Source organism: Anser anser (assembly GCF_964211835.1).
Source record: "Anser anser genome assembly, chromosome: 11".
NCBI classification, from domain to species: domain Eukaryota; kingdom Metazoa; phylum Chordata; class Aves; order Anseriformes; family Anatidae; genus Anser; species Anser anser.
The window spans coordinates 9,954,098-10,367,379 of record NC_139732.1 but is presented as its reverse complement, the minus strand read 5'-3'; the positions used below and the strand labels follow the sequence as shown (position 1 = coordinate 10,367,379).

The window sequence follows — 413,282 nt, the reverse complement described above, 5'->3', positions numbered from 1 at the left end:
GCAGGCAAACAAAGAGGATTTCTAGCAGGAAAGCAAAAAGCCTGCAGCTGAGCAGTAGGGAAAACTCTCCTACTGGGGGCTGTGAAATAAATTAGTCTTTTTTTTGTTTTCTTTTTTTTTCCCACTGCTTTGAGTATTAAGGGAGCATTACACAGCTTTGTTACTCTGGTAATTGAGAAAATTAGCATTTAACAGCAAAACTAATTGCCCTTGCTTAAAGTTGCAGGCCACTGACTTGCTAGAGCTTCTAATTGTTTCGTTGTAGGCAATAAATATTTCAGCATTATTCCTACAAGTTTATTACTTATAATAACATTCACATAAAGCAGAGCAAAATATTTTCCCATCAACATGTAATTTATGCCAGAACTATCAAAAACCCTTTGAAAAAGCGAATCCATTCTTGATGATCTTTCAAAGTTAGCCCCTGCTTCTCTTGCCTGTTACACCTGATATGGGATCGTATATAACAGCAGAAAAAGCAGAGAAACAAGGATTGTGGACTTTAAAATTGATAGCTTTACAGAAGCCTGTGTGTGGTCATGAACACCAATTAAACAACCAGTTGGAGTTATTACATCCAAATAAATCATTACCTCTTTATAACTGACCTTATGTGTTTTCTAGCCTGTCCCAAGTGCAACATAAACCTGTTAATTTACACCATTTTAATGTAATCCATGTAATTTAATGGGTTTCACCACAAGACATCAACAGGCCTGTGTGGCAGCTATGAATTTCCCACCCCAAAGGGCTGCTCTTGAAATATTTAGCAGCATCTCCACCAAGTGACCCCCAATCCGTCGATAAGGATCCCCTCTGTCACATCCTTGCATGGCACCACAAGGACATCTAGTGCTGAGCGCTGATGCTGCACAGACACACTGGGTTGGGGTGAGGCACTTTTTCTTGGATTTTTTATGTCCATGCAGCAACAAAAAATCTCCATGGGGGCAGTTTTAGGATCTTTCCCCAGCCTAAATCGCACGTGGGGCGATGCATCAGGACTGCTGGCAACGGGAGATCCGTGTCCTCACTTGCTTGCAGTGCCCACCTTCCTCTTCCCGGAGCTGTTTTGGGATCATCCCAAAGCTCAGCACAAATCCAGCAGCAGCTGAAAATGACTTCTGACGGTGGAGGTGGCCAAAGAGCAGAAGAAACTCATCTCACTGCACTTCCATCCAAATTATTTGTACCCAAACTCGCATATTAAGCTGCTTGGGCAATGCAGGTGGGGCTATTCCTGAGAAATAAGATATTTCTGAGGTTAATCTGAGACACCCACAACTGGGGCAGGTGGACAGTGAAAGATCTCAAAACCATCTTGCAGCGATACAAAGTCAGAGCATCGCTGGCTGACATATGGGTGTAGCAGTCAGCCCAGCTCCCTGAAGATTTAGGATAATATTCATCGCAGTGCTGGTGTGCTTTGCAGTCATGAGAGGGAGCTGTGCTCCTGCAGAGGCCATGTGTCCATCCCTGCGGTGCTGGGCTGCTCAGGACAGACACAAACAGGAACCCACCGAGCTGGGCAGCAATGAAACTTTCCTCTGTGGCTCTCTGTGTTTCAGGAGCCCGCTTTGGCTGCATGGGATTTGGGCAAAGAACCCACATTTTGGCTGGGGGAGGGATGAGGAGGGCAGAAATCAGCAACATCAACAACAAAAAATTGGATGGGCTTAAAACCAAGATAAAAATGCGGGTAGGTGCAGGTTGGGGTGACCCAGTGCTTCCAGTTCTTCTGGGCTGGCCCCACACACTTCTTGCAACCTGCAGCCAAAAGCTTCACTTCTCTTTGCAGATTGTTTATGCTTTCAGAGCTCGTGTTGTTTTTATCTGAGGGCAGGTCCAACTTTTCAAAAGGAAAAGTAAAATACTTTTTTGTTTTAAAAGGAAAAATATGCTCATGTTTCAAATACCAAATGAGTTTTTAATTAAATAAAACAATATTTTTAGTGTCATCTTCCCTTCTCTTTTTGGAAACTTATTAAAAACTTAGGTATTGACAAAATTGGTACAAGTTTATAAATAACTTCAGGCCCCTGAAAAATGACATTTTCTGCTGTCACCTGCCCACACTCCCTTCCCACTGCTGCCACCCTCTGTTGGCCAAAACATGGGATCCCAGCTCTGACCCCACTGCCAGCTCCACCCTGTCTCATGCACACAGGTTTTTATGCTTTTAATTAGGGTTTGAGACACACCTTCAGAAGCCCCAAACTATTTCCTGGCAAAAACCTGCCCTGACAGCTTTCCCACCCTGTGCAAGTCTAGATCGGTGCTTTGGTTTTTGCAAGACATCTGGTAATCTCCTTGAAGACATGTCTGCACAGCCCGTGCCCAGGTAATTACATAACATGATGCCCAAAAATCCTGGCGGTGAACATCTCTGCATCACCTCCCTGCAAACACTGGGTGCATCTTTGCAAAGCCCGTCTGGCTGCTCTTGCTGCTGAATCAATGTGTGCAGCCATCAGCTCTGCAAAGCTTCTGGAAGATCACGGAAAAAAGACACAAAACAAACCACAAAAATAAATAAATAAATAAATAAATAAATAAATATTTTTATAACTCCAAAGGGATAAAGGGATTTCCTTCATCTCTGGGGAATTTTAGAGGGAATTCCCCAATGCACAGAAGATGTAATATTTCACCTTTGTCTCTAGGTTTATAGCAAGCGACTCCAGAAGCTCATTGTAACCTTAAAACCCATTTGACCTCCAGCACACAGATTCTCAGTGCAACGCTCCCCATCCCACCATGTGTCCTTCATGCCTGTGAAGCATTTCTAGCTATTTGTCTCAAACTTGTAAGAACAAAATGAGACAGACTTGATGCTTTCATGGGAGGTGACTGCCTTTTGTACCAGCAAGTTGGTCATTTCTTTTGAGCCTTTTTTTTTTTTTTGGATAACCATAGGGGTGGTGCTGTCCTACTAAACTATTCACTTATTCCCTTTTCCAGCTCTCGTTTATGGCTCTTATTCATGTTCTTTGGTGCTGGCAACCTCCACGCTGGCAATCACAACAACCCTGATAGCAAAACTGTCTCCTACAACCCCTGCTGGAGACACCAGTGCTCTAGCACACTGCAGAAAGTACTGAATCATCCATTTTTAAAACAAAATTCAAAAACCTTGGCTAACAGAATAGCCCGGTGCTTTTCTGGGTCCACCTGCCAAGAGGAGGTTCTCTGGATGACTTTTAGGGTTACGACAGCATAAAGTCATCATGTGTCCATCCTCCTTCTGAAAGACTGGCTACCTGTGCTTGGTCTCCTGTGGAGGCTCACACAGCAATGTCCTGAACCCAGCTCCCCATACAACACGTTTCAGTCAGAGTCTGGCTCAGGACCAGCAGCAACCTTTCTAGAAGCATGGGCAGTGCCCTCCGCCACCAACAGGCAGATTAGATACGGCCAGGAGGCTGTAATTGGGGCTGTTCCTTCAATAAATAAAGAAGGATTTCGTTTAATCTTTGCTGAAATAAAAGTATGAGCTCACTTCAGGAAGTTTTTCAGTTTCCAGTTGTGCCACTGAGGTAAGCTGGCAGGCCTGGGGTGCACAGTCCCAGCCTGTGTAAACAGGCAGCGATAGAAACACGGAATTACAGCATAAGAGAGGTTGCAAAAGACCTAGATCATCAGGCCAACCTGGCCTATCGAGACCCAGCACCAAACCATGTCCCTCAGTGCAACATCCACATGTCTCTTAAATACCTCCAGGGATGGGGACTCCTCCACTGCCCTGGGCAGGGAATCAATAAACACATTGCCTGAATTAGCTCAAGGCTCTTCACCTATGCCCTGTGCTGAATAACCATTATGGAAGTTGTAGTGGGTTTACATGGCTAGGTTTTGGTAGCACAGGGCCATAGGGGTGGCTTCTGTGAGAAGAATCTAGAAGCTGCCCCATGTTAGGTAAGGGCCCTGCTGCTGAACAGAGCTGAGCCAGTAAGCGATGTTGTTTTGTGCCTCTGTGAGAGCAGAGGGAAAACAAACAAACAAACAAAAAAAAACACTGCTACACAGCAGCTGGGAGAGCAAGAGGAGTGAGAAACAGCCTTGCAGGCGCCAAGGTCAGTGAAGAAGGAGGGGGAGAGGTGCTCCAGGCGCCAGAGCAGAAGTCCCCTGCAGCCTGTGGTGAGGACTATGGTGAAGCAGGCTGTCCCCCTGCAGCCCATGGAGTACCACGGTGGAGCAGGGTTTCACACTGCAGCCCATGGAGGAGACCACGGTGGAGCAGGCGGACCTGCACTGACGGAGGCTGCAGCCTGTGGAGGACCCCCGCTGGAGCAGGCCCCGGGCCGGAGCTGCAGCCTGTGGAGAGGAGCCCACGTGGGAGCAGGGGGTCTGAGGGGAGCTGCTGCCTGTGGGGGACCCAGGCTGGAGCAGTTTTCTCCTGATGGATGGACCCCGTGGTACGGACCCATATCTGGAGCAGTTCTTGAAGAGCTGCTGCCTGTGGGAAGCCCACACCAAATCAGTTTGGCAGGGACAGCATCCTGTGGGAAGGACCCCATGGCACAGGGGACGAGAGTGACCAAGAAGGAGCGGTGGAGATGAAATGCTATAGACTGACCATAACCTTCATTCCCCCGTTCCCCTGTGCCGCTTGGCGGGAGGAGTTGGAAGAGGATGGATGGGGGGAAGGCGTTTTGGGTTTCTTTCCTTTGTTTCTCACTTCTCTAGCTTGTTAGTAATAGGCAATAAATCCTCCTATCTCCCTACTCTGAGTCTGTTTTGCCTGTCACGATAATTGTTGAGCGATCTCCCCATCCTTATCTCAAGCCTTGAGCCCTTTGCATCGTATTTTTCTCCCTCTTTCCCTTTGAGGAGGGGGAGTGAGAGAGCGGCTGAGGTGGAGCTCAGCCGCCCATCTGAGTAAAAGCACCACAGAAGTAAAGTTCACAGCAGTGGAAATGGAAAGAAGAGCTGGAAAGAAAAAAAGTGTGTGAAAAAAAAGTTGTGTGAAAAAAAAAGGTGTGCGGAAAAAAAAAAAAAAGGTCTGTGAAAAAAGGCTGAAAATGTGGCAGGGACCAGCCCGAGCCCTTCCCCTGGAGCTGGAGAGGGGAGGTTGGGCAGCCATAGGAAAATGCATTTTTAAGAAAAAGCGAGGTCATTTCCCAGCTCACTGTAATAATCTCACTCATGAATGTGCTGAATTCCCTATATAAAGGAGATCAAGAAATAGCTGTAGATGGAAACAGCCTTCAGAGAGTGTTCAACTGCTACAGGTCCATGGGGGACACACCAGCACCCCTAAAATCCCCCAGCCCACCTATGATGAACCACCGAGGACATTTGCTCAAACAGCTCATTTGATCCAGGCTCATCCTCTTTTGGCCTTTTACACTTTTGAAGGCTTTCCTTCCTCTCCCCGCACTGAACCTCCTGTTTGCTGAGGGCTCTACCTCTACGATACGTCAGTGCCTTATCAGGCAGGGTGGCTGCTACCTGCTGCCTCTGTAAGGATTTCAAAGCCAAACTTGTCCGGCAGTCAGATTTCCTAGGGTGGACTGTTGATTGAAAATGAAATTCCCATTTATTATTTTAAGAGCAATCAGAAAAGAAAAAAAAATAAATAAACCATGTTCGGATGGTGGTTTCGGGGCGTGATCAAACGCCTCACGAGAAAGATATTTGGGGATGGCAAGGGGAATAACTTGATACAGATTCAAAGTAGTTGCAAACCACAGCTGACAAGAGCCCTGTGAGAGCTTGGGAGGAGCAAGAAGATTTGAGCTGAGAAATGGCATTGAGAAAGTGAGCCTGTTGAGTCTCCACTGTTATGTGTTCAGGCAGCCTGGTTTGAATTTATTAAATTAAAGGCTGTCAGCATGAGGTAACCATCGCCAGCAAACCACGTCTCCGTGCATGAATAGCTATGCTCTGATCTCAAACCTGAGTGATGCCGAATTTCCGTCAGCAAGAACCTGCTGTTGCCCATCTTGAAATGGAAGAACCCAGTCGTATGATTTGCAGGATCCATCCCATGATAGAATCACGGAATGGTTTGGGTTGGAAGGGACCTTAAGGATCATCTAATTCCAACCCCCTGCCATGGGCAGGGACACCTCCCACCACACCAGGCTGCCCACAGCCCCATCCAGCCTGGTTCTGAACACCTCCAGGGATGGGGCATTCACAGCTCCTCTGGGCAACCTCCGCCAGTGCCTCACCACCCTCAGAGTAAAGAATTTCTTCCCTATATCTAATCTAAATCTACCCTTTTAGTTTAAAGCCATTTCTCCTTGTCCTATCACTTTTATCCCTGATAAAATGTCCCCATCGTCTGCTGCCTTGGACCAGCCCTGGTTTGTGGGGACCAAGATGACCTCAGTGCTGGTGTCTGGAAGCAGCAGTGCGTTTTGGGGGAAGAGCAAGGAGCTCTAGAGCTACAAATAACACATTACTGGTTAAAAAAAAGAAATATCCCATCTCAGAGACGTTCCCATTCACCTCTTCCATGTGTTTTCCTGAACACACATCTTTAGCCACCACCATTCTTGCTGGGATTTTTCCATCTAATATAAACCTCAAAGTAAACGATTTATGAAATATCCCAATAAATCTGAGTGTTAGGGGATCAGAGGAAAATGGAAATTATATTTCTGTATGGAAAGTGCTTAATGTTAGTTCCTTCAGCAGGCAGAAGCCATTGGTCCTTCCTAGCCCTGGGAAGAGGGAGGATCTGGGGCCCAGACGCTCAGCTCCTAGCAGAACGAGCACTTTTTTCCTGTGCTTTTCCGCTTCCTTTATCAGTGCCCTATCCGAAGACCATTGGGACTACTCACATGATTTCAGGGGGGAAGACAGTTCATCCGTGATGACATTCGACAGGAGCAGCAACATGTTGTTCCAGCTGGGGGGTTGTTTTCAAAGCCCCATCATTTTTTTGTGCACGCTCGGCTTGCAGGCAGGAATCTGCTCCCGCAGAGCCACAGCACTTCCCCTCCAGTGAGCCATTTCCCGAATTTCGGATGGAGGGGAATCCATTACATTGTTTAAAGGCAAGGGAAGAAAAAAAAAAAAAAAAGTTTTGTTGGAAATGGATGTAACAGAGAGCGAGGAAGGTCACAAGGGCCAGGCAGCCTGGGAACAAGCTGGTTCAAAGCCCTTGGACTTGCTCGCCTTTGTTTCGGGGTGAGAACATTTCATTTTGCCAGCTCTCGTCCAGCTCTCCAGTGATGTCATATCCAGATTACTCAGTCGATGAGACCTTTGGAGTACTACAGCAGGCAAACAGTGTTTGTTTATATAGCTTTATCTTTTTCTCAGACACTTGCTTCTGCATCTTCCTGAAAACTGTTTATTTATGTGTATTTATATTTTCAGGAACAGGAACTTACTTATGTCAGCCTCCAGATGACAGCCACACGAAGTACACAATGGCACGTCCATCCGTCCAGAGCTCCTCAGAGTGGCCTTGGGCTGCCTTTTGCCAAGCCAAGAGGATCACGCACGGGGAGTGCTGGAGACCCACATTGCTCTCTTGCTCCTTTCTTTAAAAGAATAAAGGTTTGTGTTAAAAGGATAGAAACCAAGGGGTGATGAAAAGGCTGGCTCGTAGCAGCTCACCTCTAGTACACCTAAAACCCACCACCTCTATGGAGTGCCCTGGGAAATCAGGAGCAGAAGTCAGCCACCTGCTCCACAGAACCCATTTGAAGCATAGAAATTTGGAATTTCTGTTTTCCCTTGTGGGGCAATGTCAGCCAAATTTGGGGAATTTTGCTGAAAATTTTATTGAAAAAGGGGAAATGCTTTCTGCAGATTCACTCACCAGGTCTGTTGTTGGAGAGAGGCAGCAGATCAGATAGAGGCTTTGCTGTTCCCGTGGGGACGCCTGCTGCCCGGCATGCCCCTGGGGAACCACGGCCATGAGCGGACTCAGCACCACTCACTGGGGACTTTCTTTGCTTCTTATAAACAGTTTCATCAAAACCAGGATTATGCAGGCAAGAAACCAGATCTGGCAAAACACAAAGCTGGAAGGGGAAATGTTAGCCAAAAAAAGGGAACCAGAAGTCTGCTCCAAAATCCCAGAGGTCACAGCATTTCCCACGGTGTCAGAACACTGAGACTGAGGCTCTGGCATAAATCCCTGATCAAACACTGGTTTTCTATTTCTATTGGAAATTTCCTCCATTTCTATTGGAAAGTTTCTGAAATTTCTTACTTCCATCTCTGTGTATGACAGAGGAAGTACTTTAAAGCTGTATTTTCCAGGTGGGAAAGCACTGAGCTGTATACTTCTTACTATAATACATTTGATCAGGTCACTGTATTGCCTGGTGCCTGGTTTAACATGTTGCCTTAATTCAGCTTCTTAAGCCAGCTCAGTTGTATTCCAGCCAGCAAAACCACTGCCAAGTTGTTCACACTTGTGAGAAATCCTCTTTTGCACAAACTTTGCAAAAGTGTGGTATGGGGGATGCAGTGTTTTTGCAGTCAGGTCACTTGGGGTGGTGTGAATCTCGTGTAATCCATTCATACCAAACAATTCCCTCTCCCAGCTCCTGTGCCTTGTTGCTCATTAGTCACCTTAATTCCCTGGGCAGCTGCCAGAGATGCTGTGATGAGGGCAGCCTTTACAGGAAAGCCGATAGAGCAGCCCCTGCGAAGAGGAGTTTGGCAAACAGGTGCTGGAAAAGGCTCAAGGAAAACTTTGATTGCAACATTTGGGCTTACGATCAGGGGAAGCTTGTGGACAAAAGCTATTTTTAAGCGACTTCTGGCTAGAGGCTGTACAGAAATGGCACACTCCATGGTGGCTGTGCAAGGTTCAGCCCCAAAGGGGCGATCAGACACAGAGGAGCACGCGAACGGTGCCCGGGGCGTGCATCGCCCTGCCAAGCTGTGCAGAAAGCATCAGCCACAGAAGCCCCTTAGCCTCGACCTACAGCACATCAGCATCTGCTGCAGACACCTCGTTTCCCAGGCTGTGGTTTGACAGAGCAGCAAATCCAGCCCTGGAATCCCAATGAGCAGATCAAAATAAATAATTACCAAAAAGAAAATAAAATGCAGCTGCACAACACAAGGGATTCACATGGTATAAACTTGCCAACAGTTCATATTTGCTTAGAAACAACACCAATAAATTACCTTTGTGCAGCTTGGCTCGCTGTCCCTTCTTTTTGCAGCCCTGCAAGGGCGGCAGCATCCCACCTGCAGCCCTGAGCACCTCGCACTAGGGGCGATGCCCCTGCCCAGCCGAGTGAGGCAAAACGTCTCTTGCTGCCTTTGAGATGCAACATCAAGGGTTTTTCAGCCCAAAGAAGCATGAAAGACGCCCTGCACCTGCAAGGCCAAAAGGCAAATCCTCTCCCTGCAAGCCACCAGTCCCGAGGCAGGAGGGCAGCTGCAGCCTTTGCTTTTTGCCCCTATTTCCAAAGACCTCCAGCTGCCAGGCAGGGTGAGCGGAGCGTTACCACCTGGCCCAGCCAAATTTCACAGCAAATGGGAAGACAAACCTCTCTCCCCAACTCCTCCACCCCTCTTTGGCCCATCATGATGCCCCTCGTGCACCTTTTCTTGCCATTTTCTCCTTGCTGGATGAGGGAGCATAGCCCCTGTGTCCTTTTTGATCCCTAGACAGGATGGTCCTGCAAGGGATGGGCTGAATTTGGTGTTTTTCTGGGGTAATAAATGGTAGTAAATGTTTCAATTTAAACATTAGGATCTAATAAAAGCAAGGGGATGCTGAAGGTGGATGCCCCAGAGGCTGCAAGGGATGGGCTGAGTCTGGTACTCCCAGCACGTTTAAATTGTAAAGTCCAGTTATTACCCCAGAAGAACAGCCAGGATTTTTTTATTTTTTTTTCCTGACTTACAAGTTCCTGGCTTTTTCAGCTGAAAGATATATAGGTCAGTTCATGAGCCTTGAAAGTTATCCGACCCTCTGAGACCTCTGCTGACTTCGAGTTACGGTAATACTGGATACTGGGGTATTAATGCCAAGTTGCAAATGAGGTTTGCTCTGCTGGGCCAGCTCTCCAGAAGAAATGTATGTTTTAGGCCTGAAACTGTGCCTGTGGTCTCATAAAAAAGCGTGGCTCTCCTGGTTCACCGGTTTTCTATTTCGTTGCCATTAAAGGAGTGATTTCGTCCTGCCCTTTGGTCGTCCTCTGCTCTGTGTTTGCCTCCCTGGCAAAGCGCTCAGTGGGCTATAAAAGTGCAGCTCCAGCTTGGAGCCTTACCCAATATTAATACCCCCAAATCCACAGCTTGCCGCCAGCAGTAACTTTACACCCTTGCAACCCCTTTCCAGACCTATTGCAGCACCTCGCCACCCCCAGCTCGCCTTTAACCACTATTTCACCCCGCAAATTCCCCTGACCTGGCCCTGCTCTGACACCGCAGCCTGTATTTACCTGCCGCAGGTCTCTGGGCTGCAACCAAGCGGCCCGGATGCATCCCGCTTCCCAAAGGTGGCTCCTGCGGTTATTTCGCCAGCCCCTTTCCAGTGAGCTCAAGATGTGGAAATTCACCTGCGGGGGAAATATCTTAAATAAATAGTGCTTTCACCTCACAGGCAGAGTTTCTTGGCTGGTGGCGGTGCTGGTTACTGAGCAGGGTCACACTCCCTGTGCGTGCTGCCTGACTCGGGGTTCTCTCTCCAGCACGCCCTCTGCTCCAGCGTGGCTGTAAAATCAGACAGAGCCGACAGCAGCGCTTCTAAGTCGTGACTGCAAAAATCAGCTGGAAAACGAAATCCATGCTGCTTCTTTTGCAGAAAGGCAGGGAAGCTGTCTGTGTAGCCCCTCTCCTCTATGCTAGTGGGGCTCTGGGCAAGGTGCTGGATGGGTGTCCGTATGGAGCAGGAGGGCACATTCATATGGCAAAATGCCCCGAGGTGTTTTGCTTCTCACTTGGAGAAGAATTCCTCTGCCTCTGAGCTCTGCAAGGATCCAGGTTTGGTCCTCAGGGCTTGTTCCCAGAGCAAGGCCACTCCTCCTGCACAGCAGATCTGTGCAGATTTCGTGGCTCTGGCAGGAGGCAGGACTTGCTCAACGACAGCAAAATAATAATAACAAAATTTGCTTTCCCTTCTCTTATTCCTCACTTGGCTACTCTCTAGCCAAGAGCTTGCTTTTACCCTCATGGCTTGCTTCAGAGCCCTGCAAGGCAGAGGCAGGCTTGGCTCCAGCTTGCAGCCCCTTGTGCTAGCAGAGCCCCCCATGCTCTGTCCCCACATCCCCCGCGTTGCATGCAGCTTAGTACAACCCCAGCAGCTGTCAGCTAAGCCACAGTGATCAGCAGTACTCTGGCTGGTGGCCTGCCCAGCTGGGAAATAACGCGGCTTCTTCCAAGCCACCATGATCTGCAAAAGTCTGACAGCTCCCTAAGGCTCTCGGTAAGTCTGAGACTTACGCAGTCATCGGACTTGCCATCTGCCCTAATGCTCTACAGACCTTTTAAACAAAGCAGTCTGGCCAGGACGTGGCTGGATTTAGTCCTGTACTCAATGAAAGACAGAAACGTGGCCAAAAAGTGAAGGCCGAACAACCAAATTTGTCCCCAAGACTACTCTACTGAAATAATTTCAATCCATGTATATATATAAGGTGGCTCTTTTTAAAGAAATGGGCCCTTCTAAAAAGCAAAAACTCACAATGAACATGCTCCAACATCTCCTAAGTCCTTCACCAAAGCAAAAAGTCGAAGCAGTAAGTTTGTTAGTACAAAGAAAATTGCACAATGAGGTACCTGGGTTCAGACTTGTACAGTCATTTCTGCCACACCCGCAAGTGTGTTTGTTTAAATCACACCAGCCTTGACTACAAGGGCTCACCAGTACAATTATTAAAAACAAAACAAAACAAAACAAAACAAAAATAAACAAAAACCCCACAGTTCTCTTTTTTGTCTTGTTGATAAAGTCTTCAAATCCTTGTTTCTGTTCTGGCAACAGAAGTTTCCACTGCTCCTGGTACCAGTGGGTCTCCAGAGCTTGCTCTGCAGATACAAAAGCTGGGGATGGAGCAGGTTGGGGAGGGAACCAAAGGAGGCTGAGCAGCCCCAAAGGACAGAAAATGTGTGCCTGACATTGAGGGCTTTCTGATGCCCCGGGTTTTCTTGAGATCCCCTCTTGGTGGCAACCAGAGGTGTAAATAAAGCCCCAGAAACCTGCTCTATCTGAGCTGAGCAATGAGAGAGCTTCTTAAGGCTTCCCAGCCTGACCTGCTCCAGCCACTGCGGCTGCAGAAGGCTCCTGCTGGGCAGCACAGAGAGGACGCTGAAGGACAAGCAGAGAGGTCTCCTACTTCAAATAACCCACCGAGGTAACCTCCAGGCTGGGCTCTGCATGCAGCAGTGGAAACAGCACTGAAAGCATTTAGCACCTCGCAAAGCTGTGCCACTGCTGCAGGAGGAGCGCGATGTGCAGGAGGCCCAGGAGGAGACTTTTTTTATTTTCTGGTCCTGTCACATGCTGCAGGTCAAGGTTATAACGCACGGATGAAGCCCACACGTAACAAAGCAGCTATCTATTGACTCTCACAGCCAGTGTTTTGGAACAATAATTCATATTTGTCTCCCTGGCTACAGGGAGATGAATGGCAGCCTGGATTAGCACTGTGCACTCCTGCCCTGACAACTTTTTATGGTTGATGAGTGAACCACTGCTTCGCTCACGAGTTCTGCTGCTCTGACAGCCCTCCAGGGCAGAACATAGGATATTTTCTAAGCACCAGTTATGAAAAACCGCTTCCCTTACCAGTCCTACACAGGGCAGGAAAGCCAGCTATTTTAGATGCGGTAACCCAAGTCCCCTGATGTAGGCACTGGCTGCTGCCCTAGATAGGAGCTCCCCTGTACAGGGGAAATTAGATCGCAGTAACACAACGCCGGGTACAGGAATGATCAGCATGAGCACTGACTTTGACTCCAGCGATGGGAAGAGCAGCAACTCACTCAAAACCAGCCTGAACTCCCTTATCCCCAGTATGTTCTGATGCCCCTCAATGTTTTTAAGCTGCCCTTTGGCTTTTGTTCTCTGGTTCATTCACTTCTGATGCAGGAATTTGAGACCTGACCACAAATGTTATTTTTAGAAAGGTAAACATTGATTGTTTATTGATTTTTCTTTTTTTCCTAGCAAAGGTCAGCTGCTGGGAAGGAACAGCACAATCCTGGAAGCCCACGGTGCCCTAGCATCGTGAAAGAATGTGTTACAAGGTGAGGAAGATGGGCAGCTTCCCTCATGGCTCAGGAGGACCATGAAGGCACCTCTATTTTAACTGCAGTAGCATGAGGCAATTAGATTAGCACCATTAAAATAAATGGTGATAACATATTTAAATAAAAAATTCTCAAAAAAAAAGGTCAAACGTTGAATGGGGGGCCCAAAGAGATGGTGGAGTCTCCATCCTGGGAGTCATGGAAACCTTTCCCTGGCGAGGCACTGAGTAACTGTGTCTAATTCCAAACCTCAGCCTGTGTTAGTGGGGTTGGAAGTGAGCCCTTTAAATGTCCCTTCCAATCTAAACAATCATAACTTACTTGACTAGGCCTTGATTTGGGATCTCTCCCAAGAGAAGACACTAGGTAACAGGAAAGATCTGAAATCTCCTCGGCAAGAACAAATTGCTTGGCAAATAGCTTGCTTTTGTAGCATTGTTTAGCCTCACAAAAAGGGAGAGGATGCTTTAGGGTAGTGTCTACAAAGGTACTCCAACCTGTTGGGCAAAGATACACAGAAAACAAATCCCGTGTTGAGATCTTAGGGAGGGGAATGAGGCAAGGTTCAACAGGCACAAACCACATCCTGGTGTCTGCCAGGAAGCTGATGGAGAATAGTTCATTAGATTTTTGTCTTGGGCAGAGATTTAAAGTCAGAGTTAAAAACAAACAAGCTGAAAATAAGTCTGAAATCACTTTATTGAAAAACATTTCATATGAGTCAGTGGTAACAACATTCAGGTGTGATACAGCAACACTGCAGACAAGCTCCTTACACATCTCCCTGCACAATTTGAAGAGGATTCTTTTAAGAACAGCCACATACACAGCTTTCCAGAGATATGCGCAGCATCCTGTCACATCAGCAAGTTTCAGTACAACACAAGGAGCAGAGTGTCTTTACATTGAATAAGATTAGCTGTAACTCCTAGGAGAGGTACACAAGGCCTTGTAGGTCTGTTGAGAATGCTGTTGGCAACATAAGGCATCATTTCCACCCATCCCAGCTCATTCAAAACACTGACTGAAAGCCTGTAGGAAGATGCTTTGCTAGAAATTTTTTTTAGAAAAATCAGTATAAAAATCATACTATTTACCATAAACCATCAGAAAGTGACTGTGCCATTTCCCCTTAATACACAACATTATTAGAAGATGACATTACATTAGAAATTCACACGACAGTACACAACTTATTGCTTCTCTCTGAAATCCTCTGTGCAGCAGAAGCCCCGCACAGGACCTCGGCAGAGCTTCAGGACAGAGCAGTAGCTCCCCTTCAGTCCTGCTGTCTCTACAGCAGCTGCCAGGAATTTGGCCATCGCATTTTAGGAGTTAGTAAAAAGCTGCAAGATGGCAAACCAGATTTTTGAGAGTCAGTACCACCACTTCCCCGAAGGGGGAAAAAAAAAAAAACAAATCTTTTGAATAAAAAGATATTAGATATTACATGTTGCTGGTGTTGTCAGTGAGATAATACAGTTTTGACTCTGTTTCTGTGCCAGTTTATTTGCAGAATACCACTTCTTTCAGTGAATTCTGGTCTAATAAGAACATATAGCTGAGCCACAGGAGCAACCAGAAACAGATTGGCTTGCTTTGTTTCATCACAAACACTGTAAGACTGACAGACTCAGGGCTGTCAGCAGGCTGGCTGGAAATAATTGACTTTGATTGTTTCCCAATTAAATTTTCAGCAACCTGGAAGGTGTCAACATAGAAGAGCAATCACAAGCTTGCCCCCCGCTTCTCCAGGCACAAGATTCAATGCCCCTGCTGCCTCCATGCACAGCTGTGCAGGAAAGGAGCTGAATCCCCATGGACTAAAGGTACTGCCATGAGTGAAACCCACTCCAGTTGGTGACTTAACCATCCCGAATAACTCAGCAAGAATTAAGTAACTCTCCACATAACCTTGGAGAATACCAGGAGTGGGCTTCACATTTGAGGATGTACATATCTCTAAGAAAACAGTAGCAACCCATTCAGACACTGTTAGCACAGGGGGGCTTTTTTGTTAGGGGGGATTTTTGTTTGCTTTCTTTAAGAGAGAGCTGGCAGCAGCCAGAGCACCTCCCTGCACAAAGCGTACAAAGTTATCTCCAGCTAGAGGTCCCAGGGCATAAAGCCCTTTCTCCTGAGTGCATTCATAGGTGAATGGGTCAACATCTATGGGATTCCTCTTGGGATTGACTGGTTGGTCGCTGTCCATTGCCAAATAAATGCCATTATTTGGCAGAAATGAGAGGTTGGGATTTGAACCAGTTAGAACAAGAGCCATAGAAATTTTATAAGCTTTCTGGTAGCCATTCTTGTCTTGAAAGATGCATTTCTTGTCCTTGCCAAAAGATAGTACACGATGTTCAGGTAGGCTAATGTAACACTCATATGGCCCAGCACAAGCAGCTGACTGTTCTTTCATCATCTGATGGACTTTGTGGTATTCAGGATACATCATTTTGGGTAGCTGGTTAAAAATAAGACCTGGATCACTGACTCGCCTCCGGAAAACATGAATTACTGGAATATTGCAGTGGTGAGCAAAGAGAATCGCATCAGCGGCTGTCAAACCAGCACCTACAATCAAGACTGGGTCTGACGTGATACCAATACTGTTGTTCTTCACTGCTTCCTCTAGGGCAGAGAGCTGGTGATGGACATAGGAAAGGTTCTCTCCCTTGACCCCCAGCCAAGTGGGACTATCATATGTTCCAGTAGCCAAGACTACATTTTCTGCATAGATAGAGAAGGGCTCCTTATCACCTTGGACAGTTTTGACAAATCCATCCACCTGAAAGACCTCCATACCCTCCTCAGTGAAGTTCCAGAGGGAGTCGCTCTTCTGCAGATCTTCCTGCATGTGGTTGGAGATGCCCTCTGCACTCACTTTCCTCACAGAGGTTACAACAGTCCCACATCTAAAGTTCTTCTGCAGCCCTTTCTTCATCACATAATGTTGGTAGTATTGAGCAATGTCTTCTGCTGTGGCTCTGTTGTTTCTAAGGCCTCTGTAATATATTACAAACAAAGGTCAAGCAGCAGTTAACTAAGAGCCTAGAATTTCTCCCCTCTTCCACTGAATGTATCCCAGAGCCATCTATCCTGACACTATCAGACGAGACTTATCTAGTTTCCCTGACTTCAGCAAAGTTTTTTTCTGGTACATAGAGCTAGCAGTCAAGTCTGCAAGCTGTTGGACAAAGGCAAGTTACTAACATGAATCCCATCCCTAAAAAGTCCCCATCCCTAAAAACACAGTCACTCATTTGTGCCTTCCTCTCACGTGTTTCACTTCTATTCCATTATCAACTCCTTTAAGGTTTCAACTGTTATACATTGAGAGCAAAAGCACCTGAGAGACTGTGAAGCAGCTCAGATGATTATGCTTGTCATCAGGGACAGCAGCAGTAGACACAGAAGTCAGACACCCATGCCTTTTGCAAATATTTTCAGATGACATCATGGTCGTACTGTGATCATCGTGCCAGTGTGTGTTGAGAAGGACACATGGCAACCAGCACTCCAACTTTATCTGGAGTCACTTAATGCAGAATGGACTTTTGATGGGGAAAGCGACCTTTCTGTCAGCAAAATCATCCATGACAAATGGGCAGTTGCATTCAAGGAGTCCACTCCAGGTTCCCAAATAACCTCTGGATGTTTGAGAAAAAAAAAATTATCAGACCATAGATATCTCACCTTTTCTTTTGCCTTAGCCAGTCTTTGAACTGGAGATCCGGGAGTCCCATCCATTCCCCTCTGCTCAGAGTAACCATAGAGCCCTCGATAGACTGGAACGAGAGAGTTAAACAGCTTTCAGTTATTTAATGTACAAAGTGAAATGTAACTCAAGTTTCAATAATGTCTCAGAACATGAGAAGTCAGTGATTTCATGTGATCCACTAGCATGGAAGAAACCATCCATGTTCTCCAAAGAGAACAAACTCTCTTGTTCCCCCATACCCCTTTTAAACTCATTTCTTCGTACACATAAAATCAAACATGGATGACCAGCACATTGGAGCACCTTTTGACTCCCCAGTCAACACCTCTGGCTATCCTACAGCATGCAGACCTAAGCAGTTAGGCTTTGATTCACTTACATGCCAGGCACCTCCAGGAGGGTTTCTGCCAAGGACCAGGTGAGGAATGGCTCTGTCAGTCTCGTGCCACCAAGTGAGGACAGATTCTGCTGTTCCACCAAAGTCTGTGTCTGGACGCAGAAGAGTATCAAACAGAAGAGACACGGGGCTGTGGGATCGTCCCTCCAAACCTTCAGACAGATACTCCAAATCCTGAAGAGACACAAATCACATGCTCGAAACATGTGTCCTGGCAGGCAGCAGATTGCCTGTAACTGCAGCACTGCCAGTTAGTGCTTTTGGTGTTCTGTGAAGTTCATTTACTTGCGTGCAGCCCGTTACTGCCTGAGGACTACCTCGAGGATCTTAGCAATGCAGGCACTTCATACAAGGGAGATTCGGATAAATAGAAGTACTTTGCTTAAGGCTTATTCTGTCTGCGTACTTTGAAATTTCTGCCTATGTACTTCGAAACCTCAGATGAGTTCACCACTTGTAATTTACCCCTAGGGTGTTTCACTATAACGATACACTGAAAGCTTCTGCTAAAAAAGTATTTTCTTTAAACAAACCTGGTCCAAAATGGAGACATCTGGAGCCTCTTCTAGTTTCTTCTGAAGAATAGGATGAGGATGAAGAGACTCTCTTTTGAAGTAAGGGGTGTAGCCTGACAGCAAATATGAGAGACAGATTCCTGAAGGTCCATTCCCTAAAAAGACAAAATGCCGGAGATTTTTTAGGCCTGCAGACAGAGAGGCCCTTTAAAAAGTATTTCTAATACCCAGATCAAATCAAAGTCACTGCTATGTATACAGGAGATTTTCTATTGTCAGAATACCAGTGACTGACCTGACCTATTGGATGCAGTTGGGGACATCATTTTACCCTTGTGCTCCCTTTTACTCCTTAATTACATACATTTGCATTGCAAGGTTATGAATTTGCTTACACAAGCCACAGGCTAACCTCACCTGAAGGCTGAGGTCTCTGTCCTACTGACAAATTGAGTTACTGCTCATCAACTTCTTTAAAGGTCTGGAAACTGGTCACATACCGACTGGGGGCCTCAGCTGTCTTGGATATACATTTACCATCTGTGTAGGGTGGTTCACTGTGCACAGGATATACAGGATGTCCAGAAAACAGTGACCAAAACAGCTCTGCTCTGTACAGTATGAAAAGCTGTATAATAAGGGATTGCTGGCAATAGTGGTTTGACTGACCACGTGGGGACACTTTCAGATTGGAACCAGCTCTACCATGGTATTGCGGGCAGCATGTTAAGGAAGAAAAGTCTCTCTGCCATGCCGAGACAGCCCCTCAGAATACAGCACTTTGAACAGATTGCTGGAGAGCTGAACTCCTCTTGCCAGCCACTCGACAGACAGTGGAAAGACTTGATCTGTGCGACTCCAAAGCCCAGCAAGAGTAGCCTGTGGAAAGATTTCACATGGCCATTCTCCAGTATGTTTAATATTTTACAGTGTCTGCATAACTAGCCGACAGCCTCTCTGGCTCAGCTTTGCTGCTTGCTGTGTGACTAACCACCATTACATAATGCAGTGACGATGTCGGGGAGGAGAGCTGAAGTGACAGAGCAGCCTGCAGCAGGTTGTGTTGACACAGTGCCCGTGCTGCGTGCGTGAATCACTGGAGCAAAGGCCACTTGGGCCATTTGAGATAGAGGGAGGCTCGGGCTGGAAAGCTAACAACGAGCTGAGATATGTGAAGGGCAGCATGTGCCACAGCTGGGGACAAAGTCTGCTGTACTGAGTGAGGACCGGCAGCTGTGGGTCAGTGTTTGGAATATTCCACTCACAGGAAGGTTTTCCAAAACCCACGGAAATTAAACAAAAACTAAGCTGCAGTTGCAGTAGAATATAACACTTTTGAACTTACTCCTTTGCTTTGGGATGTACGAGGAGGTTCCTGAACCAAGCTTAAGCACCCAAGTGCACAACACTGAGCAATCGATGCAGAGAATTTACTTTCTGAACCACAGTTAAGTTTGACATGGATGGTCACAAGCAGAGCTGCCTATTCCAGAAAGCAACTGCTTTCGTGAGGCTGCCAGTGCAGCAGCAGGAGCCTATGGGCTTCCCAGAGAGGGCTCTGCGGAAGCAGCTGGAACCTGTATGTAATGTCCAGCTGCAGTGAAACAGCTGTGCTGCTTCAGTCCGACAGCCTGCCCATCCTGCACATCTTCACACCAGTGCTTCAGAGGCTTTAGGGACATCTCCACACTGGGTCCATGTTTAGACACTCTAGGGACCTCCCCTCTCACAAGGGACATAGTAAATTTACTACATAACCTGCTTTCTAAACTGGTGAAAAGACACCGCTTTCTACCATTCAATTCTGCATAAAGTCAATGTACCTGACTTACACATGCCAAGAGATTTCTCATGCATTTAAAAAAAAAAAAAATCTATGAAAAGTTTCCAGAAACATTAACAGCATCTGGAGCACTTCCTAAGTAAATCAGGCAGAACACAAAAGATCACACTCATCCCTCAAATCAAGCACTACAGAACATTAATCAACTTTCTGTGAAATGATTATCTCAGTGGAATGGTTGCCAACCCTTCTAAACACCCAACAGAAAAAACAGACCCACTGAACTCATGTCCAAAAGGCTACTTTTTCCTTCTCTTCTTGTTTTTAAAAAAGGGTGTGTTTCAGGTTATTGAATAGCTGGTTCCCTACTTCCTACCATTCATTTTTGGTACTACAGAAAGTTTGACTGTCAGGCAAAGGAGGCAGAAATATTAGCCAGGGATTTCTGGTTTGAGTATCCAACACACAGAACAAAAGCTGAAGACAGCAAGTCCAAAGCAACAACAGCATCAGAGAACATAGACAGGAGAAAACTTACCTATGATCACCACGGGAAGCAGCTTGAACCCACTCTTTTTCTGATGCCTGTTCAATATTGAATACATCTTCCTGTCCGAGAGCATTTAGGCCCAGGAATCAAACCTGTTAAAACACAGAAGTTCTCAAACACTTGCTTGACAAAATTACATTATTGTCTATAGCCCACAGAAGAGGGCTGATCCAAATTATTTCCTTGCACTGTACACTGTCACATTATACTTCCACCCTCAGGACAGGCCTACTCTTCTTTGCACCCTTTTCCCTCCCTAGAAGCTGAAGGATGATTCCCTGATTATATCACAGGAAAAGGAGAGGGCCCTTATCTTTCCCTACCACACATGAGTTTCGGTCCCTTCAGAACAGCTGGCAACATCAGTAACCCTTCGACTGCAACTGACATGTTGCAGCTTGCCAAAAAAAAAATTTAAATGATCATGAACCCATTTGTAAGTGCTTTTTATTTTGTAAAGTAGCTTGTGCATTTATTATGAGGGTAAGCAAATCTCACTCAAGACTTCTGCCCAAAGGCTGGAAATCTCTTGGCTGCATTTTCAAACACGTGCTGCTCAATGCCTAGAGGGCTTTTTGAGAAGTGCTAATGCGGTTCCTGAACCTGAGGATGCCCTCTTTGTTCATCTTCCAGAACACAGAGTTCTAAGTTTGAATAAGTAAATAGCAACAATTCTTAAGCAAAATATGTAACATTATCTTGGAGGCTAAGTTGTCATTAGAGTGGAACCTACAAAACACCTGATTTTGTCATGCAAATATTCAATGAGGAGTGAATCAAAGGTTTGTTGTGGTTTTGTTCTTGGTGGTTTTCTTTTTTTGTTGGTTTTTCCATTCCTGCAGGGATCCCACCTTGTTAAATAACTACTTCAGTTTTCCAGGGAATTAAACTACACTGTCACCAGTCCATGGAAGTCAAAAGTTACTTCTACCACAGTAGAACGGAGATTTTCAAAACCTACCAGAAGCTTTTATGTTATTCTACAGAGAATACTGCCTTTAGAAATATTATTCTCAGTTGGGAAAGTTAAGTCAGAATCCACTGAATGGTACGACTTTGTTCAGCAGGGCATGCTCTCCACACCCTTTCCAAGCACAGCAAGATATTTGGCAAGCGCACTGCACACTCCCATAAGGTCTGGCACATCACTGCCTCTGACACAAGTAACGCAGCGGATGCCATCCTGTGAGCGCAATGCTCCCCCTTTAAGCCTGACATTTATATCCCCAGCAGCTACGTTAATGCCGTAAGACCCCGGTGACTGAATGAGCAGGCAGGACCACAGTTAAATTTAGGATTTGAAGAATCCCAGGCTTCAGGAGGAGACTTGTGAGTGCATTTGCCTGCAAGGATGTGACAACTCCTTTGTGCACCAAGCCAAAGGTGACTGAGAACTGCTTCAAGAGCACTGGGTTCATTTAAGTAGAGGCACATAATAAGGCCTACATGTGGAACTTAAAACTAGCAGCTTTGTCCAAAGTGTGTATCACAGTTTAGTAACATCTACTAGTTGCCTACTACCACTTCACTAAGTCTTTCTCATGTGTTTTGCCTGACCCACATAGAAGACATAATAGCTATGTCTTTAATTCAAGTCATTTCAGGCATCTAACTTTAAAGGGAGTTGGAAACTTCATTTCCCAGCTTAGCTGTGACCCAAAGGTAGATGCATATACTCAGAAGACAAACTCTTCCATATGTTGCATCCATGTGGAGACAGGCATCCACCCCTTAAGGCATACTTACCCCAACCCCAGTAGTGGCAGGAGCCCAGCCTAACTGGCCAAGTATTTCCCCAGCCTTCTGGGGTAAGTTCTACCATATGAGCCAAAACCTGCACTACCATCAGCAGATTGTGGTGTAAATCTGCCTGCGAATAGTTCCCCACCACAAAGCTCCAGAATTCAGCACTAGCACCCTTGATGTCCTGAGACACCAGAGGGACAGGATACCAGTGTGACCAGTAAGGTACCCACTCAAACCAGCATAAATCACAGTACTTATCTTAAGTTTCCATGGTAACAAATAATTCCCTCTCCACAGCTGCACTACATAAGACTAGTTTTTTTTAATTTTTCCCAACATCTTTTATCTCTGTGAAACTACTGGGAACCTGAAAGGAAGAAGGAAGATCTCTGGAAGGGCTCTTCCAGGTTTCAGCTCCGTAGCAGGCTGCAGCAGCACGCACGGGAAGTCTGCACACATGCTGCAGGCAGCGGTAACCCAGCAACATCCGTGGGATTTTTGCTGGAAGCAAGGGCTGCCGAGCCAACCCAATCCTGCACAAGGCAACAGGTCCAGGAGAGCAAAGCCAATACGAGAGAGAACAAGCCCGCGAGCCTGTTCATAAGACCTGGGCACAAGGTCGTGCTGTTGCATGCCAGTGCTTTCCTGGGGGATCCCAAAGGGGACAAAAAAGGCACAAGGTGGTGGAAGTCAGTCTGGCAGCCTTATTTGCAGTGCAGGAAGGTTGCCTTGGCTCCCGGCCACTGCTCCATGCCACCCTACCCCACCCTGATAGAGTACAAAGCCAGCAGCCTCAGGCTCAGCGATAACTCCCCTCATTTCACCCTCCTCCTCCGTTCTGTACCTTTTGATGCATGAAAAGGGTGCATTTGCTGCAATGAAACCAAACTGTAATGGCTAGAGGAGCACAATTGTTGTTCTGAGAAAATTCTTAGTTCTGTGCACATACATAACACTTTTTAGCCATGGTTTTACTCAAGATCTGTGTTCACAAAACCCCATTGTGACCATTTCAATGCTACATGCTTTGTTTCCCCAAGTTTTGACACCAGACAATTCTAACAACACAAGATTAACTGTCAGATGCTTCTGTTTATCCTAGCACGTCTCTATAAATGAAAAGTCCCATCCACATCCCAAAGCTGGCATTTCTGTAATTTGTAATTAATTAATCTACTGCTTAGGAGAAAATGAACCAGATGCTGAACCTGTTAACAGCTATTCCCATCCTGTAGGCTAGCTGTTTGACTTCTGGGGGCAAAATTGTGCTCAGAGTGTCACAGGCTTTTCAGTTTCAGGCCAAGTGTTCGCTTTCCCTACCATTATAAGTAAAAGGGGATTATTTTTTCAGTTTCAGAATCAAGAAATTACATACACCTCAATCACCATACAGTTAATTCAGTGCAGCAGATGAAAGCCTGTTCTTGCAGAGACTACTGGAAAGCGTACAGAACGCTGAAGTTCATTTCACATTCTGAGAGAGGTGGTTAACTAAATGCAACAAGAGAAAGCCTGAACTAGGATGGAACCCAAGACTCATCTCCTCATGCTTCTTTCATGTACGGTAGGCTGCTGGGCACTCATGTTTGGTCAGTTTAGTGACATTGATCACTGTTTTGGCTCCTGCCTTAGGTTTCCTACTTTAAATGGTTGTATCTTTCCTCCTCTTAATTTGAGAGCACGCTGCAAGCTCCACAATTCATCTCCTCACTGCTTCCAAGCATTTCAACATTGATGTGATGTTACATAATCTTTCTGGCTTGGAAAAGCACCCAGCTCATCCTGGACCAGACTCTGCATACCTTCCCGACACAGCCTTAAGCCTGGAGGGACTATAACTCACAAAGCCGGTCAGTATGGCCCCTAGTGGCTCCAGGCTGCACAATTGAAATAGGTTTTAAGCAAGCAGAAAAAAAAAGCAAAGATGAATTAACAAGGCAATGAAACTAAATCATCTTTAGTAGAAGTAAAAGGCCAAGTTACATCAGCCATTTGCAAGCAGCTCTCCCTAGAACATCAGTGGGACTTTTGCTCAAGTAAGGACCACTAAACAGGGCCACTATAGCACATGGGGAGAGTTCAAAAGAGCAGTGCAGTCAGCACATAAATAATGGAAGAGACTGAAAGTGCTACTGTGACACTTCAGTTTAAACAAGAACAATGCTAAGGTAGAAATGCAACAGTTTCCTTCAGCCTGATTTCTTCATCAACCCATCCACTTCATCAGAAGCTATTTAAACTTAATTCATTAGTGCTTTTAAGAAACAGAAATCCTAATAGTTTTTGAAGTTTACACTTTCCCAATAGCTTTTAAGTTGTTCACTTTCCCACAAGTTTCAGGAGTTTTTTTCCCACCACTTGTGCTATCACTCTCATATGCAAAGCCAGAGTACCCCATAAAAACAATGTGTGTGGAAAAATTCAACTTCATGATACATAAAAATAGTACCTGTTTCTACAAACACCCCTGTGATATTCTGAAAGCAATGTTACAATATGCAGGACAAACAGAACTTTCTATATTCACTTACAGCCTTCTTACCTTTAGCAGCAGGTCTGATGAGAAGTGAGATCTTTCTGAAAATGCCTGTACAGCCAGGAAAGCCAACCAGACTCCAAGCCTTGAATACTGCCTCTGCTCTAAGACAGCTGCTTAAATATAGTAGGCTACCAGCACTAAATGAGAGGCGGAGCCGAAATGAATGGAGGCGGAGCAAGGAAAATACTTATAAGCATGAGTCAGCAGGAATAGTTCCCTTCCCAGCTTGTGAATGAATGATGCAGAGTAACTTTCCTTAGTGATGTTCAGCTGACTCTATGACCACAGGAAAGGCAGGTTTATAGGAGCCATGTATGGTGGAAACACTACAATGAACAAATGCACTCGTTTTTAATCCTTAGGGCAAATTAAAACCTGACATTTCATAAAATGCGACACTTCCTATGGCAGAACTGGGTTTTTCCTTTATAGCAAAAAAAGAAAGCTGATACAGTGGTAGCTCATGGAGGGAACAGGAGTGATAGGATACCACTGAGTGCTTGCTTTAGAACTGGAAAGAAATGGAAAGAACTTCTGTGATTACCTTCTTCCCACTTTGGACAGTGTTTGAGGTTTTAGTTTCACCTTATCAACACAAAGCAGTTAACACACCTGGGGATATGTATGAGACCCCTGAGAGCACTGGCAGAGCAGGGTGTCTCTGTAGAGGTCCTGTCACCTGGATGGCTGTGCTCAGAAGTGTAAAGTCACCCAGAGCCACCAGGCGCTACTGTATTCAGTCACACCAACCAAAATCAAGGAGATTAAATGGCACAGTAAATTCCTTACTCAATTCCTTCTACTTTTCCCATTTTTCTCTAGTATTTAATGTCATAATGCATTTCCTGTATCAGACAGTTTCTAAATAGCAGTTATCCTCCCTCCAAGATTTTTAATAGAAATAAAATTACAACCAAGGTAACTTCATCAGCATCTCTGGGGAACCTGATCCTATGTACTGCCAATCATCAACTTCCCACTGGGTTCTTCATCGTTCTTTTTTTTTGTGCTAACTTCCATGGGAAGAAAAAAAGCCAGCTGCTGACAGGACCAGGACGAGAAGAACTTGAACTGGACACACAAGAGACCTTGCTGTAAATTGTGATGTGGTAAAAATCCAGCTGCAAATTACCATCTTGAAAGCAAAACAGAATTGCTTAAGTTCTTCTAGTTCAAAGAAAACAAGTTTAGAGACTAGATCTTATTCTAAGGATCCCTATCCGTCAGTGGCTCTTAAAATCAGGAGTCACTGCTTAGCTCTACGCAGTATTAAAACTGTATCACCTTATAGAATTCAAAATTCATTTCACACAACACATATTGAGCTTAAGTATAAAGTGCTAAATAAGGACAGACATACAAGAGTTGTTTATTCAACAGAAGAGTATCTCCTGTTCTTGGTCCTCCAACCATGACCTCTTCTATACAGAAATCCCTAATCATAGCTTTTATTTTTCATGTAATCATGGGAATTAAATTGCCTTACTTCTAAGAAGTTTCTCCTATACCTTGTAGATATATTGGGCCTGAAAATATAGAGTTCAGGTGTGTATATTTTTTCCGTCAGTGAAATATTCTTATAAACCTGCTGCATAATAGCAGTAAAATGACTAAGACTCCTGAGTAAAACTACGACAAAGGCTACAAACCACAACATACTAGGATTTTCATCCAAGGCATCTTACTCAGTTCAGTGGAATAATCAAGCTCGCTAAATTTGAAGTACAAATTAAACAAGTTTGTGCTGAAGTAGGTAGCTCACTTCAAGTAGTAAGTACTGTGTATCTTTATCTCTGAGACCATCTATTTTGAAGCTATGATATTCAGGGAGCCAGGAGGACTGCTGGTACTCAGTTAAGAGGTACTTTCAACAATGTGATACAAAAGATGAAAACAGCTCTTGAGAAAATTCTACACTCTCAAGACCCACATCAAAGTAGGACAGAGTGCAATCTATTTTAATTACACCAGAATCACATTTTTAATAAATACAAAACCATTGTTTCATTTAAATTTTAACCAAATGATCCCTCTAGAAATCCAAATCACTAAATCCATAAGTCAAAATGAAGGGGTTTTTTATTGTTTTTAAGGTCTCTTTCAAGTTGTCTGGGCCTTTATCCAAGGTAATATTTTCACAGTGCACTTATGTAACTCATACTGATTTTTTGACATGAGCAAAGGCTTTCAGATGTGTTACCTAGATATATATTCATTGGCTGGTAACAAACGTGATCAGTATCAGTCAAGAAAAATTAAACTTCCAGAGAAACTAAGGCATTTGCTTGGTTAGGTGACTTAAAACTGTCCGGTTAGTAGGTTTTTCAAAAGCTATCTTTAATATAATGCAGTATTACACGTCAAACATTTTAGAAGAAAGATGTTCTGGTCAACACTGGCTCATGGCATAGACACAATAGGAAACCATACGATGGCTTGGCAGGCTTTATCAACAGTAAAAACAGGAATACTTCTTAAGTGTACACATCTGCAGAAATAAAAATTGACCTCTATGTACAAGATGAGGTCCTCTCTTAATTTCCCACTAGGTTTAGGAAAATTAGAATCTCTTTAATATTACCACTGTGCAAGAAAGGCCAGGATGTCTTTTCAAAGCCAGCAGTTCTACCTCATTGTTGCACACAGTAGAGTTCTTCACAGGAATGTGTTCAAATATGACATTTCACTGTCCTTTATTTGCTTGCACAATAGGACCATTAAATGTAGCAAGTTGGAGACTTTTTTTTAAAAACTATCTTAACAAACACCACATAGCCTATGTATCAATGTTTCTGCTTCTCCTTGTGTACTTTGTTCGGAAACAAATAATTCAGCCTAATGCACTGTCTGCTCAAACTTTCCAGAAGAGGAAGTAATTGTGTAATCTGTACCTCACCTGGCAGCCAGCCTCTGACCGACAAAGGTATGCGATTCAGCTGTCTTTTCTTCCTGATTCACTGCAAGCAGTATCATCCAAATTAATAAGTGCCCAAGAATTAAGTTTACATAAGGGTCTTCAGCATGGCTTTGCATTATCTCTATTCATAAGCTGTCTATGCGTACGTACTCACCAGTGGTACTAACTCCTTTGCACAAACTGACAAACATTTGGTGCACAGACTTAGAGGTCTTTAGAGGGCTTCAGATTTTTCCAGGGAAAAACCTCTTCCAAGCTGCTAGTCTGTAGGCTCTTTCACTGAGGTGCATTGCACTCTAACCAGCTGAGATATGAGGATTTCATATCTCTGTATCACAAGGTACATGTAGATTTATCAGAGAAGTAGAAACTCAAAGCTAATTTTGCACTGGCTTCTCTTCTTCCCTTTCAAAAAATAAAATAGTAAAGTTTAGCTTCTAGCAAACAATCCAGGAAACATACTAATCCAGATTAAAATGTGAAGTGATCTAGCTAGAGCAATATAATGCTTATGCCACACTTCGTGAAAAGCTTCTTAAAGTCATTTTTTGGAAAAGGGGACTCATGACATTACAAATTGCCTTCAGATAATGTAACGGATCAATTCCACCTTCCCTTGTACCAGCAGAAACACAGGACACAGCAGCAGAGGGCTACGTTTGCTTTCATATCAACAAGCCTTGCGCATACTTTAACAGCAGCAAGGCAAACCATTCCCTATCGATGTGCAGAGGGGAATTCAAAACACACCACCTCATGTATCAATCCCAACCAGAGAAGGTTTGGGGCTGCAGAAAAGAGTGACAGACTTCGCTGGTAGCCACTCACTTCACCTTCAAGTCATACCCTATAGTTCACAGTATTGGCAATCCTGGGTGCATTTGTTGCCAAGGTCTATTTGTTTTCTTTTTGGTCAGCTACGATACAGTTCCCAGAATTTAAACAAGTCAATATCGTGTTTTACCAAGGTAAAATCTGAAGAATATGCCGAAAAGCATGGACAGACTGTAGCACTGTTCAGGACAAACATTTTGCACCTGAACCATTCCCCATTGCAAGAAATTTCCTTCTGTCAAGAGACTCAACACCTCATGTCACCAAGAAATTATACCCACCCATATCCTACCTGTGAAACCTGTCAGATAGCCCTGTTTCTGCTGTCTTCTCATCCGGGGGAAGCATAAAGAACAATGTCTCCCCAGTGTCAGAATCCATTGCTCTTACCTGTGATCCTGACAGCTCTCTTGTGACACTTGTCTCTGTTCCTCTCACACCCATCCTCTCCACTAGCCAGATGTTAAGGTACACCATTACGCCGTGCCAATTTATCACAGCACACTGCATTGTTTCATACATTACAACTTCACATTCTGCTGGGTGTTAATAATCAGAGGAACACTCCCAGTATGATCCTGTGGGCCACACTAGTGCTTTGACACTTAGTTATTTCTTTCAATTACAACAAAAATAAATAAATTCTGCATGTTTTCCGTCTAGGGGAACTTTCTAAGTGCTTCAGTACCTCCCACCAGTTCCTCTAGTGCAGATGATTTAATCTAAGGCAAAGTCTCACATAAGCACTAAAACATTTGACCAAGTATTTCAGTTCTATATGATCTCTGTTCAGAATCTGAAATCCAGCTTTGCTGCTGCCAAAATGATCTCCACCTTTTTACACAGGCAAGTTTCCACTTACATAACCGTATGTTAACTTATCCACCAAAATTAGAACCTATATATTTAATGAAAATAAATGGTTCAAAATCAACACTGAAATATTTTACTTGCCTATTTTTTTAAGCTCCTATCAAACAAAACCCACATTTGGCACCAACACCACAACATGGACCCCAGTTTGGAACTTTAAAAAAATCATGTCAGCAAGATGTTCCCTGAAGATGTCCTGGCGCTCTCCAAATCAGAAGGGGCAGGCTGTGGCCACACCACTTCTGACAGCAACTGGATCCCTGAAGTGCACTGCTTTGCTAAATGACTAGAGTAAGGAAGCCTTGAGGAAGCCAAAGGATTGCTGGGCTTGACAAAAAAAAAAAAAAAAACAGCTTAGGAAACTTTGCAAGTGAGAGACCGAGTTCTGCTCATGACTTCCCACATGTGTTTGTGCATTCACATGGCTTCCTCTAAAGAAACATTTGGCCCAGAGCTTGTGTCCTGCTTTCCTGTGTCCCTGCCAAGGCCACATGTGTCCCGTGTTCATACTTTTTTTTTCAGCATTTAGGCAGCTGCATCCAAGAGGAGAGAAGTAAAGGTTCACCCCATTCACTTGTTATTCAAAAGGACATTGACCTCCCACTCTGATAAATGATTGAAATGTGGTTTTTTTAGTGCCCTTGAATATTGTTTGAGGAAAATATAGAACAAAACCTTGTATTTTGCTGGAACTATTCTAAAAAAATAATGACTTTTGTTTTCTCCCACCCTCAGCTCATTACCTTGAAGTCATTCTCTCCCTGTCTGTTCTCAGAGGGTGTTCTTCCTAAAACCATAAGGTCAAAGCAAAGATTTTCACCAATCTTCACTGACCAGAGGCATCCACCACTTCCACCAATGCCTCTTAAAAACATCTGTTAAGAAATAAACTTGGGGAAGTGAGAACCAATCATACCACCCAGGAGGACTATGGAGCTCCACTGCATTCACGCAGCTGTATCTTCAGCTAATCTGCAGTTAAACCTTGTATGGGCACTCCAGTGCTGACTGAGAATGCCTTATTGGGAGATCTTGTACATCTTCTCTATCCAAGCTAACTAAGGGAGCAATAATGGAGAGTGTTAGCTGAGATCTAGCTAGTCCGTATAAACTCCCTGAAAAATACATTCCTATTACATACAAAGTAGCCTACTATACTGTGAAATAGCAGCAGGTATCTCACAAAAATACAGTCACTGAGAGAAGGAGATGGCTGCACGTGCATTTTTCCTGGCCCACCTTATAAAAGGGGCCAGGGTCACTGTCCTCTCCTCAGATCAGTGTATGGGGATGATGGCCAAATCCAGTGCGCTTTGTACTTGCCAGCACATAAGCTTCCTTTCAAAAAGTAGTATGATGCGAAGATGTGCAGTCCTTTGGCTCAAGGGGCTATGGCCTTGCATGTTTCCCAGGACCAGGCCTTTGCATGTTCCTTGTCCTCCAGGTACAGGACACAGAGGAAAGCTCAGAACACATTCACTGCACTCAGGCCTCCATGATGATCTCAACATTGATGTGGTTTTGGGGAAAAAGTAAAGTTGTGCACTTTCACTTCTAACAAACAGCAGCTATGACCTAGTCAAAGATTAAACTGCAAAGGAACCTGGTAGGGAATTTTCCTCTTCTTATCTTAATGTCAATATAATCATAAATATTTACAAGAGTTCAGGATAAGAGAATGATCTGAAGACATAGCCTCTAATTTCTACAGTCCTATAGTCAGTGTTCAGCTATGTTTTATCTATCTATACTGGCACTTGTCAACTAATAGCTTAATAAAATAACTGCTGCATTATATTATGATGTGCCAGACTGAGCAACTTGGAAAGCAAATGCCCCAAAGCACAAAATATCCCACAGAAGCTAACATTCATGATTTCCTTACTGAAATAACCAACAGAGAAGAACCCTCAAAGTACAGGGGATACAGATGAAGCCTGTGAGCACTGGGCATCTTTGCTGTACTTTTTCTCTTAAGGCAAAAACAATGATTATCAAATACAAGTGGGCAATTCAGAACTGGAAAAGGAGTGTGTATTAAAATGCATTTAACTCCATTACACAGTTCATAAACAGGACTGCAGAAATCCTTCAAGGATTCTTGGATTTGTTTCTTTGCCACAGCTTAAGCCATTCTGTAGTTCTTTAGCCTGGCTTAATAAAATTCTTAACAACATCAAGATTCTTTACCAACATCAAGAATTACTTAAGACAAAGAATTTAGTAGCTTTCCTGAAGGGCTTAGAAATGTGCACAGCTAAGGTTATCCAGAGCTAATAATATAGCCAACATCATAGGTTTCCATAAATTAAAATAAGCATTTCTGCAGCAGAACACACCAGTCTTTAGCTGGGGGGGATTAGAAAAGGACTGTGCTAGAGTTATCCCACAATTGCCTAGCCTCAGGGTTTATTTTCCTCATCCTCTAAAGCAGCTGATACTGGCGCATAGGTTGAAGCTGGTCAGATCCAGTTCACTAATTCTGATGTTCCTGACTTGCAGCATTTTCCTTCCCCTGTAACTTTTTAAAAGTCTGAGGGAAATTCGAAGAGCTTTTAGCATGCAAGCCCCTTCCTTTAAACAGGGCTCTGAGGCAAACTGAAAGATCAGCTGAAGTGATACACTCAATTTAAGTTTTAGACCCCAATTCCCCTCTTTCAATAGCACCACTTGCAGCAACACTGACTGCCAGGAGTGAAATTTAAAGTCCATTGGAACTGCTCTGCGTAAAACTGGATGAACCAGTATCTTTTCCAAAGAGAATCTTATCACTTAGTCACAGTATAACAGTAATGCATTAAAGTGTAACAAAAATATTTCATAGGTCAAGGCTTCTCACTGTAATTGACAGCTCTGTCTCTAGACCAGTTTAAGGAAGCTGGAACGTGAAAGGAGCTGCCATTTGCTGTAAAATAGCATGTGCTGTTTTGAAATACCTGCATGTATTCTGGAGTCATTTTTGTGCTTTAGAAACACGAAATATCCACTATGAACTCTGAAAAGATTTGGCAGAGTGAATTTGCAGGAAAAAAGGCAGGATTACTGCACAAGAATAAATCTATTCAGTAACTAATTCCCCAATGCATGTGTGTTAGAAATACTTAGTGATCTGTGTAATTCCACATTTATCTGATAGTCATCCATTTCCACATATGTCAAAGCTCAACGCTGAGCATAAGTCAATGAAAAAGAACAAGCTGCTGTAGCAAGAATTATCTATGTATTATTCAGCACCTAGCAGAATATGAACCACAATCCCCTAAAAATCTCATTGTTTTCCTAGGAGATCTCAATAAAGGTATTCTTGTTTCTCCTCCAAAGCTATTTTACTTTTTCTTTTTTACTTTTACTTACTAGAGATGAGACACTCTAGATTAGTCCTACACCCTTGCCAATAATGATTCTGTAGGGAAAATAACTTATTTATGATCCACTCATGTTTTTGTCAGCTGCCTGACCGGCTGCAGCATGCCCCAATTTTTCTGCTTGTCTAAAGAGAAATTGCCCCAAGCAGGCATGAAATGGAGGTATTTCTGATTCCCCAGCCAATATTTATCTTGATTGTGAAAATGCTAAGTTTGAATCAATGAGTAAAACCTCTACCAAAAAAACTGAACCCTGTAATTAGGTGACCCCTTACCTCAAGGCTGAAGCCACGCAGCATTGAAGCACCTGACTTGCACTGTTCAACAATGCAGACTGATAACATGCTCAGTAGGGCAGAGGGATGTGGCATGGGGGCAGAATGGCATGGCACCAAGATGACCAGTAGCACAGGCTATCAGTTTGATAGCAGTTCCCTGGGAGCACTGACCAGTGTTTTATCTAAAGCTTTCTTTTGCACTCCTGACACTCTGAAGGTTAACCTTCAAGGTTACCATTAGTAACCACAGATCAAGTAATGGGCAGCTTACGTCCCATCACTGCCATCTTAGCTAGCTGTGCCTGAATACACGTGTGAGTTGTCAACAGGTAACCAAGCCAGACTGACCCGAGGGCCCAACCACCCTCAGCATCAGGCATTAGCTGACACCTACTGAAGATAAAGAATGAGACAAGCATGTGATGCTTGTCTTTTATCTTCCCTTGCCTCCAACTATTTGCAGCTGAGACAAACAGCTGAAACCTGATGAGCTTTGTTCACTTCCTAGCCCCTTTCTTCAGGTTATTTTCATCTGACTCCTAGTAATTTCACATGGCCTATACTCCTTGTATCAGAAGGGAGATTACACAACTGATCCCTCTCTATGCCACTCAGCTCTACAGACTTTATTATATTCCTCTCTGTTTTCTGACTTATTACCAACACAGAAGCTGTTCTATACCTTATATCAACCTGATTTGCTTCCTGGAGACTTTTTCCAGATCTATCATATCCTGACATGAAAGAAAGAGTGCATCATATAGTGGTACTCTAGGCATAGATGAGCCCTAGGGTTATGCAGCAGCCTTTTGGTTTGACCACCATCCTTTCCTAGCACTTGATTTGCTTTGCTACCAGCAAGCACTGGGCTAATGTTTCCATAGGACTATCTACCATGACCTCAGATTCAAGTTCAAGCTAGCTCTGACCGAGCTTACTTACCTGGATTCGTGCCATAGTGTGAGACATCACATAGGAATTGTGCAAAAGTATGAAGTAATATGATAATATAAAAGAAGTGTACAGCTTGTTCTTCAAACCAATGCAGTCACCCATATGCCTGATAAAAAGCAGAGTGAGAAGCCTTGGAGACTTTCTGGATCCTTCTTGTTCACAAAGAAACCTCAACAAAATTGAAGGGCTAGTGTGTGGGAGGAAGCATGTTCTCACCTTAAACCTCAAGAGGGAGATGGCCTTAGGTAAACACAGCAGAAAAGCCCAGAGAGCTCATACTGCACTCCATCCCCTGGTCTGATCTTGATCTGCTCTCATTCTCACACCTGGAATAAAGCAGACAGTAAGAAGAGCTTATGCAAGGTCACTCCTAGGTTTGCATCAGTGGCTGTTGTTTATGCACATTTGAAAGAGATGAAGTACATACACATCCAGCGAATGTACTGAACCCTGAGCTTATCCAGAATAGACACAATAGATATTAAGCAGCACCAAGGTAACACACAGGACCTCTGAAATACTCCCTACCCTTGCTGCAACTGGTAAAATGCAGCCAAAGCTGTTGAGCCTGAGAGTGCCAGATCTTCCACATCTGCTGCCCACACTACAGCTGACGTGCTGCAGTTAATGTTAAATGTTAACCCCGTTTTTTATGCAGGCTCCCTAGAAAAGTAGTCTTTTCTGATGATCTTCCTTTGAGTTTTGCTTCTCCATTTCAAGCCAACAACGACAACATATGGCTAAGTCACTGGGGTTCTGCATCAGTCTCCATCTATTGCCTTTTATCATGTCTTCCATTGTGGACTACATTATATTTTCCTTCTTCTCTCCTTACAGTCTTTCCCTACCTTCTTCTCACCTCTATGAAGCCCACTGAGCTACATTAAAGGCTTTTCTGCTTTTGACCGTGGAAAAAGGGCCAGCCAGACACATATATAAATGTCTCAGCAGCAAAAATAAGCCCTGTGGCAGTTGTCAACTTGTTTGTGTTTGATATCCCTGATATGGAACACTATAACAGAAGCCTTAATTCCTAGATTTTTGGTGCCCAGCATAAAATTGCATTACAAAGTCAGTGCTTGTGAAAATCAAGTTGCACACCCTACCATCAGCATGTCTTCTGGTGGTTAGGAGTTCAGCTTCTGGCCCAGAATCGCTCCAGAGTGCTGACCGGCTCTGCAAAAATGCATCTCTAAACAACAGTTGAGACTTAAAGTTTCACCAGAGGCTTTTTATTTGTAGTAGAAAAGGATTAAGACTCCAGAGTTGAGAAATGAAATTCTTGGCAAGTGTTTCCCACTGAAAATACCATTGAGAGAATTTATAAATTCAGTGGAAAATATGCAACAATTTCAGATACATCCAAATATTATGATATTTTAACACTAAAAGAACTTTTTTTTTTTCTAACTTCTAAGTGATTTTAACAAAAAATGCTAAGCATTTAAACTTAGAATTAAAAAGCAAGGAAATATGCTTTGTTTCTAAAAGGAACTTTCATTTTCTCAGATCCTTTAACAAAACCACTACCATTAGTGTACGTAAATATATCTGACACTTTATATTTTATATATTTAACTGTTCAAACCAGCCTGTGAATATAAATATCAACTATGAGCACAGCTATAGAAAATAAAAAAGTACAATTTAAAGAAGCTTTGCAAAGTAACAAGAACTACCACTATCAATCTTGAAAAGTTATCTTGAATTACATTCCTTTTCTGCTTTAAGGACTTCAATTTGAATTCAAGTGTACACGTGATTACAAAAGAACTCATGTTTAAGGGTAAGCATGTGATCAAGTACTTCTGCTGAGGAAAAGATTTGTTACAATGCTTAGTATTGAATTTCCTCAAGTTCATTGCTGAATCAAAGCTTCATACTTTAGGTCAAATGTTAGAGTAATCTATGACCTTAAAATACAGTGAGACAATAGCAGCTTTAGCAAAATGTTTTGAGTTGCATGTACCTACAGAATCATGCAAGCTTGCCATATTCCTTACTACTATATGAGGTTTTCCACCTGTATTATTAACAAAAGTCATTATAATGAAACAATTTCAGAAAATCATGTTTTTCTCCCCACAAAACTTTGCTACAGGGTTCTGAGTACCACTCAGCCTTGGAATGCTTTCATACCTTGAAAGTAAAACACATCCAGTATAAGGTCTTGATCTTTCTCTCCATTTTCTGTCATTTGACAAAAAGTAGCAAACTTGTCCTGCTGTCACAGTACTACTGTTAGCCTTGAAACACCTTTAAAGTAAGTGTCATTATTAAGCTTTGTCCTGAGAGAGCACTCAAAGATTGTACAGTTCATCACAAATACATAAATATGGAGCAGAAAAGAAAAAAAGTCCAATCAAATAAACGAGTGGCAACCAAATGAATAAATAATAGCAGAAATCCTCTTACAAGACAATAGGAGAATTTCACATTATAAGGAAAAATTCTAAACTTAAGATGGTACCAAGTCTGTCGCAAGTATCACATGTGTGACGATGTATGAAATTAATGCTTTTAATCATTTAAGAACCCAATAATTTCTTAAAGAGATCAAATATCCACTCAGTAACTCCACAACAGAGCCAGGGAGTGAACCTGGATGTCCTGGCTTGTGCTTCAGCTACTGGGTCACGAGCACAAAAATTATTCAGAACTGGTGCTGTGCTAGGATATGAGAACAACTTGTGTCATGCCTTTCTGTGCCTGATCATAAATACTGAGCAGCTCATTAAGTGTAAGAGCTTTCTAATACAGCAGGATAATTGATTTAATATTTATTTGCAATCCCAGCTTATTTTTAGTTATAGAACATGATCCCCCCAGGAATAAATTCACATTTGTACACTGAGTGGTGTTTTTTTGTTTGGTTGGTTTGGTTTGTGTTCGTTTGTTTGTTTTTGGTTTGGTTTGGTTTTGACCCAAGATGCCTCCACAGCCATGCAGCATTCTGCAATATACCAAAGCACTGCTCAGGCATGTTCTGTTGTAAACAGGCATCTCTTCTACTACAGCTGCTAAACCCTTCAGTATCACGAGGATAGAGTACCTCTTGTATTCTTGCTACAAAAGACCACAAACCTTTACTGCTGTGTAATAGGACAATATGGAAACAACCTATGACCTGGGTATTCCTTCACCTGTATAGATACCTTACTTTTCAGTTTCACACCTCTTCTGAATGTTGCAATTCTCTTCAGCAGTTTCACCAGAAACTGCATATTTTTCCAATATAAAAGCATTTATTTCCCAGTATATATGTGGATAACTAAAACAAGCAGTCTATCAAAGCAAGTTAGTTGAACTTTGTGTTAAAACTATTTGTATGCTGCATTTATTCCAGAGGCATGTTTGTCCCACCGGTTCTGATCTTATCTTTAGCCTGTACAGAGAAATGACTTCCATGAACTTTAGAAGGTCATCTTGTTAAACATCTATCCACTCTCCCCCACTCTTCCTAATCATCTAGAAATAATAATTAACTGAATTTGCTGGGAAGGGGTTGGTGACTTTACTATCCAATTCACATTACATATTTCAGATGACTCATACACTGCAACTATGCTGCGTCCAAGGGTTTTTCCCCTACAAAAATCCTTACTCAAACTTACCAACTTATTTCTTCAGCAAAGGAGCAATATACATTTCTAAAACTTGCAAAAGCAGGCTTTGTGCTCTTGTGCAGGTATGAGCCCGTCAAAAGCAACATGCCACAAAGCAGAGAGCTTACATTTGGGACTCCATTGGGAAAGAGAACAAGTGAGTCAGGCAGAACTCCACGCCAAACCTCTTTGGCTTAATATCGACTCCAATCCTTTAAAGATTCTGCCAAAGTCTTTGGAAATCGATTGCCTAATACCACACTTTGGGAATAATACCGGTATATTCACTGGAGCAGAGCAGATATTTCAAGCAGCCTGCAGCTGAGTGTTTGGTGCATCATAAGAATGTGCCTAGCACAGGAAGGCAGGTTCACCAGTTACAGCTGGCAGAGGGTGAAAAAAGAGGGAAGTAACTCCAACTCTAGTTGATTAGATGCAGCAACTCTTCGGAGGAAACTTGCTAGCTTCAGCAGCAACCAGCTTCAGCTGGTGGAGAGAGGTGTCACAATACATCCTATTCCGCTAGACATTGCTCACTACAGAATTGCTCTAAAACAGCTGGGAATATAGATCACAGTGCATTGCATTCAATGAAGTTGCCTGTTGGGAAGTCAGCAGGACCCTCACATCCATCTAACTTCAAAACAAAACCTAGCAGCTTTGTTTTTTTAAACTGTTTTGAAAGAGGCCCAAGACCTGCATAAAGAGTAACACATTAAAACAAGCCTGAAATTCAGGTTTATAGAGCTTCATTATAACAAAGCCTTGTATCAGGTAACATGAAGGAGTTCTTTCTGGCTCAGTATCAGTGATGGATGAAAGGGAATTTGGTAGCTGTGATACCAAAAGATAGATGCCAGGATTGCATACAGCCACAGCCAGTTAGTTCCCTACTTTCACAAGTACATTTTTCATGAAAACTAGGATTGTTTTCCTCTTTGTTTTCCTCTGTGTAGTGTTCAGCAAGGCAGTCTTTAAGGAATAAAAGATTTTTTCAACTTGTAAATACAGCTCTAACATGTTAATTACCCAGTTCAATCTCCTCATCAGAAACATTACCAAGAATGAGGTTGGTGGTGGGAGAAGATGCCTGCCAGCATTCCTGAAAACTTACTTTTGGAACATCTTGTGTTTTGTTTTTAAGGGAGGTCTGAACCAAATCATACCACATTAAATGGAAAGGCCTGTTGAAGCATAGGTAAGTGCTCCAATTAATTCCAAGGACATTTGGAACAGCCTTCCTATGCAATTGGTATATTCTGATGTTTGTAATATAGGAAAAGGTTTTTCATACACCAAGGCAGTAATCTCAAAGTCTCAGGAGCAAACCTGGCAAAGAGAAGATTAATCAAACTAAGATCAGATTGCTCCCTTTCTAGTAGGCTTTTGTATTTTCCTGGAAAACATTTGCTGTAAGTGTGGAAAAGGGCAAATTAATACTAAATTGCAAGTGAGCATGCAAGTTTTTTCTAGAGCTTTGAGTTGGACCAATCTCCCACCATTCTTCTTCTATCAAAGGAAAGCCCAGAAACTTGTCTTCCAATTCATGTACCTAAGTAAAACACAATTAACAGCAACCTGTTAAATATGTATATATAAGCTTATGGCTCTGTGGGCTGTCCATCTCTCTCCATTTCCTGGGGATGCGTTCCTAACTAGTGTCTGGGCCAATCACTACACCAAAGACATTTATTCAGATGAGAGACCTGAAAGAAGGTGCATAACTACCCATACAGTAATTAATCCCATGTGATGCAATCAGCTTATGAGTATTAAATGTTTGTGCAAAACATTGAGTTAATAAATGTAAACAGACTCTGCAAACCTTAACCTGCTTGCAGTTGTATTTATGGTAGTAGTTTCTTTAAATTATACTCGCAAGTACAACTTCTTCACCTGGCTCACAGCAGTAGCCTGCATAAATAATCAAGACTTAATCTGAACACAAATCTGCTTCAAGCTGCTTCCATATATGTGAAAAGAGGATTTCAGAGATTCCTTTCAAAACATTTTCAGCTGCTCTTTCAATTCCCTAACTGCTGCTGAGAGTAGCACAGATGGGCTCTAGTTTCTCCAGTCAAACATCTGCACATTTTTAGCCCCTTACAAAAGATGGGCAGGCTACTCTTGAAGTGCCAGAAGACTGTCAGATACATTTTTAACCTTTCAGCTCTGAGGTTTTAGATTACTCCTGTTCATGCTGACAAAGCCAATGTGCTGCCCTTATTCATGGTGACAAGGCCACAGTGATCACTTGCCTCAACTTCCTTCTCCCTGACTCATTTATTAGTCTACGAGCACGTTCACCTTACCTTTGCCCTTATTCTAACGGCCCCATTCAGGGTGTTTTATTAGACCTCAAAATACCAAGCAGTGTCTGAAAAAATCATGTTTATATTATAAGGCAGATTTTAACTGCCTCTCACACACAGTGATCAAACAAGGAATATGCGGATGGAAGTCTCCTTGTCATGGGTAAGTAACAATCCGCTATTTCCTACAATTCAGGTTGCCCAAGAACTTGTTCAAGATGACTCTCAATATAAAGCTCAACTGCAAGAAGTACGGGACTCAGGCCAATAGCACCCACAGGATCACAAGCACACTCCCCTCACTTCCAAATTCAGTTTGAGTATGTTGCACTGCCTGTTCAAAGAATAACAAAGACTCAGATCTGAGTGAAAGGTGTTCCAATATTTTGCTGAAGTAGAAGGAAACACCCAATCTCAGAACATCTCAGAACAAGTCTGAGATGCTGTTAAAGACTCCCAGAGAAGCCAGAAACCTGTTACTCTGCAAAGACATCCAAGTTTCCTAAAATAATGATTTATACTAGTTCAGAAAGCATTGGCACCTGATCTGCCCAGGGACATGATCTATCATTGACCTACACATCCCCAATAAGATCAGTTGTAAGCAGTGAATCCTAGGAGGAATTAAAAAGCTTTCATTCTTGTCATGGACGAACTCAGTTATAAACCTTGTTTATAGCTCCCTGGATGTTCTCTGTTTACTGTCCAACAGTCCCAAAAGCACTGTTTGTCAATTCATGGCATCACCACGGTCACCTTACAGTAGCACACAGAGCTTTACTTCAGTCAGGCCGTGCCTCTCAGAGCACTTTTCAGCCATGCCTATATATTAAAAGTGTTAGTTTAAATTTGACATCTGATTTTAAAAGCAATGGGTAGAAAGATTTAGAAGTTGTGTCTTAACACAATCATTCTAAAATAAATCTCTTTTCCTGGTCTTTCTATGGCAAGTGGGAAAGATATGGCAGAATAACAGAAGAGCACATCTATCTGAAACCAAGTTTACATCGTTGGTTAACAAAAACATGACCTGATAGATAAAAAACAACTCAGATACTTGGGTTATCTCCAGACTTGAGTGACATTTGATAGGTCACTTGAGTTCTCTGAACTTCTGCTCTGATTGTAGTTATATCGCATGGGCATGGAATATTTTTCAAAGCATGTTTATACAGCATTGAGAAAAATTAGATTGCAATCCCTTTTACATCTTCAAAAGCTAATACAAACATTTTAAACAGATCATTTCTAGAGACCTGTAATGATTAACATGTGAGTTTTTTACCACATAATTAGAGACCTTCTTTTCCAAATATGTAAGTATACCTTTCATGACTCTGGATGAGTAATCTGAAAATCCCAGCACTTGGTATATTAACATCAGAATAGAAATTTAACATATTCCGGTATTACATTTTCATGGTTTCCTGAGGGCTTTTAAAGTTGTATACAGTTACATTTGTATTGAATCAATAAAATATGTTCCTCTCCATAAAAACACTGCCAGTCTTCCTGTGGTTATTTCATTGTCATGTCTCTACACCAAGCATGGTCCTTGTGAACTCTAACTGACACGCTCAGAAAATTTCTGGCCACATATCTGTACTAAATGGCCTGCAGCCATACCTCTTACAGCTTTGATCTGGTACAGCTTCACAACAGGACTGACCTGCCAAATTTAGATGGAGATGTCCAAGGAAAACAGCTGAACAAACATTAAGGTGAAGTGGGAACATCTGATGTGACTGCCTTTAGAGAGTCTGTACCTGGAGATACAGGTCTCCATTCTGATATCAGTCTTAAGATGCTGGAAAAAAATAAAAATCAAAGGCAGCATGTTACGAATGGAGATAAACAATGCAGTATGCTTTCCCGGACATTAGTACTGAACAGATTCCATCAGGATACTTGAAGTGCCATCTTGTGGAAGGTCAGCCTGAGCTACTGAGCAATATCAGCAAATGAACAACACCGAAAACATTAAGTCTAGTTACAGATTGTGGTCCAATTCAGGTTTTATCGTTAGAGCTTGTCCACTGTGGAATTAGCAAGATAATAACATTCAACAAGATGCTGGCTCTTAGTCTGCTATTATTTGCATTATGCAAATAATATATTATTTCACAGTATGAATATTGTGAAAGTACTGTATGGGTTGATCAGAAACCATTCCACTGTAGCCAAAACGCTAAAGAAACAATAGTTGGTGTGAAAAAAAAAAGAGGAAAAAGTGGTTCTATATACGCTATACACGCTGCAAAGAAGGTAAGAAAGTTCCAGCAAAAAGTTAATATTTTTCTATTTTACATATCACACCCACTTTTCCCTACTACAACACTGAGCTTACAGAAACCCTACAACATTCTGGTTCCGATATCAAAACTGTTCAGTTAACTGTTATCAGTACTGTTTATGCAGAGTGATAAGGCATCCTCTTCTGATTTCAAAATATATATACAAGTTATTCCAAACATAACTAATTAGTTTATTACTGATACTAAAGCATTTATTAGAAAGTTCAACGTACATTTTACATTACAGCATTTATTATTAGCTCCACCTTTTACTTCTCAACTACTAGAAATGCTTGTCTTTGTATTGTTTTTAAATGCATAAAAACAATTAAACACCAGTATTTTTACAAACAGGTGACTTAATCATGAAGCCCTAATTTCAGAGATTACACCCTTGCTGACATGTATATCAGCAGAATCTGTACTTGGAGAACCACAAAATTTTTTTTTCAAAATGACCCCAAACCAAACTTAAGAGCCTGTCATAAGGCATTCTCAGTCCAACAGGCAGAAGTTGCTAATATTTCAAACTTCAAAATTTTACATCAGAATGATAACCAAGAAAATCAAAACCTTTTTCACAACAGCTACTTAGCATTACTTTGAAGATTATTAACTCAAATGTTGCCACAGAAAGAAAGGTTTTGTCTCACCCTATACAATTGCACAACATTTACTGCAGGAGGATTAGATGTTACTGTACCAAACACTGTTACCAAAGGCTTGATTTCAGCTCCTGTGAGTTCCCTCTTTGACAGCTCCACAGAAAAGGGTTATGCACGGTAGATGCCCACCATGAGCCAGAGAACTGAAATAAAGAAACACTCAGTAGAAGATTCAGATCCAAGTATGCTCTCACAGACATCACTAATATATAATTCCAGGTTAGTTTCAAGAATTATTTAACCCATACTTGATCTTGTACTATAAGCCTATCAGAAACAAAATCAAGAAGTATTCAATTAATTTATTTAAAAATTAAGTCAGCACTGCAGTTAAAGTGAAGAAGCCTTGGTGTGGAGGGGAAGCAAGCTTAACATCGCCTTTGTGCTTGTTCAGCGAATTAAATCTCATTGCACACATTTGGACCCACTTTGAACAATCTCAGCACAAAGACCATTACTACAGACTGCTTTCCACTGCCTAGTCCTAGGAAATGACTCTCAGAACGGGGCTGGAGGATAAACCATAAGCAGCACAAACAGCCCAGTTCCATCTGCCCACCTTCCCTCCACTGCTTGCTCATCCTACCCACTCCCTGCCCCTCAGCTGTGCCAACACACTGTGGTGATGGTCAAATAGGATCAAAACACTTTTGAGAAAGAAAAATTTTTAAAATGCAATAAAAACTGGCGTCTTCCTCAATCCAATCTGCTTTGCCCGCTAATCCACTTTGCCTCGTGGCTCCAATCACTCTATCAGTCATCATAGCACAAATTAGGTTCTTGCTCTGCTTTTTTAACTCCTGATTAATATTTCATTGCTTCCAATTTGATTAAGAATAGTGAAAGAGCAAGACAGCTCAAGAAAATCAATAGTTATGTGGAAAAATCAGCCTTGAAGCTTTGTCTGAAGGCTCCTATGAGCAGACTTGACTCATTTCACTGCCACCAAATGACGGAGCAGGGCAGGCCAGGGAGCACAGCCAGGGTCAGCTGAGAGTCCAGACCACCCCACAAGCTCATGGTGACGAGGAAGGTCCGAGGTTGAGAGAGGAATGTCCAGGGAGAAAAAGAACTAAATCACATCAGTACAACTACCCTAATATTGAAACTCATCTCTCCACATCAAAAATAAGCATATTCAGGAAAACAAGGCTCCTTTGCTCCTCTTGCTGCTTCCTGTATGGATAAATAAGTGAATTCCATCTCTGTGGTTATTAGCCTGAATTGCTCATAAGCACTACTGTTCACTCTAAGCTTTCAGTAGTTTTTATATACATACATATATGTGTACGAAATAACTGGCATCTAACTTAGGCTCTCCGGCCCTAATTGAAGGGCCAGTGAAATCAGAGAGTCTTTTCATTCAAATTGATAGTCTCATACCTCAATATACTAAACACAGCTAAAAGGAGAAAATGGAAGAATTTAGTAGGAATTATTAAAGGAATAACTACACTGGGGAATAGAGCATGCTGGAGGTGGCTTCAGGAACAACTTGTGATATTTAACATTTTATTCAGCCAAAGCAAACTGAACTGCCTCCAGAACAGCTCTGGATCTAATGGAAAAATTTGGCTATGATGCTATGCATCAAGATCAGCTTATCCCGTGTTCACCCCATGTCACTCAGAGCCGGTTTTCTTTTGCATGGAATAGGATCTCTGTTTGGTCCTTTCTGCTCTCCTGCCAGTGCTCTGACCAGTGTAATCTCTGTTATTTTTGGTTTAAAAAAAAAATTAAAATAGAAATTGGACACTGGCAGCTTTGAAATATGGACTCAAGGTACAGATAGAAGAGTTACCTGAATCACAGGATCTAGGTCCCATTTGCTGTAAACAACAGGTTAGCACTGACCACTTCATCACACCACACTCATAAGAGAAAAGCAGAACCTAGCCTCTTGTTGCAGAACATTTGATCTTTCTCTGGGCAAGAGGAGACTGAATTTAGTTGTGTAGCTTTCTGTAATAAAACATAGAAAACAAAGTTCCCACAAGTTTCTCATTGATGTGTCCTTTAGACAAAGCAGCTGCAGAGAGCACATGACAAGGCTACCAAACACTAACCTCTCAATCATTCTCGAGAGAGAGAAAATGAGAGAAAATGCCTCAAGCCTCATGTGAGGATGAACTGTTCCCTATCACCTTGGCTGACCCTCTGCACCCCTTCTGGCACGATGAATTCCTTTGGCTCCATTATGCCACTGGTGCCTCGAATAATCTCTCTTTTCCAGTAGCAATATACAGGGTGTGCAAGTTAGTGGCGGTAGCAGCAGTGCCATGGGATGCACAGCTTGGAGTACCAGAGCAAAATCTTCTCACAGGCATTGACTCTGAGACCCAAACATTTCAGAATGTCCCAGATTCATTTCTGTTCCTTCTGGGACTTTTCTTTTGCTCTTTTGAACCTTTAAATAGGATGTAAATACAAGGGACAACGTTAACTCTTTCTGAAAACACACAGTGTAACACTGGTTGGCAATTTTCTGCTCTCAAGGAGAATACTCCTCCACCTCCATCAGAATACCCTCAAGAGGGCCAAGATACTTGCTTGCCTTTGAAAGGGAAATGGAAGGGCATACAAAAGTCCACATTCCTAGAGAGACCAAAAACTTTATTAATTTGTATTTACATGAGATAGAAAAAGTTCATTAATCAACACTTAAACACCCACTTCGTCTCATTAGAGAGAAAAAAAGTTTCACTCTATCATTTATATTCCAGTGCAAGTGTTACAGGCAGAAAAGGCTTCAAGAGATATCTTATTTCCACTGGATTCTTCAACCATGATTCATATGACAGTACTGCTGCCAGGCACATGTTTTAATAAAAATGGAAAACAAGTTAGCCTGAGAATGGCTGTGTCTGTTCTGGGTTCAAATAAGCTTAAGTGACTTTTCTTCAAAGGGTAGCTTTAAATGATCTATGCCTTTTGTTTAGAGAAAATCAGTAACCAGCTTCTTAAACTTCTAGTCTACTAACTTGAACACAGTATTATATGGAGATGTATTTGTACTTGCCAGTGACTGGTGAAATCACAGATTTTTGATATAGAAGAGTTTTAAACCTTCATTCTATATGAGACAGTCCCTTTAAAGAAGATGCAAAGATATTTTGAAACATAAAATCCATTAGGTGAAAAAGCTGTTTTCCCACATCATGCAAACATTTAAATAACTTTAACTGAAATTCCTATCTCTGCTCAGATTGGCTCCTCTTTCTTTCTCCATCCTCCTCTTAGCAAATATCCATTTATTTAGGAATTGCATTTACTGTCCAATAAATATTTACTGTACTGGAAGCTAAAATACTCCCAGATTAGTGTGCTGAGCTAAATAACAGTCAATGTCCTCATTGTTTTCAAAGATCAGTGTCCAAATACAAGTACTTCAGAATTAAGTTGAAGACATACTAATAACAATGTCAATGAAGGAAATGTGGAGAAAAAAGCTTCCTGCAGAAATTTAGATAATGAAAAAGGTAACTTTAATCTGTCTGTCCAAGCCACTGTTAGATAACTGGAGGCAAGTTGTTGGGGGAAAAAGGGCAAACACAAAAACAAAACAAACAAAAAAAACCCACTTAGTTTTCTTGTTCCAAGGCATTCCAAAACCATTCATCCTTGGAACAGTCCAAATAACAAATCCCCCTTATACAAAATTTTTCTGGCATCCTGGTCCAGATCTGCTTCTGCTCTCTCAGCTCCGACTGACAGCTCTTTTCATGACTTACACTCCTCTAGCCCCTCACATTGCTAAACATCTGACTTCCGTTTACAAAAGCAAACTCTTTGTGATTTTTTTCTACCTGCTGGAATGCATCAGGGAATTGAGAACACCAAGAGACCCTAATTGCCCTCATCAACTTTATCTGGAACCTCCACTCCACATCACCCCACTGGCCCAGGAACTGCATTTAAGCTCCAGGCCTCGTTGCTGGTCTTTGTCTGAACTGTGCTTGGTTTAGTGCCTTACTGGCACTATCGATCTCAGACCTACCTCCTTGATTATGGCTTGTCTTATGATCACCAGACCTTCTCTGCGAACCTTGTTCAGATGCTGCAGGACTGTCACCTTTGTTGGTGAGGACGCTGCTCCTACCTTCTCACCTTCCCTTGCAGAACAGCTCACTCCTGTTCCTCTGTGATAGCAAGCTGGTGAATAAATTATCAGCAACATAAGTTGTTACAAAGGGGCTGAGAGGAAAAATAATGGAGGTCTCCCAAAGGAAAGGGAGCTGAGGAAAAGATGTAACCACAAATTTCTCTGTGTAACTTGAGCAATGAGAACAGGAAGAACCTACCCAGGGCCACCAATTTGCTTGTTGGTGGAACTAAAGCCAGATGTGGAGTCCTTCGGAGGGCTCTGCTCTATGCAATCACAATTCCAGCTATCCAAGACACACACCTGCTGCTAGATTATGAGAGGAAGCAGTTGCTTAATAAACCATCTGAATCTGAACAGTAGAGTTTCTAGATCTATTAGGAAACTGTTATTTTACTACAGTTCTGTGTTACTCAATTTGGCCCTCTTTTCCACTAATGCACAATGTAAATTTTAAAGTGCTTTTCTAATGTCACTGCATTTACTTATCTGTAATAGGTCAGGACACCCTGTTAGTTTCATATGTATGTGTAAAATGTCACTTACAAACATTAAACATGCAATCTTTCACTGTATGTATTGTTCTTTAACTGCCATCCTTTTAAGCAGTCTCCAAAAATCACTTTCCAGCACGTGGGCTTTATCACATGTGGGCTTCCTGCAAGCCAGAACATAAAGGATATAAAGGGATATTGTCCTGTAATTAAAATAAATAAATAAATAAATCCTTCTAGTTTATAACTTAGGCATGTAGCAACTTGCAGACAACAGGTAAACTAAAAAAAACCTGTCCAAAGTAGTTTAAATAAGGCTGTCCATAGATGCACTTTGTTACTAGTGCTTACAGCTCACAGCATGAATTTAGCATGTTAAATACACATGATCTTAACCACAATGCCAGTGCAGACTTTCTCCCATCCGATATGATACGCACAGGATACCACAAAGACTGAAATATAGGCTGGTTTCAAAGCAAAACACCACAAGCTCCCAACAGGAATAAAAAGGTCATTTCTGTGCTAAATAACATCACTGAGTTGAGTAGTCCCAGTATGCTTACTGCGGATTGAAAAATAACGTAATGATGTATCAAACTTCACCCCAAGACTTCTCTACCATAATTTCTTATGGTTTCTGAAAGTTGCCTTCAGAACCTGCCCAGAGCCTACCCAGAAACCAGAAGAGGAATCAAACAGTGATTCATTCCCAGTTCCAAGAACCATCCCACATACTGTTCCTAGGTAATGAATATAGAGAAAATTGTACAGTCCATAGAAAATAGGAGAAACTGAACACCGTGACCCACACAACGGTTGAAGGAATTAAGATTGCTCATTCCAGAAAGGAAGGCGTTGAAGCATGATAATGAACTTAAAAACATAAAAGGCTGCTGCAGAGCTCTGCGCAGCGCAGATGAGGCAGAATGTGGTGCTGTAGAAATACCATAAAGATCTAAGCGGGACAAGTCAACACAGCAGGCTAGGAAGACCTAAAAGAAATACCCTTCCATAAATGTCTGAATTGATAAGAGTAATCTTAGGAGGGTAAAGGAAGAAAATCTTTCAGGCTGGGAAAACTCAATGACAAGATGAGTCTTGGTGACAGCTTAGCTATTGTATTCATCCTGCAACAAGAATTAGAAACTGAGAACCTAGAGACACATCTAAACATAAAGGCAGTTCTGTGACAAGCAGAACAGAAAGATCTCCACAGGGATGTGGATAAAATGCCTTGCAGAAGTAGGGAGAACACCGAGCCCTGATTTTACTGTGAAGGTGGTTGAGCAGTGGAACAGAACAGGTTGTGCAGAGAAGCTGTGGAGTCCCCATCCTTGGATAAGTTTAAAACTTAACCAGACGTGGCTCTGAGCAACCTGCTCTAGCTGACCATGTTTTAAGGGGGGAAGAAAGGGGGAATGGACTAGATGCTCTCCAGAGGTCCCTTTCCACCTCAACCATACTGTTCAATCACACTGAATTGAACACAGTATTAAATTATCCACAAGTAAATTTGAGCCAGACTCTCATCTGGATAGAAGACAGAAATAAAAAGGTAGACTTTTATTCCCTAAGAAATGGTGGTAGATAATTTTGTACATGAATCATAACGAAAAATGCAGCAGAAAATCGAGGCATTTGGGCCTCCCATGTACACACCACTGGAGAGAAGATTTGGAAGAACTTTTGAAGATGCACCACAGAGAATGATCAGGAGGGTGGACAACCAGAAAGTCACTGGATTCAAAGGACCTGAGGTTTCAAAACAGCGTCAGCAGGGTCAGGGATCTTGAGGATGAAGTACCACTCTTGACCGAGAGTTCATTGCAAACTTTGGCAGGAACAACTATCAACTGAAAAAATAGCTCACATTTTTTGCCTTACTTAAGCAGTGACTAAAATATTAAAACAATGCTTTATTAATTAAAAAAAAAATCACTGATCTTTTGTAACTCAAATTATTCCTACATGCAAGTTTTTGGGTAAAGTTTCTGAAAGCACATAAGTCACTTGGATGCTTTTCCAAAGCTCATCTTTCCGTTGCATGTATCATCAGTACTGCAGACAGCTGAACACTTAATCTCGTCCAGACATTCCTGGCTAATAGAAACTGTGATTGTGGCACTTCTCAGGTGCAACTCACATGAAAACACTAGCAGGTTTTTGCGCGTTTTTCCATTCCTGACTAAATCTTACTCTTACTGCTGCTCTCCAGCCTGTGTTATTAACGGTGTGCCATCTTTCATAACTTACATGTTATATAAAGGATTCCACAGCTCTTGCCTGATAGCATCAGGTGGGAATTTATCCAAGGTGCTTAGTTTCTTAAATAATTAGGAACAGAACAGACTATAATGGAACAATATAAAGGACTTTAATGCCAGGGAAGAGTGCCAAAACCCCTCTGTGCTCTTAACATGAGCACGAAGAATGCTCATGTTAAGATTTTCTCAGACAGTTTGGTTTTATTTATTAACTGCAGGAATTTTTTTCTCATGCCAACACTGATTTGTGATCATAATATGCAAAAATCTACAATTTAAAATCTGGTAAAGTTCCAGGAAAGAGTTGTACAAGCTCTGTGGTAAAGTTCTTATTGATGAAACCAATATTCAGTCCTTCTTTAAAAATGTTCAGCTAGCACTGAATTCAGCAGGGTCTGGAATGACTGGAGTTTACCCTTAGTATCCATTGGAGAACTGCAGCCAGTGTGAACACATGTTTCCTAAAGCTTTGCTTTTATACTTTTCTGCACTTTAGCTTGTATCTCAGCTTGATAAATAGCTTGCACTGGCTTTACAGAGAGCCTGAGGGCTCACGACACCAAACAGAGCAGAAAACAGTTAGCTACAAAGAGAAGAGTGAGCTTGTGACTTGCTTTGAAATGAAGAGCTAAGGATGTAAGAATCCAGAAGTCCCTGTTGCAAAATATGGCCTAAAAATCTGAAGTAGCAATTAATCTAATCAGTCACATGAAGGCTGTCTTGCTTGGTGGGCTGAGCATGGGGTGCCGAGAGGCCCAGAGTAGCTGAATCTCAGGAGAGATTGGTCTCACAACATACCTCCCAGATTTGGGGCAGGCAATTAATTCTACAGCCCTCCTAAGGCAGATGAGGTTAAGGACACATGTACTGGGTCGGAGCCAGAGTGCTCAGCACTATATAATCGAACCCAGAAATGTATTTTAATACTAACCTGGCTCAGTTGTGATTAGAGATAATCTCTGCATAAAAAATGGATTTGGACCCTGCTAGCTGTTTGGCAGAGGTGAAACGCTTCTCTAGACAACAGCCATCTGTTTTAGTGAGGCTCCGCCACTTGGGTCTTGCAACCCAAATTCTGGTTTTAAATCCTTTTCACATTGTTCTCTAGGAACAAAGGAGGGTAACAAAACTCTTCTATTTGCACCTGTGCTCTGCTTTTGGCAGGTTTTCTCAGGTCACTGGAGTCTTGCCCTGCCTCCCACCCTGCCCTCTCTCCTAGGTCTATGCATCCTGACTGACCTCAGTGCAGTCTTTAACATTTTAAAAATTATAATCACTGGGTCCCTGTTCTTTTCCTTTGCTTATCCCTTGATCACTGTTCTTACAGGATTATGCTTGGGAACAGAGAGATCTGGTTCTGTGCTTTCATTATTGTTCCTTTTAATGGATAAAGGCCATTCATTGCACTTTTCTGTTGAGGAAGATGACCACATTTCCAAAAGCCTTCTAAAACCATGATTAAACTGATAAATAACCCTGATAATACTCCAAAAGTACCGAAGCACAAAGGGTTCACTTTTTTTAGGACAGAACAAAAATACCAATTTACAGAGTTGAATCTAAAGTTACTAATGAATCCTTCTGTTTAAATAGGAAAAAAAGAGTGCAGACAAAAAGCCACATTTCTTCATTGCTCAATAGCTTGCACTGGGTGAAATTATTTCTTATTTTGACAAGCATCCTGAAAAACTTTCAGATATTGAGTCAACATCACCAGATCTGACTTCGCATTTTGGGCTTGCTCTATCCCACCTCACTTCAGAAAGGTGCTGAAACATTGCAGTGATCTGTAAGACGATCAATGGGGTGAAGTGGATAAGTACCCTTAAAAGGCCTAATACGTAGGGAGTAACTGAATTGAGAATTTATGGCACCTGAGCTCTTTGCTATTAACGTATTACTTAATATTTAGTGTGTACAAAGAGGAGGAGGGCTTTTTTGCATTATTCAGTTACAATATGCAATTTTCATAACCAGAATTATTTGATTTGAAAGGCAAGATGTTGTGCACATAGTTTTTCCCTTATTAATATTTTTCAAAATGCTCAAAAGGGTATCACTAATTTGTCCTGAACATTCTTCGCATGTCCCATTTACTGCTGCTGCTGCTGTGCATTTTTAAATAGGATAGAGCAAAAAATTTGTATGTGAAAAGAACTCTCTTGCCTGAAACCCTAGAAGACTGATGCGCTTCCAGATTATATTCGCTGTTTTGCACAATCACCTTTAGGCCTAATACATTTTTCTGCACAAAGTGTAGCTTTCTGTATAGAAGATGTAGTTTGGCTACACCTGAAAATGCTGATATGTTAAACCTAAAATGATTCAAGCACCTGTGATAAGATGAATTTCCATCAAATCCAAGAAAGGTCTGCCTGAAATCTGCCTATGTTCCTCATCCAGTACTCCAGGTCTGTGTCTCTTTCCCTCTTAGCAGCTCTCACCAGCATCATTTTTAACCCTCTGAAGCATACACCTCCCTGACAGACTTCTAGACTTCTCCAAAACAGACCTGTCAGCTGGAGTCTCCCCAACATTATGACCTGAAGTGCTCCAGGATCAGGCACCAGGTATGTGCATGTCTCCCTTAGTACCTTAGCAGACCAAGCAGCCCCATGCTGTGCAGGGCAGTTATAGGCACACCCCCAGGGCACATTTGAGGATCTCCAGCATGGAACTGGGAGCCTGAGCTTTTTGGGTTCCCTGTTTTCAATGAGACACACAAACCTGAGCTGACTTCTCTGTAAAATCAATTCTTGTCAACTCTCTAGGTGTTGAGTGAAAGACATGATGTGAAAATAGCTCCCTTTATGAGTTTCCCATGAAACTGTCAAGAGTAAGTTTTCCCAAGATTCTGCAGCTGTTTGGAGTACAAGCTGTGTGTATATAGCTCATCTGGTGCTTCTTCTCTGTTTCCAAGGAACAAAAAAGTCAGGAAAAATGTTTATTTGCTTGAAATCCCAATAATTCTTGTGAATGGGAAATCCTTTCGGTCAGACCTGTCAGCCACGGGGCAACATCCATCCAAGTGATGCAACAGTGACCTCTGCTGTACAGCTGCTGCTGCTGTTTTGTATTTGTTCTGCTAAATTAAACTTGTTAATATTCTTACAGATAAGTCAAAACAACAATTCTTTCAACAGCAAGAATATTTGCCTCAAGGGAAGAGTGTTCCCCTTTATACTAACGGGAGAGCTTCAAACCACAGAACATTTGCAAGTTACTGGCACGAACATATCACAACTTAGTTTTAATGCTCTCACTAGATATCAAAACCATTATTAGCATTAAATGACCCTTGAACTACCCTCATGAAAATATTCCTGTAATTTGACTGGGAAGGAACCTGAGGCACAAGCCACTGGGTGACTTACCCACAGTCACACCCAAAATCACCAGCGGAGGAATCGAGGTTAGAGGAACTCAGGATTTCAAGCCCTGCTCTTTAATCACAATGTCATCCCTCCCTTTGTAACATCAGCAGAATATCAACCAGCTATAAGTGTTACTTGTCACGCCTGTATGTTATTCTCCACACCATCCATGTGACATGGAAAAGCAACGCAAATTAGAACAAAGACAGGACACCTGTTTTCAGCTATGGCCTCTTTGATTACAGGAGAGCACAAAGCTCACAGAACACTCCTAAGCTTCTTGGTTTGATCTCACTGAAGCACTAAGCAACCAAAATATCTGTCAAGTCAACAGCAGCAACATGTAAAAACCTCTGTCCTTGTCCTTCCCTCGCACCTCTAACTCTTCTCTCTCCATTCAGTCCTATGGGACTGGCTCCTGTAACAGCCCAGCAAGCAAACAAGTTAAAGGTGGCAGAGGGTGTTGCTGTGCGATCCCACACTGCCACGGCGTGGTGAGACAAGGCTGGAGCAAGCAGCCAACTTTCACTCAATCCCTCCAGCCATAAGCAAAAGTTTTCTGGCAGTGTAGTGAAGTAATTAGTCATGTACCACTGCCAGTGACTTCAGTTCAGCTTGTAATAACAGGAGTAAAAACATTTCTAAAGGAGAAATAAAAATAGATAAAATGCTCTGAAATCAAATTTCAGTCTCAGCTGTGCAGAGACGGTGAGTGAATGTGGCAAGCTGGTTTGCTGGTAGCGTCAGTGGAACACTGAAGCCAGCTGTGGATTGTCACTGCAGCTACGGATCTCCTCAGAAGAGCATGGGAGGGTACGACATAAAATCTGAGGGTTTGGACCTCTAAAATTTTACTACTGAGCATCCAGGAATGATATGATCCCTATATATTCTTCTCTATTGGGACATTATGGAAAAAAATACAAGTTTTTTAAAAGAACGTAAAAATGAAGGCTAGACTATACTGTTTTGCTGACCAGATGCAGCTGTTCTCAAAATACTTAACACACAAATTCCGGAAGTTTTGTTGAGAAGAATGCCACAAACTGCTCTGTCCCCGAACCAGGCTTTGCTGAAAGAAAGAATGAAAAACTACAATATATACTGAATGACAAGGAAAAAATCCCAGTTACCTTGCCATGGAGTAAAGGTATGTAGAAGCATCTAATCAGATGGGCTGACTACAGGCTACTTAGTTATGACAATTTAAAAAGAACCAGATGTAGTAAATCTTATCCCAACAGCTCATTTTTACATAATCTGGCTGTATTTTCATTGGTGCTATGTATACACTTCTCCGTGGTGTTTCAGATTGAGACCTCTGTATATCTTTGAGCTTCTTCTCCTATTTCCTTTCTTGCATTTGAAAACTTCACCTAAGTAAAGTACCTCTTCTAAAAGGCATCTAGTTATTGTCTGAATAAATCAAATGGCAGACATTGAACTCCCATGCCTGATTGTTTTCTCCCCTGACTGATCACACCTGGTGTTAAAAAGGTGCACCTCTGTCCCACATTGCCTCTTTCTGTCTCCAGCCATTCATTCATTACAGCGTCCCTTTTTTTCATAAAAGCACATCTGCCCATCCTCCCTCCTCATTGAAGAACTTATGGCCTGCAAAGAAGTAATTTCTCCATCCCTTTTTGATAAGTGAAACATACAACACACTCTACTGTCCTGCTGCAAGGTATTTTCTGCAGTGCTCAAGTTTTCCCATGAATTACTTAGCTCTTGCCAGTTTTTCAGCATTCTTCAGGAGACCTGCTGGAGCTGTGTGCAAACTCCCATCTCACTACTGCACTCTGTACAAACGTCACTGCCCTGTTTCTATCTCCCTTTCCTGCATTTCATTTTTGGAGGTACTGCTCTCCGGGAGTCTCATTTTCTGGGCTGGCTCACTTTTTGCTCCATGGTGCATTAGTTTCATTCAGCCCTACCTTTACGAAAAATGCACTTTGCTGGAATGAGCCCAGCAAGCAAACAATCCAGATTTCTTCTGTGTTGCCCTTTAATAGTCCACTGTTCTTTGCATCAGTCACAAGTTTATTATATTTCACATTTACTCTCAGATTATGGTAAGGGTCTTAGGTCTCCTACAAGCCCTGTGAGGCGCTACTAGAGAAACATCCAATAAATGTCAGTTCTCTCCAGCTATGTTCTTAGATTTTCCCGTAAAGTAGCATATCGACTTCATCTCTGCTTAATGTTTGTAAAAAATGTTACAACTTTTTTATTTGAAATGCCATGGCAGACTAAAGGTTTTCACAAAACTGTTCTAGCTATGCAGCTGCCCCCTGAAACTAGAATCTCCAAGAATTAAGTTAATTTTCTCCTAAATAAATATTTTCTATCAAAATGTCAGCTGACAATATATTCTGATTCTTTCTCAGCTGAACTTTGTCCACACTTTCCAGTGGTTTAACTCAAAACTTATGTCAAGCAAACTCATCTGTAGTTACATCTTCATTTGCTCCTTGAATCCTGGCACAAAGACCAATGCTGTTTTGGTTTCACAGAATTCTGCAAGTTTTACAAAACGTTTAATGCCTGAAAAATATTTCATGTTTGAGCCAAGTAATATAATCCAAATTCATACTTGTACAATGCTTTGTACTTCTGCCATCTTGGCACTACATTTGTAACATTCCTCAGAGCTAAGTGTAAAAATATCCCAGAAAGCTGGGATAAACAGATTATCTTACCAATACCCAGCAAATGCATGCTCTGTACCAGTAAGTACGTACATTCACTTAGCATTCCTGAATGTTTTCCTCTAAATGAGATTCAAATGTGTCTATCAAACTTGCTAGATCCATGGAGTATTTGCCTATCGTGACTGGTGTGATATCATCCCCCCTCTAGAAGCAATATGGAAGTTGTTACATTTTCAACTTATTTTATCTTTAGTTGATAAATTCAATAAATTTTGTCTAGTTGACTTTTTGAAACAAAACAAAAAAAAACACTAAATCTTTCTGGAGAAAGAACGGATTACCACCACTACTCTAAAAAAAGTACTTGGCAAAGACAAGAGATCTCTTCAGCTGCTTTTTTGAGAACTTTTGGTTGCAAACAATTCACAGTTGAATGAAATATATTTAAGAGTTTCAATGGTTACTTTAGGATTAGAAAGTGTTTTAATCCACAGTTTATGCAAGAATTCAGACACCTGTTTTTGTCAAAATAACTTGACAAAATTATTTTGTCAAATTATTGATTTGTACTGAAATTCTAGTATTGATTTCTGAGTCACAAATAATTTTACTATCACCATCTAAGAATGGGTCATTACCATTGCTAAAATGAGAGGCATGTTCTCCTGCTTCTACCATTTATCCAATTTCTTTCTTTTTTTTTTTTTTCAGTTTTATACCCTGGACAACACAAATATACCACCTTCATTTACAGTTCCCACCACATCCATCATCCATTCAGGTTCAAGCTGCCCTCTCCAGTAGTCCCATCCAACTCTCCAGCCCACTGGGTTTATTTTAACCAACCTGACTGTAGTCCTTTCAGTTCAAGGCACAGCTGAGTCCTCAAGACAATTATTATCTCTACTGCAGGCACACTGGGATAATTCTCAGCCTTTCATTGAACAGTGCACTTCACTTGTGAGATTTGCATAAATACATCAATGAAAGCTGTATCTAATAGAAAGCTGAAGAGAATCATCTGTAAACACATAAATTAAAGAACTGAACCTTCCTCTAAACTGGTCCCACAGTTTTGCAGTTCTGTAAGGATCCTGATGTTTTGTCCATCACATTCCGAGATGCTTGCTGACATCCTCTAACCTTTCTGCCTCCTATGGCCTTAAAAAACTTCTTCTGGTCCTAGAACGAAGGGTTTCTGTTCCCTTCCTCAGCTTACAATGCTGATGTAATCTCAAAATCCAGATCAAGTGTTTAAAACTCTCCATAGATAATTCTAGGAAATGCTATCTTCTTACTCACTATGCTACTGCTACTCACCTGCTACTGTTGCCCTGCAAATCTCACTGTTGTTACCACTGGTTTTGGTAGCACATTTTACTTCAAACTTTTGTATTTCTCTGTATCATTTCACCTTATACCAATTTGTTCAGCACGGCTACAGAGACTCCCTAACCTACCAGCAGAATCTTTTCGCGCTATGCACTGTAACTGCACATCAGCTTTGCTTCAGCCACAGTTTACAGTTCTTCCAAGCAATGAGGTAATACAAGGGAAGAGAGAACAAACTTGCGGAACAGGCAGCAAGAGAAAATAGCAGCTACACAATACAGCCCAGCAAGATAAACAATGTTTTCAACATATGAACTGTCTGTTTTAGCTAGGGCCAGAAACAGTTTTCCACCCTATTTTTTAATCTGTATTATTCCTTATTTTCTGCCATATGTATGAAATACTAGCAAGCCTCTTGAGTTTAAACTTGTGAGAAGAACCTATAAAAAGGAAAAACAGTTGCTACAGTACACACTTTTAATTAATGCTGAAAGAGACAGTTTTCCCTCTTAGCTAAATCTAAAAATAGGTCCCACGTTCTCAGAATGAAAGTGGATGTTTTGCAAGTAAGGCTACAAAAATTTACCAGAAAACCCCACTGATGAGACAGCAAGAAGAAAATTCAACCACATTTTTCACAATATGGGAAAGATGAGAGAGAGAAATAGTGGTAATGTGGTGAGCTGGACAAAATGAGAGTAATGTTGGGATGCAAGGAAGTAAAACAAAAATAGTTTTTCTCTAGTACCTTTTTATTCTTTTGCATATAGTACTGTGAACTTCGTTTCTTTAAAAATAAGATAGGCTTTTCAGTTCCTAGATTAGAATGCTCAAACTAGCATGTGACCTCAGGAAACCAAGCATCGTTGTCTGTGTGATTCAGCATACACACTGATTTTTCAAAATATGTATAGTATTTCCTTGAAAGATTGTGTCTTCCAAATGGTATGTAATGTGTTACAATATCAATATAAGAGGAATAAGTTATTTTTATACACATCTTCATTTGCTTTATGTATTTCTGCTCATTTCATTACGCTCACCCTGTGCATGGAGTACTTAGCTTCTACCACCACAAATCAAGCAGTAGTCAACAGAGACTTGTGAGGGGTCACTGTTTCACTGAATAGGAAGCTTCTTGAACAGGATAATCCTCCTCCATCTGCCAACCAGCACAGAGGCCTGTAGACAGTTTTGTAGGAAGACACAGTGTTGTCTGAACACCATTCTCATGTCAAACCTGATTCCATTCATCCCTTTTGTGATTCTACACACTGATCAGACACATTGTTACACAAGAACAAAGCCTTCATCTTCAGGAGTCTCTAGCAGACTGCAACGCATTAACTCCTAGTTTAGGAAGAATATAAGTCATACGAAACCTATTATAAACCATTTAAAGAAGCCTGTTTTCATCTGGTTCTTCCCTCATGGCTTTCCACATGCAGTGGAAGTTCCTCTAAATAACTTATGAGTGTTTCCTCTAGAAAGATATCACAGACATGAAACATGCAGTATCTGTGAAATAGTCCCTGTACTAAGAGGGAAAAAAAAACTATTCACCAGTATACCATAACACAATTTTTGAGGAGTATCAGCAAAAAGATAAAGGAGAAGATAAGCTGAGTATTAAAATCAGAGACTTTTTAAGAAGAGACAATGATATTAAACTCTGTAGCTTACTCTGACCAACTGCTAGTCAGAAATGTAAAAGCAACACAATGCTATTAAACCTATTATTCCTAAGCTTAGAGTATTAAACATTCTGAAGTAGATCCTACCAAACAACTACAAATAGAAAACTCATTCCAACCTAACAAATCCAGGTTAAACCCCTTTATATAACCACTACTTTCAAAGGACCAACCTATTAAGAAAAGTTATGGCTACGTGAATTTATCTTCTGTCAGGGCCCTGAGAACACCAACAGCCCCCTAGTTGCCCTTATCAGCATTATCTGGGGCCTCCACCCATGTGCTGCTGGCCCGCTGGCCCAGGAACCACGTTTAAGCTCATGCCTTGGGTGTTTTTTGGTTTTCTTTTCTTTTCTTTTCTTTTCTTTTCTTTTCTTTTCTTTTCTTTTCTTTTCTTTTCTTTTCTTTTCTTTTCTTTTCTTTTCTTTTCTTTTCTTTTCTTTTCTTTTCTTTTCTTTTCTTTTCTTCTTGCTCCTCTGTACTACATTGTTGACTTATTTGTGCTGAGCTGATCTGGATTTGCCCTCAGACCTGCCTCTTTGCTCAGAACTTGTATGGTAACCCCCAAGCCTGCTGCGCTCCCCTTGTTCAGGGATGGCAGCCTTTGCTGGTAAGTGCATTGCCCCTGCCTGCATGCTGTCCACTGTGGATCCCTGCTCACCTTCCCTTGCAGAGTAGCCTGTTCTTGCTGCACTCTGATACTGGACTGGTTACTGTGAACACTGACAAAAAGGAGCAACATAGTAACTTTTTTGGTTAAATAGATAATCTAATTGGTAAAGAACATAACAAAAGAATGTGAATATAGGTTAAATCATTATGGTAGACTTTCTCTTATAGCTTGGTTTTGCTCTGTAAACAAAAAAAGTGGAATCAAGCACAGCTGAACTTAGGTGGGACAAAGAACAGCTGGGATAGATGGAATTAAAAACTTATTTGAACTATAAGTAGCTCCAACAGTGATGAAACTAAAACAGTATGACCTTTTAAAGAATTTTGACTTGCAACTAGCATTTCAAGTTCAAGTATTGTGGAGTGTAATATAGTTGCAGTATGAACCTTGAACCTAATAACAAGTAGGTTCTCTGGTGTCTCATAAGAATTTACCTCTTGCTGTTGCACCACTCTTTCATCTTCATATGTGCACTCTCCCTCCTCTGCTGAGCTCCTTATTTCCAAACAGCTTCTGAGAAGTCACTTTCTTTGGGAATCTTCTTCCTGAATAAAATATAGTTCAGACTTTTGAAGTTATTACAATACAATAGAAAGGGTATGGACTGAGATGTGTAATGATGGCTCAGCACTGTGTTCCTTGTACACCAAGCTTTAGGAAGCTCATAAACCTTCTCTTGTAAAGTCCTAAATTCAATTATACTTAGAATTGTTATTAATAAACTGTGACATAATGGTAGCAGTTATCTTTCACTGCTGTCAACCTTTCTGATTGCTTCACTTACTTTTATTTCCATCTGTGGCATGCTAATAACAGAGGCATCACAACATGACACCACAGAGAGACTCTACCGCACTTTCTGAAAGCATCAGGAACTGAGCCTTCACCGCAATTACAGGAGCACGGTGAGGTTTTGAGTTGTGCGATACCTGATCTGAGTAAGAACACAATTCCAATACTTATTTTTTATTCCATATAAGATGTAGGACAGGAAAGTTGAGCAATTGCTCTTCCTAAGCAAGAAAAAGCATGTGAACTTCTGATCTCAACTTCTTGATGAAATTGTGGGGAGGTAAGTAGGGGGAGAGGAGGGACCTACAGGGGGGAAAAAACATACAAAATTAGACGATGTTAATTTTTGGAAGCCACATGTAACAACACAGGCTGGGCTGTATCATGGTTTTGGCTGGGATAAGAGTTAATTTTCTTCATAGAGGCTCATATGATGCAGTGTTTTCGATATCTGATGAAAATAGGGCTGATAACACACTGATGTTTTAGTTGTTGCAGAGCAGTGCTTGCTTACACAAAGGCCAGGACTTCTCAGCTTCTCATGCTGCCCCGCCAGTGACGAAGCTGGGGGTGCACAAGGTGCTGGGAGGGAACACAGCTGGCCAAAGAGTTGTTCCATACCATGTGATATCATGATCAGTAAAAAAAGCTGGGGTGAAAAAGGAGGAAGGGAGGATGTTTGGAGTGATGCTCTTTCTTCGCAAGAAACTGTTACGTGTGATGAGCCCTGCGTTCCTGGAAGTGGCTGAACACCTGCCTGCTGATGGGAAGCAGCAAATTCATTTGCTTGCATGCACAGCTTTTGCTTTACCTAGTGAATTGTCTTCATCTCAACGCACAAGTTCTCATACATTTACCTTTCTGACTCTCTCCTTCCTACCTGGGGAGAGTGAACAAGTGGCTGTATGGTACTGAGCTATCTGCTGGAGGTAAACCACAACAGGCTGCCAGGCTCAATTTACCAATTATAGTTATGACGACATCTATTGTAGATAACTTAAAACTTAAACATTTAATATCTGACAATGTCAAAGTTTAGCTGAAGATTTTGATGCTGACTCTCTGCGTCTTATTCTAGAGTCTGGAGAAAACAGGCACTGGAAAAGAATGCATCTCTATTCTGGACAACACCACATCCCTAGAAAGTCAAAAGCACAAAGCTAGACACACTTCAGGATACCAGTATAATATTTTTTTTTAAATATGTGGCCATAACATATAATATTTAGTGTATGATATGGTATTTGTGTGGTCTTTTTGAGGACTCTGCCTTCTTACATTAAGAAAGCCAGCTTCTAGTGATACAAGTGCATATGCAACCCTGAGCAAGCTGTGGAAATCCCCATTTTAGATGATGTTAAGCCTTTAGAGTCATGGCTAGAAGGCAAAGCAAAAAAATAGTTGCTCAGCCATGAATATCTCCATATTTGTTTTTTATTGTTTTTATTATAATGTTGTTTGCTTGTCTCACTTCTCACTCAGGAGGTAATGACAGGTCTCTGAAAATAGGCAGCCTGAGCAAAAACGCAAACAACTGAGGCAATGCTATTTTCCCCACTATTTGAAAGTTACACATAAAAATTTCCATAGAGAAAATCTCAAACAGGCCTTGTCTCCTCTTGATGCCTTGAGATGAATTTCATCTCCACTGACTTTCTTACCCGAATGTGTAGGTAGCTAACCAGACTTGCTAGAAGTCCCTCATTTTATATAATAGGATGCACCAGATTGTAGTAAATGTTTTCCACATGAAGATTTAACATATTGACAGCTTTGTGGCAGCCCTAGCAAAAGGGGGGGGAGGGAATCCTGGAGCTCATTCTTCTTAGTGAAGTTTTCTCGTAATTTTTTTCAACAGCTCAAAGCTAATTAACAGTGTTAAACAGTTGAAACTATTTACTGTGTCACTTCCATTCTTAGAACTACATCTCAGTTATTGTTCAGAAAGGTTTTTCCAAAAACCTGAGAGCTGTGCTTATACAGTTTGTCAGTTTTGACTTGGTTTAATCAGCTTGATGTAAAACAGCCTTTTCTGTGTACCCTAACATCAAAGAATATTGCTACATATGACTACCAGCTCATTCAGTTAAGCAATTAGTCAAGAGACCAGTTCAAGGGAAATGTTTTAAAATATTTATATTCATTAGCAGGGTCATATGCACATGGATGACCAGCTACTTTTGTTGAAAGTGTCCTATGTTTTATGATACAGAGTTTAGTGTTGTATTTTATTCCCTCAATAGACTGGGAATCGAGAAAATGTTGCCTGTATTTCGTTTTCTGCTCATTGCCTCTTGTCCTTTCACTGAGCAACACCGAGGTCTGTGCCATCAGTAGGCAAAGGGCTGTACATCACTAAGATCCCTCTGAGATTTATCTTGAAGTTAAACAGTCCCAGCTCTCTCACCTTTTCCTCCTATGCCAGATAATCCAATTGCTTAACCATCTTCATGACCCTTTGCTAGACTCACCACAACATGTCCATGTCTTTCTGGTTCTGGGAAGCCCAGAAGTGGGGCTACAACTCCAGATGTGGTCTCCTCAGTACTGTGGGAGACGTCCCTTGACCTGGTGGCAATACTCTTCCTGATGCAGCCTGGGATGCTTCTGGTCCTGCTCTGCCACAAGGGCACGTTGCTGGCTCACATTCAGCTGGGTACCAGGTACCCCTAGATCCTCTTCTGCAAAGCTGCTTTCCAGCTGGTTGGCCCCAGCATGTGCTGGTGCAAGGTTATTCCTCCCGTGTGTGGAGCCCAGTGTTTTCCTTTGAACTTCATGGGATCCTCTTTGCTCACTTTACCTGTTTGTTTTGCTTCTGACTGGCTGCACAACCACTACCCATTAATCCAGTGGCTCGCTAAATTTGGTGTACAGACTACTAAGTGTATACTGTTGCATTTTGCTTTAAAATATTTTCTGGAGATGTGTATACTGCTGTGGCAATAAACATTTAATGCCAACTGCTTCTTTGTTATGAACCTGAGCTTACATCTAGCATCTACGTAACCTGGAAAGATCCCAGTTTTTCCCAGAGCTTGTCTGCAGATTCTCTTGCACAATTTATAAACGCTTCTATTTTTTTTCCAAACAAATGTTGCTGTTTTTTTGCAACCTGCTTTCCTGTACAATGGAAGCCAAGAGGAAGTGGGTGAGTAAGTCAGTTGACATTGATAAGCCTCAGTGGTTTTTTTGTCTCACAATACAAAGGGGGGATTTGAGATGGGTCACTTTTGTTGCTACTTCCTGGAAGCAACATAATACAAAAAAGCCCACCATAACAACCCCTGTTTTCACTCATGCCACATATTTTCAGCTTAAAAATCAGAAGACCAAGTACTTAAAAGGTTATATTACAAGAACAGTCTACTTTTCAGTTATCTGTGTATAATGAAGTGGATAGTTAAAAAACTGAGAGGCTGAAAAGTCAGGATACCAGTCCCAAAAGAGGATTATGCTGCATTACCATGATATCAATACAGTAATGCATATATGGATTAGTGCAAATACGGATTTTCTAAACCATATGTCTATTTAGTACTATTTTTGGCTCAAGCGTCTTTGTAGATCAATGCTGGCTTCTGAAGAGAGCTAGCAAGATTGCTAAACAGGTGACACGTTACTGAGGACAGACAGCACTTGGGTTCTCCAGCCTGTCTGGAAGCTGCCTATATGTCTCTCACTGTGCCTGTTACCACTTTCATGGGAGAAATTATAGTGATTTCTATGGACTAAGCAAGTAAAAGGTAACAGGTGGAAAGTGCTAAATAAAAGCTAAAGGTTATAATGTTTAGCATGACTGGAGGAGTTCATATGCAATGTTGCATCTCAAACACTCAAATTCAGCCGCTCAAACTGCTTGTCTGCTATGGAACTGCTATTAAAAAAAAATATTAAAAAATGCCTTGTGCTGTTAGTTTTATTCCAAACTCCTGGGTCTGTAACAAAGATGGTTTCAGAGGGTTTTGCTTTGGCAACTTCCAAATGATTATTGCAAGATCTGTTAAAACTACAAAGGACTGATGTTTTAAGTAGTATTTTTTTTAACAGTATTGAAGTTCCTTAAGTAGATTTTTCCCACAAAAGAGCTGCTTTTCTCCTCCTTTAGGCACTGTCTCATCTCACTACTTATGCAACTGACGAATTCTAGCCCAGTTAAAAATTTCATAGGTTGACAAAGGCGGCACAGGGCAGTGACACTTGTGGTTCAAAAGACTGTTGGGAAACCAAGGTAAATTCTTTTTTTTGCATACTTTGGCTGACTTCCACAGGAGAGTAGGAAGTACTCATCTCCTGGAGCATAGAACTTGATTCCATTTTAGTATGTTAATGACCAAATTTGAACAGTGTGAACTCAACAGAAGTCCATTTCAGTAAGGCAGAGTTTCACTATAAGCAGGGTGTTTTGCTAGATGAATGAATTGCTCCAGCAAACGTCAGTGGACTTTCACAATTCTCTCTCCATGTCACCACAAATAGTGAATGCAAGTAGCCTGCAAGTAGACTTGATTATATAAACATTTAAAAGGAAGTCAATAGCAATTTGCATTTTTCAGATGCCTTTAATGTATCTACTGGTGGTAATTTGAAAGGGAGGGGAAGCAAAGCCCCACAATGGAAAAATACAAATGAAAGCCAACATCTCTCCAAAGAAAGTACTTTAGTTGTGATGCATTCACCGGGCAAAGGAGAAGGTAGAAGATACAGGGAAGAAAAGAAAACCCTGGCCTACTGACAAATTGTTTCTCCTGCTGAACTCCACATGGAGATGTATCTAATGACAGAAAAAATTGTGTGAGGAGTTGAGTTATCCTGACAGGACAAGTAGGTTAACTGACAGACTGATATAAAAAGAAATGGGTAGAAAAAGGTATAGGAATATGAATGAAATGAGGGTATGAAGAGGAGAAAGTGAAGGAAGAAATGAGGGGGAATGAAAGAGGTGAAAGGACAAGGACAAAATCTAGTTTTCCAGCTAGATTTTATCATTGCTTTGAGACCCAAACATAATATGCTATTTGCCATCCAAGCAGAATTGGGGAAATAAATTGGGAAAGAAGGGCACAAAGTGACTAAGACAGGACAGTAGGTCAGTGAGAATGCAGAGAGCACAACCAGCTCTCCTCAGGCTTCATCCTGTTCCCTCATCCCTCTAGCCCAAGTCTCAGTTTCCGTTCAAATGGTTTGTGTGCTGTGCCCATTTGTTTAAAGCTGCTGACTTCTAATCCTCCCTTGGACACCAAACCCTCGACTATTTACTAAAGGTGAAGGACATATAGGGCAATATTCTAACCTTTCAATTAAATGTAGAATTGTCTCCTAATTTGGGACCATAATGAATCTAACTCTGACTTGAAATTTACTTTTGCCTTACGCTGGTAAAAAAGAGTTGATACTGAAGATCATAGATTTTTTTTAAACTGATTTTTTGTGTTCACATTTTCATATTTCGGGCTTTTCAGGTAGAAAACCAAAACACTTAGGGTCAAGCAAATTAAAGGGCTTGTTTTACTTGGTCTTTGTAAAGGCTTTGAAAGTCTGCTTATGTTTTCTTGCATACCTATGCTACACATTCACAGAAAGGTCACCTGATCTAGGCCTTTGTCATTTCACCATTAGCCTTACTGGAACTATTTATCTGCAGGAATGTAATTGATCTGGAGGTTTAGCATTTCTCCACCCTGTCTTAACACTACTTAGTACATCATGTTCCAAAACAGATTGTAAACTCTTGGGATGTGGACTAGTGTGCCTTTCGTTTTACAAAGCATTTAACAGGTTCCTATATGGTATCCTAAGATGATAGTTTTCTGCAGAATGGGAAAAATTCATAATTCCTGTAATTGTGAACAATAAGATAAATTATGTGATACCTGTTTAACATACCACTATTTAAAATAGTTGTGTAAAGCATTAATAAATTTCTATGGTGCCATTAATTAGCAGAGGCGCTTGGCACTCTTTATTTTATGGAAACTGCCTAAGGCCAGCAGCCATGATACTTTCGTTTAGTCATCTCATTACTGTCAGGGTGAATTTATGACTATTTTCCAAAATAGCATGGTATGGGTGTTTGAGGAAACTTTCTTTAAATAAATAAATAAATAAAATAGAAGAAACTGGAAGCATTAATTCAACTGCAAATCCATGAAATGGACAGCATAATTTTGTACCTTAAAGAGGTACCTTACATTAGGGCAGGTAAAATTTGTGCCCATTTGGAGTCCTATCTTCTAAAGCAGTATGATTATATCATTGGCTGCACTCATGCACTTCAGCTTACCTTTTATAAAGGTGAAATAAAGAGCATTTGAATCCTACACATCTGAAGCCTAACAAACAGTTCAATATTCACTTCTCTCAAGAGCTCATGAAATACTCTAGGAGCAAAAAAGAAATAGCACCTTAGCACCCATCTTCCCACAAGTTATCCTGTACAGATGCTCGACTGGAATAACCAGATTGAGAAATGATGATGGGAACTCTCCCATCAAATATCAAAGTGCAGTATTTACTGAACATGTGTCAGAGGCCTTGGTATTTGGGTCATGTGAATGCTTCAGTATTTTGATACTGTGTCATTCTTTCATTGTGCATCCTTGCTCTATTAATGCTTTGTCTTATGCTGCGGTCCTCCTTTAATGCTGCTACTTGTCAAGTTCCCACTTAATTTTACATTTGAATGGAACTGGGTTCACTCTTATTATAGGGGTGGAGGCCTACAAACCACTCCTGTCTTAAACCGTGATATCCTTTAGGCATCACCATTATTTCTACTTTCAGGATGTTAAGACCATCCATGTGTTTGTATTTCCCCTGTACTGTCTTAGCTTGCAAATGATCCACAAAAAAAAGGTTTGCATTGATAAATGCAGAGGTTAGAAAGGTTCAGTAACTCGTTGTATACATTAATCCTTTCTGGAATGCTTTATTCTGACTATTTTCCTTAACTGAAAATAAAAAATTAAAATAAACTACAAACAACTTCTAACAGTCAAACCAATCTTTATTTTTGTTAAATTTGTCTAATTACTGTATAAGATGGCCCTTGTGTGATCCTACAGGGATTTTTTTTCCTTGCTAAGTATTTATAAGTTTCCATAGTAAGTGAGAGGCTTTATATTTCCCTGAATAAATTATGTGTAGCTAAAACACCAATCAATTTTCTTGCTGTTACTGAACATGTTAATTAGTAATAAATATTTAGTTAGTTCAGACCTGCACTAAAAATTGGCCTGCTTGTTTCTGGTTTCTCCAAATATGGATTAAAAGTAAGCTTTAGAAGCTTATTTTTTTAAGCTGAAAACAATCGTCAAGAGAAGTAATCAAATGTGGGATTGTTCCAGTACTCAGCTTCCCCAGCACGTGACCCTCTAAAAATACAGAAGTAACTCACACTATTTCTGTCAAAGAACTTGTAAAAATTAAGTCCTTTAAATTCTCTACAAAGATTCCCCCACGAAGTTTCTTTAATTAGTTGTAAGGACTTTTAGCAGCAGTGATTCTCCTGTAGTAGAGTGTTCCTGACAGGCTAGTACCTTAAACAAGGGAAAACATTAATAACGTGCATTTTATAGAACTGTAGACAACAATGAATGTACTGTTGATAAATTGAAGTCGAGGATAAAGTGGATCCTGTAGCTCCAGCAACTTGCCACATTTCCTGCCTTCTGCAGGACTGTTACTGCCCACTTGTTTAACCTTGCTGGCTCATCTCCCTTGTACTAATTTCACTTTTGGAGGGGTGTGCTGAGCAGGGAAAGCTGAAGCTGTTTAGATAGCTACAGCTTTCAGGAAATAACTCACTGCGCATGAAGGTGCACTCCATGCTTCCTGCTTGCTGCATGCTTCCTCTCAAGCTGCAGAGCCCCAGCCACATGATTTTTAGATACACGGGGCTTTCCCAGCATCATAGGAGGATTAGATAAGTGTCCTACCACTTGTTCCCTCCCTGGTTGGGGTTAGAATTTGACCCCAAACCCACAGAAGTCTGCAGACAATTTCATTGACTGAAGCTGGTTTTGGAGTTGGACTATAAATAAAGACACTCTGCAACGTGTGGAAAGCTGAATAAACCTGATCAACCCAAAGGACTGTTTTTTCCTAAAGTCTCCACCCTGCATCCAGCAATCCCACCCTTCAGAGTGAAAGTATAAGCCTAGCAGGAACACTATTAGGCCTTGCAAAGTCGTCACAAAACTACAGATATTGTATACCTCTGGCATTTTCTAGCCCAGCCTCCTGCTTGAAGCAGGACTAGTGGCAGTGCTGGATCAGGTCAGTTGTGGCTTTGCCTAGCTACATCTAGAAAATCTTACAGGATGGAGACCCCACAGCCTGAGTGGTCCATTGCTGTGTTACCCACCTGGTGGAAAAGCTTTTTCTAGCATCTGACCTCAACCTCAGAAATTGAAACATCTCCCTATGCCACCGGTTGTTACCTGCCCCTTGGCTCTACTTTCATAGTGGGTTTCCAAGTGGTTGCAGACCTCTAGAAGACCATCCCTTAACCTCCGTCTTTGCCTGACTAAATAAGCCTAGCCCCCTCAATCTCTGCTTCTAAGTTATGTGCTCTAGGGCCCAGACAATCTTGGTTGTTATCTACTGCATCCTCTCCAGTTTCTCAACATTTTTCTTTGAACCAAAGGCCCTAAAACTAACTGCAGGATTCCAGATGCAGCCACACCATTGTTGAGTAGAGGCGTAATGAGTTCTCTCACTTTGACTGTACTTCTAACACAGCCCAGTCAACAATTCCCCATCTGCAATGAGAGCATGCCGTGGGCTCATCATCAACTTCACTTCCACCATAACCCCCATATCCCTTTCAGCTAGACTATTTGTCAGCTAATTGATTTCTTTGCGAACTAACATAAACTGACTTCTTTGCAAACTAACTTAAAACTTTGCAAACTAACATAAACTGATTTCTTTGCAAACTAACATAACCCCCATTCTTACCTCCCTTCTAACCAAACAAATAGCAATTTGAAGCCTGTTTTAAGATCTACTTGACTTACAAAGTTTAAGGGGATTTTGTACTTGGGCTGTTGGGTTGATCTACTGCAGAGATAAGCACCAGCTACAAAATCTGTGTACAGCTCTAAACACAGCTATATTTGGCCTGGATCCAATATGGTGTTTTTCAGTGTTGTATGAGCTTTCTTTCCCTGTTGGGATTCCTCATCATGTGGGGAAAAAAAAAAAAATAAAAAATTAAATAGTTATCTGACCTCTTTTTTCGTAATCTCTCTCAATTATAGGCAGCTAACAAATCAGCCTGTGAAAACACAGCTGCGGTCACTAAAGAGTTACAGCATAGAAAACCTACCAGGAAATTTTAGATGTTTGCAGGCAGCCAATAAAAGGAGAGATAAACAGTGCAGCTGACTCACAGGCAGCAAAGCTCCAGCTGTATTTGAATGCCCCACGAAACAGACTTCTACTGGGTATCTGCAGCAGTTTCACTACACTGTAGTTTTTATGCTAATATTTTTGGAGGTAAGTTAACTTTTGCTTCCAATTTCTTTTACTTAGACATTTGAATATTAGCTTAACTTAGGAAAGTTTCTCTTGTCCCAAGGAAACCATCTTTGTTATGAATTACTCTTAAAAATTGCCTTTAAAAGTAGAAACTTGAAATGAATGGTTTTATAGCAATTTCCCTCCTGCCCACCCCAGCTAGGGGAAGATAACAAACTTGGCTGAGGCTTTTAATGTTTTGTTAAAAATAACATAAAATCCTGTATTGCAGAAGTTGCTGAAGAAACACTGATTTTGTGATTTGTCAGTGAGCTTTGAAATGGGTGTAGGAGGAAAAGCACTAAAGAGAGCAGATCTGTTGGAAAAATGGCTTTAGTACCATACTTGCAAGTTAGTGAAACTTTCTCTGTAACTTCATTAAACTATGCCATATTCTGTGATTAGTACTTCCAACAACTTTAGCAGCCTTAGTAAAGTACTGCTTAAATAAGATCTCATTTCTAGGGTCAAATATTACCAGTAAACAACTCTAAGTCCAGGTGTGGAAAGAGAAGTAGAAACCTGAATATAGGGACAATGTTCCTCAGCATGTCGTGGTTTGTAACAGAAAGATTGAATTGCTTTTCATTTGTTTTTACAGAATCTCTAGTTAAATAAGGTTTTGCAAATCCAAAAAGGAGCTGGTTGCTATCTCTTCCTTTTAATCTAAATAGTAAATTAGCAAGAGTTTCAAGAACTGTTATAGCTGTACTTAATTCCATTTTAAATAGAAGTATGTAAGTTTAAGAATGGTTTAGATCCATATTCATTATTTTAGCCTCTTTGTACTATCGTTGGAGTTCTGAATAAACTATTTTGATTACTTACATGTTTGTTTGCCTTATTATACATACACAGTACTTGTGGGTCCCTTCTAACTCAGGATATTCTATGAAACTATATTTCTATCCAGCACACAACTGATAGATACTGATCTGTTGTCTACATAATTCAGTATCACTTTAAAGTCACATTTTATGCTATAAATAATGGCCCCGCATTTCCAAGCGATCAGATGGAAATAAATAAAAAAAAAATTAATTAGCACCTTCTGGCCTGGGATGGTAAGTTATGGTCTGGACAGTCCTCTGCAATTGGCACATTTTCACTGTCTTTTTAAGGGAAGTCTGATACAGAGTGGTAAAAAGAATTACCTTTTAGGATTAGGATAGTGGTTATTTGGGAAGGGGTGGTGCAACCTCACTGTGCTTTATTAGTAGTGACAAAAAGTAGGCCTAAAAACTTATTTCTGATATTTTTTTCTCCCAAGCCAGCTATCTAGAAATGGCCAAACCGTTGCCTGTAGTAGCTCAGGAGGATTTGGATAGCTTTACCTTGACCAGGACAGGCTCAGGCTTTGCACTGAAAGCCTTTCATGTTTCATGGAACACACACATCTCCGTGAGGCTGCTGACCAGCCAGAATGCTACAGAGAGGTACGTGTTGTCTTTGGTCTACTATCCATGCAGACTGGCAACGCAAAACTACACTGGTAGTACCAGAATGAATCATGGCATGCCCACAATCTCTGATCCCCAAACATCTTTCTGTTCCTAGAAATGCCAGCTTGCCAAGAGGCAAATTGGAGGCAGTTATACTAAGAAACAAGCTCTACTTTTTTTCTTTTACAAGTTTTAGAAAAGTAGAGATCAATCCTGAAATCATTCATTATCTCTATTACAATAATGTCTTCAGACCCTGACCAGTAATATTGAGCATGCCATGTATGGTATTACATTTTCTGGAGAAAGAGACCTCAGCTGAATTCTATCTAAACCAGCAAGTACGTGTGAAGGAATAGAGCAGTGGAAGGAGGGAGGGATAAGGGTCAGGGTTGTGGAGCAATGAGATGTGTATATATGTCCCAATTACAAAACCACACCACTAATAGTGGATGGGCATCCGCCTATCTGCCACAAAATTCCAGTGGGGGTGACAAAGGCACAGAAAGTTTCTAAGAATAACCCCAAGATATTTTGGATGAAGCAAGACAAAAGCATTTTAGGGGAAATCACTGACCTGATTGTTTATCAGAAAAAGAGTCTGATGTGCAACAATGGACTAGTTACAACTCATTTTTTAACTGAGAACGTTGCAATTGAGGTAACTTCTGTTAAAAGTAAAATTCAGATGTCTTATGGGAATACATAGTGTTTAACTTCTTCCATTATGAAGATGGGAGGAAAAAACAGTATTTTAGATTTTAAAAAAATAAAATTATCTGTTCCTGAATTCCGGCAGCATTTGCTGCCATTTTGACAGCATCACTGTCAACTTAAACTGAAAACTTAAAAATACGTAAGGTTCTGTTTTGTTTTTGGGGAGCTGCTTGTTTTTTAGGCAGTAGAAGTCTAGCAATTTTGTAACATGATCTAATGTTATTTCTTTAGTAGCTAGTTTAAAGAAAAAACAACTCTGCATCTCCTATTCACATTTTATTTAAAACACAAGCTATAATTAAATCAATTCACAGTAATCAACATCTTGCTCCTCTTTGAATTTAACATGCTATGCTGATTTGGTGGCATCTTTTCACTTAAACTTCTTCCCTAAGACTAAAGCCTGTGTCGTGCTTTTCTCTCTGCTACCATTCTGATCCCTTGTTTGCATTACACTGGGTATAGGAAAACTAGGAGAATAAGCTGCAGTCTACTCTGCCTGTAAAACTTTCAACTGTGTGCTGATGATAAATGCTTAGATTTGTGGAAATAAGTGCTAAAACAGGTGGGGCTGTAAATTACTAACAGTGACTGGCTTACAGGCTTGTGAATCAGTACCGCAAATATGAGAAACAGAAACTGAAGTCTGATGACTTAGGATAATGAGAATGAGCTTCAGGTCTGTTGAAATCAACTGAATTTTGAATGAACTCCCATTAATTTTCAGATCAGCAGTAACAGATAATTGGATATTTAAAAGCAAATACAACAAAAGCTGAAAGTGTTGCAGGAGTTATTTTCCCTGAAAATGCCCAATTTAATCAACAATTCAATGTTTCCCGTGCACAAGGGATTAACTGTCTGGAGTCCTTGGCAAAATCTTACTCTTCTCATGATCAAAGCAAGGCTTCATTACATGCTGTAAATACAGACTATTTGAATTCAGGTATGCAGTTGAATTTAAATACAACAAAGTCATTAGAGTAATACTGCTTATATCAAATCTGAACTCAGTTTGTTTTATGTCATGCTTTGATGTGGTCCCATCAGATATGTATGGAAGATCTTAATTTCTCTGTATATGTGGGTCTCACTAAATGCAAAAGGATACAAGTTTATGAGGGGAAAAACTTGATTTTTCTTAATCTAGCACTTCACATTTGAGCTTTCTCCCATCTTTGCATTTCAAATGCTGCTTCAAACTGCTCCTATGTTCATGCTAATCTACCCAGAGTTCTTTCACACTATGTTAGAAAAATACACTACACAAGATATTGCTTAATTTTCTTACAGTTGTTTGGAAGATGACACAATACTGGTTTTATTGGTAGAATTACATTGGCTTGTGTCAACTATATGGTTCTTTCTCATTTCCACTGTCTACATTATCTGATGTCTAGCTGAAATTCCCTTCAGTCTACCCCGTCTCTAACCTTCTCTCTATTTTTACAGGGAGAGGAAGCTGCTGCTTCAAGATATAGCAAGTATCAGGTGCTGTAAGTCTGAACGTCTCCTGCCTGCTCTTGGGATTTACCAGTACTATGGACTTGTGGGGATAGTGACTGAGTGGATGAGCAATGGATCCCTCCACTCGCTCATCCATGAGGTACGTAGGAGAAGTAATCTTTTGTGACAAATCTAATTACAAGCTAAGCCAAAAGGGAGCAACCAGCATGTAAATTATGGACAGTAGTCACATCTGCTATTCAACTTCTGCATTGTACTTTTGTTTACTGTCAAAATGAAAATGTGAATAGTAAAAGTTTCACTCTAGCAAAACCTGTACTTTGTGTTCTTTAGCATCAGCTGTACCCAGACCTTCCATTTCCCTTGCTCATAAGGATCCTGTCAGATGTGGCTGAAGGGTTGCATCATCTTCACAGTCTTGAGCCTGCTTTCTGCCACTGCAGCCTTAAACCTTCCAATGTCCTTTTGGATATGCAGTACAGAGCCAAGGTGGGAACTTCTAGCCTATAGCCCGTTTGTGTGAAGTCCAGTAACTGCCCTATAGTTGCATGTATTTATTCTAATAACCAACATTTAGTTCTGAGACGGAAGTATTGTTACAAAAACTTACTCTTTTCTCCTGTCTCTGTAGATATCAGATTATGGTCTAACCAACTGGAGGAAACAGCAGCTGAGGTCAGACCTGCAGAACTGCAATCAGAGAAAATGCCAGGATTTAGTGTACATCCCTCCTGAAATACTCAGAGGCGGCCTTCCTTCACGGGAAGGTGATATTTACAGGTAAATGGAATTTCTACGGGCAGGTCATACCTGGTCCTTGCTAGATTCTATAATGTTGCTGAAATCTTTATTTGCAAAGACACTACAATAAAAATGCCAGATTTATACAATGCAATCAGACAGTATTCCATGTAAGGCTGATTACAGCAGTGAATTAAATGTGAATTTCCCCACATTTGGTGAATAATATCCTACGGCTAAGAACTGTTCTACAAGTTCTTATATAAGTACTTACAAATGGACCCAAACTTTTAAGAGTAATGTAGCTGCCAGAATATTTTCATACACATTTAGGAACCTAATGACTACAATTCATGTGGTTTCTAAGTGTGAACTGTTGTTGAACTTAGTTTCAGGAAGAACTGTTCATGCCCAGATAAAAATCTAGACCTTTATCTCAGGTGTCCCACTGAGGTCCCAAGGAACCTGCTCAGATAATTCACTGAGCCACTCAAGCATTCATACATCTTAACTTTGATTTATACAAAGGACGAAGATTATCTGCTGTCATGTCTGTTTTGGAACTGTAAAATATTTTGTATCTGTCTTGATAAATGAGACAACCTCAAACTGCAACTATTTTCTGTATGGACATGCATCTTTATAATCTTTTTATGGAGCCTGTGGACTAACACTACAGGTAACTTTTAAGCAAATAAAACTCCTGCTTTATTGCCACAGAGACAGGCACTAAGGTGAGTCAAACAATGCATATGCTTGAGACCTATAAATGATGCAACTGATCCGATTTTTTCATAAACACAAGACTTTTGCGCAGGAAGAGAGGAGGCTTATTTCAAGTGCCATAATTAATTTCCAACATGTCATTCTTATTTAATTTTAGATGCTCAGATATAACTCAGTGCATGAGAAGTGCACATCTAGATAGTGGTGTAATACAGAAAATAGTGTCATATATGAAGTACTGCTTAGTTGCTTATAAGCTACATGTACATCCATGTTACAGTAATATTTTCCTAAGGGGTATTTAAGTAAAAGCACTTTCAGACTTTATACATACAGCAGAATTTATTAAATTGTTAATTTATTAAATTGTTAATTTGTTAATTGTTAAAATAAAAATTGTTAAATAAATTAAATAATTTATTTATAAATAAAATGTATTTATAAATACAGCAGAATAGGGGATTCTCTTACATGTGAAATTTAGCAGTACAGCAAGATATATGAATATACAATTAAGTTTATTCTAGAATTGCTTCTACCACTGTAGGCTGCTTTACTTCTGGCTCATCTGTAGCCTGCTTTTTCTCTTCCTGCAGGCTTCTTGCTTCTGCCTCTAATTTTGCAGATTGAGGGTTTAACTGTATTTTAGACCACCTGAGATGTGGGTTGTACATAATACAGAGCTGTGGTATCACTGGAATACTTCCTGGTTTGTTAGAAAAGGAAAAATGTATCTGGATCTCCAGCAAAATTTGCTGAAGAAAACAGACATGCAGGGGATGAGGATCAAGTTTTTGGTAGGTTAACTGACTGATAAGCCTGTTAGTACCTGCTATAATGTCCCCTTCTTGCTATTTAAATTACTTGAAAGCAAAACAAAAATGACAGAACAGAAGGTTCTGAAATTGACAAGAGTAAATGTATTGAAGGTAATAACCTGAAATATAATTCTAATTGATCCTATTCAAAAAAACATATGTATATATAGTTCTAACTTGATTTATTGTAAGAACTGCTTGTTTGAAAATCAAAGCTTAATGCAGAGAAATGTCTCTCCAAGTTAGGAAAGATTTGAATAGGCTTTGTCTTGGGAAAGTCCTGTCTTAAACCAATAAACTTGCTCTTGGGAGTAATGAGAACATAAATATGAATTCCAAATTAATGAATGTTCCTTTGTGTTTTTTTCAGTTTTGGAATAATGTGTTGGGAGAGCCTAAGCAGACGGAAGCCTTTTGAAGGTATTCATTTCTATTGTTCATGTATCATTTTATCACACTAATATTTTCTACAAATTCCCTTACTGTAGGGAAATGATGACACAAACAGCACTGTCTTTTTTGATGTCCCTTTGCCTTCTATTACTGTCAGAGCTAAAGATCAGAATCCCCCAGCAAATCCTCCGTGTCTCCAGGAGGATGATTTTTCTGCAGGGGAAAACTGTAGCTTCTTACCCAACTTGTAGCATTTCTCTGTGCTTGTTGAAGCACTCTGTTACTCAGTTGTGTTTCCTGATTACCTTTAGGGAGAAACAATACTCTTATATTTCACTATCACTTCAAAACCAGACAATGTTTTGGTGACAAGTAGCCAACAGGATGTGCAGTATGCTCATTTTAGAGTTGCCATGAATTTCAAATCCCAATCAAGAAATGACAGCTTGTGCTAAATTCTCTTAAGAAAAAAGATTATCTTACCTTCTTAGATAATAGCAAGCAGTTTTAAAGAACATGGTTTGTAAAGCACTATGCAGTAATTGTCATAGTGGAAGGATGATCCCTATTTTATGCAGGTTGATGCCAAAGAGACCTCTTTGGTATGGGCTCAGTTCTGCATGGCTTGCTGATTGAAGGACTCCTACATTTAGCAGGCTGAGAAGGACCTTTCAAAAATCCTGCATAGGAATAGTAGGTTAATATTCATTCACACAGCTTTCACTTATGGCTGCCATCTCGTGGTTGCCCGAAGTAATTTTTTCTGTGCAATAGGATTGATATTCTTATAAGGTGTAAAGTTTTATATGAACTGTGTGCTTAGGATATACCCATAATAATTAGATGTATATCTGAGGGGTCTGTGCATGTAGTTTGCAATGCATGGGTACATATTCATTTGTCACTTCTTGTTAGGACAGTTTTCTCTCCTGAAATGGCCTGTTGCAATAACTAGTTATGGTTATTGTTAAAGGCTAGCATATCCATTAACCACAGAGTAAATACATATTTACTTTTGCCTCTAAAAGTAGCCTTTGTTTTAAGTTTTAATATACCTGACATAGCTTATGCTGAATATCACTTTAAAAGTTCTGATGTCTTTAATGTTTTTGTGGTGACATTTTCCTATCCATTGCAGGTCAAAAAACCCTGCTGGAAGTTCTGACAGGAATCTGTAACAGCTTGCGGCCTGGCATTTCGGAGGAGTTTATACCAAGCAATTTGCCCCAGAGGAACACGTTGTTGCACTTTATTGCTCTTTGCTGGCATCAAGAACCAGATTACAGACCACATACTGCAGGTAACATTCAGGGTTTGCTTTCTTTACAGGGTCTGTACTTGAGACGGTCTCGCTGGGAACACTGCTCTGGCACTCCAAATCAATGACAGAATATCTGAAGTGGAGGGCAAAGCAGCCTTCACATCACCCTCGCAGTACTGTAGATTTCTTTATCTGAAGCTTCCTACCAGAGGTGGCGTACTGATCTCTGAGATTGTATTTTAGTATAATGCTTTTTAAAAGGGGGGGGGTAAGGAGGGGGGAGCTAAAGAAGGGGACATTAGCTAAATGCATTATTCTAACAAAGACTGACCTGTCTTAAGCATTTCTTATTTCCAGTGTTTAACCAGTTCCCTGTGAGGTGTGCCATTGTTGTTTGTTAGTGGAACCGTTATGTTTACCCTGTCTCTATTGGAGAGAAAAAAAAGCCAAGAAGTATTAAGACTGATACTTGAGGACTATTAAGCAAATTTTCAAAGCTAGACATAATGCAAATTGTTTCCTCAGCACTTGCATATAGCTTTACTGTGTTAAATTTATATATTTGTGTGTAAGCCTTCTGCAAGGGTACATCTGTATAAACAGTTAAGAAAAATTGACTCTGTGACAGTTCTTTAGAATCAGTTCTAAAAGGAAAGTAAAGCATGCATGAGGTACAAGCTGTATTTGAACTGATTCCACTTAGTTCATCTAGCTGCTCAACATAACAATAAAGTTAATACTCAATAGCATGCTTAGTGAGGTTAGTTGCAATACACTGCCTAAATATAAACACACTTTCATATGCAACAGGGTATTTTAAAATGCTTTATTCCTCCTGCAGAATGTGTAGACCTTCTAAATGGAATTTTGACTACTATAAATAAGGAGGCAATTTCTAATGCAATCTACAATCTGATGGATGCAAAGGTTAGTGCAAATTACATTTTGTTCCTGTATAAGGATGTTACTTGATTCTTCAATTACAGTCTTTGTGGCCCAAAACGGGAAAAGGCTTTGTCTTTATTGCTTTACTGGACATGCCAGAGACTACCTTTTGGCCCTTCAAGTTCATTCAGGAATTGTTTAGAGAAAAAAAAAGGTATTGTAATGTTTTCTGGCTGGTCTTCTCTAGAAACTGTCAATTGCTACCAAGATCATAAAAATGATAGCTTCTTGCCAGTTACCAGCTGTAATCAGACTGGAAAATATGAGTGAGAACAAATATCAGCTTCAAGCAGAACACACTAAGTCTAGGATCAAGGCCAATTTTTCTTGTATGTACTGATTAAAGATATTTATTCCAAAACCTGAACAGTGTTAATACCTGCTCCACCAATGCACTCTTCTGTCTGCTTCACTGTTTCTAAGTTGGCATGTTTCAAATGTAAAACACCACATGTCCTCAGGTCTAAGAGGGTTCTCTGATACCTCCTGAAGGGATGGGGAATGGCAGGCAACTGAGGGACACAGCTAACTCCATATTTGTTTGTTGCCGTAGGAAATCTGGCACAAATCTCACTGCCACAAGAATAGCTATAGCCTATCTAGTTAACTTAGGCACAGTAGAGAAACTACATTGGTACACTTCAGTCCTTGACCAAGTATTCTAACTCCATCTGGACTTACAAAACTGATTCTGTATCACTGATTTTGTTGCTGTGCTTATGTGAGCTACCTGTGTTACTGCATACTAAATTATTTGTGTTGCAATCACATACTGGGATTATAAAACAGACTTGATCAATGCTTTAATAGGTGGCATAGCTATAGTCCACATCATTTTATTACCATTGAAGTTTATGGAATATTTGGCAATATGTTCCTAAATAATCTAATACTTTAGCCTCCATTGAGCAAGACTGCTTTTCTCTTTGCTAAATTAGCAACGAGCATTATTTATTGTTCAAGTAACTAGACAAATAATATATCCAAAATGACTGGGAAAAAGCTACTGGAAATTCTTGAAAATGGCTTGATTCATTAACTGTTGAATTGTAAAGAGTTGGAACAAATCTGCTGCAGACATACAACATGGAGAAAAGTTACAAGTATAAACACATCCTTATTGCAGACAGAGTTTGGCATATGAAACACAGGATGGTCCTGCTGTTTGGATACTTGAAGGACATGTTATAGCTAGCCCAATATAAGTATTTCAGTATAGGGCTATTCTCACCTTTTCCTGCATGATCCAAAACTGGATTTTAAAGTAGAAACAGCAACAGAAGATTTAAGTCAGATTCTACAACCACTTACATGTGTTAAAATGTGAAGCTGCTCTATGCAGTTCACTATCACTATGTATCAGCATACCCAAGAGCATAATACATAGTGTCAGTGTAAATTCCTGCTCCTGACAACTGTGAATGGAGCAAACATTGGGTATTCTTATTGGCATTCTTGTACTGTTTTTTCCAGGAGACAGCACTTAATGCATGCAAAGGTTCAGAAATATACAGGTTGCAGACAGGCATACGCAATTCAGAGGTAAGTACATGGCATGCATCTGAGAGTTTTACAAGAGTACTTCATGAGCTTCTTGTTTCTCCTGGCAGTGCTGACACCACATAATAAAAACACTCTACAGCTAAATGTCCCTAACCCTTTTTTGTCCCTAGCCAGGACAACTACATCCAGTTAACCAACAAAACCCTGTTTTACCACCTTATAAGCAGCAGACTCTGCTCTTGCAAAAACAACCTTATCCACTTAAGAGTCACTTTGAACCACTCCTTGAAAATGTCGTAATGAAATGGCAAAAATCTAGCCTTTCTTGTGGTGTTTTCAAAATGTCATCTGGGAAAAAAAGCCTGAGGCTGAATTCTAGCATCTGCAACTAATTTTCTTAAAGAACAATGATAACAGCTTTGTGATCACTCCAAAATACTGTTAACTCCCATTTTCAAAGTGATTTTGGCGCTTGTTGCAGGCTTGCCAATAGCAAAAGAACTGGAGTTCATGTGTCTGGATCAGAACTAACTTTAAACTAAACAAGTCAGTTTGTAGTGACACTATGGCTGCCAGCAGCACAAGCTGTGGAAGCAATCTAGGACAGAAGTAAAATCCAGGACAGGTAGCCTACAGATCTGCCACAGCATCATAGGCAACTAGCTGAAGTTGAATTAAGCATGTCTATATGCTCATACCTACCTTACTCTGCTCTGTGAAACAGCCTTAGATTTCAAGAGGAAACTATTTAGAAGAGGTTTTGGAAGAAAGTTTCCAAGATGATAATTCTTCCCTATTTTCATCTTTTTCAGGTCATGTGTTCACAAAAGAACGAAGTAATGAGCAAGAAAATCCCTCTTGTACTACCAAGCTTGACAACTATTCTACTTGATAGCAATACAAATCATGCAAGAAGAGAAAATATTCTTGAGATGGATCTAGCAAACTCCACCCCACAGAACGCAACAAAGACAGGTCTCTACCTTGATATATATTCAGCTCTAACTATTCTAAGAAAAGGATAAACATTACTAGTTGTTCCATAGACACATGCATTTTCCAAGTACAATTGTCCATTCTCAGAACTTTGCCCCCTACTGGTATCATCTGAAGCATGAGCTCACTGCAGAAAAGCAGAGCCACCATGGTATCTTTTGGTTTAGTGTGTAGATCAAAAAGCCTCTTAGAATAACTTCAGAACCCTGACCCATAACATACAGCTGCCATTCCTTTGCACATCAAATATTGCCTGTCAAATTTGACAGAACAAGTACATTCTGGAATCTGTTGCCCTGTGTTAGAAGGAATAACCTTATTTTCTTATCGGCTAATAAGAAAAGGAGTTAGGTTCCTGTTGCTGTTCAATTGCTGTTGCAATTCAAGGGTCTCATCTTATTCTTTTCTAGCTCACCTAGGCTCTGACTGTAGAAAAGATTTTTGTACTCCTCCATTATCTGGTCCAATGGCAGGCAAAGAAAACAGTCAGCATAAGGACCCACCACTGGCACTTAAGCATAAACAACAAACTATGCACCCTGAACAAGCAGTGACAGGTAAGACTCTCATTTCCAGTTGAGAGGACAATATTCTCCCAGACCAGACTTTAATTGATGATCAGATTGTTTAGAGATAGGGGGGAAAAAAAAGGTTTCTACCAGAATTCTCTTGCACACTTGCAGGTATTTCTAATGTAATAACTGCCAAAAACAATACAAATGTCTCATGAAGCTATTGGTACATGGCTACTCCTGTCCTCTGAAGTTCAGGCATTGGCTACTGTGAACATTAACTTGTTGTTTTCCAGGATCATATTCAGACTGAGAACAGGCCTGAAAAAAACATAGTAAAAACACAGGAAAATATAGCACATGAGGATATTAAATACATTAATTGTTTGTTAAAGTCTGGAAAAAAAAAAAACAATTGGGGGGAGTTCTAAGGTATTTTATACTGCTACAAAAGTAGGTATTGACTATAAAAAAAAAAAAGGGGGGGGTGACTAAGGAGAAGGGGGGGGGGCATTCATTTCCTTTCCTATGTGGTTTGGGATTTTCCTCCTGAGCTAGAAACTGCCTAGTAGGAAAGCTTTTGACTTGTGAAGCCTGCCTCTATTTATAGGTGAAAAGCTGTTTCTTTTTTTTCAGTTTCTTTTTTTTTTCAAATTGGCCTATGATAGTTCCTACGTCTGGCTGGCCATTCTTCTCCACTTCCATTTATTACAGAGGGATGGCATAAATTCAGGATAAAGCAGCAGACTTGTCCATACAGGAAAAATTCATTGCAGAACTCTACTGTCCAGACTTAGAAATAAGGAGGACAGAGGCATGTTCTCCAAAGTAAGAATGGCCTGCAGCTATTAATTTTCTCTTGGTGTATGGTATTTACTGGACATTAAAAACCTTATTGTTGGTACTGAGTATTCTAATAGGTGTAAGCCTAAGCTGTCTGTGAGGAGGCAGAACACAGTGCTCTTGATCATTTTTGCCAGAAGTATTAGTTTTGTTACTAGTTTGGCTTTGAGATATATATATATATATATTCAATTTCCCACTTTCACAATATGTTTCAAACGGTACTGCTATCCTGAACTACCTATTAGCTGTTCTGCCTTCTACAGGAAAAAGTTTTCTCATTTATGTACAGCCAAACTGCTTTGTGCAAGTTTTGATGAGAATAGGGCCAGACCTGAAAATCTCCTCCCTTCACACAACCCAGACAATCTTTAAAAATGCTTATTTTCTGTAACATGTTCTTCATGAGTTTCAAACAAAAGATGGAAATAAACTGTAGTGGTTATGAACAAAGAACACAAACCAACTCTTCCTATTCCTTTCTCCTTTCTCTACTAAGTTTATATTTCTAGTAGCTACATTTATCAATGTTGATACTACCACTTGCTAACAACTTCTGGAAGAAATGAGCACTTACTGGATCTTGTTTTGTTTCCTTTTTTACTCAAGGTCCTTGCTGCAAAGGAAACTGCTGTCAAATATTAACCTGCCAGAGAGGAACCATACTGAGCTGCATGACAGAAGGACGCCTCAACCATGTCCTTGATGTCCTTCGCTCACAGCAAATGCTGTCTCGCATGGATTATGAAACAATCATCTCTTATCCCACAGTGACTGGCCGTGCTCGGGCGTTGTTAGACACTTGCCTTTGCCTTGGAGAGAGGGCAGCACAGGCTGTAGTGACTGTGCTTACAGAGACCAAATGCCGTCCTCTGGGATGAGGACATTGCACAGACTGTCCTGCCGAGAAAAATAGGCGGCTGCTGTGACTTTTTTTTGAGGTTTGTTACATGGATCAGAGCACTAGTAATTTGGAATGGTAATGATTCACATTCATTCCTCACAACCTGTTGACTGAAGTCAATTCTGCCTGCAGCCCGTGATTTTAGTCCTCTAATGGAAAAAGCTAGCTGGATTAAAAGGTCAAGTCAACCAACTGTCTGCAGAAATTACCAAGGCTGGTATAACAAATTCTAATTTGGACCCCAGAGATTGGAGGAGTGTTGTAATGTGTGCCACAGAAAATATTGTTCAAGTCAGATGATGACACCTTATTTTGTTGATTTTGAAAGACTGGAAAATGGATTATGAGTTTTTGGAGATCACGCTATAGAAGAACAGCTATTACTAAATCCTTCCAGCTAAGCACAGTGAAGAACAGGGTACTGGATGAAGAGGAAAAAAATGACTGTTTCAATGAAGCTCTGTGAAAGACAGGTGTTAGTGTGAGTCTTAAGAGAACTAAAAAATATTTACTACACAGCACCTTAAGTAAGCCTTGGAAAACTTACATCATGCATATAAATTATTTTCACTCACAAATGGTCATATGCTCTGAAAACAGGGCACTGATAGCAGCACTTTGGAGAGGTGGGCCTAAAGCATTTGGTAAATAAAAAATGTTAATATCTTACATCCATGCTGTTCTCTCTGTATGACTGCAGCTCAAATGTAAAATTAAACCGGGCAGAAGAGGTACCAAGCTGATCACTTTTGAAATGGTGGTTCTGTTGAACTGTAAAGGAAAGTAGAAAATTGCCTTCATTATAATGAAAATGAGGTTATAAAAGGTCCTGGTTTTTGGAGGCACAGTGGGATTCCTTCAAAGTGCAAGGCACTAGATTAACATGAGGAAACTTGTTATACACTCTACAAGTATTTCAGATGCAAAACTGTGTTATTCTGTTTCCCTGCATTGCATTTGTTCTCTCTACAGTTTCAAACTGCTGATCTACTTAGTTTGGCAGGTTGTAATATTAAATTTAGTAATGATGTGTTTTCTAGGCATGCTTGAAATAAGAGGCTTGTTACATCACAGACTATAATACTGCTGGAACCATAAACTTTAGCTATCATTTTTAAGCACATTCATTAAGCTTTAAGACAGCCTTGAGATGCTATATTGTTACAATTAAAATTGATGTCAAGTGTGTTGAAAATAATTTTGCGTATTAAAGGAACTAAACACTGACTTTGATTTTTTTTTTTCAATCCACGCTTTAAATGGGAAACCTCAGCAGACCAGATTAGCCTTTACTAGGAACGGATGTCTTTTCCATGAGGAAAACTACTGCTGCCATGGTGTTTTACTTGTTTAGAAGGTGTAAGATAATCAGAGTAAAACAGATACTCGTTGGTGTGAATTATTTATAGACTTTTAAGAGGGAAGGTGACAATATTATTGAAACTTAGTTACCAGCTTTCAAAAAATCATTCCATTCAGTTCTCCTGCTGGACACTTCTATAATTCCAACGTGTGCCAGCTGGCAGGCTTAATTTTCTTGTCATTATTTTTTTGACATAGAAACAGTTTTGGCTCTCGGGCTTTCTTACTCTGAAACAGCTTTCTACTTGAGAATATCATTTGATGTCAGACTTAATCCCAGTTTCAATTTTTAATCACAGAACTGGCATGAAACAATTTGGAGCAGAAGTTACGTGTTGAAACAATTTGGTGCAGAAGTTACGTGTTTTTACAGACAGATTTTTGCTCTCATTTGGCTTCCCAATTTAAGTATCTGTAATAGGACGTGACCTTGTAGAATTACTGATCCCTTACCATTGTTTACACAGATTTTGTCAAGATAATCCAAAAAGACAGTTTGTAACCAATTACAAAACAAAGGCAAATCTGTTATTTCATGTTCAAATGAGCCTGAAGAGAATTCTTTAAGTATGTTATTCAATAATTAAGTCTAACCTATAATCAGATTTTTGACACCTACTCAACTGAAATCAATATGTAGCTTTACTGAGCCCTTGAATTGAGAATTGATAACCTTAGCTAAAAGCATTGCCATAAACTAACTGTGCCACTGCCCAAGCCTTGTTATTAACGCATTTAAGCTAATGCAGATTTGTCTTAATATAGGCAAATGCATAGACTTCCTCATAAATCTCCCCTGTGCAATATAAAAGTTTAAACTTTTGGGTTTGTTGACAGGTGAAGCTGTTGGGAATTTTTTTCATAAGCATGGTGTTTTGGAGGGATGCTTTTAGTTCACTGAAATCAAACTGCTATTGATATAGAAACCTGAAATTAGAATCCCTTTATTTTGTCTCACCAAAGATACATACTTCTTACAAGGCCAATAATATTTGGTGATATAACAAAGACATTAATATAGATGTGTTGATCACTGATTTTGCTATCCTTTTACCTAAACTATGTTCATTAGCAAAGATTGCTATTGTCCTTGCCCCTCTTTTCCACAGTTCTTTTTATATCACAAAACAATATAGAATTAATAACACTGAGCAAGAGGAAAGATAGGAAAATCAAGCTGTGGGAAGAAACAAAGCTTGAACCTGATGAATGTTTAGTGTTCTGGAAAAGAAATATATATATATAAGGAAATATAGGTAACTGGAAAAGAGCAAAGGGATTAAAAAAGGCACTTCATGAGTGAACATACAAAATGATTAGTAAAACTCTCTTGCAGTTACTCAAAAAAGACAAAACTAGAACTAATAGATCTTAAAAATGATGTACCATGTTCAAATTCCATTTAGATTTATTAAAGGAAAAGTAACTGAAATAGGTAAATGTTTATTTTTTTGGACTTAATTGGAATATATTTTTCTTCCTGAAGCTGGCTGCACCTACCTTTTGCTGACTAGTAAAAAGATGACTGTCCCTTGCCCTTTTTCCTATCTATACAGCACCTTTATCTCAGCTGGGATACTTCCTGCAATGAAAGAACATCTGCACTAGAATTTGTTGAGGTTAATTTGTGGAAAATTAATCTGAGATACTGGAATGAAGCTTCTAAGAGATTAGCCCTTCCAGTAGGGAGCAAAACAAAGCTATAAATACCACTCGATAGTTGTCACCAGTACCTGCTAAAAACAGAGTTCCAGAGAACAACAGATGAAGGCAAGTATGTACCCGTAAAATACTTGTCTAAAAAATTTTTAATAATGCATTAATGGACTAGTAGTGTACACCAAATAATTTTTACACCAGTTAGGTAGTATTAAATGTACAAGAACTAAAGTACTAACCTCAAGTATTTTTATGATATCATTTCAAGTTTGAATTCTGCATGGTCTTGCAAACATTTTCATGCTTGCACAACTTTAGTAACTTGAGCTATCCATGTGATTTTAAGTACATATATAAATACTAGTGAGACTGCTTTCTTAGGGAACGACTCAACCATCTTCAAGGCTGCTATAGAGAATTTAGGTTTCTTCACTACCACTTTTTTGATTATGATACTATACAGCCATTAACTGTGCTTTCCCCTAGTAGTATATATTTTCTCTAAGACTGCTGCACTTTTTATGCATGAAGGAATCTTTTATTGTGCTATATTTCCTCTCATTCTTTTTTCCCACCCCCCTGCCTTCTCTGCAAAATATTATATTGGAGCTTAAGAGATCTTAGTGGAGTTTTGATTTTGTTCCTCATCAAAAGTAGTAATCCTTTGCTTCCCTTGCCTGGTATACCCTTTACTGAGCACACGGTTGGCTTGACAGGTGATTCATCAGCCAAGTTAAAACTCCTGGATTTTGAAGTCCACCATGAATTAAACTACCTGCCAGGGTCTGCAAAGAACATACGTAATGAGTTGTATTATATTAAAGTTAGCGTAGCTGCAAGAATACATTAACTGTAAATTCAGTATGTATTAAAAAAGCGATGCTGGTAATCGCAGAATTGCATTTTGCTTAATCACAGTGCAAGAAAAATGGTGAACAAGACACTCAGATGTACTATTTCCAGCTCCTGTGCTGACAGGAAACAATTTGTGATCAGTATTTTACTACTTCCTACCTTTACTTCTCTACACAAGATTACATGTCAAGTAAGATTTAGAGAGAACTATATTCCCAAACGGACATCTTAATCGCACTTTTCTGTTGACCTTTCCCGTTCCACAGAAGAGACACATCAGTTGAAGGATCTGTGAGCTCTTTCAAGCAGGCTGAATTAAATGAAGAATAAAAACTTCACCCTTTGAAATATGATAACCTTCCGAAGTATTTCAACACTTATTTCCAACTGTTGGTCTTGAACTTTCCACATAGCAACAGCAATGCCCACATGAGCAGAAAACACAGCTGAATTTCACCCTTTCAGAAGTGATCTGGCTGTGCTCCAGAAAGTTCTATACAGTTAGTTCTTTCTTTAGGTTTCAAAGAAAAATATTCATATTAGGTAACAGAATGACTACCAAAATTATATTTGTTTTCCTTTGTTGACCAAAAGGGTGCTATTTTTTTTTTCAACTAGAAAAATCAGTAGAATGTTACCTGGGGGGGAAAAAAAAAAAAAAAAAAAAGAAGGAAAAAAAAACACAACGCAGAGATAAGTGACTAAGGAATACATCTGGACACTAAAAAACAAATGTATGAGACTTTCGACCTTGGACTAGCTGCAAAATATGTTCCCAACAGAATTGTCTGTATGCCACTCACACGTGTTGTGATAGCGTCCTGTCACAAAACAACAGGAAACCAGAAGGAAAATGCTGTGAGGTGATAGCCTGCCACATTTACTTGTGTAAGTCACTGAACTAGGCAGTGTTTTCCATTCCACGCTGGCAACATTTAATCTGCAAAACAGTATTCAGCTCCAAGCATGGGCTGAGGAGAGCCCAGACGGGAGAGGAAGGTTGATAAGCGGTGAGGAAACCTGACATGTAAGGACAAGTTGATAAAATTGTGTTTGTTTGGTCTAGCAAAGAGGAGGCCAGAGAAGCCAGAACAGTCTGGAGCAGAGGTAGCAAACATCCAGTAACGCAACAGAGGGGCTGGCACCAACCCACTCGTCTGTTCTTATGGCTTTATGATCCAGGAGCGGCTCTCGGGCAGGTATTCAGGCAGATTTAAAGGACATTGAGAAGACAGTCTCCTCCCCTCCCACACCCAGCACAGTCAGCAATATTCGGGGATCTTTTTTTTTTTTTTTATCCACACAAGAGCTCTTCCCTAGATGGACTTAACATAAACAACAGTGACATGCTAAGCATTTTCCCTCCATGTGCCCATTAGTTATTTAGGGACCTATTTACGCAAATCACAAGTGCTTAACTAAAGTGATTTAAGGAGAAGTGAAGGTCTTTTTGCTGGGAGTTATATAACATGAATATTCAGAACTATGTTGTAACTCAATCAGCATTGACTTCACTACAACCTACCCAGGAATTCATGTGCCTCTTTGCAACTCAGCTATCAGGAAGTCGGAATAGGGAAAACCTGGTTTTGTGTTGCATTTTTTAAGCAATAACAAAGCAAAGAGCCCTGAACTTATTTCCATCCTCTAAGTATTCACGAGAAGAGAGATATGGATGCTGTTTTAATTTATCACATCATTCAAAATCAAAACTGGATAGTCTTCGATTTCATTTTCTGTATGAAATAATAGGGTTAAAAGTTTGATGTGCTCAGCTGGTATACTTTATTTTAATGCATTTAGTAAGGACAGTTTGGGTTATTTCATTATTATGTCAATGCAGCAATTTCATTCACTTTTAGCAGGTCTAGGGCATTTCTCTTTTAAAATCTGAACTCTTGTTCTCTTTGCCCAGACTGGCCACGAGAAATAAAAGCTGTCCTTTATTGCCTGGTAATCCATAAATTCATCAAGAGAAGATACACACAGGGTAGCTGGGACTCTCCTGCTTCTGACAGTGCCAATCAACTGTACCAATCACTGTGCACACTGATATCTGCAGAGGTCACTGGAGATTTGTTGCTTTAAGGTATATTTGGCTCTGGTTTTCACAAACTTGCTATTTAATGACAGGCATTTTCTGTTGGACAAAAGAAGTCTGTTTAAAGAACAAAATAAAATATAACTATCAGGATTTCACAGCTGTAATCTCACTGTGCAGTATATCCTGGATTCGACTGCAAGAGCATACGATACAGCTGTCTTCTGCTTGTTTCAGAACGACCACCGAATGTGGTTTTTTCTTCTTTGTTTTTTCTTCTAATGACAAAACTTTATGGGCATTCATACTGAACATTATTCCAGTATAGGATAACCCAGAACAATTTCTCCAGTGCTACAACACTTCAGTAACAAACTGCAATAAGGACAGAGAGCTGTTGATGTAGTGTGACACTGAGCAACCTACATGATCAATCTAAGTGTGAAGTGAGGACACTTACAGGACTCTAACCATAAAGTTTGTTGCATGAGATGACACCAATGACCCATCCTAACAATTAACCTGGCCACCTCTTGTACTTTCAACACAAGCTGAGGTCTTCCAAGTTTTCCCACACCAGCGACACTGAGGTAAAAATATCTGCCTGACGCCACGAGCAGTAACATGACACCCAGGACCAGGAGGTTCAGTCTCTGTTATCATACAGCCTGAGCTCTGACATATACAACCAAGTGCTTGCTCTCATTTCACTTTTTACAGATTCATGTCAAAGAGCACATCACCAATGCTGCGTTATCAGTAATCATGTCTCATTAAATCGAGGTCACTGGTATTCAATGTGCTCGTAGCTTGTGGGATTTACACTAAGAAAAATCATACTGAAAAATGCTAGGGAAAAAAAAAAAACAGCAGTAAAGTTTAACAGAATGCAGTATGTGATGGGGGGGCTGAAAAGGCTTTTCGTAGCTGTGGGGATCTTGCATAACTTGGGAAAGTCTTGGTAGTTCTTAATTAGTCCACTACGATTTGCTCAGTGGGACACTATGCATCAAGTAGTCAAGAGCCAAGCATGGAACAAAGCAGCAAAGTGCAAAACACACACAAATAGACTGCTGAGAAATCATTTCTGAGACGTTAGCAGAGCCAACCATAATTTTAACTTTAGGGCTGAATACCTTCTAATATTAGCAAAGAACAAATTAGAAATCGGAACTGTGCTGGCAGACACAAGACTAAACCCATTAATAGGACTATCCCACTTATTGCAAAGGCAAATGGACTGGCAATAAATCCTCCTGTGTTTCAATAAAATGCAATTTCCTTAATCTTCAAGACTCTCTTAATGTTTAAATGGTTTGCATTCAATTTTTAAGGCTTACTTTTGAATATTGAGGCGTATTCTGAAAATCTCATGGAGCATGCAGTCTTGGACAAGTACTCAGTAAAAACTTCAAAGGGGCTCTGATCTCGTATTTGTGAAATAACAGGGTTTTGTTTATTTTACAAGGAAAGCCTATACTATGTAAACTTATAAATTAGAACTTGCATAATTTTCACTGTTTCCAGATATTTAAAGGAGCACACATTAGTCTGTTCACTTGCGTTTACATATAAAATGTACTTAATCCAGGTCAGTATGCATAGGTATAATAGTTAATTTGTACACATTGCATGTGTACACACAGAAAGGTCTTTGGATTACTTTTTAGGAAACTTTACTTTTAAATACAGACCAAATTTGGAGCAAATCTAACTACACAATCCTTCTGAAAAGTCTCAAGAATAAATGCCTTCCTTACCATCAGTTCACTCAAAAATTGTTCCCAGTGCTGAAAAGTATGCTGTGTGTGCTACTTTAACTTTGCTAAATAAAATGAGAGGGAACTCTTCTATAAAAGGTACAAAATTATTTGTATTATACAGAGATTTCAAGATAATTCAGTAATAAGGAGAAGAGTAAAACTGAAAGCAAAGATGCGTCAGTAGGCTCAGAACCGATGGAGTTGTACTGTAGAATACTGAATTCAGAGTAGCTCTGCTAAGGAACATCTGGTTGAATTTAAACTGCAAAGCTTGTACTCAGCATGTTAAGACAAACAAAATGATGACTTTGGCTTCAGACACTAGTAACAAGCTGCCTGCAAACAGGCTATCAATTTAACTACTACTATTAGACTCTTCCAAGCCTCCATAGTGTCCTCCTTCCTATCAGAGAGATAGGCAGGTACCACAAGCGAAGAAAGTACATTAGAAAAGGATTGGTAATAACGCAAGGGAGTTTGTAACACCAAGAAATTTTGCTGTTTGAAGAAAGACTGAGCGCACATATTAGAAGGGTAAAAGTTCCATTTGATATAAACCATAGATTTCTTCAAACTCTCATCCAAAAAAAAAATTATCTAAATACTGTGCAACTGGGTTATAAATGCTACCACTTAGGACTTCATAAACCAAGCATAATCACATGGCAATTTGGGTCCTGAAACAAGAAATAAGTATTTATTCTTAAGAAACTTTGCAAGGCTAGAAATCCCCCTTAGCTTGTTTTTATACATAATTATTTTTACTAGCCTTTAGAACAGACAAGGACAAAGAGCATTACTTCTAAAAATCCTTGCAGCTTTTTAAATCCTAGTGAAACTGTGATTCTAACTCCTATGTTATTTTCTAAGAAAATGAAGCCAATGATTCACCCACTTACACCAGTAAATAGCCAGATCTTTAAAAGGCATTTTAGCATAGATAAGACAATTTGGCTAGGGTCTCAGAGTTGAATGTTTCAGTTGTCTGACAAATAAAGTCAATCTACTTCTTCAAAAATATGTATAACTATGAAGGATCACTTTTTCCAAATAAATCCCCCAAACTGACTGGGGAAGACAGGAAATACTGAACATTCCATTTATAATAGAGAAGGTTACAGTAGCAAAGAAAAAAATAAAAAATAGACAGCTTTGGGCATTAATCTAATGAATGTTCAGTAAATACTGGAATCCTTCTAACTTTTTCTGATGATTTGGATTATTTTGTTTGTTTCTTTTTTCTCTTTGTAAGGTTTTATTGGTAACATTTGAAAAAATGTCCGTACTTTAGAAGAAATCCATCTCTATTTCTGCCTCATAGCATGGAAAGCACTGAAGAAAAAGAGCTTGCAATTATGTGCAATAATGACGTGTATGACCAAATAGTAAAATAAAAACGTAACTTAAGTAAGCACTAAAATTTTGATGAGAGCAGATGAGGCAGTTAAAAGGACAAGGTACCTGAAAGGCAACAGAAGCAGACAGAAACAATTAAAAAAAACATGAGATGTTGAAGCTTATGTTAAAATCTGTTTATAAAAATTGCAATATTGAGAAACCAAGATTTCCGTAAAAGAAGGCCTAATGTTAATCTTTAAAGTATTTAAATCAGAGCACGCTTGGTCAAGACAAAGCCATCTGAGCCATCTCTCTGCTTCTGTTGCTAAAAGGGACATTTTCCATTACCTGTGTCACTTCCTTTTCTCTCTGCTCCTCTACTCCACATTTGTACTTTTGTGATTATGCCAGCAAAAAACTAACCCAAGAAAGTATTGGGTTTTACCAGTTTAGTGAGCAGAAAAGCCTCACCAAAGGGGTCAGACAAGTGCCAGAGCCAGTCAAATGCTAAAAGCTAGTGAAATGAGTAGGAGGAGGCATGCTGCTAGGAGCAGGGAAAGACGAATTTAGAAGCCTAAATTTAGACTTTTTTTTTTTAATTGTCTAGCATTTTGGTACTTGTAGTCCCTCTGATTTGTAAATAATAGTCACTTTGTTTAAAACACCTATAGGAAAAGTTTGTGTGATGGAAGAAGAAAGTGGCAAAGGATCAGCTAATTTGATTTTGTAAACAAAGTCACTCAACTTTAACCAAATAAAAGAAACAGAGGCAATTAAACTCATTTTTGGAACTGTTTCTGTTGCTCTCCTGAAAGAATACAGAGTATATGGCTGACTCTGTGCTGTTTGAGATTAAAAAGAATACCTACTTTTAGCACTTACAAACATTGCCATTTCTTAGGCTCTGGCTGAAGCCACAGATTTACTGTCACAAATCATTTTATGATCCCTAAAGATAACTCAGATATCCACAGAATGTACATTACAAAGGAAGCAAAGATGTGGTCTCAAGTCTTGTTTGGTATGGCAAAAGTTAAAAGGAACCAGTGTAAGCCTTCAAATGTATGGCTAGATACAATGTCTTCATGAAAGTTAACAGGGTAAGTTCCATGTAAGTACTACTTACCTAGACACAACACAGTTTCAGCATTGACCTTAAAGGAGCTCAGCACATGCTTGTTCCTGCTTGTCCTTCCATGAATGAAGTGCACAAGCAAAACATTTTGGAGGGACTTATACAGTATGGATGAGCTTAAACTCACCCTGTGCTCCAGGATTAATTTGCTAATAAGCAGAAAGCCGATGATCAGACTTCAGATCAATTAGATTTAACAGCAATTTTTAACTTGGCTCTGTCATGTTCTAAAACCATTTAATGATTATCCCGTAAATTAGGTTTTCTTTAGTCTGATGCAAATTCAGTTTTGGTTTGTTTAAGGATATTTAATCTGTTCATTCTTCAAGTTTTTTGGGGGGTTAAATTAACATTTCCTACATCACATTTAATGGCAATATTAGTCAGACAAAAAAAGCAGATATGGCAAAACTCACAGACGTAGAAAACCTGTTTGACTTAGTCCTCCCTAGCTGAAAGAGATGTGATCTTGAGTAAATTGATATCAGATGAAAATCATAGTGAAAACAAAGTAGGTTTGGTTGTTGTGTTTTTTTTAGGTTTTCTCTGCTAGCACTTAAAGAATGCCCAGATCCATACTGATATAACTTACCAAAGGCCGTTTATGGAGGATCAGGAATCAGGCACATTGTTTGTAGATGTAATCTGCAGCAAGAAGAGAAGGACATATAAAGTAAGGAGTCCAGACTTACATTTGGCTTATACAGTAATATTGAAGGAGTAATTTATAAAATCATGAACCTATTTTGCCAAAATGGATAATCAAATATTTATTTATTTAATTATAGTGGTATTATAGCAGTCTTCCAGTACCTAAGGAGGGCCTACAAGAAAGCTGGAGAGGACTCTTTGTCAAGGAGTTTAGTGATAGGACAAGGAGTAATGCCTTTAAGCTAAAATAAGGTAGATTTAGATTACATATAGGGAAGAAATTATTTATTACAAGGGTGATGAGGCATTGGAACAGGTTGCCCAGAGAGGCTGTGGATGCTCCATCCCTGGAGGTGTTTACAGTCAGGTTGGATGGGGCTTTGAGCAACCTGTGGAAGGTGTCCCTGCCTGTGATGGGGGGGTTGGAATTTGATGATCTTTAAGGTCCCTTCCAACCCAAGCCATTCTATGATTATTGTAAGTTTGTTTCTGGTCACTTGTAAACACTTCAGAAGTACTTGCATTGGTCTACCCTTACGATGATGTTCTTAGGTCTCTGATGCCAACCTCTGCAGTATTACAAGTTTTCAGAATTCAAAGGGTGTAGTTCTAATTTGAAATCTTTGAATGGGCACGTTTTCCAATAAATCTTTTTCAAGATTATAGAATAAAATGTCATACTCTATATTGCCAGCAAATGTCTAATAATTTCTTTTCTATGTCTTTTCAGCTCCCTATTTCTTGTTCCTAAGGCAAAGGCAACATTCTAATTAGCCGACACTTTGAGTCCATTTGCTGAAGGAATGAATGTTGTCTCCAGCAGATTCAATTTATGGGAGAGCTTTAAAAGGCAGTCTAGCATCAGTTGAAATCAGCTGCATCTTTTACATTCTCACAGTTCATTTTTTGATTAATGTGCAAGACTGACATCAAGTATGTCTACCTGAAAGATATTGTTAGTACTACAAATAGAGCACTATCAATATTTGTAATTAATGACTAAACACTATTTAAAGCTAAGAACTGCTTTCAGGGTCATATTATCTTTCTAACTATAATTATTAAGTTTCTCGTTGTACAAATTTCAGCTATATTCCAGGGATGGCTTCTATGACTTTTTGTTTTATATCAGTTCTGTGTAAGTGGATTGAAAACAAAGAAGTCATTTATCAGGGCTATTAAACTACAGAAGAAGGCAGACTGGTTTTGCTTGCTGCTTTACAACATTGTCAGTAGTTTAGGAGGTAATCCATTTAGTGTAGCTATCTCTACATGTACTTGCATAAGACCAACAAACAACAAAAGCCAAACAAAGAGTTGAAGCAAAGGTAATGAAAGAGTTAAGATTATCAAACTCCTTCAGATTACAACCTGCAAATGAGAGTTTGCTTTGCCATAGTGCTGTATAGTTTGGAAATCAAGTCTACTGTAGCAACCAGGAAGCTTTTCACCAATATGTGCACATAAAAAGCCAACTAGGAAGAGATTTTCTTTGTTCATTGCTCTTGAAACACAATGTAATGAATATCTGGAGATATAAGAGGGCAGCAGTGCCTTTGTATGCTAATTATCTATGTCACAAAAAAAAAGAAAAAAACAAGCAAGCCGTCAAACAAGCAAGCCTTGAGAGGAAGTAGTATGGAAATTAGAAATGTAAGCCTCATGGTAACTGAGCTGGACTCCACCATTGCATTTACTGCTTATGGGTATTACAGTACATAATTTGCTTTTCCCAGTCCTTTTACAGCCTTGTAATTTTTATTTGGCTGAACGCTTTTTATCCCAGTACGTTCTACTGAAAAAATCTACCTCTGACTCATCTGAGACTGCAGATAATAATCATCGGCTGGGGGAAAGATAATGAGATTGTTGTGAAGGAGACAAAGACCATCACGTCTCCAGAGCCCTGTTGTCTTTTCAGGCATCGACCTTCTCCTTGCCTGGCAAGGAACAGCTGAAGGGGCAGCGAAGGACATCAGGAAGGGGTAGTAGCCTGGAGTTCACTGACTCAGACATGCTAAAACTATTAACCTGATAGAGGAAGGCAAATATTTCATTACACGAACCCAGATAAGTCTGCTAAATGGCAAATCACTTACTTACTGTCATTTTCAGAAGCTGCGGGGCATTATTTAATGACAATTTTGAGAGATTCACCTAGATGTATTTCACTGGAGCCAAATTTTAGGTGCGGCTGAGCTCCGCTTGAGGACACCAACATGCAAATGGCTGCATTTTAAGGCTTTCCTTCTTATATCCAGATCCACTATGGCTCGTAGCAGCTGTACCCCGAACTAATGCCAGGTTTAAAACCTTCGGCTGCCTCAGGCCCCTCATTTTGGGTCAATCTCACGAGATTGAGCCTCGGTGCTGTGTTACCTCGGGAGCTGTGTGGCCCCAGCTCCCCTCAGGGGCTGCGGGGCGGGCCCGGGCCCACCTCCACCTGCCCCAGGGGAGAGGCGGCAGCATCAAGGCTCCTCCAGCGAGCCCGGGGGTTTGCAAAAAGCACCGCTTTCACACCGTCAGCCCTAAACCTCTTCTCCGTCTTGCGCCTGAGGGGAAGGAAGGATGGCTCCCAGCCCCGCGGCAAGGAGAAGCCGTCGCCCATTTCGCGCGGGGGCAAGGAGGGCTCGCCACGCTCCTCAGCCGCAGGGCGCGGCGCGGCTGAAGCGACCCCGGACGGGGAGGCCGGGCCCTCGGGCGGCTCCCCCGGGGAAGGGGAGGCGAGGCGAGGAGGGAGGGAAGCAGCCGCGGTTTCCTGCCGGGGAGGGGAGGAAGGCGGCGGCGGCGGAGGGCGCGGGGCCGCGGGGCGGAGCGGCCGCCATCAAGCGGAGTGTGGCAAGGAGCGAGCATCCCCGGGGCACGCCGCAGCGGGGCCGGCACGAGAGGAGGTAACGGGGGCAGCCGCACCGCTACAGCCACCCGGAGCCGGCGGGGGACGTGCCGGGAGACCCCCGGGGTAGGCACGGTGGGGAGGCGCCGGCTCCCTCCCGCCTTGGGAGGCAGCGCGGTTAGCGTGGGGGCCTCGCCGGCAGCACCCGGGGCCGGCTGCAGGTGTGTGGTAGTGGTGGGAAGTTGTTCCGTGTTTATTATTAATTATTATTATTTTTAACGGCAGCACCTGAGGGGTGTGTGTGTGAGGGGTGCCCTCAGCTCCGCCCGGCCTCCGGTTCCGGAGCCGGCCGGCGCCTCTGTCATGAGGCGCCTTTGCCCTAAGGCGCGTGGCCGCGAAAAAAAAAAAAATAAAGCCTGAATTTGTCTTATTTTATCAAAAAAAAACAACCACTGGGGAAGGAAGGAGCGACCAGGACGAAGCGGCCCCGAGCCGGGCTTGTCACGCCGCCCGTGGGCTGCCCCCGGGGTGGCTTTGCCGAGCCCCGAGTTGGTTTTATTTGTTTTATTTCGCCTGGCTGCAGGCAAACACCAGGCTCGGAGCTCAGGTTGGGTCAGAATAGGGTGTTTTTGGGACAGGCACATGTGATAATGGCTGCTCTGCAGCCAGCTGCCACAGGAACTTAGGTGTCATAGTGTAATGCCCACAGGCAAGCATGTGTGAGGTACTGGGTTTGATTGTTTGTGTGATTATTATTATTTTTGAAGAGAAGTGCGTTAAGGTGTGCATTAAGAAGTGCCTTAGGTGACTAAGTTACAGCTAAAGAGCGTGTGTGTGTATAGAGATATGTAGCTGTGTGCCATCTGACTTTACTTTCCCCGTTTTTCCCACTTTTGTGCACCACCATAAAAATCAGGTAAATTATTCAAACAGACTCTATCATGGCCTGGCTTTACCTGGGGCTGATTTTATGTGTTTCTCCAGATCTTTTTCCAGCTGTAGCTGCCTTGAGTGCTCACTTCTGTCTGAAGACAGTCTACCAGAAAGTCCCTACTTGTAAGCTTACTTCTAATTTTTCCCTTGGAAGTATAAAATAAACTAGAAGTGTGAGGGATATAGTGGCATGTTATTTTCCACTTGTAGCAAGCACAGTTCCCTACCTTCAAAGTAACTTGGTTTAAAATCTATTACTGAGGTGGATTTGATTAGGATTAGTAGTACTTCAGTAAATTTTGAAAAGTTGCTAAGATGTTGTACAAGGATACCTGCTTGTGAGCAGGTTGTAAGTCTTTCCCTCATTTAATGTTCGAAGCCTTTTTCAGGATTTGTCAGAACATGTGTGCAGTGTTGCTGAACTTCTCCTGTGCAGGTGTGTCCCACGTGCGTATAGTCAGGACTTACTGCCATCACTGATACACTGTTAAGTGAATAATTGACCTAGAAACTTCTCTTTCATATCTGTTGTCATATTCATGTGATAAACACACCTCAACCTTTCTTATAAATGGATGTTACAGGCAGTTTTATTTGATCCAAGGTTTATACTGTTTTTTACAGTGCTAAAGATGGTTTGCGTATGGGAGCAAGCAGGACTTGGCTGAACAGGTTAAATCTTTACATTGGGAACTGCTTTTGGTGCAAGGGCTTCCTGTCTGCTAACCATGTGTGACAGAAAAGTGATTTTTCTCTCACCAGAAACAAGAGCCATACTAGACAGACTAAACCTTTCCCATTTAAATGGTTAGACTATGAGGTGCCTAAATACATACACTGCAAGGAATAGGTATTTCTGGGACTTACAACCTTTGCTCTGTTGGTGCTTAACTCCCTGAACACATTTATGCTGTTTGCCTGTGTAGGGCAGTCTTGACTCTTACCCAAAGGACAAATCATGTTAAGAAACAGGAGTTTTACAGCTGGAATAAGTGAATAGTCAAAGTATTTATGTAAAGCTGTGTTATTACAAGGGTTGCTGCATGCAGTCAAGACTACTGCAGAAGACAGAGGCAGGAATACTGGAAGTCTCTGCTAATGAGCAGGTATTGTATGTGAGTATTTGGTATTTGACATCGGCTCGCAGGTTCAGTCCCTGCTGAACAAATGCCAGACCAGCTGCTGTCCTTGGTGAGGGGGAGAGAGGGGATCTTCCTCTTTCCTTCTTAAAGGAAGGCCGCCTCGTAATGCAGTGTTAGTATTTCACTATAAGCGCATGTTAACTTTCATTAGTTCCTTTGGTAAGGGGGCAATGTGTGGTAGACCTTATCAGAATTTATATTTTTGGTGAGACAATGAAGTGATCTTAGTTTCAGGTCATTCTGTCCCGGTTTTGTACTGAAGCTGTCTATATTAACAGCAGTGTCATTCCAGTAGAAATTGTACGCATATCAGCAAAAGGATTCCTCACAGCTGCAACCATCAGCAAAAACAAGAGGTTAAGACTTTGTATTGCACAAGGGTGTGTGATGAGGAAACACACGTTAGCTTGTGTGAAGTCACAAGCCCGCATTAGCCTTAGCAGTCCTATGGCAGGGCTTTGGCAGCATTAGAGTTCTAACTGTTTCTAGCTGGAATATTTCAGAATTGTTGCATGTTAGAAGATATTATGCTATTCCTCCCTGGTTCTTCACTTCCAAGCCTATCTTCTGTTTGCACAAAACCAACGGCCTTGTGCCAGAATCATGGATTCGATTTTTTATGTAGTTGTTTTTAAAGTTTCTAATCTTGATGTTACTTCAGTTTTCTCCAGTCTTTTCTGCCCTCTCTTTTCCTTTTTGGTGGTTTTAGTTCCAGTTAAGTGAAGTATCTGTAGAAGAAAAAAAAAAAAAAAACAACCGTGCCAGTAGTTCTGTTTCTGTCATAGAGGTAGTGCAACAAGACACGTGACTCAGGCAAATAAGCAATTCCTGCCCTGAAGGCTTTAAGACTAAAACAAGCAAGGTTAGAGAAGAGAATGAAATGCCAAATCCTGAGTGAGCTGTTGTGCACACCTTCATGAAAACCTGAGCTGTTGTTGGCAGAGACCCAAAGCTGGGAATAACAAAAGCAGACTCAGAGACAGAAGGGGTACTGGGGGGAAAAGTATGTTAAACTGGGAGGATATTGTGGTTGCTGCTTCATGGGTAGGGTAAAATAGGACAAACAACTGTCAAGGTCATCAGTAACAAAACTGTATAGAACTGCAGTCATGTGCTGCTAATAGAGATGGACGCATTTGAATCAAATCTTCAGAATGCCTGAGAATTCAGAGTAGTGTTTGTGCTCCTGAACAAGTTGTACCGTGAAAGGTGTTCCGGGAAGATATGAGAGTGATGATTAGGGTATGTGGTGTTAGAAACCATAAAGCTGTGCACTTATCACCAAAATGGGATTTCATATCAGTGAGTCAATTCTTAACATAATACTTGATTTTATTCTCTAGCTGGATAGCTTGGTGATGACTGGAATATTTTCAAAATAGCAGTCAGATACCGTAACAATAGCTATAGTACTCTTATTTTTCCCACCAGGATTTCTCCAGTGATTCGCCTTCGGGAATACATTTGCAGCTAGTGTCCTGTGTGAGTCAAAGCAGAAATGAAAAGCCTCAAGTGAAATGCTGTTTTTGCTGGTGACAAGTGCTTGTTAAATCTACTTCTGGTCAAGTTAGTCATCAAGACACCTGCTTTGATTACTCGTCTTGCTGTTTTACACATTTATACTTTCTGATGATTGAGTCAGATTTGTATTTGGTTATGATATTAATATTTTGCGTTACATAGTTATAACTGAACCTTTTCTTTTAAAGCAAACCAAATAATCTCACGAGTTTACAGGCCACATGGCTTTCTGAAGGCTTAACTGTTACACCAGTAACAGAAAAACAATCAGTCTGTGGTTGCGAATGTGTTTGGCGGAAGCGGTGGAAGGTAGGTGGGTAGGTATGGAGAGTAACCAAGTAGAAGAGTAAATAACAAGGAGGACCGGCAACAACTGGGGAGCTGAACTTGCTTTCATTTTTCCTTGCAGTTTGGGGCACGCTCATCTGTGAAAACTGTGTGGATCCCTCTCATCTAGTTAGTTTAATTCAGGTGGAGATGCCTCATTATAGCACTCCAGTTAAGTTCAGAAATAGCAGTTTCTAGAAAGTTGGAAAGTTTTAGTCCAACTAAAAGTGTGAAATTTGAGGACATGTGATGTGACACGAGATAAAATGTTGGCTCATGTATAAACTTGATAAAATACATACTTAGTAAACATCTTTAGAGTGTGTTTTTTCTGAAATACTGGGGGGAAAATAAATCAGAAGGCATTCAGCTAAATGGATTGAGGATCTCATTTTGCATTATTTAAAAGAACATAGTCTCTATTTCAGTATGAAAAAAGCTAAAACATTGATAGGAGTTAGAGATAGATGATGTAATATGGTTCAGTAAATGATTTCTGTGCCATTTCTGTAGAAGTTACTTTTCTATTTGTTGAAAATAATCTTTATCCTTTTAAGATATTTAAAACTATTGAAGTTAGGCAATGTCAAGCCAGGTTTCCTATACTGCAGTATACGGATGTCGGCTAATTAATAAAGGAGGAGTATGATTATTAAGTTTTCCCTCCAGAAGGGTGTTCCTCTAACTGCATGAGCAAAACTTTTTGTGTTTGTATGTTACTAGATGCAGAGATACATTAATTGCATACTGTTCTATTGTAAATGGCTGAAGTGTACACTGGAGGTTTAATGAGTTTGCAGTTTGGGTTGGTTTCCATATAAGACTGCTCTGTGAATAGATTTCTTATTTGATATATAATAATAAACACTATATAATAGTATACACTATATAATGTGCCTCATCCAGAATTACTGCTAATTATCAGTTTATTCTTGTAAATGTTATTAGCAGTAACTTGCTTTTGAGAGGCATGGGAGAATTTCCTGGAGCCTTGAGAAGAAGGTGGTTCTTTTCCAAAAAGTCAATTCCGAAGCAAAGGAGAATGTTTGTTTTGTTTCTATTCTCTTAGGTACTCCTAAATACAGTCGCTAGTGGAGGAATTTGGACTGGAACTACTGTGTTTTTTCATGGACAGCTTGCACTCTTAGATAATGCCAAGAAATGAGGCAGTGGGAAATGGAAACAGAGTTTCTTGGAGGAGATGGGTGGGAAATCAAACTGTATTACAAAATATAAATCAGCAGTTAGATGAAGGGGATTTTGGACTAAGTATGTCTTTGTATTGCCCTTGGTTAACAGTCCACAGTGTGTTAATAGAACATGCAGTCCTGTTACCAGATCACTCATAACTTACCTGTGGAGGTATAATGATTTGATTAGATTGTTAGTACTGCAGTAAACTTGTGTTCATGCTTCAAACTTCCAGCTTGGTCTTAAAATGCTTTTTCTCTTTTATGTTACCTCATCTTGGTTCTGTCGGTTCTTTCTTCCTTATCAACCTTGCAGGTCCCCAATTCTGTTCTTCCTACTTTTTCCCTCACTGTTTTTCTGAAAGGCAGAAATTCCTTTCTTTGTTTAAGTTATACTGGAATTTGTGTCTTGCTGACTGTATATTGTTTTTTTTCATTTGTTTGCTTTAACTATGCATGGATTTCCCTTTGTGTGAAAACACGTGAAATAACAAAAGGGGATTTCACATAGGGTGAAAAGGTGGAAAGAAGCCTTGATGAGAAAGTTATAGGATAAAAATGTTTATAATGATTTCAGCTCTCTGTTTTGTTTTAGATTGTGATTTGTAGTCGTGGAGAATTCACAGCCTTTCCACAATGGGAGAAAGGACAGATTGTGCTAAGTCTCATAGCTCACTGGCTGAATACAGCCCCATCAATAAATCAGACAAGACCGATCCCAATGACAACTCTGAAATGCAGGATGGAAACCAAAATACAATGCAATTGAAGAAAGAAATATCTCTGCTAAATGGGATAAGCCTTATAGTAGGCAACATGATCGGTTCAGGTATTTTTGTCTCTCCCAAAGGAGTTCTCATCTACAGCAAAGCTTATGGATTGTCTCTAGTAATTTGGGCAATTGGAGGGATCTTTTCAGTCTTCGGAGCTCTCTGCTATGCTGAACTTGGAACCACTATTACAAAGTCAGGAGCGAGCTACGCGTACATCTTGGAGTCTTTTGGGAGCTTCATTGCTTTTATTCGTTTGTGGACCTCACTCCTAATTATTGAGCCAACGAGCCAGGCGGTTATTGCAATCACCTTTGCTAACTACATAGTTCAACCTTTCTTCCCATCTTGTGATCCTCCATACATTGCTTGTCGGCTCATAGCAGCTGCTTGTGAATGTAAGTATTTCTTGAAACTTACTATACTATTTTTTTTTTTATCTACAGTTGAGCTTTATTAAAGCAAATCCTACCAAATCCCTGAGTTGTTACATACTGAAACAATTTGAGTTACGGTAAGGAAAACAACAATTTCCAGTCGATGAATAAGTATTAAAAGTATTAGTCTGTGAATTAACATTTTCTCATTCAGAAGCATAACAGTGTTTAACTCTTCCAAGTTGACTTAACATGGGAAAAACAAAGAAAAAAGTTTTTCCTTCAGAGAGGTAGGTTAAATCAAACCCCAAAGTACTCTTGGTGTGCTCTAAGAGTTGTGGCTGAATAGCTCTTATGCTATGAATTCTGCTGTAACTTATTTTTCAATAACTACTCAATGTAGACATGCTTAAGTAATTACTCTGGTAGGGTTTCAGGAGATCATTAGGTCAAGGTTATTCTTCATGCTTGTGATTAACAGTAGCACCAAGAAGCTGTACCTGTTGTAAAGAGTTTTGAGGAGGAAATTTTGTGTGCATACAGAACACTGAAATGTTTGTGATCAGATAGCTCCTTGGGCAGTCAGTACAGAGGAACAACATCAAACTGTCCACATGCTTCAAATCAGGACTGTTGTGCACTGAAAGAATGAAATTCTATGATTGTGCTGTGTGTGTCTTAATTTTAGGTATTTCTATCGAGAGTGTTTCTATACGTATTTTTCATTCCCAGTACACAGTCAAAAATATCTTTCAGCAAGTCTACGCGGCAGTCCTTTGTCAGGTACTGTGCAGTCTCGCCATGTGCTGTGGAGCCTCCCCACACTGTCAACTTGAGGAGTTCTTATCATAAAGCTAATAGGGCGCTTGAGTTTTCTTACTTCCATCAACATGCTACAGAAGGGCGATGTGCTGCTCCTACCTGGATCCTTTTTGAGGCAACAGGGAGCCTGTAAAGTAGCTGTAATGTCCCTTGTGCAGTTGTCTGTGTGTGCTTCAAATATTTGACCTCTATAATTAGTTGTAAACACTATAGCTCCCCTTTCAGCTTTTGTGGATTAATTTGTTATTGTTGGGAAAGTGCTAATGTGGGCAAAAGGGTCCAAGTAGTGGGAAGAATAATCACAGACTTCTTCCAAAAATATCTGTGAGCTTACTCAGCTCTGCTCCTTTCCTCTCCTCCCCCCGTCCCAAATGTGGACCACATTTTGTTGTGACAGCTTCAGGGCAGAAATGAGGGACCTGTAACATCATGTTCACATTCCTTAGCCAGATACTGACCCAAGGTGTCCTGGCACAGGTTTGTTGCTAATAGAGGAAATTTAGCACTTTTTTTTTTTTCTAAGTCGGGGCAAGGTCACTGCCATGGGGGTGAAAGACTGACTTCAACAGTTTGTTTTGTGGTTTAAATGCCTGTTCTGTCCTCTTTAGGCTTCAGTGCTGAGAATCACCCCTGCTCTTCAACTTCATGTAGCTGTTGCTGCTAAAGCCTGCGCTTCTCCCTGGCAGGGCTGTGTCAGTCCTTACCCATGGATAAGGTTAAAACGTTATTAATGAAGCTGCTGGGAATGGAAGCCTGAACACTGGTTAGGTATAGCTTATATACCAAACCCAGAGTTGTTGTGGTATTGGCTTTTTGTTTTTAACTGTGGTAATAATACTAGATCTCATGTGAGATCCATCTTAGTGTTACACTGCACTGCTTTGTCATTCATTTTGGAAACAGGGGTGGCACCTGGCACTGCAGACCTGAACTTGGCAGTTCTCAGCAACTTTAAAAAGCTAAATTATGTAATTTTTGAGGAGTAATATTAAATTTATCTTTTAATTTTATATTTTTAAAAATTGAGGGAAACATGAAAGTATAATTTTAGTAAGAGGATGTCACTTGTTCGGATTCTTGATTGTTTTCTTTTGTTGATTTCATATTTAAAGATATCAGAGACAGCGTAGCCTTTCACCTGGAGACCAAACCCTAACTCAATCAAGTAAGAGTTAATAACAGTTGCTCCCAATTGAAAGTTGCTTAAAATTATTTTAATGTTCAGATACACCCTGTGAGCAGCTACTCCGTGGATAATACTGATCATTACCACTGAACAGCAGAGACCAAGCAGAGTTGTTTTTTTAACGAGGGTTCTTTGGGAGCTGGCAGTCCTGACTTTTGAAATTTGATACAACTGTTTTTTTTCCCCTCATCTTGCCAAGGTCTGTGGAATCTTGTTCAGCAGTTCCACTTGGCCAGATTTTCTAGTATGCTAGTAGCAGTAATGAGGTCATTACCTTCCTTTTGTTATCTTTTAAACAATTACTCTTCTTTTTGGTAACTGTGCTAAGTGCATTTGTATCTTAATAGTATCACATTTTTCTTGGATTATGGGAGAGAAAATAATATATCACGTCTCTTCATTTAATTTTGATTTGCTAATATTTTCTTACTCAAGTTGAATTTGTATGTGTATGCATTTTAATAATACATGGTACAAGAAACTTGTACAGAAATGAAAACTGCAGTGGAAGATAACCACACTTTTACTAGCTAGTGGAAGCATTGAGAATTGGAGAAAATAGTTAAGCTTTGGGGTTGAAATCAATACTGTAATGATAATCTGGATAAGAGAAATGTTCCTTCACTAAGTGTTTTATAGAATAAATGACGCTGAAGGTACTGAATCCTGTTGAGTATTCAGCATTTGAGTACAGGCAAAGGTTGTCTGGCTGCCTCTGGACTTGATAATGCAAAGTGTTGAGAGCCACAGGAACAATGTATTTGAACAGTAGCTTGAAAAGTCTTTCTAGGGGAAGTTGATCATATGAGTAAGTTTAGTCAGCCCGTTAGGCAAATGCTTGTGAAATCTGGTAGTCTCCCTTCAGTTCCCATTTCAGTCTTGTGAAATAGGTCTGACACTGATCTATTTGGGGCCAGAGGGAGGAATGTACTTTGAATACACGTTACTTACCACCAATTTTTAAAAATCATAGAATCCTAGGATGGTTTGGGTTGAAATTTAAGGAACATCTAGTTACAAACCCCTGCCGTAATGTTGCGTTGTAGACCATGTTGTCTGGTCAGATCTGTTCTAGCCTCACCTGTTAATACAGTATAACTGAACTGGAAAAGAATAATGACTTATTTGGGACCCTATGCAGTATTTTAAATCACTTGTGGATGTTGAACTGATCCCCAGACTAACAAGGAAGAGGAAAAAAACTTCTAAAGCACTATTTAAAATGTTTACCTAAATGAATTTCTGGATAATCTTTCATTTAGCAGAACAGTATTGGTAAATTGAAGCTAATAGTTTCATGTAATAGTTTCTTTAGCTTTGGTATAGCTGCAGAATGCATCTGTTCAGGGGTAACATGAGAAAATGTTCTTGTAACCAGGGGACCACTGATGTGTGGAAGGTCGTTCCTTCCCTGTTTTGAAACGGTATGTATTATGAGCCTTTAGAATAACAATTTCCTGCTGTTTGAACTAGTTTTCAGTACCAGCATATTGTTACACTGCTTAGGTTAACCGGAGTATTAGTGTAACAGGTAAGTGTGCGTTAGGATTATCATTGAAAATCTCTGAAAAATGAATTAAATTGAATATTGTTCCGTCTTCTCATTTTTCTCTTTTTTTCTTTTCCACCCCTCCCCACCTTCCCTCTAGGTCTTCTAACATTTATAAACTGTGCCTACGTTAAATGGGGAACACGGGTGCAGGATATATTTACTTACGCTAAAGTTGCTGCTCTTATTGCCATCATCGTAACTGGGCTTGTTAAAATATGCCAGGGTAAGCATCTAAACTTAAAGCAAAGGTTCGTACTTATCAGTTAAACTGAAACAGTGGTCTAGAGACTGTAAAACACCTCTTTATATGTGTTATCAAATGTCTCAGTACAAGCATAATACAGCCACTATGAAACCATTAATGTTAAGTATTATCCTGATTTTATATCACGGGTAGCTATCCTATCTCAGTTGACTTTGAGCTAAGTAAAAGAAAAGTGATTGCTCAGCCATGTTGTGCAATTTACTGCCTGGAGTATGGAATAATAAGGGAAATGAAAGCAGCAAAGCACAGTGCTAGCAAAATAAGATATGTGAGGAGAAAGCTGTAAATTCCTGTGAAAGAAATCTCTAAAGTCAACTGAGCGTTGTTTTTGCAAAATGAATTTTGTGCAGGTCTGAAAGTGATTGAACCTAAAGTCAAAATAGATTTTTAAGAAGTTGTAAGCAGATTTGTGTAACAGGAGCAGCCCCCCCCCCCCTTTTTTTTTCTTCCCCCTCAAATGCTGAGCTCTGTTACAGCTTTGAAAATTAGGAAGTTGCTGTCTTTGAGGATTTTGCGTGTGTGTTAGGCATTGTGCCTTCACGTTTAAGGAGAAGAGTTCTGAACTAAGTTTTATTCGTACCCTTTCCTTTGGGGAGGATTTATTGGTGTGGTAGCTTAAAAATAAAAATTATCGTGCTTTCAAAGCTGCCACATTTTTTTTTCCTGTCGATCTGGCAATTTGTGTCCTTTGCTCTAAGCAGTTATTGTTGAAAGTCCACAAACAAAGTAATTACTGTGAATGGAACAAGAACATGCATACGTGAGCACCTTGACAGTGTTCATCCCTCAGCATGTCTGCTCCATCTCTTGTTTTCTAGATACTGAGCTTGTTCCCTACCTACTTCCTTGACAGTGTCACCCTTCTCTGTTCCGGACTCAGCAGTTACTCTGCCTACATCTGCGCCAAGGGAATAGCAACGTCCACTTAGGATAAAAAGCAGGGAAGAGAAAGATGAAAAGATAGGCTAGAGGCCTCAAATACTTGCCTGTTCAGCTTTGATGAAGTCTAAACATTTCAGGATGCATAGCGTAGGGCACATTTTCGAATTGCTTAATAAGTCACCTTATTATGTGCAATAAACTGAATGTATAAAACTGCCACGATGAGTGTGTTTTGACCTGCTGGAAGTCAACGGATTGACTTGCTGATAGTCAAAAGATAACATACATTCTCACAAATACCGGTGCAAAAAATACACTTTTACTCCTAGCTTGGCAAAATTTAATCACAACAATACTTTATGTTCTGTTTATTGTCTGTTTTCAGTAGCTAAAACTTAGATATCTGCTTTTATATGTATTTAGTCATAGTTATCTAAAATCCACTATAATCTTTTTTCTATGCATAAGCTAAATGATTGAAAATTTAGAAGGATATATAGCAGGAATGAATGGATTATTTTATGAATGTTACTCAAAACCACCTTTATCCTGAGTATAGTCGCTGCCAGCTGTTTGTAGCTCAGTCTGAATTTAATGTTCCTGAATTTTTGTGCCATTATGGGCACAAAGGTGTTTAGTTAGATCAGAATCATCCAGAGAGCGTACCTTTTAGTAGTTTAAGTACTGTGCTTATTGTTATGGCTGAAGCACAGAGCAGAAACAGAAAACAGGATTAATAAGCAGCTTTGTAGGATTTAGGGCTTCTGAGTCTTTGTGTGTCACACTGAAAAGAATTACTTGCTCTATTTTATTTTCCTGTATTTCATTGTATCTCCTCCCCATACAGGATATTCATCACACTTTGAGAACTCTTTTGAAGGATCCTCTTTTGATATCGGGGACATTTCCCTCGCACTCTATTCTGCATTGTTCTCTTACTCTGGTTGGGATACACTCAATTTTGTAACTGAAGAGATCAAAAACCCAGAAAGGTAAACGATGTGAGCTTTCTGAACCTGGATAGTTCCCAGTTGCTCATTTTGTCTTTGTCTTTTGCTAATGAGTTCTGAACCTACACAGAAATAATTAAAAGTACTCCATACTCAGATGGCAAGGCCATGAACAATCACTGGTCAAGAATTAATAGCTTTAAACTCCATTAAGAGATTTAAAAAAGTTGTAAGAATAGACGAGTCTAGCTGATGGCAGGATGCCACGTTCAGTGTTCTATAAGCTTTCAGTTCAAGTCATTGCGTACTACCCATTGCAAAAGGTGTTAATATTGCAGTGTAGCAGTTCCATAAGTGTAGTCCGTGCAGTGCTTATCTGTGCAATAACTCCGATGTTGTATTTAAGAATGTTATCTTTTCCATGAATTTATGCTGTAAAAGTGTGACTGACTACACTTATCTTCTTCAGTAGCGAGTCTGTAAGCAGATACTTTTATGTTAAAAATAGAATACCATTTGATTATTTTTGCTTCCTATTATAAGCAACAGCTCAGATTGCTACAAGAGAAAGATAAAGGATGGAAGAGAGGTTTTTTTAATTCTCCCACATGATTTGGCTTTTGCATTTTCTTCTGTGCTATACATTTAGTTAACCAGTACAGTTGTCTATTAAAAAGATAAAATTCAGATAAGTATTTTTCACTCCAAAAATAGCAATTTTTAGTTAGACTGAATTTCAGGTTGATGGTGTTCCCTCTGATTGCCTTGTAAAGGTTTGTTGTACTTGTTGTATTCAGAAGATATGTATGTGTTGTTTGTATGTGTTGTTTGTATCAGTCATTTAGTCCTTAAGCAAGCAAGCAAGCAAACATTTTGTTTTCCCTGCAGAAGGGGCTTCCCTTTCCCATTTGCTATTTATAGGCATTAGTTCCTTACACAACCTTCATTCTTGGTAACAGTGAAGTTCAAATTCCAGCTTTCTATGTTACCCTTGCATTTTTGGGAATAATGAGATATTCCAGACCGGTGGAAATATTTCCAAAAATCCCATTTTTTCCGATTGATCCATAGTCTCCTCATGCTTGTCCTGTCAAAGCTGTAATCCACAGGTTAAATTTGAAATTGGCCAGAACTCCCTATTACAAATTTACTGGTTTATTTGTTGGGGGTGATGGTGGTGGTGATAGGGGGAGGAGGACTTCCCTGTTTCCACAGAAAAACTGGATGGCTTTTCCATGAGGAAAAACTGAATAGACAGTGATCTTCAGCCTGGGAAAGAGATTAATGGGGGGGGGGGGGGGGGGGGGGGGGGCATGATAGAGGTATTAAAAAAAACAAAAACAAACAAAACATGAGAGGCACAGAGAAAGTACGAAAGAATCACCCCAACCCATCCCACACAAACTGAAGCTGTCACATGAAGCTAGCAAGAGCCAGTTTCAAAAGAAAGGGAAGTGGTTTTTAATACAGGGAGGAGTGGGTGTGCAGAGCTGCATGCCAGGAAGAGACAGGATGGCTTTTTGGAAGAGAAGTTCAAACAATTTAAGCAAAAGTTTAAAGTGTATTCCTTCAAGAACTCTAATTTCTCAGGAAGTGCATGGATGTTCTCAGAGATTTGCCTACGATTTATAAACTGCCAGCTTTGAGTTAAATCTTACCTATTTACAGCTAAAGTTTGTTTTGCGGTGTTTTCAGATTACTCTAGATTTTTTTGTGTTACTAGCAAACGTGTCAAGAAGGATATGCCACATGTAGATTCACAACATTGCAGCAATTTTGGATCTCAGCCCTCTGCAGGTCGGAAAAGACCTTCAGGATCATTAACTCTAACCATTCACCAAACACTACAAGTCCACTGCTAAATGATGTACCTGTGCACCAATAATAAGCATCCCAATTCATTTGTTTTCTGCTGTGATGAGTGCAGATGAGATGAATCAGGGTTTTGCTCTGATTTAGATCTCCCTGGTAGAACAACAGCAGCATTCTCCAGGGAGAATAAGGGCAGAGGCTCGAAGCTCTGAGCCTTTGGGTTCTGTGTTGCTACGGTGATTAACGGTATAGGAAATAATTTAAGGCATGTGAATCTGAAGGCAATAGTCATTGATCCGGAAACTCTGAAGACAGGGCCTTGAAGAGTATTTGTATGGAATCCCCTTTTACAGATAACTTAGGTTTAGAGTTATTGCAATAGATTTCTATTTTTTTCTGGTATTCTGTATTAGAATTTCCAGTTTTGAAAGAAACCAAAGCCTTCCAGAGATACCTATTTTAAAATCTTTATTCTGTCTTCATACTTTTCATCTCTAAGATAAAGGATGCAAGTAAATAAGGCAGTTCTATTATTAATGGATTTTCTTTTTTTCCTGGTTTGTGGGTTTTCTTTTCTTATTTGTTTTACAGGAACTTGCCGCTGGCCATTGCAGTGTCTATGCCAATTGTGACTGTTATCTACATCATGACCAATGTTGCTTACTATACAGTGCTGGATGTTCGAGCTGTTCTTTCTAGTGATGCTGTGGCAGTGGTAAGTCGAGTGTGTAGCATTTTGCTATATTACTCACTTTTTACATTTTAGACATATATTTCATGTGTTCCTCAAAGACGAACAAAACGGGAAAAAATCCTTAATTTCTTACAGTACTTCTCCAAATACAGAAGAACAGAAAGACTCACCACGAATAATTTAATCTTAAATAGAAAAGTAGCTAATGAAATTATATAAAATAATAATGTATGATCAGCGTTATTAAAATAGCACGGATATGACTTGTTAATGTATTATGCAAAGAAGCTAACTAGACTTGTGCTCTTAGAGCTGATTATAAATTAGACTTATTAGTGTGTAATAGTTTAATCTGTTCCTTTATGCTCCAACATTTAAAAAGTTCAGTGTTCTGTTGAGGTAGTCATTGGTGTGATGCATATCTATAGAGAGATGTGTTGCATCTTAGCCATGACAAAATTTAGCTTTTTTTGTTCCCTATTCAGCAACTTAAATCAGTCTTCCCAACAATATATTAACTCCAACAACTTGTAGTATTTTAAAATGCATTATTTTTTATATACACTGAAAGTTCAAATCTAATTAAAATACATAAGCTTCTTAAAACAAAAGCTGGTCAAAATATGTTTTATACTTAAAGCTAGTCATTAAACAAAAGTGAAGTGTTTTTTGTGTTTTTTGTGCCTTTTTTTTTCCTATAGTTAGTGAATTAATTGGATGATTCTGATTACTGTATCCTTTAAATCTGAGACACAAAATCTCTTCTTCTTTCTGGTTATTTAAATTGGAGGAAAAGAAGTAGCTTTCCTCCCCTTTAGGTTTCCATTTGGCTTCTAAAATTCAAGAAACTAAGTAATGAACAGAGAGAGTTAAATACATCAAAATGAAGGAAATCTGCATTCTGTTCCAGCAAAGGTTTGCTATGATAAAAACTGGCTTAGCCAATCAAGGAAGTCTTTTTTCAAGTATTTAGGCAGGTGAATCAGCAAGAACACTTACTTGACTTTCTTTCAAACTAGATAAATATTTGTATTTAATGTAAGCTTTCAAAATAGTGTATGGTAAATGTGAGCTGTAACTTGTTATTTCAAAAGTAATTATGCAGACGTTTATTTCAAAGTGTATTGAAAGTAAATACATTTTAATTCTTGGCCTCTTTTTAGCTGAAATATGGAAATGCAAAGTTGTCATAATGTGTTGTTGAAAGCTTGATAAAACACTTCAGAATGAAACACAAGAAGACGAGGATGGAAAATATTTTAATTTTGAAGCAGCATATGCAGTGGGGTCTCCAGGAATATATTTCTGTTGTAGGCTATGGTATCCCATGTGTATTACCTTCAAATGACTCACAGTGGTATTTTTAATTCTTGTCCAGACAAAACTAAAAGTCAATACAAAGTCTGTTTTCCGTCTTGACTTCTGGAAAGCAATACACTATTGTTTTTTCTAGCAGGCTTGGAAAATACTTTCCTTTGACAGCAGTGAAATTCTCCAGTCCAGCCTATCCCCCAGGAGTACACTGTGCCTACTCCACAGCTCCTGGCTGTTCTCATCACAGGTGCACATGGCCATTTGGTGAAGGGGATCAGGCAGACTGGTCCACCTTGGGATTTGGGGGGAATGATTTACTCTGGGGCCTGTCTAGTCTTTGTGGTGGTACTGCAGCATGTGTTGCACTGCAGCGGGCACGGGTAGCTGGATAAAGAAGGGATCAGGGATGCCTGAACCTTACTATACAGGTGAAACCCAAGCCAAATCTTGTATGATTTTATCTATATTTCACTTAGTTATTTGACATGGTTCTGGATTGAAAGTGAGTATGTATTTATTTGTGTGTGTATACATTTCTTTGTAATTTTACATGAAACTGCAACACGCAGAACTGGACAGATCAGGTCTTTCTCTCTCAAATGGGATGTAAAGTAAGGCCTAGCTGTGACATAAATCTTCAGACAATCTAACTGCTTGCAGTAATATCGGCTGACCAGGATGTGAATGAGAAAATGCTTGAGATTCCCAGGGTTTTTAGGGGATTTATGTCTTGTTTTAGTTTTAATGGAACTTAATGATCAACTTTAGAAGTCTAACATTGTGCTTTTTCACTAGATTTCAGGATTGTCAAAAACTTGTACTTAAAAGTTTAACTAACATTCTCTGTAAGGGTGTTTTTGCCGAGACATACCAGCTGTCAGACAATGTTTTGCTGAGTGCCACTGCTTATATCCATTTTAGGATGAAAAGGTGAAAGTTCAGCTGAAGATTATTACTTAACACATGACTCATTAAAAAATCCTTCTTGTTGCTGATAAGAATTTAATTGCCCAGTTTTATGAAACCAACTTGAAGCTTGATCTACTAATATGTTAGCAATTAACGTGGATCTCTGGAAGGACTGTGGTAGAGTACAACAGTTGATGCTGATGATCTGACATGCACATTATATATAATACACATATATATACATAGTAGACAAATACAGTAGGTATGCTCTTGGAGTGTATCTTCCAATTTAGCCTATTCTAAAAGGGAACTTCCCCTTAGCTCTGAGATTGCTGAACAGCATGAACCATAAAGCAGTAAGTGGCAGTAACTAGGAGAGTTGCTGCACAAGTGCACTTGTGGTCCAATTGAAAACACTCGTGTAATGCATCTATAGTTTTCTAGTAAATAGAGAAGAAAAAAAAGGTAGTGATTGTAACAGTCTGAATGTGAAAACCCTCCTATAATGCAGAAATTGAAAAATCTTCATGGTAAAGAGAAGTTTCTCTCAGGGGTGGAAGAGAATTTTATCCTCAGTGGAATCCTTTGTAAGACTTCAACCGCAAGACTGTGGTCAGCATCTGAATGAAGAAGAGACAAGAATTAAGCCGGCCCAAAAACTAACCTGATGAAAATGAGCTGCTTTGGTCTGCTCACATATTCTACATGCGATTTGTGATAGGGACTGCTGTAGTTTCCTTATTGATTTCTTAGAAGATGAAAATTACAATAATGAATTTTTAAGGAAACAAAGCAGTAATGTTGCTGCATCTCAGAGCCTTTTGCGTACTAAAGCAGCAGCTAAATTTAATCTCTGTCGGTGTCTATTTTGGGAAGGAGTGGCTTTCTCCTGTTCATTTCAGGCAAGTAGCTTTGAGCTGGAAAGAGGGGCTGGGGCGGGGGGGCAGCATGACATTTCCAAGTGAGGAGAGTAAAAGTTGTAAGTAAAAGAAATAGTAGCAGTAGCGTATCTTTGCACATCACCTCGCATACTGTTTTTCTTAGTGGCTGAAAGGTGAAAGATATCTCAACAAGGGCTTATATGAAACGAAGTGCTGATGTCCTTCCTTCAGTTCAGTATTAGCTTCACTTCTTGTATAACCCCACTGTCAGGACTAAGAAACTCAGTTTCTTAAGTGCTTTTTTGTTGAACTAGTTGAAATAGTGCAGCAACAGCTAGCTTAGAAGTTCTGTAAATGCTCTTCAGTCATTCGCTGATCATGTAAAACTCACTTCCTTTCCCATAGATTCCTTCAGCGTTTTACAGTTCTCACGGCTCTTTTACTTCTCTGTGCAAACCATCGCAACCCTTGCTGTTAAGTTTTATGGGTGTGAAGCAGTTACCCTGTAGCACCAACACTTTCCCAAAAAACAAACAAACAAAAAAAAAAACAACCTTTTTTTCAACTTCCACTGTCCCTGAACAACTATTTTTGCACCTGAGAGTGCCCTTATGTTTGTGAAGAGGGCAGCTGGCTCCACAAGCACTTGATCTTTTTCGGTTACTTTGTCTTCTAGCAGGAAAGAGCATGCTAGTTGTTAATGCATAGCTTGTTACCTGCCTCCTGTGTGTGGTCATGTCTCTTTTTTTTTTTGTCTAGTTGGTTGAAATCATTCAATGGGTAATACTTGGCAGCTTACTTTTGCTCAGAAGAGCTAAAAATGCTTTGTGGTGGAAGCAAGCAGTTGGTTGCCCTCCACAGCTGGCTGTCGTCTTTCCTGGAGCTGTACAGCTTTGTCTGTAGATTTGGGATAAAGATGACCACTTCAGCAGCTTTGATTCTCATCTTACGAGTCCAGCATTGATGAATTCAATTCACCCTGGGGTACTCATATTCTAGAAGAGCCTTGTTCTGGTTAGGCATGCTCTCCCCTCCAGTGATATAAGGATGCGGGAGTCTGTGTGTCTTAGCTGTTTTATGCTTCTTTTGTATATAATTGAACAAATTATGAAACACTTCTAACTGTATTCAGCCAAAAATTCTTAAGTTACTCTTAGACCTTTGGATATTGCTTGTCGTTCTTCGTTGGCCAGTCACTGGCTTCTTTCCTGAAGAGGGAAATCTGCTTGTCTTTGCCTGTTGGTGTCACGTCTACCTTCTCTAGCTGCACTGACACCTCCCAGCAGGGTTCCTTTGGATGAAATGTACGTTCTGTACTTTAAAACGGACAAACTCTTTGTTAGAGACAGGCAGGTGCTTTTGGATAAGGGCTGTTTAGTACAATTCATTTGCCTTCTTTTCTTGGAGCTAGCCGTAATTCACTGTAATTCACACGTAATTCATACCAATGCAGCATCTTTGCTGCCAAGTGTGGTACAAGTTCTCTGACTTTGGAGGTCAAGCTGGAAAGTTGAGCCAGAACTTGGAAGAGTGCTGCATAATATTTTCAATACGAGAAAGGCAAGGGACTTTGTTCGGAAAATGTTGAAACCTTATTCTACAGCTAGCTAGTAAACAAATGCACAAACAAAAAGGGCTCAGAACGGGATAAACACCAGAGTAGGTTTAGGTCAAGTATCTTCAGCACTACCATGAAGACACAAACTAAATTTCTACTGTTGGAGCTGGCAGGGGTATTCTTAACGTGGGCCATGCAGAAGAGACGTGTTCGTACATCCAGTACACGTGATATATTAATGCAATGAATAGTGATGGTTTCTGCTACCATATGATTGGATTGAGTGACCTGAAGATGGAGAGAATTCATGTTAGACTTTGCACTGCAGTAGTACACTTTTCTCCCTGTAAGAAAAGGCATTGCCAATAATACAAGGAGATCATTTTGCCTGTTTGAGTAAATCAGTCAACAGAATGGCAGATGAAACAAGAACTACAGGAGACCTGAACAGTTTTCTTACACTGCTTTCTATTTCACCTTTACAGTTTTCTGGCTCTGTTTCCAGTTGATGTCCACCCTCTCTCCGGTCTTTAATATATGTGACATTAAAACTTATTTGGTCAAACTGAACAGACGTCATACAGTAGCTTGACAAATGGGATCTGTGGCAGTGGAAGAAACTTCATGTACTCAGTGGCTTTTCTGCTTGTGCATCTCCATGATTGCCATAAATCCTACTGTCTTTGTTTCCTTTAGGAAGTAGCTCCTTAAAGGCCTGAGAAGCTTAAAGGAAAAAAAAAAAAAAAAGAGAAAACAGGCTGTAGTTCAGACTGACATCTTCTTGTAATGTAGGAATGTATTTATACTTTAACTTGAGAGAAATTAGTTGCACTTCCTAAATACTAGTGAGATTGCTCTCATACCATAATCTCTTCACCACTTTATATGTCTTTCGGGGTAAGAATGGTGTAGAACTGAACCTGGAAAAGCTCACTTGTGTGATAGGATCTTGAAATGAGCTATTTAAAGAGGCTCTGTGGATGACTTTTAAGCCTTCCTAATCAAAATACATCCTAATCTTGGGCGTAGCTTTGTATAAGTTTATGGCTCACGTTACAGTACTTTCTCTTTGCATTTATGCATCTGATCAATACTGGTTTTCTGCTTTGCCAGCATCGCTTGCAGCTCCATATGCTCTCAGTGTAGTCTGACATTTTTCATGTGCCTCTACGTGCACTTTTTATGTGCAGCAAGTGTGATGAAAGAGTTCTCATCTTGTGGTTCCTAAAATAAATGTGGGTCTTTCTAATTGTCTGGTATGCCTGAATTACTCGGTGTGAGATGTATCCTGTGTATTTTATTGTGGCAGCTCTTCATGTGGGATAATTCCTGCTGCCTTTCGTTCAACGTATTCATACAGAACTGTTGCCTGGACATTTAAAAGAGCAAAAAGTGTTCTTACAAATATTCACAAAGTACCAGCTGGTGATCATGAGATCAAACTAAGCCAGGACAAAAACAAAAATGTAGTTAAATTAGTCATTCATGTCTTGAAACAAAGCTGTAATTCAGTTTTTGATCCTTCTTCTGGGAGTAATGTAACATTTAGTTGTGGAGAAAGGAGGGCAATTCAGCTGAGAAGTGCAAGGCTGGAAGCTCCTGACTTCTTCCGTAACTATTCCCCATTGATGGTTTGGAAATAAATCAGAACGGAGGGAAATGATTCCAGGTGCATGTCTTTCTACAGTGTGCGTGTATATATGTATATCTTACATGTCCAGTGGATGGGAGGGCATAAAAGGACTTAAAATTGCAAGTGCTGTATAAGCCACTGAATTCTTTTACTGTTTCCTAGCTATTAGAAGCAGTTTTAGTTCAAGTCTGGACTACAGGACTTGACAGACTATAGCAGAGATGACAATTTAATCTCTTAATCCTTCTTGCTCTTTAGACTTTCTCAGAAGAAACCTGAGAAGAAATCCATCCCCCTAGTGGTGGCTTTCTCCTGTTATGGTGGACTAAATGCTTCTGCTATAGCTGCCTCCAGGTAGGCTCCTCTGTCATCCTCCGCATACCCCTGCAAATGCTCCATTCTTTCCCCTGTTGCCAGCTCATTTGTTTTTATAAATGCACTTCACTGCTCCCAGAAGTAGTGGTAGTTAAAGTGGAATTGGTCAGGTGCTCAGGTCAGAGCCCAGGTCTAGATTGTTTGTGGAGGATTCGTGGTTGTACAATTACACTTTGAGCAGAAGGCAGCCACTAACTCTTCTCCTTCCCCTTTTATTTTCTCTTGGTACAGTGCACGAGGTATATGCTTGATAACTTGACTTGCTTTTTGTATTTTTCTCTGCCCTTCTTTCTTATGCTAGATAACCCTCTGACACATGCACACTTGAATGCTTATTGTGGCCACTTTTACTTACACTTCAGTAACACTTCCTGCAAAAGAGATATTACAGCATAGCCTTGGAGAAGACATTTCTTGACATCTGTCAAAATGAGAGTTTTGGAGGATTTACTAATATGTACCCTGAAGGATAAAAGTGTGTTTTTTGTCTTAATAGTAATACAAGAACCTGGTTGATTTTTTATTTTTTACTTTGGAAGTGAGGGTGAAACCCTGTCAGAAAACACTTGCACAAAGGCTTTGGGTCAATACTTGTCATATGAAGCTAGGTAATGTCACTAGAAAGTTTAACTGAACTTCAGGTACCTTTCAACTGTTAACTTTGTTTTGCTGAAAGATCATTTTGCAGACAGGTCTACCAAGCTGAACTTAATCATTCCAAATTAAAATACTCTTATGCTGTATCTTACCTAGGGTAATAAAGTTAAGCTCTTGAAGTTAATGCTGCACCCTTTGCTCTCTCAGGAATCCTGACTACAGCATTAGAAAGTACACCAGAAATGACAGCGTTTGGTAAAGGCTCTTACTAGGTTACTCTGTCTTTCAAAGGGCTGAGTGGTACAGATCTAGGAAAATGAATTATTTAGTCTTTGAGCAGAATCAGTAGCATTATACATCTTAGAGTCACAAGCCTGCATCCAGAATACATTGAATTTATAACATCTTCATCTGTATGTAATTTGTGGAAGTGATACCATGGCTTTGCCTTAACTCTTTCTGTGTTTTACTGCTCATGTGACTATTTCTGTTTTTCAGGATGTGTGGAACAACATTAGCGTATCTTAGATATACGTGATAGGATGAAAATGGACATTGAGTTAATTTCACATCTGGCATTCCACACGGGCCCATTATTAGATGTTTCAAAAGGAATTGGAAAATGGTTACAGAAAACAAACATAAACCTGCCTTATGGGGAAGAAGATTCTCCAAATGACATGCTAGCTAATTTGCATCTTGCAGCAAAAGATTAAATCCTTACATTTCCCTTCTCTTCTATAACTTTGAGCTGTTAATATTACTTATCTAAATGCTTATTGTTTAAGAAACCTTACTAAACATCTTAATTCTCTAACTTCTTGTTCAGTGAGTTCTGTATCGTAGCTTTGCATTTGTAAAGAAATACTCTGAGAGTTTTAAGTTTGGTGTCTAATTTCACTTGCTGTTTGGCTTTGGAAATGAGACACTCCAGGCTTAAATCATCTTTTAAAATTTATAACAGTTGTCTTCTAGAACTTTCATCATGTCTTCGCTTTTACTTTTTCTGGAAAAGTCATAATTCTTTCCCTGGGTCATTACAAATTGTATTCTGCTTTGGGTGATGAGTTTCCTCAGAGCTGCATTTAGATGTGATAAAGATCTTAGAGAAGCACTGTGAGTTCTGGTAAATATTCTTGGGCAGCAAAAATTTTTTATATACAATAATGTGAATTATTAGTTGCTTTTTCAGTTTCAATGGACTGAAAATGGACCATCCATAGTACATAAAACACATTTCGTATGGCATGCTCTTTTTTGCCAAATTGATATTCTGCTTAAACACAGAACAGAATTTTACATGGTTTAGTTCTTTTATACTTCTCTCCTATTAATTTTTATAACTAATGTGGGTGTTTGTGTGTGTGCATTTTTCTCCCCACCCTGTGTTGATGCTTCATTTTGCAGGAACCTTTACTAACGTGTAGAAAGAAAGAGCTTAGAAGAGGCAGTTTAGTAAGAATCAGGGTGACTAACAGAGTTGATGTGTTAACTCTGAACCTTTTAGCAAGATTCCCATTGAAGTAATTATACACTTTTTTGCTCTGTACCTTAGCATCAGGAAATCCCATCTGCTGTTGCTCAGGCTCAACTAACTTACACAAAAGGATGCAATAAATTCTGCTTTTTAACATAGATTATGTTGTACAGCTAAGCCCAGTTGGATACTGAGCCTTAACCTGGATGATGTGCCGAACAAAGTACTTTGTCAACCCAGAACGGGAAACCAGCCAAGCTTTGTATTCTGTCAATAAAATTTTCCACGTTTTATGATTTAAAGATTGAAACTATATGCAGGGTTTTGCCTCATAAAAATCAATCACTCTCATTTCCTGAAAAAAGCAATTGAAATTCATGTAGGCTTTATTGAACCTACAAAACATTCAGAAAATAGAGCATAATGCACTGCTTTTGGTGATCTTCATCCTGGAGTAGTTAAATCAAAATTTGACCACTGTTAAGGCCAGCTTTATATTCTACAAACGGGCCAGCTCTGAATGTTAATCCACTTTCATTTAACTTCATAGTTCATAAAAGTTATGATTAAGACTGGTAGTTAAAAGGGGAAGTCAAGGGGGACGTGGTTCAAAATATTAGGGTATTGAAAACTTATTTAAAGATATTGTAGTAGAAAAGACAGACCTACGGAAAGCTGAAAGAGCTTAGATGCTTTTTATGTCTGATTATCTTGAAAATGGTGAAGCAAGAGAAAGCTAAGAAAGTGATTTAGAGAAAGGTCCATAAAACATTTAGATGATTGCTACCGTCGAGATGAAAAATGTTTATTTTGTATATTGTAATACCCACCAAATCTTTGTAACAAAATTTTTGTAGTTTCTTTGGATACCACTTATATACAAGTAATACTTTCTGTTTCTATAAATAACAATTTTGTGCTAATGCAGACCTGATTCTTGTGCTACCGTGACTGTTTACATCAGGAAAAGAAATTGTAGAAGTAAGGAGTGTTAGTAGGTAGGATTGGGACAGGAAGGCTTCTGCCAGCATCCTCTGAATGCAGCACAAGCAGATTTCTGCTTAACTTGAAATTGGGAAAAGGTACAATGCTCAGACTGAGATGGGTTTTTGAATAGGTGTCAGTCTTCAAGTATTAAAACTTCTTGATTTATTTTTTTCAAACATTTTACTTGGTATTCTAAGAGTCTATCCAATTTTTTTCTATGCAGGAAGCTGAACAGAATTGACCAGTACCTTGCAAATTATTATCCATTTGCATTTTTAAACAATTAATGGTATTCAATGACTCTTACCCCTTGCTGTGAAACATTGAGGCTCCTGACTTCTTGTTTTCAGAACTCTGTCGTGGGAGGTCACGCCACAGCTGGTGTACAGTATTGTCTAGGAAGACTAACAAATGACTGCCTGAAAAAAACGCTTCCTCTGTCAATTACCGTGTTGTGAGGCTAGAGCCCAGAGGCTCTGCTGGTGGAGCTAACGGGCAAAAAGGATTTGCTTAGGAAATTGGAAAAGAAGGAAAATAAAATACATTGCTAGTGTAGCGTCCATAAATGGTGGGTGTGATAGTGGCTGTGGTTATTATCTGCATTACAGCACTTTCTTTTTGGATATGTAATCATATTTTTATCCTTTAGTCTCTGTAGTCAATATTTATGAATTCAAGTGTAACATACTATGTTATACGTAATGAAATGTAATAGGATTGGTGAGAAAATTCTAAAAACACTTTGTCTTTTGTGAGAATTATTTTGTGAGCACAAAATGTGAGTCTAGGCACTTGGGTTCAGAAGCCTGCTCTTGTTTAGAATCAATAAATAATTAGAAATGCTGTGTGCTGCTTTGTGCTGCATATCGCCACTATGTTTTAATTTTTCCATACAAACTTACTACAAAAGTTTTGATGTCATTGTTTTGCATAAGCTTTGTTCCAGTTATTTTCATGTGTGTTTTTTTCTTTTTCCTTTCATTAGACATTTGCCGACGAGGTATTTGGCATCTTCAGTTGGACAATTCCCATTGCTGTAGCCTTTTCTTGTTTCGGTGGACTTAATGCTTCAATTCTAGCATCATCAAGGTATCTTCCTGTTTAAAAATTGTTCATAAATGTACTTAGGTGTTAGTATTATGGTCATCTGTTAGGAGAGTGGCAAAAGCACTTCTGTATCCGAACCTATAACAAATAGCCACACTAAAATAACAGATCAAAATAAACCTCTTTGTTTAAATAATCCTCACCCTAAACACTGCCTTACTTCCCCAAAACTGTCCTAGCTGTATGCAAAGTACAACTAAAGATAAAATGAACGTTGTCTGTCAGGTGAGTCTTCATGCTTTCTGATTGTTTGGATTGAGTTATTGTCTATTTTAGTGGATACAATAATTATAGCAAGTTCTTGTTTTAATGTATTTACTTAGAACTTAATTGTGAATCATAAGCTTTTTTTCTCCAAGTACAAAGTTTTAAAAGCTGCTGCTATTAAGCTTCAGTCAAAAAAAAAAAATCAGAATACGGTATAGAACCTTTCCTCTGAGCATTGATTATGGACCTGATTACTGGAAATTATAAGTAGGTTTATTCAGCCATGCTTCCTGTCCATCGAATGTATGCACAATGTCTCTACTGAGAACAAACATGAATATGATCTGGTGAACTAGGCAATATAGAACAAGTTACAGTTGATAACAAAATTGTAAGTACTTGTTCTTTGAGCATATGGCAGTTTCTTCTGGTTGTGGTTGAAAACTTGAAACTGTTGAAAACTGTCATTGAAAGCGGCAATGTTTTCAGTGCTAGCTTTTAGATTTTTTTTTTTATAATGATAGAAATGTATTTCAGTTGCTGTAGAAGTTTTCTATTTTGCCCATAGGACTGTTTTCTAAAAATAGTTGTTAACAGCATGTTTCTAAAAGCTTATGTTATCTTTTAAATAGTTGTAGTAAAGTATATCTTTACAAAGTCTCGAATCCATGTTCTAGTTTAAAGGATCAAAATTCAGTGATATAAACAGTTATTCTGACAAGTAGTGTTTTGTTGTTTTTTTTAAGTTTTTTTTTTTAATGCATTCTCTCTTACCTGTGGCCTCAACGTCTGATTTGCAATTTGTTTTTTTCAGGCTATTTTTTGTAGGATCTCGAGAAGGTCACCTTCCTGATCTGTTGTCTATGATCCACATAGAGAGGTTCACACCTGTGCCAGCACTGCTTTTCAATGTAAGTTATTTTTGCTTTTCTTTTAGGCTGTCCAGATGTGACTATATGAGTTATTTAAAGGAAAACTTTAAAGAAGCTGGAAGGAGGTAGTAGAGGAAATTCTGTTTAAAACATAGGAACAGTCTCCAAAGAGTTTCGTTGGCTGAATTCATGAAAACCCAACTGTGAAAACAACCTGCTACACTCCTAAGAAAGTTGAAAATGAATTAAGATGATTGAATTATTCTATTGGGCTACTGTTGTGTAAGATCTGTTAGCAGACTTCTGTTTCCTCTAAGCTAAATACAGACTAAAACAATTCATAAAATCTGTATATGGCTTCTGTATGCTAAATAAAATGAGTATGTTGGCACTATGAATAGTAAAAATCTAGCTATTATATAAACTTACATACTGATACAAACCCCTAATGGATGTTGAAGAATTGTTAAAGACCTAAGTAAGACATAATCTCCTTTAGTTATTGCCAAATTGTAAGAAGCATTATGCTTGTACTACTGTCTCCACGGGAAGTATCAGTAAATCTCTACAGTGGAAATAGTTGTTTAGCTGATAACATGAGAGAGAACTTCAGATTTACTATTATCAGGGTGAGTTCTGAGAGAGTGAATTTTGAGATAGGCAAAAAGTTATGCCAAACACCAAGGAGTGAAAGATGGTGTCACTGTAATGAAAAAAGCCACATAAACAGTAAATTTCAAATTTCTGTTGTTCATCTCAGTCATGTTCTTTTCTGACAGTGTGCTATGACCCTTATTTACCTGGCTGTGGAAGATGTCTTCAAGCTTATTAATTACTTCAGTTTCAGTTACTGGTTTTTTGTTGGTCTATCTATTGCTGGCCAATTATATCTACGCTGGAAGGAACCAGACCGACCCAGACCTCTTAAGGTAAAAATTACTTCATACAGAATTCTTTAAAATCCTTCTTCCCTACAATTAAAAAGAAAAAAGTACTATCTGAAATCTGGACCATGCATGTTATTCCTGAAGCTTACAAATTGATAAGGACGTAAAACATGGCTTCCATTCCATGGTGTCCCATGAAAGCTAGTTTGTGTACTAGATGAGAAGTGAGTATTGTAATAGCATATTCCTTTTTTTTTTAATGTGAGTTTAGTCAGCTTTCTGTCAACTAGAGAGCTCAATAGGTTAACATAGTAGTGAACCTTTTTTTTTTTTTTTGGATTAGAAATCTGAAGTTAGGAATGCTTAAGTTAATTCTGTTACAGTAGACCACATTTAGCTCTGGTGTTTCAGTTCAGTATCTGATCCTCTTATCACTTTCTCTGACTTTAAGTGGATAAGCTTCATGAAAATGTCATTCGTGTTTCCTGAGATTAATTGGATTTGTCTAAAAACACTTCATTCTGCTACAGTTTCTTTCAATACAGCAGACCTACCATATTTAAATGGTCTTGTAATTTTTAGTAGCAGTTCTATTGAAGAATAATTCTACTATTCTTACAGATCTAAATAGCCAGATGCATAAGAAAAAGAGCAGATAATTTCACAAATTGGGGTTCAGAGAGAAGAGGCTGTAATTCTCACCAGAATATATGCAACTGTAGAAAATTAGTATCTCAGTAACATTCTGTTCTTTTTCTTTCTCCAGCTGAGTGTGGCTTTCCCGATAATATTCTGTATATGTTCAGTATTTCTGGTGGTAGTGCCACTCTATAGCGACACCATAAATTCATTGATTGGAATTGCCATCGCTTTATCTGGAATTCCAGTCTTTTTCTTGGGAGTCTATTTACCTGCATCAAGGAGACCTCAATTTATCAACAAGATTTTAGGTAAGTCTGTCTGAAGATGTAGATATTGTTAAAAAAGCTGAAAATAAAATGATTCTGGTTTTTGGTGGAAAGGGTTGTGGTGGACTGAGCGCTGCAGCAGCAGCCAGCAGCTAAGCACCCACAGAGCCACTTGCTCACTCCCTACCTCTCCACACCCAGCAAGATGGGGGAAAGGATAGGAAGAACAAAAGTGAGAAAACTAATTGGTTGTCACCAACACTATTTTAGCCACGCATCCAAAGCACTTACACCATATGGGCTGCTGTGAAGACCATTAACTGTATCCCAGGAAGACCCAGTGGAAGGACATACTGATTTTATATATGCCTATGCACCCGATTTTTATTCGCTACATATTTAAAATACTACTTGCTTTCTACAGATTTCATCCTAATTTTTTCTACATTTCTCTCTAAATTAGCAGATGAAAAGTCTTTTTCTTAACCAAGGTTGATCTTTGTAAAAGGGTCAGGCATTCTTGGCAATGCAAGTGAACTGTCTTACTGTACTGAATCAGCTATTTGAATTTAGATCTTATGTCAGTCACAGGTTGAATTTTCCTTCCATTGAGTGTCTGCAGTTAAATTATACATTTCTCTCCAGCAGTGCACTGTCGTCATCATTGCTGAGAAAACCCTGTCAAGGGACGCGGAAACGAAGATTTATAGCATAATCTTACAATGCAACAGGATGTGGTGCTGCAGCAGTTAGTGAATATATAAATACACAGTAATATTGTCACTACTGTGTGCTATGTCAAGTTCTTGTGGTTTCATTTTTTTATTCTACCGATTTTACACTCTTAGTTACGAAGAAAAATGATTCTACTTCAGTTATTTGGCAGAATGTTTGGGAGGAAAAACACCCTAGGCAAGAGATCAACAAAATCGCCAGAACAGCTTTAAACATTGTTTAAAAATACTGAGTGGAAAATATTTTCTGTGCTAATTTTTCTGGTTAGTGTTTCCCGTAATAGAAGTGAGCCAGCAGTCTTGACAATTAACTTTTGTTAGTCAGATATATTCTGTGTAAGTTGAGGGAGGTGGTTATTCTTCTGATTTATCTTTGATTTCCTATACAGGTGCAGTCACACGAAACATGCAGCTGCTCTGTTGCTGTGTTTTAACAGAGATGGACACAACTGAAGAAAAGAAACTAGAAATCAAATCTAACTAAAATCTCAAAGCCATTACAAGAACAGGAGGGAGGCTAAAGCAATTACAACAAGAAAGGGAAGAGAATGGAACTGGAGAAAACGTGAAAACTGTTTCCAGTGGTCTTTCAAAAATACTGAAAGTGTACTTACTTGCAATTGGATTCCTGCATAGATCTTGTCCTCATGTCGTCATCCTCAACTGTGGCATATTTTCAGGGCCTGTTTTCAATAGATAATTATTACCTGCTCATTTCAAGCACACAAGCTATGTGTCAATACTGTTCATTCTGAATTTTCTTCAGGATTGGTAGTAAAATGGTAAGAGCTAATGGATCAAATCAGATGTCTGCAGAACCAGCCAGTAATGCATTTTTAAGTTAAGCTGAAAACCACTTTGAGTCAAAAGACTGAAGGCCATTTCCAACTTAATTCTGATGGTTGTTTGCATGAAATGATTTGCTGTGCTATCTCAGTTCTTATCCCAGAAGACAACTGGTCACAACAACCCACATGATTTGTCATTAGTAGCAGAAAAATCAATAAAGTTATGCTACATTATTTAAAGACTTTCTCCCTTGAAGAGGAACATATTATTTCTATATGCTTCATGGAAATGTGGTATGTGTCTCTGGCAAAGATTTAATCAACAAAGCACCTTTCACAACATACAGATTTCTTGGCACTGAAGATTTGATTTAGGATTTAATGATTATGTGCTAATTCTTTCCTGCTGTCTCATTAGTACTTGGTCATCTTCTGACAGGTTACATGAAGTTTCAAAAATTAAAATGTTCAGTCTGAAGCTCGTAAGCATTTGTTTGTCAACTGTTTCAGTGAACACACAGCAGTATTTCTTCAACAGGCAGCTTTCCGTTCTGAATTTGTTTTCTTACTAGAAAATGACATCCATAAACTCACAGAACAAACCACTTTTTTTTCTTCTTCAGCAGAAGTAATGATCCATGGCAGCACTTCTATCCTGAAAGCTAAGTAGCAGGGAGAGAAAATAAGAATAAAACCAGGAATAAATAGTAGTGCCATATGGACTGATGCTAATTAGTAGTATTTGTAATTCCAAAGCTGTAATGCTAACAGCAGGATGCTTTGATACTGAATTTTAGTGTAGCAAAAGGTAACTTGAAGCCAGCCTCTTTGGCCAACAAAGCAAGAAAATACTCAGCTTCAAAAACATTCCTTGGATTTTTAACTTAATTCAGAATCTTGATCTCAGCTGAGCTTAGTTTAATGTAGGGCATTTAGTAAATGTGTGCATTTAAGGTGAACTAAATCTCATAACCACAAGATTATGGCTGAATCCATGCATGCTTTAAGTGCTGCATGTTTGCATCATTCACTTGAATAACAGAATATTTGAAATCTTGTACTGACTTCTTGACCAAGGCTATCTTGAACAAAAAACTGCAGATAATTGCAAGTTGCAGAAGATGTTAAAAACTGACACAAAATGGAGTCTTGAGCTATGCTCATGAAGCAGCGTTGGAATTTAATTGTTAAATGTGAGCTGAGGATTTGTGCACAGTTGGAACACAAACATGTAAGGACTTCTTGCTATTTAATATTAGCATTCAGCTATTCTACTGCAGCTTTTTAGCCTTGCATATAATTAGAGTTAATTCACAGTAACTAAGTTGAGACATCTGTCCAGGGGGCAGCATAGCTTTAACAGGCTAGGGTTGGGGCATAGGTTAATAGTCATTTCTTCCTGACAAGAAAAAATAAATACTTGCCTCCACTACCTTGAAATCATCATCCAGAATTAATTGACCTTAAAGTCCCTGCTGCAACCTACAGCTCATGACTGATGTTAATCCAACATGCTATTAGGCATTTATTACAGACTTAAGTAGGAGGGTGCTGAAATAGTTTTAGTGCTTCAATGGGTAACTGTCAGATCTGGGGGATCCTTCTTGCAGAAGTGACTCACAATACTGGAGGAGAGATTCAGTATTGTAAGAGTCCTCAAATATTTAAAGATCAGCCAGATGGACAAGTTACATTTTTATACACTCTGCATGTAAAATTACAAAGGTGATGGTACCAGGTTATCAGCTGACATCTGCAGTATAGCAAAAGCAAAGTATCTAACAAAGGAAACAAGCTGTACCTTTCCAGCGACTTAAACCAGACAAAAAGAGACTAGCATTCAGTTCCCTGCTTTCTTCTGGACTTGAAGGAAGTTTAACTACGCCTGGAAGCAGTGTAAGATAGTAAGAACTCTTGCAGGCTTTAATTCTTCACACATCAACAACGAATGCCAATACCTGCATTTTCAATAATCGTTACACAACACAACATGGCACTCAGTACAGTTTTGGTAGGCTTTGGTAGTTGCTGTGGCTTAGTTTTTGCTTGTTCTGCGTATTAAAATTCAGAAGCCAGACAATTTACTTGTCTCCAAAGGAGGGATGGTGGGAGGCTTTCCCTCTACAAAGGCACTAATACAATGTAATGCTGAAAAAAAGGGCAAACGCAATTCCTATAACTTCTTGCTAGAAGCAAAGATAATGGAGTAAGATAGAGGTTTTGTCAATCATCTAATTTAAGTAGATGTATGCTTAAGGTAAGAAATAGTCTCAGATTTATTACAGACTGGAGCAGGTATGCTAAGAAGTCAACATAAAAATTCAGCTCTGCAGACTAAAAAAAATCTGCAGTCTGTTTCTCTGACAAAGGTAAAAACCAAAAGCTTGAGAGGTGTTGATTCTGCTAGGCAACATTACAACATCGGTCAGTATAAGGAGTCAAAAACCAGCTTACAGAAAATAAGACCTGTGCAAAGTTAAAGAAAGATCAACCTGTTCCAATGCTAATATTGCTTCAGCTGAACCAACTTCCCTGATCTTTAAATGAGTGAAGAAAACCTAGTCAAAGATTCTTTATTTTACAATCCAAATACACAGATATTTTTCTACCCTGGTTACTGGAACTTTTCAGAGAGATCCAGCAATAAAATGGACAGTCAAAGGCATTTTGCATGCTCAAGTAAATAAGGTTACTTGAAACGTAGGAACAAGTACAGTAGAAAGCACTAGGAGAGAGTGCCTTTTCTGGCATTCCTACGTGCCCTCATGGCAGATCTGTTCATATCCTCATGACTAGTCATGACAGGAAGGCTTCGTTCCTGTCACAACCCAAGCATCGCAGCATTGGTGGAACAATCTATTTTAAATCACGTAGTATCTTCTGCTTGGAAAGAAAGTTTGTATTATCAAATATCCATATTTATACCCACTTATTTAATATCTACCAGCTGATGTTGACTGAACATTGGTGACAGCTCAGATAGTAAAAAAAAAAAAAAGCTAATAGTCATACCTAGACAGTAAGCATCAGGGTGAACCATGCCAGTCAGCAGTTGTTTCAAGATGTTACCTTAAAGCCAGCCACACAAAAATTTAGCTCATCTACATAAAGACTGGTTTCCTACTGTCGCAATGAGCACAACTTCCAGCAGAAAGCGCTTTCCCAGGTGTTTTTTTTTTCCCTTCAAAATGTTTATGAATAGCCATCAGCAACTGTCTGGATTTTCAGTCCTACTGTAACAGTTCTGTGCATTTCATCTTCCAAAAAAAGGCTATTAGTCAGAATCCACATCCTGGATCTCATCGTATCCAAATTCCTGTAGGACTTCCTGACGGTATTTGCTCCATGTTCTTCGTCTGTAACATTGGTCCTCATCACTGGAGCTGTCTTCAGACTCTAAAGAAAAGTGCATCAACACATTTATGTTATTTCTAGGTTTCAGTTCGACGATTAGGTTTATCAGGCTACTGGAACTTGAGTAATACAGAAGTTGTTCAAACTTTGTATTAATGTGCATTAGGTGAGATTTGAATTCTACTTGTGTGTTGCAATGGGGAGTTAAGAAAGCAGAGACCGTTCCACAAGCATGTGGAACCAAGTCATCTGCTCCTTCTCAAAATAAGCAATCCTTTGCAATTGCAGCAGCCTGAAGTGGACTTCTTAATTCTGACTGCAAAAACACCAAGATCCATTGTAGTTCCAAGAAAGATAAATCTCTGTTTATAAAAAAAGAGTCTGCAAAAACCTCTGATCTTAAATCCTGTGCAGCCAGAAAAGTAAAATTTGTATGTTTTAAAGCCAGGTACTATCTTACATGTTAGCTCTGCAAAACACAATGGAACAATTTAACTGTTCACCTCAGCTCCCCCTACAGTCTTCCTTCAGCATCCAAATAATATTTAAGACAGGCATACCTTTTTCTCCATCATCATCTTCCTCTGCTAAGAATTCATCTTCATCAGGATAATCATTACGCCAGTTATTTTCATCGTTTTCATCATCTTCATCTTCATATATTTCCCCTGGAACATGATCATCATCTACCTGCACATCAACACAGAACACAACATTCATTATTAATACAGCTACTTTGAAGTGAGCAGTTTTTCATCTACCTCTACAACAATTATAAAGAGCCAGGAGATACTTATCTATTGCAAGCAATTATTCAACAGTTGCACAAAGCACACTGTAGAAAAATGTGTTGCAGTGGCAGTCTGCTTTATGTGAAAAGTCAGTTAAGCCATGCATTTCAGTGTTCTGTTTCAGCATTTAAATGCTAAACTTAATGTCTAAGTTATTCCTACTCACTTCAACAGTTCTTCAATAGGTCAAGAAAAAGCAGCTGCAGGTTCCTGATATGCAAGTCTGATTACAGTATCCATGAATTGAAAAAATAAAGCTTATAATTAACTCCAGTCACTGAAGGACATTTCTTTATCACAAGAAAATAGCTTGTATTAAGATTATAAAGTCAGGTCCTCAAAAATTGAAAACATCTTCCCTTGCTCCTTTTCCCAGCCAAATGTATCTCCAACTACACACCAATTGCTGCCTCCTACTTACAAATGAGATGTGAATTACTTAAGTTTGTTTCCATGTCAAAATTTGTCGCTTTGAATCCTGCTGAATTCTTCTTAGTACCCTTCAGTTTTCATTGTCATATTATAATTTGCTAGTCAACACTAACGTGAATGAGCACAGAAGTGGCAATTACAGAAACCCTACCACAGAAGTCACTGAGCATAAGCGTAGCATCTCAAACTATTTTTGTTGGCACAGCAACTTTTTGTCGTAGGACTCTTAAGTACATGTATTCACAGCCTTTCTACTTAAGAAGGGTCTGTTTTTCACACCCTTACCAGTTCATATTCTTCTTTATAAGGCTGTACAGAGAGGATATTATGGATCCAGACAGGAACTGATGTTTCCATGCAGTAGATGTCATAAACGTACTCATCTTCTTTCTCACGGTGTTCCACTTTTTTATCATCTTCAGAAACATTTAAACGCTCACGGATCATCTCTACTGCATTGCAGAGAATCACATCTGGATCACCACTTTTTTTCTGGAAAAAAAGCAGATTTCCCCTGAAGCCAAACATAAAATCTTAATTATAGCCAAAATTATTATTATTATTTTTAAATATATTTTTTCTTTTGTGTGTGTGACAGTAGCCAACAGCTAGCTAAAGATGACATTCTGAAATCTTATACTGAAACATTTTCCCATTGGAACACTGATATTTGGAACATTAGCAATTTAAAACAGAAAGACCCCGAAGAAATTTTCGATTACTGTAGTACTGTGCAGCTATGCCTCATTTCAGGTAACAGGAAAAATGGGGACAAGTTCATCAGAAACTACTGAAGTAATATGAATAATCCTGTACAACTGTTAATCCACTTCTGAAGATGTATGGGTTGAAAAGACGTGTTTTAAGATAGCCTGTGCTTTGTAGAGCATTACGCTTGCAACACTGCAGGAAAGGTGTGCATACAGCAGCACTGACACAATGCAAGTCTGTGGAAGAAATAATGAAGATGTAACAAATCAACAGGAAAAGACTGACAGGCCCTGCAGATAGGCCTTTTATTTCCTTTATCTCCTCATTAAAACAGAAGAAATTTATTCATGTCTTCTCCTTCCTAACAAATCATTTGCATTACCTTTGCTTTAGTGACCTGTGTTTGAAAGTCTACACAGGCTAATTTTTGCTGCCATTTTTTCTCTGTTAGAGCTTTTTCAGAATATTTTTTGCCAAACCACAGTGGTATCCCCTGAACTACGTAAGTATTTCTGAGGAGGAGCTATAGACTAACCCTTCATTCACTTCCAAATACTTACAGAATCAAAGAGAAAGCTTTTCTTCTTCCTTTCAACACTTACTGCTAGCTCTAAAAGAGTAAGAGCAAAGCTCTGATGCTACTCAATTTTATGCGTGGTTTTCTGAACAGCAGAGTGATAGATAACAGTTCAACTAACAAATCTCAAGTGTCTATTTGAACTACTTACTCTGGCTTTATAAAAAGCAAGAATTCATACAGAAGTTTGACAGCAAAGCTCTAAAATGATCTACAAGAAATGCTAAAGGATGATAACTGGTTCTGCACTGGGTCACCAGAATATTTTCTGCTTTAAAACAAAGCATTTGTGTTTTTCTCAGAGCTGTGATGGGCTGCGTAAGTCAAACAACCATCCTTCACTTACGTACAGTGAAACAACTACTAAAGAATGCATACACAGCCCTTTTATCTCCTTTTCTGTATAGTTATGAGTTTTTTAAATACAATATCTTCTTAATATTCTGTATGCAGGGAAACCTTACATAGAAGGCAGAGCTTCTGCATACTTGAAGACATTGTAGATATTGAGCTAGATATTCCTCCAATCAAAGACATACTTAACTCATGATACCGATGAAAATGGGCTAAGAAGTCTGTCATAGACCTGGAATGCTGCTAGAAACAACATATACTAAAAAAAAAAAAAAAAGTATATTGGAATTACAAGAAGGGGACACTCAAAGCTATTTTTTCCTTTGGTGAATCTTGCCTACAAGTGACATTCCTAGGCATCTGGGTGGATGAGAAGACATTGAATTAGTGTTGTGTTTTTTTTCTTTTCTAGCAAGTACAAAGAATAAATAAAAAACAACCACTCATCAATCTACCTAACAGATGAATATGAGTATTAATGCATCTGAACAGGGTGCAGAAAAAACAGTATTACAAGTCTTTCCTGTAGAGGCCAACTCCATATGGCTTTTTCAACAACATTCTGCACTTCAGGGTCCTCACACAAGTTGTTTCTTGTACAATGTATTAACTATTCCAACTTACAAATACCTAGTTAAAGCTCCTGTTAAACACTGGAATACTTACGATGCAAAAAAACTTCCACAGCTGTCAGTTTACCCACATGTACCAGTCAACAGTGACATAAAAGTACTCCAAGTACACTTAAGTTTATCTGCTGACCTGTGGGTTTGCTGCAGTTGCACTGGGGTCTTCTATCACCTCGTCTTCTTGTACAATATCAAACAGCTGGAATTTCCCACCACAGTCTGAACTCTCATCAACAGCACTCGTTTCCTTTTGCGAAGCATCTTCTGTTGCTTCAGAGCCTGATCTGTCACCGTCAGTCGATGCCTTGCCATCTGCGGCAGGTGCATTGGCTCCGCTAGCGTTGGGTCGATGGCTGGCTATTACACGGTAACGATTTTCCTTCCTCTTCGCTTCCTTGGAAGAACGGAGCTCCTGAACGATCCGCTGAGTGCTTCCTAAGGAGGGCCGCAGACTTTGCGCTGCTTTGTCTCGAGTGATAACTTCTTGAACATACTTCTGCACTGGCTCGTTCTGGGTAGAGGAACAAGGAGGAGGAATAGAAACAATGACACGGTCAACACAGTAAGGCATACCCCTCGTGCCCCTCACTGGAGGCGATCAGTGACTATTGCTGGCACATCCTAATTGAGAACTGCAGTGCTAGTGTTTGCAACAACATTCAAGTCACTCCTATTGCTTCAAGTAATGAAACTGCCATCCTGTTCTCCAGATACAGGAAAAAGGTACAAAATATTTGCAAACTGTAAGGCTGTTCTTATATTATTTAAAGATACATATACTTTATGGTATAGAACTCTTCAAACAAAAACACCTGCCTCAAAAAGACTGACGGTCCTAACTTTAAACCACAACATCCTTTACACCCTCGCCTGTGAAAAACAGCTCCAAGAAAAAAACAGCGAAGTCGCTACTGCTGCGTAGCTGAGCCCCAGCACACCGAGCTGACAGACCCCAGCCCTGAGGCGCGACCCCAGCCCCAGACACCGAAGGCAGGCGCAGCTCCTCGCAGCAGCCGTCCCACTAAGGGAGCCCGCCAGAGCCCCTTGCATCAGCCGCGCCTCTACCTTAGAGGAGACGGTGGCCACCAGCTTGAAGAGGCTCTTCTCCACCTCCGGGGCCCCGCCGGGCTCGGTGCGGGGCCGCTTGCAGGCGAGCAGCAGCGCCCCGGCCGGCTCGGGGCCGCCGCGCTTCCTCTGGACGCGCAGCACGGCGGCCGCCTCCATGGTGCCGCGCGGGGCAGGCCGGGAAGAGGGCGGCCGCTGCCCGCAGGCTCCATGGCGCCGCGCGGGGCACGGCGGGAAGGGGCGGCCTGAGGGGGATCGGTGGCTGCTCGGTGCCTTGAGGGGAGGCGAGCCCGAGGCTGGTTGGGGACGGGAAGAGGGTCATCGTCTCCCCCCGCAGCTCCTTTCTGAGGTGGGGTAGACGCTGCCTTTTCGCCGGAGCGCTTTGCTATCAGCTTGTAGGTCTGCCCTCAGGCTGTGGGGTTCCCCGGCATGAGGCGCTTCGCCGCGTGGGGGAGGCGTTTTGCTTTTAAACAACGCCGTTTGGTTGTTTATTTTTCTGTGCTGGGGGTAAGTTTGAGCTTAAAAAACGTTTTTCCTCTTGGAAGGCAGCGATCAGCGTGCTGGCTGAGGCGGGTGTATGAGGGAAGGTATGTGTTTGTGCCCAGAGCGAAAGTAATGTCTGTTTTCACTGGGTTTGTTTGTTTGTTTGTTTACAGACGCTATTTTGAGTGTTATATTGAAGCCAAATCAGCAAAATTGCATGATATATAAATAGAGATTGATCATGAAGACCTTTTGCGGAAGGGCTAACCCGACCACTGGTGCCATGGAGTGGTTAGAAGAGGATGAGAACTACGACTACCATCAGGAAATTGCAAGGTATGCTGGAAAATAACTGTACTATTTGCTTCTCTATCTTTTTTTGTTTTATCTTTGTGGAAATTCGAGGGACATGAGATGAGCACACTGCAGGACAGTCTAAATGTTATGGTTCCTAGGATTTTATGGGGCAGAATTATAGATGTAGAATTTTGTAAAGTATTCTCCAAGTAGTTCCAATTTTTTAAAAATACTTTTTGAGGTTCTGATTTTAATACCAACACTCACCCAACTGTGGCGAAGTATGTTGGCTAAATTTCTTAAAATACATAACACAGCAAATAATTGATGATCATCTGTTCCAGGCTCAAGTGGTTATTAATTTAGCTTAAGAATTATATTGCATTGTGTCCTAAGTTATAACAAATGCTAGCTTTAGCGAGAGGATCTTGGTAACAAATGATAGACCATTATTAGATAGCCTTTCATTGCTTTGTATGGCTTTATATGAATTTCCATATGTCCTGGCTGTTATTTCATAGCTGTTTGGTCTGTGTATTGGATCCACTGCTGAAGAGTGGATACATGCCAGTGGTTAATTAGTTCTCTCATATGCTGATGACCAGACCAGTGAACTGACTTCATTCCTTAGATCTGAGAAACCACTTGAGTCCTTAAAGGGTGTGTCGTGGTTATCTGCATGCTCATGGGCCCTGAGACTCTTTGCATTAATAGGTGAAAACCAAGGAGGTTATATGAGCAGTTGTGTAGTGTTCTGCACTATGTAGTATTTTGATTGGAATTTTATTTATTGTAGATCACGCTACGCAGACATGCTTCACGATAAAGACAGAGTAAGTATAGAAGCAAGAAACTTTTGAATGGTGAGAATATACTCATTTTTCTTTTCTTGAGAAGCTGTCACTGCATGACTGTACAGGTTTCTTTGAAAGATGAAGTGTTCGGATTTGTACTCTTCAAGATATCAGACCTGCTGCTGGATCAGGAGGTGCCTTCTTATGTCTGACTCTAGTACACTGCTGTTTACTGCAGAATGTGTTATTTACACTCAGTAGCTGCATTTTGATGCTGTACATCTGACATAACCTTTTAAAAGACTTCTCATATGTCTGCATTATGACCCCTGAAGCAAACATGCTGGTGGGATTGGGCATTTAATAAGCCATGTATGGACAGCAAATTGTATATAAGAAATTAACAAACTCTGCTACAATTATATGTCAGAAATGTTAAATATAATTGTTCAGAAAGGGATCCAACAGAACATTGTTAGATTTATAATGTCCAAAGATAGCAGATGATTTGGGAAGGTTTAATAAATTGTTTGGAAAGGATTGTCCTAAAATAGACTGTTATGAAGTAAATGTATGTTTTAATATGAATATTTTAGCTGATAGGTGGAAGCATTTGGTTTCTTTCCTGTTACTAACACTGCTGTGTTTGTAACCCCTCTTATTGGCACGTAACCAAAAGCCGCTATTTAAACATGTTGTTTCTCATGTACGAACGTCTTCCAGTAGATGTAGAGAGGAATCTAAATCCAAGATACTTCAGCTTTTTCCCTGGTGCAGGCCCTGTATGAGTATTTTAGTGATTCCTCAGGGGAAAAAAAATCAAAAACAAAACAAAACCAGTAGCATCTTACCTGGGTATTATTATTATTGCCTTCCAAAAATGTTGTATTGTATTTGTAAAGTATGCATGCAATGTAAATAGCTGACTGATTGGTGATGAGGAGAATGGTATAAGATTGATTTGCTGTAAATGAATTGCTCCCTCCAAAAATGCTTGTCTTTGCTGACAATGGCTTTGGTATGATGGTATGACTGTATAGCATAAAGAATGTCTGTAGGCCTTTTTCTGATTGTGAACTCATATAGTCTAAGAAGTCAAAATTTCTGCACAAAAAAGTGTATGAAGCTGAGAGGTCGCTGACTCCCCCCCCCCCTTTTTTTTTTAAATTTATTTCCACAGAACATGAAATATTACCAAGGTATTCGTGCTGCAGTGAGCCGAGTAAAAGAAAGAGGTGAAAAAGCAATTGTTCTCGACATAGGGACTGGCACAGGACTCCTGTCTATGATGGCAGCTTCAGCAGGTGCAGATTTCTGCTATGCAGTTGAGGTGAGCATTTGTAACTGATTGCACGTACTTGCATCCGTGTTTATAACCTCTAACTACAGTTGTTGTGTCTTCATGATCAGTCATGGGTGCATTTGCTTTTTTGTACTTTGCTTTCTGAAGTGCAAATTTGATGCCTTTTTATGTGTGTGAAAAAGGTAAATCTTACAAGAACATAGTTGAAAAGGCATAAAACATTTTTCATTTTTGGGACAGCTTCTGTAAATGTAGAGATCATCTAAGTCAAATTCTACAGTGTTCTGACTTTTCTACTTAAAAAACCTCAACGTTGATTAATGTTTTTGAAAATTTTGAGTATTCTCAAACCATATTGCTGATCTTCGTAAGTTTCAACTCTTGTAGGTGGCTTCTCAGGCCACTAAAATGTGGATGACATCTTAACAAAGAAACTGTCTCATAAACTGATTTTACCATCTCTGTGATTAGATAGAGCATCATAGTCCTTAACAGCCATTACTTATGTTAAGGATAACAACAGGAACATTTTGACCAGTTTAAGTTCTCTTTTTTTTAATGCATATGAAGAAACAGAGAACATTCACTTGTCCCTAGGTCACAGTCTTGAGAGCTATTGGTGCATAAGTTCTAATAGCAATATATTATTCCAGCTTTGGAACTTGGGCTAGGTTCCAAGGTGGTCACAAATTTCTTATCCTAAGTAGTCAAATTGTGTGGCCGGGTAGAATATGTAAAATTTTTTAGTTTAAAAGCAATCTGGTCATTAAGCCCTTCCAATACACTCTTCATCATTATGTTATTTACAGGCTATCTGCTTTCTTTATTATTCTCTTCACTCTGAAGGAAAGAAAACTTCTCTTCATTGTTACGCTGTCAATAAGAGCACATTTTTGGAATATTCCAGTGACTATTTGAGTGCCGGTTGCTTTTTTTTTCTTTTCTTTTATTATTATTACATCTTGAGACTAAGCCTTTTATAATGCATGTGTATCTTTATTTTTAAAAATAATGAGTTTGTTTAATGTAAATGTTAAAAAAATCATAAGGCATATTTTTTTTTGGTTTTCGAAAGATAAAGTGGTGTAGCTTTTGGAGACAGCTGATAACTGGGTTGGTAATGGTGACACTAGAGGTCTATGAACTTTTGAAATGAGGCTTGCTGTCTTGTTTCATGATAATGAACTTCAACCACAGGAAAATATACAGTTAAATTTTTGCAGGGCTAAACATGCTGCATTTTGTGTTGTATTTTTGAAAGCTAATGTTAGCTTACCGGTTTGTTATACTCTTGCTATTTACAGGTTTTCAAGCCCATGGCTAATGCAGCTGTGAAGATAGTGGAGAAAAATGGTTTTTGTGACAAGATCAAGGTAATCAACAAGCACTCCACTGAAGTCACAGTTGGGCCAGGTGAGAAATACAAGGCTAGGTTAAAAATCATTGGCAACTACCTCAAAACTGTGAAGGAATGTGACTTTTTAGTATTTTCTGAATGTTTTTAATTTATAAAAAAGAAATTCTTTTTTCGCTAGAAAGTAATGTTGGAAGGTTACTTCGAAAGGAAGTGTTTTTAGTAATATTTAAGTAGTCATTTGAATTTCTTATTAAACTTTTACAGGGAATTACTTTGCATTCTTCAGCAGGTTCTCTGGCAGGAATAAATTTTTGAATGACTTGTCTTTTCAGCATAACATCTTGAAAGGCTTATATGGTCTTAGTATTACAATATTAAATTATGTCTTTTAGATGGAGATATGCAGTGTCGTGCGAATATCCTGGTAACAGAATTATTTGACACAGAGCTGATAGGAGAAGGTGCCTTACCAACATATGAGCATGCGCACAAATACCTTGTACAGGTAAGAAAATACAGTCTGTTATTTATTCCTAGGGAAACTCTTGTCTTTTTTGGAATAGGATGGAGGTTATATTTGATTTAGGCTTCTGTATCATTTGTAAATAATCCAGCAGCTGTGCTAATTTCTTATTCAGATAATAATTTACTATGTTCATTCCTAGAATAAAGCTGATGGGGTATGTATCATAAATTACCATCTGTGAAATTATGCTTAATTTTATATTAAAACTAATAACTTGCTAATAACATTGCTTAGTAAACGTCTTTCAGAAAGGTATCCAGTTCTAATTTGGAGCTTTCCTTAGTAGTTGGTTCCAATGACAAATGGGTTCCAAGATGTTTTCAAAAACATTTTTTTTTCTCCTCCTAAATTTGATGGACTTCACATCCTAGGCATTCATTTTCCTTGTAAGAGGAGGCACTTGCCACTCTGTGTTTTTTGCCTGGGGAGATAGTTTAAACACTGTATTTAAATTAACAGCCAGTGTTGTTTTTTTTTGACATGTAATCCATGGGTATAATTTTATGGCTTTCTCCTTTACCCTTTTCAATTTTTCCCTTTAGTTAAAAGGTAGATGACACTTTAGCTTTCTAGGCTTCATTTCACATGTTTTACATATAAAAACAATATCACTCCATAACTTTGTACAGCTTCCCATGTTTAACTCTAAATTGTAATTAGTACATTTTGCAAAAGCATTGATCTTGGAATTCAGTTAGCTCATAGTTCACATTGTTTTTTTTAGAACAACTGTTATGTTTTCTGCCCTTTAATCAGGGTCAAAAAGTTGTCATTAAATAAATATTTGAGCCATTATTTTTCTGATTTACTCATTGCAAACACAAATTCTGTGTTAATGTTGATAGCGTAATAGTTATGTGCCTGGAGAAGCTCCAAACGGATTCCTCATCTCAGTATGAGAACTGCAATGCAAGTTTAACTCAGCAAATAAGCTGTTCTGTTGTGTCATTAATATAACAGTGATCTGGCCTTCTGAAAGACACCTAACAGGATGGATAAGTATAACATTTCACAGAGAGGTAGAGAGAAAAGTCTCTGAAATATTTGGAGTTTAAGATTTCAAAGTTCTCAGTCCAACTACTTGTTCTTTAAATTGTTTCACGTTTCAACTGATTTAATTCTCGTGCGTGTTAAGAAGTCACTTTGTTGAATGCTTCTACCCTTTGTTTTGCACACTTAGGAAGGATGTGAGGCAGTGCCTCACAGGGCAACAGTGTATGTCCAGTTAGTGGAATCCAAAAGAATGTGGTCCTGGAACAAACTGTTTCCTGTTTGTGTCGAAGCCGAGGACGGTGAAAAAATTGTCGTTTCCCCTTCAGAAATGGAGAACTGTCCAGGTGTTCCTTCTGTTTGTGATATCCAACTGAACCAGATGCCTTCAAGTGACTTCACTGTCCTTAGTGATGTGGTGACAATGTTCAGGTAAGCTAGGCATTGTTTTGTTCAAAGCAAAATTTTCCTGTTGTGCTTTTGGTATAAATTGTGCATCCAGCTTAGGAAGCAGGTGAGAATTTCTGAAGAGTGCTGAGTATTTCTTTTTTCAATTTTGATGCTTCTCTGCAGTGTGGATTTCAGTAAGCCAGTAAGGAGTGCTTCTACCTACTACAGAGTGCAGCTGGAGCCTGTAAAATCTGGCAAGGCACAAATCGTACTTTCTTGGTGGGATATTGACATGGACCCCTCCGGGACGATAAATTGCACAATGGCTCCATACTGGGTAAAATCCACTTCTGCTTTCCAGGTAATGCTGAGCCTTCAGATACTTTTCAGCAAATGACTTGCAGTAATTATTTTAAGTAAAGGTCATACTGGGTGATTTAAGCAGCTGTCTTGTAAACGGTATAGGAACTTTGCTGCTATTTTATGTATTGGAAGATGATAAACAAAATATAGAAGTGCTAAGTTAATTATGCACCTATTTTAGGTTTGCTTTAATGTAGAACTTAAAAACTGAAGCTGTCTTCTAAATGTACAATTCTTGATTTCTTTCTGTTACTTTCAACAAAGACTTCCACATATTTTTCCTTAAATAGTATCCATCCCTAGTCAAATTGTTATTCTGTGTTTTGCTTCCATGTAGTTATTGCATTAAATTTCCAAATATGTGTTAGCTTTATGGTAATATATTTATATTCACATAAAGAAGGATGGTGTGGATGAGTTGATACTGGATATTTAGAGGAATAAGAGATCACTATTAAATCAGACTCCCATGTTTTTGTATTTACTTGTAGGATAAACTTGGTCAAACAGAAACTACAGAATGATTTCTTACACTTAACTGTGTTTGAGGATAAAATTGAAAACTAGCAAGCTTCAGGGCATTAAAGGGCATTTAGCTTAAAACTCTTGCAGTGTAGAAAACAGCTTTTAGAAACACAAAATAGTTGTGATGTCATATCATAACGACACTAATTGAGCTCATTTGATACACGAAACTCCAGACACTGGTCACTGTTTCTAATATGGGTTTCTAACATAAGTGAACTATAGAGGCAAACCAGCATTAATAAATTAATTTTTTGATTTGTTTTTCATTTCATAAAACACAAGCTTAGTTACTCAGCAAGCCTGTGATCTCTGGCTTATTCTGTTGTAAAAAATCTATATCAAGTACCTTCAATACCCAGTATTAGGCCTTAGTCAGTCTTGCTAACATAAACAAGGTTCTTTCAACTAGTCATATATCAGTGCTTTGAAGTCAAGCCCATTCTTACTAATTGATTTCCTGTTATTTGTTTACGTCTCATGTACTATTTATGAGTTAATCCCTAATGTTTTGTCTCTCAACTCCTTTTCAGTGGAGAGATCACTGGATGCAGTGTGTATATTTTCTGCCAAGTGAGGAGCCAGTTCTCCAGGGTGAGAAGGTGTACCTGACTGCCTGTCGTGATGAGTACTCTGTGTGGTATAAGCTGCAGAAAGCCAGGTAACAGTATGTGGGTAAAAAAAAGGGGTGCACCGTATTTCAAGCTGCACTATTTGCTCGTAGGGATGTGCTGTTTTGTGGAAAAGGAAGACAAAACCCAAGAGACTACAAAAATTACTAAAAATGTAAATGGACTAAAACTCGCTTAAATGAACAGGTGAAAAAAAAGAAGTGATTCATAGAAACACAATTGAGCTTTGGACTGCAGCCTTATTCCTGGTGGTGGTGTGTGTAGCAGGGAAATGAAAACTACCTGTGGTTGGTTCCTGGAACTCCTAAAACATAACTTAGCTGAGCTAGAACGTAGGTAAGACAGTGAAGTAATTGCCATTTTGTCTCTCTTCATTTTCTATATTCCCAGTCAGCACCGTCTTTTTAACTTGAGGAAAAGACATAAGGATTAAGCTCTCAAAAGGAGCTTAATTGTGTTGGTTGTGATGACTGTAGCAATCAAGACTTTTTTTTTTTTAAAAAAAAAAAGTTCCAATTAGGAGTCCAAACAAGTGACTTTTTTTCTAAAAGTTCAAAGCCTAAAATACCTAACCGCCAGAGACCAGTCCAGTGGGATTTTTTTTTTTTCTGTAAAGGTAAAAATTGGCCTTTTGGGCTCCTTTTATTTTGAAATGCAAAGTCTAAAAAAGTGTCACTGGGGAGCTAGTAAATGTGAACAAGTACCAGTGGAGTCTATATGCATTAATGTGCATGCTAGTTAAAATGCATGAATTTACCTGTTTGGGAAAACAAATCTTTGATGCTGTAGTTAATCTTTCATTTAATTTCTGCTTCCCCCATACGTACTTCCAGAGGAGAAGACAATAAAGCAGATGTTTGTGTTGAGAGTCCAGTTTGTAGATGTCAGGCTCACCTTCTTTGGAATAGACCACGCTTTGGAGAATTAAATGATCAGAACAGAACACGCCAGTACATCAAGTCTTTGATGAATGTGAGTGCATGTTGCCTGTAGGTTTTCTGGCTTATGTGACAGATGTGTGTATTGTTTTATTTGAACTAGTTATTTTTGGAACCTCTTTCTCCCTTGCTAAGGAGCTTACTCATAAAGTATGTTTTATTTACATCAGCAAATGTAAGTTGGATTTTGTCATGGTACATTTTTGATGTTTTTTGTTTTAATAGCAAGCAGCCATTTTTTGAATAGAAACTTGTAGCAGCTCTGTGTACTTGTGAAGATGAGTATTGGTGACAGGATAAAGACAGACTTCTTAGGATCACGTTGAAATCAAAACATACATTCTTCTAAACACCCAATATGTGTTTATGCAGATTTTTTCAGACCAAAAGCAAGGGATTATATGAACATTTCTTAGAGTAATCTGTTCTGGGTGAAGTGGTTGTGTTAATCATTGTATCTCTCAGTCCTTATTTGCTATGGAACTGTGTGAAGTGGGGAAAAATGCCTTCAAAATGTCTAGAACTTAAACTCTTTCATCTGGAATAGGAATAACAATGGCAATTTATTTTCCTGTAGGTTCTGAGAACAGATAGTGTTTGCCTTTGCATCAGTGATGGCAGTCTGCTACCTGTGCTGGCTCACTATCTTGGAGCAAAGCAGGTATATTACTTCCTCCTGTTTATTTTTTTTCTGATGTTTTCATTTTAGCTTGGTATTTTGGGTTCTGTCGTACTCGATCCCATTATTGAATTATTTCCAGAGCCTCTTCAGTGCAAAGTGTGAAGGAGGCTCCAATTGTGATGAGATGCAGGTTAAATTTGTTTCTGTTCAAGTTGAAGTCTAGGGAGATAACAGTAACCAATTTTGATGTTTACCAGTGCATAGCCTTGAATGGAAGTGCTGTTTTTCATTTCTCGTTGATTGCTGTTTACCTTCTTATATCTTGGTGCTTTCGAAAATACTCTTTCTACTGACCGAAATGTCTGGCAGGTTTTTTTCTTTTCTCTTCACCATTCTATAATTACATTTATTATCTACTCTGAAGTGAAAGGGCTGTAACAGCAAGATAAGAAGCTTTAAGAATACTGAATCTGTGTAGATGTAAGACTGAGAGTTGCCTGACTGGTTCCCTTACGTATATACCTTACGTGATGTGGGCTTGCACAGGGCCCTCAAACTAAAATCTGAAAAATCAGTTGGACTGAATATCCAGGAATATCTAATGTCTGATACAAAGTTTGAAGTAAAAATCTATTCTGCATTTGAAAGAGCAGATGAATGGATATATTCTGGATAACCTCTGAAATACTTAGCTTTGGGAAAGCTTCTCTCAGCAGAAAGGTACCAGTAGAACTGACACTGTAAAATACAGTGTGGGTAAAAGAGCTTTAAAAGATCAAATAGAATAAAGGATAGAGGTACTAGCTTCAAAAGGCTGGTGTGCAGCTGTGCACATCAGAGCTCTCTCCAGCTAGCGTGATCAGATCGTGTTAAACCACGATTACAAGCGGTAAGAACCAGATGGGTGTTGATTCGTTACACTGGTGATGGGGTCAGTTGTAAGTGACCTGTTTTCTTTCTCTGCTAAGCTGAAGTCAGGGTGATGCACTCCTTATTCACATACGTCCAGAAGGAAAACAGTTCTTCCTAAAGCTCCCATCAGGATGAACCTAAATCCCCAAACTGCTGTCAGAGTGAGAATTTGAACATCTAGCTGACTGCAGCCTGGGTTTGAGGATTTTGCTGTAAGAGTTTCCTTTTTAGCAATATCCTTGCATTTATTCAGGGGTAATACATGCCTAGAGCAAACGATGTTATGTGCATCTTAAAAATGGAAAATAAATAGTTACGGTCTATTGTATGTGGTTTTTTTTCTTATGCAGCTGTGAAAACACATTATTTAGCCTGTAGCTATTGAGTGGTTTTTGTTACTGTTTAAGAAGCATGTGACAATGGGCTGTAGAATGGGTGCATAGTTCATTAGGGCATCAAAATATTTCCCTTGCTGTTTACTATGTAATCTTTTAACTGTTATGTATTTTCTTTAGGTATTTACATTAGAAAACTCTGCTGTGTCCCGTTCTGTCATGGAGAAAGTGAGTTTCAATTTTGTCTTGAAGTGGTAAATGAACTCTTGGCATTTCTAATGCCAAAGCTGATGATTTGGATTGTCCTTACATAATTACTTGGGAGTTAAATAAGATAAGTGAATGCATTTGATCATACAGTTTGACACAACAGTGGGAGGCAGAAAGATACTGGGGGGGAGGTGTTGTTCGTGTTTTTTAATAAGTTGTACAGAGCTGTGTGCTAATACTTGGAGGAATATATCCCATCTGAGAGAGATCCGATCTCACAGCTGTAACAAGCTGAATAGGTCACTGGGTACGTTGACCTGAGCAGAGGGAGTTAAAGCTGCAAGTGCTTGATCTCTCCTTGCAGATACCTGCCTGAGTTTCTGCTCTGCTGCTCTCATTGCATTGCTGATAAAAACCAAGCTGTTTGTTTCTGAAGTTTAGTGGAATGTGAGAGCATCACGTAGTTTGTACCAGTCTAATCTGGAAGGTGGCAACTAGCAGTTCTTTCTTCCAGCTGAGACAAGAATGGGAATGCTTCTTTTCTGTACTGCTTTTAAGAGAAAGTAGACAGTGAGTCCAAACTGCAGGTGATTTTTCAGCTGCTCCTTTAGGTAGAGTACAGGAGTACTCTAGAGTACAGCCCTCCGGCAAAGTGCAGACTATTCAGAAGAGGCAGCTAATATCTAAGAAGTGATTAAAAGCAGTTACTTGAAGTCCCTGCTCATCTGTGTCTGTTTCAGATGGCACTATAAAGTCTTAAAGACTATAAAAACAGGCAATTTAGGATGCAAACCTGGTTTCAATCACAAGCCAATTATTCAGTGTATTCATAGTTCCAGTAATATTTCTCTTTCTTGACTGTCCTTCCCATATGCTTCAGAGTGCAGATGAATAAAGGTGAGGCAAATGTTGTGACATCTGCCTTTTATGTACTTAATTGAAGGAATAGGAGGGTCACGTACTTTAGCTCACTAGGTGTGACATTTTGGCACTAATGGTGTGCACCCATCAGGAACAGGCTTGTATCATCCTCAGAGCTGAGTTAAGGAAGGCATTTTCTTAAAATTTCTTGTAGGTATTTCTTTCTTTCCTGTTTATTTTTTTCTTTGTTAAATTATTATTTTGATACAGGTTTGAATTTCAAATGTAGATTTTGATAAAGACAGAATATTGCTTTTATTTTAGTTTTTTAAGGCAAATCATCTTGAAGATAAAATCAAAATACTAGAAGCACGTCCTGAGTCACTGACATCATCTCATTTGGAAGATAAAACGGTATGTAATAGTTGTCCTGTACTGAATTTCAGTGGCCTGGAAGGGAGGGGAGAGTGAAAACGACTTTTGTTTTCCTTGTGTGCTACTGTAACCACAATACACCACAGTTCATACAAAGTGTAGTGAGCAGACAGTTGAGACTTTGTCGTACTGAAACTAAATGAAGCTTAATCTAAAGGCTTTGGGTTGGTTTTCTTTTTCATTTTTTGCTTTGTTTTCGGAAGGGTATGGCTTTCCTTTCCTGCATAATCTACACCAGTTTTAACAGCAGTTAAACCAGTTTAACTGTGTATGTGTTGCTAGTCTGTAGCTCTTCTTCCTGAAGCCAATCAGTAGATCATAGTCTATCAGGAAGTACCAGCATCCTTAAATTAAAATTTTCAAAGCTCTGTGACTCTTCTTCCAAAGCTTTCCAACTGAAAACTGCAACGTTTTTTTATTGGACTTTGTTGCATGGAATTTCATGTTAGAATTCACTGACTAGAACCCTAAAAAGATTTATGTTATGCAGTAATTAAATCTGTATGGAGAAGTTTTTATCTAGGTGTCTGTGCTTGCTGTATTGCATTGTCATCTACTGAAGTTATAAACAGCCTGTGTTATTGTTGGAGCTGTTGTTCTTTATGATAATGCTTTTTATCTCTTCCTTTGTTTGCCAAGATTTCCGTTCTTGTTGGAGAGCCGTTTTTCACTACAAGTTTGTTGCCGTGGCATAACCTGTATTTCTGGTATGCTAGGACAGCTGTGTGCAAGCATCTTGCCAGCAATGTCACTGTCCTGCCTCAGTCTGCTTCTTTGCATATGATGATCGTGGAGTTTCAGGTGAGGTTGTTTAGAACCACTTGATATTAATATGAATTCACTTAAAACTGAGTACTCTTTCAGGAGTTTTTAATGCCAAGTTTATCTTGTCTTCATACTGTTCACTTTGATATGCGTTGCACTTACCACCTGAGGAAAGAATATGGAACACCTTGAAAATGAGTTTTACCATATCTACAATCCCTTATCAGAAAATTACCTTGAAATTTTTTGCCATTTTCATTAAAAAGACTGAATGTTTTAAAGTAGTTCCTTAGGTTATCACTGAAGCATGTCAGAACTGGGGTTATTTATAAAATGTTACATTCTGTAAAATAACAGTTTTTAAAATGATTTTTTTTAGTGTAAGACTGTAAGCAGGATTCATAATTGCATGTTCATTTTCTTTGAACAACTAGAGAATGTACACAGTTCTAAACTTGGGCATAATAGGGGTCATACTACTATGAAAAGTAATCTTTCGGAAATTTTTCAAAGGTACACTTTTTTTTTAAGGACCCTAAGATGGTCAGTAAAGGTTATTAAGAGTTTGCCTACAATGACAATGGAAATTACAAAAGTACTTAATATGGAAAGTTTCTGTCCAGTAGCGTGAGGGAACTCTTTAGTCTGAAACTCACTAAAATATATGTATGAAACAAAAAATGAGTGTAATCTAACATATATTCACATAAGCATAATCTTCAGTTTATCTTTTCAAGATGCCAGCTCTTTTTTCACTCTTTTCTTCCTTCTGATTCACCAACTATGTAGTTTTGTGTCTAAGCCTCCGTTCCCTTAGTAGTTTCCTTATTCTAATACTCTTTAGCCTTGTTACCTCACTTCCACCTTTAATTTGTGCATCTGAAAACATGTATGTTCTTTTTCCCTGGGGGACTAATCACTCATACTGCATATTTTTCGGTTTTCTGCTTTCACAGTTTTCTGCGAAAATGTAGAGAATATGAAATATATTCTGAGAAAACAATGTAAATCTGAGTCATCATGTAATAGGAAGCAGAGGTTTAAGGACAAATCAATCGATGTTTTTAAGTAGGTGTATGCAGTTTACTAACAGTTTAGTTCACAGCTAAAGCTATTTCCATTAACAGAGCCAAAGAATATCCTATTTTCCTTTTTAGGACTTATGGAGAATCCGGAGTCCTTGTGGCTTCTGTGAAGGTTTTGATGTCCGGACTATGGATGATATGATTAAAGTAAGAAGACTGAAAGTAATTTCAGCACAAGTCTTAGCAAAAGAGAACAAAACTAACCTTGGCTTAAGAAAAAATGTATCTAGTGACTGTTTAAAACCGTGAATGTTAGACGGAACGCCATTGTTTCGGTTTCTTATAAATATTGTGGCTCTTTAGTTCTTGCAAAAGGGGTTGTGGGGTTGTGCATGTCTTGTCATTTGTCAAGCTGTTCAGTTTTCAAACCACTTGCAATGCTTTTGAAATGCTTCCATTATCCAAAAAGAAAAATCCTGTTCTCTATTCTGTGCTTGAAATAAAATCAGATGGGAGTTGTTTATAAATGAATCCTGCAGCACTTAACTTGCCCTTGCAGGTACTTTTGAGAGAAAAAGGCTCTTTGGCTTCCAAGGAACAGATATGATGGGTGAGATTTTTATCTCCATATTTGAGGTAGCCATTTAGATTGCCTTTCTAGTCTTTGTGGAGGAGTACAGGTAGTTCTAGAGTAGAGTTCATCTCAAGGGAGAAGAGAAGCTTAAATGCATTGTATCTTGAAAGTGCACATTTTTGTCTGACTACTGAGGACTGTAGTCCTAGCAATTAATTCATACATGTAGTATATTTTTTCCCTTGTGCTTAAGAAGTACAGTCCTGTCCTCTTGGAACTTTATTGTTTAAATATTCTGGGTTCAGGATACAAAGTTAACTTGAAAACAAGGACTATTTGCCTTTGAGTTGTTTTCAGATAGTTTTTTTTACTTTTTTTCTTCAGAGTTCTCTGGATTTTAGGGAGTCCAAGGAAGCAGAACCTCACCCTTTGTGGGAATATCCTTGCAAGTCACTTTCTGACCCCCTGGAAGTTTTGATATTTGACTTCAGAGAGACTGTACCACAACACTGTCTCAGCACAGAGGGTTCTGTAAATCTTTTACGGTGAGTTTTCTCATTGCAATAAATGTTCTCTTTTTTTTTTTTACCTCATCTTTAAACTGTGTGTGTTATGGTTAGCTAGCGGGATTGTACTTTACAGTTTTTAAAAATGTAACCTAAAGTTGCGGAGTTCACTCTGACGTGAATTTCCTGTGGTTACTCACAATGGGCTATAACAGTAAGGGGTAATTTCTCAGATAATATACCCTTATTTCATAAATAACATTTTGTCAGCTTTTACCATGATTTAAAACATAAACAGGTTAATTTATAGTTTATAGAAAACAAACTATTGTCTGGAAGTTTTTAATTATGGAATTTGTTCTTGTTGCTGAGTTCTTGCAGACAAAGCTTCTACTTATCTTTCCATATTACTCTGTTTAACGGCTTTGAAGTGTCCATTATCTTTCCCTTTAACTATAATTCTAACAATCTTGATATTTTTCACATCATCTGAGATACTTTTAACTATAACTACAGTTTGTAGTTATTTCTATTCAAGAATGAAATGCAGTTAAGAATTAAAAAACAGGAAGAAGGTACTTTTGTCTATCTAGTTTACATAACTTAAACATTGTTGCAGTCGTATGTTTCTCTTTGTGAAACCAAATGAATGATTTCACGAAATCCAGAACCATCTGCATATAGGATCTCTGTGCCTTTGCACTAGTTGTATTTAAGAGGCAATATGCTAGCATGACCTCTGTGCCTTGTGGAGCAGAGACTTGAAGTGAGATGGGATATGTGGTTTTCCCCAAAATGCAGAAACAATATAAACTGGGGTCTCTGAAGGATGTGCTCCCCAAATACACTGTATACTATATGCTGTGTAATCTTGACTGCTTGTTAAATGACTGTGTTTCTTAACAGATTAGTTATGACTTATGTTCTTCATTTTATTTTTTAGATTTCATATTTGCAAGTATTTAAAAAGTTGCTACCTATTTACCAAATGTACCTATTTATCTATTTTATTTATTCTGCTCTTCAACTTTTATTCAAAGAAACAAGTTATTCATGCTTTTACAGCTCTCACCCAAGCTACATAAGGAATAGGTTCAGAGTTTAGGATGTAGTATTATAAAGATAATGTTATGATGATGGGTTTTGATCCCCTAACTCTCTTCAGGAAGGGAAAAAGCCATGGAGCAGTTTTGTGGATGGAGTATCATCTTACTGCTGATATCTCAGTTAGTACAGGACTGATGCAGATTTCAAACGAAAAGGTACTTCTTCAAGCTAATTTTATTATCTCTCAAAGTCTGTAGGATTACAGTTCTGAAAAATGGGTCTCTGCTGGCTATGCATGGTTTATATAGTGCTCTTTGTTACACTCTTTGAATATTATGTAGACAGAACTAGTAGAGCTATCTGTTTATACTTTTGGGAGGAGCGGGAGATGAACCTTGAAATAAGAGAGTCTGAGCTGTAGTTTGGAACTACATGCAGAACTCAGATACAATGCTAGTTCAAAGTAGCATTTATACAAGTTATATACAACTCGTTTTATACAACTTCCCTTTCTCAGCTTAACAAAAGCAAAAAACTGGAGGGGAAGGAGTATTTTTGGTACTCTATGTAAATATTCTTTGACCAAGTCTGTCTGTTCGCTACAACTTCAGTACACAGTGTAGCATTTTAGATTGCATGTTATGCATTCCTGTAATGAATGGTTGGCAATGAAAGTGATAACTCTTATCTGATCTTTCTATACTGAACTGAGAACAAGAATTCTTGTGCTCTCATTGCATTATAATAATAATAATAATATCCAGTAATAGTCCAGTAATAATATCCTAGAGTTGTGACTACTTTCACTTTTAACTCTTTTCTGTAGGGAAACTGTGAATGGAATCCCCACTGCAAGCAAGCTGTCTATTTCTTCAGTTCTGTTATTGAATCAGAAACTCTGGCAGACCTTCCTAGTGCTGTCACATATGCTATAAATTTTGACACAAAGACAGGAGATATTGCAATGGATTTTAAACTATTATAAAATACTTTCCTTTTATTTCTAAATTATAATAAACTGATACAGTGTTCTTTGTATGGCAGAGGGTGTTTGTTTGTTTGTTTGTTTTTTATTGTGTTCAGAAAGCAAACAAACCATTCTGAAAAATATTTTTAAAACGTCCTTGTTTTCAAAATGTATAGCCGGAGAGGTAGCGAGAAATGTTTTAAGGACCTGTATTCCCAATAGGATTTATATCTGTACACCTACTTATTGCCATCTGTTTCATTGTGAAACTACATGGTATTTGGGGGTTTTGAATGTTATGGGGATAAAAAACAGTTGATGTACTGGCTATTACATGGCATATCAGTGGATGAAGACACTAACCCTTACACTGACATTAGATAGAAATTAGTTAAACCACCTGTTTTTAGGCTTGCTTTTGCTGCTGTAAAATGGAAACTAATCGTGAGAATGCACGAAAAGAAACCCCAAGTCAAGCTACATATGTGTAGCAGTATGTGTCAGTACACATATTAAGGAAAAGCAATGTACATTTTGGTTAGTATTAGATTGAAATGTTTAGTAAATTAAAGTATGTTGGACTGACATTCTGCTGGAGTCTGATATGCTGCATTTCTGAAGAGACAGTGGCCCAGTGGAAAGATATACCTGGAGATTAGAATATGTACATATTCAGGTTAATTGGAAATGACAAACTGATAATTGTCTGACCAGAAACAAAAGTAAAAGAGCCATAGTCTCAAAACTTGCACATTTCTAGGATATATGTAATGTGCGTATATGATTAAAGTTTTGGCTTATACTCATTCCCTCAGTGGTCTGAATGATATCTGCAAGTTCAGGTAAGTTGTACGTTGTTCTGCAATAGATGTTGTCCACAGCTGAGGTTTTCTTAGTTCCATTCTAAATCATATTGGCAGAGGTTGCAGTGTGTGACCACGTGTGCAATTAATTTTGATTTAGATGGACAGTCAATTGCTGTATCTGTTTTGTATGTGTGATCTATTAAGTGAAGTAGAAAAATCAATGTACTCTCTGTCCTAAATTATGTCAGCCAGCTGCAGGGATAACTGCTTGCTAGAGCTACTCCCATTTCCTCTGAGCAGCAACTTCTGTCAAGTGATAGGAATGGTAGAAAGAAGCCATGAGGGAGCAGGAGCCTACTCTAGTCTGCCTTGTCACCAAGAAATGTAATTCTGGTGAGTAGGAATTTTAATTCTTAAGGGTGTGATCATATTTATAGACCTGAAAGACATCTAAAATATTGCTAAATTTTTCAGAACTGTTTTCCTGACAGAGGTCTTAGACCCAGTAGTTATTACCATATTTTCAAAAATACTGCATTTTTATATTAAGATCATATTTATATATAACATCAATAAAAGACAGTTGTGCAAATCAGAATGTATTGTGTACCTTCTAGTCTCTCGGGGGAGAATGCAGCAGAAAACATCTAGATACTGCCTGCTGTGGCCTGACACAGAAAGTTTGAACTGCTGTTCTGCAGTACAAAAAGCTTCTGAAGGTGCTTTACACTTACTTCTCAAATGATGCGGGTTCTAACAGAAGCTTACAGTATTCTGAAGAGAACACAGAATGAAAGTACAGCAATATATTAGAATTTATATGCTTAAAAAATAAATACATAAAAAATAAAACCACAACTGAGGTTACAATATTTTAATGTCTAATGTTAACCTTCTCAAAGATAACTGCATACATATGTGCCTGAATCATACTACTTAAGGAAAAAAAAATCAACATAAATTTGCTGACATGCAAAATGGAAGAAATCCATGTCGATGGGAATTTGTAGTTTGTTATTAGTATTATATGTGGGAGATATGTGGTCATTGCAGTAGGTATTAGGCATGGTGACCTAGAGGTATTCTTAAACCATCTTGATAATGAGAGACTTGATATTATTGAGATTCACAGGTTGGTGTAGTGAAAGTCAAAGCCATAAGGATAGTGTAGTGGCATATCTGCAGAATTCTGCTTCCAGAACTGAACTGTGGCAATTAATATGAATCACATTATCTTCATGTGATGAAAAACATCTTAAGTTTCAAAATGCCTGGAGCAGTAATTACGCTGCTGCTGTCCAAAGGGGGGGGAAGCTGGAAAGCTGGAGCACTGTGCATATTTTAGCACCTGTGGGTTCCTTAGAGGGAAAAACAGTCTGATAGATGTGCTTGGGAAACCTTGTGCATGTATTAATCCTCTGTGAGGGCTATCAACATTGTGAATGGTTTCTGGTTACGGTTATGCATTCAGACAGGCACTGAAACTGCTTTAGGGATTTGATTCAAACATGCTGGAATCTGTTATGTTGAAGCAAACCCTTACCACATGTACAGTTGGAACATTTTCACAAAGGTCACATCATTCATCAAATTCTGGTACATACAAAAGATGATTGTGTTGATAAGAATCTGTGTGAATGAGGGGAAGCTTTGTTCACCTCTAATTAGGAGGATTTAGCATATGTATCAGTATTCCTTGGCTTTTGTAAATTCTTCAGGGTAAAATTCAAAATCTACTGTGATACGTAAATTGTGTGGAAAACAGCTTCTTATAGGGGATACTGGCCATTCCTTACATGTGTGTGCTTTTAAAGGAAAACAAAACAAAATACTTCCATCTCTGTCCTCTTCCACAAGGCATTTTACTGCAGGAACACAGGAAACAAACAAACAAACAAACAAAAAAGCCATTTTATCAGAAAAACATCTACCCAACAGCAACATTTAGACTTCTATTTGTTCCCAGACCTGACAGAAGCATTGCCATGATGTGCCGAGTTGAAAAACTTCTAGCTGTTGATATCTTAATAAGCAGAACATCCTATTTACTCTTGGAAGGAAACTTTCTCTGTGCTGCCACCAGAGGCATTTTTTTCCCTAAATGACAACAGGTTTGATCCTGACTAGGCCTACAGGCATAGATGCATGTTTTAAAAGAAACATGATCCCCCTGCCACCACTGAACTAATAGTATTATAGCTTGTATATTACATGAGAGCCAGTGTGTAACTGGATGATTTTTTTTGTGGCACAAGAAGAGATGCTTGCACTAAAGATGTAGGTTTTATTCAGGTATTAAGAATGATCATCAATCAAAAAGTTTTGCTGTTCACATTTAAATTCCCTATTGTGGTTCTGCTGCAAAAATAACTTTTCTGTAGCATTGAATTGTGATGAAAGTTTTACTAATACTTGGGTGGTTGTTACTGTGTGGTTATCACACCACTAATCCACAAGAGGGTGCTGAGAACCCACTTTTATTTTTTTAATGTATTTTCAGTTCATACATATTTACTTCCTATAAGGAAAAGTGCACAGACTTTCAATGCAGCTGTCTCATTTTCTGTACAAATAAAATGCTTGTGATGTTATAAGATACATACACATACATGTACTGAAATAGAAAACTAGTACAAAACCAGTGATAACTGCTAGTAAGAGTAATGTGGATTTGCACCTACAATAAAAAGGCAGGTGAAATGTCTCATGTTAAGTACACCGAGTGAATAATACTTTATGAAAGTGAGATTGTCTTAGTCCTGATGAAGGACAAGTCTTGCATTTTATTTAAAGGGTGTTAAGTCATGGCAGCTGCAAGTTTTGTTCCTGTGTTTGCAAAAAGGGTACCTTTTGTCTAAGGGCTGGACAGTTCAAGAACTGGGATCAAGGAGCTTGCTTTTCTTCTTCATTAGTCCCTTTGAAACTGCTCTGTGTAGGCTTCCTGCATTTAACGAGATAGAGGATGCAGTTCAAGACTAATTCATTTAGGCACTCATCTTTTGTATTCTATTTGTAGTTACAGCTGGTTGTTAGGAGGGGAAGAGACTTACAGCTTCTTAATGTTAGATTTTTTTTTTTCTAGTGACGATTGTGAGCTGAATACAATGGGTGCTTGCATCACCATTTTACCTTATTGACTCTGGGGGCATTGCAAACTGTTAATTTGGTTTGGTACTTGTTTTCAAACTCAATGTTTCCAGTCATTTAATGTGGATTAATGATTAAGACACTTCTTCTCAGAGAGAGGCATGTATAATTATCCACATTCTTCAGATGAGGAAAAAGCAAGAGTGCTTTGTGTAGGCGTTAATGTGTTTCATCTGCCCTGAGATCGCTGTAAGATTAGGGCCTCAGGAGCTAAAAATGACTTGCTCAAGGCCATGCAGAGTAAACTAATCCCCTGACTTCCTTGCTCTGCTTTAATCATTTGTTTTCTTAGTGCAGTGTGATTTCAAGTGCAGCCTTATGAGGTTTGACCGAGATACAGCAGATAAAGGCTCAGAGGCAGCAAATCCTTGGATACTTCAGTAATTAAAACCATGGTTTAAAAAAAAAAAAGTGTATATACATATAAGGCCATAGGGCTTTGTTTTTGTTTTGAAAGACTGTCACAAAGCTGACCCAGTTTTGTTTTTTCTTTCCCAGCAGGATTCTTATCTAGGATTTGAGAGCCCTAAGGATGCCTCTTCTGTGGACAAGGGCACTAATGAAAGAATGAGAGCTGATTATCTTCATGTATGTGAAGGGAAAGCCCTGCACCGGAGGGTATTCTTTGCAGTCGTGTGGGTCCTGGGGTATGTTGGCTCTGACATGCACCCTGGAGACTGGACAAGCAGCTTTTCTCCTTCCTCAGGGTTTTGCTCAAGTGCAGCTGCCTAATGTATTGCAGCAGCAGCGTGTTTGTTGTGGATGTTGTCTCTTGCTCCTCTCATTTTCTGCAACCTCTGCTTTTTCTGGCCTTGTACATCACTCTCTGAGGTGGAGAGTGGCGCTTGCGCAGTGGAAGAAATAATGGGCACTGCAATTTATTGGGCTTCTGCTTCTCAAGGCTGATGGATCCTGCTATATCTGTACTCCAATAAAGCAACTGCTTGCTTCATGTTAAAGAGTATCTAAGAAACCAATTATTCACAACCCTGAGAATCAGCAAATAAATCAAGCAGCTGCGATGAATGGCATTGGGAGAGAGACAAACAGCATTCATTACAGCACTTGAACATGTCATATTTCTCCTCAACTGTAATATTTCTAGGAAACATTGAAGTGACTGTGCTGTAGGCCTACATACATAATCTCATACCCACTTTGCAGGCAACTGCAAAGTCATTTACACTGAAGGATTGATGATCAGCCCTGTCTCTAGTCAGAAAGGGCTGTGAAAGCATCCGGAACTAATTAGCAACGAAGCGACTCTCCCGGAGCCTCCAGCTGGGGAAGAGGATGGGAGAAGCAGCCAGGAGCAAGTTTAGCCGGGGATCCCAGCAGAATCTCAATGTGCTGACCTCCCAGGGCCGCCGGTTTGGGGTCGGGGGGCGTCGTATTGGGGCCGCCTCAGCCGCGCTCCCGCTCCCCTCAGCCCTGGCACCTGCCAGGGCCCAGCCCCGCTCCTGATTGGCCGAGCCCCCTCCTCAGGCCGGCCGCCATTTTGGCCTCCTGCCGCCTGAGGGCAGGGGGCGGCCATTTTCTCCTCGCACCCCGTCGACTCTCCCCGCTGCGGCGGACGAGGCGGCGAGGGACGGCGGCCGGGAAGGGCAGCTGTAAGCCGGGCTGGGGAGGCGTTTGTGCTGACGGGGCTGGGGGGGAAGGATTGGGGACGGGGACAGGTCTGGCCCTGAGGTGTAAAACCGCCGAGGGGGCGGCTGTGGTGGGGCTGTAGGTCAGAGGCTTGCTTTCTTCGCGTTAGGAGAACAGTGGGACTTCAGAAATGAAACTTCACGTGTCGAGTGCCGTCTGTGAGACTTTCAGACTCAGAAAACCAAGCACACATGTGGGTAATAAACTGGTGTGACAAAAATACTCCTACCATATAATTTTGCTTGCTCTCTTGCCACATGTGTGTCCTGGCATGCTGGGACTTTGTACCAAGTAAGCTGATGACAAGACAGTGGCTTTAGTATTGCATGCTTATGCCTCTGGTGTTTCAAAACAGCAGTAGCAATTAGGGTCTCTTTATCTCCTCAGTTGATGTCCAAGAGTTCTCCATGATACTTCTTGTCGCTCGTTTCCTGTGAGTGAAGCCTCTGTACTATGGCCTTTTAGTGGAAAGCTTTTGAAGAGGAAAAAATACTTTGAACTCTCCTTCTGTAGAGATACAAAGCAAAAGGTTTAATTTCTTTAGCACTAGACTTAGTTGCTTGTAGGTCCAGTTTGCTGAGAAACTTTCATTTTTCTTTACGAATAATAAAATATCTCTAAATAGCAATTTTTCAAGCCACGCTGACTGACAAAAAAGCAGAAGGCAGTAGTTTGTCTTGTTTTGTGTTTCTGCCCCCCTTTAAGGACCCTTTCTGTGTTATGGCTTGTATTTACATCGTACCTTTCCTTATTATAGGTGAAAGAGGCGGGCGGGTGGGAACCATCAAAGGAAAACATTGGTCACAGAGTTCAGTTTTGGATTAACTTTAGTCTTAATTTTGTTGTAGTTTATACAAGCAAGGCTGAACGCTCAGGGGAGGGTTCATTACATTAAAAGCTAGTCATCCCTGGTTCTTTTAAAACAGAAAATTGCTTGCCATTTAAAAAAAAATGCATCTTTATCATAGCACCTGTGTTAAGTGAGGGAGCTGAGATACACATTAACCTCAGCTGCCTACCTGTCTCTGTGATTAGGCATCTCAGGTAGTGTGCTCCCATCCTAGTGATCAGAATGGCCTTTGGACTCTCAGTCTGTCAATTTCATTCAGTTCACAGAGTTCATGTGATGGCTCACTTGTCATTGAGCCTTGGCCTTGCCAAAACCAATGGCAAAACTCTCTCTCTCATTCTTCCTGCGTCCCTTGTGCCTTGAGGACCAGTCTGTCCATCCTGAGAGTGATGCAGAGGTTTCAAGAGGCTAACAAAAAAGCAAGCCAAAAGTCTCCCAGAATTAGGGGGACTTCTCTTAAGCAAAAGGTGTTTCTCCCTACAAAAAGGTCTCATCTAAAGTTTATACTTCTGGAGCTGTGCCAGGCTAGGAAAAAGAACCAAAAAACTTTATCTGAAGGTACTGAAGGCATGTGGAAAATGTGGTAAGATGACAACAAAGTGTATCTTGTTCAGCCTCTGTGGTGTTAGGGAGCACTGTTCCTGAGACTCTAGACATAGTGTGCAGAAGGATGAAGGTCGTGTGGAGGCATGTTAATGTTTTATGGTCTTGTGCTGAAAACTGTGCTAATGTATTAAGTTAGGGTGTGTATTTGCAGCCATTTTCTCAAGAGGACATCAGAAGCTCATATTTTTTTAGGTTTGACTGCATGTGTCCTGGTTTTCATATTTTTAAGTTATTTTCTGTTAAAAGTTTCTCCATTCTGTTAGTTTATTTAATTGACTCAATTTTATCTTCACAGGACACAGGAGATATGTAGAGAAAGGTCCTTGGAAAGCACAGTGACACCTCTTTGTTTCCATAGTATATCAAGGGTGATTCTAACTGTACTTCTGTTTACAGATCAGCGCTTCTTACATGTTCTGCTTTGCACGAAACTTGGCAGGGAAGTTGTATCTCTTCTATTACCTATCCTCCCTTCTCTTTTTGCATAATACATGACTAGTGTTCAGCAAAAAGTAGCAGTTCCCTTTATGTTACAAAGCAGACTAAAAGAATAGTAAAGTCTTACGAGGAGCGGCTGAGGGAGCTGGGCTTGTTCAGCCTGGAGAAGAGGAGGCTCAGGGGCGACCTTATCGCTCTCTACAGTTACCTTAAAGGAGGCTGTAGAGAGGTGGGGGTTGGTCTGTTCTCCCACGTGCCTAGTGACAGGACGAGGGGGAATGGGCGAAAGTTGCGACAGGGGAGTTTTAGGTTGGATGTTAGGAAGTACTTCTTTACCGAAAGGGTTATTAAGCATTGGAACGGGCTGCCCAGGGAGGTGGTGGAGTCACCATCCCTGGAGGTCTTTAAAAGACGTTTAGATGTAGAGCTTAGGGATATGGTTTAGTGGAGTACTTAGTGTTAGGTCGGAGGTTGGACTCGATGATCTTGAGGTCTCTTCCAACCTAGAAATCTGTGATACTGTGATACTGTCAACTTCCATTAAATGTTTTTTCACCCTCACTTGCATTACCTTGACACACACCCTGCAAGATGCATCGAATAAGTCTTCAAAAAGGGAAGAAGGCAGGAAAAGATCTAGGAAAGAATGTGTCTTCGTATTTCAGTACAAAACAGTCTCTTTGTCTAGTTTACTAGGGCACTCTACTCCACAGGTTTCATGGGTATATATTGACAATACATTCAATTTCTCTGTGTTTTCTTTTGTGCTTGTCACAGGGAGGGCTCTCTTCAAGGTCAATTTCCTGTTGTGTTCGTATGCACTGCCTGTGCTGTCTGGCTATGGTTTTCTTTGAGGTTTAAAGATCATGTGAGTGAAACAGCAGCGTGGGGCTATAAGTAGCATTTTCCTTCCAAAAGGGCACCAGCACCTTGCATGATCCAAGCAGTTCTTCCCACAATAGGTTAATGTCAGGGTTGTGCTATGGAGAGTGAACTCCTCTAATTATCCCTTGTAGCTATGCTAATGTACAGATGTGGTTGGCAGCAGGCTCCTTGTTCCACAGTGGAAGTCGTCAGGTTATCAACAGGAGTTTTGTGATAAGGAAATGATGCGGTGCTTCTAAGTGCTGTTCAGCCCTTTTTTTCTCTCTTTTTTTTTTCCCTCCTTTGAAGCCTCACTCAATGGGAAGACATGTCCCATTTAGAATGCTGCCATTTTTGTGTTTGTCATGGTGCCAGTCAGCTAAGTCATGTAGTCTGCCTGAATAAATAAAGGTATTTTCTCACAGGAGATCATCTGTTCAGATCGATGCAATGCCTTATATCCACTGCCAGCTTCCTGCTGCTTTCTTGGATGCTGCTGCCTATATCCCTTTGCTGAAGGGAAGAGTATTCTGCTTGTGTCTCAGCCTCTAGCTGAGAACTAAGATACACTGCCCCATTCTTTACCTTCCCTTGAAAGCTGAGAGCTATGAGTCTCTTTTTGACACAGTCTGTATTTGCATTCCCTAGGTTGGCTGGGCAACAGCTAATCATAGAATTATATTTCAAATAAGGTTTAATATAAAAGCTTACATAAAACTAAAGGCAAGCTTGGTGTAACCTTGCTTCTCAGAAATAAAACTATCCAGAACTGTATATTCTGTGGAGTGTCATCAAAATAACTAAGGGCCATTTAGTATTTTTTCATGTTCTTAACATTTTTTTCCTTTTGCGATGCTCCTGTGTCTCTGTAGTACACCTGCCAAGCCAGTGTCCCCCTCTCCCACCCCTTTGCCCTTCGCCTCCCCCATGCTGGAGGGGAGCTGGAAGTACGATCTTCTTGCCCAGTGCCTTGACAAGGAGTTATTCATAGCTGAAGAGTTTCTAGTAGCAAAAGGCGGTTCTGCCGATGTTTAAAACATGATTTTTTTTTAATTTTTTTTATTTTTTTGGGAACAAGCAAGGTCCCAAATAGATAATTATGCATGCACTTGTAAACAGTGACTACCCAGAAGCAAAAGAAGTTCTGAAATTTTCTCCTGTTCTCAAACCAAACACAGGACTGAGTGGGACCTTCTGGTTTGCTCTGTCTGGTCCCTGCCTGGGGTAAGCCTCATGCGTATAATTTTCTCTTTACAGATACACCACCCTCTTGTTTTAAAAGCAAGCAGTTACTTTTTTTTTTTAAATTTTTTTTTTTTTTTACATTCCACTGTGGTCATTTGGAAGCTGCTTTTGAACTTCACTGGTCTTGTGGTCAGAAACCTTCTAATTGTCAGCCTCTGGGAGTCCAGTCATGGACAAGGGCTTTTTATACTGGATAGGGGGCAATTGCCCAGCATTTCACCAGACTCAGCATTTGTTTCTGTCGGTGTATGATAAATGCTATGTTTACAGCTTCTAATTTGCTCTAACGCTGGAGCAAACAGCTGCAGAATGGTAACCCGAGGGTTCTGCCTTGAGGTGGAAGCACACGCAAGGTCAGCTGTGGGTAAGAGGGATCTCACCAGTGTAAGCACCGATAGTTTGTGTGTGCCACAGAGTTCCAAGAACACCAGTCTCATAATTAATGAAGTAGCTACAGCATGAAGTCCTTCTTATGTGCTTATTTTGAGATAAAAGACACAGTTTGTTAAAAGTCTGAGTTTGCGGCAGCTATAAATAGCTTTCTCAGCAAATGTGGAAAAGGGAAATTATATGTAACTAAGGAGAAACAGAAAATAGAGTTTAAATACCTGTTTCATAACAGCCCCTTAATTTGGGGCTGAGATAATGGACTAGGCTGCATACTGAGAATCAGTTTGTCTTGTGTGATACACCTTTCATTAGAAATATATTTAGCATAGTGCTTGGCACCGTACTAGGCCTAGGAACTCTTTCATTTCCCATCTTGCGGGACTTGCAACTGCCTGTTGTTCCTTGATAGCCTGCAGGTCCTTATTGAGCCAAACATAACAGTAAATGTTGGCTTTGCAGTAGCTGACAACATTGCTATTGACTTCAGGATAAATTTTTAATTGTAGAGGAAGATCTAGCTGGATTTTGCTGGGTATTCAAAACTTGGGATTGGCATTTGAAAGGTATTGAAGAACCTGTTGCATGCAAAGACAAAGAATGTTATGGATTATACCTAGTTAGATTAGAAGGAGTGAGGATCCTACCCAAACTGCAGCAGGGCCAGAGTGTTCAAGCTAAGTCTTCTGCTAATTTAGAACCTCTTTGGTGAGAATAAGGGGACCTAATTACATTTGATGTTGAAAGACACCACCTTCCCCCTCTACATGGCCATCTCTTCGCCCCCTCAGTGCAGTGGGATCCATTCAGAATATCCTGCCTTTGGGTGACTTCAGGCCACAAGCTCCCACATCTCTGCACTGGAAAGAAGCAGGGTTCTTTGGAGGCTGCCCACGCAGGTGCCGGAGCTGTCTCTTCTAGTGTGCAGTGCTGAAAATCCCTGCATTTTTTTTTACTGCATTTGCCCAAATCTTAAAATTGCAGCAGTATTATTGTGGAATAGGGCAGCTCTTAGCTTTATCCCGACCTCCACTGTGTGAGTTGTTCTGCCAGGCCTCTGTGAGAATCACAGCTCACAGGTAAATGGGCAGGGCCCCCTTCCCCTGCCCTTCAGTTTAAGATGTTACTGTCTGTTCTCCAAACAGCTCTGTTTCTCTGGCGTAACACCTCTGTGCCTTAGTAATCGTCCTGCGTTTTATATCATTAAGGCAGAAGACTTTATATCAATTACTGGCTAATACAGCGTTTCATGTGTGTATCTGTGAGGCAGATTCCATTTTAGCTGGGTGAAAAGTGGTCAGAGATCAATTTTCAGTCCACTCACAGCAGTGTTGCTGTGATTTGGAACATTGCAAACATTTGCAAATAGGAGTGGGGCTTAAAAGGCTTCTGGCTGCTTTTGATACACATTTCCATGGCTTGAGGAGCTTCGTCAGAGCTTTGCAAAAAATCTGGTGTACTCTAAGTGATGGTCACGCGGAGCTTTTATCAGATAATTGTGAAGTGCAGTAATGAAATCACTGCGATAGAAGTCGGAGGGTTTTATGTTTGAATTCTTCTGGGTTTGGTCTGAGCTAGCTGGGTTTCTGTTGGCATTTCTGTTTGGGTTTTGTGGGTGATTCCTTCGGTTTAATATATATATATATATATATAAAATCTGTCTGGGATAGGGGATGGATAGTAATGATTTTATTTTAAAGACTGGCCTAACTATGTACTTTCACATCTTTATGTTGGGTGGGGAACTTTACTATTGGAGGTGTGAACAGATTACTTTAAAAACACATTTTAAAAAATAAGAATTTGAGCAGTAGGGATCAGAGCTTCATAAATGATGACTTTTTTGTGTTATTTTTGCTCTTGAGATCCAATAATAGCACAGCCATGTATAATTGTATGTAAAGTATTAGAATCAGGAACTGCAGCAGGTGTCTTGTCTCCTAAATAAAGACAGTAAAAGAAATCATGTTTTAGTTTTGTGTAAGGTGACATTATGCCCAATGTGAGACTGAGATCTGTTCAAAGCTACCAAAGCCTCTGCCAGTGTTACTCTACCAATATATCTGTAACAATAAAGCAAGTGAAGTTAACTTTAACCTTTTTGATTTGTATGAAGTTGGAGAGGCTCAAAGTATTTTTAAAAATTTGACAAAGATGGAGATGCTCTTAAAAATATAGTGTAACAGTGGCAACTACTTGATCTGTGAAGCTGTAGGCTTTTATTGCAGTGTTTGTAAGGATAAAGGGTATTCTGACACACATGGCCTACTAAGTATGCCTCAGCACTTCAAGTGGTTGGAGTTGTTCTGCCAGGTTGGGCTTTGCAGACATCAAAGGTTTGCTTACAGAAGGGAGAGGGAGACCTTGGCAGTGGAGGAAAAACTGCAGATGTGTGTTGGTGACTGACGTTCTAGTGTGGGAATTGAGGGAAGGTGATGTGTCAGCTTGTTTATGAACATTGCCAGAGAAACAGACTAAGCAGGTGTTGTTCTCTAAGAATTATGCAATGTACAGTTGAGTATTTACAACCAGGAAGCTAAAAGCTAGTATGTTAATAGGAAGGTAGAGGGAAATGTCTGTGTATGGAATCATTTTCAACTAATACCATCATTTAAAGCACACAGGAAGGCTGAAACACTTCTACTACAGTTAATTCCATCTTTTGATTATTCTTTAATGTTTTGATGTTTCTTGGTGCACAGGAACCATTTTCCTTGACGAGGTAATGCTGGGTGCTGTGTAAACGGACAGTGACATGGTCTTCTGACCCAAAGGGTCTGTGAATGAGACAGAAAGAGGGGGCAGGACGTAACGAAAAGGGGAAGGCAGTTGAGTCCAAAGATGGGAAAAGTGTCATTGCGAGAGGTAATAGTATTGGCATAGGCACTGAGACGTGTAGGGCTGAGCACAACCTCAGGAGCTCAAACTATTTGCAATAGTATGACACGTTCCTCAGACATGTAAAGGGTTGGGGAGGGAAAGAAGGGGAATGAACTTTAGGCTCAGATTAAATGTTGACGGTGATTCCATGATGCAAAGTGTAACTGCCCTCACATACTTTTTCCTCTGCCCTCCTCCATCTAATCTTAGCTGCAGTTAAGGCGTATTTCTCCTTGTCCACATCTCATGGTTGTAAGGAACAGTTATTAAATCTGACATTATGTAGAAGATGAGAATCAGAATTGCTGTTTTCCTGTCAGTCATCCCCGCAAGCCCAGTTCACTGATTTCTCTAATGGCTGCCTGGAACCTTCCCTAAATGTCAGGGAAAGTATGGAAGGAAATTTGGAGGGCTTACAAACATAGGAGGAGGTAGATCTGGGTTAGTCATAAACAACAGGAGAGGGTAAGAGCGTGTGTTTTGAAAGGCCATGAAAATGTAGATGAGCAACTTGAATTATTTGCAACGGGGAAGGAGGATTAGTACATCAAAGTATTAAATCATCAAAGAAAAGGGCTAGGAAAATAATGGTTTCAGCAGCACTCTGAGCAGAAATTTCAGTGGGATGGGGAGGTTTGTATTTTAATGGGTGCTCTGCCAAGATAATCTGTATGACAGCCAAAGAGGCAGATGGCATTGCAGTTACAGGGCTGACCAACAGGCAGCTGCAGGCGGCAGTCCATAATAAATTACACTAAAACTCACGGGGCAGGAGGAGCAGGGAGAAGGACCTCTGCCTTTCTGTACTTCTTGATCTTATTGAAACGTCTGGAAGGTGCAAACTCCCAGAAATGATTGGGTTCTGTAAGCCTCGTGGTTCTGTAGCACTTGGCACAGGGGAGCCAACTTGGAAGGCACTGACGTAATAATGCAAACTCATATGATGGAAAAATGGATTCGGTGTTGCAGGAGAGCCACACACTAGGAGTCTGCTGCTGCAAAATTGTAATGCAGTGGTGGCATTGGGTGCAGACACTCAACTGCGCAGCAATAGAGAAAGCTGCAGAGATCCCTCTGTTACATCCTGTCTTGCAAGATGGAGTGGTTCCTTTTTGAGCTAGTGACAAGATGGGTGTGCACTGTCTCCTTCCTTAATCACTTGCATTCCGCTTATTTCCTCCTTTCTGCTTGTGGAGAGAATGATTTCTTTCGGGTGGGATTCTCTGCCAGCTTTATAAAAGACTTTGGGGACTGTTCAAAGACGGAATCACTAAAAAGGATTCTTTTCCCTTGACATTGTTCTGTGAAATCACTAGATTTCTTAAGAACATGTACGCATCTTGTTTTTGTTTTTTAATTAACTTTGTACAGTGTATAGATTTCAATATATGCTTCAGTTAGTTCAGGGACTAGATAACTGTTGAGATGCCGAGATGTACAACTGCATAATAAGCTGTTCTCATGAAGTGTTCCATGAAACGTGAGAGGAATGCAACATAGAATGGATGTCCTTGTACTTAAAGCTTGAACTTGTGAGGTGCAGGGTTCAGTTTTGCAGCCCGTGGCAGGTGCTGTGTATGCGTGTTGAGCTGCACGCGTTGAGCTGAGTGTCAAGGCTGCACGGCTTGAAAACAGAGTGGGGTATGTGCTGGGGATAGCTGAGCAGTAGAAGCCAGGGTGGCTGCTGAGTTAAAAGCACTTGGGTCTTTCACCTGTTATTTTCTGCAGCTTCTCTAGAACAGGCATACCACAGTGAGACCATACTCGATCCCCCCATGAGAAAGCAGGCAAATGTGTAATAATGCCACTGCATCTTAGAGTCACATTTCTGTTAGTGATATCAGACTCTACACCACAAAACCAGAAGAAGGGGACTGCAAAGAAACATTTGAGCCTTGAAATTTTATTATCTTGTTTGCATCAACCAGTTACTCCTTTCAGCACCAATAAAGAACAAAAAAACCTCTCCCTGTTGTTCAAAATACCTTGTTTTTATCAGGTCCAAGGTTGTGGTTTTCTTACAGGCAAAGAAACCAATGAAAATATTTAATTTTTTATTTTTTTAATACATTTATAACAAAATGTCAGAAGGTGTGTGCTTACCATATAAAAACATTAGGTCCCAGAAGGATACAATACCGAAAAATTATTGAAATAAAAAAGGTTATTCTTGTTAAAGGATTTCTAAACCTCAGCAATAATACAAGTTTTTAAAAGCATCAAGGTTATATTTAAAACAAGATGGCATGGAAAAATGAGACCTTCAGTAACAATTTGACCCTCATCATAATGAATGGTAAAATTGGGAGTTTTTCAAAGTGCTTGGATTGTAGTTATTTCTGTTCTCATCCTGTAGTGCCAGGAGGAGGTAAAAACACTTTGTTTTGGAGCTGATGATATGTGCTGACACTGATGTGCTGCTGTGATCTGAGGGTGGCTCAGAGACCAAACTGGAGACAGTCAGATCTGCTTAATCTGGACCACCAAACAAAGGCCATTTAAAAAAAAAAATCTGGAATTTTAAGTTTCTTACTGTCTTATCCAACAGGTAGGACTGAGGGTCTAGCCAGACTAGTTGAGAATGCTTCTGGGACAAAACCTTGTAATAATTCTAGCACAAGACAGGTAAACTCAATATACAAGACAGCTTCCTCAAGGGTTTCTTAAAGCAGGCCACACCTCCGAGGGCTGCAGGCTTCTCGGAGCCATTTTGTGGTACAGTTTATGTTTAGTTGCTTTAGATTGCTTCTATTAAGCATCCGGTTTGTGATGATGACAAAACTAGCTGGCCACCAGCTGAATTATTTGTAGTAAACACTTTTTCACGTAGCATGAAGCTGTACATAAACATTACTATCCTAGTCCTGAGTGGCTGAGCTGTGGTGCAAAGCAGGTGGATTGTGTATCCCTTTCAGGCCCTCAGACAAACAGTGCACAGTTAGCTGGATCTGAAAGCCTGAAAGGCTATGTACGGACTGTTTTCTGTTCTTTGGATTTTCGAAGTAATCTAAAGGTACCAACTTTGTAACGACCTGACATCCTTGAATCTTCTGAAAGTTCTTAGTTTTCAGCTGTCCTCGTTCATGTCTTTTGTTCACTTGTTCTAGAACTGCTGTTGTAAAATGCAAATTGAACATAAGATGTTATCTGGCTTTTATAAAAACAGATGACACATCATCTACAGTATCCATGTTGAGTGGCAGTTATTAAACCAATTATAGCATTATCACCCACTTCTTGAAGATACCTAAAACTCCTGTACAAAGTAGGGTAAGCAGCAGTAGAGTAAGCTTAACTCAAATTTCTTATAAATAACATCCTACTAATAAATTGGGTCATGCTGTCCTTCAGCAAGGTAGGATTGACATCTAAAAAAGCTATCCAGGCTTTAATTTCCTGGGCATGTTCTGCCTTTTTTTGTCTTTTTTCTTTTTTTGTATGCAAATACGCTGTTACATAATATCTGTCTAAGGCTTGTAATGATTGATATCCTGCCAGCACAGTCATTGTCTGAATGATTCTTTGTGAGATAGGATATGGAACTGTAGTAGTTGTGTAGACAAACTCATTTTTCTCCAGGATGTTACTCTTCTGGAAAAAAAGTCTGTTCTTTACAGTTTACTGGTACATATGCTCTCTAACTCCTGCAAGCGTATCAAGGCATCAGAAGGCACAGGATCAATGCAAAAAAGCAAGGAGCATCTGTACAGTGGTGCCACGAAGCTGTACCTCCCGCCATCAGTCTCTTGCAAAGTTAGATCTGTAAGACAGTAAATCGGTAAGAACTAACTAGACTGGCTAAATGTGTGTGCACAGTTTAAAGAGAACATTTTACAACTGTCCATTTCTTGATCGCTGAAAAACTTCAGAACATCAAAATCTAAAACAGTTTACCTCAAACTTGAAAAAATATTCCTCAACATATCTCAAAAAGTTGACAAAAGTGCCTTGTTTTTAGCCAGCACAAAGCCATAGAACTAATTTAGAAGTAATTTAGACAATGTTAGTGTTACTGTAAATAAGGTAACATTGTTTGGCAGTAGTTTTATGATTATACCCCACACAGTGTCAAATTCAGCTCCTGCAACTGATGCTTAGTGAAACTGATATCAAATTGTAATTTACATTGTTAGGAAAGCTATTAAAAATACTGTACCTTATATTTAATCTTCCTACTGAGAAATAGCTGCTGGACAGCACACAAATTGCTATTGATACTGTTTGCTTTTTCTTTTTTAAAAAGGTTAATAAAATACAAGCAAGGTAGAAAATAGGATTAAAAGCATTGTTTCAGGTACAAGTCTTTCTGAATTGGATGGAAAGATAAGAAACGAGAAAAACACATTGCACTTAACGTGCACCCTCTGTATAAAGAGAAACATACAAAGTGGGAAACTGATGGTGCACTGGGGTAGTACACTGAAGTCTCTGATGCTGTAAACTTGAATTCCTAATTTTATCAAAAAGGGGATTTGAGTCTGGTTCCATTTTTGAGTCCCCATGGGTTACGCTTTGCAGATTACTGCATGGTTTGGCACAGTACACTTGCAAGAGGCAGTCTCTGCTGAAGGAATGCCAGGACTGGGAGTGAGGCATAAAACGTGTCAACATCGGGTGCACTGGGAGCGTGAGCAGTGGCCTAATGCCTACTGGGAATTAGCCAATACTGTCAGTCCATTACTTTCATTGACTATGAAGTTTCTCCACTTGCAAAATCAGGCTGATCTAAGTATAAATTCTGTTGTTTGCTGTAGTAAAGCCAGTACAAGAGGCTGCGCAGACTAGGATTTCTAATGTAAGTCTAGTTTATTCTGATTTAGCTCAAGCTGATTCCTAGTAGGTAGAAACTAAACTATAACAAGATCTTCAGGAGTTTGTGGCCAGCAGAACTAAAAAAGCTTACTTAATGGAGTAAGTATAACTATTAGATTAATTCTTCTGAACACGGGGAATTTGCAATGTAGAGGAAACACCTCTAATACTGAAGAGGAATTAGGCAGAAGAAACTAAGTATTGGTTAAAATGCAAGGGGTCTCATTGTTCTTACAGCAATATAAACCCTTCTGAATTTAAAGCCCTAGAAAAGCCAAGAAACTGAGTTATAGACCTGATTCTCAGCTTTTCTTTCGTCCTTTTTTTTTTTTTTTTTCCCCATTAAGGTTGTAGGGGCTAAGTAAGTCAGGTCGTGGGGATAAGATGGCAAAGTGGGGGTAACCGCACATTTACAGCGTTGCAGTGGAAAGAACATACTAATTAGATGGCAAGACCACTATTAAAGTCTGTGAGCATGTAACAAATGAAGAGTTGTGTCTCACAGACGTACATCTACAGTCTGCTCAAATGAAGTAGTTACTGAACACTGAGAGTCATAGTTCTGTAGTTACTCTAGCTGCCTGTGCTGTGCTTTCCCTTTAAGTGTACTGATTCCTTTGGAAAATGAAGTGAATCCTGCCTTACCAGTCATAAGCTGTTCTACACTTTCTCCTCCAAATGTCACTTATGTTTATGTTAACCCTATATCTAGCATGCATTTTACAATCTATTTCCCATTTTACTCTTTCTAGCTAAGGCAGAACATTGGCTCTGGTGTTACCTCTGGTACTACAGAAATCTATTCACTCTACTGTAACACATACACCATCCCATACCATAATTCAGAACTGCCCCACGTGTGGGAGTTAAAGAAAAGACATTACAGGGGAACTATATTTCTTCTTAAGGGAATAGCTTGCAGTTAAAAAACTAAAGACCCAATTCTGGAGTTGTTATTTGGACAAAACACAATTTCAGTGGCATCACAGCTGGAAGAAGGGTGGTACAACTGTGTTCTTAATGCCTTAATTCAGATTTTTTTTTTAAATACCCTTAAATTGGAGAGGAGACTACTGTTCTGCAAATCAAACAGTTTTTGTTTGCTTTAAGATCTTTGTGTTATGACAGAAGGGTTTACCAGTCCCAGAATGCCTTGCTTTGGCTGGTATCTGATTTTTGAATTAACTTCTATTCTGATATTCCCCATGGTATCTTACTGATTAGTTTATCTCAGAGTGGCATGCAGTGCGGGCGCATGCTACTGATGCAAGCACGCTACTACAACTTCAACAGGCTAAAGAAAAGAAAAAAAGCTTTAGCTTCGTAGTTATACAAAGAAATTATGCAAAAAACCATTGAGCAGCACTAACTCACAGACTAATTACAAACTAAATTGTGCTATATATTAGTATAAAAACATGTTTTAGTAAGAATGGCACTGGTTCAGAAGGAATTAGGACTTCCATCTTGGTTCCGTTCAGTCCACAGTGAAAGCATTGTATTACAGGCCTGCCCTGTTGCCTGAGCAACCTGTGACAGTGGCTTTTGGCCACAACCCCTTCAATTTCTTCCCTTTTTGTATCCTCCATTGTTGGTACGTTCTGGGGAGTAGCCTGGGTCAGGTCTGGTCATCTTTCCTAACGTGGCACCAGAATAGTTCATTCTCAACTTGCGATATTTTCTTAATATCATTAACGTTTCCCTCTTCTAAGCTCTCAAAGCTGGTCAGTTTTAAGGGTCATCTTCTCCTGTAGACACCATGAGACGCATTGCTACTGGTAGGTGGTCTGTCAAGCCTGCTAGCTGGGTAATAAAGCTGAACTCTTCCACTTCCTGCAGAAGGAAACAAAAGTAAAAAGACATTTGGGGGACTGTACTGTACAAGGCATGGCATACAGCTAAAAAGGAAGTCTGCTTTCATTAGACTGAGATGCTAAAAAGTAATCAGGAGCCCTGCTCCTTGTGTCACAATTCCAGCCTTTGTCCTGGCAAGATTGTGTAGGACCAAATTAAATTTCCATACGAAATACTGCTTGCTTCCCAGCTTCCAAAAGCTGGATGTAGCGACCTTAACGTTCTCTTCACACAATTCGGTTGCCCCCTCCTGTGGGCCAGTTACTTACTTTGTCAGTACTTTGGGAATTGCTTGGAGGAAGCGTGGATGCTGTAGTTTGTAGGAGCTTTGTGGTGAGCATTAACTAGCATGGCCTGAGGGGAAAGAGTCTCTTCCTAGCCACTAATTTCTCTTTTTGCTGTCAGCATGAGACTTATCAAAGACCTAATCTCCGTCAAAACTATTCAGATACTGGTTTGACTTGCTGCTTGTGTTAATATAAGATGGGTTTACTATATGGATGCACCACAGGCATTTTTGCATCTGAAACAAGAAGCCTCAAAAGAATTTAGCTGCTCAGCAGCCATGTCCAGAGAGTGCACAGGGAGATCGAAGTATGATCTGCTAAGCTGCGCTGAATTGCTTGATTGCCTGCTCTTCTTTGGTAATTGCAATGGGTTATGGTGGACTACTTTCTCTTTTTCATCATGGAATTCCAGTTAAGGCAAGGTCCTGTGTGAAGCAGCAGACAGTGCAGGGCAGGTTCTCATTCTGGTTAGCCCGTGTCAAGTTCTGCCTTTGTACTGCAGACTTGCAACTTAGGTTGATTTTCATAGGCATAACAAAAGCACATCCAGACAGTTGAAAAGATTAAAAAGTATTCAGTCTGCTGGTATGGAAAATATCAGTGGAAACACTTACTCTGGCAAAAGATTAACAAAACAAAAAAAAAAATTGTTCCTTATAGAGGGCAGCACATCTATAAGGATTGATACAACTCTATCTAAAATTTATCTAATAGGCTTTCACATTCAGTACTTGCATACAAACAGTAGAAGATAGCAAAGCACCAGGTTCTTCTTGGAATATAAACTGGAACCCACACAGAAGGGGCTGCAGAACTATCCAGACAAGTCTGTTCTGTGAGTTATGGTTCTTTTTGTTATCTGTAAAACTCACCACTTTCCATTCCAGGTAGAGACCTTCTTCTGTATAAAGCATATAATCAATCCTCCTCCCGTTTCCTTTCAATGAAGCCTTCCTCCCCTTTTGACTGGAATTGTGGTTCTTGCTGGTGGGATAGACTAAGTATCCTTTCCTTCCTTCTTCACTTTCCAGCACCCTATTACATAAAAAAAGGCATTAGATCTTGGCTTGTTCTGTCCCTTAGTGCATTATGCTAGCTCGCTGAATCCCCAGTAAGGGCAAGAACACCTGTCCAGAACTGCTGAATACACAATGTGAAGCACACCTTCTCCCAGGTGTCTCTGTCAATATGAGGTTGTACCTTTGCTAACAGTGCTCTTACAGCCTTGTGGTGGGTTTGGCATCACTGATGCCGTACAGTGGTCCTGCAGACCTACCCTTGTAGCCAGGAGAATAAAAATGTGAGAGCAGGCACCTGTCCTCCTGCTGTGTGTAGTATCCTGTAGTAGAGACTAGATAACCCCTGAAGGTCCCCATTTGTCTTGTACAATAATTCTGTGTTGCTATGCTGTATGTTTTCAGTATTGTTTTGCTGTTTTATTGGATGTAAAAGGAAACTTTTGTTACTGTCTCGTGTTCTATTTAAAAGATCTACCGAAGTAGCACTACAGACAACAGACACAGTTGTGCACGTGAAAGCGGAGCTGCATGCAGTAACTGCATGCACAGGGTAGCATGCCAACAGTTTATATCAAGTACAATCACATCTGTTTTGCATGATAACTGTGCCAGAAGAGAGGGCCAGATGAGGTCATGTTTCTTCTGTCTGGCTCAAAATACAGAAGCAAATGTTTTTCAAAGTCACTTCCCTGAAAATCATTTTCCTTTACTTACCTGCCAAACCCTGAGCTCAAGGTTCTGCGATTTCCTGTGTAAGAGTTGATGACACCATTAGGCTACATCAACTGTTGCAGGAGAACCACTGAGCCATGAACTTGGGTCCCAGCAGGTGTAAAGCCTTTAATTTCACCTTGGGGAAAAAAAATATTTTTGGTCACCCAGTTTCTGACTTTGGATGACTTTTTGATGATTGTTTTTGTGTGTTTGTTTTTTATGCATGTGAGTGTACAGAATGAAGGAAAAACAAGAGACAAATGTTAGACTGTCATGATGTGTCTTAAATGTTTTAGATTCACGTGGTTTCTTTGTCAAGTTTTGTCTCTTTGGAAAGCTTCGGATGGTGACAGGGGACACAGCACTTGCTACAGTTGATTAGGTCTCATTAACGTTATAATCAGTAAGATTGGGTCAATTGATGCCTGCTAGTACTTCATGTGCCTTCAGAAAATAAGTGACAAAATTATGGTTGTATAGCTAGTTATTTAATCACAGTGTTTCTAAGTCCCTTTGGACTTAGTGAAGTATTGAAGGTTCTTAGAGTTTATTGTAACCAATTTATAAAAGTAAGCTTCCTTTTATGTATTATTCAATTTTAGACTGTCATCTAATAACTCACGTTAAATTAGCTTACTCCCTGCACCCCATTTGCAAGCTGATTTTACAAAGAGCTACTGCAAATGATTGACTTCCTGAAATCCTTTTTCTAGATCCAAGAAAGCAAGCTCTTTGATGGAACTGACCTCTTTCAAAAATTGTATTTATATTTGGCAAAGCCAATTAAGAAACAAAGTAGAAGAAACTGATTACTGCTGCAGTACTGTGCACAAAAACTTGCACGCATTAATTTGAAAGATGAATTTGTTTTAGCTTCAGCTCCTTCCTTTTGAATGTCTGTGAACACTGGGTATTCACTTAACTTGCACAACTGCTCATGGAAGAGAAATGTTAATTTCAAATACCTGGGGAGAATTTATTATACTTGGGCATGCATGTGCTTCTGACTAAAACTGCTATCACTTACACATAATGGTTTACTCTTTCTCTCTACCAAACATCCGGCTATGCCATACTAATTTTTAAATGCTAACAACTTAAGTGAACATTACTAATTATGACTGTCACACAACTAAATCTGATTTTTTTTTTTTTTTTTCAGAACAATTGTCTTAACTCCTAGGACACAAAGGCAAGCTAGAAAGGTAGTTGGAACTTCAGTTTTTCCTTTTTGGAGTTACTTGAGACTGAAGCTCTTCAGTTTAAATGTGAAAGTTGCATTTCTCTGGACACTGGTTTTGTACTACCGACTGCAGCTGCCATGAACAGAGGAACATGAAGAGCGGTGTATGTAAGGGAGCCATAAACTTACTCCGTAAGGGAGCGTCTCTCATCCAGGTGGGCAGCACCTAAGTTAAGGATGGCTAGTAGTGGTGGTTCTGCCTGTAGCCCAGAATTGAGAGCCACTACCTGACAGTGGAGACAGGCAATTTTGTGGAGTCTAGAAAAATCTGCTTTTAAATCATGTTTCTTAGCTGTCTTGTAAGGTGCTCCTCTGTGCCAGACTGTTCAGGGTTTAGAGACTACAAGTGGCTTATTCCAGTCCTTGCTTGACGGTGAGCGTTACCTTTGTGACACAAGATCAGTTGCGTGCATTTCACGAAGGCTCTCTGAATAGAAGCTTGTGCAGCTCCTAGCATTGCTAGAGGGCCCCAGATGGTTACGTCTAGCTTATTAATTGTTCTATAATTATAAATGACTTGCTCATTATTTGTACCAAGTAGGTTTGTCTATTCCAATGTTTTACGTATGCTGTACTTAACATTAAAGAGATACTTAAGAACTAGTTGTTCTACTGCTTTCATGGCCTAATTAGTTTGATAACGTGAACTACTTAATTTTATTTATAAACTACAGAAGAGTGCTGATGGAGAAATAATTCTCTGAAGAGCTTACGTTGCCAATTTCAATGTCTGTTTTAAGTATCTGTAAAGCTTGATCAAAGTTTTACTGAAAAATTTAAGAACGGTTCAATTTTAGGCTGTACTCTGTTCTGCTGCATATATGAACAACCCTTGTGAGCTGGAAAGTGCTCAATAGCCCTCCATAGTCCCTCAGTACTTCACTTACATATGTTAGGAGAAATGCTTTTTAAAAATGCTTCAAAAAATCTTTGAAGCCCAGATTCCATTAACGACTTTGAATTTTACTGAATTGATTGGTAATTTCTACAATTACGTTTACCAGTCCCTTGCAGAGGTGGCAGGACTGGCTCTCTTGGCCTTCTGTGGAAGTGATGGTTTCTCTAATATAAAAGCACCTTTACATAATTTATACGTTCAGCTCCTAGCTTCCCTGCAGATGTGTATAAAAAGCTAGTCGAAATTCCTGTTAAGTAATTTTTTTCATTGGTTTAAAAGAAATATATATTGGAGAAAATGTAAGCCACTTTTAGTAGGCAAAAATTCTTGTGTATATTCTGTTACCAAAATTTAAGAATATTTTTGAGCTACCTCATACTGAGGTGCTGTGCATATACATAGGTAGCATGAGTAATATTCTAAACCTGTATTGATCATTTAATGGCTATGTATCATTCATGTATTTGTCAGTGGAATTTAATTGCTAAATACAAGCAACTCTTCAGGGAATAAAACAAGATAGCCCCCAAATTAATTTGGTGACAGATTGTCTCAAAAGGCTGCTTGAAAACACAGATTCTATTTTTTAAAGAGCTCCAAGCCTGCTCTTGGAACCATAAAATAGAATGTTACACCCACATACAGATTTGCATTTGCAAACTTGATTGTAGAGGCCAAATTACCTTACTTTTGCTTCCCAAAAATCCTCTTCACATGTACTAAATTCATGTTTTTCAACACGTGAATAGAAATGCCTAGAAATGTTGCAGGCTTTTGAATGTGCAAAGCGTGACTTGCTGTAACAAATCCTTATCTTTTGAATATAAACTAAACCTAGACCTTAGAAATTAAGTAAGATCCTGGACATGTTCAAAACATACCAAGACCACCAGGGGTAGCCTCACCTAATGCATTCGTCTGAGTGTCCATGCATACCGTACTGTACTGCACTTTGTGAGTAAAAATGCTCTTGCAAATTAATAACAAATACAAAAATTATAAGTCCACTAGCTCAAAACAAAAATACTGTTTCTCAGTATCAAATCCTCTTTAAATCATTGCCATACTAGTATCACTGAACGATGACCAGCCATTCCTAGTTATGTGTGATGTGCTATTTTAATTAATTCCTCTATTTGTGAGTTTGCTTTTTTATATTCATCAAGTTTTGCAAGCTTTCTAGCATGGGTTGTTTGGTTGGGGGTGTGTTTTAAACCTCATTATTTTTTTCATTTGAAGAAAAGTATGTTTCCTTTTGTTTCTGTCCTTTGCAGAGCCATCACCGTGGAACTGGCTGCCTGGCGAGGGGTTTTCAGACTGCGTACCCTTTTCAGTCATGCTCAGAGTTCTTGTCCTGTGAGCCTGTCCAGGTAGGACCAACTCTAGAGACAAAAACACTGACTGCAGTTGCTCTCAACTTTTTACCCACCGAAGCCAACTCCAACCGACTTTTGAGAAGCAGACACTTTTCCTTCCCTTTTTTACCTCTGCCCCAAGACACCCTGAGTAAAAAATAATTTATTTTTTACAGTCCTTGAAACACCTCTCAATTTGTGAAATGTTAAATAGCAAGCAATTAACTGGCTTTTTAAGGAATCACTTAGAGCATGTGGGAGGATTAGGAGTTGCATACTTCTGTAGGTTATCTGGAGTGCACACTTCATCATCATATAATCCTTCAGGATCCAGCAAGGTACCTGTGAACAGAAAGGGAAATGTGACCGTCCCAGCATGCAGCCTGTTACTGGCCTCTCAGAGAACTTCTTGGGGCACAGGTATGTGAAGACAGCGTACGTGGCAGGGGTGGGACACAACGCTGTTCTGATTTGAAAGCACTTTATATTCACTTCTGTGAATTCACAGAAGTAATAACTATAGCAGTTCTTCTTACAGTGCCTGCATCTCACACCTGACTAAGTGAGGCTTTTAGTCTGAGGGATTCTTTATTTTCAGAACAAATGTAGTAACATAATAGTATAATGGTAACAGTGCGGATGAGGATACGTGGCCTTAGTACTTCAGCTTTTCCTTTGCTGTCTCCCTCCATATGACTTCTGTACCATTTTACCTAAGCACAGTCCCTACCCTAAGCCTCTTAGGTTTTCCCAGCAGATGTTCCAATCTAAACTTGAACTTCGTGTTTTCTGTTGCTTCTCCTTTCTATACTCTGAATGCTGTCTCTTGTTCCTTAATAATTCTTGACTTAACTGTTTCTTTCATTTTCAACCTATATGCACAAGAGATTAGCAAAAGGTAGTAGGTTCTAGTGGCAGGGAACTAGCCTGTTTGTTCCCTGCCAGTCTAGATGAGCAGCCTTGCTTTAGTCTTCACAAGCAACTCCTCTATCCCAGCCTCCCTAAAGCCACCTTTCAAAATGTTGTCTCTGCCCTTTGATTTTTCTCAGGAGCAGAGAAACTTTTTTGTTTTTGTTTTTTTTTCCCTGCTACGACAGAGTAAAGCCACATTCTTAAGTAGTACCGAATTCTTAAATTTAGCATCTTCACAGTTGTAACTGCTCCTCTGAAGAAAAACTAGTTCCTGATCTAAAACTTTACTGAGCTCAAATGAGTTTTACCAGGTCTGAGTTCTGTGAAATCTGATATAAGATGAACTCTGCAAGTTCATAGTAATGTTAAAATACTGGTAAGTCCTCACTTACAGTATTTCTGTAATGCCAAATGGAACATTCTGATCAAAAGCTGTATGTTTTTGTTGCATGAAGAAAGCACAGAAACAATAACTTGGTTCTCTTTTTTGCAAAGTAATCTAGAGGTTATTTAAGAAGTACAGTAAGTGTGGGAAGGCATTCAATAGTTTAATGCATAAACTCTAGAATATGGACCTGGGTTTGAGATGTCTGTTTGCTTCTTGATTAAAATTCAACAAAACATTGTTAAGATTCACAAACAATATCGTTACTACCTTAGAGAAATACCCCTTGCAAATATTTGGTTTCCACAGATTGTCACTGCCAATTAACTGTGTGGCCTGCTGCTTTTGGGTGTTCTGTGAGTGACAGACAAGAACATATTCGTACAATGATGGCTAGAGAAGGTCTTACCGATTGCCCATGGTTTATCCTCTCCAGGACCAATTCGACATGGGTCTTTGTAGTGTGTAAACAGAGAATGCTGTTGCTCCAGCTTGTCGTCTGCAGGGAAAGAACAAGGCCAAGATAAAGCACATCAGCCATACGTTGTTAAACCTGTGGATAACTGTTCGTTCTGCCACAAAAGAAAAGGCAAGTCTTCCTTCCTACTCAGTATTCGTGTATTTTTTAGAGGACTGATGCGAACTGGTTCAGTGGTTTTACTGCACAGCGGTACCTTGTCTTAACCAGAAATTCCAACTAATGCTTGCTAATAACAGTACTTTTTCCTACAAAGTCTTTCTATGAAAGACAGTTGGGGTAGTTTCTAGCTGTAAACTGAAGGTTTTCTAACATACTGACTTACCCTGCCATTCACGTTTGCATTGCTTATACTTATACAAAACTTTTGTTGAGATCACATGATGGAGATTTGGACTGACTTCAAAATGGCAACAGAAATGGCTGTTTGGGGGTGTATATACACATCTCAGTGAATTTGAAGATAAGAGCTAGTACTTCACTTGTTTCAGAAGAATTCACTGAATGCTTTTCAAGCTGTAATAGGTAAGACAAAGGACAGGCAATTGATAATTTGCTTGAGATATCTACAGCATTAGAGACCTTCTAAATATAATTGTCATGATCTGTCAGCGTTCAAATTAATTTCTTCCTAATTGCTACTGTGCTCCTTGCATTTAAAGCCTAACTCAAGCTCCTCAAGCTCATCAAGCTCCTAGGATTACTTATTATAACAGATATCCTACAAAAACGTATACATCACAGTTTCAGATGCTGAACATACAAATAAGCAAGTTCTAGTTCTGTGCACGCTGTTTAACATAGTGATCATTTTACGTAGGAGCAAGTACAATTAGAACTTGAAAATACCAGCTGCTACAGTTCCATTTTTGTTAAATGGCAAAGAAACTGGCAATAGTTCCTGATAACTTTCTTTCTTGCAGCACTTGTACCTTTTACAAGGTTAAAATTTCTTAGCAACACTTGAAGTTTTCTCTTGGGATCAATGGAATATTCACCTGCATTTGGAGCTGCTGCTGTTATTTATCACTGTCTATTGTCAAGGCAACAGAATATGTAAGTATGCATGAAAATGGACTTCTCTAAAGTCAGAAGCCAAACTTCAAACTGTAAGCTGTATGCATGACAATGCAGCTCATGCGCTGTAGTGATTGAACTGATTCTTCCTGCGCAAAATAGTATTCTTGCCAAGTAAAGTTGTTGTTAACTTCTCCCTGTTACAGAGGAAGCACAACACAAACGGTAATGTGGAGTACAGTAGTTATAAGAGACCATGGCACCTGGCCATTTTGTCACTAATAATGATTAATAAAGCCAATTTTCTTTCAGGTACTGCATCTGCACCAGCTGATCTGCCTCACTATGTGATTTCAGCTTTTTCCCCACTCTCTAACCAGCTCTTTACCTTGAGAATATCTTCATAAGAGCAAGGAGACTGAAGAATGAATTTGCCAGGGTATCCTGGAGCTGTGGCAGAGGACTGGAGGACTGAGCTCCCTAAAATTTGCCAGGTATGCAATGCAGAGAATTGCTCTTTCTGTCTGAACATCCAGCTGGATTCTTTAATGTCTATGGTAGAGTCTAAGATGTAATCTGTGCAGTTCTCCATTTCTTCAGGCTTTCCCTTGTTACGTCATACGGCTACAAAACTTACCTCAAAACCAAGACAGATTAAAATTTGTCATGATTAATTTGCCACTGTGGTGCTGGTAGTTTACAAGTCAGAGCTGATGAGGCAAACTTCAACCCATCTGATGGGAATGCTTTTTACGTTCTACTAAAAGGTTTAAAAATATAATCAAGTTTTACACAACTGAGTCCAAACCAACCTGACAGTAAGACAACTTTCTAATAATGTTGCCCATGGTGAGAATTTACTGTATTAATGTTGGGTTAATGTTCTCTAAAGCTGGGAGGGAGGGAGCTGAGTTTCAGAAAATCTGTCATAAGCGTAAGGTTACTCATGGACCAGGAGGTCTTTGAAAACTGTACTGTAAATACATCTAAGAATAGAAGCTTGGTATTTACTGCCACAATATTAATTATTTGCTGTATCAGTCTGTGGAATAGGAAAGAACACAAATGTACAAAGAATTACAGAAAGCTGATTATTGGGGGGGGGGGGGGGGACCAAACCAGTTAAATTGTTGCAATCCTAACAAACGTCCCTAAAACAGTGTGTAATATAAAATGGACAAGACAACTTGACAACTTTAAAACAGTGCATTAATCTTGCTTAGTGCATAAGCAAACAAAGCAATCTACAAATAACAAATGAAATAGCCAGCTTAATTGCAGTTCCTAGGCTGAGTGAATTTTAAAAGGGAGTGGAGTGTAAATAAGTTACAGAGATAGCAAGAATAAAATGGATTTTTATAACCTACTTTTTAATCATCTTTAGTATTAGTTGCAGCATTTACATCTATTACTCGCAAAAGCAAATAGTTGTGCTTGCTTTAAAAAGACAGGTCACAACAGCATTAATTATATTCTGTACTTTTTGTTCAAGATACTGGTTAGAGTGCCAGAACCTCCCAGATAGAGAATGCTGACCGGATGTGCTACCTCACAGCTTCACTCATGTCTGTTCATGCTGCGTAAACCCATTCAGTTGCACATTCTGTAGATTGCCACACCCTGATGGGGCAGTCTCCCCTTTGGTGTGTAGTGAATTACTTATTTCCTTGAAGGGCATACTTGCCTTCAGGCCACTCCATCCATCCAACAGTGCTGCACCCAGAACAGTCACATAGCAATGGATGTGTCCGTCTGGATCCCCCAGCTCCTGTCTCCTCCCTTCACTGGAACTGCTGGAATTGCCTCCTCTGCCTGTTTGCGTAGCAGCTCAAGACCTGTTATTAACTACACGTCCTTCTTTCCTTCCCTAAAAACTCACTACCACTACTACCCTTGTATTTTATCCTAAAACTCTTTTTTTTTCGCTACAGTATTCTGTAGTCATTACTGCTTACTGTTCATCTCCACAGTGCATAAGGGATTCTTCTACCAGTCAGAGCACTTGCCAACACCTTTTCTGGCCCTTCTGAGTTTACTTCAGATCGCATAGTTGTGATAGATTTTACTTTTTGTTCAAATGAGCTAGAAATGAAGAGAAGGGCTGTTTTGGGTTGCTGGTCTTTTCTACTCAATTAAATGTTTCTCCAACTTTGCTTTAATATTGCACTACAAGCATCTGATACAAACCGTGAGATTAGAGAATGCTAGTTGTTTTTGAGATCAGACAATGCTTGTTTTGCTTTGCTTTATTATTGGTGCAGTTTTTGCTGTCAGTCTCAATTATCTAGGCTTCTTATGAAGACTACAGCATTCACGTGATATTCTTCACACATTCACCTGTTAAATCCACAAACTCAGTGGTCTGAATTGCTGAATCCCAGTTTGAGTGCTGCAGCTTGAGCTCACCTGCACTTCACACATTCTCTCTGGTAACACAGCAGAGGTGAAATCCCTGTAATTAAACTCGCCCCTCACTGTACCTGGCTTGCGCGCTTTATCCCAGTACTTCAGTTTTGGCCCAGTCACACAAAAGGCCTCTCAGCCATCAGCTTTGCGGGAGGTTGGCCGCTAGACCCTGCTGATCCATTTGCCAGCTCCAAACCAGCAGAGCTGATTGACATCGTATAAAGCCAGCAAGGATCTCTGCTGGATGCGTGAACTGTACCAAGTGGGAAGGCAGAGATGATACAGAACACAGCCCTGCACTCCCGAGTTTGCAGTGTAACTCTTAACAGAGCAAAATGTCTATATTTGGAAAAGGCTACCATTTGCAAATATATCACTCAATAATTATGGTTCTGTGGAGTTCTTTCTTCTAGTGTCCACAGCATCCAAATACAGAAAAATAAATTTATTAACATTAAAAAAAACCAAAAGTACACAGCATCAGTTATTTTTTTCCAAGATTGATTTAGCAATGTTGAGTTCTCTCTGTAGCATTAATCTCCCATGCTTATGTATATGCACTATCAAATTACTTTTATAACTGCATGAATTTAGTACTTTTTCTCCACTATAATCCCATAGTATACACCTCTTAAATTAGTAAATAAAATTCTATGACAATAGGTATAGCACACTATAGTAAAATTAAGTAAATTCACTCAAGTAAAATTAAACCACTGGATTCATCGTCCTTGTTACTACTGCACATCACAAATTACTGCTCTTTGTGCCTTACAAAACCAGCATATTTACTTATGAGGCAGAGGTTGCGTATCCTTGGCTCATCACAAGGCTGGTACCTAGTTCAGAAGTTTCTTTATCAAGTCCTTCCTTGCACAAGTCAGTCACAACTTAGTATACTACGATAAACCCGCAAGATGAACAGATCAAGAACTTTCTTATTTCTTGTTCAAGTCGGTACACACTAGGAAATGGCAAAGCTTGTCTTACCAGAGGAGCAGTTATCGAAATTGAGATCTCCACAGATAACATCAAAAGCCACCAGCTCCTCTGGATTGGCTGTGCTGGAGGAGGAGGTAGATTTTCTGAATTCAGACAGCCAATCTTGAAGCATATCCAGTTGCTCACACCGAACAGTAGTGTCTCCTGTAGCAAAGGAAAAAAGAAATACCAAGAAATAAGATCTTGGATGATGTTCAGATCACTGCATGCCTGCATGAGTCCAGCAAAATCACTAGTGCCAGTGCTGTTCCATTGGTGCGAGGTCTCTGTAGAGCTGGGTCTGCACCTCACTTGTTTCAGTCAGAGGATGTAGAGATTAAAGCAAACTAGAAATAAATAAAATCTATAAAAATAAAATAAAAATAACAGAGCTATTCCAATCTCATTTTCTTTCCCCTTACCCATCAAACATAATCCCTTCAATGGAGCACATGCAGGCAACAAAATTAAAGGCATACCTTTTCTTTAAAATAACAAGGAAAAAAACCCTTAGCACACGCAGTGCTAAGTCTGCACAAGGCCAAATTAAGCCTTGAAGCCAGATTTACAAGAGCTGTAAGTGGTACCTTAGCCTTATGCGGCCTTGACTGCACATGGAGAAATTTCATCTATATAATTAGCTATATTAAAAATTCATACATAGAATGACACTAGGTGAAAGTCCAGCTTTTCAGTTAAGAAGTACTGCATCTCAAGTTGTATATACAGAAGAAGGTGTCTTTAGTTGCATGGTTTTGATCATTTTTTTCTATGGCACACCTGATATAGAATGAGCAGATAAAAGTCATTAAAAGGCTTTGTAAATGCTCTGGCAAAAATGTCAAAATTCTGAAATTAATACTTAAGGGTGAACTTCTGTAGTTGTTTAAGTGTGGAATAATTACTGTCATAAATAAAATGTCATATTATTAGCTATGCTATTACTAGACAACTTGAAAAAAAGGGTGCAAAATTAAGAAATGGCACGGATAATAGTATGCTCAGTACATAATGATTAGCCCAAGAAAGCTCCAGCTAAATACAAACTGAATCAGAAACGTTCAACCAAGTGTGATTTGCTACAATCCTAAACAATTAAATGAAATATTGAAAAGAACATGACCAGGAAAAGAGACCTTTAAGTAGGTCCTGACACTGACTCATCTGTTCAGACTGTTAATTCAAATTGCAAGTAAACTGATTTTTTTTCTTCTACTCATCAGTTATTCCCCTGTAACAATCAGTAAACATCAGTTATTTCCCCTGTAAATCTGTAACAGTTGGGCTGTAATATACAAGCTTGTACAAGTGCTCTTTGGATCTCTTCCCTGATCTACAGTTTCTAGTGCTTGTACGTCACGTTTAGATAATACCCTAATCACACAGCTTGACACAAATCCAGTCCTGTATTCTTGGAAAAAACCCTCGCTACCACAGTGCACGTGAAGTGCAGAAGTGCACTTCACATATTTACTGATTATGTGTACTGATACACTACACAGCACAAGAAAGCCTTACAGTTAAGACGCAGTTAGAGAAAAGCACAAGAAATAGGTCACATGGAATAAATACAGCCTGGAGCAGGTGATACTAACTACAAACGGTGTGTGACTAACATATACATTCTGCTTAACTAAAGACACAGATGAAATTACAGCGTCAGGGAAAGCACGATGTTCCAGGGGGCCTCTGGCAATCATCTGGTCTGTCTCCTTTGCTCAAGCAAGGTCACCTTAAGCAGGTGCTCTTGACCATGTCCAGTTGGGCTTTGATTGTCTCCATGGATGGAGATTCCACAGCCTCTGGGCAACCTGCTCCAGTGCTCGGTCACCTTTTCTATTAAAAACAAAACAAAACAAAAAAAACCCTCCTTTGTTAAAATACTATTTTTTGCATTTCAGTTCGTGCCCATTGCCTCTTGTTCTGTTACTGGGCACCACCAAGGAGAGTTTGCCTCTAACCTCCATACAGCCTCCCATCAGGTATTTATACACTTTGGTCAAAGATCCTTTCAGAGCCTCCTCCTTTTGCATTATCTGTATCTTTCTATCCTGGTTTATCACCTTAGGCCACCACATTCTTCTGGCCTGCCTTTGTTTCCTTGTAACTTTTAGCATGGTGCCTGTTGACAAGACTACAGTAATTCATCTTGCTTCCCACAAAGTCCTGATTATTGCTTAACTGTCTAAGACAGACTTATTTATCTTTGAAGTGTCGAGATACTGCATGCATTTTCTGGGAAGTATATATCTGGCGTGGTTTCAGTTAGGATGAGTGATAATATAATACAGCCATTACCTATGAGAACATAAAACTCTGACAGCAACCTGAAACAACACAGCAAACCCACTAACTAAACACACAGGTAAAATTCTCCAAAACAGAAAACTACTTATAAAAACATAAAAAAAGACAGGCAAAAGCTTTTAGGAGGATGTTTTGAAAAGTGATGGGTAACATGCATTGCCGTTATTAAAAAAACATTAACTACATAGTGATACATATCTCCCTCAGTGAGAATTGTGAGCCTTTGTAGCAGCACTGCACAGCAGAAAACCTCAGAAAAATAGGAGCCTTGGAGTTTGAGAAGCAGGCACCTGTCACTTCCTTTTAGAAAAGGTGCAGAACCTGTGGTAGTCTGGCATCTCTGGTTCTCCCCACTAGAGGTCATGGAAGCAATTGCACACTTAAGTAGAGTGTGTGCAATCAAGTCAGCTACATTTCCATGACAAAGAAATCCTCTAACGCAACCTAGATGTAACTGTTTTCTGAGGTTAATATTATTGTTATGCAGCTTCCTGTAGCTACACAGCAGGTACTGTATGTATCTGGATGCAAAAGTTCTTAGCAGTGCATAGTTTTAGCACCTCCCAGTGATCCATAGCATTGGAGGTGAAGGTAACTGAATTAATTAGACATCTGAGTAGAGGGGAACCCAAACCTGAATCCAGAACAACCAGTGAAGCAGACATTTCAGAAACTGCTGCTGAAACGAAATAACATCTGTTGATATTAACAGAAGGGAGCTAGGTAGTAACTCCCAACTATAACATTCAACTTCTCCTTCTTCCAGCCTGCAGCTCTAATTAAACGTTCAGATAGAATCACTGATCTGATTGACTGCCACCAGTGATGAACCAGAGAATACAGATTTGTGCTAATAGCTCTGCACTCTTTTCCTCAGTAACTGGGCTGGAAAACTGCAAGTAATCATGTTGTGACTGGTTCCTGCAGTCAACATTTCCAAGTTCTCTGCGGTTCCCTTCAGCTTCAAATTTCATACAAGGATGAAAAGGTATTATGGGAAGCCTCCGCCAGCATAAACAAATACTTCACCTTTGTTCATTCTAGGGTAGTCAGAGCCACCCTTTTCATTCACTTTTGAAACGCTTAAGTGAAATCCTGGCTTTAGTTAGAACTGCAGGTAGGTACGATAGGAGGACTGCTTTGTTCTCCCCGGAAAGCTGTTAAGAGAAGGAACGCTAGGTATCAAACACAGCAGCTCATAGGCCTAGTCAGGGGCTGGAAAGGAACAGTTGCAGTGGAAGTTCTTAAAGTCAGAGTTCTCAGCACTGATCTGTGCTAGGGGATATATTGGAAGGAACCTGGGGAAGATGAGCAAAAACTAAAGTGTAAGGGATAAAGCCTAGTCAAAAGGGAACATTGCTTCCAAGTCACAACCAAAGGATCCTGTTCAGCCATGAGTGTCATGCCTGACTAGGTGATGGATTAAGCAGACCTGTGTAATATATCTAAGCAAGGATAGGCTGGAGCAAAACAAAGAAAAAAAACTACCACACCAAACACCACCAACAAAAAAAACCTTTTGCTGGGTTCTGTGAATTACCTTTCAGCTAGGTAAGGTCCCCAGTCAAGCGCAACACAGCTTACAACAACTGTGTTAGCGTAGCTGAGAGGAGGGGCCAAGGGCAGACTGCCACAGTGTGGATAAGCTAGCTTTGCTACTTTAGCAATTTTTGTAGAATTACTGCCTGGGGATGTTGAACGCCAAAGATACTCCTGATTTTACAGCTGAGATTTCAGACACTGAGGGATCTCTCTCAGTCCCAAGCTAAATTCTACTTAAGCTGTGTGGGGGTTGGTAGAGCTTGAAACTAGTGCTGGAGAAGTCAGAGTTGCTGGTACCTTGATTGTTGATGACCAGATTCACAATAAATGCAAAAAAAGGGGCATGACCGGGTTATGAGATAGCATCCAGCATGCTACATCATCTGGACCTGGGCTGGAATAGCTTGAGGCTTACTCTGTTTTGATGGCTTAGGGGGGTGTCTTAAGGTGGTTGGGGGGGGGCAGAACTTGGGAAGTAGGTGGATTCTACGAAGCAAAGCCTTCCCAGAACATCAATCACTGACTAACTGAAAGACATAAAAGACACACGTAAACTTAACAGCCCCCTGGAAAACAATTACATTCAGGTCTCATTAGAGGACCCCCTCATTTGTCGCAGAAAATGCAGCTATTTCCGGAATGGAAACGAAGAGCTCCTTCATAGCAGCGTTCCTTAACAGGTATTGAGATTCAGGAATACCTATTGAGAGAATAATCCGCATCTATTTCTAAAGTTATACTGAAAAAAGTGAAAGTTAGCCCTGGAAAAAAAAAAAAAAAAAACAACCTCAGAACGGAGTTCAGCTAGCACATCTCCTGAAAAAAGTATTAGGAGTTCATTGACTGTAAACAGTTGGATCCCTTCATGTTATACTCATGTAAGTACCAGAACTATCAAGTGCAAGTTTGTGTATCCTAGAAGAGAAGCCAAATTGCACTTAGCCATGTATGACAAGATGATTTAAATGGTTAACCTTTTAAACAGTGCTTGTTTTTATAGATAACATCTTTACACAAACTGTTTTGGTTTTTTTGTCAGTTTTTTAGATGTGTGAAATGGTTTGAATCAGATGATGAAAATCAGAAAGCACAGCTCTGCCATACTGTTACGAAGTTTAGTTTTCTATTTCATTACGTAAACTAATATGATTTATCAAAGGACATTTAGACTCTTAGATCCTTGTCTGCTCTATTTGAATGTTGCTTGAACCAGATAAGCCTAAAAATATGAAGCAAGAACATAAATAGGAAAATGGAAGGTTGTGTTTTTACCCTTGGAGAATACATGACTAGGTGATTAAAAAGGAAAAGGACTAAAACCAGAGGTTTATAACCTGAACTGGAACAGCAAGAAATGTCAGCTCCACAGCAGCAATCACACAGTACATTACTATATAATTCCAGAGTTAGAAATAGAAAACTAAAGAATGTTACACTGTTAAAATGTATTTGAAAAATTCATGAAACTTCTTTAGAACTATCCAGTCTCTCTAATGTACTTTAGGGACTGGCAGTTTTGTTCCCAATTCTGTCTCTGCCAGTGTTTCAATTGTAAAGTAAAAGGAATGCTAGCTGTCTGACTGGGTTAACCTAGACATGCTGTACAGCATAGGTTCAGAGTTCTGCTGTTTACATTGCATTTCTGTCTTGCCTCAGCCTGCAGCACATGTGCTGTCTTCAACGAGTCTAGGGCAGCTGTGTGGTGCTCTCCAGCTCTCAGGAGCCCAGGAGTCACAGTCACATCAAGTAAAACAAACTAAGGATGTGTATCCCTCTGGCTAAACTAAATCTTGATCTTACACAAAGTAAATGTTTGTAGATTTGACTTTCACTTTATTACTATACCTATTTTAAGTCTAGAACTGGTAGTTTTGATGCAAAAGATAGGAGACAGACATTTCCATAGATATCTCCAAGTATTTCTAGCATTTGTCAGTTTTAATTGATGAGTGTTCAGGCTAGCAGCTAAAATGGAGAAACTTCGTGATTACAAAACATATACATAAGAACACTAAAACAGAATGACTTGAAGTTACTAGCTTTTCCTCCCCTCCATTTCTGGAGTTGATTTGTAAAATGGAGATAAGGCCACCCAGTCTGGTTCTGAATACTGATATTAAAAGGAGAGCTGAATGTTGAGTTACTATCATAAAATAAAAAAAATAAAAAAAAAGTAATAAAAGTTGTTATGATTGTTGAGGAGGAAGAAGCCCGGACACAACATGACAGACCTACCTGGAATTCCAGTCTAGTTACGGTGGACAGTGGAGTCCATGCATCTCACAGACACAGCATACACTATTAGAGAACATCTCCTCATTCTTTTTTCGATAATTCAGAGAAAATTTAAAACAAATCCTTCTACACCCTGTTAAGAGTTTTTGTATTTCATTTATCTCTAACGGTCTTAGAAGGTACTGTTTCACGAGAAAAAGGACACATAGCATGCTGTTTCATGCTGTTGTAAACGTAGCAGTGGGACTTTTTAAAACGTGACCTAGGAAATGTTTAAACAGTAGTATTAATTTGCCAACTGTTTATGCATGAAGTTGGCAGGTAAAAGCAGAGAATTTAGGCTTGCTTCAGCCATTGACTTCCGATGGGAAAAACTGTCCTAATCTGTAAAATTTTAGTTTATAAGCTGATACAGTATGGGTCCACAAATGCAAATAATGATGATAGTAATGTATTTGCTATAATAACAGTATTTACTTAAGAGGGAGCAAAGGGAAGAAGAGTTCTCAAGGGATTTTTAATACTGCGTATCTTATAATGCTTAATTATTCTAAGACTGAAAATGGAAACATTTTGTGATGTATTTGTCTACCCTTTCTTCACTATTTCACTGCTATTTTCAATGCACACTGCAGTTTGTGAGAAACACTGGAGGAGCAATGCTGGCCAACTTTTGCACAAGAATTCCAACAAAGACTTAGAAACAGTGAGAAATTAAGAGAAGCAAATATGGACAGTACCTGCAATAGCTTGCAAGTGAGTGCAGGAAATGTATCCCACAATTCTTTGGTCCTGAGGTGTACTTCCCACTTGCACCTGGAAAGGAAGGAAGAAATACTTTATTTCATTAATAGTCATTAGTAGAGGAGCTCACACAGCCCCGCTTCCAACCCCAGCCGTGCAGTCTTGGTGCGCCCCGTTAGCCTTTTTTTTTTTTTTTTTTTTTTTTTTTTTTACCATTCTTTCTATCTAGCTCCATTTTGAATACACACACACACCCATTGGAGACACCTGATCATCACATTCTGCCTTCGCAGGGTCCCACTTTGCTGCTAGCACACTCGCTTCTTCCTGCTCACCACTACATCAAAGATTCTGATGATTCTGACTTTCTTCAGCTCTTCACAGTCTCACTGATTCTCAGTGCCAGTTATTTTGCCACCATTTTGTATCCCAGCTCTTGTTCGTATACAAATTAAATCCCACCACTCGTGCCATCTGACACTAATATCATCAGCAGTCTGAATTCTACATCTCTATGTAAGGTTAGAATGGAGAAGGAAAAATGGCAAGAGACCCTGGGAAAAAGGATGAAACATGAAATAAATATTAGTTTTGACCACATTTCCTCCAGTCCCTAGCACATTTTGGATTTTGATTGGTTATTTTTTACATTCTTCTGCAAAGGTTTGGGGGATTTTTGCTGTGTCTCAGCAAAGGATTTACATTCTTCCATTGCATAATGTCACAGTGGCAGCCCCCATGTTTGTCAACCAGATTAAAATAATGACATGCACCCCTGCTTTTATGCACAGAAGAGGCAGGGCTTCCAGGGAAACTGGAATGTAATGTAAGTGCTCCTGTGTATCATATACTACAGTATTTAAAAAAAAATGTATTTGCTGGTGGACACACAAGCAAATTAAAATCAAGTTCTGGTTCGGGTTTTCAATTTTATTGAAGATTCTGGCAGTTCAGGCCTTCTGCAGTTGCTTAGCAATGGTGACAAAATTTAAAATAAAAAGTAAAAAATCAGGGAAGCAGAGCCTGTTTTTCGTTTGCTCTTGAGGAAGGATTCTCTCTTAGTACAGAATGAGGCCATTACTGCACACCGTATCCCATCATCAGCACCCCTCTTGCCAAAGTATCTGGAAGTTTTCAGGCAGTGTGATGCTGTTTGCATACTACTGCAAGATCATTCTGCCCAAGCTCATTTAGGGAAGAATTAATTCAGGTTTCTGTCATAAGACACATGACTTGCATCAGTCATACCAGTCATTATCAGTCATAAAGGACATCTGGGGGTCCTTTAGCGTACCCCCTGCTCAAACAGGCCCAACTAGATGAGGTTGCATAGAGCTTTGTTAAGTTTTGCATTAGCTCCAAGGATGAAGATTTTACCACCTTTCCAAGCCCCTGTTCCAATAATTGACCATCTCGTATTTGCAGTATATGAATTTATGTCACTTGCACTCAACAATGCCTTGTTAACTTTCAGTTTTGTTCCAGCTAGAAGAGCATACAATAACCATCTTGCATTATTCTGCCCTCAGTCTCTTCAGTCCTCTTTTAGACAGATTTTAAGTGAATATTGATGGGGTTCTTACTGCTGTTCCCAAACAGTTACCTCCTTCAGGGAGCCTGAAGGCAGAGGAAGATGAGGAAAATATGCACATCACTGTTGATTTTACCCCTACACCAGAGGATTCTCCTAAACACAGGAGACTGTAGCAGGGTCTCAAAGGATACGGCAGTCTGGTGGATGGCTGCCGACTACTGCAGGAGCTTGAGTATGCAGACCTCTTTCTTCCTCCCTCAGGCTGCCTTGGTCTGAATGTATCCCAGGGTCACAGGTAAACTAAAAGGGGGTGTTCTCTCCAATTTCTTACATAACAAGCAGTTCCTAGAGAAAACTGGGAAACCATTAGTTTAAATCCTGTACTATCTAGGGCAGGCGGGTGGATGAATAATATTTTCTGAACTTAGTAATTCAGAATCAGATTTTGACTTAAACACCAAAAACTATATATTGTAAAGTTTACAATATATATATTTTATATATTACAAATTTTCGGTGACTCCTGCTGCAGTGAAAAAGCATGCATGTGATCCATCTTCCAATGTAACCTACCATAATCATGCTGAAAATACTGCACATAAAGTTTTCTTTCTTACAGGAAGAATGTGCTTCTTACAATCCTCTTATTGCCTAAAACAGATGGAATCATTTTCTAAAAAAGCACAAAAGATTAAATCTAAAAGCTAAACATCCAAATATAAGTTATAGTCAGTTGAGAAAAAGAAAAGTCAGCTCAAATTGGCTTTAGAATTTCCTGTGCAGCTTTAATGGAGTGCCTGACAAGACCTCATACTCATAAAGCAGTTTATACATAGGATCACACTCACACCCATTAATCAGAAATAAATATTTACCATACTGTCTCTGCATGCACATATCCGTACTGTAATGGACTTGGGATCTCTAGCTCTCAAAGAATGACAAGAAACGGCCTAGAGGAAACACTGACTGCTGCTATGTGCAGCACAACAAATGCCACCCCAGGTTGCCACTACAGGGGGATAGTGCCCCCATAGCTCTGCACTTGATAGGGAAAAAAAAAGAAGCAGCAGCCCAAAGCAAGAGCTGAAGACATTAACATAATTGGAATTTCTTTGGAAAGTGCCAGCATGGTAGTACATCCAAAGCAGATCATCTCCCAGATGTCACATTTCCTCCAACTTTTTTGACTTCTGTCATATATGTGACAACTACTAGGAGAGAAAATAAGTACCAACTGTGACAACTACTAGGAGAGAAAATAAATATCCTTGCAGCCGCTTGGTGTATTTTCCAGCTACAGAAAAGCACTAGTATGTTAAAAAAAATCTGATTATTCAGTCTAATTTGGTATTTCACAGATGGAAAAGAACTATGGGATGTACAGAGAGGAAAACTACTTGACCTCCCAAATATTACAAGCCCTGTAATTCTGCACAGAAACGTTCCTTTGTGTGGTCAAATACTGTAGCTACTTTTAGACTGTTCCATTTTCAAGGCTATATTATATTGTGGTGACTGAGCCTGACCAGCTTCGTGGCACTCCTGCAAGAAGAGAACTCGGAGTGTTCATTTCAGCCTGCAACGTGGATCTTGGCAGAATGGTTCCACTTCCACCAAACCAAGTGAGCACTTCACAAGTAAAACGTACTTCTTGCTGCTTAGAACAGAAGAAACATTTAAATTCACATTTATACAGAAAATGTATGTAGGTAAATAAGCCAGGCTTCATCACAAGCCTGACTTATGTTCATTTCAGACGGTCTAGTAGCTCTGTGAATCAGTAACATTCATTGAATTACTTTTATAGGGAAGTCCTTCAGATACTGCATTCTAAAGCCTTCAACGTATCATGGACCACTTTACTAAAAATTTCTGTAGACGTAGAAAAGCAATATCTAAATATAAGTTCCCAATCTTGCAAAACAGGATAATCATGGCATGAGGAAGAAGTCATATGATGTTATCTAGAGGTAAAATTACAATTGAGAGAACGTACTTGTTGTTTCATAAAGTGTCCCTATTACATAATTCTAAGTTGATAGAAACAAAGTTACTTTTTTTCATTATTATGCTGAAATATGCAAAATGTATTCCAACTCTTAGTACATTTGCAAAGGTTAAGTAATCAAACTAGTCAAACATCTGGAAAAGTAAAAGCTAGGAGAGCAGTCTGATCCCTGCTACAACACTGAACATTACATTTTGTTAGCTGTTGGGGGAGAAGGGAAGCTCGTTGCAGATAAGAAAGGCTTCTTTATAAAGAGGAAAGTCTGCTCAGGTGATTTTTGCTTGGAAATCAAAATGGCAGTTGCTACCACTACATATTTACATTCATCGCCTACCTGTGAATTTAGTAAGTGCAAAACTCACAGCTCCAAATTTTTATTTTCAGGCACAGGAGACTGACATCAGGTACTTTCTTCTAAAAGATTCCTTTTCACCTTATGTCACAGAACATTAGTAGAATATATTGGAGATACCATGCTGATACTAGGCTATACAGTGCAAAATTGTGTATCAAAAGCTTGTCCAATACAGACTAAGTACTACAGTTAGATGCATATCAGATAATAAACAATGCTCATGAAAGAAGTCAAGCCAACAAGGCTACAGCGGAAAGATTCTTGTTGACAAGTAAAAAAAATTCACAAGTAGCAACAGTTGAAATTCTACAGCTAGAGTGAAAGAAATAACTTTAAATTCAATCACATTACTTGCTATCATGGGAATTTTCAGAGCTAACTGGAATATCTTGCACATCTCATGTTTATCATACTCCAGTACAGTAAGTATACAAAGCTGTAAACATGACAAATATATTATCTTTAACAGTTTATATTTACACACATTTGTCCCAGTAGTGCAAAACAGTTCTATTTTATCTGGATCTCAAGAAAAGCATCAATAGATACATAAATAAAAAAACAGAAATGCTGCCTAAATACCAGGGGTATTTCAATACCACCTCAACAAACATCTTCAAATCTGTCCTTGTTGTGTTAGAAAATCAACTACTTGGAAAGAAACGTTCTTTTATGTTTAAAAATTTGGGCTGTGCCATTCGTAACAAATGACACTCAGTTAAAGAATCAAACCAATTGAGCAATAATGTGTAGACAGAAACAAAAAGGTTGTTAAGAGGAAAATTTAACCTTTAGTGGTATTTTGTAGAAGCTGCCTATTGCCTGGAGGTAGCCGTTCTAAGAAAATCCTAAGCAAGGTAGACAATTTCTCAACGGGAATGTGTGCCCTCTAGTACGAAGTGTTTAAATACACACAAATTCAAAGGATATGCCATTGCCTTCTCTTTCGTGGGAAGGAAATCCAGGTGTGCAAACCAGAGAAGAGAGAAAAATTTGTCATACTCCTGAAGAAAGTGCTCCACAGAATTCGTCACCCCACAGTCTACGTGCAGGCAATAAACCCAAAGCTGGGGAAGGTAAATAATCTCAATGTAACATTAAGAATCCTTCAGGGAGATGGGATATTACACAGAACAGTTGTAACTTCCACCATTATGGCTTAATTACATCTTGGACTGTAAATGAGTCAAACCATTCATTTCATCAGATTAATTATCATTAAGGTGTCAATTTTGTCACTGGAATAAATATGAGTTGTAGTAGTGATGCCTGCGGCACTCTTTGAAGAAGGTATGTTTCCAAAGTACAACATAGCTCTATGGCAAACAAATTTATATTCGTGACAAGAACCAAGCTAATGATCACACCATGAAGGAAAACTAGCCAAGCTGAAAAGCACACCTGCATGCTCTGTGGGGAAGAAAAACAACAACAAAAAAGCCCTCTCCTTAAAAGCATGAGGATTGCATTTGCAAAGAACATCGTCTCAGCAAAGGGCTGGAGTTACTGTTTGTCTGTGAAATAAAACATTCCAGACAGAAAATAGGAGCAGGGTACATAGACAGGGTGACAGTAGAAGTGGTAGCGTCTTGCTCCCACAGAAATACTCATCCTGCTTATATGTAGCCGATGAAGTTCAAGGGAAATGCCCTTAAAAATACGTGACCACAAGACAAAGAGCTGCATGACACCCCAGTAGCGGTATCTCCACACGCTCGGGGTTCACACCGTTTGATGCTCTCAGATCCTGGTAACAGCACACAGTTTGTACCTCCTCCCTATTTCAACCACTAGGAGAGTATTGTGTAGACATCCTATCTACCTTAGTACAATGAGCAGACAATAAGAGTGAAGGCAGAGAAAAGAAACAAACGTATGATACAGATTTTCTCTTTCAACTTTTCTGTAGTCTGAAATTTTATCAATTCCTCATGGACTTTTTTCCCCCTCCATTTCAGCTATTTTCTAAGGCTAGCGGGAGAGTCAGCACCAAGAAACTAATGGAAGAACCAATCAAACTGTGTGCCCAAGTGCTAATTACTGTTGCTGTTAAGAGATGATGCCAAAGAAAACTTGCTGTGACTCATACAGTTCAAACATTCCTGTCTCACACAGATGATTTAGAGTAGAGGTAACTTCCAAGAACGATTTATTTTATTCCTGTACTTTGTTTTCTTTGTAGTAGTTTTTTGGTTAGACCCATTGTAAAAACAGGCATTGTATACTAGTACTTCCACAACTCTGCCTTTTGCCTTCAGGGATATGTAGCAGCTGCTAAAGAAGAGGCATTAGTTAAATTACTAATTTATTATTATAAATATATTTATCTAAGCATATTAAATAAAATTTAAAAGTATTAAATGTTAGAGATCAGCACAAAATCCTTTTTGGTGCTTTGCAATTCCTTCTAGCCCCAGTAGCATTTGATTTTTTCAGAATTCTATTTCTTTGCACCTACCGTGTGACAACGGCTGCTGCTTCATGAGCTCAGAGAATTAGTTATTTGGCAAAGTTTCATTAAGTTTATATGCGAGGGAAAGCGTTTGGCTGTAAATTGGTGCTATGAATGAAGGGCTCTCTGTTTTCTGAAAAAGGATAAAGCCCACAATTTGATCTTAATCCTGTATTTCATCCTCCACAACAGTTGTAATGTGTCCCACTAATGAAGGAGAAAAAGGTTGGGATTAATAACTTCAGTTATATCAAGGTGAAGTAAACACGGTAAAGTTTCATGGGTAGGATTGTCCTTTTAAAAAAAAAAGCCTCAGCCAGTTTACTGGACTCTGTCCAATTCTTACATTAACATTTTAAAGGAGAAACTGAACATGTGGAAAATGTTTAGGTTACCCTCCTGAGTTAAACAGGACAGCTTTAGAGTTACCTAAACAAAATCATGAGCAGCACTAGACATTTCTTTTAACATCTTGGGATAACTTAGGTATGGGACAACTGATCAAGGAAAAGAGTCTGAAATCTCTTACTGGCCTCAGAAAGGAGCCATCCTGCTTTTCTCTGTAATCCTTAGGTAAAAAAGGTTCCCAATATGTTGTCCAACTGCATAGCGTAAGTTACCCCTTCATTCTCAGCCATAAAGACAGCTTAAATTACCCAAGCAAAATTTAACTGCATCTGTAATACAAAAAAGAATGAGAGATGGTAATTCAGGGAACCCTCATTTTATCATAAAAAGCAGACACTCAGAGAGTAGCAAATAAGTAGAAACTGCTTGGAAGCAGTTTTGCAATTGGAGCTAGTGCTCCTTCTACCATCTGTTACAACCACTCCAGCTCTTCTGAGAACAAGGCTAGGTTTGCACATAAAGCAAAGGTTGCTAGGTTTCCTTTAAAACAATGAATAATAACGTTCTCTGCACAATTACTGTACTTCCTGAGAACAGCATTAATTTTCAGAGAATTTGAAAAGTAAATCTGTTAATAAGCTTAGGAATTAATATTAATTAAACACAAGTTCTTTCAGAAATTTAGCAAAACCCACAAGACTTATAATTTTTCCTTTTTAATTCCTACAGTCTTTGTGTTAGAGTACTATTATCTGTTCAAACTACCCACATCAGACTGTGGTTTTGCTTTTGCTTTATATTCATATACTGTGTTTTAAACAAGAATTCTTATTTTTGCTAAAAGTATCTCTCTTAGAAGATGCCAAAGAGTAGAAGCCTCCTACCAAGAACACTAGGAAGAATAACATCGATTTAATGTAATTCCACTTCTCCCAGTCTCAGTGGGAAGAAAACCACTCCAAAACCTCTGCTCAGTAAATAACTAGTTTGAGAGTACCCCTTTCATTGACCTCCCTACCCCAACTACGCATTTACATATCTTGTTGGCTTAGGTTCACATTACAGTTATAGGCGTTACATTTTAAGGCTAGAAGGGCATAATTTGCCAGCAGAGCTGGACAAACTCTCCAACTCAGAAACTCATCAGGTCAAGTTAAGGGTGAGTTTTCTGATTTTACTACACTAGAGTCCAAAACTTGAACAGAAAAATAAAAAAAGCAGTACAGCTAAGCATATTGATATATACTAATACTCCTATCCAAAGATGAATGATTTTTGAAGCCTTTTAGTAATTTACGAACTGGTGCCCTCACTGGTAACTTTTAAAATTGATTTGCCTGCAGTATCATAATCCAATTTCTGCAAGGGACATGCATTTTTTAACTCCCTTTAAATTCATTAAAAATACTATGAATTAAAATTATGTATGTGTCAAACCAACAGCTGCAGAACACCTGAGAAAAGTGCAGTCTGCATCATGTTATATACAGGTACATGCAAGCTAGCTTATTAGCTAGAATCACCAGCACAGGATAGCACCTGTGTCAGTCACACTTCCCTCCTCTATCTGGAGCAGAGCAGCAATAAGAGATAACAGAGATATAAAACCTACAAAGCAGACTCGAGGGTTCTTTTCTTAGGCATTTTAAATTAATGTGAAATGCAACACCAGAACACGGAGTCACGGCAGAGTCTCCCAAGGGCTCTGACTGTCAAAGTATGAAAATGGATCGGCTGATTTATGTGTTTGCTAACTTCTCCTCCGGGTCCTTACCAGCAGCTAAGAACAGTGGTTTAACACTTCAGACAAGAAATTGTCACTTAGATGCAGGTGACATTTCTCCCCTCCCTATGCACTATGTTTTTCTGTGACTGTATCTCACTTATGTCGCAATGAGGGCCTCTTATACTGGACACAAGAACACTGCTAGAGTTTGAAGAGATCGAAGTGCTGAATGTAAATTAGTTCTCCACTAATGCAGAAAACGGACTTTACACAATAGCTTCTCACAACTCTGTCATCCTCATGCCTTCATCCTGAGCTGGAAAGCACCAGCCTATCCAGATGAGAACAACAGCCTGTGATCTTTGTCAGGAAAGTGCCAGCAGCAGCACCTTTTGTGACAGACAACTTCAGGAAGAGAACAGACCAAGACTAGCCAAATTCCTTTGCACAGGTCTCCGGATAGCTTAAGTAGCATGAGGCTGTGTTAAAAGTCCCTATAATTTACTTACATCTTCTTTCTTTGGCTGTGACACTCCAGGTGTTAAAACCACAATCAAATCCCATTACCTTCTTGTGCTCTAGTTTCTCCTTCTATTAAGCAGATGTTGACCTTTCTTTATTATGCACTTTGAGACATACAAATGAAAAGGTGTACGTAAGAGCTGATTATTGTTACAGCTACTAATAATAACCCTTGAGCTGTCTAAGTCTCTCAGGTAAAATAATTCTGTATAACTAAGCAAATCTTTCAAATCCTTCCAAATCTCCAGCTGAACTTTACAATCTAGATGGTGAAGGCAGTGGAGGAAAGAGGCAATAGAAATCTTATTCACTTTAAACAAAAATGAAAAAATGCATGAAATGCTTCACCCTGGCAGCAGGGATCTGTCATGTGACACAACTCCCCCAGAACAGTTTTGCCTTTTCATTCCAAATAATTCAACTTGCATTAAAGGTTTAGTTCTGAGACCTTCAGTTTATCTCAATAGTTAAGTTTGTAGCAAGGAGACAAATAGTGCTCTTTAAATGAGAACCGATTTCCTTCTCTGAACATTCCTCTGCATTTGGATATTGGGTCTTTCCCGTGGATCTGAAAGATTTCAATAAAGGCTTCATCCTCCCAGTGAGTGAAACCACAGTGATTTTATCTGTATTGTCAGAATTTGCAAGTCTTCTCCCCTCGCTTTCTTTTCATACTTTTTTTTTTAACGGCATGGAAAGCAATTGGCCCTTTACGCAGAGATGGAATCTATGCAAGGGGAACAAGCTTCTAAAGCATACCTCAAAAACAAAACTCAAGCGACATGTTTCCAACTCCAGAAGTAGGAGCACTGTGCTTTTCACAGGAGTCATAAACTTAAAAAAGAATTTGCACAGGACAGAGACACTTTCTAAGTCCACGGCAGCACTGGATGCGAGGCCGTTAGGAGGACATTTCTGCAAGGCTGTATTATTGCTGTCTTTGAAGTCATGCAGAGATAAACTCTAACGTAGGATCGGATTATGTCGTATGCACGGAAAGTAAAGCAAGAGCTGCCCTCAGCCAGTAAAAGGAATGACATAAAACCAGAGATATAAGTACTAAGTAAGATGTAAGTAGTACTATGCCATTAAAATTGACTAGAATGACCCCTTCTAACCAGTTACTGTACGCTTTGTTAGCTTGCTGCTACCCCAGCATAAGACCTGAAGAATTCTGAAGTGAACGAATTGATTCTCAATGACTTCAAAACCACACCAGGCTTTTTACTTACTATAGTTTTTGTCACAGGACTCCACACACATGCAGTTACTAATTAAGCATTACATCAAGAAAATCAACCTTCATACCTATTTTGTTTCAATGCTCAAATTAAATAGATCATTCCCACACTTTTTTGGTCTAAGAAAGAAACGAGCATTGACCACCTAATGCACAAGCAAGACAAAGTCATTTCATTATCAAGGTAGACTTGGAATTAAAAATACTTTAGGTATAACATGCAGTATGTCAGAATGACACAGACATGAGGTAAAAGGGTCTTTTAGCTGGGCCAGAGTTCTGTAATATTTAAAAGAATGTAGTCATCTTTGAATCTTCATATTAACTGGTCCCTATTCCCTGTTCAACTGTAACATTATTTAACAACTTGAATCCATAATTAAGTTCATCATCCCAGGGGAATTTTGAAAGGAGGCTTAATTTTCTGCAAGAGAAATAGAGACATTGCTGTGTGCCTAGCAGGGTAACAAATCAATGACTCAGCAGTAGGCAGTTGAAAGCAGATTGTTTTTAATCGCTTGGTCCCTGATATATACATATCCTGAAGGGCAGTCTTTGTGACCCTGGTAATTTTTATGTTGAACAACATGTATGTTCATTTTTTTTTTTTGCAAACAGCACTTTATAATGAAAGAATAAACTCCAGCTGTTTATAAACAGATAAGAGTATAGTATAGACAGATGTAATTTTTTGAAAAACCCGTATTCAAATACGGAATTTTTGTTTTTGCCAAATATATGTGAAATACTGGAGCATTATCAGACTGCAAGATCTAATATTTGCTTTTTATGCAATGCAGTACCAATTTTTTCTTTGTTTACAAACAACAGGTACAAAACACCACTGATCCTTATTAAGGGTTCATATTTTTAATGGCTAGTAATAGCTTTTGCTGAGGACTAGTGAGCATATGCACTAGAAAATACCTAAAATTTCAGTTGATATATTTTGCTAGCATTAGGAAAAAAAATCCATTTGTAATGCATTTCAGTAACTAAAAGCTGTGACAGAATCCCAGAACCTGAAATCCAGTATCCTAGGAGATTTTCAGATCCATGTAGGTTTGGGTCCACAGATCTGGACCTCTGCACAAAGTTTTTGTTTGTAGTTAATTCCAAATTAAAAGGGCCCACATTCCAGTTTGTGAAGAGCACTGCCAGATTCTCCTGAGAATTCAGCATGAACAGCTATTAGTCTTGGAAAAGCAAATCATTGCATGTAGACTTGTATTTCTGCCGTTTGTGATTTACAGAAGTGTAACCCCAGGCTTCCTGTTCCCACTACCATTAGTTAATTTTAGTAAACTGTGTTAATAAAGGGAAAAAACTCTGTGCTCCCCAGTGTCCCATGCATTTTTGTTTGCTCTTCTTCATATCTCTTCATAGCGATTATTTTGCAAATAAGAGAGAGGAATAGCCACACAGTTCATTGCAATACTTTCAGTTTTATTTTACTGTCATTTAGGCTTGATTGTCTTTCGATTCCATTATAAACATGTAGCATGAATAAGCTGGTGTCCAACTGTAATGCCCATAGTACTATACTTGTGTGAAGAAGTTTAGAATGTATGCCTTTTATTAATGAGATTTCTGTAAAAAGAAACTAAAATTCCATGTAAACTACTTCACATTTCAGCACTTAAAATTATACTTGTCTTACCTCCAAAAATTCCGTATTATTTCATGCACATCAAACACTTCAACACATTATCTAGGCCACAAAACCAATATATATATATAAGTTAGATCAGGTAATCTAGACTCAAAAATTGCTTCTCTGAATTCTTAACAGAAATGACTGAGAGAGAATAGCTTAATTTTATAACTTGTCAATATTTACAGCTTCAAAAAGAAAGGCTCTTACCTTGAGAAACAAGGCTCCCTTGGAAGCCAAGGAGTCCGTTCCTTTTCCATTGGGGTAACAGTGATAGGCAGCATCCATAACAGGATAGCGGCTGGCAAAAAGGAGACCACTGTTCACAAACTTAAAGCTACAGCAGGCATGGCAACTGTAGACCCCAACATCATAGACAATGTATTCAAAATAGTGATGAAGCTGCTCTTTCAATTTCTCTGCAGCTCTTTTGTCAAACACTTCCTGCAAACACAGAAAGTCCAAGTTGGCAGGGAAGAAAGCAGAGATCTCATGATCAAAGGTCTCATCCGTATGTTTCTTTTTCCGCACTGAAGTCTTCTTCATGACCGAAGCCTTGTAGAGGAGCTTGTTGTTAACAGTGCTTTGGTCCACTGTGCCGTCTCCAACACGAACCTTAACTAGTGACTCTCTTGAGGCCGAGTAGCTGTCTAAGCTCCCAGAATCTCCTTCCTTCTGTTTGTGGTTAGGTGTTTTTGAGATCTCTGCGTCACCTTCCAGCGAGTGCTCTGCAGGGCCACTAGCGTTAGCCTGCCCATTGACGGTATCTGTTTCTATGTCTGACATGTGGCCATTATCCTCTCCGTTTATGCGGACGATGCAGGTGTTTTCCTCTCCTTCATTTGGCTCTCCATTTCCACCCTTATCTTCTCTGCTATCCTCACTGTTGTTCGAGCCAGAGTTGTCTCCTTTATACTCCATTGATGTTGTCCTTTTGATGCCAACATTAACAGTACGATTAGTGCTATCTCCACCCTGGGGGGAAACCAAGCTGCTAAAACTTGCTGCACTGATGGACGTGTTGGTAGGAGAATCTATATATATTTTGATCTGTGGTCTGCTTGCCCCATTTCGGATCCTCCGGCCAATCTCCTTAGCCCTAGCCTGTGTATTGAAAACATTATTAAATCTTGCCAGAGAATCTGGCAGCAGGCAAACATTGGCACTGCCAAAGCAGAAGCTTTTCCCATTCCCTGCAGCCTTCCATTCAGTGAGCAGTGTGGCTCCATTGGCATGGCTCTTGTCTTCTAGTCTGGAGTAGATGTATGGCCTCCTGGCTGACTGGAGCGGGGACCACAACAAGAAGCCTATCAGAGCAAAAGGAAGAGAGGCTACCAACAGCGCCAAATAGATGGGAGTGGTAATAATGATGCAAAGTGCATGAAAATAGCACGGATCGTCTGCTCTTTGACGTTTTTCATAGGTGGTTGGAACAAAAGAGGCCACAAGCCTATCTGCAAACCAATAACATGGGAAAATTAGGCCCCAGGAAAAGGAATGCAGAACTGACAGAAAGCTGTTGGGAAATGGGGAAGTGTATAAAACCATTGCAACTTAATTATGACAACACTTCAGGGCCTACTACATGATGTCACTGTGTCAAGCATCCATAATAACACTGGTAGAGGGTTGGGGAAACAAGGTCCAGTCAGGAGTTTGTTTCTTCCAGTAAGAGTCAATAAGAAAACTGTAAGAGCACCATTTCACTGTGTTGTAGTAAAAAGAAAAGAAGGCCACTGTTTTTGTTTGGCTTTTTGGCATTTGTATTTGTCAAAGGATGTCATTGTTCACTGGAGGCTGCCATAACGAAACACTCCAGAGGCAAAGAGAAAATCTGTAAAAACAAAAGACACAAAACACATATAACAGTTACTAAAAGTTTGAAGCAGGTTTGCTCATGCTGATTTTGCCTTCATAATATTTCCCTGTTTTGTTTAATATTTTTGACAGTCTTTTACAGATCATGCATCTAGATCAACTCTAACTACAAGAGACTGGTATTTTGGCACATTAAATCAGAACATCAACCACTTAATGCACATGACAAATGTTGTCATGGAAGACATTTCTACTGCAAAGTTCAAGCCTTACATTCAGAAATATATGTTGGACAGTTTAATATTCATTTATTTATATTAGCTGCTTTCAAATCTTCACAAATGGCGTGAAGCAGCTATCTCTAGGCATCTAGCATTTTATCACTGAAGTTAAACTTACTTGAATTGCCAAGGCCATTAACAGAAGAAAAAAAAAACGATGCAATGAAGGTATAATGGCAAAGGCACCTCGTATTCAAGAGCAAAACCCATGCTTACTAAAAAATGGTTTGCTTTGCTGCACTTCAAAACAAAATGGGTTGACTTACATTAATAACAACACCCTTCTTATAGTTAAAAATGGCTTCAAATTTTTAATTTTCACTTTATTAAAAACAGTAAATCAAACTGCTTTGCTTTAATATTTAGGTATTTAATACTCATAATTTAATTCAAGTTGTAGATCAATTTCATTGCAACAGCCCACAAAAAAATCTTAAGAAGATTTCCTATAAAAGACTTCTTACATATTCTATAATTCTATATGGTGCATGCTTAAGCAAAATATGAAGTCATCATAGTTAATATTATTATTTATAAATTTCAATTTTCAGCTTTGAATAAAACAACACTAATTGAATATATAAAATAAATTTCCTCTGAAGACAGAGCATGTCTTTGAAAGGTTGTCTTACCAGTTGCGAAATTCACATCTGAAGAATTTATCAAATGCCATCATTAAAAAAGATACAAAATGGTAGAGACATGGTATGTACAGCTTACATATCTTTTTTAAGTCATTTAATCCTAACAGCTTATAGTAAGTTGAGGTTTTATCACAGGTTTTGATAATAGGAAATGTAAATGATTTTTTAATAAACACTCCTGTAAATCAGACTTTATCAGTCTTGACAGTGGTATCACCAATGAATGTGATATCACTCTCTTCGAACTGAAATTGTGATACTACCCAATAAGAAGAACAAGAAATGAAAAGAATGGAAATAAGTAAAGCAAAGCAATCAGGTCACTTATCAAGCACTCTGAAGAAGTATAAAAGAAAGTGAGAAGGTTAGAAAAGGAGTTTTACAATGAATTAATCTCTTCATCAGCAAAGCTATATAACTGATGAAGGCAGAATTCCCATTTATAATATTTCAAGTTTAAACCTAGAATGTAAATAATATTGAGCAATACTGAATAAAAAAATTCAAGAAGTTAGAGAGAGGATGTATATTGGACCATGCTTCAAAACTCTTCTTTAATTTTGACATCTTAGATAAAAATTACAGAAGAATATTTATTGGCATAAATTCAATTAGAATTTGGGACTCCTGGAAAGCCAAACTTAGGGAAATAGTAGGTTGATGCATATTTTAAATATTCTGCAGGGCACACACAGACAGGTGGACATTTCTATTTCTATTTAACAGCAAGTAAAACAATGATATGGAACACAGAAGAGAGTTCTACAAAGCAACAGTGCCTCAATATCAAAATAAAATGCAATTCTTCAGTTTTCTATCACCATTTAGATTTTTGCTTCTCCAAACCAAGCCCTTGCAACTGATTTACATTCCTCCTGGCAGCATGTTTTTAACTGTGGCACACATGCAATACCACACTGCCTACTCAGAGTATACTATACTGGTCAGAAGTGATAAATAAGGCATTAGAATACATAGCTTAGCTAGCTCTCTTTTTACCACACACATTCTTGTTTATTAATGATAAGAAAATTCTTTCTTCAACCTAAATTCCTGATCAGCAGGACTAAGCGTAGTCATAGCACATCAGATCTGCAGACATACATTTTTAGTAGGCACCTTGGATAAAAAGAGAATTTTATTAAAGAAACAGATGAGATAGCTCATAACAAAAACTAACTGGAGACAGGAATCAATCCTAAAATACAACGAGAAAAATCAGGTTGGGTGAGAACAAGATTATGAAAGCCTTTGAAAGTGAAACCAAGTAACTGGTACCCAAATACTACAGAGAAGCAAAATAACAGCTCACAGCCAATTGCAACTGCTAGCACTAGGGCAGTCAGCTATGTTTACTGCAATACATGGTCCTGTTTCTTTTTTTTTTTTTTTTTCCCTGATGGTGCAATTTCCATGAAAATTGCAAAAGTTGAATTAAGGAAGATATTTTTTTCTTTTTAATTGTTAGCTTAGCAAAACTTTCACAATCTTATACATTATGTTTGAGTTTAAATAAATGAGTGACTAGGCAAGTGCCAAATAACAAACACTTGGCATTTACTACTTGCCAAAGGCATTTTGGGATGTTGATAATGGGGGGAAGCCTAGCAGATTTGTTTTCCTGAAGGATTTTTAGGACTCTTCAGTATGACTCGCTTAAAAGACACTCTGGCATCTATAAATCATATGTTAAAAGATAACTTTAACCCTGTCCAATTACGTTATTACTGTTAGACAAGAAAAACTGTGAAGAAGTTATTCTCTTCTTCTTGATGCTTAAAATGCTTTATAAAATCCACATTGATTTACATAATCACTCCACAGACTAGAAAGATTCTTCTTTACAGCAGTCCCAAGGATAAAGGGAACACTGTGGTTTAGGGTATGTGAAGTAAGGATGGACTGCAAACCTGGTACGTGATATTTCAACTTTCAGGCTAATGAACTTTATGGTAAAAAGTGACATTACACTCTGCAACCCCACTGCAATTTGACCTTTACTATTCTAAAATCACGTGCCAGAAGGCAATGCAGAAGTACAACAGATTCATATCAATTTGTCTAATTAGGTCTTCTACAGATAAATATTTTCTTAAGTGTATGATGACAGGGTGTTAAAGCTCCTACGAAGACATGATGCCAAGTGACAGTTTTGTAAATAGAGCAGTCAACACCTGTGCAGCGGTGTGGTGAAGTAGAGATCAAGCCCAGATAACTCATGCAGGTTCTGTTACGGACTGCAGTCTCAGTAAGTTACAAGATAAACAGCTGTCCAGCAACCCATAAAATGTTCAACTAAAATGGATTCACAAAAGCAATTATCCACATTATGGGAACATAGTAAATCTAAGGGACTCATGTTTCCTGCAGATAAAACATACTATCATATCTATTAGTTAAAAAGGAAGAAAAATGAATGTAATCAGAAATCCTTTCACTGGATAGAATCATGCAGCAAGTACCATAAAGCAAACTGGTTAAGAGTGAAGATTCAAAAACATTTAGCAAGAATGTAATTACTTGTAAACAGTAAGGACTGAATGATGGCTCAAGACAGCATGGTGACTGCTACCCTTTCCGTGCCTTAAACAAGGACGGTACCTTTGAAAATCGTGGAAGAGCGGCTGTATGGTTTTGACCAGGTGCCAGCTCCATTCACTGCTGGCCCAGTTGAAGTGGGGAGGCAATAGGGAGCTGAGTGCACAGATGCATTCCATCGATTTTCTTCTCTGAATTCTAGTAGTATTCTCACAACTAATGGTACAAAACTATAAAAACTCTGGCACCACAGCAAATTTTAAAACATGATAGTTGGAGAAAAGGAAGGAGGGAATCGTGATCGGATGTCTTTTCATTTTTACATATTGCAGACAGAAGACATCGGCACATCAGGGCCCTAATTAAAAAACACTCTGCTTGGAAGTAAAATAGTATTCTAATTTATTAATTTTATAGATGAAGGAAATCGCACAATTTGCCAAAGCTGTGTTACAGACTTACTGGCACACACGAACAGGAACTTAGTTTCCTACTCGTCTCTTAGCTGCAAAACCATATGTGTGCTAGTGCCCCAAAGCAACCCAAAAAGAGACAAGAAAGAGGCATAAGAGACACATTTTTCATTTCTGCAAGATCTTAAAGGCTGGGGGGAAGGCACCACGCGAGTCAGCTGCAACTTGGAAAACATGACGTCAGTAACATCTCTCCTAATGCAATGGTTTAGATGGAGCCCAGAGCTAAAGTGCCTAATTCCTTGTGATGATGGGTATTACTTGGTAATCCAATGCTTTATTCATAGGGGCTTGAGAGATTAAGGGAGAATTTAAGATACTGCAATGAAACAGATATTTTTATATGCTACAAAGAGGTAAACAGCAGTCTTGCTTCGTTGTTTTTATTATTTTCTAAGTGTTTGAAGGCTAAAAAAAGACTTCATTTAATTATTTTTTTTTATGATGCCAATATAGAACATTTCAACTTTATTGATAAAGACAACAGGTGGAAAGGTTTCAAAGATTTTTATGATTATAATTATGCCCAGAAGTGCACTAGAGACATCGTAGATCAAGAGATGTTCCTAGCTCCAACGTAGCTTACAAACTAGATAAAGGACAATACAAGTCGTCAAATGATAGAGAACGAGAAGAAAAACAAAGGCTGCAATAATGAGGTTATGCGGACAGTCTAGAAATGGGCAGAAAGTTTTTAACTTCCTTTTTCTTAGAAAATTAACACTTTCAAATTCAGACAATTCAAATTTCTTCAAATTTGCTATTAATATCTCAAATAGTTTTAAAATACATGTGAATCACTGCAAGAACATAGGTTTAAAAAGATTAAATGGCTGAACTGTGTAACTGATTTAGAAAGTTGCTCTGTGGGTGCTGTTTTTATTCATGAAATGTTTACATAAATTCATTAAAACTTGTTTTTCTGGAATCCTGACAATTGCTTGATCTTCAGTGAAAGCTGTACCAATACATTTCTAAAATTGGATTCTAGAAAAAGAGATTGTTTAGAACGTGTTAACTTTTTTTTTTTTTTTAGTTCATTATTGTCAATTGGTTGTTATTTGAAGTAGAGAAATATAGCTTACAACAATGCTACCGCTACACCACGCAAAATTGCAAAATTCAGTGTTTGACAGTGAGAATAGGCAAGATAAAGACCTGTGCCTGTTTGCTTTTCCACGTCTCTTCAGCATCACAGCAAACACAGGTCATAGGGAAGTCAAAATCAAAACTCCCACACAGCTTGGAGGAAACAGACCAAAATAGAGAACTGAGTGATCCCCACTCAGGCTCTTGTCGTTCCTTACTAGACCCACCACAGCCTCATCTCTGCTTTCCTCCATGGTCTTGTCTGCTTTTGCTCTCCCCAGACTTCATAAATTCTCTCTCTTCATTTACATTCTCTTTCTAATTATTATGCATGCTTTTACATGGGGTCTAGTTTAACGACTAACTTCCTTTCTGGGAAAAAAAAAAAAAAGGGCAAAATACACGTGAATTGTTGTCCGTGCTTGATTGCATAACTGTAATTAGAGATGCAGCTATCTCAAGGTGCTAATGGCTCTAATGGAGATGCTTTCTTTTTCCCTTGTGGTCACTTCACAGCCTGATGTTTTAACTAAAATCCTGTTGATTTAACAGGATTTTAACTGATTTTAACTAAAGTCCTCGCTTTCTGATGCAGTTCGAGATGTACATTAAAGGGAATTTTAGCAGCACTTACTGGCTCACCTTAACTTCCACTTAAATCAATGTAATGTTACAGCTTATGAAACTCTTAGTTAGTAAAAACTTAGAGAAAATGTGCATTTGCTTTGACATGAGAATCTGAACTCGGTCCACTGCTGATGCTGATGAATAAAGCAGTATCCATTCAACCCAAGGATTTGTCAGAAGGAGAAGGGAAGAAGGTATTTTAGCAGGCTTGCCATTGCAACGTTGATTTACTAGTTTTTGCCTAAACTGTCTTCCTTCTTTCTAAAGAAGGTAATCAAACATTTCCTGGCTACTCTGCACCTTGTCTCTTTTGTGTCTAAAAGCTGCCATCAGGCAAAAAGCCACTACAAACAAAGTGTCTAGCTTAATTGAAATAACCTGTAAAAAATGAAGTATTAAAAAGTGTGAATTTACATGTCTCATTGAATGCCAGCAGTGTCTGCAGTTAAGTATGTGTTTGCAAGAAAAAGAAACCAACAATCCCCAGCAGTTCACAGAACCTGCTAAAGCCTCTGGCACACTTAGTAACGAGCAGGGTACGATGCAAGCTCTGTTCAAAAAAAAAAAAAAAAAACCAAATACTGGGTCTGTGTTTTCAAATGGAACTTTTGGAACATTTACTGAAATTCAGTGAAAGACGTCGAAGCTGTGTATTTGAGCATCTAAAGAGCTGTTAATCACAGCCTTAGTAGTTTAAGGGACCCGAAAAAGGCTTGGGAAGCCAACTGACTTCTCAGAGCAAATCAGCTCTTGTGTAGCAGCCTACCTGATGGGCTGAACCGGCAGCAACAGAAGTAGCTCTTGTCAACTGTTACCTGCATACAACCAGTGGGAGAAAATAATCCTGCTCATTTGACAGAAGACTGACTGTGGCTGGCCACCTGCTCAGAGACCTCAGCAGAGAAACCAAGCTTCATACTGGGATGGTGTCCTGTGTACTGTCAGCCCAAACGGGAGTTTCTCTACCGCCGAGCTGAAAATCTGCTTGCGATCAGACTGCAAAACTTGCTCTGTAGTGCAGCATGGCAACACATTCTCATCTCCAAAAGCAAGTCATCTCAGTGTGGTAGTCCCGGATCACATTGCCAGGCCAAAAAGCATACCCACACACCTTCTGCTACCTAAATTAAATGGGATTAGGTTTTATACTTAAAATAGAAAGTCAACTACATCAGTGTATGGGAACACATTACATATCTAAACAAATATAGCTGATTAAGAAACATAACATTTTTGTCCCTTTTTTAATTCAAAATGGGTAGAAAACTGGAGCTGAATTGGATATTGTAGAAGACAACTAGGATTTATATTCCTGAGAGCATCCTGGATTCCCACCTACCCCATTAGATGTTACTTGCTTAAAACTTACTTTTGGAGTCATAAATGCAGACAGGACACATCGTATCTTATGAGCATATAAGAAGTGTTTGTTTTTTTGTTTTTTTTTTTTTTCTTTATGTGGATAAACTGCAGTCCCAACAATGAACAGACAATCAGGGTATCTACACAAAGCTATACACCAGCTTTACTAACGAATCCCAGCAGGCCTGACCCAAAGCCAGAAAACCTCAGCAATCCAATTCCAAATTCTAAGTTACACCTCCAAACCTTTGTGCATTCTGTTACTTGAAGGTGGGTGCACCAATACCAGACTGAGCACAGGCTGACTCGTGAGGTGCTATGTGGGAACTTTGTCATAGGGCACTCAGTTCTGCTTCACTGAAGGCGTAAAGATTCTTCTTAAAATCTGGACTGCAGAAAATTTTGACAGTTATTTTGGTTTCAGTGGAAGCAGACACACCTTTTATGCAGCATTTTAGAAGGGCCAATGCCACCAACAGACCCAGTTGCCTAAGGCAGTAATTAGTGCCAGCTGCAACCAGCAAGGACATTACTTTGAAATGCAAATTTAAGTGTGTCATTTGAGTAACTCGGGACTTCACACACACACAAAACCATAACCAGCAAAACCGCCTCTTTTCATATAGGAGACAAACACCTGTTTCCAAATTACCAATTCGTATTTATGGCTTTAGGAGCCAGTAAGAAGTAGAATCAACACCATATCCACTGATGGTTGAAAAATAACAGTGAACACTTCCTACGGCTTGAAGTTTTCCGGAAAGCCTTGTTATCAGGCAAGAATTAGACAAATAAATTCATCTGACCACTTGGTGATCTCACTCAGTACCTGGAAAGCTAAACACTCTCTATTTTGAGCCCTTATTTGGTGTACTTTGGTAGTGAGACAACTGCAGCATACAAATGCATGAATCTGTGACACTAAGCTCTGTTTATACAATAGAAATGGAATGGGCTCTATTTACAAAATCACCTTTTGGTGTGCTTTAGCCTCGTATTTTATAGGAGCTGGCATAATTCAATAATGGCTAAATAAATCTGATCTTTGTAGATGGTTTGTTTAACAAATCTTAGTGAGATGAAACAATATTAGCTTTGGCTGCCCAAAAAAAAATTGGAGATAAAATTTTTCCTACTCATCTTTCACCATCTAAAACCTACAGAGGCCTAACTACAGCGGTGTCTAGTGTGCATAAATTGTCAGGGGTTATGTGCTGCCTCTAAAATGAAAAGCTGTTCTTTCTCAAGCAGCACTTTAAGCCTTCAGGCTTCTGGTTAGTCCAGTATGGCTCATCAGATAGAATTATAAAGTAATCAATTTTCCCCCAAGTGCATATTTTTATACTGTCGAAGTTGTTCTTACCAGCTGGCAAAGAAAAGTTACTTTAGCCTACAGTAAGTCCAACACAAATCCATGCTAATAAGTATCTGTTCTAAAAAAAGCTCACTTAGAATTCTCTGAATAGTTTATAAAGGAAATTAAAATACAATACAACTAAATTAAAACACAGACATCCCTATGAAGAAAAATTAAAGTCTCTTTGTTCATGTTCTACATATGGAAAATTGAAAAAACAGAGTATTTGTATCTTAAGCAAATTTTCACAGAAAGCCTGAGATTAGACTCCTTAACTAATGCTTTCCTGCTTTACTGACAAAGTCGCATTTCCTCAGGATTCACAGAGATCTAATTGTCTGGTGGATAGTCATAAAAGAATCAGCATCAGTCAAAACTCAACGAATACTGAGTTGTCCTCCAAAAACCTGTTACTGTATCAGCCTTTCTGACAAAATGGAAGAATACTGCACAAGAATTCCAACTCAAGGGTTTTCTAAGCTTAAATAGTTTTGAGATACGTAACAAAAAGCACCAACCATTCTCAAGCAATTAAATATAAATGTTAAATATAAATCTATTAAAATTCTGTTTCCAAACAAATTTAAAAGAAAAAATGGACTCTACACCTGACTTTTTGAATATGGTCCAAATTCCAGCAAAAATATTTTTACTTATCTGTAAATCTACTTCACTGTAATATACTGTTAGACTGAGGTGCGCCAATCCTCTCATACTTTCATTTCATGTTACAGAGTAAGAAATCAAGATTGTTAGCAATTCATGATTGTTTTAAAATATCCCATCCAATAAGCTTGTACTTTGTCTAAGAGAACACATTCATTTCTTGTTGCCTTTACATGAAACACGGATAAATTTTGCTCAGATATTCCAAAGCTATTCATCTCTCAAGTTCTTATGAATAAAATATTTAAATCCACAAGATCTATTTGGTGATTTGTGTTAAAGCCATTCCTAAGCAGAGAGAGGATTTTTCACAAGTTTATTGGAGGAAGCTTCACTCCCTGTTATAGCTACAAAACACATCACGGAATAGTAGCACAGAGCTGGTTCAACTGTTCCCTGCCTACAGCAGAGTAATATGCCACTGTGCGTCACACTGGGTACTTCGGGAAGAGCAGGAAGTTGTACCTAGGTAGGACGCATGCCAAGAATCCACTTAGTGTCCACCTAGATAACTCTGCTTCTACACATTTGTAGAGACACTCCGCAGCAATTTTTAAATGTTATTTGTCATCACAATAGTATTTTTTGAAAAAAAAAAAAAAATAATATTCTAGGCTCACAAGAAGGCAAAACAGAAGGACTCCGGTATGTTTCCCACTCAGCCTAAAACTTATTTGCTTTTTATTAAGCATTGGGTTATACAGAAGAGGCTGATCCTTCCTCTTTGCCTTCTGAGACATCCTGACAAATTGGGAAACACGCTCAGCACGTCCTGGACACCTTATTGGTACAGCACAGGAAGCTGTGTTCAGTCACAAAGCAGCCTTTAAAGTCTCCTAATGCTGACTGACAAGAAGTGGGCTCCTGGCACTCTCCACTGAATTGTCTAAAACTCTCCCGTATTTTCTGCTGGCAGAACACATACCAGCTCATGCCAGGATGCTTCCAACCTTCCAGGGTCCATGTTTCTGAGATCCCTACTCGCATGCTTCAATGTGCTTTTGTGCACTGGTTGGTGAGGTTTTGGTAGAACAAATTGCAAGTAACATTTAAGGGGGTGGGGATCTTATTTTGGAGCAAAAATATTTTAAGAATAAAGAGAAAATAATTTTTGGAGCATAGGCAAAATGATGCTTAATCCATACCACACCCTAAAACATCAAAATTGTGTTGTTGTTACTCAAACAGGTCCATGTTTACACGTTTAGAATAGATACAAGAATCTGTACTACATATGAAATGTCCTATCACTTCTACCTCTAACTGGAGATTAGCATAAAAGAGTTAAAAACACAAACAAAACAAACAAACCATAAGATTTTACAAGCAAAGAGTAATGAACTAGTGAGACTGAACAGGTACTCTATTTGTTTATACATATCTGCATACAAAGCTTACATTACTTTCTATGGACTTTTACATTTTCTTGAAAAATAGGGTAACTGTTTATGTTTTTTTCTGTTATTAAATGCAGTTGTAAAGACCAGGACAAACTACAGATATTTCATTTTACACCTCCCACTGCCATTTTTTTAAATTACTCTTGCAACGATGAAATCAACAATTTTTCTCCACCCAGAACAAGCAGGAGGGACAGGGTGCTTTATTTACATATTTGAGAGGAATCCCTGCAGTGTTCTTATATGATCACCAGCAGACGATGTGCACTAGATGCCTCTCTCAGCCATCAGCAGAAGAAAAAAAATTTAAATATTTAATAGGCTTTCTGAAATTTCTACTGAGTCAAACTATCACAAGGACTTTCATTGTTCCTGAAAATAAAATGTTTAATTGAAATAGCTGTTACTTAATAAATCGCCAGAGGCTGTGTGCACAAATGCACAATATTTCCAGTTTGTACATGTAATAAAACTTTTGAGAATCAGAAGTCTTGACTGCTAAGTAGGCCTGGGCCTATCGTCCTATAAACAACTTGAGCTCAGTAGTCCATTTCAGATGCAAAGCAAGCATCCTAGATCCTCCCTCCTGCCTTCACTCAGACAGGTGGGTGTTACTGTTCTCACTGCTTAGCAAGAGGGCAAGACACCACAAATAAATGCTGCTGTTCGGGGCCGGGGCGGGGGGCAGGGGGGATGGTTAACAAACAACCTGAGTGTGTTAAAATTTGGTCAAAATATTTTTGTCTTCACCAGGTCTCTGAGGCATATTCAGAATGCAAGCAACTCATTTTAGCTTCCAAAAATTTGCTGTTAGCAGCCTCTATACAGCCAGCTCTACCACTGCAAGTTAAATGGAGTTTTGGTTTTATAAGACCTGCATCAATATATTTGTCAAGTTTGTTCCACTTCCCGGACCAACTGCGCAGTGTGTTATTTTTGAAGAGCACCCTCAGACATGTGCAATTCCTATATAAATTATTATGGTTATAATAGTGCAAAGTACATCATTTGAGGTCCTGCACCTGGGGAGGAATAACCCCAAGCACCAGTACAGGCAGGGGGCTGGAAAGCAGCTGTGTGGGGAAGGACCTGGGGGCCCTGATGCACAAGTTGACCGTGAGGCAGCATTGTGCCCTTGTGGCTGAGAAGGCCAATGGGATCCTGGGGTACATCATTAAGAGCACTGCCAGCAGGCTGAGGGAGGCGTCTGAACATGAGGAAAAACTTCTCTACCATGAGGGTGACAGAGCACTGGAACAGGTTGGCCAGAGAGGTTGTGGAGTCTCCTTCCCTAGAGGCATTCAAAATGTGTCTGGACACAATCCTGGGTAATGTGCTCTAGGGGATCCTGCTTGAGCAGGGACACTGGACTAGATGATCTCCAGAGGTCCCTTACAACCTCAACCGTTCTGTCATTTGCACAGCACAATCTCTGTAAAAATGGATGCCTACAGCTGAAAAGAATTTTGCTACATCTTCCAAACTGATGTGGAGTTTGAAAGTCTTGTCCTGCCATTAAATAAACTCAATTTTGAGCTGTGATTCACTTCAGGATCCAGTATTTTAAGATGCATTTTGTAGAAATACATTCCTAAAAATTTCAGTTGTCTTCCCTAGAAAAGCAGGCTTTTGCATGTTGAATGCTGTTATCTTGGAAGTGAAGCTCTTCAGCACTGAAATGAGATTCATAATCTAGCCTTAGTTTGTATTATCTCCTGCATGCAACAGGATGCTGCCAAAGAAAAAAGTGGAAGTCCCGGGGTGCTACATTTATGATACTTTGCACCTCCTTGGCTCTGAGCTACCTCATCACCACTACGGACCTGAATTGTCCCATACTGATTGATATCTGACTGTTAGGAATGGTACAGCTTCAATGACCAAACAGCAATTGTCATAACTTGAAAGACAAAGTGATCTTTATTAGCTATGAGTTGCATTTCCACCTCTGCAAACTGCCCCTTGCCTATGGTACCTTCTGCAGGACATACGCTTACTCGAGTACCGCTGGTAGAGATGCCATGTGTTTGTTGGCCATGCGTTGTAAGCCTATGTTGCCTTTAATATGGCTACCCCCCGAGATAAATTTGCATTAGTGGAGGGAAGAAAAACAAAAAGCATACTGGGGAAGTATCAGAACCCTGTTAGAAAGAATAATATTATTTATAAAATTCTGATTATTATGCATCCTGAATTTTATAAGATTTGAAGTGATGTAGAGGGAACATACTGTTAGTGTCTTACATAATTCATCCTGATAACTTAAATAGTTTCTTTAAACAGCATCCCCTGGATACCAGCTTTTGAAGTTTTATGAGGTATACATAAAGAGGGTAATAATTATAATGGGGGTGTAATGAGCTTCACTATCAACAGGAGTCAAAGTACAGTAGATTTTTATCTCAGGTAATTATTGCTATGTGCAGTAAATGCACCAGCAAAACCGGTGAAAGTCAGGATTACTCTAGAAAAGGAAATTCACAAAAGAGAACTTTCATTTTTATTCTCAATTTATTATATGAATCAGACAGGTGTTAGACTGATAAATCAGGATTTGAGAGACTAAAGCCTCATATATTGACACAGAGCTATACAGCAGAGCACAGGAAGCAGAACTTCAAATTCCAGTGTGCCTTGGTTACAGATAACAAGGAACCACTTGTGTCTATGGAATTGTGTGTCAAACTCTCCACACTAAAAGGAGAACTTATTGTAATGTGATTAGAGAAATAACTACCTTAGCTATGAATAGCAGACTGCTGTCACAGAGATACCAATGGACCAGCATAATCCATGAGCTACACAGTTACCCTGACGTGGATGACCTTTTCCTAGGGAAGAGAAGGCATTTACCTACAAGCCATGTTCATTCACTCTTAAGCCCTACGGCCAAAACCACCAGGAAATTCCTGATGCCTTACGGACAAATCAACCAGGAAGTACGCTGATGCATTCTGTACTAAGTGTTGTCAGATGGGTCAGGGCCGAGACCACTGAACTCGCACAGGGTACCTGTTGAAAGCAGGTACCAGCTGGTTACACTCTTCATCCTCATTAAAAGGATTATTAATGTGCTTCAATGGGAAGAACTACAGGGGAAAAGCCATAAGGCTGGTATATGGAAGATTAACACATTGCATCCTCCCAAAGACAAGAAACACTTGTACTGAAAAAAAAAGTCTTTGTGCTGTTTTTGTTATTGTTTTATATTGTTTTTCTTAATGACAATGTTTTTCTTTGTATCTTAGACTGTCTTATGCATTCAAACAAGTCATTTTGTGGCTGAGATAATACCAAAATTGCTATGTTGTTATCCTGAATTAACTGATGATTGTGACTGATTCCAGCAAGACAGAGAGGCCCAAGTGGCAAGCAGCAAAGCACACAAGCCTGGGGTGCTCCACCCTTCTGGAATTACAACCCAACTTCCTGCATTAAGAGAAATGTGAACATTCACATTCCTACGGACCTCAGCATTAAGACCTACGTGAACAACTCACATAGGTCAGTTTTGACCTCCTGCCAAACCTAGTAAAGCTATCGTTGGTAAACCACAAACCTGTCAAGGTTCTTCAACAGACTTCTTGGCATATTAATTATGCCATCATTATACCACATTTTTAAATGTATAATTGATGCATATATCAATGAATTACAAAGAATTGTTAGAAGGAAGGTATGAATACAAGCTAGGTTAATTCAAAGCAAATTTGTCTAAATTCCAAAGCCACCTCTCCAGTACAAAAGATCATCTTTGAAGTCAAGTTAGATATTTAAATGCAGGTCTACTGATTTTTTTTTTTCCTACAACACAGGATTTTCTGTGCTGCAGCATTATCTAAAAACAAACAGAACAACAACAAACAAAAGCACTATTCCTATGTTTGTGAGTATTTCTCAGATGCCAAACAGGTAATTTTCTTTATCACATTCTTCCCTCTTCAGTTGCAAGAACTCTGACAAACAAGTTTTGGGGAAATAACTGCTTTTATTATCAACATTGATTTCTAAAGGCAAATGTGTATCGGCTGTTCACTATGTCTTAAGCCTCTGGTAAGCTATTTAGGTTCACCAGCTACATTTAGGCTACCTGCTGTAGTTTTGTAACACACACATTTTCAATGTTACACTTATACAACAACTACACACTGGAAACTATTAAATATTTGTTTTAACCTGGGATCCCAGTCTTTAAGTCCTTCAGTCAGCCCACCTACACTAGCGCAGTTACGAATGCACACAATTACTTGAAGCAAATAATTCAGCCAGGTCTAAACCTTCTTCAAACTGTAGCTGTGTCTTTTTAAGCATGCCATTCCAAGCACTTACTTTCCAGTCAGTGTCTCGGAAGTAATTCACACACTTGTGGCAAGAGCCTTGTGACAAAGTACTCTGAAGTAAAACTTGACTTGGTAGAGGAAAAAAGATGAGGAACCTGAAACAGCACAGCCTCTGATTGTCTTATAGGACAGAGTTCAGCCCAAAATGTTTCTCTAATGTGTTGCTGCCAGTGGAATATTTGGAAAGCTGAAATATAACAGGTGGCTTGCTGGGCTTTCTAGGGAAAGCTAAACAAAACAAAAACAAATTTCTGACCTTCTACCCATGTGAGAATCTAAGCAACTCTCCACTAGGGCTCAGAATGATACCTTCTTTTGTAATCTTGGGATAGATTATCATCTAGAAACATGCTTCATCAGTACCAGTGCTATATTTTAAAATACATGTCAGAGTCAAGGACTTGAATAATGCTGAAAGCAAAACGCTCACTTTCCCTTTCATTACCAAACACAAAAGGTGCCACTACCTGCACACTATGTTAATACCACAGCAGCTGAATGCCAGCTTCTGTCACCGGGACACAAGGGACCTGGACACAGGTGTCAGATGCCACGAACTCCTCCAAGGGAGATCTCCTATTACTGACCTTTTTTTCCTTAATTTGATCACTTTTCAAAACAAACAAAAACAAACAACAACAGAAACAAACGTAAAAAGCAACATTGAAAAGGCTAACAGAGTAGCATGCAGAGAACTTAAATAAGATTCAATTATGACAGCCTGCACATAGCACCTGCAGGCCCAAACCCAAGAAGCATTGGGGTGAATGATTCAATCCTTACTTCACTGGATTTTTGAAGTATAGGGACAACTGGGATGAATCTGAAGTATTCTCCTACAAAAAGCTAGGTTTTAACATGAAGTACTGCAAACAGAAAGAAATAAAGGTTGTCCTCATCAAGGCACTTGAAAGGCATTAAAGATAACTTTAGTGACTATATTCCATTGCATTGAATGACCCTTTCTTAGATCCCATCGCTGCAGCAATCATCTACATGGACATCCACTTGCTGACACTAACAAATCTCAGAGTTAGATTTCAAAAGAGACCAATCCAAAGACTGGTCATCTATTTTATACACTGTGTTTATCATTCTGGGCATACTCCTCAGTGGAAACAGGACATTTGAAAACAAATGACATCCGTATGCATACATTTGGCTCAAAGAACCACTTGTTACTACAAACATACAAAACCTCCGGTGTTATTTGGAGGGCTGAGTGATTGTACAGTTAAAATTGTGCAAGCTTAGAATGCCACTGACCATGCTCTGTGAGCTTGCTGTGTAAGCCGAAGATTTCAGTGACCAAAATTCTTTAAATAGTTACCAGAAAAAAATACATTTTTTCCAAAGAGAATAATCTCTAGAGCAAACAGAATAATCAATAAACCACACATACTTTGGATACCAACTGTACTGACAGTTTGGTTGTTTGGCACTTTACTGGACTTTTTTTTTTTCTTTTCTTTCCTTTTTTTTTTTTTTTTAAATTCAGTCATCTGTTCACACTACAATGTAAATAGAAGAGAGCTTCAGTGAGTTCTCTAACTACATCTTTGCTTTCTTTTACAAAACACACAACACCTCATGTTAAAATACCATCACAGCAGAAGGATCAAAAAGAACTCTATGACCGTTAAATAATTTTTACAATAAAGAAAAATCATATTCCCCTACAAGCTGATGCAAATTACAGACTATAGCAAATTTCCCAGACAGGCACTCAGCAGTCAAGCCTTCCCATATCAAAATACCACTGCCATCAGCATACACACTCATTGTCAAAAATGAAACATTTATTTGTATTCTGAATACCCTCGGTCTGAACTCTCCAGTTACCTATAAAAGAGCTGGTCTCTGTCTGAAGCAACACACTTGAGACTTCGCAGGAAGCACAACATACAAGAACAGTCATCAGCTGTAACTCTAGCAACCACAGGGAAAACAGCTGAGGATTATTTGATATTGTGCCTCATATAAGGAGGCTTGCAAGCTGATGAGGTTTAACTATTGTAATTTCAGTTGCACATGGTGAGGCTAGGACAGACTTAATTCAATAAAAAAAAAGTTATTTATGAACAGATAATCCAGGCAAAGTTCCTACTGAATATTCAAAATAAACATAATAGAAGATGTGTGACTTAACTTTCTGTTTTGCTTTACGATAAGAACCCGTTAGCCCTCATTTACTGATCTACTAGCTGCTATTGGACATATTTGTTCCCCTATCTTTTTCCCTGGGGTCTCTAACCGTATCTTTCTTCCCTTCAGAAAAATTAATAATCACTTCTATTTCTTCTTATTTTGGGAGTATAACTGTTATTATTATTACATCATGGAAATTCCCAAAATAGATTAGGTGCACCTACCCAGGAAGATAATCATCAACAAAAGATTTTGCCATTTACGCAGTAGGAAACATGAATTTTACAGTGTGCCTTGTTTTTTATTCCTCTCCCTAACTTTTTTTTTCAGTTTTCCTTTAATGCAGACAGACACGTAAGTACTGCTAATCCATCTTTTTGCCATCCATTTGTAGTTATACAGCATACTAGAGCTTTCAAGGTAGTACTTTACCTACTTCTAGATTTTAAGCCCTACCTTCAAGACTTGCTAAAATAAAGAGAAAAATTACAGCAGTGAACCAGAGGGGTGTGTTGTCACCAGCTTTCATCTCAAAGAGATAGTGATAATGGCAGAATTAAAAATTAACTGAACTGTCAGGCGAGGACTGAAGGATGACCTCCACAACATCCTAATACTGAAATTCGAAATAACTTTCATTATATTTCTTTAGTGCATCAGTAGGAAAAAGTTGATGACCAGGGTAAGGACCAGGTTATGACCGATATAGGACAAAGCACTGACTCACAAACCTCTAGACATGCTTCACTGTTTCTGACTTCTCTGTAACATCCATGGTCCCAACGCAAATGTAGCCCTGCCTCTGCCTCCTTCCCAGTGCACAACATAAGCAGCTGAGCCAGGATGATCCAGAACCTGCTGAGCTGGGGCAGAAACATAAAACAAAGAGCACTCCTGCTCATATATGTCACCTGTCCGTAAGTGAGCTTTTAGGACCTCTGTGTGAACTTCCTCGTCTGCTGCCCAGCTTCCCAGTCCAAGCTGATTTACTTGCTTCAGTTCTGTGCTGTATTAATCCTTGAATTTAGGCTTGTTAGAGAGGCACCTCACTGATCAGAAGCTCCATTAGCTAGTAAACCCACAGCCAGTCAGCGTATCAGAAGACAAGTTGCCCTCTGAAAACAGACAAGAATGTTATTCTTTAAGGTAATAATCAATTGTGAAATACTATTCAGCAACTTTCTCCACTGAGATTACTTAATCTCTTGCCCTCTGTCTCACCCGCTAGCACCATAAGCTTTTAGGAGGGCAGTAACCATCTATCTGGGTGTCTTTGATGAACAAACTATTATTCCTTATATAAGATTTTCCATCATATACATACAAAGTTATATTTCATACTGATCACATTAAAAACTGTCATATTTTCATCAACATAATTAACGTTTGTTGTATTATCACTCAAATAAGTATATACAGTTGTGATTTGAGAACAACACTCAGCTCTAAAATAGCCCTCTTCATCTGCAGATCAATGCAAATGCAGCTGGTAATTCAGCTTTTGTGAACAGGTCATCAGCCTGACTAGCATATTAACATCTCAGCCAAGGAGCAACACTTAAAGGCATTCTTTTAAAGGTTAATGAAATGGCTCAATATGTACTTCAGCAGTGATTATTTCCAAGAAACTGGTTAAAGGCAAATGGGCCTCACTTGAATTTTAATTCAAGTTACAATTTTAATCTGAACAGTTAATATAGGTGTTGCCTGATTGTTATGAATATATGCTTGCTCCTGGTCCTGTTGTATCCTGTTTAGATTTGCTCAAATTAATTGCATATGGTGTTACTGATTAAATTCACTGGGAAAGGACACAATACTCATACATAATGACTAATACACTCTCAGCTTATTGATTCCACGTTCAGAATCACTATGTCAGTACAAATGCAGAATACATGAAATATATATGCGCTATACTTGGCTCACAGAGAAAGCTCATACCAAAGGTAGCCACAACTATTTAGCATTCAAGTCGTATGCTGATATCTACTTAATTTTACATTAAATTTTGCCACCCACCAAAACATTTTTCTGACAATACACACACACACAGAGCCTCTACAAAGAAAATTAACTCTGTCCCAGCCAAAATTATGACATTCCCCAAATTCCCAAACAAATTAATAAAGCTTTACCTGAGCTGTATCTAAATAAGAGCTAGAGAAAACAGTAAGTTACCAGCCAGAAATCCTTAACAATAAATAATAACTAAAAATAAATAAATACCATGTTCTTCTAATGCATATACATTTTTTTCCCCCCAGGATCAACTAACTTCTCCTCTAGGCATCACTGAAAACCATTTGAAGGTAACACTTAGAATCATTTGAAGATGTACCAGTACTAGCTTAATAATCTATAGAGTAAGCAAGAACATAGCAAGAAATTTAAGCACTTAACACTCTTAAGCATATTCATTTTAAGATTATATTTATGATAAACAACCTAACTTGATTTCTAAATTTTCTATTACTCGAGCACAATCTGCTCACACCTCAGTAGATCTGGCACCCTCACTGGCAATTACAAAGTTCTAGCCAACTGCAGACCAACAACCACATTTTGAGTCTTTCCTTGTGCTGTTTAACTCTTGTAGACCAGCTTTTATCCATACATTTCCGTGAGCAGCTCACATTTGAGCAAGCAGCAGCTGTATAAATCCAAAGACAGAATCTGTCCACCAGTCCTAACCACATTTTCCACAGGGGCAGATCATGACATTTAGACCATATGCTAATGAAACCAAGAGGATCGAGGGCAGGAGCTGGGACACTTGTCACAGAACAGGCAGGAGCACAAGTTTTTGTCTTCAAGATAGAACTTATTCCGTGCCATGCTAACCATGCTCGTGACTTTCCTCACCTAAGACTTCATCTATATGAAGCAATAAGTGTGTAGGCGTGCATGAACTTTCGTTTATGTACTTGCATATATTAACGTTGACAAAAAAAAACTATTACAGTGTTTTATAATCGTGCAGATAATAGCTGTAGGAAAGAACTGGTGGCTTTATTTTTGCATAGTTGTGCATGTTAATACTGCCAGTCCATCCTTTTCCATGATATTAAATGTTCCAGTGAGTGACTTCTTCATTCAGACGCTAGCAAAGTATTTTTACTTAATGATATAAAATAATCCTGAAAACAACAGAAAGGAATTAAAAATAATCACAGATAATACACACACACAAAATCAGCAGGAATCTATCTACTGTGCGTAGAGATGCCAAGGGAGAAAGGGCCAGGGGAAGAGGAAATTCCCTCATGAGTAAATCTCTTCTGGTGCTGAATTCAATATAGTGTGCACCCCTGTGGATTAAGAAACTCCAAATACATGTAAGTATATGTTTGCCTGTTCATTTTCTCCCAAATACGAAAAAAGACACACATACACTAGGACAGAAACAAAAATCTCACTCTTTTCAACACATGAAGGAAATAAACAACTGACTGCCCCCTTTAAGGCTCTGAAAAACCTTCTCCTACTAAAAATCAGCTTAAATGTAATGGGTGCTGATCTACATAATGTTATGGTAACACATGCAGTTTCTTTCTCTGAACAAAAGGTGCTGTTTTTCCCAAATTAACTGAAATTTGCCCGGTGAATGTTGCTCACAATGTATATAGTTGCATTACTAGGCTATCTTTTCATAATTGTCAGTTTTTATCCATGTTAAAGATAATTTATAATGTGCAAAGAGACATTCCTTGTAGCTCACAACGATAAGAGGTGTGCTTTGGATAGCTGTTCTTCAACAGTATCAATCCCTTCCAAAAATTGGTAGGAGGTTTATACGCAGTCTACGTGCTAACTCATGGCTCATTTTGCCTTCAGAAATGTAGTTGGTGATGAGTCTCAGTCTGCTGAATCCTGTTCTCAGTTAATTGCGAGCACTTTCTTTTTCTCAACATTTGTATAGAATTTATTACACTTCAGCTTTTCTTCTTGGTCATGAGAAAACCTCAAACAGTCACTTACTTCATTTTCTTCTCAATTAAAAGTATTTTTGACTTCGTTTTAAGGCTTTGGGAAGTGCTTTATCTTTATTGCCTTTGGTGAGCAAGGGTACTCTGGGGAACTTTTTGCACTGTTTCTCTATCTGTTGCTTGTAACCGCGAAGGCTTTGTATTTGATAACCCAGATGGTCCCTTCTAGTCTTACATTCCTTAAAAAGGACTCCAAGTACTGTAAACTGATGCCAAATGGCACAGAGAAATCACAATTTTCTTTAAAATGTCATGCAGTTATTGTGCAAGTTTTAGACCCATTAATGCAACACTAGATGAAAAACATTTCCGTATGAAGTTTGCATTAAGAAGGTAAGCTCCGAAATCAGAAAAAAAAAAAAAAAAAAAAATCAGAAAAGCTACCTCTAACTATTAAGCAACAAAGGTATGAATATAGCCTCTCTATTCCCCCAGATCTGCAGCAGAAGTAATATGATTATTGAAAATAATGCAACCCTGACAATACAAGAAAACAAGGGTTTTTTTTTGACATAACAATACTAAAATACTCACTGAGATGTATTTTTCTATGGAGTATTTGACAAATACAGGAAATGCAACCTTCCATCACTGTTATTATGGTGTTATTATGACATTCTGACATCATAGGAACCCCTTGCAAAGTACGCAATATAAATGAACAACAGAACAGATTTTAAAAATTAGGAAGGAAAGGCAGTAGGCCCAAGAGTAGCATTTGTTCCTCTGCATGCTTTAATTGTTCATGGTTAGCTCAAGACTGCTAAGAACTTTCAGACAGATAACCCTGACCACTATGAACACCGTTCACATGAATGGTATCGACAAAACATAACTAACTTCCGTAGGACCCAAGCCAACAGGGTTGAGAAGCTAGGAATAAACAAGTAAGGAAGCATCATCAAATCCAGTTTGCAATAAAAACGGAGATGCAGATTGAAAAATGTAATGCTCATTTACATAGTAGTCAACAAGGAACTAAAGCTCCACTGTTTGTTACACATCTCTTTCAGAATACACTGCTCACAACTCATCCTTTTCAGGTATCCAAATGTTCATTATGGCTTCTTTATTACTAAAAATGTGTTTCGTAGAGCATGATTTTGTTTGTAAGCAAGTAGATATTAGATTAAGAATGTTTGTCCTGAACATGTGAAACCAGTATGAAGTCTTATCAAAGACTTTCCTATTGAAAAGCCTTTCTAAACCACCTTTGTTTTTGCTTAAGGGATTTTTGAAAGCCACAAAGAACACTTGGGTACTCAAATACCTTTACAAATGTCTTTGATGGAATGCCACCAGGGAAGTCATTCAGTGTTACAGCTCATTTTCCATCACTACAAATCAGTGCTTTGTTTCTCCTCTACAAAAACAGCAACACAGATTTACGCAGTTTCTCAGAATTAAGAATGAAACATAACCTTCCTCACACACAAAGCATCAAAGGGGGGATTTTCTGGCCTCCTTAGAATTCAGCATCTCAAATCACTAAGTCTCCATCTTACTTTGTAGTGTTCAGAGAACTCTACTCAATGACAGTTTGCAGCAAAAGTAACAACCTATCCCTCCTGTCCAGATGCAGACTGCTAGTTCAGCAAGACCAAGAGAAATAATCAAAAGGAAAATGAAAAAATCTTGAAAAGTATATGTAATAATTGGTAGTGGAAGGTGAAAACACGGGAATCAGCAAAAGAAAACTTTGCACCAGTAAGGGAATTCTTCGCAAGCTTATATAGCAAAGAAATTAACAGGCTGTCACACCCACTGGGAGCAGCTGCTGAAGAATAATAATTACGTATTGGCTGGGTCACTTTTTTTTCCCCAGATTTGCTCACTAGAATGCTGCCTGTTGTGAAATTCAGTGACTGGTCCAGGATGGCATTTACAAGAGAATAATTAGGTTGTCTGCTTATAAGTCAGTAAGTAACTTATGGTAAAACGATCAATATCACTTCAGACATCAAAATCCTATTGCTACACAAGCCACTGAAAATGATGACCAAAAAAAAGCATTTCAACTGCTTCTGATAACTAAAGAAAGATCGAGATGAAGTATGCATCTTATACATGCCAAAATGCATTGAACAGTCTAGTGAATTACTTTCCTGGATGCAGTGAAATTCTTTTCCTGTCATCACCAGAACAAAAGCACAAATGCTGGAGAATTATGATTAAAAGCCACATAATTTTAAAAAGATATAGTGAAACAACTATTTATGAACATGACTCCTTTTTAATGGTCTTGAATCCACTGGCTGTGCACACTTAAGCGAGTAAACAGCAAGACAATGAGGAATTAAACTACCAACGTTTTATACAAACATGCTGGTTTGATTTTTGCAAGTTAGTACTATTGTCCATTTAGCTAAAAATCCGGAAATGAAAGTTCTCATGAAAAAACAAGTATTTCTGAAAAAAACCTGACGAAATATAAGCTTAAGAAATTCCCAAGCATTTCACTACCTTCAAGAAGTTTTCAGTAGAATCATTATTTTGCAAGAGAATATTCAATTTTAAAATAAGTGTTTCCTACTAGGGGGACAATAATATGCAAGCCTTAAGGATCTGAAGTATGGATCTTTCCACTAGAGGGGTGTGCGTATGTATGTAAGCATACATCAGAATTCATGTTTCTGCATGTCAGTTCTATCTTTGGGGAAATAGATTTTATATAAAATGGTAATGCAAGTTTTATATAATCTATATTAGTACTCAGGACTTTATTTTCAAGGTTTAATATCCCCTTTGTATTGAGACCAAATATAATTTGCAAGAGATATGGACAGTATCCCAAAATCCATTTTCAGTATCAGCCTTTGAAAACTGATCCACTTTATTCTTTGAGGTAACTACAGAGCTAGAAACATTTTACAGCAATCACCTCTGTCAAAAATCTGTTCCATTCTTACCAGTCATCACTTGCCAGCAGAGCTTTGTTAAGTAAAACCATTTTCACAATTATTTGCTGAAATCAGTTTCTGGAGGCCGACGTGGATCCTCACAGGGTGCTAGGAATATAGTTTCCACTAAATACCATGTGATACAAATATAAAGAAAAAGCATGACCAACACGTTTTTTTTGAATCTCAGGAGGCTTCAATAAAGAGACAGGAGAAGCACTTGCAGTTCAGTTTTCATGTGCGCAAATAAAAGTTATACATGTAGGTTTTCACCTTTTAAATGGATTTTATATAAACTTATATATAACATATATAATACAAACACACGCATGTATATACATATACACATAGGAAGATACTTTTCCATTTTTGATTTTCTTCTGATTTAAGCCTGCTAATGCAACCCTTTTATATACACTGAGGTTATTCTATAGACTGACTCTATAGCAATAAGCAGTAGATTAATTTTCAAGTAGGATCCTGAAACAAAACAAAAGAAAAATTTTGCTTTACTGTTAAGGTAAAGTCTACCGGATCCTGTAGAGAACCATATCTACTGAAGGAGTATTTAATTTGCAACAATCAAAGACTACACATTCTGAATATATGAATGTTTTTTAAATGCGCATTCCAGCTGCATTAAAGATCAGCTTTCATTCAAATGAAAGTGTGAACTATTCCTCAACTTTATGCTTCATTAAAATGAAGTTTGCACAGAATAACAATTACACAAAAAGTACACAAGCTTGGGTGAAATCAGTTTTTTAAAAAGGTATGAAAAGAAAGAGGTAATGTGTTTGACACTACCTTTTTGTGACATTAATCTCCTTTACAATGGCAGTTCTTGCAGCATATCTGAGTACAAGATCATTATCATATTGTTGCCACATCTTCCCTTAAAAAAAAAGAAAGAAAAAGGGGGGGAGGGGGGAGAAATCATCACGTTCACCAATCTTTCCGTGTTCTGAGACACACTGTGCTCTCTTATGCCTAATTATAGGAATGCAATGAGTTGTGATTCATTTTCATATCTTAGTCTCTTACATGTACTCTCAGAAGGGTATCTAATCTGAAAAGCTTTAAAGCTGTATTATTCTACCACCTAAAGCAATGCATGGGAAGGGACTATGGGGACAGGAAGAGAGATGAAAGGCTACTTTCTGAGGATGTCCTAGGACAAGTAAAGAAACTGACTGTGATCTAAGGGAAATACTTCATTCTGATAGACACCTAAAAGCCATCTCATTGAAGTCCAGCTGCCTGAATGTGAAGCAGAAAGGAAAGCTCTGAACTAGACACTTAGGTTTCCCAGGCAGTTCATACTGAGAGCTACCTTTAGAATTTAGAACTCAAAATAACTGAGCAGGAAACGTGAGCAAGAAACTAGCTGGAAAGAGGCTTAAAGATATTCCATTACTTGGTTAAAACTCTGACAATCGCCTCACAAGTCTGCACAAACCTGGTCAGCCTGTTGGCCTCCACAGGCTTCTTTTTCCAATGCAAGCAGGCATTGATACTCCTACTTTCAATGGAACTGAGCAGAGCTCAGCCAAAGGCTTTTCAGAAACACTCACCTAGTGGGCTATTCTCAACTGTACAGTTTCTAGACTAAGTAATAAATAAAAAATAGTGCTGGAAGTAGAAACTGAAAGACAGACTAGAGTCCTGTTCTCTGTCTTCAAGACATTGCGTTGTTCCCACCTTAGGTCTTAAACAGTCTCTGAAGAATCAGTGGGAGAAAACAGAGCAGAAACACTACCCAAAAAGTAGTATTGGTCAGGGCTATAATGCCAGTAAGATGTTCACGTACAGCATTTACTTTCTTCAAGCAACTTCATCTAGTTTCTACCACTGTATTTTCAAACAATCTTTTATGCATTTCGTGTTTTAATTTTCTAGTATCAGCCCATGACTGTCTAACTAACGGTTTATCCACTTTCCCCATTTCTTCCATAGATTTATCAGCACAGTCAGTGCTTGATAGAATCAATGGCTAACATGCCATTTAGACATGAACACAGGTGTTCATGCCACAGTCTGGGAAATACTAGGTCAAACTGCTCCAATATACAGCACAGTGTGTAGGCAATACTAGCACAAACTCCTCCAAGCTACAGCAGAAGACACTAAAATCCCTCTGAGAAATATGCAAAGGGAAAGCAAAATCCCTGGTTTTGGAAACAGTAGAGATTTTCCTAAAGCTGCTAGCAAGCTTTTGCTGTCATTTACCCAACCGCACTTGCTCCAATAGCCTAGGATAAAGGTCAGAGGACCAACAAGTACACAGTTCGCTTTCGAAGGATTACAAAATCATGACTTCAACTGCAAAGGGCCTTTCCTAATGCATATATAAACTAAGTAATATTTGAATTATTGGAATGTGTGTTACTGAAGTAAAAACTTTGCTCTGTCAGCCATACAGATAAGCACCAGCTGCTAAGTTTGCAACTGTCACATTCAACTATAGATACAAAGTTGGGTCTAACTGTCTTTACTATGAACCTATCACATGTTTAGTTCCAACTTTCTAATATTCACTATAATTTCCTGTCATATTTGTTCTCCTTTTTAATATTTTCTGCTAAGTTGATACTATAAATACAAAAGTGCAAATGGTTATATAGAAAGAAAGTGGTTATATAGAAAGTATGTTTGTGTTTTTACAGACACCTCTAAGATATAACCTATTAAAACGTAAAAACATGAAATAAAAGGTGATTCATGTAGTACAAGTCTGCTATTTACATGCATACTTGTAAAGAAAACACGTTTGTGAAGGGGTGAAGGAGCGTTGCAAAAAATACTAACTTTTAGAATTTTTCTCTGAGCAGTGTTGTTAAAAGGAGGGAAGACTTACAAGAGAAACGATGTAAAAGAATTCACAAAGAGCAGTCCCAAGAAGTCAAGGGCTTGTTCAGGTCCTACATGACATATGTTGGCATAGAACATACGCTGATGTGCGTAACAGCTAAAGACTCAAAACCTAGCTGGAAGTTACCAAGTTTCTCTCACCACAAAGCTTCTTATTTATTCTCTCAATGCTGTAGTTCATGACTTATCAAACATGCAGCAAAGCTTGAACTTCAGATCATGTAATTATTCAAACACATTGACAAGTAAAGGAGAGTTTAAAAAAAAAAAAGAAAACAATGAAGTCTGACATAGGTACTTAGGGGACAATATACCACTGCAGAAACAATAATCTGGATTTGAATTTTTGAAAACAGCAGTCAACAACAAATGTCTTTGTATGACACACTGTCCTGCTTACACACATCATTCAAGACAAGCCACAAACAGTCTAGTATCCTACAGTAATAATATTGCCCATCAGAATCCATTTAGACAGCTACAGTCATCACAGAATGGAGCAAAATGCTGTAAAATACACCAGGTAAAATGAAAAGTTAAAAAATTAGCTGGGTTAAGGGCATATGATAGAGGGAGTTTTCCAGAAAATAGAAAAAGATACCTTCATTCACTGACTGCAAGGAAAAACAAAGAGTGTCCTATTGAGATTCTTGTATTTTTTACCTAGTTTTGAAAACAAATACTGCAGGAAGAGGAAATTTCTGTTTACATACAGGTTCTTGGTTCAACAAAAATTGTTAAACATTTATAGATTCCCCCATCTCTCTACTTCAGTGATTTACTGATAGAATAAAACTGTTAAAAATTTCCCCTGCTGATTGTGAGTCTGAAAGGCTTTAGGAAAAAGCTCAGCACGTTTCCAAGATCAATTGATCAAGTGCTTTCAGAATCCAGCAGCAAAAACCAGGAATCTTGACAAGAGCACTGCAATCAGAGCGCTAATGGAACACACGTTGCCATCAGCGTACAGACAAAGGAGGTGAACGCTATTATTATTTGTTATTACTAAACTCTGCATGCCTGGGTGCCTCTTTGTGCAAGCAAACACACGCACAGCGTAAGCTTTAAGAAAAATGTAACTACAAAAGTATAAGCATAAACTATAACATAAATGCATAAACAAACAAATGACAAAAAACTTCACAGCATCTGCTCTCCTTGGTAGCTTAGAATACAACAGACGAGGAAATAAGAATCTGGAATAGAGTTTCCAGTTCAAATTTTGTCTTTCATTTAAGAAGTCACCAGCATAGACTTCCTAGTTGCTATCTATTCATATTGAATTGTTTTGCAGTGGAGAATTCCTAAACAAAATGGCAAATGTTTAATAACATCTCACACATTTCTGTTAGTCTTTTTATGATAAAGACATTAAATGCACTTGAACTGCTCATCTCCTTATACTGACCACCTTCTACACTGTATCCTTTTATCTCATCAGCTCTCCCATTCAAATTTAATCTTAATTCTACTTCCACTAATCTTCATTATTTATATTGTTCCTTCTCTCTCTGTTATGACTCATATTTAATAATCCTGAATATTTTGATGGACTGTTACATAAGGCTCCAGTTTAATATGTCTATCATATAAACATTCAGTGAATAGCTAACATGCTAAAAATGAGATATATTAATAGCAACCCTGCCCAATGTGTCAATGGATTATGCTGATATTGATGTATATTCATTTTTCCCAAGATGAGCTGTATAAACATCCTGTATTCTAACTCCTGCGTGCTGTACACTCTTCATAGCTAAGTATGTTTAGCAGCATTACTGTAAAACAACACTGAAGAGTGACAAAAACATACAATTTTGAAGTATTCTGACAACTAATGTTGAAAAATGAAATTTTAAGTATTGGCATTAAGACAAAATCCCCAAAAGAAAAAATAGGTAATTCTTTTGAAGAATTTGGTGTGTTTGGTTGTTGTAGTTTGTTTGTTTTTAAGTAATCCTATCTTATTACCCTTATCAACATAAGATATTTAGGCAATTTAGTGTTTGTTTTTTTTTTTTTTTTAATCTTGTCAGTAGCTAGCAAGACCTGCTAGTAGGTGTGTAGTGGCCAGCTTTCCTAACAGCCAAAGAAAGGAATCAAACAGCACTGAGACCTGCCAGGCAGTGTCATAGAAAAACCTGGAACTACTTTCTTCTAATAACAGCAATTACAAGCACATTATAGAGGTCTTAATTATTTTCTCAGATATATAGTTCAACTCAAGCTATTTTGCTTGGGCAGTAATTAAGTGAGGTAAATTTTATTCTTAGATTTTAGAATTGCAGGGGGATACTCAACAGACTTTACTATCGTCCTGGGAAGTTCTAATCACAGAACTCTGCTGCACTGGCTTTAAACATTCAAAGAGATTCCTCTGAGAGCAACCCACTGCCAGTTTAATACGACTGCTAACATTTTTATTATAATTTCTACTGCCAGTACAGGATTAGAGTTAACTGTGTCGTGCTCCATTTTAGCCCATTTTTTGACTTTGGTTTTCTCCTTCACTCTTCCTTCACAAACCAAGGCTTATTTAGCAATGCACAATCTCCATTTTAAGTACATCTTTCAGGATTTAAGCTTGAAAGCAGCTCAGCACGTAAAGATTAGCACATGAGCAAACCCTACGATCAAGCTGCTAGCTCCACAGCTCTGGTCTTTGACAAATGAATCCACTACAGGAAAAGTCAAGTGACAATCTTCTGAAAGCATTCCTGAAGAAAACAGGAGTGGATGAAGGGTAAGACACACTAAAAAGGAGTTTGTTTATTAACCAGATGTTGTAATACGCTTTCTACTTTTACAGTGCAGTTAGAGTTAATATTTATGAGACACACTTTCAATCAGGTGGTTAATTTCCGCATTCAGACAATCCGACGTGTTTTAATGCAGAGGCATGGCTTCGCTTATGCATCAGAATACCAAGTTCATTTCCTGCGTAGTGGAAGGTAGACAGATGCAGTGCATAGGGTTACCTCTTAAATCATGTTTTCAGGTGTTCTGGCTGATAATGCATGATGCAAAGATTAAAGCATTTTCTGTGAGCTGATTTCCCATGTTTGATAATTAGAGGTTTTGCACTAACCACTAGTTAGGGTGAAATATTTCTGATAAATTTCAGGAACACACAACTCATATAGCTGTCATGTCCTGCTATTACCTGGTTTTTCCCATTTAAGTAGCTGCAAGTGTAGATGCATTTCTTTTTGCAGTAAGTAAATTTACACAATCTGTTTTACAAAATTCTTACATTTGAGGCCTGCTCAGTTCATTAGCTAATATGACCAAGTGAATGTTTTCCAAAAAACAGTCTTCCTTTAAGCTGGATCACAAACATAATAGCAGAACCTTTTTTAATAGAGTAGCAGCAGGCATCCAAGAATAGTGTAATGTGGTCATTCCATTGGATAACAGAAGTTTAATTTGTGAATCAGCTGCAGAATTTGGCCTTAAAAGCAGCAGTTCAGCTCTTAAAAGGCCAACAGAAATCCAAAGTCGATGACATAATATTAGTGACAGTCTTCTTTACTTAAAAGAAAAACCCTGCAAAGTTGGGATGTGCTTATGGATGTTTTTAATCAAATGAAAAGTTCATTACATCCATACAGTTGGTCAGCACGCAAGCCCTACAGCCTACTACCTAAAAAATATAATCTGTCCAAGGGGATTCTATAAAAATATTAAAAAGGCAAGTTTTATTAAGTTATAGCTCCAGATCCTTCCCTTCAGCTTAATTAATTTATAGTTTTACAGGAAAGGACTGGGGCTATGAAAATCTTTGTTAAGCCAGAATTGCAACTTCTGTGTTTTCACAGTCAAGTTTTGTAGATTAATAAGGAGCCCGCCTCAACTGCTCAAGGATTCGTACATTGTACTGAGTCACAGGAATTTAGCTTACTGCACAAATGAGGCGATCCAAGACAGATGGTAGCTATCAGATATATATCCAAGACAGACAATTATGCGTATCACATAAAATATATGTGTATCATACAAAATTAGAGTCCATCATCTGTGTATCATCTCTGCGTGGACTATGTCTCAACGTAACTGCTGTTAGGCAGCAGCTCCTAATTAGATGTTCTGCACTCATCCCCCTTTCTATAGTTCAGGCCTCATTAACACGATGCTTATGGATGTCAAGAACAACCTTGTTGAGCCTGGTACAATATAAAGACTTAAATAATTGAAGTTCTGTCTGCATCCTCAGAAGAACACTCTCAGAAGAAATCACTGGTTGACAGGAAAGACTCAGATGTGTTAGCATCTTAGCTATCTTTAAACTTTAATTTGTAAGTCTCCAGTTTACACAGCTGCACCCAGTAGACCTAAACCATGTTCCACTTGCTTTGGTTTGGTAAGTTTCTGAATATCTACTAGCAGACCAACTTTTTGAACTCAGTTACATTATGCATTAATCCTTTTATAATTCCACATAACTAACAGTAATACATTTAGTTACCTCTTTGGTTGAGATTTTATGTTTTAGCTGCATTTTCAGTGTTTATTATTAAACACTAAGTACATTTGCTGCTGTGTTGAATATTCCTTAGTGCAACTGTGGTTCAGAAGGAAGGAAACCTCATTGGGACCGTATATAAGTGCAGTTAACATTAATTCCACTCTGTTGCTTTATTCCCTTACCAAAAGTAATATGTAGAAACATGGTAATTTAGATATTTAAATTAGCTGCAATTGAGCTGAAGACTGTTTTCTTTAACACGACCCAAGAAAAACCTAAACAGACTACTGAATTTTGGAGCTGCACAAGCTTTATGATGCTTTCATTCCAAATCTCCCAGACTGGCATTTCTAGTGCACAAAGTTAACCTCTCAGGGAGTTGAAAAACTTAGTAAAATATCCCACAGAATTTCCACTTACATAACCAATCCATGGTTTCCAGGAAAGTTCAAGTAAGTAAACCTGGCAAGCTCACCATGTTATAAACAGCTCTGTCTGTACTTCACATGTATTTGTGAGTGGAGCATTTAGGGAAAAAATAAAGCAGAAGAAAATTGACCTGTTCAACTCATTAACAGGATTTGTTTCAAGAACTGAGTAAGCTGGTGAAGGTATTAACAGGTGCTTTCCAAAGCACAGTCACCATTTCAAAACATTCAAGGGGCCAACACTAAAATTTTAGCATATAATTCTAATCAAGCTCTGTGATGGCCTTAGAAATTTATGACCTGCTTAAAAATCTACTGAGAATGAGAAATCCTAATCTTGTCATCTCTCCCAACCCCAGGAAGCACGAATACAAGGTGGGGCAAAAGAATATGGAGCAGTGCCCCTTTTCCTGAACTTATGGAAGGTGTATTTGTGGTGTAAGGTGCTCTGACTCCAAAGGGGGATGAAGCATTAGGTAAGCACCTGTAGAATATTAAGAAAAAGGATGTCTGTCTTTGGTGTTTGTCAAATACCTAGGACCAGCTACTGGCAAATGTAGAAAAATCACATGCAACACAAAAATTTCTTAAAGAAAATTTTGTCTTGCACCAGTGTCTCATGCACGAGTTTTGCTAGTGGCCTCTTGTGAAACATTTTGCTTGTTCCTTGGTTGCTACCACAGACAGACTGCAAGTACAAAGTAAATGAAAGCACAGTACAACTCCAACAACTTTACAGGGGCAACTGGCAGGCAGAATTTGCGTTGGAACACCCTCGTTCTTCATAGTACTGCAACCATTTTGTAATCCCCTTTTCAGGGAAGGTACTATAGACATTTTGAAATGTCAGGTTCCTCCATGCTACATAAAAGAAAGAAACTGAAGTGTGCACAGAGGGAGAAGGGAACAACAGAAAGACCAGATTAACACAACATTGAACATACAAACCGTAGAAGATAACACATGCAAAAGCTTCAAATAGAGCACAGCCGCATGGAAAGGTACTTCCCTACCTACCACACAGAGCTTAATTTCACAGCGTTCATCTCTGTGTGGCTACACCCCAGGGAACAGTGTTGGCATGGTAACTGCAGGCTCTACGGCTGTCTTTCTTCTCCTATTAGCAGTCACACATGGATTTTGTTAGCTTCAAATTCACATAAATTCAGAATGATAGCACTGTTTATTTGGGGCAAAAAAGGAGAGGATAGGGTTTGTCTGGAAACAAAAGCAACTCTGCAGGAGGAAGATACATAACACAGCTTAGATTAAACAAAATAAATAAATAAATCATGAAAAGTTACATGTGGCCATACTCCTCAAAATAATGTCAAAAGAAAGTATCAAAAATTCTGTCAGTCTGACAACAGTCACATTAAGGACAGAATTTCAGTTTTACTTGGGTGACTTCACTATCCATTTTAGTAGAAAAGCAGAAGATCAGGCAAAATTACAAAAAGACTTTTAAAGATCTACAAGTACACTTAAAAAATTCTTTGTGTAAAATGAAGAGGCTTTTCAAATAAGTTTGACCCTTAAGTGACTTTAATAGCCATTGTATTTGTAGATGAAACATTATGTACAGGACAAAAATGTATGCCCATCAATTTTAATATTTTTAAAACAGAGTGCGTCAAACCATGCTCCCACTATTTTATCACAGAAGAGTTCGCAGACTAACGAAACATGACATATTAGAAGATTATCAGAAAGAAAGGCCTGGAAATCACAATGCATACAGCTTAACCTTATCCATAACAGTCTGAAGGGTTCCCCCAATGACTGACTGCCAGTGCTGTCCTTTTCTACTCTCCACTTGTACCACATGCACCAACTTGACCCAGTGGCCCATGCTGTGTAAGAAACAACGTAAGAATTCACGAGACAATGCCCGCAGAGAACACGCTGCAGGAATGGTAAGGGGCTGCAATACATCCTTGTGGCAAGCATCAAGTGAATCAGGTAATCTTGTCAATCCAAAGGTTTATATAACTGTAATTTATACATGCCAGGATTTATTCAGTAGTTCAAAAATATGCTGACTAAAATTACTCTCTAGGCGTTCCAGGCATCTATAAGACATGAAGCCTCTTTGCACCACCCTGTAGTAATACCCCCACCTCTTCTTGCAGAAGCAAATGGAGAACATGGCTCTGACACCTTCTGGAAATTTCTGTCACCGTGAGTTAGATGTGCTGTCACAGCAGTATCTCAACTACAGTTTGTTCTGCCAAAGTGTATCTCATTCTCCAAATGATGATGTAAGAAACAGAGCAATAACAGATTCTCTTTCTTTTTTAAAAGTCAAATCTATTTCAAAAGCATTTTATCCGTTTCTTTCATATTGCAGTCTAGGCGACCATTAATCACATCTCAGCTTCATTCTTTCCCAGCTCCTTACATCAAAAAAACAAAACAAAAAAACACGAACTATGGAAAGTAATATAATTAAAAGAAGTATCTTGGCCTTGGCTGCCTTTAAGATCTCTCCCAGTTCTCATTGCTTCCACTTTACCTCCCCCATTCTCTCAAATGTTATGCAGCAGTAAAATTGATCTCCCCCAGATCATTCTGGGTGCTTTGGCCAATACCACTGGGGACAAGTGGATGTGGATATACCTCCTTGTTTAGGTTCACCCAACATAACAATTGCTCTCTGACAAAGGAGAAGCCATAATGTCTGGTTATTCATACTGCTATGTGCCTAATATTTGCAGAAACAGTATTTATTGCAGGTGAGGGAGGGGGAGGGCTGGGTCTGGAGTTTTCATGCTATAATACTGTTACTTTACTGGTCAATTTTATAAAACTCAAAGAAAATGCAACCAATTGTAAACCAATGGTAAAGCAGTTGAAGTATTATACTTCCTGTCCACTAGAACAATGCATACTTTAAAACAAACAATTCTCCCCTGCCCAAAGAAAACCTGCTAAGAAGGAGGAGGACACTATCTGCGTTTCAAAGCAGCATTTATGAGAGGAACAACTGAAGTGGCTCAGTGCAACAAATACACTTCTACTGGCAGGAAAAAAAAAAATGCAAACTTATTCTGATTAGTACCTACAATCCCCACTTTCCTCAAGAGCCCAATTCGCACTAGTGAAGGTTTTTGTCAACATACTGATTCAGCAGGTATGGCCAAAAGCCAGCTAGGAACCCAACCTACTATTTAAGAGCTTTTCTTCCTGATTGAACAATAAGGTCCTTCACCTCCACTTCAGCTCAGTTCAGCTTCACAAGCCTCGCTCTGCAGGACTCCACTGTTTCTCCTAGTGTAAAAGTCCAGGCTTGTTCAGTGTGGGTTAAGCAATACTTGTGACTCACTGGTACTGAGTTCTGCATGGCAGCTTTGGAACAAATTTAACTTCTAAAAAATGTAACCTCTTATACAGGCATTGGGAATGAAAAACAAATTAGAATTACTTTCCCACAAAGTTTAAGTGTTCACTCGCTTCCATAGCTACTGTAGTCACACATGAGGAGTAATAAGATAAATCTGAAAATCAGTGTTAATAAAAAATACACAATGGCAAGTGAGCATGAATCATAAATAAGATACAATTTCTTCAAATTCACTTTGGAACAGTCACTGAAACATCTGAACGACAGAATGTCAAGTAAGTACAGAATCCATGTTTCAATGCAAGATGATCCATAAACTTCCAAAAACTACTATAAAAAAAATCAAAACTTGTTCAGGCATATTCACCAGCTTTTTACCCATGCTAAGATTCTGACTAACAGCATACAACTGTCCTCTTGTTATATAGGAAGCCTGGGACCAGTCAAGTAATGAAGCTTGTACTACATAGCCACATACTTAAAGAATTCAAAACAAAGATCCTGTTCTGCATATCACTGGTTCTGTTACCTGCATTGCTTTTTTTTTTTTTTTTTCATTCCTCTGAATCATTAGAAAATCCAGATATTTCTACCACATGTAGTGAACTGGACAGCATGTTCTCATCTTTCTCATATAAAACCATTTCTTTCTATAACTAATAAAAAAACTAATCTCTGAAACAGTAACTTTACCTCATTTTTAAGATGAAATACCCTTGTACCCTTCTCAAACTAAATCCTTACTGTTGATATTCAGGAAGTGCTCAAATTACATAAAAGTAGATATAGAGAAAATACCAAATAGAAGACCTAACTTCTCTAGAAGTTTCTTATCCAAATTACAGTTAGAGCAGTTTGATCATCACACTGAGATTTCACTGCAAATGACTGGATGTAATCATACAATGCCATGCGCTATTTATAAGCATTTCTGGTCTTTACATGAAAAGATTTTTTTTCATATAAGTGCTTGTCTTTACTGTCTAAATTAATATGACCCAAATCATTCCATAGAGCCCTTTACAACATGTTATTTCATAGCATGACCTAATCATATGCTATATCAAAATAAGATTTAGTAAAGGCAGTACAGGAAATAAAGGAAATAGGATTACACTAATTCAAACACTGAATAAAGAATGGAATGACTGTCTTAATTCAGGCAATTTGAATTATTAATGAACTGTTTGCATCTGTAGAGATTTGCTCTATTAGAAAGATTTCCTCAACCATCTGGATCAGGAAATTGGAAACAACTTCAGAAAGGTCAAATGCAACAAGCTGGAAAGGGCTGCTCTTTTCCAGAACTTATTTCTGTGCCTCAAGCAAAGTTATCAGGAAGCCCATCCTCACAAGCGGGTAACAAAGGGCCAAAGCAAAAAGAGTGGGATACTGAGATAGGTAAACACACCGTTCCGAAATTATTCTCAAATACCTTGGTGATACGGCAATTCTGGCATTGAAACACCATTGCAGCAGAGTGACAGGCACAATGTCAGATGTGCAACTGGTTCAAAACTGTTCCTCTGTCTCTTCTTCCCCTCTTTACTAACAGTTACCTTCTGGTTTACCTTTTTACTTCTGTAGCAGAGACGGGAAGGAACTGGAAGGAGAGAACATTCCTATTCCCAGCCTCACGATTGGCAGTACTCTTCCTGTCCTCCCAGAAAATGACAGAACAGAGATGGCACGAATATGAAGTCACTGTGGGGAACCTTGCATTCAGCAAGGAAGTGGAAGAAGGAGGATACAGAATTGCGGAAAAAACTTGTTGAGAGGGGAGCTCTAGATTGGTTTAGTCTAACACCCACACACAACCACTGCTCAAAGCAAGGACAATTTTCAGCAGGTTGCTCAGGGCCTTCTTCAGTTGAAGCTTTGAATATCCCCCATGCATGGAGATGCCTGAACTTCTCTGGACTCCTGCTCCATGTATTTGATCACCCTCACGGTGGAAAGTAATTCCATTCTAATTTAATTCTCAGCAAACTACTTGGTTTTATTTTCAAATGTGAATGCACTGTATTTATCTATAGGAACTTCAAGTTTATCAAAATAAAATGTATTTTCCAACAAAGGAAATGGAGTATACTTATTTACTACATCAGCTCCATAAAGCATATCATGCAGTACCGTGTCTGTCTGTAATCACCCATAACTAAACTGTCAGAGCAAGAAAATAAGTCCTGTTTTCCCAGGCCGTCTTCCTTTCTACTTCAGAGGGGGGTGTTTGCTGTAAAAGTTGATAGGCCATAACAGTTTTAGTCAGCCTATTGACTGCTTCAAGAACAGAGAGAACGCTTTTCACTCATGAGCAAATGTTGAATTCACTTGTTTATTCTCAAACCAGAGAATTCTAAGATAGATCATCTTAGATGTGAAATCCCTCAGAATTAAAAATATCTCATTTACATATCTGTAGACCTTCAGGCTTACAATAATAATCTGATTTGTTCCTGTACCTAACAAATTCTACTTAAAGAACAGCAATGTCTATGTCTAAATTTGACTGAGACTTCCCATGAGAAATTTGTTGTTGTTATTACTGCTAACATGGCTAAAAGAAACCACCAGTCCCTCACATTAGGTATTTTATCCCTTTAATCTTGCTTAATTACATATTTTATTAAGTCTTTTAGTTATTTTTTGTCATCTCTGTACATGCCGCTCTTTGGTAATTTGCCAGTCTTTACAGATAGTTACTTTCACTTCGAGAAATGCTCTCCTGCCTTCTAATGTCGCACTTCCCTTTCAAATGGAACACAATATCCAAATTTTACTTTTTTTTTTTTTTAATTACAATGGGGAACATAACCCCCTTCTACTAAGCCAATAACTGTTTCAGAGATTCAGGTAAAGAAATAGAGGAGATCTCTTCAGGATTCAAAATGCCGGTTTTGCAGCCTTAATATCAAGATGGCACTTAGGACCGGAGGTTATAACTCTTCCTGACAGTGTATCAGATGCTCTCAGAAAAAATATGGGTAACTGCCATAGACACAACAGAGTATACTGTAAATAAGAACAAACAGCGAATCTAGCACCATATTTAAAAGAAATCCAATAACAAGCTTCAGAATTTGACATAGAAAACTTATTAAATATCTTCTGCATACATGCTCCATCAGTAGTTCTAACATTTGATGCCTTTTCATCACACAGCCTCAGAAGGGATGCATATAATCAGAAAATGCTGCCACTGATACCAGTTGGTAAACATACATCAGATGCACTGTAAGAGACTTTTACTACCTTCTGTACTGGAAAAAAATAATCGTCAATTTTTATGATGTTTTAAAGTCAGCTGGCTAACTTTACACGGATAATTTTCCCATCCATACTGTAAAAGCCTATTATAGCTACAGAATCCTGCACATTGAAGCACTGCAGCTTCTAAAGCTACGTAAACAGAAATCTTGCAAATAAGACAATTCCAAGATAAAGAGGCAGATGGTATTAGCAGTCTAGCAGCACTGAGGCTCTCAGTAACCACTTCCCTAATAGAGTTCCCCCACTTCTCAACATAATCCAGTTCATCTTCTAAGTATCTATTAAATGGCATTGCAATGCTCAGCATGCTCTTAGCAAATCTTCTCTATCACATCAAGCACAGTATTCCCAGCAGTAATCAGAAGTTATGTTTCAGTTCTGGATTCGCCAGCACATTTGTCATACAAAATGTTGCCTTACATTTTGCTGATGAGTTACAACAGCTAAATAAATTGCATTACATTTCTTTTGTACTTTCATCACTCATTCAACACTGCCATTCATTGCTGTCATGACTGAGACATTTCACACTTCCCAGGTACAATATTCTTAAAACAAACAAACCTCACAAACTAAACCAACACCAAACAAAAACCACATTTTAACCAACAATACATTTCCCTTGCTATCATGACCTACTTACTACCCTTTCACAAATTCTAGCGATGCCTGCTGAAGAGGAAATATAAAAAAAACACAACAGATTTTTGCTGGTAAAGAACAATAAAACAAACATGGTATTTTCAGCATTGTTATTTATCTTTGCTAAACAAAACATCAGAGAGGTATGTGGTAAAGTAGAGTCATTAAATTAGTTTTCAGTAACCAGTTAATCATGGGTTTTACTTTATATTAATGCATCAGTCTTGATGTTTACCTCTATGGTTTTGTTCTTCCACCAAGTTCTACAAATCCTAGAAGGAATTACTAAGTACTGCATGCACATTCCTTAGTAATCACGGCTTTACAATGACTATTTCCAAAACAAAATTTGCTCTAATTACTTTAGTAACTCATTGTAAAAAAAGAAAAGGGGGGGGAGTGAGAGGGGGAAGGGATAAGCAAAATGGAATGAACAGCAAGTTAAACACTTAGCAGAAACTCCTGTCTAACACCCTCCACGTGGTTCCACAGCACCCTTTACTGAATACTGGATGCCTTACAGTCACCGCTTGAATTGTATAACTGAACATACAGTGAAGAAGTGATAAGACAAAACAATGACTGCTTTCTTGCGTCTCTGAACTACTTCATTCTGAAGCAGGCAGCCAGAAAGACAGACATACTGTTCTCTTATAATTTTTCAGAGACACTGATTCAACTTTTTGTATGAGCATATAGAAAAAAGTTAACTGCAGCTGCATCTGAAATCTGCAGGTATCAGTAGAACACACAAACTTCCCAGAGGCTTCCAAATATTAATTTATTTACAATATTAATACCCTTTGCTTCCAAAGTTTACATTATATGAATATCTGTAATAGATGTTTAATGTCCTACAACACATCAGAAGTTTCAGGCTTTTTTTTTTTTTTTTAAATTAAAGAATATCCATTTTGTCCTCCTGCATTCAGTAGCCAGCTATGGCTATTTTCCAGCATTGGGCTCAGCACCCTCTTCTGTCAGCAGCTGTGTTCAGCACATGGTATAATCGTGACACTGGTGGAAAACCTGCAGATAATTACTGCAGTTTTGCAGAGAGATCTTGACTGTAACCAGTTCCTGCTGTACTGATGGAGTCAGAGTACATGCAACTCTCAATGAACACTGATTACATCAAAACCAGAATCTTCCTAGGGGTACCAAGGAACACCATATACCGGCTTCCCTGGACTGAAGAATGTGGCTCCTAATGAGCAACGTAAGAAGTTTCCTACATTATTCTATTAATGTCTATAGAAAACAAAGCTGAACTCTCACATCAAGTCCTGCATCCATACATTTATGATTGTAACATCTGATACCAACATGTCAAAGATAAGAACAGTTCTCTAGTCAAGGATCAGCGGGGAAGGAAAAATCATATATAATGATCTACTGCTAACACTGACTTTTATCTTACAAATACTCATCTCCACTTCAGTAGGTCATATGCACAAACCTTTGTAAACAGAGCTGTAAACAGCTTTCTTGAAAACAAAAACAAAACAGGAAAAAGTCTTCCTGGCAGCCTACTTTTATTTTGCAGCTACCATAAACATTCCAGAACACCTTCCGTTATCAAATGCTTGAGAAGATTTAAAAAACAAATCAAAATCAAATGACAATCTCAACCCTAATACTTCGGTATTTCCTGGAAAAAAAAAAAACAAGCAAACATAAATATGCTGTTGGTCCCCCAAAACAATAAATTTCAGACTCTAATTGGTACTGCATATTCAACCTAATGCTCTACAAACTATTTCAAATGAAAAACTTGTATAATTTAATACCAAACAACAAGAACTTTGTGTATTTTCCAATAAACATTGCTTTCCAATTTTAAAGATCTATCTGCAAATCATTATGCAGCAACCTTTTCTCCTCAGTGGGATTCAACAACAGATTAGCAGCAGTTGAAAACCTCAGATTTGTACCCTGTGGTTAGTAAAGGAAAAAGACCTGCTGGTTGCTAATATTTTGGTCAAACCTGACTTTAAAGAAAATAAGAAGCTTGGAACTACTAACTGTGATTTAAGTACCATTCTACATAAGACAAGTTCAATCTCTGTAATAGAAGGACAAATTTTTGATGACAGGTTCTAGAATCATTCTAAGGCTTTCTGCAGTGGAACAGTGGTACATACAGAAGTCATGCTGATAATCGCTGCGGCCGTTTGTGAACCTGGTTCACATACAAGCGAGTCTGATCTCCTGCTGCCTTCTCTAGCAATTACATTTGGCTTTGTATGAGCAATACCTGCAAGTACAATTTTACAGCATGACTGTGAGTATGGCTGAGCTGCTTATTTTTACTTGAACCCACAATGTCTGTGAGTTCTTGAGAGATTAAAACAAAAATCCCATACACTCAAATGTTATATTCCGCAAAACTATATTTTACAAACAAAAATTGTAAGCCTACTGTGAGGATCACTGGAAAGCTCTCTGGAAAACTTCAACGCAAAGAAAAAGAAAGCAACCTAGTGGTAATCTACTCCAAGAATATAAAGGAAATTTACATGCTAAATTGATTACGTTGTTTACAGAAATGTCTAGAAATTGCTTTAATCTTTTTCCACATTTTCTGGAAACTAGCTTCAAACTTCTCTCCCTTTCATGCTAATAAAGGGAAAAATAGTAGCACTATGTTATTATAGTCCTAAAAGCATTATCACAGCCCTTCATTGAGAAGACTGGATTTCCTTTCCAGGTTTTATTTCAGAAGGGATCAGACTTGTCCAGAGACCGATCCCCATTACGTACCCTGTACTCTCTGGTGAAAGTGCCTCCAGGCCCCCCATAAGCACCCTATTCAGGACAAGGTGTGCCTCTAAGTCCAGTTTTTTCTTTTCTGTGTGCCTGGTTGTGTGCAGCTGCTGGGACTCAACACTGATGTAAGATCAGGTTTTGGCCTCCGAGTTTGCTGTTTGGACCATTTTGATCTCTGTCCCCTTGGAAAGCACCTCATCAAACTGTGAAGTCTTTGCGACATATCCTGTCTTTAGCACATCCATAAATGGCTTCATGAAAGTTATCAGGAATTATACTGGCCCAGCAGCAGCTAGAAAGTACCAGGTAAAGAACAGTATGAACTATAAGAGAAATGAAATGCAAAAAAAAAATCATTATAAAAAGACAGCATTTTCCAAAAGAAGTAGAACATGCATATCCCTTCCCCCCTCCAAAAAAAAAAAAAAACACACACCATACTGCACTACTAGATTCAAAAGACAGTCTGTACTAAATAAAGCACAAAAAAGTGATGCAAGAAAGATGAGAGAATTCTCCACATAAGTGACAGGAGAGCTAAAACATGCAGTGTAAAGCCTGTGGGTAAGAGATCTGCTTCCCCCTCCCCACTTTGTGTCTTGCTATTGCTCAGACAGAACTGCTTGCTGACATCCCTAGATTGATGTCTAGATTCTAGTTCTGTCTGTGCCTCTTGCTCACGGCCCTCTCTGAGATTTCGGCACGTCATTTTCCCCTCCCCTTCCCTCTGCTTTGCCATGTATTCTTACAAATCTGAACAGAAAAGAGAATTTTGGGGAGCAGGCACCACCTTCTTGTTTTTTCCTACAATACATGGCCAAAATTACTAGACTATAAAGATCTTAATGCTAACAGAATGTCCAGGATCAAGTATTTGGCACCGTTCAGTATTACTGTGGACACTGATCTCACTTTTGTCATGAATACAGTCATCTGGAAATACATCTGGGTTTACTTCTGCAAAAAGCTATGTATGAAATTGTTTTCCTAGGTCAATAATAAGCTCAAAATAGTGAAACATTTTCCTCAAAAGTGAAAATCTTCAAGTGAACACCCTTCAAATCTTAATCTTGTTTCAAAATCATTTGCTTAGTTTTAAATAATTGTAGGTTGATTTTATGATACTTTCTCTTCTCCAGAAAATAATTTAAAAATTAATTTTCAATAAAAACATAAATGTTTCATTTTGAAAATACAAAAGTGCTAAGTTACATTCATTTTTGTTCAAAACTCTTTTTTCTTAAGTAGGTAGAGAAAACAATTCTATACGGAAATATATTTTGTTTTCAATTACTCCATTTTTGACATACAAGAACTATGCAGAAAAATTCACCAGGAAGGCCTATTTTCTGTCTGCAGTATTGTTCAGTAGGAACTGATGATGATTCACCATTTGCATACTCAGATCTTTAATTTACAGAGATTTCAGACTCTTCAGGAAAAAAAATAAGAACTGGATTTAGGAAGAAATAGTAATTGTTACTTTTCTCAACTGACACTCAACTAAACAAAGGCTAGGAAGACAGCTATAAAGTACCTGGTCATTATCAGCAGGTGAACAGTCAAATATTTGGACCAATAGATCTAGTCGGGATTTATACTTCAAACATACAATTAGCCATACAATCACATTTTTATTCCACATGGATATTGACTACATTGTTTTAACTGTTATCACTGGTTTGTACAGCGTGGAAGTTCCTTGCATATTCAACTTACCTTAGTAAGCAATAATAAATTTAATTTCTTTAAAGATGTATAGGCTATGCAGTCCACTTATTACTTGGTATTATTACAGCTGCCAGCCCCTTGGATTAGTACTAAACAGTTATCGCATCATCATTTTTATGGATGGGAACTCCGGTTGTACTGTCCATGTGTCGAGCCACCTCCGTGAAACAGTGATTGTAGCATACTAATGAGCCACATTACTGCTGGCAGTTCTCAGAATTTGATTATTCAGAACCATTCACCTTCATTTAGGTTGAGCAAGAGGACTGTTCAGCACCAACTCTGTTCAGAAGATACTGCACCCCCCTGAATTGAGTAACCTAATTTACTTCACAGATCCCACACTTGAATTATTCAGTTAAAAAAGCTTAACTCATTTTCAGATTAAGCAAAGAACTGACCCCCAAATAGGTTTCACCACACATTAACATGTCAAAGGCCTTATTCCCTTCTCTATACTCATAGGGTCACGGAGAATTCAGGTTGGAAGGGACCTCACATGCTCTGCAGTCCAATCTCCTGTACAATGTAGTGTCAGCCATGAGGTCAGACCAGGTTACCCAGGGCTTTATCTAGTCTCAAGTTCTTCTTTCATTAATGAAAACAAGGATAAACACAAGTGTATTTAGCCCATGTAGCCACTCTGAGCTAGCACAGTAGAAGCAAATCCCAGTACCAGGAGTGTTGTGCAGAGAAATCTGAGCTGGATCCACATGACCCAGGTTCATTCAGAAAGACTGCTGTGGGCTGAGCTGATTAGTTTCAATTCACAATGAAATGACTACATTCCTGCTGGAGCAGAAAACTAGGAAGCATGCACTGTCCTTTGGCATTTGCTCCCCGTCCTTTGAGCGAGGGCTGCCAAGAAAAGTACTTATCTTTTTTTTTTGTTGGTGGTGTTGCTGTTCTGTTTTTTGTTTTTTAATTACAAACAAGATGAAAGTACAATTTCTTTAAAAAAAAAAAAAACAGTTAATCAAGCCTGCTTCCAAGGCCAGTTCTTAATGCACTGTTACATTGAAAGACCAGGAAAAGGAGCAAAAAAAAATAAATATTAAAAAAAAAGACCTAAATAAGATGTAGATTACTGACTGATGTTTCAAACTTTAACTTTCTTTCAGTCCTCCCTGTTTCTGCATAAATAAGATTACTATTTCCTAACCTGATTGATATCACTCAAAATGACTTAGGAATAAGTCATAACATAGCAATTCCTTATTTTTTTTGAATAAAAGTTATGAGTGCTTGTGAGTTAAACTACTACACGGTGCGAATTTGCTAACTATAGTATACAGATTAACTTGGAATGAGCATCTTTTACAAGGACAATTACCAGGTAAATAAACTTGTTGTAACTGCTCATAATGGAGGCATCCAAATTGCCCATATCTATTTAAATATGCAACAATATTCAAATGTCTCACTCAATTTCATTTTTATACACTGTTCCAGCTACATAATTTTAAGTAACTCATCAAAAAGTTATCTTTATTAAATAAAAGGTGATAAAAGAATCATAAAAATTGAATCTGTTCTTTAAGCAGTCTATGTGTAAAACATCAAAGTATACAATCTTTTTCTCCCTATAGGTCAAAAGATATTAGATTTCCTTAAACAGATGTAGAAGCAAACTCTGATGTGTATAAGACAAATAATAGTGATGCTGATAGAGAACCAGCAAACATACAGGATTTTGCCAGTAGTGAATAAATTCAGTGGCTAAAGTTGCAGAAGATAGGGAAAGGTCTTTAAGCTTCTTGCTGCAGTTCACAAAATTAAAATCTAAGCAATCCAGAGAGAGAATAAGAGAAGTTTATATTCAAATCTTTCTGGCTGTTCAGATTTAGTCTCCTGTTAAAGCTCTATTCAGCACCTTTCAAAGGCAAACAATGGGCTTTATAAAATAAGACAGCAAATCTCTGATAAAAATAGAGCTAACTTTGTGTTGAACCAATGAAGACTATTAAGTGTCTTTTTAATGAATGAAAGCATAAAAAAATTCTACTTAAAATGTAAGAATTCACAGTTATCAGTCAATAAATATTAATAGATATTTATAGAGAAAGCATTTCTTAGCTTTCTATTTTAAATTGGTTCATATGTCTGACTGAAATAATCCAACTGTATATTACATGTTAAAATAACAAAGTTCTCCTGTATATAATTTTTAGTTGACTGCCCATTTTACAGAGAAAAAATTATAAAAAGTTACATAATAAAGCACCCATGCTAAATAGTTCCCTCCTGTTTGTACCAAGTCTGAGCAACCAACTTCCACCTAACAGCAAAACAAGAGAATCCAACAACTCTGAACCATATAGTTCAGAAGCTACAGCTAAGGAATTGTTTCAGTGCAGCTACTACTTCAGCCTACTGTCTGAAGTAAAACTGGCCTCTGAACTTTCTCTGCAGCATTGTTTTAGCCAGAGGCAGAGGAAGGAAGAAACAGCAAAGAAGTAGTGCATCAGCTGCCTATCAAGGACTGAGCACTCACCTCTGTCTTTAATTTCAATTTCTGATTACTTTTTAAGACATCTACATGCATTCCGTCACTTCAAATTAAAAAACTTATTACCATGTTATTAGTCAGTCTTTTTCCCATTTAAAGGAGCCTCACACGACTTCCATCAGTATTAATGAATGCAAGAACAATAGATGTTACTACTGTTATATCTCTTCAGTGGTCAGTTCTTGGTCCACTTCTGAGAAGAAACTCACGAAGAAAATTAGGCAGTTTCTGCTCAAGCTTACTATTACAGTGGCTTCCACCCAATTACCAACCACACAAACAGAAGTCAGACATTCAAGATTCTTGAACAGCTTCCTTATAGGATCACTGAACTTGATTAAAAACTCATATTCACACTGCAAAACACATATTCATAAATGTGATAAAGATGGGAGGGAAGAATTGAGATGTAACAAATGCTCAAAATTTAGTCCTATTTTTCAGTAAAGGCAAACCTTTGTGATTACAATATGTGCACAATGAATATATATCCCATGTTCTTTCACTGAAGTAACACGACTCATGGGCTATATTTTACTTTTCTGTAACCAGTAAGATCACTTTAGAGAAAATGAAGAGACAATACACTAAAGAATGATGTCTGCAAGTATATAGCATGTACAAAAATGCGTATAGGTATATAACATGCTCATACAAACAAAGCAAGAAGCAGAAGAAACTTCAGCCTGAGAAACCAGACTTCTGACACTCCCCAGGTCCTTCAGCAGGATGCGTGCCAGACAATAACATTAAGCTTTGTATACTCTAAGAGAAATTGTTCCACCCCAACACAGAACTTCAAGTAAGATTGTATATTATACACATGAGGCTAAGTAGTGCAAGATGTACTATATTTTCCATGACCAAAACCTTAAATATTTTTACCTGCACCTTCAAGCATAGTTTTCTTTCTATATGAAATTCATTTGGGACTGTACATCTTTTTTCCTCCTCTTACAAGCAATGATACTAAAGTCACTTCCTTTAGCACACAGAAGTGCCCCAGATTTCACTATTCAGTGGCTTTGAATTCTAATATACACCATAAATTCATGCAAGGAAAACTATGACAAGAATCCAAAATTATGGAATTACGTAATTGTGAAAATAAATTTATTTGATTCCATTCTCCCAGACCTAAATCTACCAGCTGAAATCAGAATATAAGTAGAAAGGAACAGTCTGAGAACACAGTCTGGAATTACAGATTCCCTTCTTTCTCAGAAGCCTTTATTGATGCAACATGCATAAGGGTTGAGACTGCCTTGGAAGCACTGGGCAGAAGCAATACCATCTCTGTAAGGGAGGCACTCCTTTCCCTCTCATTACATTTTGTTATTCTAATTTTGTGAATCTTTTATGAGGCCATGCCACTCTCATAGTAAAACAGATGTAAGCACATTAGTCAAGGTATCAATTGAATATAAATTGAGAAACATGAGAAAGTGGTCCCCTTATTTTCCTTAAATTAGTTCCCCTTAGTTTAGAGACCAAGCTGCATAACTTATTATTCATATATTATTGCAATGACATGTATTAGTGCATAACATATAGATATGCTCTCCTTACATCGTTCAGGCACCAATTATACAATTTAATTCAGAGAGAGAGACTGTACAGAAGTCCAATCTAACATGCAGTTATTACTGTGCTATGCCTAAAAGATTTGAAATGCTTTATAGCTTTTGTAAAACGGTCAAAACCACTCAACTCACCCAACAACAACAAAAAGGCAATTTCTGCATTTTACTCGTAGAAACAGAAGGTAAAGAAGGAGCTCTCTAGCTCTCTCACAGTTTCTATGGATGCAATTAGTATCTCAAGGCAGCTACCAAATTTGCTCAGTCCCAAATAAGCCCGTTAAGTCTTAAAACCTAATACAATAATATTTAAATTCAGTATTTTATGCTCCTCAAAAGGCTAAATTAACATAAACTGGGACTGAAGTTTATTATTAACAGCCACAATAAACTTGAAAAGATAGATGCCTTGGCAATAAAAGAAGTATATTTTTGTTAAGTAACTCGCTAAGCTGTGGTAAAAAAATTTACAGCACTGAAAAGAGGAGTGCCTTTTGACTTCACAATAGACTTGGGAGGAGAGGAGGTACCCTCTTGCTGTATAGCACCCTAGGGTTTATACAAACCTAAAACAGAGTATAAAAATCCCTTCGAGGTCATGCATTTCAAACCCGTGAAAAGCAATCTGGCTAAACTTTATCTATTTATTATCATTTTAGTTCCAAACACCTCAAATTTTATAGATGAAAGCTTTAATTTAGACCTTAAGTAGTATTTAAAGGAAAACAGGTATACCTCCAATTCATGAGTGAATTGCTAATACTGAGAGGCAGTGATTCTTTCATTTTAAAATCAACTCCAGTCTTGATTATTCATACTCTAATAGTTGGATTACAGCAGTAGAATGAAAAACAGACACTACCAGACCAACACAACATGTAGACTAGATTTAAATAAAATCTGAAATGCCAGAAAAATCAAACTGAAGGGTTTAGAAGTCTCATGTACCACAAGCCAGTAACTGGAATGAAATGGTGATATTGCCTTCCAATTCAGAGAGAACTCAAAAAATCCTCTCTCTACAGCTTGGATGTCTGCAAATGACTCTTAAAACTTCAGCCAAAGAAAATATTCTGCCAAACACAGTCTCTCCTACAGACACATAAAAACCATCATAAAACCCAAATACTAACTTAAGGAGCTACTGCAGTAAAGCACATTTTTCTTTACATAGGATCATGCTGGAAATCAGAAGCTACAGAGTGTCTGATTACTAAGTGTCTAAGCAGCAGAATCATTCTTCTAGTGATGTAAAGGACTGAAAAAAAAAAAATCTCCAGCTTTCTACTCCCCAGCTAATTCTACTAAAAATATGCAAGACTGACTGATGTTACTTTGCAAACATTCTTTGTGCAGCATATTACTCAGCATTACTCCACATCAAACACCCTCAAGGTTTCCTGAAGACAACAATAACAAAAAAAAAATCTACACACAAACACCACAAAAAAAAAAAAAAACACATTATGGCCAGCGTGAGCAATCACCTTCCTAATTGAAATGGCTCCAAGCTCAAACAGCATGTAGATACCTTTGAAATAAATTAACTCATGACCAAAAGTTTTCCCCTTAGAAGAAATGACCATGAAGAGAGCTTCACAAGAATGTAAGATACCAAATCTCAGAATGTCTTCAGCAATGCTTGTCAAAAAAAAAAAAAAAAATCTATTAAAGAAACTTTCTTTTCTATTCTGCTGCCTGGCATTGTGCCTAATTACTGTGGTAAAAAAGAAAACTGGATGAAAAATGATCATGCATGGCTTTAACTCTCTGTAAGCTCTTTCTGACTTGAGGATTATATTTACTCTCAACCAACGTCAATTTCTCTGCATAAAAATAGCTAGGATTGCTCAGATGTTACTGAGATATTTTAAGTAACATTTTAATATATTTTATGATGGTAAGACAATAATTAAATTTTATTAATAAAAAAGCAGCAAATCCACAGTTATGCTTTTTATGGAACTATTCCCCTAAGTATCTCCAGTTATTTTAAAATCATTACCTTAAAGTCTCTACCTAAGCAGAATTTCAAGTGGAAATTGAAATGCTTCATATCCAGCTCCCATAGAGTTTGATTCTGACTCAAGAAAACTGATTTAATGGTAAGACAATAACTAATGCTAGCTGGCTTAATTTTAAAATTACATGTTTGAAATAAAAGACAGAAACTCAAGTCTCTAACCCATACATCCTTCAGTTCTTACTCCTTGGCCTGGAAATATTTTTTTGCCTCCATTCAAAAGATTATCTGCTAATTTGAACGTTTGTTCAGTCAGCTCTGTAACTTAACATTAAGCCCATTTAACAGATGGTTCAAGCTAGGCCCCTACGTACTTTACCTATCAGCATACAGCAAAACAGTGGAAGAAAATGGAAGAAAATAATGCTATAAATCCTACAAGTCCATCTCCAGAATTTAACACTTTAAAGCTTTGCAGATCTCAGTTAAGTCTAAGGGCAGGCAGGAAACCAAGTAACCAAATCTCTGAATTGAAACAGGTAACTTTGACACCACTCTGGCAATTCTTTTTCTTAAAGTGAGGTAACAGTTAACAAAAGATACTTATATTTTTGTTAGAACTTTTGATACAAACTTGAGATATAAGAACAAATTGACAGCTTTACTCAAAGGAATTCACCTTGAGGGTTGTTGCAGCATATCAGCTTGTACTTGTCTCTTGCGTTGCTGGTGAAGAACGATGCATAACAGCAGTTCTGAAATTATGATCGTTCTGTATCCTGTCAGCATTCTGTTTTATTAATTCTGCCAATGAGAAACATACACTAGGTTGTTTTTTTTCCTGACAAGTGGTTGAATGGAGGAAGACAACAAGCTTGAAGACAGCTAAAGAATGTTTTATTGCTTTACAAAACAGGACTCTTACCCTGAGTGCAAATTAGCAGATGGACAACATACCTATCAATTTCAGTAAGTTTAGGACTGTTCCCTAAATCATATTCCTATTACACTGCACAATACTTCACGAGAAGAGGTCAACACTTTTCCTGAACAAATTACACACAACAGACAGTAGCATTACTGCTGCTGTGCCCAGTTCCTAACAGTTAGATATAAAACCAGCAAGGTACCCATCCAGTTATCCAATAGATGTGGATTCTGTTTTCTAGCATGGAAAAGTCTACAGAAGGTACTGTTCTAGAAATGCTGCAAAGCAAGGCAGAAGGGAAGCATGTAAATAAAGACACTCAGAAAAACAAAACTTTGTTTTGCTGTCAGAAGGTAATCATTGTTTTCTCTTTGGCTTGGTAAATATTAGCTATGAGTATTAAAGGTCTTTCATGACAATATTTAACTCCTTATTTGTGGTCCAATCTGATGAGAACACATCATGCCTATTTTCTTTCCTTACTTATAATGACTTATGTATGGAGTATTTTTAGCAAGTATAGCATTTTTAGGATTTACTTTATTTTCTGTTTTGCCCCCCCCCCCCCCCCATCCCAACCCTTAAAGGAAGTCAGCAGTAACTTAAGATTTGCTTTCAACCTGACTGAGGTGTGCACACATCCACAAGCACCATTCATAATGAATGCACTAGGTGGATTTCTCCTTCCTCTCAGGTTTCAGGAGCATGACTTTTCTCCCCTGTTGCTAGTTGCTAGCTATAATAGGCTTACATGGATCAGCTGCATTAGTGTTGTGTCCTTGATAAGCTGGGATGCTAGGTAGCTCATCATCTTCTCCTTCCTATCACCCCTTTTCAATACAAGTTGTTCTTGTCTTTTTCAATTTCCTCACCCCTTGCCGTTACACACCTATTGATCTTTTAACATTTCAGGAGACAGCTATAGAATGGGTAGCAGGCTGTTAGTTCTCTTATTGCATCTCCAGAAATTGATGATTGCATTACTGTCTAAATCAAACATAATCAGATACATAATTCTATCTTGTAGCTTTACATAACCATTACCCCATTGTGAAGTATACACTGTTAAATCCATGGCTCCTTTTCTGAGCCATCACAACATGAGGAACTGATGCTGGATTAGAAGCACACAACAGAATAACCCCAGTCACTATGGGTACAGTTTCTTACCTTGCTCTTCTCCAATATTCAGACCAAAACTGTTTTTACTGTGACAAATTTGAGAGAATGAACAGGTAGATGACAATACATCTTTCCCACCAGTCTTAACTGCAAACTACAAAAGAAAACAGTAACACCCTTCGGAGTAATCATCTTCTATACCAGACCATGCTTGTGAAGCTGTACATTTCTCAAAGTAGATTTTGGAAAGGGCAAGAACAGGACAGAGAGTAAAGCCAAGGAGACCTAGTGCTATTCTTCACAACTTGCAAGTCATTTACCAAGAGTAGGTTGGCTCTTTGTATTTAAATATCTACTTAAAGCTGATGTCTCATTATTATAAGCCATAGTGTACACTACATACATTATATTTCACTGCAGAGATAAAATTGTCCCGTATGGTTGTTAGTATGGTTAAGTACCATCCAGGAGATAATGAGTACTCTCTGTTCTTGCTGAGTATCATTTTGTAGAAAATAGCAATGGGAAGGATTTTCCTCATTAACGAACCATGACAGGGGGAAGAATGAAACTTAAGACAGCTAATTTTTCCAGGATTATAATGTTCTTCATTTTTAGGTCACTTGAGTTCCATATTAATTACAGAAAGATGGAGGCTTTTCAATCAACCTGATCCCTCTCCCATTACATATGTAATTGTAAAAGCTACCTTGCTTTAATAATAAGTACAGATTAAATTTTTATTATGGGATGTGATCCCATAATAAAAGACAATAAAAGACAAGGCTCGTAGTGATGGATGACCACATATCAGAGCACATTTCCATAGCACGCTGTAATTTCACTGAGTCATCATTTGGCATGTGACAGCAAAACTCTAGAGCTGTAGCTAGATCACACCTTTTTGTTTGTTTGTTTTAAACCAGCTTGCTGAAGTAGCTTTTAAGTCATGTCAGGTACAGAGGTACCTGACATTTTATATGGGCATAGTCAGACCTTACTGAATAATTCTGTACACATACACAGCACTGTAATCATCTTCAGCATCACATTAGTACCAGCAGGATGGTGTTGCTTTGGCAATCCAAGTGCTTCTCTGTAACTCAAATGCACATGTGCATGGCCCTTTACAGAATATTTTCCCTTCATTCTATCCAACACTAAATATTGAGTTTCACCTGTCCTTAGTGAGGACACATTTGTTTTTTAACTAATATTAATGTGGTACTACAAAAGAAGTGCTTGAAGATCTAGCCATTTATCATTTTCGGTGTTTATGCAAACTGAGTTAAATATGAAGTTATTTTATTTCCCTAATACTTATCAGACAGAACACAGAGCAATTTCTATTTATTTTTATAAGAAGATCTTAACGTTATGCCAGCTGAAAAACAGAGGTAGGAAATTCATGTCTTTGAAGTTTCACCATCACTGGACATTACTCACATTAACGGGTTTAACAATGACTTGTGGAGGAGGAGAGACCAGAATAAAGGGCTCACACATTTATTTCCCTTCTGCAAAGTGAACATGCTTTGTTGTGGGACAAGAGCTATCTGAGGGTCCCATGTAGTGCTGCTTTTGGATTAGCAAAAAGCATTTAATGTTGATCATACAAACTGGACCCATGAATTGGAAATAATTCGTAACCACCATTCCAAATTTTCGGTATTCATAACCTGACAGGTACCTGTCTTTAAAGATTCAGAAACCATTTTCCATTGATAGGAAAGATATGAACTTTCCTATCAAAGTTCAACTCAGCAGAACAAGACAAGAGTAACCAACTGTTTGGAAACTGCAACTTTACTTATTTATATCAGAAATCATATGTCTGCTATAGCTTTTAAGTACTGCTATAAAGCCCTCTTTCCCTAGACATTTTGTTTCTTCATTTATTCTTAGTCCTGATTTACTTTAATTAATTGTTGCCTTTAGCACAAGCATTAGAATTAACAACACAACATATCAACATCCACCTGACAGCAAAGAAGAAAGGGTAAAAACAGCAAATCAGTAATCAAGTGCTTCACCTTTAATAATCAAAGAATTACGTTACATACTTGATAAAACAACCCTGTCCTGCCAGTACCACAAATCCTTGATTATGATAAATTGACAGCCATTTGTTTAGCTGTGGTATATGTTAGTTACTGCAGGCTGTTACAAACAACTCATTTTTGGACAGAACTTAGTCTAAGTGAACCTGTTCTATATTTAAGCATACTCAGGAGACAAGTAGGTAGTTTCAACACTGACTGAAGTGATGTAAGCCACAGTCAAATGCATTGTGCTCTTTTTCCCCTACAAATATACCCAGGAAGTTTTATGAGCATAGTAGGGCAGACTGCTCTGATCTCATTAAAGTAGGATTTTTCACTCAGATTCACAAAGCTGAAATGAACTGCACACAGAAGTGCTTATGTCTTTCCATTCACCATAAAGATTGCTCAGATGATTAACTCAAGTGCTATGTAGACGATGTCTTTATACTGTAGTTGCATAAAGCTAGAGAAGTTGAATAATAACATCACTTCCACCCAAAATATAACCTCTGTGTTTTCCCTGGCCTTTGAAACTACTTTAAACTACTTTATTTTGAACCTTTTGCCTTGCCAGAACACCTGTTTCTTTGTCCTTGTCCTCTTGAAGATATTAGCAGAAAATGTCAGTTCTCCTAATTAATCCATGCTAGTTTTAACATTTTAACTGTAATTCAACTGTAGAAAAATACTATGATGGTATTTAAAGAACAACTTTATATTCACAGCAAGCAATAGTAGTTAAGAACACAAAGTTTTCATACAGAAGGACAGCACAAGGCCTCACACAACTCAGATATACTTGAAAATAAAGCTAAACAATAAATATGCTTTCTAATTATCCTCTATAAATTGGTACATTTTCCACAGATAATTCTTGAGCATTTCTAAAGGCAGCAGAGAACAAGCTTGCAAAATATCACACAAAGAAAACGTGTGGTAACATCAGGGAAAGAACCCAGATATCCCAACTCCTAAATCTTACATTCAGTCCATTAAGCCTCTTCTGTGTTTCCTGGAACCACATCTAAATATAAAGACAGTGTAAATTAGTTGAAATTCACATATCCCCATTAATTAAAATAAAATATCACCATTTTTTTACACCAAGGATTAAGTCTAAGAATTAAGACTCCAGACAGATATGAGAGGGAAAAAGCTGCAGAGATTAAAAATTTATTTTGCCTCAGTCTGAAAAACAACAGACTTTTTCAGAAGTCAGATTTATATAAAAGCAAAGCGAGGGACTGTGAAGTGAACAGTAGAGCAAAAATAATTTCTGAAACTAGCAAAATCTTTCAAATGGGATTTAATAAGGAAAAGAAAGCATAACACACAGAATGCTATCTGAAATAGGGATTAGAAATAGGAAGCTCTCATGTAAATTTCCCTTTTCTTCCCAGACAGAGGGAAGGAACAGTAACTAGAAGTCTGCTAGTTTCATGAGATGTCACCGTTGCAGTGAGAAAAGGTATACTATGTCTCACAGAAGAACACTCATCCGGTGATCTGACACTTGGAAATACCTGACTTCTCTAGTTGATAAACAGGACACTGAAGTCACTAAAACTGGTAAAGACAGTTTTAACTCTATCTCATTTGTTTCTCTTTTAATTTTCATCAGTGAAGAGTGAAGGATACAATGGCAAGTATCAGTGGCCAAAAACAAAATAATGTGAAATGGTGGTTATGCTTGAGACAAAGCCATAACTAAACTTCCTTATATGCCAAAAACAAACAAAAACCCACCCACAACACCAACAACTGTTTGTTTTACAAGCTTAACATGTATCTTGTTTCCCCATGTGTTCTCTCCACACCTCCGCATGAGTACTTTCTTTGTATCCTCCACCATTTTTTCTGACAAAAGCATGAAAGAGATTTATCATACAAAGGGGAGCTCCCAATTGTACAACAGCCATTTCAAAGAACACTTAAATCTTAGCAGCAACAAATAGAGCCTAATAGCAAACGTTTTTATGAGTATTTGTGACCTTTAACCTTTTGTAAATTCTTCTGGTTCTGAAAGCCAGAGTGCTATCCCAGCTTACACACAGGTTTTCTTTAGCTAATTATTTGCCATTGACAGTTTGAAAGAAAAAGGCAGATTTAGGTCAGATGTGACTATCATTTCCTTTATTTAGAACTTCATATAAAGGAGTCATCAAAACAGTCCAGGAGAAAAATCCAAAAGAAACTCTATTTTGGAATCCAGATCTCTGATAAACATGTTGCATATGGCAAAACAGATGACACCTGCACACTTCAGAAATTCAGGGCTACCTGCCCATCTTATCCATTTACCACTTCCTCCAGTTTCAGACTTGCATTAAACCTTGAAATCACAATCTTCTTAGTTTTAAAGCAACAATATCATCTCAAAGGATTCTACACTATTTTTAGCTAGTAACTAGGTACTATTTGCCACCAAATACTAGCAAAATAAGTGCTAACTAACGCAAGCTATGTCAGAATCTGTTCTGACTTCAGGCAAAAACATTTTCAGTCTCTGATGGAGCCCAGCTATCTGAGGAAAAAGGAAAAAAAAAGCCAACTACAGCATTTAGAAAATGCAGACATCACTACAGTACTCTCTAATAGCAAATGAAAATATGCTGCAGAAAGCAATTAGTGCTTTTCATTTGAGGTCCTCAGCCCTTTGCTGTTGCAACAAGTGCCATGGACTCCTGAGCGACTGACATTTCAACTGACAGTTGATTTCTAATGAAAAACTAACTGGAAAAAAATTGTTATGCAAAATGCATGATATACAGTTATGCCCAAGACGACGTGAAACTTTTTGTTGCCAATACTTTGCAGAGCCATAGAAAACAGCCTATAGGCAATACATCCATTTATGAGAACGCAAATCCCACTGTATTTTGTCATAAGTTACTCAGGCAACATCACTGAAACATAAAGACAACATGCTGGGATGATGTTTCTATTTGCAAAATAGGTTGGATTGCTAATTCTACCAATGCTCTAATAGAAAACAACAGGCTCTTCCACAGTCAGTTCTTTTATTCTCAGTGGTCTTTCCCTGCAGCAGATAGCAATTCTTTTTTTGTATCACCAAGGCTGATTTTCCAGGCTGAGGGACAGGGTCACATGGACACAATGAACAAAACCGCCCAGGTACAAGTTATCATTTATTCCTGCTTTACTAAACCAAGTATTATAGTAGAATTTGAAAAAAATATACATATATATAAACACTAAAAACATTTCCTTGATTTGAAAAATCTATGCACAAACTCAGCTCCTGAAATTTTCAATGAACATAAACGTTTTGTTTCGGTTTTATGTGGTCTTAGAATCTCAGCCCAGCTTTGACTTTGTAAGAGTAAACTTTGTGAGCGAAGTTTGGAGACTTACCATTAAAAACCCCTGAAACACTTTTATCTTCTAAAGCTCCAGCAATTATATGAATCGCAATTCTCTTCAAATAACAAATAGTCAACGAGTCTACTCCTGATGGCTGCAGAGATGACTTGGATTTATGTGTGGTATAGGACCAAACGATAGTGACAGATGATAAATTGGGAAAAAATAAGAGTAAATTAAAAACAAAACTGCCACACACGCACTTGGGGCTCTAAAGTATGATTTTGTTTTTGAAAATTTAATCAGTTTGACATTACTGCTAGAAGTATGTATTTCTTGCATTTTAATCTACTTAACATGTAGATGCTTCTGTGCAGGAAACCAGTAGGCATTGTTCTCCACTAATGACGGTTTCTGTGTCATCGATCAGCAACTTAAGCTTTTGAAGTTATAAAAACTATTTCTGTACAGCCTTAAAGACCTAACAGTACTTTTTGATGCCAAGGAATTATTTAATATTTTATAAGGAACATAATAAAAATTAAAATAAATAACACCTTTCACATCTTGAATCACTAAAAGCTACAGGGATTCACATGGTATTTTTCAAAGTAATACAGCAGAAGTCTGATGTTCATAGCTCCATTAGAAACATTTATATGCAAAACACTGCTTTTTCCAATCGTGAATTTCTTATGAGATTCATTATTGCCCTACAGTACTTCAGTCTGAAAAGAGACTCTAGGGAGATGACACTTTCCTTGGTTAGCATTGTTGTAGCTGACAGAATGCATAAAAGGCAAACCACTTTTTTCCTCCAGCTTTCAGCCTGAGCCAATCAAATGCAGAAATTCTTGGCCTCTTCTAATCTTGAATTCTGGATTTTGAATTTTACAGAATAATTGCAGCTTTTGAGCACAGAATCATTTTGTCACACAACCCATTCCACCTTAGGTAAATGCTACTGGTGCTCTAAATACCATTAACAACAACAAAAAAAACCCAACCACACTTGTACTTTGCAGTGTAGACACGTCAGCCTAATTAAAAATGATTGCATATTTTTAATGTTAATGCACATTTCATTATGAAGAAACGATCCCTGAAGGCACCTTACTCTTACCTTCCTATCAAAAATAATTTACAACTAATCTTCTTCTCTCTCACCCTCCTCTCCAACAGCTTTTCTTTTCAACAGTTCAATATCATTCCAATCAGGGTTGTACTTTCACATTCACTAAGCAGCATGTGATTTCCATACTACATACTTAGATGAGCTTATACTACATGCAAATTATTATCGGTTTTGCCTTGAACCTATTCGTACTTGACAGTCTATAAAAAGTCTACCTACTTTTTTTTTTTTTTTTTTTTAAGTATGTTCCCTTTTTACAGTAAAATAACTGGAATATTGATGGGTGAAAAAATTCCAGATGCAGAAATACTGTTAGGACAATGAGCACAGGTCTCACACAGATACTTTTTGTGTAAGTGAATATGGACAAATAAATGCAGAAGACAATATGGAAATGAGATTGACATAAAAACGACTCTAAAATCTCATTCATTATTTAAAAGTGAGCTGATACTACAGGCCTCTGCCTTAATGCCTGGATGCTGCTTTTAGAAGGGAGCTTATAGAATCTATCATTTTATTTTTTAGAGAACAGCACAGACTGACTGGAAAGTACATGAAACAAGATAATTTTGAACATCATGACAAGCACTGTTTAATTGCTGTAAAAACTTTATAGATATCACAGCAAATAAAAGCTTCAAAAGATGGATTTGAAAGGAAGGAAGATGACTCAACGGATTTTTAGAGGCAGCTTCTCCTAACCACAAGGGAAAGTGAAACAGAAAAGGCTTGTTAGAAAGCTTGACAAATAAGCAATAAAGACACTTCGCTCATTTATTGTTCAGAATAAAAACTAACACCAAGTGAGGCAATAGATATGGCAGAGCAGACCACAACTAAGCAGCTTGGTTTTGGCAGGAAAGGTTCTGCCATAGCTGTACTTAAAGAGACATGTAGAGAAATCATGCAGGGTGGTTAACTCAATATCCAAGCTAATGACCTTCGTGACAGAGCTCTGCACTGATTTTATCTGCACAAAACAGGATTCAAGGTGTGTAGAGGAGGGGATTTCTCTCAGAGTGAGGGAGATTTTAAAGTTTGGGATTTGGAAAGCTTTTGGGGGTTCTGTTCCTGGTTTTGGTCCAGTTCAGTGTAAGATACCGTGGCAAGATATTAATGGCAACAATGTAGAATTTCCCATAGAATTCAATGCTTAAGATAAAACAGGCTTCCCCGCACCCCCCCCCCCCCCCCCCCCCAAGAGTGGCACTTCAAGCCACCTCTATGTCTTCTCTTCACCCCCAGGCTCCTCAGGTGTCACAAAAGCCCCATGAGTTGAGGAGCCACCTAGAAAATAAAGATTTCTAAAGGTCAAGATAAGCAAAGCACCAGAAAGGTACTTCATCATATAGTAGGACAGAAGGAATGAGAGTTGAACAGGCAGTTTAATCTGGCCCAAGTCTGCAAATAATACAGACACCTGAGCTGGCACCAGTTCAAGTTAATGCAGCCATATGGTGCTGCTCAGCTCTGTGTGGACACAGCGCAACACCACGCAGCAGTTTCAGTGACACAGCACTGGGGTAAGCTAACAACCGCTGTCTCTCCACAAGCTCTACTACTTCCCAACAGTCTATCACATCCATCACTAGCTCAGCACTTCTGAACTGCAGTCCAATGCTCTACATTATGCACCAGCAGCCAACCACTGTAACTGCAGACATCTGTTTCCCTTTTCCAGGCCCCTTCTGCAAACATTTCTGACATCAGCACTGTCTCCATAGCACCTAGAACACTTAAGGGATTTTTTTTTCCGGTTTTAAAGCAAACCAGAGCAGAAAACTGGACAGATTGAAATGCAACATGACATTTAATAATTTAATAAACTACTCCAAACAGCAAGGAGTAACTACGTGCAAGTCCATTTTTCACATTTGCAGAAAGTTTAACTCAGCCAATGTGAATGTGCACAGCCACCAGAAATGATTGTCTTGCACTTCCTCCCTCATTTCATGCTTTTTCCCTGTATCCCTTGTACTGATACTTGTACCTCAAGCAGCCCTGCACTGGCAACTAAACCAAGGAATCAATCCTGCTAAAATCTGTGTAGCAGCACTGATTCACATCATCTTAAAACTGAGTATGATCTGCATCTCCCAAATACTATTTTGTGTCATGGCACATTACTACAGCTGACAACTTTAAAAGGTTTATGTGAATATTTGAAGATAAACTAGGAAAAAGCATAAAAACAGTATCTAAGATGAGACTGGCTATTACTTGCTATTCTGCAAGTCAACCGTTTTACTATTCACTTTGCACTGGATCCTTTCCTCTGTCAAAATAACTTACTCAGCATATCTCAAGTTTAATATGTGTTATCTGAAGAGAATGTGCAGTTTTTGCCTTGATTTCTGCCATTTTTCTTAGATTTCACTATTTACTCTACCAAAAGAGATACTTCCTTGCTTCTGAGGTTCGTTCCATTTTCTTGGGCCACCAGTCCACTGTGGGTCTGTTTTTTCCTTCAGATTAGAAATACTTGTACTTTTAAAGCAACTGATTAAAACATTTGATACTACACATGTAATTTATATGGACTCTGCCTCCTATTGACAGTTATTACCCCTCTGCTTCCTCTAATCCTTTTAGTTTACTGGGGCACATTCAGTAGTCTCACGGTGAAGTGATCCTAAAGCAGGCAGGAGCTTCTCTAAAAATGAATCCTATAAGGATCCTGTAACAATCAGTCTCACAAAATTCTACTCACACCAGAGAAAAATGTTTGGAAATGCACAAAGATAGTTTCTAATATCTTAAATCACAGAAGACAGTTACATTGATTTTATACTAATGCTAGTAAATATTTGAGATTTCTAGACCACAAATAAACCATTTAATAAGCAATATTTGATTTTCAAAACTGAAAGCACATCAAACACCAAAGCAGAAAATATGCTTCCATGGTGATTTTTTTGTAAAGTGTAACTTAGACATTATTCTGACAAATGAAATAAACATTGTAATATCAAACTGCTTTACATTACTTCAGTACAAATGTTATGTAGTACATCAAACTATATACATTGTACACACCTGCATTTGTGACAAGTTCCAGTCTGTAGCCTGGATGAACAGGTGATGGCACAGTATTTCTTGGGAACTTACTACTTCTTGGGAACGCTTTCAGAGTAGCCACTTACAAAAGTGGCCTTCTGATATCAGCATCATAAATATATATTTTTGTCCTTTTGCCTCATTTAAAATTCTTGTCACACTGCGCTGGGCATGTACCCTTCATTACTAGGTCACTTCTTACCTTCACGTCTATAACTGGAGACTAATAATGCCATAATAGGTTCACAATGTCAGTGAGGTGCAAGTTGAAGCAGATTCACTGTATTAGCCTCAGCAAATTAAATCTTCATCTGCAGAAAGACATTCAAGAAAATAAACTACAGATGTAGAATAAAGCTAAATTATCCCCCCTCCCAAAAGCGTGACAAAGGAAGCTGCGTCTCATCAGAAGTACATGAAGAATTCTTTGTCCAAAATGAGGCTTGTGACTGCTGTGAACTTATCTGTGCGAGAGTCTAGAGAGTTTAATGTTCAAGTTCTACATGAAAGAACAGTTTAATGTTCAAGTTTTACACAGAAAGAAAGGAAGAAAGAAAAAAAAAGAAAGAAAAGCATTAGCAGTAGCTACATGAAACTGATAATGAAAATTTGAGACTGTGCATTTCACTTTGACTCCATGGCACATTACTTTTGTTTATTAGGATGCAACACTAAAATTCCAGAACTTTGTGTCCATACTAACAATGAACACGAGAATATTCCTCAAAGCCCTATCAAAAGCCGTTAATTAAACTTGTTTGTTCTTGACACTAACAAAACAGGATAACATTTTATCATCTCAGTTAAGAAGTTGCAAGTTGAATAGAGTCTCCATATGAGCAGTCTGGTCCAAAAGCAAAACAGAAGGACCTGCTCCTGGAGCTCACAGTGGTGACAGTTTTCATGGGCAGTTCTCTTCATGCTAGTTTTTTCAATCTGTACAGTCATCATACTATTCTAATTCACTAAGTTTTGTTAAAAGCCTACTATTTGTTCCAGCTAACATGGACAGGTTAGAAACAGAATGATATCCTAGGTTCCTAGTTCAATTTAATGAAAGGTTTGTAAAGCAGTTATCTCAACAATTCATTTCTTTACCCTTATCACCTTTATTTGTATGTTTCTGAATCTCTGACAGTTATTGACTAAAGTGTAGCCATTGTGTGTTCATTTTCATGTTTTTCTAAGGATTCTCCCAGCTACTCTATCAGCACAACAACAGCATACATGCAGGTATCCCATCCACAAGAATTATGGTATTATAGACTGCTTAATCTAGATTACTTAAGAGTCCATTTTTAAACTGTGCAAGCACAGCACAAAACAACTACAATATAGGTGAAAACCCAGTGGAACTTTGATTTGTTCTGTCTTTTATACTACCACACTATAACAAAGGAAAACATCTGAATTCATTGCAAGAAAATTTCTTTACCTCTCAAAAGTCCACAGAAAAAATGTTGGTTTGTTTCTAGCATTGCAACAAATAATAATTCATTTTCTCAGGGTTTATGCAAGCATCAAGTGATAGAGACTGTGTATAAAAAAAGTTCTGTCTAAAGGCACATTAAATTATTACAAAAAAGCCATGCTAAGTTCCTCTGCATTTAAAACACAGAGGATTTACTTTTTCCGTAACAAATCATTTTCTATCAAATAAAGTTGATCAGTATTTATTTTTATGCTTCTAAGCAAGCAGGACTAGAAAATTTTACAAGAAATTTCATATTACATTCCCACTTGGGAAATGAGCACATTGCACACAGCTTCTATTCACTAATTAGGCATTGCAAGGTGTGTGGGACCGCAAAGTGAAGAATAAAAATATACCTGAACTTAAAGGAACTATCTTTCTGTGGCTCAAATTGGCACAGAAATTACTTACAAAAAGCTTTGCAAATTCATAATTATCAGTCATGTCATAATATTAAGTAAAATATTAAATCCTTTCATGTAAATCACAATAACTGCAGACACTATTTCTCATAAATACAAACTAACCATCAAATGTAAAATTTATTTAACTATTCAATATATATATCAGACATAGTGATTTTTTAACAGACAAAGCCAAAAAAAATGTGTGAATGGGCAACTAAATTAATTTTTAAATGAAAGGAATTATTCAAAAATGGAACTAGAAATCTTCTAAAGTGCCTGAATCTGCAATAAGTCAAACAAGTAGCCAGAAAGACCACACAATTCAATATTAAGACCCTGTAACTGCTCTGCCAGTAAAAATGTTGGACAACTGAAGCAAGTTTTTCCCAACATGAAACATGAATTTTACCAGTGATGCAACTATTTTTATACAGGGCTCAATACTGCTAAATCAAACAGTTGAAATCAAACTCAGAAGAAATTGCACTGTTGATTACAGAGAAAGAGAATCTAAGATAAAATATTTATAAAATATTTTTATAGGCCAGAAGGCAGTACGGCTCTAGAAACAGTGGTGGTATCTCAAAACTCTCAATATTAATGCTTACTTAAGTAAATTTTCATTAAAGCATTTCATTCCTGTACTATCCCAATAACATAAGACATTTTTGCACTCTTATAACCAGCAGCCTTCCTTTCACAAAAGCTTATACATCAGATAAACGCACAGCCAGAGTGGAGGTGGCAAAACAATAAAGATACATTCAGGATTAAATTTGGTCTCAACACAGAAAAATAATTGCCAGAGAGCAAAACCCTGTCCTATTCTGTGTAGGGTGGCAGCACTGAGCTACTGATATGGATGGCAGTTGTATATTTTTTTGTCTGTTTTTTTTTTGTTTGTTTGTTTTTTACCTGTTATTACTGCCCTGACAGCATTCTAAGAATGTCATGCTTAGCTATAGGGAGCAGATTTTCAACAGATCAGCTCAGTTAGGCGCAAAATCAAAATGGACAAATCTTCACTAGAGCTCAGCACAATTAGTGCTAGCCTCTTTTGAAAATCTGTCCCCAGTTATAGATGCAAAGTACTCAAAATCCTGGGTGCTTGCTTTTAAAAATCTGATGTCATACACTCAAAAACAACACTGCAGCCACTGAAGGTTTTGGGGACTTCTGGGAACACTGTTTCTACCAGGGATGGAGCAAAGCAAGAGGCAATCTTTAACAGAATAAGCTTATTTTAAATGACAAAGTTCACTACTGCTGCATTTACTGGCACTGTCCGTTGGACAGACTTGGTTTTAGACCATTTTATTTGCACGTTATTGTTTCTGAGCCAGAACTGAGCACCTTTTCCGTTTGCTAGTTCCTCACTGATGTCAGCCTAGCATTTTGCTAGACAGTGAGCTGAACAGTGAGAGAACAGTGAGCTGGCTTGAAAGAAAACGCAGCATTTCCTCACACCTTTCTCCTCTTGTAATCAAACCAGGTTGAATCAACGTAAAGGAGTTAAGTATACAAGAAAGACACTGGCAATAGGTACAACAATAGAATACTCATCCAACTGATAATTTATACAACGGCTTGCCAAAGAACACAGCCATTTGCAATTTAAGTGCACTAAGCTGGCATCACTTATCTTTAATGAACACTCCATGAGTCACTTCCTAAAATAAATTGTTATGCAAAATGAGATTGAATTGTACATGTTGAAGCTTTTACACTTTCGAAATTTCATATCAAATATGGAATACCAAGGCTCAAGTTCTGCCTTCAGCACAACTCTTGGTCCCAAAGACATCAATGAAAGTTGTTTCATTACTGGAGTTGCCTTCATTGTTACTTTGTTCCAGACGGAGGATACTTGAACGTATAGTGATGGCTTACCTTTGCGTTCAAGTGAAAAATTGAAATGACAGTTTTGTCTAACTCCTAGTGACTAAACTGGAAAGTTATATTTCCAGTAGTTCTCTGAACTACTCTACAGAAAAAGCAGAAACATCAGATGTCTTTGCATGTCATTATAAGAAGCCTACAAGCATTGGTTGAAGAAACTCTGGCCTTTAAAAGATATGTGTGAAAACCAACATACAGATGTTTGAATTTTTACTGCTACCCCTTGCCCCCCAAATTTAAACATGTTATTTTCTTAAGAAAACCTCTCTTTGCTCTGCTTAAAATATAGGCTTTTAAAGAAGAGATGTTAATTCTAGCTTATTTAAACAAAGGTGATTCTTATGAGACAACAAAAACATCAGGGACTTAATGTTAAATCTTTCTAACACCCTAGCGTATAATTAACTTATTCATTAGCAAGTAACTTCAAGTGGGTGTAATTTAACATTTCCTTCCTGCCCCTTGAGCAAACAAAACACAGAATAATTAATCAATTTGATCCCAAGCCCCTAAATTCAACTGTCTGGGCAAATCTCCAACAGAGACTCATATGGGAGAGCTCCACCCCAGCCCTCCCTCAAGAATCAAGAGTACTTACTTGACTTACAGGTTGACCACTTACAGGGGGAGGACAGATAAGCTGTGCTTCTTTAATTTTTCAATGAATTCTGCAGAAAGAAATCGCCCTGTAAGACTTACTCATGTTCTGTGAGATAGGCTGTTCATTCAAAAGGTGCACTGCAGGCAGGCACACCTGGCCTGCTTCTAGCCTCAGACCTCCCCTTGCAAGAATAGCAGTAACTGACCTCAGCTTTGTACAGCTGGGTGGGGAGCTGCTCGTGGATAAAAACAAAGCCTTCACATTTTACAGAACCTCTCACCTGAAACAACACTTAGTTACTTAGTAAAGGAGCAAACATTTATATTTTTAATAATAATAATAAAGCACCTGCCACAGAAATACCTTTGCCACATACTGTCCAGCACAGTTAATTGCACAGATGACACTGGAGAAAGAGAACCAACAGAGCTTTAGGAAGAGAAACCTGCCCCTCTGACAGGCAGGACACCCCATGAACCCCTGCAGCCGCAGCCCTCACCTTCCCAGCTCACCCAACTTCTCACACCTCCCAGTCCTGTCAGCTGCCTCTCCCTCACCTGGGGCTGCTCCCACACTCGTTGAAGCTTTAGTTCTCCCTTCTTTTTTCCTCCTTCTACAAGACAAGCTTGAAAAAAGCCGGTAGAAATAAGAGAAGAAAGCTTTGGGTTGCTGCCTACGACCTCACACCTTCTGATGTGCTGACGACCGCAACCCTCACACGAAGCTGTAATGGCGGCCGCCCTCCACCAGGTGAGGCGACGAGGGAGCAGTTTTCCCGCCACCCGCGCCCTGATTGGCTGCTCGGCAGCAGAGGCGCTTGCACGAGGGGAAAGCGCCCACAGCGGCGAGGGTAGCGCTGAAGGGGCTGCGAGGCTGAGGAGAGCACAAAACGGCGGTGGGGCGTCCTCTTCCTGGGAGGTAAGTGAGTTTGTGGCTGCTGGATTTCAGTTGTTATCCCCACATATTTTCTTCTCGGTAAAGTCACTTTAGTCTAGCTGGGTGTTGTAAAGTCAACCGGAGAATTGATGGGTATGTTCTGGTGGTAAAAGTGAGGTAGAGCAGGCCCTGGCCCCTTTCCTCAACAAGAAGGCACAGTTCTGGGGTTGGGGGTTAGACGAAGAGCTGTCTTGCATGTACGTTCCCACTTGCCTCACTTTAGTGAAGAGTTGTGTATCTGCTGTGCTCTCCAGATAAGGTATAAACCACATGTTGCTCTTCACTACGTTACATTTGTTTGCAGTTGTTTAATGTTAGTTTCTGAAGTAAAATATCAGTGCCCTCTGGAGGATTAGTCTTGTTTTACCTTATGTATCTCTCCAAAGTTATGTAGTGAGCCTGTTATTATCCTAGTCAGTTTTTAATTCAGGAAAAAAGCATATCAGCCTTGGTGTTTTAACTGATGATGATGATGAGTAAATCTTTCCATCTTTACTGCAGGCAAACTGCCTGACTGGCATGCTAACTGCTACCCTGCTTTTCCCATTTCTCAAAGCTGAAAGTGCCTGAGGTACAGAGTAAGAGAGTTGAGGGTAAGCCTGGCAGAACTTGATTGCATTAAGTGAGTAATCCTCTCTGGGATACAGAAGAGCTGCTCACGTTACCTGATTGAACTTCTGGCATTTTTATGTGGTGTCTCCTGGCATCTCCTTGCAACAGAGATGGTTTTCTTGCTGCTGATTCGTGTTAATGCTGCTTTCCTGCAGAAGTGGGATGCAACAAAAGTGTAGGGAAATGGAACTTAAGATGGACTGAAGAAGGGAGATTCAACAGAAGAGTGTTTTAACTTCTGATCAATCGTTAGATAGAAACTGTCTTTTTTGTTTGGATGTAGGTGTCTTTTGGGGAGGGGGTGTTGTGGTTGACCTCACTGTAGGCCTATTTCTACTCAGTGGAAGAGGCTTCCCTTGAATAGTCAAGTTCTCTATTTTTCAGAAAGAACAGTTTCATGTAAGGCTCATACTACCTGCCTCTTTAAAGATTTATGTAGTCTTACTGATGATGACTCTTGTACTGCAGTTTTTTTCTCTGAACTGTAAGCATATTAATTAGCTTTATCAGTTGCATTGACTTATTTTTGTCATTCAGATGTTGATTTTTATGCTCATAATTACATTAGTGGCTTGTTTAAATCTGTTTTATGTACCCAAAAGTCTGGGATGGGTAACTTGATAATTATGTTGGCTTTTTGCATTAACGTGTGATCTATAATGTTTTGGAGCCATCCCATACTGTTATTTAATTAGGTTGCCTGGCCTGTGTATTAAAAATCTTTCTGCATCTTGGAAAGTAATTTAATTTTCTGAATACCAGAAAGATAATCTTATTCTATAATAAATTTGACAGGATTTCTAATACTCTTTGTCCATGCCACAGCCATTCTGCAATCGTGGTTAAAATTTCAGCAAAACTTTAAGAATTTTGGAAGAGCTGTTTTTAACAGCAGACTTTCTTTAACTGTATGTCTTAAACAGTTGTAATGTTATGCAATACAAATGCATTTAATGAAAACAGCATGTACTGAAGTGTATATCTGTAGTAACACAATATTAAATTCATAAACACCTTCACGGAAATCAAAAGAAAGACACAGTTTTTCTTGTCATCAGTGATTGGCAGCTTGTAATGAGTTGGAAAAGTAATTAAAACGTAAATTGTCTAATCAGTAGAAATAATTGTTTTTATTAGATGCCCATTTGGTGTATTATTATACTTCTCCATTTTTCTCAGAACTCTCACTTCTGATTAGCAACAAGAGTTCATGAAAATTGATATCAATTTTCATATCAATTTTCATGAGACCTCAGGACACCTCCCTTTGTACTGCTAAACTGTAAAATTCTTGAGCTTCTTGTTCTTGCAACCCCCACCCCCTATACATCTTAGTTGCTCTATGGTCAAATATTCAGAAGTGTTTTTTTCTGGTAAGTATAAAGAAAAGAGAACTGTACTAAGTGTTTGAATGCCTGTGAGTAGCTGTGAGAAACTAAAGGTTTGTGGAAATTATTTTCTTCTTAGTAGCCAGGCTTTAAATCTGGTTTCTTCTTTCACACTTCTTAGCATCTGACATGGTTATTTCTATTGAATAATGAGCTGTCTCTTTGCAAATTAATTCTAGGTGATAGATTTATCTTTACAGTGTTTATGTTGACAGAGCATTTTCAGTACTTGCTTTTGAAATTGCTTATGCAATATGACTATTTGCAGCTGTTTTTCAAGTACTGCTTGACCTTTTAATCACTCCATTGTCTCTTTGCTTTCTGCATTGATGCTGGACTGCCCAGCTCTGGACCTTGTATGCTGCCTGCAATTCAGTGCATCGTCCACAGTTCTCCAGAACTGTTGAAATCGCATGATTCCTCTCACCTCAGTTACATGCTTGGCAGCAGTTCATTTATGGGTATAGCTGTTGTTTTTCCTCTCTACTGAATGTTCCAGCTCTTGCAATGTCAGTTCCTTCACCAGCCATCTGTCTTGCTGGCTCAGCTCCCTTTCTCAGGCTAGATTCAAGTCCTACTGAGTACAGCATCAGCTGTTAATTCTTTATTCAGAAGGTTTTAGAACTCCTGCTGCACATGCACATCCTATATTTCAATCTTCTATTTAATGTGTATCACTTACGGTTGCTTTCTTCAGCCTCCAGCCTTCATCCCGGTTCTTTTGCAACTTGCTTGTTGTCTACCGCTTCATTTATTTTCCTGAAGTTCTTATGTTAATTCTCTTCACTTTGACAGCCTAGCTTGTCTCTGAATTCAGTCTGGAAGGTGCATGTCAGAATGCAAGGACAGTCTAGTCTGCTTTGTTCATTGTTTTCCAGCAACTGCATTCTTTAAAAACCCAGAAAGAAGCATCTAAATACTCTCAGATATTATAAAAGTCAAGTTATAGCTCCAGCAAACTTAAGATTGATGATGTCTTTATTGTCAAGAACTTAACACAGATTCTACTACAGAGAAATTGTTATAGGTAGGATAGATTGTATTGTAGCTCGGGGACTGGCATATTGCTAAACAATCTAGCAGGTTTTTTATAATTTTTATTTGCTTGTAATCCAGTCAAGCCTGGATACAAAATTGCTTTATGAAACCCCAAGTGCATAGTACCCTTACTTATTATAGTAGCAGATCCTCTTTTTGTACACTACACTTGTTTCATAATCTGTCAATAGCTAAGGTTCATCTAGATGGTGTCTAGAGCATTATAAACCACTATTTGGTATCAATGCAATTTTCATAGGTAAAATGAACTGCACAGTAATTTCAATAAAGATGGAGGCTTTTCAGATTTTTAATGTATGTTGATAAGCCTTTCACAGATTCTCTGATCTTTTCCTGGACAAATTCAAATATTGTTTATTGCTAATGCCAATTAGTCAGCCAAGCATCCATAGCTGGCAGCTGTCTTCATGAAGAAGGCCCCAGAAGATTAAAACTCCTGGGATGCTGACTTGCATATTAGATGTTAGTTTGTCATCTTCTAAGGATTTTTCATACATGTTGTTTCTCTAATGGTAAGGAAAACTAAGCGTGCTTACAAGACTAATAATTAGTAAGCTTGGGTTTTATATCTCCACTGTACCTGTGATCTCCAGGATAAACTTAGGTCTGTCATGTACTACCTCTGCTGAGGGACTGGTTGTAATAAGAAGACTCGCTTCCAAACTAAACCATTGCAGCTACAACAGCTTACCTCTACCTGTATGACAACATGCAGGATATGTTTAATAGATTAGTCTTTTCTGGGCTGGGAAGTTAAAGCTGTAGCACTACATTGGTAAGGGAACTCAGTTTAATTCCGTAGGTATAGAAAAGCTCTTAGGCTATGTAAAAGATGCATAGTGTTGTATTTCTGGCACTGACCAGGTCTTTCTTGTGCAGTGTTATAGAAAGTAAAAAATAACCAAGTAAGACAGCAGCATGGCAGATAGTAAGGGTATATAATTAATTTCTTGTACGTCTTTCTCTCAGGCAATGTCCTGCCCCAGAGTCTGACTTTCAAATTGGAGGTGGCATTTGAGGCTGTAAAAGCTCTCTCCAGAACACCATTAAATAAGGTTCTCAAGACAAGCCTTATGTTTAAGTATGACCATGAGAGGCAGAGGAAAATTGAAGGTGCCCAGTGGTCTGCACCTGTGAGTTGGTAACTAATAAACTTTTCCTCTCCTTTAGTGAAGGTGCAGATATCTAATTCTAAAAAGAACAAGCAGTCAAACTAAAGAAAGCTGTAGACAGAAGCTAGTGAACTGTATTTCATCTTCCCTCCTTGTTACTGGGCAGGCTGTATTCTGTAGCCTGGGTTCAAACTGAACATAGTCTCATTGGTATTAAGAAACACTGTTAGGTAAACATCATGCCTATGTTTACTTATTGAACTGAAAATAACCAGTAAACTTGCTACAGAGAAATAAAACTGTTCAGTAGAATGTGGTTTTGAAGGGTATTTTTAGAGCAGACAAAATCCACTTACATGCTAGGCTATAAAGTGTTAGCTGTTACTTAGCACCCAATAAACTCAAAGGAATCTCCCGATACCCACTGGAAAAACAAAGTTAGACCTCAGAAGACTTACAAATTTAGGGCTTTAACCTCAGTTACCAAAGAAAATTCCTGTCAACAAACCAGTCAAAACTTGAATAATATAGTTAAAGAAATCGATAAAATGAAAGAAGTATGAACTAAACTTTTGCATTTGGTTGATAAAATCTTTCAATTGTGGAAGGTATAGAAGCTTTTGGTTCAGTTTTTAATCTAAATGTATTAGAATACAATGTTAAAAGTATCCAAATAAGTAATATTTCTATTTGCAAAAACAAAGTACTCATTTGCAACATCCTAAAGTAATAGGCTCTACGCAGTGATTTTTCTATTAATCTTTTTCACACTTACTAAAACAAGGCAGGCTGTTCTATTTACTTATAATGGGTTCAGTAAGAAGTTAGGTCAAGTAACTTTCCACATTCTGTTGAAATGAATTATATGATGGAACTTCTGTTGTGGCACAGGTGCAGAGACTGTATAGGTAAGGTCTGAATGGAGACACCTGGAGCTGGGCCCTATAGCATTGCCAGAAGTAGCTATTCAGAAGCAAATTATGGAATCTGAACTGTAATCTCTGCTTGACAGAGTTAATGTGTAGCCTTTCCAGGGATGAAGCTGTCTACTGGTTCTTCCATCTGTCAGGATTTTCTGGGCTCTGGGAAAGACGTGCATATGTTTGAAAACCTGACTGCACAGAGGAAACCTTTCTTTGTGGCTACATAATAGATCCCTTTTAGGAGTTGTAGGTACTCAGGAGCTGCTAGCAGACCACCAAATGAAGGAGTAAATGGATGTAATGGAAAGTTATTTACAGAAATTAAAAACTCCGTTTTGTTGTGATGCTTGAAACTTGCTTGTGTGAGAGAAAATAGTAGGGAAAATAACAGTGGAAAGCATTAAGACTTGAGGGAGGTGGTAGGGCTGAATGGAAGTCTAGATTTTTATTGCTGTTTTCTTTTAGGACTGTTTTTTGCTTTTTCTTTGAGGGTGTTATTTGGTATGTAAAATCTGCATGGTCAATGTATAAACTGAACTTGAAGGACCACTGTGAAGTAATGAAATTGTGCATCATTACTGTGTGGGTGGTGACAAAAGCAAACAGGTGGTGTCTGTTGAAGTGATGGAGCACAGCTGGGAAGATTGCTTCCCAGCACTCCTCAGTGTGGGCTGGCTCTCCAGAAAGCACAGCATTTTGGGGACTTGTTGCCTTTAGCTGTTGGAGGAGGCAATAACGTGGAATGCTGACTTCAAGCTTTCATTAAGAACATAAATTCTATAGCAAGGAAGTAACAAATTAGGTGTGGGGACTGAAGCATATGAAGGGTTAATGATGGGACAAAAGCTGTGGGAAGAGTAAAGAGAAGTTATGTATGAGATAAGGAGGAGAAGGAGTAGTACTGGGAAACCTGCTGCAAGGACAAGCAGAAAATTACCGTCCTCTGTGCCTAGTGTACAGAAGAAGCATACTTGCCTAATAAACCTGGATTTTGATCCTGCACATCGGAGTCCGTGCCTCTCAATCTGCCACAAGTACAGCTGCCAGAAGAACTTTTAATAACTGTAGCACGCTACTTTTAGGGACTGTCTGGGAAAGCTGGTATGTATAAGCATAGGTTAATGTGGAGGAATACTTCATGCTGACTCAGTGATCTGGTAAGGTAGTGTCCTGTACCTATAGGACACATGAGTGCAGGAGCAAAATGCAGAGTAATGTATTAGGTGCTAGATTTGTGTGCGTTATCAGCTTGTGCGCTGTTGGAGGAACTTTCAGTAACAGTTTCAATGTACTTTTGTTCAATAAAGACTTAGCTATGCCTGTACCTTTTCACCTTATCTTGATTATGTTTCTGTTTTGTGGTGAACGGCTATAATAGGGCAGTAAAAGGCTGGAGGTTCTGAGGAGTGATGAGAAGACAGGCTTTTAAAAAAGTTCCAATTATTTCTGTTACTTGTGTTATCTGAAGATTGATAGTTTAACAAGAAGCTGAAATGACTAATTCAGTGCTCTTGTGGTGAATAAAAATCATTTCATACCTAAGATATTCCCCTCCATTTGCAGCAGTCTGGATTTGGAATTGTCTGCTGGTCTGTGGTAGCCAACTTCTCATGCTTCATTTCCATTGTACATCGTCCTTGCAAAGGAATGCTTATCATATAGCTGATACCCTGGCAGCAACTGAAGTAATCTGCATAATTGCACCTTATCAGGACAGGCCTCTTTTCAGTAATTTTTCCACCTTTGGTGCGGGCGTAAGAAAAGTTCCCCCAGATCTAGAAACAATGGAGTGCTATTTTTGGATTATATTGTCATCTTTAACTTCTGTGTTGAAAGGTTACAGGTAAAGCTCAGAGCTTTGTTTCACTACAAAAAAAGTGATGGGTGTGTGCATTCTTTGGCCAGTGAGAATGTTCATCTCCAGTGTGTATACAGCAAAACATACGTCTTTATGCTCAGGATTGAATTATGGGTGCTAATTGTCAGGGTTTCTCTCTTCTGTCTCAGGCCCTAAGGGAGGCACAGCATGACCTGTATCCTTCCTTCCTCTCACTCTCAGTGATAAGAGGGCGTAATACTCAACTATGGTGTTCCCATTAAATTAGTCTTTAACCTTAGACTAGGTTTGCTGACATATCCCAGCCCGCAGAGAAATTTTAAATGATCAAGATTCTTATCTTTCTTCACTGGTCTCTGCCAGTTCATTAGCTTGGATAAGAGAATCCTACCTGTTGTTTAGAGTCTCCCTGCCTTGCCCTTCTGCTGATACAGTCATCTGTGGTAGAGTTCAGCTTTGTGTTGGATTAGACACTCCCGTAGAAGTTGTTCTGAAACTGTTCTCTCATCTGTGTGGCAAAGCAGTACAGATTTCACACAACTAACTGTGCAGAGGGGCTGGGAACTAAATTGTTTTTCTTCCAGCCTCTGAAATTTTGAAATGTTTTAGGGCACACTCATATTTTAATGTATCTTCTTTTCACTTATTTTTCATTGAGAATTTATTACCGCTTCCAATAGCAACAACAAACAGTTTTACTTAGCAATATGTGAACAGTGGAGTAGTCTGTATGGAAAACTATAACCACACAACTGCTAGGTGCTAATTCTTTTGAACTAATAGATCTCTTCCCTGGTAGGGTTATACTGTCTCTTTTCCATCCAGAAAAGTAAAGAAAATACAAAGTTGTACTGTTTGCTGAGGAGTGGGATCAGGCATCTTTCTATTAGCTGCTTTTTGGTGACACTAAAGGATTTTATGGATTTTTTTAGCCCTCTTTCCAAAACACCTTTCTGTATATTGGAATGAGTAATTGGAGTAAACTGACTGTTTTTGACAAAGATTAAAGCAAGTTACTCTGTTTAAAAGTGAATTCCTCTTACTGTACTGCAAGTGTAGTGTAGGTGGTAAAGAACAAAGTAACAGTTCTATTTCAACACAAGTTTTGGCTGTTTTACTACTTTGTTCTTTAATGAAAAGAGGAGTTGGTTTTCTAGGCAAACTCACTGAGCCGAGTTGGTTACAATGTTTGGAAGCAGACCTGTGACTGAAACTATTGCAAAGCTGTGGTCCATGTTTCCTTCAAAAGCATAAAGTAATTCAATAAAAGACTGGTTCAGATATGGAGTTCTTGAATAGTTTTAGAGCAAACAGTTTTATGTGACTTATTCTAATTCCGTAGATCTGGAAAAAATGCTCTCAATCTAGGTGAACTTAATGCATGACCAAAACAAATCTTAACATCTTCGTGTATACAAGCCCTCCAAATTCAGACTTGAGCGTTTATAAACTGTGGCTTAATTTGATGTGAACCACAATTTCTTTAGTTAATAGTAATAATTAGTACATAACAACCAGAAAACTTTCATGTTGATTGGATAGTGATGATAAATGTGAACTGAATGCAGGCTTACTATCAAGCAGTTTTCTTGGAAAAGTCAAGAAAATGTTATCTGTAGAAACAATCAAAAATCTTACCCCCATAAATAATTGGAATTCTAGCCAATGTTGTGGGGAGGGAGGAAGAACCCTGTCTGCTTATCTTCAGCTTCAGTTTGCATGTAGATATGGAAAGGTACACATTAGGTTATTCAGATACACGATGTGATAGGAAGCTCTTCAAAATCTGTGATAAAGGACAACTAAGGTATGGAAGATGTGTAGATATAAACAGAGCAAGAGTGGTCTAGACACTGCAGACGTTCATGTCATCTCAAAAATTCTTTGCTATTTCATAAGGTGACTTCGTATGTGTCCAAATCTTCAGACTTTGGACATGGATGCAGTGCTCAGAGGTACATAAGACAGTGACTTGTGTAATAACCAAGTCTCCTACATTACATTACAGCATGTTATTATACTTAGGATACTTGTACTGCATAAATGTGGGAAAATATAAATTGTAAAAGACAAGCAGTTAAAATTTGAAGGATAGCTTTTTGAGGGCAGTGTTCTCAAGTGCAAGAAACTGGAATCAGACTTCTGACTTTGGGTAGAGTACTCTACAAATACAAACGTGCAGATTCACTGTTTGCATATAGGCTGTACTAGTTAATTTAGGCACACTTGAAGCATACAGAAGTCTGTTTCATAGTGACACTGAATCTTATTCTCTGAGTAGTTGCTAAGTATTAAGCAATGAAGGTGAACAGTAGTGTCAAAAGCCATGACTCAGATATATATTGAGTCCTTGCATTTGCTCCCTTCTGCCATTGAAACTTTGTTAATTTCTAGGCAGGTGAAAGGCTGACTCTTACTAGCCTTTAGGGAAGAAAAGCAGAATAAGGGGAAGAAAATGGCTTCCTACGGTGAAACAGTATACTCCTTTCAAGAGGCATTTCAAAGAGGTAGAAGATCAGCAGGCACTAGTGATCATGCTGTTCAGACATCTTTCTGTTTTAGGAACAAGTGTTACAAGCTACCAGTACTTTTTCAGAAGGTGTATTCTAAAGATCAAATACTGAACACTCCATTAGTTTTTTTGTTTTAGTCTATAGAAATGGCTGAAGTGAGAATTTCAGACAATGAACAAAATGTAGATCCCAAACCCAGAGCAGGTGTGTCAATTAACTTAAGAACTTAGTATTGACTTGACTTCTGATGTATTGTGTCAAACATTTACCCTGCATTGGTGCAAACATGAAACTACATTGACACAACTGATGGCTAGCTGTTCTCCAGTAGTAGGCTACACTATGAATTTACTGTGACTTTAAAATGTGCACGTTGTGCTACTCTGGTAGTTGCATCTTGATAAGAAGCCTCTTCTACTGTCATCTCTGGGTTTCTGGTTCTGTGTGAAATTAGCTTCAAAGGAATAAGGAAACTTCTTTGTGAAATACAAGGTAATAGCAATAAAACTCTTAACCACTCTTGCTGGGAAGTTTCCTCAACAGATAAGTTCAATGAATCATACTTTGGCTTATTAGATAAGCTACTGAAGTCTACCCTAAAAACCTATATTTAAAAAACTTTTACATGTTGTAAAAGGTCACTTTATTAATGATCATCTGGGGTCAAAAAGTAGACAAAATATTGACCTAGTTAGAGCTGATGAAAGGAATTAATATGGTTAGTCTTGACAGTTTAATAAATAATGTACATTCCCTATAAAGGAGGTAACAGCAGGGAAGGAAATGGAGCAAGGGTCTAGCAATGCAGTGTGATTCATGACCCTCTCTCTGCCATTTCTTTATCTGAAGAGCAACATAAGGCTCTGTGGGGCTTAACTCGGCCAGCTGAGGACTTGTGCTGTTGACTGGAGTAGAATGACTTTGGCAATAGTGAGTAGTTAGAGCTTGAAGTATCTTTCCACAGGTGCATGGCAAGTTAGAAAAGGTACCTGGGCACTGAGTTGGGTGCCTGCTCGGTGAAACCACACTGTCTCTCTGGAACGACAGCATGGGCCATTCTTATTTGTGATCAGATGGACAATTGAAGAGGTAAGGAAGGCTAGAGTAATTCATGGATTCAACTGTTATGTGAAAGTCTGATTTGAAAGGCTGAGGGTTAACTGTAATACTATTGTGATACATCTTGATTCTGGACCACGTAGGATCTTTAGTCCTTGCAAATTTAACTCCCTATTTACCCTGTGTTCTGTCTTGATTTGTCTCCTTTTGAGTCTTGCGTTCCCATTTTTCCTGTATTTTCTCCTTTATTTTGCTCTTAATTTCTAAGCTTTCCAAGTGTCATCCAGGCACCAAGCAGCTTTCCCCTTCATTCTTCTGTAGACTTCATTTGTTTTTTCTCCTCTACCACTGGATCTTACCACCTGTTCCACGATGTTTCCTTTTCTCTCAAGAAGCATTAAAGTAGGCCATTTTCCCATTGACAGCTTAAAAACCAAAGAGACAAGTAGGACTTGGTTCTGAAACGTGAATTTTGGAAGCAAACTTCATCTTAAGGAATAGAAGAAATTGCACGTTTCTAATATTAGCAGCAAACTGTTCCTTTGTCAGCGTGTAGAAGGGGGAATCAAATGTTAACCTGTTTAGAAATAGTCAAGGGACAGATGGAATCCTGTGATGCTATCTCTTCACCCTGAGTCAGGTTTTAAATATATTAAAAGCTTGTATACTTTCAAGTGGCAGATATGGCTTGTCACTTTGGAGGTTATTTTTGCTATTGTTAATACCAAAATAGATTGTGCTTTAGTTACAGTAGTTGACAGAAGTCAAGTACCACAGAGAAAATACTTGTCTTGTACTTACTTGTCTTGCATTTATTATTTCAGATTTTCAGATTTAAGGAGCTGTGTATGTTTAAAATATGAAGTGATATAACAGTAATAGAATACTGTTCAAGCTGATGTCCTTTAGTAACAAAGGATTTGCGGAGTGGAGGGGAAGTGGTGTCACTGTATGCTAACCACCTGCTAAACCTTTTCCTAAGTGTGTTTTTCAAGACAGTGACTAGCTACCCAAAGCAATGCCTAGGATGTACTCTGTGAAGCTTGTACTGAACTTGTTTGTAGTACTTCTTGTGGGTGGTATATTTCCTATGAGACAGTGATATAAGTCTAAGCCTTGATGTTCTTCATATTTAAGTCAGAATCTCCTGGCTTATGTTGTCCAACTATAACCTGTTCTCTGACAATGTATCACTGGATTAAATATACTTTAAATTACTTGAAGTATATGCATTTTGGATGACCTCAAAACTCTATAGCCTTGTAAGACAAGTCTTGTTCTATGGTAGAGCTCTATCATAGGTCACATGCTAGTTTCTAAAGTGCAAGATAACATAGAAGTTGTGATGGTAGGGCACTTTTCAGTTTCCCCATGTTTTAAGAATGCCAGATAAATATTTGCCTGCTCTGTATCTGAGGTGCTGTAAATGAATGAAATGCTGTAAATAAAATGCACTTCCAAAGCAAAAATAACAAACCATGTCAACTGAGTTGCTGTGTTCCTGCAAATCTAAGTAAGAATAGTCCCTGTTTACAGGCAAAAAAAATAAGCAGACAAGCTGAGGTTAAACTTCCAAGGGGTGGAAGATTCATGGATGGATCTTCTGGTTGTAATATGAGAGATGTCTTGGGTCCAAATCTGTAGAGGACTGTGTAACTATCCCAAACTGAAGCTAATGGGAACTCTGGCTGTTTCAAAAGCTTTAAAGATTTTGGTCCTGTATGTTTCATTGGGGTGCTTAAGATGGCTGTATTTGCAAACTTTGTCAAGTTGTATTGTTTAAGGAAAATTGGGGGGGGGGAGGGAGGGGGGCAAATTTGCTTGAGGAGCAAGAGTTTAAAACAAAAATCTAACTCTTTGATATCAGTATCAGACAAGTCTCAAAGTGAAATAGCTTATTCTGTCATTCTTTGGGTTTCTATTTCATGCAGTTCTTATGAATTGACGCTCGTCCAGGCACATCTATGCTAGCTGTAGAATAGCAGGTGAGTGGAGAGCATAAACTATCAAGTGCCATTTGACCTGAAGCCCAGTAGGCCAGCAGCCAGAGGGAATAATCATACAGACAGGAGCAGCAGGCATGCTGCCCAGGCATCCATTCCCAGCGAGGAGACAGGGCTCAGTTCACACATGCGTGCTTCCTTTGAGTTCTTCAAATGTGCTACATGTCTGAGGTTTAGCAAGTATAAGAATCAAGACTGAAAAATTTCTCAGTCTCCTTCATCTTCACTGAGATTCTCTGTAATCACGAAGCTCTCTCTTCCTGCTTAAAGTGACCAGCAAACATTCTCTTATTAAGGTATGGCAGCATTCTGCCTGCTGCTGTGGTGACCATGACAGGACAGCCATCAAAGGGCAGCACTGTCATGACTAAGTCAGGAATTGCTGAAATCTGATGACTTGGATAAATACAACTGTAACATGCAGGGCTTGTCCTCTAACCCAGCTTCATTTCCTTACTCCCATCACAAGTACTAGAAAAAAAGTTCAGTAGAACTTAGTGAGTACAACATTTTCTTCTTGAATGCAATTCAGCATAGATACTTGTCCCCAAGCTAATGCTCTAACTTTTTGTCTAACTCAAAATAAAATGGAAATGAGCATTCGTGTGCAAAATCTTGCCAGCATTACGTAGTCAGCTTGGACTGTTCCTCTGCACAGTGTCACAGCTCAACTGTAGTCTGTTTTCACAGGTTTTTTACAGTGACTTTGAACTGCAGTACATAAAAGTACATGATTATAGCAGTCATGCTTGGAGAGCAGCTGTAATTTTCTTTACTGTTGAGTGTTGTGGAAAACTTACCTATGGATTCTAAATATTTGTAGTAAGTCTTCAAGTTAGGAGCTATACCTTCAAAAATTACTGAGACCATTACTTGCTATTTAAAAGGTGTAATCCCGGTGACTTGCTTAAAGCTTGCAGACCCTCTTTTAAGAGGAAGCAGTTCAGTGACTTTAATGCACTGTGTGTTTAAATAGCTTTCAAAGAGCAGAGTTGGGGGCAACATACTAACAATTTAATGTCATTCATGGGGATAAGTACTATTAGTTATAGGTAATGGCAAACATTGCTAGAATTCGAGCAGAAAACTGGCACTATATGGTACATTTTTTTTTCTTTAGGGTTCTATAAAGTACATAGACAATCTCGGCCACAATCCAGGGAACAAAACAGCATGTTAAAAGATTTTATCGTGATGCAGGGTACTTGGGCTCTCTTTCATAAAAGTATGTCTCTTTACTCCCACATATAGTTAGCAGGAAAAAATGTTACTGCTTTTCAATAACATGTTGATTTTTAACTTCAGCATTTTTATACCAATTATGCTTATAAGGATTTTGATCTTTAAAAAAGTCTAGCTTTATAGTCGGATCATAGCAGTGGCTCTCAAATACTTCCTTTTTTTTTTTTTTGCACAAGTCTTTCTGAAAAATAGACTTTTGCTTAAGTGTAATGGAAATATTTCCATGACTTCAGCAGTCTACTATAGAGGATAAACATTTCCATGAAGAGCTTGCAACTTGAGATTTATTGTACTGTGCTGAATGCATGATAACTGGACAGGGAAAGTTGCTGTGAATCTACATCAGAAAAATACTACTTTATTGTCCAAGCTGCCATGTAAGCAATTAAAAAATGTTCTAATTGCAATAGCCTTTAGTATAAGTAATGTTGGGGTAACAGAAGTGTCCTTTTAAAAATATCTTGAAGACTAAGATCATAAATCTCATTAAAGGCATGCTGTACAAGCTTCATCAGCACAAAAGAGCTTTGTCTTTGTCCTAACTGACCAGGTACAAATACCGATGTGGCAGCAAGCAGTCTCGGTTTATGAATTATGGCAATGTAGGGGTGTGGTCAGAGCATGCAGCTTAGCCCCTCTGAGATTTCAGTGGCTCCTCGAGGAGTATTGCAGGCAGCAACTGAAATGTCTACAGTGCCATTCTAGTATTAAGCCTCTTTCATTCCTACCCAAAAAGAGAACCTATTTTAAGGTTTGTGTCCTTTAATTTAAAAGCAAGCTGCTACAGTGAGGTGTGCAGAGTGGGTTAGGCTGTGTGCTATGGTTACCAGCACTGAACAGAGCTAGATCTGTTAACATCAAAATGGTTGACTTGTCACTCCATAGTAATCGTTCATTGTAAGAAAAAATCAATAGCATAGCTTAAGTCACATATAGCTGATCACATGCTCTGAGGCTTCTGTGGCACTGAGACTAAAAGCCAGAAGTAGGGAGGAGGCATGTCAGGAAACATTTTATTTCTGCTGGGGGGAAGCCTGCCTTGTATACAGTCATAAGCACAAATTGATTTTTAATTTTACAGTAATGTGCTGTTGTAATTGTTAACTTGAAAGGCTACCTTTAAGGGCCTGATGTTCTGCCCTGTGTATCCAGGGTTCTTACTGGGAGGAAAATTTTTCTGAATATGTGAGGACCGAGAGATAGTACCCACTCTGTTCAAATCTTCTTAGTAAGATAAAGCACAAAAATTGAAACTACAGCCTAGATAAGATGAATCAAATGCATTGTCTCCTGAAAATTAATTGCACACCTGGACTTATTAAAATCATTAATTCAGGGAAAAGTAATGAAAAATGAGAAGTGTTAAGTTTCAATCCAGACTGAGAAAATATTTGATAACATGGGAATTGATGTCTCATCAACTTGCTTTTAAATGCCTGCCTTACTGAACCCAGCAATTCTTTTCTGGTTTAATACCTGATATGGTAACGTGGGGAGCGGGGGTTACCTTAAAGAAATTCTTGATACAGGACATAAGTAAAATGTGAAGAATATGCTAATTAGATTGCATTTGGTTCTCTAAAGGAAGTAGTTTTTTTTACCTTAGTTCGATTCCCTGGTTTCTTGCTGAAATCAGCACAACCTATGCAGGTTCCTGGTCTGGCTGCATGCGATCTCCTAGGTTAAACTTCTTTCTTACTATCTACATGCGAGAAGAGTGCCGAGTGTTCTTTTGCCAGCCTCTCCTTTCCCATGCCACTTAAAAATTTGAAGCTGGTCAGTTACCAGCACAAAAAATACAACAACAAATACAACTACAGCCTATTCTAGAGTAAAACACGCAGTCCTTGGGTAGTTAAGGAATACTCACCACTCCACTGACAAGGGAAGCTACTCCACATAGGCACAGCTGAGAACACTTGCTGCTTGATTGTGCATGTTTAATCTGCTTGCTCCAGTCCTTACTCATCACCCAGCACTAAGAGGAAGCCTGGAGCATCAGGCATAGTAGCACCATGCTTGGCTGTAAGTGACTTCATTTAGGATGTAACTTGTCATTTGGCCTTAAATATAGAGGCATTTTTTCCTCCCACTTCTGCCACAGGACCCCTCTCCACGCTGCTCCATCTCTAACCTTCAGCTGTGCGCCCCGGCTCTGCTGGGGCAGTAGTAATCCATACAGAAATGAGCAAGAAATTACTGCTGTGCAAAATCCATCTGAGCACCACAGCTAAGGAGGGTATTCAAGGAAACCATTTTGCAGTCTTGCCTATAGCACTACCTGTATGACAAACCCTGCACGTATTTCCCCACTGCTAAACCACGAGACCACGATTCCAGGGGCAGCATCACGCCTCCCTTTTCTCCCCGAACAACGAGGCAGAGCTCTCTGCGATCAAACAGCCCTTTCCCTTCCCCACCTCCCGGCAATTAAAAACCCGAAACTCCTTCAGCAGCAGGCGCTCTGCCCCGCTTTGTTCCTCGTGCTTCCCCAGCTGGGGCTGGGCGGGGTGGAGGAGGACGGGAGCTTTACCTGCCGCGGAGCCGGGGCCGCCTGCAGCTGCAGCATCCACGGCGGGCGGGCGGGGAGCTCAAAGCCCCGGAGCCATGCGAGCGGCGGGCAGGGAGCGGCGCCGGAGGCTCCGGGAGCCGGCTCAGCACCGGGCGCTGAACAGCTCCGTCGGGCGCCGCGGGCGGGGCCGAGCCGCGCTCCCCGCCCCTGGGCGCGGGAGGGCCCCGCCGCCGCGCCCCGCCCCGCGGGGGACCGAGCGCCCTTCCCAGTCCTCCCCGCGGCAGGGGGAGGCGTGGCTCTGCTCCCGCTGCATGCCGGGAGTTGTAGGCGCGGGGTGCGGAGGGAGGCGGCTCGGGCTCGGCTGGGTGGTGCTGCCCCCTGGGGACCCGGCCCCGTTGTGGGGAGAGGCGCTGGCGGTCGCTGCCTCCTCCCGCCCCGCTGGGCGCCGTGCGCGGGTGACCCCCTCGCTGGGATGTTGTCAGGGGTTGGCTTGCGCCTTTTGCTTGGGATGGAGGGTTCAAAATTTTTTTTTATTTTTTTTAACAAAAGACTAAGATCCTGCAGTTCTTCTGTAATTTTGCTGGCATAATTAGGGACAAAGAAGTGATATAGTTGTTAAAGTCTTGGAGAATGTCCTGAAAGATGTGTCCTGTCCCCATGCACCCTTCCTCCCTGTCACCGACATTTAGAAGCTAAAATATACATAAAAGCAACCAAATGAAGTCAGGATGCCACCTTCCTAATGAAAAGCAAAGCACTGCAAAAAAATGCTGTAGCCCGATTGCAGCTGCCTTTCAAAAAGGCATCGGACATAAATCAAAGACATACCAATGTCTCTGCGCTCTGCAGTGCTCTTCAGATAATTATGAAGCAGTGTCGTTATTTACCTTACAAATGAACTGACACAGTATTTCCAAACGATTTCTATGTAGCTCCTTGTCAAAAGAAGTGATTTTTTTCAGTGTATAAGTAAACTTGGGTTTCTGGTAATGACCATTATAGGAAAGTTTCTCAAGAGTTGTTTAATACAAGGAGCTAAAGTCTTGCAACTTAATTCAGAAGTTTGAGCACTATGCCATCTCTCGCTGTGAGATATGTGGTATTCAGGATATTGAAAAGCTGTGTGTTTCAGCTCTCCAAGCTTTTTATTTTTCTTCTGGAATTTCGTATCGCTAGATGGTGAGCATTAAATGGTGTTTTAGCTTTCTCTTTGTAGAGAGGAACTTAGATTCTATGTTAGGATCCTATGCATGGCCCTGGTGTTGCTGCTTTTGAACCCCAATGCCCAGGAGATGTTTTCTAGCAATTGTACTGCAAGCTAGCAAGTAATATTACAGGGAAACTTGGACAACCAAATTAAACTAAGCAGAATATCTTATTTACACGAAGTTAGCAAATCTTTCATTTGGATTATCCTCATCCCTGCATGGCTTGTTCTATACTAACGATGCAGAAGAAATCAGGCTTACTGTTAGTTTTTCAACACGTTGATATTGCAATGGTTTCTCTTCCTCTTTCAGATGTTTTTTGGATAGTTCTTAAATGTCAGTGTAATAGGCTTCCTTGATAGCAGCTGGATCATGCAGCCACTCTCTACTGAGCAAGCTCACTTCTGCAGCTCTCCTGAAAAGGTGAGAAATTGACACAGATTCTGATATTACATGCTGCGTAGTGATTTTTGGATTTATCCACTATTGGATTTGTGTTGTTTCAATAGGTTCCTGCTCTGATTCTTCATTATATGCCACCAGCATACTAACTTGATCACAGTGTAAGTGAAGTCTGTGGAATACATATAGCTGTCTTATCGTTATTCTAATCCTGGCTACATGACAACCATCAAATCACTTCCTAAAGTACCTTCCCCAGAGTATTTCACAGCTTACTTAAATCAGAATTCTGTATTCTTAGTGCCATACCTGAACTTTTCATCATTATACAGTTTGAGCAAAGTACAGTAGAGAAGCTTACAATAGTATTTACTACGTTAGAATTTTTATTTGACAAATTGTAAGTGTAGGAAGTATTTGTGAGACTACAAGGCAAATGCTTTACTCTGAATAATGACTCAGAATTATTAAAAATGAGTTCTGGGTATAGTCAAAAACAAATCATGAAAAACAGAATTTCTTCCTTTTGTCATTTCCTACACATTCAAGTAACAATAGAATGTACGTCCTCAAAATTGGAGCTTTGGTGTGGTAGTTCGGGGCAGAGGGATGCTACATCTGAAATAGCAGGGAACTTGAAACGATAGAGAGACTAGCTGAGGTAAACGGTGTAGCTGAGGAAAACTTTCAGGATTATATATAGCTGTGGGGTATCCCAAATTACAAAACCAGAAATTAGCACAGGGTTTGCTTGTGTGGAAGAGAGTCACAACTCCCTTCTCTTTGCATTTTGTTTCCTCACCCCATAATCACGATGAGGCCAAGTTCTTTTTTTAGCTGAAAGCACACCAGTAGCCATTTTCTGCTTTGGAAAAAAAAAAAGATTGAGACACAACCAAAAGATAGTCAAAATACTTGTGAATAATCTAAATATGTTAATTCAAACACACAGATTATTATTAACACACATTATCATTCAATTAAAGGACTTAGTGAGAACAACAATCCTTTATAAAATGCAGGTAACAATAATTCATGTCCCAAATCTCACATGTTTCTTACTCTCATTTTTTATTTCCTACACCTAGTCCTTATTCTAACTTTTTGGGCACTGAAATGGAAGAAGAATAAGCATCACTTTTCTCCCAAATTCACATAAAAATTCTTGAGCACTATTTTTGAAGCTGGAATTGGCTCTGCCTATATTAAGTAAGTTTATTAGATTTCCAAATAGTTTTGGACAGAAGTAAAAGTAGAATGACTTTATCAAATCAAGTATGAAAAGTTCTTTAAGGTCCTGCATAGGCAATCATCAGCCATCTGAGTACAGCTGAATAACTGGATTCATGGATCCTGCTTTCTGCTAACAGCAGCTGTAGTGTGCTGTTGTCAGCAGCAACCAGCCTGCTTACCCTGCAGACAGAGACTCCCATTTTCCTGCACAAGTAAAATGAATTCAGGGAAAGCCAGATAGGAGAACAAATTTCTTCCCAATTTCAGTGGCATCCCTGCATTTATTTCAGCAGAAGGAATACAAGAAGAAATCTTAGGAAAGAAAGGAAGAAAAAGATTACTAATTTTATTTTCTAAGGATACCTCAATGTGTTACTTGTTTTCAGTTTGTTGTACATCCAAATTCTTATTGATGGGCTTAGTAAACATTTAATCAGACATTACTGAAGGATCACTGATTGTTCTGTCTAAGGGTTTACCTAGCTATGCTTCCAAAGGTTTTCTCTTACTATGTTAAAGAACAGCAGATGTCATGATTCCTCCTCACAACCTCCATTTTCTCATCCTCATTAAATTAGAGCCATGTAGCATCAATGCTTCCTTTGCCTTGCAAAGAAATAGACTAAAAATTAAAATAGAGGAAGAAGTTCTGTTTCATTGATATTGGAATAGAAAAGCAGAGATTGTGCCAAATGGTGTAGCTAAAATACATGACACAGCCAGGTACAGTAAGTCTTGTATAATTGAAAGGATATATGAAATAAATATAAAGCATTTAAGTATTCGAAAATAAGTGCTTCTTAGAGACTGCCTTGATCTGCCCTTAAATAGTCACTATCTAAATACATTTTTGAAACTATTTTTAGACCTTCTAGTTCACATAGAGTACTGAAAATTGCTTTGAGGTGTCATGCATAACTTTTTCATGATTCTTCATTTGAAGGTAAATGATTTATCACTGAGCGATTCCATGGCATGGTACTCTGTATGTCATTGTAACGGTCTGTTTATCACTGTTCAAGGATAGATATTAAATGCACAGAAAAAGTAGGCTGAACTGAGAAAGCAGGTCATTTTAGAATATCTAGAGATGTTTTTTTATGAGGGACTGTTAACAAGTGAGCAAAAAAAAAAGTGCAAAATAGTTGTAGATGTGGGAGATTTCACAACTATAAAAGGGGTTATGTTAGACAATGCTTAGAGGTGTTAATTAGTTGGTCCACCCTTTTCTGGTAATCCTCAAAGCTGCAGGGAATCCAGGAAGATGATCGGGTTGGCGCTTCACAGAAAGGGACTTCAGCTGTTGTGTTACCAGAAATAAAATGGAGCGCAATGTGTTACCTCTAATTGTGCCATATTGTTGGAAAGCAGGCAGGTAAGGGAATTCAAGAAAACAGAAAATGAAAGAAGCGGGGAAAGCAGTGTATACTGAAGACTAAGGCCCTGGGGTAGGTATTGGAATTACTGCCTGCCGGTTCTGTCATCACTATAGAAATTTTTTTAGTAATAGTATGATTTAAATGTATCCTTTCATATATTAGTAACTAGTACCCACAGTGGGAAACTAACATCCCTATTTAACTTTATGCCATGGCTTCTGACACCCTCATTGTGGAGCCTTGCATGAAGAATGCAAAACTCAAGTCAGAAATATTTTTGATAGTCAAGAAAAGCCTGTGCCTCGTTCATGATACAGGAGCTGTCCTGTGTGTAAAGAAAAGATAACTGATTACGCTAACTGTCCTGCTGGTAGTAAGGAAGGATAGGATGACTCATAATGACTAAACTATATTTGCAATTATTAGGAGGTAAAAGTTGATCAGGTGAATAAAGTTGTGTTACTTTTTCTATGCATAGTATTGCACTGATAAACGAATATTTTACTGTCAAGGTCCAAAAAAGTAAATTTACGTAGTCTTCTGTTTCATGTTTAGTTTAACTGTAGTGGAGCATCTCAGTCTGAAAGGCAAGCAAACATGGCCCTATAATTAAGTTTAGTAAAAAAAAAAAAAAAAGTGCCAATTAAATGCCAAACTATTAAAAATAAAAATTTGATTTTAATATAGTTTAAGTATGCAGTCAAAATAATGCTAATAAACCTTGATTTTTCAATATAACTTAAATTTGAATGGCAACAGAATAGCAGTTGTCATCAAGAACTGAAGGCTTATAGTTTACGAAGGCACTATTGTAGCCTTATTACACTGATTCCAAATCACTTACTGGATCGTACAACCTGAAGGCAAATAACTGTAGATTAAGACATGAAGACTTGTAGAACTTAACAGTTAGTATTCTTATTTGGTGTTCCTTTTACATGAAGTTAGCTTGAGGCTACCTGTAATTTATGGGGAGATTTTTTTTTCTGTCTATGGATGAGTATTATTTTTCTTCGGCAGGAAAGAAAAAAGAAATAGTTATCTGAGATCGTTTTTGACATCTTGCTGCTCAGCAAACTGTCCGATGAACAGTTATGGTTGAATCTGTCTACAGTGTTTTTAAGCAGTGTAGTTATCCAGACTAGTAGATTATGCTTCAGATTTCTGAAAGAATGGATGTTCTTTTTCATGTCCAATTGGCCAGGATAATTGTAGCATCCAAGGGAGCAACAGAAGAGGTAGATAGCTTTTAGCTCTGTTCTGATAATCAGAAACAGCAGGCATCTCATGGCCTTTTCCCGTGAACAGTTTTAATGAATTGTAATAGGTACTACAAACCTGGTTTCACTGGCTAAATAGAAACGGCTTAAGTCAAAACCTTTTTACATACAAATTGTTTGACTAAATTCTGTGCATAAGTGAATATTTCTTCTATGAATATTTTTTTAGGATGAGATGAATTAAGTTATTTGCATAAAGGTGGCAAGAATATTTCTTGGGGACAGCTAGAGAACAACTATAAGAATAAATGCTACCATGACCTTTTTATCATTTTCAGGTTTTTTGCCCTCCTATTCTGAACTGGATACACTCATCTGTATTCCTTCTTGTTCACTGTCCATTTTTGGGATACAGACAGGTTCTTCATTTTTGGATTTAAATAACAGTTCAGGCCTTCCTCTTTATTAAACAAATAAAAAGCAGAATCAGCACATGCCCGGTACCAGAAACAGTTGCTTACAGCTCAGTTACAAAACCTAGGGATTTTTCTACTTCTAAATATTTATTAGTTTATGAAGATTCTTTTAAATTGCCTACCTGTTCTTGCATTTTGGGCTCAACATTTAATCAGGCTAATATTGGCCGGCTCCCTCAGCACCCGTGGGTGCATTCTTATCGGGGCCTGTGCATTTGTGGATGTCAAGTTTGCTTAGCTGATCTTTGACCCGATCTTCTTTGACCAAGGGAAAGCCGTCCTTTATCTGGACTTTCTCTCTTGTCTTCAGCATCCGAGATTCCCGAGGGCTGATCTTAGCAGTAAATACAGAAGCAAAAAAGGCATTCAGTAACTCTGCCTTCTCTATATCCTTTGCCACCAGGACAACCGCCCCATTCAGCAGTGGGTCAACATTTTCCCCAGTCTTCCTTTTTCTACTGATGTATTTGAAGAAACCCTTCTTGTTGTTCTTGGCATTCCTTCCCAGATCTAATTCCAGTTGGGCCTTGGCCTTCCTTGTTGCATCCCTGCATACTCTGTCAGTGTCTCTATATTTCTTCCACGTGGCCTGTCCCTTTTTCCACATGCTGTAAACTTCCTTCTTCTGTCTGAGCTTCTGCAGGAGCTCCCTGCTCATCCGTGCAGGTCTCCTGCCCACTTTGCTTGTGTTCGTGCTCACAGGGATATGCTGATCTTGAGCTTGGAGGAAGTGATACTTGAATACTGACCAGCTGTCTTAGACCCCTCTTCCTTCTAGGGCCCTAACTCAGGGAATTCTTCTAAGTAAATTCCTGAAGAAGGCAAAGTCTGCTCTCCTGAAGTCCAGGGTTGCAATCCTACTTTCTGCCCTGCTTTCTCCTTGCAAGATCCTCCCCTCCACCATATCATGGTCACTGCAGCCCAGGCTGCCCCCTACTCTCACATCTCCAACTAGTCCTCCCTCATTCATTGATACAAAGTCCAGTTAAGATATGTCAGTACTTGGTCCAGTTTAAAATACTTCTCTGGGTAGTCATGTAAATGATGGGTGTTCATTTTGAGATGATTTTTCTCAGGTGATTCAGCCAAATCTCCATTAAAAACCTTCATGAAAGTTACTCACTTCCAAGAAGTTAGTGAGAAAGCATGACTGAATCAAAAATTTCCTTTTTTATTCAAGTCTGCCCAGATCTTTTATTTAAGATGACATCATAGAGAGGAAATATTTAAATTGTATCATAGTTCGATACAATTAATGTGCTGTAACATGAGTAACCGGATGGGAAGCTTTTCAAAGTTATACTGGGTGAATGACCAATTTCAGAAAGGTTTTTCCATGGTGTGGGTATCTGAACAGTATGAAAAACATGACCTCTAAAAGACTTCTGCTCAGAGAACTGAAAACTACAAAGATATAGTTTGTGACTTGTCATCAAAACCATATGAAAGAAGCGTCTCTTCCCTGTCATCTGATTGTGAAATAACTTTTACCTCCCTTCACATCTACCCAAAATTTCTATGGTGGTTTACCTTTTTCTTTGTGTTTGGAACTGTGTAGCAGATAGTGTTGAGCAGCAGGGCTGTTTCTGAGAGAAAGAGAAAAGGAGAGCAGACAGGCAGGCGGAGCACAGAAACGGTCCTACGTTTGTTGCACAGTGCTGTCCATGCTGGATAGACATAAGTTATGTTATGGAACACAGGAGGGAAAACCATTATTTAAACAGGTAAGAATAAATCGGGCAAAATGCCTGGAATGCAAAAAGACTTTGAGAGGCAGAATAAAATCTAGGCAATGACTGTGTCCCAAGAGACTTGACGGTCAGAGAACAGAATGGGAGCATAGTAGGGAAATACTGTGTAAAAAAGAGATTCAAAGAGAATATCCGAAGATTTTCAGGCAACTTGTAAATGTACCAAGGAGATTTTTTAATCTGTTAGTAGCCTTAAGGGGGGCAAATATCTAATATGGACGAACTGAACTAATCCATAGAATAACAGGAAAATAATTATCACTAAAATGTAATTTATCCGTCAGATACCAACGATGCTCTAACTGCATATGAAGGCCAAAATCATAGAATCACTTAAGTTGGAAAATGCCTCTGAGATCATCTAGTCCAAACTTTTTACCTCTGAAAACTGCTTTTATTTGGATGTCTAAACCAGTTGTGTTTGTGTACCTAAAATGGACTTAGAGCTAAACTTCCAGTTGTAATTTCAGGATTTTGGATGCTTTAATTGTTGGGGGTGCCTCATGTCTTAGAGCAAATTTTTTGGGGGGTAGGGCTGATTTTTTGCTAAAAGATCAGCCTTTTTTAAGGCTGGATCACTTCCAGAATAACTCTCTAAACTTGACTTGAACACAAACTGGAAAATACGGGCTGGACTCCGTAGTTAATATTTCACAGAGGTCAAGTTAAATTGATTGATTCATTGATGCTTGTCATGTCATCAAAGAACAGCACTAGTTAAAATGCGCAACATCTTGTATATATGAATCTTCATTTTTCAGGTTCTTGTTGTTCCTAGGAAGAATGTGTGTTCCTCCTATCAAGTGCCATCTTTTATTGGAATTCCACTTGCTAAAGCAACTAGATAATTTTTTTTACCACTTGGACAAAATGACTCATCCTTCTTTTGGGAGCAAAACATATTTAATAGTAATAAGAACTGATTATCCAAACTTGCCCTCTCTGTTGTGACAAGCACTTCATAAAACTTCATAAAAATAGTAAATTTTGTTGCTTCTTTTCCAAGTTGAAGTACTGCTAATAAGTTTCAGCCAGTCAAACTTGTCCGGTCAGACAAAGCTTCTGAAGATTAGAACATCATCCTTCAGCAGGAAGTCAGTAAGCTAAATAAGGGTTGCTGGGAATGTTTGTATTGCTTTCTCCATACCACCACCACCAAAAAAAAATGTATTTAATTTCTGGCTGACTACTTTTGCCAATGTCTGAGTCTTGAACTGAACTTCTAGGAAGATTATTGATTGTGTATGGTAGTAGCTTCCACATTAGCTCTAGGAGGAAATTAAATGACCAGTAAGTAAATATTGAAAGCATAAAAACTGTAGTCTTCCATTATTCATTTGAATTAGATATTTTGTTTTTTAGGAGAAAACTTCATTGTTATGGGTAGAGCAAAAGAGCTTCTGGTTTTTTTTAATGTTTGTTTATTTTGGAGTACAAGGCCACTTACTGTATTACTACTTAACAGAAGAATATTAAAATACCGTTCTTCTTTTTGTGAACTGTTTGGGAAAGGAAAACCTAGTATTTGCCACTCTTATAGCCTTCAAAAGTACTAAATATGTGCAGGCTGTAGTTAGTTAAGTCTTAGTAGGGAATAAAATAATTTTACTTAGCATATTTGAAAAACCAGACCATTAATTTAGGTACCCAAGTATAGATCATTCTGCCTACTTCTGGAAATCCAGGTTGGGAGGTTTCAGAATGCTTTGTAAGTCAAGCTGGTTTAAGACTGAATTATTGCCATAAACATTTTTCATACAAGTTCCTAGCCAAAATTTAACTTTAAAAATTTAACTTTAGATTCTGAAATTAATTTTGAATACTGGATTATTTCAAGAAAAAATGATGTGATCATAGATTAGTACAGAGTAGGAAAATGATCAAATTAATTGAAAAAGGATTCATTAAATATCACTCCATATTGAAGCCGTATGCTGCCTATGTGGTAAAAATAAATAAATATATTGCTGTAATAAAAAAAGTTAGGGAAAACTTTAAAAAGATTTGTGAAACGGACTTAATTATCTGCTCAAACATAAACCTTTAAGGTAGTACTAGAGACGTGAGATGTAACTAAAACTGTAATTAAGTGATAAAGACTAGACCAAAGTCTGTCATGTATAGTAAATAAGTAAAGGGGGGAGGAAGTAAAAAACAAAAAATGTCGGAGTGTGTTTACAGGCCGAGTGTCTCTGTAAGCATTCCAGTGTTACTGATTACTAGTATGTGGAAGATTGAGAGCATAGGGTTAATGAAAGACCCTTTGTCAGTAACTGTGACTTGTATTTTACAAGTAATGGATCTGCTATGTAGGGGGGAAAAATATTTAGTGCCTAAAAAAAATGATCTCACCGTACCCTCCCCTAAAGAGTATGGCATGAAAAGCCGTGAATTTAGCTTCAGTACTTGATTGATTCATTCTAGCAGAAAACAAAGCAGGATGCTCAGAGTTAATTTATGCTGAAATCTGACTGCTTCCCAAGTAAAATTATTCAGAAGTGGAGATTTCAGTACTTTGCTGTTTTCTCCACAGACTGCTGCTGATTAACCACAGCTTTAAAATTTTCCTTCTGTGTCTGATGAAGCTATTTTTGCTTCTTCAAAGTAAAACCTGCTGTGATGGAGTGGCAAAGTCACTGATGATATAAATGGCACACTGGTCAGCTCTTACCTTGATCAGCTTTAAATAAACATTTGTTTCAAATGGTGAAACAATTAATGTAAACACAACAAATTCGGTTCTGGAAGGAGTCAGTGCCTATCTACTGACTCCAGGTGGTTTATATCAGCGTTGAAGATGAACAGGATTGTCTCCTGTAATCAGCAAGGTTTTCAAATGAACCTTCCTTCCACCAGACATTGATGGAAGATCCTCTAACAGTAAGAGAAGGGACAACATATCAGCCAGGGGAGCAAAACAAAAACCAAGAGCTCAGAGTTGGGCAGGAACCACTGCAAACAGGATTTTACTATGCTGTTTCTTAGGAAAAGTGATAAAGCTGGGGGAATGCTTCCGACATGCTGTTTTAGCCAATGTGCAGTCTTAAGACATTTTGAGTGAGGAATACTGCAAAGGCAGCTTAATATAAGAACTGGAGAATTATGCTCTGTGCTATATACTATAAAGCACTGAAAGTTTCCATAAGTTTGAGAGTTAGTTTTTGTTTTGTTTTGTGTTGTTTGTTTGTTTGTTTGTTAGAAAAAGTATAACACATGATAATCACAGGCAGTTCGGGCCCTCTGTAATCAAATGGGCTTTGTATGCTTACTGTGCTCTTAACTCCTTAGATCCTCAGAAGTTACCCATCTCTCTTCTAAGCAGATCATTTAAAAGCTTACTTCAGTTCCTCTTTTGGTTGTGAACAGTTTCAAATTTTCAAGCAAGGGGAAAGAAAAAAAAGCAGTAGCCAGAATTAGAACCATGAGTTAAAAGTACTTTAAACACTGTGGTGCTAGTGACTTCAGCAGTAGATGTTAGTACTATTTAATGACTCTTACTTTACAATAATGAACATTGCACTTTAATAAGGAGTTTCAACCCGAACAGCCCTTTTTCATCAGCAAAAGGATGTTGAACTTGAATGTTTTTTTTTGCTTCTATGTAATATATAAACTGCATTATTTTTGGAGCAGAGCCCTTAAATTCTTTCAATTACCGCTAAATGGTGGCGTTGATTCTGTAGAAAATTCTAGCTAGAGCTTTGTCTGCTGGGAACTTTTCCAGTTTCCCAGTTGATCTGTGTTTTAGATGGCCATGCCATCTGAATAGCCATGCCATTTTGGGAAAAGAGCTATTTGTGTTTGTTTGTTTTTAAATCTCTTAAAAAAAAAAAAGTAGTTTTTTTATATATATATATTTTTTTTCCATATACAATACTTTTGTCATCCTTTTAGCTGTCTAGTTAGCACCTTGTCATTACTGATGTGTTGGATGTAAAAGCCATCATTCTTTTTCTTTCTATAAGGGATGATTGATGTCTGTATTGCAGATGAATATGTGTAAAGGGTGCGGAGTCTCTATTTTCTTTTTTCTCTGCCCTTTGGTTTGAATTTATGTCATTAATATATTCCAAAAAGTGATTTGGATTTATAAATGAAAGGAAGGTTCCAGATTAGCTCAGTAAATTTGGATTCTGGACTAATCAAACAAGCATTTTCACAGGGAAGGCTTGCTACTTCTATTGAGAGTGACATGAATGTTGTGACCCATTGCTTGGCAAAGCTTCATTTTCTTCGTTCTATCCTACATGCATTCTGCTCTGGACAGAAATGTTTGGCTGTATGAACCTTGATTTAAGTGGGAAAAGTTGAAGGTAGTCTTTTAAAACATAGGATTTTGGTTTTTTTTTTTTCCTGCCTCCTGCTGAACTGTTCAGTGTGTAGTCTAACAAATTGCACTCTAGTCCTTCCTAGCAATCACTTATTCACTAAAGCAGAACAGTTTCATCTCACTTATTTCATGGCATATGACTACTTCCCAATGAAAGTTGCATTGTTAGCTTGATATGTAGTTCCATACTAAAGCCAAATGCACTGCTAAAAATACAAATCTTATCCGTAGCAAAGGAAGGCGTCATGAGGCCTCCATGAAAAGTCAAATAAACATATGTAAAATCGTAACAGGGAGACTCTTAATTTATTGATCATACCAATGCAGTGAAAACTGAAGTGAAACGTCAGCTTGTCATACTGCTTAGAATAATAACCTGTATTCAGAATCCTCTATCAAAATAGTACGATTTCATTTTGCAAGGCGACCAAAGGGAACCAAAGCTTTGCATATTTAGTGAAAATACCGTTGAGTTCTCAAAATTAGGAGTATAAAAACTTCTAACTGAAAAATGTGTTAGGTATTCTCTATATCCCAAGACATGGCTATATAAATTTAAGTTGCTGGGCTTGAATCTCATTGTTTATAGAGGACTTTTACAAACAAGTCCTTGTAAAGTCAAGGATGGTTCATTAATGTAATTAGTATTATTCATTTATAAATGTATTCTTGTACTGAATTATCTATGCCAGAAATAGAGCCTTCATTTTTCTGCTTCATATGATGAACATATACCTTAGCTTTCTCTGTACTGTATTATTTATAGCGCGTCATATACCTACATTGCTATACTTTTCTCTTACTCAGTGACTTTTTCCCTTCTTTCATTCAGTTTTATCTGTAGTCATAAAAGGTAATCTATATTTAATATGGCTGTATCCAGCCAGGGGATTAAAAATCTAAAAATATTTTTACTCCAGCACGTGCCTGGAGGCTTGTATTTCACTGCATTCTCTGTCAGAGCAGAGAAGGATGTGGTCAGGAGGAAATTGGCTAGTCTTTTGATCAGACAGAATATTACCTGAATCATTTTAAGAGCTGATGGGAGAGATTTTCTATTCCTCACACCAAATTTGCTTTGCTGAATGAGGCAGCCTACATTAAAATGTTGTTAATAAATAATACCCTGTCTCTCCAAACCATCTTTAATAGCAGCACATAAGTCCTAAGGGAGAGTGGCTTGGAAGTATTCCATATTAGTGTCTAAAATTTTCTATTAAATGTACTGTGAGCCCTAGAGGTTTACTTATAGAATGGAAAAGAGGAGTATATAGATTATTTTATCCCACATTGAACTGTATGTTGGGAATTTAATAATGATTACTGAGTGCCTGTACTCAGGGCTGGTGAGGCCCCACCTGGAGTACTATGTGCTGTTCAGGGCTGCCCAGTTGTCGGGGGGATTGGGGCTTGGGGGGTTCTCATCAGTTGGTGTAAATACATGTAGGGAAGGTGTAAAGAAGATGGAGCCAGGCTCCCTTCACTGGTGTCAAGTGACAGGAGGCAGAGGGCACAGACTGAAGCATGGGAGGCTTCCTCTGAAAATTAGGAAACAGTATTTTGTTTGGTTGTTTTTTACTGTGATGGTGACTGAGCACTGGCACAGGTTGGCCAGGGAGGCTGTGGAATCTTCATGCGTGAAGAGACTCAAATCTTGTCTGGACGTGGTTCTGGGCAGCCTGCTCTAGGTCACCATGCTTGAGCAGGGGGTTGGACCAGGTGCCTCCAGAAGCCCTTTCCAACCTCAAACGTTCTGTGATTCTGTAAGAGAAAGGTTTCTCTCTGCACTCTGTTAGGATCGTTGCAGGTAATGGTGCATGCTCTGTTAAGCTGACAGCCTGTCAGCCTCAGTACATCAGGTATCCTTATTTCACTATCTGGTAAGACTTCTTTACATTGTCTGTGCTGCACCATGTCTCACTGAGCTTTATGATGCACGGAGAACAGAAATTTGGCATAGGAACTGTACAAAAGTACCTGATGCAGCAACACAGTAATCCTGATCAGTTCTTGTGTACAATTATATGAAAACTTTTATTGTAAAAAAAAAAAAAAATTACTCGGGACTAAAATTCTGATTATCTATGTCTCCTACAACAAATGCGTGCTCAGTGTTCATCAGATTCTGCCTTTAGTGATTCCCAAATTTTATTTTTAATACCACATAGAGTATTTGTTAGTAGAACTATGAAAATATTGGCCATAATTTTGGTGTAGCCGTGGACAAATACAAAATTGTTTGACCTTGTTTAGAGATGTAAAATATCTTTGTGCAGTTACATTTGTGGTGTGGAAAGATGTACATTTGCATGTTGAAGAGCAGGCTGATCATATAAACAGGTGTACTTGTGGTCTTAATCTGTTTGTGCCAACTTAATGGAAAAAGATCTTATCCTAACGCTCTGCTTTTAGCTTTCCATTAGAAGCTCTATAACATTCCTGGTTCTGTTTTACTTATGTACAATAGTTTTTAATGTTTATTCACTAAAGTATTGATGACTAAAAATGTAGCAGAAAAGCTTGAAATAAATAATAATTATTTTTGATGGATCTTATTTAAATCTGTACCTTTATAGATTACTGTTCTCTCTCTCTTTTTTTTTTTTTTTTTAGAAATTCGTTGCATATAAAATACAGAGGAACTGCTCAGAAGAACCAGGTTGATTTAAACAATGAAACTTGAAACAGCCTGGCTGTTCTGTATTTTATCTTGCTGAGTGAAATATATGGTTATCTCCCTATCCTTCATACTCCCCCCTGCAACCCCCCAAATCCTTGGATATGCAGATGTTGCATTCTTATTTATTTCAGGAGCCCATGAAAATCGATCACTCTGGTCATAAGTGCAATTTTCCGGATCAATTTCCAGGTATTGGCAGATTAATGTAGTAACTGTACCGAAGTCACAGGCGATTGCTCATGGTTGCTCTTGCATGCTTAATTATAAAGTATAAATGTTCTAGTAACCAACGCTCATCTATTGCTAACATTGGTAGGAGGATGAGTGAAGAAAGAAAACAGCTTGAAATTAAGGTGGCAGAGATCTAAGGGCCAGAGCTGTGCCGTATAGCAGGTCCTAAATAAAAGGCTAGCAGTTTTTCCACATGGCTGGATGAATTTGATGCATGTGGGGCTCTTTCTGTTCATGGTTGTGATTCCCTACCCTGCGAAGAACAGTGAAATTCAGTGAAAGCACAAAAGTTGTCAAGAAAACTAGCAGCTGTCAAGAAAAGGCACATGGAAGAAATCAAATTTTTTTTTACATGCAAGACTTTTGTCTGGTTTTCTGGATTTCACAGAGAACTGACTTTCCTGATATCATCTGCATTGCTGTGTGAAGGGCTTACTCAGGAGTCTTAAGAAGGTTCAAGAAGGAATTCAAGTTGTCACTGTTCATAAAGTAATCTGTATGTAAATACCATAAATTTGTTGAATAGTTGTTTGACTTAACAAGAGTGATTTAGTTATTTTTAATTCTTTCCCAGTCAGGACCTTAAATCATTACTCTGTGCTGTTATGAACATAAAAGAGCATAACAATTATTCCTACCTTTCAGACATGTTCTATGTAGCAGGAGGGAGCCAGTAACATATGTCTGGATAATCTCTCAAGTTACTTGATTAGCCCTGTGAAAGACCAAGACCCTCTTGCATTCTTTCTCTGGAATTAAGACATGCAGCCTCATGTAAGCAGTTCAGAAATGAGCTACAAAAGTATTTTCCAGGGACTCTTTTCCAAGTGGCTTGTGTTTGAGTTCATTCAGCCTTACGTGATTGAAAAAAATATATATATTCATCAAAAAGTACCTTTAATTACATAGATTACTTGGGTTTTGGTGGGTTTTTTTTTACATTTCAGTTCTGTCACTCTGGGGAGAAAGGTTGCTTTTCCTGCTGTTCTTGTATTGTTAGCTGTAAAATATGCATGCTTGGTTACAATTGTAGTGAAGCAGAGTCCCAGGGAAACATGAGGTACTGAACTCACTACTAAATGTTTGGAATGTAAAAAGAAAAAAAATACCACTTTTGATACCTATTGCTGTCCAAATTCTTATTGTACTACTGTGCTTCATATCACTGTATGTTGTCTGTTCTTACCAAGCTTTCGTATGTGTATTTACCACTCCATGCATGCTGATCAAGTTCAGTTTAGGAAACAGTATGCTGTGTCACACTACAGAATTATTACAGAAGGTGAAGTAGTTAAGAGCTATCCATAACAAAATATAATGGGAGTCAAGCTGACTGCTGAAATATGTCTAAATTACTCTTGTTATGGTCTATTTACTTGAGCTCAAAGCATACATGTAAAAATAAAACAAGCCAACACCACTTCACTGATCATATTTGGTTTCTGTTCCAAGTCACAGCTCAATGTTGGGCCCAAGCAAAAGGGCCAGGTTGTGGTCAAATGTGCCAAGGTCGGAAGAACAGGGATCGTAGTCACAGCACTTTCCAGCTTCATACAGCAACCCACATTTGCACAGAACTCTGTTTTCTTTCCACTGGGTTCTTTTCCAATGGGTGGGAATTAGAACCTTGTTTTTCCTCTCACATAGTTGTTATATATACTTGCGGGGAAGTAAGTTATTACCAAATATAGCTTAGAGGGCTGCAGCAGAATCTTTCCAGTCTGGCTGTCCGCCTGGAAAAGGTTCAGAAAATATAGGGCTGTCACTTTTGCCTGAGATTTACTAGGAAGTTGAATGCATATACGCACTATGGAGTGTACATGCAGTAAGCCTAATGTTTCCCCAAAACACTTTGTATTGTGTGTCGGATGTATCATTAAAGTTATAATTATGATTGCTGTATTTCTGAACATGTGTGTGCTCATTTGTGGTACATCAAATATGCTTCAGAATGTACATGTATAACAAACATATCTGGAATTATTGGACATATGGTGACCTGTTTGCTGTTGTGTGCATGGTTGATGTGACCTAAATACAAAATAAGTACGGTACGTATGTACAGAGTGAGGAATCCTGAAGGAGCTGGGAAAACCTCACTGGTTGGAAGCATGCAGGGATATGCTACGTAAAACTTTATGACTAAGAAAACATGCATTAGCACTCCTAGGATCTTAGGAGAAGCGATTAATGAAAGAACTGCGTTAACACAGTGACTGCTGTATATTATCTGTCCAGCAATGTCTAATGTCATTATTGGTATTCACAAATTATACCACCATCAACATTTTGTCTGTTATAATTTTCTGTGTTCACAGATGGGACCTCTAAGCAGACATTTCCAAGTATAATTCTAGCCCTAATTCAGTTTTCAGAATGCCTTGCATAAATGTCTATTTTTGATGAAGCTCTGCTCTAATTTATTACAGCATTTTGTCAGTTCTAAATTGGGAAAATTGACAGAAAAAACAGTTGCTTTTCATACAGTATAGTTGGATTCTAGGAGACTTTTCAGAACCAAGTTGCACAGGCATACATCGGAGGGAAATACAATCCTGTGTACAATTTATGCATTTCATGGTGTTGAGCAAGGAAAGCAAGTAAAGAAAACGGTGCTTTGTAGTTAACCTGTAAACCTATTGATTTGAAGCATCTTCACTTTAGGAAAAACAATGGTCTGCTTGGCTAATAATCTACATTAAGCTTTGCAGTTATCCTTTTAAAGAATAAGCTTATTAATATTTAAACTACGCATTAGCTGCATCTCTTACAAAGAGGAGATAATATTCCACACAACTATTATTAATTATAACCAAATTAACATGAACTGAGTATAACTGATTGGTAATAAATCTTCTGTAGTTCAAGCCAAATCTTAGTAAAAGTAATAAAGGTAGTTTTAAAATAAAACAACAGCTTTGATAGGTATTCCGTATTAACCGTACAGTCGGAAAGAGCACTCCATATGTTGCTCAGCTCAGCAAATTTTGTGGAACATAACTGAAGTAAAAGCAAATTGGTACAATGTCAAGACCTGCGTAATATCCGTTCACATGCGACTTCCTATTCTTCAAATAATCTTGAAAATTACAACAGCCAGTTTAGAGAATTAACTGGCATATATTATGAAAAACCTTTTTTCTTATAAAGCACAGATTACAATAGACTTTGTTTTGCTATTGTTTTACGTGATGCTTAGCTCGTGTTTGGGCGAAACACGTGGTTGAGGTTGGAAGGGACATTTGGAGGTGGTCTTGTCCAACCACCCCTGCTCAAGCAGGGTCACCCAGAGCTTGTTGCCCAGGATCGCAGTCAGAAGAGTTTTGAAGAGCTTCATGTATGGAGATTGCCCAGCCTTTCTAGGCAACCTGTTCCAGTGTTCTGTCATATTCTCAGTAAAGTGTTCCTGTCCCCCACTGTTTGACCAGCTTTGTGGTGAAAGAAACTATTCTGATCTGCTTGAAACTTTCTGCGTACCGGGCTGGGCCCATTGCCCCTTGTCCACCTATCGTGTACACCTCCAAGAAGAGTCTGGTTTCGTTTTCCCTGTACCTTGCCACAGAGTAGCTGAAGTTTCCCTGAGCCTTCCTTTCTTAAAGCTGAACAGATCCTGTTCTCACATCTTTGCCTTGTATGTGTTACCAGTTGTAATGTTCAGTGGGGCCATTACCTGCTTATTTTAGATGCATCTGTTTCAGAACTGATTTACACCTGATTTTGAATAGGGTTTGGATGACCCTGGATTATCCCATATCCTATGTTATCCCTTTTCCTATATTGCTTTCATTTATGATTTTGTTGTATGTTAGTATCCACTTTTGTATTTTAAATGAGCATAAATTTGAGAATGCATCTAATAGCTTTAATCTGACAGAACTGCAATGTTTTCATTTAATACCTGTTGATCTGTTTATAATATCAAGGTTAAAATATGTGGTTTCATAGAGATCTGTGTTAATCTCAAGCTCATAATATCCTGCTGTACTTTCTAGAGAAAGCTTGTATTGAGGATAGGATGGCAGCTGAACCTCTTTTCAATACAATCCAAATTTTATAAGCTGCCACATAGAAACCAGATTTTCTGCAATGACCTGACAAGACAATGTGAAGAAGCACTCTGTGCTGTAGCTTGTTTATTTCTTTTTCATATGAAAACATAATTCCTGCAGGGAATTCTGTTTCAGCCACAGAACTAAGGCCTGTGAAAGGCTCTTCTTTCTGCCTGAAAGTTCCCCTGTGAATTGCTGATGGTTAGGGAAGCTCACAGTGACAGGAGACAGCAGCTTTGTGCTTAGATGACAAGAGCCTGTGTTTGTGCTAACTGCAGCTGGCACCATTAACTACCTATCCATGGACTAAAATAAAAACAATTATCACTGCATGCATTATAATGACGAAATCCACTCTGTTTCTATAGTAACATGAGTGGCAATTTATACTATGACTTTAAGAAAGTAGAATGTGACCATTTCTTTTTTTTTATTTTTTGCAGTTTTACAAGGAGCAGCAATTCACAGAAAATAACGTTTGAGATGATGTCACATAAGTTACAAAGGTAAGATGTGCTTTATGAGAAACAAAAAAACGCACAACATACATTCAAGTTGGAGTGTTGCTTTTGACTTTTAAGTATTGTTACATAGAGGCATACCCAGTTTAGTGCTGTTTGAAGTAAATTCTTTTTCTGTTTATTACAGATAATCTTTTAAGTAGAAGCTTAACAAAAACAAACAAACAAACAAAAACAGGAGTGAGAAAACGTGTGAGGGCTTAAGCAAGTCAAAATTTTAAAATTGTTTTTATAGTGCCATATGAAAAACAGTCTTACACTCTGAGCTTTTGTCTTCAGAAGCACATTGAGATATCCTCAGAACGCTCCAGCACTTACACTGATGAAACTGCAAAAGATTGCTCAGTGGATGTTTTTATTATACTGCAGCATTTTTAGGCCTATCCATACTAATATTAATCTAGTTAGTGTGTTTATTAGTAGCAGGAAAGCTGTGGCAAAATCTTGAGCAATCCCTGCTGGGATTTGGAGGATGTGTCTTTATGGATACTGATGAAGTAGACTATTACTTTATAGATTGATCAAGGGAATAGAGTTCCTGAGTTCTTCAGACTGATTTAGGCATTCTGTTTGAATGTTGCTTTATTTTCAAAGTACCTCCCTATACAAAAGGTATGGCACGTTTAATTGTGTAGTTATTCAGACCAGAATATCCAGAAGCATTTAATAATTCACAGCCTTTCTCCTCCCCACATATTTGTCTTGCCCAAAACTTTTTTCCTTCAATACATGCTGCATAAGGAGTGCTCCTATGAGCAATGCTGAAGCTAGGATCATCTCTGCTACAAGTAAAGGATTATAGAATCTCTCTTTAAGTTACCTGAAGCTTCGGTGTATGACAGTAATCCACTGCCTATTGGCCTTTCCTTGCATGTGGCAGACATAATTAGATAAAGAAGGAAGAACTTAACTCTGTGTTAAAAAATCCTGTTCAGTCGCATGATATTCTTTCTTTAGATGTAGTAATTAATGACTATCCTGAATTCATAGGAATTTTTTCTTAAAGTTAATGATCATCATTGATTGTAATTTTCGGGCATCTATATCCATGCCTTTTAGAAAAGTTTTTAACCTCCAGCTCTTTTTCAAAATGTATTTCACTGCTTTAGAGGACGAAACATGACATCAGACTATATCTTAACATCTCTTTCTAAGCCCAGGCTTAGTTTGCTGATTTAACTGTATTTTCTAAAATGTATGGATGATTTAAATTTTTTGATGTTATGCATGCCAATCTTAGAAATAGGTCTTCTGTACCTGCTGTTACAGTAATAAACACAGACATTCTACTTTAAAAAAAAAAAGCAATAATTTAATTTTAGTCAACAAAGTAAATACTTCATTCAAAGTGTGAAATATGCAAGTAACATTATCTCCATTTCTAAGAGGATCCAACTGAGCTTATCAGAAAAGTTAAGTAAAAGTAAAAATGCTAAGTATTTCTTGTGTTTAGATTTACATATTAAATATATAGTCAGTTATATCAAAATAAATCTTGTAGCTTATGAACCAGATCATACACTATATGTGAAATGGGAGGTTATTTGACTTTCAGCAAAGTAAGAAAGGAAACTGCTTAAACAGAGGAAGAAAGGAGAAGGCTGCTTTTTTTCATGTAAAAATTTACGTGCCCAAAGACGAGCCGACACGGAACTAGACCGGCCTGGCTGAGCAGAGAGTTGTGGCTCGAGCTTAGGAGAAAAAGGAGGGTTTATAATCTTTGGAAAAGAGAGGGGGCTACTCAGGAGGACTATAAGGATGTCGCGAGGCTGTGCAGGGACAAAATTAGAAAGGCCAAAGCTCATCTGGAGCTCAATCTGGCTACTGCCATTAAAGATAACAAAAAACGATTTTACAAATACATCAACGCAAAAAGGAGGACTAAGGAGAATCTCCATCCTTTACTGGATGCGGGGGGAAACTTAGTCACAAAAGATGAGGAAAAGGCTGAGGTGCTCAATGCTTTCTTTGCCTCAGTCTTTAGCGGCAAGACCGGTTGTTCTCTGGATACCTGGTACCCTGAGCTGGCGGAAGGGGATGGGGAGCAGGATGTGGCCCTTGCTATCCATGAGGAAATGGTTGGCGACCTGCTACAACACTTGGATGTACGCAAGTCGATGGGGCCGGATGGGATCCACCCGAGGGTACTGAGCGAACTGGCGGAGGAGCTGGCCAAGCCGCTTTCCATCATTTATCGGCAGTCCTGGCTGTCAGGGGAGGTCCCAGTCGACTGACGGCTAGCAAACGTGACGCCCATCTACAAGAAGGGCCGGAGGGTAGACCCGGGGAACTATAGGCCTGTTAGCTTGACCTCAGTGCCAGGGAAGCTCATGGAGCAGATTATCTTGAATGTCATCACGCGGCACTTGCAGGGCAACCAGGCAATCAGGCCCAGTCAGCATGGGTTTATGAAAGGTAGGTCCTGCTTGACGAACCTGATCTCCTTCTATGACCAAGTGACGCGCTTGGTGGATGAGGGGAAGGCTGTGGATGTGGTCTACCTTGACTTCAGTAAGGCTTTTGACACCGTTTCCCACAACATTCTCCTCAAGAAACTGGCTGCTCGTGGCTTGGACTGGCGTACGCTTTGCTGTGTTAAAAACTGGCTGGATGGCCGAGCCCAAAGAGTTGTGGTGAATGGAGCCAAATCCAGTTGGAGGCTGGTTACTAGTGGAGTCCCCCAGGGCTCAGTGCTGGGGCCGGTCCTCTTTAATATCTTTATCGATGACCTGGATGAGGGGATCGAGTGCACCCTCAGTAAGTTTGCAGATGACACCAAGTTAGGTGCGTGTGTCGATCTGCTCGAGGGAAGGAAGGCTCTGCAGGAGGATCTGGATAAGCTGGACCGATGGGCTGAGGTCAACTGCATGAAGTTCAACAAGGCCAAGTGCCGGGTCCTGCATCTGGGGTGTAACAACCCCAAGCAGCGCTACAGGCTGGGAGATGAGTGGTTGGAAAGCTGCCTGGCAGAGAAGGACCTGGGAGTACTGGTTGATAGGCAGCTGAATATGAGCCAGCAGTGTGCTCAGGTGGCCAAGAAGGCCAACAGCATCCTGGCTTGCATAAGAAGCAGCGTGGCCAGCAGGTCTAAGGAGGTGATTGTCCCCCTGTACTCGGCTCTGGTGAGGCCGCACCTTGAGTACTGTGTTCAGTTTTGGGCCCCTCGCTACAAGAAGGACATGGAGGTGCTCGAGAGAGTCCAGAGAAGGGCAAGGAAGCTGGTGAGGGGTCTGGAGAACAAGTCTTACGAGGAGCGGCTGAGGGAGCTGGGCTTGTTCAGCCTGGAGAAGAGGAGGCTCAGGGGAGACCTCATCGCTCTCTACAGGTACCTTAAAGGAGGCTGTAGAGAGGTGGGGGTTGGTCTATTCTCCCACGTGCCTGGAGACAGGACGAGGGGGAATGGGCTAAAGTTGCACCAGGGGAGGTTTAGGTTGGATGTTAGGAAGAACTTCTTTGCTGAAAGGGTTGTTAGGCACTGAAACGGACTGCCCAGGGAGGTGGTGGAGTCACCATCCCTGGAGGTCTTTAAAAGACGTTTAGATGTAGCCCTTAGTGATATGGTTTAGTGTAGGACTTGTTAGTGTTAGGGCAGAGGTTGGACTAGATGATCTTGGAGGTCTCTTCCAACCTAGACGATTCTGTGATTATGTTAAAAAGAGCAATAATTTAAATTCACTTAACACAGATCCTTTTCTGAAGCATAAATTGAAGAACCTTGTTTAAGGGACAGAATGACACTTCAGTTTGTAACTTGGTGAGATCTGTTGGTCAGAAAAATGGAGAAATCTCATTATGCTACCTGTATGTTCTTCATTCTGGTTTTGATGATTCCTATGCATGTGCTGTATTGCTGTGAGAATTCCTCTCAAGGTGGGAGGATCATGGAAGATTAGCAAGATGATCTGCGTGGAAGGGAGAAAAATAGAAATACTGGTAGCTTATGCTGTTCTCAGAATCCCAATGATGGGATTATGTTTTCATAGTTACTTATTATTTCAATTATATTAGCTTGCTTGTTTGTAGAAAACATGTAGAAATGTTCATTTGTACTTCTTTTTGTGATTACAAAGTCTGACATATCCTACTCAAACCATGTATTTCCCAGTGAGTTTGGTGTTTGACTTCTTGAATTGGCTGCCTAATGAAAAGGCAAGAGAGACCAAAAAAAGAACTTTTTGTAAGAAAAGTTAAGGTTACAGTTGGCATGCAAGCATGATATAAGTCTTCCAAATTCCAATTAAATTTAGAATTTAGCACATCATAATGCACCTCATAATAAGATCCTTAAAAGAATATATCAGATTAAATGCAATTAAGTTGTAAATACTCATGAGTATACTTTGCTTTTTAAGCCAGATATTTTCCTAACACTGAAGGGTCATACTGGTGGGTTAACCAGTAGATTCTGTTCCCACATACAGCCGTGCATCAATACAATATTGTAGAGAGATTTATTGCTTTGCGTTAACAAGCAGTGTGTAGTAAGGAGCAGTAAACTGAAGAAGAGGAGTCATGGTAAGGATAGGTAATTCCTGTGTTTTACGAATGCAAAATTAACAGCTAGTTATGTCTGATTGTAGCTCATACTTACATGCCAGGTTTGTTTTATATTTTAGTGTTTTCTATTTGTTGAGCATCTTTTTGTTCGTTTAGTGTTTAGACTATGTAAAGGCAACATTCTAATAAAGTGTATATTGTCACGTTAAGCACATTTTACAGAATTAAATTTATACGGGAAAACTTAATGTGATTTTAATTACAAATTTTGCAAGTTTGTTATTGCATCCATGCAGAATTGCATTTATCTTTGCAGGTTTGCGATCTAGTCTTTTCTTAATCTGGCCAGAGTACAAAGAAGGAGAGCTGTAACCTATGAATGCAGTTCACCACGGGAGCAGTTTTTGCTTGCTACTGAGCTATTCACCAAGTCAGTACTTCTGGTAAGTTTCTTGTCAGTGTATCCTATCTCTGGGCAAAACAAGGCTCTAACAGAAAACCTGGACCAAGCAGCTTCTCATAAGATACTAAACAACTCACAAATCTGCAATATACTGCTACCAAAATATCTATTAAAAGTATATATTCAGAAAATATATCTATTACATATTTTATATATAAATATTATATGGAAATATTTATGACTAGGGGAAAAGACAGAGTTTGGGTACAGTACCTCAGATATAAAGCAAAGACAGCTAGAAGTTGCTCAGAGTTTACCTAAGTACGGGAATCAGTTAAATTTAAAGGTAAAGGTAGATTGCAAGTGGAACAGTGGGACTGCAGTCCTGTAAGGAAGGAGGCTAGAGTGGGACACCATGTATGTCTAAGCAGACAACAGTGGATCTAGAGAAGTAGAAGGTCCACAATAGGAAAAATCATAACAGGCCAACAAATGCACGTCTGTGCTACATGAAATCTTAACTTGGTTGTGTTGTTTTTCTCTCCAACTATCAGGTCATCTAATTAAATAATTGTCACATAAAATCATTCTTCCTTAATCCCTATATCATCACAGCTACAATACCATCATAAATAGATATTCCAGAGGTTTCTTTCCATATTGGTAGATAAGCAAATACGTTATCTTTTACTTGCTGATCCTTCAAAAAGAAACAGGGAAAAATTAAGCTATGCTTTTCTTCTTGAAAATACCTCAAGCAGGTCTGTTAGTTGTGGAAAAATCATAAAGGGGATCAGGGAATGGGATCAGCTTTTAAACCAGATGTACATTTGGAATAGAAAACAAAAAATTAGAGTGAATGAATCACAGCTTATTTTATTCTGCTGGATATGATCATGTAGGACTAACATACACAGTATGTTTACCAGCCTGTCTAATGAATTCTGCTTAAGATCATGAATTCTGAGACACCTTGAATTCCTGTTGGTATCCCTGTTTAACCTCTGCTTCTACCAAGGTTCATAAATAGTTCTGCCTTTTGGCATGGACCTGTGCAGGGAGAGTCTGTAACAACAGTCTTCAGTGATGAGTAAGTACAGTGAAAGTTCAGTAAATAAAGTGCAAAACTGTGGTTCCTGTTTCCCAAAGTGTAGGAGGGAAAGTCTATATGCAAGAGAGCTGTGCCAACTTCTTAAATGTACATGTAGGAGTAGAGATTTACAGCCTCCTTTGAGTCCCAGTAGCCGTTGGATATCATGGCTTTCAATATAACTGAAAGTTTCCATTCTGTGGTTTTAAACATATGAATTTCAAATGAAGGCTAGCTTAGCTTTGTTCTGGCAGGATTTTTTAAAATGGATTCCATTTATAAATCTCCCTGGTAACTTTATCTATAGTTTTGCCTTCTATTCTTTAAATTGTATCTAAAGACATATAAAAGAGGTAAAGATTTTTAAATGTAGGTAATGAGAATGCCAAAGACTAATTAATAATCTGAATTTTTAGCCTTACTCCACCGTTTCTGCAACATCCTTTGAAAATATTAATTTGATGTAAAAACAAAATGTCACACTACTTGCACATGCATATGAATGCAAGGCATGTCTTCATGGCATATGCTATGCAGTTAAGCCTGTCATATTCGACATATGTTTAAGTAAACTATCCTTCTGGTATTATATATTTAAATTTATTCATTTGCATTTTGCTGAGGATAAGATGATACTGGGCATTTATGGCACCTAGATATCTTTCTTCCTTAGCTAATGGCTTTTCTTTACTTGAACCTTACAAGAGAGTTACCAGAAAATTTTTGCTATGCAGAACAAAAATCCCAGATCTCTACTATTGCCAATGAACTCAATTTGCAATCAACTGAAATCCAATCTGACTTTCTTCAGTGTTCCCATCCTCTGCTGTTACTGCATGCTGTTATAATCTAAGGGAGTTCACTGACATTTGTTTTTAAAAAGGTATTGGCAGTTTGCTCATTGTGGTCTGAAGTGTTACCTTTGATTTTTCTTTTGTTTCTAGGCCAGTGTTCAGTATGTGAACATCCACAGTGCCCAGCAGAGAGCCTTGCATAGTTCTTTTAATCCTTCTTGATTGTAATAAGCAACACCCTGTCTCAGAACTGAACTGAACTGCTAGCTTGTCATACTGCAGAAAGTCTGGATAACGGAAACTTTCCCAAAAAAATGGCTAAATTCTCTAATTTTGCCATAAAATTCTTGTTCAGCAAATTCCTGAGTGAAATTTTTTAACTTACTGTGAATAACCTAAATAGGAAAAGAGCACTTTAAAGTTCTAGATCTGCACGTTCCACTTTTCTAGACATTCATAATAACAATGTACTTTAGCTTGAATTTATTTTACGAAAAAGAAGGAGAACAAATTATTCTTTAGTGTGAGGGTATAATGTGTTTTAAATACATAGTCTGCAATGTGTGCAGAAATCAAGAACGCCATTTGTGAAGTTAAATTGAAGCACAGTAAAAGCAAATAGTAATTTTATATCTGCATGAATGATAGCAATTGAGCGATAGCAATTATCTGCTCCTGGCTTTATTTCTTTAGAAAACTACAATAAATTCATATAGGATAGAGGAGACCTGTTGAAATTAAAACTGCATTGTTCAGCATAGGATAGTAGAAGCTTCAGCATGGCTTGAACTAATGCCATGAGTTTGAGATATTTTGATCTAGACAAAATCTTCAGGGCAGCATCATCCCTAGGATGTGATATAGCAAAAGGCTTGTTAGGAGCTCATTTTCTCCATATTCCTGTACAATTCAAATACTGTTTGTTCATCTGTTCATGCATATACCTGCTGAAAATATTTTTTTTTTTGCAAAGAAGGATTATTTAATTATTAGAAAAGAAAAGATTTCAGGCATGTCAGTTTTGTGCAACTGGAGTTTATTCAATGAAAATCATTCTGCTACTGTGAACAGGTTCCTCACCAGTCAGGTACATTGACTTCTTTTATTTCCTCATTATTCAGCTTTGCGTTATGATTCAACTTTCTAGCTTTTGCTTTTTGCTGATTTATACACTTGGAATGTTAAAGAGAAATACACCCTTTACGTTGAAAATATAAGTCATAAAACCGCATTGTCAGAATAAATCCACCAGCTTTTTAGCTAACTAGTATTTTATTAAGGGTGCAATACTAATGATTGCATCTAATTTAATTATCACAAATCTCTACTTTTAAGTTGGGAAATCTGTAGGGCTTTTGTTGCTACAAATAATGTAGCGCAGTACAGGGATTTCAATACAGTGGTTGCAGTAAGAGACCAGGTGACTACTTGCTCAAACTAGTGCTGGTTTTTGTTTTTTTTCAACTGTTTTAAAGAAAAATGTATTAAATTAGCTATTCTCCACACTGCATCAAGGAGCACATTTCATAATAGCTTAATTCATATTTAGACCCTGAACTTAAACAGTGGTTTTTTAAAAATACTTAAACTGATTCGTACTTGCTGGTTGATCAGCACTTTAGGAAACGTAGCTACTTCCTTTTCTATCCTAAATGGAAACCGTTGACTTCTTCGAGAAATCTCACCGTATAATTGTATACTTTGCTAACAGAAGGCTGAAAATCTGGGCTTAAAATGATAAAGTACAAAGCACGCAATTTCGGTAATATTTGAAAGTCTGTTCTTCAGTTGGTCATGCTTAATTTCATGTTCTTTGTTCTTAGCTATTTAAAGTTTGCACATAGGGTTGCGCTATAGGATACTGTAGCAACCTTAGAACAGTTAACAGTAGTTATCCTCTAAATCTAGACTGCTGTCCTTATAGTAGAGGGGTGTGTCATTAACCCAGGACTATGGTTTTATCTCTGAATCTTTCTGTATCCTTAGATTTCCTGCTTCATGGTACTGTCACAGTGCTATACATTTAACGTGATCACTAACTAGAATAACACAAGGAAAATGAAGACGTCCCAAACTGACTGACTGACTGCTGTCAGCTTATGGAGCCATATGTATGGCTCCTTATGGATGCTGACTAAGATTAGAGGTAGATCTCCCTAATAGCTATTATATATTCTTGATTTCTTGTAAGCAATCCTAGGGCATAAAGCTACAATTGAAACATAATTTATATATAAAATATGCTAAAAGCACTGTAACACTGTAATGACACAACAGTGAACGTTGCTCTTCCATTAATAACCTTTTAAGCATCAGATACTCATGAAGAACCTGACCAGTCCTCAAAAATTCCATTTTGCCTTTTATGTTACAGGGGGGAAATAGCATACACTAATCTGCCTGAACAAAGGTGTAATTATGTTGGAAATGGGTAGTACAAACCAAGCATCTTTCTTTAAAAATAGTGGAACTCAAGTGATTACACTGGCTATAGCCACAGAATTATGACAGGAGTAAGGTTGTCTTTAGATGACATTATCCCAGCTACTACTTTGTCATTTCAAAGTCTTGGTGCACTTTAATAAGGGATCGTTTTGTTTTAAATACATAGGAAACTCTTCTTCCAAAGCAACATAAATCAGCATGTGTGTATTGGAGGGGAAAAGCCTGTATTTTCTGTTTGCCACAAAGTTGTTTGCAATGCAAAACTACCTGTAATTTCAACATCAAATACAAGCCTGATTATTGTGTTTGAGGGTAAGTTATTCTTGACTGTCTGACCTCCTTGAGTGATACAATTTTAACCACATTATCTTTGCGGAGTTTACATCTTTGTAAGATGCTGCTGCTACCAAAATAGCTATGGGTTAGCATGTTGGTTGCCTAACTGTACTTTGAACACCATGGGCTTTTTTTTTTGACTATGTTAATGGTGAAAACTTATACAGCTAGAGCCTTGGCTGCATAACTACCCAGAGAGAAGAAAAAACAAGCTAAGAAAATCAATAGAGCTGTAATTGTTTAACCACAGTTATTTTTGCATAGCAAATGGAGGTGTTAAAGTACAGTTAAAAACCGGGCTGGAAAAGAGTAAAATGTTGAATTGAAATATTGATCAGTGAGATTTATTATAACAAGATGATCAGGTTTTACCAGTGTAGAAGATTAAGAAGTGGAGTAGACTTCTGAAGAAAAATGGCTGATATGGTAGTAACACAGATAAATTCAGAGTTAGTTCAGAGTTAAGATTAAGTATAAAGAAATGAAGGCATATAAAGGAATTGGAAGGCAGTCATGGCAACAATATAACTTCTCTGTCTTGCAATTACAATGTTACTTAAAACATTTTAGGCTTTGATCTCAGTTTATATGGAATTGAGCTCTCAAAACTTATTTTTCTTCTCCAGAAAAAAGTTACATTTTGTTGTATGTCCCGACTGTCATTTCCTTGCCTTTATATGAAGGCATCTGTAAGGATTGTTTTCTACTGACCGATCCCTACAGGATCTTGATCCTGTGCCCATTTTGAGAGTGTCTCTCTTTTATTCCTTGGGGTAGATTTGTAAAAGAAATACATGTAAATTCTTAGTCAGGATTATCCTGCATTTTATTGCAGGATTCATGCATCAGACACCAGTGTAGCTTAAAAATATTCCACCAGCTAGATTCTTACTTTAATGATTCCAAGCTGTTACAGAGCATATGAAATGCAGGTCTAATTTAAAGCTTTTTGTGATGCAAGCATGTATCACAAATACAATACGTAGGTGAATCATAGATATTTATTTAGAGATCTAAAAATACACTTAGTGGTTGCCTTGTGAATAAAATATACTGGTTGCCTAGAAAGCTCCAAATCTTGAGCAGTAATGCTTTCACCGTAGGAACCATTGTGATTTGAAAATGTTACTGTTAAAAGTTATGCTTGCAGGGCACAGCCACAACGTCTGGAGTACAACTGCACAAATAAATTTGCATTTTTAGGTGAAATCTCAGCTCTTTCATAGAGAAAGAAAGTTAGAAGAGACCAGTTAGTTAAGGAGTTTGCATCAGTTGATAATTTGGTAGGAGAAGCCACTGTGTGTCTCTCATGATACATCTGATGGATTTAATGGATACATCTGATCATAACATTTCTTTATGCAGATAGATGTTTGAATACCTAAATTGTATCCTGCACTGCAGATTCAATAGTATATTGAAATATGAACCGCATGAAGGACAAAGTACAGTAAGGTATCAAAGTGTTTGAGTAGATCTTAGTGGGTTTGTAGTCCACGAATTCTGAACTTTGAAGGGATATTGATCTCTTGTTGGACTGATGTTAAGGTTCTATGTAATGCTAGTTCAGTTGAACCCTTATCTCTCTTCCTTACCTACATTGTTCGGCATGGTAGTCTTGCCTGGAGCATAAGACAGGCTTGAGAATGGTTAAGGACTACTCATGGAAAAGTAAAAATAGTTATTAAGATATCCTTAAACCAGAGTTCATTATTATATTTTTTTGCTATATTCATGAAATCCAGCTGTTCTGCCAAGGACTGTGGGAGAAGCTTCTGAATGAAGGCCATGTGATAGGATGAAGTCTTATCTTTGTGTAAATTCTTCCTTTGATAACTGGCTATCTCACACAAAAAAAATATATAGGAATTTGACCAGCAGTTTTATTTTAAGGAAAAAGTTCTTGCAGAATCAAAAAATTAAGACCAAGCCATATGAGGTGTGAGGGAATTAGCTCCACTATAGTAAAATCTCTCTTAAATAATAAATATCTTTAGAAAGAATTCTATTGCTGTGAGGAAAACAATATGTTTATTACAGGTTCATTAAATACAGATAGTTTCTGATGTGTTTTCTGTTCAATAAAGTGAAAAACTTACTTAGTGTGCCAAAATTAATGTGCTTATAATTTATATAATATTTTACTTGGTTTGCACGCCTTTACTGATAGTAAGTGTATGAAAACTTGTATTACATGACTTGATTGCGGAATCAGTTGAAAATAATGCATGCTTAGCTTCTGAGCTTTGTGGTTCATTTGGTCTGTAAGCAACCTTACAGTATTTATGAAAAAATAAGTCTGGAGAACTACAGCTTAACATTATGGTCTTATTTTTATTATGAAAAAAGCAGTGTATAGCTATCAGTTCTAAGTTCCCAACTTCATAGTTACATTCAATGTTATAAACTGAGTTAAAATAATGTTTTGTATAGGGATACTTCAGCAGTGAAACTGAAGCACAGTGGCATTATTTTGGGAGAAGTTGTGAAGGCAAAGCATAACTTTATACGTATGACTTTCCTGCGGATATCGACCTATATTTTAGTATCAGCTTCTGTAGTAGATGTTTAATACATGACAAAACCTGCTAGAATTCATTCAGTAGTAATCTGAGGAGAAACGTGTGAATATTGTATGAAATTTATTCTTCAAGGGCCTTTTTCAGAAGTTGACCTAGTGTATTTAATATGGCTGTATTACCTCTGTGTCCTTCAGCCACAGGTGAAAAACACAATTGAAGCATACCCTATAAAAAATAAGAGAAGGAGCAGATATGGAAGTTTTACCCAGTTGGTATAAGGAGCTTTTTAAATGACAAGTCTGGTCTAGTACATTTGCTTATACTTTGTTACACATTTTGTGGTGTGATACGCCATCTAGTGTTAAATCCCCCAAAAGCAGCAAAACACTGCAAAATTATTACACTAGCTTTCTCAACAGTACACTTGGATAGTTAGTACTGACTTTCTGAAATATTAGGTGCTCAGGACATTCTGTGTATTTACAGTGGAGTGGAGAGACAATATTTATTTCTGTTTCTACTGACTGTTTCCTTCAATATTTTCCATCTAGTACTCTGTTCAGTAACTCTTGTTGTCTGTGGTTACCTGTCTGTTCACAAACTGTCTTCCCATGTACAACAGTGCAGTTCGATGTCTATGCCTCAGGTAATGTTGATACCTGCACTGTCGTTTGTAAGAGTGCAAGCTTTATGTTATATTTACAAAAGTTAAATTGTAGAGAGAAGCAGTTTTCTAATTGATTCTAAATGCATCTAGTAGAGTAGGGAAGAAATTAAATAACCCCAGAGATTTTCTAGGGAGTGATCACAGAAAACGTTATGTAATGCAGAGGAATACCCTTGTAATAAGCTGAATATGACAACACTGACTTACTCTGACTCTGTCATACAGAGATGAGACTTGTTTAGAAAGTGTGTTCTGAGGGAAAAGAGAAAAAAAAAAAAGCTCCTATATTTGTTTTTTCAAAAATTTGAAAAACTAAGGCTAATAGTGCCATAGTGAGCAATTTTCTTTCCTTTCCTTGTTGAACATAATTTTCTTGAATGTCCAAAATATTATTCAAATGTTTGGAAATTAACATTTCATACTGGAGAGTAAATTGAGCAGATGAATTGATTTTCTCTGATTAAGGTAATAGAAAGTGGGGGACATGGTTCTATCCCCCAGTTGAGATTTAAGCAAAAGCAAAATTCATTCAAATACGATATTTCAGAAGTCCTATTTCAGTAAAGGTTTTAAAAACATTTTATTTGCTGAATCAGAGTCATAAAGTATCTTTCCCATTATTGCATGCTATGCCATGTATCCTCTAAAGTGTTCAGTAAATGAGTACCGTACAGATTTTTGTCACCTACCCACATCATGAATTTATATTTTAAAAAATAGTAATTTGATAAGCATCCATTTCAAATTACATAGAATTTTCAGTTGTAACTAACAATGGCAACAGGTTCAGGAGATTACAGGTTGACATATTCAAAACAGATGGACTGAAATATACCCCCATGTTCTGCAGTAGTTTTGAAATTCTGAATAAACCTGGAAACACTCCCCAGTTACCTCCATCATAAAATCTTGTTTCCTTGAAAAGAAAAGAGAATCTTCTTTCTAAAACCCACCATTTTTATTCTAAGGGCAGCTCCAGTGTGCAAGTAATGTTAAGCTAGACTCATTAGGTTGAAAACTCCTTTTAATTCATATGAGCTTCTGAAACAACTCTTAAGATACATAAATTAAAAAGCTTTCAAAAAATCTTAAAAAAAAAAAAAAAGTCTTGCTGCTTAGCAAATATATACTTCAAAAAAAAAAAACCAGCACTTTTCAAAGAATCTGAATTCACAGCAGAAAAGGACATTCCCTATTTTCATAGGTAGACAGGTATGTCAGGCTGTTAGCATCCTGGAACATACTTAAAAGCTGTTTGATGCTTGAGTCCTTTAAATTGATTTTTCAATAATACCTGTTATTTTTTCCCCTCCTCACATGATAAATGACATGAGGATATGACATTTTATTTATCAAAACAAGCAGGAAGATATGAGGAAACTCCCTATGTCCGAGTTCTTTGCCTTTCTGATATTTTTTTTCCTGTGTTGCATCAGTTTTTCTAAATTAAACTATTTTTTTTAACAGTTCCAGGAGAAGCAGTGTAGAAGCAGCTTGGTTTGTGGTCTGGCACTGATCTCAACGTGAAATGGGAACTATTTAAAGTACTTGTCAGACAAATATAACTTTCTCTTGAGTATAGTTGAAGAAAGGAAATGACTTTTATACTGAGAAATCTTACTATGATGGCAAACTTCAGCATCACTATATTTACAAGTTAGCAGCAGTTGAAGTACTACAGTATAAATGAAAAAAGATTAAATGGTATCTTACAAAAATGCAGTTCATTTCTCTATTTTATTTGAAAATGAATGTCACTTAAAATGCAGTAGAAAACTGCAGATCTTGCTTTTTCTGTTAATTGAACATGTTAAGCGTAAACAGCGTAACTCTTGTCACATGATCAATTTTGTAAAAAAAAAAAAAAAAAAAAAAAGTTGTCTTCTGGATTTCTGTAAACTCTGCTGGTGTTTGTGGAAAAGTTATACCCCTTAGCCCATTCGTGGACTTTTGACCACAGCTGAATGTGGATATGTGGATATCAGTTGTGACTGATCCAGTTTAGATCCTTCATAATTATAGGCTGAAGGTAGTGCTGACCAGCCTTGTTGGGAGGCATCAACTTTACCTCCTTATAATAAAAGGAATTTGACACTTCCTCACAGTGGAAGGCTGTTTCACTTGTAAAGCACTCCAGTCCAGGTGTGGGCTCACTGCGTTATTTTCCGTAAGTCATAGAAAAGTGGATTTTGCAAATTGCAGGGACAATTTTCTAGAAGATATTGTTTGCTTCATAGTACAAAGCCAAAAAGTGAATCATAAATGCTGGTGGCTATCAGTCTACCGATACTCTTATGTGCCTGTTCAGTGAATATTCCTATAGACATGCCATTGTACTCAGAGTTATTAAATAATTATTGCGTATGCATTTGAATTTAGTAATCTCAGTGTAATTTTGATTCACTGAGACTTAAAAATGACCTTACAAAATTAGTTTTTATGAGATTTATAATTGGAATAATAGTAGAAGTGTGAAAGAGCAAATTGTCCAGTTCTGCCTGTACATTATTAGGAAATCTGTCTGTAGAATTCTAATTTCACAATATTTATTGGTAATGGTGGTGTAAGCATAGTGTGGAGCAGACGGAGCTCAGCTTGATTGTTCAGATCCCAGATGGAACTTGAGCTGCTGGCAATTTACAAATTCTATATTTGACTTAGAAATTCCTGCAAATGTTGATGCAGAGAAATAATCATGGAACAAGAAGTAATCAGAAAACTGGAAAAATAAAACTGAGCTGAATATATTACCTTCCAGTTCAGCTGAAGTTTTCTTGACACTGTCAATGTCTGACTAATGGTTTGGTATGTCCAATAGAGCACAGTAAGGCTTCTAGACTGAGGACAGAATGCTATTCCTGCAAGTTAGTAGTTTATAGACTTCTTCAATACATATTGAGTCTTCAAAAGGGAAAAAAAAAAAAAAAAAAAAAAGGCATGAAATCTCTTATGTCAAGACCTACAAAAGTCTATAGTAAAATGTTAACGGACATATAAAAAGAAGGAATTGAGCAAGCAGATTTCTCTTACGCTGTGCACTGGTGCTGTATTTTAGCTATTAACATCTTGTGTGTCTGTGTACCTTTCAGTTTAAAAGCCTATGGGGATGTAAGCTTTTGAAACACTATACTAGGATGTAAAGGTTAAGTCATATCAGTTTATGTAAAATATACCTGCTACCATGTACAGTGGGGGAAAAAAACTGTGGAAAGGGTCTGTTGAGGATTTTTGAAAGAACGAATGAAAACGTACCTCATTTTACTATAGTTCATTTAGCGTATAGGACAAGAAGCAGTGGTGGTATCTATTTGGAAAAAAATATAGTGTTGAATATAGCTTTGTAATATGCTGCTAAGAAGGCTGAAGCCATGTTTAAAGCCTTCAGTAAATGCATGTTTTAAGGGTTTGGGATGATGTCCAGGGCATATTTTCACTTTTTTTTTTGTTTGTTTTTTACTTGACACACAAATTGAGCTGACAGAACTAGTTGACAATAGATATAAATGTATCCCAAACCAATGTTGCATTAGGTTATCTTCTTCAAATACACAGTCTCACTTTGTCTGTAGATGCCCTTTTGAAGGGAGAAGTACATGAGGAGATGGGAGGAAGAGATCCGCATTCAGTTTTGTTGAATGAAAATACCTCTCCAGTGTTATTGCTGTGGCTCTGCATGTATGTAGGTCTCCCCGTTGGAGGATCCATGTGTAGTGCTGTGTTTTGTCAGGGGACAACACTAGGAGGAAAGGTAGGTTGCATGATGCACAAAGGGGGATTGATCCTGAAAAAATCTTACACATAGAAAGAGAAGGAAAGAAAAGGACGTATCCAGTGGACGGAAAGAATGTATGAGCATTATAAGTACATATATGGGAAAACAAAGCAAAAAGGGAGGATTTGGTAATAAGACAGGAGACTACGGATGAAAGGTAAATATAAAGATGAGGGAGAAGAGTTTGTACACACCTGGAAGGCTGTACTGGGAGCAAGTAGTGCTTTACAGAAGCCTTCAAGTGTAATGCAAAATGATCAATGGAATCTCATTGTAGGTCAGGTAGCCTTAAGCATTGACGTGTTTGCTATCCACCCTGGCACAACATACAGAAAGGATCCAGAAATGTGCTGCTTGTCATGTGTCATCACTTAGTGATCTACTCCCGTTGGGAACCTGTTCCCATAGCAACATTGCTATCCTATTATAGGCTAGGTACGGAAGTATAGCAAGTTACATTTACATTTGTGTGTGTGTACATACTTTCATAGTCTGAATAAACACACATGTTATGTGGGTATTTGGATTGCATACTGTAAGTAGCTTTTGGAGCCCAGGACACTTGGTTGGCATCTTTTCTCACCCCAAAATAAGTGTGTTCTATAGTTTAATGAAGAAATGCACTGAAGTAGTACCACAGACCTTAATGTTGGAAGATCTAAAACTGTAGATTAATTTTATAATAAGCTATATATTTTGGAATATCTTTGAAACATATTTTTGAAAAGAAGTAGGATTCTGTAGAAGTAGATTATGTACTGAAAACCTGAAATTCTACCTGTTTTAAAGATTTACATATAACTTGTGTAGGTATAAGCTACATCTGAGAGTCAATGTTACGACACATTGTTCTACACATTGGATTGCTTTAATGGAGGACTAAGCTGTTCCGTGATCGTGCCTTGTAAACATTATAATTGTGTTTACTTCTAAATAATCTAATCATGGTTCTCTCTATGGTAGGTATAGAGACCTTTGTCATTGTACCTAGTTGAGAGAGTTAAATTGGGTATTTTAAGAGGTAATTACAGTGACTAGATTTTGGAAGCAGAATTCTAATGAGAGGGTCTGGTGTTACTGCAAATACAAAGTGTGTTTAACAATTCCTGGTCCAAATACTAGGGTGCAAAATCAGCAAATAAGAAGTAATAAAATAATATATACAGTGTGCTTAAAGTGTGTGGGGGGGGAGAATTATACCAGCTCTCTTTCCTTCATGTATTTATGGGAAATGTTGTATGCTGCAGCCATCTCATACTTGATCTCATACTTGAATTCACTTGAATACAGTGCAGCTGTAGTTCCACATCTTTTTCCAGCTCTTTCAAAAAGCTGAGTGTTTTCCTGCAAGTGTAGCAGCTGCCCAGAAACAGCTTGTTTCTGCTAATTCTGTTTTACCATACAAAACAGTTGTTTTTCAGCAGCTGCAGGGGAAAAAAAAAAAAAGAAATAAAAAAATGTGTTATTTTCTCCCAGGTGAATTAGTGGAGTAATCAACTAATCTTTAACATGGCTTTTCAATTTCTTGCCTTGTATGTGATCTTAAATAACAGTTTTGGATGTTTTTAAATGTTCCATACTCCTTACAGTACTTTGAAACGTACATGGTATTACATTTGTAGAAAGATAGGGTAAAATTACAAAATCACAGTATATATGAGTTTATTAGGGCTTTCTGTATCTAATCAGTGCTGACTGTTATGATTGATAGCAGTCATGCTAATACATATTTAGCAGATTAAGTGGCTTCGTGACTAGTACTGCTGTTACTCTTTTCCCTCCCGCTGTCATCAGTATCATTTAAGAAACTGCTGCACTCTCACAAAGAAAACTAGCAAGAATAGGAATCAATTGTTCTTTGCTTCAGGCTTCAGATGATGTGGTAACATTCTTTCGGTATGTACCAGGCAAGGGTGATAAATTGTTTTCATATATCTACTGAAGAGAAGACAGACTTCTGTGTACTTTTGTAGCAGTTAGCTATGGGTTGGGTATAAGGCTGCTTCTTTCTTTGTAACTGAGCATTAGGCTCTTGAAAGAACTGGAATCCCTATTGATAGAGACCTTTAAAAAATAAAAATCGTATAAGTAACTGCTGCAGATGCTTTAGATGTATATGATCTAGCTTCGTTGCTGGGGGATGCAGTAGATGCATATTTCCTGTCATTTTCTTAGCCCTGATTTTCTGTCATTCTGACATATTTTCCAAAATGCAGCTTTAGACTGGTTCTAACCACCACTTTTTAATGCCAGCCACACTAGCTGTAGTACTTAATAATGCTGGTGCAATATTATTCTGTATCTGGGTGCTTTTCTTGAAGTAGTGAGTTGATAATTTTTTCATGAATTTCTATTTTCGAGGAAAAAAAATTACATGATTCAAGAGCATTATGTGGTGGTGGTTGTGTTCTTGCTTTTTGTTTTTGTTTTTTTAACTGTACATGTTCATTTTTTAGCCATTGACCAAGAAAAAGAAAACATGAGGTGGAGTGTATCAGAGTTATGAACACAGGAAGAAGTGGTGATTGGTGTGTTGCAAAACATTTTCAAGGTAACTTGACGTTTCAACGTAACTTAACATTTCTAAAAAAGCATGTTGACTATGGTATGAGATTCCTTTTATAAAAACTCATTTCCAAGTTGAAAGAATACAGTGAACATACTTTTAGATTCATAAATCCAACAGAATTTATTCATGGTTACAAACCTAATTGTGATTGGGTTACAAATTGAAATGTATGAGGAACTACTGTTCTAAATAACAGCTTAGATTTAAAAAAAAAAAAAGTCAATTATGATTAAAGAGCATGGTTAGTTTGAATTCTTCTCCTGTCTAATGCCTCACTTAAAAAAAAAATAAGATATGGCTGGCAGGTTTTATTGAAAAGAATCCAGAAAACGTTGGATGTGGGAAATTAGTCATCTCACTAGAATCTTTTTGCTTTCATATTGCCCCAAGCAACCAATACTCATCAGACTCTGCAAACTACCTGATACGAATAAACATTGTAAAATATTTTAAGTCATTCAAAATCCAAGCATATCATGAGCCTTTATATCAATAAGTAACATTAAAAGTGAGTTGTGCCACTTTATATAAAGTGAAAAGAGCCTACTACAACTTACTAAGTTCCCTGTTGTTTGACATTCTCTGTGGGATATGTGTCAGTGTATAAGTGTCTCTTAAGAAATGTGTATTGCTGGTGACTTAACCTGATAAGTCTTTCAGCAAAAATGCTACAGGGAGGCTTTTTTGAGCCCACCAAAGAAGTTTGAACATAGTAATAGGTATTTAACTGTATTTGTAAGAAGGATCTTTTTTTAAGAATGCTTTATTTCAAACAAACAACAGTGACTATTCATGTTTGAAGATAGGTAATAAATCAGCATAATTTTTTTAATCTTAATGCCATTGTAAACTAAATGCTGTATAGGATGAATTTAAAGAACTCTAACTGCATTAAGCTTTTATTCCATAAATTGTTAGTAATGACCCGGTCCTTTGAGTAATCTGCTCTACCAACAGAGATTATGCTACAAAATAAACAGGTGTATATAAGTTGATTCTAGCAATTTTTGAAGATACTGTTGTGTGTCTGAGCCATAGTTCTCTCTCTCTTTGTCCTGCAGTAAAGGAACGATCCAACTTTGGTAGGAAAAATTAAGTAAAATCTAAAATTATGAATAATGCAGTATTGAGTATAACGTACACTTAGACTTTCTAGAGCCATTAACATTTCAATCTGTGTACATTTTTGAGTGTAGCAACATGTGACTGATTAAAAATATGCAAAGGTTCCAAACCACAGCATCCTGCAGTGGAAAACCAGGCTTAGGAGCATGTGATGAATTCGTGGAACCAGGTAGTGTGCCACATTAACTGAGATTTTTGTATTGCCGTTTTTTTCTTTTAATCAAATAATAAGGAAAATGTAAATGATTGCATATATAGTAATAATAATGTATTAATAACTTAAAGCTGCAAAGCAATATTTCTCATGCCAATTTTTATGTAAACTTGCTCAGATCACTTAGCTCTGCACCCCTCCCTCACTTAATCCATCTGTATATTATCATAATGCTACTTCAGTGTCTTAAGACTGTGACTGTAGGTCAAAATTAAACAAACTTTTGTTCTTGCTGAAATAAAGGGGGGTGGATAAGGGGGTCTCTGTTGACCCCAGTGGAAACAGAATGATATCCAGTGTTTCTGTACTGTTGTATAAACACTAATTAGGTGTCCATATCTGATTATTTCACTTACAACTTCCCATATGAAAAACTTGTAGCCACGATCATCCTCTTCTATGTCTAGCTGCATTAAATGCCTCAGAACATTGCTTTAATAAAGAGCAAGATGCACAGATCCAGGTCAGAGAGCTCACCTTGAGCTGGATACTTTTTAGAAAGTTAATGTTATTACACAATACAAGAAAATAGATGAAAATCCTGTTGAATTCTGGAGATCTGTATTAAAGGGTTAGCACATTGTTTCTGCATGGGAGGTGTCTGCATGAAATCAGCTCTGATCTGACAAGCACATGTTGCTATAGTAATGGAGTCTATTGAATGTTAACGCACTGCTTCAGCTATGTGACAAGTATAAAGTCTAAGATCTGTGATATGCATTTTCATTTGTCAAAGCATGTATCTGCTATACTTTCCTGTAAATATTTGATGGTGAAGAACCAGTTTTTTTACTTCTATACTTTCAGGAGTTGCAAGCTCTCTTTAGCAAGCTTCAAACTTGCCTACAATGTGTTTAAGAATAAAAAAAAGAAAATCACTGTATCTTACAGGATGCTGTATTGATGTTCCTACTAAACACAGGAAGCTTAAATACTCTTATGAATGGTTTTAATAGAATCCTTTGCATAACTGATGTTAAGAGGCATCAAAGTTGGCTTTACAGTAATGATTTCTGGTGTTCAAAAAAAAAATATGTAACCTGTTTGTGTTAACTGTCGGTGTGGTTTTAACTTGCAGGAGAATGAAAGCTGGTTCAAGTTAGCTTATTCGCCTTTCACTTTTTGCGTGTCTTGATAAGTAATTCACTGCTGAATCAGAAAATACAATGAATATTCATAGTGAAAAACAAGAAAATTACCTTCATGTAAAGGAAACACATACTTTAGGTTTTTCCACTTCGCTTGTCTGGTATTGCTGCACATGTCTAGAAAGGCAGGAAGTTTTGGACACTAGTCTTCGTCAATATAATTTCCCTGAAACCTGATCCCTGTACAATAAACATCCACAAATAAAACATCTGCTCCTATGGCTACTATGCATGCCCCAGTGAGAGGATGTGCCTCAAAAGGCCCAAGAACATCTAGGCAGGTTTTCAGTTCTTGTCAGAGTTATATTTGTACATCAGTATTTATTTAAGTTTAACCTCACTGTGTGTCATAAATCTTTGACAGCTGGGTTAAAGATCAGTTTTTCATTTGTGTTCTCAGGAATTGCTTTGTAAACCATCAAGTGCAAAGGCCACAGTTACATTAGTTACCATGAGCTTACTGTCAGAGCTAATCTAGGACAACTAAAGAAGTAAACAGGAGGGCTTTTTGGCCCAAAGAGGACATTAATTAAAAAGGACCATGCTTAGATGTATGGAATTTAGTGGTAATTTCTACAGGTTTTACACTGGCATAACATGAAGTATATGATATGGAGTAATTCTAATAAAAATTATTATTTTTTTTAACCTGGGTTTACACCTAATATACCCACTGGTTTCAGAAGGCATTCCATTCCCCCACCTGGACCCCAGATATAACTGTACTGCATGAGTACTTTACAAACTGATGATTTTCTAGTTTTCCTTTAGAGCATTTTTAAAATATTTTCACTGCAAAAATAATGTGTTCCTAAATCTCAAAGGGCTTTACCACGATAATGCCTAATACTGTTATGATGTCTCTCAGTGATAGAAGTTTACTTTCATACTAAAAAATTAATTGAATAATTTTATAAGATATGCATTAAAATATTTACATTTTCTACTTTCAGTGTTTAGACTACTGCTGAACTGGAAGTGGCTTTGTAAATGAAAGAAAATTTCCATCCTTGCTATTTAAAATTTTCATAAATATTTTTCTTTGCAGTGTTTTTAAGTGGATATACCAAAAAATATTTGCATAATAAACAATTAATTACATGGTATGCAGAACTGACATCTTCCAAATGCAAAACCTTTTTATAGGAATCTATTTTAAGTAACTAAATTAATTTCTTCACTTAAGTGGTATTTGTGTGATAATATTACTACTTAAGAATATAAGCTGTCTGAAGACAAGCCTCACCTGTGTCTGATTGAAGTCTATTTTATGTGATGTTTTGAATTTGGATGTGAGTACCAGGTGGCATTGTTTAGTCAATCTCAGATGCTTTATTAGTCATTTTTGTCTTTTGGGGTTTCGTGGTGGGGAGCAATTGTTAATTTTTCCAGTATGTAAATTATTTTTATCTAAAGATGAAGGGAAGAATCTGATCATCAGTCAGCCTTAGGAGTCCTATGTTAACTTCTAGAGTAAATAAGAATATTAAGAATTTTATAACTCTGCATTCTGTTCTGCAGCAAAAACAGTGAGCTTGTTTGCTTCATGAGCATGTTTTGCTATAACAGAAAAAATATATAATTGGTAGCTTTCCTATTTTAGTTTCCAACTGCAGAAGATGATAGTAGCACTTAAATATGGAAAATAATTTGTAAAGCAAACTAGCAAAATACATTCTTGTCTGCATACTCAGCCTGAGTCAATGCTTCAGCTATTCCAGATCATCTGGTAACTGGCAGTTAGACGAAGAAAAAAATGTCTCAGAAGGAATATCTTAGTTTCCATGGAGCTGCTCTGTTCTTCATGGATGTGTTGTAGGTTAGAACTGTACTATAGTTAGCAAAAGCATCACTGAAATAAATGGGGAGGAGAAAGGCTGTATGAAAAGATTTTAGCGAAGAAAAATTAAACAATAAAGAATACTTAGCATTTAGCTCTTCACAGGTAAATACAGGTAGATAAGAGTCAAGTTATCCCCACGTCAGCCTTGTCAGGTAGGTAGATGTTTCTCTGTTCTTCACCTCTTTGGGTTTTATCTGTGGAAAGTCAAAAACATTGCATGTTATTAGCAACATGGAAATAAAACACTGGGAATCAGGTGTAGGGCAAGAAAGTTTCTATCAGTTCATGGGCTCATACACTGGTTCCAGCAGCTCTGAATGAAGGAACAGGGATGGGAAGACCCCTGTCTTGTCTCATCCTTGCATGTCAGCAACTTGGTCAGCAGTTTTCCAAGTAAAGACAACACCTTTCCCCCAGAATCCCAACTAATCAAAAATACTCTTGAGCTGAGCAGCAACACAAATGAAAGACAGCTTGATTTAAAAAAAAAAAAATAATAATAATAATAATAATAATTTTTCCTCTGGCAGGGATGAACTATTTTTGTGGTGGAATATGAAAAGCTGCGATAGTCTCATTAGCTTTGCAGACTGTAAGAAGCTGATTCTCAGTGGTCTTTGATAAAAGGCAGTTGCATCTGACTAGATGTTCAAATCAGTTGACTGCTTCAGCCAGCATCCATGCACCCAAATGTATTTGTAGTAATTGAGTCGCCCCTGTACATCTAATTATACGCTATCATCAAGGGCTCATTAAGAGGATAAGTACTAGTTTGGGAAACATCTATAACCAAACAGTGTCATTCTGGAACTGCAATTTAAAGACACAAGCTAATTTTAAAATGTTATCTAATAAGTCTCTGAGATAAATGTAATTTTCTAAGGCAGAATTTTGCAGATTACTAGAAACAGATAATTCAGTAACAAATTGTAAGATATGTTTTCTTCTATATTTGGGCTATTATTTCAGTGCAAGTCTAACACAGTGAGTAGAATTGACAGTAAAGCTAATGAGAGGACTTTTAAATGAGGTTTGAATTTTGTGTAAAATATGCATAAAAATGCATAAACGCTGAAGTTTGGAGTCAATTATGACTGCTCAAAATTACAGTCACCAGTCAGGGTATGAATATAGTCTGTCCAAAGAGCTAGCCCTGATGCTTTGTTGCTCTATGATCATGCAGCCACATAGCTGTTTTCCTCTTTTATAGCTGCCCTGTGTTAAAAAACACATCCTACTTTTTTAATAGGATGAGCTTTTAACCAATGAATAATTCACTTGCAAACTCTCAGGCAGTTCTAACACCTGTATGAACGAGGAAAAGTTGTGCCTCTTGCCTTATCCACTGAAAGTTTATATTACAGTATGTATTACACATGATCTATAGATTACATTATAAATTGATATGAATAGCAATTAGCAAAAATAATGCTGCTTGTATGAAGCGATCTTTTTTGTACATTAGTGAAAATGATAGGTTGCTGCTGCATTTCTAGGAGACAGACGTGTGATTTAAAAGCTCTGCATGGCATGTCTGCCTTTATGCATAGGTAAATCTCCCTGACAAAATGTAAGTCATTGTTATCGCCTCAAGACTCAATTCCTATGATGCTCTTTTCTACTCTCTTTATCAGAACCAAAGCTTTTCCAATTATAGTTATAAAACTTGCTTGCTATAAAACAGCTTGCTTTAAAATACAAAAGCCATACCCAATTTTTCCACCTTTAATTACATTTTCTATGCTGGCCCCTACCTTCTCATTTTTGCTTTTCTTTCAGATATATAAGCCCTTCATGCTCCTGATTATCTCTCCTGTTCTGTGATCTGTAGCACAACAGTACATGTTGGTGTACCATAAAATACAGGCGTCTTCCAATTCAGCTGTAGCAGAATAGTACATTTTTGTGAATCCTGGATCCCAACTGACAACTGCAGGCTTTGAGTTGCCTTGTTTTGGGAGTTGGTTCATCATTTTTCAGCACAATTTTGTTTGTTAAATTTAAAGTGAAGAGGAAGTGGGAGTAAAGACAGGTTTACATCAAGAATGTAGCACTTTTATTCAGCTTTGAAATAACCACCCTGTGAAGTATGAATGCTTGGGAGGTAAAAAAATGGAACAAGTAATTGAATACATAAATAAAGAGCAAGGAGAATTTTCAACTGATTCAGTACCCTCCTCTATTCTGAAGTTTGCCCACCCACCCCTACATACCACCTCCTGTGGTCCAGGACATTTTAGTGCAACGTGGGAGGTTAGCATACAAATTCCTACTGACTGCATTTGTGCATAGCTTCCCACATACATTTTGAAATAGGGTCCCTTATTTAGAAAAGTTAATGAGTATTATAGATCTGTCCTGAACCGTAAATGCAGTGGGTTGACAATTACCTGTTACAGCTATTTAAAATTACTTGGCATTTCATAATTACGTTTTTTAACTTTGTTACTGAGACAAGTTTCTGCACTGATTACAAGTAGTCAGCAACTTACAGAAAGGTGGTATTGTGCAGAGAGGACTGGAAAGATGGATGCTGTGTGTTGAAACAAGTACCTTGCAAAGGAGGCTGTCCAGTGAAGTTAAACATGTTCCTGTGCTGATTCACTGCCTGCATAGATTACACACAGCTTAGTAGAAAACAGCGATTTCTCTGTAAATGCTTGTCGAATAGCAAATGGCACTTTGGAATAGTTTTACAGCCCTGTAGCACAGCTACAAGTATCCAACTACTGATTTGTAAAGATTCTAATAGAGTATAATACTATGTCCATTAAAACATTTGTCATTTTGGTGACTTTTGAGAAGACAACAGGAACAGTGATTTATGGTTGAGCTCTGTTCTCAAAAGTTAGGAGAAGCTCTTCTTGTGTCCAGAAAAAATAGTCTCAAAGATTAATTCTTTCAAAACACATTACATAGTGAATTTAGTAAGCCATTGAGCTGGAAGAGTTTGATTTCCTGCACAGAGACTGTCAATAGCCTGGGTACTGCAGAGCTTGTGGACAGCAACTTGTTAGACTTTAGATCTTAAGGCAACTTTATTTAAAAAAAAAGAGACAGTATTTTTGAAATTGCAAGCTCTGAAGGTAACCAAAATTCCAGAATGAAGTTTTAGCTTCATTTTGATTTATATCAAAGTATTTGATAACTCGAGGTTTCCCAAACAGCTGCAGTCCTTACTGTTCACCAATCCAACATCAGTCTCTGCTTTTGCCAGGGCTTTCTAGTTGAGAGTCCAAAGAGCTTTAAATTAGCACTTGCTAGGCAGATTTTGATGTAGTTTAGTCAAATTCCAGTAACTGCAGTCCAGCTAGCTACTAGTTTTTTCCTTATCTCACCCAGAGTCAGAATTCTTCTTCTGCTTTGATGAAGTACATTTTAAAAGCAAATGCAAATACATTATACCCTGACAGACATCGTTCTACCAGCCCAGAAGATATCCTCCCAGAAGAGGGAGGCCTCCTCCTGCCTTTCTGACATAAATAACATTTCATTTCTTTCTCTTCTGATTGCCTTACACCCTTCAGATCCAAGCTGAATTCTGTCTTTCCATATGCTTTTCTTTTGTATTTCGATCTTTCCCTGCTAAGAAAGAATAGCTTTCTTGAACTCCATTTGACATTATTGAAGCATTTGGTCTGTCTCCAAAAAGAAACTGTGCATAACATTTAATTACTATCAATTTGCTTCTGTCTGTATGGAAGATTTTCATGCAGTGTTTGGCTTTGGAAGGCTTATTTAAGCTTAAAGTGTTGAAATTTTATTAACCATTTAAGTAGGGGGAAAAAAAGCTAGGGCTTAATGACAGGAACCAGGTTGGAAAGGCTAGACTCAATGGCAGGGAGGAGAGTTTGGATGACTGGATTAGGGGAGTCAAAACTAGATTGAAGGATTTAAAAATCCTTCCAAGAAATCCTTAAAAATCCTTAAATTGAAGGATTTAAAAATGGAGGGTGTAGTTTTTTTTAGCTTTGTCATTTATATTCCAGATGACATCATATTTTAGTTATATTTTTCTTCATTGTTTCTAGTCTGCAATAGAAGTACAAATGAAACACAAATACGTACTAGTAACATACAAAATGTGTGAACACCTGTTATGAAGAAGGTCTGAGAAAGCTGGGGGTGTTTAGCTTGGAGAAGTGAAAGCTCTGCGGATGTCTGATTGCAGCCTTTCAATTATTAAAGGCAGCTTATAAGAAAGCTGGGGAAAGATTTTTTTACCGATAGGGCAAGGGCTAATGGTTTTAAATTAAAAGAAGGTAGATGTAGATTAGATAGATATAAAGAAGAAATCCCTTACTCTGAGTGTGGTGAGGCACTGGAACAGGTTACCCAAAGAGATTGTGGATGCCCCATCCCTGAAAGTGGTTCAAGGCCAGGCTGGATGGGGCTTTGAGCAACCTGATCTAATGAAAATGTCCCTGCCTGTGGCAGAGTGGTTGGACTAGATGATCTTTAAGGTTCCTTCCAACCGAAACTAGTCTATGTTTCTGTGAAAATGTGAAGTGGCATATACTGCAATACCTACAAATAGATGAAAAATCAAAAATGCATTATCTTTGACTAGGATAAGTTAGTTGAACAGGACAAAATTACTAACAAGGAATGTTATACAGAAAATGCATCTGTTCACACACTACATTTTTCTCAAGTATTCTTTCTTGTAAAAGAAATGGTATGCCAGCTTTGTCTTTTAGCAGGTGATTTGTTAAGGTGATCAATGACAAGACAGCAACTTTGGAGTTAAAGGTACACAACTAGATTCTGCCTAAAGGATTTTGAACAGTACTGTCCTGCATCTAGAGATGTTGCAAGAGCTCAAAACTTAAGCGGGTACAACAGAAGTGCGGATCTCACACATGTGGCAGAATAAGATGTTCTTTGCTTTATCATTTTGCCCTCACTCAAACTTCTTTAACATTTCACTACACAATTTCACCTTCTAAAGATCCTTACAAATACCTGAATTGTGTAAAGGGGGTGCCAATCCATGTCTTGGGACCTACAGGTGCGTGTTTTTGTTTTGTGCATATTTGGTCCATGAAACTGTGTCCTGGTCACGTGGATAGGCAGGGACCCTTTATCATTGCCCCTTGTCAGCATTGTCTCTCAAATCTGTTTTTAGATTCTGCTGTCATTTTTAGTCTGCTGGGTCATGATGTCAATGAAAAAGATAGCTACTAATACTTACTTAAATAAGAGACATAGGAGATACTAACAAGAAGAAGTCTCTGAAGAATGAAGGCACATGCTCAGTTCAGTGAGGATCATATTTCAGCTCTAAAGTATTTCTTGGCCTTCTGTTGGAATTCTAATTCTTCTAATTTCAATGTACTCTTAAAATACTCCCTACTGTTTCTTCAGTGGGGCATGAGGAAATAGATCAGGCACATAAAATCTGTTATAAGTATGGCTGTGAATCTTGCTGGTTCTTCTGTTTCAATGTCTTTACAGCCATTGAGCAGCCTTTCTTCCTCTTCAGGTACTATCCACATACATTCGCACACACAACACCTCAAAGCCAGCCTCAAATAGCAGTTAAAAAAACACACTAGCAACAGCAGCAGTGTTGCCACCTTCATTTTGGTTTGGAGGCGTTTCAGTGTCTTAAGTTGTAGGCAGGATGTGGATCAAGGAAACAGATAGTTAAAATGCACCAATATGCCATAATGTTAAAAGGCTCTGATGCTAGATTTCTAAGATCGCCAGAACTAAAACAAATGAGAATTCAATCTCCAATATTAATATAGGTTGAGGATGGGACTTACTAGCAGATACAGTAAAGATGTGGCTGAAATACAAAGCAGCATAGGAAAAATATCCATTGAGTTGGAATGAGTAGCTTTGATTCTTGTCCATCTGGCCAAGACAGAACAGCCAAAGCTTAAGAATGGCACCTGCAGAAGACAAGATCTGCTACCACTGAATTATGAAAATTGCACTCAAAGGCCAAAGAACCACGGATTCAGAAAGTTCTACCATTCTCTGGGGCAAGAAAGGTGGGAGGAAAAAAACAAAACAAAACTAATTTTCTTTAGAAAGGAGCCTTACTAAGTTATAATAAACATTGTTACATCCACAGGCAAATTAATAAACCTTCCAAAACATCATGTGGACACAGATTTGGATCTACATGTACATCCAGATGCTTTAAAAAACAAGAACAACCACTCACCTCAGTTTATTTGCCTCCTGCACTTTACAGCAGAAGAGCTGTTGGGACTCTTTTATCTAGGACGTAGGCTACCTGTTGAAACATATACACAATAAAAAGACTGGCTGTTTTTTGGCTGCTATATCTCGACTCTATACAAGAAAAGAAAAGAGAAAAGAAAAATACCAAGTTACTCGCTAGAAGAAAAATGTCTTCCCATTTGGGCTAAGTATTTAACGAAACTTTCTATATTCCATCCTGTCTTTTTTTATACAGGTACAAAGAATCTGCTAGCAACTGAAGATATAATAGCAGTCTTCTTGGCTCAGCTTATTCAAACTGCTTAGACCTATACTAGAATGCTTGTTTGACCATCTCAGACAAAACAGGGTTTCAAAGATAATAATAGCAATGAAAATACCTAGCCTGTAGGCAGAACATTTTCACGCAGCTCAGTTTGCCATCTGGCTTGATGACTTTGTGGATCCTTACACTTTACTCACATAAGGTGACATTTTTAGTTAGATACACAATTACAGTTTGGTCAATAATTTTGCCTTCCCAGAAATGTCACTAAGTATGAGTCAGTGGTAAAAAGTTAAGTGAAAACTTAGAGGTACTTGAGATTTGTCCATTGTTCAGCCACGCAGTAAGAAAACAGATCCAGCTGCATTCACAGGATTTTATTTTTTAACATTTTCCCTTATATTCGGTGTATAGTACTATGAAATACATTTATACAGACACTCACTCCATCTAGTTGTTGAAAAAAGAATGTATGTTGATAGAGAAGTATGTGCCCAATAGACAGATAACAAACCTTTAAAATTTAACAGATCAGATGTATGTTCTGTTGTTGGTGAACAGCTGCCACGCTTCTGCTTGGACTTCCAGCAGCAACATTCAATTTCAGATTTAATCCAAGCATGTAGAGGGGAGTGGACATATAATTCATGCCTCAGGTTCTTTCACTCAGAGTTTGAATCAAGCTGAAGTTTCTTGCCTTTTACATCTAGATAGAACAATCCTTGTCTATTTGAAGTTCTTCTAAAAGTAGAATCTGCATAGAAATGCTCAAAAACAGGACATATTTTGCACATCTCAGGTCTGCAGTGTAATCCTGCCTGGACTTCTCAGGTGAAATCAGCACACGTGCCCTTCAACATTACCCCCAACAAATCCTGTAACTGTTATATACTAGTGCCCTCTACTGCATTTTTAATATAAAACATAAAAGTCTGCATTACATCACCCTGAGAAATTTGCAGAGCTTTCACAGACAAAAATGTAAACCAGAAAGAGTCGATATTCATGCAGAAGAACTGGATAATTTGAACTTTTCCACATATAATGACATATTTCCCAAGCCAATTCATGGTTTCATTTCTAAGTAATTTGTCCACAGAGCTACCAGAAAGCCACCCAAATGCAAGTAAATTTAACCCATACTGTAAAAGTCCTAATTCTTCTCATGTTTATGAGGATCATTTATTTTATCTTTAAAACAGCCCATCTGTACAGCAAAACTATAAAACAAAAGGTATTCAAAAAATCTGTGGAAGAAAATCACAACATATCTGAACCAGAACACCAGAAAGCCAAGCATCTGTATACACGAATTCTCCCATCTTTTAGCTCCCAACTACTTCAAAAAACAGCATCACATCACACTCAGACTTAAAAGCACACTCCAGTCAGTTCTAGCTGCTCAAACTCAAGTAATTAAAAAAAAAAATAAAGCAACTAGCAGATGTGAAACAAACTAGTATTGCTGCCTTCTTATTACCAGTGTGGGGAACAAACTTCTAATGCTAATGACTGCCAAAGAGCAAGAAACATAAAGCTGTACACACAGTTCTTTCCCATGAACTGAGGGTGTCTTATTAGCGAACCTCACTTATATCTAGGGTAAGTCTTGAAAGAAATGTCATCAGAAGAAATTAAGCATTAATCCTCCTAATTCAGTTTCTTAGGAACTGATGGTTTTTTTCAGTATAGGAAAGATTTCTGCAGGACATAAGACACTTCAGCTCTGCTTACATCCCCCAATATTACAAAGTTTTCTGCATACTCCTACATCACCCCTTTCTAACAAAGAATAGGGAAATCGAAGTAGCAAGACAAAATGCCATAAATCTGTCATTAAAATAAAATAGATTCAGGTCAGGTGATAATTTCCTTGGTTCCATCATGCTTGGGAAGGGAATGTTTTACTTCTCCCTTCACTTTCACTGCCATGACCAAGTTTTGCCATCCATAGCCAGGACACCCCACTGCCAATCTTTGAGATACTCCTCCCTCTAGTGGCTCCATTATTATCTGTACTGCGAAGCCATGGCCGAGGTTTGCATTCCAGACAGCATTCCATTCATCTTTAAATCCTATTGTTATTCCCCAGGAATGAAATACATACTGATTTTGATGGCCTAAGAGTCCCTGACAAACAGAATTTTAACCCAAGAAGCAGCATATCCCAGGAGGAAAGCTGTGATTCTAGATACTGTTGCCAGTGTTTGAATGCCAAATTTCCCAGGTATTTCCGTACAAAGTAGAACTGCTTTCTAAAAATTTCCATGAAACTTTGTTAAAGCAGTTACAGCCTCACAATCATGGTATCATCGAGTATTCTGTAAATCCCCCTCCTACTCCCCAATTAAAATCCATTGTGTTTCAATGTCCTTGTAGATAAAACAGATTTAAATGAACAAAAGGCTCAAAAGCTATTGTCCACTGAGAACATCCCATTTTCTTCTGTTAAAAATTCAGCCTTTGTAAGCAAGCTTCACAATTGCATGCAGTTAGAGGAAGAAATACGGAGTAATTTTTGAACATTTAGGAGTCAGTATACTAGCATATTCCATAGCATTGTATAAACATCACCTAAATTTAATGTAGACCTGAAACAAATACAAAGCAGAAAAAAAGTAAAACTGACAGTCAGGTTCTGCTCAAAGCACTGTAGCAAGTTACCAGCAAAGACAGAATTATGACTTGTGGAAATGACTAGAAGCAGCCACTCAGCCTTTTTCCCTGCAAGCTTTGATTACAGACAAAATAGATGATTGATTGTGATTTGGCTTTACTGTTCAGAATAGTTACTTTTTACTTGTTTGTTTCAAGTCTTAGTTAGCTATCAGATTCATAGCCTCAGAACATGCACCAAAACTTTTATATTTATCACTTTTTTTGAGAAGAGGTAATTTGCCTTGAAATCTGTCTGTTTGCCTTAAAAGTCTATGGACACTCACTGCATTAGTAAAATCCATGTTCATCTTTGACAAAGAGCATGTTACTGTTGAGGAATAAGTCAAAGCAGAATGAGAAATGGAAATAGCTGAGCATAAAGAAGAGGCCCAATTAAACAGGCTCAACCATCTGTAGCTACACTGCAGGAATGGGCCATTTAACAGTGGTTGTGAAGACTGGGTAAGGATATGCATAACATGCAACTTCCTCAAATTCATTAACTCCATCAAAACTAATAGTCATTGCATAAAGTGGGCTGTTGGAATATTTAACCAGCAAGAGAAACAGCTAAATTTCTAGTTGGATTGCCTCAAAGGCAACAAATTGTATTTCGTTTGCGTTTTGAATTCATTTCAGTGGATAGATTTTATTTTTCAAGTTTCTTTAAGGACTTGGTTTTGTTAATGCTATTCATCATGTTATATCTTAGTGTACTTTTCCACTTATTCAGCTTCTGAGCCCTCATTAACACACACACACACTATTTCATGCTAAACATCCTTTCTCCACAAGGAGACTGCTTACTTTCTCTTCCAGTTGCTTTTCTTGACTTTTTTTTTTTTTTAACTGGGTCAAGTGTTTATGTATCCACATAACAAAGTGCAAAAATGCATTAGTTCAGTAAAATAACAATATCCACTAACATCTTACAAGGCCACAGGAATATTTTATTTATAGTTTAGATTTCTAGCACCCTTATGTTTAAAGGGACCTGCCTTTTTTTGTTGTTTCGTTTTTAGCAGTAGCTCTTCACAGCCCCTATAACTTATTATGCAGTCTTCTGTTAAAACCTAAATTTAAAAATTTGCTGCAGTACTCAGAGACTGTTCTAAAAATAACAAAGATTATATTCTATGATTGCTAGCTGGAGGTAAAACTGAGCTACATCGAGTACCTTTAAGTGGTCACAAAGTGTGAACAGTAGTGGAGGATCAGTATTAGAAGATTCTCCTCAGGAACTCAGGTGCTACACCTTGGCAAGTGACTTAAATGTAGACAAACCATTAAGACAAGCTTAACACCAATATTTTGAGTCAAACATTACTTACAAACTTCTCTGATTTCCTTGGCTCATACTGCATTGCACTTTTGCCTGAAGGATGCTGATTCAGGAGCTGAACATTCCAATTTAATTCTCATTGAACTAGTTCAAGCAAATGAGAAATTCAGCATAATTTTGAAAACTGTTTTTCCCTCAAAGCAAATATTTGAGATTGCACAGCAGAATAGCATCAGGCAATCTGTAAATACAACGTTTTGATTTAAAAGATGCATGACAACCTAGCACTGGTGTCACTGGTGTTGCATCAGTATTCTAACGTTACCACCCCCCTGTAGTTTCAGCCTCTGCTTCTACTTTCCAGCTTCTTCTAAGAATTGATGAAGTGCTGTAATACAGGATTTTCCACATTTTAATGGGGAGCTGGAAGAAGGCCACATTCCTCTTCCTCCTGCAGTCGTGTGACATCACTGTATCTTGAAGAAGATAACATAGGCATAAACAAGAACTGGAATGGGATGAGAAGTCCAGTTCCCAGGGATCTAGGGCACTGAGAGGAGCAGCACTTACTAATATTCATCTTGTACTAGGCTTTACCACGTGAAAAAAGCCCCAAGACGGCAAATTTTAAGACCATCTTTTTTTCCCCCCATCTCAAGAGTTGTAGGCTTATACCACAGGACACTGAGGCATCCTGGCAAGCCACCAGCAGACTTATGCTTGCCCAACAAACTTTTGGAACACTTCAACAATGTAGATAGATAACTTCATTTTTTTTTGCCTTGCCAAATCATTCCCTGTGCTTAAAACTTAACAATTGAGCCACAATGCACTTCTTTTAATTGCAAAAAAAGGTTTTATACAATAATGAAATTGTGTGGTCAATTTGCATGGATTTGCGCATCAGTTTGGAAGCCAACAGTATAAAGACAATTGCTAGCATCTAGGGCATTTCAAGTTTGAGGGACTAAGCTCAAAATGATGACGTGAAAAGAAGCATGAAGCATCCTGAGAACTTTTATTGCATACAAGATGAGCAAGAAAGAGGCAAGCAAAAAGGAATTGAGTAATTTTAGCCCCACATCTCAAGAACAATTAACAAGAGAGCTTTAAACATACTGGGGGGGAAGGCATAACATCAGAAGTCAGTAGCTGGATTTGGAAGATGAGCCAAGAAACAATTGTGACAAAGGGAGACACCTCGAGAATCTCTTGAATAGAAAAACTACAACAATTTAACCTTGCATCTGAGAGACGAGACATTCACAACAGGACACAGGCTGTCTTAGATCAACTTTATTATGTTATCAAAGTATGACAGTAAAATATTCAAAATCTATTGACCGCATTCATACACAAAAAGGGCATATAAAATGTTAGGTTTCAGAATATGTTCCATACAAAATACTGTTAAATGTAGAGCAGCAGAGTCATTGCCAAACATTCCCTGAATTTAAGAGGGCCTTGAACACACTGTGCTCCAAGAACTACCTTAATATCAAACATTCCTTCCTTTGGTCTGCAAGTCCATTGCAATTATTGCTAGTTATTGAAGCCTTCTGTGTTTTAAACAGAATCACATAGTGACTCTGAGCCACTTCAGAAGTATTACAACGACAGCTGAAAGCCCCTTCAGCATTTTCTATACATTTTGTCAAAAATAAACACATTTGGTCCTCAAGACTATTTTTGGTTTCTGAAAATATCCTGGAAGAATAAAACCTAGTAAAAGTTATGGAAAGAGAGAGACATGATCCATATGTGTTCATTATAACAAAGACATGTCAGTAAAATCAAAAAGTTTTCAACTGTGCAATGTGGCAAAGCACCAGAGTTACTCCTCTTAAGGAACTGTCACGTTCCCCTCTTCCCTTTAAGATGTAATTCTTCATACCCCTCTTTCCCCATAAAAATCTAGAATGCTCAAGTGCTACATGGAGGTAGCAAGCCTATAAAGAATGCTAAATACTCTTGCCTTGTAGAGGAATATGCCTGAGTAAGCACTTCTCAAAGGGCTGAGTGTAGTGGTTCAGTTTCAGTGATTAGAGTAATGTAGCTTGCTGCGTTCACTTCACAGCCACAAGTCTATCCCAATATGCAAGAAACAGAAAATGAAGGGGCTGAAGATAGTTTGGCAGAAAAAAAATCAGAGGTTCTGAACAGAAAACAGAGCTACAGTCTGTAGAACCATCAGATCAAACTCAGAAGCGCTGTGCTTGTGCTAACGGTCTGCACATTCTCAGACAATATTTCGTAGTAATAAATAGAAAGCCAAAACCAAGGCCTGAAGAACTTCCATATTCATCATTTTTACCAGAATAGCTAACAAGATTAAGCACAGACACTGTTGGGCTTGTCTACTAATGGAAAGCTAAGGATAAATATAGATAAATTGTTTACAAGTCTTCAGGTCAAGAGATGCAGTCAACTGATTTCAGAAACAATACTAGATCCCAAAAACTAGAAAAGAAATTTTTTGCACCCCAAAAGAGAAATATTAAAATTTAAAAAGCATGTTTTAGAACAACATATTTTGGAACTTCAAGCTAAACTCTTGGTATGAGACTGAGAATGTGATTAACTAAACAGGTAAGGAACTAAATGAAACTTAGATACATTCTCCAGATCAGGTTAAGAACTGTCTGCCTACGTCCTTTTTTCATTTTTCTGCCCTTGATGCTGTTGTTGGTAGCCTGCAATACAGCCTCCAGCTCTGCTCGTTCAAGTGCTTATTGACAGGCATTCTACTTCAGCAAGAAATAGATTGTGAAAAGCTGTTGTCTAATTTCTTTCTGTTGCAAAACAGTAACATATCAATTTATTCAAAAATTGAGTCAGACCACAAGGAAGAGCTTTAACTTTGAGCAGTCTTGGAACACAAGCCTGAAGCTTATCCAGCTGACAGCCCTGCACAAAGTAGAACACTTGGCTGAAAGACTTGCGTGCTGCCTGCGTCCCACCCCTCCTCATTTCAGCAGTAACCAATTATAAGTGGCTTGGGACAGCACAGTAGTTTCTCTGGAGAGGTCTAGACAATATAGCTGCTGAACGATAGGTTCCCAGGCAACTGATGACAAGATACACATTCCATTTTTAACATCAGAAAAGTGTCTTCTCCCTCAACCAAAGTAATAGGGAAAAACGCAGGGGAAAAGTGAAGCTACATAAGCAAGTTAGAAACCTAGGAAGATATTTAGCTTATCCATGACCCTAGCTTGAGTTGTTCTGGATTTACAAATCATTTCTGAAATTAAATTTAAAGCTTTAAACCTACTTCTGTGCCAAAAATATTTTTTTCAGTAATAAAGAGTTCAAACCTGTCATTTCAACATACCTTATTCTTATATTTGATGGTAGTAAGCATTTTATGCACGCTACAAAAATAGTTAAAGTTTACCCTTCAGAGAACTTCAGTTTCATAAGCAGTGAATCCCCAATGCTTCTCATGAGTTTCTAAAACTCATTTTTTCTGGAAGACCTAGCATTTTGAAAGCATTTAAAGATGTTTTCTGAGAACTAAGTAGAGTCTAACTGGGTGACTAATTTTAAAGCAAGCAAAAAGAATCTTCCAGTGACATTCTTCCAGTGGGACTTCTATAATCAAGGTTGTAAATACCATGGCCTTTACGCCATCATTTCTGTGTAGTTCAAAGCTGAAATATTTTTTCTAAACGCTGAATAAAACAGTACTGTAACGGAGTTGCATGTTTGGCAATTATCTAAACATTTAAGGAACAGAAATTGAGATCTCAACTTCTTAAAACAGCAATTATATAACTAAAATTCAGTTCCCATAGATTGTGTTTTGAAGTTTAAAGTTTCTTTTCAACTGAATGCAACATTTATCCAACCACTGCTTGGCCAGTAACTGAATAAGAGCTTAATTATTTGAGAACAAGTTTTGTATTTTATATCAGTGCTACGCTGGCTTCCACTCCCTGCCCTATCAGGAAATTCATTTCCCATTTTTAATGAATGCCCACCATCCGTTATCATTTCCATTACTGGAGATCTTTTGCAACCCGAAGTGCAATTCTGCACTGTATGTATTGTTTGCCTGCATTCAATTCTATTAGCTTTAATTTACATGCTAAAGAATTTACACAGCTAAAGAAGGGTATTGCAAGCCCCAGCCACAGCTGAACTTTTCTGTCATGGATAATAATGCACCAGGTGAGAACTCCTCAGATTCCTGATTAAGTCATTAGGCTCTAGAAGTCAATAAGCAAACAACTTTTTCCTCTTTCTTAAGAAAAAAGGTACTTAATAAGAACCTTCAAATAATTAACACATTATCTTTTTTCCCCAAAAAGCTGTAACAAAAGAATGGCTGGATGTGACAAAAGATCATCCAGTACCAGACAGACCTCTTGTCTATCTTACCTAGTAGATATGTATATTTACAAACTAAGGTAGTGGGAACTGTGGATATGCCAGAATATGCAAGACCCTTGAGAAGGAATTTGCTGTGCTTCTCAAATTGTTAATATCCTTCCCTTGTTTCATGGGAGTCAGATTGCAATCCTTTCCAGCCCTCCTACTCCTAACCCTAAAAAGGCCACACAAAGGAGAAATCACATAGTACGTGCAAGGGGCCGCACAATCTCCAAACGAAAGTCTGTATGAATACTGGACACAATACTAGAGGCACCAAAATGCATATTTGACCAGGTTTTCAGAATATGAAAACACCATGAAGCATCATGAACATACATCGGAGACAACCATTTAGGACACCAACCAATGTCTTGAACACAACCTTAAAAAAAACACAATAAATAATTCAAATAACTAAATACCAAGGGATTAAAAGGCATTTCCCTTACTTAAGGGAAGGCATCACAGGTGAGGAAAATAATTGTCAACACAAGGTATCACAAATTGAAAAGCAGCTTTTTCACATAAGAGATAGTAGTATCGTTTGATAGCATTTGAATATGCTCATTTCCTGAAAGCTCAAATACCACTACTTCCTGTTTTTGCATGTCCACCCACTTTTGACATTGCAAGGCACTCTGTAAGTTTACTGTACCATCCCCATCACTGTAAATAATCTTGGGCTCTTTGTCAGGAAAACTTTCATAATGGAAGGAATCCGGTGTTTCTATGCCAGTACCATAAAGACAGTGTATGCGCACACCAGGTGGTGTCATCTGGTAGACCAAGGGTTCAGTGTCTTGTCTCATGAGCCAGCCATCTTCAAAATTGATGTCCCTGTAGAATTTTTGGTAATCCTGAAGGGTATAGTTGGCTGTAGGTGTGGTTACAAAGACCTTATCTGGAGGCCATGTGTAGTTGTAGGGGAGCATCCAATTTGTGGAAACCGCTGATCGCTGCTGGTCTCGAATCTTGAGTGAACTGATGACAGGTATTCTGTTGTTGTCACCTTAAAAAAAAAAGGTAGAATTACATTATACATAAAACAGTGCATGATCTCACAACCAGAAGCAATTAGTACCGCTCAGTGATAAATCAAAAAATATTCCATTTGCTTACAGTGAAAATTGGAGAAGTTTTTCATTTTTGATTGTCTCAGTAATCGACTTCTGCAAACTAACTTCCAATAACTTACAAATTTACATACAAGTTAATAACTATGAATGACTGACAAACCAAGAGCACTGCTACCTTAAAGGTCTTAAATTATCGTATACCCAATAAACCTCAAAATTATTCCATTTTACCCCATTTAGGTTTAATACAGTACACTAATGCTTGACCAAAACATTTGAAGAACAAGATTTTTTAGTTGTTGACATCAAGACTATACATTTTTCTTGGCAGTCTGTTCTAAAGATGGCTCAAATTAACATGGGATTAAGTTATAATTTATATGCTTTCTTCAGATTGTAACCACTGCTCATGTCTTTCTCCCCCAAATTAAAATCCACTTAATAAATAGCATACATAGCGATCACTGGAATTTATTTTTTATTTTTTTGAAACAGTTCTGAGATCAGAGTTCTTTTTTGTGGTGACAGATCTGACCTATTTTCCATCGCAGTGGCTAGCACTCCTCAATTCTCTTGTCAACTGAAACTTGAATCCGATTTTTTGTTATTAGGTTCAGGTAGTTACAGCATGTCATTATTCATGTCAACAAAACCTTAAAAATTGAAATACCAAAACTGCTGTTCCTGAAACAGCACCAAAGCATGTATTTTTCAATTCCATAAGGTGGCACTGTTGGTTCAGCAAGACCAGCTAAAGCACAGTATTTACTGCCATTTTCAGGAGGATTGCGTGGAGACATTACAAGCATAATCCTGAGAGACAGATAAAAAGGAAACTCAAGAGAGCACAGCAAGAATTACAGAAGTCCTTAAATGCATTTCACATTACTGTGTGGTATAAATACTTAGCTGTGCACACTCACCACTAAGCTACCAAATACTACTTGCAAGTTTTCAGCAATGAAATCCTGAATTCCAAACCTAAAAATTAGAGAAGTCTGTACCAAGTTTATTTCAAGCAGAATAAACAAGTACAGAACCTGACACTCTACTCCAGCCTTTTCTTTCAGAACTGCTTATCAAATCTTATACTTTTTTCCTGAAGTGCAGAAGTACTATAAGGTCAAGACCACACTTAGGCCAGCAGGCACTGACATTATAGCATATAAAATATTAGGTCTAAAGACAACGTTGCCAGCATTTCAAGCTGACAATCAGAAAAAAGAACAAGTGAACTTTGCGTCTGTGCTTGCCATATGTAAAACAGGAAGAGCATCCTCACTTTATTGGCAATAGAATTGTTGTAATAAAAATACCAATCCTGTGAAACACTTAAATATGTAGCAGTAAGCAGCACAGAAGATCTAGAGACAGTAATTTCCACTTGTGTGCTGCTTGCCACTTTGATAACAACCGTGGATTTGACATCAAGTCCTAGCCATTAACATACTATAAACAGGAAGGGGAACAGAAAGAATGCATTTCTGCTTGAAGAAAGCTTGCCTGATGTTTCCTCCAGGAACACAGTACTTTTGCTAAAGCAACGATTCTTCTGCATGCTAGTATCCTGATAATTTCAGAAACTAGCTAGACTAATGTAATCAAAACATTAACACCTGATGGTGGTGATTTTTTACCTACAGATGTTTAGGAAACAGAACTAGCCTAAAAATGGGCATTCTGATACTATACTATGCCTCTTAAGTCTCCTGCATCTTGACTTTCTGCTCCAAACCATGAAGTTTAATACTACAGACATACAAATTAAGAGATTATTATGATTTAGTAGGAATCTAACTATTCATTAGACATGTGTATAGCTAGCTGATTTGGATGAGATGTATTATAATGGATAAGCAAAATATGAAGCACTGAAATTTAATTCAAAGGAAATCCGAGACTGAAACTGTGTAGTCTTTTGGAGTTTTATGAAGCTATTTTTAACATTGCTCACTTCCTGCCCTTTCTATAGCATACAAACTTGTCAGACAAAGCCTGTGGAAAGAAGGAAGTCAATTTTTTTTTTTTTTTTTTTTTTTTTTATTTTACAGTGCCACTGCAATAGAGTTAACAATGTACAACTCAATACAAACATCTGATTTATTTTTTTTTAAATAACTGAGTTGTGCATTCCTGTTCAGAATCAAATTCCTTTGCTAAGCAAAGCATTCTTTTGATTTGTCCATGCATGGCTGGCAGTTGCTATGTGCTCTGCATTTTGATGAAGCCCATTTCTGATGTCAGCTTTGTTTGGGATGCAACTAATAACCAAAGCTAGTCAAACAAAAGCAAGGAAACAGCAGGACAGAAACATTGCAAATTAAATGCCAAAAGCACAAAATAATATTGTTTTGCTGTGAAATAGTTATGGTATAACATAATGTGGTAACTTAGCTTTCTCTCAGTTGTTTGCAGTTGCATAGTGAAAGACTTTTTTTTTTTTTTAAACCAAGCTATAACTTCAGCAGGCATCTGTGCTCTGGGCACCACACCACTTCTCCATTGCATCTACCAGTTCCCCTTTATGTTCATCTCAAGCAGCTGTATGATATTTAATCAAAGGCAACTACTGAATGCTCTAGAGTCCATGTTGGCTTAGCAATACTGAACAGAGAACAGTCAGGCTGCAGGCAGAAGCGACAGAAATAAGATGCAGCAGGTCAAACAGCAGCTGCTTGTGTCATCTGCTGAAAGGTTAAGAGGGGATGCAGCTCCTAGTTAAGGGATGTAAAAACTTGGTCCATTCCCATGAATGGAAAGACAGTCTGGCCACAGGACTTCAGACATCAAGTTGCCACCACTTACAAAAAAATATTTTTAACTTCGTAGTACTTCGTAGTTAACTGTAAGACCAGAGGATGAAAGTTGAAGGTACTATTTAGTATATTTCATACTACTTACAAAATACATTGCAAACCCTCAAATTACCTACCTGAAGCCAGCACACGAAGAGTTTTAGCTACTCCTCCCCACGGAGCACCTAGTGACACATAATCCTTTATGTACTTGTCTTTCCATTCCTGAGTCTGATGGTTGAGGAAGTACAGGGTATACATGTTACCCATACTGTGGGCAATTAAAACAACAGGACTTCCATACTGCTCATACATTAACTCTATCATCTTGCGAAGAGCCACAAAATAGTCTCCATTCTCATCTAAATGAGAAATACACAGGTCACACAGTTATAATCGCTAATTGTGGATGCCATCCTTCAACGCAATTATTTAAAAGGTAATATTTTGAAGCAATTGAAACCAATGCATCTTTACATCAGTAATTTATGAAAGGCTGATGCTTTAAGACAGTTTCTTCCTACTTCTATGAAGCTTAAATATATTTTAAAACATTACTCCACTTTTTCCTACCTTTAAAATACATTTAAGATCAGATTTTCTGGGAAGTATCCCATACTGATGGAATGCTAATTTTCCTCCCACAAAAATCAACAGTGGAATTCATCTGGAGTCTAGAATAATTGTGCTAATGCAGAGTTTTGAAAAAAACCAACTATCTGAACTTCCTATGAACTGCATTTTTTTTCCCCAAAAAATATAAGTTTTGTAAGTCCAGGAAGATTCATCATTTCATGAAAGTACAAATAAAGTTCAGATCAGTCTTTTAAAGTATGCATGAACCATTTAGCAGCACATCTTCTATAAGCAAAGTTATCCCTAAATAAGAGTTCTTGCAGATTTCTGCTGGCACAGTATACTTCATTTCTATTAGATGTAATTAAATGAGCTTTAAAATGAGGAGGAAAAAAAAAAATCAATAATACCTTTCCATAACCCTGTAATAAGATACCAATTCTGTATGTCAACTGCAACAGAAATTTAAAGCAGTCACATCAGAAACAAAAGTCATCATTATTGATTTTCCTTCAGGCAGTATTCCTGGATGCCAGGGCTACATGCTTCAGTTTTGTGGGCCAAAGCAAACTTGACACTAGAATATTAGTATTTATAAAACATATATACGATTTCTTCAATATGCTTCACAAGCTGTGAAGAATCTACAAACCACTTGTGCTCATGTGGAATAGAATAAGATGAAGAGTACTACGTTTTAACACTTACATAAAAACAAGCTTAGAAAAATGTAGGCAGCACCCCTCATTGCTCAGTTTTAAGGACATTAAATACAATTTATTCCTCAGGATACAGTCAAGGCAGTTCTGCTAGATTTGGTGTGACTCCAAAACCAGCAAAGTGATACCCTTAGCAAAGTTCTTTCTGAAGACTGATAATGTAGACTTTAGAAATTCCACTATTAATGCACCATAGGGAGGGGTGTTTTTGTGGAGTTTGGTGGGTTTTGGTTGTTTATTCTTTTAGGCAAATCTTAAGTAGCAAATCATTTAGAGGAAAAAAAAAAAAGACCATACCACAGAGCTTTCATCGGAGTCTAGGGGTACCCAGGCCCTAAGAACTAGTTCAAAATAAGGTTTTAAGTATAATAGTACAACTAGGATGGGGGGACAGGTGGGGGACAGGACCCAAAACTATTTACTTGCTTGGAGAGTCAAGAAAGTTTGTTCAAACAAGACATTTACTTGGTGCCTTTCGCCAGTCATAAGGTGCTCCTCTTACATCTTCATCACGTTTGTAGCCCCAGTCTACTAAACTCTGCACCAGCATATAGAAGTAGCTGCCTGTAGACATAAAATCAGAGAAATGTAACAGTGAAAAGATCAGCATTAGAAGCAGCCATCATACAATTACGATGCAAGTTCGGGATGCATTACCTATGATTCCGTATATTAGATGGACATTAAAACCCTAATCTTATCAATCTGACAATCTAAAAAGCTGCATATTAAGCAAAATGAGTTATGCTTACTGTCCCCGAAAAGAAAAACTACTATTCTTAAAAAATTCTTCCTAGTTGGCCGCAGCAAAACATGTCATACACAGCAGGGACTAGTTTTCCCTCAGCATAACTGACCATTGAACTGTTTAAAAGAGAAATTACTACATTACAGTCCTAGCTTATGTTCATTGCAGATTAACTTCAGTTATGGCATATAATACATTCATAAATGTTGGCAAATTCTGGATCAATTTTTATTCTTGGAAACAAAAAGCTTACAGCATACCCCAGGGCAAAACTGGAAGCTACCCAAAGTTATTTTCCTATCTATCAGTTAGCAGACTGAGACAGAACATAAAGCTTCAAAAGCAAAGAAGGGAAACACTCGCAGACTGACCGCAAGTATCTGTGTTAAGATGTTATGTATTACAGGCTTTGAAACATAGGATGCAAGTATTACCACAGTTAAGGGCACCTAGTAACACTTTAGGAAGTGAAACACTTTAGGAAGTCAAAACATCCTGTTGAATATCACAGCCATATTTACATTTTGATCAATGCCTCAATCCTTAGTCTTGAATGCTTGAATGTCCCTGAAACAAACAGAGGCGGTTTTAAATATGGCCCTATTCTACTTATCAGGTTTATGAAGCGAAGATCACCAAGCACAGTAGTGCCCTTTTGGAGACAGCTCACTATGGAAAAGAAAAAGAAGAAATACATGCAACTGAACAGGGACCATTCTACAGTGAAGCATTACTGGCTATTAAATTATTTAAGCCATTAGCCACAGCTAACAACTTCTCACATAAGGTTACCAGTATTTTCTGAAAGACTCCTGGGAAAAAAAAAAAAAAGGAAACTGCAACCAAACACAGTAATGCAGCAATCTTTTGCAGCATGAATTTAATTATTCTGGCACTGACAAGAAACGGAGCTGCAAAGTGATCCCACCTCCCCCAAGTCCATTACCTCATTCTTGATACCAAAGAACGCCATGCTCAAAACTAAGCTGAAGAAATGTTTGTTTTGTATTTTGCTTGCTTGTCAAGGCTCACTAACACAATTTTCTAATCAATCCATCTCATTTTCTAAAGAGTCTTCAAGATGCCTACTCAAGTTTTATCCAGAGATCTTCAATCTGGCACAAGACTAAATAAGTTTTCTTGTCTCAACCCATCATGCCAAACAGTGGACAAAAAGATGTACAATAAAAACACTGAAAAGCCAAGTGAGCTATGTGCTACACTACTACAAAAAAGGTATTTCTACCTGTAAACAGAACTCAATTTGAAGTCAAATTTCAGTGGTTTGTTATATAAAGACATACTAGAAATCCTACAAGTGACAAAGCATTTCAAATGTGCTTCTGCATACCAACGCTCCTTTTACTTGGGTCAAGAAATTCCAAAGAAAACGTCTGCCCAAAGCCTGGGACTCTGATATCCACTCCATCTGGTGGTTCTGTTATCTTACTCGTTCTATTATATACCAGTCTGGAAGAAAAAAAAAAACAGAAACATGAAGCATGTCATATTACCACATGACAGCTCTCAGCCACATTAGGTCTTTCACTGAGTGCAGTAACAAGAACTTTAAGTACTATTACCCAGAAGTAAAAAAAAAAAAAAAAAAACAGGCAAACATAAGAGTACTCTAATGGCTAAGTGGTTTTACAGTGCAAACAATTATTCTAATAAGTTTTTAGTTTTAGATTCAGCATATAAGGCATATCTTCTCTATTAATCTTAGAATACAGAATTATGCCTAGACTTCGACTTTAGAACAACATAAGCTTCTTAGTATAGTTCTACACCATTTCACCTTGCATCAAGCCACAAAACGGAGAAAACTTGTCAAGAATGTAAGAACAAAGGTGCGGCAGTAGAAGATAAAATACCTTTAAAAATCAGATAACAAGAATTCCCCTAGTTAAAAATAATTTGTGTTTAATTACCAGCATAAGGAAGCATTTGCTATTTTTTGACTAATAACAATTGCTACCTCAGGTAACACATGTAGGCATGAAGTGTTTTTTAGATAATTCCCCCTCCCCAGGCTGCAGAATGTAAAGCATCAAATTTAAAACTTCACACTGATTTTCCAGCGGCCCACAAAAATTGAAATTCTGCAATTACTGTTCTTGTTTTTCCCATTGGTTGCTTTATGTTTTAGATCTGTTTAGTCTTTCAAAAGGAAGTGCTAAGCTGCTACTAATTAGCTATGCAGAATCAGTTTTCTATACACAAATAACGCAATGAAAGCTAGTTAGGAAAGATACAAAGTGTTATCTTTGACAGAAGGAACATTGAGTTTAGAAAGATTTTTAAATCTAAAAGTTTTCAGCTAAGAAACCAAGTGACTTATCCCTCTGGCATTCTACTTATATTATAAAATATATTTGTGTCCATATGTTTATAGTACTCACAAAGCTACAGGCAGAGATTTGCTGGAGACATAACATTACTTGGAAGAGGCTAAGATCAAAAATTACTCTGAAGCCACACAAAGTTGAAAATGGAAAATGATTAACAGATTATTTTAAGATGCCACAGCACAGTGGCAAGATGCCCTTCCTCCCATTCTTGCAAATGGATTTCAAAACAGAAGATAAGAAAAACTGAGCCTTTATGTCAATTTCTGCTCTATATCTTTAAAAAATATACATCCTTTTATGTCAAAGTTAATACTGCAATGCACACAACCTGGGACCTCCAGCAAGTACTCTCGCTTATCAGTTCTAGCACACTCCAAACAAATGCAGTCATGCTTTGGCTCATGAATTCCTAATTGCAACTTAAAGTGCTGATACACATTCACATGGTGTTGCATTCTTGAATGCATTCATACACTACTCTTGGAAGCCTTTACATTTTTCATACTCCTCTTTCCTTGAATACTCAGTATTACAGCCCATAAAACCATAGAAAAGCCACAAGGGATTCTGCCTAACCAAGAGAAGCAAAAAATGTTTATTGAGGAGGCACTGCAAAGCTGTCTTTCCATACCATAAGAAGTTGTAGCAATTTTAGTTCATTAAGAGAAAGATTTATTTAATCACTACTTGCAATACTGTGATTTTCAACATCATCCCAAAAAGGATAAAGGGATTTTGGATTTCAATCCCATGTCAATGCCTTTCACGTGCTATGAGTTTCTGTCAAATCCATAACTTATTATTAAATAGTGGTCAATTTTTTAATTGCACAAACTAAATATTTTTTTCCTTAGAGATATTTATGATTTTTACATGAACATTAATGAAGCAATAAGTGATAAAATACCCCATAAACTTTAAATATTGACAATTTGTAGAGCTAAAATAATTCTGGTAAAACTTCCAGACTGCACTTAAAGGATCCCAGGCATCTCAGCTGCCCATGAAACTGCTCTCTGATGACATACTGCCAGGAAAAGTGCAAGCTCACATTCCTATCTTTACTTTTCTCAGCTGCCCAATGAATCTCCTTCCCACTTACTCATCAAAACAGCAGCAAATGTTCTGCTTTAGATAAGCCTACAGAAGTCCGGTAAGTGCCCAAGCCAACACATGGTAACTGGTAGTACAGGGAGGTGGCAGAAACTAAGAGAATCTCATTTTCTTCAGGGGTGATGAACTACTACTGCACATGCAACAGAGCCACATCCTCCCAGTCAGCCTGTTACTCTGCCTAACAGAAATCCAAGTCATTTCTCTCATTGCTCTTGAATCAAAAAAAGAAACTTAAGGTGGCAGTTCTGTACAAAGCACGTCAGCTTAGGGGAAGGAGATAACTGCAAAGAGCAACGTATCTGGTCTTACCTGATATTATCAATCCAGCAGTCAATGATGACAGGCAGGAGCAATTCTAAATTCAGCCAGAGTGTAAAATAGCTGTCAGTTTTCTTAGAGCAGAGATAGTGCACTACTGATGGCTTATCTAATTTTGCCTCCAGCTGATTACCTAAGTCCCCCGGAACTGAAAGATATAAAAAGGAGACACTAAAATGAAAGGAGTATAACATTTTCGGTTATAACATTGTAATGCTGCAGTCCTCACATGCAGTATCACTGCATTCAGATGTAATAGTTAATTATTTTTATCCAGTTAAAGGGAGTATTGCATACGTATTTCCCACAGAAGAAATTTAATTTCTCAAAAAAAAAAAAAAGAAAAAAACATGAGCCGGGGAGCCACCATGTAAGATAACTCCGGATGAATAGTTCCTAACTTCAAAGAACAGACAGTACAGGAACAGGTCAGCTTAAGCCATAGGTATGAAAAACACATTGTCTCAGACATTGCCAGAATTATTCGTGTTTTAAAATGCAAATTGAGTCAGAAGGATTTTTTTTTTCCTGCAGGTAATACAATTGAACGTCTTTGTTCTTTTTAATGAGTTGTCTGCAAACTGAATTTGACACAAAAGTGAAAGTAAAATTTAAATGGAATTATCACCTCCTACGGCACTTCTATTACACTAAATTTAGTTGGCTAGTGTGCTAATCCAAATGTGTAGTTTCATATTATTATGAGTCAGGTTTGGACGCCACAGTTTTGGTCTTTGTAAATGTTTTGATACACTACTGATGTAAGGGAGGAATACTTGGAGGGAAGGTTCTTATATTTGCACCTTCTCCAAAGTACACTGTTCTTAATTTAGCATATGCTAAATGCCCATACTCCTTTGTTTTCCTTTATTTTAAACACAAAATAAAAGACAGTTCTAATTTTGAAGTAAGAATTTCCTAAGCTTAAAAGTACCACTGAAAATTTCAGCAACAAATCCCCATATAAACTTATATTTTATATCTCCCCCCGACTGGGAAGGCAAAAATACTGCATTAACTGAAAAGCTGGGCACTTCTCATGATTTTTTCCACCTTTTCAGCTCCTTTCTCCCCCTCTCCCATCTGCCCACTGCTCCCTACCCCAACATGTACCTTTTGTGGGTTTCCACAGCTGTATCCTATTTACGTGTCAATATTTTATTTTGAAGATTTAGATGCAGGCCTATCCATACAGTTGCTCTCCCTCCTCTCTGCCCTTTAGTAAGGAATTTTATCAAAACAATTAAGGCTTACAGAACGCTGATATTTAGCCAGGGCTTTATATCTCTTAGGGGAACATTCAGCTAGAAAGCGAGATATGGTTTCAATGACATTTACTGCAGAACTGAAAAAGAATGGAACTTCAGGCCAAGTACAGACGGTGACAACCACACTCTTCCTACCTTCAGCCACCACAGATTGTGGCCCACCACGAGACATACCTCAGGATTTCTTTATTGCCTGCCCCTACTTACTCGTTAGGTGTTTAGTGTTTTTGTTTCTGTACTCTTAAGTGAAACGTTAAAAGATCCAGTAGCTGACCACAGTTAAATTTAGGTCATATTTCAAGGACACTGATTTACTGGAAAGCATAATAAGGAAGATTGTAGCATTGCATCACACCCTAGAAAAAGTTTACTGCAGTTCAGTCTTGTAACCTCACAAAATGCTGTATAGTTATTGCTTATAGAAGTATAAGGCAACAGCCTGTTCCACAATCTTGTGCCTGTTCTGGCCGCTGTATCAGTGCTCTCAATTACAAAAAGAACGGAATGTAGTTCTATTTATATCAATCATTCATGGCTGGCCAGTTTCAGCAGCAGACCTGCCAAGGACAAAACAGGTTGATTTTGTGTTCAGTTCCGAAGCAAAACAAAGTACACGAGTGACATTCTGTTCTATCCTGGAACCTCCTTTCCTTTGGTAAAAATCAAGTTCTTCCAGCAAAGATACCTTTGAAAGCTTAGGCAAACACCTGGAATGTTATTTAGAGTTTTAAGAACTTTTTCAAACAGCACTTAAATAGTCATAAGCACAGGAGTTTGGAGTAGGAAGACTCACAACTCTGAAGATTAAAATAAAGATACATTTACAAACAAGAATACTGAAAGCAGGAAACTGTATAAGGTCTCCCTTGGAGTTACTGGAGTGCTTTTAGATTAACTGCAAGTTTAATTTGGTTAGAATATTTTATCCTCAAGCTTCTTGATGAAACAGGCTGTGCTCTTATGTCCACCACAAAGATGAGAATCATTACATACTAGTTTTTGCTCACAAGATGACAGTGAACAGATTAGTTAAGACATGGTAATTTTATGTAATCCTAAACAAAAGCTAAGGGACAAGTGCCAGGCTACAGTACCGCAGTTGAAGTATCACGCAAAGGTATGATGTCTGTTTGTTTATAAAGCAGATATTAACACAGAAGTCTCCTTTCAGGTTTATGCTTTCATATTGTCGATCTGCTAATCACTACATTCACAACTGGCGTTTTGTTTTCAAAAGTATATTCTGCAAGCTAAAAAGGGTTTGTGATAAAGCTATGGGGAACAAAAGGAAAATTCTGACTTTCCAAATTATGAAGATAAGTATATAATACCTTCAGTCTTCACCCACACAATTTAACAGTGTTTATGATTTACAGTTGGCTGGAGAACCACTTCATGACTTTTTGAAAAGCAACAGGTTAGAAAGCTCACACAAGATGAATTCTGTAGGATAAGGACATACCTTTCTGATTTTTCCGAAATGGAATTTGAAAGCAGTCAGAGGAAAAAAAATCCCCTTTGCTTTCAGACCATACACAGAAAATACCTGTGGGCAGAATAAGTACTTTTTGTCATCATCCTCATACCTACCAATAGGTAGCATTTCCAGGCCTTTTTGCTAGAATTATTGCTGATGGTTCTCACTTTTTAAAGCCCACAGACTGACTCCATAAATTTATAAAATAACTGGCAAATGAAGTTCTGCAAAATACATTGGCACTAGTTAAAACTGAACATCCAGAAAAAGATTTCAAGCAGTACCATTGCTTCCCTAATTTGCAGTTGTGTAATGCAGGTGTTAACTAATGAACTGCAACACTTGGAAACAAACAGGGATTTCACATTGGGCAGAAAAAAAGTTTCCATCAGATTTGATGATCTGTAAGTTTTAGCATTACTCTCAGTTTTCACAAAGACTGTAATCCCAACAGAACTCATTCTAATACATTTATGAACCTAATTAATTTCCAATATTATGATATCCTTCACTGATTTTTGCCTCAACTTCCTTGATAAAATTAGTAGATCTCCTTCCATGATGTGTATTTGTTTAAGTTTTATGGAAAGCACATTTACAAATACAAGAGCTTAAGAGGATACAACTTTTCCAAATCTGAGAATTCTAACAACCACCTTTAGGATACATTGATACTCCTGTCTATCACTCCGCTAAAGAATTAGTGACTGATTGACTTCCCAGTACAAGACAATAAGTAAACTGCACTCTGGAAAGTGACTTGCCTCAGTACCCCTCAGGAAACTGAACAGTCAACAAAACCATAAAGAAAAGGAATAATCCTTTACGATTTTAAGTTTCCTTGGTACTTCTTTTTCCCAAATTTTCCAATCTGGTAACTGGGGAAAAAATCAGCTTTGAATAAAGAGGCTATCAGCTGGTACTTTTTTTTTTACTGCATTTATCTAAGTGGATATGCCTTTGGATAAATATCAGAACTTTCTTACTAGCTAATATTTCCTCAAATAATTGTGAAGTTTTGGTTACAGAAATTACCCTTCCTTCAGATCAAACCAAATTATCTGGAAAATTCATTTGAAACTGACTACAGTTCTCTAGGGAGAACGTCTCAAAGTTGCTTATAGACTCAGTGATAGACTTCTACAAAAAAAGGCTTGTGTTTAAAATTAGGAACAAGAAAGCAAACAAGATCTCACATGATACTTCTAGATACCTCAGATCACATGAGGCATGAACAGTTAAATCACTCTTGACATTAGCCAGCTGACCATACAAACACACGCCCCTCAATTAGCAGTCAGCAGAAATTCAGACAAACCTCTTTTGCATGTAAATCAATTATTAACAAACTTCATTTAGGCATCTTTCTAGAAAACTTTAGCCAAGTACCTAACAAATTGTTTGCAGAAGGTATCAGAACATTGATATAGTAATTGTGTTGAGTCAGCTGTAAAAGGTAAAGAGTTCAGTGAATCCACTGCTGATCTTATAAGGACAGGTTATCGACCCCAAAATTGATAAGGCATAGTACATAGTGACTGTGGATGGACTATGTGAGAAAATGAGGTGGGAAGAACAGTAAAATAAAGGAAAAGAATAAAGGAACGTCTTACTAGAAAACAAGCAGGTTGAATACATAACCAAACTGATAAAAGAGTGCAAGATTATTATAATTGTGTGTAAACATGAAGCAGATATCTAGAAACATCAGCACATAATAAATTATTATTTTCAGAGATCGATATTGTCAATAGAGTAAAGGTATTAAGTAGGCTGTCCTGGTTGTTACAGGAGATTTTTGTGTATGAATATATTGGCCTGGCTGAATAGGAACACTTGGGGAAAAAAAAAAAAAAGGAAAAATTCAGTAGCATAAGTAGCTCTCTCTTCCCCAAAAACACTTGAGGGAATAACTCCAAGACAGTCATCTTAGATTTTAGCAAACACTGTCTTCGATATCACACTTTCAGGCAGGGCTTGGGAAGTAAAGTTCTGAGTTTTGACTTTTACCTTATTCTTCCCTGGTTCCACTATAATATGAATACACTTTGGTGCCTTATTTTAAATCTCAGGGAAAGCTGAGCCAATTGCATTAGAGCTTTTTTGCTATCAATTACTACCAACATCAGTTTGGTTCCTAGTCTTGCTTCTTTCATATGTACAAACATGATCTTAAGACATATTTCGTGTTCAGACAATAACTCCTGCTACCAAGACACCACTTGATGATGCACAGACCAGCTTTAGAAAACATCTTAATCTAAACAGAGAATTGCCACTCTCCGCATTCCTTGTGCCAGCTCCTTCATTAAGCCAATTCAGCTACAAAAATTACTCACTTCTTCCTCAACAGGTTAGTTCTCTCCTGCTTTAGCAGACAAATGACTTTACAAAGTGGCCAATACATTGGCACAATAAAAGCAGAAAGAGCACTAATGATCTATTAGATTGGCTTGGCTGTTTCTCAGACCCAAACTTAGGCCAGTTAGGTAGCTCCACGAATCTGAGATCTGTCATCAATGCAGAAAGAAAATCTCAGCAGCCATCTGAGGGTATTGACAGGGTTGTATCCAAGCAGCTGATCTGTTTGCAGATTTGAGAGACTTCCTGAAGAGTTATTTGCTATTTTCTGGGGAGCAAAATGACATTATCCACATAAAAGCAACGTCCCATATTTGCAGACTACTGCTCTGCTTCCTTCTCCATCACCTGAATAAGCACAGGCTGCAGCTGCAAGTTCAGTCATTACAGGAAAGTTCTGAAAACAAGTTACACTGGGTCTTATGACCATCACTGGTCTAAAGACATTTATGAAACGATCATTATGTTGACAACATTCCTTTAGACAGCATTCCTTCCTTCTTTATTCCTTAAGATCAGATGGCCAACTTGCCATGAACAGAATAAGACAAAACTTCCAACTCCTTTTTCTGCTTAGATGACTTTAAAAAAATAAAAACAGACCAAGAGTGTATGTGCAGATCATGAGACCACACTTACTACAAAATAAAAATATGTTTAAAATTGAAGGCATATGAAGAATTAAGGGTCTAGACGCCAGCCTGATAAATCAGGAGAATCAGCACTGTCCCCATCTTACAAGCCCAAGGTGGTTTTGGAGTCTCTGTACAACCCATATCATACAGCCTGCATACACCTTAGTCTCCTGCATGTGTGATTCCAAGTCAATGCATGGTTTTTTTTTTCCACCCTTCTTTCTCCCAAACACCTCTGCTAAGCCAGCACTTAGAACACCTCCCTAAATGACTGTCCTAAATCTTCCTACCATCCTCATAGCAGTAATTCCTAAAAAGCTTATCTTAACATGTCACATATACAAGAAGGGTGAAGAAAAGGTCATGAAAAGTTAACTAGAATCAGTATGGCAACATTTCATACAGGGCCAGCGAGTGACCGACAGTCACTCCTTCCTCTCCTCCTTTATTTGCTTGACCTTCACTTGCCATGTCATGTCTAATTGAAGCTAAGCTCTTGGTGCAGATGTTTTCACAAAGACGTTGATTTATACGCATCAAAAACCCCCTGGTATTTTGCAAACATAAGTTACAGCAAGTGACTGCCTAAGAGCACCTGCCTTCCCGAACATACCGACAAGCCTGAAAAATTACTCACGTTAAAACCAACTGAATCTTCACTTTCTGGATAGATCAGGACTGGACAGCAGAAAAATTTTAGAACAGACACTAGAATAGTAAAAGATACAAGTTCTATAATGTTTGATAAAAATTAACAGCAAGAAAATCTGTTTTGTAAACCACTCACTGATGAGTCCATGGTTAGCCACACATCGTTTACCCAGAGTTTCTCTTATGAAGAGAAAAATAGGTCAACCATTGTTTTTTTAAAACATTCTTAGGTAACGTATATGCGTATAATAGATCCATCAGTGAGAACTTGATGCTACTATATTCAGTATCCCTTATCCCAATTGCTTTTAAATCTTCCTTGATTCCTTTGTAGCTAGAGTTGAATATTAGGCAACTAAAATTGTCCTCTTCATCAGGAAGAAGCTTGCACTGAAGTGCCAAAGCTTATTGCTGAAACCCAGTGTTACAGAGTGGAGAGACAGCATAAAAGATTGCTTCTAGCCTTCAGAGACAGAACTCAGAGGACTTGTGTTCAGATTTTAATTCCAGCCTCTTATGAAATACTTTTGCTGCTTCTTCTTGTGGCAAATCTTCTTGCAAATCTGCATCCTCTCAGTTAGCTCAGCCGCCCGTGAAGAACTGTGAATTTGTACATGATGGGCTTGGCAGATAAACAATGCCTTCTGAAGAAGTTCTTGTTCAGCATTTACCCTTTTCCATCAGAAATTTGTAACAGTAGTAAAAAAAAAAAAAGTCAACAGAACCTAAGCTATTGTATGTAAATAGAGCTTAAACCAAACAGGATGCCTCTGATTGTCTCTCTCAATGTTGTCCCATTTTCTTCTCCCCCTTATCATTATCAGACCATCCGCTTACAGGACTGCCTACTGACATTAATATCACCACGTGCACCTGATCAGTGGGGATGTTTAGGAACTACAATTTCAGTAGGCAAATTACTCTAACATTTAACGTTTACTCACAACTCTTACCAATGGACACAGAGGGCAGCTAACGTAATTACTCCGGACTTACAAGAACGCTTTCTACATATCTGTTAGTAACGACTTGGCACTCCCAGGCCAGCACTCCACACCAGTCTCTATGCCACCAGATGCAACAAGGCTGTCCCCAGCCCAACCTCTTGCTCCTGTCAAACCCCAAGGAGAGCTAGGGGCACAACAGCAGCCCGCCAGGAGCCAGTGGCCGGGCGGGGAGCAGCGCAGGGCCGGGCCCCAGCCCCGGCTCACGGCGAGGACCCCAAAACCCCCCACCATCACTCCACAGGGGGCCCAGCCCGGCTCTTACCCAGCACCACGGGCGGCCCCACGGGCCGGCGGCGCGGCAGGCAGCCGCCACCGGGGCAGAGCAGCAGCAGGAGGAGGAGGATGCTGAGGAGAGAGCTCCCTCCCGGGCGCGGGAGGAGCCTAGCGCCGGCCGGCGGCACCATTACCCCAGCGCATAACCCCGCGGCCGGGAGCCGGCGGCACCCCGTCCCCTACCCGTCCCGTCCCGTCCCTCTCGCCCAGCGGGGCCGCCCGGGCTGAAAAGAGTTCGCTCCGCCCCGGCCCGGCCCCGGCCCGGCCCCGGCCCGGTGCCCGCCCCCGCGAGGAGTCACCAGCCGAGCGCGGAGAGCCCGAGCGCGGATTGCCGAGCTCCTTCTTTCTCCTTCCCCGGCCTCCGGTGGCGGCTCCCGGCCGCCGCCTCAGCCGCGCCGTGAGGAGCGAAGGGCCTCACGCAGCTGCAGCCACGGTCGTGAGATCGTGACGGGGCCCGAAGCCGAAGTAAGGGGTGTTTGCATGTAAAATCAGGGCAGAAAGGCAGATAGCGCATGAGGGGTGAGGTCTGTGTGGGTTAGGGAGAAACACACCATCCTACAGCAGTGAATTTTCATATTACAAAGTCACAAACACATCCAGTATCAAAGGTTACAGGCGATGCAGTACTTCATGTTACTCAGGTGTACTGACTAGCGTGACAGCTAATTGGTACACAATATCATTGAGGCCGGGTGTTTGCCAATATTCAAAAAAAAATTTTTAGATCTTTATCCACGTAACAAGAACAGGTAGATGTGTAATGACACGATTTTAAATCCCAAAGGGACATGAGCCTTCATGCTTTGGCAATGCTGGTTACTAGAAGTTGTCTGCTCAGCCTGAAGTGTGGTGGGTAGTTGCAAAGGGGACAAGGAAAGGTATCCATAGAAGCACAAACTACAAGGGGGAAAATAAAATGGTACTTGGAACCAGTGTAATCCCATCTCGTGACTAGCCATGATCACGTCAATGGGCAAAGCAAGGCTTCCTTGGTTCACTCCTGCATCCAGCCCTACTGAGAACATACACTGAGCCAGGTGTTACCACTTCATGCTCAGGGTAACAGTATTTCTGATGGGGTTACTTAGCAACAAGGGCACCTTTATATCTGCTTTAGAGCTTCCTACGTCCTTTGGTGTGCCTGCTAATTTGCAGAAATATGCCTGCCTTGAATGGGTTACACACCAGCACGAACAGTATCTCAACATTGGAGTGAGATGCTAAAAGTAGAAAACTACTTTTCATTGACCTACGTATTTCAACCAGCTATATATACACGGTAAGATATAAAAATGTAGCTGTTATTGCCTCACTGACTTCATTATTCAAGATTTGTAGTTCTGCAGAAAGACACATCAAAAATATTTACACATGAAAGCAGAATCTGGAAAAACAGGCACACAACCTGTTGACTGGAATTCAGAAAAATGTGAGGGGGTTGTTGTGGCATTAATGTGGAAGGAGGAGGATATATCCTTCTGAAATTAGAAGAACAAAATTCAACAAAGCACTCAAGGAAGGCAACACTAAGTCTAAATCTAGGATTGTCTTTCTCCAGGCAGCTGCCACACCTGTTATATTTACACTAAGTGGAAAGGTGACAACATCCAACAAAACCAAAGGCCTGCCTCCGTCCCAAAGACAGGTGCTTAGTCACCACACAAGTGTTGACTTGAAATGACCTCCTACTAAAGCAAACGACAGGGTGTGCAAGTATGACTGTCTGTAAAAGTGGTTGCAACACTGATCCTTGTGTAGGAATTAAATGTTACAAAATGCAGTGAAAGACCTTATGGAAGGGTAAAGCTGTGTTTAAAAAATAAAATAAAAACAGTCACTCAGTCATTCTCTCATACTGCTATATACTAAAAAGCACCAAAATGTTCATGCCCAAGTAGTCAGGCCAAGATCCCTTGTGTTGTGACATGAGGTTCAAGGAATACCAACTATCAAGTCCTTGCTATGCCTCTTGGATTCCCTTGGACAGCAGCAAAGCAGTTTTTGAACACATTTTCTGTGCCTTTTAGTAGTACTGTTATTATGATGTAGGTTTTTTGTTGAGCTTTTTCGGTTTGGGTTTTTTTTTTGTCTTTTTTCTTTTGTCTTAGTCTTTTATTTCAACCTCTAAATTTTAGGCAAGCTCACTGTTTGCTGTCTTTGTTTCTTTCTTTTAAAATGTCTTTATGAATTATCCTTTTCATTGCTGAGCTAACCGAAAGAGGAATGGCACATATGACTTACTTTTCTACCATCTTTCTACCATCTTCCTTTTACCGGGGGTAGCTTTTCTGCTGGTAAGTCATTTCTGCTGTAGGCCTCTGAGCACATAGGCCTTTTGGTCTTTACAGACGTAAACACCACATTCCTCAGTGTTTGCCAGTTTGCTGTTATTTATGTCTTTGGTTATCAAATGTGTGTCATTTTTGTAACCTTTACTTTATTATTTCTTCTCATGATATCACACACACATTTCCATACTCAGTTCAGACCAATCTTAATATTTCTGTTATGAACCTCTGCACTGTTCTGACAGTTGGGAATATCTTCACTCTTCATAAACACCTTTTACTCTTATTCTTCTCCAAGTAAAGCCTGCTAAGCACATAATTCCTATTCCTTCTGCTGTGCAAGCCCTGGTTCTTTAGATAAGTCTTTCAGCTGATGAATCAAGTCATGTATGTTAGTTCTTTCTTTTGTTGCCTCCTTTTGGGAGATCAGGACTATTCATACTGGAAAACAAAGTAAACTAAGCTCTTTGCCTTTGTAAGGCTGTTTAAATATTAACAGCAAATTTCTGTTTTCTTATTGAGTGTCTGGTACCATTTGCACTGAGAAACAAGAGGAACCATGATACTGTGGAGCCCCTTGGCATTGCTTTCCAGTTGATGCTCTGCAAATAACCAACTCAATATGATGTATTTCCAAGTAGTGTGCTGTTAGAAATGCAATCCAGCTCTGTCTCTACAAAGAATGACTTGACAGCAGGGCATTTACAGATTACCGTCAGTTCAGGACCATGATCATGTACATCCTCTTGACCGAATTCTACTTGTCATCATCCAGGGAAAATCCAAGAAATGGCAGAACCAACTACAAGTCTGAAACTGCCAGTAAAATGCCAGCATGCTTATTTCTATAAAAGGTACAATGCTATGTGCTACTTCCCTTCATGTGTTTCATATCAAAAACGATCTGGACAAGAAAAAGGAATTTGTTACAGTTGAAACTACTGATGAAAGCAGTACTGTGCCTTTTTCATGCTTATATATGAGAAGAAAAAAAAAAAACACTAAAAAGTCCACTTTGTTACCATTGTAGAGAATTTTTTTTCATGTGTATAATCAGTATCCTAGGTAAATATTCTTTACTTCTTTCCAAACAAGCATCAGAACTAAACTATATTGAACAGCAGAAATTAGAGTATCAGTAGCTTTATCTTTGTTTAAGACTCCTTGAGGGCTTGCACTGGCAACTTGACAAAAACCATGAATTAGACATGAGTACGCAGACTTGTTATTTAAAAGAAATGATCCTTTCCAGAAATCTAGTATTTGCTTAAACATCTTTTATTTGGTTGAACAGAATTCTCTGTTTGCCTCCGATCCTTGCCATTTAAGTAGTGTTTGTATTGGCTCAAATATCCCCAAACATGATTGTGCTGAGCTAGACACACCACTAGAAAAGCAGCTTTGTCCCAAAGATGTGCATTCTTAGCAAATAAGGATAATGCACAACAGGAGAAAAAGCAGTATGTGAAACAAACGTTTAATATTGTAAGCAACTGTATCATATACTGTCTACTGTTTAAGCACTGCTGTTTGTAGTAGCGATACATGTTTCACAGCTGAGGCAAGTTTAAAAGAAAGATGTGATGACAACCAAAGCATTGGCACAGGTCTGCACTGTAGGCAGAGGCCCATGCAGTAATTGCCCCATTGTTACTGTTTTTCATTCGGGGATTTACCAAGTTCAGAATATGTTAACACAATCTTCACCATTCATATCTTTCAGAAACTTGCTATTTTAATCTCTACTGCCTCACAAGATTTTCAACAATAAGAATTACCCCAAGATCCAGAATCTAACCTTGATGAAAATGAGAGTAGTGGAACATAGACACTTGCGGAAGCCTCTTAGACAAGAAAGAAGATAAAAGATGTAGTGAGTAAGATGCCTATCATCACATACATAAACAAACAATATTTTGATTTATAGCAATTATTTTAATCATATTCCTTGTTATTGAATGTACAAACAACATCTGTTCATTTCATTTTTTTCCTGCAGACATCACTGTGACATCTCTTCCTGAATTCCCAAAAATTTTCTTTGTCTTTGGAAAATATTGTAATATGATCTGTGACATTTCTTTTTCAGTGCCCCGCAAACATCACACACCTGACCAGGTATTCAGCTTTAAATTAGTTATATTCATACGCGCAATTTGAATTCATGCCTAAGGCCAGGAAGGAATCGAGATCACTATTGAGAAGTGAGGCCTGAAACCTACACAAGCCTATGCATTGATAAAACCTAATATTTACACCAGTATAAGGAACATACGAAGATTAGGATGGTAAATTTTGCATTAGTTTGCCACAAGCAGTTATATTCCATAAAGTTCAATTTTGGAACAGCACACATGTTCAACTTTAAGTTTCATTAGAGAATACATATGCTGTGTGTTTTTTTCAAGAAGCTGCCAAGGATTTTTCCCCCAGTAATACTCTCTGTAGTACAAAGTTTTCCAGTGCTCCTTGGCACAAGATTTACCCTCCTAATTTTTTCAGCATTGGTAGGAATCCTCACCCTTGTTTAAATGTGACTTTATTTTGAAAAAGCAGCGCAAAAAATAGCATTACACAACACTGATATGCTCTTTCTTCACTGTCTGTGGAGCAAAATAATTGTCTTTTACTTTAGACAAATATCAGCCCTTAAAGCTCAGCTTAGGAGGTAAAAAAGCAAGCTTAATCCTTTCCTTCTCAAGAATACTTTGACGTCTAGTTGAAATCAGTCATACCTGTACAATGTATTCTGCTTTTAGCACAGGTGTGACTGACCTGTAATAATACATGTTGCAGCTGACCTGAATGGGGGACAGTCATAAACATATATTTTCTGAAGAGCTCAGTGTGCACTGGAAAGAGGCTGCCCCTGTGTTAATTTATTATTATTATTATTATTATTATTATTATTATTATTATTATTATTATAGTAACACAGGGTTTTTAAATAACATTTCTTCAGAATAGAACTTTACATCTACAAGATCCCATAAATATCTCAGACATTCAGTTCAATTCATAGCCCTTTTTTGTTAAATCTGCCAGAGGAGGGTTCCATTTCTCATCTGCCTGGAGAAGATACTGGTTTCTTACCTTTAACAAAGATTTTTTTTTTAATCCATTGTTAGGTTCATGCATTTTAGAAAGCCCCCTCCCAACTAAATACAACACTTTTTAAACTCAAGCTGTAAATATAAGCACAGACACATAGTCCCATAACAGTCTGACATGCGTTTGAACCCAGGCTGCAAAGTTACTTTCCCTTCCTTCTCCTTTCTCCTGCTTCCTCAGCACTTCACATTCACTTCTGTATTGTTCCCCATGCTGCTTCTCGCTAGCATCAGGACAGAAAACAAGACCTGAGGTCAGTTCCTCAGTCTCCTTCAAGCTGAGTTTGTTTATGGTGCAGAACAGGGCCTGAAAGAAGGGCAGGGGGCAATTGGACAGTGCAGGTGCACAATGCAGGCTTACATGGATATCGATCTAGAACATGAGAGCCTAACCATCTGCCATGGTAGGATATCTGCAATTAATAGATCCTGTCACTGTCATCTCTCCTATCTTCAAGAATTTAATCTCTATAAAGGAGATCATATTGTTCTTTTGGCTCAAGTTTTGCTAAAGCGAATCATTTACTGCTTGTAAATGATCCACATAATCAAGCTTCACAGTAAGTTGTGAGCACCTAATGACTAATAAGCCTGCAATGATCTCAAGTTCTGAGCAGCCTGCAATATAGACAGTGTAAGGACATGCACAGACCAGGGAAAATAAGTTTGAGAAGTTGTATATAAGCCAACATTCCTCTTAAGCAGGGAAAAAAACAGCATGATCGTGTCAGTAGTAATTCCGTCATTATGTCTGTAACAACACAAATTATTTAGGACTGAATGGACTATATGTTACTGATCTGGAAAAGTTATAAACAATTTGAAGTTTTAAGTAGAAGGTGGTAGAGAACTTGATTAATACATTCTGTAATCTAGTCCTATTATACTCATCTTCCACTTTTAAGGTTGATTTTTGGATTTCCCAATCTAACCCTAGTGTTTGGCCCAGTGTAGCAGGTACTCTTAAACAGTAGTTCTACTCAAAAAATAAATTTAAAATAGAAACATTTTAACTTGAAATACTCATTCTCCATATTTAGAATCACACAGTATGTTTTCTTTAGGAAGAAAAATAAATATTGTTGATTTGTGTACCAGTTATGGAGAGATCTGCAGATCTATGCCATCATATCAGGTGAAGTGCAAGAAACAGATCATTTTTTGGTGTTCTAATCAACAAGTTTCCTTACTAAATTTTAGCAGTAAGGAAAATTAATATTTGCAGACTTGTACGTACCAGTGAAACCAAAGAACTTCAGAACTTCTACTTCTAGTAAACGCTTGGGGGAACACACACACACCAGTTTAAAAACAACAACAACACAAACAAAAACTAGGCTTGTATTCTAATCTGATTTCACTCGCCTTTGGGACCACCAAGAATTTACTGTCCTGGAAAACCATATCTATAAAATAGTTTTACAATACAGACGGATAATGCATGCCCACCTTCTTGGTCTTTGAATCTTTCAGTGCTACAGGCTATGAGATGTTAGTACTCTGACAGGACCTAGAGATTATGCTTTCTACAAAAACACCCATTTAATGATTTAAATGATTTTTAAAATTTGCTAAGATCCAATAAATCCATAGAATACGTTCACTCCATCATAAAGTGTGGATGACTTTTACAATTCAGTCCTTCAGTTGCTAAGTTCTTCATTCCAGTCAAGACAGCAAAAGGAACCCAAAGATGCTGAATGGTAAAATACTTGCTGAGTCAAAGAGAATTTTGTTAGAATCAACAAGTGAGAAATTCTTAGCAAGAATGCTGGGACTTAAGATACTGGGAGTTTTACTTGAGATTTACTCAAAGTTGTTGCTTCAGATTGAACCACTGTAGAATTTTGAAATTGGAGGTACAGCTAAGTGTAGGAGGAATATATGAGAAAAAGTTTAAATATGATCTATGTTGTGATGAAAACTGAGTAGGTTGAACCCTCAGGGACAGCTTATGTCTTGCACAAGTTCTCATAAGTTTCAGCAACTTCCCAGCACATGTTGCATGAACGATAGAGCCTGACATTTTTTGCTGTGCAGAGATGCTGTGCATTTTTTGCTCTTTGTGCTCTGAGGTAAAAAGCTAAAAAGTTTAACATGGTGGTTTTGATCTGCAGGCAAGATACTTTTCAGATGAAGGGAGGATTTGGAGAAAGACGAAGCAGAAGTTCAGCATGCTGCTATTTAAAGGCTAGCATGTCTTTTAAGACTGTAAGAATGGCTAGGGCATAGTGACATACCTGCCAAAGAAAGCAAAAGAAATCTTGTTTGTCACGTGGCATGAGTCAAACAGGAGCATTTCAGGTTCTAGCACACACATAATGAAAAGGCTTGGGGACCATTGTTCTTCTATTTAATAAGCAATCCCATCCAGTGTCACACATTGTTTAGTGTCCCAGTTCATCTGGGAGTCATGGAAGTTGCTAAGAAATACAGGGCATAGGAAATTTGCTAGCTTAAAGTTACTTCTAAGAAGAAAAAACACTGCTACTATTACATCCAACTGACTCCTGACAGAAGTGAATCCACTTTTGGAACACAAGTGTATCCAGAAGAATTGAAACTGGTGTCCATTAGTCATTTAGTAACTTACTGAGGGACATGCTGGTTTTTATCTGATCTCATTAAGGTTTCATTTACTCATTTTCAGTGCTAAATTGTACAACCAGTGAAGGATGGAAAAACATCTGACTGATCACATTTGTTGAGACTTCAATTTTTCCTCTAGGAAACAGTTCGAGAGTTCCTCTTTAGTGGGTATTTTAAAAATGTACTGAAGAGGGTATTTTGTAACAGATTTTAAGAGCTGTTTTAAAGATCTCTTTTCCTCTTCATTTTATATTACAGCTATTTGGGTCTGAAAGACATATACTACCACTAAAAGATGCATCTATAAAACAGTTTTAGATATGAGATGCATGGTGTATAGACTACCTACTTATTTCCTATTCTTTAAATCCAGATTATCACATTAAAATAAGATATGAGTACGAAAAATGACTGCAGTTAGGAACCAAATAAAAAAGATCCAGATTTTACCAAGGTTGTTTAAGTAATGTTAAAACAAACAAAACTAACAGGAATAACAAAATGAGCTGTTCAGATCTGAGTTTGGACTATCAGTGCCTGTAAAAATAAATGTCTGTTATGTTTGGCTGATGCCACTTTCCCAGGAGATAAACAACCTACAAATGCATCTAAATTATGCACAGACACTTGCTCTCCCATCCCTTGGGCATGCTAAGTTAAAAAGTATTGCCTGGTGATTCTTGTAAGAACATAGTTCCCTTCTGGACAGAGGGACAGAGGCAATTGGGAATGATTAATCATGGGAAACTGGTTTAATCAACAGCATCGTGAGTAGCATTGTGTGACAGGCTTTGTCTGTGTCATTGCAAAAAATAAAATCATAGGAAAATTAAGGTTGGAGGGACTGGGGAAGGTTATTCTAATCCTTCTGCTCAGACCATAACTAGCATCAAAATTAGATCAGGACAATTATCTCGATAGTTCTCTTAATCAAATGGTCAAGATCAATGATCAAAGAATAAAAAATGACCCAATCTTACAGTCTCCTGTTCCATGAAAACTTCGCATCTCAGGATTTTTGGTCACAGGGGTTAGCATCAAACACAAACATAGGTTAAACTTCTATCATGGAATGCTCTATATGCATAAACCTTGGAAGCCAAAGTGCTGATACTTCACATCACAATGCTGGTCCATCCTCAGATTAACATCCTCTCTTCCCAACAATCCCCTCAATGTAGGAAAGATTATAGCCAATAATGCACGATTCCAATTTCAAGCTTGAGTTTTACAGGGCTGTTCAGCGTCTGAAACTTCAAATGACTATAACAGCAGACAATTTTAATAAAATTCCACCATTACATTTAATCCCCCTTTTAGGGGGGATTAACAGTGAATGAAGTGCATTTTGAGCAGGGGTCAGTGAACTAACCTGTCATGTTTTAAGCTTCAAATTATATTTTAGAGCTATTTGTGGACATGTTAGAAAGAAAGGAGAAGCTTGCCAAAGACTGCCTTGTCATAGGACTTTGAGAAAATAGATGTGCTAGGACAACGTTTTAACGAATATGCTATAAACAGCTTGAGATGCTGTAAATGTTGCTACCATGCTAGGTTTTAAATATGTTACTAGAATAACAAACACTCCAAAGAGTTTCTTCATGGTATGGTGGAAGTCATTTGGCTATCAGTGTTCGGCAGCTGAAAGCGAAGAAGCCAGAGAATTCAAATTACAAGCTGAAGAAGTGGTAGAAAATGAATACTGCTATCATGTGACATAAAAACAATTTTTCTACTGAAAGCAAAAAGTATCTGAGCTTTCATGTGGCAGATAAGTTGGCCTCATGATTTCCTGTTAAAAGATATAGCATTATGAGGGAATGTGAACTCTTCTACTTGAGCCTCATCCTAGCATAGCTTGTGAAAAAAGCTTTGCTGTGTTTGCAGGCTGCAAAGATGCCTTGATTAGCTGGGGAAAACAATTCTCTCAAAGCTTCTACCTTCCTGTCTTAGATATTTCCTCATTATGGCAAGCTGCTAAACAGTACTGATTTTTTTCTTCTGTGCTCACAGAAGATGACTGTTCTCAGATAACACGGGTTATCAATTTTCAAAATTTTAGTTCTGTTCAAATGTTTGTTTAAATTCTGTTTTTATTTTCTTTGGAGAGTCAATTTCTTGATGTCTGTGTAACCTTGTATAGAATATAGGATTACATTATTATCAGCGATAGCCTAGCCAATCTGCTAAACTAGGAATTCAGCCTAACATTGTTCAAAACTTGAATCTGAGGACTAGAACTTGGATGTTTCTGACTGGATCTGTGATCTGCAATTTAAATTGCAAATGGGAGCCGATGGGGGACAACTCCCCTGAGCCAGAGCTTTGAGTCTAGCAAGAGCCGTAGCCGTGGTTTCCCTATAATGTGCTCTGTTGTTCACTCAGTAACAGACCTCAAAACGTGCCAAGGACCAGAACTCTGTATGGGGATATTTCGCTATACCAGTATGAAGTACATCCAGCTAATACAGAGGGGAACCAATGCAGCAGAGCTGTAGCAATAGTTTGAGCAATGATGCGGTCAGATACCACACAATGTGGTAAATACGTAGCAACTCAAAAGACAGGAAAACAGCAATCATGATAAAAGTAGTCACATGTAAGTTGCTGGGGGGGGGGGAAAAAAGCAGATTTTAAAGAGGTACTGTTCAATACCATTGAGGACTAAATGAATCCTACACAGGCATGACTCAAAACACAAAGCTGACAAGAAAACTAGCATACAAAATTAAAAGCATCTTTCATGCAGTGCAGAATAACGGCATATTCAAACAATACTTGACCTTTACTGGTTTAAGTACAGACTAGGACACACAGCAAAGCAAGGTACAAAGATCTACTAGACAGAGGACAGTCAATGGTTTACAGATGACAAGGTAATTGTATCGCACCAGGACCTCTATGACCATGGAGCATCTGGAGTAATTGAAGAAAGAATGACAGTGACCTTTGGAATGAAGTCTTCTAAATGCTGGAGTACAGACTGGCACTGAGGGGAAAAACAAAAAGACAGTGATCATGTCTGAGATTCCCATGAACTAAACTAAATGCAAATTAAAAAAAAAAAAAAAAAGGAAAGAAAAAGAAAAAAAATGTTGACAGTTTAAGTATAGACAGCCAAACTAGATTCCTTTTTACACAGTAACGGTGAAATCAGCAGGGTTGAGAAGAGGGATCTGGGACTCCTGCATAGCTTGGTTTCTCTCATTCTCCTTCTACACACTGCAGTTCAGTCTGCTAAACTCTTACATTTCAGAACTAGTCTGTTCACCTGTTTCAAAGGGAATATAAAACACCTGGATTAAGGGAGGAAAGCAACAGAGACAATGAAAAGTATGGAATGGTTTCTATATAGGACTTTATTGTGTATGAAAGAATGCTTCAGTCTGGAAGTAAGAAATGGTAGATTTGGGGGTTCAGTCAAATAAGGGCTATAGAGAGGATGAATGGGATCAGCTATTGGCTATTTCTTCTGACATACAGATGTGGGAAACCAGATGAAGCTAACAGGAGACTAGCAAATAAGAGGAGGTTATTCTTCACACAGTGTATAAAAGCTGCAGAACTTCTTGCTGCTGTGTGTTGTTGATGCTAAAAGTACACGAGTTCAAGCATAGACTTTGCAAGTCTACAGAGGAGTTGACCACAAAGCTTTTAAATGCACAAAAACCATATGTGGTTCAGGAAATTTCTCAGCTCTAATCAGCTAAAAGCAAGAGAGTGTGGGACAAGTATAGTCAAATTTGGCTTGTTCTTAGAGGCTTCCCTGCATACCTCCTTTTTGCTGCTGTCCGAGAAAAAGCACTGGGCTAAAAGGACTTTTTGATCTAACTCAACACTAGAACATAATACGCATGCCTAAATCCAGATCATGTTATTAGGCTAAAGTCAAATATGAGGTCAGATGACTTTGGAGTCTAATAGAGCCTTACATTCTATTAAAATCTATGAATAATTAGATTTTTAACCAAGAAAATCCCCTCTGTTCTACTGATCATAACTCTAAGTGAATAGTTTTATTATAAGTGCCAGCACGCCAGCACTTTCTGCCAGTGAAAACACTGGAAAAGCCATCATTATTCACAGACATTTCTAATATTAAATGAAAGTCCTATAGGGGCAACAGATAACATTGCAGAATGATAGCAAGTTGCCAGTGCCTAAACATGGCATATTTTACATGTTTTCCATTCAATATATGATGTGTAAGCTTAGTAAATAGCTGTAACTGTAGCTGTGTGTAGCATCTCAGAATCAATCCTTGCTGCTTTTTATTTCAGAATAAGAATTCTTGGACAAGATCATTCTGAACAGTAGCACAGTACAATGCGCTAGCTTCTCTCTGGCCGTGCAGAACAACATGCCAGGTATGTTAATTACTAAGTGACTTAGGGCTTACGTATTGCTCTACAAGTGTCTAACACACCTATGGCAGCTGCTACAGGGCAGGAGAAAATTATTGTGTTTCTCATAAAATGAGTACAGTCTTTATACTTTCAGCACAGTTGACCAGATTCCTGACAAAAGGCCACAAAACCAGGGCTTTGTATCACACTAGAGGTAATGGCTCAACGCTTAATGTATTAAAGGAGTTAAAGCTCTTAAGCTGTTCAGATCTGCTGAGCAGGGTTGTTTCACAACATGAGAGAACACAGTTTGGACTGCTTTTCAAAAAGACAAGGAACATGCTAATGTAAATTACACTAAAGACAGTATTGTTTGAATCATTGCTAAACTTTCCAAGGTTGTTGCTTCAGAGACATAGAAAATTAAATAAGATGCCAAGTTATTTTCATGGCAGGACTGACATTGTGTTAGTTACATATTACACAATTGGAAATGGTCATGTAGTTCAAAACAGCACTAAGAGCTAGAATTTTAAGAATATATAGAAAAAACATCTGCAAGATAGAAACAACTAGGAAGCTTATCTAGAAAATGTTATCTACAGTATTGAAATTTAAGTTGCAATCATCTAACCTTTTCATGCCAGTTAGTTTTACAGGTCTCAGGCTTGAACTTGTACATTGTCTGCCCTGTTTACAGACACTGGCTACACCCCCCGCATCTGCAGTAGTAGGCAATGAAACAATAAATGGTTCTTCAGTGCCACCCTCTGTTGAAAATACGTAACTACATGGACAGATCCCTTTACAAAAAAGTATACTGTAGGAAATAATATATACCTAGCCTGCATGCAGAACAACAGCTACCGTCTGTTGCTGCAGCACATGTACGGCACAAAATACAGCATTTTTTTTAATCAACTAAGATGATCTGAGGACTTTAATTGCATTGCTGAATTTCAGAGACACGAATGCTACAGTAATACAACATTTACATGAAACCCCAAACAAGGTAGAAATTACAGTACATTTAGATAGAGAAAAATCAAGTAACTTTTGGTAGCAAGTCATCTAAGCAGTATTTGTCATCGGTAATTTATTACTCATAAAAGGAGGAGTGTGTAAATAATGCATTTGCATTTGATTTACTCAGTAGCAATTGTGGTGCTATATACGCTCAGATAGATAAGGATTTTGGATAGCAACATTTTACGTACATAGCAGCTTAGTGACTGCTGATGTAAACACAGACCAAAGTCTTACCTTTGAGTACAGCAAAACCATACTTTTACTGTTTGAGAGCTTGTACTCTGAATAATAGCAAATTAAAGAATATACATTCATAGTATTGAGAAAAGATACTCTAAGTTTTTCCAAAATCTCTACATAATTGTTACTCATATTTCTGCTTGTATTCAGACTTATAAATATAGACCCTCAGTACCTCCTTAATTAGGGCCTCTACTCTCATGAGCCTAGTATGTCTGGTTGCACAAGGATAATATTTCAGCATTTAATCTGATAGTTTCACAATCGCTGGCAACATATTCAGATTGTTCATGATTGTTCTGTTACAGTAAGAAAGGTACTAATATGTAAGCATGTAAGCATGTGTAAGTACTAATATGTAAGAATGCACGTACAGTGTGCCTCTATAACCACTCCTGTTATCATGAGCTCTACAACAGTTTTCCTGAATGCAATGCACAGGAATTCTTTTCTCTGGCCAGTTGTATTAAACCATTGTTATTTGCTACTGAGCTGGGTAGGAGTTATTTTGTAATATCATTATTAGAAGACCAGTTAACAACACAGCACAGAATGTTACAAATTCTCTATTTATAGTGCAAGGTACACATCTTTCATTACATTCTGGAGCTGATCCCAAGGTAGCTCTTCATTAAGGTATTTTGCCTGGTGATGAAGAAGCACTGAGAGTGTTCTCATTTGTACTTGCTGCATCATGGGCTGCTATTGCAAACACTGTTTGCAAGAGCCTAGAAATGTTTAATAAGTGTCTTTTCCTGCATTACGCTTTCCTTTATAGTAATTACAGAGTGGAGACATGCTGCGCACCATAGGATCCCATTTATATAGGAGACCCTCATCAGGAAAGCAACATGTAAATCAACTTTACACTGGCAAACCACATCAATTTACCCTAGCTTAGAGAATGGAGTAGCCCGTAATTTTCTGATCAAGGTGTCATGTGACTTTCACACTGTCATTTATAACACCATTGAACTGCATTTGTTGTAGGACAGCTGTATCTATCCTGCAAATGCTATCTTCTTTCAGTGGCTGAAGAACAAAAGGGTTTAGACTAGGAACTTCCTTCAGAATCATCAGGCAAACAAGGTTGCTGACATTGGTTTCCATCCTCTCAGCAGAAACATGATACTTGCTATTCTTTCACCAGCAATTGCTTTATAGCCAAACATCCAGTGGATCTTTCTGAAGACGACACTTGGAAAGAATTTTAAAAGCATTTTTGGGACTGTTCTTCATACAAGTTATGCATAATACATATTTCCCATGCATCAGCTATTCTGTAAATTGTTACAGACATGCTCTTAATGCATGGAAGGGTGGATGTGCTTAGAGCAGAGGATGTTAACCCAAAGACTCAGCATCTTGGAGTGAAATTCTGATTCTTAGTGTAAGTATGCAAAAGCTGGAAGTATCAATTATCATTTCAGTGTAGCAGCTCAAACACATTAGCTGTCTAAAAATGCCCAGTGGTGGTGCAAACTACAGACTATCCACCAGAGGGAAGCTCATGTGTATGAAGAAACATAACGTGGGCAAATGAAACACCTCCCTTGTACTTAAACCACAACAAATTAAATTCAGAATGTTTCTTAGCAATAGCACAGACTTTCTCAATTTTTGAATGTTTTCAGAAATTATATGCCAATCTAAGGGTAACACACTTAACAGAAAGTTTCTCATGTTCATGACTGCACTATTGCATTACATATGGAAAGCATATATAATATGCATGTACACAAAACTTACATATTTAGACTTTTATCTTTTAAACACAGAAATGCAGCCTAACTTCATTACTGTTAATACAATTAGACCAGTGTTTATGAGGGCAGAAGTCCAGGGGCATGTTTATACATTAAAAACTCTACCACACTTGGTCACTAGGATGACTGAGATACTGACTTGTTTAATCACTGTTGTGTTCAGCATGTTATTGAACATACTACATTGCTAATGGAAATACCTGTTAAATTTCCCATAAAGTTTGTGTCCTACTAAGGTAAATTCAACAAATAGCAGTCACTTTTAGAGATCATTAAAGATGTCCTAAAATGAGTCTGAACTTTTTGTAGTGACCCAACAACCACATAGAGCGCTTCAAAAACACAGTCCTTAGCTAATGTTATCTCCAATACCTTTATTATTAAATCTAAAAGCCTGTCTTCAGAATGTTACTCAGGCAATCTCAGCATTTCAACACCTGTCTGGGATCTGTTTGGAAAGAGAAATCCCACGCTATTCCTGCAATGCTGAGATTCATCTGGTTTCTTGTTTAAATGAAAGATACAGCCTGAGGCAGAGACCATCTGGCAAGCAAGCTTCAACTGAAGTGGGGGAAATATGTTTCTGAAAAATATAAGGACAGGTGCTTCAAAGTACAACCAGATCCATATGTCACTGGATTAGAACTATACCAATTCTGATACAACCTATTTTTATGGACAATTGCTTTTTGCCACCAAAAATAAAGTTTTGAAGAAGAAAATCTTACAGAGGTGCTGAGCAACTCTCCTTGATTTTTTTTTTTTTAAGTATCTGCAATGTATTTCAATCTGGATATACCACTGGCAATAAGTAAATAAAAAGCCCCCCCAAAGAATGTGTACGAAGGTGATTTCATTAGAAGAAGAGACATTGCCCACCACTTCCTTTTATTAGTGGATTTTCAGAAATTCCCTTTAGAATATACACAATTGATTTGGGTTTTCCCCTACCCAATTGGTACTACATGCAGTAAAAAAATTAAAGGAACTGGAATCATATGATGAAACCCAAATTAAAATATCAATTACACAAAGAGCGTTTTGAAAAAAATATTCTTGACTTCAGTGGAGTTATTCTGGATTTGCAGTTGATCTCATTATACTCTTACGAGATCAAAAACAGCTAAGCCGATTTGGGGTTGGGAGGAGGTGTTGCAATCCTTTTCCCATTTTGGAAGATACTTCTTAATGTTATGTACTACATTTGCCAGGTTTGTAAAAATCTACCTCAACATTTAATGAAATAATCTGTATCACAATTTAAAATTTAATAGATTGTGCTATGCATATTTCATTTTTTCTGTGCTTATTTTACATAAAATACTCTTCTAGTTTCACTTCTGTGACTCTTGCCCATTTTTGTTGGTGCTGCTGTTTTGGTTCCTCCTTTAATTATTTGGAACCAGACTTAAAAATAAGATGTTCTGACACTCGAGTAAGACAGTATTTCCATAATCTGTGGCCAGACAAAGATTTATTTATTTATTTATTTTTAAGAACTTTTGATTCACACAGGATTTGAATACTGCACTAACTACCAAGTTCCCTAGGAGATAAAGTCATAGCCCATTGCTGGCGCAGTAGGACAACCTAATCATATATTTTCTGAGACACAGACCATTTCCTCCTAACATTACACCCAGACTATTCTGGTGGTGGTTGTTTAGCTAAAGAACTGCATTTTCCCAGAGCACTGAGTGACATTGGTAGTAGGGTGATGGTTGGACCAGATGATCATGAAGGTCTTTTCCAACCTTAATGATTCTATGATTAGAATTACAGCTCCGTCCCACTTCATTGTACATGTACAATCTCACTACAAAAGCTGATTTCCTCTATGTCAGCGTACTTCCAAAGCATGATCAAGATCAACTGTTTTCTGCTGAATTAAAAAAAAAATAATAATTACATGAAGGTAGACGGTATAATAATGTTTCATGCTCTAAAATGCTATTTCATGTCAAACATTTAATGCACATTTTTGGTTTATCTGCCACCCTTCAGTCTTTTTGTCTTAAAATAGAATGTTGACATATTCACAGAAACAAAAGTAAAGTAGCAAAAGGACAATTTTTTTCCTCCTCATAGCTGTTGGTTAGACCAGTAGCTTTAACCAAGTAGCAGGCTTCTTAAAATAGGGAGACTTTTGAAAGACCACCTCCATGCTTTAAAATCTGCTGTGATGCATGTATAATTAAGAGCAAAGTCAGGGACAACACTATTTTTATTTGTGCTCTGCATGCAAAAAGACATACTGTTTTCCTAAACAGGAGGAACACATGCGGTCAGACGTTTGTGAGCATTAGGATGTGAGGTCACATGCCATACAAGTCTACAGAATATCAGTTAGGGAAGTTTCTCTCAAGTTGTTTGCTGACAGTTTCAGAATCAAAACTTTCAGAGTGCAAAGCGCCAAGGATATTAGCACCTGAAAAGAACTGAAAAATTTCTGGAATGAGTGAAGCTGAGGAAGTCAGCACCGACTTGACATGGAATGCTGTGAAGTTGGTAGTCTGCATGATACTGAGCTTGTCATTTATTATTGGGACCCCTGGAAATTGCATTGTCATCTGGACTGTTTGTACAAAAATGAAGCAAGTAACTCCTTCAGTCCTGCTGATCTTGAACCTGGCCATTGCAGATATCCTCATACTGATCACTTTGCCAATCTGGATTTACTCCTTTGCTGACTCATGGGTTTTTGGAATCGTGTTCTGCAAAATACTGGTCTTCATGATTTACTGCAGCATGTATGCTAGTATATTTCTAATTACAGCACTGAGCTTGGAGAGACTAATGGCTGTGTTTTACCCTTTCACAATGCAAAGGTACAAAACAAAAGAAAATATTTTTGTAATCATGTTCCTCATTTGGTTCCTGTCCATTGCTTTTGGCGTTACTATTATTCCATTCCAAGAGACAGATGAAATCAACGGTGGACTACAGTGCACATGTCGCAACTACTCTACTACTGGACAGAAAGTGTCATATCTTTTGCTGGAGACTCTTGCAGGTTTTGTAGTTCCTTTTTTAATTATATGCACTTGCTATGTGTGTGTTGCAAAAAGAATAAGACAAATGACTTACCAATCAAAGCAGCGATCAGAAAGGCTCATTACCAGCATAGTGGTGGCATTCTTTTTATGCTGGTTCCCACATCATCTCTTTAACATCCTAGATATTATTTCAGTTCAGATAGAAGACTCTAATGAAATATATTTGGCACTGGAAAAAATTATAGACAAAGGAGAGTACGTCTCCGGAGCACTTGTATTTATCAGTAGCTGTATTAACCCTCTACTTTATGCTTTTGCTGCACGAAAATTCCAGAATCACCTGAGATTTGCCAAGATATCAAAGCTGTTTGAACAGTTGAGTCAGACTGTAACAGAGGAAGACAAGAAAAAGATTTCTTCTGTAACCAAGCAAGAAACTATTACAGCAGGCACAGAGAATCTCTAACAAAGAGCATAGACTTCGTGAGCAATGGGTTTCTGGGGCATTCATTCAGTAGTCCTTTCACCTAGTAGTCAGTTTTGTTTTCCAGGTAGTCCAGGGGATGCTAGAGACAATTCAGGTTGTGTGTGTTACAAAAGAATTGGCAGTGACAACCTTGTTTGGTTCCTAACCTGGTATCCACGTCACAAAATCAGTTTCACCGGTGCTGAGAAGCAAGATGGATAGAAGCTTAAAGTATAAGGAATACAAAATTTTTATTTTCCATTACAACTATTTGTGATTTCTAGAAAAGGCATTTATGTGGAAAACAAGATTTGGAAATTTAAAACTTAAAAAGTTTGTCTGGAAGAAGATTTGAAATGCTCAAAAAATCCATAAATATAATCCGAAGTTCTAAATGAGCATGCTTAGATTCTTGATATGGATATGAATGGATTTTAAGAATATTTACAATACATAAAAACTTTTTTGTAGATGGAAAACAAAACTTTTTATTCAGGACTTTGTTTAGATTTGAGAATAACAAGGGTTGTTTACACAAACTCATTTACTGAAGTATCTTATGCTAATGCATCTTAAGTAAAATATGAAATGTGACATGCCTTTTCAGAAAAAGGTACAAGAATTCTGTGGTTTATGACAAATAGAGACCTCATGCTATATTTGATTTCAAATATATTGCATATGTTAGTGGAAACTACTGATATATCAAATATACATACTGTGAGTAACCTCAAAAAGTCTGATTTAGTTAAGCTCCCAAGATGTCTATTAGATTATGGATGAATTGGATCAGATCCCAGGGGAAGGGAAGTAGAGATCCTTGATATTTTTTTAACCTGTGAGAAAGTTATGGGAGCAGTACAAAGTGCCTAATATCTTAAGAATTTCATCTTGCGCATAAAAGCATTATTTTGTCTTCTCTTCTAGAATAGTGTATTTCGCTTTTAAGAAACAAAAAACTTAGGGCTTGCAAGGAACTTGTTTTAGTTTTGTGAATGCATGCAAACTCCCTGTGAAAAAAATGCATGGCACCAAGTGTTTGCTTTTGAAGCTTTATTGTTTTTTTGTGTGTGCTTTTTTTTTTAAAAATTTCAATCATGCTTGACATTTTTATACTTACTTTTGCTTATTTTTAAATCAATGATTTGTAATAAGATGAATATAACTACTGATTACTAAGACTTACCATATTATTATTGTAACATCCTGTACATTGTGTTTTGAACAGTTGCTGATAGCTATTGTAACTCATATTTACAAAGAAAATACAAGAGACTAACTAGAACTTCATTTTCAAGAACTGATTACATAACAACCAAGGATATTTGAGTTGTATTACTTCAGTTTGTAAACTAGAATAAAGACAGGGAAGTAAAAATCCTTACCTGGTAATATTAGAATATTTCTTGAAATTTTGCATGAGTATTTGTTATTCCTGCTTGTTATGAAACCACACCACAGAGGACTTCTCATCAATAGGGCTCCTTTACTGAGGTAAAAGGAAAGAAAACCTTAGCAAGACCTTGTTTACAGCAGAGTAAGAAGCAGATGAAATCCCTTAGAACTATACCCCACCCACTCACTACTTTTTCACCCTAATAATGACTCCTTAATTGCTATATTTAATATGCTAACAGCAAAGTAACAGTATCTCACAATAAAAACAATAACTTTAGTTAACTACTGTATAAAAAAAGCAAAGCTGTATTTCCCAATATGTTCTTGAAATAACAGTCACTCATTATTCCATAATAGCACCGAACCGATAGAGAGGTAATAAGCACACAAATAATGTAACTGAGCTAGAGTCCTAGGCCACGAGAAACCAAGCACTTTGCAACTTAGAGATGGGAAAAGGCCCAGACAAGCTTCAGTACAAGCTACTTGACTGGAATTTTCTGTCACTCTGTCCTACATCTAGCTATCATCAGTCTTAGGAAACAGGCTAAACCCTTTAGTCATTTGTGTGTGTGCATCGTCTATCTCATGAATGAAGTCATTTCTTTTGGTGCCATTTCCTCTTAAATAAGCCTTCCAGGAGCATTCACTGCATGTTAAATGCCTTATGCCAACTATGCCTTACCCAGGACAAACTAAAAGGAGATCACAACACTATCTACTGCTGTGGGCTTGTTTTTTTAATCAACGGGTATGGAATAATGGGTTAGGGTGGTTGTTTTGTTTGTTTGTTCTTTTTTTTTTTTACTTGTCACTCACACAAGTGAACTTTATTGCTCAAGTTGCATCCTCCACAGCATCTGTAAATTTTAAAAAGGGAACAAATAACATCCCCAGATCAGTAAATGCATTCTAGGGAGATGATTAGGTAAGACAGTTCTAAATAGAATGCTGTAACTAGATCCACGAGTCGATGTAGATGTATAAGGTGATGACCTGGCTGACTGCTTCTTTCTTTAACAGATACACAACAGGCCTGTCAATGCAGCAACATTTATCACTCCATCTATACTAACATGTGCTATCACAGAACTACAGGGATTCCAACAGGCCCATTCGGTCAGCAGACATTGGATATTCTTGTCTCCTAAAACACTGAATCCCAGCCAAGCCCTAAGACTTGGCATAGATTTGGTCTGAAACACTGCATCTTATGATAGTGATACCTCATGACTCCTGTCAACTACATTACATATCAATGCTGAAGATTATATTGGAAGCTTGATAGAAAATGCTTTCCTTGATTGCTTAAGATAGTTCAAAGCAGTGACTTGGAGTAGTCTCCAAGTATAGCTGGAGTACTGGTAAAATCTTGCAATACTCAGACAGTTCTGGTTCCATCTGTGAAAAATGAGGTTTCATCTCACTTGAGTTCCTCATTTGTTTTCTTACTTCCCAATTCTGTGTTTATGAAGTCTGTCTCTGTGGTTTCAGCGTCCAGCTATTTCTCATGACACAGCAAGGGGGAAGGCTGTGCTAAGAGAGGGCCACTTCAGTCACCTGAGTCAAAACACCTCAAATTACCCTGAGGTACAGGGAACATTATGTGGAGTCAATGCAACACTGCTCAGAACATTGTGTGCTGGGAGGCACAAAAAGATTCCAGATGCTTTGAGTTTCTCATTTGTTTGTCAAAATTAATAATCTTTTAACATTAATCTCTAACTTGAAAGTCTTACCCAGCCTGAAACTTGGTGTAAACATTCCATGGGTATGCAGCAGGAATTTATTACTTATACTGCAGTAGGATTGTGCTGCATAAAGGGAATTCATTATGTATTAGCAGAATTGAAGGAGACAGTGAAGCATTTTTAATTCATGCATAGCCAATATACAATAAGGGTAAAAAAAATAACAAAGGAAAATATCAGTCTAACAGGTCTTACTTTTATTGCCTGCTGACATCAAAAGTCTTTTTCTAAGCATTATGGTAAAATAGTTATAGAGGCCTGCATTAAAACAGTGGAGCTTTGTGGATATTCAGAGGCAACTCAATTTAAGAGGTGACACAAGAAATCAAAGATCCTTGTATTCAGGTAGAAATCAGGCAACTGCATTGTACTAAAGAAACAAAATTGTTTCTTTAATGAAATCGGCAGAACACTGACTGGGAAGAAAGAAGTAGAGCAAAAGTTAAGAGACATCTGAAAGACAGATGAGAGTGCAGTTATGGATCTCTGTTAGGATTACTATTAACAGGACTAAAAGAGAAGGAAGTGTATGCAGGTCTGGAGTGAAAGGAATTAAGGAACCTGGAAGCTAACAGATGGCATGGAGACTACATAGGTGTGCAAATGTTCTCACATTCAAGAAACTGTCTGATCAATAGTAAATACTTTAGAAGATACAGAATTAGAGAATATTAACAGTGGTGAAGTTTTTCTCTGGCTTTATATCCTACAGCTCTTGTAGGACTACTTTTCCTGCATGTATGAGGAAGGGGGAAAGAATAAGTGAAGGTTTATAATTGATTGGAGTAGGAGAACAAGAGAAATAAGTCAATTTGGATTATAAAGAAGCATATGGTCTTAGAATGAAATTGAGAAGTTCAAGAGTGCACAGCAAGAATAGAGAAGGAATTGAAATAAACATTGTAAGGCAGTTTCAGGTTTTCGTAAATGTTTGTCAGTTCAATTAATCACCAAAATTGTGCATTATCAGAAAATTCCTGTTTGAGCTCCACTGTTTGTTAATAGGTTAAAGAAAAATATCCCAATAAAATACAGTTTGAAGTCATAACCCTGTCTTCTGAGGGGATGAGTAGCTTATGCTGCTCCGGTTAGCATGAAGATTTGGGTGTGACCAGGGCTGCAATGATGGCCTCTAAGATTTCAGAAACTTTACAACACTATTGCTAAGAAAAGTACTAAGAATTCTTGTACTGATAGGTTTAGAGATAATAGACTCCATATCCTGTTTGATTACTTCATGTCTTTTTTTGCCTTAAATCAGTTATTTTAAAAGTCATGCTGTGGTTTTTAGTAAGAATTCAATATTTTTAACTCTATTCATTTAGGTTAAAATAAATTAAAGATTCAGACTAAAAGAAAGTTATTTTTATGGAATATGCAAAGTTTAAGTGATTTAAGTGATAGAATTAATGCAAAGGATACTCTAAGGTCTTCCAGTATAGATTAAACAGTCACGACTCTGTAAGAATTAGTAAGATTATACTCTTCCAGAACTGCAAAATTTACAATATTCTTAATTTAATAGAAGTCAGCTGCCTGAACTGCATCTTGATTGGAAAAGTGACTGGTCACACCCCAGTTTGGGCTGCAGTTATGTAAATACTAACAAAGCTTACAACTAAATACATCACTGTTACCATTGGCAATTAGCTAGATAATTGTGTTAACTTCATTGAGATATCCAGAAACGTTAAGGTATTTTAATTATGGATGTCCATGAAGTAATATGCCTAGATGGTCTTAAACCAGAGGATTAGTAGTTTGGACTGTTCTTAGTAGAACTTAAAGTGAAAGTTCTAGATTTTTATTTATTTGAATAGCAGACATGTTCACAACGTAACATTACATGAAAAATTGAAGGGCTAAATATTTCTTTCAGAGAATTATGAATTTGAACTACCATTTCTGGCCAGTTGTATCACTCAGTAACATGCTAGGTATGCCACCAGAAGAGTAGCAATAGGAAAAGAGCTATCAGAAAATCACTTCTAGTCTTAGACACCTCATATTATGATAAGGGGATGCAATACAGACAATCTACAAACATCTTGCAGGTTTCATATCCTAACTGTACTATATAACTTAAGCTGTTATTGCAATATTAACATTCACTGCAGAATTCCCTATTGAGTTCAGTGAGTAATATTGGAAAATTCAAAGCTGTGGCCATTTTTAAAACATTGTAACTAATGAATTACGTTTATGTCCATTTGATTTTAAAATATAGCCATGAACCTTCAGTGGTGCTGTAGAACAGAGAAGTATTGCATAGTTAAAACTGAAGGAAGCATTTGTCACAGTAATCTTCTTACAACCCTTGTTCTCTCCTGCCACCATGTGGCTCTCGTTTTGAAAGTTGGGCCTAATTTCAATACTCATAAAGTCACTGAAAGAACTAGTTAGGTACTTTGCCCATTGTTTCAGTTATGAACCATATTTTGCAACTCAAGTCTTTGAGGCAGAAAGGCTCACAGAAAGCACAACAGTATATTAAACATCCAAGTCCCATTCATTTCTGAGTGATCGAGTTGTTTCTTCTCTTACTCTTTCAGAAACCCAAGCCTACATTTATTTATGTTAAGCATTGAACAAGTTAAGTTGCCTGAGAATTTTTGACAGAATACAATTTCCTCAAAAGATACTATTTTGAAAAAAAATATTGAAAACAACTTATTTTCAACAAAACCATTATTAGGCATGTTGAGCTAGATGCTGACACTTGAACTTGAGTAGCTCACATTTCATCCCAAGTGAGTGTATTGACTTCTAGTGTTTTTTGTTATTTTGAGATGCTCCCAATAAGTTTCAGAAGGTCTTGAGTTCATTGTGATAAACGTAGGAACAGTTTTTGCACTCTTGAAGATACCCACAATAAGAAAACCACAAAAATTTCACCTTTAAGAAGAAAGAAGAAGCACTAAGAATGAAGTGGAAAACAAAGATTTGGTTCCAAATTCCTTTTTTTCTTTGTTGCAATGTTTAGTTTCTGTATGTAATGCTTTTAGAATCTCTATGAACAAGGCTCAGCTTAATCCTCTTACACTTGTCACATTGAATAGCATTGCACTAATTGACTGATCCTTCTTTTAAAAAGATCAGAATCAGAAGAAACAGGTTTTGCTAAAGAACTTCTAAGCACTTTGAGGAAGAAGAAGTCATAAACTGAAGGGTTCTACTCATGTCTTTCCTTAAATATTTAGATCACCCAAAAACTTGCACTGTACATTACACTAAAGAAATAGCATTACCACTATTTTATATTAGGCAGCTTAGTTCACCTGTACTGTGAAAGCCAAAGTAAGATATAAAATCGAGATTTTCTCTCTGTAGATTCAGTCAATGCTCCTGTAGTTCGCTGTTACATAAACAGGGTCAGTCCGAGGGCCAAGCTGGAAAGTCAGCTTGCACATAAGGTTCAGGGTGGGGTCTACCAAGAGTAACCAGGGTCAAATACAGCCCAACAATCATGCAGCAGGATTGTAGTGATCAGTCAGGGCCAAGGTAAAACCACATAGTCAGGCCCCAAGTCAGAGCCTAGATCAACAAGTTACATGGCCAAGCACAAACAAACCTGGAAAGAAGCAACCCAATGACAGAGCTCAAGCTTTGAGAATTAATGCCCAAGCCTGAGTTTATATGGACCTCTGGGCCTGTGGGCTTGAGCTCTCAGGTTGGGCTAATTAAGGTCATTAAGGGCTGTAAGTGCACTCCTGATTGATTCTCAGCAATAGTTAAAACACCAAAGAACAAACACAGAATAATTCAAATTATTCATTGATTAATACTTGTTTATCCTCAATTGCTTTTTATGCAAAGGTTTAAGTTGGGTAAGTGTATTTCCATACTTGTAGGCTAAATGTAAAAATAGGCTTACTTTTCACCTTTGCTGCTTTAGCCCAAACTACTACTTTTTCTTTTAACTTCTCCCCTTTTCCACATGCAAAATAGCTCACCATCATTCTTGTTTGGGGATAAGTACAATGGTGTCTCTGATCCCTGGCTATAGGCTCCAACTGTGGTGTAGAAACATGCCTGAGTTCATCATTTTCTTGTAAAGTGGGCCACAAAAAAAAAGGGGGGGGAGAGGAAACCAATTTGATTTGTCTGAATCAGAACATAAAAGATTAGCCTCTTAAGCAGCAACTTCCCATATTTTGATTAACATTATAGTTTACTCAGTTCTTCAAAGAGATCTGTTAAAGGAATAGTAATTACTAAAGAATTCAATGACAGGAAAACCTAAAGATTTATCTCTTTTCTATAATACCATAACTGCTTCAAACAGTTAATTATCTCTCTCTAAAATATGTGGTTTAAACACTAATTCAGGATGTGTAATTAATGCTTACATGATACCAAATAATCCCTTACAACCATAATATTTTTTGCTATAAGGAAGAAGGATTTTAACCTGTATAAAAAGAGGCTTGGGAAATGGAAAATTTCCATCTTTACAGCTGTAAGAATTAGAACTCAGGACAATCCATTCTATCAAAAAGAAAATAGGGGGATATCATACTAAAAAAGGCAGTGAAAGTAAAGAAATACCTCTCTACTCAATTTATAACTGGCCAATGGAAACCAGGGGTGCAGGTGGTCATAGAAACAACTGGTGTGGCAGGAGTTTTAAGATGCTATAATTTTATGACCAGTTTTAAAAGATGATTTCCTGATGATTCTGGACAAAGAGTTCTGTTTTGTATTTAATGTAGGATGTGTCTGCAGAAATTTCATCATGCCTCAAAACACAAGCCAAAAGTAAGAAGAGGTGCTGCCTTGATAACCTGAATGCAGGCAAAAATCGTCCATACAACTGACAGAAGCTGTGCTATTTGTGATACTAGTCTGTGCTATTATTACTCCCACTTTAAAGACAGGAAAATGGAAGGTAAGTGGAGGTACCTAAGGCTACAGAAGTAGCAGGGTAAGAGTTAGAAAAGTGTAATAATATATTACAATGTGTTAAGTATAGGTCAAGCAAAAGTATCAACAGCACAGGTAGGCAAAATATTTCAAAACTTTTACTGTTAACAGACTGCTGGCTTTTTATGGAGTTGGTATGTCAAGAAGGTAGACTGCTTAAGCTAACATGGAATTAAACTTAATAAGGTTCTGTATGCGGCTTCCTGGATCAAGAATAAGGGAAAAATAATAATGGCGAAAGTTACATTAAAGTGATACATTAAAAATTGAAAATTAAAATTTTCTCAGGGTATAGTTAGGATGAAAAAAGTATATAAAGTATCTATTAAGTCTATAAAAAATTGCCCTTACAGACAAAGTTTTCCACATCTAAAACTATGATTCCTAATTAATGCAAAAATTTTAACTTTTTATTGCAAAAGTCTCTAATGAAGTTTTAACAATAGCAGGGAATACATAGTCACAAAGCAATCTCAAACAGCAACTAAAAAGAACTCTTCAGAGTGAACGGCTACTCTTTAGACATTTGATTTCATTATGTCTCAGAGCATAGGGTGAAATCCTAGGTTATTACTTCTTGCATTTACAGAGAAGATTATACATAAATAGATGTTTATGTCCATCATGTATAATCCCTCCTTTTAGAAATGAACCCAGAGGCTAAATGAAGATGCCTTAGAAGCCTGTAGAACAAAAGGGATGGTTTTTGTTCTTTTCTCCAAATACTGTAGACTCAGACATGTAACAAATTAGAAAAGCACTTTAAAGCCTAATGATTTTCAGTAAAAATACAAGCTTTGTTTTTTAAAGTTAAGAATATATCAATGACCTTTTTTGTATCAACCCTGACTGTTACTCTCTGAAATCATCTTTTCTGGTATGCTGTAAGGTGATGTGTTGTTTTAGTATCAAACCTCTGAAATTCTATTTCAAGTTAGGTATGTATTTTCTGTTTAGACCTAATAATCTCTGTAGTACAGGTCAGATTTTTTGTAGGTTAGTTTAATTTGGGGCAATTTACACTTCAGAAAAGCCAGAGAACACGAAGGCTGCATCTCTTTATACATCTGTCTATAATGGATTTCCTTCTCAGCTTAGATTACAAGGTATTTGTTTTAGGTATTACCTTAGTCTCAGGTATTTATCACAGACAGCTTTCTTCAGGATTGTAAGCATTGTCTCCAAGTTGAATTTCCTAGTATGAATCATTACATTTAGAAAAAAAAATAAGTAAATGGTGGGAAGCTAATTTAGCTGACGTATTATTCATGCCTTTATAGCTCTCCATTTTTCACCCTATTGCTCAGTATGTTGAACTGGGTGGATATTGCAGATGACACACAGCCCTCAGCTTTGAGTTTTATGTAACACACCTATCTCATTGCCTCTGGCTCTTAGTTCTTTTATAACCTGCATTATTCACGTATTCACTAGAATACAGGGAAGATGATAAATATTTAGCAAAGATTTAATGAGTTAATGAATTGTCATTTTACCCTTTGCTCACAAGGAACACAATAGGTAGCACAAAGAACCAGTAAGTAACAATCAATAACAGTAACAATCAATAAATTTGTGTTTGTATGTACACATCTGTATGTGTACACATACACTTCTCTGTATACAGAGTGTGCATATGCAGAGCCATGTTTTTTCACTGGATAAATAAATTCTTCTTAGCAAAGTTGTAAGTCTATAAAATACATATGTAGCCTACCAACTATATATATGTTACAAAAGCAAGGAAAATCCCTAATTGTGCAATGAGTTTGTTCCTGCATAACTGTTGCATGCACTATTTACTCTTATTGTCTTTCATATGACCATTCCAAAGCTTAAAACTAAGTATGTGTTCAATGTTTAGGTTTTCAGAGGAACCAGAATGTAAAAGTGTTTTTAAACAGAAAACTAGTTCCAAGTTTCGTTTTCTTTTGTTTTTGTTGTTTTGGAAGAATATTCCTAGGATGTATTTACTTTGCCTGATGTTTTTTTTTTGATATCTACTACAGTTCCATCACCTGTAGTCTATTGCCATGTGCATGTGTGTTTGAAATTAGATCCTTTGTCAAGGACTAGTTTTGACTACCATACCAGTAGGAATATGTTGACAGTCAAAAGCAATGTGGAAGATAACTCCTTTTCCTTGAAAAGATTCCATTTTTGAGATGAGGATTTGGCAATTTTAACAAAAGATTAAAATAAATGAAATATTCATATATTTACAAAGCGAAGTTAAAAAAAATCCATTTATTATCTAAAGATGCTTAAAAGTTGTAAAGTGTGTATTGGCTAACAAACTATCATAAAGTCAGCTTTTGTGTAGTAATAGCACATAATAAACTAAAGAAAGAACAGGTTGCAGACAGTTTCTGTAGAACATGTGATGTGCTGTGTGTTCACACCCTAGCTCACCCTGTAGTGGCTTGTTTGTACATCTACCTACAGGCAGTAGAAGCCTTGTTTCACCTTTTGCTCAAACTTAATTTAGTAGGTGCAAGCAGCCAGGATAGTAGAAAGAGAAATAATTAAGAATGAAATTAGGCTAAATTTAGTCTGAATACTATACAAAGCCTTACTGACTTACATATACCGAGTATATAGAGAGTATATGGTGAACATCGGTGAGAAATAAAAATTTGAAAACTGAGATTCTGATTGATTTACATAATGTAAGTCTTTAAGGGTAAAAATGAAACCCAACAGGCATAACGAGATTTGCAATAAAAACCGCAGGTACGCAAATCTAATGCTGCCTTCCTCTTCAAAGCATATAGTACTTTGGGTACTATCATAAAACAGCAGTGCTGTGGAGCAAAATAGGAAAGGAGAGGTTGGAAATTGAAGACATTACAAATGTTACTTTCCTCGAACGTTTGGGGGATGAATTGGTTAACATAGGTACAAAAGACATGAGAATCTGAAGCTACCTTTTTGAAAAGTGTGCAAGACTCCTCATAGTCCCTCTTCTCTGTACATAAGTGTACAGAAGGGCAGTGGCACCGTTCTCATCATCTAACTTAGGGTATTTAACTGAGGTGGTTATGTCATGAAACTGTGGCTTCAGGAGATGCTTTGGGTTAAAATTAAAGTTTAATACTGACAAAAGGCCTTCTCTGTTCCCTCCCTGTCCTTCCATAACTCTGTGTGCTCTTGTGTGTGATCTCACTACTTACCTTGTGCCACCCCTGGAACTCATTTGACTGCAGAACAGCAGAATAAAACAGCAGAAACTGTTTTACCCAAAAGTGTATGTTTTTGCAATGTTACTGAGTTTAGTTGCCTGACCTTGAGAACAATCAGATAAGCTCCAGATGCAATACAGAAGAATGTGGGAGAAAAGTAAAAGAAGCTGGAAAGAGGGGATGGAACTGGATGCCCTCCCTCCAAGAGCTGTCAGTGTGGCTCAGCCACTTGTCAACCTCTGGATTCCCTGTTTACCTTGTAGAAAGAAGTAAGTACCTCCTGAAGCAGCTTAGAGAAAGATTGTATTCTACTATTAACTATTTATTAAAAAAACAAAAAAGAGGGGGGGAGATAAACATTCCAAATTATCTTCTTAAATGAGAGGTTCAACTTTATGTGGTATAAATACCCCACCTTCATCTTCCCTGTTCCAAATTCAACCTCCAGAGCAAGCTGGAAAATAGTCTCTGGATCCCAATGACTTTCTTTTCCGTTGTTAATCTTTTCTACTTGACATCCCTCTCATCTTTCTGGTGATATTTTCTCCTCTCAATACTCCTTGTCTATGTTTCCAGATTTGGGGCTTTTCTTTTCTGTTTTGTTTTCTTTTCTTTTCTTTTTTCATATTGAACTCATTCACTGTGTACTCATTTTAATGTTTTCTTTCATTATGTGACTTTGTTTACAGTTCTTCCTACTCCGTCATTTGTATCTTTTATTCTCATTATTATTCCACTTCTGGCTATGTAATTGCTCAGTGTTTGCATTCTTCTGCAGTTGCTCCGGCTACATCTATTTGAATTTTCTGCTGTGAATACTGTTTACTATTTGATAACATAGTTGTCTTTACATTTGCTTATGTTCTGTATAATGTTTAATTTGTATTTTTCTTTCAATTGTTTTTTTTTTTACTTTTTCAGTCTTATTTTTCCATAAAAATGCAGTAAGTTGTAACAGAGCAAGACATCAATAGCAAATAGGAAAAAAGCCTAAGGAAAAGTAAGAGATAACTCTTTCTAATATGCCAAACTTGTTCTCTCATTTGTGTAACCTCTGTCAAAAAGGATGAGTCAGAGATTTTACTTTTTCCTGACGTTACCAGTCTAGTCAAATATCTGATTCAAAAGCTACTTCCATCAACCTAAGGATTTTAATTTCTCCAGATCTGTAGCATCTTACAGATCAGACTTCTCAGCTCTTTTCCATAAACAGGAGACCCCTTCCAACAAACAGTGGCATGTCCTGAAGCCATCGATCAGGTAGCACAGGTGTTCTAGCTCAGATGTTGTGGGAAAGTGATGGAACTGTAGGCTGGAGGGTTTCAGGGTAGGACTGTGACAGAGGCATCTCTCTTCCAGTGCTAGAAGGGAAGAGAAGCAGGAGCACAGCACAGCAAATACATGGTGGCCTGGCTTTAGGAGAAAATGCTTTTGGTAGCAATTGTGTAAATTTCATTTTCATTGCATGAAACTTAATAGGTCTGGAAGTTACTTATAGATTTTTATATTCCTGTGTTTCCTATCAGATAAGTACTCTTTCTGATTTTACTGGCAGAGAACCTAGTGGATCACATACCCTCTTTAGGATTTCTTAGAACCATAATAGGAACCTAGAAATGGAGTGAAGACTTTCTGATTCTATAACAGCTGCTTTTCCTTTTAGATTATCTTTCTTACATACATCATGCTACTCTGCTGATACTCTCATTATACTTGTTCTTTGTATCCACATGTTCTCTTTAAATCTCTCTCCTGTCAGTTATAACATGATTTTTTTACCTTGATTCTCCTGCATCCATTCTCATTTCCTCTCTCCTTTGTTTCTTTAGTTGCATCTTTCAGTCCTTCAAGTCCATTCTACCAACTGTTTTACACTACCTTCGTCATGTTGGTGCTAAAAGAAGGATGCTCACGATATAAAATATTGGAAGAGGGATAAAAAGGATCAGTTTGAACTGTTGAGTCAGTGGCGCAATAATGTAAGTACTGTTAAGCCTGTGTCTTGTAAAGCTATACCATAATTTTTCCTTCTGTCAGAACTTGAACTTGTAAATGAAAGCAGATTCACACAGTATTTGAAAACAGAGGCTACCCTATGACACAGAGCTGATTAATTCTGCTCAGTATTTTGTATGTCTATTTTCTTGCCTTTTGTCCTCATAAATGCATGACATCATGCGCAGATGGAAAAGACTTCCTAACTACAAAATGAATCGGCTTTGTGACTGACTGTGAATCACCCTTTAACACCGTGTGAGCTACTGCTGTAATAATGAAGTTTTTAGTCTCTCTCCCTATTGCTGAGTAGACCATAACAAAACTGCTTTTGGAAAAGTTCTTTTGTTGTTGTTTTATGGAAGCTTTCATATCTATTGACTTTTTAAATGTATACCCTTTATATCCCTGACATAGCAAGACTGGAATTCCAACAGATCTCATAATGAGCTATGTATTCACATAACAAAGCATAAAGAGTTAGCTTTTTTTTTTGTGCCAGTATTTTCTAGGCCAGTGTACATAGGTAAAGCTTCCATTGTTAATCATTGCCAAGATAGTACTAAATAGATTGTTTTGATCTGTTGACATTTAGAAGAGTTTTAATGCATTAACATGCTAGACTCTGCAGATCTGTAGATTCCCCTGAAAACAGTAAAAACTGCATGCATTCACAAGATAAGGAGCAGGCCTTTTCCAGTGCTTGTGTGTATGTGTACACACACAAAATATGTCAGAAGTTAGGAATAAACTGAATTTCTGCTTTCAGGGATTCAGGGATTGGTAATTGCTTTATCTATTTTTTTCATTCTTGAACAGTATAATAGAGAATTAGATTAGTTTATTGTGGTGAATCTTAGTTGATCTGATCCAGTTTAGTCTATTACATTCCTTTTCCTGTTTTACAGATGACTGAATTTTTCCCTTGGGATATGGGGAAAGGATTGAAGTAAGAGAGCTGACTTTGGTCCCTCAACTCCTTCTCCAAAGTAAGGCAGATAAAAGTAAAATTTATTATATCTCAGTAACAGCTTTAAAGAAAGAAACATTTTGCTTCTAAATTTAATTAAATTTAATTAAAAATCAGTATGGATCTTGGAAAAAAAAATAGGGAGTTACTAGTGCACAGTGCTACCATGCATATAAATGTAAATTAAGCAACTTTGCTCTTGACACACTGATATTACTTAATACAACCACAGTATCAGACAGAAGACATATAGCAATAGTCAGCTTTCTGATGCTATTAATACAGCACACAGAGGTTTCATTTAGTATCTTTTAATAGCTGTAGCAAAGTGACTTAATGGAAAAAAATATGAAAGAAGAGAAAACAGTAAGACTAGTTATTTGCGTACCTAGTAGACTTCCTGAAGCTGGAAGTAAACAGTGTTTACAGTATCAAAATTCCCTGTCTGCAGTCTTCCTATCCACTGTTAATTGGCAGTTTACTGTAAACATCAAAGTAAAAACATGTCTTGAAGGTGAGTTTCAAGTTGAATGCTAATTAATTTGGGCAGGGTTTTCTACGTTTAAGGGATAATGTCAAAGACAGTTTTGATGTAAATAAACAAGGACCAAAAAGTGGCATCTGGCTGGAAATATTGGGATAACAGATGAAAACCATTGTGAAGGACCAACCTGATTGAGGCCTGTAAATACAATGATGAGTTGGGGACAAAAAAAAACAAACACTGGCTGATTTTAACAGCATTTTGGTAAGATGCAATGTAAAACATAACCCGTATGACTAATGTATATACTATTTTGCATAAGTTCTAATTAGTTTTAGTAGCAGTCTGTTTATTTCCAAACTAAGAGCTGATTGTGCACAGTCAGTCCACAGAAATGTTTTGAAAATCAGGAATTTGGAGCATGGAGGCACTTTTTTTCTCTCAGCGGCAAAGGCAGTTTTACAGCACTTGCTCACTTTGCACCCCTATCCTCATGAATGCTCCTTGGTCTTGAGAGTACTACTGTCTGTGGGATTATGTTTGAGGAAATGATCAGTGTTAAAAATAACCCTTTCTCTCAGGGTTATTTATTTTCTCTCAGATCAGTTCCTTGATTCATTTCATCATGCAACCTGTATAAACCATTGTACCAAACCCCAGAAGAGGGGCAAGGAACTCTTTAAACAGACTTAGATACAGAAAACACAGAATGTCAAGACAGTCCCTTCCTTCAAGCACTTGAAAAGTAAGTTTTCATTTTCACTTTTTTTTTTTTTTTTTACAGAATACAAACGTACCTTATTGTTTCTATGGGAGCCACTAGAGAACCTCTAGAGTGGTCAGTCGTAAATGTAACTGGAGAATTGACATCAAGATAATCAGTGAGGTAATTATACTAAAAGAAGCAGAATGGGACACCACTGGCCTGATTTTCCTACAGATACATGCTGTTTGTTTTCTTAGTGTAATTGCAAATAGACAGTACACATTTTCAGGTATAGTTCTTTAGCTTGTTTCTTTTCTGTGACCACCAGAATTATAGCTAGCTCATTCACAAATTTAAGTAATGCTTAAGTGTCATCACAAATAACGTGTCACTGGTTTAAAAGGCAGGAGGCGTAAGAACAAATCATTGCTAGTGCAAAAGTTTCTGTAATTGGAAATTTGCCAGTCCATCTTAAAACAGGAAGTAGATTGCAATCTGTTTTGTGTCTCTATGATTTTTCATAGATATTGCTTATCCTTAAGTGCTCTCGTTGAAAAACATACTTCTGTTTGAACCATCCCCCTGATTTACAGCACCAGCAGAGAAATAGAGCTTCAATGATGTGGAAGTTAAATCTAGTCTAGACTATTATAGATTATTTCATTTCCTCTGTAGACAGATTCAGCCTACAAGGCTGTAATTTTACACCTTTTAAAATAACTGTATTATTTAGGTGTCCAGGATAGGATGGAAAATATATGTTATAAAGCTAAATTACATTGTATTCTTTTGATAGTGATGGTTATGTGTACACACTCACAAAACTTTGCAGTATCTGGGAGGCAGAATAACTGTATTAAAGTATGAAAAACACTAATGGTTGCAGGCACAGTATGAATTATCTTACCCCACTGCTGTACCCAGTCATCTTTACTGGGGAAAATAGGGAGAAGAATGGAAACCAATATGCACTTTTACTGGGGATAAATCCCAAAAATATTTATTAAAAAAAAAAAAGGACACGAGCTTATTGTTTGGTATGCCAGGTCACACAGTTCTGGTGGGTAAACTCTTGCATTGCCCAAACTAGAAAGATACAACACCTTGGTAACACAGCTTTGTTGAAAAAACTATTAAACAGTTTTCTTCCATGGTTACATTTGCATCCCACAATTTTATATGAGTGCAGATATTTAAGACTTTGGTTTCACAGACCTGGTACAGCAGACTTTCTTAGCACTTCCTGCCTTGCTAGAGTATCCCAGCCTACCAGCCTGGGATATCAGGAAATTTGAAGCACACAGCAATAATGACAAAATAAATATTCTTTAATGTAGCACAAGTAATGTTTTCAAATGGTTTAATGATTCTGGATTTATGAGAAATTATCTCAGAACATTATGAAGTGATCTAAAAATAATGAAGCTTGTGTCACCCGAAAGCAATTTTGCAGTTTGGATGAGGGAGAGTTAACAGCCTGAGGCTGCGCTGAGATTGCACCAGAGCTCACAAAATTTTTCTTGGGTGTTCCTAGTATCTTTTATAGAAGTGTAAAACCTTGCACATTTTGTTTCCCAGTATTAAAGTATCTTTTTAGCCAACTGTTTTGATCTCTTGAAAACACATGCCTCTCAATGTAATGAGAAACCTTCATCTTCTTGTAAGTGGGTTCACAGGTTTTCCATTGAATGTGACCAAACATACCAAACATACTTGCATGCTGACAGGTGGGGTAGCTATTCTCCCCTTGGGGCAGGGTTGGTAGATCTTCAGTTGTAGGTAAAAACATGTCTGTTGCGCTGAGTAATTGCTGCTGGGAAGAGCTTGCTTCAATAGTCTTTTTTAGCCAGGCTGACAGCAAAGCTGGCTCTTCTGTTTGTATTTGTTTCTGATGAAAATTGAAAGAATCAACTGAAAAAAAAAAATAAGGATTCTAAACAGACTGAGCAGAATGTTTAGAACTTTGAGAGTTTAAAATTTCAGGTCACCAGAGAAATGATTAAGTAGGTACTTTAAATGCAGCATCCCTTTTTCACTGTCATGATCACTAGTTTTTAAATGTGAACTAGTGCATATGGGCATAAAATGAAGAGAAAATAACTTGGTTCTATTCTTAGTTTTGCCTCAGGATTTGGATTAATGATCTGGTCCAAGCTTGGGCTGGCTCCTGACATCTCTAGACTTGTGTACCTGCTACTGTCTGTTCAGACATCCTATATGAGGATGTCCAAGGGCTCAGATTCACAAGCAGGGACACTTTACTTTGAATAACTGCAGTGGTTCACACCCATACTGTCCCACTTGCTGCTCTTTGGGGATGCTGCAGCTGTTCATGCTGCAGTTGCTGGGTGTTCTGTTTGTTGTTGTTGTTTGGTGTATTTTTCCATTTACAGCCTGCAATGTTGACATCAAAATCTGTGATATTTATCTTCAGAGTGTTGGATTCTGAACTGCAGCATTACAGGTACTGCTCCACCAGCAGCTGTGCTGAACTTCTGCAAAGAACACAGGAACAGGATATACATCAAGTTTAGCTTTATTAGTCAGGACTGCAAAGCCACTCTCAGAAAGCCTTCTAAATCATAGGTTATAGCAAGGTGTCCTGAAACTATGGTAAATCAGGGGTTGACCCATAGACATCTGAGCCTCTATGCAGCAGAAATGAGGTATATAGCTAGGAACAATATTTTCATCATCATCCTAAGCTCATGCATCCCTCTGACTATCCAATTGCCTTCTGATAATTCATTTAACTTTAGGCTCTGGCATGGGCATGGGAAAGACGCACACCTGAAGTATTTTGATTAGAAAATAGCGTGAGTTCTGCACACTCACATTAAGAGGTGTGTGGCTCCCAGTAGTTTAATAGCAGTTTTAAAGATAGCAACATGAAGACACTTATGTGGTCAAAGTTTATAAGAGATTTTATTTTATCCCTGTTTAGGAGAGAAAAAATAGATAACCCTGATTCTTCGATGGTGCTGAGTTTCATTCTCTCATTGTCACACTAATGCAGTATTGTAGTAAGAGCAGTATTAGTGGGATGTTCAAGGCAAAGAAATTTCCCAAATAAAAATGCTCTCTACTTTCATAACTGATTTTTTTTTTGTAAACAAATAATGACATTTTATATATTGCAAAGTAACTAGTAAGTAAACAGATTAGTTGATTTTGTTCACTAAAGGACAAGATCCTTATTCTTTCAGCGATACGTGGGGGTCAACACATCCTCAAGCAGTGCAGAACAAAATGTAAAGGCTGTCCTTGAACCCGAAGCCCTGCTGTCCATGACTCTTGTTTTCTTGCTCTTCAGTGGAAAAACCTAATGTGAAAAATTGAGTCATATTAATGTATATCTGTCTATCTGTCACAAAATAAATAAGTGTCATGGTTTTGTGAGTTTCAGAACCCCTAATTTCTTTGTAAACTTGAACTCCTTATATTAGATTACCAACTTAATATAACAAAAAGATCACCGGGTTTACATAAGGAAACGTAACAAAGGCAACAACTAAAAGGTCATTATAATTAATTTTGTGATTATAAACAATGGCAACGATTAAAAGGTCCTTATAATTAAATTTATAATTATATTTTTACATGATTCATATATATTAATATCTTTCATGTGTTTAATGTATTTTGTAAATGATTAACTGTGTTTTATAAAGTGTGTGACTTTTATATAAGGCACTAATTGAAATCCCTGTCTCTCTGAAGTGATTATTTATCTAGTTACAGTCGAAGCCTTTCTTTGTAGTTAAAGTAACATAGATAGACTTGGCACCTTGACTGTAAACACATTTGAAGCTTTTCCTCCACTCCAGTCATTGATGAAGGTCCAGTTCACTTCATTAACTAATTATTTTCATGCACCAAAATTTGTTCTTTTGAAGTACGAAGTTTTATTTCAATTATTGATTTCTTATAATGATTTTTCATTGCCAGAAGAAATTCTCTGTTGAATTGGAGAAGGCTAAAAAAAGTCTTTCCAGTCTTTTCAATATTCCAGGCAAGATGCCTCTTTCAGAGCATTTCTGTGATGTCTTGCTCTCTTAAGCTATGTGATGACAAAGGTAAAAAGGCAGACATTGTTAAATGCATCAGCTCCTTCAGACCCCAAGTTAGCTCTCACAATGAGGCCAGCAAAATTCTTATATTGTCTCTGTATGTCAAATATGTCATGAACCATCAATTGCTGTGTTTACTAGAGTGTTGTTGAAAGTTTACAAATTGTAGACATTATTTGCAGTTGTGGATGTCATCTCCTAGTATCCTAGTTGTGACAATCTTCTCCTAGAAGACTGTCATTAGAATGTGAGATATCTTGGAAATCTTACACCTATTTAGCGTGTGAAATTTGTAGCATCTTTCAAGAACAGCTACATAAAATTCAAGATAAATCACTGTAAGAAACATCCCCTAACATAGTGCACTTGGGACAAATCAGGCATCCGGTGGCTATTGCTTCTCTTTCTTTGCTTTGATTGTATGCAGTTCCTTTAAGTCACTACCCCAGTGTAAATATTTCAGGGTCAAATCAACTTGTGTGGCACAGAGCTGAATAATATTGTCTTGTCTTTCTACAGTATTTTTTTCATCCATGTTCATAGGCCAGCATGTAACTACATCATCCTGGAAAGAGCATCCTGGAAAGCTCTATGCAAGGTATGAGCAGGTACGTGCTGCAGCTACAGCACACGAAGATACTGCCTTTGGTAAGAGCTGTGGCGAACCACTAGAGGTTGCTAAATAAACGCAGCCCACAGCCTCAGCCCTTAAGGAGGATGGATGAGATCATGGGTACAACTGAGGAAAAAAAATATTACTAGAGCAATTGCCTGAAATGCAATGCATTCTTCCCGTTTGGGACAGTAAGGAGTTACAGGAATAGAAGGAAAAAAAAAAAAGTGGAGATTTCCTTTTCTGATTTCTGGGTTATTTTATTTGCTGACTATAAGGTTTAAAAGCTGAAGACAAGATCTTGCTGACGAATGCTATTTCTATTACTCATAGGCTACTCTGCTTGATTAAATTGGGAAAAAAAAAAGCCTGAACCCCTGAACTTCAAAAAAAAAAAAATCAAGGAACTTTCATGCTAAGAAAACATCTAAAACAATGTAGACATCATGAGTTCTGTTAGCCAAAATTGATCAGACAATAGGAGCAAGTTGCATTTACCAGAATCTAGAGACAGATTCAAAGGAAGAGCAAAGAAAGTTTCAGAGGCAAATGTGGGCTCTAAAATGGCCTCCCAAAACGGTGGTAATCTGGATTTCCCGAAATACACATCAGCAAATTTAGTATTGTGGAGTCGAAAGAACGGTGAAGTCAGAAGCTTACTAGTAGCACAGTGCTGATTCATCTGGGGTGTTAAATGTTGCATCAGTTAAGCAACAACAATTGAGAAAGAAGCTGTTTCCTGGAGATTAACGGGTGATGGGGAAGGCTTAATGGCCTGAGGCTGCTTTTGTTATTAAAAGGTGGGATGGGGAAGAAAAAACTGGCTGCATGGTATTTATTCATGAGCAAAGCTGGCTAGCAAATAGGGACAGGATGTTCCTAAAATGACTATAGCAGTCGTCAGATTGGAGCCCCTTCTCAAAAACCTGAATTTCTTTATAGCAGACTAAAATTACGCTTACAGCAACTGTTTAAAGGGTTTGTCTATGCACTCTGCTATAAATAAATCCGTTTGGAAGTACCTAAGGAGGATAAGCAGAATGCATGTGCTTGTGCATCTGATGTGTTGAAAAGATCTGTCTCCATACCATCAAGCTTTTGTGATATTCTGGGAAACAAACACTGACAGTCTTGTCCAAGATCAGTTTCTTTCTCGTATTTTGATTTTTATAGAAAGTTTAAGGACAGTGCTGTTCTGTTCTACTTCTCCAGCTGTTACATCTGTGTTTTCTCACTCTAAAAATACTTTAAAATGTAAGATTCAAAAAGTAAATTAAAGACTACCCAGAGGCTAAATTGGTTGCTATGGATATTTAAAATAATACTGCTAAGTAGCTATGAATGCATGACCCATTAATGAAGAGTTGGCTTCTTACTGCTTAATCTCACTTTATTGCTTTACCTCCTTCCCTACATGCACCTATAAAGTAACTCTTACGTCTTTAGACCAGTATGGAGGCATAGTCTGTAGGAGGCACTGATTAGGATGTGTGCCATAATTTTCTAGTTAGGAAATTTTAAGGAAGTCTGTTCTTTATGTCACCTCTCATACTAACATATTTGTTTGAAGGACCCTATAAGGGCACAATTCCATGATCATTCTTCTGGGCAGCAGTACTTGCAAAAGCAGCAGCATTTCTAAACCCAGCTTGCCCCCAAAAAAGAAAAAGGATGTGAAACTGCAACTTAATTTAGCTAAAAGATAGTTTGGGAGTCAACGTCTTAATAAAACAGTTTTATACTCGTGGTTACAAAGACAAAATCATCTTTTTTTTTTTTTTAAACAGGTAATTAAAGGGATGTTGCATCACTGTAGAACAAAGTCAAGTTGGTGACCAAAAGGTTGTTTTACTGGTGATTTAACAAGTTGCACTGGCTAAGCTTGAGTCTGACCACAACAGGTATAAAGAAATGGGATATGTGAAGCTGGGAAAGAAAAGAGCGGGGAAACAAGAAGGACTTCCCACTTTTGCTGGTGGTAACTTCAAAAATTGCTTAGAAAAGTTTTGCTTGAAAAGGTATATACCAAACTAAAATTTCCTGATCAGAGTTTAAGTTCAGGATTCAATTCAAGCTTGCAGATGGTCATGTGAGCCTGTTCAAACCATTAGTTTCAGATTTAGGTATGATATCTATCTTAAAGTTTCCCTTGCTAATATCATGCAATGAAACAACACATACAAAATGCAAATGCCCTCAGTCAAGTTTGCAGTAATCTTACCATGTACACTAAGATGAAAAGTCACAGAGCAGTGTATCAGTTTAAGGAACTGCTAAGATCATAGTAAACTGTAGCCCAGCATTCTCTTTGCAACGCTGCTGAGACTTTTAAATGTGCTATCACCTATAACCTGTTTGTGTCCCGTCATCTGGAGTACTTCTGAACAGCAGGAAAGATCATGTGAATGCTCCCTAGCGCTGTGTGGGCAAAATCATCCCAAATGTCTTAAAACACCTTTGTTGGCTGTTGAAAGTAAAGCAGATGACTGTGAAGGAAATTAGATGGGATGTACCTGCCATGGTCTTACAACCCCATAGGACTGTACTTTCTTCTGTGGAAGCTCAGATAAGCAAATGGGATTTATTGGTTTTGGCTGACAAAACTGTTCTAAGTAATCTGTAGCAGGTCAGGAAACCTATTCCTTACTCTAAGGCTGAATAGATCTTTGAAATGCTTTTGGCAGGCCAAATATTAGTACATACTTCTATATTAACTAGTAACAGTTCGCACTATGAAAAAGTGATTGGCTGTAATCACAGATCACAGAATCACAGAATCGTCTAGGTTGGAAGAGACCTCCAAGATCATCTAGTCCAACCTCTGCCCTAACACTAACAAGTCCTACACTAAACCATATCACTAAGGGCTACACCTAAAAGTCTTTTAAAGACCTCCAGGGATGGTGACTCAACCACCTCCCTGGGCAGCCTATTCCAATGCCTAACAACCCTTTCAGTAAAGAAGTTCTTCCTAACATCCAACCTAAACCTCCCCTGGCGCAACTTTAGCCCATTCCCCCTCGTCCTGTCTCCAGGCACGTGGGAGAATAGACCAACCCCCACCTCTCTACAGCCTCCTTTAAGGTACCTATAGAGAGCGATGAGGTCTCCCCTGAGCCTCCTCTTCTCGAGGCTAAACAACCCCAGCTCCCTCAGCCGCTCCTCGTAAGACTGTAGTTCCCACGAGAACTGAATTGAGTTGTGGATTGTGTTCACTTTCTGGATCATAGCTTGACTACCCTGATCTACATTAGTAGAACACATTCAAGCAGAGGATGCCACGTTATTCAGCTGTGAGGGTTAATGTACTAATGATGAAAATTAAACTGAGCAAACAAATGGACATTTGCCATTTACCATATGTGATGCAGTGTTTCTATTAACAAACACTGCTACTACTGATTGTTCCTGTAGACTATAAATTCTTTCCAGAACTACAACTCAAGATAAAAGACTCAGTTTTTTTCTAAGAAGTTGAAATTCTCATTTTTGCCTCCTTCCTCCTTGAGACAAGCTATTCTGCAATGCAACTGCAGCAGAAGTACATTTGTCCTCTTGGCTTGGGTGTATTGGGTATTCACTGCCTAAGAACACTTTCAAAGGTGACCTAATTCTGGGTGGGCTATAAACAAAAACACTTGTTTAAAACAGGAAAGAGAATATCCATGGCCTCTTCAAGGTTTGTGTCTATCACCCCTATATTATGAAAGTCTCATACCTGATTCCCACATGTCATTTTATATGTATATAAACATACCTATTTTATATTTAAAATTGGGTATGTCTATTATCCTGTTGTTTTCTTTGTAGTGCATATGAAGTGTGAGACTTATTACTGTTTGAACATGCCTCCTATATTTTTTTAGATACAGCTACATGTTTTGATACACTTCTTCAGGGTAAAAAATTTAAAAAAAAAATCAAAGCCAGAGACCATATAAACCTGGGGGGAAAAGTCTGATCATTGGGAGGTATTCAATTGTCATCTTCCCAAGACGTTAAGGAGAATTGCTAGAATTAAGATGAGGGAAGCATGAGAAACAGAAGGCTAAACTGTGCACACAACTGTTGAGCAGAGTTTTCTTCCAAATAAAAACAAGAATGTTTTTATGTCAAGTGAGTCATTTAAGGTTGACTTTGCTAATCTGAAGGCGTTAGTCAGTAGAGTGGTCCAAAAACAGAAGTAGTCCTCACAGATGGAATTCTGCTAGTCACTCCTTTTGTTATAGCAAGGATACCAAAGTGAGGCATACTATGACTGTGGCAGTGTTGGGCATGTACACACACACAGGGAGGAGTAACAGGAGAAAAAGAAAAACAATGAGAGTATATACCCATTCTACATAGAATTTTATAGGTCATAACATGTCAAAAAAAAAAAAAAAGTTTTACTTAATTCTAAAATTCACTAATGTAAATTAAGTAGTTCTGATTTTATTTTTTTATTTATTTATTTTTAGGATTTAAGGTTGAGTTGAACACAACAGCTTTGTGTTGAGTACATGACAATAGCCCAACCTAAAAGCAAAGCAATTATTAAGGGCTACATGAGGAGCAACTGTTGCATAGGAATAACAACTTCAGAGTGATACTGCTTAAAGATGAAGGTATTGCTGGAAGGAAAGGAGGAAATGTACCCTGAAGAAGCATTTTGCGTGGAAGGAGTATTTCTCTTCTGGGCAATCATTCTAAATAAATAAATAAGGTTCTATGCACTGCTGGTAGAAAAGCCATGTTCAAATCAAATGTAAAAATATTAAGTATATAATGGCATTGTAGCAGGTGTGAATTTCACCCCATTAAAACAGTTTTTCTTTGAAGTGTCATTTCCCTTCATTGGAGGGGAGGGACAGGCAGTACTGACTATATGTCCTAAACAATGTATTAAATATGTGTTCAATTTATACTTGTAATTATACTTGTATTACTAGTGTGGGAAAGTTGTGCTCTGTACATTTAATCTTCGTGTTTCCTTATGCTTAGCTTATATTTAGCATTTTCAGATGCTTGAGAGGAAGTATAGAGAAATATAAACTAAAGGAAGATCTTAGAAAGCCAGAAAGGCTAAAAGGAGACAGATCAAGTGTCTGCCTCTCCCTCAGACTCTGAGGGAGCACAAAGGTGAGGAATGTAGACAAATATATAACAAAGACTCCATGTATATGCGCACGTAGATATACATACATATTTGTATATAATACAGGACTGTGTATTTTGGTAAGCTTGTTATCCAAATGTTAACATTACATTGCTTGAAATAATGTTTTTTTGATCTAGGAAATAGGTTAGAAAACTGAACTGTTGCTATATTTTGTCTTTCTGAAATTCAGTGTTGAAGCTATTGAAGTGTTTGAAACAAAAATTAGCTAGCTTTGTATGTCTTTTTTTATCCTTTTAGCTCTATAGAAGATACACATCCCCAAGTTCTGATTTTTTTTCCTGCATATATGAAACATGCTCTTAAAATTACTGTTTTTTTGTCTCAATAAACTGCTCAATATTTCATCCCCATACTACTTTTTCTTGATACCTTCTAAGAGTTGTTTCACCTTAAATAAATGGGGGCACCAACTGAGGCTTTATAAGTTTGAGAACTTTTCACTACATATCCTTTGCCTCAGTATTTCTCATACATTGTGTAAACCACCACACCCAATGCTAAGCAAAGGTCACTGTTTAAATGTGACAAGTTTGTAATCTAGCCTTGATTGCATTGTGGAAAGACAAGAAGACTGAAAAGCAAATCTGATATTCAATAACAGCACTTGGCAATGAATATTTGTTGCCCAAGAACTAGGAACCTGTGGGCCTGACTTCCAGAACTGTTGACTCTATTATCCCTTTTCCTGAAACACACTTAACTTTTTTGTTAGTGATCATATGATTTAACTGAGACTGTTTAATCTTGCCTGCTTAATCTGTGTGTTACCAGTCCCATAGAATTCTTCTAAGAAAGGGATGTTTTATATTCTACCTGAGAGAAAAAAAACAAAACAAGTACAACAACAAAAAACTTTCTACCTTACGCAGCACATTGTCCATACAACAATGAAGAATTTGCTCTATGACTGTGTGTATATAGTGGTTTTATAAATCCCTTTGAGCCTAGTCTCGAGAAAGGCAACTAATCCCAGTAAAAGGGTATTGCTTCATATGAAGTCTTTGCAGAGTACGTACCTCCACCCCCAATTGCCAAGGCTGTTTGCATACAGGGCTTTGGTTGTGCTGCTACAGATAAACTGCGCAAATAAATGAAACTGGCTGATATTTTACACCTACTAGTCTCATTCCAGTATGTATATGCTCACAATCCCTTCCCTTGCCACTTCTCAGTAGTATATTGTGACTATATGTGCTGTTGCTTTGAGGCAATGAAGATGCATCCCAAGATGCATTGTATGCTTTTAGGCCTGCACAACATAATTGTAACTGTTAAAGTATGAATCTTTTCCCATTACATTTTATCCTGTATCATGGTAACGTATACTGCAAGTTTCATCCTTGAAATAGCAAAGCAACTGATCCCCAACTCTTAATTTTCTGTAGTTGTCCACCTGTAAATATTTTAAGTTTTAAGAAATCCTGAAGGAATCTTGCATTAAAATACTGTTGATTTTCTGTCAGTTCTTTTAGCTGTTGTGATTACGAAATAATTTCATGCCCATGAGCTGGAGGATGTTGATCAAGTTCCCACAGAATACAATTACTCACACCTATTCCACCTTACTGCTGTGCTAGTAACTATCTTATTAATCATCATGCTATCCACCCAAGCATTAGAAGCTACTGTAATTTGTAGCGTGTCACAAGAACTCTAAGAAAAGCATAATGGTAACCTGACATCCCGGTCTTTTATATGGTGTTATTTTTTTCTTTACTGTCACACAAACTCTACTGCTAGCCCATTTGCAGTACAGAGTGGAAATAAAAATAAATAAATATAAATATATACATATAATAATAAGAAAAAGAAGATGGTTTTATATTCTGAATCAGAAGGAGGGGGAAAGGAAGAATCAGTGAAACTGATTCGTCAGTAAGAAGAGGTTTCTAGTATGAATGTTCAGTGTGCTTTAGGCAACTTTTAGGCAGCATAAGTTTCAGCAGCAAGTTCAGTGCTTTGATTTTTATCATACTGAACAAGTGTTTAAAAATTGTTTCTCTAGTATTCTATGTAATAAACAATCCTGAGATTCATGTAAATACTAAGCATCAGTCAGGACTGACAAATATTTTGATATTTAAATTATAGGTGAACCAGAAAAAGGAGGATGTAAGCGATCTAGCAATTACAGCATGCTGCCTCAAAGGACAGAGAAGGAGGGTTGTTTACATATAATGAACCCTCATCCTGTTGTTTGGAACTGCCAGTCAGTCTACCATTACTCTAATACAGAATATATATCAGCCCAGAGGGATTTGAGAGGAACCCACCATTCATTTTCTTCTAGTCACAAAGCAGCCACCAATGGAAGAGCTGGATTCGAACTGATGAAAGGGTAGGAAACATATTATCAATGACATATTATCAATGAGCATGGATTCCTTTTGAAAAATACATCTCTTGGTAAACACTTCCCCAAAACCTTATGTGAACTATTTAACAAGAGCACACAGGCGACATGCAGTGGCTTAGCCAGCCAGCCAAGATCTTAAGATCTAGCTGTTTATGCTCTCTTGCTTCCAATTATCTCTTTGGTGTATAGGAGACTGCTCTTAACGCTGCCCTGTGCAGGAAGTGCTGAGTATGTTCATAAAGGTGTGGCTTAGCTCCCTAGCAATTCCATGGTAACAGGGGCGTAGTAAACTAGCCTTAAGTAAAACAAACAGGCTTTGTGGAAATCAAAAGCTGAGAATGCAAGCTGTCTCTTTGATTAAAGCAGCTAATCTTTGATTGTAGGCGGTGGGCTCCACCTTGTTTTCCTGCACCCAGAAGGTTCACAGGGGTTAGATGCATCGAGTCTTGCACTTTCAATACTAATGCAAAGGAATGTTTTTTAAAGTCATTTTTGTAAGATATGTTGTGAGGAAAAAGAGGTTAAATTTATAAATCACAAAAATACGGTTAAATGAAGGGAAAAGCCCTATATCATTTACTAAAAATCTCATCCTGTACAGAATGGCTCATCTGACAGAGGTACGGAGCAGAACCCTGCGTACTAAACAAGATCTACACCATTTTTATTGAGTCTTTTTGCCTTGCTCCCCAGGAGAAAAGGTGTGTTCTTACCAGGAGCTGACCAGCATAAGCTTAAATCTTAAAGGTGAGGCATGTTGCTGGCAAAAATTTTCTTTGCGATGTTCCCTTCTACAGAAATCTACACAGCAAAAATACACTTTTGCCTACTGTAGATACATTCTCAGGCTTGGATTCCTGCATAGATAGAAAGTAATTCAGAGATCTGAAGAGACAAGAAGATCTGATCTTCAGAGCCTTCCAATTTATGTCTGTGCAAAGTAGGTGTAAAATGCTACCCAACCTGTGACTCATCTGTAACAGTGATAGCCAGTCTGGCCACCTTTAGTGACAGCTGCAGGTGTTCAGTAGCAAGTGGCCACAAAAACGCTTGATGTGCCTTAAGGCTATGGATTCATGATACTATAAGACATCAGTATCCGTGTTGTTTTCCTATTCCCATGAGTCACTGTTTTTGCCAGGATAACTGTATGTGGGATCAATCTCTGAACAAAATGAAGGAATGGATTAATCTTAAGGAATATACTGCAAAACTGAGGTTTTGTGGCATTCTGTTTGGTTTTAACTGAATCAGATCCGACTTTCTAAATCAGGATCAATATTTCAAAGCTGATTCAGAGTGTAGCCTCACAAATTGTAGTGCTGAAGGGTCAGAGAGGACAACAAGCCAAAGGCAGCCTGAGAATGAAGAGCTGAGACTGGATGAGTAAAGTCTGCCTGAAATTGGTATTTATATCAAACATCTTTTATTATAAAACCCACAGCTTAAGAGTACAGTTTGTCATATATTATGGCAGACCAACCAGCTCCTAACTATTCCCGCTTCTTCAGTGAGGGCATGTTTGTTTATAGTGCATATTAGGATTTACTCTATCTGAAAAAATAGTGAAGGAGGAGGTCAGTCTCCTCTGCCTCCCTGTTCACACAAAGCAAAGCAATAGACCACAGAAAACAGAAGTTGAATGATGGTAAGTAAATGTTACTACTTCACCCAGAGCATTATCAGCACATTGACTCTACTCACTGCGTAGCCACTCCCAGGTTGTGCCAGGCAACTTTCTCTTGTGTGTGTCCTAGGGCTCTTTCCCTTTTCCTCACCGCAGTATAGTTCTGTGTAAAAAGGACAAAATCTTAATGTATGGTAACTATGTCACACTGATTGAAATAGTTACTCGAGAAAACCAAAGAACAACTGAACATTAGGTGATATTTCCTGTCAAACAAGGGTGTGCCACATTAACAGACATTGGAAAGGAGGTGTGGTAGTATTGGCACTTATAAAACAGCTCTGTCATAGTACTTTATCACAACTCCAACGTATTGGGAAGAGAAAGGGCAGAACTCATAGCACCTGCTTGTCCTGTACTTACATATTATCTATGTTTATAAAGTAATTCTGTGGTTATTAAGTGATAAAATGGACTGAATTGCATCAGATGTCATCTTAAATTTAAAATTTCTGCAGTGTGCCGAAGGGAAGAGTCTATTTAGAGCTATCCTTCATATATGTGTGTCTATATACATACATACTCTTTTGTTACTGTTGCTTTTTGCTTGAATACACTTACTGACTGTGCAATATGTTTCACTCACAATGTTTTTTCTCAGAAATTCACATTACTGTAATATCAACCAGATGTATCAATAAGGACACTACTATCTTACTTCCACTGTATATTCTACAGGATATAAAATCCATGATCAAGCCAAAGGAGCAAAGGTATCTGCTCACCCATGCTCAACACAAAGGCAGTCAAAACCAAAATGCAAAAGTTGTTTCAGAGACCTATTTCTCTGGGGAAATTTTTCTATCCTTGTAATTGGGTATAATAAGGCATGGAGCATGTCTGAAATCCCAATGTCACTTCCTGAATATGTAATAATTGGTGGTGCAGTCGAATGAAATAAAGTAAACATAATGAGGATGAAAGATCAAGAAATTATTGAATGATAAGTCTCCTATCATGTTTACTTTGGATGCACATAATTGCATTCATCATTTTATTATACAGAATTCATTGATGAAATGTTTTTAAAGCTTAAGTGCTTCAACATCTGGTTAAGCTTTGCCTAAGTTTTGCATTTATATTTTACTTCTATTTATACTATGGTGAGAAAAAGGTGTGTATTAGCATACCTTTTTGTGGAATAAGTTTAATTAAATTATAATGAAGAAACAAGTATCAGAGCAGCTAAATCAAATGGGAATGAAACATTATAGGGACACACCCTCGTTTTTATCAGGGTTCTTAAGTCAACTGAGTTCTTGTGGTATAATCTGAATAAAAAGCCAAAGCTATACACCTTACTAATCTCTGCCAAGATACTTTCGTAAGGCTGGTATCAGTCAGTAAAGCTTCAGAAAGTGTAACTTGCATAAAGTCATTGTTAGTTGTGTAATTCAGTCAGTTTTTCATTAAGCAATTTGGACTTCCAGTATACAGTCTTTTGTATTCAGTTGATGATCAATTCTTTCATCACTGCTATCTTGCAGAATTGATAAGCAGCTCCCAGTATGTGAGAGTAGTGTACAGCATGCAGAAGTTTTGATGTAGGTAGTAACATTTACATTTCATATGTTGTCTAAATATTTTTTTATGTACCTTTGCATGCAAGGTACTTAGAGTTGGATATACAAAGTTCCAGATGGCTTTAGCTGTCTCACTTTGAAATATCAGTGATTTCATTTTTCAATGAACTTCTGAGAACTTTCTAGACCTACAGTGTGAATGTATTTACATAAGGCATATGGTGGGTGGAACATCAATTCATTGAAGGAGTGACTATGAAAAATTTCTTGTAAAAGTTAGAGGGCTACTGGATTTCCTGTCTTGCTTTTCCTATGGCTGGAAGTCTCTGAGCTGATCCATGAAAAATAAAGCATAAAATACCCCATGCTAAATGTTTAATGGAGACATCTGGTCATTCTCATTTTCTGTTAAGAGGAGCTAACCACTTGATCTTTTTGCAACAGGATATAAAGTTTGTCCTGTTTAACTTCATACACGTGAAGTTGTTAAATATTTTATTGTTTATAAAGGTAATAGGATGATTCTGTTGCATTGTATTTACACAGTAGCGAATGAAAGCAAATTTTATGGCTTTTAGCCATTACAATGAGTTATCAGTGTATGTACTTACTCTTTTCACTAAAATGTGGTGGTGGTGGTAGGAAGGAAGGTACTAGTGTATTTCTTGGCATTATAGCTGAAGTAACAAATGACTCATTATACTAAATTTAATCATTATAAAGCAGGTTTTTTTTTTTACTGTTAGTTACGTTGTCACACTGACAGGCTTGTAAAATGCTATATACTTTCAGTGGACAAAGAGAGAACGGATTATCAGTATGTTTTAATCTAAGACCAACCATCAATTTGCTAAAGAACTGCCACAGAAATATTTCCTGTTGAATTTCCATTTGCATATTGTACCTGAGACTATCAAAAATGTTACCAATTGCAATGGGAATTTATTTGGCAGATTTTAGGGGCAATAAAGCTCTACAGAAAGTGAATTTTCAGTCACAGGCAAGGTAGATTGAAAGGTTCAGGAAGTACTTGCATATTCATCTCATTAGGTAACAGAAATCATATCACATGGCTTGTCTAGTTTACCACAGCTTAAAGATCCTGTCTCAACTAGTTTCAGTGAATTATTTGAAAGCTTAGCAGAGAGATCAGATTGGCCACTAGGAAAAAGTTTCCTAGGAAAATGTTTCTCATCAGCAATGTAGTGCAGCATTGGAGCAGGTTATCCAGGGAGGTTCGGAATCGCTGTCCTTAGAGGTTTTAAAGTCTCACCAAGACAAAGCATTGGCAGGCTCAGTCTGGTGTTGGCAGTAGTCCATCTCTGACCACGGTGTTGGACAAGAGAACTTACAGAGCTGCCCACCAGCTAGCATTTCAACGATTCTAATTCCAAAAAACTGTTTAGAGATTTATTTGAAGAAGAGCATGATATCCAAAAATCTAAATTCACAGCATATTTGCTTAAATTGCTAACCTTAGTGTAAATCTAGAATATTAATGAAGGACACTACTGTGCATACACATTTGATCTGTCCATACATTTCATGGAAAAATAAAGTCTTATCTTCAGAAGCCTGATACCTGTTATCTGGAAAACTTCTACTAAACAACATGCATCTATTCATTGGGATTCAGGGGGAGCTGAGCATGTATAAAACTTTTGTAGGATTAAAGCACCAGATTGATTGCCATCCCATAAAGGAGAGAAGCTATGTAATGTAATAGTGAAAGCAATTTCATTTTTATTTATTTAGCCTAGTCACCAGTTTTATGTTTTAGTTTACCTTTGAGTCAGTAGAATTGGAATTCCAGCTGGTGCAGGATTCTGAGTGAATGCTTTCCGTAGGGCTTGGTGGGACTAGTATCTGCAGGGCAACAATCCATCGGAAACCACCTTTCTGAAGCAACTTTGCATATTGCTAAGCTTTTGTGAATATCCCAATGGAAATTATTTGAGGCCTCTACACTGCATTGTAATCATGACAAGACCTACCTTGGAGACTGAAAAATCAGATCTCTGAAAACATCTGGACAGCAATCAAAGAACACTGCTAAGCAGTTGTTCCCATGCCCTTTCCCACTCATTTGCTGTTAAAGAAAGGATGCCAGAAAATTCTTTACATATGGATTTATGTTTCAGTAGTTACAGTAAGCTCCTCCTTCAGAAGGCATTGCCACAGTTGCTTATAGTCCCATCCAGGAGCCAAGGACTGAATGGGTATGAAACCTAAGTGTCTTTTCACATTTACTTATAGATCACATTGTTTCCTGTGCCAATTCATTTTGGAGAGGCTGAGGCATACAGAAAAAATGCTTCTATCCGTATTGTGCAGGTAAACAACAAGGCTCTGTACTTATTTAATTTAGCATCTCTGTTTCTCAGAAACAGAATGATTTTGGCTAGAAGAGACTGCTGGAGGTCATTTTGTCCTTTCCACACACCAGCATGGCCAATTTTGAAGTTAGACCCAACTTCAAAGTTAGTTCACGTTGCTCAGGGTATTTCGAACTGTTTTACAAGATCATTGTCTTCCCTCTAACTGATGATTAAAGTACCAATAAGGAAGACAAACAAATTTTTGGTATCCTACAAGTTTGGAACAGCGAATAATCTTTTAGTTTCTCTGAAAGATAATCAAAGTTTTGCTGTAGCTCTGAATGTGGCAAGGACATCACTCTGGATCTTGTGTCCCCATGTTTCACACTCCTTTTATTGGCTATTTCAAAAGGACTTCTGTGATCAGGACATTCAGTCAATGGTGTTTTTAATAATACTGTAGTAAAAAGGAGTTTTGTTTTTGTTTTATCTTAGGGTGTCTTGATTTATTGGTCTGTGGAGTATGTATAGTAAAAATTAAATTGGCACCACAGATTTATCCATTTCAAGCACAATGCATGTAATGAGCTTCTTCAGCATTCTCATGTGATCTAACTACAAGACAGTTTTATTTTCCAGTTTTGTTTGATTAAAAAAAGAAGCGAACAAGATAATCACAATACTAAACTTGGATAACAATTAATGTTCGTCTTTAGAACTTCTACTCTCCATCCAGTTAAATTTGCAAGACATTATTATTGTATGGAGCCTACAAACAAACAAGAACCTCTATAAACATGACTGCCAGGATTAAAGCTAAAGGTGAGCAATAAAGTCTTTATTTCAGCAAGATCTTGGTTACAAATTAACTTTGCTAGTGCTCAGTGTACAAGGGCTTATCCCACACAGTGTTTCAGGAAGTGGATCCTGTTGCTGTTCTCTGGAGACATGCGATGTCATTCCTTTGCATTTTTTAAATCCATAACATTGCAGGGACTGGTGTAATTAAGGATTGCATGCAGAGAGATGAACGTTTGTGGGTAGAAGGGGAATAGGAAAACAATTACAAAACCTGAAAATGTGTCAAGGGTCTTTGGCATTGACATGAGTAGGATTTCATTAACTTGGCATGTTGTTATAAGTAAATTGTAATACTTCATTCTTTCATATTAGATCCTAAGAGACAGGTGCAGGG

The 413,282-nt window shown here is 38.4% G+C and overlaps 8 protein-coding genes and 2 long non-coding RNA genes across 64 annotated transcripts; 4 read left to right on the top strand and 6 right to left on the bottom strand.

Moving 5' to 3' along the window:
* Positions 1–13,866: 13,866 nt before the first annotated feature.
* On the bottom strand, positions 13,867–33,974 carry OSGIN1 (oxidative stress induced growth inhibitor 1). Of its 3 annotated transcripts, none has more exons than XM_083851419.1 (6): positions 33,877–33,974; positions 20,143–20,246; positions 17,840–17,976; positions 17,289–17,480; positions 16,885–16,976; positions 13,867–16,193 (listed from the first exon to the last, which is right to left on the bottom strand). In XM_083851419.1, exons 2-6 carry the CDS (start codon positions 20,225–20,227, stop codon positions 15,203–15,205), a joined length of 1,497 nt encoding a protein of 498 aa, XP_083707545.1. In that variant the 5' UTR covers positions 20,228–20,246; positions 33,877–33,974; the 3' UTR covers positions 13,867–15,202. The 3 variants fall into 3 exon arrangements, with proteins under 3 accessions (XP_083707545.1, XP_083707546.1, XP_083707544.1); XM_083851420.1 differs by lacking the exon at positions 33,877–33,974 and adding an exon at positions 32,704–33,062; XM_083851418.1 differs by lacking the exon at positions 33,877–33,974 and adding an exon at positions 24,443–24,586.
* Positions 33,975–69,256: 35,282 nt separating this feature from the next.
* On the top strand, positions 69,257–83,932 carry LOC310905303 (receptor-interacting serine/threonine-protein kinase 2-like). Of its 3 annotated transcripts, none has more exons than XM_083851411.1 (12): positions 69,257–69,416; positions 70,708–70,873; positions 73,049–73,202; positions 73,397–73,552; positions 73,695–73,843; positions 75,719–75,768; positions 76,880–77,041; positions 77,844–77,929; positions 79,421–79,489; positions 80,263–80,425; positions 80,857–81,003; positions 82,411–83,932. In XM_083851411.1, exons 1-12 carry the CDS (start codon positions 69,338–69,340, stop codon positions 82,680–82,682), a joined length of 1,653 nt encoding a protein of 550 aa, XP_083707537.1. In that variant the 5' UTR covers positions 69,257–69,337; the 3' UTR covers positions 82,683–83,932. The 3 variants fall into 3 exon arrangements, with proteins under 3 accessions (XP_083707537.1, XP_083707539.1, XP_083707538.1); XM_083851413.1 differs by lacking the exon at positions 82,411–83,932 and adding an exon at positions 81,673–82,363; XM_083851412.1 differs by having other exon boundaries at positions 69,262–69,416; positions 70,712–70,873.
* Positions 83,933–96,262: 12,330 nt separating this feature from the next.
* On the top strand, positions 96,263–126,246 carry SLC7A6 (solute carrier family 7 member 6). 4 transcript variants are annotated; one of them, XM_083851415.1, is made up of 10 exons: positions 96,263–96,400; positions 102,051–102,623; positions 106,260–106,385; positions 108,157–108,301; positions 110,663–110,786; positions 121,482–121,585; positions 122,625–122,721; positions 123,462–123,611; positions 124,336–124,519; positions 125,601–126,246. In XM_083851415.1, exons 2-10 carry the CDS (start codon positions 102,092–102,094, stop codon positions 125,693–125,695), a joined length of 1,557 nt encoding a protein of 518 aa, XP_083707541.1. In that variant the 5' UTR covers positions 96,263–96,400; positions 102,051–102,091; the 3' UTR covers positions 125,696–126,246. The 4 variants fall into 4 exon arrangements, with proteins under 4 accessions (XP_083707541.1, XP_083707542.1, XP_083707540.1 ...); XM_083851416.1 differs by having other exon boundaries at positions 96,281–96,563; XM_083851414.1 differs by having other exon boundaries at positions 96,328–96,468.
* Positions 126,247–128,560: 2,314 nt separating this feature from the next.
* SLC7A6OS (solute carrier family 7 member 6 opposite strand) lies at positions 128,561–134,095 on the bottom strand. The gene is made up of 5 exons (XM_083851432.1): positions 133,913–134,095; positions 132,981–133,358; positions 130,862–131,068; positions 129,914–130,043; positions 128,561–129,395 (listed from the first exon to the last, which is right to left on the bottom strand). Exons 1-5 carry the CDS (start codon positions 134,069–134,071, stop codon positions 129,274–129,276), a joined length of 996 nt encoding a protein of 331 aa, XP_083707558.1. The 5' UTR covers positions 134,072–134,095; the 3' UTR covers positions 128,561–129,273.
* Positions 134,096–134,118: 23 nt separating this feature from the next.
* Positions 134,119–186,635, top strand: PRMT7 (protein arginine methyltransferase 7). Of its 3 annotated transcripts, XR_014588909.1 has the most exons (24): positions 134,119–134,261; positions 134,569–134,731; positions 135,489–135,525; positions 136,667–136,816; positions 138,094–138,202; positions 138,539–138,651; positions 139,853–140,094; positions 140,236–140,413; positions 141,474–141,601; positions 142,406–142,544; positions 143,088–143,171; positions 144,560–144,607; positions 145,775–145,864; positions 146,525–146,686; positions 147,808–147,882; positions 148,634–148,794; positions 155,224–156,332; positions 173,488–173,723; positions 175,741–175,836; positions 176,149–176,241; positions 177,555–177,707; positions 178,520–178,652; positions 178,926–179,107; positions 183,902–186,635. XR_014588909.1 is itself a non-coding variant. In XM_083851394.1 (18 exons), exons 2-18 carry the CDS (start codon positions 134,637–134,639, stop codon positions 150,785–150,787), a joined length of 2,067 nt encoding a protein of 688 aa, XP_083707520.1. In that variant the 5' UTR covers positions 134,119–134,261; positions 134,569–134,636; the 3' UTR covers positions 150,788–151,583. The 3 variants fall into 3 exon arrangements, 2 of the variants coding, with proteins under 2 accessions (XP_083707520.1, XP_083707521.1); XM_083851394.1 differs by lacking the exons at positions 155,224–156,332; positions 173,488–173,723; positions 175,741–175,836; ... (3 more) ...; positions 178,926–179,107; positions 183,902–186,635 and adding exons at positions 149,921–150,017; positions 150,629–151,583; XM_083851395.1 differs by lacking the exons at positions 155,224–156,332; positions 173,488–173,723; positions 175,741–175,836; ... (3 more) ...; positions 178,926–179,107; positions 183,902–186,635 and adding exons at positions 149,921–150,017; positions 150,629–151,583 and having other exon boundaries at positions 134,256–134,419.
* On the bottom strand, positions 165,527–285,262 carry SMPD3 (sphingomyelin phosphodiesterase 3). 12 transcript variants are annotated; one of them, XM_083851401.1, is made up of 11 exons: positions 268,426–268,594; positions 267,866–267,935; positions 263,690–263,798; positions 256,951–256,992; positions 200,881–202,504; positions 188,825–188,900; positions 182,010–182,165; positions 177,528–177,617; positions 176,100–176,163; positions 171,465–171,627; positions 165,527–170,284 (listed from the first exon to the last, which is right to left on the bottom strand). In XM_083851401.1, the coding sequence occupies exons 5-11, from the start codon at positions 202,216–202,218 to the stop codon at positions 170,183–170,185; spliced, it is 1,989 nt and encodes a 662-aa protein (XP_083707527.1). In that variant the 5' UTR covers positions 202,219–202,504; positions 256,951–256,992; positions 263,690–263,798; positions 267,866–267,935; positions 268,426–268,594; the 3' UTR covers positions 165,527–170,182. The 12 variants fall into 12 exon arrangements, with proteins under 12 accessions (XP_083707527.1, XP_083707526.1, XP_083707523.1 ...); XM_083851400.1 differs by lacking the exon at positions 256,951–256,992; XM_083851397.1 differs by lacking the exon at positions 267,866–267,935.
* Positions 268,598–396,931, top strand: LOC310905307 (leukotriene B4 receptor 1-like; the record flags this gene model as incomplete). 34 transcript variants are annotated; one of them, XR_014588910.1, is made up of 12 exons in its annotated part: positions 268,632–268,786; positions 304,467–304,529; positions 309,358–309,484; positions 323,527–323,621; positions 364,132–364,281; positions 372,388–372,474; positions 386,812–386,987; positions 390,299–390,473; positions 392,034–392,183; positions 393,108–393,188; positions 394,438–394,539; positions 396,794–396,931. XR_014588910.1 is itself a non-coding variant. In XM_083851427.1 (8 exons), the coding sequence occupies one exon, from the start codon at positions 377,943–377,945 to the stop codon at positions 378,948–378,950; it is 1,008 nt and encodes a 335-aa protein (XP_083707553.1). In that variant the 3' UTR covers positions 378,951–380,328. The 34 variants fall into 34 exon arrangements, 9 of the variants coding, with proteins under 9 accessions (XP_083707550.1, XP_083707553.1, XP_083707552.1 ...); XR_014588911.1 differs by having other exon boundaries at positions 396,753–396,877; XR_014588912.1 differs by lacking the exon at positions 396,794–396,931 and having other exon boundaries at positions 268,634–268,786; positions 394,438–395,346.
* Positions 339,654–360,353, bottom strand: PLA2G15 (phospholipase A2 group XV). The gene is made up of 6 exons (XM_083851421.1): positions 360,110–360,353; positions 352,440–352,596; positions 350,015–350,133; positions 348,381–348,479; positions 346,758–346,982; positions 339,654–343,758 (listed from the first exon to the last, which is right to left on the bottom strand). Exons 1-6 carry the CDS (start codon positions 360,249–360,251, stop codon positions 343,247–343,249), a joined length of 1,254 nt encoding a protein of 417 aa, XP_083707547.1. The 5' UTR covers positions 360,252–360,353; the 3' UTR covers positions 339,654–343,246.
* Positions 370,963–386,802, bottom strand: LOC310905311. Of its 2 annotated transcripts, XR_014588936.1 has the most exons (4): positions 380,336–386,802; positions 378,576–378,713; positions 373,717–373,763; positions 370,963–371,096 (listed from the first exon to the last, which is right to left on the bottom strand). It is a non-coding gene; the product is annotated as an uncharacterized lncRNA (long non-coding RNA). The 2 variants fall into 2 exon arrangements; XR_014588937.1 differs by lacking the exon at positions 370,963–371,096 and having other exon boundaries at positions 372,484–373,763.
* Positions 396,932–397,265: 334 nt separating the features above from the next.
* On the bottom strand, positions 397,266–411,506 carry LOC310905310. The gene is made up of 3 exons (XR_014588935.1): positions 408,264–411,506; positions 406,477–406,530; positions 397,266–397,681 (listed from the first exon to the last, which is right to left on the bottom strand). It is a non-coding gene; the product is annotated as an uncharacterized lncRNA (long non-coding RNA).
* Between the last annotated feature and the right edge of the window lie 1,776 nt (positions 411,507–413,282).

What these genes read in the sequence shown, in the direction of transcription:
- LOC310905303 (XM_083851411.1), top strand. Translation starts at nt 69,338, where the DNA reads ATGCCCCACGAAACAGACTTCTACTGGGTATCTGCAGCAGTTTCACTA. An exon ending in ATATGCAGTACAGAGCCAAG is followed by an intron (nt 73,553 to 73,694) that starts GTGGGAACTTCT and finishes CTGTCTCTGTAG; the next exon opens with ATATCAGATTATGGTCTAAC. An exon ending in CAGACGGAAGCCTTTTGAAG is followed by an intron (nt 75,769 to 76,879) that starts GTATTCATTTCT and finishes TATCCATTGCAG; the next exon opens with GTCAAAAAACCCTGCTGGAA.
- SLC7A6OS (XM_083851432.1), bottom strand. Translation starts at nt 134,071, where the DNA reads ATGGAGGCGGCCGCCGTGCTGCGCGTCCAGAGGAAGCGCGGCGGCCCC. An exon ending in ATAAAGAAGAATATGAACTG is followed by an intron (nt 130,044 to 130,861) that starts GTAAGGGTGTGA and finishes GTTGATGTGCAG; the next exon opens with GTAGATGATGATCATGTTCC. An exon ending in AGATGATGATGGAGAAAAAG is followed by an intron (nt 129,396 to 129,913) that starts GTATGCCTGTCT and finishes ACTTTTCTTTAG; the next exon opens with AGTCTGAAGACAGCTCCAGT.
- PLA2G15 (XM_083851421.1), bottom strand. Translation starts at nt 360,251, where the DNA reads ATGGTGCCGCCGGCCGGCGCTAGGCTCCTCCCGCGCCCGGGAGGGAGC. An exon ending in GGGGCCGCCCGTGGTGCTGG is followed by an intron (nt 352,597 to 360,109) that starts GTAAGAGCCGGG and finishes TATATCTTTCAG; the next exon opens with TTCCGGGGGACTTAGGTAAT. An exon ending in TGCTGGATTGATAATATCAG is followed by an intron (nt 350,134 to 352,439) that starts GTAAGACCAGAT and finishes TTTTTCTTCCAG; the next exon opens with ACTGGTATATAATAGAACGA.
- PRMT7 (XM_083851394.1), top strand. Translation starts at nt 134,637, where the DNA reads ATGAAGACCTTTTGCGGAAGGGCTAACCCGACCACTGGTGCCATGGAG. An exon ending in AATCCACTTCTGCTTTCCAG is followed by an intron (nt 140,414 to 141,473) that starts GTAATGCTGAGC and finishes ACTCCTTTTCAG; the next exon opens with TGGAGAGATCACTGGATGCA. An exon ending in ACATCAAGTCTTTGATGAAT is followed by an intron (nt 142,545 to 143,087) that starts GTGAGTGCATGT and finishes ATTTTCCTGTAG; the next exon opens with GTTCTGAGAACAGATAGTGT.
- OSGIN1 (XM_083851419.1), bottom strand. Translation starts at nt 20,227, where the DNA reads ATGCTCTCGGACAGGAAGATGTATTCAATATTGAACAGGCATCAGAAA. An exon ending in CTCCTGGAGGTGCCTGGCAT is followed by an intron (nt 16,977 to 17,288) that starts GTAAGTGAATCA and finishes CTCTCGTTCCAG; the next exon opens with TCTATCGAGGGCTCTATGGT. An exon ending in TGGCTAAGGCAAAAGAAAAG is followed by an intron (nt 16,194 to 16,884) that starts GTGAGATATCTA and finishes AATATATTACAG; the next exon opens with AGGCCTTAGAAACAACAGAG.
- SMPD3 (XM_083851403.1), bottom strand. Translation starts at nt 202,218, where the DNA reads ATGGTTTTATACACTTCCCCATTTCCCAACAGCTTTCTGTCAGTTCTG. An exon ending in TCACTTGCAAGCTATTGCAG is followed by an intron (nt 182,166 to 188,824) that starts GTACTGTCCATA and finishes CCTTTGCTACAG; the next exon opens with GAGACACTACTGTTCGGTGT. An exon ending in TTTCGATAACTGCTCCTCTG is followed by an intron (nt 177,618 to 182,009) that starts GTAAGACAAGCT and finishes CTTTCCCTGCAG; the next exon opens with ACGACAAGCTGGAGCAACAG.
- SLC7A6 (XM_083851415.1), top strand. Translation starts at nt 102,092, where the DNA reads ATGGGAGAAAGGACAGATTGTGCTAAGTCTCATAGCTCACTGGCTGAA. An exon ending in CTAGTGATGCTGTGGCAGTG is followed by an intron (nt 110,787 to 121,481) that starts GTAAGTCGAGTG and finishes TCCTTTCATTAG; the next exon opens with ACATTTGCCGACGAGGTATT. An exon ending in ACCGACCCAGACCTCTTAAG is followed by an intron (nt 123,612 to 124,335) that starts GTAAAAATTACT and finishes TTCTTTCTCCAG; the next exon opens with CTGAGTGTGGCTTTCCCGAT.